At 42.9% G+C, this 576,716-nt stretch overlaps 16 protein-coding genes across 47 annotated transcripts in view; 7 read left to right on the top strand and 9 right to left on the bottom strand.

Moving 5' to 3' along the window:
• Positions 1–412, bottom strand: part of LOC139334979 (ral GTPase-activating protein subunit beta-like) — a 22,313-nt gene extending 21,901 nt beyond the window's left edge. For all 6 annotated transcript variants that reach the window (XM_070968292.1, XM_070968293.1, XM_070968298.1 and 3 more), the window contains exon 1: positions 287–412. The gene's annotated coding sequence lies outside the window, so the exon portion shown is untranslated. The remainder of the gene's footprint in view (positions 1–286) is intronic.
• A 2,446-nt stretch (positions 413–2,858) lies between these two features.
• vwa1 (von Willebrand factor A domain containing 1) lies at positions 2,859–11,205 on the bottom strand. Its single transcript, XM_070968625.1, has 6 exons — positions 10,828–11,205; positions 7,511–8,068; positions 5,500–5,832; positions 4,837–5,112; positions 4,260–4,535; positions 2,859–3,865 (listed from the first exon to the last, which is right to left on the bottom strand). The coding sequence occupies exons 1-6, from the start codon at positions 10,910–10,912 to the stop codon at positions 3,837–3,839; spliced, it is 1,557 nt and encodes a 518-aa protein (XP_070824726.1). The 5' UTR covers positions 10,913–11,205; the 3' UTR covers positions 2,859–3,836.
• Positions 11,206–21,676: 10,471 nt separating this feature from the next.
• On the top strand, positions 21,677–29,016 carry tmco4 (transmembrane and coiled-coil domains 4). Its single transcript, XM_070969529.1, has 14 exons — positions 21,677–21,766; positions 22,467–22,617; positions 23,096–23,270; positions 23,503–23,530; positions 23,968–24,097; positions 24,426–24,523; positions 24,742–24,885; positions 24,981–25,100; positions 25,634–25,798; positions 25,951–26,087; positions 26,357–26,441; positions 26,568–26,685; positions 26,863–26,980; positions 28,477–29,016. Exons 1-14 carry the CDS (start codon positions 21,724–21,726, stop codon positions 29,014–29,016), a joined length of 2,052 nt encoding a protein of 683 aa, XP_070825630.1. The 5' UTR covers positions 21,677–21,723.
• Positions 29,017–29,610: 594 nt separating this feature from the next.
• Positions 29,611–36,799, bottom strand: htr6 (5-hydroxytryptamine (serotonin) receptor 6). Its single transcript, XM_070969530.1, has 3 exons — positions 35,077–36,799; positions 32,543–32,677; positions 29,611–30,527 (listed from the first exon to the last, which is right to left on the bottom strand). The coding sequence occupies exons 1-3, from the start codon at positions 35,992–35,994 to the stop codon at positions 30,171–30,173; spliced, it is 1,410 nt and encodes a 469-aa protein (XP_070825631.1). The 5' UTR covers positions 35,995–36,799; the 3' UTR covers positions 29,611–30,170.
• Positions 36,800–38,281: 1,482 nt separating this feature from the next.
• On the bottom strand, positions 38,282–40,575 carry micos10 (mitochondrial contact site and cristae organizing system subunit 10). Its single transcript, XM_070968789.1, has 4 exons — positions 40,468–40,575; positions 39,210–39,257; positions 38,629–38,735; positions 38,282–38,494 (listed from the first exon to the last, which is right to left on the bottom strand). The coding sequence occupies exons 1-4, from the start codon at positions 40,529–40,531 to the stop codon at positions 38,489–38,491; spliced, it is 225 nt and encodes a 74-aa protein (XP_070824890.1). The 5' UTR covers positions 40,532–40,575; the 3' UTR covers positions 38,282–38,488.
• A 429-nt stretch (positions 40,576–41,004) lies between these two features.
• sike1 (suppressor of IKBKE 1) lies at positions 41,005–44,648 on the bottom strand. The gene is made up of 5 exons (XM_070969557.1): positions 44,195–44,648; positions 43,244–43,349; positions 43,007–43,149; positions 42,778–42,891; positions 41,005–42,187 (listed from the first exon to the last, which is right to left on the bottom strand). Exons 1-5 carry the CDS (start codon positions 44,351–44,353, stop codon positions 41,999–42,001), a joined length of 711 nt encoding a protein of 236 aa, XP_070825658.1. The 5' UTR covers positions 44,354–44,648; the 3' UTR covers positions 41,005–41,998.
• A 1,085-nt stretch (positions 44,649–45,733) lies between these two features.
• Positions 45,734–60,725, top strand: csde1 (cold shock domain containing E1, RNA-binding). 19 transcript variants are annotated; one of them, XM_070967532.1, is made up of 22 exons: positions 45,734–45,812; positions 48,301–48,986; positions 49,941–50,193; positions 52,179–52,377; positions 52,518–52,627; positions 53,634–53,720; positions 54,117–54,214; positions 54,298–54,379; positions 54,574–54,702; positions 54,865–54,990; positions 55,098–55,313; positions 55,495–55,635; positions 55,758–55,922; positions 56,356–56,373; positions 57,121–57,228; positions 57,333–57,511; positions 57,603–57,715; positions 57,843–57,962; positions 58,071–58,249; positions 58,371–58,534; positions 58,664–58,796; positions 59,194–60,725. In XM_070967532.1, exons 3-22 carry the CDS (start codon positions 50,068–50,070, stop codon positions 59,239–59,241), a joined length of 2,541 nt encoding a protein of 846 aa, XP_070823633.1. In that variant the 5' UTR covers positions 45,734–45,812; positions 48,301–48,986; positions 49,941–50,067; the 3' UTR covers positions 59,242–60,725. The 19 variants fall into 19 exon arrangements, with proteins under 19 accessions (XP_070823633.1, XP_070823630.1, XP_070823627.1 ...); XM_070967529.1 differs by having other exon boundaries at positions 55,495–55,665; XM_070967526.1 differs by having other exon boundaries at positions 52,518–52,684.
• Positions 60,726–61,151: 426 nt separating this feature from the next.
• Positions 61,152–63,022, bottom strand: LOC139335558 (ras association domain-containing protein 8-like). Its single transcript, XM_070969209.1, has 3 exons — positions 62,989–63,022; positions 62,586–62,698; positions 61,152–62,491 (listed from the first exon to the last, which is right to left on the bottom strand). Exons 2-3 carry the CDS (start codon positions 62,686–62,688, stop codon positions 61,152–61,154), a joined length of 1,443 nt encoding a protein of 480 aa, XP_070825310.1. The 5' UTR covers positions 62,689–62,698; positions 62,989–63,022.
• Positions 63,023–65,973: 2,951 nt separating this feature from the next.
• On the top strand, positions 65,974–77,121 carry ampd1 (adenosine monophosphate deaminase 1 (isoform M)). Its single transcript, XM_070968401.1, has 15 exons — positions 65,974–66,081; positions 69,394–69,559; positions 69,654–69,804; positions 71,222–71,387; positions 71,507–71,726; positions 72,088–72,217; positions 72,831–73,025; positions 73,431–73,562; positions 73,777–73,940; positions 74,086–74,212; positions 74,663–74,826; positions 75,088–75,208; positions 76,030–76,203; positions 76,451–76,561; positions 76,857–77,121. Exons 1-15 carry the CDS (start codon positions 66,060–66,062, stop codon positions 77,010–77,012), a joined length of 2,199 nt encoding a protein of 732 aa, XP_070824502.1. The 5' UTR covers positions 65,974–66,059; the 3' UTR covers positions 77,013–77,121.
• A 3,596-nt stretch (positions 77,122–80,717) lies between these two features.
• Positions 80,718–100,167, top strand: dennd2c (DENN/MADD domain containing 2C). Of its 3 annotated transcripts, none has more exons than XM_070968423.1 (19): positions 80,718–80,972; positions 84,001–85,112; positions 86,871–86,995; positions 87,907–88,001; positions 88,126–88,284; positions 89,210–89,288; positions 89,566–89,610; positions 90,677–90,861; positions 91,407–91,516; positions 92,235–92,304; positions 93,007–93,084; positions 93,503–93,643; positions 94,125–94,273; positions 96,531–96,708; positions 96,951–96,992; positions 97,658–97,766; positions 98,132–98,374; positions 99,146–99,232; positions 99,308–100,167. In XM_070968423.1, the coding sequence occupies exons 2-19, from the start codon at positions 84,226–84,228 to the stop codon at positions 99,337–99,339; spliced, it is 2,814 nt and encodes a 937-aa protein (XP_070824524.1). In that variant the 5' UTR covers positions 80,718–80,972; positions 84,001–84,225; the 3' UTR covers positions 99,340–100,167. The 3 variants fall into 3 exon arrangements, with proteins under 3 accessions (XP_070824524.1, XP_070824523.1, XP_070824525.1); XM_070968422.1 differs by having other exon boundaries at positions 90,674–90,861; XM_070968424.1 differs by lacking the exons at positions 97,658–97,766; positions 98,132–98,374; positions 99,146–99,232; positions 99,308–100,167 and having other exon boundaries at positions 90,674–90,861; positions 96,951–97,270.
• An 11,728-nt stretch (positions 100,168–111,895) lies between these two features.
• Positions 111,896–112,594, top strand: LOC139335092 (RING finger protein 223). Its single transcript, XM_070968525.1, has one exon. The coding sequence runs from the start codon at positions 111,896–111,898 to the stop codon at positions 112,592–112,594; it is 699 nt and encodes a 232-aa protein (XP_070824626.1).
• Positions 112,595–114,669: 2,075 nt separating this feature from the next.
• ptpn11b (protein tyrosine phosphatase non-receptor type 11b) lies at positions 114,670–153,929 on the bottom strand. Of its 2 annotated transcripts, none has more exons than XM_070968522.1 (16): positions 153,823–153,929; positions 138,615–138,737; positions 129,702–129,896; positions 126,726–126,918; positions 126,372–126,488; positions 126,136–126,249; positions 124,196–124,292; positions 123,910–123,989; positions 123,521–123,676; positions 122,516–122,647; positions 121,349–121,503; positions 119,810–119,877; positions 119,571–119,722; positions 119,128–119,228; positions 118,901–119,030; positions 114,670–117,490 (listed from the first exon to the last, which is right to left on the bottom strand). In XM_070968522.1, the coding sequence occupies exons 1-15, from the start codon at positions 153,834–153,836 to the stop codon at positions 118,943–118,945; spliced, it is 1,785 nt and encodes a 594-aa protein (XP_070824623.1). In that variant the 5' UTR covers positions 153,837–153,929; the 3' UTR covers positions 114,670–117,490; positions 118,901–118,942. The 2 variants fall into 2 exon arrangements, with proteins under 2 accessions (XP_070824623.1, XP_070824625.1); XM_070968524.1 differs by lacking the exon at positions 153,823–153,929 and adding an exon at positions 144,652–144,709 and having other exon boundaries at positions 126,372–126,491.
• Positions 153,930–158,273: 4,344 nt separating this feature from the next.
• Positions 158,274–398,620, bottom strand: agrn (agrin). Of its 6 annotated transcripts, XM_070968417.1 has the most exons (38): positions 398,162–398,620; positions 396,181–396,442; positions 338,160–338,180; positions 302,268–302,306; positions 260,265–260,480; positions 241,263–241,487; positions 238,977–239,201; positions 236,184–236,390; positions 225,920–226,141; positions 218,723–218,920; positions 218,050–218,250; positions 211,836–211,978; positions 211,118–211,223; positions 208,625–208,744; positions 207,826–207,990; positions 205,952–206,095; positions 204,166–204,290; positions 203,909–204,014; positions 199,146–199,577; positions 196,835–196,960; positions 192,697–192,824; positions 189,440–189,554; positions 188,182–188,301; positions 187,587–187,988; positions 185,909–186,101; positions 183,607–183,822; positions 182,376–182,605; positions 180,646–180,780; positions 177,931–178,021; positions 177,400–177,564; positions 176,654–176,765; positions 174,917–174,928; positions 172,866–172,982; positions 171,328–171,511; positions 170,357–170,444; positions 165,515–165,739; positions 163,784–163,887; positions 158,274–161,197 (listed from the first exon to the last, which is right to left on the bottom strand). In XM_070968417.1, exons 1-38 carry the CDS (start codon positions 398,360–398,362, stop codon positions 161,037–161,039), a joined length of 6,282 nt encoding a protein of 2,093 aa, XP_070824518.1. In that variant the 5' UTR covers positions 398,363–398,620; the 3' UTR covers positions 158,274–161,036. The 6 variants fall into 6 exon arrangements, with proteins under 6 accessions (XP_070824518.1, XP_070824517.1, XP_070824520.1 ...); XM_070968416.1 differs by lacking the exon at positions 174,917–174,928 and having other exon boundaries at positions 172,866–172,979; positions 176,639–176,765; XM_070968419.1 differs by lacking the exons at positions 174,917–174,928; positions 338,160–338,180.
• Positions 398,621–417,480: 18,860 nt separating this feature from the next.
• Positions 417,481–497,405, top strand: mtor (mechanistic target of rapamycin kinase). Its single transcript, XM_070967802.1, has 58 exons — positions 417,481–417,618; positions 418,066–418,208; positions 418,547–418,655; positions 418,825–419,057; positions 420,549–420,749; positions 420,838–420,972; positions 421,052–421,327; positions 422,055–422,163; positions 422,421–422,604; positions 422,942–423,070; positions 423,308–423,552; positions 424,469–424,678; positions 424,895–425,100; positions 425,946–426,068; positions 426,679–426,762; positions 427,573–427,665; positions 428,143–428,277; positions 429,205–429,334; positions 434,973–435,223; positions 435,352–435,438; positions 437,122–437,289; positions 440,924–441,036; positions 441,403–441,565; positions 442,038–442,130; positions 442,601–442,747; positions 443,245–443,387; positions 443,796–443,958; positions 445,121–445,266; positions 464,013–464,088; positions 466,461–466,600; positions 469,238–469,338; positions 469,894–470,009; positions 472,745–472,822; positions 473,365–473,472; positions 476,833–476,958; positions 477,703–477,834; positions 479,742–479,857; positions 483,000–483,117; positions 483,694–483,891; positions 484,230–484,330; positions 484,461–484,557; positions 484,725–484,823; positions 485,273–485,395; positions 485,678–485,860; positions 486,546–486,680; positions 488,510–488,684; positions 490,678–490,813; positions 491,518–491,665; positions 493,377–493,499; positions 493,937–494,019; positions 494,127–494,199; positions 494,282–494,356; positions 494,841–494,976; positions 495,688–495,753; positions 495,850–495,930; positions 496,115–496,195; positions 496,646–496,751; positions 496,853–497,405. Exons 2-58 carry the CDS (start codon positions 418,080–418,082, stop codon positions 496,866–496,868), a joined length of 7,551 nt encoding a protein of 2,516 aa, XP_070823903.1. The 5' UTR covers positions 417,481–417,618; positions 418,066–418,079; the 3' UTR covers positions 496,869–497,405.
• Positions 448,006–451,470, bottom strand: angptl7 (angiopoietin-like 7). Its single transcript, XM_070968850.1, has 5 exons — positions 450,959–451,470; positions 449,582–449,682; positions 449,283–449,477; positions 448,848–449,043; positions 448,006–448,708 (listed from the first exon to the last, which is right to left on the bottom strand). The coding sequence occupies exons 1-5, from the start codon at positions 451,317–451,319 to the stop codon at positions 448,539–448,541; spliced, it is 1,023 nt and encodes a 340-aa protein (XP_070824951.1). The 5' UTR covers positions 451,320–451,470; the 3' UTR covers positions 448,006–448,538.
• Positions 497,406–531,105: 33,700 nt separating the features above from the next.
• tafa5l (TAFA chemokine like family member 5, like) lies at positions 531,106–575,752 on the top strand. Its single transcript, XM_070969497.1, has 5 exons — positions 531,106–532,335; positions 545,248–545,397; positions 556,802–556,929; positions 571,358–571,405; positions 573,881–575,752. The coding sequence occupies exons 1-4, from the start codon at positions 532,239–532,241 to the stop codon at positions 571,379–571,381; spliced, it is 399 nt and encodes a 132-aa protein (XP_070825598.1). The 5' UTR covers positions 531,106–532,238; the 3' UTR covers positions 571,382–571,405; positions 573,881–575,752.
• The last annotated feature ends 964 nt before the right edge of the window (positions 575,753–576,716 follow it).

Genomic DNA, 576,716 nt, shown 5'->3' with positions numbered 1-576,716 from the left:
TGACATCAGCTGAGGTTAGCTTTTGGGTGGCTTCTGTGTTACAGGACTGTCTCTCTGGATAAGACAAGTAGCTGCCGTTAAGGAAAACAGGCGGTTCTCTATGCTAACTTATCAGTTATCTCAAACTACGTTGTAGTTGATCCGACGTTGCTAGCTAGCTTAGCTAACGTTCGCTGCGTTAGCTCGTTCGCTGACATTAGCTGCTGTCATTTGTGCTAGCTACTGAACTTTGCACAGACGCTAACGTTTGCTCGCTTGCTATATAAACAAGGAGTTTTCCATTTACCTGGACAAACTGGAAATGTTGTCATAACAGGGCTCTGAAACTCGTAGTTTCTGCTTTCTATGTTTCCTGGTCTAGACCATAACAGCCTCCATCTTCGCAATGTCAAGGCTTGGATTTTGCAGCTTGATGGGCTAACGGGAAACAGTATCCGTATATTGACGCCCCCTACCGTGTTGGTAAAGCCACTGCATCAGACGTGATGCTGCCTTCAGGCGCTCCTGGTAAACTCTCTTCAGGTCCAGATCGGGAACCCTTTTGGCGTAAAGTGTCCTCTGTCAGATGAAAAAAAAAAGAGAGAGAGAAAAGAATTGAAATGGAAAGCAAAGCAAAGCAGTGTTTGTCTTGATTCTAGCTACTGGTTTGCTTTACAATTCAACAAAAAACGCTTTTGATTAATGATCTGATTAATGATGTGTTCAACTCTGAGAGAATTGTGTGATGTTCAAGGGCTCTCATAAAGTCAGTTCAGTTCTCCAAAAGGATTGACCCTCTAGGTCCACTAAATGTATTGATGTTTTTAAATTAAACAACAAATGTAAAAAAAATATATAATAGCCCCATTAGTCTCAGTAATAGTATGGTACCCCAATCCAGTTTGGATGAATTTTTCTCAAGAAAAAGCTCCTAAACTGGTATTAAAAGATCACCTGGAGGCTAAAATAATAACAACTAGAAGGCTCCAATATCTTGTCTTTTCTTTCAGACATATTTCTGTGTTCACTCACTGATTATAAACAAAATGTCAACATTTATGCAACCTGTTGTTTCAAACTTTACTTCACTGGACAGCTTGTGTAAATTTTGTGATGATGACAAATCCAAGTTCAACGTGAATGCACAAACCTTTTAACCTAATCGTTGATGAGCAAATTGATTTAAAAATCGGAGCTACCCCAACTAGTAATTTAACTGTCAGCTCTTTAACTGGTTGCAACTGCTTTCATGCTAAGCTGCGAGAAATCATTGTCAACACAATATCACAATATTATGTGTAGAAATGATGGTCAGGTCTAAGAGAGTCTATGCATATTTTTTTAGGCTGTTTCTTAAGGGTTGCTGTCAGGTAGTATGACATTTGTCTACCTGTAACTACACTGTTTAAACATCAATCCTGGTTGACATTCCAGGCAATCCTGCAGATCAATGAGCAGGCCTGCTTTATGGTACTATTGGATGTGATGAACCTTAATTTGACAGGTCTTTTGTTCCCAGCCCAAAAATTTTTTTAACTATGGTTTCTCAAACTGAATCTTGAGAAAATGCTCTTGCTCAAGGACAGTTCCACATGTGAACAGTAGGAACTGGGAATTTACCCACTAACTAACTTTATCTACAGCTATGGACCGACACTACTTGAGCTACAGCCACCCACATATGGAAAATTTTATCCATGCTACCCACATCTTCATAGAGGATATGGTAAATATTAACGTTAATTTGTTTTCGATCCAGTATTTAAGCATATGGGTTAAAATTCTTGGAATTAAAATTCCACATTTAATATCTTAATCTTAATAATTAATACAAGCTGAAATCTCTTTCTTTAACCTGCAGGGGGAAGCCTTGATACATGAAAGTTGTCTTCTCAGTCACTCAGTAGTCTAATAAAGTGTTCTTCATTTCAATGAGTGTTTATGTGACCTACAAAATTTAGAAAAACCAAGGTTTGCTCTCAAGGCAGATTTACATTATATACAATTACCAAGAAACTAGCATACAAATAAAATCCACCAGTATCTCAAGTGTCACCATCATCTCTGCTCTGTAAAACTGTGATGACTGTGCTGTAATCATTCATCTGCACCTTCCAGACATAACTGAAGTGTATTTAGAAACCATCAATCACGCATCATAACATCACATAACCTCGATTTATCTACTCAGTACATTTCGTCACAGCTGGACCATTCTCACATGAGAGATGGACAAAATTGTTAATAACACACAAGCTGGTGCACGGTCATACTCTGATTGGCCGGGAGAGAAGGAAAGGAAGAATGTGCCACCACCTCATATAGACTGTATTCACTGAGTTATTCATACCTTTTACGAGACTAGACAAAACTTGGGGGTGAGACAGAGTGCTGTGTTTCCCAGGATTAGGAAGGAATTATAAAGGTGAACAGGTGAGTGTTTCATAGAAACTAGTAGTAGCTATTATTTTTCTGGATGAAAGTAGAATCTTTAAGGTACAGTTCTAGCATGCAGTGATTTAAGTGCCCCTGACGTTACTGATTCAGTTTTGCATTTGCAAAAAGTTGGGGGACTTGCAAGAGACAGATTTGCGAAAAGAATGGTCTAAATCAAAGCAGCAAAGGTCAAGATCTACTGAATTTTAATCCCTATGGTTCAAACTCTGCTGGATGCTACACTTTCCAGTGTCTTTCATTAGACCCCCAATAATAACTGTTTTCACTGGCTGAGTAGTACTCGTACTTGACTCGTAAAGTGACTTTGACAAGTGAAATAAGTGAAGTGCCCCTGTAAAAAGGCTAATCATCAGAATATTTGGCCATAATTTCAGTCCACTATACTAGATTGTGCTATAAAAAAAAAAAAAACAACAACAACTGGTATAAACAAAATTATGAAAGGACTTTATTGCAAGCTCATGTTAAATTTCATGGTCAACAAACATGAAAAAATACATTTGCTCTGAGAGGGTAACAGTGTAAGATCAGCTATAAGCCTGTAAGGATCCTTTCAGTAGGGGGCAGCAAAGACTGGCTTAAAAAGATATCAGTCTTAAAATGTAAACAGCATGTCTGTAAATACTGTATGCTATTAACTCTTATAATGACATGATTTGGATTAATAAATATGACTGACGAATCTATTTCCAACACAAGGCTACTCTCAGTTACACACATCTGTATCATATGCAGCATCTCCGTAGTTTCAGGGCATGTGGCTGGTCTGTTCATAATTTCATGAAAGCTCAAAGCTGAGGATCCTGTTATTTAGGGACCGCATTCTGACATTCCCTTTCTGCACTTCAGTGCACACGCACAAGTTTCAAGCATGTGCTGAAAGAGAGAGAGAGATTTAAGTACAAGTCATAAGTATTCATTATAAATGTTGATCAGATGTTCTCAGAGTGTTAGCAAGATTTGAAAAAAAATAATGCTTCGGGCTTGAGGCCCACATATGGTGCAAAGCCTTTCTCCAAAACAAGCCACATGAAACATTCCAGCATGGTCTGCTTTCTATCTGCAAAACAGACCCAACAAATATCGTTATCTTATGCTTGCATCTTTAAACTGAACCATCGTATTTACTACAGGTGTAAACCAGATGAGACAATAGAAATGAAAAAGCAAATAGTCCTCTGTGTTGCCGATTCCAACAGTCAACATGTGGTCATACTGTCCCAGACCACTCTTAAGTGTCTATGGCTTCCACATGAGTGCTCAGCAAGCCAAAGCACACACCTCTCCTGGATGATATCAACAGAGGGGAAAGGCTGGGAAAAGAATTGTGGATGGAAGTCAGCATTTTTCTTGCCATCGTCCCTCCTTGTTTGGTAAGGTGCGCTTGCAGTTCAGAGGTGCTATGACTGGTGGCCGTAGGATAATGCATCTAAAGAGCAGAGGGAGAAAACAGCAGTTGAGCTGCTGACATTTATATAGTTAAACATTTGGGCAAAAGTCACAGTGTTGTGTTTTGAATTCCCTTGTATCTATGATCACAACCATCAGTCAACAAATGGAATTAATCTGGAGCTTCTCATTCAGTCCAACAGACACGTTTCAGTTAAAGGGTCTGTTCTGTGCATTCTACTGGGATACAAGCAGAACAATAAAACCAAAACTATCTGCATGGCTAGATGCTGTACCACTTTGTGTAAGCTGTTTATCCCCATCCCAGTTTTTCACACTAAGCTCAGGACAACTATTTCTACAAACATCGAACCAACTAAGCCTTAAAATTCACTTCATGACGAGAAATGGCTGCGCATCCTGTCACCACTCACCTGAATGAAACTGTGCCGTGCAACACAGCCCCTCTCCCCGTGCCGTCCGGTAAATGGGTGACACACACACTCTAGCTGATGGGGGCAGGTTTGTGAGGCGCGTTGACAGAGAGTTGGGTGGCAGATAAAGGGAGGAGCGCTGGCCATGGACAGATCTTTGCTCTCCCTCCCAGGTGAGCCAGTAGCCCCTCAGACTGCCTACATTGACCTTCCAGTCAACCTGCACTGAGTCACTACCCACCGTGGTCAGCTGGAGGTCTGCCAGGGCTGGAGTCACTGCAAATGGAGGCCATAGTCATATATTTTAACATATATATTTCTAAAGGAAAGAGAGCTGAGAAGAGCAGTTTAGAAAAGTGGATATGAATGAAGAGGAGTAAAAAAGTGGAAGCTGAAGGAAACCAGACTCAAGCTCCCCTGACTGCTCAGAACTGTCTTTGAAGTTGTCAAACCTGAATGGAACTGCTAATAATTATCTGAAATTTAAGACCCACAAAGCATTAGGGGATTAGGATTAGTGTGCAGTAAATGGATCCTTGATCATCAAGTTCGACTGCATTTTCTTCATGTTGCTCACCTTCCTGAGTGCACACTTTGACAGACATGGCCTTCTCCTTGCCCGATGCGTGCTGGGCGGCAACGGTGACCAAGTAAGTGGTATCTGGTTGAAGGTCTCGGAGGACTGTGGAGTTTTGGGTTCGGTCCACTGTGGCAGTGTGGAGTTTGCCCCCGGGCAAGGCGGAGTACTCAACGTAGTAACTTGTGACTGTCTCTGGCTGAAGAGGACCCCAACTCACACGAATACTGGTTTCCCCTGACTCAGAGACCGTTACCACAGCTGGGCTCATCACCTCTGGTGTGTGGAGAGACAAATAACCCCCATCAGTATAAAATAAGATTAAATTAAGAAATATTTACTTTGGATTAAACTGAGCTTTAACATAATTAGTACCATATTATGGGGAATTTTGGGGGGGGAATTGTGACCTGTAAAATGAAATGTTACCTTATAAAATGTAAAATAATTGGGAATAACGCAACAGCCCAATCTTTAAATTGTTAGTAAAACAGTTCAATACCACAAGATGTTCAATTTACAATAAAATACAACAGACAAAAGCTGCAAATTGTGAAATCTGAGAGACTAGAATCATTGAATGTTTGCCTTTTTCCACCATAACCAAAGCAAAGCACACATTTATGGGTTATGACACGGTGTGTGAATAGGATGTAATCCAACCTGGTTTTGTTGTGAAGGTGACAGAGAGAGTGTTAAACGACTGTTCATTGGACTCTGGGGTCAGTGTGGCAGTATAGGTAGTGTCAGGCTTCAGGCCTGTTAGCCTGGCGGTGCTGGAATCTGCAGACTGGATTAGTCTCTGGTACTGACTGCCCCCCGTGCTGGGACTGGTCCCAGTTCCACCTCCTCCAGCACCTCCTGCTCCTCCTGTCGGCAGCGGACCGAAGCGGACCTCATAGAAGCCCGTCAAACCGGACAGAACGGGTCGCCACTGGAGCGTGGCAGAGTTAGTGGAGATGTCACGGACGTTGATTCGCTCAGCTCGGATAATCTCTGTTGGAGGCAGTATAAAGATGAATGAAGTTAGTGTGTGTGCACACAGGTCTGTCAGGATTTAGGAACAAGTTATATTTCGCCAAAGACACAGAGAAAGGATGGTGACAGGGAAGAGGGTAAGTCGGAGAGCTAAAAATGCCTCGGCTTCAGACAGCCACCCACATAGACAGCCAGACTTGGGTTTCTGGATGCATTCATAACCCTTGCAACAAGACAACTTGAAATAGCCAACCCAGTGAGGCCCTGCAACAAATTAACAAATACCACAGTGGCACTGATATCTGTGATAGGATGCTTAGGTCCTCAGCAAAGACTGGTGCGTTTCTCCTTGTTGTACACAAGCCTTATTTATACTATGCATCATGTCTTACAGCTACAATATATACTGTAGAATTGCTGAGGTGTCCCTTGTGAGTGTTATGGCAGTTACTTAATCTGGCTGGAGAAGAGACCGACCTCCCCCACTCTATATAAATATATGTATGTATCATATCTGGCATAGTGTTGAAGGATGCAGAAAGCAAAGTTGAATCATTAATCCATTAATAGATCGTCCTATCTCATTACAGTGACTCTTACACACACGCACAGACACTCTCAGTGTCCTAGCTTCCTATTTAGTCTCGCTGTCTTCAAGAGCATGTGTGGAATTAGGGAGAAGCACAGAGACATGTAATGCAGCTGTGTATGAGTGGCAGGCAACCAGTGTGATTGTAGCTGCTTGAATGAGGGTGTTTCTGCCACTGAAACACATGCTTTTATAGAGACTATGTCTGTGGTTAAAAAGTGGTTCCACTGATTGATTGCACAGAGTAAAGAGGACATGGTGTCTGGAAAGATAAGCTGCTGTTATATTGAAATTGTAATGTTTCAAAGCTTTGAGCTACATGAATGGAATTCTTCTTGGAGGAATCCTAGAAATGACTGTTGGACATTGGACGACGATGGGCTGACCTGGAATTATGTCAACCATAATGTCATGCAGACTATATCATTTGGAGAGGTGAGCCAAAGTAATATGGAGTCTGGAGTCTGCCACCTGCATAATTATACACTTTTCTGGCATTTAAGAATAATTTTGACAGTATTTTTGGCCAAAACATTAACATGTCAAAAGTCTAAAGTTGTTGTGCCTAGCATACAGTTGCCTATTTACACATCCAGCAGAAATTAATCAACATTATCATTCATTTGGAGTCATGACTCTAGTCACCCGAGTCACCTTAGCTATGTTATGGCCTCCACCAACACATGAAAGAAATATCTTATGGGCTACAGTTCATAATTTATTATTTAATAATTATTAACCACTGGGAACATCAACAGTTATTTTGCTGGCACATTTGAGGCTCCAAACCTTAAAGGTGCAGTAGACGACTCTGGAGAAAGATAGTTGAGTCTCATTCCCAGATTTGCTTTGGGTTGGCCACCAGACCCAAAGCAACCTGGGAAGGAGACTCAGCAGTCAACTGGTTCTGATTGGTTATGCTCATTCAGACATGGTGGATTCCTTCAAATGCCATTACGAGCGTGAGGAAGAGCCAGGGGAGTCTTATGTTTTCACAGCTTATCTGTCTCATGAATTACTGCCAAGATATAGAGTTATTTTCCTAAAAGATGCTGACTGAACCTTTACACGTCGACCATCACATCAGTTATCCCATGCTATACTCACCAATGATGGCATCCCGCAGGTCCTCAGTGATGATGCTCATGTCATCAATATCCACAAAGTACAGGTGGTTTTCCACAGGCGGGCTCACCACTTGCCTCAGCACCAGGTAGTTGCCATGCCCAGTGGAGACCACCAGCACAGCCACGCCTTCCTCCTGCAGCTCGGCCATTGGTCCAATCACATCACCAGGTTTCACCCCATCCGTCAACCACACCAGCACTCTTGGGAGCCCCGCCCGGGCCCCGTCTGCTGTTCCAGGTCTCAGCACCCGCTCCTTTGCCATTCTCAGTGCTTCCACTGTGTTGGTGTCCCCCCTGAGAGGTTTGGTGTTCCTCAAAGCCCCCTGGAGGCCACTTTGGGTGCTATGCGTGTCAAAGCCAAACTCGAGGCGCGGTTGGGTGCCCACCTGCAGAAGTCCCACCCTCACCTGGTCCTCTCCCAGCGAGAAGGGGAGGAGGAGCTCAGACAGGAAGTTGAGCATGCGGGTGTGCTCGTAGGACGACACGCTCCCTGAGGAATCCAGTAAGAAGAGGACGTCACCCTCGCAGCAGTTCAGCACTGCGGATGAAAAATAAATCAATTCATTTCATTAATATTCAAATCAGCACACGCTGCCTTTTGACACTGATGAGGGATCTAAGTGCAACTCCCTCTGTGATTCCTTTTAACTCCCATAACTTTTTCCTCTGGTCCCCTCTCATGGTCCACTGACACACACACACACACACACACACACACACACACACACACACACACACACACACACACACACACACACACACACACACACACACACACACACTTGGAATCTCCCTCCCTTTCTCCATCCACCCTCGTGGAACAACACAGTCACACAGCTTTTATGGGGATAGTGTCAACATGAAAGCAGCAGAGAGTCAGAAGCAAGTAAGAAACAAGTAATTACAGTGAAGATAAGATGGAATCAAAATAAACAGTGGAACTACAAAACTTCAGAAGTGGACGATGGATGAAAGGCATTCAAGCACTGAGCCAGAAAGCGGACCCCCCGACAGCCCCAATTTTGCATATTTCAAAACAGAAGCGAGGTTACAAGTGAACGCCAAGAGTGAAGGATAGGAGGAGGGAGAACAGTAGCTGCTGGGCATTAGTGGTAAAGGGAGAGGGAGTGGGGAGAAGAGGTGGGACAAGGGGAAATAAAAGGCGTTAAAAGGAGAGTGAAGCTGGGGGGGGGGCTATACTGGCAGTTCCAAGTGAGAGACGAAGAGGAATGCTGGATGTCCATATACAGAGCGGCGAGAGAGGAAGAAAAGAAGCAGCAGTAGTAGAGACAGAATCTAAAAGCAATATTTAGTTGCAGATCTTCAGCCTGTGCAGTCATCCAAGAAAAAAACGCCCACTGTTGCAATCTCAGAGCGAGAGTCAAAGAGAAGAGGAAAATAAATGAGTGACAGACAGATACAGTGAGCGATGAAGACCTTAGATCGCCTCTAGACTACTCTGACCTCACAATACTGCAAATACAGCCACCGAATGAGACACCATGACATCTGTGGACACTCTTGGTTTCTTCGAATGCCTCTTTTTTTTTAAAGATATTTGAATGTTTAACACACTAGATGAGGTGTTGATAAGACTCAGAGGTGTTGAAAGCTGGGAAGGCAGCGAGGCATGTATACACACACACAAACCAAACACACACACGCACGCACGCTCGCTGCCGTTCTCTCCATCAGCCTGAAGAATTCCTTACATCTGTCTTGTTGTTTGGACTTTGGGCTCCGCATCACAGCCCACCCCCCACCTCTACCTTTGTGCAGGTATGTCTTTATCTAAAAACCATATGTTGATGTCTGGATTTCACTGTTTGTCTAGAGAGACAACGTGATTAAATACAGCCTGCCATTATCGCATGCACAATAAATCGGATTTATAGGTGGACTATTACCACTTGAGTGATGCGATGGTGGAAAAAATGAAGCATGAAACCTTAAGTGGCCCCAGTAAAACACTGAAGGAGCAGAACAGGTCTGCAACCTGCTGAACACATGGGCATGAGTCTCACATTTTCACATGCACAATCAAGCCCGAATAATGTAGGTTTCATGGACATGACTATGAAGAGCACCCAAACTGATGGTGTGCTGCAGGCGATAAGAGGAATTTGAATTCTTTTCTCTTGAATATCATTCTTAATCCTTCATTAGATTTTAATGACTCATAATTACCCATAACTTGGGCTGCTTCTCTTTCTGTGGGTAAGCTGTTTGTCATTATACAAGGATGACAGTAACAGCGCTTTTAAAAAGCACAATTGCTGTAAGATGTGTGGGCTCAGTCTCATCAGGTCAAGTGACAGCATCTTGCTCGCTCCTATGTTAACACAGTCGCGAAGACTGGTGTCGCCACCACCAAGTTTGGCCTCTCAGACACTTCATGGTCATGAGCTCCACCACAGGGCCTAATGGCACTGCTGTGATAACGGCTGATAACATTTGTTTTGATGTGTTTGTGAGTCATTCTGTTTATCTGGAATCACTGATCACAGCTGATAACTATTAGAGAACTTAACAGTATCAAAAACAGCTTCTAAGCTCACTGGGGAGTGTCTCACTGGTATATCAGTGAAAGATTTTATTGTATACTGTAAACTGTAGATCAGATCTGTAGATCTCACTTCTCTTTTCTTAGTGGATTATTACTTAAGTTATTCAAATAGTAATTAAAACGTAACTCAGCTGATCTAGAGACTGCTTTGTCCTTCCCTTGGAAACCACTGGAATGCCAGAGATGTCATCCACAGATAATAATCTGGGAAATCAACCCCTTTTTGGGTGTTCTGCGGGGAGCACCTGAAGCCCTCCTCGGGATGCCTGGGTGGTCCCCGCGTGCTCCCCCCACCCCTCCAGATTTGGGAACCACTGCCCCAGGCTGTGGGATTTCATCAACTCACAATTCAATACTTGGAGCCATGCCATTTCACTGCGAACACTGGTGTAATACCAACTCCACCCTGAGCACGCACAGTGCCTCCACCTTCTGCAGCAGCATCAGTTTCTAAAGTCACTGCATCTCTTATTTTGTGCCACCAATTTAAACTCACTTTATGATAGCTGGGAGGAAGGTTATATAAAGACTGAGGAGATATTTGCTCATTGCAGGGAGTTCTTAGATCAGCAGCAATATGATTTAAAAGTGTAAATACAGATATTAAGTTATTTTTGTTTTACAACTAGCTTTTTGCTTTCAATCATTGCCGCCAAATCGATTTCTGGCACGTGTCCGTCTTGCAATGAATATGGATTCCACTGGATTAATGGTGTCCATATTCAGCTTACCTCCTTCAGGTGCGGGGTTCTGCGCAGCCGACGGCCGCAGGAGCACACACAACAGCAACCATGTCAAACACATGTGGCTCTCCATCACAATGGTTGTGAGTTATTTCCTCCGAAGCAATTGATAAAACAAATGTTATAGGTTCTGCAGTCAACCATATATCCACCACAGCCCGGAGGAGCGCACTCCCAGTCAGTAAATCATTTTCAGGAGTATAATTTATGTGAGTCACATCCAGCCCGGGTTTTTATATTGCTTCTTCTCTTTCTTCCTCGTTGAACATGATCGGCCAGTCAGTCTCTGGAGGAGCTGGGATTCAAACTTCAGATAAACTCAAAACTTCTGTCCGTGTGCTCAAAGCCTGGACGCTCCTCGTCAATGCGTCTTCCTTGCGCTCAAGACACGAATATCAAGCAAGCGAGAGGTAAATATAAGATTTCCGGGAAAGACTTTCAAAATAAAAAGTACATTAAAAGCGAAATCTCGATGCGAGCTGCCAAAATACACCCGTGGACGTTGTCTTAGAGGGACTAATTAAGATTATATAACTTATTTATTGTTTAGATTATCAAAAGATGACAGTTTGCTTAACTCATGGCTCAAGTCAGAGATGGAATAAAACATTTATTAAGGTGGAGGCAATTCGAACTGGTTTGTATGGTGTTTAATGGTTTAAAAAATGCATTTTCATTTATATTCCGTATATTATTTCAACTATATTCCTAAGTACACATTTTACAATACTAAAGGTGCTCAGTTTCTATTTACATTCAGTTATCCTCACCACTATGTACTGTGTGTATCCATGAGGCCTAATGAATGTGTTAACTGCATTTCCTTTCACATAAAACATTTCCCAAACTGATTTTTCTCCCAGACCTGCATTATTTACATCCCTGTTTAGGCTACTTGCTAATGATCTTCATCCTGGCTTTCACTGGTGCATTGCTACATTTTCTTGCCACTGCTGCCACTTTTAGATCGGTGGAGTGATTTGAAATTATTGACTAGAATGCATATCACCTAGTATGATTGTGCATGTGCATGCTTAAGTACATGCAAAGACAAACAAGAGAGGGGCCCACTGATAAGAAATATTGTTGCATAGTGCTCCTATGGTTACAAAACACCACAGGGTACCTGTAATCTGCAAAGGAACTGCAGCTGTCAGATAAATTTGGTGAAGTAAGAAGTACAATATTTATCCGTGAACTGTAATGGGGCAGCAGTATACAGTAACATAAAACAAAGATACTCAAGTAAAGTATATGTACCTCAAATTCAGTAATTGAGAGTAAACCACCACCACTGACATGGCTGACAAAAATGTGTTTTATTTTGAAGGTACAGGGGTTTTAAGTTCCCTCTAACCACTCCAGTCTTGATTGACACCTCTGGCTGTCTTGTGTACCTCACTCCTCCCTTCTCCCCTGGTCCCCCCAGTAACTCAGAATAGTAAATAGGGCTATGTTCACCATCCAACACCTTGGACCTGAGCCACAATTAGATTTAAAGCTTTACGTAACGTTATTACCTAAATATAATATATAATATAATTAGAAATGGGGAACCCACTAAACACTCTTTACCTTTCTGCTGGTCTTTGAAGTGAGTCACATAAAACATAAGGAAGGAATAGCTAAAGCAAGGTCGATTTATTTATGATTAGAAGAGGAATAAAAGCATAAATTAATACATTTGTAAAAAAAAAAAAAAAAAAATACAAGATGTCTTTGCTGAAATACCCACAAGCCCTCTTGATATATTTTGCACAGGTTTACAAAAGATGAGTTTGTCTTCACCTTTCGATTGAACTTATTTAGTAATATTGGTCATGGTGAAGACAACCAAGAATTTCAGCTATTCAAGATATTAAGGAACCTCTGGTTCACCAAGAGGGACCACAAATACTTGAAGCATTCAAACCGCTGGGAGTGCATCATTGTAATTATACAGTACATAGTCCTAAAGTGGAAAAAGGTCAACAGCTTTGCGTGTCGGCTATTTTCTGAGGTCAACCAAAATAACATAAGATTTACATGTAGAAAGTGACGTGAGTGGACAGTTTAGCACAGGCTACATGGAGTCACACAGAACCTGCTGCATGATGCAGCCTAGACGGTATTGATACTGTGTGCGTGCGTGTGCGTGCATGTGTGTCTATAAATGTGCTTGCGTGTGAGACGAACAAAAAAGAAGCAGAGGGGGTAGGAGGGAATGAATAGATGTGAGAGGATGTAGGAATTCAAAGGTCTGGATTCCTCTGTGGCGCATCGTGTCCAAGTACTTCCATTGTTCCAGTGAGACATTGCTAATAAACACACCCTTCCCAATACACACACCTAGTAACTAAACACTATCAATGCAGCGCAGTCAGTGATTGTGAAGCATTGTGATACCTCCACCTGATATTTCAGTGCAATCATACACATTGAATACTATGTAAGAAGAGCACCAAATATTAGACGAAGTACAAGCACTTGTTTATGCTTAGGGCTCATGAGTCACCCTTTGTTCATTTTTATGCGCAATTACAATAACTGCTTTGGCAGTCATGACAATTAAAGTCTTTGTTCCGAGTCTGAAAAAGATTTGTGTTCTTATGCTGTGTTGCTAAAATTGACCTCAAAAAATGTCTGAGAGGTCAATTTCACTGCTGCATCATGATCCATTTCCACCCTGCTGCTACTGCACAACAGACATGCAACATTAATTTCTCTGTGGTTTTTGTGCACCTCCCATCCAGGGCTGAACATGTTCTCACATGCATATTTACGGCCCCCGAAGCTCATGGTCAGCAACAGTGTGTTGTTTGGACATTACTACAGATGGGAGTTCTCTTCCTGTGCTTTTTTAAAGTCTAGTCAGTGAGCTGTAAATCAGTTAAATACACACAGTATCCCCCCCCCCCCAACCTGGAACAGCTTGGCACTGGCAGTAAAGCTGAACATGCATGTGCACAGAGCACGTATATTCTCTGCAAGAGCGTGTGCCTGCAAATGAACACACTTATGTTCGTATTTCATCATGTCATGTATTGCATGAGTTGTGCAATGACAGATTACATGCAGCTGACTGGCCTGTGTCAAGCATACGAACTGCGGCTCAAGTTTGACATTGCGCTGAAATCCACAGACATTGCCAGCTGTTTCCATCGAACACGGTTTCATGTCAGCACACTGTCTCCACTGCCTCAATCAGTATGTCAGATTATGCAACCTGAACGACAGTCTGTTTGTGCTCATTTTCACATACCATCGGATGACAACTAAAAGTCCTTTAAGGGGGAAAAAGTACAACAGCACAGTAAACTTGACCTTTTACCTTTTGGAAAGGCAGCATCAGATGGAGTAGGAGGGACGGGTGGAGAGGCGAAAACAGTCAGATGTCATCAAGGCAATGGAAGGGTTTACGACATTTTGTTCATCACAACATTGAGGGCGTGATAACATGGAAATAGAGAAAAACAGCCGAGCCTTTGGGAGAGAGTCGAGCCTGAAACACCCTTACAGCCTCTTACAGTCTCTTGTAACTTTGGCCCATAATAGCAGCCTAGTTGTAATTACCCATTAAAATTTTGGCTGCAGAGGATTTGGCAACTTACTGGAATGCCACTGTCGGTGGTTCCGTGAATTCCACGGATCTATATTTGCCTGCGTTTTCTTCCTTTCTGCCAGTCCATGGTATTCACGGTTTGGTTTATGGCAAACCATAAACCAAAGCAGGAGAGGAAAGCAGAAAAGCTTCTTCTGTCAGTAAAAGAAAGGGCATCATGAGGATATAAAAGAAGGAGAGGAACACTGAAGAGAGAGAGATTAGGGAGAGGAACAACAGTGATGCAGGTATGAGAGTGATGGAAAAGGGGGATAAATCCAAGGGATGCTGGGTAAGAGTGAAACTGACAAAATATCAAGCTGGATTTACTTTTGGGCCTCTCCGGCAAGCAGCTGAAACGCAGGGCCAAGCATAAATAAAATCCATTAAACTAAAAATACAGAGAGGGAAGTCGGAGGGACTTCCCATCACTGGGATGTGCAGAAGACCAGAACTGAGCCAAGTGCCCACCGCCTTCCTGAGCAACACTGACACCTCCGGTCCTGCGTCAGTGGTATTTTCCTGCCTCTTCTGAGCAGCATCCTGTGTATGTCCACAGTGGCTCTTGTCTTTTAAGCAGCGTCCATGAGGGCATTTCCTAAGCTTTTAACTTTAAGAACATTTCGTTTTGCATCCAAAAACCTGGCAGACTGTTGTTATCTCCCTGTGTTCCAAAACTCAAGACCTAATTGCATCCAGGGAAAGGCTCTATCTCTGCTTTTCCTAAACAAATATGACAAGTTACATTAAACACAAGCACCCGTCCAATTTGAGGGCAGGACCACATTTTCACTGAATAAATCAACGTGTATATCTAAGTTTGGACAGAAGCACCCGTGTCTGTTCACTGTCTAGGAGAAAAAGTGGGTATACAGCTAGATCTATCTCGCTAGTTAGAACATCTGTTTTGCAATAATCGACAGTCAGTGAGGCTCCACACTGGTGAGGCCAACACCCACTGCAAGTTTCCACAGTAAAATGTCACAGGCTGCCTCTGGTTCTGCCAAGCTGGGACGATGGAGGTTCTCTGTATAGTTGGCTTGGCTTCACATGAGGGGTCTGCTCAGACAATAGTCTCATTGTGTCAAGGATTGGCAGGGCGACTTCATTTATAGATGCTGGATAAATGTACTCATCTTTTTGGCTCAGTGTGAATACAAACTGATTGTGGCAAGTTGGATATTTGATGACATCTACCACCTGAGGTGAATAGTCCAGTGATATATGAAGAAGCTCGCTGAAAGAGCATTTTATGGGTGATTTTTAACAGCACAGTAGGGTCTAACTCCAGCAGCATGTGAGAAACTTTACCCCTAATGAGCTCCCTGGAAAGGCTGTGCTGGTTGCTTCCAGAATGTCTAAATGGAGTAACTGAGAAGCAAGAATTCTGCTTTGTTGACTAAAGTTCAGCAATATAAAAAGGAAATTCCATTCACAGTCTCAGTGTGCCCCCAAGTGCTCTCTTGCACTGTATGAAATGAAGGCCTTCCATCCAAAGGCACAGAGTGCTCAAAGAACCTCTAATGCTTGCTATAAATCGAGAAATACTAAAGTCCCACTTATTCACAAACCACATGAGAAAGGTCAGTGGCAGTGAGTCATCGATGTCAGAGTTCTCCAAATGCAGCCTGTGGGAAGGAGGATGGTAGGCTCCAATTGGCTGCATGTAACAGGCGTTTCTCACACACACAGACAACCAAAATCCAGAGTGAGAGAAGTGTGTTTGTCTATTCACAACACAAGGACTTTCCTCTCTTTCCTGTCTCATGCTCTCAAGCCACATTTCTCTCATCCTTTATTTTCTTTGCATTCTTTCTCTAATCATCCCTCTGGTGAAATTTTTTCAATACAGCAGGCCAATCGGTGTCCTTCCTTTTTTTTTTCACCATCTCCCTTTCAGCTGGTTCTCCAAAGTGTTTTGGCCACAGCGGATAGCAGCTGGATTCTCCATTCTCTCCTCCCTTTGTGATTCCTCTCCCTCTTGTTGCTCCTCACCACGCACACTCCCTCCTCGGCTGCCCCAGCTGCTTTCCACCCTTGGTAACACTCTTGTATACTGTACAAACACACAGACACAAGCACGCACACGTCGTCACATGTACGCTGACAGAGGTGCACACGCGCATGCATGCATATGCAGCATAAATGCACACATGGGCCGATGCGCGCTCACACAAAAGGTAGCTGAAGTCACTATTGTGGTATGTCTGAAGGTTTAAAAAAGCAAGGATGTGTTGTAATTACAAGTGCATCTGTTAGGGCAGGTTGAGTTGGGGGAGGACCTGGCAACCTATCAAAGCTATCAGTGAGGCAAGCCACTCTTGTCTTGTATCAGCTCGCAGTAAAGGAGAGTACAAATAACAAGAGAATATACACAAAGGCTCATACATTCACAAGCTACAATCTCCCCACCTGGTCAAATCTGAGTCCTGATGTATGTGCAGCAGTCATATCAGGCCAGGGATAATGTGAGTCTGCGGTGCAAACTTTTCCTCAAACACCTGACCAGGTGTGGTGAACGTCCCACCATCCATTAATGACAGACAGATGACAACCCTGCTGTCCGGCCCAGCCTGCCTGTTAACACAATCACCTGTCATCCACATCCGCTGCCTCCCCACTTAAGTCTGTGCCTTTCACTTCCAGGCACGTTCTGCACATGCTCAGAGTTTCAGCCTCTCTCTTTATCTGTTTCCCACTTCCTGCTCTTTCTTTTTACAGTATGCATACACAACACGCCCTCCTCAGTGCCCCACAGGTCATTCAGTCCAGTCTGTCTTGGTTTCACTCAGCTCCCCTCCTGTTGAGTGTCAAGGTGACAGAAAGGAGAAGAAACCTGACATTGTCTGTTAGTGATATGGTATGGGGGAGACTGGGGGGTGTTTTGTTTGAACTTGTCTGGCGTGAGCTCTGGCTGTCTGCCTGTCTGCTTTTCAATGAGTAATCCATTGCAAGACTGAGCACACACACAAACGCAGGTAGATTGTGTGACATAGCTCAAGTACAAGAGGGAAGAGGAGTTTTAGCCTGAGGGAGATCACTGGGTGATGTGTGAGACGTGCAGGCTGCTGGCCAGGTTAAAGAGTTTGCCTTATTCCTGTGGAAAAATATCTAAAGCTTCCGTGGTTTTAAACAGTATCAGTATTGGCTGTGAGGCAGTAATGTCTACCTAAAACTGTCAAAGCTCGCACGGCAGCATCTCAGCAACTACTTAGCAATTCTTTTCATTAAAGATTCATCTGCTGATTATTTTCTCAAAGTAATCGGCGAATCAACAAAATATTTTTAAAAATCTGAAAACAGCCCATCACAATTTCCCAGACCCAAAACTGACATCAAAATGCTTGTTTAAACAAACCAACAGTCCAAATCCAGAAGATATTCAGGTTACTATCATATAAGACAAAGAAAAGCGTTTCAGAAGCTGGAACAAGTGAATGTTTGATATTTTTTTCATGAAAAATCATTGGAATTATTAATTGATCTTTAAAATAGTTCCAAATAATTCAAGTTCAACTAATCAATTACTATATGAATTTCTGCCACTCCAAACACAAGTTTGCAATATTTTGCCATGTAAAACACAAAGTGTTTGATATTGACCCAGATATATGGACTGGATATACACTTCTTGTTCGTCCAACGCCATGTGTCAGCAGTGCACTGGTAGTGTTTTTCTAAATTACAGCTCAGATCAAGAAATGTAACAGGCACCTCCCTTACGGTTACAGCTTTAAACCAGCACAAAATGACAAAGGAAAAAGTAACATTTGCATTTTGGAACATAAAACAGAATCTGGCTCTGCATCCCTCGCTGGTAGCTGAGGATGCAAATGCTCTACTGGCATTTCCATTGCTGTTATTACATTGGCTAAGTTATCTGGAGCTCCGATGTTTATCTTGGAGGATTATATCAGTTGCAGACTAGACAATGTTCTGCCATCATTTCATGTGGATATTCGCACCAGAAGGGAAAACAGCCCGTGTCCGATCATCCCCACTGCACAAGCTATTCTGTTTCCCTTTTTAAAACGTTTTTAACAACACCCTGACAGTAAAACAGGTACTTAAGCATCATCACTCCTACAGAACCACACAATGGTCAGAGGATGCCATCACACAGCTCCAAGGCTCCCTGCCATGACTGCATTTTGCTCTCATTTGAGGCAGTTGTATTGTTTTATACTGCAAAATTTTAACTCCTGTTCAGTCCTGTTAAGTCAAGTCTTATGTTGCCACACAAAAGATGCAAAAGAATAATCTCAGTCTCTTCTACACAGTGAGACATGCAACTTATTAACTAAACACTGGTGTCAGGTCAGTGCTGATATCGGCAGACATCCAACTTCAACTGGAAAAGTAGTGGATCAGTACATCCCCGGTCATAAAACATTTCAAGACATTTTGAACGTTACAGTTATTTTGTGCTTTAGGCAATGCACCGGTAACAGCAGATTTAAAAGCACTTTTTACCAGGGACATTGGGCTCAGGTGTACAAATAGCCTGAAATTTATGCAAGGTACAGCAGGAGCTCACTTCATATTATCTTTTCTATCACTGCCTTTCAACACTCAAGGTTTTCAGAGTTTGGCTTTTATTTTCCTATGATTACAAGTCCAGGCAAGGCTGAAGAAGTCTAAAAAGGGGACTCATATGAGTCCTATTCAACAATTGTCCTCTCACAGTGCCTCTGTCTGTGCGTCATCAGCAGTTAGTTGTGTATGTTATACTTGTGGCATTTAATGTAGAAATCATTATTCATACTATGCACTCCAAATAAAGACACACTATTGTTTACCATTTGCAATCAAGCTGTGGCTTTACTACTTATAAAGGCTTGTTTATGAGACACTCGAGACTGTCCAGTAGGCTGTATAAACAGGATGCCTTTCAGAGACAAATACAGCACACGTAGGTTTGGAGATTCCTCTGTGACAAGGCCAGGATATTATTTTGACAGAGTGCCCACACTGTACTAACAGTTCCTCCACACGAAGATGTGGTGGAAGTTTTATCCGCCCTTGTGCACTTTTCCGGTGTTTGCCTGGCTCTCTTGTCATTGTGCAGAATTCAAACTGGAAAACATGAAGCAGGATGACAGTGGTGCCAAGTGTATACGGTAAATTGGAGCTGATGAAGCAGATGGAAAGGGAGTGGGTGAAGAGACAACAAGCCACACTGTCTGAAAATACCCAAGAGAATGTCAGAGATCAACAAGACAGGGATCAGAGAGCGTATATGAAAACAGCGGGATGAAATGATGCCACAGACACAGACACACAAACAGGCTGAAGCACAGTGACACCTGCTTAAAGGAATCATTGACATACATTGAATCAGATGTTAAAATGCACTTAACCCTGATTCCTGGATAACCACCTTCTCATACTACACAGACTATACTATATCATATTAGACATAGTCTACTATACAAAAGTATACTATAGTATACCGTACTAGACATAGCCTACTATACTATACTATAGTATACCACACATACTGTATACCTGACTATATAATAATAAAAGAAGTTAAGATGCCTTTTAAAACGTGAATAAAAACTGAATGCAATCATTTGCAAAGCAACTGTTTACCAGGAATGGTTTTATTGTGTTCCTGAGTCCATGTTGTAATATCCTTTAAACAATCATGTGTTCACAGTGGTGAAGTGGTGAACCACATCTTTCCAGGATGCCCCTTTTATTCCCAATCATGATACTATCACCTGTTACCAATGAACCTGTTTACCTGTGGAATGATCCAAACAGGTGTTTTTGGAGCATTCAACAACTTTCCCAGCCTTTAGTTGCTCCTGCTGCATCAATTTCAGAATGAACATATATTTAAAAAAAATCAATGAAGCTGATGAGGTGAAACATTAAATATGTTGTCTCTGTGCTGTTTTTGTTCAGTGTATGTTAAAAGGATTAGCAAATGATCACATTCTGTTTTATGTGTATTTTACATGCCGTCCCAGGTTTTTTGGAATCAGGTTTGTATACAGTTGGGTTTGGCCGTGTATGACTCAGAGTCCATATCTCCCTTGCACATAAACAAGATCACAGAATCCCATTAAATTCCAGCCATTCCAAAAGCGTTGGCCTTGTTCTATTGAAAGTGCCTCCTGCTGTTGTGTCTTTACGCTTGTGACCCGGTCACATTTCAAATCAATTTATTAACCACACAGCATTCAACAATGGCGCTGTCTGTTGCAGTCTTTGCCATTGGCAACATCTAATCAGTTTCCAGTGTGCCTCCACGACCATGTCCTTGAGAGAAGCTGCTTCCTTGAGTTACGGGCATGCAACCGTCCTCATTGTTATGAAGGCCTACTGTCATCCAGCATCTGAGAGAAAGCGGTTTTTCAAGTGGCAGACGTTCATAGATAGACCTTGGAACAACTCTGAACAGACTGATATATGCATGAACAGACGGCAAACAAATTAAAAATGAATATTATGGCTATACTGTTCAACTTCATAGGGAACTTTGCCACATGTCAGAATAACCTACATTTTGAAAAGTAAACCACTGAGTTTAATAATTGCTATAATCAGGGTTGTTCTTCCAGAGCTGCTGAAAAATGATGCGGGACGAGAAAATAAATGTTACACTCACACCTACTGGCCAGTCGTTGTATTAACCCTGGTTTTCGATTGCACTGGTTATTTCCTCTCTGTGTGTGTTAAGTAGTGTGAATCAGTGAAAGCAGCGGCTGGTGCCTTTGGTTTAGCCTCCCGTGGCACACAAGCGCTCATTCCTGGCCCAAAGATGTCTAATTAATCAACTTAATATTAATTATGTCACAAACACATTCCAAAACGTTTTAATCGTGAATACACCCCTGCCCTGCTCTAAGTGTACGTGGAAGTTACGTCACGCAAAAGTTGCAAACAGATGATGCTTTCAAGTACAGTCGAAAATATATCCATTAAAGTTATAACAACCCCTTACATTAGTTAAAAAAAAGTTTGACATAGGAAGCTGTATTTTAGCGATAACGGTGGTATACACAGCAGGTTTTTTTAAAGTAATAAATCATATTAACGGACGTGTTTCTGTACATTTGTCCCCTGCATTTAATTGGTACACATTAGCACTGTGCGGGTTGACAGTTAACAGTAAAACATCAACAAGAAATGATTTTTCTGCATTTGGTGCTTTTGGGGAATATTTATCATCGCTGGCGTTTGGACTTGTGAATGTCGCATAAATTTACGTGGTCGTTGGCTGATGTCAGAGCACAGAATGAACACGTGAAGGCAACAAAAGTTCAGTGAACAGAGTTGAGACATCTGTGGCCATGGAGGAAAAACAGAGCGGTACGGAGACCAGTTTTGCTCCAGGTATTATGTAGACTTTGTTTATTAATTCCCGTGAGTGGCGGCAGTAGAAGAGGTTATTAAACTGACGACGCTATGAGAAGTTAGCACTGAACCGTTAGCTAGTTCACCCCCCGAGGCTGCACGGCCACCATCAGCCAGCTGTATGTAGCTGTGTTGTTGTTGAAATTCACTGGTTTTGGTTTTGGTTTTGTATTGGCTTTATTTGAAATTACAGCCATAAGGACTGGGGGAAAACACGTGGGCCACACACATATTTTAGCAGCCTGTATGTTGAATTCAGGTCAGTTCATCAGAGACATGATGAGAAGCACAAAGTTAGACTACATTTAACCCAGTTTCGTCGGGCTATTTGCGGGAACAGAGCGACACGTCAAACTAAACAACGCTCAGAAATCTCCAATGTCTCATGCAACATTTTTCGTAGGTCATATTAACATATCCGTGGAATATGACATAAGACCTCATATCAATTAGTGGACTCGTCTGCTAAATTCGGCATTCAGCATTTGAAATAAAATCTTCCTTCGTTCTTACACGTTGCGTACTCCCAAGTTCAAATACCATGTCTTTGAAGGATTTTCGCACTTATGATTAACGTGTCTTCGTCTGTGACTCGTGTATGGTTTCGTCTATGATGTGACTGAATCAAACTGCTACCTTCAAGTTAATAATTAAGCTTTGTCCATTTATATCACCTCAGACCCAGGGGGAGCAGGGACAACGCAAGATGCCCCACGTGACCAGAGCCCAGAGGAAATGATCAGCAGGCAGCTGACGGAGCAGAGCCGCTTTGCTTATGCTGCTCTGTGTGCTGTTTCTCTGGGCCAGTTGTTCCCTGGACCTGAAAACAGGTAACAGAGTCTGTGTGTGTCCTTCCTCGTCATATCATTGTGTTGAAGAGCGCTTGCTTTAGTTTTTTTCCTCTAATTCCACATAATATATTATGTAAGTGACTGATGACTGATAAGATATGAATGTCTGTGTGCTTAACTATCAGACATGCAGTATTTCAACAGTCACACAGTGTAGAGGGAGTACTGGTCCTGACCTTTTGATTTGTTTATATTTTCATAACTTGGCTTCTGTACAAACTGACCTGTGCCCTCCTCAATGATAAAAACTACAAGATCATTTGGACGTACACATTCTGCACACAGCTGCACTCACAGTTTGAATTACAGCACAAATGAAACATTTGTGAAAGCTCCTTTTTCATCTTCCACTGAATAAGCACTTGGATTAATGACCTTTTAACTAAACTGTGAGTGAGTAATAAAGCTTTAACCAAACTGTTGTTTGACTTGAGATGAGCAGTTGTGTGTTTCTCAGTGGCTTCAGGGAACAGTATCTGCAGGGCCTGGTCCACTGGCTGGACCTGGATGAGTCAGTGATGCCGGTTATGGGGGCTTTCCTGTCAGGCCTTGGCTTCGAGGGCTCCGACACCTTCCTCTCCATCCTACAGGCCGAGCCACTGCTGGCTGCTGGGGCCACCCCCCTCATACAGGTGTGTCACTTAAATGGAGGATGAAATGACATGAAACTGTCATGCGTCACCTTGTGGTTTGATGGCACTGTCATTTAGCTTCTGGCTTTGTTTCTGATAACAGTCATTTGTGCTGCGCTCATGCTCTGTCTGGACTTCTACACACACACACACACACACACACACACACACACACACACACACACACACACACACACCAGCTTTTCTAACCAGCTTTCACTTTCTATTACAGGACCTGGTGTCTTTTTCTGTCAAAGACGGTAAGAATCCTTTGATGAGCTAATGACTGCTTGGCAGACTGAGTAGGATTTATCAGCTGTGCTTTGGACACATAACATTCAAAGTTGGCCCCTCCCCGTGGTTCAGCCACTCCAGAGGTGCCCCCCCCCCAGACTGTGGTTACCAGAGCACAGCCTACTGTACCACCTGCAGCCTTCACACCTTGCATGCTGTTATTGGCTCGGGGCTGCACACCTATTGCCTAAAGGTTGACACCCAGAAACATCACGAACACAACAAAATAAGAAAATACCGACCAGGGTCGATACAGACACTGCCACACACTTCTAGTGGGTCATAAGTGATGATTGAGAGGGATTATATACATTTAAAAAAATGTACTCATTCTGCTTTTAAGTTGGTATAAATTATTCTATGCATGTTACATTATGACTTTCATGGTCTGTCGTGCACTCAGGCCAATATGACGCCAGAGCGAGGGTTCTCATCCGTCATGTCAGCTGTCTGCTGCGGGTCTTTCCACATCAGCAGGAGGAGTTTGAGGAAACACTGGGAGAGAAGCTGAGGGATGGAGGAGAGGAGAGCGAGTAAGCTATGGTTGGATGGTGGAAAGCAGTCTTATAAACTTTAAACCTCAGTTAATTCAAAATGCCGAGTGGTAATATGCTCTGTCTTTTTTTTAATCTTGTGCATGTCAGACTGTTTAAACAACACACAACACAGCACTGTGTGTGGCAGTCACACCTGTATCCAGCATGACAGCATGAGAATAGATGTGTGGCATAAACAAGCAGCTTAATGTTTTCAAGATGCCATTTTAAATGCACCAAAACAGCCATTTGACATTTTTATTTTGAGTGCCAATGAATATTTCAGCTAATACGGATGGTCTGTCTGATTCTGCATCTCCATCAGAGAGGAGTCGTCTCGGCGGCAGAGGAGAGAAAGAGGGCGAAAGTTACGACGCTACCTCCTCATTGGACTGGCCACCGTGGGCGGAGGAACCGTGATTGGTGATTTTTCCGGCTTCAAAGTGCTTTGGAAAACTTTAGATGGGCATTTGAAACATCTTGTATCTGATGTGGACGCACACACATCAAGTTCGCGTCTTTCATCGGTTCATGACACTCTTTCAAAAGTTGCATTTTGCCTTCTGTAGAGTTAACTTTTCAGGGAATCGCGTCAACTTGCTTTCTTTCTGTACTGACTGCACTCCTTGTGCCTTTGCCAGGGGTGACAGGTGGGCTGGCAGCCCCCTTGGTGGCAGCAGGAGCCAGTGCCGTGCTGGGCGCTGGAGGGGCCGCTGCTCTGGGCTCAGCCACTGGCATTGCAATCATGGCCTCGCTGTTTGGAGCAGCAGGAGCTGGATTGACTGGTAAGATGTGATCGTGTGCTGATCGTGTGCTGAAAGGCTACTTGATTTTTGCTTCTCGGCTGCCTTTATTTCATTTTCATACATTGTCTCTCCAGGCTATAAGATGAATAAGTGCGTTGGGGCGATAGAGGAATTTGAATTCCTGCCACTGAGCTCCGGGAAGCATCTTCACCTGACGATCGCAGTGACAGGTTGGCTCTGCAGTGGTAAATACAGTAAGTGTGGCCTCTGCTGTCTCACTACAACCACTTCCAATATCCAGAGTAGGTGATGGCTATACGGATTAATCATCCATCATAGTATATGTAATTTATTTATCTGTTTGTGGCGTAATATTTTGCCTTCAGAGGTATTAATCTTCAGACATCCTGGCAAGATAACCACTGAATTTAACCCTGCAGCGACGCTGCAAAATCCTTTGCCTTCCAACAGCTGTCTGTACCATGTCAGTTGCATAGTTCAGTTTAGAACAAACTGGATAAATTGCAGCCCTTTTCTCTTTTTTTGAGCAAAAATCTGCATACAGTGTTCTCAAACTATACCAGTAGAGCGTCCGCCTGAGATTAGACAAACAAACCACTTAAGTTTTGGTTTTACATAAAACCATGCAGCTCTCTGCCCCCACTACAAAATACACTCAGTTTTACACAAGCTTAATACCCCTTCACATACAATGGCCCCAAAACACTTCACTTACAAGTGCTGCTTAGCGGTTTCCTTACTTAAAAATGCAACTGCTATCTTCCAGGTTCGTTCCAGGCCCCGTGGTGCAGCCTGGGTGAGTGTGGGGAACAGTACTGCCTAGTTTGGGAGTCACGTTTCCTCAGGGATCTGGGCTCAGCCATGACCTCTCTGTTGGATGGGCTGGTCAGCATGGTGGCCCAAGAAGCGCTCAAGTACACGGTGCTCTCAGGTGAGACAGTCACGCATGAAGCACTCAGTCAATGCTGCTGCATTGATGATGAGTGGATATCTGTTAAACAATCCTGTCTTATCTAGCCATTGTCCTTTTGTTGCACCGACCCTTGCACCCACTGATGTCTTTTACTCCATCACACTGTCCAGGCATCGTGGCAGCTCTGACATGGCCTGCGTCATTGCTGGCAGCAGCCAGCGTCATTGACAACCCTTGGTGTGTTTGTCTGAACCGCTCAGCTGAGGTGGGGAAACACCTGGCACAGGTTTTGAGGAGCAGACAGCAGGTATTGGTACTACCTCTTACCTCTGTTCAGACACACATGCCATAGTGTACCACAGCATTGTGTCAGCAGCCACTCCAGAATTGGTCATTTTATGTTGTGTGCTCACTTCAACCACAATGTTTCTGTTCTTTGATTGTACTCCTAAACCTAAAACCTAAATGACATGCTGTATTTATTGATCTGAACAATTGCCTGCATTCAGTGAACACAAAGAGGATGACAGCTTCCTCAGAATTCTGCATCTCTTCTCTTTCTCTCTGTATTTGAAGGGGAAGCGGCCCGTCAGTCTCATAGGCTTCAGTCTTGGGGCTAGAGTTATCTACTACTGTCTACAGGAGCTTGCCAATGACCAAGGTATTCTGTAGATTCACCATATTTCAGAGTAGAAATGCCATGATGATGGCCCTAAATAATAAACATTTAAATGTGGTTCGAACTAATCTAAAGGAGGTTCGCATTGTTATTGTCGTTATTCCTCAGGCAGTGAAGGAGTAGTGGAGGATGTAGTCCTCTTGGGGGCCCCTGTGGACGGCTCTGAAAAGGCGTGGGAGAGAATGACGAGGGTGGTGGCTGGAAAAATAGTGAACGGCTACTGCAGGTAGGAACAGAGCTCCATCCTGCAGTATGCAGTGAAATGTTTACCTGTTTGCAGTGTATGTTTACAGTATATTTGATGTCCATTGTTTTGGCTGCAGTGGATTTGGAAATGTCTCGACAGGATATGTAATTTAAGTCTTGCATGAATTAATAACTTTCTGAACTATCCACCTATCAGAGGGGACTGGCTCCTTGGCTTCTTGTACCGAAGTTCAGCTGCACAACTTTCTGTTGCTGGGCTACAGCCAATCAACCTCCAGGATCGGCGCATCATCAATGTGGATCTTTCCTCCGTGGTGAGTCACAGCTTGTATTTAAATTAGGCCCACTAAAGTTTCCTTATTGAATAGTCGCTCAAGTACGTATGAGCTGAAGATTGTTTAACATCTCAAGGTTGTCACCTCTCAAGAAGAGCCACGCGCAGCAGTTGCCTCAAACTGATGCTTTTCAGGCATAAAAATGCCATGTTTGTTTGTTAGATCAGAGCCTGTGGAATAATGTGAGGGGTCCTTGATCAACTGATGAGAGGGTACACACAACTGACACTATCCTACCCGACTGAATACATACTCTCCACAGTGGACAGTGTCTGCAGCTCGTCTGACGTCCTCGTGTCTCTGTTGCTTGTAAAGGTTATTGGTTTCAAAGGGGATCCATTAGCTATGCTTTTGCAGTTTTTAGCTTTTGTAAAGAGGCCGTGGTCCACAACTGAAATCATATTTTCCTTTCCTCACTGTGAATCTTACCTTGTCCGTAGATAAGTATGGATTGTTTTTTGACCACTTGAAGGCAGCAGAAGAGGCTGTGCACGCAACACTGCCTGACTGTCACCTTGTAAGGTTTTATGCTAAGCATGATGTTAGCAAGCAGTTGCCTATTTACACATCTATGAGATACAGAGTTTATTTAGAGTACCACCCTCTGTTTTGGTCTTCACCAGCTACTGAGGGACATATCTGGCTCTTCTCTTTCACTGCTTTATGCTCCACTGCTCACCAGCTAGTCTCTAACTGTGTCTGTCTGCTGGTTGCTGAGCGGGGACTGTCCAGTGGGTTTAGCAGAGCTATCTCGCTGCCAACAGCCATCTCCTACCGCTGGAAACGAGAGTAACGAGAGTAATGAGAGCGGTGAGAGTGAACCAAAGCAGCAAAGTCGTGGGCTGTAAAACCAAAGCAGCTGTAGAGCTGACAGAAAGTGCACAGTTTGGTGCTAATTCTTTGTGGGATCACTGCTATGACCAACTCGTTTCACATTACACATAGTCACATGACCCATTGTTAATAGAAAAATATTAGCCTTAAACAAACACCAAGCTGGAGATTTTTATAAAGAATACAAAAAAGCATGAGTAAAGTGTTATGAGATACATTTTTTTATGTAATATAAATAAATACAGAGTTTTTTAACAGACAGTCGCATTGGGAAAATGAAATTAAAAGCTGAGAAAAGAATAAGGCCCCTGCTCATCAGTTTCAGGTCCCTTTCTGCCACCGTAATGATTCACACGCAGCACCGGTCATGGTAGTTGTTTTGTTGAAGTATCAGAGGTTTCATTTACATTTCACTCAGCTGAGCATAAAGAAAAAGAGTATAAAGATACTTGACATGTGTGAAGCACCATACACTATATAACTGTTCATGTTATGTGAGGAATAGGAAAATCTGCTGTACAGAGAAAATATGAAAAGATTTGTACAAAGTAATAATCTTTTCCTTAAAAAATGTATCATTTACAAAGAAATCTGTATTCTTATTTAGTCAGAGACATTAAAACCATGTTTGTGCTTCCCAGGTCAACGGTCACTTGGACTACATGCGTCAAATGGACACTATCTTGGTGGCAGTAGGTGTTCCCACCAAAGAAGTCCCAGGAGCCTCTTTTGCTCTTCCTCAGCCTGCAACAACTACAAAGGGGACAGTGGACATCCCTGACCAAATCCCCAATGAGCAACAAGTGACTGGGACCCAAACTCAAGCTGAGGAGGCTTGCACAGAGGAAAGTAGAGACATGAAAGACATGGCAGAGACAGAGGAGACAGGTGACGGTTGGGATATCCCTGATATTTCAGACCTTCTGGACTCATTGAATGATACAGAATCAGAGGGTGTCACGAACAATTTGCCACTTATTTCAGAAGAGCACGCTGCTGATGACGCCACGGCCTCTGCTCTTAACGCCCTGTGTGACGGCGTGGAGGAGGCCGACCGTGACGATGAACAGATATCATGGAGCTGGGATGATAGGCACTGGACTATAGAGCACACGCACACTAACAAAGGCCAAAGCCAAACTTGTAAAGAGCATGTCACAGGACCAGCTGCTTCCCTGTAAAATCTCATCTTCTCAAGTTGTTTTCAGCCTCAAAGCTTTGTTGGAGAAAATATTCATTCCATTCTCAACACACTGACATGCCAGAGACAGCAGCCTCAAGTGAAAAGCCCCTCAGTTAACTGCGTTGTTGAACCACTAAATGGTGCTTTTAGACTATTGCATTAATTTAATAACAATTTAGAATTATGTAAATGAAGTAGATTTTTTACAAACTGTAAATAGCATAATAATTTATTGGTTGAGCTCCCTGTGAGATCAAATGCCTGTAAATATCACTTGTGTGCTGCAGGCTTTAGAAGATGGTGCCAAATAGGTGACATGTTCGTTGCTCTCGTCCTTGTAATTTCCATCCGTTGGTTTGGGCGCTGTGGATATTATCATGGTAAATTGAATTCCACCAGGCTGGGGGCAATTCAGTGAATGTGTCTTCTTCAAGGCCTTTCTTTTCTCCGTTCTATCAATGTGAAGTGCTGTCTTACAGAGAGTCAGATTACATTGTGTACTGGCACTGATAATTGGAAATAGTCTCAACCCTAACTTTTTGTGTTTGGTAATGCCATATTTCATTAAGCTGACTGAATTCATGTCCATAGACATTTTTCTGTAAACATAAAGATTTTAAATATGATTCTTCTGTGTTTCTCTGATGTGGAAACCTCTTTAAGGCTTCACAGGTAACATTTCTGCTTTCAAATGTTTAAAAACGACCAGACCTAGGTTATATATGTTGTTGAGTTGTGTACTTACATTATCCAAATATTTCCAGCAATATTCACACCCAGAGAAATGTAGTTTTATTCATTTGACCTCCTGTCAATGGCATTATTACCGCCTCTAGTTGCTATAACCTCCAGGGACACATCAGAGAGTGACAAAGGAAGTCAGGGGACTAGCTAGCTAGCCTTGATTACTATTGTTATTATTGGTCACTGATGAATCATGATTATTCATTTTCATCTGCAGTGGTGGTTGCTGAACAATGAAGTTCCCATGATCCCATGCTACTTCACAACATCATCAAACTCCATCCTTCACTATTGTTTTGATCGAGAGTGGCAGAAAGTACACATTGTATGCTCAATGCGTGGCGAAGCACTTTTCCGCCATCACCCCTGACAAAACATACTGGCTGATTTTATTTCCATAATTGCCATTCAGTCCAGGGTGTCGACCTGATTGGGCAGAAGCAGAGGCAACTCGATGCCAGCGTGCTCGGCGTCCAACAGGTTGACGGCATCAGTGGCAGTGGCAGGTGGGTGGGTGGGGTCAGAGGCCAGGGGAGAGGTGGGGTTGCTGGCGAGGTTAGGCTCCCCTGAGTTGCGGAGAGAGAGGGAGAGCGCCGGTGAGGGTCTTCTGGTTAACCGCGACGAACAGCAGGGCAAGAGCTTCCCCAGAGCTCGCTTGAAGTCTCTCATGAACAGCGGGTAGATGATGGGGTTTATTGTGCTGTTGCAGTAGCCCAGCCAGGTGATGGCGTCGAAGAGTGCAAGAGGGACGCACTCACACACTGCCTGAATGAAGACGGTGGAGAGAATTGCAGGCATCAAGGCATCAGAAGAGGAATATAATTTTTCATAGCAATGTTTTTATGAGAGGGTCCCTGTTTTGTTTGTATTGTGCACATTCACAAGAATACACAAACATGCACGCCAGCATCCTTGCGTATCCTGTAAGGCAATACCTGTTGCTCCAAAGAAGCAGATTTCAACAATGAATACAGTATCCAAACATGCAAAGGTTTTATGAGGAAGGAAATGAATTCAGTGCATTTATTAGACTTCAAGGATACACACAGTGTAAATGTAACTTTGTTTAAAGAAAAACAAAACAATGCACATTTAATTTAGGGCAGGCTGCGAATAAAAAACTAGAATGACCACCTCACGGTTTTATGCCTCCACCAGCCAATCACATTACAGTTTACATCTGTGTGTAATAATATATGTAGTGAGGACTTTGAAGGACTTTGATAAAAAGTAATGAAAGTGTATTTTTTTGTGAAGTCACAATGACCTTGACCATTGATCTTTGCCCACTAAAATCTAATCAGATCATCCTTGAAGGAAATTTGAAGAAATTACCCCAAAGTGTTCATGAGGTATCATGTTCATGATAGTGGAAGCAAACAGACGGCATGAAAACATAACGCCTCTCACCACGACGCATAAAAATAAAGAATTAAATAGATACAGAAAAACATGTTTATTTATTTATTTACACCAATTGATGTATTTATTGATCCTTTTGGGAAAATAGATATTTATTTAATATGTAAAGTTAACATTTATTTATTTCCATCCAAAAACAAAGGATGATTTATGGGAAAACTCAGAATTAAAACAAAAATACATTTTTAAATGTAGGAAATACAGAAAGCTAGAAATACAAAAAAAAAAAAAAAAAATTTAGTGCCTCTTAATGCTTTTTGGCCCCATTTACATTATTTTTGGCTAATTGTGCACATCTATTCAAATTTATTAACAAAAGAAGATTTTCTTCCTCACTAATCACATAAGTTGTCCATCTCTGTCATCCTTAGGGAACATCAAATTTTCCCTAAAAAAAAGACCCTGCAAATACATTTGTGCGTGATCGTTAAAAACACTGACGTGGAACATAACCACAAGGTTCAGAGAAGGACAGTGAAGGAGGAGACAGCTGTTAGAGGAGCGCTTCCAATATTATCAAGATGAGACGGGGAGGCGGTGGGAATAGGACGGAGAGGAGGGGTGCGTTTCACACACCACATTGGGTGTGAAAAGGAAGGAGAGTGCAGACACAGTCAAGTCTCTGTGCTCTATGTTATGCAGGGGAGAAGCGAGAGGGCACAGATGGGAAATCAAAATGACTGGATCATTGAAAGCTTGAAAAACAGGACAAGTGTCATTACCAATTTAGATTAAGCCGTTTTTGACATTCATTTACTCTTCGCCGAGGTTTTTCTCATGGCTACCGAGGTTTGCTCGCTGACTAATGAGCATGTGTGCTCTCAGTCTAATCAAAGCAAAATCAACAGCTTAAAGAGAATACCAATTATAAATGGTACTTTGGTGTGTTGTTTTCTGGGTTTTGGAATGAGTCAGCCACACGGAGCTGAAATGCCAATCTATTTCCTCGTTGGATAGCTTGGAGAGGCTGTGACGCCAAGGCTGGCCAATACAAAAATAGATCGGTATCCAAGTGTGTCTTTTTTTCTTCTTTTTTCTTCTTTTGCATTTATTTCACACTGTATTAGCGTGCATCCCACATATAAATTTATGAGAAAACTGACAACAAAAAAAAACTCTGAGTCACAAATACAAACAAAGTCAGACTTTTTAAATGGCGAGGGAAATTTTTTAATCTTACTATGAAGAAAGAACACTTGCTAGCTATTGGCCCCTTCCAGCTCATCTGATCACAAATCAAATGGATGCTAATAGTTGGAATTTCCCCTCGTGGGACGAATAAAGGAATATTGCATATTGAATTGTTGCATCAATTCATTAAATGTATGGTAGAATCAGTGTCTGGTGCCTCTACTGACCTGAGCCATGTTGGTGATGAAAAAAGGTAGCCAAGCGCTGAAGAAGAGCCCCAGGAGGACTCCCAGAGTCAGACTGGCCTTCAGTGCCCTCCGACCCTGCCTGTGAGCCAGACGACGCTCACTGTTCACTGATGGCTGTGCACAGTAGAGAGCATTAGACGTAGTCAGTCCTAGAATCATACATACAATGTAAATCTCTCTTGCTTACATTTATATTTTGAGAAAAAAAAAAAAAAAAAAACTCCGGGCACCTCATTATGGCCATAATGACTTCGTAATAATTTATATTGACGTCCTTTATGCATTTAATTAGTGGCTTGCATGAAGCTGTCCAGCTTTTTAACCAAGCAAATGAATTAAATTAGAGCAATTGTTCATAATTTTAGAAAAGTTAGATGAGAAGATCGATTGCACTCTCATGCCTGTAGGCTAGATGTGAATCTAGAGTAAGCAGCCAGTCAGCTCAGCTTAGTTTAGCTTAGCTTAGTGTGGCTAACAACTGATAGAAAATCCTCCTACCAGCATCTCACTTGCTTAATCTATAAAACAACTTAAGTCTATGAGGAGTTGTGCTGTGGCTATTCTTGGGTGTAAAACCAAACAATGTTTTTTTGTCACCATTTGCATACTGATTAAACAATCACGATATGATATATTAATAACAGATTTTAATGTTACTGGTATTTTTTTTTCCTTTTGACAACAGCCAGGCCAGCTGTTTGCCCCTGCCTCCAGTTTTTATGCTAATGTAAGCTAATCATCTGCTGGCTGAAGCTCCATAGCTAACACACACGAACACGAGCATCATCGATCTTTTCATCCAAGTAACTCTGCAAGAAAGTCCGTTTGCCAAAATCCTAAATGCTCCTGCTTTAAAAATGGGTCAAATACAAACATTGATTGTTTTTCTCTTGCTTAAGAATGTTTACAGTAAAAAAAACATTTTCTGAACACCTTACACAGGTGGCCAGTCATTACATCCTCATGCTTTGAAACATTCTTGAAATTCAGAGAATTCGATTTTAAATTTTATTGACTTATTTTTGGGAAAATGTATAAAATGATGCATAATGCACGTAAAATGTTTCCATCTGATGGAGCAGCTATAAAAGGTTTGAATATCACTTCTCAGTGTCACTTGGCTTCAGCGTTGGAGCAAACTGATGCAGAATATTCAGGATGAATGAAAGAGCGAGATGATTTTAAAGATACGTAATAGGAAAAATAGAAAACCAATCCCTAAGGGGTCTCAGTTCACCAGATTTTTGGGCTTTCTTGAGAATTCATTTAGAATTGGCAGTTGTGGAGTGTGCGGTTTTACTGCCGGCATATGTGACAGACGATGTGGCTGTGATCCCTGCAGACATCTGACACACTGTCTGCACCTTTCCCTCTAAGATTTCTAAGCAGGTTTACAGCTCTTCCCTTTCAATCGCTCTCTACATTTCTTTTATACACCCTGGGTTTTAAGTAACTGAAGAGGAAAACATTTTTCACCTCGATGTCATGTAGTCGGTGGACAGTTATTTCTACATTAAGACTGCATCTCTTACGATTGTTTTTACACCCTGACAAGGACAAATTAAGTCCATGACAAGTAAAATCTCCCTGTCCTTGCAGACAACAAGTAAACAATACATGCACAAATATTTGTGCAGTATTCCTTAATTATGTCCTTGTTCTCTATGGGTTCATGTTCAATCATGTACACTACACCAAAGCATCATCCTTTGACATCACCACAAGGCATTTGCCATGTCGACAGATTCCTTTATCACTGAACAGCTTCACTGGAAAGGCCGTAGGTGCATCCTGCTGCAGCACCACGACACGAGTATCCGACAGACCTTCACTGTTAAATAGTACACGCACTGGATGTCCAAAAATCCCTGTTATTTTATTGGTAGATGAAAATGTTTTCTGCAATGTTGAACACAAAGAAGTTTGATCAAAAAACAACCCAGACATGCTTTCAGATATACTTCCAAACTGGGTCAACTCCAAGGTACTTTACAGCATCAGGACAGTCAAGTGGGTCGAGACTCAGATCTTTGATTAGGCTGCGTGGCAGGTAAAAAGGCTTTACATTTGAAATATACAGTGGCCTATAATCTTAAAAATAAAATCTCCAGGGTTATAACTGCTGCACTTATGATATGAAACTTTGGAGCGGATTTCAACTGTGTAATTGGCATTTTAAGGGATGTAGGTATGAAGAGCATTATGTAAAACTTTAAAAATGTCAAGGAAAAGGCAACCTTGAGAACTCTCACAATAGATGGACAACTGTAATTTGGTTATTATATTTTTGCTACCTTCTCCACTCACAGAATTACCCTTTTCAACTCCTGCTCTCATTAAGGTCGTCTCTTCTTAAAGGCCTGTCTGCCATTTTAACATCACTGCTAATTTCTACCTTTATTCTTCATTATTTTACTCAATACTCATAGACTGAGCACCCAGAGTATATATCTCAAGTATCTACAGTATCTGCCCTTGCTGGTGTGTTTAAATGTTTGGTCTCTCTTCCTTACCGGTACATTTTGTGACACAGGAGGCTCCTGGTGACTGCAGTCATCACCGTCCTGCTGAGCTTGCCCTGCTGCTACTCCAGGTGAAGGTGGCCTGGAAGGTTCCCCAAGAGAGGGATGTGGGTGCGGTGGGTGGCTCAGTGCTGCGACCCTCTTCGCCTGCCTCCGCGCTGCCAGAAGGATCCGACAGTAGGTGAAGCAAATGGCGCTGGAGGGCAAAAAGAACGTGAGTACTGATGCCACCAGGGCAAAGGGCAAGGTGACCCGCAGGCGGCACTGGAAGGAAAGGCCTCCCGCCGGTGAGAGCTGAAAGTAGGACGCTGGATACTGTGTGTCAGAGTAAGAGCTGATGTTGCTAATGCTGACCCCAGGAACCAATGAGTGTCCACTCTTGTGGCCTAAGCTGTGCCATTTCATCTCAATTGGCAGGAAGGAAGCCAATGCTGCCAACCCCCAAGCTGCTCCTACCAGGAGCAACGCCCGAGGTGGGGTCATCCTCTGCTTGTAGCGCAGCGGTGAGATGATGAAGAGGTAACGATCCAGGCTGATCACACACAGGTTGAGGATGGATGCGCTGCAGCACATGACGTCAAAGCAAAGCCAAATGGGGCAAAAGGCAGGCCACAGCACCCATGCACCACACAGCACATTGAGCATGGCTGGGGGCATGACCACCAGAGCCACCATTAGGTCAGACAGGAACAAAGACACCAGGAAGCAGTTTGAGGTGCAACGCAAAGAGCGATGGGCAAACACCAAAGCAATTAGCAACATGTTGCCACAGACTGTCATGAGGATGATGACCGTCAGCATGAAGGCCAACAACCACGGGCCACTGCCAGTGATGTTCCACGCACTGGTGGTGGTGGGGGAGCTGCTGTTGTAGATTCCTACGGAGTTAGACAAGTGAGAGTCTGCCATGGTGCTTTTTAACAACAATCAATGAACCAGCTCCTGGAGGTTCCTCTTCAGGCACCACCACGAAATGTTGCAGACCTCAACCAGTCCTTCTTTGCAGCCACAGCTCTCACTTTAGGGCCATTGTTGGACAAAAAGAAGCCGCTGCAGTCTTGTGTCGAGAAGCCATCCAACGCTCTCCCTGTCAAGGTTAATCGGACTGTTCTCCATGGGCAAATATCTCCATCCCCCTTTGGCAGGAATATATCCAGTTGCCCTGAGATTACTTCCACTGCCACCAGTATAGTGTACAAAATCAACAACACAGTTTCACTCATCTCTCCATCCTGGCCAGCATGTCCCTGCCTCATCCACGGCTAAGAGCCAGAATGAGCCATTCGACGGCTGACAGAGGCTTTCGAGGCAGCATGTCACAACGATGACAGCCACTGGAGGAGGGCACAAAGAGATAAGCTCGACAAGGCATACGAGAGCTGTGTCGGTGAGAGGAACTACTGAAGATGAGGAGAACGAGGACCCATTCTCAGAATTATGCCTCACCTCACAGAAGTGGAATTGTACAGCTTCCGCAAGTCCTTTGCCGAGCTGGAGCTCTGCTGTCTTTCACAAGTCCTTTTATTCTGGGAGCGTAGGGGAGCCGAAACCAACACAGAAATTGTGCAGCAGTCATTTGTAAGCAAGGCTCTGTTCATAAGTGCTCTACAGGTATCATGGTCCTTGTAACGCTGCCTTTATATCCCCCGCTCCTGTTAATCCCTTTGTCGGCCACTCCAGCGCGCCTCCCAGCCAGAGCGCACAGCTTCTGAGAAGGAGCATGTCAAAGCATGGAGCTGTTAATGCATAACCATGCACAATCACAGCCAAGAAATGCTAATTCTACATCATAGGAGCTGGTGTGGGTGGTCTTTTTCCATGTTTGGTCATGGTGTTTTTAACTACTGAGGTACAAGTACTACAGCATTTTTCTAAGGCATTATAAAGATTTGATGGGCTTTTTCATTAAAGTTAGGTCTATTTGTGATTATTTTCATGCAACCTGCTTTTTGTTTTCTTGATAGAGGAATGGTGTTTTTAATCGTTTTTAGAGCAGTCGTGGTGAGGTCCATTGTATCTATAAAAAGAATTCCCCCACCCTGACTTTTTCATGCTTTAGTGATTTTCAAGACTGAATCATGCTGGACATAACTGAGCTTTTTCGCTCTTCCGTGCCTGCCTTGGAAGTGTTCCTGTATCCTTCCCAATTCAATAACCTTGTCTCAGATTTGTTTCAAATTTGTTTGATCCTTCTTTGGCTTAATGATGTACTTTTGACGCTCTGAATCTGGCTGCACTAGTCACAATGATCTTGGTGCATCAAAGGGTGTGAATACTTATGCTGTCAATCATTTTGCTTGTTAAAATTGTACTTATTTTACATACATTTGTGAAGCTTTATCTTCATTTTTCCATTGGTCTTCATTTCTGTTGTTTGTGTCAAAAATCCCAAATGCTTTCCCTCTAACTCAGTTTTCAAAACAATTACATTTGAATATTTTTGTACAGGCAACATCTGAATTTTTCATTAAAGACCACATATACATCATTTACCTTTAGGTGCCAGTTCATCAACAGTACATTTGGGTCAAAGTTCATGAAATATTTTTCAGTGACTCATACATTTACCACTGGTGAACAGATACACATTCCCCATCTTAACAAATATCACTTTTTCCTACATTACTCCAAACCCAGACGATGAGATGACATGACAATAATTATTCATTTCCCAAAAGCAGCACTTGAATACTAAATAAGAAAAACATTAATGGGGTATAAAGTCCTGTGCACTCCAGCATTTCAATAGCCTTGCCAAATACTAAACAATATGCAAAGCTCTCATTTTTCATGCGCCCTCAGAAATGACTAATCTCCATCACTACGCCCGTCATCTGCCACCTCAGATCAGCTGCTGCCAACCTTCTGACCCCCTCTCACCCACACCAAGCCCACCACCTTATGGGATAACATTTGCATTGCAGTCCCCACCTTCCTCCAGCACACATTTCAGAAAATCACTCCCACTCACATTCAGAAATAAACTGAAAACCCACCTTTTCAAAGCTGCATTAACATTGACTCCTATTACTCCCTCAAGCACCACCATTACTGCTTGGAGTGCATGAAATATAATCTAGCTGTAATTCATGACTTACTCTTTTTTTTTGTACTACTTAGTTCAATATGATTTTATATGGCTTTCATCCATTATGAAGCATTTGAGAAAAAAATGAATCACTGGGGTATTCTTTTTGTCATGATTATTTTATTAAATAAACACAGACTGTCCTGATCAGGCACATACAAATCAGACAGAGCCATACTAGGGATGGATAGTTCAACAGGGAGATATGGATCTAACTGCAGAACAGTGCAAGCGGTGACTCTCCCAGAGACAAAACAAAACAAACAGAACAAATTCAAAAATCATAAAAATGAGTCCCTCGATGACTCGCAGCTATTACTCCTGTTAAAGAAAACAGAAATCAGTCACATAAATCTTGATTAACATAAACGACACAGGATTGTTATTAGCCAGCGATGAGGAACTATTTTTGTAAGTTACTCTATGGCCAGGTGTGTTTAATTGTACAAACAAACCTTTTCACTTCTGTGCTGCAAATAATGGGACCTCAGGTCATTCTGACAGTTGGCGTATGCCATGCCAAGTCCCGCCCCCGAGCCGAATGAAATCGGCCACGTGTGCCCTGCAATGAAACAGGTACTTTATTACTTACACAGAGACGCACTTCACAGTGTTCTTAAAAACATACCAGAGATGGCGTGCGAAATCCTTTTCACACTATTGTTCTGACACCTTGTCGGTTTCTCTTTTTTTCCTGCGCTTCACTTTAATATTCACATATTCCTTTTTGTGCTTTTGAGGATGGGTGTTGTTGATGCTCTTCCCACAGCAAAACCACTAAATATTCTCAATTTGAAATACACTTTGAATAGAGTGTTCATTTAGATAAGACTGCTGTTTAAAAAGAAAAAAACACTCAAAAGACTGTGCATTGTGCAAAATGAAAAAAAAAAAAAAGAGTTTCACTGCCAGCAGTAGTCGACACTGCATGTAGCCACAGAGCGTCACTCCTACCTGTGATCCTCTTGCCAAGGACCTCTGAGCTAAACTAAAGGTTTGAGACACAGTACAGCAACAATCCACTGAAACCACTTACGTTTGAAGAACAGAACAGAAAACACGATTCCTAACCCCAGCCCAGTACCTGGAATAAAAAGGGAGAATAAAAACACTATGACAAAGCACCTTTAAAAGACTGTTTAACTCATGCATACTAATAGGAATACATACTAATAACTGTTTACACAGCTATTGCATCATTGTTGGTGTTACCTGCATATGCCATCTCATGCTGTCTCTGACCTATGTATGTTTATAATATGGATTATATATGCTTCATGTTTCAAAGTTGTTGTTTTTTTTGTTTTGTTTTTTTGCTTTGCAATGCACTATTTTCTGTAACTTGTCACTGGTGGGGAGTGAAGGATTGAGCCTATATTCTTCTCTGGAACTGAAAATAATGTGGTGTCAGTCCTCTCAATGTTTCAAATAACACCTACAGTCTTTAAACACAGCACAGGGGGCCAGGCATCTTACTCCAGCAGTGTTCGTGACAGTGCATCAAACTCCATACAAATAGATCCCTAAACAGATCACTTTACGGTGCTTCGCTTGTTAGCAATACGTGCATGACTTAAGTATTTTTAGCGATATTCCGGGATCCGTTGCTCTATAATATCAGTGATTCATGAAGGAACACCTCATTTCAATAAATGGACTCATCGTTAGCCTGTCCCCCGACACTATCTCTATCTAACGCGGGCAATGTTCGTTCTGGAAAACTGTGGAGTTGTAAGTCGAGACAACGGAAAGTTTACACGGTATTGTGGCATTGTATCGTAAATAAATGTTTATTAGTATATTATATGTACGCCGAAGTCATGATTGACTTATACTCTCTCGTTGGACATCTTAATTAATATCATAGCTCCTAGAATATTAATTAAGACAAATGTGTACGTATCGATAAGTGACAAAGCATCTAGTTGAAGTGAACATTTTCTGAATAGGGTTTCCACTTGGCTTTTTTTTTCCCCGACAACAAAATCTAAGGGAAACGCAAATATTTACGAGTAACGTCCGGTTAAATGTGCCGAGAATTGCATTTTATAATGAAACATCAGAATTAACCCAATTTTACCTATCAGAAAAAATATATCATTGATATTTGACTGTTCATTCAGGTGTCCTTTACAAGCCCTTTACGGCTAAGTTAGCTAGCGTTAGTTAGCCTCTCGCCCAGTCAATGACAGCTGTAGACTAACGTCAACGTTACAGTAAAACCTGCTTCTTATTTTGTCTTTATTTTGGAACATTACAATGTCGTTATACGCAGAAGCCTTTGGGATATTTACCGAGTTTAATGGCACCGTCTGCCAGGCATCTGTCCCACTTTTTCCCCAGCTCCTTCTCAGACATGCTGAATATTAGCTTGAGCTTCAGGCTAACCTTAGCAGTGTCAAACGCCGCTGCGGTGCTGCTTTCAAGTGCTGTCGGAAATGTTCAATGATTTCAAAATGTATGCAGATGAACGACCGAGTGACGGAGTGCAGAGGGTTTTATGCCGCCAGAGCTAAATGTTACTTTATCGATTCGATGTTGTTGATACTGTACATGTGAAAAAACACAGATATTGTACATGAAAGTTCATTTGTGTCCGTTGACCTGAACGCAGCATTACACCACTTTTTCAAACCTCGCGACGTGTTATATCCAAAACGGTTTAATGTCGCCATCCTGTGGTGAAAAGGAGAATAGTCCAGAGAGTAATTTACCCATACACTTAGGCTGAAGTTGAACCTGATTTTAACCATACCACAAATCTCATGTGACCAAACTTTAGGTTTGACAAAGCGGCCACGTTTGTGCATGACAAAGATAAATTCACATATGCACTTTTTTAAATTGCAAATTTATTTTAAAGTTTCTGGATGAAATTTCGTTTGACACAAATCGATACACTGTCGTGAAGTCATTACAGCACGTTTGCCTCGTTAACACTGATTTCCTGAGATGACAATATACAACTTCTGACAACATACAGTGTGCAAGCATTTGACATCCATTCCACAAAAAGTTGGTATATTTTGAAATTGTTACCATTAAATAAAGATGTGCCATCAGCTGGGACGATTGATAAATCTGCATCCAAATCTGGAAACTAGAAAACTGGTGATTAACACACATAATCAAAGTACGAAACATGGAAATCATGTTATATATGAATTCTACAAACAGACTAACAAACATATCAAATTCATAAAATGACAGACAATCAATACGAATGATCCACTAGCACTCCTCAGCAGGCAAACTGTGTGAAACAGCCAAAGTCATCTTGTTAACAGAGATTATCAAGCACAGACTCTTAAAATGGTGTAGAATACAAGTTGGCTTCTTAATGGATTTCAAGTGAACTCATAGCAGGGATGGTTATGAGCATTTTACACATCGTGAGTGTGTGTGAACAGCAAAGGGGCACCAAAGAGGTAGAAACTGTGTCCTTGAAGAGTGAAAATATATCTTTGGCCAAAGATATATTTACATGTACGGTGTGTGTCTTAGCTCCCACTGAATTCTTGTCAGTGACAATGAAAGTCATAGTTTATGCGGAACTCACTCCAACACCACTGCAGTGATAATACACACATTGTTTATATGAAAACAATAGCTATCATCCAGATATACCTACAGCTAGTGCTGCCTAGCATGTTGTGTGTGAGTGGCCATCACTACAGAAAATATGCTGTGGTTTGACTGCATTCCATCTTATGTAAAAAAAAAAAAAAATAAGGTGGTGAACACGGGTGAAGAGATCATCGACCCTGACTCCTGGTCCTGAAGGTCTTGCTGCTCTAACCCCAGTTCACTCTGACGTTGTTATCATCACTCATCAGGCTCTGGCTGATGGGACTGTTGTTGTGCTGCTGCTGCTGCTGCTGCTGCTGCTGCTGCTGCTGCTGCTGCTGCTGCTGCTGCTGCTGCTGCTGCTGCTGGCTGGCTGGTTTCTTCGCTCGCTGTCTTCACAGAGCTCTTGCTGATGACCAAGAGGTCTCGCAGCTCCTTGTTCTCTATCTGGACAAGAAAGTATAACCATATATCGTGAACACTGGAACTATTTTCTGCCTGAACAAAATAATCCCCTTAATTAGCCTTATCCTGTTTTACATGGTAATTGATATTCTTGTATGTATGATCATAACGGTATCCAGGTTTCTGATCCGCCTGCAAGTGCGTCTCAGATTTTCACCATTGTTTACATGTACAAAACATCACCAGGTGACTCCAAACTACTCTACATTGGATGGCGATTTAAATCTCAAGAGATGGATATAATTAAACCTGTGCAAATAAAAGCAAAACTGTCTGCATGACTACATATCACTAGAAGTAAGTAAGAAAATACTGTATATTGAAGAAATGAAGTACAGTATAAAGGTGTGTTATATCAAGATTAACAGATTTTCTACATATATATAGACAGATGCATGCATGTACACATATTATTCAGTTAGTGTATTTCTATACAGGTTTGTGTGTATGTAAGAGATAGAGAGATAGTATCACAACACAGTTTTCAGAAACAGCTTCCCAGAAATATGAAAGAAAAACACGAAGAAAAACATGTACAGTTGTTGTCGACTCTCCTGAAGCACTGCCCTCACCTCTAACTGAGCGAGCCTCTCTCGGACAGAGCAGTAGTGCTGATCGTCCACCTGCACTGCTCTTCTCATCACCTGGCCCATCTCGCATATCCGCTCCACCTGGCTCTGCACTTCCTGGAGAACGGTGAGAAAGCGAGGCCTTTCTCCAGATCACTGCGTTTTTAACCGTATAAAGCCATTCATTTGGCAAATGGCGGAGAATTTTAAAATGCTAAGACAGCAGGCGTACCTTTGCGTGGTCCTCGTGGAGGCTGAGCACAGGTTTGGTGTCCAGCTCCTTCTTCGCCATCATCAGCTGGAGCATCTGCTTGCGGTATCGACCCATGATCAACTCTAGTGCGTACTGGTGTTCTTCAAGAGACAACCATAGTTCTGCAGAGACAGTCGTGAAAGAATTAGCAAAGATATAAAACACCAGCCATACAATCAGCAGAATGGGGTGTAGAATAGAGGGTTTTTTTTTAACCTTTATTCTCCTGTTGTAGCTCTTTGATTTGAGTGTTTTCTTGAGTCAGAAGGACATGAGGCTTGTATTTGGTCAGCTCCTGAATCTCTGAAGTGTCTTCTATGTGCTGGAAGGAGAGAGGAGATGAAGGGCAGTTGCAAGAAATGAAAAATTGCTCTGTTTTAATAAAATAAACTATGACATTGGAGAATATCTAAACTTCAAAAACACATATCAATAAATACCTGGGTAATGACGCTACAAGGATTTGTGCAAATCCATTGTTTTGTTTGTTATGTATATTGCTATAAGCTATATTTTCCATTTAAAGGTCCGTCAGTATGAAAAGTATTTTCTGAGTAAAACCTCAGCATTGAAAAGTAAATTGTGAAAATGTTGCGTGGTTCCAAAGGAATGTTTTCATGGCATTCAGAACATCCAATCATTAGGAATTGAGGTTGAACTGGTCGGCCAACAATTCCTTCTTTGTGTTTGTTAAATTAAATAAACACAAGGGCAAGCAAAATAAAACAACAAAATAACACGTAGTCTCAGGAAGGAAGGGGGTGTCATGCAGGATGTAAAGTGCAAAGTCTATCAATGGCCATGCCAAACTCAATGCAGCAATAAGGGAATTTAACATGGTTGTGGTCAACGACAAAACATCTGAATGTAAGGATCTTTGAGTAAACTGGCCACAGAAGTGACCGCTTCATTTCTTCACGATCTCAGCAGTGGTTCACATGTGTTTTGAAGGCAAAAGATTGTGGGACCACCAGGAGAGACACTTGTGAAACAATGGTGCAGTAAAGTCTGCTTGGGTTACATTTAATCTTCGCTGTTGGAGAAGCTAGAGCTCAACCACGTCCTCTTTTGCCAGTGCTCTATATGTGCCACTGAGCAGTGTAGCTTTACATAGCCATGCACTTGAATGAGATCTCTCTGCAAACGTGTTGAGAGGCTTGTCCTTACCTTGTCTGGAAGGGCATTCCCCACCTCTCTCATGCTATGCACTCTCTGGCTGAGGGCCCCCGACTGCTCGATCAGTCCCTCGGCTGCTGTGTCGTGCTCTTTCAGCCTCTCGAGAAGGGTCCGGGCATCGCCCAACACTTTTTCTAAAGTGCAGGCCATTTACTGGAAAATGGAAACCCCTGTATGCTACGTAAACAAGCTACTCCACACACCACCGCCAGTTAGGTGAAAATACCTATAGTGTTAGCCTATGTTAGCTATCTAGCCCCAGCTAGCTGAGGAAGCTGCAGTGCCTTTACAGCAACGTGTGCAAACTATAGTGAAGATCTTTGCAAATATTTGTCGGTGGACAGAATAAATGAAAGACAAACGAATTGAAAACTTCTACTTCCACTCTATTTTGTTGTCAAGTCGGCCGTTTCCGTGTGGCATTAAGCGATAACGTAACTTCCGTGTCTTCTTCTTCTACTTCTTCTTTGTATAACGTCAGACGAAGCGGGTGTGGCTATACCGCCATCCCGGGAGACTGAACTGAAGGTGTGTACAAAGATGTGGGACAAAACCTCTGGCTGGTTTGTAAGTTCAGTACTTCAAAAAGTCTAATTAACCTGATTTTTTTTTTTTTTTTTTTTTTCCAAGAGGAAGGTGCCCGATAATGATTACACTCTATAGGCTACCATGGACAACAGCCCATGATAACAGTCACAGATTAGAGGGTATTTTTCTTTTTTCTTTTTTCTTTTCTTTTCTTTCTTTTTTTTCACCTTTTAAGTTTTTAATGTTGTTTGGAAATTAAATCAGATTAGTTAAGTTTATTTCAGACATAGAACTGAAGATACACAATGTTAAGTCAAAGTTGCAGTGTAACTTTCCTTGTGTCGTAATGAATTTGGATTTTGGTAACATTCAAAATAATTCCTTCCATGACCATGTTCTTTAACGCAGCAAACACAAGAATATGGAATGTGAATTAATTATGGCATGTTAAATATATTAAGAGAATCTAACACATTTAATAATGAATTCATGAACACGTTTGATCGGCCAACAAATATCAAATCAGCCTATTTAAGACCTTTAAGTTCTCTCAGTATTTCAAGCTTCCACGGGTACAATCAATAATATCAAAGGAGCGACTAATTTAACCGAGAAGCACTGGGACCTTACAGTCGATTTTATTCTTGAATACACCCTAAATGTGCAACGTGTGGCCTCAGAAACTGTACTGTAGGAGGAGAAAAGTCACTATCAGGAGATTAAATATGGGATACTTGTTGAGTTCAAGTGTCTGGAACTTAGTGAATAACATGCCGAGTACTATATTGACATGATAATACTATATTGTCATGACAACATGACTTTCAAGCCGAGATAGCAAGTTAGAGAAAATATCACCATTATTATCATAATATATGTAGAGTCTCCCATGGTTCACTGCGAGACACGATGGCGCATGGCGGCTACTCGTCAGCAGCTGCGCGATAGTGGCCACTCTTTCCTTTTAGGCTCTTTGGTCGTCCGAACCCTGTGAAATATCGCGGTAACCGCCTCCCTAATCACTACGTAATGTGCCGTGCTGCTTCTAGCGGCGCTGGTGACAGTGCTGAAAGCTGTTGGGGTGAGTTTTTATTAATTATCATGTTTCACAAAACTATTTAAACATGTGTTTGAAATGTGTCAGTAAGACAGTTTCTCTTTCTTATCAAGCGGGTCTTTAGAATTGAACGTGGTAGCCTGTGCTTAATCATACGCAGAGCTCGGGCCTGGGTGGGGGCAGCCGTGTTTTTCCTCACCATAAATCACCACACAAGGACCAAGCAGTTCAGCGGCGTGCTAGCTAACTGCAGTTAGCCGCTTAGCATAGCGAACGGCCTGTCTACATTGTCAGCGGCTCAAACAAACATACATGTTTTTCCATAAACATTTCCCATTGTAACAAAGCGACAGCATTTGTGTGACATTGATGTGTCAAACATTAGGAAAGCGGTTATTGGTTAGAATTAAGCACGAGTCTACGATCGCTTGTCCTAGCTTCTTTGTTGTCTCGTCCTCGTGCCGTTAGCTCAGATAACGTTATCTTTCTGTTTTATCTGTGTTACGAGACTAAATTCAGCAATATATTTTGACGCTGATTATATGCAAGTGTGCATATCCCGTATAATAACTAATGGTTGAGGTTTAGTCTTTCTGTCTGCAGTCACTTACATATCGGCCATTCCAAACAGTTTTGTCTGCGGTTACATCTATACCAAAATACTCGGGAGAGAAGAGCGCAGTGTTACCCAGGTCTAAAAAGTATTATTTAATCAAAGTAAAGTAACTGAACATTTATCACATGTGTGCCGAATATACGGGGACACTCTATCGTTTTGTGACAGATCTCAAATAATTTTCTACTAAGTGTATACATTTTAGAATACGCCACAAAACATTAAAAAAAGCAGTTTTGTGGATGAAGCTTGGTGCGCGTGTCTCGGTGTACAAGAATGACACAATTGAGTGTTTCCTGTCCGCTAATTTTCAGAGCAGACTCCGAGCCACCTAAAAATATACCTGAAGTGCTTCATATTTGAGCAAATTTCATACTGTCACAGTGAATTAATTTCCATGAAGGAGTAGGAAACGCCCGGAGCTATTGGCTTTACTTGAGCGTTAGCGAGATGCTAATCTGTCTGTTTCTGTTTGTCCACACAAGGTCATTTAGATGATGAGATTTACACTTCGCTGTTACTGCGCGGGTTATTTTTGACTAACAACGAGAAGCAACCCGTGTCCAATTGTTCTGACATATTATAGAGTTTGACATGTGGTAAGTCGCTGGCTAGCCGAGATGTGACGTTTTCGATAGCGTTGCATGCCGCAACGTGTTGGATCAGGCCATATTAGCAGTTCCAGCTGAGGACGGCGGATTGCTAGGAAGTCACATGGTTGGTCCTGTCAGGGCTGTTGTTGTTCGGGCCCAGGAAAAGGGTAGCAGCGTCGTGTCTAAGCTTGCGAAACTAAAGAGACTTTATCGTGGGTTTATTAGCCGTTCTGTCGAAACTGGGACAGTCTACATGGCTCCGAGTTTTTCCCCCTTTGATTGTCGAGCTAAACGTGGTTTAGTATACATGAGAAAGTGCTGAAACGGCCAATCGGTGCTGGTGGTTCAGTGGGTGGACTGTTTTCTCTTTCTGCGTCACCAAGAGGAAAGAGGGGGAGCAGAAAAGCCCATGTCCTCCAAGGTTGTTTTTATTGGAGTCGTCCCTGTTTATTGCTCCTAAACTTTAACCTACTTAACCAACCCATCTTATAAGAAGTGGGTTATTTGTTTGTATTATCACTTCACTGTACACCTCTAGATCCTGTGGGTCTAGTATTCATCCAAGTGCTGCAAATGACATCAAAATACAAACATGCTTGTAAGTTAATTCGAATTTGACATTTGGATCTGAATGCCAAGGAGGCACCTTCAGAAATACCCTCCTTACTCCGAGGAATCCAGTTGAGCATTTCAATGCCATTATACTTTAACTTTCCAGGAAGTATGTGGGATGGGAGTGATTGCAACACAGTCGCAGCAGAGCAGCTATCATGTGTCCCTGGTTGGCTCACCCAGTTTGTTTTCAAAGCTGTGTATTCAGGTCAACAACACTCTGCTCTAATCTACTGACTGGTCATAAGTTTCTGAGATTCTGACAAAATATTAGCAAAATTCACACAAAGTACACATTCAGACTATGACCTGAAATGAAAATATGCACAAGGACTTACTGATCAACAGCTCTGGCCTGCAAGTCAGCTGCCTGACATTGTGGGCTGTATCCAGAGGCATCCGAGGAAAACCTATTTTTATACTTGTGATTCTAGGGGCAAATAATCTCATGTTCTCAAAAACGTTCACTGGTCCTCAGGGTTGTTACTGTCGTCCATGTCACAGAAATTGGAAATTCTCCTCAGTTGACAGTGATTACATTTCTCTGGCTCTCTGCAGACTCTTAAAGTCAGTTGGCCTTTTGTCTTTCTTTTGTGTGAACTCTAAAAGTTGTTGTTGTTGTAAATCACCATAAGGTGAAGTTAAAGTCATCAGTTCTGCTCAGCTAACCAGGTCTGCTTTTTCCCAACAGTATGAAGTGAAACGGAACTGAATTTTTGTACCATCCGCAACTGCTTCACGTTCAGATCATAACAAAGAAACTGAAGATAAACCTCCCAAAACAAGCAAAGTTGCAACACTGAAGACACGGGAAAAAGGATCATTTCAAGGGTTTAAAACACAAGAAGCAACCAAATCCTGAAACGACCAAAGAAGACGCACATCAGCCCAATTGAAACGCAGAAGAGAAGCAATCCAATGCCTAAGCATATTCTGAGAAGACAATAACTGATCTGAAACCAGAAGTTTGTGCCTACTCAACAGCTTTGACAAAGCACACGTCCCAACGCTGCTCCTAGCCCTCCTCATCCTCACCACACCACCGACTCGCCACCGGGGTGTGGAGTGGGCTGCTATCTGCTAGTCCCCCCCCCCCACAGTTCCCCTGTCTTTCTCTCCCTCTACTCCTCACACTGTTTTCATTGTAATTTTTTCTAAGCAGTGTTGTTGCACCTGCGTTTGCCTCTTTTTTCTTTTTTAGCTAGATTTATCCCCCTTTTTCTCTTTTTGTTTAATTTTTTTGCTTAATGCAACCATCTAGAACTTGTGCCAGAAACCTGTAACAAGTGTGTGTGTTCAACTGTGTGCGTGAAGAGATCTGCAGGAACTGAACAGTCAGAAATCTGACAATTACAAGATTCAAGACACCAAATAAAGGTGGGTCTCACTTATAGTCCCCTCATAACACTCAACCTATCGTATTAATGACAACTGTTTTTTTGAATTGTTTATGCACTTATTATCTCATTTGATATGTTTTGAATGACTTCCTCCCACCAATGTGCTGAAAATTGTTCCCTGTAAGGGGCTTAAAATTTCAAAACAAAAATTTGATTCTGCTAGTTGGTTTGAATTCAGAAACTGTACTGAGTAAATTCCCTGTGTGTGTGTGCACATTAGTCTGATCCATACAGATGTACAAACACAGATTGAGAAACGCTCAATTCTGATTCAGTTTGGCCAGCTGCGCTGATTTTGAGGCAGCAATGCAGAGGTTGTTTTCTTTTTTATCACTGAACACAAATAACATTTGTCCTCCTTTTTTTGCTTGAACACATCCAATTTTGACAAATATACATGCAACTATTGCTAAAATGGCTTTTATTGAAACTATGTCTGGATTTTTGGCCTCATCATTTTGTTAGGGGATCTCAATTTTTAAATGTCTGCGTCTTCACAGATTTTTTGCGACCGCTGATTTCATACCTTCAACCACAGAGAGGGCAGTATCGGCTCTTTGCACGCGATTAAACATTCATATTGTGGAGTGAGTGTAACAAGTGACACTAGGTTGAAGGTCTAATTCATGTCAGTGACCTCTACATTGCCAATTGGTAACGAGAACGTCACATGAGCCAGCTGAACTGAATTGCTATCACCTCCAAACAGTTAAACTAATCATGCAGTTCAATTTGAGAATGAATTGATTGCCTTCCCACACCCAGCCCGCACCTTTCTCCTGTTCTGTCGTTTTCAAGTCATATCCTCCCTGATTTTGCCTTTTCTGGGGGATAAAAGCCCACAGCTATTTTCCTTTGTTTGTAACACTTTGCACACTGGCTGACCTATCTGCCTTACCCGTTATGTTTGTTCCTCTCTTCACCCTTGCAGACATCCAGCGGTGTATCATTTGGGTGGTTACATAAAAGTAGTACTAAACAGTCAAGCAAAAAAATTCAAACAAATAATCAAGTTCAGCAAGTGCTCAAGCAAGTTTGGTCCGAGTTTATGGGAAAATATGGGCAGCCCCTGGAAAGGCTTTGTTGAGTTTACCTTGCCTGCGTCGCCACCCACCGCGTTTGTTAGCGCTGACCTGAGCAGCACCTCCCCTGTCGGACTCAGCCTGTCGCCATATGGCCGATCCGTAAGTTCCACCTTCCCACCTCTTTTCTACGTGCCCCACCCCATCGAACACCCATCCACCCACCTTGCCCTGCATCTCTCTGCTGTGAATGGCCTAACCTTTTTCATCCCTTTTTCGGGCTCCCGAGGCTAGCCTCTACTCAGTTACTGTTGCAGGGTGAGGGGTGTTCCGCTCATTCAGGCTGTAGAAATTTGGCGCTTTTCAGAAATCCTCAAGAGCCTTTTTTTTTTTGTCTTCTCCTCCTTAATTTTTCTTTGCGTCACAATGCAGTAAAACCTTAGTCGGGCCATGACACAAGCAAATCAAGTTGGGGTACATTAATGCTGGCACATAGCTTCACTGAATCAAGGCAACACAAATACAAGCTCAACCAGTTGGTCCCTAGGAAAAACTTCTAAATGTGTTAAGAGTAGCTCATTGTGATAGTGCAGAACAGGGTCTAACAGGAGAGGCTGCTCTGGGACCCCCCCCATAACCCATAACCTGTCACAAACTCTCTGTAGATGCACCGCTATTTGACCTGTCATTTGCATTGTCTCCATCTTCAGTAGTTTTACTTTACTTGACCTTGAGTAACATTCGCGACACTGCACTTAAACCACTCCCCCTTAACTGGCTTCGCACAGAAGCTGGTCGATCCTTTTAGTTTTTCATCTGCCTGCTCTGTGAAGCCACAACCTGTTCGAACGCACTAGTGTTTTAAACCACTTATTAGTGCTATTGATCAATACTGTAATGTGAGATTGTCATGGTAGCAGATCCATCGTTACTGAGTGGCCTTATGGTTTTGGTGTTTTGGTCTCAGGATTTTCTCACAGGGTTGAGTAGTAGTAATAGCAACAGTGGTGGTGGTTGTGGTTGTGATGACCTAAACTGTAAAATAGCAGTGGAGAATTTTTCGCAGAGAAGCACATGTTGTATATTGCTGTGATGTCGTGAACTGTATTTATGTTGAGCCTCCGAAAATTGGTGCATGGGCGAACACTGGATGTCCCATTGAAACATCTGCAGACTGGAAAGATCAAGTTGAGGATGCTGTATATTTGTATCCAAATGCTGGACAGTGACTGTTTTTGTGCAATAACTAAACAAATTTTGATGCCTGCGGATCGCTATACTTCTTTTCAAAGCCGTTGCATCCTCCCAACAGCATATCCAAGTCCTGTCCACAGTGTCAGAAATGGAAAGAGGCTCTTCTGAACCTCCAGTGGCTCGCAGCACTGGCTCTGCCCCATCCACCTCTACTGGTCCCACGACTATTCCACGCTCCTCTTCCATCTCTTGTCATCCTCATCCAGGAAGTAAAAAACACAAGCGGACTCCCTTGTATCAGAGATCTGTAAGCGGGCATGTTCGGTGGTGCCCACACTGACTGCTGTGTCATGTGACTTTCGTTAACAGCATGGTTTGTTGTGTGAAAAACGCGTTCAACCAGGATGGAGTGGCAGATTTTCAGAAGTGAATTTTTATCAATCTTCCGGTATAATCAATGGTTGGTTGGTAGAGGGAGGTGAGCGGTTTGTGAACATTTGTTTGTCTAACCATGGAATTTGCATGGGATCTCTGAAAAGGTTTGTTGGTGATTTAGGACTAAAACCACTTGATAAATTGATTGAATTTTAGCTTCGAGTGCATGGCACCAGGAAGCGCCACACAGTGTGGTGATTGTGTTCATTTTCTCCAGTCAATGGTATGTGTTCCTGAAATTCTGTCCAGTCATTATCAACATGTGTCCTCCTCTGTTGATGACCACATAGCCCCAGAAGACTCTGATGTAGCTTTACTTTGCTTTCCCCCCTCCCCACTTCCTCTGGTTTGCTCTACCTTGCATGTTTGAAATATTTAGATTTTCTTTTTTCTTTTCTTTTTTTTTTTTTAAAGGTTGGCATCAAACACTACATTAACCGTGGCCTTTTTTGTCTTGGTCTGCTTTATGTTGATCCTCTACTGGATGCATTGTGACACTTACTTCTCCTCTTCCCCAGATGAGTTTTGACCCAGGCATGCTCCATAATAATGGGCACACTGCATATGCCAATGGAACAGGGCCTGGCATTAGAGAGACTGGTGTGGTGGAGAAGCTCCTGACTTCTTATGGATTCATCCAGTGCTCTGAACGTCAGGCTCGTCTCTTCTTCCACTGTTCCCAGTACAACGGCAACCTGCAGGAGCTTAAAATAGGAGGTGAGAGGCTTTGGACTAATCATAAATACTTAACCCACACACATGTTGTTGAGAAGAGCACTACATGACGGAGATTTAAACCATCCCTGTATCATTTGAAAGTGTGCTAAGTGTGTTTTCTTCTGCTTCTGTCTCCTCAGATGATGTAGAGTTTGAGGTATCCTCTGACAGGCGCACTGGCAAGCCCATAGCAGTGAAGCTGCTAAAGATAAAGCCAGAGGTGCTGCCAGAGGAGCGCATCTCGGGCCAGGTGGGGCCAGACCTGCACGCCTATCCCTTTACTGTGCTGCATGGTTATATTCATCCAGTTAAGGAACACCATTTTATTTTTGGTTCTGTCCTTGTCTGTCAATGTAACGTTTATATGGCCCATTGTGTTTTTTGTTTTGGGGGTCGGGAGGGTGGGTTCATTTAAGTACATTGTAAAATTTGAACATTAGAAAATGTTTGAATTTCAGATTGGCTTGCTGTGCTGATATGCATGTTTGCTGGAGCTGTTGAGTGTCTGTTGAACAAAGCAATCAATGTAATTGCCCAGCAGGGTATTACTTTCTCTGTGAATGGTTACAGCAACTAATATAGTTCAGTTGGTCAGTCTGTTAAACCAAAGCAAATTTTACATGTGCCATTGGGGTGCAGCAGTGGAAAGAGTTGGTCAGTCTGACTGCTGCATCATTAAGTTGAGCACAGTCGGGGGAAGGCGGAGTCATGCCACAGCAGCTTTTTGCAAATTGCCTCACTGGTAAAATTCCTTAAATGTAAGTGGCGGTGCTTGTCTTGTAATGTAGTCACAAAATTAATCTGTGTACATACAGAGCACAGTGAGACTCCACAATTCAATTGAGTATTCCTTTATTAGTCCCACAAGGGGAAATCCCAGTTTACAGCAGCACCAATAAAGCGGAGAGAGTAAAAAAACAAAAGCCGCACACTCACTGATTTCTTCTGTCCCTATCATGTTCAATCAGGTCATCAACATGCTAGAGGCCGTTAAGGAGGCCTGACAGCGTGTGCAGATCTCACACTGTAGCACAGTCATGCACATACAACTCTGCTAACTGTGGACAGTGCACGACATCTGACACTTGATATACTCGTTATTGTGACACTTGCAATTCAGCCATTTCATTCATCCCTTCATCCATCACGTCCTGATTTATTTTAATTTGGGCTATGTACAACAATGAACATTCGACCTGCAGTTGACATGGCAGTGTGTTAATTGCCTCCACTTGCAATTTCCTCCTTTTCTGCAGGTTGTCTCAGCAATCCCAGTGCACTTGGATGGAAAGTCTGCTCCCGGCCAGGTGCCCACTGGCAGTGTCTGTTATGAAAGAAACGGGGTAAGAAAAGTGGTGTGGATTACAGCACACTTGATCCATGAGAGGCAGAATGTTAATTCCACTCTTGACAATTTTGTACAGACGACACTCAATTAGTTGTTCCATGCTTAGCCTGGTTTTGCAAAATGCCGACTTACACCTGCCTCCATGTTATGATTTATGATAATCCATGTAAATGATATGCAACCATATGCAGTGCAGGGCTCAGTCTGCATGCACCAGGCACACCAGGTGACTGGGTAAATCTTCAGCCTCCACTGCACACGGCTGTCTGTCCTTCATATATATGCAGTCTCTCCCTTCAGAACAGGTCTTGAATTTGAAGTAGTCATTGGGTTAATATGTGTGCCCGAATCCCTTTTTAACAAAATTTGACAGGGTTGTGATTTTCCACAGGAGGTGTTCTACCTTACCTACACTCCTGATGATGTGGAGGGTAATATCCACCTGGACACAGGCGACAAAGTCAGCTTTTACATGGAGACCAACAAGCAGTAAGTCTTCACGTCATGTCAGTACTGTTACTGTAATTCCCACCTTGTACTCCATTTTTCTATTTTTCGCTCTTGTGTTTCAGCACTGGTGCAGTCAGTGCTCGTAATATTCAACTTGTGAAGAAAAAGCAAATGAGGTGCCAGGGTGTGGTGTGTGCTACAAAGGTAAATGCCGCTGTTGTCCTGATAATATATTGAGTAAATTACATTACAAATGGAATCTTAAATGTGAGCCAGGCTGTTGTTGTTGTTAGTCCTGTAAAGTTAACCATTGAACTCTTGACATTGAGGCCTTGGATCTCCCATTTTGCCCAGTATGTTAATGTGCCTGTTATGTTGAACCATTTGTTGTCTTTCAGGAGGCTTTTGGATTCATTGAGAGGGCCGATGTGGTGAAAGAGATCTTCTTTCACTACAGTGAGTTCAAGGGTGATCTGGAGGCTCTGCAGGCTGGAGATGACGTTGATTTCACCATCAAAGACAGAAATGTAGGCATCACACTCTTCAACTCTACCATCCAGAAATACTTGGAGTGACTTTTGAACTTAAGATAGATTCACCTTTGACCAAGTTTGACACATGTGACTCTTAACTGACCCGCCTGACTTGGTATGTAGGGTTGTTTACATTTTGTGTTCTTGTGGCCATAGGGTAAAGAAGTAGCCACAGACGTGAGGCTGCTCCCCCAAGGAACAGTCATCTTTGAGGATATCAGCATTGAGCAGTTTGAAGGCACTGTCGTCAAGGTCATTCCCAAGGTTCCCACCAAAAACCAGGTAAGTAGATTACAAGTCTGGCAAAGTGGAGTGCTGGAAAAACAAGCAGGGAACTTTGCTGCAGAAAATAAAAACTGTCACAAATCTTGACTTTTCTGCCTCCACAGAATGACCCGCTACCAGGCCGTATCAGTGCCCGCATTGGTTTCACTGACAAGGAGCTGCCATTTGGCGAGAAGGACACAAAGTCCAAGGTGACCCTGTTGGAGGGAGATCACATACAGTTCAACATCTCCACTGACCGCAGAGACAAGCTGGAGAGGGCTACCAACATCGACATCCTCCCAGATACCTTTAACTTCACCAAGGAGACCCGTGAAATGGTGAATCAAAAGATTAAATTCATGGTTTTTTTTTCTCTGAAGTGGTCAGTGTACTATATATCGTATATAATATCTAATGTATCATTATAGACATGAAAGAAAGGGATGGGGCTGCCATATTCACTGACCTGAAGTGAACGCCTTTTCAGACAGTAACTTTGTGTTACCGATCTTCTCCTAGGGGGTGATTGCAGCTATACGCGATGGTTTTGGCTTCATTAAGTGTGTGGATAGGGATGCCAGGATGTTCTTTCACTTCAGTGAAGTTCTAGAGGAGAGCCAACTGCACATCTCTGATGAAGTGGAATTCACTGTTGTGCCTGTAGGTCCTGTTTGTAAGCTTTTCACTAAAGTATGTATTCTGTATTCTTACTTACGAAGGCACATTATCACTGTGTTTGTTTGTTAATAACAAGCTAAAAGTAAATGCCCTATCATTGCCAGGATATGCTGTCAGCTCAGAGGAACCATGCAGTGCGCATCAAGAAGTTGCCTAAAGGCACAGTGTCCTTCCATACCCAGTCTGAGCAGCGCTTTGTGGGTGTGGTAGAGAAAGAAGTTGTGGCAACCACCAACAAGAATGCCAGTCCCACCAAGAGCAAGGAGAAGGTATCACTGTGCACAATTTTGATAAATATTGTTCATGGAAATATCCCCTGTGCATTTGAAACAGTGGCCTCATAGTTCACCCCCGACCCACATCATCACATCACCCTCTTTCCCTTTTTTTTGTTTTAGTTCTAATTTCTCTCTTTGCTTTCTCCTCCACTGACTTCGTCCTGTTCATGCTCCTTGTTGGTTAGAAAAAAGACAAGGTAGGACTTAGATGTTCTGCATGAGGACACCTCAATGAAGTCTCACAAATAAATGATAGAGACCACTAACATTTAGTCTCAGGAACAGTGACTTGATTCTTAGACCATAGATGAGCAATCTAAAGTCAGCAATCAAAAAATAATGCAGTGTAAGACTATTGTATTTACAAATGTGATGTGGACCCATCTTGCTGTCTAATGGATGTCTGTCTCTCTTATTTTTGAAGGGTAAAGTTGTAGAAAAGGTTAGTCTTTCAGCCCACTGATTGCCTCCCTTACTCCCTTATTTGACAGCATGGTATTTGATCACCAATTAACTCTCAGAAACATGGACTCTGACACCACTGATTCAGTGCGCTGTAGGGCTGCACAATTGTTAATGAAACCAGAATCACAACGACCAGTATGGCATCCATGTTTGGCCCTTGAATTTACAATGAGAAATGTCTTTGCATTCACAATTATGACAAGTAATTGAACAGATTAAGAATCATGAAACTCCATTTTCTGTGATCAACCAGCCTGGCCATCATTGGTACATTGTTTTTAATACTTAGTAACACAATAGTGCTGGTAAATTGGGTGCTGTGATTGGTTCAGACAGTGACTGAATAACTGGAGAATAAATGTTGTGAGTATTGCTCAAATGTTCCCTATAGTTGAAACCACGATGGTGAGTAATTCTGCAGCCCTATGTTGTAGGCTGTAACTGAGAGCTGTTGCTGTAGACTAGCTGAATGCTAACCAACTAGGCTGCTACAGAATGATGCATTGCACATGTCGGTGCCTCTCGTATGCTTGTGAACACCACCTGCACACCATCAACTAATATAATTTAAATCATCTGATTGAATCAATGCGGCATCGGTATCGGTTTTCTTGAGGAGCAGGTGCAGCACTCATGAGACAGTTGCTGGGGGCTGCTGGACCAACAATTGGTGATGCTCCATATTGGACAGAATAATGCAGATTTGATTTGATGCACTCTGTAGGAAGCTGAGGAAGGAGTTATTGCATATGAAGACTGTGGAGTGAAGCTCACTGTGGCATATCATACTAAGGACCTGGAGGGAGGAGGTCACCCACAAGTTGGAGATAAGGTATCTGAGTGACACTGCACTCACTGCTTTTGCTTGAATTAAATGAAGATGGAAGTCCCGTTGTCTTCCCCCCTGTGTCTGACATATAAATATTTGTCCTGTAGGTGGAGTTCTCCATCAATGAAGTGAAGCGAACTGGCCAGCAGAGTGCAGTCTCCATCAGGGTCCTCAACCGCAATGCCTCCAACGCCAAGAGACTGCATGGATTTGTTGCCACACTGAAGGACAACTTTGGCTTCATTGAGACAGCAAACCATGACCAGGAGATTTTCTTCCACTACAGGTAGAGGTTTAAGTCCTTGACTGACTTTGAAGTAGTTGGTTAATGGCATCCAGTGTCTGAATTCACATCCAAATCTCTGATGTCTCCTAAGTGAAATGTGTGGAGACTTGGAGAACTTGGAGCTGGGCGACACGGTGGAGTACACTCTCTCTAAGGGAAAAGGAAACAAAGTCAGCGCTGAAAAGGTTACCAAAGTGGCTGCAGGTACGAGGGTTTAAATCCAGCCATTTAATTTACATTATTCATGTTTGTAATGCTTGTTAACATGGTAGTGTAAATGGGAGTGTCTACAGATACGAGGTGTGTGAAAATCCACTGTTTCTGCTTTTAGTGAATGGCATCGGAGAGGATGTTGGTGCAACAGTGATGATGGGAAAAGTCATCCGTCCCTTACGCAGTGTGGACCCCTCCCAGACAGAATACCAAGGGCTTATTGAAGTCACAGAGGAAGGTTTGTGTCAAGTTATGATGGCTCTTGATAGACCTTATGTTTAACACGCACTGTTTCCTTGGAAGAATCGAGATGATGTTGACCCTCGTCCCTTTGTGGATGTTTCAGGTGGAACTAAAGGGCAGAATTATCCCTTTGGAATCATGGGTATGGCAAACAAGGCAGACTGTCTGCAGAAAGGTGAACTTGTGAAGTTCCAGGTTTGCACAGTTGGCCAAACTGGACAGAAGATGGCCTGTAATGTGGTCCCTCAGCGCAGAGCCATGGTGGAGTGTGTCAAAGACCAGGTAGTGATCAGTTATTTGTCTTTAATTTCATTAGCGCTCATTGCATCAGTGTTGGAGGCTACTACAGCACAGGTTAGGCTGGAGTGAATGAATCCTGAAGTTATTTTGTCGCCCCCCCCAGTTTGGCTTCATCACATATGAAGTTGGTGAGAGCAAGAAGCTGTTCTTTCATGTAAAAGAAGTACAAGATGGCCTTGAGCTCCAGACTGGGGATGAGGTGGAGTTCTCAGTTGTCCTCAATCAACGCACAGGAAAATGTAGTGCCTGCAACGTACGCAGAGTCAGGTAACGAATGGTGCAGACCCTGGTTTACATTTTGGAACCATGAAACTCCAACTTACAATAAGTGTGTTTGCTAACATTTTCAAGTAGCATTGAGACCAATTATTTTCATCATGTACCTAAATGTTACAGTGAGGGGCCTAAACCAGTGGTGACTCCGCGTCCTGATCGTCTGGTGAACCGACTGAAGAGCATCACTCTTGACGACGCCAGTGCTCCTCGCCTGGTCATAGTAAGACAGCCCCGTGGTCCCGACAATTCAAAGGTACAACCAAGCCTGTGTCATTGCCACATTTTGTCTGTACAAGGAAAATAACTGCTGTTCTTTGACCTGATATGTAATCCTAATGAAATCATAGCATCAAACACCAATTTAACTTAATTTAATATTGTAAATACAAAGTTGGTAATGAGAGTGTGTGTCAGTGTAAAATAGCCATCCTACAAAAAAAAACTGTTTGGTGTAAGAGAGATCAGCAGCTGTTATCTGGCAAACATTAGCATTAATGCTGCTACATATAGGTTTGTTTTGAGGTTTTCTCTGATAATGGGAACGGGCTAGGCTTTAGATTTTCCTTCCTGAAACTGTCAATTACCTTTGGAATACCTTTTGCGTTTTATGTAAGCTCCAGTGTTAATGACGTCTGTCCTCTCCTTCACAGGGCTTCAACGTGGAGCGCAAGACCCGCCAGCCTGGTGTCATCGACTGAGCAATACAGAGCCCACCCTGTTTGGTGTTGGTGGGATGCTGTCCCAAAGGGCAACAGCAGGGGATAAGGGAATTTGATTTAACACATGCTTGTACTCAAACTCATACACAAAACATACGCACACATACAGTAATCGGCATGTGTAATCTTTGTCCCCATCGATACCTGCGAGGGAACTTTTCTCATTCCACAGTTCCCTGCCTCCCATGTAAGATGTACTTGATACAGAGTTCCACACTGCAGTGCACATGGGATCTGAGTGTGTGCGTGTGTGATGTATCCTAGAAGTCATTAAAGTGTGTAATGGAGGTATTTGTTTCTGAGGGTCGTGTCCCTCTAAATCAGAGTGATGACTGTGTGGCTGTCTGTCTCTTATCTTTTGGATCTGCTTTGTCTGGAATTCTGCACCTGTAATCTGTCCAGTAGTCTTGCCTGGATGACTGAGTGTGACTGTAGGCATGTCTTTTGAGCATCTGCTCCGTTTTGTTTTGTTTTTTTTTCCTCATAATTTTTGCTCCTTTACCCACGGAAACTTAAAATGGTTTCATTGTAAAGTTTCCACTACTGTATGCTTTCCTACAAGACGCATAAAGCAAAGCAAAGTTCCCTCCATAAGGAGGATCATATTTCTCATATGTGCGAGCTTAAACTGAGGATTCTTCTCTGCTCGTTTTTTTTGAGCAGTTTTAAAATGCTTTATTGAAGAGCTGACGTGAAAGCATGGTGCGAGTGTGTGAGCGAGAGAGAGAGAGAGAGAGGTGTATGTGAATGTCAAAGTAGTTAATCTAATGGGATTTTCTTTTACCCATCTGGAGCCTTTAGATACCTTTTTGGTATTCACATGCTCCACTTGAGCATTTCTTTCCCAGGTGCAGAATTCCTCGTGGCATCTTATATCTGCAGTTCTTTTATACTATGTTTTTTTTGTTTTGTTTTTTCCTTGCACATATTTTTGCTTTTTTTTCCATTGAAATTCAATCTGCTAATATTGACTTAAATAAGATTAAGGTGCCTAAAACTACAAGCGAAATGAAATGAAAAAAAAAAAAGAAAATTAGATGTATCCTCTGTTCCCAGCCAACCGCCAAAATATTCAGAACAATCTTAGGGTGGCTTTCTTTTCTAGTAGAAATAAAACTGATATGCATCCCAAGCCTGTGGGTTGAACTATACTGTATGTAATGTGTGCTTTTTTTTCTTAGTGAAAGTTCAAACTTCAGATATAATGAAAGAAATTTAACTTCAAGAAGGAGAAAGGTAAAGTTAGAAGTTCAGTCTAAAAAAAAAAGCATTAAGAATCAGGCTCGGTTACTGTGTTCTGGAGACATGGTGGGTGAGCTGTCGTGCCTCTGCACATTAAGTTAGTCGAAATTAATTTCAACTTTGGAGATCACTGGGTTTCAGTTGAACCACATAAAAGAGGTTCTTATGTACTTTTTGGTCTTGAATGAAACAACAGTTGAATTAAAGTTTTATGAAAATCATTATTTTGTAATCGTCTTTATTTCAGAGAAAGGCTGCAAATCTGACTCAATACTAAATAAAACACCTTCAAAGCATTAAGTTGCTGTGATAACAATCGCACTCTATAGTCTGTTTACCTGAGGACAAGAAATAAGCTACAGGTGTTACAAAGGTGCATATGCATATTTGAGTGCTCCACTGGGGAAACATTAAAAGCTTTAAAAATAATTGAAAGCTTTCAGTCCTGTGCACTTCTGATATAGAGCCTATTTAACCACTAGGGTCTCACTTGAGTGAACAAACCAAAAGAGGTCTGCTCTTGTGGAGACTGGTGCGCCACAGTGCTGCTCTATCCCAAACACATGGAGGACACAAGCATCGGAAACAAGCACTCAATACAAGTTACATCAGGACCACTCAGGGTATTCATAGACTCTGACATCGGTCTAAACCTTGGTGCTGCCCAGATATATAGTGAGCTCAGAGCGGTGAATCACCTTCTGTTTAGTCTGTGATGGAGGGCTTTGGGCTTCAGACCAGCGTGTCCACCACTCCCTCAGCTCGGTGGGCCCTGTGGGCCGTCGCTCCTTTATCTGGCTGGGAGGAACTAGAGCATGAGGAGGGTTGAAGTCTTCTCTGGGCAGGAACTTCCTGTTAATATTTACATCCCCATCTGGATCAGATTGTTGCCACTTTGGGCCCTCGATTGAAACGGCTGCAGTCCCAGTGGCAGTGGCTGTATTCGCACCAGCTTTTGAGACCGTCTCTGAATCCTCTTGAACGACGCTTTGAACAGCACACAAATCAAGCCCCTGCATTCTGTGCTTGTACTCCTCCAGCCTGGTCCTGCACTCCATGGCCTTCGCCCTCATCTCAAGGAACTGACGTTGCAAATCCTTCTCGTAACCTTCCTCTGCCTTTAATTCGTTCTCCCAAAATTTGACCTGCTCCATCTCCTCCTCAGCCCTTCTCTGCTCGGCTTCCTGCCCAGCTTTTTTGAACCTCTGTTTTTCCTCCAGCTCAAAAATCTGTTTGTCTATCTGTGCTATCTGGATGTGTAAATTCTGCAAACAGCTCAGTTGACATATGATGGTCTCTCTCAGACTGTTTTTCTCATCCTCAGTTGTAGCACAGCTTGAGCTGGACAGGCCATCAGATTTCGCCTCTTGAGGTTTCCTGGCGTGTTTGCTCTCTTTCCCCCTCGTCTGACTTCCCATGCAGCAGGATGTTTGATGATCCAAATCTGACTTTGAACTCTTATGACCTCTGACTCTGCTTCTGCTGCTTCGACCTGAGCTGTCTTTGTCAACGGTGAGAGAAACATCTAAAGAGGTCCGATTCCTTTTGTCGGTCTTCTTACTGCTTTCCTTATCACAGGCAGTGCTGTAGACCTTGCTCTTACCCAGACTCTCCAGCCACTCCCATGCCTCCTCCATGAGCGTCAGAGACTTTCTTTTCGGCCTTTTCAAGTCCTCTTTTTGCTGCTCAGCTTCTTGTCCTAAAGAGGACAACGGCGGCAGGCTTTGACGATGCAGACTCACTGAACTGCTGCCCCGACGCATTCTGGTGCCTGCATTTCTTCTCAATGGCAGGCAGGGCTGGTATCTGCCGACTTTTGTCCTGCTCATTTCATCCCAGACTGAGGGCCCGTTGTGAAGCAGTGTGAGTTGCACCTCCCTGGCCTGCTCGCCGTACTTCTCAAGAGTCTGCAGAAGGTGTTCATTTGGCGCCATGCACCGTTCAAAATCTTTAAACGTCTCCCGTAGTGTGTAGCGGCCGGGTTGACCTAAAGAGAAAGATGAGAGTGTGGCTGTCAGCTTGGTCAGCATGTCAGAAAGAACATGAACCTTATTATGATGTTGAGCAACAGACACACATACCCAGGGCTTGGGCCAAAGCTATGACCACCTCTTGGCATGTTGTTTGCTCTGTAACGCCGCAGACCACTCGTGGGACACCGTCCACAGATACCTTTACTTCCATTGTATCCAATCTGGGATTTGAAAAGCACGTTAAAGTTAAGTCAATGGTTGACACACACACACTGTGCAGGGCTCACTCCCCTGTTAGAGGAAGTGGAGGAGACAGATATGACTCCCCCATTAACATTCACTCTAATCTGTCTGCCCATCATGTGTTGCTCAAACTTGAGGGCAGTGTAAAGCATTTTTTCAGGTGTCTACAGTGAGCATGTCCCCATAATAATGAAAATAAATGAGCAAATCAAGTTGTCCATGATGGCTTTAAAAGAGATATCCATGCCAGAGTATTAGAGCGACCTACCGTTTTGTCCTGTCTGTAGTTCAGATGCTCGGCCCTCTCTGCTTGGGGGGAATGTTCTGGATGGGAGGAACACTTGAGCAATTAAGACCAATTAAAATTCCTGCAGGCATCTACCACCAGAGGACAGTTTATGAACCCACCCATTTTGCATTGTTACAATTTTCCCTGGAAAAAAAACAGCAAAAATCGACAGCTCAGTTGGTAGGATGTGCGCCCCATGTATTGAGGCTGTCAGCCCTCTGCGGCGGCCGCAGGCTCGACTCCCCCCTGCGGATCATTTGCTGCGTGTTGTCCCCTCTCTCTCAGCCCCCTTTCCTATCACATCTTCAGCTGTCTCTATTGTAAAGGCTAGAAAAGCCCCAAAAAAAACCAATTAAAAAAATTGAATTGAATTTCTCTGTTTATATGAAATAGTACTGCGAAACACGACAACATACATTCACACTCCACCGCTGCCCCACCATTTGTACCAATCACAAAGTTCTTTTCTTATGTGGAGTGATTTTAAAATATGAAATTGTGGCTCTAACTGTTTAGTGCACGTTTTAGTTTAAGAAAACATCAGATGTTGTCCAAGGCTAACTACAGTTGAAGGTTTTGCCTTTTGTTAAGTAAAATCTTCTTAAGTCTTATGAAACTTGCTGTCTGAAAACACGTCCGGTACATACGTGTCTCCAACAGTGGTTATGTGTGTTTTTTTTGCTGTTTTTAGGTCTGGGTGTTCCTCTTTATCTTTCCAACAGGAAGGGTGATTACAATCCAAACAGAACATGTAAACATGCTGAACTTGTGCACCAGTTAGCCAATCCTATCAAGCACATCCCCACTCCTCACTGGGCAGTTGGAGGATATGTAGTCATCATTGAACTTGACACCGGTAATATTTGATACCCAAAAAAAAAACATTGTGACAACACACCAACGTGAACTATTTCTATTTTTGCATTGGGAATATAGAAATGGAGGCGCTTCTTTTGGGTTTGTTTCATCTGGTGTTCACAGCCGTGGTGTTCAGTCGACCCATGCTTTGCTGCTTCTCTCAGGTCATCATGTGATGTTTGAAATTAATTAGAAAAGTGAAAAGCAGCCAAACACGACCAAACAACTTCCAGACTGGAAGCCAGACAGGGGAGCACCTGTTGTAATTTGATAGTGTTTGCCTGTCCAGATGATGATGGGTGTAATATGAGACGGGGAAACTTGGACTCTCTGCTCCCTCTTGCCTGTGTAAACTACTCGTCCAGCTACTGGTAATCTTTCAGGTTCATGGTCAGACCTCGAGACCATGCTAAGGAAATTCTTCAGAGAACCGTTCATTCATGTCAACCTTTAGTAGTTTTCCCTTCAAGTTCACATTCACGTGGCAACCTAGTCAAAATAAGGGATGTTGCATTAAACAACACAGAAGATTAGATCCAAATCCAGAGTTTAGTAAATCTTTCACAGGACTGTTGATTCTTCTAAGTTTAATTCCAGACCAGAGTCTGAATCAGAATCTGGAGTTTTAAATCTATTACTCTATTAACTGAAGAGGATTATGATTGACCAAATGTTCCATTTCACCAGTAACTTAAAAAATTTTAATATCTCATGGTTGATCTGAATGTCTGCCCACTTCTAACCTGATCTCTTTAACTAGTTGTACCGTAAGAGGAACTTTGACATTTAAGATCACATTCCCTAAAAATAGATGGCTTGTTAAGTGCCTTCAAGCTGCACAGCGTGTGCAGATGAACAGAGAAGCACAAGTGAATGGCAAAGACTTTCTCCTCCCTAACAACAAAAAATAGTCATTACTTCTTAAATGTTCTCCAGCAATAGAGAACTTATTTGTCTTGCTTTAAATACCTGTCTCAGAGATGTCTGCCCTGACTCTGATACACTGGAGGTGCACTGAAATGTAAATGGTGCTCAAAGCAGTAAAAAAAAAAAAAAAAAAAAATTAAATAAATAAAATACATTAAAAAGCTCCAGCTTGATTTGAAATGGAAGGAATACTCCCTCAGAAACATGCTCTGTGGATTTTTCGGGGCAGCTTATTTGTGAGGTGCAGTGGATATTACATGTTCACTTTTCTCAAAATTTGAACAGACGATTATGGACCTGAAATGAAGAATCCTAATGACTTTGGTGATCCCCTTTGGTGACTTTTGTGCCATCATGAGGTCATCACTTTAAATTGGTGACCACACCTGCAAAACTAATGGTGTTCCCATTAACCCTCAGCTGTGCATTGTGTTTAGTGCTAATTAACAAATTTCAGCATGCCATCACACTAAACTAAGATGGTTATCAAGGCAAACATTATCCCTGCTTAACACCACCATGTTAGGATTGTCATTGTGAGCATGACAGCATGCTGATGTTAGCATGTGGTCCAAGCACCACTGTGCAGCCTCACAGAGCTGTTAGCATGACGGGAACCAGAGAACAAAATATTCTCTTAACTTCTGTCTGTCTGTGAGGCTCAACAGAATTAGACCTCTCTAATCTTTGCTGGTAATGCTGGTAAAAGCTACTAATGTCAGGTGCAAGGATCACATGTCTAATTTTGGTATTTTTTACATTTTTCAAATCAGCACCATGGGATAGGCGTCCACTGCACATGGACTGAGAATCCCTTTAAAAAATATACCAAATATGAAAACTTTACATTTCCCCAAACAGTAACAGGAGCACTTTTGTCACTTGTTGTATTTCTGCCCTGCTGTCCGCCCATCTACTCACCCACCTAACATGTGCACTACGACTTGTGCAGCTATCAAGGTGTTATATAATACCGTTTGACTCCCCTCACACACATACCCGTCTCTTTGTCTACATGCTGTGCCTGTCAGTGAGTCCTGTGTGCACACATGGACAACTTAAAATAGACTCGGGCACATATGACTTCTCCGTTACGTCTATGTGGGTCCACTGTGGGCACAGCCGGTTCTGGTTACACTTGAGGCAAGGAGAGCTTAATATTGCTCAGACCAAGTTCAGGGCTCCACACTTTCCTACTGCAGTGGTCCAGCGGCTGACCACCCTTTACCAGTCCTCAGGGAGCGTTTCACTGGAAGAGCGTCAACATGCCTAAAGTCATAGTGCCAGGTGAGTAAGGGCAGAATGACTCTTGGTTTGGACACGCACTCTCACCTGTAGAGGGTTAGGACAGCATTTTCAAAGGGTTATTTTACACTGACTTTAAATAGGAACTTAGGGAAGCCTTCACCAAACGTGTTTTCACTTTTACTTTTGTGGTGCTTTTCCGAGGAATGCCCGTGAAAAAAAGTCAAAACAAAGCAAAACAATTCATTTTCTGTCAAATTACCACCCCCATGTCTGTTAATTGAGATGTGTGGAAAGAATGAAAGTGAGACCCCCCCCAAACTTTTGAAAATAATGCTTTGAATGTACATTACAGGGGTTGCACCCCTTACTGCTTGGAATAACAACTGTTGAGGTAATAACTCCTCACCTGTTTGCCATTCTAATGGACGGTACTGAGAGCTTTAGTGACAGGTTTATTGGGGTTAAAATGTATATAATTCCAATAGAAGGCCATACTAAGCAATATAGAGTCATCACAAAGTGTCATCTTTTTTCTCAAAATTGAACACTTTTAAATAAAAATGCTGTTCACCTAAATCTTACCTTTGTGATCTGTGCTTGCACCAAATACCTGACTGATTTGAATTTTCCTGTATCGGTTAAATCAGCAGATTCCAACATCAAATGCCTTTCTTAAGCTTTTAAATTCACATCGTAAACAACGTGGCAGTGCAGAACCTAGTGAGCGACTGAGTATCAGCTGTGAAAATTTCAAGAGTGGTGTGAGAGCAGATCAAGTCATGCAGCAGCCTTTGCTCAATTTGTACTTGCTCTATCATTACTACTGTTCTAAATGCTGTTGTAATGGTTGCTAATTATAGGCCTACCTCCCCCCACGCACTGGCTAACTGGCAAGTATGAAGCTGTATTATGCCATCAAGAGTTTTTTCAAAGGGTGAAAAATAGAAATGCAAGGGTCTGAACAGCTGCTGTCTGAAGAACTTGATGTCACATCTAATATGGTGAAGTGGTTTTAATGGTTTAGCAGGTATTGGTAGAGAACTTGAATGACATTGTTTACACTAGTTGTGATACTCTGATGTGAAAGTGCAGAGAGTTCACACCCGTGCTGTCACGAGGCAGGCAGGTTTTTGATCTGTCGGAGCAGGTGTGGCAAGCTGACAACAAATGTGTTAATGATCCAACCGATCAAATTCAGACGAGTCAGCCCTCCCCAAATCACAAAAAAAGAGACAAAGATTTACATTTAGCCATGCAGATAGTTTTGGATTTATTTACAGAGGTTTTGAGATACAATGACGGTGAATGCAATTTAATTTGTGCCGCACTGTTCAACAGTTTCCTCTGAAAAACTCAACAATGACAATTAACATGTCGTGGATGCTCCACGAAAATCCACAGACCTGATCATTTTAATTAACCGGATTTCCTGCTGGGGCACTGCTCCAAAACTGAGCCTTTGGACAGTTTTTTGTGTAGCCCCCTTCTTTCCTTGGAATCGCTGCTTTGAGATGTAACCACGCCTGTTTTGTTTCCCTCTAACCTGGACTGTCACACCCTGACTGGGATTTTTTGCTTACTCAGGAGCGGAACAAAGTAAGTATGGAGCTGAGAAACTACCAACAGAATTAGGAGAAGATGTGAAGCACAGCAAATGCATGGTTTACTGGATGGATACGAGACAGTCACATCAACAAATGCTTTTTTTCCCATGCATCTGAATGCAGCTTAGTAAGGGAACATAGTTGAAATGGATGCTATTTATTAATGTATTGCTCACATTCAGTATTCTGGTTCATGATCATGTATTTGTGCTGAACTGAAAGTGAACATTTACATTAATAGACGACTTTTCCGGGGAGGCTCACAGACTCTTCCACCATGGGAATGCTTATCAATTAGAAGAGCTGTACACAAACAAGACTTCACTGACCTTCAGACTTGTTTGAACCAAAGGAATGCCAGGGCGACGCGAGGAAATGCATCTTCACGTGCATGGAGATGTTTAAAAATGGTTGTACAATTGTACAATCACATCACCTGAGTATCCTCCATGTTTGATTTTAAACTTCTAAATCATTTCTGCTCATGTCATGAAGATGCAATCGCCAATTCTTTGTCCAGCTGCTTTGCCCAAACTCTAGTTCAGGAGCAACTGTGATTTTAACAGTCATGTGTCCGCGCCATTGTTCATTCTCATACTGTATGTTCCCTTAATCCCACTTATCCATTTACAACATACCATAAAGTGTATGCACTGGTCCAGTGTCTCATTTCAATGCTGATATCCTCAGCATCTACTATTGTATGTATTCCTAATATACACATATTCCAAATTGTTTGGAATTGATAAATATTATTGTGCAGGAACAGTCTCTGTTCCAAAACTGTCACAACTATGGCAGTTATATGATACATTTCTTATGCTTATACTGCAAAACACAATAAAGATTTGTATGCCATCTTGATGTATAACACCTTTCTAACCAATGCTTTTCTAACATTCTCTTTTTGGATTTTGTTCCCGGTGGTGCAACCAATCAGGTCAAGAGAGTAAGTATAGAGGGTGAGAAGTAGAAGCCACAATCACCTTAGTCATATGTGAGATTGTTGTCTTAGAGATGAAAGCCTTGGCTCTTGGCTAGTAAGTGCATGTAGCAAGTATAGTTTGAGCTACAGAGTAGTTATCTCTGTAGTAGGCATCATGGAATCCCCTCATGATGTGTACTGTCGTTGTTTTTTATGAAACGCCTGTTGAAGTAGGCTACTGTTGTTCATAGCTTGGTTCATAACTCCAGTCAGTTTGGACCTTGACCCTATTTTCCTGTCATTTTTTCAACATATGGAAAAATTCTGATCAAAATCATTTCACTTATGTGAAAAGTGAAACAAAGAAAGATGACAAGAAAACTGGCTCTGGAGTTGAAAACATACCGTGTATTTAAAAAGGCTTTACCATCTTGTACCCATATGAGTCGAGCCGACTGTATGTGTCAGTGCTTTATCACTGTTGTTCCTCCATGCATGGGACTGGGAACTGGAGGTCAGAGTTGCAGACCTGTAGTGACTGAGTCAGTCTTTGGTCATGTGTACAATGCATGTGCTGGATTCTGTACACCTCAGGGTAGGTAACATGAGCCTTTTTATGTCATAGAAGTAGGATGTGCTCCATTCATTCATCCTAAAGTGACATCATTCAGCAGTCAGTCATGCAGCGTGGATTAGCATTGAAGAGGCTCTGTTTGTGACTGGCCTCATAGCCATAGCCTGGTTGGTTTAGTGCTGCATGATGTGATGGGAGCACAATGCATTTATGCTTTTAATGGAACATACCTTTGCTGTGCCCGACAGAGACCGATGACAAGATGAGGGCCTTTGCGGAGAAGGTCTTTGCGTCAGAGACCAAAGACGAGAACATCCGCGATGAGATCTCTATGTTTGATGTGGAAGAAGACTGTCCCATCCTCCACAACGAGATGGCCCACCATCTGCACACTGAGGATGATGTTGAGAAACGGTGAGGCTGGATTATGTATTGTCGTTTGTCGAAAATTAAGACATTTCAACAGACATTATGCCAACCACTAAAACTCACCTCTCCTTATCCACAGCAAGAGGCACCAGCGTTCCCGCAAGATAGCTGTGCCCGTGGCCGCTGCCCAGGCAACCGCCCCTGTAGTGTCACTGGAGGTGGACACGCCGACCTACCTGGAAGTACCTGACTTCCAGAGGGTGGCCATCATCGGAGACTATGCCTCTGGGGTACTGTTCAGCATTTGAATGTAAAATAATCAGTGATGGCGTCAAACCGGTTCTAGTGGACTGTAGATGTGGTGGACGACGACCATATCTCAGCTGTCAACGGGCGGGAGGCGGGGTACACCCTGGACGTCAGCCGATCGCAGGGCAACATATATACACAAACAACCATTCACACTCACGCTCACACCTAGGGGCAATTTAGAGTCACCAATCAACCTAATGAGCATGTTTTTGGTCTGTGGGAGGAAGCCGGAGTGCCCGGAGAGAACCCACACATGCACGGGAAGAACATGCAAACTTCACACAGAAAGGCTCGACCCGGGAATCGAACCGACGACCCTTTACAAGAAATTTATGTTGACTTGATTTAAAGGAATATAATATGAGGAAGTATAAGCTTAGCATAAAGTTTGGAAACCTGGGGAATCAACTAGCCTGGCTCTGTCCAAAGGTATCAAAATCTGCACCTCAAGCACCTCTGATAATTAACATGTTATATCTTGTTTGTTTAATTTGTACAAAAAACAAATTTTAAAAATGACTTTTGGTTTTGTGGGAGTATATTTGTCGGGGAACTTTTCCCGTGTTTCCAGTCTTTATGTTAAGCTAAGCTGATTGGCTGCAGTCTGAAACCTTGATTGAATGGACAGATTTGAGAGTGCTATCAATCATTTAATTCTGAAAAAAGTATTCCCCAATATGTCGATTTATTCCTTTGAAATGCAATAACACATGACTGTTTAAATCAGGTTGATTATAAAATATTAGTTATTTCACTGAATTCCAGTATGTTTTACAGTGCAGTAGCAGTAGTAGTTGAAGTTTCTACCCCTATACTGTATTAGTGCAGATCACCTAAACTAGACTGAGGTTAACGTGACATGGATGCACTTTGAATTTCACTGACTCCATGTGTCTGTGGGTCAGTGACCTCACAGCCTCCCTACCACTAACAGACGTCCATGAATGGAGCTCATCTGAGAGCATGCAGTGGTTTAGGTTTCATGACCGGGGGTCTGACATTTAGAGGGAGAGAAACACTTTGCTAGAGGTGATTGTTGTTGACTCAAAAACCTCACACTTGTTAAGATACATCTCAGGTGTACTACATAACATATTACAAGGTATCACAGGGAGCAAATGACTGCTTATGGAATGCAGTATATGAGAGGGACGATGTTTTGAACAGAAAACTGGTGATTTTAGCAGTAGAAAGCTCATTTTCAAAACATTTCACCAATCCAACCTTCACTCCTTCCGTCAGAAAATATGTTTTTACCATTAATTAAAGCTTTTGCAATAAAGCGTTTGGAGAGTTGGCGGTTTGTGTTGTTTTTCATTGAATTGTAAGGCAACTATTTTTGCATAGTTATTTTTCTACATACAGTCTGTAACATCTCTTTTATCTGCTCTTCAGGTGACCATGGATGACTTTGAGCTGTCCTGTAAGGGTCTGTACCGTGCCTTGACCATCAGGGAGAAGTACATGAAGCTGGCCTTTCAGCGCTACCCACGAACCACCTCCCAGTACCTGCGTGACATCGAGGGAGAGACCTTCAAACCTGAAGATCAGGTGCAGCCAGGTGAGGAGAAAACAACACAAGGCTCAACCTGTTGTTTAAATAGATGTACCTCTGCAACATCTCTTCTGTACCACTGGGTATCCCGGATGCTTAATTTGTGTATTACATCCATCCATCAGTCTTCACTTGTCCTCCAAAGAATGGGGAAGACCCGTTCGATACCAAGAACCTGCCAAAGAATCTGGGATACGTTGCTCGTATGAAGGATGGTCTCATCTACGTGTACAACGACGCTGCAGCTGCGGACAAACATCAGCCCAAGGACCTGCCCTGCCCGGACTACAACACCTTCATCGACGACATGAACTTCCTCATTGCTCTCATTGCACAGGGCCCAACGTGAGTCCTTTAAAAAGTGCTGATTATGTTGTTTTAAATGTTAGAATTGCAATATCTCTTATGTCACGAGTTTGTCACTTTCAGCTGACATGGTTTTTTTAAAGGACCCCCAGGATTGGCTGACTGTTAAGTCATTAATCACAAGCTCTCCTGGGGAGCCACACAGGGGCACTAAAAAGGTCCACATGAAAATAAGATAAAATAACAAGATGTAACAATCAACATGTTCCTGTTTTTTTTTTTTTAATATAACACAAGACACAAACTCTTATGAAAAACCAGTGCCGGTGCTATTTGACAGCTGCATGTGTATCACCTCACAGTGTAGCTCATGAATTAACATGCTTGTCTTCTTTTGCAGTAAGACTTACACTCACCGTCGTCTGAAGTTTCTCATGTCCAAGTTCAATGTGCATGAGATGCTGAATGAGATGGAGGAGATGAAGGAGCTAAAGATGAACCCCCACAGGGACTTCTATAACTGCAGGAAGGTAGCCGTGAACAACATTCAGCACAGACACTGCATCTAATATTGCTTTAAACCATTAAAGCTATACAAAAATAATGCTAAATCACCCTTCAACCCATGCCTTTTTCCATTGCAGTTTGGAGGGACATTACAAAATGCATGCATTATGGGCACAGTTCCCACAATGACTGAATTTTAGATGGAAAAACCACAGAAACTGTAAAATAAAGAGGAATCTTTGCTCTCTTCCTCCAATAACAAAATTTTCAATCTTTACATTGACTTTTAATGGAAGGGATGTACCGTAGATCTTAGAAATGTTCGTAAAATCAACTTGAATGATTGGATTTATATGTGAAAGAAAGGAAAGAAGGGAGGAAAAGTAATTCAAGAGTCTAGCATTTTGAAAAACATTTCCATTGTCCTCAACAATTTTTACATTTATTTCAAACATAATCTTATGTACGTCCAGTAAATAAAAAATAAAAGTGGTACATTCATACATTTGAACTTAAGACATTCCATTTCCTTTTCCGCACTCACGGCTGCTTTGAATCTTGTGTATGTCTTTACATCCCTCTTGTGACCAAGCAGAGTTATTACAACACACAAACCCAAAACCTCTGTCATTCCAGGTGGACACCCACATCCACGCTGCCGCCTGCATGAACCAGAAGCACCTGCTGCGCTTTATCAAGAAGTCTTACCGCGTGGACGCTGACCGCGTTGTGCACAACCTTAAAGGGAAAGAGGTCACTATGAAGGAGCTCTTCGAGTCCCTTCACCTGCACCCTTATGACCTCACTGTGGACTCTCTGGATGTGCACGCTGTACGTTACTCACTTGTTGGAACAGTGGTGGCCTTACATGTGAACACAGAATTTAAGAAATGCAGACCCACAAACAGAATTAGTAAAGGAAAAAGAAGAAATTACCATGTTGTTGCCGTTCTCTGATTGTGCTAGAAAACAAGTAAACATAGTATAGATTTTCTTATTGTAAGTTCACTCAGATATCAAGAAGCAGTTGAGACTTTTGGATAACGACTACTTAAAGTAAAGAGGCAACCTTTCTTTTTCAATAACTGTCATTATTGCAGCATTTGCATTTAGAATAAATCAGTCCTGTGGTCCCTCAGTCAAGTTTCCTTGATCTGAATCTGAAACAATTTCCCCTCTGGGATCAATAAAGGAATCCTGAATCTCTTCTCTTGCCTCTTTGCTGTTTCTCTGTAGGGCAGACAAACCTTCCAGCGTTTCGATAAGTTCAACGCCAAGTACAACCCTGTGGGAGCCAGTGAGCTGCGTGACCTGTACCTGAAGACAGAGAACCACATCAACGGAGAGTACTTTGCCACCATCATCAAGGTAAAGTTTTTATATGAAAAGAGTAGAAGAGAAACATCGCAGAAAAGCAGTTCTAGAAAAACAGGTTCAGTTGATACATGATGTATAGGTACATCCAATAGGAACCTCTCACACTGCTTTCTGTTGTCTATCTGCTAGATAGACTACTGATCTACCAGATAGATCATCTACTATGTGTCAAACCTTTGTCTGATTTGACCTTTGTGTAAACCAGGAAGTAGCCAGTGACCTGGAGGAGGCCAAGTACCAGTATGCTGAGCCTCGTCTGTCCATCTACGGTTGCAACGCCGTTGAGTGGAACAAACTTTCCAGCTGGTTCGTCAAGCACAGAGTCTTCTCCCCAAACCTCAAATGGATGATTCAAGTACCCAGGATCTAGTACGTTTTCACTCCATTCTTTCTTCCGTGCAGCTTGACCCAACTATGACACAGACAGAGATTTATTCATCTTATTGTGGTTCATTAGAAATAAAAATATATGATCTCTCTTTTGTTGATTTATTTTGTCCGCCTTCTATCTTAGCGACATCTTCAGAGGCAGGAACTTTGTGCCCCACTTTGGCAAGATGTTGGAGAACATATTCCTTCCTGTGTTCCAGGCCACCATTGACCCACAGTCCAACCCAGAGCTCAGCATCTTCCTCAATCATGTGAGTCAGCAGCAGACCGAAAAAGCATTCACAGGTAACAGAGACAGCTCAGACACAACAAAATGTCAAATCTGATGATGGTTACGGGACAGATGTTCTTGAATTAGGGACTGTATGAAAAGCAGTGGGGTGGGGAGGGGTGCAGAATCATATGTTATCGTATAAAAAAAAACATGGCTCTCGCATTACCAGTATTTTCTTTGGACCCTGCCATTCACTTAGAAAAAAAACTGCAATAGCTTCTAGCTTAATATCTGAAATAATATATTTCTGGCAAAGCTAATGGTGAAAATACAGCCACTGAAGAGCTTCTAAACGAATGGTCTTTACAGCCACCATTTGTGTTTATTACAGCTGTCTTTGTCTAGGAGAGGAGGACTCAGAATAACCTCCGGAGGAAAGTGGCCCTCTGTTCCCTCTGTAGTTAAACGTTTGCCTCCTGGTGTGTAGGTGACAGGTTTCGACAGTGTGGACGATGAGTCCAAACACAGCGGTCACATGTTCTCCACTAAAAGCCCCAAACCAGAGGAGTGGGACATCGTCAAGAACCCCTCCTACACCTACTACATCTACTACATGTACGCCAACATCGCTGTGCTCAACCAGCTGCGCAGGTCAGTGACTTTGTCTTTACTCTCAGTTCTGTCCTTTTTTTTTTTTTTTTTTTTTTTTTTTACATGTTTGCTGTTTTTTTCTAAGAGATTCCTGACATTTTGTGTTCATATCCATCTTACTTTCTCTTTATATTTCTTTATAGTTCATCTTCTTTTCTGTAAATACTCACTGGGAGTGCATGTTTGATGATGAGTGGACAATATGTTTCTCCAAGAGTATTTTTTTCCATAGCATATAAAGTCTGTTTATCTGTTTATCAGACAGAGGGGGATGAACACATTCATGTTCAGGCCTCACTGTGGTGAGGCTGGTGCCGTCACCCATCTGCTGGCTGCCTTCATGACTGCTGATAACATCTCTCATGGCCTTAATCTCAAGAAGGTTAGTCTCCTCTTTATGAGAAAAGATGGCAGCGCATCACTGACTGTAAATCAACAGTTTGATTCAGCATCACTCATGCATACATTCATTTAGACTTGATAGAGCACCGATTTCAAGGTGTCAGACTCGTAAAGGAACCGTAATGTTTCCAATGTCCTCAGTACCTACAACACCTACGGCCTGTTTCTCTGTGCTAAAGACGTTAGAGTCAATTAACAAAGATGTTTTTATTGACAGAATCACTTATCTGATGCACCAAAAGTGTTCGATCTTCATATTTAGTGTTTTGAAGCCATCTAATTGAAACTGGGCCATAAGAGCCCCATTCTCAAATACCTCTTTTCCACTAACATGGAACAGGTTTTGTTTTTGGTGGAAAAGGCCTGAAAGAGGTCCCTGAGGGAAGAAATACCTTCTTAGGCTGAATTTTTGACACCTGGTTAAGACACTGTAAAAATTCAGGGATGCTGTTGATCAGAGAAAGAATGGATGTTATCCTGGTCCTTAATATGTTGTACTGCTTTCTTGGCCTTAACCTCCAGGCCTTCACTGTATTGATTGTTATTGGGTTTTTACAATGATGTTTGACTTATTTCAGGTTTTCTAAAGAGTTTTTGTCAGGGATACTTGAACTACAATACAATTGAGAGTGTAATATCAAGGTCAATCTCAGATTTAAGATTCCTCCTGTGAGTAATCTTACAATTCATACATGGCTTTTTGCCCTTCAAGTAATTTGAAGAAATACCAGACTTTGATAAATAATCATAAGCTGACTGAACCTGAGTGTATTGACTGATCTATCTATTCTCCACCACCAGAGTCCTGTGCTGCAGTACCTGTACTTCCTGACCCAGATCCCCATCGCCATGTCCCCTCTCAGCAACAACAGCCTGTTCCTGGAATACGCCAAGAACCCCCTGCTGGAGTTCCACAAGAAAGGCCTTGTGGTTTCTCTGTCCACTGATGACCCCATGCAGTTCCACTACACCAAGGTCTGAGCACACGGAGACAGGGCTGTAGACCCCCTCTGTGCTGTGTATAAATAGTATTGTTTTGTGTATGCTGTATATACAGGTGACTGCATTATAGCTCTCTTTGCAGTTGTTTGTATTCATATTGAAGGCCTACAGACAAAGTCATTTACAGCACACTCAAACAAAAATGCATTAAATGTAAATAAACAGACAAACATATATGGAGCATGCAGATTCATGCAAATCTTGGCCTTTATGTCTACAGGAACCCCTGATGGAAGAGTACGCCATTGCAGCCCAGGTCTTCAAGCTCAGTACCTGTGACATGTGTGAGATCTCCAGGAGCAGTGTGCTGCAGAGCGCCATGTCTCATGAGGTAACACAGCTGAGGGAGAGCTTCAATTGTGGTGACGCTTTGTTGACTTTTTAACAAATTTAAGAAATTGATTTTTCTTTCTCTTTATGTTGGCAACAGCTTTGGAGCAAAACAATAATTGCTCTGGTGTTTCTGCAGTTAAAAGCTTCGCGTTAAATCCTCTGACAGACACACAGACTCTATCCTCACACCATACAGACTGCTCTTAAAGTGCAGAGATTACGCATCATGTTCCACACAGAGGGGATTTTATACTCGCACCATAACACGCTTGTGGTTTTCTCCTGTGTTCCAGGAGAAATGTCACTGCCTGGGTAACAACTATCTGAAGGAGGGTCCAGAGGGCAACGACATCCGTAAGACCAACGTGGCCCAGATCCGTATGGCATATCGCTTTGAGACCCTGTGCTATGAGCTCAACCTCATCAAGGAGGGCTTGAAGACTGAGTAAACTCCCTCAAATCTGACTTACACTTGGTCAAAACTCAGCTCTGTTGAGTGATGTAGAAAAGCATCTACATTTGTTTCTCACAATAACTCTTAAAAAAGAAGGAATGTTAAAGAAAAACAGACCTTTTAAACACACTCTCCTTTGGAAGAAGAAACTTTTCGATCATTGTCCTCACTGTATAACATCTGCACATCTGATCCATTCAACAGTGTGTGTATTCCATACGGAAAAACATGTGAAAGAAATAAAATGTGAAATAACAAGTGTCTTTGCATGGCTGTTGCCCCACTGATGCATTTCATTCATCGGTATTACAATGCAACATTATTTAAGGTAACTATTTCACCTTTTAACCTCTGACAGTGGTTAATATCTTTTTATCTCTTAAAAACACAGTTGTTTAACTTTTCATAAAACACTAATGAAAAACTAATCTACTTTTCCACAAGATGGCCAAAAACATTACCAGACAGAAAGCTGGCATTAAAGCCTATCTCTTTTATGTGTGGATTAATTTTAGTAGAAAGTAATATATCATGTACAATCTATGCTGTAAATAAATCCATCCTTAGGCTTTTACATGATCATGACTTTGGAAAAAGTCATTGAAGAGTAAGTTCTCTAAGTTCTGTTAGAGTTTAAACGTCTAATTCTTGTCATCTGAAGGAGAAAATTGGTCCAAACACTACAGTAACTACAGGATCATTTGAAAACATCAAGTGGGGAGATTCTAAAAAGGCCAGGAGGCAGCCGAGCATCGTGGTGTTCGGGTGGCAGGTAATTTACAAGCCACAGTGTGACTGGCAAAACATCTAATGCTTTCAGGGGCAAAGAGGCAAAGCCACAGCTGGACCCTGGCAAAGTTTCCGACATTATGTGTGAGTCAAAATTCAGAGAAAGTTTTTAGGTTTACTTTAGTTTTCTCTATTTGACAGGGTCAAGACACATGGGCTTCCCATACACACACTGAAACACATCTGTGCACATTCTGCCTGTTTATACTGATCAGCAGATCCCTTCATAGTCCACTCACAGTGTCAATGATGGAGGACAGAAACAGTCCATTTTTGTGCAAAAACATGTTCCAAAGTTTATCTGCAGTTAATACGGAGAATCAGAAGTCTGAATAAGTCAAATCGAGTGTGTATCCTCTACAGGTACACACATGATAGTGCAAGGTTCCCTCTTTGTGCTTCCTCAGACAGTGATTCTATGCTTAACTACAGTGCACAGTCACGTAATGTAAAAGTTTTGAATTTCATACTAAAAAAGACCAATTTTCATACTGGGTCTTGACTTAGCTGTGAAAAGTTTGGAAAAATGGACAACGCTAAAAGAAAAATACACATCTAATTTCTAAATATCTGGTTTTCTGTCATAGCAGATTGTAGAAAGTAAAGGTACTCCTTCTTTAACATAATGCTGTTTTAGAAATACTGTCAGCTTCACGTTTGTCAAGTACGTTGGGAGGATGATCCTGATAAACAAAACTAAAATTATGTGGTAATTTACACAGATGATGCTGTCTCAGCTCATTAGAGCCCTAACAATTTATGTTTTATTACATATAAATCCTACACAATAATATATATGTATTTAACCCCCCTCTTACCCTTCAGGCTCAGGTCCTCTCCTCTCCCATCCTGGGAGCTTGAGGGTTCTGCTGTTTTTAACTGTTCCTAGGACTGTGCTCTTCTGGACAGACCTCTGATGTTGTTCCTGGAATCTGCTGAAGCCAGTCTCTCAGTTTGTGGGTCAGTGGCCCCAGTGCTCCGATTACCACTGGTGCCCCTGTTGCCTATTCTCCCCACACCTTCTCTTTCAGCCCTTGGTGTTTTCCGAACTTCTCGTGTTCCGTCTTCTTGATGTTGATATTGCTCAGGATCGCCACGTCTATCACCACTGCCCGCTTCTGTTGTTTGTCTATCAGCAAGATGTCTGGTTGGTTAGCCACCACCATCTTGTCTTTCTGGATCTGGAGGTCCCACAGGATCTTGGCTCAGTCATTCTCCACCACCTTAGGAGGTGTCTTCCATTTTGGCCTGATATGTATGTGTTCAAAACCACTCATGGGAAAATAACTGGATAGACCAACTGTTGTGGTTTTGTTTTTATCTGCATAATACATGTGTATTGAAGATCAGGGATCCATTTGGAAGTCATGGGAGTTCAAGACAAATACTCCCTTTAGCCCATAGTTTTGTGGTCCATGGTGTGTCTGGAATAACTCAACAAACATGCAGAATATGCTGTGAGATTTCTGGGGATAAATGTCACTTGCTGCAAAATCGACATTTATTAGATTGTTTGGGAAAAACTGGATGGACACATTACTTAAATAATGTGTTTTCACAACGTTTTTCTGTCCATCTGCCCCAACAACGAAACACCCACACATCTCGTGATAAGTGAAAATAAAGTCCGAGTCACACTGACTGACTCGTGGAGTCGCGGAGGTGCAGCTCATAACAGTGTCCATATTTCCCAGGACACTTGAAGACAACAGTATTTGTTCATGGTTGACAGCTGCAGCAGTTGATGTGATGACGTCTTCCCTCTTGGATCGGGAGGATTCAACCAAACTTTCTCACAGCTATGGCTGCGTCAAGCTCCATAGAAACACTTAGAGTAAAACCGGAAGTTAATCGATTGCCTAGAAAATTGGAGGAGCTAAGTTATGAGTAAGACAGATACTGTATTAGTACCTACTAGGACTTGCATATCTGTCTCTAAAAATTAAGACAAACATTTTAAAGGAAATAAGTAGGCATATCCACCAGCTATCACTGACCACCTCCAACAATGTTGATGTAGACCTACCTTCAATTGGCACATATACAGTAATTAATCATTAAGCTACTACACAATTAATGCATCAAGCCCTTATCATCTGCTGATTCTGGTGCAGTAGATTGGAATTCCCACATTTTCTTCTTTTTTCCAAATGTGAAAATTCTGAGCGGTCCCAAATTACTAGCAGTTGTCCCAAATCCGGAATCCTGTCTTAGAGACTAGTTATAGGCAAATAAAGCATTAAATAGTGATTGCTGTCAAACTTTTTTAGGTTGTGCCCTCAGACTGGCTACAGCAGAGACTGCAGGGCAGCCTTTTAACATTTTAAAGTGTTTAGTCTGCGTGAATGATGTCTGCTGTAGTTTTCTTTAGCCGAGTACAGCACGCTGCAGGCAGGCAGCCATGGAGGAGTGATCTGACACACGCCACTGAAATGAAATAAATATTATTTAACAGATAATGATTTATACACTGTTGCGTGCACAGTCATTGTGTTTCTTTTTTCCTGATGAGACTTCATGAACAAAAATAATTAATTTTAGCACTGAGTTTTGACTTTCACCTGTTTTACTGTTCATTGAAACTGAATGTAATGTACTGGAGGTCACGCTGTCTGTGACCTCACCCACCTCAACTCCCCTACTCACCTGTTCAGACCTCCTCATCCTAAGCCAATTGCCTGTTTAGGAAAATCACAATTTAGGATACTAAACCAGAATGACATAGCGCCATCTGCACTTTTGAATGCCTATATTTACCTTTAAAATCTGTGACAGGATACCACGGGATAAAGACGTTATTTACGGTGGCGTTTAGGGATTTTATTTTTGAAGTTATAACCGGAAGTCATATTTTTTCTGGATGACTTGACTTTAACTGTCCTGAGAGGGAGGGCGAGGAGTGTTCTGCTTTACTTTTCTCTTGTCTTTAGCTACTTCTTTGTTGTTGTGTATGGTTAATAGTACAGGGGACACGTTTTCATCCCTTCTAAGAGTTTATTTTGTAATAAGTTACCATTAACCCTCTGCGAACCCCAGCGGTAGCCTGAATTTATCCAGCCTGCTAACTTCTCAAGATACAACGATGCGAACGAGCGGATTTTATTTGAGTTTTTCATTTTATCCAAAGGAAAATGAGGACAGAACATGAGTTTGGCCACTATAAGAGGTAAGTCACATTACTTGTATCTAGTTTATTAATCTACCGTGTGCTATCTTGTCCTAACATCACACAACTTCTCTAACTAGCTGTCTGTCTCCTAACGTTAAGTTAACGCTAGCTAGTTCACGTTAAATGAGTAAACTGTGCTACTTCGCTGCTTTCAGTATTTCAACATTACACAGTCGCTGTCCGCAAAAATGTACAAGTTGCAACCACTGTTTTTGTCCATAAAATGAGAAGTCAACGTTACACTTTTGAAAATATTGAGTTAAAACTGACTTCATTATCGATAAATATAGTTATGTATTAATATCAATATCAATATCAATATCAATATCAAGCATAGTTCTGAGTCAAGTCCTGTTTAAGTCCGGTTCGACTAAGTCAATTACGCTGCTTTTCATTACGCTGAACCCCTCAGAGGTACAGTTCAGGAAAATGTTATCTCTGTAACGTTATTGCTCCTCCAACACTCAGCTCGACGCGTTTAACCTGCAGGCTGCTTTAGGTTATTTCGGCCTTTTGTTCAGGCCGACTTACAGAATCACATCTTAATGACTTTTGACTTCCATTCAAGTGAGGGGAAACGATGAAGAAGATTATTAATTTGTGATGTTTTGAAGAGAGTTGGGCAACATGTTTTCTCAATACAACAGAGAATGGGATACTTACTTGAGCGAAACTGGGCGTAAGACAAGTTTTTTCTCTCCTCCTGCATCCATCCCAGTTTTACTGCAGTGAAGTCATTGACTATGAACATCGAGTCTTTCCGGTCAGAGTTAGCTGAGGTCAAAGCACCTTAATGCAGAGAGGATATCTACTCTATTCAAATCCTCTGCAGCTTTTGCCAAATTTAGGGAAAACAGCTCAATGAATGAATAACTGACTATAACCAAAGGGATCTGAGATGTAAATTCTTCTAATCCCCTCAGAGAAAAGGGTCAAATCAACACCAGGAACGCTATTAATGAATTCATTTGAAGCTCATCACCTGCATGAGAATTTCGCTTATTAACGTATTAATGTAAATTATTGATATTGTAGCTGTAGCTGAGTATATGAGAGAATTTGGAGACAGTTTCACAGCACACTGTTATCCACAGCCACTGACAGCAAATGCTACCAAATGATGGAACTTCCACCGTTAAAATGAATGTCTGTGTGCAAACAAGCTGTTCTGGTGGCTGGTGATGGATCAGTCGTTATAAGGCACTTCGTCTTGCTGTGTCCTTTAATGCTGGCATTTAGCAACCCCACATTTTTCCTTTATTATAGCTTTAACTGTCACTGTTGATGGTGAACCACAGTCGTACAATACCTCACCTACAACATGTTGTGTCATGCCACACTTCTTCGGGAGGGCGTTTTGTGGTGGTTTTGAAGGTGCAATTAGCTTTAATTTAGCTGCCAAGTGATGACGGGGTATTTTGGCTTCTTGGGTCCCTGTCTGGTTTCTACATAGGTGAGTCAGTGAGTTTCACTAGTAAATACAAGGATACCTCTGCAGAGCTGACAGCTTCATGCACATCCATGAAGTTCAGTTTGACTCACGCCTCTGGCTTTGTCATTTGATATTGCAGCAGCACCTCACAGTTTGCCTCACTGGCAGTAGCATTTGATTTTCATTGTATGCCATGGGAAGGGGGGAGCTGACAGTTTTGTTTGCTTACTGTAACCAGCTAGTAGCTGGTATATTTCTGGATTTACTGCATTTCAAAGGCAATGTTTGATTACCATCACAGGGTTTGAATATAGATGATCTAAACATAGCTCAAATCAGTGGTTGCAACTGGGTGCAAATCTCTCAGCACCATAATTATGGACATTCTGCTGATCCTTCTTCCTGCAGCTCAGGAAGCGCAACTCATGCCTTCCTGTACAACATACCGCACACAGACAAATAATACAAGTGGGTCAGTTTGGGAGTCGCATTGTCATCTCATGGTCTGGCAATGACCGAGCAGCATTCCACTGCGCGCATACATCTGAAACAAACAAAGGCGTCACTTGCAAGACTGACTGACCGACTGTCTCTAGTTAAATTTATTCCCCGACCCCCCTCTCGTACAGCTCTGCAGGAATGCAGCTCATAGAGTTATTATGATCATGAGCTGTGCAGTGGAATTTTACCATGTCTCCCCTTCTCCACATTCTCTCTGCCTCCGTCCTAATGTGCAACGTGGCCAAATGGTTTGGTTCCAGCGAGCCAGGAGCTGCTGTACAAGAGCGTACAGTGACTGCATTGATGTCGACCCAGTGAATGTGAGTCAGGGTGGATGCCGTTGCAGAACTTTACATCAAGACTCGGAGTTTGATAGTGGGGGAGGGAGCAAGACCGTAGATTATAGCGTTATGCCATACACATTCTTATTCACATCATCCCTTAATTAGACTCTGTAGTCCTGTCTCCTCATGTTTAATCATGCATCTGATAAATAGCTCAACCACTTTAGGAGGTTTTATTCCTCTGTGTAGATAGGTGTGGTTAAAGGGTTTTCCATCATACTCCTAATTGTCACTAGCTCTTTATGTATGCCTTGAGATTAACGTGTTTTCTTGCCTCTCAAGCTCTTTGAAAGCACTTAAAATGCACATTCTTCCCAGTCGTCTGAAAGACATCTTTGCAAGAAGGCTAAATTAGATTTAATGCTTTGGTGTATCATTGGCATTTCATAGTTTGGCCAGCTATGCAGTTAAGAACGACAGCTAGAGAGACGACAGAATTTCCCTCGGGCTAGAGGAGGGTTAGGAAGGCTCAAGACACAGACACACAGCAGCAGAAGTCTGCGGTAACCTTGTTCCTCTCTTTTCTTATTCTTTCTGGATTTATTTTTGGAAACCGACCTTGACAGGAGCCTGTCCTTCCTGACCTTCTCTCTGTTCCTGCCTACAAGTTGTGGACTGCTTCGTATGTGTGCCGTTTCAGAAGTAACTGTGTCCTCCTGTGCTGCCTCTTTGACCCCATGGTGTGCTGTCTGGACTTGTTTTTAAGTGCAGTGATTGATGAGTAATTTTTTGTGTCTTTTTTTTTTAGGGTGTTTACAAAAAGGAGACAAGGGGGAAATGACGCTCTGCTAGCTCAAGACGACGTGTAAAGTCATAAAGGAAACGGTTACCATAAACCTCCTGTTTTTACTTATCATTTTTGGATTAATTGAGAACAGACTACATGGTTTTTCCTGTCCGTCTTTGTGAGCAAATCCCTGATGCATTCACCAATGGAGAGCTGAGGGTGAGCTGAGACTTGCCCCCTCCCAACATGCTGGCTCTGAGGCTGGAGCAGGGCAGGCGAGGGGGTGGTGAGGTTGATCGCTTGCAGAAAGGGGCCACCGTGGCTTGGCAGGGCCGCCAGCCAGGGAGGCCCCCTTCTCATGAGCAGGGCATTAACATCAGGGAGAAGATCTCCCAGTGGGAGGGTCGCAGTCAGCAGGGCAGCAGCCAGGATGCTGTGGTGAAAGCGCACCCTCCGACAGTGTCCCGAAGTCTGTCTGGAGATGTCCTGGGCAACGGGGGATCCAGAGGGGGGCTTCACACAAAAGCTAGCCTCTCAAAAGCTAAGAGCTTAGATTTTCGAGAATGCCCAGCACAAGTTGGGCTTGGTGTGGTTGGTAGGAAGTCAGAACCTCTGCAGAAATGTTCCACAGAATTCTCAACCACAGCTCCAGGAAATAAACCACTTGCAGCACAAATAATTGCCTCTCCTAAAATGGAGAACACTGCTAATTCTACAGGTGAACAAATCTTTGCTGCCAACGGCGACCAAAAAACAGATCGCATCTTGGATGTGGAAGTAGTTTCTAAACCTCTACCTCTATCAACCGATGACCAAGAAGACAAAATGCCAGCTGGAAACTTCTACACTTCTCGGGGTTTCTGGCGTAAGCTTGAGGGGGACAGACTGCTCTGGGAGAAAGGCAGGGACTCCTCAGGTGACGCTCAGGCTCCTCCCAAACCTCAGCGGACATTCCAGTACCGGGGAACTAACAACAATAACGCGAGGAACGCAGTGCAATGGGACAGCAGATCCCCTCATAACACGTCCCACTCCAACGTGAGGAGTAGGAGGGTAGCACACCCACCTAGCTTCCCACCTCCTCCATGTCCAGTAGCAAAGACTAATGGGCTTTCAAGGCATAAAAAGAACAGGTGAGTACAAATAACTCTTAAAACCTTTTATAAAATTGAGAAGGGAGTTGGATTTCGTGGTGTGTTTCATTTGATCTGACATGTTTTTGAAGAAAACAGCTCCTGCTGGTAGAATAAGGACACTCGTGTTTTGTGAAAATGTTCTCTGTTTTGGACTGGCTAAAACATGCTGCGGTGTATATTGAATATCAGTGTGTTCACAGTGTTTTAGGGCAGTTTTGGGGAGGGTACTGAGCCTAATTGCTGGCTGGGGTCCAGGTGTGATGTCACATGATGTCTGGCAGCATTGTTCTCTTTTGTCTGGATGTGGCCTAGTTCCTCGGCAGCCACGGGGTCCAGGGTCATCATCTGCAGGCACGCACACACACTCTCACGCTCGCTCTCTCTGTCTGACTGACAGCCAAGTAAAACAAGACATGACAACAAGATAACTGTGTAGCCCATACGCACATTCAGCTCAGGACTTATTAGCTGACATGACTTCTAATAATGTAGTTCTCTGTAGCTGTCATGTTCATTATCATTGAAACACTGTCCAGGAGTTGTTGACTCATCAGGAGTGCTGAAAATGAGTGCGAGAAGAAAACTGTATTGGTATAATTAGGCAAACCCAAAACCATGGTTACAATAACAAAATACTAAGTCTTTTGGGTAACATTGCATTACTCTTACAAGTCTTCTCTGAAATGAACAGATGGAAACTTTTACAAGTCTTAATCACAGAACTATGACTGAATGATCATTTGAAAAGAAAAAAAATCAGCTCACTTGTAATAAACTCAAATTATCTGTGTTTTTTTTTGTTGCTCATCAGTTATGATGTCAATCTCAATCATAGTAGTTGGAGCTGGCATACAAGCTGGCCAAAGCAATTTTTACCAACCCCCCCCAAAAAAAGTTGTCCAGCGCAAAAGATGCCCAATCTGGCAAAGCTGCTCCTAATAATGACATCTTAAAAGCAACAATCCTGGGAAATGAAGGTGGAATGCTATATGCAATTATCATGTAATTACTGTGGCCACAGCTGTTTGGAAAAACCTTACATCTTTTGCTACTACTGCTACTTGCTATTATAAGTTATATTGTATTAACTGTGCCCTTAAATGTGTGGTGCAATTTTGCCATTACATTTATTCAGTTTTAATCCAGTTCTTTTATTTTTTTAGTTCATGCCAATAACTTCCTGCCGTGTCTGCACACAGGTAGTAGTAGTCCGCAGGGCTCCTTGTTTACCAGTGCCAGAGCAAGCTAATAGCTGTCATTCATTCTTGTATGTTATGAAATACCTTGATTAAGTATTACACCATACTAAACATGAATCATCAGTCGCTGTTTCAGCACTGAGCCAGATAGATCAGGTGTATTACAAAAGGAACTTAAATCAAGTCAATGATTAAAGCTGCGTCTCCATTTGAAGGCTTTCAGAGGAGCAAAGTTAGTCGCACAGTGACCTAATTTTCTCTGTCAGCTGACGTTCTCATTTTACCAACCTCTATCTCTGTCTAAATCCTGTCATACTCTTTTTTCCTCATTTTGCTTTTCTTTTTTTAACAATGTTTGTGCCATATGCTCAGTCATTTCCTTTCATGACAGTTTATCACACTCTCTCTGTACTGCTGTCTTTGATATCAACATAAGGACTGTTATGGTGGGAGGCTGACTAAGCATAAACCAGTTGAGTGGACAATAGGATGAAGGCTATCTTTAGGACAGCAGCCAGGACCCCTCTTTTTCACTGTCTTCCCCTCCATGCCACAGGAAATCCTTCGAGTACGAGGATGCGGCACGTCTGACGGCGAAGCAAGGCACCCTGGGAGGCGAGGCCAGGCAGTCAGGCCTTTACCATGCCTACTCTGACGACAATATTTACGAGGACATCGTTTGTAAGTAGAAGTCAAAAACAGGAAGCTATAAGTACTGTGGAGTCATTGGTGCAATGTACAAATCTGATACCTGGTACTGATGTTTGTAAGATTATACGTTGCAGGTTTTTGAAATGTAGATAATTAGTTAGCTACTTCTATTCCAATGTACCAATTAACACTCATGCAAAGAGGTAATATCTAACTTTCTGGGGCATTTTTATGCCTAGAGCCATAAGCTATTCTCTATTTTCTGATATTTTATAGAGTATCAATCAAATAATCAAGAAAGTAAGTGAGATTAATCGATAATGATAGTTGCAGCCATGCCTGTGTCCATATTCACTGAAGTGGCCATGGAAATTTTTAGGAATTATCATGCAATTGCTAGGTTTACAACTGGTCACTTGAAAGAAACACACATCAAAACACATCAAAATCAGGGAGGACTAATATGGAAAATGCTCCAGCATTGTGGTGGAAAGTCCCCTCAATCATTTGCTTTTATACTAATTCCTAGTCCACACGTTCTTTTCAAAGCACTGCTTTTTCTGTGTGTTTTGGCCTTTCGTCCACACACAAACGCAGTTTTGGTCACAGAAAATGGAGCTTTTGGAAACCTCCTTCCAGGAACTCTGCTGTGTTGACGCGCACAGGGGAAACTGAATTTTTGGCTTGTGACAACAGAGTGTGTGCTCTTATCTCAGCTGATTACACGAGAAAATCTTGTGCAATGGTGCACATGGCCAAAATATTGCTGGTGCCAACCTTGCTCACAGGACTTAATGCATGTTTACAGGCAAATGTACAGCTACCTTTCTACTTTCACTGAGGAGCGGAGGCGTCAGAATGCGCTACAGAGGCCACTGCTACATAATCCAACACTCCCACAACACAGATCTTATCTCTCTCATCACTCTGTCCTCCCCCAGGTGAACCAGAGACCACAGTGACCAGAGATAACCCCTATGAGGATGTCAAGCTATCTCCCATGTGCCTCCCTATTGCAAGGTCTCACAACCCAAAGGTAATGGAAGTTGAATGATGCCTGCCTTTAACCTGAGACTCTAAGGGAGGAAGAAGGAAGTATTGGATGATACCATGTGATCATCTAAAAACTAAGTGATAACTCCATAGTTCTTGTCTTCCAGCTGCCGAATAAACCCCAAACATTGCAAGGCTACGCTGGAAAGGTGGAGAGGAAGAAGCTCCAAACCTTAGCAGCATCCAAACCCCCAGCCCTGGCAGACACTCCCAAAGCAGCTGCACCACGACGGGCAAGCACTCAAAAAACACAGAGGACGCCTCAGGTAAATAGCATCTTGTCATTCATTTTTACACTGACTGAGGTATACGTACAGTAGACCAACAATGTGGTGTGTCCTCTGTTGACTGATGAATCATTTGTTATGTTGGAAAGAAAAGAAAGGGGCGGTGACTCGTTGAGCAGGAAGGAGAGGACGCTGAAAGGGACAGATAGTGGGAGCGCAACGTGTATGAATGCTTCATGAAAATTCAGACAGAACATATTCACTCTTACATACGACTCATGGCAGTGGAAGGAAAAGGGACAGTGGGAAGGAACTTTAACGATGAGGTACAGTAATATTGACATATCGTATCCGTAAAGGTGATGACTAGAAAAGGGTTACAGCTTCTAAACCCACACGACACCCTCATGACCAGCAGGTTCGACAAATCAAGTTAATTTTTGGATGGTGTTTTAACACGGCATTGTTGCTCATCTATGTATTTTGTGTAATGTAACTTTTAATAGCAATTATGGTAATAATAATAATAATAATAATAATAATAATAATAATAATAATAATAATAATATTGTGCTTAACAGAAATATCTTTATCTTAGTTGGGCATTGTAGTTTCTTTCCTTACACTGTCATACAAGTTCACCTCCTCAGCTGGCTGTGCGTCGTGTGTCCTCATAAAGATAATTTTCAGCTTCCTGTATGTGCCTGTTTCTCTGTTGAGCCCAACTGGTGTATTAACACGGGGCCTCAGTCCACTTGAGTCCACTATCAGATATTCAGCTGTGTTCTGTCAGGACATAAACAGAAGAATGCAGGAATGTAAGGGTAAAAAAAAGCCATGCTGAAAATCTATAATATAATCATGTGCTTAGCGGCTGTTATATCACGATTCCCTGTAATCATGATTCTATAATAGCTGTGAAATTACCTGTCTGACAAGTACCTGTGTGTGTTCTACCGCGCAGTACATCAACAAGATCGAGACCATCTTTGACGACAAGCGAGGGAGAAAGAGAGTAAAGAACCAGGGAGTCTCAGTGCGAGGTAACACACACACACACACACACACACACACACACACACACACACACACACACACACAGTGTCACAGACGCCCAAATGTCACCCACATCAACACTTCAATAAGATTAAGTCAAGACTCTTGTTGGAAATACCCAGCTTTTGATGGTACACACCAGGCCAGCTGCAGTAGGCGAAGCCGCTGATTATGAAACAAAGGCTGACTGTCTGCATCTGATTATGGCTCCTCAAGTCTTTTCCATTCCCCTGCTTCTCCCTAATCTCTTGCTCATATTAACAGAGGAGACCAGCGGGACAGAGAGCGACCCAGAGGACAACACCAAAGGTATCACCATAGAGTTAATGTGTCTGTAATGTCCCTTTCATGCTATTATATGAAGTAAGAAATCATAGTGTTATCAGTCAAAGTCTCAGGTTTAAACACAGGGCTGTATCAAAACATCTCTGGAGAATTTATTCCGTTCTTTGTGCCTGTTAATGCCGGCCATGTGACATGTTTCTGTTCAATCAAGCATAATGGGACCATGATGCAGCTGATTATCAATGATAGAGACATCAAGATTAGAGCTGAAACAATACTCCACAGAAAATTTGATTAACTGTTTAAATCATTTGTCAAAAATGCCAAACACTCGCTTGCTTCAGCCTCTCAAATGTGAGCATCTGCTGCTTTTCTCTGTTTAATAACATTGTAAATTTGGGTTGTAAAATGCTGACTTGTGCTCTGGGAAATTGAGAGGGGCTTTTTTCACAATTGTAAAATATTTCAAAGACTAAATGAGTGAGTGAAGAGTCTGTAGCCATGTCAGCAGCTTTGGGAGGCTGTACTTAGCCGCAGCAGTGCTCTTTGCGAAATGCTAAAGTTAGCAACGTGCACATAATGAAAATGATAACATGTGGATGTTTGCTAGGAAATATTTACCATGCTCACCTTCGTAGTTTAGTGTGTTTGCATGGTAACATTTGCGAATTAGCAGTTAACACGAAGCATCAGCTCAGGCCCTCTAATTATTTGTCAGGTATTTTTGAAGATATATCAGCGCGTACCAACGCTGTCATCCCTAAAGCCGAGCTTGGCAACTGTAGCTTCTGTTGAGCCTCCTCAAAAAAGTCAAATATAACAACATCCGAGCAACATCGTCTTTGCAAGCGTTAACATTGAGGCTTATGGGAAAAGTTTTAACACTGAGAAACTCAAAAAACAGCACTGCCATGAGACACAGCCTACCCGTTATCCATGACCATCGTCTTGGATCCTGTGTAGTGAGAGTTAACTTCACAGTTTAACTGTATATGGATATTTAAAATGTTTCATATTGCTCCAGTGTGCTGGATGGGATACGTCCCAGGACAAGCATGACCATGTAGTGTCCTTGTGTGGTGTCCAGCAGGCTCCAGGAGATCAGTTTACATTCAGTCTACACTGAAACGCCGGCCTGGCTACCGCACCCTGGAGAGAGATCTGATCCAGCTGCAGCAGCAGCAGCTTTTCCAGATCTTTGTGGTGGTGTCGCTGAGAAAAGGCTCCCCAGGAAACACCTACTCGCCTGAAATCACGCAGCAGTTCCCCAAAATGGTTAGAAGAAGCCTTTAACATCGCTGCACCCTTTTTCTAGACAAAGACGTAACTCTAGACATAACTGTACTTTGATCATTGTGCTTTAAGTGAATGGTATTCTGTGCAATTAGAACAATTTAATGTCCAAAATATAGCTGTGTTTGGCAAAATTAAAGAAAATGTATTCTAATCTTAAATGGTGAGGAATCCTAAGTGGAATTCCCAGGTTTACTTAAGAGCTTTCATGTAAGCAAGTTGTTTTTTTTGTTGTTGTTCCATATACTTTTTTATTTAGATTTTACTGATTTTAAAATGTTGTTAAAATTTGGCCGTTTGAAGGAAAGGTTTCGTCTCAGGCACCTATAGTGGAAGATACTAATTGTTATTTAATGGCAATTTAGAACAAGCGGTTGTGTAAAAATGCTCAAGACAAGTAAACCTTGCAATTAAGTTATTCTTAATTTTTTTAGAATTAAGACAATTTCTATTGATTTATATTAGAACGCAGTTAAACGATCACTGATTTCCCCTGGGTTGCTGTAACTGGAGTCCCTGTGCTTTAGTTTGAGAAGTCATCCCGGCTCTCCCGAGAGGCTGAGGATCAGCTCAAAGTCATTCCCAAGTTCTGCTTCCCCGACTCACAGGACTGGAAACCCTCCTCACACATGCCAAGGTCAGGACATGCAATAATGCTAGTTACTGACAGCGGAATAATGCTAACTGTATTCTGCTGTATTGGGGTTTTTTTTGTCTTCCATTCATTTCCTTTGTGTGCATTTCATTTTGTTGACACACACACCTTTCATGTGCTCTAACAAATATTGTCAAACTTTTCTTTCATTTACAGTATTTAGTGAATTTGGAGCACCCTAATTATCAGTTATATTGTGTTTAATACCCCTATTTCCTCCGTTCATATTTATATCAGCAGATGTCAGCTGTAACCCACAAATTGCTTCTGCAAAAATTCAAATTCCCCGCAGGGATAATTAAAGTTTCAACTGATCTAATTAAATCTCTGAGTGCTAAGGGGCATTGGGCATTCTTTTTTTTTTTCTACTGGGTATGGTTCATTGTTGTAATGTGGGTTATGATCTCTGCTTCCACTGCCTCACTGTCTGTGGTATTGCAAATAAACAGAAGGCATACCTGTCTATTTACTGAGTTTTTATATGCTCTGTCTTTATATCTCTGCAGACTCAACAGTCCTGGCATTAATCAACCGCATTGTTTATATTGTTTTTTTATTTATGAAGTAATTCCCTCAAGATGTTTTTCTGTCTCTTTTTCCAATTTTAATGCAAGAATATATGGATGTTTACAATTATGGTGACGTGTTTTTAGGCAGAGGAATCATTTAAAAATCATCTCCTGTGTATCAATGTCCACAGTGAGACCTTCTCCTTCGTGCTGACCGGAGAGGACGGCAGCCGCTGGTTTTGTTACTGCCGTAAGATCTTGGTGAGTGTGGATGTGTGCCTCTGAATCATTGACTCAAACACAAATGTGTGTGTGTGTGTGTGTGTGTGTGTGTGTGTGTGTGTGTGTGTGTGTGTGTGTGTGTGTGTGTGTGTGTGTGTGTGTGTGTGTGTGTGTGTGTGTGTGTGTGTGTGTGTGTGTGTGTGTGTGTGATGACATGGGAGCCCGCATGTGCTTACTCAACATCTCTGAGGGGATGTGAATCAGTACACAGACCATAAACCACTTCTGAATCGATGACAGAGAGCACGAAGAATTTCATAATTCCCCCCTTACTTCTGCCTCTCAAGGAGAGCTGCTTTTAGACCCTTTTAAGACACTTTTCAAAACACTCCTCTTTTTAGGTTGACATTGTGTGGTATATTTGCCTTTTCTATTGAGTTTCTGTTTATTTTTGTTATTATTTTAAACATGCTGTGGTTATCGTGTTGAGCGCTCTCTAACTGTGTTCTGTTGTGTTTATTCTATCTTTAGTGTGGACTGTGGAAAGATTTATGTCTCACTTTGTAGGTAGATAAGCTCACATAAACATGGGTGGAGTTTAGACTTTTGAAAAATTTGTCATGGCAAATATAATTAAACCTGCATTATTTCGTGAAATGTTTATCTTTGATGTGTTTTATAACTGTAGACATCTCTCTTGTTACATGCTTTATGACATACCAGACTAATTTTGTCTTTCAGCCCAGTGGAAAAGGGAAGAGGCTTCCGGAGGTGCACTGTATTGTCAGCAAACTGGGCTGTTTCAACCTGTTTGCAAAGGTAAGTTACCTATCCAACGCATCTGCTCCCTTGTTTCTGCAGAGAGAAGCCTTTATAGGGAGATGAAAGGAGTTGGATTTGCTAAAGTTCAGTGTTAATCCTCTTGAAGCGTGTCAAAGCTGCTCCCTTCAAACTCCTTTTATGCATTAGGATGGAATGAGGCTACACTAGAAGATGATCCTGACCAATCCCTGGGTGTGTTTTTCCAAAAAAAAAAGAAATTGTATGCATGTTGCTGTGTCCCACCCATTTTCCCATGTGGCCGAGTGAAATTTACAAACAGTAAGCGTGAATATGGCTGGGAGGAAAAATGCATTTACTCGCGGAGCTGCATCTTGCCTCTGTTCTATTGTTAAGAGTTTAATCAACTCTAGTCCCTTCAGGACACACAGTGATTTGTCTGGCTCTGTTGGTGCAGATTTTGGAAGAGGTGGAGAGGCGCAGGGAGATTTCCCCAGCGCTGGTTTACCCTTTTATGCGTAGCGTGATGGAGGCCCCGTTTCCAGCCCCTGGACGCACAGTCACCGTTAAGAGCTTCCTCCCAGGCACTGGGAATGAGGTAACCCTGAAACCAAAAGAGGAAATGTTAATTAGTAGTTTTGTTCCTCCTAACCACTCCTTTCTGTAGACTCAGAGTGACTCAGAATGGAAGGTTATCAGTGTAAACAATAAGGGGCTGCTATTTCAGCTTGGAAGGGTTCATGTTGGGACAGCTATTTATATTATAACAGTCAGCAGTAATCAATTTGGTCATTACCACTTATAGACTCAGAATAAATGACCCTTCCCATAAAAATCAAAATGCTGCAAAATCACTACTTTCTCCTGTTTCAGCAAGCAGATGTCTCTGAAGAAACTGCTTAAGAGCCTGATTGAATCCATGTTGAGCAACATTCATACGGATGTATCTGAAGGGCCTGTTTTGGCTTAACATACAGGCCTCAGGTGTTCATCCAACAGTCTGGAACAACAAGTGTAAACAAGTTGAAACACTGTATTTACACTTAGCCTGACTCTGTGTGCTCCTGTTACTTTGCCAGGTACTGACTTTGTGTCGACCGGTGGACTCCAGGCTGGAGCATGTGGACTTTGACAGTTTGCTGCAGTGTCTGAGTGTCAGTAAACTCCTGCAGGTGTTTGCCTCCATTCTGCTTGAGAGGAGGGTCATCTTCATTGCTGACAAACTCAGGTACGGCTGGGAGAACACAAAACACCACAGGACTTATTATATATTTATACCATGGTCTGGGTGAATACTCGATTCTGATTGGCTGCAGGTTGTCCGTTAAAAAGTGTTATAGGACACCTATAAAAAAGTTCCGGTCAAATAGCCTGATTGTTCTAAATTATTGCGCTGGCTGAAACGCTAGTTGGTAACCGTGGCAACAGAAACTCAAAACATACGTGCTTGATACAGAGTGAATGGTAAGAGGTGCACTTGCCCTCTGAAATGATACTTTGTATCACATAACATAACGTTAAGCAATCATGTCACTTCCCTCCACTGATTAGGCCTAATATAACAGCTGTGGCCGACCACGCTGCAGGTTCTGTGGCCAGAGCCGGTTACCTTGACAACGCGTCACAATGAGAGATATTAACTAGTCCACTCAGCCGCTTCTTGTGAAAAACTTACGATTTTAACAGTAAAAAACAACATTAACGTGTTAATAATTGATTTAATATTTAATTCTTTCGTTAGTGACCATGGTATAAGCGGGATAATGCCTGACGAGGTGTCCATTATCAGAAATTAATGGACTACGCGAAGTAGAGGATGGTTGCTTCCACGAAGTGCATATATATATGTGTATATATAAAATTCGGTTCCCTTTTGATGTCTTGGCTCATACAGGCCCAGGGCCTGCGTCATTTGTGTACTTTGGCCTCAGTGCTAAGCTATGGCAGAGTCCCAACCCTGGCAAGTCAAGTCAGGTTCATTTGTACTGCCCGATATCACTTAAAGTGTCTCAGTGGACTCCAGGGGGACACAGCAACTGGTCTGGACCCAGGCCAGACTCCTACACACAAGTACATTCAGTTATTATTTAGCAGGACATTTCTTAGTTGAGTAATAAACTTAAAATTTGACAGTAACTGTAAATACTAGATAACACACACAAGTTGAACAGTATAGTCAAACAAAAACAAATATATCAAACTTGAATCATATAAGATAACTGCCATATACAGAAACAGACAGGCTACAAGATATATGCCACTTTATGTTAATACCAATAACAGCCTGCCAGTATGTCAGCCAGGTTCGAGGCTAAAGTGCAGGATTGGGTCATAGCCTTGAGGGATGGGATTCCTTACAGTAGGGGGTGGGGAACCTTTGTCCCCTCAAGAGCCATTAATATTTTTACAACAACCTTCGAGGGCCATGCTAAATTATTGAGCACTATTATTGAACACATTATATCACACTGACCTCAGTGCAATAGCTGGGACTGCTTCTCTTTGGGGAGCTGTCTAAGGTCACATGGTAGCGGTGATGATGGTGCTACTCGCAGCTTGTTTTCCAGGTTTGGGTGAGTCAGTTTTGAGCAGGCCCGAGCTTTTGCAAGAGTCACTTTTGGAAAGAATTGCTCACAGTAGTATGTCGCCCCAAACAGAGATGAAAATTTCAGTACGGGTCTCAGAATGGGAAAATCCTCAAGAGGTGCATACGGTTTCTAGAGCTTGAGCAGAGGGTTTCTAACTTTAAGCTTGTTGTTGCTTTGCAGCTCAGTGATTTTGTGTTGTCAGTTGTCAGGAGCTTCAGCTGGTTCTTCATTAAACGCTGTAGGAAATATTCAGTTCCTTTTGTTGATTTTTCATGGCCTCAAGCCAATGCTAAATGCCTGAAGGAGCATTGCGCGTCAGTATATTTAGATGTCATCGCAGGCTTTGGTTCTTGCAGAGAAGGAAATCTCTCTCCAGTTGCACTCGCCACAGCTTTAATTTCACTTCAGATGATTTCATATTTGAAAGCAGAGAGCTGAGAAGCTGCTGGAGCTTGAGGTTCAGCTCTGAGAGGTACTTGGTAATGTCCACCATGAAGGCCTGCCACGTCTGCTTTCCTTCTTTTGACAATGGCCATGATGCATGTCATCAATATGATGTAACACACACGTCACAGCAGAAACATTAGTAGCATTTACAGCACTCAGAAAGAAAAGAAAGAAAGTACTTTTATTTATCAGACATTTGACAGCAGCACCCAGGGACCCAGTTCCTTTTTGTCACCATTGGTCAGGTGGTGATCTTCTTGCATGTTTTTAGTGAACACGGGGAAGAGTAATGACATAGATCAATCGCCTCTTGGGAGAATTATTTGATACACAACTACTGAAAGCTCTCACACCGCCGCTGTGATTGTTATATTTGTGTCATGTGATCTGCATGAGAACTGAATGGCGTTTTTGTGTTTGATCCTCTCTGTTCTCGCCCATTCACTGCAGCGTGTTGTCTCGGTGTGGCCATGCAGCGCTGGCGCTGCTGTATCCCTTCACCTGGCAGCACACCTTCATACCTGTGCTACCAGCCAGCATGCTGGACATCAGCTGCTCCCCCACCCCATTCCTCATAGGGGTGCTGGCACCCTGCCTTCCACAGCTGCTGGAGCTGCCCATCGAGGAGGTGGGTCAGAATTATTTGCAGTTGAAATAGGCTTGTCTTGCTCTCTGTCTGTGTATTTTATTGCATATTATAAATGAATCCAGAACCAGTCAGATCTCCACAGTGGCACATACAGTTGCATCCACTGTGTGTGAACAGTGGTGGAGAAACACCCTGAGCAGACTCACCCGACCGCTTTAGGACTCCTGTTACGAAATCTTGCTGTCACTAACTGTCGTTCTTTCTTCCTGCTGTCTCCCCAGGTGCTCATAGTGGATCTGTGCGCAGACAAGTTTGTTGTTCAGGTGTGTACACATGGCAGTATAGAGTGGGAATCATAGGTGCGGTCCCAGTGGGAAAGACGGCTTTGCCTGCACTTGTCTCTTGTTTGCATATGGAATGTTTCGAGGGTGACAGAGAGAATTATGTTCCACCCACAAGTGCTGCAGAGATACAGAGGATGTAATCCCAGAGCAGAGACGAGTCATGAAGGCTGTTTGCAGCTGATTGTTTGCAGCAGGTGTGTCAGCCAACAGTGCTAACTCAGTCTGTTCAGCTCATTATAAACGTGTTAGCGTTTTTTTTGGTTGTGTTTATGTTTGTCCTAATTTGACGTTTCATTTAGTAAGCTTAATCTTCAGGCACAATCTCTTTCCCTATTAACTACGAGCTAATGGGATAAGCAGTGGTTGACTTGCCACTTCAACATTAGCTGTGTGTTATGCGGAGCTTTAATTTCAATTTGCTGGTAGCTTCCCTCCTCAGCAGTATCATGATCATTGTTTGAATCAGGCGCTAAAGAATCTTTGACACAGTGTAGTCTGCAGGTGTGCTCTTTAGACAGTCTCTGGTTCATTGTCCAAATACTTACAGACTGCCTCTAGCGCTTTGACATTGTGCCAGGCAGTTGAGATGAATGTTCATAAATGGCGTCATGTGACTGCTGTTGACCTTCCCTGTGATGTGACAGCTGGGCGACGAAGACTGCATCCTGCCCAGTAAACTGCAGGCGGCTCTGCAGCAGATCCTGGAGGAGAGGGAGGGTATCCTGAGCCAGGAGGATGGAGACAGATGTGGAGGTATAACAGACATCACATACGCCCAATAACAGGATGCTGTTTGTCTTTGGTTGCTGGTTATAAAGCCCTCACAGTGGCTGTAGCACCACAGATGGAGTTCCATTTTCCTCTTGATTATAGTGATAAAGAAGATTACACTACTGCTGCAAAGTCTTCAGTTTATTCCACATTGATCATGAGCTGCAATACATCAATTTGTCCACCACAATAAATACGTTTCAATATTAAGTCAGTAAGTTAAGTAAGCAGAAGCCTTTTAACGTCTCAGACTTTTTAGCAAGTGTGTCAATCTTACTGTAAAACCATTATTGATTTGGAGTCTGCGATTAACCCCTTTGTCTTCTTCTAACACATGGCACATCCAGGTCATCAGGCTGACCTGAGCTCTCTGGTGTCGGAGGGTTTCGTGCGGTTCTTCGTGGAGCTGGTGGGCCACTATCCTCTCCACATGGTCGAGTCGTCCAGCGGAAGCAGGGAGCTCCAGCGCGACAACTTCCGTAAATCCCACCCCTCCCGTGGAGTCCGCCAGTTCCTGCAGCTCTTCATGGACACTCAGATGTTTGCTGGCTTCATTCAGGACAAAGAGCTGCGCAAGGGAGGAGGAAGAGGTAATTGTGTAGCAGCATTTCTTTTGTCTTCCGTGACTTCATGAGACAGCTAGTTATATTGTCTAACAGAGACTTTTTTCTCTATATCCATCACTATTCACCGATATGAGTTCTGAGAAGGCAAAACAAACACTTGGAGATGCACAGCAATCTCCCCACACTCTGACAGACAGTTCTGACAGAGCAGATCTTCTGTTCTTTATGATGAAAGAGCAAGAAAAAGAAAAATACACATCCAGTGATGCTGCTCTTCAGGCAACACTTGGATGAAGCTTTTTACTTGAATTTTTGATACCTTGAGATTAGATTTCACCGCCGCCTCAGATGACCCTAGTTTTTAATATTCCTTTAATGCTGTGCAAACAAAGTTTGTGCATATAACAAAAGAAAGAAAGAAATGGGAAATGCTCAATCATGAGCAAACAATAAAAACCAGCCAGTGTAAAATCAGAGCTGGAAGCTTGAAGAGTAGCGTGGATGCATCCTGTGATGCTCGTGAACAACATATTTCATATCATCAACAAGATAGAAGTCAGAAACAAGTCAGATGCTTCCCCATAACAGGCTGTTAAATGGATGAACGCTGGTCTGTAATTGAATCATATGAAATCAGACATATGACTTCAGTTAAATGAGCAGGCACTGAGTGTGAAACACAGTTAAGAAGATGAATCTTTGTGTATGAAAAGAGCAGAACGATGAACCGTGTTGCATGGAGAAGGTAAACGTTGTTGAAGTGAATATATAATGTGGTACAATTCTGTTTCCCAGGTCTCTTTGAGGTCCGAGTGGCCGAGTATCTGGATTCATACCCTGAGCCGGAGCCGAGCGGTGTGAACAAGTTTCTCAAAGGACTGGGTGCGTGTTGTTCTGTCGTCAAATGCTCACTGTCGAAGGTTCATTTTCAACCGCTAATGGATTTTCTCCTTTTAGGAAGCAAGATGAAGCTCCTGCAAATTAAGTGAAAAAAGACCAACACCTCGGCTTTTAAATCAAAGACTTTGGAATTAAAAACACTTGCTGCTGTTGGACCATCTGAGGAAATGAATGTGGACGAGAGTCTTTCTGTGAATGGGGCGATGAAGAATTTGGATATGAGGGGACCCGACTCGTCTTATAGCCGTGTGTGTGTCTGAGAGAAGTGCATTTCTTATTTGATGAAAACTGGAAACAGCTCTTACATTTCTGTCGTAGCATAGTCTAATGAAGCCTTGAGGACGAGGCACTGTGTCTGTGGAAGAGTACAAAAAACATTCCAGCTACGTGACCTCAGTTATCAACCTGAACGTGGACGGTTGTAACTATTTGATCTTTGATTTTGACTGGAAACGTGTTTACTTGCAAGACTCTCACATTTAGATCCAGCTCTATCACACATTGTGTGCATTTCACAGTAAGTGCAGCTCTAATGCTACATTTCAATCTCACAAGGACTTTCCAGCTGAAGATAATGTGTATGGTTCCAGCCCGATGCATGTTTTTGTGAATTTTAATGTAGAATAACATTATCCGTGTTCCCCTCTCTTCAGCACAAACTGTAAAAGCCTTTAGTATACTGTGTTTCTGTTTCTTTGAATTTCAGAATAAGTAGAAGTGGATGAACTCTGATCAGAACATTTCAAAGTGTTTAGACTCCAGGTTAAACCTCATCAAAATGACTATATACATTCTCTCCTTTACTTTCTCTTTGTTAACTGGAATTGTAAATATTTTTTTTTTACATTTTGCACAATATTGAGAATCAGTGTACAGTATTTGGAATATTTTTGTATTAAGGCATGGTGTGTCCTCCATACTTTTTAAATAAATGGGTTCCCAAGGACAGTAACTGATGTGTGACTGAGCTTTTTTACGACGCAGATGCCTTGAAAACAGGGTTGTACAGTGCCCTGCATAAGTGTAATAACATTAGATTAAGCATTTGTATTGGAAGCCATATAGCTGTGTATGGGTTACTATAATACTATTATATATTATTTCATAGTTTCTCAATGGCATGGTATCCAAAAGGGTCTGGACTGATGGTCATTTTAGTGATTATTTTGTCTACTAAAGGATGAGTTCACAAATTTTCATATTTGTCTCAATGCAATAGTCAGATGCTAATAACAAATATTGAATCTTGTTAATGCAGAAGTGCATTTCCCGGCTGAGTCTCAGTGCAAGTGGCGTAGCAAAAAAGAGGGAATTTTGGAAGATATTCACATAATTCAGCTCATTGTGCAGGCTGAAGCTTTGTATTAGCTTCAGGTGAACCTTTGTATGCATTTTTGCACAGCGGCAGGACTGTGGATCTCATCCCAAATCACTTAATTCAGGGATCTCATCACAGCCAGAACAACCAGGAAGACTAATTACAGCAAGCAAAACCTGTTTCAGTGCTCATATGGGTGCTTAACTATTGTGTTAAAACAGACTGAGCCTCTCCTTTAAAAGGTCACACTGCTGAGTGTATTTTTAGTCTTTAATAGAAATACAAACAGTCTGAAAAACATATTCTGTTGTTTAAATCAGCACGATTGTCTGGATTCCTTCAGCGTGGAGATTTAACCTTGTTGCTATAATTTGTATAATAAGTTACTTTTGCGTGGATGTGTTCTGAGGAATATCCTTTTTCTATTTCCAGGAGAGTTTTGCAATGAAGGAAATGTGCTATACATATTTCACTATTACAAGCAAGTAAAAATGTTTGTATTTATGTATCAACTGGCAAGAAAAAGTTGATTTTTGCTCTTTTAATCAGACTATGATGACATACAAGATTTCTCCTGAATTTCCCATCATCCTTTTCCACTTAAGGAAACATTATGTCAAAAAAAAAAAAAAAAAAAAAATCCAGAGCACAAGCACAATGTTCACTGCAGATGAACTCCTAACAGCACATAATGTAAACAAGCTCTTCAGCATGAACCTCTGACCTCTCACCTCACTCTTTATGTCTCATAACAAACAGAGTTCCCTGAATAATTCATCTTGAAAATAGCTTCTGCACAGTCAGTCCTCCAGAGAACGGCTGTATTGATTGCAGGACACACCCTGACAGAGCAGCAACCCAGGACTCTGGCAGAGCAGGTTCTTCTTTAAGAGGAACTTCTTTTTGCCCTTCTCTGAGCCTCTCAGGCACAACTTCCTCTCTGGCTGCACTTCCTCTACTGAGAGGCCAACTAGAGACGGGGCCAGCTCTCACCAAGATGCACTGCGTCTGCTGGAGCTCGTTGGAATGGCACAGGAGACCAAGCTCTGTGTTCTTCTGAGGCACTGACTGGAATTTAATTGCACAGGAGCTCTCCTGCAATGTCTTGCGTGTATGTCACCACCATGACCACATGGGGGCACTGTTTCCATTTGCTTCCAGTGCCAGAGAAGGACCAGCAGAGTTGAGTTTTAGTCAGGTGCACAAAAAGCACTTTTGCGTTCTTATGCATCAACGTTTCTCATACAATATGTTTATATATCATTATGCCTTGATACAACAGAAATATCAGTGGCATTAAGTGGTGGAAGTTAGTCAAAAGTGCAACTGTTTGAGGGAAGAAGTTTATCACTATTATTAACTCTTAATTAACCTTTCATTCCGCTGCAAAGAGGCCGTGACACGTGCACTTTTTACATCTGCTTGAGTAACGTTTCTTTAAGAACTACAGTTTGCAGCAGTTTTAAGAAAATATGTATCTGTGTCAGTTTTAAGAACAGATTAACATCTACAGTAAGAACCAGTGGGCTTTGGGCCATGCTACAGACAGACTGGGGAGGTTGCAAAATGGTGTTTTCTTCTCTGCAAATGTACACACACACATTGCCTCTCTTGCACGACCTACTCTGAAACAAACGGCTTCATTTCACTTGCCTTGATAAATGACTGCAGCCTACCATTAGGAGACGTTTGATAAATTGCGCTTGTCCTGCCGATAGACGTATAGCAACTCAAATCAAGGCCAATAAATCAAAATGCAGGTTTGCGGAAAATATTTTCAGAATTTCTACCAAGTAAGAAAAACTGGAGCTGGACTACAATTTCAACACCGATCATCTGCTTGACAGGAGCAGGAGCAGGAGCAGGCAACCCTCCCTGTGGACATGCTCCTGACATGGTTACATTCACAGGACTCAATTTATTATTGAACCTATTTTGCAGAATGTTTATATATTTTATATAATATTAGTGCTTTTGCTTGACTACACTGAACTGTGTATTTTTATCTGTTTCATTGCACTTGAACTGCTGCGGATCCATTTCTACTTTCCTCAGTCGAACATCACTGTATCACCTGCAGGTGGGCCTCAGTGTCGCTGCGAGGCCTTTCACCTGCTCTGAAAAGTCTCAAAGCCTGCTGGAAGAAATGCTGGTATAAAGGACGGTGGACGACTCACAATAAGGGTCCTTGAGGCGAAAATGGAATTCCATCCATCCATTTTCTGCTTCTATTGAACTGATTTCTGACAAAGTTGGACAGACAGAGCAGAATCACAATATGGATAAAAAGAATGCAATAAAGAACTTGTACTTTTTAAACTGAAGAGATTCAGGCAAAAGTGTTTGGAGTCAAGAATGTGGACAGTTGAGATGAATCAAACCTGTTTCCTCTTGCATTTCTTTATGATTTCTAGTTTTGTTTTCAGCCATTGGTTCATTTTTATGTAATGTTGCTTTATTGCTACCCATGCATTTATATGTATTTTAGTGATATCTGCTCTCGAAAAGCACTGTATAAATACTTCTAATACTGCCACTTACTACACTTCTCATTACTACTGCTACTACTTCTGCAGGAGCGTGGAACGCTGGATCACAGTTGACCCCCTAAACATTCCTCCCACGGTCTTTGCGCTGTGCACTCTGTGTACACTGTCGTCTTACTCATCAGGTACAGCACAGGGGTGAACTACAGCCAACCAGTACACTATGTCCTGAAGCTGGAGCCTCCAAATGACTGTTATTTTTCAGCGGTATGCACTATGTGAGTACAATATCAACTAAGGTATTAAAACTAGACTAGACTTGACAAGGGACCCCCTTTGAGACAGGGTCTTCAGATGATGTAAGGCCTCGTCATATCAGTTTATACTGAGTGTTAGTGGTTCGTGTCTCATACAAATTTGAAATAAATCAAATGACCACAAGCTAATTAACACCTGAAGTTGGGCGCTTCATGGCCCCCAAGACGATGGAGCCCCGGGGCAGTTTCCCACTTCGCCCAGCCGCTAGTCCGTCATGGGAAAGGGAATGTCTTTAAACATTGATCCCCATGTCTTCTTGTTCAGTTAAGACAGATTTCTTTTAATGTTTTAAAGGACAGGTTCATATTTTTCAAGTCTTAAAACAATGCTCACATGCCCATGTGCACACTTGAGCAGTTTCTGGTCACTGTAATCATTTCTTTTCCCCATGGTGGTCTTTCATGGCAGAAAGCTATTCTGAACTTTAATCAAAGCCAATATGAGGCTTTAGTAGTCTGACTTAGCAACATCAGGAGGGCATTTTCCAAAGACTTTTTAATACAAACTGTTTTCTTTCCTGTGGCTCCCTGGACAGCGTTTACATGTGGAGCTGCAGTGCAGGGAGGGGAACGTACAGAGGGAGCCTGCTGAAGCCTCATATTATCTTCAGCTGAACTTCATGTGTTTTCACACAGGACTGTGGGCTGTGCCCCCCGTCTCGAACACTGGAATCACGTAAAGAATCTTTATCTCTTTACTGCCAGTATGAACAGGAGAAAAGACCAAAGTGGCCAGTAACAGTTTCAGTGCACATCTGAGCATGAGAGCATTGTTTTAAGACCCACCTGAAAACTGGTCCTCGAGCGGTTTACATTTGTCTGTTACAGAACAATTTTCAACTTCTCCGTGGGCACAGGAGTGTGTGTGACAACAGGTGTTTTTTTTTACAACATGCCATTTTCTGAGAGTCGTTTTGCCAGTATGTAATTATGCATAGAAGAGATGCAGCATAAATATAACCATAAATGCCACATGTTGCCAGTGAAGGTCAGTGTGGTGGGAAATAAAAATCTCTCCCCAAACAGAAATATTTCCTGGACCTGAGATCACACGTGGCTTATTTGTTATAGAAAGCTATTGTAATAACCTTTTACAAACCTGACTGCTGTGGTGTTTGTAGCCTGCTTCAACTCTGGATGGACTTGGCCTCCTCAGAAACAGTTTAGATGTAAATGTTTACCAATTTCTTAATGATAATAGTAATGTGATCCCGGTAAGGACGATTACGAATATGATGAGGATAAACATCCCTCTTCCTCAAAACAGGGCGAGGCAAGGAAACACAGAGAGCGCTGCAGCCGAGGACTATCTGAAGAACGTGACTGCTGCAGTTAAGCCATAAAGATAAATTGATGGCCTAAACTGTCTTCCAATAAACTGTAAAATACACTCTTGTGATCTTATAAATCAGTATGTCCTTTGTTTGCCTGCTTTGTTTTAAAGTCCTCTTGAACCTCACCTGTCAGATGTCACACTCATCTCTGTCCTCTGTTGTCTAAGAAAAACGTGACTGCACCAAAACCTAATAGACAGTCTAGAGTGTTTGTAGCCCAGTTTATAAGCATCATAGTCTACATCTCACATGCAGAGGCTCAAATATAAGCTTCAAATCAGAGGTTACACAGCTTTTACATTTTAGTCAAAAATATCCCATTTATCCCCAAACTAAACTCTTCCCACTTGTATCCCAGCCTTAGCATTTATTGGATGTGGGCTTTTTATTGAAGTTCAGCAGTGACCTTTGCTCAACTCTAGTGCCTTGCTTGTTGACAGCCAAGAGAGGATGCGGACAGGAAGTGTAGACATGTTGGCCGCTTGATCCGCGAATCCATTCCACCATGCAGTTTCAAAACTCACACAAAGGCCTGCCAGAGGTTTTTACAGTGGAAAAACTGATGTAATGCCGCTGCTGGATGCTGGGTTGCAGAGAAGCAGATGGGTGGTGGAAGGTGGAAAAGCACCTTGAGGTGTCTGGTTTCCTCATCACCTTCACAGACACCCTGTACCAGCCAACATGTCCAACATCACAACTGGCTTTAGCGATTCCATGCTTTAAATGTGTACCCAGTATCTAAGTCTATTGTATTTTAGAGATTAAATTGTATTGTCCAAAATGCCCAACACAGGAGAAAAAGTGAGAGTAGCTTAAATCATAAGGATGCATCTTCAGAGCAAAGTTCATGAAAATCTAAAATCTCAACTAATCATTTTTGACTTATTGTGTAAAAAGTTGACACTTTTATCAGATGTTATATGGAAAGGGTTCACTCTCTGAGGAACATACAGTAGACCTGCTCAGTGAATTATATCATTTGAATGTCATATTTACTTCTGCTCAGGTGGAAGTTGTTTGACTAACCATTACTGTTGCTCCATCTAACATCAAAACTGGAACATCTGAAATTTTTCAATATTTCGTGTCGGACTGTTGTGTCCTGTAGGTTGAATAACCCATCAGTCAGGCATTAGGATCTAACCTGTGTACATGTGCAGAACAAATCTGGTTTCCAGTACAGATCAGAGGGTGACAATGTTGACAGTGTTCAGTGTCACCCTTCTGACTTTCCTACAAGCTGCCCCAGACACAACACAGTGTGTTTTACCCTGAAAAAATGCACAGGTTTCTGCCCGCGGTGGCATGGCGACAGATATCATATCATCTTTGCTCTCTCGTGTTGGAGTAAATGTGGGCTCAGTGCGCAGACAGTCAACACTGTGTCGTTTTATAGCATGCCTGCTTGCACACACGCACAGCTTCCCTGCTCACGTGTATCCCTGGCCAACCTCTGCAGCCACGTCACCCAACCCCCCATCCCAGGAGATAACTTATTATTGGAGATTACTGCTTTCACCGAGACACCCACTAAATCTTTGACATAGTTATCTTAAAGGCAAGTTCATAGATTCCAGGAAGGGGAATAAAATGGCTTTTGATTCTCCCTCTCCTTCCTCAAAGCACTCACAACTCAAGGCCCAATAAATTACTTTGCTGATATGATACGGCAGTATTTGTGTTTGGGTTACTAAATAACCGAGTCAGTTAGGCAGCTGTTATTGCAGAGACATGCTATTGCTAATGGCCCAGAGCCATTAGTGATTACCATAAAATGAAATGAGTAATCAAATAAAAACTCTACCACACATCCTTCAAGTCATCTTAATGAACAGGAGCCTTTTCCCAGTGGATGTGCACTTGTTATTTTTATGTTTATTTCCTGAATCAAATATTGAACCGTTATGTTGTAAAAGTCTTTGAAATGCACGTGACAAAAACACTATTTTCTGCTTGTCACATCATTGAAGACCAAAGAAGACACAATTACTGTCATTACACATGTGTTCAAATGGTAGCACTTTGTACCATGCTGACCAGCAACACTGTAGCCAGTAAGGAAGCAGGACAAGAGGCTGTTCACACAGAGTGGTGCCTCAGTGGGAAGATAGGCCTGCATGGCCACCTGTTAGCTTATCACTGACTAAATGGAAATGAATCCCTTTTATATCTATATTGCCCAGCTCGGCACACTGGCTGATGCAAAAGCTGTGTGGTTTGAGTGTGTTTTCTGTGCAAAATGTCCAGTGCAGTGGAATTACACCACATCAGCCGACTCATTCAGTTTGCATTTTGTCATTCTGGGAGATCTGCTGAGTTTTTTTTTAAGAGGGCTGACGTATTTGCTTTGTGTGTGTGTGTGTTTGTTTTTTTTTGGGGGGGGGGGGTAGAAACAGTTGAGCAGGAAATGAGAGAAATATCAACATAGAAAGAGACAGGGAGGAGTGCAGTGAGGGCATGGATGTGTATTACCCTCCTTGAAGTCTCAAGGTTTCTTCCTCCTCCCCCCTCCTCTCCACCTCCAGACACCACCTCAAGGCGAGACACTGTCATTTGCATAAAGTGCTAAAAGGGGAGCTGATGGAGCAGGGCAGGTGATACCGGCCAACGGACACAGAGGGAGGAGGACTCAGAGCTGACACCGACACAGCGAGATTACACAGCCTCTGAGCACACACCCCTTTTCAGACACACACATACACACACGCGCGCACACACACACACACACACACACACCTGGGACTCCAGCAGAGTATTGAGATCAGAACAGAGGAGGACCTAACCCCAGGAGGAGGCACGACTCAGTCCTTGAACTCCCTGCTGGCATCTCAGAAGTCAGTTGACTTTGACTCCAGAAACATGCATTTTGGAGTGCAAAGGGAGTGAGCTGAGCCGGGGACGACACATAAAGAGGATCACCTTCAGTCAACAGGTAAACTGAACCTTTGTGCTACATGCCGCCCCGAGCCTTTGTGCTTTTTGTAGCTGTTCGTGGCTGTTTAGTCCACTGCTGTGACAATACAAGACTTTAAAAACTTTCCCTTTCCACTACTGTTTTAGCAAGAGAAGACTGTGAGTATGACCAGGCTCCTTTTAAGAACCGCACAAAAGATTGACCTAAAACTAAAACACTCCACCCTCTTAGATTCATCTGTAATAGATTTCCTTACATTTTGTATAGTTATTGTACACACACACATATATATACTACTGTTTCCTGCATTGTCTGTTGCACATGTGCTCTGTGTGTGCTCAGCCTCAGATTCAGTTAAACTGTATCAGCCACCCCCTGTTCAAACAGCAGGCAGATCGAGTTTCATTTACTTTTCAAACGGAGAACAGGTAAGGCAGCATTGAGGATGATGGCTGAGCGAAGGTACACACAGCTGACCCCGACACAAAGGGCCTGAAAAAAGCCAACTACAGTACTTTTACATGAAGCTCGAATAGAAAGCTTCAATTTGACTAACAAACAGGACAGGCCGTGTGACCTGCAAGCTGTGATTTCTGTACAAATGGGTCAGTGGGACATGTGAGAAGAACATGTGTCACTGATAGTGATGAGAGGCCGTACAGTGAAGCTCAAAGCAGATAACTGTTTAAGGCAATAAAAGGACCCCTCCCATGTTTGAAGTTGGTATTTTGGGTTCACCAACAACTTAGTCTGAGTTAATATTTGACTCTGCTGTATAGTCTATGACCCCAGGCTTTAGCCTCAAAACCATATGGATTGCCTTCCTCCACTTGGACTCTGGACAAATTGTCTTTCTTTCAAGAACAAGAGCAGTGTTTCACGTGCTGTTTGCATCTTGCTTTAAAACTTGTTATTGTGTAAACAGGCAGTAAACAGGCCGACTATGAAACTGTGGCTGCATGTGATAATGGATCATGTTAAATGCCAAAGCATGTTGTCACAGTCACACCAGTAAAGATAACTGTCAAGTAAGTGAAGTGAATCAAGCCAAAGTCTGCTAACATGAGCTAACATTAGCCACTGCAGGCTACTGGTCCAAATGAGGCCGGAGCAGCAAGTGTATTGATTTGCAGCAGGGCTGCATCTACTTGTTCGTGAGTTCAATGTTCCATTTTATGAAAGAAAGAATGAGTTATTTCCTGGTAAAGCTTACATAGTCTCCCTTTAAGAGTCTGAAACTTTTGTAAGCAAATTCTGTGTACAAGTAGCTCTTCAGAGACTATCCAGACTAACTTCCAGAAAAATAAGGACATATTTTACCAATGAATAATTTAATACTTTCTTACTAGTGCAGTCTCACTTCTGTCTGCAATGTGTGAAAGACTGTCACAGGGTCAGATTATGAAGTAAACAGCATATTTTTGCTAAAAAAAAAAAAAAAAGAAAGAAAGAAAAAAAAAGAGGCAGTTGAGACAGAAAGCTGTGGAATTCACTCAGAAGTATTCCTTCTTAGCCTTCTCAAAACCTGTGAACTCTTAACAAAGACAGACAGGAGCTAAAGGTGTTGCCAAATCAGCAGAAATGCAGATCTACTCTGGGACAGAGACCTCACACATCAGAGGTTACATCAAGTGCACAGCCACGCAGGTGCGACACGCAGAGTTCAAATTTAATCTCGTTTTTATTGTCCGACTGTGACACAAAGGTCAAACAAAGAGGCTGTAAATGCTAGCTCTGAAGCTTTTATTCTAGACTATGTTATATCATATATAACCCGGTGTTTTGTTGAGGACTGTTCAAGGAATCATTAGGAGTTCAGCAAAGTACACCCTGAGGCTGTCGCCAAAGCGGCTTTCACCTCACTGCCTTTTGACAATGTGTCACTGTGTGTTGTTCGTTTTGGGGCTGGTTGCTATTTACTTAGCGCTCGTTCTGCAGGCCACATAGCCTGAGGCTTTGGAAAACTGTTTCTCCTTTTAAAGACCTCGAGTTTGATCTCTGCGACCTATGCAAGATATGAAACATACATTGATTAACATGAACCTTTATGGGTGTGAATGAACACTGTAAATACTAGTTATGCCAATACTACAGTATGAATATGCAGGAGTGCAGAGCAATGACAGCTGCACCAAACTGAGGTTCATTACTGTTCTGCTGGAACTCAAATGACTTGATCTGAACTAAATTACCATCCAGCTCTCAAGTAAAGTGAAAAAGGGAAGTAGTAAATTATAATTGCATTTGTTAGAGGAGACATTTGACACAAATTGTCATATCGTGCTCACTTTATGGTTATTATTCCAGATATTTATTGATTTTGCTTCCATTTGTCGAGACGTTTTTTAAAGCTGCACTGACGCACGGCAGCAGCCTCATTTGAAAATGAAAAATGTGCAAATATTTGAACATTTGAAGGACTTCCTTGAATTTTTCAGTTAGATGCGCTCCCACAGGATGGAGGTATTTTCTTCCTGAGGTGGGGTTAATAAAATCTGTCCATCACGGTGAGCTAAATTCAATCTCGGTACACTTTTGCGCAGGAGGCTCCAGCAAATGACCACACCCGAAAACAGAATTTCAATTTGAGCAACGGAGAATCGTGATCGGTGATTAGGGAGGGCTTTAACCTGATTAGACAGGTGTAATTATACAGAAAAATCTGTCTCCATCCCACCAAAGCATGTTTGAATTCAGCAGAGACGAAAAGAGAGAGAGTTGGCGGTGCAGGAATTTCAAGGGTAGATGGAGCGATTAGGCGGAGAACAAGCAGGGACTTTGTGTAGATGGGAGTACTGGGGCAGGACTAGCCCTGAGGACACAGACAGGTGAACACCTGTGCTCTGACCATCCTTCATCCCGAGCACACACACTCTCCTTCACATCAGGGACTTTTGACACTTAGCTCAAAAACACCAGCAGGCAGGTGATTACCATGTAATATTTTTATCATTCTAAAAAAAAAGAGAGAGACAAGGACACCACACACAGAGAGCAGCAGTTTCTATACACTATCCAAACCTGCTCCAGGTGACCGACAGTGACCCAAACCTGGTTTAGTAACAGCAAGCAGGCTGGTTTTATCACTAATGTTGTTCCAGGTAGACCCTCATACTGTAACTCAAAACAATCCTCCATCAGCTGCTCAATGCAAGAGGGGTCCAAAGATTCGATTTTCAGAGTGTGTTCATTTTCAAAAAGAATGTGCTCAACCAAAACCTTAAAAATAAGGTGTCTCCAGTGCGCTGTTAAAGGGTTAAAAGCCAACAGCAGCCGTGAACGTCAGTAGATTACAAAAGCTATCAAAACAGCACTACACTCAGTACACACCAGTGTGCATTTCCAATAGCTCGCTGCTGAATCATTGGCTGGATGACAGATTGATATTGAATATTTGAAGGTAACGCAGACAAAGAGAGCTGCAGCACAATGTACACAACGTGTTCATCCTGAGTTATACTGCACACCCTGAGACTGCGGGGATCATAAAGTTTGCGCTTGATCAACTCTGTGCTCAGGTCAGGAGCAAGTACAAAACACCCGCTGTCACCGTGTTTCACATTTACAATGACTCCATCTTGTATTTGTCATATGATGCTCAGCGAACGCTGGGACACTGAGTCAGTGATCAAACATTGCAACACCAAACTGCACCAACAGGGGCTCTTACTCTTGGTCAGAAGAGGTTTTAATCATTTTTGGTGGACTGGAGGGTCTTGAATATGGCTCATCTTGGCCTTTCCTGTTCAGTGCCTGGGTCCTTATTAAAATGTCATGTGAAGTCTGTAACACTCACTGCAGCTGCAGAACATCTGGCCCACACTACACACAGCGGAGGACGGTGCTCTTTCGATCCCTGCCCTGGCCTGTCGCTTCACTGACTCATTTCTTTGTGCTCGTCGCTATTGTATTTGAAAAATCCACAGTATTACTCAACAGATTTGCCCCATTTTGCACCTGTGACTGAATTATTAATTGACAGGCCAAAATCCTGTCAGCTTTGTAGTATTATGTGTACTCTGCCTCTCTGAGGGCAAAAATCATTCAAGGAATGTTCAAAGTTCAACATTGAACCAGGCTGTATGAAATGGGGCAGAAATCCTGTTGGGATTATGGCTGTGCATGGCTGAAACAAATGTTCATGACACCAACAGCAAAAAACCATCTGAAATATGAAAACTAATCTCTACTTTTCATTCTCTTTAAAGATAATCCAGAAGTGAAGGACAGACCAAGGCGAGGACAGCTGAGAGTCCAGAGGAGACTCGGAGACAAGATGGACCAAACTCCGCAGATTTGGCACATGCAGGTTGAGCCCCAGGTCACTGTTGGCGAGGTGCAAAAGAAGTTCTCAGTCGCAAGCCAGCCGGAGTGCTCCATCTGCTTCAACACCTACGACAATGTCTTCAAAACACCCAAGCAGCTGGAGTGCACCCACACCTTCTGCCTGGAGTGCCTCTCCCGCCTAATGGCCGTCACGGTGGACGACCAGGATGGTAACGGCGCCAGCACTCGCCTGTCTTGCCCCTTCTGCCGTCACCCCACAATGCTGCCCGAGGAGGGACCCCCGGCCCTGACCACCAGCCACGAGGTCCTCTGCAAGCTGCCCACCCACCAGCAGCAGGAGGAGCCGGTGTGGCTGGACGGGGAGAAGCTGTGCTACAAAAGCTCCAGGCAAGACGCTGGCTCAGGCGCCCCCGACAGTCCCACGGCCTTCTGCATCTGCATTGACATCGGGGCCAGCAAGAGAACGAACGCTCCGGTCCAGACGCAGCGCCGGACTTTCAGCAGGCTGGATCGGATGGCAGACTGGAAGAGGCTGGTGCTCTTCATCGTGCTCATGCTGCTGCTTATTGTCGTCGTGTTGTGGCCGCTGCAGTGTGTGTTCAGCACTGGGAACATACGCTGCATGAGAGAACCAACCCCCCCAAACCCCACGACCGTCACCACTACTATTGCTTTCAGCCCAAACTAGACTGACTGGACTTCACAGGAACTGTACATAAGATTGCATATGACATACTCACAATACTTTTAATATCTGACATTAGAAATCTTTTGTGCATAATTGCACTTTTTAATAGGTGTACATGACAGCTACACACAACTGTGAACACCTCAGATTTTTAACCTGCAGCACAACCGCACATCAAAGCCACTGAGTGGTTTTTCTTTTTGTTTTTTTTTTAGATTTATGGCTTTTAGCGCCCCCCCGTGGTGGTTTCAAAAAAGACACTGTGGCAGACCCCACCATGGGATAGAGATGAAAGGGCTGAAAGCAACACAGACTGTGCCAATCTTCACCAGAACTTTGTGTTATTGTATCACACGCCATCAGATTGAATTCTGTCCACTCAGATAAAAATTGCACACATTGAGGCTTTAACTCTATAAAGCTTGAATTGATGCTTCTCAACAGTCATACGCCAGCAGGTGAACATTATTAAACTGTTCATATAAGCATGGAAAGACTGAGAGAAATGACCAACAGTGGAGGGAGATGAACTCTGACAGGCACTCTCCCTCAAATCACGTTCAACAACGCTAAAGCGTTTTGCACTTAAATTAACACCTGTAGTTTGACTGTTTTGTCCTACTGGCTTGATGGATTTTACTGACTGTTCACGGCAGGTAACAGAAGATGAGCGGGCTGATCAGCTGTTGGCGTCTGCTCAACATTCAGCGATGACGTCGAAACTCGAAACACTGTCATTTATTGATGAAATGTGAACTTTGCTTTGCAAGTATCTGGTTGGCTAAGGAACAACAAACAGTCAAGTTTAGAGTAGTTTTAAAAAAAGTCAGAAATGAATGAATGTAATCCCAATGTGCCAATTAAGTCAACCTTGGACAGAGTGTAGAGTTGATTTGTGCGTTTTGATATGTCATTGTTTACACAACTATAATAAAACGTTGAGGTGTCAGCTCAGATCATGCTTCTGGGAAATAATGAAACATTTGCACGTGGCAGCCTCATTATTAAGATTCATTATCATTTGATTGTGGTTGTTCATGCTCACGGCTTTTCTCTCCATCTTAAAAACTGAATTTACTGCAGCATCAGTTGGGGGTTTAATCTGCGTGAACAGCAGATGTAGTAAATTCCCCTCAAATAACACACAGCTCCTGACGTGCTTGAATGCAAATTAAAAAGACGTATCAGTTTCGGGGCCGGGTTGCAAAACAGTCGAGCCATTCACTGATCGCTGTTTGTCATTTCCTCCCTCGCAGAAGCTTAAACATATGACTATAAAAGCAAAGTACTCTTTCGCCTTGACAGGAAGTTGCCTTTATTGATTCCTGGATGAGATGCGTCAGATCAAGGAACAGTGTGTGGGGTTTTCCAAGGAGCTCACTCGTGACACGCTTGATAAGATGGTTACATTAAACTGTAACACTCATGCAGGAGTGGCCATAATAAAAGTGCAACTTCCTGGAGCAACATGACAGTAAACAAGGTTAAACAACAGATGTGGAGAGGGAAAAAAAAAAGGCTCAGTCATGGCTTCAAAGCGGATTTTTTTATGAATAAAGGTAAACATATAAAAGCTTCTCCTTAGTTGGAACCATTTTCCTCGAGGGCATTTAAACTTTAAAAAATAAAGCTATTTATGAATTTGCCTGCATGGTTTTCCTTCTCTCCAGGATAAACAGCCTCCTTCCTTGTGGATAGCAGCTACATTTAAATACTTTATTCAACCCTTCATACAGCTCGTATGTTAAAATGCTGAAAATAACAGCTTCTCTGTCATCACAGCTAGAACTGGTGTTTTTCCTGCCTTGCTTTTCAATATGGATATTAGTTAACGTGCAATATTCTTGGCCATCATGCGCTGAAGCACTTTTCACAAACGCTGCCTCATCAGCACGCTGTCCTGTGTTCTCTGCTGCTCCTCCACTACAAGGACTGCACCTGGAGGCAAAACAGTCCAAGTCCTTGTTACACTGACTGTATTTCACTTTGAGGCACAGGAAGCTTTGCCAAAAATGGAGCGGAAGAGACGCAGATTCACGACAGAAACAAGCAAAATTCACGTGAACTTTCCACAGTGCATTCATAGATCTTTATTAAACTATATGATAATGAACCATTCTGATGCCATTTCTGGCAGCACATTGCATCAGCAGTTGTAGCCTATACAGCAAAAAAGGCATCTGGGCAGAGCCAGTGCAGGAAGAGGAAAGCCTCCACTGAACATGGGAGCACTCAATACACCACGACTCACTTCAGGCATACTGTGAGCAACAGAGGAACAAGGAATCAAAACAAAAACACATCGACATCATGTTCAAGTAAATGTAAGAGGACAAGCAGAAAGAAAATACCGTGTTACTACTGCATACCTCCACGTACACCGGCCGCACTCAGAGCCAGAATTTACTTTTCGATGGTGAAATTACACCAATAAAAATAATAATAGTCATAGTAATAATAAGAAGAATTCAGACACAATACAAAATGCAAGAGTGGATAAAACAATCAGTTAGAAATACAATTTGAGACATGTCAGCAAAATGCAATGACGACAAGAAAAGAACCCCAACACTGACGGCAGAAACCTAGTGCACGACCAAAAACACTTCCACTGCCCACGGACATCCACACACAGCCTGAGGCCAAAGATTCAGCAGTTTCACACTTTCAAGTATTGATGTTTCACCAAATCAGAAAAAAAAGTCTGACCCACAGAGGCGAAGTAAAATACAATAAAAATCCAAATTATCCACAGCGCAAGAGAGTTCAGAAACACAGAGACAAAAAAAAAGTCATTTCTCATTCACCAGACACGGATCACAGTTCAGATGGGAAAAGAACAAAAGGAAAAACCAGACGGACTCAAACATTCAAATTCAACTGAAGTACGTCGAGCGGTGCAGCATATTTCCAGCAGACACAGGCCTTCACTGACACAGGGCATCGATGCCGCTCACGCCATGAAGCACAGCTTTTTATTCACAGAAAGGATCAACCATTAAAATACCTCGGCAACAATTTGTACTCTCTGGGAAAACTCAGACAAGGGACAGACATCATGAAACAGACAAAGCTTCAAAGCTTCGACTGAGAGAAAATGACAGCGTGCTCTCGTAAAGCCTGTCAGACAGGATGATATGGTTTCTGCAGGTTATATTGCAGGTTATACTGTTACTTTATTCAAATATTCCCTGCAAGGTCACCGGGATCCGGTGACTGAGCGCTATTACTCCAGTACATTTTGATTAGACTTAGCTTACTTTAAAACCAGGTTTCTTAAAAATCACGAGCTACAGCTGTGGAAACTGGCCAGTTTACAACTGAAGGGAACAAGGTGAGAGACCTCGAGCTGGCTTGTTGAACAATTCTGTTGGTGGAGAAAGAGGAATGTTCTGAGCACAGACACCAACAAATGCTGCTCGTCTGTGCTTTGTTTGATGCCTTATAATTAAAAAAAAAGGTAGCCTGAACACACGTTATGATTTTCTTTTTCTGAGAGACATCGTTTTGTTTGTTTTTTTTTTAAGGGGTTTTCAGGACCATTAAGTCATTAAACAAGCAAGGTCAGATTTCACCAACTTATCTGCTGATCCTGGAGGCTAAAAATAGCAGACAATCTGCCAGACAGCGCTGAGGGCTCGGTGCTCTGCAGCACCACCATCTTCCTTATCACATCAATGACACCGGCTTACTCGCCCCGCTATCATCAAGCCTGGATTATGGCCATCTTCTAAATTACTTTTTGGAGACAAATCTATTCTTCAATCTCGGGCAGATGGCCATCTGGCCCACTGTAATCGCCCCCTTTCCCTCGTCTCCTTGTGACGATCTCCTCCGACAGATGTTGAACCGCATCAGACCTGCTGATTAACGAGGACAGCCAGTCAAACGAAGCCGAGACACGGCGGTCAGCCAAGCTCAACTCCAACCACCCATTCAGGAATCCTCTCCACCCATTTCGAACTGCTTTTACTATCTACCGCTAAATCAAAATCAGGATGCCGCTTAGACTATTGTGCTTGAACATGATCTCTTCAACCATAATGCTCCTTTATAAATATATATATTTAAAAAATCAACATCTCATATGTTACACATCCATGACCAACAGTATCAACAAAAACACCAAGAAGTAGTAACAACAAGCTGATGAAAGGGACGGAAAAAAAGCTACTATTTGATTGAGTTTGCACTTCTACAGCTGAAATTAATGTCAAAATGTGCAGAAGAGGGCCTGCTTGTCCTCCCTGTGCCTCAGGGTCCTGTGAGTTACGTAACTGCCCTTGCTATCACTCAGCGGCCACATTAATAACCACCACAGCTGGAGAGACAGAATGCCACAAAAACAGTCAAAAGTCTGAGTTCAAATGACAGCCAGCAAAGACAGAGAAAGAGGGACAGTGCAGAGACAAACAGCTTAGCTTTGACCTCTTCTTGGGTCCCATACAGTTCAGTTCAGGCCGGGGCAGACTCCATGTTTAATATCCGTTGCCCCGACGAAAAACTGGTGGCTTCTCACGTCAGCTCAGGTTTCCAAGGTCTGGAAAAGCGGTAACAGTAGAGATGCAACAGCAAGTTTGGGAAGGCTAGATTACAGACATCCTGTGACAAGGCACTTGCGCTGGTTAAAAGAGGGCCAGGCTGGAGCGGTGGGGGGGAGAAAGGGAGGAGGACAAGGGTCCTGAGTGAGAGCGCTATGCTGTAGAGTCCTCCCCTCCACAGAGGGTAAGGTTTGACTCCAGACAGAGAAGTCCAGCAGGACGGCAGCAGGAGAGGGGTCAGCTCGCCACCTTTAGCCCAAGCAGGGTCCACCGACGTGGCGAGAAGTCAGAGCAACACACTCCCTCCTCCCCCGAGGGATTTTCAGGCGCTGACAAAGCGACACCTCCGCTGAAACTGAAGCAAACAGGAACAGACAAGTAGACAAGTGGAGTTAATGGCTGGTGTCACTTTGAATCATGGCCACTGGGATCTGATGCAATTCATGATATGGAGCTAAGAGCAGCGTTAACTTAGAATATGCTACACCTGCCAGGTTACCTAGACAGGGAGAGATGGAGGACACACAGTAGCGTGTCCATGAGTGTCTGAAATGATTTTTGTTCAGTGATTAGAAGCCTGAAAACCATCAACCTTGACTGCCTTTATAATACCTTTGCAACTTTATTATATGTTCATTTTTCGGGCACACAGCTATAATTTCTTGTTGTTTAAATGATACTGACAAGTCTGTGATAAGCTATTAGCACGGACAAAATCTGCCTTTAAACAGCAGTAAATTTAGTCTTTTTCCCACTTCTGTATTGAAAATATCTGCGCTTAAAAACAAGGAACAGTTTTTTTCCACATGCTCAACTGGAACAGCTACATTTCATACAAACCAACTGGTTTTGGTGTTTATTTCAGGCCCAGAGATAGTCATAAAATGGGTGAAAGGCTGAATATCCAAAAACCAACTGAAATGACAACTTCCACATTTAAAAGGCCTCAAGGACGACATCTAAAGTCAACATCATCATGATAGTTCAAATAAATAAGAGATTTTACATCAAAGTTTGAACCATGATAGACACGAGAATCTATACTGTTAAGAGCTATAACTTGGATATTTCAAAACACAAAGGACTGCTTAAAGAAACGTGTATTTTACATACATTCACTGGTGATTAATACCCTGTTTGATGACCCCAAACTAATGCCATCACTCCCTTTAATGCTGCTGGGTTCCCTCACTGCGTATTAATCACTATGAGAGCGAAAAGAACGGCCCCGTGAGACGTGGGGTTGATTATAATTTGAACATAAATTAAATCTTTTGTTGCTTTAAGGGGATCTCGGGTTTTCTTGCTCAGCCGCTCCTGGCCACCCTGTAATTTGAATCATAACAAAAGAGAGCATCACACTTGGAAAATGAATTCTGACACGCTGGAAGAAACTGAACTCTTTCTTGTGTCTGTAAAAGTTTTAAAAGCACCTTGAGTTCTGATTTTAGCGGGGAAAAAAAATCAGTCCGGTGGAGTTTAGTGCATGGTGTGTTTGCGCCATGTGTTCATGGATAGGACTTTGTATTGCATTTGCGTCCATGAGCCCTTGCAGGAGATACACAAAACAGGGACCCACTCATCAAGAAGCAGCTTCGCAGTAAAACTCCACAAGGAACCTTTAAATTAGAGCTAAATTTGTTCACTTTTGCAGGAGAAAAACACCAAAACAAGTGCTCGCTTTAAACATAAGTGGCTGAATGTATTTCGCCACGGCACCAAGTGAAATGCAAAGTATGCAGAATGAAATTCATGAAGTACTCACAGAGAGGCAAACAGAGAGATGTGGAGGTCCACAGCGATGGTTTTACCTCCTGGTGTTGCTGCTAAAAGACGTCTGAGGGCTTTTAAAGTTTATGTTCTCGTACACACTTGACGTATCGTCATTTGTCATCCTACAACAACACACAGAGACAGTCATCACCATCTTTTTTCCTGCTATGGCTCTGTGATCACACGTTAAATAATCATCACGGTTTGTGCTCTACTTACACAGAAGAGGAACGCGAGGATACCATGTTGGGTTTGGACCTGGAGTTGGTCATCTGGGGATATTTGATATTGGAATATTCCCTCTCCTTCATCTTATTCCTCTGCAAAGTGACAACATGACAAGAGGCAGATTCAATTTAGAAGACAAGATCCTCTACAAAGCTCTCACAGACTGTCCCGTCTCGAAGACATGAATTCAACTTTAAACGCTCCCAGATGGCACTCAGCACTTTGGAAGCTTACTGAGATAGTTACCATGCTGATGTTTGCCTCACTGCTCTGGCTGTCATAACACAGCGCACGGTACTGGCCGTCAGACTGTGAGCTCCCACACATCTTACATAAATATTTTAAAGCCGTCATTACTGTGTCAAACAGCGTTATGTGATGTATTTAAATTTCTTTTGGAAGCCACTGCGATGTTGACACGTGTGGTGGAGTACCTGCTCCTCCTCCAGTCTTTTCTGAGCCGTGTCGATGTACTGCTGGACAGCCATGTAGATGAACTTGTACTGGGCCTCGGTCTGCACCATGCCTGACCTCTGCTGCCGTACCCTCTGGATGGTCTTGGGGATGTCAATGTCACAATCTAGACCTACAAGACAAACACATCCAGAAGTTAGTAAGTATGTTTGTAACATAAAACAGTCCAGTGTGTCAGTGTCATGTCTGAGGCTCCCACCTTGGCGGTTAATGATGTCAATAAGGATGTCAATGATGATAATGGTGCCTGTCCTGCCGATGCCTGCACTGCAGGGACAACAGAGTGAAAAGTCAAACAGTTGAAGAAATTAAACTCAATGATGTGAAAGGTGAAAACTAGACAAAGACAATGGAAGCAACACATGAAAGTCTGAGAGCATGAATTCTAGGTTTACACCTGCCAACAGCAATAAAACTGAACTTGAATTTGTTGTTGTGTCACATATAAAATGCTGTTAGATCTTCAAGAGAGCTCAGCTCAACTCAATATTTTCCCCACAATAACATCATGAATTTACCAGCAGCCGACTCATCCTTGAAGTTAATGAGTCAGATGTGTTCTTTCTGGTTATGGTGAAACACATGGAAGCACACCAAACGGACAAATCTATTACATCAATCACAAAGTAAACACAGCTGCAGGTGGTAACATGGAGTTTTAAATGCAATCAAGAATGTGTGTGTTTCAATTATTGATAATCCAGTCTTTAAAGCGGGAAGACAGCCACAGAGCTTGGGGCATTAATGTGATGATTTATTGCTAATAAGGAGGTAACATTTTGAACCTTAACTATAGCACACCCAAGTGGCAACTGAAATGATATTTCATGAAATCCTAATTTCATCATTTTTCCGTTTCAGGTGTCCACGATATGATCTCATGGGAAATTGAGTCAACGCAGAAAAAAACAAAAAGGAAAAAAGCAGGCAGTGACACATAGATGAGTTCAGCCACACACAGGGTTCATACAGTTTTAAAGGGTAAAGTTCAAGCACTTCTCAAGCACTTAAGCACTCACCCATAACAATCAATCTATATTGCCACTTTGTTTGTTTTATCAGCTGTTCATATTAACTTTGATTATACATTTTGATCAAGGGTATTTAACTCTTATACGTATACATTTCCAGTTTTTTGGTTTACGTGAGTGAACGTGTAGTTGAAACACCTGATTAGGTTGAATATCAAGCATTTTTCAAGGAGAAATTCAAGCATATTCCTCACCTTGACAACATAAGTCCAAACTTTTAAGACTTTAAAGAACCCTGCATACTGGACAACACCTGGAAGACTCAAGCGAGTGAATGTGTAATATCTGACAGTGCGTATATGTGTGTGTGTGTGTGTGTGTGTGTGTGTGTGTGCGTGTGTGTGCGTGTGTGCGTGCGTGTGTGTGAGCATGTCTCTGAACGTACGTTCATCAATGAACTTTCACCAAAGAGTACAATATGTGCGTGTTCAAACTCAGTAAATGAAACTGGATTATTCTATCTTCTCTCATATTTACACTCTATAACCACACTGTCTCCAGCAGTAACACTGCCCTCAGGTTAGTGGTACACACAATATGGGACTTTAGTAACTGTCGTTGTTGATATCTGCTGATGAACTATGCCGGCAGATAACCTCTACCTCTAACTGACCCATCAATAATTAGCTTATGGCCCAGTGACAGTCTGTTTCTGCCAAACTCCAAGCTCCATATTGTAAAACAGCGTCCCTCCCTGCTGGCTGTACCTGCAGTGGACGACAATAGGCCCAGTGTCTGGAATGGTGCTCTGGGTGCGGTTGACTTCCTCGAGAAACCAGAGGACACCGCCGGGCTCATTGGGTACCCCGTGGTCCGGCCAGCTCAGGTACTGGTAATGCCAGATGTACCTCAGAGGCTCCTTCTGTAGGAAAGTAACAGCAAAAAAGGTGATGAGCTGCTGTTGTAAAAATGTGTCAACACTTCCAGTGTTATTTGTTATTTTGCTTATGGGCTTGTAACATATATTCTGATGTGTCTTCCTCCTCTGTCCTCTCCACACTGCTCATTCAAAGGCATGAGACCACTGTAAGAAATGGTAAACAAAATCTACAGTGCTCATTCCACACGTCTTCTAAACTTCAGAGCTGATACGATGCCTCAGCAGTTTGAGTTAGCCAACACTACAGTTAGTACAAATGAAAAATAAAAATTGTGGATTCTTTCTCTAATTTCTTACAGTGGACTCATAATGAGGGCCAGTATTACAGCAACCAGCTTCCTTCATCCTTCCTGTGTGTTGTATAAAACTGTAGACAGACTAAAAAAAATGCTTTAGCCTCCTGCTTTTACAGTAATCTTGATGAACTTGAGTGTGATCTATTAATAAACGAGTGGTGGTAGATGTTCCTAATTTTAGCTGCAATTCAGCTCAAAACAAGCACTGAGGGCCGACAGAAGCGTCACTTTGAAAAGTGCTGCTAAGGTGAGCTCAGACAGGCTTCCACCTTTGTGTTGTTTTGAGTAGGATAAAGGACTTTAAATAGCCATATATAAGATATTCCATCTGCAAGCTTCTACAGGCACCAAGATTGGATATCTTGTATCTAAACGTTACATACCATTTCAAAATCCTCCATTTCAAACCTTTTTTTATCCTTCATTTACTACTTCTTGTATTCATGTATAAAAGGAGAATTCCAGCTCAACTTTTTGTTTTTATTTTTGGTAAGAAAACTAGAAATCTTATAAGACTATGTGCACTTATGCAATCTACTTTTTCCCTATCTGCCTCCTGTATTCTTGAGATCCCATGAATGATTGTCCTGTAAGCACAAGCACATGCTGCAGGATTGTGTGTGTATGTGCGTGAGGGGTTAGATGATCTGACCCCAGGTCACTGTCTCAGCTCTGATTGAGTACACTCTTTCGCCTACCCGGTCCAGACGGGTCACCTCCAGCTTCCTCAAGATGTAGTCTTGTGCTGGCCGCTCGTCCACATTCCTTACCAGCACCTTCCCAAACTCCTTGGCGCCATGGAGGTCGGGCCAGTAACGCACACATTTGTTCTACATTGGAGGAAAAAGAAAGAGAAAGATGAGAGAGGACAGGGAGGGCGGTGGGTATTAGACAATCGAAAGAACCGGCTCATCTCAAGCAGCTTTCCAATCAGCTTAACTGTCATACTATCCTTGTCAGCCGTCTCCCTCCCCACCCCCAAACCTTCCACACACACACACACACACACACACACACACACACACACACACACACACACACACACACACACACACACACACACACACACACACACACACACACACACACTACACATATCCATGCCTCTCTCGTAGAATCAGCTAACACCAAATCAAGACAAATTAAATGGTTGCATGCAGTTCAAGCAATGCAGATTTGTATAGGTCATCACCAGGACTCAATAACGTACCATTAAATGAAAAGTTTTTTTGTCACATAAACTTTGAAGGGACTTTTTGTGTCCCGTGGCTTTTTCTTTTCCTTTATCTCTTTTCGTGTAGTGGATCTTTGGGGTATTTGGCTCATGCTCTTATCATTGAATCTTGGATCTCTCATCAGAGAACACTCCATTCTTAGATCTCCATCATTATAAGCAATCAACAGCAATCAGCTCAAAGGGGTGCAACCTTGAGACAACAGACTGTTTAGGACTAAATGTCGGCTCCTGGTCTGCCGCGGAGGATCGACAGACCGAGGATGGGATAAATGCGGAGAAAAATTATTTCACGAGAAGCATGGCGTGTAGTGTGCAACTAACTCACTGTAAAACTGTGTGATGTGATTAATAAAGTACATTTCTTCTTCTTCTTCTTTCAGGTTCAACATTAAGGGATACAGAAGCACCTGTGATGCTTCAACCACACTGCTGTACATCTGCTGTATGTTTAGGGCCAATCGCTCACCCGTCCTCGCTCCACCTCCTTTGTAGTCATCACGATGACGTGCGTATTCTCCTGATACACCATCTTCCAGAAGTCAACGACCGTGTTCTGCAGGCACCCTTGGGTGGCGATGAAGACTTTGCCCTCGTCCACGTGGCGCCCCTCTTCATGCATACTCTGAACAGTGTGGACAATTATACGACAAATACTGTATTTTGACTCTGAGACGTCTGAAACGTAATGTGAACTACCTGATGATAAAATTTAATATAGTGACATATACACATATTTATCACTTTTCAAATCTTTTGCATTAAGGGGGACTTCTCTCAGTGAAAGTCGTGTGTTCCTGCTGTCTTTGGATGTTCTACAGCTGATCAGTGTCATTGTATAATGCTGAACAGACTCACTCTGATGTAGTTGGCATTGATGTAGTCTGAACCGGGAACATCTGGATCTGCTTCCCTGATTTCAACCCGAGTTGTGTCGACTGAAAGCACAAAGTCAAACCGTCATTAATGCTCAACTGAATATCTACAGTTTCCTGAGACCAAACATGTCAATTGATAAAAGCTAAATGACAAAAAAAAATCTTCAAGCTCTGCTGAGGCCTCTATGTTGTCTGGTGTCTATTTGTGTCATTCTTCCCACAGGAAGCTGGAGAGACAGGAAATGGCAGGTTGCTGTGAGACTTACAGGGCAGGATATTCTTGTATCTGTTTTTACTCTTGTTTTCTGGCTTCTGGCCTTCTTTCCGGGGATACAGCAGTTTGCACTCCTGCTGCTGAAGTACCTGCAGATTAAAACATTTCGATATGACTTTAAGGTTCCCTGCAGAGCTTTAGACCTCTAGTAGCACTGACACGGTACACATTCCTGCCAGTGGTTTCACACTATTCCACTGATCAACAGGTGTCAGGAATTGGCCAAAATATATAGCAATACGCCAGTAAAGGCAGGGAAGGTGAGGACTGCGAGCTAGCAGACATGGATGAAAACAATGCTGAATTTAAAATACTTTGCTGACTTTGCAAATGTTTCATGAGGAAGGAAATGTATTCAACGTGTTTGTTAGATGCGTTCTGGTGAGTAACACTGTATGCAAACATAACTTTTGTTTGCTCACTCCACAGGGACCCAGAGACAGTGTAATGGGCCTCTAATGCAGTAGGGGTCACCCTGGAGCACAAGAACAAGGAAACTGCACATGTCAGTATTCAAGTTGTAGACATGAATGGAAGTTTACCTAAAATTCAAGCAGGGCTCTAAAGCACTTCTTTTATACTTGCTACATGAATTCATTTTGAATGTATAGCTACTCTAAAAGGATAGAACCTGTTAATCAATTGCAATATTAATCTACATCAGTTAACAGCTAAATAGCGCTGCTTTCTTGAATTGACTTCCATATAACCCATCGTTCAACTCATCTATGAGACAGCGCACAAGTGTTTCAGTGTCACCCACACACACAGAGGATGTAATAAGTAATTTTATCATTCTTGAAAACTGATTGTCATCTCTGATCTCTGAGCTTGAGACTCATATCTGACACTATATTAATGGAAGGACTCATCTTCTTCTGCAAAAATGGAAGAAACTGTTGGAATCTGTGGCGTTAAATATAATCTGGATTTAAATGGAAACAATGGTGGACAAATGACAGAAGTAGGGACATTAGGCATGAATCCAATCCACATATACAATAATGATCATATAAGTGCCATTTAATTTCACCATATCTTGCCTCTTACTATGTAAATGCTGTGAATTGCTTCTTTTTTATTTTAGTTTTGTATGGACCTGCCCTGTAATACTTTGTTTTGTATGTTTGCTCCTTTAGAAGAATTGAGTAAAATAAAAACTTTAAATAAAAAGAAAAAAAAGAAGCTTATCTAGGAGCAGGCACTCCAACAAACAAACACCGATCAGTAACTATTATCTTGCAGACAAACATAAACTGTAAAATCCTGTTATTGAGCCAATGAATGCCAAAGAATACTTGATGGCTGAACATGCACTGACACAACAGAGATGATTCATGTGACTGACATGTCAGTTGCGTGAAAATAACAAAAACAGGAACATAAGAGCGTGACACAAGAAATGCTTCTCCCAACATCATTACTCAAAGGTTAGGGTCCCATAAATACACTTGAATTTTCTTTGACAGAAAAGAGAACAAATAACTCACCAGGAAAAAACATACAAATAGACATGAAATGGGTGAATGTAAAAGGTCATGGAACAAATGGCCTATAAGATGACATTTATGACATCTATGTGACTAATTATTGTTCTGGTAGATACTGCATACTCTGTTAGTAGCTAAAGCCAGAAATCCATCAAAATGAGAAGTAAAAACTCTGAATTAAAACTCAAATATATTTTGCAAGAGATGTGTGTTGTACAGGAGGTACTGAAAACAAGAATTTGGCATCTGGGTGGAGATGACACTCAAAGGGATAATTTACACCAATCAGTTTTCTCACACACGACTTGAGCCAATAAAGCTCATAACTGTCAACTCATTCAATAAAGCTGTTAAATATGTATGCATATATGACAGAAATTTCCCCACATTACAGAAAAAAAAAAAACAGGATCAAAGGAATAATGGTTTTGAGGCTACATACCTCAAATTCTTCCCAGAATCCTTGCTTGGGTTTCTCAGAGTTGTCTGCTACTTTATTGAGCTCTCGTACCCGGTTCTCAATGTTGGCTGCATTTATCCTTGTGGCATTAAAGGGCTGTCATGGTCACATTGGGACAGGGAAATCAAATTAGTTGACAGAGCAAGGCAAGTTCTGCCAGTATGAAAATAACATGCAATGCTTTGGATGCTTGCGTTTGTTAAATTTCTCTTCCATACCTGTTTGAGGTGCACTACGATGCCACTTTTCTCCACCATGGGGTTTTTCTTGTAGTGATCCACCAGGTCTGCCAGGGTGTCGAACCTCTCGCCGCCGCCTACGTCGTATTTACCGTCCTGCTGGAAACAAACATCAACAGTTCAACTACAGCAATGGCTGATGTGAGGAGTTCCTAGAGCACAAATTGATTCATGACTTGCTTAAAAATACATTACTCGAACAGTATGTGGAAGTAGTTTAAGCAGTGAACTCAGGGAGGCATTACAAGACTCCAGGCTGTATTAATCCACAAAATCCTCCTCATCAGTTTAAGTTTCTACATATCTCAAGTGGCCCGCACTGAGTTACCTCACCTGGTAGCGTATCATAACGTGGGTGACCTTGGTCTTGCGGTCCACATTCTCATGTTTCTCCTCATTGGTAAGAACTGAGAGGACGAAGTCGCCCGGTTTACTCTGGCTCTCCCGTACCAAGAAGCTACCGGCTTTGCCTTTGTCTGTGAGCAGTTTCTCTGCGTCACGCCCGGAGAGGTGCCCGTGGTACCACCTGGAGAGGAGCGAGAGAACAGACTGTGATATACCAACACATGAATCTAGACACAGTACTCAATGACAAACTGAACATGCAAAACAGCAACAAGAAAATCAACAAATAGCACATAATAAAAACTCAAAATCCTTCATCATTACTGCATTATTACTGATATTACCTTGTAATTATTGTTATATTATGATAGTATGTTCTGATGTTGTATTTAATTTCATGTTTCAGTTTTTGGTCTCTACCAGATCCTGAAGGAAATATCTGGTTTTTTAGCCGCTAAAGTTTAACTATGTTCACCAGCGAATCACTTCCTGTGTCCGTCTGCTGTGTGGTGCTGAGCAGGTAGCGTACAGTGTGCAGTCAAAAACAACAGTATGAGAGTAATGAGAGTGAACCAAAGCAATAAAGTTGCAGCAGGGCAGCTAAATAATGATCTGAAACTCACTATAAAGCACCATAAAGCCCAGAGGAGCTGCACATTCAGGTGATTATTCTCTGTAGGGTTCTTCACTAAGAGCGACCCCTTTCACATTGTTTTCACCCCGTCATCTGATGGATTGTTATTATAAATATTGATTACAGCCACTTCAAGTGATGTTTAGGACATTCGGGGTCACCATTTAATGTGGGCATCATGTCATATTAGCCGGCCTGATGAAGGCAAAGCTGGCAGCTACAGATCAGTCACAACAACAAAAATAACAAAACACTAAATAAAAAGATGTAGCAGGCAAGACCAGTTCAAAACACAGTGAACATCAGCGTTCATTATTTCAGACTAGCTGCATTCACAGTTTGATTCTACAACTCCTGTGGAGGACGAGAAGCTCAGCCTCAGGCTAGATGCTGTTTCAAGGTACAGCACAACGATTATCAAGACAAGTTACAAGAGCTGAGACTGAAAGTCGGCGAACTTCCTCTCTCAAGGGAAAAAGTCCCATAGTGTAGCCTTAGGGTTCAACATATAGTAATTTCTACCTATATGCTCTCGGAGTGTCGACTCCTACTCGAGAATGAAGAATGAAAGTGTCTCTTACACTGCTGCAGCCTCACACAGTTGCTGTTGTTTAGATGAAAAACCTGCATGTGTGCATTTTTTTTTTCCTATGTGGTGAGCACGAATGTGTGGGAGGCTCTGACAAGAGACGTATGTCGAATGGAAAAACCACATAAACCAAAACAATAGATCTCAAGTTGTTCCGACACCTAAACAGAAACTAAGATCTACACATCGCATGCGTACAAAATTAAAATATACATAACATGCTCAGCATGAGATGACACCAAGCACGATGGAGAAGCGATTATCTGCAAATGACAATGTATATAAATACGAGCAATGCTTCCTGTATTTGTGTGAGTGCATGCATTGATTCCTGGCATTAACACACCAGCTGCCCGTCTTCCATTCTAACGAAACTGTGCAAGTGTGATGAAGTGTATAGCTGCATCTAACCTGTGTACTGTATCCTCTCCGGACAGATGTTAGCGAGTGGACACTTGGTGCACATAAACAAAACAGCAGCACCACCCACTTAGTTTGTCTGAAGATGCATTTGGCAGTATGCCACTGTTTACACGTGTGGATCTGAAGTGCATCTGGATTTAATGTGTGGGAGTGCATGTTTACAGAATGATGCATCCGCCCTGCAAACAGTAGGTACAAACTCATATGTGCATTGGTAAATAGTTAATGAAATAAGGCTTGATTCTTTCCTGTTGCCATTTTAGTTAACATGCTGGTAATTCAATATTATTGATAATTCTAAACACACTGCATCAGATTTTTTTTTTTTAAGTAGTTTAAAGCTGAACTAATGTACTTAATACGTGAATATCAAATTAACAATGGATCAAGTGACTGCGTTTAAGAATTGTTGGAGAAACACATTTTTCCACTATAATCCATTACAGCAGACTGTCAGTCAAAATGAGAGAAATATTTGTGTTAATACTGTGATGTTAGTGTTAAACACCCCAAAAAGTTCCACTGAAGACATGAAGGAGATCTGATCTCACTTGCTCTTGTATTAATGGACAGTTAGCTAGTCACTCAACTAACCCACTGACACCAAAACATCCACTGAATGGCCATTTATCACCCTATAATGCACAGATTTGATACATTCATCACTCACTGTCACTGTCCACACTGTAATTTTTTTTTTTGAGTGATCATTTACTTTCTGAATATTCATCTTACAATAAGTTTGTTTCCGACTGTGCAGTTATTGCTATGGAATTAGTAGCTTTCCCTCCAGACTTTTATTGCAGTTCTGCAAACCTGAAAATTGCCCCTTTACGTTCAATATAGAGGAAATGTATTGTGATGACACGCAACTTTAAAGTGTAATACTAGATGTAACATTTTTTATGCCCCAAAACGAATTCAAAAAATGACAAAAACTCAATATTTTGCTCAGTTTTGTTCTCTGCAGGGTGAAAATACCTCACAAACAGCATTTAGGCTTTAGCAGGATACTGTAGCTGCAGTGAAAGCTCGACTAATAACATTTCTCAGGTGGTTTAGCTGCTTCTCGCGGCAGGATGAGCCATTACAGTCTGACACCCCTGAAGCTGTTAGAATAAAAATAACTGCGGTCAGGGAGAAACTTTCCTGCAGTTGTAATGAGTTTAGATAAAAGAGCAACATATCAAGCTAACCTTAGGTAAGTTTATATGTACATTTGCGTGAATCTGCCTGGATTTATCCACATAGTGCTTAGCTGTATGCAAATGTGGGCTTATTTGCATGTGTGGGTGTTAGTTTGCGAGATTGTCGGCACCTCTCAGAGGTGGGGTCTTTGCAGTTGAGTGGGTATTTGAGCTCGATGACATGGCCGTTCCTCTCTCGAAGGAGATCCTGCTGCTCGGTGTAATACTGAACCAGCTCGGCCAGCGTGGCAAACTTCTCGCCACCGTACAGGTCGTAGTAGTCACCCGAGTTCTGTATCTTAATGTGGGTCACCTCATCGTTCCGCCTGAGCAGGAAACAACAAAATGGGAATCACTGTTAGCCGTCATGCATGTAGACAGAGGTGGACTCACTCCAAAGAAGCACTCAGCATTTTTCACTGTCAATTTTTCTTGTGTTGTTGTTGCACCCTAGAGATATTTAAGCGGTGAACACGCACACAGAGAGATGCAGACAAGCACACACACACACAAACAGCCACCCACACATATGTTCATACAGTATATGCTCGCACAAACCAAACCAACACCATACACACTTTGTCGCCTACTCACACAGCCTAAATGCATATACACTATAAAATGTCCATCATGTCAAGCCATCTGCTCCCATTTTAAGACTTTGAAACTCATTTTCTTAAAACTATGTTCAAGAATTTGCAGTTGTTCCCTGTGTTATTTTTTTTATAATAATCTACCTTATTCTGTCTGTGCATTTCTATCTCTGTAATACTGGAGCTTTTCTCACAAAGCTGAACACACTGTTATATATAATAAGTATATAACTGTTACATATTAATATAACTTTGACCTTTTCTATTTGTGCCAACAGTGGAATGATAAAATAAGCCACAAGCTACTGTGGGAAGGAATATGCAAGAAAAGGCTATAAAGGCATGGTGATTTTCACATTGACTCCTATAAACAGAACAACACAAATCTTCTCACAAGGGATCATCCCTTGTTTTAATACTCTGTAGTTTTCATATCGAATGTATTTGGAGGAAGGCTGTATCGTGATTGCAGAACAATACAGCAGAAATGCAGCTGCTGAGCTCAAAGACTGATAAGCCAGAAAACATTTGGTACCACTTTGCATATTCAAAGTCCTCTGACTGGTTTGAATAGGTGCACACAAATCTGAAAACATGTGCACAAGCGTGAACACACACACACACACACACACACACACACACACACACACACACACACACACACACACACACACACACACACACACACACACACACACACAGAGTTCTACTCTATAAAAGATATCTGCCTGGAAGCAAGTGAAGAACGAGATGCGGCTCAGCAGCTCGATTGCTGAATGTACTTGTTTTTCCACTTTCTATCTCCAGTGACTTGTCTGACATGTTTCTTTGGCAGGAATAAACAAAACATCCTGTAAACATATTAAGTCATGCATACAACAGAGCTTTATGGACCACAGGGGGGTTAGCCAGTCAGTACTATCTGATCTGCAGGGTGATATACAGCAGTCTGTCTCTCTACAAACTGATTATCAGCTAATGGTCGTATCAAATGGCACAAATCCTATTTCCTCCATCACTTTTCTTGCTGTCCTCATGAATTTCCTTTTTTTCTTTCTCTATCCACTCAACATACTGTAAATCCTTTGCTTTGTCCTTGCATTCATCGGTCCCATCTCTCTCTCCCTCCCTCTACCCATCTCTCCCAGTATTTTCTGGTAATTGCTTTACAGCTCTATTAGTGGCTGTTGGCAGGTTGCCACAGGTCTATGGGCCCCGTTAAAGTCCCCCTTTAAACTATCGGGCTAAATCCCCCTTTTCTCTCAGAGTTTAACACCATTAACTCTGGAATGAGCCAAACACATCCCATTAGATTTCCATTCACTTGCCCGCCCCACCCTGTCTGAGACATTGATAACATTTAGGCATCTATTAAAATATGATAGTCAGTCTTCTTTAGAGAGAAAATACAGAGAGCCAAGGTCCACATCATGTCTCCTCAGCTCTGGTCCACTATTGTCCATTTCAATACAAGACAGATTCCTTAAAATGTCTGTCTTCTTCTCCCTGTTTTTATGAGTAAGAAACATCACTATGATTACATGGTGGTCTCCATCATAACACAATCTGCTGCCCTTTTAGTGATAACTGAGTCAATCATCTTTTGGTACACAGCATAAATTAAGCATCACAGATCTATCCTACTAACCAATTTACAAACTTTGCGCCTTATTAAGATACATTTTAATAAACCAGTTCATTTACATTATGTCATGAACTATCATTCACAGTTACTATCCACAAATCGTCCTGTGGTTGGCCCCTTTACCTCATTAGATGTTCCATGCTGTCCAAAATGAAGAACATCTTTTCTATAACAAACAACATCAGTGCATGTTTGCAGAGAAGTCTATGGGTAACACAGCGCAATACAGTTAACTGTTAGAGCAGACAATGTCACTTAAAAATCACATCTTCATCCGTTTTTTGCCTTTGAAAAAAAGGGGCTTTACACAATGTAGGCAGGTGCCTGTCAATGCAGGGTCCTTAACCTGATCACAAGAATGGTGAGCTGGATTCTGAATTTGATGGGAAGCCAGTGAAAAGACATCAAGATCAGATTAGTATGACATGGGGCCTTTTGGAGGGTTTAGTCAGAAGCTTGGCAGCAGCATTTTGGACCACCTGTGAGCAGTTTATAGATGTCTTGCAAACACAGGTGAAAAGGGAACTGCAGTAACCAAGATGGGATCAATCATCTCCATCTCAGCTATGGACACAGTAGGCCTGAATTTAGCGATGTTTCTCAGCTGGTGAGAACAGGAGCGAAACAGAACATGTGCATGGTTCCACCTGGAACAGAAATAAGAACTTCTGTTTTGTCAGTATTAAGCTATAGAAAATGAGGCCATCCGATCTTTCGTAGGGTTGAGGCCGTTCAGCAGAAGAGTTTTGAAATATTTTGGGGCTTTTACAAAATGTATAAATATCATCTGCATAACAATGGCAGGAGACACCTTTAAAATTACTTATTAACCAATTGATGAATCAATGCATTCAGAAAATGTTTACGACAGCACAAAGTGTACTTTGGTCAGATTTAAAAAACTTTTGACCGTGAAGAAACAAAGCCCTCTTTCACTTGCTCTTTATTACTTTATTACATTTGGGCGCTCAGACCTTTCACCGTTGAGGATGTGGCATAAAATTATAATAGACTGTCTATGAGAAGTAGAAGTTCCTCCTTACTGACCAAAGTTCTGCACTTCCAAATCAGCGTGCATGCTCTCACCAACATCCTGGATGATTATTTCAGCTGCCAAAGAATGTTTATCTGGCTGAAAATAGGATGCATGGAATAACACTGTTTTATCTATTTGAAATTCTGCTCATAATTAGCTGGCTTTATTGATAACAAGCTGGATTAATCTCAGCTATACTGCTCGGTTCCACATGGTAATTGTATAAAATGTGTTAACTAGTTTTTTATCTAAATGCAAAATATACAAACTTCAATTTCATTTAAGTGCACAAATCTGTAAACTGTAAATACGACTTTCAGCAAAACAAGAAGAAAAACACAGCACAGTCATAAGAACATGCGGTCTTTATGATTGTATGTGTTTAATTTGATGACACAAGCAAGGTATGTTGGTTATTGATTATCCGATGAGCTGGTTTGAAACAATAGGACCACCTGAGGAGTATCAAAAATGTTCATAATGCCACATAGTCCATCAAAGTGTTTTTCGACGTCCATCCTTGTTCTTCTGCAGCTTAACAGCAGCAAACAGATCACGCCTCAGTGCAGGACTCAGTGTTAAGATTTTCTCAATGTTCTAGCCGAAACATTGAAGCCTGCAATAAAGTGAGTTTAAGTAATAAACAGTATTTAGATCAATGTGACTGAGAGAACTAATACACTAATCAGATGAAGTACACAAACATGGACAACTGGGAAATACACTGCTCAAAAATGCACATAAATATGCATGTACAGTGCCCAGAATATAGAAAATAATTCTTGCTTTGCCCCGAAGCTAGTCCAAGTTACATTTTTCACTCAATACAGCCAGGCAACCATGAGAAATCTCTTTTACTGTATCCAGTCCACTTATCAAATTGAGGGTGATAAAGTTTTGGCCTCTATTTCAATTCCCCTTTTCCATTTCTACAGACTGCTACGCTGGTTTCTAACGGAGGCATGTTCAAATCTGACACAACGTGTCAGATGTTATGTCAGGTCAGTGAGCTCTGTGTCTCCAGAGCTTGCCCTGATGGGTAGCGTGAAAAAAAAAAACAAAAAAAAACAGGCATACATCCAATGCATCATCCAGTAAAAAGCAGACATCTTTTTGAACTACATACGTCCATTTTCTCCGCTGCAGGAGGTTCACTTCTGAATGTTGGCATTTTAAGACAAGAGATGTCTCCAAATTCAGACAACTAGGAAATCTTGTCATCTTGTTTGTTCATAAGCAGAGCAAGGTGTGCCAGCTTCAAGACAATAGCTAAGAATGGATTAAAACAATCCTTCTACAATGAACAAAAGCTATCACACAACCAGTGTTGCCTATACATAAACACTTGTGTGACATTTTATTTTGAAGCGATCCCCAAACGGTTTCGTGAAAACAGATATGCAACAGTTTGATCTAGGAGTGAGACACTGATGAATGAGCTTAAAACACAGTCTGCACCCATTTTCACTGGGGTGGCTACATTTTTCTGCAAACAAACTTAAAGACAGCAGTTCATTAACAACCTGTCAATATTTTTGTATATCATAATACAAAGATATTTGTTGTAGCTTGCCTCATAAAAGCTCTTAGGACACTGTCCTTAACAGTAGCTAGCAGTCAGCATTGCAAGTAAGTAGAGCTAATACGGACATGTTTAGTTTGTTTCAGCATTTCAACTGACTACTTCCCCAGTAGAAGAAGTAGCCATTGTTCAGGTGTTGTGTATTGCTTATGGGACATGCGATGGGCCTGCTGCATTTGTAAGTGTCAGGAAAGGAGAAACAAACATTTGCACGCTATATAGCAATGACTGTTGCGCCTTTGTCCTTGCTGACATGCTGATATAGGCACACCTAATGCCACTATAAGCTGAGGGCGCTAAATTAAGAAACTGTTAACTGAAATACGTTGGAAAATAAAACTTGGAGGGAAATGCAGCTGAAACACAGTTAATATTCATAGATTGACTTGACATCCACAATAATGATGTTTTTCAACTATAAATAGCCTGGCTGCAGTGGAAATACATCTAAGTAAACCCAGGCTAGCGTTAATACAGAGAAAATCCATTTGCTCTCTTTACTAATTTGCCCTGCAAAATTCTCTGTTAAGACTGCCCTTAAAATTCCTCCTCAGGGTCTTCGGAGTGTTTAAAGAGCATGAAAAATGAGAAAACTTGACCAGAATGCTCTCCTTATGGAGTTGGACTTGAATATAAGTGCGAGCTAAACTTTTTCTGCTTCAAACTTTCTCTTTCTCCCTCTTTGAGCTGCATGAAACTCTGAACTGATTACATTTTCAAAACCCTCAAAAAGTTCTCATTAGCGTCACAGACTTCAGCCCTTAGATGCTTTTCAGCAGCAGCTCTGTCCAACCACTCCCTCTGTTCACCTCACAGACCAGAGAAGAAGAGAGGTGGTGGAGATAAGAAGAGGAGAGGCATAGAGAGGAAGATAAGACAGAAAGAGAGAAGGACAACACACTCCCTCAGCATCCATTACAATCTGAACACTGACTATCGCACTTTTACTGGCCTTGGAAAGATGAAACCTGGCTAATGACTAGCTAATTAGCCTCTCCTTTGCTCTGATAAGATGCTCTGTGTGTGTGTGTGTGTGTGTGTGTGTGTGTGTGTGTGTGTGTGTGTGTGTGTTTGTGTGCTGCGTGAAGAGAAACTGAGACTGAGTTGGAATAGCTTTTGTAGAAATAGAATAATTAAGTAACTGTCTTCATTATACACCAATATTTCCCAATATTTTACAGACTTATTTGCTAAACAACAAACTTAGACTCAAAGTAGATAGAATCTATATATTTAGACTTTTAACACTTTTTACAATTTCTATTTTGCACTGATGGAGGTTTAATGGAGCAGTAAAATGTGTCGGTTTCTACAACAGAAGTCACAAATAGGTACAGGTGTTGATTGAGTTTTTCCACTAAAGTTGACTCAATTTCCTGAGAAACAGGATATTGTGGCAGGACATAGAAGTATAACACAGTATTACACCAAGTTGCCCCCCTGTCACTTTGAAAGTCTTCAGGCAGCAAGTTTTTTCTTTCTTTTAGAGGGTTAGAGGGTTGAGCCTGTTTGTTTAAAAATGAGACAAAACTTTTGTGCTGAAATACTGATTTATGCTCAATCAGAAGAGCATAAAGTCACTAAAATAGAGCAGGATCTCGGACAAACTGGGTTACCATACAGATACAATGATGTTTTTGTTTTGTTATGGACAAAAACATTTTCAAAAATCTATTTGAAACAGTTTTTCACCATGGTTACAGCTATAAAAAGCTCCTGTGAATGTATGTAATCTTTAAATTTAAGCTAACAAGTGACAATAACAGGATATTGGCAAATGTTAGAACAAAATAACAAGAGCCCTAAAGTTGGTAAACTGATTCAGTAATATTATTTAAACAACAATATCTAGTTTGCTAAAGTATGCTAACTTTAGCTAACATTAGCAACCACCAGCTATTGGTCATACCAGACCAAGTAAGCTTGTATCAGCCAAACCTCAAAGGGAAATGAATTGGGCAATAATACATCTAATTACTAATTAAATCAACTTCATTTGAAAGAAGTAGATTGTGTTATTTCTTCTTTCAAAAGCTACAGTCTCTCTCTAATATGAACTCCTTCCACTGCAATGTCACCTACCCTGTCTAGCAGGTGTGAGGTCCTGCACACCGGCCACTTGACCTCACTGTGTGTGTACGTGTATTTAAGTCTGTCAAGACCACAAACTGTGGCTACGACTCACCCCACCAACCTTCCTGTGGTGTGTGTGATTTACGACACTCTGCACCACACACATACACACACACACACACACACACACACACACACACACACACACACACACACACACACACACACACACACACACACACACACACACACACGCGCGCGCAAACAAACCACAGGCAGTGAAGGTCAAAGCCTTAACAGGTCCCTCATGCTTTAACATTATTTCAAAGCTACTGCCTGTCCAACTGCACTGTTTCCTTTTCCTCTTTCTGTCTGTTTCTTTCTCTACAGCATCTCTCTCTCTCGCTCTCACACACACACACACACACACACACACACACACACACACACACACACACACACACACACACACACACACACACACACACACACACACACACAGGCTCTCTCTACCCATGCTGCCAGCTAAAGCTAGAGTCACAGAGTAACAAATGCGTTTGGGCTTTCTTCCAGGCGCTTAGTCGACTGATGTATCTCTTAAAAGCTTCCGTTGCCAAGGAAGAGCCACACTCTCTCCTCTTCTATCTCAGCTTGTTTCCCAATCTCTGTAATCACCACAGCATGTAGTGCTGAGTCCTACTTAGCAGAAGTTTCACATTCTCTGCAACACACCAGGGTTCTCAATTTAACAGATCAAGAGAAATATGTGTCAGGGCACTGCATCCCAACCTTTCTCCTTGAGGGGCTCATTTTCTATCTTGAGTAAAATGACCCCTGACCTCTGAGTAAGTGACACATTTTATGGATATTTCATATTACATCCAATGCAGAACAGGAACAGCATGGAACAAAAAATAAACTGTACATTTAACTCAAATCATGAACACAATACTCATGTCCTGTGAACATTACAGATGAGTTTTCCTGATGTTTTCAGTAACTTTTTATACAATTCTCTGTATGCAATCATACATACAGTATTTAATTGTCTTCTTTTTTTTCCAGCCTGCTGCCCAATTACCCTCCTCCACCCTGCTGGCAAATTTGTGTCAGAATGCTGTCAAATCCAAATCTGTCGATCTAACATGTTCCTAGAAATACTCACACAAAACCACTTGTGTTGTCATCAGTTCACCTGCAGACAAAATGTTACATCACTTGCTGACCCGCAGGTAAGAATTTCAGAGACTCCTGATTGGCGATCTTCCCACTTAAGTCAAAAAGCACAATCACTCTCTATTCTCAGACTGAATACTGTCCAAATCCACGGTCAGAGAATTATTTTAAGGCTACTAAGTGCTTGAATTATGTTCAGGGTATTGAGTGTCTTGACCTTTGGTCTGCTCTGGTGGTGCACATATCTGTCAACCCTCCCATTTTTCCCAGGATGCTGCTGTATTTTACCCTTCTTTCCCGCCATGCTCCCATTTATATATTTCCCCATAAATCTCCCATATTTTGAACCTTTCTTAAAAAAACCACCCATTTGCTACATTTGCCTCCAGTACAGCAGGGGGCAGTATGCAGACCATTAGCTGTAACATCTGTTGACATGGAGTTATTCACTAAACAGCACTCGCTGTTAAATCAAGGAGAAGAAGAAAAACAAAACCAACCACCTACTTAATGAACACCAACGTCAGTCAAAGTCATGCTTTTTGGAAAATGTGCCAAATGGATTTTAGTGTATCACACAAAGGAGGACATCAACAAATCTGCATCCCCAAGAGGGGCAGAAACATGCTCCACCAATGACTGCATTTATACTATCTGCCATCCATTTTCATCATCTAACCAATTGTCTCCCTTGCCAGTAGCCTCTCTCAAAATCACAACTGAAGCATAATGTGTATGTGATGTGTTCATATCCCTAAAGTAATACATGCAGGGATGTTCGCAGCATTTCACTTTCAACCATCTGATTCTGACCATCTAACTGTAGTCACTAAACGTAGGAACTAGTTAACTCAGTCCTTGTAGCGCTGACATTTTAAAGAAAGTGGTTTCCTAGTGGTGATGGTGAAAAACAGTAACAAGTTGCAGGTGAGGACTTACCTAACAGAGAGGGTAAAATCCCCCGGATTGCTCTTGCTGGGCCGGGCCAGGAAACTGCCGTGGACGCCCCGGGTCAACAAGAGCTGTTCTGCCTCGATTCCAGTGATGTTGGGGTGGAACCACCTAAAAAGTGGTGAAAAAACAGGGGACAAAAGAGCGGCCTGTTAAACACCAAAATGATCCATGTTAGAAGAATGTCTGCAATCTGTGTCCCATCATCTGCCAGTGTCCTTTGCAATGGAGACAAAACAGACCTCGCACAATAGATCTTCTGAGTTCAAAACTGTAATTTAATTTATTTCATGTTTGTTTTACAAATCCTGTCGCAAATTCCTGCAGTCAAAGTACTTTTGCTGAGTGCCTTTCAGCCAGAAATGGCAATTTTGAAATGATGGCCTGCAGTGTTTAGCCACTCCGCTTTATTGTACATTTCAGAGCACTATTTATGTACAGACCTGTAGGAGTGTTTTCACATACTTCATATGCGGCAGTCAGGACAGATGAGATTTAATGATACATTTTAGGGCTGGGCGATATGTTAATGTTATCCAACAGGCCATCAAAACCTAACAACCAGCGATTGTCAATATATTTGTGTCGTATATTCGGTGAGTGTGCAGAAATTGTACAGCTGCGGGAGTTCTAAACAAATAAACTCAAAGAAGGACTTTGTGTGCACCCCACTTAGACTTTTGAAGGGCACTACTTTTTCAGATGGAGCGTATACAGAACAAACTATGATGACTAAGAGATGCCTCAGCTCCTTGCCTTATGGCAGGTGAATCAGTTGATGCTTTTGCTAAGAAACTGAGGAGGATAAAAAGGTGGTTTGAGGTTATTCAGGAAATTTAATCTTTTTACGACTGTGTGTTTGTGGCTGGTTTGAAAGTTTAGCAGTATTTCAAACTCTGTGATCTGTGCTTCATTGAAAAGTGTTTGTCTTCTGAGTACAATTTCATTTTGTGACTCCGGCAGAGCAGCACTCAGGTTTGACAGGGGAGGCAGACTTTTAATGGTCATCCACATTAGGTGAGTGGTGATCATAAAAGGGCATGGCCTGAGACCGGCAGCCTCAGGCAGTGGTTGCACATTAGTCTTCTGTTACACACTGTCAGGAGTTAGGTCTATGCAATCATATTCATGCTTTTATTCTTGCAGAGTGAGGGTTTATTCACTCGGTTCATGACAATCTCTGTAATCATGATTCTGTTGGTGTATTAGTAAATAGTGCATTTCTTTCTTTGAATTAAAATAGAAAGGCACCACCTATTTGTTTTGTTTTTTTGATGAATCAGTCAATATATACAAACTGAATGTCCTGTCCTGGTTTGAAAGGGAAGGACACTCAGGTTTACAGTACTGCGAAGCCAAAGATAATCATTACATGTTACTTCCTCTCTTGCAAAACACTGCAGGCAAATATTTATCCCATCCACTTCTCAGGTATGTTCACCGATTATCTGGGTTGCACACTCTTACTGGAGTGTTTGACACTGCCACTTGTCCAAACCAAACCATGTTCATTATTCACAAACAATCGTAAGACATGGACCCAGTGAATTCACACTCTGGCACTCGCACTAGCATACTGGAGTGTTGATCAAAACTGTGTTAAATGAGCGAAGGACTAAATTAATCTCGAAGAGGCAGCGAGTACATATACCAGCAGTGAATGGCTGCATGTCAGCTGTGTGGATTTAGAGCTCATGTTTAAGCAGGGGTCACTGGGTTAAACCTCCCTAACTACTGTGTGCCATTGTTGGCTAATCCACCACACCATTAGCCACCCTGGGCCCCATTTGTGTGTCAAGACAGGGGGGTTTGACAAAACTGCAAACGGAAATTGCATCGGTATACACCAAAGTTTCACAACTGTAATGTATAGACACATTTATGTCTTTAAGTTATTTTATACAGTATCTGCAAAGAGCAATCAGGTCATCATTTAGGTCTCAAGTGGAGAAAACTGATATAATCTGTTGTGCATATTTGAGCTTTTTCAACACTCTGGATGGCAATGCAACAAGAGCGATTAAAGCACAGCACAATTTACCTAAATAGATTCTTAAGTGCTGATCTAACATTTCCACCAGGATGGTGTATGGAGTTATTTTTGGTTCTGAGAAATGGAAAGAAGAAAATAAGTGTTAGATTCATGAATGACAAAATATCCCCCAGATTATTCAAATAAAAAAGAAGCGTCAGTAGCAGCCCTTGACTTTGTTTTTGGAAAGAACTATGTGTGTAATAAATGTTGATGATTCAACAAGAATGGGAAAACATTTTTTTTAACATAGACCAAATGAGTCATGGAAATCATGCATTTCACATGCTAAATTATAGCCTTTCACCACCACCCCCAACACTTCACAAAGGCTTATTATTGATTGATATAACCCAGTTGAGAACAGGCAGTGGGTGACACAAGAGTGCCTTCATGAAGCTAATGCTGAGAAGATAATATCTGAAAGCTTCGACAGTGGGCGAGCATTTAGGCGATTCTGTTTTTGTACACTGTATGACACAAACCCATGATGAGAAGATAAAAATAAGACTCATGTGTCAGCTCAGCAGATCTTGTGTCACCTCAGAGCGGCAAATACAAACCAGAATACTGTTGTGGTCACTGCTGGTGCAAAGGTCTGTATTCCAGTTCACGTGATGTGACACAACACTTTCTATAAATTTCTTCAATAACCCATAAAACCACAAAAACATAAATATAATCACTCTGTAACAGGGTTATCTAGGCCCAACATTCTTATTGTTGACTGCCCGAGTATCTGTTTGTCAGAACGTCTTAACAATTCAGATCAAATGAACTGTGAGTGACATTTAGTAAAACTAAATTGAAAAGGCTTGAAATCGCTTTTTGAGCGCTAAATGTAAATGTCAGACGTGTACGATTTTGAAGATGACAAAGCTGTCACCATTTTGCATCCAAAAGATGAATCAATGTGACAGCGACTGCTCGTCAATCACAAATCTGCCTGACTTGTTTTGACTATGACAGAGAGGAAACACCAGGGGAGTGAAAGAAGTACCTGGTGAAGCACGACACGGACGCTGCAGGAGAATCAGTATCGATGCTAAATGTGTGACAAGCTTCGCAAGGGGGGTAATGGCATTGATAGAACATGGACCAATGCAGTGCACTACATTGTGGAGGATGATCCTCCATTGTTGGAGGTTAACCACAGGATTAGTCCAGTATTAAATTGAATGCCAAAAATCTGCTTAATCTAAATAGAAATATCAGTCCGGCCTGCATGAACAGACTCTTCACTGATAAAAGTGAGACTGAGGTGAAGCCCTGCAACAGACAGACCAGACACATGACCCAGACTGCACCTAACCCCCCTTTATCCTCACCGGGGGGCAAAACTGATCTGCTGCGCGCTCGCTCATTCCTCGAGCTATGGCAGCAGATTATAGGAGGAACTTTACAAGTAATAAATTGTAACCGATTACAAGGGGATTAGTCATGAAAACATGTAAAAGCGGAGGGTAAACTGGACAATGCCTTATTGACGTTAGAAATATGTGACATTAGAAATATCTGTGGAAGTCTGGCAGGGCGGCTGGGTGGTTGAGCTTGGGACAGTTTGCAGACAGACAGGAAATGACTTGAAGAAATGGAAAGAAAGCAGTAAATGTGCTATCCACTACAGTCAAAGTGAATCAACAGGAGATACTCTGCACGTGTCCTCATGGCAGTGTATCTTGTGCCTAAACAGTAAAAAGACGCATCACAGACACTGGTAGGTAGAGCTGGAAAATTAATTGACTTTTTTATTTTGAATTCCAATTTTTGGTTTCCAACGATTATGAAAACAAGATAATCTAGATAAAACAACTATTGTGCTGTATTGAGTTTTGCAAAGATGCTCTTGTTTTGTCTTGTGTTATATATCCAGCATACCCCTTTCCTTTACAGCGGTGCACTTTCACCCCTCTCTAAAAGCCCAAACTCAGTCCTCTTGCACATTCTATATGCCAAATAAAAATGACATAATACACATGACATATTAAACTTTATCATATATTATTGTAAGACATTTATTTTTTTCATTTGTTTTTCAGTTGAATTATATTTTAAAGTTCAAGAAAATATATTTAAAAATTCAACTTCAATAAAGTTATCTTAAAGTTCAATATTCAATATTGAGTTTTAAATCAATGAGTAATCACTTGAGTATCTGTCAAAAAGCACTACCAACTGATCACATTCTGTTTTATTTGTGTTGTACACAGTGTCCGACTATACATCCATATTTTACCAACTATAATTATGGATGAATATGTTTCAAAATCTTTCTATACTAGAGCCAACATGACACATCAAGATTTGGTACATTTCAGGAATATAATCATCTTTTATATTCTTTTGTATCTTTTTTTAGCATGAGCTCTAAATACATTTTCATTTTCAAAGGGTCAGTGTGTAGGATTGCAATCAACTGAATACCCTGCCCCAGACCCCTCCCTTTCCAAGCAAGTCAAAGAACCTGCTTGGCCTTCAGGTAACATTAAAATGCGAAAGGCATCCTCTAGAGTCAGTGTTGGTTTGTCCATTCTGGGTTACTGTAGAAACGTAGAAGGCAACATGGCGGCCTCCTTCTTTTTCTGCAGATATGAGGGGCTCATTCTAAAATAACAAAAACACCATGATTCTTATTTTCAGGTGACTAGAAACTCATGAAAACATAATTAAATATTATATTCAATTTCTGCCACTAGCCCTGCGATCGACTGGCGAACGGTCCAGGGTGTACCCCACCTCTCACCCACTGTCAGCTGGGATAGGCTCCAGCCCCCCCGCAACCCCGAAAGGGACAGGCGGCATAGAAAATATGGATGGATTTCTGCCACTAGTGTCTTTAGCAAAAGAAGTGAAAGTGTTAGAAAATGCTAAACGTTGCTTCATCCAGGTAGCTTTGCCTAAATTAAGTCTGAATTTGACAAAATTACAATTTAATTTAAACAGGAAACAGTTATAACCAAATGTATTCAATAAATTAAACAAAATTTGAGGCCAATACCAATGTCAATACTTGGCAGTTTAAAAAATGCGGAAACAATACATTTGCCACTTTTACATTAACAGGTAACTTAAACATTTTTGATAATGATCTTTTAAATTAGTTTTTATGTTTTTCCATGTCACAGCCCTTTGTTATGGTATAAGTCAAACTGGCCACTACATTTAGGTTGCTGCACTGAGAAGCCATTGACAGGTCATGGCTGTCAGCTGGTGGACAGATTACTAATGGTATTGTTTTTAATCCTACACAGATTCATACGGAAAAATAATAACAGTGGGGGAAAAATGCCTTATGTCACTAATCCATATCTAATCCGTCATCACAGCACTGCTGTCACTCGTCAAATTATTAAAACAATGGCAAGGGGTTGGAATCAGGCACAGATACTGGACCAATGTTTCAAACACAAAAAAGCACAAGTGTTCACCTCCTTAGGTTTACAGACAGCCAAAGGCAGAGGGGCACCTTCCCCTGCGTGTTTTGGCATGCACACACAAACACACATATGCATGCATGCACACACACACACACACACACACACACACACACACACACACACACACACACACACACACACACACACACACACACACAACTCTTTCAGCCTTCTTAACAACTAGAGCAAACTGCTAGCCTTTTTGTAACCAAACATCCTGAAACGCCCACCTTTACAGCAATACACACACACACACACACACACACACACACACACACACACACACACACACACACACACACACACACACACACACAGACCAATGCATGTGAAAGAAATACTGCACATATGCACGTACACACACAAACACGTCTGCACAGCAAGGTCTCCAAAGTTCACTTGTTATCTTCCAGCGCTGAATTCTGTGCATTAAATTAATCAAACTACAGCAGAATTAAAGGCATTATTTATGAGGAGAGGTGAAGTTAAAAGAAATGTGAGGGATGCCCAAAAGCAGAAAATATGCTGAAGTTGAAGGGGATTGTTTCTACCCTACCTCACCATTCTGGTCCAAGCCTGCCGCAGCCCCTTGCTTCAGCAGCCTTAGATCTTAGTAATCCAGCACTGGGCACTGTTACACAAGAGAGGGCGGGAGGGAGCAAGGGAGATATAGAGACGAAAGTTGGAGCGTGGGGTGGGGGGTGGTGGGTCAGCACGGGGGGGGGTGCTTGTAAAAGTGTTACTGGGTGAGACAGAGACAACGAGTGAATAGCAGAGAGAGAGAGAGAGAGAGAGAGAGAGAGAGAGAGAGAGAGAGAGAGAGAGAGGGAGGGAGAGAGCGAGGGGGGCAGGGGCCTTTTAATCTGGGATTTGAACGAGCGTGAGCAGGCCTGATACGTGCGCCCGTCAGTGCTATCAGTCATCCCCCGCCTTCCCTTCTTTTCCCACCTCAGATGAATGTGACAGGCTCTGGCAGACCGGCCCAACCACCCTCTGCTCTCCTCCCTCAGCCTCACCTCTCCATACCCTAAGAGGACAGCGGTTGTCTGGTGGCTCCGCTCCAAAGCCCACTCTGTGATCCTAAAGCTAACAGAGCTTTCTCTGGCTGTAACACAGACCAGGCCAGGCCAGGCCAGGCCAGATCAGGGTGCCAGGTTTCCAAGAGCTACAAGGTCCCTGCTATCTTGTCGAAGGCTAAATGCAACAGCTGTGTTGCCCGTGCCTGGAGATTACACCTAATCGCGCGTGGCGTAGTTACACCGGATCATAGTTAGCCCTCGCCAAGCTAAATCCCCACAATCCAGCCAATTCAGCAGTATGCCATTAGACTATTAATTGTGCTGGGGTGGGTTAGTAAGCTTTGCAGATGAGTTAGCAAACAAATGCACGGAAAAAAAGCGAGGCAGTATGACACTGCAGTGTAACAGACAGTTTGATTTTATCCTCTCTCTACTTTTGACTGTAGTTAAATATGGTCTGTATTATAGTTTCATATCTTTTTTGTTTATCTGGCAAATCCTGCAATTAAAGATTTGTCATTCATTTTTATCACAGCTAGTAGGCAGTTCATAACTTCACACCCAAAGACTGACTAACAACACATTTTGGAGCCAACAGCCAAGCTAGTGGCTCTGTGTGACTGCAATGCTCATTGGAAAGACTGAAAACTGAAATTCACCAAAGTTACTGTAATTCATCCTGTGGGGGCCATGAAGGTCTGGACCCCATTTCATGGAAATCCATCTGATAGTGTCAATCAATGGACTGACAAGCAGCCCAGCATGGAAATCCCTAAAGCCGGGCCATTAGCTTGGCTAAAAAATTCTAACAGATATGAACATTAACTACATTGTGTTGTAAAACACAAATCAGGGTACCTTATGTCGTGTCTGCACCCAATACAAACTGCTACTAAGGCTACAACAACAGGTCAAACTAGAAGACTTTCATCTTACTGAGCTGTGGTCAGATTTGAAAGCATAAGGCAGCTTCTTCAATACATATTGGAATTGTACAGTAAAGCCCGTTTTAATTGTCACAATAATGGCATGAGTTGACAAACATTCAGCACTGGACATGAATGTTGCTAGCTTTCTGTTAAACTTGCAGGAGCAACAAAGCAATGAAAGTCATCTATCATCTAACTATTTCCCAATTTCTGCCTTCTACTTCAGTGGTGAAAACAGGAAGCCTGAAGATGACCAGACTGATGTTCTGACTATGACAGAAAATTGTCACCAATTTTTCAGAGAGTCCATTTTGGAGATGGGAAGTAAAGACTGGTCGGCCAGTAGCAATGCTGAGGCTTCTTAGTTTTTCACAGAATGATCCATACAACAGATTATTTTGAAATCAGACAAGCAGTTCTCTTACACACTGCTATTTGGTATAAAGCACTGTCAAACTGCAGGATTTCTGGATATGCCAGATCTACAAAATGACCTTTTTCTGCTGCGTGAAGCCTGCAAGTAGCAAAGCTGTATGTTTATCAAAAATACCAGAGGAGTATCTCACAAGATCCTCGTACTGCTTCACTCCCGAGAGGCACAGAATACCTTTAATTCAAACTGAACGTCTCTGTAATCTGCACAGACCCAAGCACTGACAGCTAAATCACTAAAGTAACTCTAAGAATTTTTCATTCTGGTGAAATAAATAAATATAAATAAAAAAATAAATATGAGTTTGAGTTTGATTTTGGCTCTGATTCCAGCACTGTCCTTTTTGTACAAGGCAGATCAAAACAGGACATTTTATTTTTAATTATGAAACTCATTTTACCAAATGTCACTTATGTAATCCTGGCTGCAAGGCTCTTGATAGTTTTTCAGAGAAGCCTTGTTGAGATTTGCAGTGAAACCATTACTTTGTCATCTGGCTGTCTGAGCTGTCTCAGCGCAGGACAAAATGTATTTGTCCTTCCTCTTTCAGTGTGTGTTGCTCAGTTTAATGATTAACTTTTTAGCCATAACTCACCAAGAAATGCTTGTAGAAACAGACCTGGTTGATGGGAATCAGTGATACAAAGAGTACTGCACTATTCATTTGCTTGCAAATGTTCAAGCGTCATATCAAGCAACTGCAGTAAATATGATGCCTGCAACCACAGCTGATGATGCATTTCAATGACCCTATATTTAGGCACAATGTGAAAATACACATAAATTTTATACAGAGAAAGTAAATGTAGATTTAATAAAATCATTGTAAGCTACGCTGTGTTGATTGTCCTATTATGACCCTCATATGGCTGCAGGGTGCATATTAAAAAGAAATGTTAAAATGTACAATTAACCCTGAGGGTTGCAGTATTGCACTGGCATGGTATTAATCTCCACAGTTAAAATATAATTGCTGCTCTCACTTGTTGGCCCTTATTCTTGTGATTCTGCTAACCAAACACCATACAGCATGCTAAGGAATCTTCCATAAAAACTCCCAAAAGCTGGACTGGTTGCATAGTTAATGAAAAGGTTAGTTCAATGTGAAGAACATATCTGAAGCTGACAGGCTAGTTGAAAAGGCCACTTAAACAAATTTCTAATAAAAAAACAATGCATCAACATCAAAGATCTCTCTTTGAGTGTAATGATTTGTTTAGCGCCTCTACGTTGCGCTAGACCACATTAATAATGAACACTGTGAAATTTTTATGTGTCTACAGGCCAAACAATTCGATTTTTGCATTGATCTCAATGCCAATCATCTGCAACAGCATAACAGCGCTGCACAGATCCACAGGACCAAACTGGGGTGATATAATGAACCAAAAGTTATGCGTAGTCTTCTAATTCAGCAGAAAAGATTTCTCCATTAAGTACTGTGGATTTGAGTCACTGTCAATTGTCTTTCAAACAGACTGAAAAGCATGTCCATCCTATACAACCATGTCCATGCACTCTCCCTCCCTCCCCTCCCCAGATCATGACTGCAGGAGTGACTCAGGGCTTTCCAAGAATAGGATTCCCTTTGACAACCACCAGGCGCCCCATTTCCCTGCATCTGGCCTTGGGCAGTGAAAGAGACAGAGACAAGACAAAGGGAACGAGATTTCAAATAGCCTGGTTTTATGACGAGACGTCAACAGGGAAGAAGGGAATAAACTGGATGTACTGTGGGAGAGACAGAGGCAGCTGGGAGCTACAGGTTAGGCCTCAGGCTGGTGGAGGGGAAACAGGCCCAGTGTGCATCCAGCCACCACTCTATCCTCTTACATAATGTCTCAAGTTCAATATAGCCCTGGTCAGCTATTTAAAGTGCACCCGTCTAGGCCTGCTGACAAAAAGGTGATATACTTAGTAGCTGCAGTGCAGCATAAAAGCCTGTGCTAGGGCTATATTGGTCTCAGACAAGCCCTGGGGTGTGGATTTTGGTAATGTCGCAGGTATTTTTAGTCTATCTGATGATCCGGGGTATTTACATGAGGTGCAAAAATCGCACACACCCCCCATCGCTGGATGCTTTGCTTCTCTGCGTAGCACCAGGCGGTCCGCTTGGTAGAATTAGCTAAATAACTAACCTCAATGCACATGTGCATGCAGTTTGTTTTCAACACTTGCACATAAGTGGTGGGTGGGTTACATATGTAACCCACCAGAAACTGGCTGGCTGATTAACTAAAATGCAAGTGGTGATGTGACATATGCCCAAAAGCTTTCAGGGTAGTTAGCCTGTTCATTATTCATGTAAAAATAAATGAATAGCACAAAGTATCTATAGTTTGTGGCTTTTTGTGCTTACATGCAGTAAACAGTACTCCTCAAACACAGAGTAAAAGTGGCTCCAGGCATTATTGGCTGATAAATAACTCCTACAGTATGTTTTTTTCTCAGAGACATCCATTCTGTTTTTTTAGAGACCACATGGAAGATGAACTTTCAGGAAAACAGAAACTAGTTAATACACACCAGGCTTCTCGCCCAAAATGGCAAAACACACAGATTAAGAAACAAACCACAGATAAGAAGTCTTCATCATTTTGACACAGCACATTTTCTGTACTTAACACAAATATGTGAAAATGTGTTTTCACTGCAATTTTGCCTGATCTCTATGCAAAAACTTGGCAACATTATCAGAGAGCTGAAGATTAGAATAATGGAATAATCCCTTTTTCAATTTGGATTAAAAATGTGTAATACAGTATGTTTAACATTAAACTAATTTTTTTCCACTCAGATGTCATATTTGCATTTTTTTGAACAAAGTCAAGAATATTTGACAGATTATAATGGACAGCACATTATGGATTCATGAAGTCCAGTTCCCATTGATCAGACAAAAATGTTGCTGATCAAAATCTTATCATTAAAAGCAAATACACAGGTTTTCCACGTTTCATTTCACTGTGCAAAGTAAGGCCGTACTAGTTTGAATGCAGTTCATTTTTAAGACCTACATGCTGGAAATAACAAATGCTGAGACTGAACTTGCTTGTCTGCATTGCAAGTCATCAGAAAATGAAGATATTGTGTTTTGATTGCCAGTTAAGATAGTAAAAACTAATCTAAGATGACTTTTGCATCTCATTTGGACCATTGAAAGTGACGACACACCCGCAATGGAGAGAAATATCACGCAACAGACACCTTTTAAGGCAAAGTACCCCTTTCTGTGAAAAACATGCCTACAGTATTTACATATGGTAAGTATTAGTTAGTGGACTGCTCCTCTTTTCCAGCCTGCTCTCTTTCACCAGGCAAACATAGTGAGACAATAATACTTGTTGCTGAAGTGAGACGAACATGAGTTTAATACTTAAGACCCAGAAACAATAGTTGGTGTGGCAGCCTTAACCCGTTCAAACCTGAGCTTGGATTTACTCGACTCAATCAATGTGGAGTGCAGTTCTGATGTGTGAAACATCAAACATTTGCCATACACCTGGAAAAACATGTCTGTCCACCTTTTCAAGCGCTTTACCCTTAAATTATTAATATTTGAAGCATGTGAAGCTGACAAAATGTTAATGTGTGGTCTCCTATGTTCCATCTGCATTGTTTTGTGTCTGATTAAGATGCAAAACGTGTAAATGGAAAAAACTAACAGTTGGTTCGGAGCACTCCTGGAAATGTTGGCAGCGCTATCTTATTCCTCCACATGGGCTGTTGTTTTCCTGTCAGCTTATCGAGAAAACTGACTCACTGTTCTCAGCTGGTCAAATGAGTTTCAGTGACAGATGAGGTCTCCTCTTTAAACAAAGGGGGGCAGAGGTGGTTTCCAATAGTGGAAAGTTTGTAATACTGAACAGAATAAACTGGCAAAATGAAAACGTAACAGCAACATTCAGTGATTCTGCGTCATCACCACTTGTTCTAGGCCCACAGCGCTATACTGAACTATATGTCAGTTGTACTGTAAATTCAATTAAGAAATGGTTTAAAATAAGCATACTGTGCCACACTTGATTATTTTCTTCTGTTATTTGAAACTTCTATACAATTATGAGACAACGCTTGAGTTTAAAACCTCAGAAAAGTAAAACCAACATTAAGGTTCCAAATGAGAACAACAGAGGTGCTTCACTGCCACCAACTGTCATTCTGATACGAAGTCCTGCTGCCCAAATGCTGGATCGCTGCATCACCTGCCTGCCCCGAATAGGCAGCAGAGACACTAACGCCATTTTCTCATATGAACGTCATATTGTGCAGATTTGCCCTTCCATACTTGTAGCACAATTGTCTGTGTCAGACAAGTTCACACTTACTGGAAATACTTTAGGCGAGGGGTGGCGCCAGGGTAAAGTGTTCAAAAGGAGGAGGAGGAGGAGCATCTGTAATGATGACTGTTTTATACTGATATCAACACTTCATGTATTTAAACGTATCAGAAATATACCGACAAGCAGAAAAGAGTACGAAACAGCTACACTCCATCATCAACACACCCACTCGCTCACTGTGCAGCAGGGTAGCATGGTTTATACTTTCATGCCGCCCCACTCTCGCTGATGGTACAATCACAATAGTACAAATGGTTCCTTTCTGATTAAACTGCCACAAATATTTACAGCAAATACAATAATGACAAAATATTTGGAAAGTGCAGCCTAACTATCCTTCCTGAAAAGAGAGTGATACAACCAAAAGGAGAGCAGGTCTGTCATATCAAGATGGCACACACTGTAGTATTGTTCCCCTGTGGTATTTCAGCTCAGGAAGAACAGAACGAGCCACAGAACGACAGTCATGCGTGTCTCGGCTGGCGACAAACCATGGAAACAGGCGGAGATGAAAACAACTTTTGACTTTGTCTCACTGTCTTCCTCTATCTCTGATCTTAGCCTACTGGTAGCTTTGGCCCCTGGGGCAACTGAACACTTGGCCCTCTGTCAACTCAGAAGTGTTTATTGTAAATGTCTGAGAAAAATGTCACAGATATCTGTGAAATGGAATAATGTCCTTGAAACAAAATTCTAGTGAAATGGCACCGTCATTGTCAGTAGTGAAAACATTTCACTCACTGGCCTCTCCAGTGAGAGGGCACCACCGGACACATTACAATGGTGTCTACAGCCTTTACTCAAAGTCAGTCAAATCCAGTAATCTGAGCCACACAGCAGCACGTGGAAGTGAAATTAAAAGTGAATTTAGAGTTTAAGGTAATTCCCCAAAATGTTATTAGTCATTCAAATTGGATGCTGGTTCAATGTGCAGGAATGAGCACCCTACTTCAGGCATACATGCTCAGGATACAAATAACCAGCCACTGCTGCAAATTTATGAGGATTTGGATTTTAGTTGATTGTATGCAAAGCTGAACCACACAGAGTACCACTATAAACACAACTGTGTATAGTATGTCGGTATCCACATTGCAAGGTGTACCGGGAAGCAGTTAAACACCACAGTATTTTTTATTTTACTTTAATTTTATGGAAATTAAAGTCTTAAAGGTTATAAAAGTAGAATTTTCATTGAATGCACCAGCCAGCCTGGCAGCTTTACTGTTTCTGAACTTCCTTTGATGCCTCAAGGTCTAAGCCACATCCAGCTAGTTTCTATTGTGAAAAAATAAAAAATAGCACTCTGTTGCCAAATAACATGGTGAGAATTAAACAGTCTTTGTTCTGTCAGAAGAGAAATAAATGCCTCTGTGTTTTGTGAAGTTGGATTAAGTTAAAATCAGTACACTGGCCTCATTATTTCACCATTGCGACTTTACCTACCAAAGGCATTCAGGACACGAAAGTCACATGACAAACACCATGCATATGACACATCTGCTATCTTTTCCACCCATATAGTGGAAGACTAGCTGTATCAACTGTAAACTCTCTGATTGCCAGCACTGCATTTTCTTGAGTCCACAACAGCCATAATGGTCAAGAGACAAGCCAATTGCTGGAGTCAACATTTCAGAGGTCACCTTGCGCCGACATCTGTGCCAGCAGGGACAGTTGCTACACTTGTGCCGATTGTAAGTTATGATGAGGATACAAAACACAACAAATAACCCCAGCCCTAACAAAACAAACATTTTGATTAATTATTAGTTTTATTTACACAGCAGGTAGTATTAGCTTACCAACTGTGGACTGGAAAGTACCTGGAAAGGGCGATCTATGAGGAAAACTAACATTTTCTGAACATATGACACTAAAAACTAAATAAGTACTACATAGAGTATGTTTTCATGTTAACGGTGGTCAGCACAGCCTCCTGTAGCTCTTTATTCCCCACAGACTAAGCTGGTCAATGTTTCATGGAGATCTACAAATCATTACTTATCCACAGACGTATATGGTTAACTATATGTAGTAACAGGACTGAGTTGGTATGACACTTACAAAAGATGCACATCCTGATTTTAGATTTTAGTACTAGTCCTAGAGGGACTAGAGCTATGCCTTTGGTATGAGCATTATTGTGCAATTTTATATTAGCATTAAACTGTTTATAGTTATTGTTTTTTCAGCTCCAGTTACTAATTACATACACATTTGCAATGTTTTTGTGGCTCTTGACAACACACTAGTGGAGAGACCGCACACTGATGTCTATATATAATGAAATGCTTTTCTGGGGTTTTACTAATTTGTCCTTTTACATTGTCAGTTACTCATAATACTTTGTGTGGGGGGCTTGGATTCACAGGAAGCTACAAGCCAATTTCCTGCACTGTGCACGCAGAGAAACAAAGAGAGAGGACAGAGACAGAAACAGGCCTCAGCACAGGATCAGAAAAGTGAAGTTACAAACTTGTGTATGAAAGTACGCACAAGCAGCAAGCTCATTTTAAAAGAAAGGGCTGACTTATCTACAGCGCACAGATAAATCACACTATTCATTCACACATCCTCAAGAAATGCAAATTGATGTAAAGCACGAAAACAGAGTAACCTGCCGTAGACTTTAATTCCACTGTTATTACATTTGGTAGCAGTTAGCCAAAATTAAGCAAAATTTTACGTTAGCTACATTGTTATCAAAGCTTTCAACGCCGCTACTTTTTTTTTGTTACCGCCGTACTTTAGGCACAGTGAAACAACGGACTGAACAACAAGACTAACAGATAATGGAGTTTACTTAATTTAAAATGTGAGGCGTCAAGTGCGTCTGTTAGAGGGTCTGTAGTACGAAAAAAGTTGAGGCGCCCCTGTTTTCTAGCTGACAGCCTCAGTCCAATCTCGCTCGTGCAATTTCTGACCGCTCGCGCATTGTAAAGAGGCTGCTCAACATAACGGCGCCATTAATGACATCTTAAAAAACAAACTCGACTTCACCTGCGAGATGTCATAGCAGTCTCTGAAGGCTGTCAATATCCTCAAGCGTTCCCCTTTCGCCTCTCCTGTGTCTCTGTGAAGACTGAGAGATCTGTTGGACCTGCGTGTTGAGCTGCACATAACTACTGACACGTTTTCCGGTTATTGCCTTCAAAACAAAGGCCTTATTTGCAGGCTAACTTTAAAGGGAATATAATTTAGCATATATTAATAGCATAACCAACCATTTGAAATATAATTTTTTGGCAAGAAAAAAAGATGTCTGTCATAGGGAAAATACTACACAGTAATACAGTAGCCTACTGTAAACCTAGGCTTGAGTTAATTTTTTTAATTCCAAACACAATAACAATAACTGTTCTGTGGCATTTTGACTGTGCAACATCTTGATGTCGTAGACGACCATAAAAAGGCAAAGTAAGCTTGCCTGCTCACTGTATTCTTTTGTCAAATATGACACTAACACTATTATTTTTCAAGACATTCTTCTCTTCCTGTCCTGTTCTGACTAACCCTCGATAACTTGATATATCTGGAGAACGCTTAAAGTTCCCTCACACATTCAGATGAATAACAGAGGCTTCATAACCTTTTACTATTAGGGCCCATGAAAAACATATACATAAATAGTTGGCTGACACACACTGGAAGCCCAAAATAGGGTCATGACCAAAACACACATGACTGCAAAACTGTTAATTAATTAACAAAATAAAACATACATGTTTAGCTAAAAGTTAAGTAATGATTTACATTTTTACTATTTAATTGATAATTAGGATGACAAAGCAGCAGGACAGTAAAGCTGTAGGCCAGCAATCTCTAAAATCAAATCAAATAAAGAAAGTGCCTTTTAAACTCATAGCAACATGTGTCTAATTATTGTATAGGGTAGGGGAAAATAGAGGCTGGATTTCGCACCACTGATGCAACAGTAGCCTAATGAACTTGTGCAGCGTTTTGCTATTGTAAAGCTCTGCTATTGTCAAGTGAGAGATAAGGCAGGTCTATAAATATACCTCCACTCATGATGGGACAGCCTCCCAGCTCTGGAGAATGGTGTTGGTGGTGGGGGGAGCGAGGTAAGAGAAGCAGAGCAGCATTGACGTCACCAGCCTGTGGTTATCAGTGGAGGTTAATCTACTGGGGGATGGATGGGCTTATGCAATTGTCTGTGAGCTCACAGGCTTCACATCTATGGATTTGCTTTTCCACTGTTTGACCCAGTGTGCTGCTGCAGCTTACAGACAAACACGGAGAAGATGGAGAAGAAATTTCTTCTCTCGGCAGAATTTCTGTTGTCACATTAGATGTTTTTTTTCTCTGCCAAATGCAATGGCCCCCAGGCTGGATAGATGGGTTTGAACATAGGGTTTATTGTTTGGGTTTGATGAGCGGTTAAAACGATCCTGTCGCACAATGGGAGGACATTACTCTGTGATCGATAGATAATGGAAATTGATGAAGAGGGTGAGAGGGAGCTGAATATTGGAATAACACTGAATGCACATTTAGTGTTGAATACTAATACTAACACTACTTTAATACCAAGGGGCTTGCACACTTTATATCTTTGCTGACTGTTGGTGGTTGCCTGGAGGCAAAGGAAAACACGCTCAAACTTCTAAAGTTAGGGATAGAAAGGTATAACGAGGTTCCTGGACTGAGACATTCACTTTTTATCACCATGCACACTCATGTCCTGTTGAGTCTAGGAGGGACAAAAAAGACTCAACAGCACAAAGCCTAGTCCCCCACCCACCCAGGGGATTGGAAACCAGGATGTCCCATCTACCCCGAGGTGGCTGCTTCTATAGCCTTGTGGCCTTTGACCCCTTTTGCCTTGAGACTTGCAAATCTGCCTGTCCAGAGATTGAAAAAATCTGGAAAGGGAAACAAAGAGGACTTATACTGAGAGATTTGCAGCTGGACAGCTGGAGCCCTGTCAGAGAAAAAGAACTTTTATTACCATGTGAACATAACAAGCTGTGAGAGAGACACTTTATTTCACTAAAGGGGTTGAAATGTAGTGTGGAAAGGGTGAGGCCTTTTATTTTAGCACAGTAACTGTCCAACATCTTTCGAAAAGATTATTAGAAAATCATTCAGTGACCTTCTAAGAACAATTTCTTCTATTACTGATGATGCCGTGGACTCTATTGGACTCCAGAGCCTGTGTTGGCTCATGCTGGAAGATCTGATGAAATTTCATCCAGAGAGGGCCTGAGTTTGTTGCATAATTCATAAATCCACTTTGACCTTTGAACAAACTGTGTTCCCCAACATGTGTTGAAACTAGAATTACCGCCTGGTGGTTGTATGCCGCTGCCAACCAAACAAGCTGCAGTTTACATCCATGTCTGTCCAGACTCATATAATATATACTGAAAGAGATCTTCATCACGTGGTGCAGACGATCACTTGAAGCTCAATATCAGCAAAATGAGCCACAATGCTTCAAATCTGGATGTTGCTGCAAATAAGCTACGAATTCAATAAAGTATATAAAGTCTCCTAATTTTATTGTTTTATCCTATGAGACCTTTGGGTTCAATTTTGTCTTAATGAGCGTATGAATTCTTGAGTTACAGCCAAAAAGTGTTTTTTGAGGTCACAGTGACCTTTGACCACCAAATTCTGAACATTTCATCTTTGAGTCCAAGTGAACATTTGTGCCAAATTTGAAGAAGTTTCCTGAGATATTACATTCATAAGAGTGGGATGTAAGGACATCCGGAGGGACGGATGGACGGATAACCCGAAAAATAATGCCTCTGGCCATCACTTCGCATGCTGGGGAAGAGGCGTGAAAAACACGTCTTAAAATGTTCTGGCTCTCTTTGAGCTGCTGCTTCTGCAGCGTCTATCACAGTCAGTCTGTTGCTCATCACATGAATCAAAATTAGCTTTCTGTGTCTCCTCAGTTCTGCGAATTCTGTGTCTTCTGAAAAACATATTTCACCCCGTTTCAACCCTTTAGCTCCCCCCGGGGTGTCACCAAAAGCAGCGATCTTCTATTTCATTATTGCGCCTATGTATGTATGTCGCGTTTTGTTTTGATTTTCATTCCTGGAAAACCCTTTAATCAAACTACTTACGCTTATTAACTTGAAAACGATCTTTTCCCACAAGGATCCCTCATTGGGTGAAGCTATTTCATCTACACCATTTCATAGTTTTAATTAAGGAAACACAAGATGCAGTGTCCTTCTCTGTCATTAGCAAGGAATAAATTCGACTCATTAAATCTCAGGCTTAATGAAAACACTCAAGACAGATCTGGGATATACTGAATGATGTATGAAGCTGTGGAGTATTTGCCGTTTTCGCTTGAATTCCAGGCTTTCAATTAGAAGAGGGGCACCAGAGATTGCTGTAGGTGATTTGAATTATAAGTAAATATCACTGTAGCCAGACATGCTATTCATTGATGTGTGCAGGAGCACGCTGACTTAGATTGCTTCTGATTTGGAAAAACACTGTTTGTCTTGGACGTTTCAATCAAAATGTGAGCAGAAGCCTCTCATTAAGACAGACCACAGATTGAAGTCGTAACTTGTGATTGCTTCAATATATGCAGGTAGCTGGAATCTAAAAATGAACAGAAGACTGACACTGTGAATTCATAAGATGCTTGAGCTTTCCCATCAAATTGCATATTGCAATTTCACCAGGTCTGAACCTGGAAATGTATAGAAAATACCCCAAAGAGGGCTCTCTTCCCTTCCATTAGCTCTTGCATTACCAACAGCAGTAGTGCGCGAGTGTACCATCAGTGATTTGGACATGAATCAAATGTCTTTTTCCTTATTAGTATTGATTTCTTCCATGACAAAGGAAAATGATATAAGCACAATGTTTCAGTGATTCATTTGGCAAAATAAACTTAACATACAAGCTCCACTTATAGCTTTTTCAGGAGCCTCTGGAAAGCTCTGGAAAATGCAAGTAAGTGGACCGGGAGTTCAGAATTGTTTTATCAACTACAGTTTTCAACATCAAGCATGAACCTTCATGTTCAGCTGTAGTTTATAATGAGTCAACACCACATACATCATCCTGGTGCTGTAAATAGACAGTTGAGCACCAAATGTGTATTCATTTACAGCTGAAAACAGTACCAAACAAATGCACTCTTTACTCCTGCTTGAGTAATATTTGTAACAAACTACTCCACTATTTAAAAAAAAAAAAAAAGAAGAAGAAGAAGTATATATTTGTGACCTGTTTTTAAAGAATTTTGTCTTCAGGCTTGGGCCCAAGAGTCACAAACACAACAGGAACTTACGAAGCATTGAGAGACAGACGAACACACCGTCGGTTCTGATCTGTTCACTGGATTCGTCGACAATTTGGAAAACATACAACACCAACCTTAACCTTTAAAGAGTCGTCAAAATGTCAATCAACTCCCGATGATGACAAAATCAAGACGGCTGACAAGAATGGGCTCCATTTGGTTGACGTTTTATTTCATGGTGGTAGGAACACAAGACAAAGGTCATAAAGTTAGTAATGTTCAGGTCATGCCACTCTTACTCGGTGCACTGCCCTTTGAGGAGGTTTGCGCAGTCAGACAGTAGTTTACAGAGGCCAGACATGGAGGGTAATCCACATGTAGACATAAATAAGGAACAGAAAATAGATTCAAAAAACAGTAAATTGAAGATTTTTTGTAAAAAGCCAGAGGGGACATTTGCAGAGGCCCCCCGGAAATTTTTTGTGTATGAGCATTATTACTAATATAATTATCATTATTATTATGTATTACTCATTTACATTATGGGGATGAGGCTAATACACTGGCTAAAGTAAGGAAACGGTTATATGGATGACGTCTTTGTCACCAGCTCAGAGTGGAGGTGACCAGTTTTTAAGGCAATTCATAGTTTCCACCCAAACCATAGACTGCAGCTGTCTTTACTGTTCTCAAGTCCATCCAAACACACAGGTGTATCTCCTTTATTATATGTTACCACCTGAATGGATCAAATTCAAAGAACAGTGTGGTGAAATAAGATCAGTCTACAGGTAACAGTGAGTGCTGGAATTTAAACGTGTATTGGAACACCAGAAAGGGGTTTCCTGGTCTGGTGTGGACGCTCAGAGCTTGATCACACACAATGCAGTTATAGCTTTATAGCTCCCCCATTTACATAAGTATACCATCGTGTAGGCGAACAGACAAGTCAGACATGGTTCCAGTGTATATTACTAAAAACATAAACCTCCACAGATCACACATTTGCTAAATATACACTTGAAAATTGCAGGGCTGTACAAAAACAGGCTGTTGATGATTTAAGAAGGAAAACATAATTAAGAACTGAAATGGAAAAAAAAAGAGTACAAGACCATTTGATACTCAACCACAAACAAGCATGATTTTGTCTGAGAATATTGCCAAGGTTCTCATATCAAAACGAGTGTCTTTAAGTCAGTCATCGCAGCTTATTGTAGTTCAGCATAGACGACTCCGCGTTGCATCAGTTCACTGAATGTTACAGAATTTGCACTAGTAATACAAACCCATGCCTTACTATGTTAATTTGCAAGTACTGTAGGATTATGCATCTTTTCCCATTTTTGCGGCTGTTATGGCTTCAAAAGGTCACAACAACATCACAGTCGCTCTCTCTCAACAGCCGAATAAAGACTCCTCCAGGAATGCTCCTAGGTAAAATACGAAAGGAAAATAAGTCTCAGGTAGAGTTTTCTGAAGCTTTTTTGTTTGTGTTGACGACTGACAGTTGTCTGACAGGACATTCCCAAGAGTAATAGCTCTCCCCATGATAAGATCTCTCCTTCCCGCCTCCTTTATGTCTGTCCTTTTCTTCAGTCTTTGCTTTCAGCACCTCCTTAAGGTCAGATATGGTAACAAGTCTTCCCCCTTAAGCACCATTCAAGGTCCTGCAAAACTAACTGTTTTGTTCCAAAAAAACAACAAAGAGCAAAAAAAAAAAAAAAAAGATACAGGGAATGAGCAAATATAAAACATTATTCCGAGCTCTGTAGTTTCTGAAAGAAAGAGGAAAAACAAGGAACCATTTTATAGTCATTGCAAAAAACAAACAAACCCCAAAACAGTGACATTTTCCAAATTAGAAAGGGTTTTTTTTTTTTTTTTTTTTTGGGAACAAAATGTGAATTAAAAAAAAACAAACACAAACCAGATTCAAACCAACACTGCAGAAGTGCATGCATTTATAGTGGTCATCATTAGTTCATCTGCTGATTGTAAAACAGAACGCACAATAGTACATGAGAAGCACAATTCTCCAAAGAGAACCCATCTTACATATTCACAGTCTCAGGTATTATTTATATACTCTATATTTATAACATTTATTCATGTCTATGATTCATGTCTTGACTTATGACTAATGATATGCGAGTCATTGTGGAACGCAGCGCTCTCTCCGTCTCCATCATGTCAGGTTGCTGTGTTAGTGAGTCATATTTCAAAACTAAAGGCTCTGATGGGATTCAGATTGAGTGGAGAGGTTTTTTTTTTTTGCGCCACAAGATGGGGGTTGATCGAGTGGTTTCGGTTTCGTGTACTTTCTCACTGTAGCAGCTTGACTGATATCTGAAAAGTCCCATTAGGAAAATACAGTGGGCTACCGGGGCTGAATACAGAGTTTCTTGACTTGAGACGCCAGCTGGCTGCAGCATCAAAGAACTGCACACGCCAGCTACAGCGCACACTGCGTCCAGCTCTCTCGAGGGAATGTACGTCTATATATTCATGGATGTATAGGCCATGCTTGGGGAATGTGGACGAGAAATATGGCACCAAGACAAGGCAGTAACCAGAGATCATCAGCGAGGTCCACCAGTGTTCAAGTAATGAGCGAGGAAAAGGAGCGGGCGTTCTTTTTTTTAAGTTGGCGTTTGTTTTAAAACAACAAAACTGACAAGAATAAAATATCTCTTTTTCACAGAGATGCCCGCTTGTGGAAAAAGATGAAGGGCTGAAGCAGAAACCAAAAAGAGGGTGTGTTCTGTGAACGGAGGTGCAGATTAAAAAAAAAAAAGAACAAAATATATAAAACAAAAATTAAAATGACATATTAATTATCTTTCCATATAAAAAGCGATGAAAAGTATACAAAAATAGAAAATAATTACAGCAGGAGACATGGGCGCTATGGAGGGAGTGGGAGGGAGGGGGGTCTTTTTTTCGCTTTTCTCAATATTTTGTCTCTGCCGAGTTATTTGGCGGCGGAACAGTGTAGTATTTTGGGACTGTTTAAGGCGTCCTCCACCAGGTGGAGCTCCACGCCGTCCACCACTACGTCCTTGATGCAGCCAACAAAGCCGGTGCTGTAGGCCTTGGGCAGTCGACGGGCCACCGCCAGCTCCTCCAGACCACCTGAGGGGACACAGAGACAGAGGTTGATACAATGATGAATCAGCTACTGTACAGCAACTGAGACACCCATCAGAGAATAACTACACCAAACCATTCTGCCCACTGAAGTAGCAGCTGTGTATTTTAAAGGGCTCCTCCAGGTATTTAGCATGGGTTTAGCATTTCCTATGATGCACTCACTAGTGTTGTATTAGGCTCTGGCACATCCTTTAAACTCCACACCTCCAGTTTGTAACACAGGCTCTCTTACAAATGTTCAGTTTCAAGGCTTAGCCAAGATCTCCCCAGATGACATCATCAGGGTTATTTTCTCAACTCCTCCTGAGCTTCATAAGACATTAAACAACCGTTCTCACCATGTTTAGAGTGCCCCTTTAAAGATCAAACTCCCGGATAAAGCTTCGGATTTCCGAGCAAATCAGACCTCCCAAACACCATCAAAAGGCTCTACTGGAAATATTTTGGTAGAGAAATGTATTTCTGCTACTAAAGCGGTTACTTGTCTTTGTCAGGCAGTGTCTTTGATTTTTCGCGATGACACCAGCTGATGAACATGACAGGTTGAGACTTTATTTGTTAAACCAGCGTGATCAAAGGGAGGAAGGCAGGAAGCCTTCACAGCAGCCTGACAAAGTTAAGACAGACGAGAGAGAGAGGGTTCTTTTAATTTGACACGGTGCATAAAGCGCTCAAAACTGCGCTACGAATGAAAGATAGTGACAGAGTGTAAAATTATGAATACCTAATGTCCTCATTATTTTTGGTGCTAAGCAGTCATTGATGTACTGTGAACTCCTCACATATCAGCTGTCCATCAAGTCATGCATTCAGAGCTGTGGGTTGCTGCACTTTTCTGTTCATCCGTGTTGGATAGCGCTGCTAACTACGCACTTCTTCCAGACTGGCTGCAAATCAAACAAGCCCAGCGAATAGTAAAAAGGACAGTTCTCCCAGCTTGAAACTACTTTCTAGCAAAGAAATAGTCCCTGTAAGAACTGTTGACGGCATGTTCTGGGACACTTTTTGAAAGGAGACGCTGCGAGCACCACAAACCAAATAGTGGAGGCCAGTACATGGCTAGATAACACAGAAGGTTTATGATGTGGCAAAATGACCCTTCAAAGCACTTGTGAACTGGATGCAAATTGCCCACTAAACAGTTTTATCCATCAGTCATAGAACATTTAAAAATAGACATCTCTTAATATCATGGATTTGTACTTCAAAGCAAATGTTTCATCCCCTTGTACTTTCCATTCTGCTTTAACTTGACTGCACTTTTTCTTCTATTTGAAATCATCCAACCCTTTTTTTTTTTCCAAAAAAAAAAAAAAAGAAAACTAAGTCTCATAACATCCTTTTGTGGAGACTTGATGACCTAATTGCTGGGTGAGTGGCTGGCTCCTTTTTCCTTTTGATGGTGTTTGGAGCTACTCTTTTGAGCCAGCACACCCAAAGTAGTCGTTAGTGTCTTTCTCAATAAATCAGTGTGAAACATCTTTATGCAGAATTTCATGAGATCTGTTCTTACTGGGAGAAAGGCTGACCCTCGTTTTTGATGTTTTACCTGGCTGCCATCTCTCTCTCTCCCTCTCCCTCGCTGTTATCTACACTGTCAGAACCCTCCTGCATCCTCTGTCTTTCTTCGTTTCATGTTAAATGCCTTTTCCCCCTACACTCCCCGTCTCTCCTCCTCTTCCCTGCTTTCTCTTTTTTAATCTGTCGGGCTGAGAGTTCATATCCCCGTCGAGCTCTTTACATCCCCTGTCCCTGCCCCCTTTAATCGGATTGCGCGCCTCCGAATCGGGGATCGACAGGGCTAATTTCATGCGAGTTACAGATGAATTAATGATGAACAGTGAAAAGGGGATTTAAAAGGGAGAAGGGCTCTCAATGGGAGGGCTATGTGAGGATTATGTATTCTTGCTGCAGGGCTCGCTCAGCACCTGTTCCGGAGCGCTGCCTCCCTGTGTGTACCTGTGTGTGTTTGTATCCTCGCACCCGAGTAGCCGAGCGCACCTCGACATGCGGCGTGTCTCTTAAATGTCACTCGTGTTGCTTCTCCTCTCAAACCTGCCTCTTCGCCCTGCTTGCACTGTGCATTTTAAAGAAGGGCCCGACTTTATTTCATCTTCAGTGTTATTTCCTCAGAATGTTCAATCCCACCGTGCTGCGTGTGTGTTCTTTCAAAAGCGATTTCTCTGAGCCAAGTTCAGACCAAATTGAACTCGAGGTAGATAACAGGCCGACTTTGGTCATTTTCAATTCAGGAGAGCAGACAACTTTTGAATTTGTCAGATAGCCTTTCATTTCTCCACTCAATACCTGAATAGGCTTGGACATTTTTTTCCCCCAAACCACAATCTTTTTTGCCTGCCAGAGACTTTGCTTATCCTCTGCAATGCCAATGAGTTCATTGCTCATTTCTGGCAGCCTTCTACCAGTGGCGAGGATGAAAAAGTGCTACAGAATTACAAGCATTCCCCTGACTCGATGTATGGCATTTGTAGACACGTTTTCAAATCCGAATGACACTTTTTTTTGCCTTTTTTTTTTTTTTTTTTTTTTACATTTGTGGGCACCTACCCAACCAGAGCGCTCCGTCTGTGTCCAGCTGTGTTGCTGCCAAAGGTGATGACCCTGTTACCGCGGCCTCGTTGCCAACCTGTAGAGAGCCATCTCTAAGTGCTCTGAGGAGGAGAAAGAAAAAGAGAGAGATGGAGTTGGAAGTCGGTCTGATTCATGCATGTCATACTGAATAGCTGTAAATAGCAGCTTCATTTAATCTGAAGCATCAAGACTCCATTGCTGCACTGCCAGCACACTAAGCACTCACATAACTGCCTTTGCCAAGCAGCGTTCTAAATGTGCCTGTCTACCAGCTAACAGATGCCGTTAGAGCACCATTCATTATAGGTGGCTCCACGCTATGCATTAGTACACACTTAAGAATTGTGACTATGGGGCTAATTTGAACCCACTGAAGTGAGTTTCCAACAGAGAGAGTGTCATTAAAGGCAAGCAACAAACACAGATAGCTATGTAACTATGTGAGCTCTATTCCACATGCTGTGATTTACACCATCATCAACATCCAAATTATGTCATCTTCTAGAAACTCCCTGTAAGCCTGGGATGAGGAGCTGTGGCCAAATCCCTGTTTGAAATGGATGCAGCAGCTTTCCAAGGATCGATTATTCTTGGCCTACATGATGAAACCAATCTAATTATCCCCCATACTTCCATTCACTGCCATGTTGAAAGCGAATGCTGAGCAGCGATAAAGCAGAGATCACGTGGAAGGTGTTAAGTGGGTCATTTTCAAAGTCCGGGCAGTTAATTTGTTTCTAATGGAGGAATCCATTAATGTGACATCACTGTGTGGCAGTGGTTTTTTTCTACATCTGGAATGATTATGAATGCAGTAAAGTAAAACTTGTGCTATTGTGTCTCATTTACGGGTTATTTATTTATGTATACAGTAGAGACATGCTACTGGTGTGCGAGGATGTACAAGAGGACTGAATAACCAATAGGAGAAAGTAGTCGCTGACATGATAAGAGCAAGAGCACCTGTGTTGACATGTAGTGCTTATTTCAGCTGATTCTGTGTTTGCATATATCTAACTTAATTTATGTTTAATCAAATGATGACACAACAAAGCTGAAGTCAGCCTGGGAATACTGTGCTATAATTGAATTTCTTGTCTGTAATGTTATCTATTTTTTAATCTTATTCTATTCTCTTTTTTTTGCGCGTGTGTTTTTCTGTCATTCTAAAGCATTTCTTGGCCTTCTATAAAGCACTTAGATTTGTCTCAGTTTCTAAAAGGCACTATATAAATAACATGGGAGCATCTTAGAGGGTCCCTTTACAGCTTTATCTGTCCATGTATGTCAACATAGGATCAATGTGCGGAAGTAATATACTGTATGTACACAATGTGTGAGTTCATATATTTACTGTTAAGAGCATTTATTTGTTTTATTTATTTATTTCCTGGATAAGCTCCCTTTAAAGTACCAATATGTGTTGAGATGTTGCAGCATGGTCTTCCTTTTTGAACATTCAGTAATGTGTCTCAGCAATTCGATGCGCAATGCTCCATACTCATGCATGACCTGGCATGAAAGTAACCTAAATGTGAAACTAATCAGAGCCATCTCAGTGCAAAGGATCACCGTGTAGCAGAGGATTCATGCAAGGGATCCCACAGTTTGCATCAAAACAAATACAACATGGATTAAGTCTAATCCTGGTCTACCTGTAAAAGCTCTCCCTCCTCATCCCCAGCAACCTGCCATCTCCCATCTTACCTGCTGGCCTTGATGCGTGTCCAGCGGTTGGTGTCGACACGTACAGAAGAGCGAAGCACAATGGGCTTGGAGCCCAAGTCGTACGTCATCTGGACGTGTCCATCCACAATTGCCAGGGCAATGTAGTCAGAGCGCTCCACGCCCTTCCCGCTCCACAGCACCAGGCCCTGGGTCGCCTCCGTCCGGATGCTCAGCTCGAATTTGTTCACCAGCAGAGCCTTCTCACTAAGATAACAGAAAATACATTCATTAGGTCTAATTCATTAAAATGAATTCTCATCTTGGGTGTAGCTGACGCAGTGCAGTTCGTGCTTGTGTCATTCAGGACCTCTGCTGTTGTCTCGAGAGCACATTTCCCATAATTCAAGCCATTACATCTGGTTCTGTGTGCTAGCACATGTGGCCGGAAAACTTTGAAGCTCGGGCTGTACAGCCTCATACTCACAGAGTTGCAGTGATTTTCAAGGATGCAGACTGAGTTTAGGAGTAGCAGGGGGCTGTTTTGCTATTAGCTTTTCTACATCCTACTGAGTCTGAACTGCATCGCTGCTCAGTGCTTCCTGTGTTGCTCTGTGTGTGTGTAAAGTGTGTGTGTTTTTTAGGCAGCTGTTTGATCTCCAGTCTCTTGACTGCTGCAGCTGCGGGGGTGATTTGGATGCAGAGACTAGGCGACTTCAAGCTATCCTTAAGAGGCACTGTACGTCACTGTCACCGATGTGTGAGAGAAATACACACTATGATGTGCCTGTACTGTATGTGTACGCACACAAACACCATCGCGCATTCATTCCTGCATACACACACCCTTACAAAGCCCCTCTGTTCTTTGTGAGTCCAGAAGAGATACAGCAGACAAGCAGAGAATCATACCTTTAATTTGTGTGTGTGAGTATGATTGTGTGTGCACGTCATCTATAAGCATCTGTGCAAATGTCTGCACATCTGCCAAATGGATCTACTTCTACCTTCTTCAAAGGGTATTTCAACACAAAGACAAGGTGAGGACATGTACGACAAAGAAACAATGACACATAAAAAAAACAGCAACACAGAGCTGGAGACAAAGATTAGACAAGACAGACAACAAGACAAAGGAGTCAGCATAGCAGGCAGAGAGGCTCATGGGAGTACAAACTGGACAGGAAATGGGAGGGGATAAAGAGAGCGTATGGCAACTTCTTACACTGGAAGAAGTGTTTTCTCTCATTTTCTCTGAGTATTTTCTTTTCACTAATGAGCAAGAGCAAAAAGAGCATCATGTATAGAAGCAATGAGGTGACATTTAACTTTAAAGTTTACTAACTGCTGGCTTTAAGGTATGACACCTCAGGCCGACGATAAAGCTGTTCACCTCAGCAGAAGTGGGCAAAGAATCCAGAATCAGATTTGATTTACTTCATAAACAAGCGCATGTTGGAAACCTTGACCCCCTTGATTAACTAAATCCGCTGAGGTAAACAGGAACAAGAAGAAATATGATTTAAGAGCATCATTTCTTTTTTTTTTTCTTAAGAGAGAGAAAAAAAGCACAAATAGAGCTCAGTGAACCCTCTCCTGGCAAACCCTCAAAGAGCTTACAGGGCCCAATAAATCTCCATCGGAGCGGCTTGTCAGTGATAAGGTCAAGGTTATTAAAAGTGCTGAATATATCATGAATAAAACAACACCGGCGCACGGCGTTCTAAATCTCATATACACCAGTGACTACACAGATTTCAGGAGTGTTGCTGTTTCTTTTTGTAAATGGAGGGATTTTATCTACTCCTTATATGTATTCAAATTCTCAGAAGACTTCCCAGAGTGCTGTCCTCCATTTAAACTGTAGGTGGCAGTAGTGGTTAGAATAATAAAAAGCCATCAGGCAGGACAGCTACTGCAAAGAGGCTGACAGCTCTGGCTGGCTTTGTGGCGTTATCAGAGCTCTGAACTTCAGAATTAATTGAAGGCTCTTTGTGATGCGGATTGGTAACTGTATCTCAATAATGGAAACAACGCTGTCTCTGCAGGGGGAGGTTTAGCCCTGTGAGAGGTCGTGGAGGGGTTGTCTGGAGAGAGGGAGGAGGATGAGGAATCGAGAGGCGAGTGGACAGCACCAAAGTCTAAAAGCTTTTGAGAGACTCACCTCTGGTCAGATGGGTTCTCCAGAGACTCAGGACTTAAGGGAGCAGGGGAGAAAGTCAACGGCATGCAGTGTAAGCGCAAGAGGCCAGAAGGACAGAAGGAAGGAGGGGAGGAAGGGAGGATGTTGTGAGCCAATGAGTGACTCACAGAGGTCTGCTTCAGACCAGGAGCTGCAAAAAGCATCACTTATCTGCTCTACTACGGTATCGACCACGTCAAGAGTCGATAGCAACAGTTGTGTGATCATAGGAAGTGTGCAGCTTAGCCCTGATCACACCACAACCACAAAAGGAGGTTCTCAGGGGAACTAGGATCAAGATGGATGACTAATGCACCAAAATGCCCTGGGATGAAGCATTTTCTAAACGTGAGCGTCAGGATTAAGTACATTCATGGTCTGTGTCCACACCAGTACAAAGGCTACTTTAAGTCAGCGTCCAATTATTGAACAGCTCCTTTATATTTATGGCGCTGCACGCCACAGTGCAGCAGCAATTATCCTCCATCGAGAGAAGGGAGTGGTGAATGAGAAAAATTGGGCAATTCTCAAAAAATGAGGTCAAGCGCCATATCAATTGAGAGCCACGGCGAGATATGATTTGTCATTGAAATAATGGGGTTTGAGCAAATCGACCTGAGCCTTCAGATGTGAGCAGAGAGGTGGAGCAGGTGCTGTAAATAGTAACAGAAACGTTAACCCAAGGTGAGCGTTTGACATTTTGGCCTCGCCCAGCTTTTGACCTCTGGAGAAATGCGTTCATATCTTTTACAAAATCAAATCATGCTGAATTGATCGGCATGCCTTCGGAATGCTGCGCCAGGGCAGTTTGCTTAGATTCCCGCTCACTGTGGCTCTTAGTTAATGTGACATCCGTTAAACTTTTGACAGTCTGGCTCCAAGGACCACTGTCCTTTCCTGCTAAGTGAGATTGATGCCCATGGCTACACACTGCGGAGAGATCTCAATTGGAGGTCTAATCTACAAAGGGAGACAAATCTGTGATTAACATGTCACTGTCTCTCTGTACGGCCGATTCTGTAATTATTCACAATTACAGTTGGAGATCTGGCAAAAATGAAATGATAGAAGCCCCGGCATGGATTGGAACTCTGGGCTGAATCCAGTCGGCTTAATTCGAGCTGAATTGTGCTTCACCGCTTTGTGGGATTTTTAAAAAGAGGTTACTTACCAAGCTAATGAGCAGGAAGAAAAACCTTTAATAACTAAGTCATGACCAAGGGCTTTCCCAAGCAGACACTCTACAGGCACCAGAAACTAGGTTAGGGGGTATTTAGTACATCATCTCCTTGCAGTGTTCAAGGGGTCTCATTCATTTCGCATACTGTATAACAGATAATGTCATTCAGCGTTAAGTGCATGGCAATTCATTTTGTTTAGGAAGGACTTACAACCATGCATAAAATATTGCACATTTTTAGTACAGCAATTCATTTCCTCCGAGGGTTGAGCACAATGCTTATCATGCACACATTCATGCTTCCCTTTGTACTGAAAAAAAAATAATAATAATAAAAGATCCAATGACGTAGCAAAATGTATTGAAAAGAATGAAATCTGTCAAATTAAATCACAGATATGGAGCTTGAATGTAAAATCTGGGCTTGACGGTAAAGATGATTCGTGTGTGGAAATTATGACAGAAAACTGAATGTGCTTTAATCTCTTCAACTGGGTTAACTATCAAAAATGGGGGATTTTTTTGGTGCTGTTAGTTGGGCTTGATTTGAAGCTGGGCATATACCCAGTCATAAAGTCTACTTACTCCGGGATCTCATTGGTCAGTTGGCTTGAGTGAAAAAGAAAGACAGTGAAGGACATTTATATGAGACAAGACATGTGTGAACAAGGACAAGGGTGGTCAGACTGAAGGACGGGACGAAGGCACATGGAACGCCTCCATCACGGACAAACGAAGATACACATAAACACACACACACACACACGTATCCGACAGAGTCCTCCAGTTGTTTCTGAGTGAGTGTGAGTTGTGTGATGATCTGCAGACTGCGGCCCGGTTTTTTACACCTCTGAGTGTTTGTGTGAAGAGCTGTCAGACGAAGATATGGCGCCATATGCTTGATGTCTGTTCAGGTTCATCACATAAATATTTTTGTTTGTGCCAACCTGGAGGCGCACTCGGGCCAACCTTCTAGATGAATGGAAGAGTAAAAATGTCTCATCAGCTGCCTAAAGGGACAGGATTTCTTGGTTTTTACACCCGCTCCAGAAACCATTTTACACTTGCGTCATCAGCTTTTTTCCCTTTTACGGAGTGCATTAAAATTGCAGACGTCTTGTCTTTGGATGCCAGTTTAACAGTCACACACGCGTTCAAAATAAGGAAAAAAAAGTTAAATCATGCATGTGCATGTGTGCTTATTGTGTGTGCTAAGCAGCAGACCACAGAGCGAGCTGAGCGTGCTCTGGGCAACTCTGTGATTGTTAACCGTCTCGCTAATTAGTGAAATCCTGTCAAAAGCGGAGCACGACTGCCATGGATGGGGGGGTGAGCTATTAGCCAAGTGCCTAGTTCACCCTGAAGCCCTGGCACTGATGATATCATCAACAATGTCATCACGGCTTACCAAGGGTGGAGATGGATAGACAGAGGGACTATTTGGCTAATAGCTATTACAATGGAGATGTTGGATGAAGCTGAATACTGCAAATGAGGTTGTTCCCCTTGTCCTCTTCCTTACCTCTTTGTGACACCGTTGTGGTACTCAATGAACGTCCGCCCGTCAAAGGCAATCGCCTCGGTCTCTCCGGCAGACTTCTCGTAGATGGCTGTGAAGGAGGGGGAGGGGTGGGGGAAAGAGGATTGTTCAGAGGATGAGATCACACCAATCAATAAGACAGAGGGTTCAGTTATCAGAGCTGAAGGCAATGGAGTGAGAGCAAATGGGGGGGGGGAGTGTTGGTGCATTTGTAGTTTTAATTAACGTGAAAGGGACGGCCGGCCACACACACAAGGTTAATGGCGAAGGCAGTGACTGAGTATGTAAGACAGATCGGGCCAGAGTGAGTATATGTCTGGCAGAGTGGCAGGAAAATGATGAAAGGGATGTGCAACTCTTACAAGGCGCATTTCATGAATATTCAGTTGACACGTTTCATCATTTTCATAACTGCCACTTTAGTTTGAAATCAATACATACTAACCCTTACATAAAAGAGACATCAAATGTCTGATATCGACGTTGCAACCATGCCTTCACAGACCACAACTGAAACAAAGGTCTTACAAGCAGAAAAAAAATTAGACTAGTCGTTCAACTTCCATTGTCGCAAGCCAAGAACAAATGCGTTACATAAAGTACCGCTGATTTCAGTCCCACTCATACTACGCTTTGAAAGCAGCCAAAATGCTGCCACGTATCCTTGCAGAGGAAAACCAGATAATGTTGGATCAGGAAACAAGACAATTTGTACAGTTGCAATGACTCACTGCAATTTTACACTGCCATGATAAAGGTGAGCTCAAGCCAGCAAAGTATTGCTACCCACTGGCTTAAAAGTAGACCAATCATACCGGCATTTAGAAATGTATTCAGGGCAACAAATGTGTTAAAGCATCGAGCTTGGCTGTGGCTCTTTAACTTGAAGTAAGATCAAGACAGATGTAATATGGATGTGAGGTTGGACATCGGTGTTGGACGGAGATACTCACTGTTCTGACAGTGTCCCCCTGAGTAGCCGCTGAGACAAACGCACTCGTAGGTGTCCAGCTGGGGGTTGCAGCGGCCGCCGTTGCGGCAGGGCTCCTGGAAACACGGGTGGTCCTGGAACATGGCTATGTTGCTGGAGCGCATGACGTTCTCCTCTTTGAGGATGGGGGTACCCATGAGAATGATCTGGGGGCAGGAAACACAGGGTTGAAGGGACACAGCGATGACTTTTTACTCGTCATGTAAGTTTTTGAATGAAAATACCTCAGCTTGGGCCTGGAGACTACACATTCACATAATGAAGGCCTGCGTTACAAACTTCAGGCACAGAGTTTGATTCTGATATTTAAATATTATACCCAAACTTTCTGACACGTGAAAGGGACCAAAAGTGTCTAATATCTTGGCCTCTCCATATATATCTTCATATTTGTCTCTTGTGACCCGACTTTATGCAAGTACAGTACTTAAAATCACTGGAGGACTTTAAATACCCAAATTTGACTTTTCAACATTTTGGACAGACGTGTCTGCAAGCTTAGATTATCACATAAATCACTTCTTGAAACCTATTTTCATAGACCTGTGTTTATGTAATACTCTTAATTGTTTTTGATCTGTCTTTGGAGGTTTGCCTTGATGAATCTCATCTTGCTTTTAAATCTCTTAACCTCCGTTTCACTGCTTTTGTTGTCACATTTATCTGATTAAATTTTTCTCTCCTTAGCACAGCACTTAAGATAATCATTTGTTACCACTCTTGGTTGTATTCCAAAGGAAGGCTTCGAGTTACGGGGCTGTGTTTTTTCTGCTGAGTGATCATTAAACCTATTTATCACAACACATCCAGAGAGTAAACATACAGTACAATTATACTGTGGATTCTTTTCACATTCTTTCTTTCTTCCTCTAGATATGAATAGCACACGGTTACCACACAGGAAAATGTCTCAGAAATTAGCTGTGGATACAACACACGTTAAACAGGGAGATCAAACTGAGAGTACATCCCGTCTTCCTCATAATTAACTATTCTCTACAGGCCAAGTACGACAAACGCCACATTTAGCTTTTGATTTGCTCGAAACTGTCAAGGGAAAGTTTGCAGTGGAGAACTAATGACAAGTTTGCACAAACAGTAACATCCTGTCTTTGTTCTACTGGGTTATTTTTGGCACTCAGAGATGAGCTTTTTGCTGGAAAGTGGAGAAAAAAAAAGTCTGGAAGGCTGTCAGGGAAAGATCTGAGAGTAGTGAAAGGGAGGAACTTCAAAATGTGAATTCTATTATTAGTGCATGCTAATCCAAATGGGCAGAGTCACTGCCCATCACAGTGTGAGCTTATAATGGAAAATTACTAATATGGGGGTCCGTAGTTTGACAGCTGGACAGCTAATAACTTATGGTTTGAATTTGCTGCTGCACATCCGATGGCACGAGGGCCCCGACTCATTAAAATAACGCGTGCGCATTAGTGGAATCCACAAGTCGAGCTGATGACACAGTACTCTTTCAAGAAACGGAGGCTTGTTAGCGCTTACCTTTTGGATTGTTCCCTTGAAGCCTTCTGTAAGCGCAGCAACTCTTGCTAGTCGGCTGTAATCAGGAGCTCCGCCGACAAAAAGAGACTCTTTCAGGTTAAGATCTACGTGCAGGTTCTGATGAGACAGGACACAAAGAGGTCTCAACTGGTGAGCCGAAGCTGTGCAAACTTAAAAAACATATATCTTTAAAAATGCCTGAGTTTATCTTTACCGTACCCCGCCTGCACTTCCTCTCAGCAGTTTTCTGTTCAGGACATAATGCTTTATGGTTTTACTTTCTTGAGTTATGTGTTTGTGTCCAGGGAGCATGAAATAAGTTGTATCCTTTTAGTCCAGATATAAAGAGTGCCATTAATAAACCACATTTGCAGACATGTCACATTCTTATAGATTGTCCCATAAAAAAAACAGAAAAAGGATTTATCCATATTGTAGCCAGCAGACGCTTTAACTGCACTTTCTTGCCTTCTTTCCAAGTCAATACACTTGATACATTACAACATAATTGATTTCTATGTCTCTCAGAGAGAGTGGTCAATTATCCTCTATCTGGGAGACATAAAAAGAGACTACAAAGGGAAATCAGGAGCAGACTGGACTTGAGATATGGATGGTTCTTTACAGACATCTCTAATGAATGGCTGATCATAAGCACCGACCTTTCAAACAGCTGAGTGTGGAGACACATTAATTGCAATTCATTTGCGTGGCAGACGGCTATGAAATTCGATTCTTTCCACCAAACCTTTGGGACAATTGCTTTGCATTAGCAAGGTGCCGCTTCCTTCTTTTGCATGGAAGAGCCGGCCCACTTCAGAAGGAAGGAATTAATGATCTTTATTTTATGTAGAGCAGTAATTGCCAGAGGGGCAAAGTGGAGTTAATTGCTGGAAAAATGATGGAAGGGGCCAAATAAACAAGCTTTGTTCAGGCAAGCTGGCACCGGCTCGGCTTTTATTTAGGATGGGATTTGGAGTGCAAGAGGCAGCGGTGCTTGGCTGAAGCCCGGGGCTGTGTCACTGCACCTTGAGCCGCTTCCAACAGCGACAGGGCGGGGACCTTGGCCAAAGCCGGTGGACCCAGCTGTGGCCGGTGCCTCTAGGCTTGGACAAAAGTTGTCACCAATTGGAGGGTAGAGCCACCTCAGGCTCTTGTGTGTGTGGCCCTTACAGCTCTGCAACTAACTTAGTCTGCAGCTGAAAGTTACAGATGTGTGTTAAACCCGCTCCCCCACACTTGTGGTTTCTGATCTTCGTTTGATCGTTTGAGATGTTACACCTTTGCAATGTGGTACTCAGCACACACAGCACCTGTGTAAAGTTACTTTTCTATGACTCTAAAGTGAGACTGCATGCAATGACACGGTGCATCATCTTCTGCTCTGTCTTAAACAGGTAATAGTCTGCACCCGGTGAGAGACAGCTGGTTTCATGGAGTGAATCTTGCTCGGTGATGCTCAGTGAGAGTTGTTTGTGTTGTTATGGGCGAGTGAGTGGGTGAAAGAGTGAGCGACTTTGTAATATTATGGAGGATTGTTCCTGTTCCCAAAAGAAGTGAGAGCAGATGACAAAAGAACAGCATGGCTTGGCTTGGCACCTCATCGTCTCCTACGGTGTATTTCCTCCCCTTCGCTTGCCTCTCGTGTCTTCGCTCTCACTTTTCGACAGCCACGCGGCACTGGCGTGATATCCCCGCCTACGCCGGACTAATGAAGACGTTTCTTTGTTGCTAAAAACAATGGCCGTCAGAAAGATGACTGTCTCCTTTCCTTCTTCCCACCCACCTTCCCACCCTCTTCCACCCCCACGGCAGATGGACCGAGGTGAAAGCCAAACCGCGTTCTTTAAAAGCATCTCTGCTTCAGTGCTGCTTGTGTGCGTGTATGGGCTTATGAAATGGCAAAGTTTTTCTACAGAACGGGTGCCTTTAAGGCTACCCACAGCTCTGCAGAAGTACCTTTTTTTTGTGCTGTTGTTGCATGAAGAGATGGGGGTGAGAGGACTCAAATGAAATATGGGCTAAGGTGTGACTGGGACTTGTCTCATTACCTTGCGTGATTTCTTATTTCCAGACAGCACATCATAGAGAAGAAAAGAAAATAGGGAGGAAGAGAGTTATTAGGGGAAGACTAGTGTCTGTGCACAGAGAGGCATGCGGCGCTGTGCAAGTGCAAAAGCCCCACGAAACACACACACACTCTCATGCACACCCACATATACACTGGGCACATCTGTAAGAGCATTAAACATAGCAGCAGTGTTGCACACACAAGTGAGATAAGTACATTCAGCAAGAATATGAGAAATGTGAAGATCACTTTTTGTCACATGCGCCTTCGCATTACATACTGTACATACACACACTCTACAACCCCAAAGCTGTGCATGTGTGTGTTTACACTTAAGAGAGTGAATGCAAATGAGACAGCAAGTCTTAGAAGGGTATGCATGAAGCAGCTGGTGCCGCTAAGAAAAGATGAAAAGAAAAAACTTCATGGACGAGAGACGGTGAATAGTGCCACTTAACCCAACCTCATTTACAGACCGCTGCCATTCAGCAAGAGGGGAGCTAGATTTCTATTTCTCCTATCTGTACCTATGTGCGTCTGAAAGTATGTGCTTCATCATGCTGGCAGCCTGAGCCATTTTTGATATGATGAACACTCCCAGCATGCAATATGTATCTATATATGTGCCTGTGTGTGACCACCTTTGATATGATGTGGGTTTCTCTGAGCAAAGCGTACTATAACACCGCCTTCGTTCTTAAAGCAGGAGTAGGGGAGAATTAGCTGAGAGCCATACTGGATGGGCTGTCTGCGTTGAGCTCCATAACTAGTCTCAGCTCATCCATTGCACGCGCACCCCACCCCCACCTCCGACCTCCCCCACCCATCTTTGCTTTTCCCTTGCTCTCCTCTTTTAATAAGATTTTCTGCCTCTGTTGCTGGAGTGAAACACAATTACCATACGGACGATAGGAGGCAGTGGGGGAAGGATGGAGCAGCAAGAGAAAAAAAGAGGATAGTATTGCATCTGAGAGGAAGATGATGGACTTGAGAGAGTGCATGTTCACGATCACAAAATGCACTGTTTAATATAATTGGATGACTTACAGGCTTATCAAACTATTAGATCGCTTTCATTTGGAAGCATGTACCTGCTTTATTAGTCTTGACGGGGGGCTGAGGGGTTTCATTACGTTCTTCTCGCTGTTGCTACCCTCTTTATCTGCCTCCACCTCCCCAGACACCACCTCAAAGGTTGAATTTATAAAACTGACTGTATACCAGCAGTAAAAGCTGCTTTTGCTTTCTGTGTGCAACACCAGGTTTTATCTCCAGTATGTCAGCAAGCTGAAAAGTGGAGTTTTGAAAAAAAAAAAAAAAAAAAAGTAGAATTACAAGGACTTCCAAAATTAAGAAAACTTGTCAAACTGGCCCTCTGCATCTCGAGCTCTCCCTCTTACCTTGACAGATGTCGGGAGATAGCGGCACATTTTCAGCAAATCAAGCTGGCAGAACCACATGGTGTGAACCAGAGTGGAAAGCCTCAAAGGGCGGAAGTTTGCTGAGTCAACTGTGCCTGAAGTGGCAAGCTGAACCACTTCTGCAAGGGTAAAAGGGAGCACTAAAGCCCAAGGTTGTGGCGATGACATGATAAGAGCACGCAGATGATCAAACAAATGCAGTATGAGCAAGGCTAAGCGTAGAATAGGCCCATCAGTCCTGCATGCTAAAAGCAAGATAACCATTAGCAGCAGCGCGTTAGCGTGCTCTTTCTTACCGGTGCCTCCCCTCGGACAGGGTCCTTCTTGTTCACCATGATCTCTCCTTTGCGATTGGAGCGCTCCAGGTTGATGGTGTTCCACACGTTCAGCTGGATTGCTTCCTTGCTCCTGAATTACAGACACTCAGGTGAGTCATAAACACGGAAACATGGGCCCATTAAAAACACATTGCTGTGTTCAGTACATCCTTTAACCTGCACCATGTTCGAATGTAATTTTCTAGGATTATGGCGCCTCGATCTATCTTTTTCATGTCCGTCCTTTTATAGTTGTTTATTTTCCCCAGTTGTGTACAACCCCGATTCCAAAAAAGTTGGGATGCTGTAAAAAACAAATTAAACAGGAGGTGATCTTTTGATAATCCTTTTTGACATATAATCAATTGAAAACAGTACAAAGACAACATATTTAATGTTCTGCCTCATGGTCTTCAATGATTTTTGTAAATTTATGCTTACTCTGAATCTGATGTAGCAACATGTCTCAAACAAGTTGGGACAGGAGCAACAAAAGCCTGGGAAAGATGTGCGATGCAAACAGCTAAACAGGTTCATTGTCAATGGCTATGAAAGTGGCATTGTCGGTCACAAGCAATGATGGAGCGAGGTTCACCACTTTGTCAACACCTGATTGTTTAAAGGATGTTACAACATGTTTTTATTGTTTTACGCAGCGTCCCAGCGGTTTTTGGAATCAGCGTAACAAGTTAAACCATTGTCGACTTTTAGATGGTGATACTGACCTGATAGTAGCGGGTCCTTTGCCCAGGTCGTAACGGAACTCCAGGATCCCGTCATTGAGGGACAGAGAGATGAAGTCTCCTTTCCCGTCCGATTTCTGGCCGTTGTAGAAGATCAAACCGTTGGAGTCAGTGGCCATGAGAGTCACCGTCATGCTGACCTTTTGACTGCAGACACAGGACAAGCAAGCCAGTAAGCACACGCAAGAGTCAGAGATACTGTAGTATTACTATATGTACTACACACACTATAGATATACTATGTACTATATACATAGTATAATATACTACTTGTTTTTGATGCACTAATGCTCCTTCTATATAGACATTAGGTAGAGACACTACATATTCTACATGCTTATGCCTAAAAAATGTGTTCTGCTGCCTCACTGTCACTTCAGTTCAGGCTTCAAGAAGGAAGCTCTGCCTTAGGCACAGAACAAGCTCAGCTTATGAAAACTACATGATATCCCGTCTTTAGGAATACACACAAGTCTTAACTGTGTGGGTTTCATGCAGAGACATGGGACTTACCGCAGGTCATGCCCGTAGAGATGGAGCCCCTTCAGCTCCACGTAAGAGTCTCCGTTGAATTGTGGCATGTAAGCCCCTCTCCTCTCAGCCACTGGAAAAACAAAGAGACGATATTCATCCTCAGGTCCCGTTTTTGTTGCTGACAGACTTGAAATTCAGGGATCGTCAGTATATCTTTGAGGGACCTGTCAGCATTATGGAAAGAGATGGATTTGTGTTTTCATAGCCTTTGGGATTAAGACTTTCTCTTGACAGAAATTCAAACAAAAAAATTCAAAAACCCTTATGTCAGACTGATTACACAGCCCGCCACAGTATAACAAAGAACCTTTGGAGACATGTAGAGTTTAACACCACAGATGGGACCCATGAAATAATGCAGCCATTGTATTTTGGCAGGCCTTTTTACAAATTCATGTCTTTGCGATGGGTCTATGTCTAGCTGCCCCATTTCTGGCTGTCTAGAGTGATTAGGACAGGCACCGTGCCATCCTTCTAACAAGTGGCTTGACATTAAAAATCATTCAAGTGTCACCCGGGGGTATGTGTTTATGGTGTTGTTTGCAAAGACTACCATCAGTCAGAGGGATATGCAATACTAGTCGCTCATGCACACATATACACACACAAACTAACACACGTACCTACGTAGCCGGCAAGAAAGCTTTTATTCGTAATTGGCTGGGATTAGCTGAGTCGAGTCAGGATGGGGAAGGCAGACGAAGATGAGAAAGCTAATTAGCTATTGTGCAGAAGACTGCTAATGATGATGGCACGCACCATGAAGGAGAGGGAAAAATAGTCTAGCACACACAACAAGGATTCAGGCAAAGTGAACTCTATTAGAGTAACAGAGCTGCTTAGAAAGTAGTTTCTTAGAGAGGAGTGTGGAGGGTGTGAAGGGGGGGCTTTCTATTTCTCGCCTTGTGTTGAAAATGAAAGCACCGTGATCAATAAGTCAACAGAGGTCCGGGAATTGGAAAGAGCTTAGTGACCAGGAAAACCCACTTGACGACTCGAGCTTGACGACCAAGACAAACTGGTCAAGTTGAATTTCAGTAAAGTGCCTCTGAAGTAAATGCTTCGAAGCAATACTTAGAGAGCTGTTGCATCGAGTGCTGAGGTAAGCTCTGAGGTAATTTTGTTTATACTTGAGTAATGCTACCTAATTAGTACTTAGAATAAAACCCATCAAAATAATATAAATTAGCAAAGGCAATAACAAAGCCGCTAAAATGCACAAAAAAAACTTAGTAGCTGCAATCAAAGCCCACGGTCCAACCCCCAATCAATCAGCTCCTTGACAGTAACTTCAACCTGTAGTGCGAATCAGATAAACACACACACACGCACACACACACACACTAACTGGTCCCTGGCTTAATGTAGCTAAGGTGCTGAATGTAAAACACTGCTGAAATTCAAACTCCCCCCGGCAGTTAGCTTTTCAAGGACCGTCTGAGTTCAAGTGATCCTGCTTTCATCACTAAATTGTAATGATTTACATTATCACAGGGTAAAAGCACACCGAAAAGTAGGCCGTTCAATACTATTGGAACACCCTTGAGAAAAGCCCTTGATGGTGGATATTACAGCAGCAAGCTGAACCGAGGAACCCTGACGGAACTGAAATGGAAACCATAGCTCAACTGAACGTGCTCACACACTGGGTTACACGCAATTAATATTATGACTAATTCGCCTTCAGGCCTCTGATGAGCGAGCTCTGAGCTACCTGTCTTTTTTTACTGCTCTCAGCGCAGCCCTCAGAGGGTACGTCCGCCTGACTGCCGTCTTATCTGTGAGCCCCTGTCTGAGGCTGACACTCTGGCTGACTGACGCTCCCATAAATCACCGTGGGCAGGGAGGACTGATGCGATTAGTCATCTCATTGATTCCTGTGAAAAAAATAGCCTTTTGGAATGGGAGACGCTCTCGCTCTCACAGCATTGATTTTGGTTCACCTCAATTTATTTTAATCACCTGCTAACTGGGACTCTGGGCTTGGAAGGAGGCTCCCCCCATCTGGTTTTTCTAAATTCCCGGGGTTGCGAGGGTGCATGTTTCTCTTTTGCAGGGAGCAGGCATGATAGTATATTCTCTTTCATTCACAGTGACAGAAGTTGACTTCACTTCTTCTTCTTCTTCTTCTGCAAACATTCATGACAACATCTACAAAGCCAGGGAGGGAAAAACCACGGGTAGACTTCAGAATGTGACACCGCCAAAAGTGCTAATGATGAACTTCAAAAGTGGCTGAGTCGTGCTCCGGTCTTTTCCCCAGCCACGGCCTGGTTCTGCCATGTGGAGCTAAGTAGCAACAACAAAGTCTGAACACAACACCTGTGGGCGGACAGGCAGGGGAGGAGGGAGTGGAAGAAGACTGCGGCTTCGCTGCCGCTTAGCCACTAACAAGCGCAGCCGAGTCGAAGTTCTGAATGGCCCGACGGGGCCAATCATCTACCTCAGCTCTGCAACCCACCAACCCTCCCAACCCCTCCCACCCTGAAGCCTCAACTCCCCCCTGCTCTATTTCTGCATTTGATCTCCCTTTTCGATTCAGGACGGATGGAAATGTCACAGAGCGGAAAGATAAAAACATGAAAAGAGGCAAACCAGACCATAACACTGCTGCTCCGTGAGTGTAGAGAACAAGTGGGCCGTGACGTTCTGCAGGTACACTGTGATATACTGTACGCTGTTTAGTCAGATTACCTTTCTCACAGTGCCTCCCTTCGCGTCCCATGGGACACTCGCATTTGTAGCCTCCCTCGGGCAGAGCCTGGCACTGGGAGGATGGATGGCACCTGTTGGGCTCGCATGGATCATGGACGTCAGCGCAAGTTGGACCTAGACACACACAGACGAATCCACAATGAGACAAGCACCGTTTTCAACCGCTTTCTCTTTCGCTCCATCTGAGAGGAGGGGGAGACAAAAAAGGGGATGGGGGAGGAGCGGGGTACGAGGATTTCCTCTGTAATAGAGGTCATTTTCTAATAGGATTTGGAAATATTACACATCCAGATTAAACAGTGGAGAGCCACCCTGCCACGCGGCCGTGTTTCTGGGCCAACGCCGGCTGTGGGAAAGGCTTGGGAGCTGGTGGATGATGGTTTTGCCCTCTGCCACAGCCCATCTGAATTCACCCGTCATTACTTTAGCAGTCAGAGCCTGTGGTGAGGAGAGCGCTTTAATGAACCTCATCCCCGCTGAGCTCACAGGACTCCCCCATTTTTCCTCACTCATGCTTTTTGTGGCTAGCTTTCATCCCCAACTCTCACTCCTTCCCTACCACAGCTCTTTCTCATATCTTTTCCTCCTCTCCCATCTCCTTAACTCTAATACTTTCTCACCTCCCTCATTCATCCGGCTGTCCTGACATGTCCTCTCCCCCAAACTACAACTCTCCCCGCTCGTTTATTCTCTCTCCCTAGCTTCCTGTGATCTGTCCCTCCCTTCGAGGCCGACAATCTTGGCCACTAAATCGACACGATGACAAAATTAACTTGAATGTGAGTCTGCAGGCGATGGTCCAACTCTCATTATCACCATTCATTTTACACCATGTTGCCAACACAACTTTGATCACAGCAATGCTTCTTCAGAGCGGAGGGTTATCTTTGCTTCTTCTCCGGCTTCTCAATAACAACAAAACATAAAAGAGCCTCTTATGTGAAAGGCAATAATATTGTAATGTGATACTTTATTGATCCACATTTTAAATTCCAGGAAAATAGCTCTTAAAATTTGTCTGGAAGGTGGTCTCACTAACCACTGAGCTGCCCCCATGTGAGTATAAAATCCTTTACTGTTCGAGCATAAAAGTTAACTCTAACAATTAATTTGGTTCTGGTGTGAAACTTTGTGCAGCAGGCTGCGGTACAACCAGTAAGGGGCACGCTTGGCTAAGCTCTGGTGGTGTCTGCTGTTAACTATATTCTGTCTGAGCTGCTTGTTAGTTGGCATCTGCTGGAGGGAAAGAAAAGCGGAGGAACGGATGTGGAAGAAGAGACAGGCCAAAGGCCATTCACTGAGCATTTGGTGGAAGTTTTCATGTTTTCTGTGCCGTGTCAACATTTAATCTCTCATTTCTGTGTTCGACGCACAGATTTGATGGTGTTGGTGTTTACAAAATGACTTGCAGCGCTCCCGCTGGGGGCATAAGTTACACTGTCAAATTAGGCTGTCAAGCTTACTTAGGATTTGTGAGTAAGTCATGACCACAGTGAATCCCAGAAGAGAAGGCAAAGTGAAGATATGGACGTAATTTTAACAAGGTGTTAGAAAAGTCAGGAAATTTCACACATGAATTTACATATTTTATACTTATTCCCCTGGAATAAACCCCTCAAACTGTCCATGCCTGTCCACAAATCCTAGTAGGACCATCGGGAGCACTGCTGAACTGCAGTATTGACGCTCCCTTTTTGTCGGCATCTTACCCCAGAATCCTTTGCTGCACTTGCAGTGGAACATTTCTGCCTCCTTGACCTGGCATGCAGCGCCGTTTTTGCATGGATTTGGCTGGCAGGGGTTGTTGCCACATTCACCCACGCCGCTGCCGTACAGACTGTCGCCACCGTTCTCCTGCAGGTTGAGCACCCGGTTGTTGACATCTAGCATGCGGATGCAGCCCACCAGACCCGTGGCCACCGCTGTCCTCTCCCTTACACTGAGGAGAGAAAGGGAAAGGAAAGAATGTCTTTTAATGGCATTTTTCAACACAAAGCTGACAGACCCTGTGGTGACAATTATCACACTACTGACCCCCACTTAGTAACACAGAGCTTAGAGTTAAGAAGACGCTCTGTCCTGTACATTGTGCAATATTGCTCATATAGTTAATGCAGCAATGTATGTCAATATATCACAATAAAGAATCGTTTTTCTGTCTGAGTCTTTTTTTCAGTTGTTGACTTCAAATCCTTGCTGTTTTATAAGATTGTTCACTTCCCATCAATATCTCGGCAACTGCTTAATTATAGAGCTACCTATGACTTATTTCTAATATATTGACATGTCTCATGTACAATCCAACAGTATAAAATCAACGGCCTGTCAAAAATTCATCCCAAGAGCAATCACTGATGCAATGAATGATGATGAGCAATGAAATGCTAAAATATTTGCCAAAGTCTCTTGAATACTGAAGAGGTGATGATATGATCATTTCCACTTGTTAAGTGGCTGTATCTCATTAGAGCAGGACCGATCAGTGTGCCGAAAAACAAGATGTGGTTGCTTTTTGCTTTACTGTATGTTTGCAAAATCTGAGCGAGCTAAGATTGGAGATCCACCCCAGGGAAGAAAGCAAGGCTGGATTACCATGCGGGCAACCCAGACCCCCAGTGCCCCCTGGAGGTCCCGCATTCACACGGTCAGTTGGTTGGTTGTGGTAATTTGATTTCAAATTCAAATGCAAATTCGTTTGGAACATTCACCTTTAAAGGACCATCAACATTTACACTGTGCACATCTGTAAATAAATTTGTGTTCAGCTAAATTAGAACAAATCAGAGCCCACAGCTGATTGACTTTCCCAGGGGGCCCCTAAAGGGTTAATCAGGCCATCCAAGTAAGATAAAAACTGTCTGTTAAAAAAAATCATTATTAATTTACTTCCTGTCCTGAATGTCATCATCACATTGTGTTACTGTAGAAAAAAGGTCTTACTCTGCCTTCATTTCTTCTGGCACTCCCCCAATGAACAGGTCGGTGTCAAGGTTGAGACCATCAGTGCCGCGTGGACTCTCGCCCTCGATGTGCGGCTCATTATCCACGCTGAGCATGGCGTTGCGCCGGTTGCGAGTCACCACCAGCTGATGCCAGCGGCCCTGATTGATTTGTACTTTGCTGACCACTGTGCCTGTGCCCGAACCTGTGTTGAACCTTAGACGAGGAAACGCAAAGCATGTTAGACTCATTCAGTCCACTTTATCCAACAATCAGGAGAAATGTGCTCAACGAGACAGAGAAGGATGACAGAAAGAAGGAGCAAGGATTCCCATTTGGGATTCCAAACTATGTCACTGGAATGAGGCAGTTACTCACCTTTGTCTTTCACAGACCTTTTTTTTTAATTAAACATTTTATCTAATGAGTTTTTGTTGAGAAAAGAGTCATATCATCACAGAAAAGAGCTGCGGAGTATGCGCACCCACAGATACGGTAGCATTAGCGCAACCTGAGAGCAATTATCTGCCACAAATAATTAGTTCTTCTCCCCACGTCTTGGATTTGCAGAGCTGTGGGTGGTAATCTCACTGCTGTATTTCTGGAATTGAGGCAGAGCTCCATTTGAAAGCACAAGTGACTAATGATCTCCTTTAGTTTGCCATTGATTTTGCTCTGAATAGAGAAATCTAACCTGGCCAGGCTGGGCAGAACTGAAAGGGCCTCGAAGGGTCAGGGTGAAACACAAGACCCAAAAGATAAGGAAAGCGGATGGTGTTTGAAATCAAAGGTCCAAAACAGACGCGGTGCAGAATCTCTAATTAGTCGATCTCCTCTGAAGACGCTGCCTTACCCCGAATGATTTTTTTATGCACAGTACTCCACTGTGGGGGAAGAGATGAATACTCAGTGTTTCTGCAGGTTTCTGGCAAGAAAACAGTCCAATTTTAAACAGGTTGGATGAAGCTGTTCAAATTCAAACGTGAAAACATATTCTTCAATTGCTGCTGTGCATAGATCCTAAAGGGACACGACACCATTTTTACTAGTCACACTGCGTGATACTCAGCCTGGCTTTGAGCCTACAAATCGTAAACAGAAAGCCAGTGTTGTGCTGTGGGTGTTTACCAGCAGGGTCAAACAAAAGGCACAACAGAGGTGCATTATGGGAGGTGTGGAGTTGGACCTTCATTAGGGAGTAAAAGTTGGAATATCTTGGCCTTGGCTTCATTAATTTGGACCAGTCTGATTTTAAAAATGTGTTATTTTATGGCTGCTCAAATATCCACATACAGCATCGGATGCAAAATCAACCCAATGAACAATAACATCTTACATTAAAGTCTGTCATTTGATATTGCAATATGAATAAATATTGCAATGTAATAAAATTTCTTGAAACTTAAAAGAGAAATAGTTTGTAGATAAATAATCAGATGGGAATGCTTGAATTGTATACCTGAAAAACTGAAGATAGTTCCTCATAGTACTGCTAAAACATTATATGTCCAGAAAGATTTCTTCTGCATTGATTTATAACATTGCCTCTAAAAGCCTCATGCAACTAAAGATGTTGCAGTTATAGGGAGTCCACTTTAAATAAACGAAAAATAAACAAATAACAACTCTGTACAAATGGTATAGTAAAACCTCTCTTTTGTCTGACAGGACTTGCCGTAAGGTCACCCAACTGCTACATGAATCGCCAATTTCAGTTCAAATTTGTATATATCTAATAAATATGGCGATCCTCATCAGCCCAGACTTGCACACTGTTTTATATATATATTTCTATAAACACTATATGTTACAGTCTACACTACATGTTGAGTCCTATGGCATCTATGAGCCATTTCTGGGCATATTCTTATGTCACTGCATCCATCTGAAAATACCAACATCATATTTTTACATGGACATTAACTAAGTATATATGCTACACACACATTTATGTCCATATGTTCCCACCATCTGCAAATGTGATCATGTGAACAGCTTATTTGCAAGTTTGAACACATTTCTGAAAGCATGCCTTCATAGCCGTAACCTGCAAATCTGTCAAGAAGCTTCTGGGTCTTTATTTATTTTCTGGCAGTGGTGTCTGCAACATGTTTACTTGCTGTAATTATTTGCCTCATTATCTTCCGTACTCTCTATTTGTTTAATTCTTATCTACATTTTCTCCCAGCTGCTGCTGCAATGACCCTGTTTCCCCACAGGGATCATTTAAGTTTCAGCAAATTTAATGAAACAAAGGCAGCAGAATCAATGGCTGGCAAAGCTGCTGCGCCTGAACTCTCACCTGAGCTCCACCCTGCCGTTGACCAGAGCCAGGGAGATGAAGTCCTTCTTGCCATCCTGGCCATTGTAGAGCAGGATGCCGGTCATCTCAGACGCTCTGAACTCCATGGCGATGCGGACTGTGTGATAGGCACTCATGGTTTGGAAAGCCAAGTACGATTGGCCTCCAAATGATGGGATGAAGTACTTGATCACTGTGGAGGAATGAAGACAACAAGCCAATCCTGTCATTACTACATGGCTTGTTTTATCGTGGCCTAAGAGGCATTTAATATGCATAATTAAGTGTTAGCGGAGCGGAGGTGGCGTGTCAGAGGCTGCTGATGACAGGGAAATAAGCCTTTCTGTCAGTTTATTTCAGGAATCATGTTTTCCCAACTTTATCAAGAGGAGAAGGTCGAGAAAAAGGAGGAGCTGAGCTTTTCACTCACCCTGAAGTCAAATACATTCACACGCTCACTGCACACACACACGCAAGCACGCACACACGCACAGGAAACCTTTGTTTTTCTGCCGCTCGACAATTACGATTATTATCATCCATTTTCTTCCCCAGGCTCCTTCTCTCTCCATCCATCTGTCTTTCTGTCCATTTCTCTGAGGAGAATGGCAGCTGATGAGCTGCCTCTTTTCTAATGACTTGATTGATCTAGGGGAGGCTGGTGTGCAGTTTGTGTGCAGTTAGCCACTCTAACTCAAAGACACACAGTGATTCTCACCAGCTAATCCCCATCAAAGCAATTAGTGTCAATTATCTTAAGATGCAGCTGTGTGAGGTTGCCCCTCATCCCCAAAAATCCCAAAGTAAGGTAAGAGTGAAGAAACAAAAGAGTTGTGCTTCTCAAGAAGTTCTCCTTGATTTCTGATTTTCTCCGGGGTGCTGATTGGATCCTGCATTGCCGCTGGTGTACAGCTCAGCGGTCGCTCACTTCTGAGGTGCTGAACCTGTCTGAATCACTTCAGATGAGTCTGAGGCGCAGCCACAGAGGAGAGATGTTTGTGTCTGACTCAATCACACCTCAACTTCTCCACTTTCAAAAAATATATCTGCTATAAAAACTGACACTCTGTTCCGAGCTCTGATTGCTGTTGTGTTGTTGAGCTTTTAATGACCCAATAAATCCACATCTGTGACCATGTAACATTGCATTTACATATCCCAGCACTAACTGAAAGTCATTACTCACACTGCTACTTAAGGTGTCATTTTGCAGCCACTTTGTAAAGCGCCAATTAGACAAAACATTAAAAAAAGCCTTAACAGAGGGAATTTTTTTTTTCTTTAAAATAAAAGTTTCATTAAATAGAATGTTCCTTTGATATTTGATATTTTTTATTATAATGGCATGTTTCTGCTGCTTTCTAAATATATTAAAGCACTTGAGGATGTGGTTAGCAGTGATTATAGAACAGCTAAAAGGCATGAATGGCACAGTGGAAAAAGGAGTGCTAAAACCCTTTTAGCTGCTGTAAAATCATTGGAAACGTCAGCCTTTGGTGGTTTCTTTGAAAATGCTAATTGCAATAGCACCAAATTACAGGGAAAGTCTGTTCCGGCTCAGTGTTGTAGATGAGTTTGAAATAAGCTCAGACTTTGAAACTTTCGATTAAAGAGTAATAACAAATACGGGAGAAGAAATAGTTCCTAATATATGAAGAAAAAGAAAGAAACAGCTCACCCTTCTCACACACAGAGCCTCCTCGCCCGGCGGGGCACTTGCAGCTGAAGTCATTGCCGTCGTCTTCGCAGGTGCCCCCGTGGAGGCAGGGGTGGGAGTTGCAGGGCTTCTGGGAGTTGTGGTGAAACCTAGTCCTAGCATGGGCGATGGTGGTGGCTGGAGGCAGCGTGGTCGGGGTGACAGCTGCCATGCTGGTGGAGGTCAGCACAGGCGTGGTGACCGGCACTGACGTTGTGGTGGTGCGTCTGCCATTGTAAGGCCTGCGAGTGGTGCCTGGTGGGCGGCGGGTGATGTAGGGGGTGGTTGGCGGAGGCCTGGTGGTAGTGGTGGTGCTGGGAGCAGCTGTGGTGACTGACGCCGTGGTGGTAGTAGTGGTGGTGAAGAGGGGCATGAAGGTGAGGCCTGTTAACAGAGCCAGAGAGGAGAACGGAAAATAGAAAAAGAAAAAGAGACGTTAAAGTATGTTGAGCTCGCGGCCCTGAGATTTCCTTTTCAGGACCTGTAAAGCCTTTGATAAATCACCTCATGAATAACTTAAAACCCCTTTTCATTTTATTAATCCCCGCACACTCCTGTTAAGTCCACACTGTATTACCATAATTGGTGAAGCTAATATTCTCGTCCTCCGGCTTCTTCACAACGATGCTGGTGTCTTTGGAGGCCTTCAGCTGCTTCAGCAGGGCTCCTTTGATGTCCTCCACCGTGTATCTCGTATCTACAATAAACAAGAGGTACAGGCTCTCAGGGCAGGGCCTCTCAGGAGCACTCAAAAGCAAATACAAGACTCAGGCTTCTTCGGTGGTACAATAGATATATCAGAAAGCCCACTGTATGACAGGTGGAGGTTCTCCAGGGACCACTTGTCCTCCACCCGCCACTTGTCCGCCTTCTTTCCAGATGAATCACCCTCATTACGTTTGCCGCAGATGTTCGCTTTACTGGCCATAGAGGGGCGCCGCTTTATGGCATTCGTATAGGTATGAAGGGTGCTAAACGATGCTCATCAAAACAGGAAAGAAGCACCTGGGGTGTGTGTGTTTGATTGTTGTCGAGTGTTTGTCACTGTATTAAGACACCTGTCAATCAACTTGAGAGTAACAAGCAGGTTCCATTCCCACTTTTGCTGGGCCACTTGAATTTTTCTCAATGTCACAAATTGTGCCTTTAACTGTAAAGGAGACTGTAAGAGGTGCTGGAACGGAGCACAAGTCGACAATCTCACTGATGCAGTCATTTAGGGAACCTTTCCTGGCTCTGATGAGTGACAAATACCACTCTGAACATCCAAGCAGAGGCAAAAGCCTTCATATGATGTGTGTTTTTTTAACACGGGCAAATGGCTGCATGCAAGAGATTAAGTTGGCATTGAGAGGAAATTTAAAAAAAGACACACATTAGGAAAAAACGTTCAGTACCTCACAATATTATGAGCCAAATAAAAAATAAGTAGAAATCACTCAAAGAGTGCATACCGCCGCCAAGGATGCACAATCCTGCTAAATTTGCTATTTTAATAATAGAAATGTTTAGAAGTTTTTAACCTTCATCCAGATCTAGATCGAGTACACACAGCAATGGAAAACTTAAATCCTGCCAATGCTTTGTGTAAGGATGAATTGTGTAAATCATGGCCAAATGTTGCCTCTCCACATCCCAGCCCGAGGGTTATGAGTGAGAAGGTAAAGTGCTTTTAAAATGTTGATTGTGGCTTGTTCTGCATAAAAACATAATTAGGCTTTCCTTGGTCAATGGCCTAACTTTCACCCCAATTTTATATCCCAATTAGCGAGCAGTTTTTGAGCTACCTTGCATGCCAAAAGACAAATCTTATGCTCTCCTCAAAGATCTCTCACCTGGTCTGAAGTGGGCCTCCACATCGGCCAGGATGGAGTTGCTGGGCCGCAGGTTACGGACACGAACGCTCATGAAGTCTTTGTGCACCTCTGACTTCCTGAACAACTCATTGAGCTGAGGAAGGAAGAGAGAGAGAGGGAAGAGAGTAGAGACAGAGAGATGATGAATGAGGCTGGTAATGAGCGCCACGCTATCATAGCCAGCGAATCCAATTCCCGAAGACTGTACTGTATCTCTGAAGAAGAAAGACTGCCTTTCAAATTGGGGCGCAGAGAAGAAACCTATCGGGTGTGGGTGCACAAATTGACATTTAGCTGCAGCCGTGGCATTAATTATTGGGACAAGTTTTCGGGAGGAGCTAAGATAAATGCCGTGCTACCCTGACATGTACTCCTGATTGGTTTTGCTTCTGATGCCCCCCTCCCCCTGCCGTGTGCAAGTTGTAACAGCCAGAAGAGCTCCTTAAGGAGGTTTGAAGAAAATGCTTTTTGAGCCAACAGTGGTGTGACAGCAGTTAAGACTGAAGTTGCCTTCAGCCAAAAAAATGTGGTCCAATATTTCATCTTAAAATTGGACCATTTTCATGCTGGAACTTTCAAAGTTACACATAGAGTACTCAGCGTTTGCCCATAATTATGTTCTTGTCAGCGTGGTTGTAGATTAATCACGCTCCCACATTTGACAGCAACAAGAAACGAGGAAAATCCTGCACATTTCAGCTGCTAGTTAAACTCACAGGAGCCACACTAACCCACGCCAGTGGAGCATCCTGTGAGTGGCTGCCTCCATTGTTTCCACTCCTCCACACGTCCCATCTTATCTCACGGATTTCACTAAAGCCAATCAATATCCACAAAATGATGTTTTCAAACCAAATTTCCCTATTATGTGTTATTTCCATTAAGGATCTGGGATTTGTGGACAAGGTGCAAATGGTTTAATGCTCAGCAACCACTTTTCTGCAGTTACACGAACAGCCTGCAACTTTTCCTTTTCTTTCAATATGCATTCAACCAAAAAGCAACATACTGTATATATCAGGCCGTTTTCAGACACGAGCAAGATGAGCTCCAGTGCAAAAAGCTGCTGATTCGGTCAGAGGCAGTTCAGCTTGAGGATTCGGATTACCTCCCCTCTAATTTGTGGGCTGAGGTGTGACAGCAAAGTGGACAGGTCGAAAACAAAATCCCCCAAAGCTGGCTTTGGGATGGGAATGGTTCTGGACAAACTCTCCGGTGGACACACTGACCTAGAAATTTCTTTCCTGTTTTTGTCTCACACATCCTAATTTACACACCAACTGTTACTGTTACAGCTCTTTTATGTGTTTACCCTATATGTATGTTCATACTGTGCGTGTGTGTGTGTGTGCGCGTGTGTGTGTGTGTGTGTGTGTGTGTGTGTGTGTGTGTGTGTGTGTGTGTGTGTGTGCGTGTGTGTCCATGTGTGCACTAAGAGTGTGTGTTGGAAGATGAAGGGGGGGTGGCTGCTGTCAAGTGGCACACCAGGCTTCAGAGACACACATGCTAAGAGTGTTAACGAGCTCTCTCACACACACATGCGCAAATTGCTGTGAGGTAGTAGATTAGATCCCAGTGGGGGCTAGTGACACCGATTCAACAGCTGGTAGATGTGTAATGTGTATACAGACACACACACACTACGTCCCCATTTCATCAGAGGAGCGAGGCTCTGGCTTGACAACACAGACATTTGTTCAAAAGTCTGAGCTCGGCAGAGAAAACGGACAGTGGAGAAATGCGACCAGGGTGAACGGCCCGGGCCAAACTGTGATTACCGCACAGGCTCTGCGACTGCCTGGGCCTTGGCTGACTAACGGCAGCTGGCGTCACCGCCATCCAAACTTAAGAGACTCATATCCAGAATAAGGACTTGTTTTTTCAAAATATCAGAAAAAATCTTAATTAATCTCACATGAGATGCCGCTTTCTGGTGCTGTGAAGTGTTTGGCAAGCAATTGACAAATTAGTCTTTGCACAAGCCTGCAGAGAGCTGTTAGTGTTTTTATACTTCTCTTAATAAACTTGAAGAGTTTCTGGAAGCCCCCATGTAATGTCTACACTAACTCAGCCCTTAAGCTCACATGCGGTGCGTGGAATGAAACACCAGCCAAATTCTGTGAAAATTCTTAATTAATCAACAGGAAATGTGAGTCTCAGTCTGGAAATGATTAGAATTTTTATTCTGATATTAAAATAATAGTCAATAATAATTGAACCACCACGAGGAATCTTATTTTGTTCTGATCTATCTAAAAAAAAAAAAAAACTGGTATTCAATCACTAGATTCTTTCTGAGGGGCCACCTGATGTAACAGTTTGCCAATACTCTCCTTTTATTAAAAATCAAATATCTGCCAGGCGACGTTGTCTCCCTCTGCTATGATGTATGTTCCTCCCTGACCAAAGCTAGCGAATACGTTTTTATCATTGCTCTTTTTCTATCAGATGTCTGACCAGAGAAATCACTCCAGCCCAGCGTGGCAGAATATTACACAGCACCTTCAGGGATGTCAAGTCTGTAAAACCTGCAATGAAGCCTCGCTGAGTCTGCCTGAAGGAGCTCGTACAATTTGATTAGTCTGGCTCTGTGTGAAGAGTTTCAGTGTCTCGAGATGCTTTGAATGTTGATTCAGAAGCTTTTCCACCCTTCACATGAAGATTCTTGGGAAAACACTAAACTCAAAGCAAGACTGTGTCACTTAGGCTGAACAGTTTCAACTGGGTCCTGACTGGAGCCAGTTGCTTTAATGCAGAATCAGTTGAGCTTTTTGGCCACTTGAGGGCAGCAGAACAAGCTGACAACACCATATATGACATACTATTAGTACATTATGAAGTTGTTCTGCCATTTGCTTGCAGCGTTAACATACGTGAAAACTGATTAGTGCAGCTTTATAGACATGACCGTTTCCTGGTGAGGTCGTTGTGTTTTACTCCCATGAAATGTGTGTCTGTACATGGGAAAATGCAGTGCAACATTAGCACAAGCAGAGAAGAGTCATAAAGTAAAGCAGTAGTAGTGAGTCGAGCTGAGGGTGTTAAATCAAAAGAAGGTGTATTTTATTGCTTATGAGTCAACTTTTCATTCGCTAGAGGATTGTGTTATTTGATTCTTTAGACAGTGTCAGTCTCACTTTAATGGTAAAATTGGCAAAATATTGTATTTCTGCAGACCTAGTCAAAAAATACTGTGTCATTATTGCTGCTTGAACTGTAGTCCAAACACCACTTACAGCACTCTCTATGCCGCGGGACGTCTCTCCAAACAGCTCCGACTTGGGATCATCCATCTCAGGGGTGTGGACCATCTCCTGGCCCTCCACCTCGTCCAAATGCAGGAAGCCGCTGAACCTCATGGTGGCTGAAGGGAGAGGAAGAACACGTGGTACTGAAACGCCAGAGCTCAAACCTTCTTCTATCACTCAGTTCCCGCTGCCTTCACACGGTGCTTGTTTTGAGGTCGTGCCAGTTTTGGGTTAGTGATGGATTGTGTGTTTGTGTGTGTTTGACAAGGGGAGGTTAGTGAGTTTGTTGGTGATTGCGTGTGGGTTTAAAGAGGGCTGGAGCTTGGCTCTTAAAGGAGAACGCAGTGGTGGTGGACGTTGTGGTGGTGGAAGAGGTGGACTGTGAGATATGAGAGAAGGAAGGAACGAGGAATAAGGGAAGGTGGAAAAATGGGCCAGTTTTACCAGACCGAGACTCGTCCCAAAAGCTGGCCGAGGCACGGAGCGCTGGGCAAAAAGACAACAAGTTAGACAGAAACACAAATACAAGACAAGAGGAAAAACAACACACACACTCAAGAGGAAACAGCTCAAAAGTGCCTTCTTCAGCAAAGAGAAAGCCACCCTTTCCGACCTTGAGGGTTATGTTGTCCAACATTTATCACCTCTCTATATGCTTTCTTTGTACAGCCGACAGAGAGGAGAGGGCTGGAAATAAAGCTCAAAGCGGAGGTGATTTGTGTGTGTGTGTGTGTGTGTGTGTGTGTGTGTGTGTGTGTGTGTGTGTGTGTGTGTGTGTGTGTGTGTGTGTGAGTGAGGTGAAGAACAGAGGAGCATGCGAGGCGCTGATGCCGGGCTTCCACGCCGTTCGTAATCAGCAGAACAAATTGCCCAAATCAATCATGACTGCCCCTGCCTGAGCAACGGCAGAGAGAACGCGAACAGCACTTGTATGATTATCGTGAAAGATAGCCGTAATTGTCTCTTTAATGCCACCAGACCGGTGACTGACACAGCCTGGTTAAAACTGCATGAAAAGGACAGCAGACGCTGCCGACACACACCCGCCCCGCTCACGTTCCCTCTGTCTCCCCTCGTTTTTACAGTACTTTCACGGGCAGCACACATCGATTCAGATGTGACGGCGGCCATAAAATAGAGGCAAATGGGCAAGGTTTGGCCGATAAGACGGAGGGGAAGAAAGACAGAGAGAGGGGGGACGGCGAGGGTGATCTGACTTTTAATCTGCAAAGAAGACAAACATCAGAGAGGGTGATTTTCCGGCCCACTGCTGTGACGGACGGCAAGAGAGAAAGAAAGAGCGATAAAAGGATGGACAAAGCTGTTTGACGATCAGATTCTAGTGAACTGTAAAATGTAATGGATTTGTCAGACTTCCACTGGCATATGGAAGAGTTTACAGTAGCTGGAGGTTAGCGTGCCACAAATGTTCACAGGAGCAAATGCTGGTCATTATCTCTGATGTCGCATGAATGGCGCTGCCTTCTTTAAATGTGACATATGGACGGCCTGCAGTGATTGTTTCAGGCGAACACATTGGGAACCAATGTTGCACTGAAGCCTTTGTGGTTCTCAGAGGAGATCATCCCAATACAAATAAACCTGAAACTATGTCCATGTTGAACACTCCTTCAGCTATGATAAAATGCACTCTTAAAAATACTTTCTTAACCAAGGTCTGACATCCACTGTGAGGCTTTACAGCTGAATACAAAAAGGGTTTGATAGATCTCAAGTGTGCGGACTAAACTCAGCCTTGAGCCACTTCACTATTTGATGTCACAATAACTTGAAAATTGGAACAGGGAACAATTAGTCCTTCTCATTTTGAGATGGCCAGCCACACGTCAATAAATTGGACGGTACAACGAGATGGTGGCCGATGTTCTAGCATGAGGGACGTGTCATTTCACTTATAATGAGCCGAGGACTGGCTAAGCCCTCCTTAAGGAGAAAAAAGATCCGGCCAATCGATCAGCCTATCGCGCTGCCTGCTTTTATTGGTCACACTTGAGCTGAATGAAGTATTGATCACTGGTGTGCTGTCATTGCTGGCTGAGATAAATATTTACAGGCTTTAGCAGATTTGTTACAACTGTTACCTTACAGCTAAAACCTGTTGCAACATATGCTTCTATGGTCGTCTAGATTCGGGGCCAAATGTCATCAAATCCAACCTCGACAGATGTGGCGCTCCATGATCCACCTCTGTTTGGCTACAAATTCTGTGAGAGAAATAAATGGCAGAAGATGATGAAAGGCCAAAGGTGGCTTCATATCTCAGATCATGTTGTGGATCGTGTGGCGGCGAACTCTGCTGGTTTATTGGAAGGCTTTGGGACCTTCAATGCGCCAGAAAAGCAACTCTGCGCACTAATTTGTGGCCCCAGCTCTTTCAAGTCATGACCTGCAGCTCCCATGGGAGCCGCAGAGAATTCCTCTTTTCACAATCAGTCAGACTAACACCGCTGGGACAAATAGGGAGCAGATTTCAACTGAGGGATGGAGGGAGAGAGAGATAGAGAAGCAAAGGGGAGAAAGAAGCCCTTTATCTTTATGAACCGAGTCTGGCAGAAGGCACTGATTGGTACAACAGCGCTCGTCGGCCTCTGGTAGTCTCTCGACTCTCTCCCCGCACAACTCCAGAGAGAAATGAACTGATGCAAGACTGGATTGAGATTGACTGAGCTGAGGCAGAGAAAGGAGTGAGATATAGCTCAAGAGGGAGATATCCAACAGTAGCACTGACTGATAAAGAGAAGAATGTGTGTGAGGGGGAGTGAATAGAAGGTGAGGTGGGAGATTAAAAGGAATAGAGAGAGGTTGAAGGACGACGCAAAATCCAAGAATAGAGACACTGATGGTTATTTACAAAGCAAGACACAGGGGCCCTAAAATATGATGTTGACTCATGTATCAAACCAGGCTTCATTCAAAAGTCTGGAGAAAGTGAAACTCACTGGGGATCAGCCAGGGTACGGCTAATATCAGAGTCAGACTGGCAAGTTTTGTAAAACTCATAAACATGGATTACTGAGGTCAGACTTAACGTTTCGCTGTTTGTGTATTTCTACTTTTTTCATTTCCTGCCACCTGCCAATATGATCATTTACATAGGAGGGTGATGATTCATGCAGCACCGCTGCAGAAAATAAAAAAAAAAAGCCACCTGTTCGTCTGGTTATTTAAGACAGATGGCACAATATCACTATTCCCAAAGTAAACATTAAATATGAAAAAAGATTGTGCTGATTCTCACTGTATCAACAAATTAAGGTTAGAAAGTGAGGAAAGGAATTACTGGCGGATAGGTGAGATGAGAGAGACAGGCATCCTGTGCAGTGCCACAGTGCAGTGACAGCGATGTGCAGATAAAAATACTGATTATTAGCATGTGACATCAGCTCGTAACAATGAGACTTGAAGTGCAGCAGAGAGTCAAAATTCAACTGGAAGTTCTGGGATTCTGTTAGCTGACATAGCTGAAAGGATGAACAGAAAGATGTCTGTATGTCCAATATGGAGCTGGAGCTGGGAGACAATTACTTAAGCTCAAACTAGAGAGCAGAAACAGGCAGAAACAGAATTCCCCCTTAAACTACAAATTGCTGTCATCACATTTCTGTGTGTGTACGGGTTTAACAAAACCATGCACAGTGTTCCTGTTTACAGCCTCCATGCTAAGCTAGGCTAATCTAAGAAATGCAGCTCCATACTTACCACTTAGCTATCGACAGTGGTATTGAGCTTCTCATCTAGCTCTCAGAAAGAAGGCGAATAGGCATATTTCCCAAAATGCTGAGAGTATTTGTTGTTTCAGTTTGTTAAAATCACTAAAGGTTTAAATTGTAAATGCCGTGGCAGATACTGTAATAGATGCTCCTCTTTCTCATCAAGGCAGATGAAAGAAAAACCTTCCATAGATATTGATCTCATGTGAATCGATGCAAGAGAATGCAACGAGTCAAAGAAGCTAGTGGAACAGCAGCTAGCGTGGAACTGATCGTGGGACTTCTGCTCTATTACCAGCCGCCAGCAGATGAATACACAGAGGAAGAAAAACAGGGTAATATTCAGGTGATTATACGGTAGAGGAAGCGAGTTTTGAAGGGGCAGTTTGACTTACAGGGGCAGTTGGTGCCCTCTGGAGTGTTGGCTGGCGTCCTGCCGTCAGGGCAGCAGCCGAACTCCTTGTTGTCACAGGATGGGCTGTCCTCAACTGTGGGTGTAGTGATGCTTGCCACCATGGAACCTGGAAATGATAGACAGAGGTTCATAATGATTCATGAAGTTTTGGAAAATTCCTAACTTCAAGCCATCTTATCTCAGAAACCCAGAGTAGGGCTATTTTTAAGACGGGCAGTGTTTCTGAGATCAAAACGTTTCGCTCTTTTTCTCAACTTGCTCTTGCTCCTGCAGATGGTTGCGTGTTTTCAGCCTGCTGACCTGTGATTGGACGCTAATAGAGGCATCTGTCAGGAGTGATTATATGGCGTTTTCATGGGCATTGATTTTACACCTGGAACTCATTTTAGCAGAGAACACATAATGGGCACTGTTGCCAGTCATGTCACACACAGAGCACTTTAAATGATGACTGGATGTGATAATTGCTCACTGCTGATTGGCTGATGTTAACCTTCAAGGCTTCCCAGGGGAGGGAAAAATCATACAGCCGTGTTCACGTTACGGTCACTGTATATCTGGCTATCTTGGGACATAAAAGTGGCTGGCTTTCGCTCTCTGAAGGATGAGAGTCTGTAACAGCAGCAGAGCTCTGTTCTCTAATGATGGTGTTGGTGGAGGGGGAGTCTTGGTGGAAGCGGTGCACTTTATGGCCGCACAGAGATTAGAAATAATCGTGGAGGCAAACAGCTAGCGGCTAAACAAGTCGTAAAGACGTCAGAGGCGAGGGACGTCCTGCTCAAGGACTCGCGGTCAAAGGAGGCAAAGGGAGGAGGGAGGAGGGGGAAAAGGCTGGAGTTTATAGGGCATCTGTTGGCGTGTGGTCTGCAGATTTACAGATGCTGAGGAGGAGAGCGCTGGTGGGGGAAAGAGGGCAGCAAGGGGACACTGCATGACTCCGGTGGGAGCCATGAGAGCTGTCAAATAAATAAACACACATACACACACACACACAGGCCACAGATTTCAACAGAGCACAGATAGAAAAACACGCACAAATGCACACTTCTGACCTGTTCACATTTATACACTCAGACAGTGATATGTGCACTCAGAATTGGACAAACTCTGTGACATGAGGGGAGGGAGATAAGACGCACACATACACACAAACACACAAAACACAGATAAGCCTTCGGCAGCACGTAAAACGCACCAGCGCACCTCACAAACACACAAAGTACAATTACGAAGAAACGCAGATTAGTGCAGATTCAAATATCCATGTTGAAATCTGCAATGCACACTCTCCTAATCTGCTCACACTTTCACACTTGCAGATGGATGTGCGTGCGAGTACTTCAGAAAGCACCCGCAATGTAAAAAAAACATCTCGGCATGCTTGGGTAAACATTCATTCACACAAATATACACACATAGACACACAGCCACAAGACACCGGGCCTCCTTGGCAGACAGGCTACATGCTCCTCGCGCCACCGAGCACTCTGGTCAGCCTCTGACAAGAGAATAAATCTGAGGAGCGGGAGGAGAGGAGGAGGAAGAGCTGAGGAAGAGCACACTGGGGCCACGCTGTTCCATCAATCCTATCCTGTTACTGCAGGCTGTCAGGCAAGGTGGATAGATGGATGGATGGATGGAAAACAACAGAAAAAAAAAGGTCTGATTGAAAAGTCTCATTCACCCCTTGTTGTCCAAGCAGAGGCCCAGAAACAGCAGCCTGCTATTACAGTCAGGAGGAGCATGTCGAGAAAGATTTGAGACTAGTCATGTGACAAGGTAAGCAGCCTCCACGCACACACTCACACCTCAACCTCCCAGTCACACCAGCCTGTCAAGTCAGGCTCCAGAGATCCCCAGATGCGGGCCAACAGTTTGATCCGGCCTGCCGAGAGAGAGTTTTACAGAGCCTGGTTCTGTTTTGCTAGCTGTTGAGAGCGAGAGCGCCGGTGGAACGAGAGAAAGGACCACGGGTGATGTAGCAACAGTGAACCGTGCAAATGCATTCCTTTCTGTCTGAAATTGAGATACACATCTTATATGAAATGACACGAACAGCATCTGTTTACAAAGCTCCTCGTCCCTGCCTGCCTTTGACATTTGACTCCTGAAAACAATTTGCATATAAATACATAAGCTGATGTTCATGTACCTTTCAATTAACAGATGATGGCATGAATGTGATATGATGTCAGCTAAGAAGGCACTATGATTTTGTGTCACCTTTTCCCATCCCTCCCACACCCCGCTCAAAGCATTGTGGGTAATGAAGTGAAAGAGCAGGGATTTACCGACAGGCTCCTCTGCCCCACTGGCTTCTGCTGGATTGCCGCTACCCACTTCGTCTTCCGGTGCCTCCTCTTCTTCTTCTTCATCCCCGCTCGTATCCCCGCTGCCTGAGCCATCGAAAGAGGCGACGGCGGCGGCGGAGGGGGCAGGGCTGCTGCGAGAGGAGGAGGAGGTGGTGGCAGCGGCGGTGGACTGCGGCTGGGAGTGGATGTGGTGGTGGTTTGCTCGCGCACGGTTGTGGGTGAGGGTAGGAAAGGGGGTGGTGGCCGGGGGCAGCTCAGCGTCTTCTGTCTCGGCTGTCCTTGGAGGCGGGATGGCCCACACCATGTTTGGATGGAAGGGGGCGGTGGTGGTGATGGTGGCGGCAGCGGTTGAGCTGGGGGTGGTGGCGGGGGGGTTGGGGGAGGGTCGGTCTGCCGGCTCAGAGATGGTTTCTGGTGGAGGGAAGGGGAGGAAGCAATGGATGAATGACTGAGCAAAGATGAAAATGTTTGATTTTGCTTCACCTGCCTCCATTACAACCTCAAAAATCGCACCACAGCAAATGAAAACATCATTAGCCAATAAAGCACAACAAAAGCACTTAATGATTATTACAACCTACTGTTGATAATAACTTTTTTACCTCTGCATTCACTCAATGATTATGTCCTTTTTAATCTCCTAACCCTTCTCCCTGATGCTCAACAATGTCATTATGAAATCACATTAGACAAGAAAGAGCACACACACACACACACACACACACACACACACACACACACACACACACACACACACACACACACACACACACACACACACACACATGCAGGCAGGCTCCTATTTGTAAAGGCAACCTCTGATTAAAAACCCTGCAATGGATGAGATGTCAGGAATCTTTATTTGACAAACCTTAAGTAATGGAAATGCATCCATATGCAGGGTGAATATGGAATATGCCAACAGATGACATACTGCATTCACAGTTATATGCACTGCAGTGTGTTTCGCCTGCAGATGAGTTATGCTGCCCAAACACGGTTAAACTCCCCCAGTCGATGTCAGTGCATAGTACAAAGTGTGTTTGTGCTTGTGTGTATACACATATGGGATGCAATTGTGTGCACAATATGCATGTGTCGCTTGTATGCTGTGCCAGTGCCTATGAATTATATATCCATATTCAAATGCTGCCCTCCAGTAGCAAAGCTTTAATCACCAACAGCCAGTGCCTCCAGTGATGAATGATTGATAGAAATGGGGCAAAAAAAGCCGGCTTTAACTCTGGCTTCAAAGACGGCAGACTGCTGCTTGAAGAGAGCGTGAGCATCCGTCAACGCCACCACAAACACACTGCTGTCGACAGACGCACGCAAACACGCACAGGCACACATACACAGGGCAAGGAATCACTCCAAATGAGGGAGAGAGAAGAGGCTCTCCGCAGAGAGACCATCATTACCAATGCAAAAAGCTCTGGTGCAAAAGGACAAACTGTCTGCGATAAAAGAACGATAAATAGGACAAAAACTCCTGAGGGGGAGAAGTGAGTTGGCAGGGAGATGCTACGTAAGTGAGCACTTCAGATTTAGCCAAGGCAAGCAGGCGTGACAATACTGTCATTCTTCCTTTACTTCTTTACGCCCCATGAGTATAGATGTGTGTTAGTGTGTGGGTGAACTGAACAGAAGATTAAAAAAAACCCTATACCGTAGAGTTGCGCCTCATTAGGATTCGCCTAACATTATGTGTAGGACTTAATTACACTGCTATAATCGCCTATTTGATCGGCAATTATTCACCGAGGTGTGAAATGTGATACCTACTGAGACGGCAGAAAGCCTGGGAGACACACGGTGTCAGCTTAAAGCTCAGCAGATTTTTGTATAGAGAGAGATTTGGAGTGGGGTGCACAGTGCAGTGATACTATCACCAAGCATGGTGGCATGCATTGCCTTTCCTCTTGGCTACACCTGTCAGTCAGGTGCCAAGCTTAGCGTCAGAAGGCGTTCTCCCTGGAAAGTACCTAACGTGTGTTTGGGTGTGTGTGCATATCTCCAGCAGCGAGCTCCATGACAAGGGATAAGGAATGAAAAGAACACAGGCCTGATAGAGGAGAGAGGGACTGGCAGCACAGTCTGTTCAGCTGATGTTTCTCTTAATCGAGTTTAACAGTCCATTTGCCTTTGTTTTGCTTTTTTTCCCCCCTCAGTGGAACAATGGACAGTTATGTCACAGGATGGAGAGGGAAAAAAATCACTGTCATCTCAGCTTGTCTCAGCCGTGTGGTTATTGCTGAAAGGTGGTTATTAAGATTGTTTGTGGTGTCAGCGGCGCTCAGCGAGGAGGACGAGGAGGAGGAATCTGGATACAGGAGATCGGGGGGGGGGGACAAGGGAACCAGAGAGGCAAGAAGAAAAAAAAAGATAGGGACAAACGCCTAAAGACAAAGGTTTAAATCAGAAAGAAAAAAATGGTTAACAAAGCTGGCAGTGGGAGAACATGGCAAGGCAAACAGTGGGAACAGAATGAGGGATTGAGTAATGAGGGAAAATCGCAGGACATGGTGAAGGCAACAGAACCCTCACACGCAGGCGGAGGGCTGCCGATGCCATATGCTGACATTTGTTGCCAATTTGCCGCAAACCTACAGGTGATAACACCATATGGGAGAGGCAGGTCATTGCCAACTCGGTGGCCATTTTCCCCCGGCGCAAGAATTTGCTCATTGGTCCAAATGCCCTCCCACTGCTGCTTGGTACAGTAGCTCTTGCATTTTTTTCCTGGGTTGATATCGCTTCATCTTTTGCTGAGACACAGCAAAGAAGGCAGAAAAACTCCTCCCCGTACTCTGTGGCTGCGCTTCCTTTCAGCTCGGAGACTTCACAGATAGCCGGGTCTCATCACAGTTAGCTTCAAGTTCTCTGTCACAAGCAGAGAGATTTTAAGGCGCTTCTTCTGCAGGATTGTGACTTGTTCACAGCCTGCCCATTAGTGGCACAATGTGCAGCAGCAGCCAGGCTCTGTGGTATAATAAAAAACAGATCAATGGCGTTAAAAAAGATCAATATTCACTCATTTATATAAGCCCTTGGCATTGCTCTCTTGTCGAACCACACTGCAGCTCGGTGAGCATTAGCATGCCACAGCGCTGAGGCCCGGGCGTCTGGAGGCACTGCATGTAAACAGCGAGAGGGAGGGCAGGCAGGGCTGCGGCGTAGCGAGGGGTGGAGGCAGAGCAAATGCTAATTCGCACCCAGCCACACGTGAAATGAGCTCGAGATCTAACCCCCGAGCCGACAGTGGCGGCGGAGCAGCTACCCGCGGTGCGACCGCATCCGGGGGAAGAAATTAAAAGATCCTCTGTGGCTGTCGGTGGGCCCGAGCGCTCGCCTGTCTGTTCCTCCCCTGAGGGTTCCATCGAGAAAGAGTCCGCTGTGAGGCGTCTTCTTGCCTTCTGTGTGCAGCAATGCTAGGTGAAGGATTACGCACAACCCACATCTCTATTGCCAGGCAACAGAGGAACGAGAAACCAGACTGGATTTTGGCTCCTTTTGCTGGTAACCCACGGCACTGAATTTGTAATTACCAGATGTTCAGGGACTTATCAAAGCCTTGTTGATCTCTTGCTGAGCATATTTGGATTCTTTATCTGTGTACCTGCAACTACAGTTCAACACAGACCATGTCAACAGCCTTGCCTCCTATGGACATGACCTAGATTGGAGTGTTCGACGAAGATGTACGAAGAGGACTCTGTTTTTTTTTGTGACACAGTATTAGGTCACCTGATCTGTGCCCGCTGAGTGATGAGGTGAAAGAACATTTTTCCACCTTAAAATGCGAGACACCTGGCAGTGGCTCATGGCCAGAACCACACAGCTGGCACTCCTCTTCCCTACAGAGCTCACCGGCGGCGTCTGTAGAACCCCGTTGTGACGCAAGCTGGCAGTCGGTGCGACAACTTCACTGTACATGAAAGCCACGGCCTTGGCACATGTCCCAGCACCTATTACACCGATCCAAACAATGTCCATCAGCATCTGGACCAAGGGCCAAGAGCTGTGCTTTTTACTCAGTACACATGTACTCCACGTGCGCCATCACACCGGAACAGTGTTGTGTTCCTGGCAGCGTAAAGCTGCAAAGGGATTGACGCATTTCCCAACAGGAGGGTTTGAAGATGAAGCCAAATCCCAACAGAGGAGCGAGAAAGCAAAAGGAAGTGTCAGTGCTATCTTTTGGGATTGGAAAGCTCAGACTCCAGTCAAACTTCAGAGCCCTTGGTTTGAAAATCCTACAGTATCTCGGTCTTTCTTATCCTAACTTTTCTCCGGTGTCACACATGGTTTTGCTCTCACCTGGCAGATGCAGGGAGAGGGCAGAGCTTATTTCACTGCACTCAGGGAAATGAACTAAATATCTGCTATTATGCAATCATTATCATGGAGCTTGAAAAAATGCAGTATTATATTGATTGACCTTATGCATGAATCAGAGGTCTGTGTGTTGAAATAAAATATTTGGATTTGATTAATCACAAATAAGTGTGACTGCTAGCATGTGCAGGTATTTTGCTGTAGATGCAAAGTTCAAACTACAGTTCACACACGTTGCTGTGACTTTACTCTCCGAGAGTAGGACGGAGAGATGATAGCAGGAGAAACAGTAGGAGGGGGATAATTTGAGGCCCACGGCACTGCTCATTATCTTTTGATCGGAGCCTGACAACAGTTGGCCATCCGTGCGACGCGTGATGCATGCAGGCTTCGACAGGGCTCACCTGTGCACTGTCCAAAGTGCTGCACTGTGATGTCCTTGTCCTGCCTACAGGCTATGGTCCTCAGCTGGCACTGGTCGGCATAGGTCACCCCATCTGAGCCACACACCTGCTCCACGGTGACAAAGATGGAGAGAGGGGAGAGGGGAACACATGTTAACTCCCTGTAGGCCACTAAAACAATGTCTCTCTTTTTATAGCCTGTTGCAAACTTGCACATCAAACTGCTAATTTAAGTGCAGACAGCTTGAAAGGCCCACCTTGGTCTTGTTCTTCTCATCGCAGTCAGGCGAAGGGCACTCACAGTGGGCTTGGCCATTCACCTCAATGCATGATGCTCCAAAACTGCACACTAACTCCACACATGAGGTTGGGGCCTCAGGACCTGTGAGAGACATGGGATTGTGTTGTTACACATTCTGTGCACTCCCACAATCATATGGTTCATAGCAGTAGCTGCTTTGTGAATTCTGATTGTGGCAGTTGTTTCAAAAATGTGGAGTTCAATGAAAAGTTAGATTTGCATGCATCTTTAATGTTAGACCTTCGCAATTCTAAAACTTTTGCTTCCATTTATTAAGCGAGCAAAAGATGTGCCTGTTAAATTGGTTTCTCAAAATCGGGAAAGCATGATGAACAAAGCGTTATCGAATGAAAGTTATCTTTTGAGTCCTCAACACATTTATATACTCTGTATGTCAGCAGTACAGTCAGTGTTTCAAAGCTTTTGTATGACATCATACCAAAGATTTTGATTTGGACAAAAAGGGTATGGACCCCTGAGTAGTAGAAGTCTGGGTCCTCTCTCCAGTCTGCAGTGTCAGCATCTATACAAGCAGCTACATGTCAAAACCAGGAGGAGTTGTGCAACTCTAGCTTTAATCTCCAAAAATGGCACGCTAACACTATACACTGGCTTGCTATGGGATAGTGTTAGCATGAGTGTTGGTAACTAGGGTGCTGCAAAGCTAGCTTTGCACACAGCCACCACCCCTGATGCCTCTAACCCGACTCTGTGGGGGGTGGATGCAGGCTGAAGGACGATGTTTCATTTCTCCTCCTCCGTGTTTTAGTCTCTTTACAACCACAGTGCCGCAGCGGTAATGTAATCATAAAATTGTCTAGTTACCTGTATGTAACCCGGTGTGAATTATTCATAACTTCATAAACCACAGCAATATCCCTAAACTGCCTGACTGCGGTAAAAAAAGAGTTGTGTAAAGGTGTACACTCAGGATATTCTAGCTCTGCATTTCTTTCCACAGATCTCTCCTCAAGCTCTCCAAAGGAACGTTTGAAGCCTTGAAGTTGTCGCAGCAGGAGTTGCAGTCGGGGAGCCCACCATCCACCTGCCAGGCTGTAAGGGTGGGGTCTTTGCATTGTTGCAACATCACAGAGGCTTAAAGTACCCCCCACCCTTGGCTCCTGCTTTCATGTGCTACCACTTCTCAGTACCTTGTGTTTTCATCTGGCAGGTTGTGTGGCGGAGTGCCCCACCACTGTGCCGGGACTGCTGGCTTCATTAGGCATTTGACTTCCAGTCGATATCTGATGGTGCATCTTAATCAAGGAGCTGCAGGCCCCCACAGCAGGAACTAACCTTTCCTTTAACTGGCTTTTTAGCTTGTGCAATGACTGGGGCTGTTGTCTTTATTAATCGAAGTAATCAATAGTCCTTGTGCAGAAGTAGAAACGCACAAATGCAAGTGTTGTGAGTCATCCAAAATTGAGTATGATGTAGAGAAAATGAAATATCAATGGATGCTGTGTCATGCCCATGTCATTTGTACACTTCAGTATTTCCTAATCACTATCGATTAACTGCCCTGCAGCCACTTCCTTCCTGTGCCAATAAAGCAGATGGATGTGAAAAGTGGACAGAGAAAGAAGTGGCTGCTACGAGGATGATCCACGGATCTGACGAGTGACAGAAAAACACTTCAGAATGAGAGAGAGAGAGCCCGGCTGGAAGAGGAGAATGTGTGTGTGTGTGTTTATATGGTTTATTAGCGGTCTGCCGGTTGCCTTGGTACTCTCTCTTATTACCTTTGTCGCAGCCATTCATGCCCATCTTGCTTCCATCTGGACACACGTTGCACTTCATGCCCTTCACTCCCGTCTTGCAGGAACACAGACCTGACATCTGCTCGCAGTCGTCCCGGACTGAGCCTGTGGCGTCGCAGTTACACGCTGCGATGGAGAGGAAAAAAAGGAGACTGATGAGAAAAAAAAGTATCAATTAGGGACAGTGACAGGAAAAGGGATAGCTTGGTTTGTGATGTGTACGATGTGTGTTCGAGGCAGCCTTAGCCTCTGAACTTCAGATTTTTTATATATCTCACAGTCCGTGGTTGGGAATAGTCCACACCGCCTTCGGGGGGCCGCAGAGGGTGGAGAAGGAGGAGGACGAGTACGTAACAGAAAATAAAGAAAAACAACCCTAGGGAAGGACATGAACCCCATCATGTTCCTGGAATCAATGATGTGCTTTTTCCCCCCGCTCTCCTGCTGAATCTGGTATTGGTGTGCAGTTTGCTGTCTGCATGCTGTGGGTAAACCTTGTTAAGGTCAGGCCACGGGTGAGGCACCTGCAGGCTTCCTGCTGTTGACTGAAAATACTCTGTGGCGTCGGGAGCGTATGTCCTATGATACCTCAGCAGCAGGACACGAGCTGGTCACCATACTGAATTACATCAAGACAAACAAGGGGTCCCGACCCCGTTGTTCACTCGAATACAAATGAAAAATGCTCATTCAATACAGTTTTGACAGGACTGAAATGACACAGTTGGTTTTCATTCTACAGAAGCTGCTATCAAATAGCTGAGCTGTATATTAAATGTAGGGACAGTAGCTGGTAGGCAACTTACTTTATACGGTCTACACTGACTACAGGGATATTAATATTAATACAAGTTAGTACTTTTTTTATTTGGATAGTGGCGGGGGAGAGAGGGGATGACATGCAGCGAAGGGCTCCGGGTTGGAATCGAACCCATTAATACTTTTTAAAGAGTTGGCTCAGAGGTTCTGTAATCAATTCAGTGAGAAATTCATTTTCCCTCTATGGTTGTTTTCTCGTGAAATATATTTTCTCTCTTACCCTCTGTGGAATCTTGCCATGTATAATTGGTTGAATTTGTTCAGGATTTGAGATATATGTCTCAGAAGGTTTTTGGCTCTATTCCAATGAATGCGGTTAATGGAATGTTGTTTCATTGAAAAAAATAAAAAATAAAAAATTGGTTTAATAATTTAATGATAACATCCAGCTTTAAAAGGGACTATTTCTTTCTTCAGAAAGCAGTTCCAATGAAAAGAGTCCACAGAGAGGCCCACGGGTTATCCAGAGTAAACATTTTTAAATATAAAGTGTAAAATGATATTATGTTTAAAGTTAATGACCAATTAAATCCATTCATTTACCTCCAATGCAACCACATTTTCTCATCATCTAAACACTTTAATTTGAAACTCTTTACCTTTTTACATTCACACAACTTATTCCACGTGTTTGTACTTAATATTCTCATTCTGTGTCTCCATAGTGTAATTCTACTACTGCTACTGCATCTTTGTACTAGTAAAGCCCTCTGAAGCAAATGTGCGATTTGTGATTTTGGGCTTTATGAGTAAAATCGACATGACGATTGAAGTCACAGCAGAAATCTCCCAGAAAAATATTTCCAAACCAAACACCCTCTTCATAACTAGAAACCACCTGAGGGAAGCGAGTAAACATTTTTGTGTAATTTGGATGAACTGACCCTTTGTGAAAAGAAAACGTGTAAGGATGCCATAAGCAATCTACGGGAAGGAACCTAAAGCAGCATACATACAAACGACTGTTCCTACTGTTGAAGTCACATGTAACGGCACGTTTGCTCAGTCAGCACAGATACAAAGACTTGATTCCTTACGCGTGCAGCCGCTCATGTTCTCTGTCACGATGCCACGGAAGTTCCAGAAGCCCGGCTCGCAGCGGTCACACTTCTGTCCCCCAACGCCCGGCTTACAGGAGCACTGGCCAGTGGCTGGATCACATGTCCCCTTGTAGGAGCCGTAGACATTGCACTGACAGGTACCTGAGGAGAACGGAGCAACACGGATGTCGCTTTTAACTCCCACCGCGTCAGATGAAATCATACTCCTCTGCAGTACATCATTGGTTTACTGTATGCTTTCCTAACTTTGAAAAACCCTATCATCACACAACTTACACGAACAACAGGTGAAGACTGCTTACGACGAAGGATGGTCTGCCTTACGGATTTATGCTCGGCTCAAATGTTTGTAAGCCCTATTCCCACAAATAAAAAGGTGGATAAAGTGTGCTTAGGTGAGTTTCCCCTTTGCTAAACCTCTGCATTTCCCTATTTTCTAAGTCTGCATTTTCTCCATGCATACAGCATCCCTTAGCTTACAGCTTGATGCAGCATTTTCTCCCCCGTCTCTGCGCTATCATTCGTCAAGATCATCAGATGAAGAGATTTTTCTGTTGATACGGTGCAGCATTATCATAATTATTCCTTGGATTGAGATGAAATGTTTTCAGCTGTGCAACTTTGGTATTGTAATTGCAGTCAAGGACAATAAGCCCCATATGCTGAAATAGCCTGATAGCATCTACAACTTTTTTTTTATTTTCCCGCACACAACAACAAACTCAGGACACATCAAAGGTGAAGGGTGACAGTGGGGCGTAAAAGGGGGACTCACTGGGACATCCAGCCAGTCCGACTCCTAAGGCGGCTGTCACGTTGTCGCGGCAGCAGCCGTACACAGACAGACTGCAGTGCTGGGGTGCTGTCAGCTCAGGCGGAGATGTGGCTGAAATCGCTGATGAGGTAGGAAGAAAAGGGGAGGGGAGATGGGAGATGGCACACAGAGAGAGAGAGAGAAGAACACCAACATTTGAGTGATTACGTTGGCGGGGATGGGGAATTAGACAACACAATCTCCAAGACACATGTAACTTTTTGCCAACAATGAGAACGGCTTGAGGGCCAGAGGTGGAGAGGCTGGCAGCCGGCTTCAAGATAACAATTCTATTTGCTACTTTCTCCACAATGGCTCAAAATCAGGGGGAAAATGATGCTATTACCTCCAGTGAAAACAAACAATGGCGTCGCTGGTGAATGTGCAGCAGCTGACATTTACCACCTACTAGGAGGGATGTTCTCTTCATTTGTTCTTGTCTAATATTACGGAATTGCGCTGCTGCCCTCCAACCTTCCCGGATAAAAAAAAAAAAAAGTGAAAAGAAAGCCCGCTGCGTAACGTGAAGGAATGTACCAAGCAGTTTCTGCCTGTGCACAGTGTGTGGAAAGCTCCTTTGTCTAAAGATGCACCAGCCTTCAAACCGGTTTGACAGCTCTGAAGAAAGAACTATATTCAACAAAATAAAAAAAAACAAATGTGTTCATAAAAAATGCCACTTCTCCAGAAACTGGAAGAGAACAATAAAACACGGTGTGGGAGGGGAAGGGGGTTTGCTTAATGGTCGAGGCAAAAATATCATTGTTTAAATTCTCCAAGCTTTAGGGTGAAAAGTTGTAGAGATACAAAGCTGAAATCTTTCCCTCCGTTTTTTTCTCCATCTCTCTCTGTTCCACTCCCGATCTCTTTTTCTTGTGTTGCTCATTTGGAGTTTGGAGGCTGGAGATACCGGGGCCATAAATCACACTGTTACTGGTGTGGATATGAGCCTCAGCCTAATGGTGATGACTCGGCTCGCTCTTTTTCCAGTGCTTTCCCACTCCAGAGATGGGCTTTGGACACAGTTCATTTAGCTTGCCACTTTCCGGCACTCCATTCAGCTATCTGCACTGAGCCTATTAGGACAAGGAGAACTTTTAATTTCATATGTTCCTCCACCCTTCAAGGGTTTTTCCTCTTCAGTGGCCATTGTCCGGCACAATGCAGCTCACTGTGACGTGCACTATTACCCTTACATTTTCAAGGTCTGCTGCTGTGCTTTCTCCGCTGCGTTTACTGTAGCTAGCCTTTTATATTCCTGCAAGGGCACATCTGCACGTGTTTGCATGTCTAGTAAACCAACATGTATTTCTTTGGATTTTTCTGGAAATCCTTGACCCAGATTTGAGTTTGCAGGCAGCTATAAAGGATGGTTTGAATTGCTATGAGAGGCAAACTTTACAAATGTGCATGCAGCAGATGATACTCGACAAGGTATGCAAAAAAGGTAAACTTTTTTTTTTTTTTTTTCAAAAACCTGTAAAACACAAAGCTGCTGTCATGCCCCGCCAGTGTGAGGTGGCATGTTTTGATAAGTTTCTGGAGTTGAGGTCAGATGAAGTTTCTCCTCACATAGCTAATGTGGAGGGCAGTGAAATTCCCCAAGATCTGAGTTTTTCCACTTGCCAATAGGAGAGGAGAGCCCAGAGCTCTCGTACCCATAGAGGGCTCTTCAAAAAAGGATTGATTATCCATGGATGGTAGAGAAGCGTGACAGTCAGTGCCCAAGGAGGCCAGCTTAGGAAGGAGAAGAATCTGCAGGGATGTGTGTGAAAACACTGGCAGCTCCCTCTTTCTCGCTCTCTCTTCAGCTCTCCATCCTCCTCTATTTTAGACCCATGGGGAATCAAACAGGCTGAAATGATCACACGAAATCCCTTAAGTGCCTTTTGCTCTGTTCCCCGGCCTTTGCTAGCATCAGAGCAAAAGCTCTCCATTTAACATCGCCATGGAGAGGAGGGCGGCTAACCTTTGCCACTTAGCCACTGATCTGACTACTTTTTTGGCTGATAAATGCCATTCATTTGCATACAACGAGAGGGTTTTTGTATGAAACCAAGCAGGGTAAAGTGGTATCCTGAGGGATAAGAGGCAAACTTTGAGCACAAGTTTAATGGTTTGAATTGTCGGGGCAGGGAAAGTGAATCATTACTGCTATCAGCTCAGTCCATACGCAGTTTCCACGTACGAACAAGAGCGTTGCTGAAAAGCCGCAGGTGTGTTGAGTCGACCTTCCCCCAAACAAATAGCACAAGCACACATCACATTTAACCTTGACCCTTTGCTTATGGCTGCAGTGGTCACACAGCAGAGAGACAGTACTGTCAGAATCATATTCCGACTACGGACTATTACTACGCCATCAATGGATGGAATGAGTGGAGAAATGGGATGTCAATGACAATGAGTCTTGGTGAGGGTGCTCATTAACTTTGAGTGGTGTAATGTACCGACCTGTACAGGGCCCCTGATTCTGAAGCAACAAGTGCTCTTGTTTCTCACATCTGGCCTTCTTCAGCTCGCACTCATTGCTGTAGTTTTTTCCATCTGAGCCACAAACCTACAACAGAATCACAGAACGTTGAGTATTACGCAGTAGCCAAAAGTATAGTTTAAGTATAATATTTTTTCCCCTGGGTTGCCATGGGACTGAAGTTTGATCCTAAGGTCATGTGATAAGTGAGCCACATCGATAACAACTAAACAAACTGATGAAGACTGAGAGACGTGACTGAGACTGAGAGCTCCAGGAAAAAGAATAAGTTTTCTTTTTTATTATTGTTGTTGTTGTTGTTGTCACATGCCAAAAAACTATTTTTTGTCACTCACATTGTTTTGCATTGTCTTACTTGTCAGTCTGCGCTGACTTTTCACCACCAGGGTCCCAACAATACTTTGGGTGATGTAAACAGGAAGTATAACCTTGTCCTGTTTGCATTATAACCATAGATATACAGACAACTATCACCTGGATTGCCTTTGATGCTTGATAAGTTGAATTATTTCTAAACTGATGTGCCTTCATCCCTGATGACCTGTGGAAATACAGCCATCACAGGGAAGAATAGGTGAAGAGCAGAACGTGTCTGCTGTTTGCGTACTCCAATTTGAGTTGGAGACTCAGAGTCTGAGACACAAATTGCATCAGTTGTGTTTTTGAAGACAGCCATACCGGGTTGTGAGGCACACTTTGGCAAGTGAAGTCACAGACACAACGGTCATCCTCTGCATCCTCGTCCCACGAGCCTCCAAACAGGCGACAGCGGTCCTGTTCACAGCTCTCGACGCCTGAGCCAGACCCTCCTGAACCGCAGTCTGCATTATAAACACACAAGAAATATACAACAGGATCAATAAAACACACACACTTAACAGCATATCAGGTGGTAACAGTGTCCTGCTTTAAGGCTACATTTCCACATTAGGCATGTCACAAACTGAATGTACATGATAATGTACATTTCCCTCGTGCTGGTGTTGGCGATAGGAAACCAAAGGCACAGCTGGTAGCACAAGATAATGACCAACTGCAGTGAGGACAAGAGATTGACTAAATAAATTAGACACAACACCTCTGCACCACCAGCAAGGCGTCTTTTTCATTTCAATTAAATCAGAGACAAAAAGGGGAGGGGATTATTAACTCTGGCCTCCCAGAGTGTGCAGAGAATTGGTGGCAAGGCTTGCTTTATGGGTGCCTGCTTCCTGATATGAGAACACAACTAATTGCAAAGTGTTCTGTAAAATCTAATTATCGTCTGAGACTTTAAAGAAAGTTGTCTCAGCAGCTCTTTAAATGTGACCCTGGAAGGCCTCCTATTTGTTTTAAAAGTGCACACCTCTGGACTAAAGCTCAAGCTGACCTTATGCTGCTGGTAAAAGAGGTAGCAAGACCAGACGAAGTCCAATAATCACTGTCCAGGAGAAGCGGGTTCACAAAAGTGTTGACACTGTTGAACTGTTTCGCAAACATTAGCAAAAGGCGTGGAATCCGAGGTTTTAAAGGGATACATGAAAGAGGCAAGAAAACATATCCAGCAGGACAGTTTGCAGATGCATTTATGAAAAACAAATCGGGGGCTGTTGCAGTGAAGGCAGAGAGAGCGGGAGGATCCTGCTTTTGAAGTTGCAAATTTCACCTACAGCGAAAGTCCTGAGGGAGATTAGGTGAATGCGTGTGAAGGCAGGGAATGAAAGCAGTCAGCACGAAAGATGGAGAGAATGTCAGACAGAAAGAGAGGCACCCTGTGGGCTGGCAGAAAGTTCATTTGAAACACATTTGTTATTCAGAAAAGGAATCCAGTCTAACTAAAAGCTCCGAGCACAGCTGAAAGGCAAAAAAGCATCAGGTAATAAAGGCGGTTCTTCCTCTTCCTGTCTACTTTTAGGGCTCATTCAACTCTCTGTATTGATGCGCCACCTCTAATGGTGAAATCAATGTCTTAGTGATAGAAGTGCCACTTAGCATAACCCATCTTCTAAAGTAGATTATGAAGCAGGTCATGGTGCAGGGGAGGGGCAGGGGCAGATGAAGCCCTGGATGTTGTTTAATATGGGTCACTGGCAATGGACTGTGACAGCTTTGAGCGGTCAATTGAGTGGAGGGGCCTTTACTTCATTAGCAGTGGATGCAGCAGTGGAGTTTGGGCTTTGTGTGTAGGTTTCAGAAGCCACATCCCCCACAAACATCAGGACTTGTTAAGGGCTCGCTCTGTCTCCATTTTAAACCAGCAGAACCTTAGAACCTAATCCTTTATGCCTGAATTTGCAGTTGTAGCTGCTTATCGATTGTGAACCACAGACCGAGTTAAACATAACATCCTGTGACAGGGCTAATGCGCTGGCTAATGGCTTTCAACCGTCAGTGACATTATCGCAGGTATTGGGCTTCAGATGTCATCTGAAAACAAGAAGTCAGCTGACTGAGAACAGATCAGAGAGAGAAATAATAAGAGCTGCGGCGCTGGCGGCTGGCCACCTGTATCTGTGTACTGTAGGCCAGCTCAGCAAGACACAGTTAAAGGGGAATACAGGAGGAACCAATTCATATTCTGCTCAAGCCCCCTTACAGAGACAAGATAAATAAATAAAAGAGGTAAGACATTAGAATGGAATAAATAAAAGTGAAGGGCGAAGGGGGGTCCTAATTAGCTGTTGCTCTTTGATGTGCCCGCCATGCACGCTGCCTGTGAACCTTTCAATTAATACATCCCCAGCTAAGACGGCCGCATCAGCTATTCTCTCTGCATTGCCCATCCGTTCCTTTTTACTCAATCATGTTAGAAGCCAGAGTCTATTTAGCCAAGGGAGCTCCATTAAGAAGGCAGAATTCAGCAGCGGAGAGAAGAAAGGAAATGAATAGTGTAAGAATAATGTCCAAGGAAGACAGAGAGGAAAAAAAAAGGATTTGACATGACAGGATTTTGACAATAGAAAAAGTGATGGAGAGGAAGCTATTGTCAAAGCTGTCTGGAAGGGTGTGTTTAAAAAAGCAGGGAGAGAAGAAGACAAGAGGGGATGAGGGTAAAGAGTAGTGAGGACAAAATGTGTGATGAACTGAGCTGCAGCCTGAAGATGTTTGGTCAACCAGATTATTCGTGTCAACATCGGTGGCTCCAGGAGCAGGCCGACATTATTATGATACCCCCGATATCACGACCTGTGCGAACGTCAGCGTGGACATCTATCACTCGAAAACAAATCCTCCCTCCTTGTGGCGTGTGTCACGGCACAGATCGAAAATGACAATGGCCTCTGCCGAAGGATGCTCCGTGGTGCGATTTGCATTTGTTTTCGCTCCATCTATCAGTCCCCGGCATGGCCTGCTCTTGACGGATGTGACAGCGTGTTTGTCCAAATAAAGTTCCGCAAGATAGAGAGGGATGGAGCATCACGCCCGGTGGGGAGAAGGGATGGGGTATTTGGAGATGGCAAAAGAGCAAAAGTTTTGTTTCCTCAACAAAAGGCCGCAAACCCTGTGATGGATGGACCATGAAGGAAAAATCCGCTGATCTCACTCCGATGAGCTCTTCTCCCATCCAGCCGCCCACTTTGCTGGTTTTTTTCATGCCCTTTCATGTCTTTTGCCGCTTTCTTGATCTAATCTGTGCGACATGAGGAGCAGGGTGTGTCACTGTGTGATCCTGCACTCATAATCTTGTTTATTAAGTGTCTATTCAATTAAAAAGGGCCTGGACCCCCGTAGGTGATGCACTGCTCTCAGTTGCCACTTTGTCAGTGTCGAGAAAAGGAGCTGAGGCCAGGCCTACCAGAGTGTGAAATTAAACAGGTGATAAATTTCCCTGTATGGCCAACAGTGGGAACACTGTCATTTTTCATTACTGTTAAACAAAAGGCGGAAGAAAACAACTTCCATTTTTATGCTCTGTGCCCCCTCCCCCCTACAAGACTAATGAGGATGATTTTTAAGTCAGGTCTACGTTAGCGAATGAATCACACGTTCACCTCTTCTCCAGGTTTATCTTAGATATGAAATATGGAGCCGGGGGTTGTGCACACCGGTGATGTAGAGCTTTGCTGCTGTCTACAATAGAGCCAGAAAATACAGTCTTTGGTCTTATATTTTGTGACAGGGAGCTGTATTACACAATATATACCCCTAATTTCGGCAAAACCTAATACCCATACATCTAGGTGGGGGTGTGTATATCAAGATAAATCCTTTCTACAGTATGTAGCCAAAGATCCAACAGCCAGACAGATATTTCAATGGAAAAAACAGCAACTTGGTTTTGATTGTTTTACAGTGACCCTACACTTCCTGTGGAAGGTCTGGGTCAGACTTGAGGGGGGACAGAGGCTTCAGAAAAAGACTCGCTGTCACCCCTGCGGTGAAATTTATCGATTGCACATGATCCAATCTCCACGCCTATCTGTGAAAGCATCGGTGCCCCTTTTGTCGAGAGGTGCAATTTTGATGGTGAAGAGTGCAAAATGGAGAGAGACATGAGTGGGTGGGATGGCAGACAGCGATGGGGAGTGAAAAAAACAGAAGATCCTATTGTGTATGCCTGATGGTTCTCTCTGAATCAAAATGAGCAACTGATGTTCAGCGAAAGTATGAGAGAGAAAATCAAATAGAAAACAAAGCAACTAGGCAAAGCGATGCCCTTTGGGAGGTAAAGGAGAGCCTGGTACCAGACAACCAACAGACAGGGGACAGAGTGCCTCGATGCATGTGTGTGTGGTGACAGTGAGTGCGCGTTGCGGGCGTAGAGTTTCACATTTCTTCATGCTCCACATACAAAAAAGGTCACTCGTCTCAGTCAATGAAATGATGTTAAATCGACCACAAGACTCTTCGGCAGCACGATTCGCCTCACAGGCCCAGGGCCAATACGGTAGACAATGGTAGGAAGAAATAAAAAAAGAAGGAAAAAAAAGAAAAGGAAGAATCACCCCTGGCTAGCAATCAAAATGGAAGAGGATTCCTCTCATCTCTATTTGCCCTGTCCTCCATCTACCCCCTCTTTTCTTCTCTCCAGCCATCCCTCCTGCTGGCAGGTGTAATCTGCTCCCCTTCACACCTTGTCAGAGGATGACTATGTTCCCTGTGACGACCCAACGGCCCAGGGGGAACAGCATCGTCTGCATGACAACCAGAGGTTGGCATGCTGCTCCCTCCAGAGCTGTCCCCAAGACAGGCCGAGCGAGGGACTGTGATATCCTGCCTCGGTCTGTCAGCGCTGATCAAGATATGATTTGCACGGTGAATTAGATCTAATTTATTCAGAATGTGGAGGAACCACAGAGCTACAAGCGTAGAAATCAGGGATACTCACATTAAGTGCCTTCGGTCACACACTTAAAAGCATAATTGGATAGAAGGGCTTGATAAAACGTATACCATGAATTCTCTGATAAAAACAAATAACACCCCGTCCCTGATAAAAGCCAAGTGATTATGGTAAATTCATGAATATGTTCACATGATATCTACAAGTCTGCTGAGTTTCTCTTTTTTACAGAGACACTGTTCTCATTCACTAATATACTTCAATTGTTTATACTTTGCTATTCTTTCATCCGGTGATAAGCTAATATCAATGAAATGTAACACTTCCTCCACATATTTTACATTAAAAGGCTGCTTGAAGGACAGGAAGTTGTACACCTTTTAAGCTGCTGGGTGACTTTGCTTTGAGTTTTGTTTCCAGTGGCTTAACACCAACTGAGAGAACAGCAAAGTAGCTAAAATAAGTAATTTGTTTTAATTCAATAAGAGCGATGTCACTCTTTTGTTGTGGTGTGAACTGCAGATGGAGGGCAGGAAGGGATTTTCTGCATAGAAGGCACTATAACACACACTCAAACATGTCTTGCGTTGTTTACGGTTGCTGAAATCGATCAAACCCAGAAACCACGAGGAGCTTTTATCGACTACCAAAAGCAGCTTGTTAACCGTCTGCGGTTGGGAGGACCTGAGTCGGATAATGGTGGAAATGGTGTAACATTAGCTATTGTTTTAAATCTATGGTCATAGATTTAAAACAATAGCTACAAGCAACATGGCTAACCCTTGTTAAATTAGCCTTAATGGTTTTACATCAGACAGGTGAATGTAAACAACGGACACTGTCTTGTTTCACAACGATGCACATCTTTAGTGGTGACCTTTGCGACTGGCTAACGCTGAAAGCAACCATTACGTAAATGTCAACGTCAACGTTTGCTGCTAGGTTAATCCACAGGTCAATAAAAGCTATGCACCAGAGCAAAAATGAAATGATAGTCATCCTGGAGCATCTTAGTACCGAGGCTGTGGACCCAACCGCTAACAATAATTTTATACGCTTTCATTTGGTTTCTAGAGTAGAATGGCGTCTGAATGAGCAGGCAGTTTGTTAAATGTACTGCTTCAGTAGCACCAAAACTTTCAGTTCAGTCATAATGTAAGGGTTACATCCACAATATGTTCTGATTTTCTATTTATACTTCGTTTAAACTAGCCCAGTAACAACTTTCTTCCATCTCGTCCATTGCAGTTTTCACTTTCTGCCCCCCATCTGAATTTAACGTCACATGACCGCAAACAACCTATTTACAGCTGAAGAAATCTGAGTTTATGAGATGAACAGAGAAGACAGCCAAAGCCTGAGGATGCTGTTTGTGAAACGTACAGCTGACCTGAGCTCAGTCACCCAGAAGTTGTTTGTGTTCCTGTAACAGGTTTGTTGATGGACACGCAGTATGACTTTCACTTCATCTTTTGCTATGTTAGCCTGTTGGCATGCTGCTGGTGCAACCATTATGAAAACCCACACATGACTGAATACTGTACCACAGGTCAGCTGATAAAGGTAATTACACCATTTCACTGGCCGATTGGTTAGCATAATTACACCATTTCAGAGTCCATTTCCTACCTTCATCACAGCTGCCGGGCTTGGCCACATCAATTCTCCTCTTCTGCATGCAGGAGGACATGCGGAGTTCACACTCGTTGTTGTAGGTGGTGCCATCGCTTCCACACACCGCGGAGAGGGCCTCGCCTGAGCACTGCGGGCACTCACACTTATTCCGGACACACCGTGCACCCCAGGCACAAACAGTGCTGCCACATGTTTCTGGATTACACACACAGCAGAGGGAGCAGTCAGAGCAGGACAGGTCAGTGCAAAGAAAAGGAAATATTCATGGAGCTGTTTTGATGGATTTCATTCACACCAGACCTTACAACGAGCAGCAGATATTTAAATCAGATTTCTAATTTCCATGCATGCCACTTCCTCCTGTAATACATCCCACTCCTAAAACTGACATATGCATGTTCCCTTTGTGATTCCCCATTTGAGTATCCTGTAATTCCACTCGAGGTCTGTTAGAATATGAATTGCCTGCCTGCTGCTATATGAGGTTCCTGTTGGGCTCACTTGTATTTTTATATCCACGTTTAATTTAGAGCTGGAGAAAAAGACCTTCTTTCTCTGATCACCCAGGATTCATGCATATACCATGTCATTTATGATGTGGGGATTCAGAGAAGGAAGTACGGTGCACCGTACATATTAGAACAGCAGAAATGTATGCATTACTTACTGCACTCTCCCTGGCTGACCACTCGGAGGTCCATCTGTTCTGTGCAGGCCCGCACGTGCAGCTCACACTCACTGTTGTAGGTGGTGCCATCGCTGCCACACACAGGCTGGTGGGACTCCACACACTCCAATGCACAGACACACTGTCCGCTCTGGGCATCGCAGATTGCCCCGAAAGAGCAGCTGGCACAAGATTCATCTAGATGGAGATAACGAAAAAAAGGCTTAGCGTGTGTGTGTGTGTGTGTGTGTGTGTGTGTGTGTGTGTGTGTGTGTGTGTGTGTGTGTGTGTGTGTTTCAGGTATTCTTACTTCAGTGGCAAGTCAGCTCTAATAAATACCCTGATTTGGATACTAAGAAGTCTCTTTGACACTTTTTTTTTACACTTTTTGGTGTGTGGTAGACTAAAAGGAGATCAAATTTGCTGTATGTCATTAATCTGTAATCTGTGCAGTGCCTTTCCAACTGATCGCACTTACTATTTGATGATCCTTGAAACCGCTCAAACGGACATAAAGTTGCAATAGAATCAGTTCTTGCCTGACTACACATCCTTAGCTGTGCATACTTAATCTTTTTGCTGTACAGGTTCAGAAATAAGCACATCACTATATGCAAAACATTCATTTTTATACGCTTCTGTTATCAAAACCAACGCAAGATAACGTTATCGTGACATAAAGACAGTGCTAACGTGCTAGTTTCAAATGCAGTAAACATATATCAACAGTGTTATAGCAATAGCATTGAACAGCCATAACATGATTAAATAGTAAAATTTCCATATCTTTTCTTTCTCTTGACAAGCTATGTTGCTGAGAGCTGCTGCAGTGCTTAATGATGCAGTGAAACAGACAGAAGGAATGCAGAGATGCAAAGTTTCCATACCGACTGTAGAATGGGTGTAAAACTTTATTGGAGTCCACCTCAGGCAGATTCAATTGATTTGAAATACTTTCGAAAGGCTCACACTTGTCTATTAGAAGGTGTCACGGTTCACATGCATGTGAGAGCTAAAAACCAAGCCATGAAATTCAAAAAACTCTCCACAGATAGAATTCTACTGAGGCACAGATCTGAGAGGAAAAAAGAAAAAGAAGCTGAAGTGCTGGAAGTTCCCAGGAGCAGAGTGGGCTCTATCACTGAAGAAATTTGGAACCACCCTAAACCACCCTTTCTAGACTTGAAACTAAATAACTGAACACAAAGAGCTTCAGAAATTCTCTGCAGAAATAGAGAAGGCTGCCAGACGGACAACCATCTACAGCGCTCCATCACCAGGACTTCATGAGAAAGTGGTCACAACTGAAGCTGCTCTTGAGAAAAGGCCACACGGCAGCCTGGCTGCAGTGTGCCAGACAACATTTAAATAACTCCGAGAGCATGAAGGGAAGATTCTCTGGTCTGATGAGACAATCACTGAACTCTTTGGCCTGAGTTCCATTTGCTATATCTAGTGAAAGCCAGACACTCGCCACCACCATCCCTACGGGGAAGCATGGTGCCAGCACTTCTTTTCACATCTTTTGGGGATGCTTCTGAGCAGCCGGTACTGGAAAACTGAAAGAAATGAGTGAGAAAAGTCTCACTTTTCTCTATTTATCACTTTGTAAGGTTGTTCATGTCTGCTTATTAATATGCTACTTTCCACCGCACATCAAGACTGAAACAGGCAGATGATATCTGTATTTTCCCTCGAACAGACGGCATTGAGATATCCAAAAGGCTTAGAGAGCCTTTGAGTCTCCTTATTAGTTGGAGGATTGACTTGGATCATCTCTTGCAGAATCACCTGCTTCTGGAGGCAAAGTTTTTCCTTGAAGAGACAGCGAGGCAGGATGAGACATGTTCACGGTACAGACTGATGTCACATCAGGGTAGGAAACGAATGAGGAGGCAAACTCGAGGCCTCGTAGACAGACAGGGCTAGCAGTAGATGTAGCTCTCCCTCTGACACCAATTACACCTGGAGGATTGCATTAGCACAGCTCACTATCACATTCAATTAGGGGCAGGCTAATAACCGCCGCTGATTTAGCACTAATTGAGAGAGGCGAGGCTGGCTGCTGGAACCTTACACATTATTAATCTGTTTATTACTCTTTTAGAGTCTTTCATTTCCTTCATCTCTCTATCTTGTGCTGACATCCACTCCCTTCTTGGTTAAACAGCCTTGACTGTGTACTGGATGTGGCAATGCACAGCACGTAGCATGCACTATATTGCCAGTAATATTATGATTAACAGTCAAATTACAAAATATACTTGAAGCCATTTGTAAAAGATTACATATGTGAGCATGCAGGAGCAACGCTGTTCCAGTTAAGGGAACTCTTAATGCTGCAGCATCTGATGATATTTCAGATAATAATGTGCTTCCAACGTTGTGGCAACAGTTTCTCTTTCAACATGACAATGCCAAAGTGTGAGTTTGGTGTGGAGGTACTGTGCTGGCCCACACAGATCCACTCAACACTTTTGGGATTAATTAAAACGCCAAATATGAGCCAGGCGTCAGCATCAGTGGTGGATCTCACTAATGCTCTTGTTTGCTGGATAGGAGCAAATCCCTGGAGCCAGGTTCCAAAATCTTGTGGAGAGACTCCCAGAATAGTGAAGGCTGTTACAGCTGCATATTAACGCATTTGAAACTAGGTGTTACAGACTGACATATACAGTAAGTGTGATGTTTCGGTTCCCATAAACCTCTGGCCATGAGATTTAAATCAATGTCTCAGATTAAATAATAATCTGTCGTCTTCTTTTTTGAAGTTTTGGCTGAAAAAGAGATCTAAAGAAGAGGCTTTGTAACAGCTTGGGTTTTCTGTGACAAACATAAAATATACAGTAAGTGCTGGTGAAATGGGGGTTGCTGTGATTGTGGCTCCTCTCTGGTTGCAGCAGCTATAAATCAGAAAGCGGTGGTGACGAGTGTTGTCCTTTATCAGGCCCTGTGTTCTGATAGCAGCCTCGCTTCTTTATCAGCTCCTGCCCCTCGCACCTGGCTCTCCACACTGCCTGATCCTCCAGACAACGTGCATTGCAAGCACACGGGGGGGGGGGTTCAAAGCCAGAGGAAGAGAGAACTGTTGCCATTACAGGTAATGTCAGTCATCTCCACGTCTGCCACTGCTAATTTTGAGTTCCAGCGGTCTGTTTCCCTCTCTGAAGGCAGACAACTTCATCACCATAAAAAGTTCTGAATTTCAGGGCAGAAGTCTGGCCGCTGGCATTACGACACATACTCATGACGTTAAAAAGGCAAAGCTAGTGCGCTAATATTAGACCCTGAGATCTTTCATCTCGTCTAATACCTTTCATGTCCACCAATGCAAGAACCTATCCAGCCAGGGAAAATATACAGTATAACACAGTGTGTCCAAGATCAAAGAGAGATATTTGAAGGCCTTCTCATGCCAGGTCTTAGAAAATCTAACACCAACTGTATCCTAAAAAAACAGCCTGAAGACTAAACTAAAAATTGTACATTGCAGCAAGCAACCCAGGTCCCGAGTCAGGCCGACTGCAACTCAAAGTCGGCACCATGTGACCTGTCGCTGGTCTGTAAATGGCTGCCAGCGGAGACGGCCTCAGAGTCCGATAGGCATAGCGGTACTTCGGCAAGCTTTGTGCCAGCATTGGCATTCAGATCAGTGGAGTTGGGATGATATTTCATCTCAATCCTGGCATGAGTCTGGCAACAAGGTGTGTTGAAGTTATGCTGTTGTCGGCCAAACATTTTGGTGCATGGGAAACTATTTCTAAACTATCAAAAATGAAATACAAGACTAAGGTTATTTAAGACATATTGTGGATTTGAATATACATTGATCTAATTTAAAAATGTTTCAAAAACGCAAGCAGGCTTGTGTCACATAGCAGCTTTCATTCGCGATAAGCCACAGAGCTGCAGGTGACTGCTTGATGTATTTGGGTAATGTATATGAAAGGATAACACAAAGATGCTGTATGTTAATGTGGAGTCTCCTTCTATTTCTGTATTAGTATCAAACCAAACTTTTCCTCTTCCGAGGACCTGCTCATATTTAGTCAAGGTCCCCTTGAAATCCCCTGGGCCTAAAGTTGAGAACTACTCAACTACAGCCTCTCTTTTTGTGCTTGGTGGCAGTGTTTTGTGGTTTTGGGAGCGAGAGTGAAAAATAGGGGCAGGTTGGTATAAAAAGTGGCCTTGAAAGCATGAAGGATTGAATCATTGAGGAGAAAAAAAACCCAAAGACCCTCCAGCTTTACAGCGCTTTGTTGATATCCTCACTGGGAAAAAAAACCCAAACTGCGGCTGGGGGGGGGTCTAGGCAGAGAATTACCTCAGGATTAAGCAGAAGGAAGTAGGCTGGTTTGTGTTTTGAAGGCTTGTGAACATGCCTGGGTGATAACAACTCCCCTGTCGATGCCTGCTCGGCCAGTACGCTATTAACTCTGCCCCCTCTTTCTCTGCTCCTCCTCATCTTTTTTCCACCTCCATCTCCTTCTCTTCCTGCATTTATTACTTTCCCCTCCCTCTTTCTCTGCCCTCTTTTCACTGTCTCTCTCTGACCACTGTCATGCTGCTGGTGTGACCTATATTTTTTACTCAACTGTGTATATCATTTCAAACACCTGTGGGAGAAAAAAGGGGAATTTGCTATTTCCTTTTCTCAAATGATTCGGGCGCCTCTGCTCTCATCTGTTTGGATTAAGCCGTATGAATGACCCTTTTTCCGAGGCTACTGATATCCAGCTGCGGGGTCTATTAACTGAGCACACTTCTGCCAGCCCACCTGACAAGGTCGCCCGCCACTCAAACGCAGGAGGAGGAAAAATCTCAGAATAATAACAAATGTCACTCATATTGCTATCGGGTTGCACCTGAGCCATATAGATAACCACCATTTTTCCAGCCCAGAGGGAAGGAAATGAAATTATGGCAGGGCCTATGAGAGGCTGTAGTAAGCCACACACAGTAATGCACACGTGCACAGTTATTTTTCTTACAGTGGCAGCTCTCTCACCTCTTCAACTATTGCTGCCCTCACCTGCCTCTCTTAAGCTCCTACTTTTGAGGCTGGAAGCCATAAATCTGACAGGTACACATTATAGTGCATTTGGATGGAAATAACAAAACAGAGCCAGTAAACAAAAATAACACTTTTTTTTATGGCTACTGGCTATGCAAATCGCACATATGAAAACATCAAACTCAACTGACTGTTACAGAATGAATAGATGGAAATGCAAGATATAACTAATGTTTTGATATAAAAACCCCCAAAGCAATAAAACTAGACATATAATGCCAATTATCAGCGCAGGATATAAACAAACATATAGTAAAATTCATTACATTTGGGCTCTTCTGTATGTAAGGGTAAGGGTTATTTAGCAACCTGAGTATAATGGAAGACTCTCATTTCATTCACCACTTTCTTCCATTGCTCATGTCTTCAGCTGTTAAGGCCAATACTTCCAGCAGTACCTGAAGGCAGCATATGTTCTCCTCCTCTCTCTCCCTTTCTGCTCCATAAACATGTATAGTATATTAGTGGTGGGAATAGCCTGTGATAATTAGTTGAGATAATAGCTTAAGTCAGTCAGTTGTTATGGAGCTGAATAAAGCCCAGTAAAGCTGTGCAAACAGCCCAGAAATAACCCACATTATCATCGCCATCATTCCTCGGCTGGCTCGCGCCTGGCAAGCCAATGCCTCAGCATTTTTATGGCACCATTGCGCTGACGCAGGCCTGTTCCTCTGGGAGCCAAGAACCATCCATAGTGCTGGATTACAGACAGGGCCCTCCACTCCGCCAGCTCGCTCTGCCTCTCGCTTTTTAAAATAAAGACTATTCATTACTGCCGAGGGACGGCGAGCCGACAGACCTGCCGCCTACCTGCGGTGCGCCGCACAAAATTGAGTCAACCCGCCTGCCCACCGACCAAACACAGCTCTCGCTCCATTTCCTGTTGGCATACATCCTTATGTGCTGGATTTCAATTTAGAGAGGGCTGGTAGGGGAAGATGACAGATGCAATGCATAGGCAGGCAGAGAGGGAGCGTAGGACCTCTCCAACAACTAACCCTGTCATCCACTCAGCACAGAAAGAAACTCAAACCTCTACTCTTTTTACAAAACGATTTGGCTAGCTCGCACAAACAAACTGGACCCATAAACTGTTTGCACATTTCAGGACAAAACGGTAGAGTACAATTTCATACAAGCAAAGTGAGACTAATTCAGTTCTATTGATCATCCAGCTAACTGCTCAGTTCATCCACAAATACAGCACCGCAGAGGCCAACTCATTTTCATTGTTATGGTCTTTGAATATGCAGAAAAAAAAATCTATTGTCGTAAAAATGAGGTTACTAAGAGAGTCAGGCCAAGGGGCTAATAAATGCTGTACTTTTGCCCAGCGTGTGTGAAAAGCGAACGGTTTGATCGTAGACAATGAAGAATACTCAATCGCCAATTAAGAGTCCATGGGAAAATTGGCCTTCCAAGATGGCATTAAGCCATCAAGAGTATTCACTAAGTGGGCTTACCAAGCTGTAAAAATCTGCCCGTATGGCTGTGTGCCTGCAAGATATTTTTACCACTTGAAACTCTGCTCGCGCTGGTGTGCTAATGACCGGCCGATGCTCCGACACTGCAAGACAAAGCCAAGTGACTCGTGCAGCCAATTACAGACAAGTATGCTCCGCATCCTCTTTCATCCAAGTAAAGTGCATCTTCAGTTAAAGGTCAAAACGGGCAAATTGGCGTTGGTGCAGAGGGGCTGAAGAAGAGCAGGAGGGACGTGATAAGGAAGAATGGATCAGGAATTTCCTCAAGAGACGTGAAGATGCACTAAGTATTGTTTTGAGTTAAAATGGGAAGCCCTGGGGGGTTACTATAAATGCAGCTCCATATGTGTGAATTGTTAAGGTCTGTGCATTCTAATTTTGCCTCTGGGTAATGTAGCACTGTTAATTAATTTGATCTTAATGAGAGTCCACAGGGACAGCTCTTTCCCTACCTGTGAGCTATGATTCACATCATTTCACAGTGACTTCAGGACTGTATGGCGCAGTGTGACTGTGATAATGCATAATGCATAAATTTGTAATATGATGCTCACTGGTAACTCATGAATGAGGGGCCTGCATATTTTTTTTTTGTTTGTTTGTTTTGTAGCTGTCGTGTTTGGTTGTGCAGTTACTCACCACAGGGTCCTTTGTGTTGGATGTGAATGGCCTTCTGCAGGGCACAACCCATCGCCCGCATCTCGCAGGGACTGCCGTAGCTGTGGCCGTCAGATCCACACACTGGGTCGGACATTTGCGGGCAGGCTTCGGGGCACTCGCACACTGGCTCGTTGTTCTTGACCACGCACACCGCCCCATGGTTGCACACCTTATCCAAGCAGGGGCTCGGTATGCTGAGATCTGAAGGACGACCACCCAAGAGATAGAGAGCATAGTTAGAGGGATGCTGAGCACGGTAGATGAGAAGTGGGAAGAAGAGAAAGTAGAGGTTGGAGAAAGGTCTGGGGCTGGAACAGGCAGAGGTGACAGGGAGGTAGGTTAGAGCGCAGCTACATGGGGAACTGCAGGGTTTCTGTTAGAAAAGGTTTGGGGACGAAATAAGATATGATGGAATATGCAATACAGCGCTATTCCTGTGACATCTCCGCTTCCTCAGCTTCCTATGTCATTTCCTCGCCTTTGTTCCTAGCCTGACGTATCTTTGAAGAGTCCGCCGAATCCGGTGGCATGAGGACAGCGGATAAAAAACATGGCCCTGTAGCACAGCGGAGATGAAACAGCCCACGAACAATGGTTCCATAGCCTTTTTTTCTTTCAGGCGAGTAAACGCCTGGATTAATTGACGTTCCCAATGTGCCCCTTCAAAGGCTGCCATTTGCATCTCAGTGAGAGCCACCGCTTCAGCCAAAGCTGGTTGAACTGACATGGAGGAGCGAGGAAAGGAAGAGCAAGAGGGAGAGATGGAAAGAGAGAGAGAATGTAGAGAGTGCAAAAAAAGGAAAAAGAAAGAGAAGAAAGAGCCCTCTGCTTAATAATTCAAAAAAGGCAAGCTCCTGGGCAGAGGCAGATATGAAATGTGAACATCACAGAGAGGTGTCTGCTTCAGTCTCTCCCTCTCACACACTAGCTCCAGCATGACTTCATTAAATCCAGGACTGGATTTTGCACCTATGATTCTCGCTGGGTGTAGGCTGGGCTCATACAACCTGGCTTTATCAGGAGGAGGGAGACCTGATCAAGGTCCGGATTCAACCAGCTCTTTACAGCTTTATCTGGCAATGAGTATTACACTGTGTGTACTGACAAAGGCTGCCAGTGTCAGTCAGCGGCGTGCGTGTCAGAGCTGAGGGCTTGGCTTGACGGTTAAACCTGAGAGCGTTAAGGTACGATGGACTGGTATCAAGACTAAGCAAGAGACGGTAGCCTGGCTGCAAAGTGATTTTCATTTGGAAAGCTTCACGCATGAGGGATGGATCGCTCCGCTAAATGTGGTGTGTCTGCAGATTAGAGGAAAAAAGCCGACGGAGGGATCAAATCATTTCTGATGAGAGGCGCCGGAGACAATTGAAAGAGGTGCATTTTACAGCCAAAGTCAAGCAAAAGTTTTTGTTCTCGCTCTTATTAGAGGGGTGGGGGCACTGTCATGGAAACTGCCCCCTGTAATGACACCACCCATGGCTCCATCATTATTGTGACCATTATGGGATTAGATGGCATCACAGGGGGGAAACTTGGCTTGCTTGAAGCCCCATGATTCATTTATCAGCTCAGAAGTGTTCAGTAGTGTTTCTACTCGGAGCGCTAATGGGGTAAATTATCAACTGATAAGACATACAGAGGCAAATTAGCTCTTCCACTCTGGTTAAGGCAATAGGGAGGGATGCAGCATGTGGGAAAAGGATCACTTGAACGTCTTTAGACCAATCCTGCGGACCGTCTTTCCAAACAATGAGAGAAACTGATGTATAAATGTTGAAATAGCAAAAAGCAGAGGGAGAGAAAAGGCTCTGTTTTTCCTACTAAGAGCGAATCGTTCCGGATCTCGAGCAAGGACGCAAGCTCTGCCATTACGGAAAGTGAACGTTTCAATTTGGAAGGTGGGACACAGCTATTGATTTATGTGTTTTGATGCCAAGCTGCTGTTTCAAAGGAGCTTGGAGGTGCCACATAAATATGTAAGCTGTTCAATGCTGCTTAATTTGGTATGGCTTCAAAAACAATTGATTCCCAGTGATCTCTTTTCAGCGCCTTGCGTGTGTCTGCGACTGAGCGCGTGTGTGCATGCGTGTGTGTCACAGTCGAAAGCCTGTGATCCGAGCTTAACTGTACAACCTTGGCCTCCATAAAAGTTCACCAGCCCACTTCCCAAGGACAGGCTCCTAAAACACAACTGCAGCCTCCGATAACGCCTTAGTCTGCCATTCTCTTTGTTTCACACGCATAAAAAAGATGAAAGAATTCCCCTCCAAAACTAATTTTTTATCATCCTCTACCTCTGGGGGGCAAAATTTCCGCCTGATTTATTAACTAGAGAGGGTTTAAGAAAAAAAAAAAACCTCCCCAAGTGTAAAAATCTTATGACACAGTTAAAAAGTGAAGCTGTCTTCTTCTCTCTCTCGGATGCAGGCAGAAGCTTTGAAATGGCAGCCTGTCACTACTAAGGCTTGTGGGATGTGTTTACAAGCCCGCTCCAGCTCTCGTTCTCTCCCCGGTCTTCTCCTCAGACACATTAATACATCTTCTCCACGCATGTATCAGTGTTTCTGTCAGGCAGGTCCAGGATAAACCAAAGTTGCCAGGTTTAAACCGAGCTATTTATACGCAAGAATCAGCTCGACAGCGTGATGGGAACATCTGTAGCACCAAACACATAAGCGTGGTAGCCGAGGCATTGTTTTAGTGGCTGAGCAGGTGCAGCGAGTGGTTTGCTGTGGCAGTGGGTGAAAAGTCAGGAGAAACAGAGAGGAAAAAAAAAACATGAATAATTCTCTCTAATCAAGGATTCTGCTCGGCTCGAGTGCACTCAGCTCTGCTTCTGTACCATGATGCCGGTTGGGAAGACTTTACATTCTGGGTGTCACCTCGGTCTGTATCCTCTCCCGCCATCCGCTGTGTAACTTTTCCAGTTTAATTAGTGTGGTATTTTAATGGCACGGCCCAGCTTCAGGGCTTGGAGGGGATTACTTCAGGTTAGGCCACGCCGTGTCAACTCGCCCCAGCTGACGCACTGGCTGGCCACGTCGAGAATGGAGATGACACGTTCCTCTGATGTCCTTGGCTCACCTGTCTGCCTGAAGTATCATTACTGCCCACTTAGTGCTGTTATCTGACGGGTAAAGTGGCGCTGATGCCACAGTGTAACTTCTTAAGCTTAACAACCCCTCGTTAGGGTCGGGATGGCACAGAAAGCTCTGGCAGGACTCTGGCTGCTGGTTGCTGTAGTGAGCAAGGCGTATGCTGTTAACCCCCCGTAACATGTCGGCAAAATGCTGGGAGATTATTTTGGCGAGCGCTTCCTCCCATCTCCGCTCAGCTCATACATATGTTAATTGGACTTTTCCCCTCGGGTCCGTGTGCAATTCCAAATCATTCCTGTATTATGCAGGGCAGTGAATCAGTGTAATCCAGGTGATGCTTGCAGTAGCCAACTGGCAGGGAGAATCACCTACAACTGCAAACCATTACAACACAGGAGTCCAATGGGGCACAGCCAATCTACAACAAGCCCCGCCTTCTGTGTTTCTTCACCTGCAGGGCTTTGATCCGACTCCCTTTGCCTCCCTCGCATTAAAAACATTTATGTATCATATTAGTCGAGGGAAAGGGAGGTGGAGAGAAAAGGCTATATTAGCATACAGCAAAAGGCATACCCGCGGGCTGTGTCTGTCTACCACTGAATACTTATCACAGACAGGAGGGGAATCGAAGCCTCTTTGTGCATTTACAACTACGAACGTGCTGCTCTTCAAAATGGAGACAAGCAAAACAGTGTGGGGGAAGAAGAAAGACAAGCTGGGATCCCTGATCCTGCGACACATACGTATCAGAGGTGAGACGACAGCGTAACACTGTTTGTCCAAGTGAATCTATTGCCGGGGTGCACGCTCCACGAGAACACATGCAAAAGAACATGGAACGGCGAGGCTCAATATTGAATTATTGAATCTCCAATCAAGTCGGGAGCTACTAGCGTAAGGAAGGACTAGTGTATAAACAAGAAATCAAATGCAAAATGAAGAAATTGGAAGAATTGCGTGGTTGAGCACAGCCCAGCGGCACAAAACACCCACAATGCCTTGAGTCACTTCTGACACCCCATTGACCCACATTTCTCTGCAATTTCTGCACGATGACAGCCTGCAGGCTGCAGTAAGTGGACCGGCGGTCCCTAGCTGCTGTCAATCTGGCTCCCACGGCACTTCCTCTAATTAACTTGATTAGGAAAAACAGCACTGGTGAGCCCAGGCTGACTTAGATACTCAAGCTCCACAACTGTTTGTGAGTCCAATCACTGCAGCCAGCGGAGATGCTAATCAAATAAACATACAAATGATAAAATATTCGGCACAGAGTCTTGACACCTAAGGTGACTGATTTTACTTCACGGCTTTGCAGAGCTCTTTGTCAATGACAATGTGTCTGCCGCTGACTGATTTTGTGTTAACCTCCGGAGGCGACAGGCAACACATTTCAAGCAACTTGTTCACACTTGCATGAGTTTTTCTGTGCTTGCAATCATCCACTCACACACACACACACACACACACACACACACACACACACACACACACACACACACACACACACACACACACACACACACGCGCGCTCAGCTGTGTACACATGAAATGACAAAAGAGCTGTGAATAAAGAATTTCTGCCCACAAAAACTAGTGCTTTCATTTGTACACTTCTAGTTTGCCTGCCAATGCATTCCTCTCAGACTGTGTCTGTTTTAGTGATTTTACAGAATTATCCTCCTCTACGCTCTCAAAAGCCACACTGCTGCTTGTATTTCTATTTTATGAACAGCCCAACTACCAATTTAGAAACTCCCCACTTCCTATTCTACTAATACCAGACAGGAGGCCAGTACATCAGCATGCTCCAGGGAGCCTGTACTGGCTTCACACTTCTGCTTCCACTGATTCAGAGTACTCCTGAATACTCACTAAATAGCTTGACATAAATGGGCTGCGGAAAAAGGAAGGAAGCAATATAACTTGAGCCAAGACAAAAAAGTTTTAATTAAACATTTTTATTATAAAAGTAATTAATTTTATGCACAGTCTGGCTCTCTGGTATTAAATAAATACATTCTTTTTTCAAAAGGCTTATTTTGAAATTGTGTTGAAAAATGCTTTTGCTCCTCAGTGGATGCGAAGCCTCCAGAATAACTCTTGTTTTTGGGATGATGCACTGCATTTCGCTGGTTTTCACAATTAGATTGGTTCACGATCTTTCACCTTTTGTCTCTTACTCCATCGTACAGCTTTCTGTAGGCTCGGTTTACTGGGAACGCTGCTGTCCATTAAACACACGAACACATACCCTCACACCACAGCTCCCATTATCTTTTCATAAAGCTGCAGGCAGTGTATCTGGGGGCCAGGCAAAAGCACATTAAGCAGAGTATGTTACACAAAGGCTGATGAGGAGTCGAGGACCCACAAGGCAGTTTTGATCATTATTGGTGAAAGTACTCTTTGTTGCCAAATTCATCAGTGTGTCACAGCTCAACACTTTCAAGTATGGAACTTGTGTTGAAGACCGAAGATGTTTCCTTTTATATACGGTGAAGATGTATTGACCCTGAAATGTGTTCTTCTATTTTTTTGGAGGTGACTGACCAATCAGCTGTATGGGGTACAATGGACTCGAAACAACAAAGAAAAAAAGATTAAGCCTTTGAAAACCTTAGGGTGCCAGTGTACCTCCACTGCTCATTCCTCTAAATGTAACCACACAATTATCACAACATTTCTGCTACAATGGTCGACGCCGCATGCACACTTGTACACCGCTGTGCTGACATCATATGGGAAGCAGAGGAAAAACAGGAGCTCACCGCTTCAACCGAAAAATATTCTTTATGTATTCCATGCTGTGAAACGTCTAATCGACACCATCTGTATGGATTTACAATCAATTATAAATTACCCACAGCAGATATTTCTTGCTATTTAATCAGACTCTGTAGGTGATTAGAATTCCAACACAATCATCACGACAGCAAATATGATGAAACTAAAGTAAAAAATGCAACGAGAAAAAGAAGTGGTGCTGGGTGCAGGAGCAGCTGTGTCATCTGATCTGCTTGTCTGGTGATGACAAACATCTTTTCTTCCCTCCAGTGTCACACGGCTCTTATACTGCGTCTCAACATCCAAGGCTCCAGGCCTATTCACCCTCCTATCAGCATCCTGCTCTGATTCACTTCCAGCTTATCCTTCACAGGCTCACGTATTCTCGGACATCTTGAGGATTTATTATCAATGATATAAGAGAAATTGGGGGGCTGGGGGGGCGGCAGTCTGGACATTATAGACACGTGGGTTCTTTGCATGACCATTCTCTGCTGAGGCGAGCACTGACAGGGTGACATTAGGTGGCGTCACCCACATGCAAAGACTGACGAATATCATCCGTCTGACAGCTGGCAGGGCGATCGATCACCCTGCCCCACGCAATACTCAGCCAATGATACAAGGAAAGAGATCATTATTTATGAAATAATGCTAATTTGATATATCAAACTCTTCCTTTTCAGAGGTCTGAAACTGCCTGAAGCCTCAAGCCGGTGTGTTTTTGCCACGACGACACAGCAGCCATTGTGCAAGCATCTTTTGACACTGCCAGTCACTAAGAGAGCACCAGCACAATGGAAGTGTGTGTCTCACACTGTATACAGTGTGGGTCTATGTGTGTTCCTGCCGCCCGATTAACGTGGGCTATTGATCGATCTCGGACAAGTAAGTCTTTTTGGAAGACAGAAAGACACACACATATACACACACACACTCTATGCATCCCTTGGGTGTGTGTCAGGGTTGTGAATATCTTAAGTCTTTTGAGCAGTGCTATTACAGAGAGGAATCTCTATTTAATCTGGACTCAGTCCTACTAACACGCTGGTGGTAAAAAAAAAAAAAAAAAAAACTGAAAAGACATGACGAACAGAAAGAAATAAAGAAAGCTCTAACATGTGTATGGACACACACACACACACACACACACACACACACACACACACACACACACACACACACACACACACACACACACACACACACACACACACACACTCCTTGCATGCATATCATCTGTCTGACTGCACCAACTGTCTCTGTGGGCACCTACGCTAGCCTCTTTTGATGTTTAATTAAAACCGAATCGAGGGTGGGGAGGGGGCAATCGTAGTGCTGTTTTGAAAAATATGCAAATGTCAATAAAAATGCATTAAAGAAACATACTACCAGTCGCTGACGGCTGCGATGTGCAGGGAATGGGAGGGAGGACGAAGAGAGAGAAAGAAAGTAAAATAACTAAGCAAATGATTGAGGGGGAGGTAGGACTGAGACACCATTTGCCAGAAATAATGAAACAGAGCAAAACACATAAGAGCTCTCGCTGCCATTTCCTCTGCTTAATTTATGCACAGCTCAGGCGGCTAATGAGTACTGGTGCCTCCTGATGCTGACAACTGGAGATAACTTTGGTTTTCAGCTCCACCCCATCGCCTGGAGGATGGACAGACCTCCCTCGTTTCACTGGCCTCGGTCACAACAGCGATGACAAAACTACATGTCTGCTGTGTGGATCTTCTTCTCGAGGAAGCGTGACAGCAAGCAGCGTGGGCAGTTTACTCCAGCTTCACGAATGCCGGGTTATCAGGTTACGATGGGAAGCAACACAAATGCTTCAAATTCAGGAGGAGATTCACTCCAGATGAGCAATGTTCATTTTTCAAAAATATAGTTGTTTAAAGGGACATCAGTTTAAAATTGTACTTTCGACAGAAAAATTAATTGTGTGTGTGTGGAGATGTATTAAAAAAAGTTGTGAGATACTATAATTTGTTTGAATTTGGACAAATCTTGCATTTGAATGTACACCACAACTTAAATACAGGAGTAAACTGTAAGCTCACTGATGGATATCTACCAATATTTGCCTCCAATTTGGATTCAATTGCATAAAATACCCAGATTAGAGATTAAAAGCTTATCTTTCATCTCTCTTTATTCTTCTTTTAATAACAATGAGCAACCTTCAATACATTCAGGGAGCGGCTTCTTAGGGTGTATTCAGACCGGGAAAGTCTTTGGTTCAGACCAAAATACAATGTTTCTTTTCTGGTTTGGTGCGGTTCTTTTTCACATTGCAATTTGCAACCCACATGTGCGCAAAGATCGTTCAATCATTGGAAAAAACGGTCGGGGGAGGGGTAACGCGGGGTAACACCATAAAAAAAAAGGGGGGGGGGGACTATAGAAATTACGGAGATTCAGTGTGTTGCACTCGTGCTTATTGTTTTGTTTCATACAGTTACAAGAACTTTTGGAGCATCAGAGGCATTTGGCACAACATAATACCCGCAGCAATGGGAGCCTGTTGCGTACAAAAAGGCATAGAATTTTTAGAACTGGGTCGGACCGAGCATGGTCGCTTTCACATATCAAGCGAACCACACCAGGGTTCGTTTGGAAGCAAACCGAGACCACCTCTCCGGCTGGGTCTCGGTCCGCTGTTTTGTTCGCACCAGAGTTCGATGGTTTTCTATTCACACCAGCCCAAAAGGTCCGCACCAGTGATTTTTTGGTTTGGTTTGAACCAAATAAGGCAGGTGTGAATGCGCCCTTAGTGGGCGTTCTGCAAAACCCCTGGATACACTCACTGACAGAGTTTATTGGCGTTCAATGCAGTTAAGCTTAGTGAAATACTAGTGATGACATATAAGCTATGGTTCAGGTTAAGCAACCAAGAAAACCTAGTTAAGGTGAAGGAAAGATTGTGATTACGGCTAAAAAGAGTGAACAATAACTGCTGCTCATCCAGCAACCCTGAATCTCTTGACTGTTGTAATGAAGACAATCTGTGTTGGCCAGTGTCTACACTCAGAGATCATCATCAGAACATTTCATATCTACTACTTATGTCTTCATTTTCAGGTTGCAGCTACATGTAGTGAACACTGATTTGGCTACCCTCAGAACTGCAGTTTTTCTACCTTCTCAGCCAACAAAGGTGGCTGAAGATCTCACTTGAATCTTAAGCTATTTTTAGCTTTACCTGCTTTCAATTGTTGAAAGGTAAAACTAAAAGGACTGGATATAAGGGATTCCAAAGGATTCAGCAAAATGCAGTTGAACTCTGACCTCAAAGTGTAGCTTTTATGCTCAGAAATAGTCTGAAGCTGAGCTTTGTGCATTCATCGGGCAGTTGCAAGCTTTTGTGAGATAGTCCTGATGATAGAGGGAGGGACTGTTCGGGAAGCAGTGAGGTCAGGAGCTGGCATGCACTGTGACATGCAGAGAGAGAGGAGTCAGAGATGAGCAGCGGTTAGGAACAGGACAGGCTTTTCAGGTTGACAGGGAAGGCAACAGAGAGCAGGGAGAGAGGAAGACTTCTCCAACCTCATGGGTCACATCTTTGCGGGAGGGTAAACAGAATAAAGGACCTTATTGACACAAAGGGAGACACATAGAGACAAAAAGAGTGAGAGGAAAAAGACAGCAGTACAAGACCCCTCCTGTTAGGTCCTTCTGGAGCGAGGAGAAGGGCTTCACCCCTCAGAATCCGCCTGATGAGGTCGCCCACTGGGTGACCCCACTTTCCACCTGCAGCCAGACAGCCAGGAAGACGGCCACATGGACAAAGACAGACAGACAGACTGACTGACGCACTGAAACAAGAAAGAATAGCTTTTTATACAAGAAAAAGCAACACACAAGACAAACAGACAAAGACAGAGGAGGAGAAAAGAAAAGCCACCCAAGTGGAAGACTGGCACGAGTGAAGGGGGAGAAGACAGAGAGCGGATGAATGAAACATGAAGGTGGCGTTTCATTTTGAGTGTGTGTTCGAGATGGAGGGGTGAAGCGTGACAGGGGTGAGGAGATGGATGGGAGGTGAACGAGTGGAGAAGTGAAGGCACAGTTCCTATAAGGAAGGCGTGCACGTCGCGTTGGTTCGAGTTGCCCCAACCCCCCTTCAGAGAGCATCACTGAACCATTTCAGACACTTTTCAGTAAAGTTTCAAGTACAAGACAAGTTCATACAGTTAGCCAAGGAGATACAGAAGAAAAAACACACTGAATATGCATTAGAATCAGCAGTGGATTACAAAGAAGAAGAGAGGGATTGACAGGAAACAGAATTCGTCCCTGCAAAGGCCCAAAGCAGCCATTAGCCCTCTTTCCCAGCCTCCTGCTCCACTCACCACAGGGCCCCTGGTGCTTGATGGGGATGAGGGACTTGCTCAGACACTCCGCCTTGCGCCTAAGACAGTCGTTGGTGTAGGTGCGGCCGTCCTTGCCGCACACGGGCTTGTAGGTGCCGTCACACTCGATGGGATCGCAGGAGCAGCGGGCGTTCAGCTGTTCCACGAGACACACAGCGTTGAAGAGACACTCCTCCTGACAGTCATCTGGAAGGGGAAGATGAGGGTAGAAAAGACATTAATCGAAGATCTATGGATCGTCTGTCCCTGCTCAGTCCTATTCAGAGTTAACCTTAACCCAGCTACCGTACCTCTAGTAAGGAAGCATCAAATTCATTCTATTTCTCCTCTCAGTTCTTCAGGTTTTCCTTTAATTTGTCACCCATCTGCATAGACACTGATAAGGCTTTCTAGAGCTGCTTCCAACTGCCAATTTTCTACTAGTGTGGCAGACTGATCACCACAGACGAAAGGACAACAGAAGTACTCAGCAAGCGTAAAAAAACGCATTTCAAGCTAGCAAAGATTGTTCTTCCTGCTGTGTGACACTGCTGGTCCAACCACGCGGAAATAAATCAGTTTTCATCCAAACAGTAATCACTTGTTAGGGTGGACTGAAGTCACTGGTAGTGCGTGTAAAAGCTTTTCTTTTAGCAGCAGAGGTAAAACCTTTTCTCAGAAATACATGAAATTGACTTACCCACACATCAGAAATGAAAACATATTAGTTAATTGAGCAATAACACAGCACAGTAAGTAGAAGAATCTAAGGGCATGTTCACAATAACAGTAATTAAAATTACAACTGAATTATGGAGAAGCAGTACAGTAGGAGTATGAGTAACAAATGACCGATCAGATAAATCAGATTTAAAGTGATGTTTAAGGGTGTTTTGGGTGTTCATTATTCCATTGCCGCTTTCTTTCAAAGGACAATAGGTGAGAAAAAAAAGGTAATTGGTTCATTTTTAGAAAAGCAACAGTCGTGTTTTTTGCTGAAGTTCAGAGGAATTCTCTGAAAGCTGGAAAAGTAATGTACCATTGTGACAGAAATGATTGCTCTTGGCACACAAGGGACTGCATCATGAAAAAGTGACAGTATTACATGTTATTGAAATGTAGCAGCTTCAGTTATTGTATTAATTTTATTACAATGGTACCCATGGTAACATATTCTATGAAGTGACACTTAATAACATCGTGATGGACTGTTAATACATGTTCTTTGGGCACGCAACCCAGGATAGCCCAGAATGGAGATCAGGTTTGCTGTACGCCCATCTAACTTTATAATAAAGTTCCACAATAACTCAAACTCAAAATTTTAATATTAAGGTCAAGTTAAAGTCTAAACTATTATATTCATCACATTTTGACTCGCTAAGCAGAAATCTACTGCAGAAATTATGAAAAAAGAAAGAAATACTGGTAATGTGAAATGGCAAATTTGCCATTGAAGTGAGAAAATCCAATTTGAAGCAGGCCTCTGTTCTGGAGGCGCTCACTAGGCTTCGAATTTATTTCATTCCTGATCAGTGGATCAAATTTGTACAGCAATTCAATTGCTTCTTCTCTTTTCTTTAAAAGCCTGTCATGCCACACTTAATTACATTGCTGCTGTATCTGAGTGAGAGGGCTACAAGGATGTGCAATGTCATGGCTACAAGTCGAAATGGCCATTTTCATTAGATACCAATTTGTAATTTGCTTAGGGATATGATTTCATGGATCTCTGTTTTAAATTGAATTATTCTTTCATTTGAAAAGGCGCAGCAGAAAAGGGGAAAAAAGAAGCAAAAAACGTTCACCCTCTTGCTCACACACATGCACATGACGACACACGCACATACTGACATGCAAACACAAACTCACAACGCTACTTAGAGCGGGATTTGTGCAGTTTTAAGCCCTCACATTCCTCCATCAGCCTGTCAGCCTCAGCAAATGGGAGAAGCAGTGTGTGTCTAAGAAGTGTGTATCAGCCTTCATTGTTGACTACACCAAAGGGAGTCCTGCAGTGATCTATTCTTGTCTTTGGCCTTGTCAGGGGTCTCAGTAAATGGGTGGGGGTCTCCGCACATCACTGCCGTAAACCAACACAGCTGCGGCTTTGCAAGGCCCCGTCGACAACACAGCAGGAAAATTGGATTTCCTCCGATGGCTATCAGACGTACAGTAAAAGCTGACAGCTCTTTGTTGACTAAGGCTTAAACCCCCTGTTCTAATAGCACAGATAACAGCCTTGGAGGCTCTTATCAGGCTGGAGGAGGCTACTGCTAGCATGGATCCAGTACAGACCCCGAGACCTCGAAGTCATTTAGTATTTCTGTGCCATGCAGTGGAACACAGTTACAGAGTGAGATTCTGATGCCGCTTCACCCACAACTGCTCAAAATGTAGGAAGAAATCATGTGAAATATGTTTGCATATATGTCAGCTTCATGACTGTTCTGCTGACTGTCTGTTGAGTTTTTATCAACTTTTGATGCTGGTTTGCCTTAATTAAATCATGGACTATTTTTGTTCAGTAGGCCCTTGATTGCAATGAATTTGGACACAAAGTTTTCAATAATTCACTGCATCATTGCTGCTGTTTGAAGGAAACAGGACACGAGACTTTGAAGGCTGCAGTTGTGTTCTTTCTGGAGCATTGTGGCCGGACTATTTTTGCACACTTTTCGAAAGTGACCACAGTCGACCGAAAAGTCTGTCGTTATGTACGTCACATGTTCATATTCAGGATGCTTTCATAGTACTAGAATTAGAGAGCACTAGAGTGCTATCTGCCCTTACCCAGCCGTCTGCAACGTCCTGAATGGATCTTCCTGAGCTTGATGCCTTTCTGCATGCCCGTTGACGTCATGGCACACTCGCTGGGGTAGGTTTGGCCGTCGCTGGCGCACAGAGGCTCATTACCCGGAGGGCACGACTCCGGCAGGCCAAAGAGGAGGGGCTGGCGGGTGAGAGCCTCCACCCGGCACATCTTGTTCAGACTGTTCTTAGTGTCTTTACACGGGTCTGTGAAGATACGGACATTCATGAATACAAGCTTCAGTGCAGCACAGTATGTAGTGCAATTTGTTTTCTGGAATAACTAAAGAATTTGTTTATGTCAATCAGACCCTGGAGCAGTGGACACAAAGACTTTAATCAAAAATATCTCCATCCAGTTTCTCTGCCACAAACCGAACAGCAATACCTGAGCAAAAAAATAAAAATAAAATAAGAGGATATTATGTGTGCTGGCTTTCCTTCCAAAGGAACGTTCCTTTTAGAGCTTTGGTAAGCCTGTTTTGAATTGCACTGGACAAAATATACCTGTAATATGTTTCAGGCCAACTCATCATCTCAGTATAGGTTGACTGCATTATCTTGTGTTTGTTTGACAATACTTAGTTGTAATCTACTAAATTCAGAGAGAGAGATGAGACAGGAGAAAACTAAGAAAGGGGAGAGGAGACATGATCCTCCATCATTGCTGCTCCACAGATATTATCAGTGACCCAGCAGCTGAGAGCAGCTCAGAGTGGGACCTTGGATGCGAAAGGAAGACAAGGAAATGGATGAAGAGACAATCGGTTTGATTTGCTCCCCGGCGCCTCCCTCCTTCCAGAGGAGCATCGGTCTGGCACACTCGGCCGTATCAGTCCGTGATCATAATGGAATTGGTTTATGGATGTGTGGGGCGGGGGTGTTACTCCTTGAAACAGGAGCCCAGGCTTTATCCTGCTCGCCACGCTTTCAGCATGTGGGAAGACAAAAGATTTATGTAGCACCGTGACATATCAAATCACTGCCAAGCTGATGGCGAGTCATTCAAAACACACCAAGGATGAAACACCCTCTCATCAGGAGGGGAGCAGAAAGGAGAAGATAGAGAAAGAGAGAATAAGGGGAAATGGTTTCCAAAGACCTCTGGCAGGGATACAAAGAGGGACAATGTGGGGACATAAAAAGGGACACAGTGTTTTGGCTGAGGAGGGCGGCTAGGAGTGACCGCGGCCAGGGATTGTTTTTTTGTCAGCACAATGCAAAGGTTTGCAGACCAAAGCAACCAAGCAAACTGGGGTTTTATCGTAATGCATGCAGTGTCTCTGCATTACGCACTGCCTCACCCGCCAGCCAGACCATTATCTGAGAGAAAGACCATTACCTCCCATTAACTGAGAAGAACAGCTTCCAGGATCCATGCTTTCCTCTAGCTGGGCAAGTAGGGTAATTACAAAAAGAATGGCTTGTTTGCTGCAAAAACTAGCAGAGCAGATAAATCAGCTGCATTTGTCTGGCTAAGGCTACGACTTGAAAGAGTGGAGGCTTTATATGAATGGCTGTAGGAAGATTTAGAGGACCATCGGGCTGACTTGTCTCCTGAGCATCGGCCCTCCCCGGGGAGGACGGGGCAGCTCAGGTCACTTTGGCCGACTCAGGCTGGATTTATACAACCAACCTTCCGCCAGCGGTCCTGCACATCCATCTCTCGTTGCCCACCACCCTTCTCTGTCTCCTGGAGGCTGCCACTGCTAAGAGACAGAGCTCGTGTCTGCTGTTCTTTCCCTGCATCTGGCTTGCCACCACAAAAAAACAAAACAGAAACAAGCGAACAAAACCCTCCCCCCGAAAACTCAAAGTTGAGACCCTTGGGAGCAAACAAGCATCGCCCTATGATAACAGGGATGTGCATAAGGCTGGGCCTGACGAAAACGACAGCTCTGAAGACCTACTTAGAGAAATCAACTCTTCGCACCACAGGAGTACCTGTGTGAAGCAAAGCAACCCACATGAAAAATGAGAATTAGCAGAGGTGTGCTATCAGTGAAAGGGATATGTGAGGGGGAAACACCACAAGCTGGAGGTGGTAAATAGAGTGAAGAGAGGAAAGGAGATGAGCAGAGAACAGAGGGAAACAGTAGTAGTCCCAGCATCTCAAAGGTGAGGGTTTCCCAACTTTATCATTGCACATTTAATATCTCATCAACCAAATTTTGATGATAGTACCTTGATGCTGTGAGAAATGATGATGGGCTCTAGACTAAATCAATCAATCAATGATTAAAATAATCCTGAGCGGAGAGAGCTTACCGCAGTGCCCTTGGTACTGCACTCGTATGTTCTTCTGGTTCTTGCAGGCGTGCTGATGCAGTTCACACTCGTTGGGGTAGTCCTTTCCATCGCTGCCGCACACTGTCTGCTCGGGTTTGCCCTCGCAACCGAGGGGGCACATGCATTTAGCTGACAAGCCATCTGACGACTGGACGCAGGTGCTGCCGTAGCTGCAGGTCACCTCAGTGCAGGGGTCCTTCAGAGCTGTGGGACACACATGAAGACAACTTTTAGTCCAAAGCAGGGGGCTTCTTACATTGAAGAACACACCTGTCAACCTGCTGCACTCCAGGACACTCACCGCTACTGTACACTGGAGAGCATCGTGGATGACAGACCACCTTATTTTATTGGCTGCTGGAGCACTTTTGGAAGCTCGGCACAGTTATTCTGGGTTTGAAGAACTACTTGACACCCCTGGGTAAGGACGCACCGCCATAGCTGTCTACTCGTACAAACAAGTTGCTTTTCATTTCGCAGCACAGCATGAATTGATTCAGGAGCTTTGCATTCGCAACACATTCACTATTGCTATGCCTGAGCATGCTTTAATCGCCACGGCTGAAAAGCGACCCTCTGAATATTTACCTTTCTGCAAATGAGGCTGAGAGGGAGGAGGGGAGGAGGAAGAGAGGAGAAGTGCCCCCCCTCCCCTGAGGACAGTTTCCCCCCTAATTAAACAGCGTGCCACTTGTCGCTGAGTGACTCATTCCAATGATAGGAGAGGGTGCAACTTTTAATTTCATTTGTGTTCACCACTGACGGGGCTTTCGTGGGTTTCATATGCACGACAAAAGACGGCCATCAGATTACCACCACTGTCATCCTCACTGCATGATACATATTTATTACTGCCATGGACAAACATGCTTTCCCTTGAGAGAGAAGCCGAACATCGGCAGCCCTCTCATTTCCTAAGGCCGCCACTTTTAGAATAAATATTTACCCATGTGCGATATTATCCCCTCTTTTGTTACAACCAGCATGAATGAATTTAATTTAAAGGAGGGGGGCATATATTAAATCTCAAATTCTAAGCTGTGTATTTTGTTTTTCTCTCTTACCTCTCATCATTTTGAAGAAAAAAACAATAATGTGTTTCAGGTTTGTCTTTTCTGAAAATGTGATGCGCTCTTTCGGGATGGAACGGCACTGCCTTGTTAATAAGAGACTGGAATGTGTGCAGACATATATTATGGATGTGTAAGGAGACAAGAGTGCTACCAGGAGCGCTCTTGATCAAAGGATATCCCCCCACCTCGCTTTCCTCATCTTCATGACACATCCCCCCCACGCCCATTTCTTTTCCGGTCTCTCCTACCGCGGTCTTTTGAGGCTTGGTGCGTTAGACTCGTTAACGAACCGGCTCCCGTCCCCCCATTCTAGATTTTTCCTGTATCGCAGCACATATGACAAAGACACAGTGACAAAGAGACTTCAAAAGTACCTTCAAAATAAAGTACTAAATTACAGCTCTAACTAAGGCAGACAGAAAATGACTTACTGAAATCATAAGTCATTGTGAGCCATTGATGGTGGCTTAATGGCAGTCAATGTGGACTAGATAGCAATTGTGACACTTGGCCTCTAATTTCAGTCTAATCATATGAACAATGAGACAATGATGACCTGTGGGAAACAGTGCTGCAGTAATGTCCTTGTTGTATCTGCCAGAGCAGGTAAAAGGTCATGTTAAATCACAGCAGCAGCAGTACACAGTTTGCATTTACAATAGTTTGGGCTCTTGTTATGAGGCGTGCAGTACCAGTGGAAATGACCTTGAAAGGCATACTGTTTTGATGCAACTGCTGCTGGGAAATAGGAGGAGGAGGTATGTGTCCTGACAAGAAGAAGCACCTTGTCAGAGCGTTTACGATTTCTGGAAAAAGCTCGTTGTTACGGCGGAGGCGGCAGTCGCAGCTAGCGAGGAAGAGGAGGGAGATGAAGGAGAAGCCCAGTGATTCACCTCACCTGCAGAGAGGGGCCCCTGTTTGCTTTGAGACAGTAAACAGCGCCCTTGTGCTTCTTGATCTCATTAAATAATGGCCCAGGCTTTCTCTCTCACTACCCCAGCCTTCTTTTCCCCGGAGCAAAGCTGGCGTGTTGACAGGCAAAGGGAGGGTGGGGGCGATAGTAAGGGGCACGAGTGCTAGGTAGAATAGGATGGGGAGGTGGGGGCTCTTGATTTGAATGCTAACGGGGGCCGATTTGGATACGAAGCGCAGCCTCGATGAGGCGTTAGTGCAGATAAGCCTCCCTTCTCAGACTCAGACAAGCAGGCAAATTGCCTGGGTGAATGTGATCGGTGTAACAAGCCCAAAAAAAAAAAAAAGAAAGAAAGAAAGGAGAAAAAAACCCTCAGCACGCTCACCACAGCAAACTTCAGGGAGTTCTCGTTTATATTTTCTCATTATTATCATGAGAAACGTGGCAAAAAAAGAAGAGGAGAAAGCAGGGAGCTGGAAGAGTCAGCAGAGCTGGCTTCGCTAAATTACAATGATCCTCGCTGCCAATTAGATCAGTCTCCCTCGCTGGAGTAAAACTCAGTGAGGTTTCCACTGCAAGGATAATGAGAAAAAAGGCAGATAAGGATACAGATAGACAGAGATAAAGACACAAAGTGACACAGACGCATTCCAGCACAAACACAGAGAGATGACATCTCTAGCTTATGGTGAGGGAAGGAGAAGTCATCCCAAAGGCCAGCTGGCATTCTGGGGCCCAATTAAAAGAATTTTCCTTATGTGCACGTACTCTCTTTTATACGCCAGCAGGCTTTTCAGCGAGACTAAATCTTTATTTGCACATTTATTTACAGTGTATTTTCTAAAATCCAGCTATTATTGAAAGCACTCTGGACTCATTCCTGTCAGTCCATCACACTTGGACCCGCATTCGATTGGATCTTTTTACTGAACAATGGCTCCAATTCTTCTAATCACAGGCATGCAGCATTTGAATGGACACACCTCCTGGAATATCTACACTCAGCAGGTTTGCTTCATTTGATTCAGAGGGCCGGCATTGTCTGCCAGTTGGGGATGTATTGTGACTAGACTACCAGCGTGCCTAATTGTCTATTCATGTGCTGTGGTGGTTCCTGGATACACACCTTCACACACACAGTGCAGACTGAAGGCAAAACTATGCAGCGTGAGTGCATATAAAGTGAAAGCAAAGACACAAACAGACACAAATACAGGAAAAGCTTGTGCTTATTTGGAAGCTTTATGACTTTAGTTCATGTGTACAGACAGCAGAAGGAAAGGAGAGGTGTCTGGAGGAAAAATATTCAAGAGATTGATGCATCAGTGGAAGGTCCAGTCATTTCTAGACAGACACGCTCAACACGCGCACGCTAGCAGGGTACAGCTAGCCTCTTACAGTTAAGAAGTACCTAATATGTTGGGAAAAATAAACGCGCAAAAGCACTTCAGCAGTCACTCTTCCTCATTCACAAACAAGTGGACATGCAAGACGCAAAGAATTACGTGACTTTCCCGAATCCATTTGAGCTGCAGATATGAGGAACTTTTGAAGAAAATTTTAAATCGTATTTTTCTGCCAGCTCTGAATGTCTCCGTTTTACCCGGGTCTGTTTTTCCCCTCATGCATAAAAACTTAGCATTTATCTTTAAATGTTTTACTGCAATAAAACAGAATTTATTTACATATTAAAACATATTTCAAACTGTAAACAAAATAATATTTCTATTTGTAGCTGCACAGTTTGGTGAAGAGCTGCCGGAGTGTTAGTGGTGGTACTTGTATGGTAGTTTAATTATTATGCAAGTATGAGAGCTGAACCTTCGGCACGATACTGAAGAGCAGGTGACGAGGGGTGATGTCTCCCTGAAAAGTGGGACAGAGGGGTTTTGAAAGATGGGGGATTACAGTGATCCTCTCCCCTCTCATCTCTCCCCCTGGCAGCCAGCAGACAGCCAGGCAGGTGGGGAGCTCTGCTGCTCTCTGATCCACTCTTTTGTGCTGTAGTTTATTAATGCTTCATTAGGGACAGGGAGCTGTCAGTGCCATGCTGGTTTTCCTGCTGCCCTGCTGCCAAGGCACCAGTCGCAGCCCAGGTACGTGTGTGTGTGTGTGTGTGTGTGGAGATTGTGTGTATTCATATATGCCAGTGCACGTTTACAGGCAGCCATGGAGTTCAGATAAGTCTACAAGTGAGTTTGAGATATGTACGCATGTGTATCTGTGCATGCATGCGTGTGTGTGTGTGTGTGTGTGTGTGTGTGTGTGTGTGTGTGTGTGTGTGTGTGTGTGTGTGTGTGTGTGTGTGTGTGTGTGTGTGGTGTACCCTGTTGTGCTGGTAGTGATAAGGGATGGTGCAGGGGGTTGGAGAGCTAATCAAATGCAATGATGCGATGTGGGGGGACTTGGCAGTGTGTGTTCTAATCAAGACCCCCTCCTCTCCTCCCTATCACCAGCAGGAGAAGAAGAAGACGAAGAAGAGAAAAAGATAGTGGAAAAGAGAGAGACTGTGACAGAGAGAGGAAGACAGCAATGATGGCAGGGAGTTAAAAAGTCGGTGAGAAAATACTGCGAGAGCAGAGCAGAAAAAGAGGAGACACTTGCAAGAAGACATGCGGACATCAGACTTTTAGAGTCAACAGTTAAACATTTTGGGAAATACCAGCAGGCTTATTTGCTTTCTGTCCATGAATGAGGCAATTGGACAGGAAATGATGCATTTCACAATAAAAAAAACACAATTTGATTGACAAGTGATGCCAGCCATGTGAAAGACTGAGCAAAAAAATCAAAGAATAAATATGTGGGTGGTTTAAACAAAGAAGTGGACAAACAAGCGAGGAAAGGCTTAAAGTTCAGAAGTAAGAAGTAGACGGAGAGGAGAAGCGTGCAGAAGCGAGATAAGGGAAAGGGTCCGAACGGGAGCAAGAAAAAGGCTGTATGGAACGGTCAGAAAATAAACCAGATTAACAGACAAGATCATTATAGAGACAAAGATCCAAGAACTAAATATGGATGAGAATATGCAGCCAGACATCCAAACCCAGTGATGGGGAGCAGGAGGCAGGGACTGAGGGAAGGCCAAAGGATTAACAGTCCTACACACCTCTCCAACATGCTGTCAGCACACACACACACACACACACACACACACACACACACACACACACACGCACACACACGTACATGCATCCCTTCACTTTCTCTACTGTGAGGCCAATAGCTGGAAGATGATTCTCTGTGTTTGATGTAGTTCTTCAAAGAACTCCATTGAACTGCAGCTGTTGCTCTCTTTTACACGCTCTGCTGTTTTACCCTTGAGAATGGAAAATGAACCACAAAAAGCCCTCATCACACTCCAGTTTGCTGGCCACACACTCGCAGCGGTGTGTGAGTGAGAGTACAGTATGTTGGACAGTGCTGGTCTGGACAGTTTTGAAACCGAGATTTGGCCGATGCAAAACTGAGGCTGAAAAACCTTTGAGGGGACAAAAGATGGAGACAATATTGGAGACAATAACATTTTTCAAGTGAAAAAAGATAAATGTTTAAGAAAAACAGAAGCGACAGATTGTGAAATACTAAAATGTTGCAATGCTGCAAGGTCTTAAGATTTCAAAATAGTCAATTTTGTAGCGTGGCTGTCATTTTCCAGTGGAAGATATCTCATGCTTGAAAGATGCAGTAAAGCACAGGTGGGGTGCTGGAATGACTACACAGGGCCCATTTATTCTGCTGAGTGACAGAAAGAAGGCAAGATGGGATTAAATCGTCTGGATGTGGCATTTCTGACAAACACAGACAGAGATGTATGGGTCTTTGAAAGGACAGAGCACAACTTAAGTAAAAACACTTCAATTCTTCAGTTAAACATCAGCGAATATCAAAGCCCAAATTTGGAGACGCACATGGAACCCTGAGCCGTTGCACTGCCAGACTGAAAAGAGCATCGCCACAACCATTTTATCTTATGTGTGATCATCTGAACGATGAAAAAAAAATCTTTAAAGACACTCCTCCAAGGGGAAATTTGTGGTTTTCTCACCCCTCTATAGGTCGGATGTTAACTACAGAGTAGAAACCCTGCAGCTGGTGAGACTGACGCAAGATGTGAAGAGTTTATTGAATCTGGAAGGAACAATATCACATATTCTAGTAAACAGCTGATTGATTGAATTTGCCACATTGACGCTGTGCATCTTTACACACAGTATGAACACAGGATGGTGGCGGGGAATGAGATTTTGTGGTTTCCAGGTGACAGTGTCTGTCCATGATCATATGCTTAAGAAGTATTGACAGGAAATATTAACATCTGAAATGTTACAGGCACAGTATGTCTTTTCTGCATCTAGGTGATGATGTATTTTGTTGTTGTTTATGATCTATCTCCACTGTGTTTGGAGGGATTTCTGTGTGTAAAAACAAAGCTGTGATGATGACCATCCTGTCAAAAACAAAGATGTAATCTTGCATTGGGATTTATGTTTTTAGGCCAGTTTTGAAAGTGCCCTCAGCATCTTCCTAAAGGAGGATGGCTATACATCATGTGACAAACCATCCTGACAGTTAAAGTATTCCAACTCAGTTTATTCCAGACCTGTAATCCATATAACAAGCTAAAAGAGATAAAAGATAAGAAGAAAAGGCAGGCAACACTCGCTGATGGACAGCCTCTTTAACCTCGGGGCCTCCCTGTCACCTTAATGGCCTACGGAAAAAAGTCAGTATTGCCTATTGGAAAAACATCAGTGCTTGTACCAAGAGCTGTGCTTTGTGGAATAATGCTGAGATCTCAGTGCCAAAATAAGTCAGAGATGCTATTAACTGCTCATTTGTTTACCTCTTTAAGGCCAGGATCACACATAATCAATAATGCATTTATGTTGTTTTAACTCGTAGAGCTCTATGCCAGGCACCCCTGGATCAAATGGAGTGAGATGAAAGTCATTAGACCCAGTTAGCAGATTTAGCATTACGGCAAACATTTACACCGCAGCTACGGCTCACTGATGAAATGTTTTCATTCCTGAAATAACAGACAGGAGAATCACTAATGAATAAATAAACCCCATGTCCAAAACACAGTTATGGCCACAAACTGACGACCAAATGAAAACAGAAGATGCTGACGTCATTGAACTTCCATCAGCGAGCAGCGAATTCAGAATGTCAGCCTGGCTGCAGGAAGAGGGACGAGTACTCATGTGGGCTAAGCGGCGCATATGCAGCAAGTTTCCTTTCATTAGCCCCTGATTAGCAGGAGCTGGTGGTGGTGGGCAGCTAAAATCAGCACTGATGTGCAGTGAAGCGTTGGCTAATCATACTTGGCCTTTGCCACCAACACTTGTTAATGAGTGACGGCCGCTGGGTGCAATATGCTGTGTAGAGCGGCTAAAAAGTCAGTTACAGCATGTGCTTGTCCTCCACATGAACACAGGCGCATCTGTGTGAAGACAAACAGGATCTATGTGAATGCATGGTGATCAGTACAGCAAATGTAATGCTCCTACATGGCGTGGAGCTGAGAGGGAGGGGCCCAGGAACAGACAGATCCTGCATAGTGTATATTTAAAGTCTGATAATTCACTGAAGACCAGTTACATCTATTGCCATTTGATGAAAGCTGTTCTACAGTCAGTGGTTCCCAACCTGGAGGTCAGGGCTTCAAAATGAATGAAAAACACCAAATTTCTTTCCATGCTTTTCTCAAACCTTCAGCAGAGTTTTACCTCTACAGGATTCTGAAAACATATTCTAAAACCAGCCATGACTTTCCCAGCGACAGTGATTATTTTGGAATAAATGGAAACACCATCAGCAACAGCTATGGAAACCTCATCAACAACAAAAAAACGAGAAATTATCTCTTGTAAGCAAATGTAGAAATGCCACAGTAATGAGAGCTTGGCACCAAAGATCGAGACTTTAATTTAAAAAATGTAAAACTCATGTAAAAAAGACCAACGTGCTGTTTATCAACTTCTAATTTTCTTTTTTACACACATGCACACGCACGCACGCACGCACGCACGCACACACACACGCTTGCAATCAGATCAAATCCCCTCAAATCAGCCTTGCAATATAGGACCCTGTTTAACATGACAACAATTTAATTTAAGCTATTTTGATAAGCCTCTCTGGGAGAGACAGAATGAAGCTGCAGGAGGAGCAGAGAGTACTGACATTTATTCAGAGCAAATAGTGGATGAAAATAACTGGGATTGATTCTCTTCCTTTTCTGGCAAGCATTATTAATGCAGGCAGGCACTGTGCATGTGGTGTGAGACTCCGCGTGTATTACTCTAATTGTGAAGAAAATTGCTGGATCTGAGAGTAAGTAAACAAAACACATTTCAAAAAGAAATTGAGGTATATTGGCCTGTCCTCACAATCCTCACAAATTTAGACTGGGGTTAATGTGATTAGGGTAAACAGCAAACAAAGCCGCATTCACATTGTTGCCACAGCATTAAGTCATATGATCAGCATCGCCGGTCAAGTGATTCTGATAAACAAAAAGAAGCTGACCTATTCGAACCTGTGAGAAACACAATTTTAATAGTGTCTTGCTTCTGTAATAAGCAGGATATTGTGTCAGGACACAGCACACAGAGGATGTGTTGAAGGAACGGGCATGCTCCACTGCAGCAAACAAAGGAAAGGGGAGTCTGTTAGCTCCTGGGTGCAAAAGCAATTCACTGTGAAATGCAAGTACAAAAACATGGCTTCTTCAAAATGAATGAATTCCAGCCACCAGGATGCAGTCATTAAGCCTTAGTAATGCAGTGCCATTCCACCACTCCTGCCACTCAGAAAACAGATAGGAAGTTACAGGTTTGAGAGGGTGACGGGGAGAGTCAGGGGGCAACAAATCACCTTTTTAAAAGAAGAAAATATTAAACTCATCATTACTATCTTTCTGTTTTCCATTGGATCATTTTAAAGTTACAATCCTTCAGATTTTCATTGAATCAAACTGCACTTTTATTACTATTTATGCTGAGTATTTCTTCATTAAAACCCATTTCACGTATTTCGTTCTGTAATTATCTCTCTATATTAGCAGTTCTCATTGTTACTGGCGGAGTCTAATATTGCTGCGTGGCAGTAGCAACTGCCCACGCATGCACGAGATTCACAAGAAATATCTATCTATCTATATATATAGATAGATAGATAAATATCCATGAACTTTATTGTTACTGTTCATAATTCCGTATAATTTATGTTACCCTCATGATTAACTGATAGCAGACAAATTAGAGCTCCAGTAAGTCACTGCTGATGGAAGCCAAACATCTCTTACTACCAGCGCTGTACATTACAAATGCATCTACATAACAAGACATGGTCATTTCCTGAGCTTTTTGTCAGCAGAACAGAATAAAATACTGAATGGGAGTAATGGAACAAGAAAGAAGAGTCACAGTGAGCTGTTAGATGAAGAATTGGAGGCAATGGGCTCCACACCTCAGACTGCTGTCACCCTGCTGCCAGCCAAAGAAACTGACTCATAAGAATCATAGGAAATGAAGGGAAAGTACAGCACCATTATTCTGTAATTGCCATAGGTTTCTACTCACAGAAATAATTTTATGTGCTTCCGGTAAAAAGGGGTTAAAACACGAAATGGTCAGAGCAAGCGCGGGTGGACAAACACCTTCTTCTGCTATGCTGTCACTCCCTCATGCACTGCTGTTCTCCCTGTATTGTACTGGACACAGCCAGTAGTTTACTCCACCTTAAGCAGTAAACTGAGACACATGAATCATCAGCATTTTTGGATCTATAAAATAGGAGAAGAGGGTCTACATGCCACGTACTTTTTTACATTTGATTGTGGCATTTCGGCGGCCACTACACATACACATTCAGAAACACTCCAGTAAAATGTCACTAAATAAATGTAGTGTACTACATAGTAATTATCCACACATTTCCTGCTTAAGCATTTCTCAGCCCTGGCCCTCTCCTCTCCTTCCCACTCAGTTAAGCACATTCACATTCCAAGCCAGGTGTAAACAGCATCTCATTAGATCGCTAACATGAACACCAGCAGCACTGTGGCTCCTGACGCCCCGGATCAATAACCGCCACACTACTTCATCTTGGCTTTAACACAAGACAATGCAAGTTGATTCACAAGGAGGCATTACACATGGCTGCTCAACAGCTGGTTTTCGTTGGCTGCTGCGGGAGAAGGTGTGAAAAAAGGTGTGAAAGCTGAACATCTGTTTGCTCATTTTAAATCAGCGCTGGTGAAATTTACAATCAATCTCCCACTGAAAGCAAGGGCCGTCTAATTTGCCCTCTACTGCCACAATGCGAACACAGCATTACTCTGGGGAGTGAATGCAGTCGATGGATGGTCCTTAAGTGAGTAGTGAGGCAGGAGTGGTCCTGTGTGTGCACCTGAAGGAGTTCAATATAAATGTGGAGTGCAAAATATAGATATATATATGTAAGATTTTCAAATATTTTTGTTAAACATTGTTTAACAACAACTGTAATAGATCATTAACAATCTCAACATGGATTCCATAATCGCGTCTCTTCTGGTGGAAAGCGTTGCAACTGGTTTCCACACGTGGTCCTTAGGGGCGTTATCTTCACAACGTCATCGAGGGGGAAAACACATACCAATCAAGTGCAGAGCGGGAGCCCAGCGGGGGAACAGGCACGGATCAGCCGCGGCCCTGTCACGGACCAGCCGGCATTTCCAGACAACAGCTAGTAAACGAATGAACTGTTGCAAATTAAGTTTTGTTTGGTGTATAGACAAGCCTGTCTCTTTCCATCTCTTCATGCCAATAAAGTCACTGGAACAGAATTTAGAGAAAGAACATTTGAGTTTATATGAGGACATGTGTCTGCATTGTGAGACATCTCCACACACACACACACACACACACACACACACACACACACACACACACACACACACACACACACACACACACACACAGAAACACATACGTATATACAGACATACAATAGAAACCAAGCCAATACAGAGACAAACAGATATTCTTTAGAAATCTGACTCCTGACAGTTGTCGCCATTCTTGTTCCACAGAAATAAAATAAAATATCCACTATTGTCTGCTGAGCTGGTAGTTATCCTCATATTTTCAACAGCGCTCTGCTTTTATTTTCACTCCTTTCCATCTCTCCCAAAGTATACGCAGGGAAAATAACAAATAACAATGTATTATTCAGGAGAAACCAAATGCATAAATACATTAAAAAAGTCTCAGAACACAACCCCTTGTCTGGTATTAAGCAGGTGTGTGTGTGTGTGCGCGCGTGTGGATGTGCTCGCATGTGTGCAGATAATCGGTGTTTTGCCTGCAGGTTTCAGAGAGGTGAGCGCTGGTGAGAGAGAGAGATGAAGAAGACAGGATTCGTCTTACAAGTATCAGTGGTCACAGACGAGTGGAACAGAGCAAAGATGGATAGAGGATTCCAGCAAAGCCCATTATCATCTCTGTGTGTGTGTGCACGTGTGCGTGTGTGTGTGTGTGTGTGTGTGTGTGCGTGTGTGTGTGTGTGTGTGTGTGTGTGTGTGTGTGTGGTGAAGGAGGATAACAAGAATGCATATTTTTCAATCTATCTGTTTGCAAAATGCCCAAAGTGTGTGTATATTTCACTAAGTATGCCTCTTTCTGTGTGCGTGCGTGTGTGCGCGTGTACATCCATAGGAGTATAAATACAGTGTAAGTGTGCACACACACTTAGACACACACACAGTCAGGCTGTCAGGTTCTGCATGTTATGGTTATGAATACCAAGCAAGAGTCAATGCCCCAGGGAAATGAAATCACGAAAACCGAGTTATTTACGATGACCTCCCGCCCTGCGTGTGTGTGTGTGTGAGCGTATGTGTGCACAAATGTGTTCAGCAATTGCCTCGGAGAAATTTGATTACTCTCTGTTTATGTGTGTGTGCATGCACGTTACTACTGATGAGAGCAGCAGAAAAGCATGGAAGGAGATTTTGTCTTAAAATCTTATAGAGAAGTCAGGGAGTGCGAAAGAACGAGAGGAAGCGAAGGACGGAGAGAAGGAGGGAAGAGCGGTGAGAGCGAGTTATTTTTGGCTGGTCTAACTGCGAGCAAATGAGGGAGAGGTGAAATGAGAAAGACATGAAGAAGAATAGACTGAAAAGAAACAGGGGGGAAGAGGGGAAACAGAGGCTGGAAATGAGGGATGGAGAAGAAGAAGAAGAAGAAAAAGAAGAAGCAAGGGAGGAAAGGGGATGAGAGAAACTTGAGGGATAAAACCAGGGAGGGAGATAATGGGAAAGAGAAAACTGGAGAAGGATTGGAGAGGAATGGAAGGAGGAAAGAATGGAGAAAAAACAGCAAAGAGGAGAAAAGGATGTGCAGAGGCAGAGATGAATAATGGTCAGTTAGGCTGAGCAGAACACTGTTATCTGCTCTGGCAAAGCCAAAAGTCATCTCCACCATCTACAGCTATTACCACCGCTCCATTGTCACCGGGGGCAACCGGGCGTGCCACCAGGGTAACAAAAGAGATCGGCAGAGCATGAGCAACAAGAGAAGAAGAGGAAAGGGAAGAAGAGGAAGTGGAAGGGTAAGGGGGTCTGTAAGGGAGGAATAAAGCAGGCCAGCTTTCATCCCCCGACTCTCCAGCTCTGCTCCACAAAGAGGCTTTTGCTTGCAGGAGATTTCCTGAAACCTTCCTCCCAGCCAGCTTTGGGTCCTACGAGGGGATAAATCAGGGCTTTACCCGGCCCAGCCCAGACACCTTAACAACCAGCCAGACCAGCAACAGACAAAAGACAAAAAGTACAGCTGGGGTAACAAGCTGAGGCCAGAGACGGTTTTACCTCCTCCGGGGAAAAGCCTTCTCAACAATAGTTGAGAAAGGAAAAAGCTTTGATAAACAACAGGATAAAGTGTAACATTTCAGTGGGCTACCAAATTATTCTCAAATTGATTTTTCTGCTGACTTACATAACCCCAAAACAGCATTGGTAAACGAGAGCAGAGAGGGAGCACACGTGTGACACCTCACACAGATTGGTGGAAAGTTAAAGCCAACACAAACTGCCCTCGTAAGGTGTCAGTGATTCATCATTGATTATTTTCACACACATCATGTCAAATAACAACATGCAGATCACAGTATCACTGACTTCTGTATATCTGCAAGTATATCCAAACAGAGTCAAGATCAGGACTCACAAATAAGGACTAATGCGCCTCAGCGAATAGGAGCGAATGTAACTGTTGCTATGATGACGTTCACTTTACCACCAGAGTCTGCATCTCGTCTATCACATGTGAGGTTTAGACTGCTAAACCTGGGCAAACGTCTGGCAAAGGTCACAGTTTTAGGGAAACACTGAAAATCTTGTGCATCAAGGCAGGGCTGGCTTTTCAACACCACAGTGTTTCCCAACATTAACCAAGTGCTTTCAAACCAAGCATAAAAATATTAGTCATGCTTCCGTTGCCAAGAGTGGATATTGCAAGGAAGGTAGTCAACATTTTGCAGATATTTTCTTTGTAAATATTTCCTCATTAAGTTGATAGAAAATGTAATCTTTCCGGGATTATGGTTGCTACGATACGTATTTGCAAATGCAAATGATTTGTTTGTGAGACAGGTTCGCTCCTTTCAAGTAATAAATACAGACAATGAATGCAACTGCATCAAATCGCTGAAAAGCTGTGACATGTCCAACGCAGATTCTAACCGCACCGCATACTTTCCGTTTAAGATGGAGGGGTTCTCATCCTCCTCGCGTTGGTCTGACTGAATGCAGTATGTTAGAGCAGACAGAGCAGCAGGTGTGGGGTACTGATGCCTTTCTCCTTTTACTGTGAGGACACAAGAGTGTGTCGGTGCTGGAGAGATAAAGCCCTCTCTAAAGCACAGAGAGAGAGAGTGGAGTGGACTGATAGAGTAGGAGGCAGCGGGCCGTGCTTATGGCCAACTCTCAAGAACACACACACACACACACACACACACACACACACACACACACACACACACACACACACACACACACACACACACACACAAAATCAATCTCCATTGATCACTCTCTCGAACCCCAGTCACCTCGCTCACACACACTCACACCACTTCTTTGCATTACTTGTTGAAGTCCTTGAAGAAGAAAAAGAAAAAAGTTTAAAAAAAGAAAAAAAAAAAAGAATGAAAACTCCATGTTCCAGTAGAGTGGCCACACAAGATGAGTTCTGCAGCACTTCTGTGGCTCTCTCTGGGAAAGGGAGTGTATTTACCACTCTGCTCCAAGTTCAATATTAGGAGAGCCAACATGGTGCACGGTCCCCAGCTGATTGTAGCATGTGCATGCTCATAGACACGCGAAGAGGCACACACGTACACACAGTTGCTCAAATATCTCTTGTCTCTCTGAAGCAGAAAATGCTTCTGCTACTCTTTTTCTATCTCTTCCTCTCTCTCTCTCTCTCTCTCTCTCTCTCTCTCTCTATGCCTCTGGCCGTTTTTTCTTCTTCTTGCCGTGTGTTGTTATCAGGCACTCCTGCTGGGCCAATTCAAACGCGGCTTCTCCTTTTAATTTCCACAATATCAGAGGCCATTATCTGCTCACCGCCTGCCTGTTTGACCGCCAGAAATGTGACCCCGCCCATCCTAAATCATCCATCTAGAACAAAGGAAAGATAATGAAGAAGCCAGCGTGGAGCTGGTCTGAGCCATTAAGGGCCGGGTTATGTGAATATTAGAGGGGAGCGCTGGGGGCAACTAAGTGCCCACGCCTCAACAACCTGTGGGTCGTTTCTTTCTGCCTCACGCAGGGACTTACACTGTTACCTTGGCACTTAATTGTAATAGCCAGTTCAGTGTTATGAGTCAGGTGCTAAATGAATGTGGTCAAATAAGATTTTTCCATTGTTACATCAAACTGAGCTAAACCGAAATGTGCCGTCAGAAGAGGGGGGATATATATTGGCATGTTTCAGCAGGGGAGGACTGGGAACACAGCGAACAAGCCACTTCATTTGGAGTTTCAACTTGAAGTGGGAGTAACCAATATGGTGTTGAAAATCCCTCATTGCACAGGAAAATCGTGTGATACAAAGTTGCACCAGGAAGTTGGTCTTTAACCTGTGCTGATGGTTTGTGGCCTCATTATGCTGTTTATCTTCCATTTGTCTTCCAAATAAATCAGGCTGACTCAGGACCTGTTTAAAGCCCGTCTGATAACCTCAAACTTCATACGATTTACTTGGTGAATACAACAGTATTGGAACAATGGCCAAAACTATACAAATAAGAGCCACGGTGTATGAAACTGGAATTGCCATTAACACGAGCTGCTGAATGACCACAGAATAATGGGACATTACATAACTATGCAAGCAAGTGCCCACTGTGGCCACAAGTGATGATTACAGGATAATGGTGAATGCAAAGATGCAGCGTACACGTACCAGTAGCACAAGCAGAAAAAGGTGTTAAAGTCAACAAACAGACTCTGATTTCAGTTACAGAGCAAAAATGCACTAAAGTTTGGCTAAACATTACACACCATAAGCTACTGGTCATATTAGACAGCTGCTGGTTGATAGTCCCCTTCTGTTCACAAAACATACCCCGAGCCTCAGACTTGTGTGAAATGCTAACAGCATGCTCCATATAACTCCAGTCCCTTTAAAACGGGGATAAACTGTGAGAAAAAAAACTTCTTTTGTGGCTGCACTCCTGAGTACCAGATAAGACTCCCGAGTTGATTTGAATTGGACATGACGGCTTCTCAGAACGGTAGCCAATTCACTTACCCCAATGAAAACCCGCCATTCAAATCGAATGAGTCAAACGAGGCTTCGCACAAAAGCACCAATCCAGCCGCCCACACTATTCTTAAAGTTAAAAGCTCTCTCATTCGCTCAGCTCTCTCTCCTCTCACGCTGTCTCCCACTCTTCCTCCTTCCCATCTTTGCCTCTCTCTTCCCCTATCAGCCCTGACAACTCCATAATCTAAGGCAGAGTGACCTGTCCAGACCCTCTGTACTGGCAGAATTTATTGGAGGACCTGTCAGTCGGCTTCCCCTGACTTCCTAAGGCCTTCTCTCTCTTTCGCATGCACACATCTGGCTGACATGCATGTATACCATCCTGCACTCTGGTACCTCTACCTACAGAACCTGTGTGAACAGATGAGGCACAAATGCAAATATCCTTTAAATCACACAAACACATAAAAGTCTTGAGTATACAACTTGGCTGAACCATTCATCTAACTATAAACTACTTCCTTTGGTCATGTGACCTTCCAATTACTGTCTATTGACAACTGACTATTGTCTGCGGGGAAAAAAAAAACAAAAAACGATAGCAGAATTAACAGGAAAAGTTTTCTGCTCTGCAAAAATATTCATCTGTTGCTTAAAAAGTCCAGACATAATAGCTAGATTTCCATATCAGGGCAGATCCACCAGTCAGAAGAATGTCTGTAACCTTTGCAAATACAGTTCTAAAACCAGCCAAGCGTGCTCTCTCAAAGTGTGAATTACACTTTGCACCTTTTCCACTGATGGTGCCATTTATGGTAAAAAGGTAATCAAAAGGTAATCAAAGGAAAGACACCTTTAAACTTCTTACAGTGCAGGTACATAAAGTAGTGCACAGCCATGGACAGCATGTGCTGTTTGCTGATGTATTTTAAATATACTATACACAATAAAGCATCCAGAGCAGAGCACAGCTGGCTGCAAGTTACAATCCAAAGAGCTCTTATTGTGTGAGAAGGAGTTGGATTCAAAAAGCTGGCATAAAAATTGCCTCACCATGAGCATCAATTATATTGGCCCCAATTGAAAATGCAGGCAACAGTGTTACAGATGTGACGCGATAAGAGCAAAAGTTGTGCTGGTGAGCATGCAGTTGTTATCAGCAATACTATCATTAGCATTGCCGTTATTATTATTTTTTTGACTTTATTTTTTTCCAGTCACAGTCTGCTGCTGTCGCCAGTCGTAATTATGGTGCCTTTGATGGGCTTAACCCTCCACAAACCATCATTAACGCACTCACACTGCGCTCTCTTCCTAGATTTAATCTGCTCCTGTAGTCTGTTCACCCATTCACTCACGCAATCACTCTCTCACTTGCTCTCGCACCCCCCTCATTCTTTAAATGTTTCATAGCTCCTCCCTCTCCAGATGCTTCTCCTCCACTGTACTCTCTGTTCCTCCTGTCTTCTCTCTGCCCTTTACATCTCTTTATTTCCTCACTGCTGGTGGTGAGCAGTCACCAAGCTTGTTATTAGTGCCAGGTCCAAGCTGGCACTGTAATCAGACCCCTGGAATTAGCGGTGGGATCACACTGGCAGGCAGACACGACACTGACAAAACACTAGAGTTATTATTGAGGCTGCTGCAACGTTGCAGCTTTGGCAGGAATCTGCTGCTCCCCTCAGAGCTCTAGATCTTTATGGGCTTTGCTAAAGAGAAGCAATGAGAGGTGCAGCAGGAGTCGAGGCATCCACCAGTAGCTAACGGATACACACTGGATGGCTACCAATGGGAACACTGCGTGGCACACTTTTTCTTTGTGAGGGTGCAGGTGGCGCTTAAGCACTGGGAGTGTAGCCATATTGGAAAGACAATGGATTGGACACAATGGGGATGTGTTTTAGTATTGGGGGATAAAGATAGGAAGGCAAAGCTTGTTCTATTAGGACAGAGTGTAATAGAAATACATTTACTTGACAATAACAAGCAATTTAGCGTCACTCAGAGACTTTCAGCTTTGTGTTTTGCTGATTTTGTCCCAAAGATCAAAACATCCCAAGTCCTGTGTCTGTTATTTCATCGGCAACCTCCGCATTCACCATGCTTTAAGCACTTTATTCACCTATACTTCACGGCTTCTGAGTTCAACTCTCACTGAGGTTTAATGGTGTCAGTCTCTGTTCAGATTGCTTTCTGAAACACTGTAGATTCAGTGGACTTCTGGGATCGATCTTTTCTGGATCAAAGGCACCAATTTGATCTCTGAAAATGTTCAGACCCTGTACATACTAATGGTAACGCTTCAAAAAACATGCGCAAACATAAAAAATTCTGGAAATGCTAGAAATCTTTGAAGAATGATATCAATCTGTCTGTTTGTAGTACGGTGAACTCAAAAATAGATTAGAGGCAGTGCCAACTATATTGTCTTCAAATTCACAACTTTTATTCTTTTAAACTATGTCCAGACAAAGTATCTAAAAGTCAAAATTGACTTCATTTTCTTTCATTCTCAACAACTAATCAAATCTCATGTTCATACATAAAATATTGGTGCACTGCTGTGGTCCTGCTTGATTGATTGAGTTTAACTGACACCTGTGTTTGTACTTTCAGACATCAGCCTTATTTTACCGTTTACTGATAATTTTCTGCATATTGGGGCTATGTTAAATTACTGCTGATGAACACCAAAATTTCACATTCAAAGCTTCTCACAGTCGAAACAGCAGACACTTTTATTTTGAAGAAGTATAGGAAATGCTTTTGTCACAGAATTAGTAGAGCTTCATTAGCGGCGCAATTCTTCAATAAACACAGGTCTAATCAATCTAATCATATGGAGATATTTTGCATTACTTTGTCAGCGGATTAGTTTGAAACATTGCAGGGAAGAATAATACAAACACAAACAGCTGCAGTGAGCTGAACAGGGCTGCAGGCGACAGGCTCTCACTGTGGTTTGTGACTAGCACACCTCCTTGAAGGGAAACAACTTCACCATCCTGTTCTGGGAAAACCACTCAAACAGTGCCAGCACCGCTCAACTGCTTGCAGCTGTTCACAGCATGGCCCTGCACAACTACGGAAAAGCCCTATTAGCTACTTTGCACTGAAATTATTTTCCTTTTTCAGACTCAAAATGAGATTGGGTGAGTCGTTGAAATGGATATCTCCTGCCAGTATCTGTAAGAGGGGCCGCTCGGTCGGTTGGTAGGCAGGTGATGGTACTTACAGCAGGGTCCCTTGCGCAGCACCTTGATGCGTCGCTGTGTGTTGCACTGGGCTTTCTCCAGCTCGCACTCGTTAGAGTATGTGGACGAATCCGAGCCGCAAACAGGCGCCACCAAGGACGGACAGTCCACTCTCTTGCAAACACACTCGGCCTTGGCCGGGTCAGTCGGGTCACGCTCACAGACGGCGCCGAAGCCACACAGCATCCCCCTGCAGCCTGCCAGACAGGAAGAAACAAAGGAGGAGGATTAGGATTCATTGAACATCTGATTAGAATACTGCTTTCTGTCACAATATCAAGGTCAGATAGAAAAGCTCAAAGTTCACTGACCACAATGCAAAGTTCTATTTAACACTGTTGCATTTATCATACACGAGCTGATATTGCTTCCCTTCCTCTGAGAGAAGTTTTCATGAGTGAATGCAAAGAAAGTTTATGGTTTAACACCAGACAGGCACGTCTGAGCAGACTCATCTCGATATGCGTCAGCCATTGGGTTTTTGTGCGGAACTCTACATAGTTCAGCAACACAAATGCATCAGGGATTAAATGTGATCCTGGCGTAAAGCAAACAGATGCTCTCAATTCATTCAGGGAGAATCTGTCCACCCATGCAGAGCAAGCACAGTTTGTTGCTGGGCCTGCTGAGCCTATTGTGGAATTTGGAAAAGCTTCAATGTTGCAAAAGTCAATGAAAAAGTCAGCAGCAACATTAAAATCAATCTACAGGCAGCAGGCTTGTGGACAGTTCGTTTTCATCCTCTGAAGAGGCTTTGAAACATCAATGATTCGCCATCCAGGAAAACACGGAAGGACGGCAACATGAAGACAAACCAAGGTTAGCCAAACACTTCAAGGCTACACAAGTCAAGCAACAACAAGCCTTGAGACTTTGATCCTAAACTTCCCACTGATTCCTCAGCTTTGATCAAGCGCGAACCAGCAAACTGTAAACTTTGTCGGAGGCTGCTGAAAGTGCAAAGCAGACAGTGCCTACCCATGTGCGTGTGCTTTTGTTGTGTATACACAACATCAACTTAGAAAGTAATTGACCCGTGTTGTGACAGCTACAGCTGCTGTGGCTCTGCACCCACTTTGAGGGCTGTTTGGCAGCCAGCTGGCGTGACGTCCTTGCCTCAGCACTGGGGGGCATTAAAAGAGATGCCAAGCTCTCACAGGTAGCCAACCTGATAGTAAGTCAATGGACGAAAGCACAAAAAAGTCAACTCTAAAAAAGTCCTCTTGGTTAGAGGGGTGAACAACCAGTGTCACTGCTGAGGATATACATGTCACACACTCACACACGTGTACACACACACACAGCTTTTTCTTATCACTGGCTCCCAGGCCAGGACTAAACACAAGGCGGCACGACCACTTGGACTCGCTGGCAGATGGCTTTCGCGGTACTTGATAGACAGACAGTCTGACAGACATGCACACACACACACACACACACACACACCCACACACCCACGCAGACACACACAAACTCTTTGAGTGCAGCATAGACAACTGGTCCAGCATCTGCCCAAGGCATCTCATTCTGTCTCTCTCCTCAATCCGAAGCACAGTGTGTGTGTGTGTGTGTGTGTGTGTGTGTGTGTGTGTGTGTGTGTGTGTGTGTGTGTGTGTGTGTGTGTGTGTGGAGCGACAGGCGAGGAGGCTGTTTTTGACTTGCCCACTGTTCCCTGTGGGAGAGCACCTGACAGCTACCTGAGCTCACTCTCTTTTGTACCGGGGGAAAAAGAAGTGTGTGTATGGGCAAAGCTCTCCACGAATGCATCTGTATTCCTGACAGCGTGTGTGTGTCTGAGAGGTGTAGGCATTAGGTGTCATACACACACACACACACACACACACACACACACACACACACACACACACACACACACACACACACACACAGCCAGGTGCTAGCACGCCTTGTCATGACTGGCCCACCGCTCTGCCATCGCTTCTCACCGCACGCTGTGTGTGTGTTTCTGTGTGTTTGTGCATGTGAGTGTCAGCGAGTGGCTCAGAAGCGAAGCCAAGCGAGCAGAGTGACAAGAGGTGAAATTCAATCGAACTGTGTCAGATGTATACAAGAGAGCGGGAGGGTGTCTGATAGTATGACGGTGAAAAAAACCCCAAGAGACCGAGGCTGCGGGTGATCTCTCTATGTTTTAAATGTAGCATCTGTGGTTCTAACAATATAGCAACACCAGCATGTTCCAGTATAAAGCAAATACTATTAATGCTGTCATTAAAATGCCAAAAAATACAGACTGTAAACACTGACAGTGAACACGCCACCTGGAGAGGAAAAATCATGAATGCCAGCAGTGGTTTGTAACCGGATCTCCTCTGCAATGTTTTCCTATAAGAAAATCTCACTCTAGCCTCGAGCTTAGCTGACTGACAAAAGACTGACACCAGAGCTGAGGGTTCTGTCAAAGTGACGGTATCAAGTGTGAGCTCTGGACTGAGTGTACAAACCGCATACTTATGTACTGGGAGTTCTTCCGCGCGAGAAGTCCTGCTGGCACTTGCGAAAAGGTACATTTGACACTTTTGGTTTGTTTAAAACAGAAAGAAAACCTTGATGGTTAATAGGCACAGCGTTATCTACCATGGCTGAAAACAATAGTACAAAAAAAAAACTGTCAACAATAAATTCAAAAACAGCGCTGGCCCTGACTTGGGTTTGACGGACAGGTGGTCTCTGGGAGTGCAGAAACAATAATAAAAACAGGGAGGATCCTGCGGACATGTCCTGGAGACAGATCGGTATTACTTTACAAAGACAACAACGGTGATAAAATGCAATCTTCAGGAAGCCGGTGCGAAGCTTTTCCCACAGGTGTGGCTTTGTGTGTCCTACAACTGCATAAAATAAACAAGCGCACGTATTCATTCGTTCTTACATCATGTCTGGAAGAGTCACAGCAGGACATTCTGGCCTTTTGTCTTGTTGACATGGTTTGAGTAAAATTAGTTGTTCTTTAATTTGGTGGGATTCAGTGTTAAGAGAGATGGCCTGTTGATTTTAGAAAGGAAGCGGTTTGGCAGCATAGTCGCTGCGGTCGATGAAAGATCCTAAAAACCTCTGACTCAGGACCTTTTCCTGTTAATCACTTTGCCTCTTTGATGTATTAAACCATGACTGAGATGTCCAAACACAGTAGCTGATTAATTTGAATGAAAAGTACTAAAAAATTTTCCATTCGCATCAGTGCGTTTCTCTGGCTGGCACCTGGCAAACAGAGATGAATAACAGAAAAATCATGGAGGCTATTCAGTGTGCAGCACTTCATAAGATGGTAACTGAGTGCATGTCAGCCCTAATGGTTCCACTTTAAATGTACGTAACTCTCAGATTATGTGCTTCTTAGTTTTACAGCCGTTCCTTTTCCAATAAACAGTCCAGCCAAATGTTTTTCTCTGTCCCAGGGCGTCGCATGTCCTGTAAGTGCTGCCATAACACCAAGATCCAGCAATGTCCCTCAGGACTTGCTTTACCCCCATTGGTTGATGGGTAGCAAGTAAGTGTTCCACATTCTTAACAATTCCAATGAACCAGTAAAGATCAGGGATTTTCCAATTTAAAGGTCCAGCATTGAGACAATGACTTCAAGTTTGTTTGTCTTTCTCACAGTTGTTGCTATGACAGCTGTCTGAATATTGTATAGTAAATATGTTAAGAGAGTTCAAGTCACTTTGCTCTGTGGTCGTCACATCACCGTCAGATGACTTTATCCATGATGCTAAGCAATAAAAAACATTTCAGCATGGCTACACATAACCTCAACACGAAAGCTTTACCCTCATCTATTATAATTAAAATACCAGAATTCCATGGTCTGTTAACAGATGACGGATGTGCTTATAATGAAAACAACTGGGACTAATAGGCATGACCTTTTAATGCTTTTTCTCTCCATTGATTATTGAAAGTAGTGCAAATTTTAAATGTATAACATGTGAACAACAGAATCGACTCTGCTGGAGTCTCCAAGCAAGAAAGAAGCATCTCTCTGAGCTGAGACGTCAGCAGGTAGAGTGGTTGACTGCACTGCTCTGGTATTGTGCTCATTATTGACAGCTGCTGTGCAACATAAGGAAAGTTAACACTACATCTTATGGTTTGGTTTTCTTGATATTGTAAAACTGTAGAAATACAGTCCGACTTGTCAAACACACTTAAGAACTGTTTAGAAAAACAGTTCTTAAGTGAACTCAACTGCTTTTGTACACAGAACTGGGCAAGCACAATTAAAATTAAGTAATTTCCCGCATGAATGTAAGCTTTGCAATTCTTTGTGCAAATGTCTTTTTGAGAGCAATGAGGGTGTGTATGTGTGTGTGCATGCCTGCCGGTCCATGTAAGTGTGTAAGGTAATCTCCTGCCCTGCAGCGTTAAAAGCTTCATTTCCATGCTGGGTTTTTTTTTCTATTGGAGGCTGAGGAAGAAAATCCCATTGGAGAGAAAAGACAGCATGTCCAGTTTGCGCTTGTCAAGGCAAACGTCTTGTCCAGGTAACATTTCATCCCATGTTTGGACGGCTCATCCATTAAATATGACACAGCGCTGAGGCCTTAAGCATGCTCTCACTGCGCCAGTGTTGTGAAAGAGAAGGGGTCGCGCTGTTGTGATTAAAGCCGCGGTGACAAAAATGTCATGGTGTACTTATGAGTTGAAAAAAGTCTGGCATAGTTCTCTGTTGACAATTTTCCACTGATTCTATTGCCAGTTCTGATGCTTCAGGATTGAGTTCAGGACAACGATGATGCACATTTCAGTTTATTTCTTTGACGGATCAAAGTACGTCACTGTGCAGAAGAATACATTATTTTTTTTAACCATTCCACAACAACAACAACAGGGCATGGTGGAGCCTTATGCTTTCAAATTCAATCCCAGTTTTAAATTAGTCTTCGATTCCAGGCGTGGTGGATGGAGGATACACATTTCACCATATCATCTGCAACAATTTATGCAAGTTGCATGCTTGGATTCAGACAGATTCAGACAGACATGGGTTCAATAAATATGCCCCAAAACCAGTAATTCCTATTGCTTTGAGATGGTTTCTACTCTATGAAGAAAATGTCCCCACAGTCTGTATTTTTGGCGAAATGCTCTATCAGTTTCACTGTTTTCCTGCCTTGTTGCATTTACCTCAAACAAAGTGAAAAGGAGAGAAATGGACTGTCGAGGCAAGCATGAACGCGTTCAGACCCAATAAGGCTTGACAGAATCGCCTTGACAAACTCAAAATGGCTACTTTGGGGAAGGAACACTATTCTCTGCAGGGTGGGGGTGGGGGGCGTAATACCTGTCACGTTTTTGAATTATTTAGGGTTTGCTTTAGCTGGAGAGGAAAGGAGATGAGAAGTGGGAAGGGAAGGAAGGAAGGGAAGGAAACGTATGCATGAATAATTAACAGTGTGAACTTTACAAGGGCGACAAGAATAGTGTCTGAATTTTCCGGGACAGTCGAGGCAGTGACGCACGAACAGCAAACGTGTCGAATAACCCGTTCAGGTCAAGCGATCAGATTAAATCAGCAAACGGTGGCTTCTGCATTGACTAATGACCTACAGACTGTCAGGAAATCAGGAAACGGAAGTTGATGGAGGGAGATACAGCTCAGTGCCATCGAAGCGACATGGCATTAATGTTGAATGAGTCTAAATTCATTACGCTCTAGCACTCCTGGGGGACATCTTCCACTTACTTCCCAATAAAAGGAGCCTTTCTTTTCAGCTGACGCTAAGTAATACAGATGCGCTCCTCGGTCGCCTGGCTTTTAACACACCTCTCCTCTCTCTGTCTCTCTCCTTCTCTCTGTAAGAGGCCTTTAGCCTCTCTGTCAGTGTGGCTGCACCAGAAGACCTTCTTGGTGAGGGGACAGGTTGCTATGGAAACAGCCAGTGATGCAATAGGCACAGAGCGGCTTGCCTCATCAGGTTGGGAATGGAAACTTTCCGTCATGCACACAGGTGGTTTGTTTACATATATGTATAGGCCTACACACACACACACACACACACACACACACACACACACACACACACACACACACACACACACACACACACACGAGCAGCATCTGTGTGAATCCACTCGCCCCGTTTCAAACTCCTCGCAGTACTTTTTTAAACGAATGTTCAGTTTTCATTTGCTGTGATTGTGCAGTTCTCTTCATCGCTGCTAAATGCTTTGGGGTGAGAATCTAATTTTATAAATCTAATTCTCTCACAGAGGCTGTGTGCAGCACTGAGGCTATAGGTGTGCTGTGTAGGTGTGGAGAGCGGCGATGGATCGGTGCAGCATTGATTAGCAGTTGCAGAGAAGTTCCCTTCTTCGCCTGACGATATGATTATTTACAGCAGAGTCCAGAAGTGATGGACTAAGCCATTCCAAAAAAAATAAAAGAAGAAAGAAACGCAACGGTGGGCAGCAGTTATACCTGGTAAAATATCTGAAGGGAAAAAGGAAACCTACACGGCTTCTATCGATCTCTGGTTAGTGGTCCTCAGGGGACCAATGCAGTCAATTATTGATCGCGCTGCAATCATACAACGCCCAGCATGAAATAAAGAAAACATCTGCTCACAAAGCAACACCCCACCTCACACGCTCGATATGAGAAGATCGCTTCTTTAAACCGGTTAAATGAAAAGCAGAAGGGTGAAGGAGGGAAAGAATGGAGACTCTTTCAAAGGATTTTCACAAGAAAACAACTTTTCTCTTGTCCTGCTTTTTCTACCTCGCTGTTCTTATCAGGGCAACAGCAGAATGAACAAATTGACGAAAACAAACTGCAGAGTGCTATTAGTTTATTTTCTCTGTGCCTTTAGCTGCGGCTCCCTGCTTGAAGATGGAGGGTTTTGAGTGTGTGAGTATGTCTTTGTGAGTGTGTGTACGCTGGTACAGTATTTTCTCATTCCCTCACATAAAGGGGGCAATCAATTTCTCTCTCCTCTTGCTTGCTGAATGTAACACACACACTCGTACAGCTCAGCGCCTGGGCTCTGACCTGGCTAACACGCAGGATGAACTTATTTAACAAACGGCAGCTTCTCTTCGCCGCTCACAGCCCAGACTCCATGGCTTTCCAGAGAATGAGAGATAAAGTTGGAAACAGAGAGAGTCAAGATGAGGAGATGGGTGGTGGGAGGGAGGAGAGGGGAAAAATGCAAGGAGAGCTTTTATCAGAGAATGAAAAAGAGGTGAGGGGAGGTTAAAACGAAATATGAGAGTGCAGAAGGAAAATACCTCCAACTCAAATCCCTCCCAGTTTCCACACATGTGCCACGTTCAATCCAGCAAGTCAAAGAAATCCTCACCAGCTGCAAATACTCTGGAGGCTGTGGTATAATTGGTGCAGAAACAATTTCCTCTAGGTTCTTATGAACAAAAGAAAAAAGAAAGCTCCAAATGTGCACCCACTGTGTGTCTGTCTCCAACTGGTTTGAAAAACAGCATAATTAGTTGTGTTCATTGTCCTTATTTACATCTCTGTATCAAAATCAATAAGCCATACTTTAAATATATGGTAGCTCAGCTTGTTAGAGGAGATCTGCTTCCTTGAAACTAATCCATCAGCCTTCAGATCCTCATATTCTCCCTGCAGACTCAGTCACCTCAGCTACTACTGTTGCTACTGCTCTGAGATTTTGCCATTGCTATTCCTAGTCTCCCTTGGCTATGGTTACTTTTTTTAATTTTAATGAAGTCCCACTGGCATTACGTGTAAATAAAAGACAAAACATACAAAAGCTACAGTGAGCACACACACAAACGTCTACTCGGCAGGTTGATGTTTTGGAGCTATGCTGTGAGCATGCCAGCAGTTTTACACCCACAAACAGTTGAGGTGAAGAGTTAAAGCTGTTACATTTAGAGTCCGTCCTCCGGAGGAGGACAACAGTATCGAGTGCCCCAAAACAACATGTCTGCATAGTGAGGATGTCGGGGCAGTTGGATGGCTCAACAAAACATCAGACTTTAACGTGGAAGACTGCTGCTCTGGCCAAAATGGTTATTTTTTTTAAAGAATGACCGCAACCATTCCTTAATCACATGTTTCATCACTATAACCATTGAACCCAAACCACAATCTTTCCCTAAACCTAACAAAGTCATTTTTGTGCTTACACCAAACCAAAGCTCAACTATCACATCATTATGTCGTCCTGCCAATCAGGGAATCGGATCAGAAAACACTTCTGTGTGTCCTTCATGGTTAGCAGCGTCACCTCACAGCCAGAAGGCCCTGGGCTCTGGCTTTTCTGTGTGGACTTTTTGTGAGTTTCCTGGGGCTGCTCTGGTTTCCCCCACATTAAAAACATGTCAGTGTTTGCCCTTGCCTAAAGCACTGGCTTGGAACTGGAGTTGGTCCCTTGGCGGTGCACAGTGGCTGCCCAATGCATCCTAATACTTAGCACAGGTTAATTGCAGAGAATGAATTTCCCTATGGAAAACTTGGGTTTGATTTGGAGAACTTGTTGGTGTTGACCTTAGATCCCTTACTTATTTTTTAGGCTAAATGCTTAATATTCTGTAATTCATGAACATCAATTCTTTACCATGTCACCTTTGGGTAGTGTGGCACTTATTTTAGTGTGAAGTTGATTGATCCTAATTAATCAGGATAAATGTTGTAATTAATTAAGTATCTTTCCTCAAAGCCAACCAGTATCCATTCCTCACCGCTCGCCTACTTCCATCAACTTTGTAGACATCAGCACCAACTTTACATTTTAGCTCTTATTTCATTTTTTGGCTTTCAAAGCACAGAGCAAATGCATTATTTGCACTGAGGTGGGTGTGAGAAGTAATTCCAAACCCTGCAGCAGTTTTCCCTTTTGTTCACTTTGTTTGACCATATGAGAGCACAATGATTGCCAAAGCAATTAGACTGAGACCTTGTTGAAAGAGGTTTCAAAATATGTTTCAAACCAGCCCCAGAGCAGTATATGTTGTGGAGGCATGATCGGCCTGCCATCCAACCTTAATCTGGAGGGTGTTTATGATGAGATATGCACTCTGTGATTTATTGGTAATCTGTTGACCCTTGTTAATTTAGCCAGGAAGACGGCATTCTCCGACACCAAAATCAATAAAGGCCTCAATAGGTTTATGATTAGTTATGGATGCTTCACTTTAAATTCCGCAGAGCAATAAACAGCACCTAGCTGCTTATCATGCAGACCAGGCAAATACAATGTGGGTATTGGAGTATCTTGACATTCATCACCATCTCCGTACACAAACTGCCAGTCGCCACATCGTCCAAAATGATCAGTCTCCTCCACCCTTTTCACTTTCACTCACGCTATCTTTTAGGTCTCAGAGTACAGCAGGTGCTGAATCTTCATAAATCAGGCCTGAAATATGACAGCTCCTTGACAGCTTAGAACATCTGCCTAATCACGCTTGTTATGGGAGAAAAATACATGAAGGGTATATGAGGGAAAACACTTGGTTATTCGTCTTGATCAGGCAGGGACAAGAGCTGGGAAAGCAAACAGGGAGGAAAGTAGACACTAAGACGGCGTGGGAATGAAAGTCTGAAGCCGATCGACACACACAACTGAAGTGCTCATCGATCGAGTCATACTCGCTAAAAGACCTAAATCAGGACCGATGACGTGTTAGTGCTTTGCTGTAACACATAGAGTTTATGCCATCTGCTGATTACACTGAGATATCTCACAGATGACACCATAACAGGTTGACACCAGAAAACGTGTCCAAAATTAGAAAGATTTTATCATCTTGGGAGCGTGAATGCACTTTCTAAAATTTCTAACAATGTGTGCATTAGATATGCCTTGATGTAATAGTAGTATGACTCATCTTCTGAGAATAGCGATGAATATTCACAATAAATTCAATAAAAAAGGCAATTAGTTACCCGACGGGCAGACGAAAAGTCACTAGAAACAGTTAAACGAATTTAGCTGGAACTATGACAACCAAATTCCATGGTTAAGTGGTGCAAAAAGGAGCAAAAAGTTGATCATTTATTCATCAAGACGATAGGTGTTCACAAGGAACGGCGCCTCATCATGAACTGAAATAGTCCTGCCTTCTTCCATTAGTTAACATACACAGGGCATAGAACCACCAACCCCACCCCTACTAGCTTTGCTCAACCCAAGTACTTAACAGGAAATGCAACCCGGCACCCCATCAGTAGTAGCGCTTTGCTTTTCTTGATGACTCGCAGGGGAAACGGAACCAAGCTGTGTGTTGACATGAACAAACTTTGGAGCTTCACAGCGTTCCTGTCCTTCCAGTTCTCTCTCTGAGCTTCCCTCCACCCAATCGTATCAATAATGGAGGCACTGGTGACAGAGCCCTATTCTGTCACCTCACATCTCCTCCGCAAACTCAGCGGCAGACAGCCAGAGATGCTCCTCGAGAACACATTACTGCTGGTGTGCAATATACATGAAGAAAACCAGCATGGCTGCCAGCGCGCTCCTCAATTCAATTATTCAGTTAAGCCAGTATTATGAGGAGAGGAGCCCTCTTTTGTTCACGTCTCAGAGCTCGTTGTCGGAGCTTACCGTCACCTCCCCGAGACCTGTGATGGACTCTTTACACAAAGACTTGGTTTTCATATTAAACACACACACATGCATTTTTATGCTTGTTAATTGCAAGTAGGCACTGTGTGGGAGTGTGAGGGACGATTCACTGCCTCACAAAGAAGGACGTCCACACAGACATGCAGAAAATGAATGCAAAGACACGCACATGCTGAGGCATACATACAATTGTGCACGCAGACACACGAAGGCTAACGTCATCTCAGCTTGCACACGCACTCTCTTTCACTCTATCTCTCATCACCATCATCAAATGTTTCATCAACGCTGCATTTTCTCGAACTTCATGCATTAAAAACGAGTGTGCCGCGTGTGAGGAGGAGGAGTAGCAGAGGGTAAAACTCGACTCTCTGTTACTGTTACCACAGCATGGGGTTTCAGACACATTTTCTCTGCTTCATTTCCACAACACACCACTCCAGTTTCCTCGAGAAAACAGAGAAAACTGGGCAAAAATGCCGACTTTGCACAGAGCCAGTCTGTGTCACCTCTTATCCAAAACCCAAATACTATGAGAGAGATAGCAGCCTGTCCCAGAGGTCATCGGACAAAAATAGGCTAGGGTTAGCAAGTTTTTAACGATTTGAATGATCAGATTGTCTGGAAGTTGTTTTCACTCAGGATGGCCTGCTACAATAGCAAAATCGTAGATTTGGCATTTTACATACAATTAAAAACCGAAATAAAGCCTCACGCTGCAGAGGAGTTCTGATTCGTGGCTTCACATTGTGTCATTATGTGAGGCTGCCTCAGACCTACTTCCTCACAGCAGACACTTCGTAACAGGTCTGACTGAGTTGTAGATTAAAGCAGAACTGTCCAGATTCTTCCTCATGCAGACAGCCAGCTCTATCTGGGCCATCCTAACCATCATGACTGAATCTACAGCTCTTCACTCCCAACAATCCAGACATTGTAAGTGGCTGTAAGCAAAGCCGATTGGATAAACCCGATTTAAGCGCAGTGGCTTAGTTTGCTCTCCATGTGTCAATCAAAATTTTAGAATATCTTTAGGGAACTACGCTTGAACTACAAATCAATATTTGACACAAAGGTCCTGTATCTCAAGGATTTTCCGTTTATTTTTGGACCTGGAGCATAAGATTTAAGTCCAGTGCCAATGAGGTAGTTTGCTCTTTATGCAGTGAAGCAGAGAGTAAAAGTTTTTACTTTCCAGTCACAGACCAAGTTTTCTTCTAGTCAATGGCTGTTTGTAACTGGCAATAATGTTGAACCTTATTTGGGGTTTTTCTAAATCATCCTCTGCCTATTAAGCTGCATTTGTTGCACCATGCCTCCTCTTTAGCGACAGTAACTTATTGGGTTGTTTGCTGAAACTCAGCACATGTTTCATCTGGCAGACTCAAGGAAGTAAAGACAGACTGGTAAATATTCTGCGGTATATATGTCCCTCAACAACCCAAAGGGCTTTCAACAACATATTTCATGCAAATGTGGTGGGTTCAAAGGTGAGTAATGTGCTAGAAAAGCAACACAATTTGCTCTGCTCTCTATAAGCTTTGGGCTTATGACCACATTTGATGTGAGACACAACTTCTTCTGCAGTCTCGTGTTCGGGGGAATGATGGAATTTGAAAATGATATTCATGTCAGCTTTCAGATGGTAAATTCTACCTGCAGGCCTGATTACTTCATTTCACTGAATTTCCCCAACACCTGCACTGGTAATAAGTAGGAAATTATGTTTTTAATTTCAAATGAACAAAAATCAACCGTTTTAAGCATCAAGTCATTTTGTGCTCACAGTTCCATAAAATGCAGCAAATGCACACAACACAATGGCAGGATTTTTCTCTCATATTAGACATTGCAGAGTTATTTTTCCTGCAAAATATGAGCTCAAATTGCTTGCGGAGTGCCACTTGAAGGGTTTGGTATTTGATGGTTTGAAAATGTGACCATTTCAAGTCACCTCTTTGAATCGTCAAATCATTCTGCCAGTTCCTCCCATATGATCAGAATTCAATCTCACTGGTCGCTCCTGCCAGAGTGGGCTCAAGCCACCGGCAGTTTCCTTAAAGTAAAGAACAGGAGAGGAGACTGGACCTCCATGCTGGCTCCCTCTGTGGAGAGGAGAGGGTGCTCTGTTTTTTCCTGGATTTCTGGAGGGATCCCAAGTCAGTGGCAGATGGCAGCAGGATGAGACTCAGAGACAACCTGGGGAGAGCTTGGAAGGCGAGCCAGGAAGCGGCAGCGCCCAAGTGCTGAGCTGGTCTGCACTGGATAAAAGGGAGACGGCCTCCTCCATATGCTCCTCATCACTATGCCTAATCACAACGAGGTGCCAAACTGCCCATAGACTCACTGCCATTGTCACCGAAGGGAATTGAGGATAGTTGAAGAAGAAATGACCAATTTTGCATACAAAAGCGTGTTGAATTGTGTTTAAAGTAGGAAAAGGAGCCAAGTAGCGTGCTGCCAGTCGGTATTAGTGTCACCATATGGGGAGAGTGAAAATACACGGGGGATCCTGCTTTAGGTCTCTATTTAAAAGGGAATTTGAGATCCAAGAGGTAAAGGGCATTATCTCCCCCTAAATCCTATAGATTGATATTGATGTGGCCGGCTGAAAAGCTCCTGCAGGAAATATTGAGTGCAGAGCTTCTCCCCACCATGAGGAATTGATGAAAGTGGCTCCTCCAGTAAGAAGCCAGGACCGGCTGAGCTGGGTGCCCCAGTTTTACACACTTCCATACTGAGCCCCATGGGCTTCCTAGCTGTTGATGGGGGTACCTCCCCCCTCTAGTTGCTCTCCCGCCCAGACAAAGCACTGCATCATTCCCCCGCTCCTCCTCCCTTTCCATCTCCTCCCCTTCCCATCTCTCTGATCAATAAATCTGACCTGTCGATCGATACGGCCACATATCACTTCATTTTCTTTTTCTCCTTCCTCCCTCTTTCACTGGCGTCCCCCCCAGCCAACCGGAGAGAAAATAAAAAAGGCGGGGGGGGGGTGGATGTCATTGTAAAAAGTGACCTCCTCTCTCTCTCTGCCTCCTCCATGGTTTACTTGCTACTTGTGCAACAGTCCAAAGAGAGAGTAAGGAGGCAAATGGAGCCTATTAGGAGGCGCCTGTATTTCAGAACAACATGGCGCATTTTAAACCCTGTCACCATCACTGTCCCACTTGCACACACACGCTCACAAACACACCCTCTCACACACTTCTCTGCACTTTTATCAGAGCCTCTCTCTCTTAATGGTCCTGAAAGGTGAATGCAGCATATGATTGTGTTGGTGTGTTGTTGTTGTGGTGCCTCGAAGGCCACAAGCTCACAAAATATACACACGCACTCCACTCGGTGTGGATGGGTAAATGATAGAGAGGGAAAAAGTGCCTGACGAAGATTCAAATTTATAGGGAGGTCCACGCACCGCAGGTTTTAGGGTTAGTATTATAGCACCACGGGCCCCCACCAGCCGCCACTGTGGAATTAATTGCCGGTGACGCGAAAGTAGCACAAAAAGTGCCACGCTTTTGCGCTTTTCATTACCGTGTCGGCAGTCTTTCTGTGTGGCTTTGTAATATTTTCTCAGGCAGAGGGAGGCAGGGAGCTGAGGGAAAGGAAAAAACAGGAGGAGGAGGGTGGAGGATAAGTAATATGGAGCTGACTGGAAGAGTGTTTAGCTCCTCTCTGTTCATTTGTCTTCATTTCCTCTCTTTGGAACGCTTAGCCCATCGTGACCCACACTGCTGTGGCTCCTCTATATAACAGCTGTGCGCGCGAACACACAAGTGGCTGAACCGACACGCACGCACACACACACTTGCAAGCTTTACACGTACAGTATGCAGATTCCTGCATATGCATTAACACTCACAATCAGAGCCAGGCAGCATCAACATACTGTGTGATCCAGTATGCCTGTTTATGTATACCAGTAAAATGGAGTGTGAGGCAACACGCGCACATACATACACACACAGGCACGCATCTCATCTCATCTCATCTCTTATGGCTTTCAACCACGCTTTTGGTTCCAAAGTCTGACAGAATGGTCACAACCATACCTAACTTGCCCCTAAAAGGAAGTGGCAGTTTTAAAATAAAATGATCAGTGATGAAATAATGCGAGCTCACTATATTTAGATTGCACATTTGCAAGGTATTATATTTAGGAACAGGATCTGCTCTGTCATTTCTCACTCGTGTCAGATAAGAGCTAAGAGCTCTCTGATGTGGAGATGCAGCAGATCAGTTTGAGATTTTAGTTATTCAGAATTCCATTATGGGGATTTATAGGTTTCTGTCAAAGCCTGATCTCAAATGTTTACAGTATACTGTGACTTCTGAGTTCTGCTGCAGAGCTGAAAAACCTTGTTCAACACTATGTTGAGTGGCATGCTCTATTTGAAGAGGGGGAGGATTATTGTTTAAATCTATTATTGTTTAAATCTATTATGTTCACTCTGCTGTTCATTAACGATACATCTCATTCACCAAGAAGATTCTACACAAAGGATACATTTTTCCGTAACATCGAAAGTTGGTTGTCAACAGTGCCAACTAGGCCAAACAAGATGTTTGACGCCAGTGCAATTTGGTTGCCCGGGGCAACTGTTACTGCCGAGCCATGTGCACATTCACATTGTTCCTTCCCCACGTTCCCCCATGTCTTTGAATGTGACTTGGCATGCCTGTGGTTGCACTTATCAAATTACGCCACATTCCCCTCCCAATATGCTGCATATTTCCTCCATAATAAGACATGTGTTTCAGCATCCCGCCCCTACCTGCACGCACATAAACATCCATTCAGTAAGAGCAGACGACTGGGAGGGTTGCACACTGCTATATATTGAGGCTGATCCAACAAGACGGATTTGTTTCTCTAGAGGTGGAGGGGTGTTTCGGGTATCAAGGCATATGTGGCAATTATAAATTAGCTCTTAGAGTTAAAGTCAAGGTAGGGGTGTGTGCGTGTGCGGGAGTGGAAAAGAAGGAAAATGATGAGGAAGGACACAGGGGAAAAAAAGGTGAGGAGGAATCTCCAATCTGTGCCCGTCACCTGGTCTCCATGACACCAAACTCCTGTTTTGTCTATTTAGACCCTTGCTGCATAGTCCAATGCAGGCCTCTTTACTAAGCTCTAAATATGCACACCCAGACATACACACATCAGAAAAACAGAAACGCATTGGAAAAGGCTTCATCGCGTTCACACCTCCAGTCGTGTACTGTAAGGGCAGATGGAGCACTGGATGCACTGCTCTTTAATGAAGCTCTCTCTGAGGTGTCGAAACACTGGACAGTGGGAGAGACTTCGCCTAATGATATCATTAAAGACACAGTGGCATTGGATGTGCGTGTGTGTGTGTGTGTGTGTGTGTGTGTGTGTGTGTGTGTGTGTGTGTGTGTGTGTGTGTGTGTGTGTGTATGTGGTGGCTGTCTGGTTCACTTCTGCCAATAGTAATGCAATAAGATCACTGTCTGGTCTTTAAAAGCCCGGTGAGGCATGTATACCTTTATATTGATTGATGCTTTTTGTGTTAGTTGGTCCCTCCTCTGGGACCTCGGGGGCCCAGCTGAGCGATTGGACAGCAGCCCTGCAGCTGGTAGGGATCCAATGCGGTTCAAGGACATTTCAGTCGAGCAGATGTTTGCTGAGGTGCTGGGGCTGCTGGTGGCGGCGTAAGAAAGCCTCTGTGAACCTCATAAAGCATTAGCCCATGTATTTGTATGAACACATTTATCTAATATAAGTGGACCTAATACAATCAAGGAGATAAATCTAAAAGGTCTGAGAGGTGCTCTGCAGCCATACTGCTAAATCTGCACTGTACAAGGTTAACTCTCAATCAGCGTGTCAGTGATGTGATAAGTACATGAGAGTTTATTTCTCCCTGTTAGGAAAGTACAGCCTGCAGCACTTCAGCGGGGCAGACGCTGAAGGGCTCTCAGCTGTGATGTGAACATGTGTCACCTGTCTTAAAAAAGGAGGGTTTCTATTTCCAGTATATCACACATGACTGGACATGTGAAACAAACAAAAACAAAGATTAACTGCACTGCAAAAAGGCTTGTTGTGGCTGGCACTATCAGCGGTGACATACACTGCACGAGCTTCAACTCTGAGATACATAATGCGCCTCACGGCTAAAAGCAACACCAATCATGATTAACAACACGGTGTTATATGAAGTGAAAAACCAATAAAGATAAGTCAGCGCGACTGAATTTAATGTTCTTTGCATAGCTGAAACAATTGATGAATCCATTTGTTGACTGACAGAAAATGAATCAGCAATAATTTCGATGAGGAATTAATTGTTGAAGTTAGTTTTCAGGCCAAAAAAATTCACAGGTTCTTACTTTTAAAACATGAATATTATCTGTTTTTCTTAGTCTCCTGTGATAGTACACTGAATAATTGATGTTTTGGACACTTGGTTTTTTGACATTCTACACGCTGAGTGATAATAAAAAGACACCTTAGTTGCAGCTCTAATTTCAGCTGCTGCAGAGTATTCAGCTGTCAAAAGAAATGCACCTGCAGCACTTTGGGCTCAGCGTTATGTCTGCTTACTTATACACCGTCGGCAAGTATACATTTTGATTTTTGTGAATCTTATATTTATTCTTACTAAATCTCTGGAGTCGTGACACAGAAGTTCAACTACACTGTTAGATTGGAGACTACTTTTCACCCGGCAGTTTTCTGCATGCAAAATGTGCGTTTCTGCATAAAATACGAAAATATAAAGCCAAGCATTTTCTGTCTGACAGCATTTGTTCAGTGGAGCCTGAGGGAAGCCTTACAGATCACTAACACCAATAATTGGTGGTGTTCAGGCAGAATTCAACACCCGTGAGAATATTTACCCATTGTTGGATGATTAACTGGTACCAGCACTCACATCAAGCTACATGAGTGGCATTTTAGCAAATACATAAAGAAGCATTCATGCACAGGTATCTGTGCCTCTGTATGATTATGTGTCTGCATCGTCACCACAGATCTGGTAGTACGATTCTCCTTTTCTATGACGTCCATGAACACAAATACCTCCAATTTGTCTCCAACACGCACCCTCTTGTTTTGTTCTCTCCCTCCAACTTTTCAGACATGCCCTCTTTCTTTCTCTGCACTGCTGTGAGGTAGCTGGTCTGAGCTTTGCGTGTGTGTGTGTGTGTGTGTGTGTGTGTGAGTGTGTGTGTGGGGAGCCTCCTCATCATTTAGCACACAGATGGCGACTGGCTTTACCAATAGCTGGTTGATTTGAGTGTCTGAGTGCACGAGACACATCTACACTCACAGCAGGTAAATTACAAGGGTGCACAAGCGCGTACACAGACATGCAAACGCAATCTGACTTGGCAGTTAGCACCCGACATAATTAATAGCTGCCACCGTGTTCCCCATTCCGCGCCAATACTTTCCTGTGACAGCAAGAGAGAGAGAGAGAGAGAGAGAGAGAGAGAGAGAGAGAGAGAGAGAGGAGAGAGAGAGAGAGAGAGAGAGAGAGAGAGGAGAGAGAGAGAGAGAGAGAGAGAGAGAGAGAGATGGCTGATGTGTGCTAAAGCATGGCAGTGCTGTGTCAATGGTGTGGAACCTGGAAATGAACACAGACACAGGGCAGGTCCATATGTGGGTCTGTAATTGCGTGCATGTGTTGTTTTGATTCAGTTTGCGGTGCTGGTCCCTGCTCATGGTCAGAACTGAACAGTGAAACACAGGGTGGTGAAGTGAAGCGTTAAATCAATTTAAGTGACCACGGACATCAACGTGCATAAATTCATTTGCATGTCCACATATCCTCAGAGCAGTTAAAGGGTGAGCGCAATGCTGAGTCAATCACTCAGTTAATCACATGGCAGGGGCCACGTGGCTGGTTACGGTTAAAATAATTGTCATGACTGATAAATATGCACTTTAAATATCATGATATGTTAAATGTATGCAAAATCAGACTTTTACGGTTTAATTCTGGTTTATTATTATTTCTTTATTTGAGCATATTTGCCTGCTTCTTTTCCCCATTCTTTATGTTTTTACATTTTTCAGACATTTGAAACAATTCATTTTTCACTTGACAAAAGAAATCAAGAATTTAATCAGGGATGAAAATAATCATTAGTTGCCAACGAATGTGTCCTTGACAACACTGTAGCCACATGCTTCCTCTCCGATTGCTGTCAGCGAAAAGACTAAAATGTAATTAAGATAAGATGAATGGTGAATGTAAATGTTGAAAATTGACCATTTTGGCAGGAGAGACTTGTGGTGCACAGTAAAGACAAATCATGTAAAAAAAAAGGAGGACTTACTGAACAGTGCAGATAAGAAAACCATTTTAAGATCATCTTATTTGGAACTGGATGAAAGAAAGCTATGAAGCATGAATCCTTTGCAGCATTGTGAGTGGTTAATTAAAGAGGAAGACTTCAGGAAAGTTTATATTAAATAACAAATAGGATCATCTTAGAAAAAAAGCACGCTGAAACACATGGCGTTAAGCTGCTGTGTTGAACAGTTGATCAACAGAGCGTCCTCCTTTCACATCAACGACAATCTGTACATTCATCTGTCGTGGCAGAAGGGTCATTTGTCCTCTATCTGCAAACAACACAGTGGTCTGGTTCACAAATTCTGCAGACTGCTTCAAAACCACAACGGAAAATGGGAGTTATTTAGGGGAGAAATCCAAACTTTTGGAACGCTAACTTTACTGCCTTTGCCATAAAGTTTAAATTAGACTAAAAGCAGAGCTGGACAGCATTAAGTCAGCCACCGTGGGCAACTTTTATGGCTGCTGTATTCATCCAACTAAATGTACAATCTAAGGAACAGCCTGAACAGAACAGAACAGAACAGAAAAGCGCCAGAGTGGATCCACATCGGGACTGAACAGAAGGAGCGGAGGCTAAACAAAGCGATGGATTGAGCTGGCAGTGGAGCTGAGATGTCAGGTAAATTGAGGTCGCTCCAACTGGCGAGCTTACAGTTTGTTGCAAAAGTGCACGTCATTCAGGTACCTTCCAAAATTAGCTGTCAGCACCACCTATAAGCTTCCAGCGTTAGTTGTAAAGAGGCAAAGTTATCTGTACAAAATTGTCGGCACAGATGGAAATTATATTACCTGGTCACTTTACTGTCTTCATACATCTGGGATTTCTCTACCCACTGAGATTTCAAAATAAAAGCACTCTTTTATAAGCACTGCAGTTCTTCAAGCCAGGAATGAGAGACTCATAAAACACACGTACACACTTATTAAATGCCAAACAAAGTTGTGTAACACCCCACTGCTATGCCCTGTGGCGAGATGGAAAGCAGGAAGGCAATGTTTGCTCCCATGTCCAGTGGAGCCTTGACTGCTGTGTGTGTTTTTCTGAGTGAATGAATGTGCGTCTGTGTGTGAGGGCGCATGAGATCCCATCCGGCAGTGAGACAATGCATTCCAAGGATGGTCTGTGGGTGTGTGTGTGTGTGTGTGTGTGTGTGTGTGTGTTAACGGTCTGCGCAGCCAACGGAACAGAGCGAAAACCTACCGCTGATCCATCCTCTCTAGGACGCACAAACAAGTGTGTGTGTTCAACAACAAGTGAGCACCTGCAGGTGTGTATATTTCATCCAAGACCACTGAGTACATGTGTGTATATGTGGTCGGATCTCACCAAACAGGTGTAAGGGAAAAGGTCAGATCAGCTCTGAAGGAGCAAAGCAACCAAAATAACCTCTCTGGCAAAACAGCTTTCAATTTTACTCCCTGACCGTGCGCCGCCTCTCGCTCTTTGCCAACGAGCGTGTCAAAATAAAAATGGAATGCAACAGTATGACAACAAAACATGGCTCATTCACACTGTTTTCTCTCCCTCCCCATTCTGTCCCTTTTCACTTTGGGGCTTATCTATCACGCCGTACACCGACCAATTTATATGGAAAACACATTTAATGTGCAGCGACAAACACATTGCCTGCAAATGAGGCAGTCTTTTAAAACATATGGCACGCGTGTTTTCTATATTAAAGGCTTTTTGGCTGAGCGATTCAGCATCTCCCAATGTAAAACACATATGGAAATGCAGATAAATGCTTCTCTTTGTCTCTGCAGTCTCGCACTAGCTCTCCACGCTTGTTCCGCAGCCGTTTTTGCTTTCTACCTTTGGGAACAGAGTGGGAAGAGAGAACGCGGGGAAGGTATTCATTTCTGAATCATCATCGACTCAAGTGTATGATATGTTTCCCCCCGGAGGGCACGCTAATGATCCCTAGCCCAAATGACATATGTCTGAGGCCGATTAGGACGCCGCATCCTGACAACATATCAACAGGGATCATGTCAGGCTGAATTAGTTCAGCTCCAGTTAGGTGGGCTGCAGACAAGTTTGGAAAGTGAGACAGGTGGAATTACATCACAAGCATGACTTCGTGTGTGATCAAATGCAAAATGAAGCCTGTAACAAATGTGGTTTTCTTGGTGCTTGTTGTTTCATTTCAGAGCTGGCAGGCATCCGGGGCTGCAGGTGAACCTTACTGAGCAATATCCTGTCTCGAAATCTTCATTTTGGTTTTGAGAGCAATCCTTGGCTCAGGAAAACATTAAAGCATGTGTTCCTCGTGGCCTGCCTTTTGTTTTCTTTTCATATGGAGTGCTCCTCTGAAATAATTTGACTGCTAGTGTCTCGCACTGCCTTCAAACTCTCCTCATAAGCTCCTTCTTCCAAGTTCACAAACTGCAAATATGACTTGTCACACAGTCAAGTTCTTTTGGATATAACAGCCAAACGGATGCTGTGGCTGTGACTTTGTGGCTGCTGTTTTATTTTGGAAAGCATGCAGGACAAAGCTTACACAGAGCTGCAGCAGAGAAGGAGAAATGTGTGCATGGAGCATATGATGTTTTCTTCAATTCATTTTCTATGACTGCCTGCATGAGACTTGCAAACATGCACATAAACAATAAGAGAATCATTACACTGCACTGTATCTACAGAAAAACAACCATCCACACATCATAAAATACATAAATCCTCAGGACGCATTTTTGAAACGCTCTCATCACCTATGAGATCATATCTCAGCTGCTCGGAAATCACAGGAAATTCCAACTTCATGAGTCATATCAATCACTTTGTCTGCCCTGTCGTTTGCGCTTAATGTATAATTATGATATCTCCAAGAGCACTTGAAAGACAGAATAAGGTGACAGCAGTACGTGGGTTTGCTGCTGCTAAACTAGGCAAACGTGTGGAGAGTTTGTCATTGCAGAGGAAGCCAGAACATTTGAGGCGAGCAGCCTTGAAATTTAGATTGCATCAGATTCTCTTTCCATTTAATGGAGTGCCAGACTGCATTAACTTGAATCACTTATGCTAAATGTAGGGCTATTCATATGGTAAGTGGTGCTGGGTATGTATTTTTCCAGCATGAATTTATGGATATCTGTGTAGTAAAGATATGAAAAGTAACAACTGTTTTCATTTGCAAGGAAACAGAGAGAGAGAAACCCAAGGGCCCGGCTGCCCATTATGCATGCAACATTTTCATTTTCAAACACGACAACAACAGGAGATACAAAGAAGTCGGCTGGAGTGTTAATGTGTGTGCCACCTCTGGTTGGAGCATCCAATACCGTGCAGGCTATGACAGATACTTAGTTTCACTGAACAATTAACACAGAAATTGTTAAGTGCATTACAGCGTGACCAAATTGAGAGTATTTCATTCTGTTCACGTCCGCTGACAATTTCTATTGTAATAATATCACAGTCATTTCAGAAGACGAATTTCCCAAAAGAACAGTGCTTAAGCTGCAACATATAAATCGTTATTTCTAATAAACAGCACCCAAACAGATTCATAATAATGCTTCTTATTCTTAAATATTATCAAGGGTCTGAATTTGTTAATACACACGAGACAGTCTGCTAAAAACAATAACAGCATAGTACAGTTTACTAGTACAAATATGCCTCAGAAAAGCCTATCATGGTCTTTAATGATTGATTCAGGACAGAAAGACTCTAAAACTAACTCACAGAAACTACCCTCATAAATCATTAGCTTATCAAGAGGTTATAGATGGTGTGCTGGCAAACAGCTGCCTAATTATACACCCTGCACAAACGGAGAAACATCAGCATCCCACCGAAGTTATATTTCACCTGACAAAATACCATTCAACTATTCCTGGCGTTTCAGAGAAAACCGTCTTTAGCTGATGCAGATGTTGCTAGCTTTGCACTCTTTGCTGGTTGTAGCTCACTTGTCGCTGCCTGTGGTTTTGTGTCCAGCTGCAGAACAGAAACAATGAGCTAAAAGAGGCTAAAAGCTGAATGAAGCTACCATGCTGGGCGTTCGTGCTAAATGACTTTTGTAGTACCAGTAATGCTTTCAAGTTTCATTTTTCTCCAATATGCAAAATATGCCTTACTTCAGGTGTAATCACATTGATGCCGATGAAAACAATTCTTCACTGCAAGGCTTTTAAAGGAATTTTCACTTATACTGGTGCTATTTAAAGCTATGTAACACAGTCATTTCTTTGTTTACTCCACTGTGATCAATATAAACCTGCTGTGCCATGCAAAGCTGAGAGTAATATGTTGGTTGACAATACAGACTATTTTAATCTATCTGTCCAACCATACATTTCCACACTTTCATGCCGAACTGCTCCACTGCAGCAACTGGCTGCACGTGGCCTTGTTCAAAGACACCTTAACATGACTTACTGAAGGAAGGCGAAAGTGTTGCACACCTACGCTTCTCCATCACGTGTGGTGGATTTATACAAGAGCACTTCCACAACCACACGTTTGCTTGCCTCTACATCCATGAATCCATTCCTCCATGCATTCATGTTTCTTTCTCTTTTCCCATCAAACTTTTGTTGAATGCAGACAGGATTATTTTCCCTACTTGGCTTGTTTGCATCATTATTGTGTCCCACGATAATGTGCACACACTCACCGATGTCTGGACTAAAACGCTAAGAGCTGTGACATTAAATGCACCTACAGCTACCCAGGGGCCACAGGTTGGACCATTCCATGATGGTTAAGGGGTGTGTGTGTGTGTGTGTGTGTGTGTGTGTGTGTGTGTGTGTGTGTGTGTGTGTGTGTGTGTGTGTGTGTGTGTTGGGGATGGAGAAAGGGGCGGTGGAAAGGTCATCATGAATTCTACATGAGGGTGGGTGGTGTTGGGTTGTGCAATGTCCGTCACCTCCCTGCAGATGATCTCCAGCTGGTTTGGGTGGGGGTTTGTGACCAACCACACATTGGTGTGTGTGTGTGCGTGCGTGCGTGTATGTGTCTGTGTGTGTGTGTGCAGTGATAGCAGGGGCTCCTCCATATTCATGCTCCAGCCTTACCCATATGTATTCAGCTCTACATGAGACCATTTACATCTTGGAAATTGGGTTGGAAATAATGGGTGGTGACATGGGGGTGGGAGTCTGACCTTTGACCCATGCTTATGTGTGTATGCACGGAGGAGGTGTTCAGATAAAGAGCCTTGACTGGTGTAAATAGTGTGAATTGATGTCTTGCTTGCAAAAACATTCACACTGATATAACAGAGGTGCCTTCAATAAAAAAGTAATTCTCAATGCTGCCCTGTCGATTACATTTCAATCCTGCTTCATCAGCCAACATACACAGACAGCATCTCGCTGAATAGAAGGACAGACACATTTCACACAGTTTAGTGGCTCTGATATATCCTTTAATATCCATCTGCCCTGCACTGAATAACATTTAATAACTGTCAAGGCGCTCAGGTGCAAATCTCCAACCCTCCGCTCCTTCACTAAAATGAGACCAATCAGTGGTGGGGCAGGGCTGAGACCTGTGTCTGCAATGGCAAAGACATACAGAAAATTACACCAAGGAATGAAATATATCTGAACCACTGAGACTCTAACCTTTGCTTTTGCAAATTTTTTCATCCATATGCAGGGCATGGGCAGTTTCCAATGAGCCAAATTTATTTTCTTTTATTGTTTTGGGCTCTCTGTAATCAGAAGTGAGAACGGAATAACAGCTGGCAAAATCAGACTATTTTCAACTGAATATAGCTCACAGGGTAAAAGACAAATACAATTTTCATGTTTAGCAGTTTTTGGCATATATTTGGCAAATTGCTCTGCATGAATATAAAAGTGAGTACAATTTGGGTCTAATTTTAATAGACTCCCTGAGAGTGAACATAACAATAAGAAAGTGACAAATAAGAACATTCAAGTACTATGGCTGTCACATTCACATGACTGATAGCCACAAATGATGGTATTTCATCAAAACCTAATTTGTGGCCTTAAAGGGGCCGTTCACACGTGGCAAGTCAATATATTAGTAATGGGGAGTACAATGGTACTCTGTGTGAAAACAGCTGTAGAAAGTGTTCTGTGGCCCTGCAGGAGCACTGTAAACTCTGTAGCAAGGAACCTTGATGATGTTGGGCTTAGAAAATCTTTAAGCCTGCATTTCAAACGGGAGCGCTCTCACAGCGATGCCCTTCTCACACATATGGTTACAAACACTGGATATGCAATGCCATTTATAGAGACTTGAAGTGAGGAAGTTGAGAAAGGTTTAATTTTAATGGACACAGCTGCAGGAATGACCACTGAGTGAAACAAAAGCACATGGTTATTTTCTACTATACTCATTTAAACAAATATGAGGAAAGTCTGATCGTCATGGTTAATTGCTTACCAATTTCCTCAGGTAAAGCATTAACCCACAGTGAGGAGGAGGAAAAACATCACTCTGGAAACCAATGCGGTTGCTCTGTGAGGCTGCCCGATATGTAAATCACGTACACACTCAACACAAACACACTTGCAAGCTTAACGTTCACGAGAAGCACGAGAGAGCCTGCCGCTTTGAATCCCTGTGTATAAACACGACTGCATCCACTTATCAGCGAATACAAAGAATCTGTTGACCCCTCTGCAAATTCACATTTGCAGCATCTAAAAACTTTCTGACTGCACATGTCTGAGTGTAAAAAATCTGTATACAGTAGCGGTGGCAGCAAGAGCCGCATCAAAAGCATGCCTGAAAATTCAAGACCTCTCATGAGTGTGGAAGGTATTTTAGCACATTGTTTCAGGGATGAATAGAAGAGAAAGCAAATTAACTCACTTTAACACTCCAACTTGAAATATGGAGATAATGGCTTGGAGAGTATCACTGATCTGAAACCAAACAGACTGAAAGTGTGCACCCTCAAGAGGGATTTTCTAATATTCCGGGCCAGTGAAGTGTCAGTGCTGAGAAACGTGTCAGAAAATGTGTTGGACTGACTTATTATCACCCCAGGTACAAGAACAGGCAGCACCTACCCCCGCTCTCTCCACACACACGTACACTCCACCTGTATACTCATCTACCCTGTCTCCCCTTTCTCCCTTCACTCTCTTTCTGTGACACTTCAGTTCTTCATTATTAATATTTACACCAGTTCTCTCTTCTCTCAGAACTTCTCCAGCCTGCACACCCACACGTGTGCACACACTCACTCAGGTCTCAATAATTGATACATTTCCCAGCGCTCTGTCTAAAAATAGTCTGATCAACATTGCCTCGTTCATGCTGCATTTTTTACTGGATCCAGATTCATGCATGGGCTGAAGACTTCGGACACAAAGACTGGAAAAGGAACCCATACCTGACACACACAAGCACACACATTAATCCTTGACTCCATGGAGGTGAGAGAGATAAAAATGAGGGTACGGGGAAGATGTACAATGTTGCACCTGAGGTATTAATAACACAACGCTTCCTGCTCAGCACTGATCCCCTGTTGGGAGCCTCAGGCAGCAGCATATGGCCCCACCAACACCCAAACACACATAAAGCCAATGAGACTCCATAATATCTTATGCAATGCAGGAGCAATCCTGCATAATCCTTGACTATCCTTGAGTCCTTATCCCACTGTGGACGATCCGGAGGTTTAAAAGCTACAAAAAGCTCGAGGTGTGCACAACACCGGCCCTCAGATGCCACGAGCCCCTTTTTCAAGTATATTTAGTGTGTCGGATGCTTAAACATAACATGGCAGAGACAAGGCATTTCAATCAATTTCCCAGAAACAAAATTAAATAAAGCAGGCGAATGATGAAAAGTGTGTGAGGAAGTTTGAGAGAAAAACACTTCCCTTTCCAAAACCCTGACTATTTTTGCCTCTTTCGCAGCAGACTTTGATTTCTTATAATATGAACACCGTGCTCTCCCACTCTCTAGCTCTATGCAGCTGCTGCTGGGAGAGAACCAGGAAAACAAGAACATGGAAAAGAGGAATATATGCAATATGTTCATTAATGTTTCCTGTGTTAAATGAGGTTTAACGTCCACAATGGTGTTAAGTTTCTTCCATCTTCACCCAATTACAATGAATTTTAACAGTACAGGATATCCAGTGGTGTAAATGAGATGGTAAATAGCACCAAGAGAATTAACTTTTTATCACAAACAGTGAAGGTGTAATTACATTAAAGAGAGCTCCAATTAGTGCTTTATCTTTCCTCTATGGTTCAAAGTTGCTTATCTGTGTGGAATACACTATGAAGAGTTTCTTTTTTTCCCTTCATGTTCTTATGAATCAGGACAAGGAGCAGAGAAATCGTGATCCTTACTTTTAATTCAGATCACTGACACAGCCTCAAGCCATACCATCACAGCACAGTATATGCTGCATGGGCTCATGGTAGTGCAATATATCTCTATAATGTAGGCTTCAAAGTGTGAGATGTGCTCCTGCAGCTCGGACACAACCAGAGTTATAGCTTCACTTCCTGCGTGGACCTACATATGTTTATTCCCAGTGAATAAAGGTTGATAAAAGCCTCACTAAGTGGCAGCAGAGCACCACGCTGCTGTGCTTACAGAGCTCCAAAATACAGAGGCAGCGACTGACATGAACTCTGGTGTCTTTCTTAGCTTAATTAGGATGCAACTGCCATTTGTCAAGGAGAAATTTCCTCCAGGAAAAACATATAATCACTGCAAGCATAATGATTCATCTCCATGTAGGGATACATGCTGCATATGTCACCTCCATCTGCGGGTATTTAACAATCTGGACACGTTAACAGAGCCCTCCACTCACATGTTTGTATTTATCTTCTTCCATCAGTATAGTTATCAATATTGATGCAAGATGCAATCTTGCGCATCAGCCTTTGAACGGACGCACAGCAAAGAAGGTCTGTCTGACAAAATGTCACAATAGAAATATTTGACAATATGCATTGTGGAGCTAAATTTCCGTTGTGGTGTGAAATGACATTTATGGAATAGACGCTCCAACAAGCAACCGTTTTGGATTGTCAAGGAAGGGGAAGCATAACAAGGCAGGAGAGAAGGCAAAGACTGGAGCATGATAGGGCATTCTTGAGCTAAAATAGATAACAGATGAAGGCCTAACGAAGGAGATGCTGTCGAGAGCTCCAGAAAACAACAACTCTAGGTGGGCCTTGAGTTTGATTTTGCAATATAAAATGCAAATCACTGCTATGTGTTGCCAAGGCATTGCTGTCGATTGAGAAATCCTGCAGGTGCAAAAGCTTCAGGCAAAATCAGGCATTGAACTTTGGTCCTAGTTTTTATTTGACTTGAATTAAAAAGATTTTCAGCTTTTAGCAAACATAAACAGGACTTCATTCATCATCTATCCTCACATAGTTCCCAAAGCATTAGTAAGCTACGAACCACAAACTGTGCATCAAACAAAGCTGTGAGCTGTGTGTGTTATGACATTCTCATCCGTTAATCGGTTTTATCTTCAACAGTCTGTATTTGCTTTGGTCTTATCTACATTGTCTTCTCTGCTGCCGCAATGACACAAATTCATCCTATCTGATCTCAAATGTTTCTGATGCATTGTGATCTCCGCGTCCTAACAAATCCCTGTCCATCATATTCAGCTCATTCAAGCAGAAAACAGCCTCATCCCCAAAGAAAGGAAAAGAAAAAAGCAAAATAAGACTCCCACACCTTTACCACGGCCTCTAAGTGCAAACAACACTTAAAATATTTAAGCAAGGATGTGTGAATACATTTCCAAGCATATATCTTTCTTAAATAATGCAGCCACTTCTTCTCAGAGTCTCATGAGAAGCAACAGCTAAAAAACCCAATTCAAAACAAGAGGAAGAGGAAGAGACTACAGAGATGGAAGCACAAGCTTCGGCTGAGCTTTTACATCCCATCTGCAAAGCCGAGTCTCCCTGTTTCAGGAAGGCAAAAATCATTACAGTGATAATCCTGTTTTTCATTTTGTGCGATATTAGCTGTGTTTAACCTTGATTGAAAGCCTTTTCCTACATATGAAGAGAGCTGTTACAAATTCAAACAACCGACAGCTGTGGTGTACCTGCCTGCTGCATGAAGCTGAAAGGAGTGTGCTGGGATAAAGTGAAGTGTGCGATGTCTCTGCTGATTCCTCTCCTGGCTCATTAAAACTTGATGAACCTGAACACTCCCTCTAAAAGCAGCAGCGGCTCTTTGACAGAGCAGGCCTTGACTCTGCCCATTAGCATAATGTGTTCAGTGATAGAAATGGCCAAGATCATGAAGGAGACAGGATTTTAAGGAAGTTGGGCTTTCTGAAAATCTTTATACCAAGTAACTTTAAATAATGCCCAAACTGTTTTGGCCAAACTTTTCCATTTATTTTATTTCCTACCGTGTCTACAGCCATAAAAGCTGCACAAATCAAATTACCATGTGTACTTTGAAAGGCTTGTAGAGCCAAACCCACAAAGAATCACCCGACTCTGCACTCCCCCTCAGGGAGTTTTAGCATCCCTCAGCTCGCTGTTTTGGTTTAGTGGTTCACAACTGCACTGGTCAGAAACTGATAATCCCACTGTACATTAGCTGCTCAGCATCAAACGACATGCAGAGCAGATTCCAGTCCACAGTCGGCGTCACGTCCAGTGCGTGCATGCAGCGTGTTCTGTGAATGCTGTGCATGTGGGTGCAGTTTCATTCCATTGAGAAGCCCAGCAAAGAACATTACAATACAGAGGCAATCACAAAATGCAAATAGACTGAACGGCTATTTCTGAAAAAAGCCTGCTATAAAATTAATAGCATCAAAAATGGGCTTTACATTAAGAATGAGACATGGCTTTCTTTTATTTTCTGTCAATGAAGTCTCTCCAGGGGATGCTCTTTCTATTCTGGGTTCCTACCAGAACCTTCTGTTGCAGTCAACCACCCACCTCTGTGTGCTGCATGTAATAACCATCATTTCCTGTGTGACGAAGGACATGTCCCCGGTGTTTAGAGGAGCAAATTTAAAACCTTTCATGATTGGATACTGAATAATTCACTGCCTTAAATCAATGGACTACGGAGAGGAGCAGCAAAACAGAGATGAATTTATATGTAATGTTGCAGATTGTGACTTTTAAAAATTTAAGGAGTTTTTCAAAGCTGCATCAAAGAGAGTTAAATATGTATGGCCGTTTGCAAGATTTAACTTCATGGGGACTTGGTGAGATCCCTTCGAAGACAACCGCAGATCACTAAACCTTTCACTGAAAAGGCCGGGAGTGGAACATAATTCACCGTGTACCGCTGTTTACTTCGTATGTGCTAGTGTATACAGCAAAAAGCCAAATCTGAGCTGGTTTGAGTTTGCATAGAAAATGTATTTGGTCAGTGAGCAGCAGGGATGGACTAGATATCATCTCCTGCTTAAGTTGGCTTTATGGCACATCCTTTGACAAACACCAATCCCTGTTTGTTTACCTGCATTGGCTTGAGGGTGTGCTGATGCATAATAATGTATGCATGTGTGTGTGTGTTCATATGTGAGCATGCGTGCATGTATGTGTGGATCCGGAGCCTGAAGCTAGCCTTATATCTCCAACGCCATATCTCATCTTTTGCAGGACTAGTGTGACCAATCTAACACTGCTCCAGGAACACAAAGTGTGTGTGTGTGTGTGTGTGTGTGTGTGTGTGTGTGTGCGCGTGTGTGCGTGCATGTATGTGCATGTATGTGCATGTATTGGCTGCCATCTGTCCCTACCAACGCCCTGCCTCTCCGCAGCAGCTCCTGACCTGAGCGGCCGTCTAACAGGAGCGCTGAACTTGGCTTCCATCATCAACACCCCCTGTTCAGAGCCACTCCAGACCCGACAGCGGAGGAGAGGAAAAAAAGAGAAGAAATCAGTTATCAGATTGAAAGACAAAAGTAGGAAGCTTCACATCATCACCCAAACCAATCCCCGTTCCCCTCAGCTATAATGGAACTGGTCGGGGAGGGTGGGGGAAGTGATTGAATCATAGCGTGGCATCAGATGAACTCAGCATGGCGCTGAGGTAATTGCACATTCTTTTTTTTCCCCCTTTGGTGCTTCTGCTTCTGCTTGCACACAAAAATCTCATTTGGAAAAAGAGGAAATGCATTGGCTCTCAGGGCATTGATGAGTGTTACATGGCTTTGAAAGCCCTCATGGGTGTGAATGCACTGACCGCACGCTGCGCAAGTCCAACTGAGAAAACACACCTGTGAACGCTCACTGGGCAATGCACGCTCAAGCCCTACGGTGATTTATTTGTTTGATTGGGCCGATTTTTGATCTTTTATTAAAAGTCATTCAGTGATGGTGCCCTTTGATGTGACAGCTGAGCTGCTGATGGAGCAATCCATTCTGGGACCACTCAGCGGTGGGCTGTGGATGAGTGTGCGCTGAGCAGCAGAAGAGGCTCCAATTGGACCAACCTGTTTTAATTAAATTTCTCTGTCTGCTTCTGACAAACACACACATGCTCTCTCTAAAACACACACACAGACACACATAAAGGTGCTAAGTCCTCTCCCCAGGGTGACAAGCCCTGAATGCCGGGGCAAAGTGGAAGGGATTTCTGGGAGAGGCAGGAGGAGGAGGAAGATAAATCGAAGGCGATTTCGGTTCAGGTCAATGTTTGAATGATGATAACTTAATATTCTCAGGATGGAGGATGCTGGAAGTGCTTATGTTTGAGTTCTTGCTCAACCTGCCCTCCCTTATTCTCCCAGTCTCTCCCCTTTACTCCTTTTCCCCTCTCCCCCCTCCCTCCTTCCTTTTTATTTTCTTCCCTCAGTTCCTTCCCTGTCTTCTTACTCTTCCTTCCTTCCCTCCCCATTCACTTCCACCTTACTGTTCCTGCTCCATGACACTTTCCAGGTTACAAAGTGAGTACTCACATTATTTACTTGTGAAAACGTAACATGAAGCTATGCATAACTGCAACCCCTTGTCACAAGAGGTCAAACTATTTTTTTTTTTTTCTATTTTTTTCCCCATCTCCTGACAATTTGTGGGGGTCCTAGCCCCGCAGATTGGGAACCACTGTTTAACAGTTCAATGTCATCTAACCACTGAGATACTCCCAGAGTTAACTGGGACCCAAAGTGACAGTAACGTCTTCCACAGCTGCACCAGTGCCTCTTTGCACCCCATTTCCTTCCTCCTACTACTGTGCATACACACACACACACACACACACACACACACACACACACACACACACACACACACACACACACACACACACACACACACACACTATTCAGTAGAACATTTCCTGCAGACATAAAAACACCTGGTATTGTGGCCACAGTTGTGAGTCTTTGTGCTGCGTAGCTTGGAACTGTAGTTTAGTCTGTGGTGGTGCCTGTCTTTATGTGGAATCTGTTTGTACGTTAATTTTAGAGGGACTAGAGCAAAGAGAGGAGATAGAGAGCAAAAGGATTAAGAAGAGGAAAAAAAAAGATCCCATCCAGTTTGAGTATGGAGAGAGTAAAAGCATTTTTTTCCTCAAACATTATCCTTTCTGCTATCACAGCTGATTAAACACTGATTCAACCTATCAGGCTAAAAAGCAAGAATCTCAAGTACCACCAGTTACAACCGTGCTCTTGAATCTAGTTACAGTATCTTGATGAAGCAGAGATGGAGCAATCCATCACTTAACATGTGAAAATAAGTCAAAGATACTAAAATGAAAATGTGTCAACCTGCTGATGAACCAACTTAATAAAGAACTTGTTCCTGTAAAATGGAGTTTTTGCAGTGTAGTGACAGGAGACAGCTGTGCGAGATGAGAGCCGTCTGACACCAGGGGGAAATGTCACAGCTAATATGCATCACATGTGGAGGAACTCTCACTGGATGCCTTGTTTCCTACAAGATGTGTGAGTGTGTGCGTGTGCGTGTGTGTGAGCTCGCGAATTCCACATGTGTGAGGCATGTGTTGAGTGCATGTGTGGAGGTATACAACTGACTGAATTTGAGTGCTTTGCGGTTATTTGATATGCAACCCATTCAACCATCTATCAAGCCAGACACATACATAAAACACCTCACTCTGCGCTGCGCTGGTGCCTTTAGATATATGCGAGTGTGTGAGCTTGCAGGTGTTGTCGTGTAAGTTAAACACACACACAAAAAGCCCTGTCTTAAACTATTTCTCTCCTTTAAAGGGCTGCTCCGGCTCTTTCTTACCTCATAAATCAGATATATTATTCCACTTCCATAAAGGTGGGGCGGTCACAAAAGATGCGTGAACAAAGATTAGTCAAAATTCAAACAGAGGGCTGGTTTTTAGTCACTAGTATGGATCAAGCAACAGAAATCCTGAATTTCCCAGAATGCAACCAATGGCATCTTTTCATTACATCACCCCTGCGCGGTAAATTCCACAGGCTGTGTGCTACACCTCATGACAAGTAAACTGACTTTTCTGTGTAAAATTGGTATACTGTCCCTTTTAAAATGACCAAAGTCTGACAGTGGATGACAAGTAATTTCATATTTTCAACAACACTTATTTTATTTTTAGTTGTTGTTATATTTGTAAAATAATCTGCCTCATTATCCTTGTTAGAACATTTCTTAGATATGAAAATGTACTAGAAGCATTCAATTACCTCCCCTTAATGTCTCACCTACGGTACTGGGGGAGTTAAGCCTTAAATGACTTGTTCATGATGTGCATATTTTGCAGTGTAACCCTTAACCCTGACCCTCACAAAGAGTTGAAGCAAATATCCATTTACAGTTAAATGCAGCAGTTTCCTCAAGTTACGGGAGCACACATGCACACGTAGCACCAGGCACGCACTGCTTGCCTTCAGTGACACCAACCGATAATTATGGAGCTACAGAGTGTACGAGGGTGCATGAGACTCCAGCGGAAAAAGAACTGCTCGACTGAACGAGCGCTGAGCAGATATTCAGACGCGCACACCGGCCTGTCTGTCGGCTTATTATGGGAAACCTTTGCCATTTTTCACAGGGTTTTCTGTTTTTATCCTCATCACATTGTGCGAATGTGGAAACTTAAAACTCACACAACAAAAGACCTGTTAAAAGAAGCAAATTACAGAGCTACACATGTACACACTGAGGCACACACGTTCATACGTATGCTGCGCGCAAGAGAGACACACACATTAACTTCCATCTTTCTATCCCTCAGAAAATAAACACAACAGCTAAACTGCTCAAATTGTTGTCAATTCGTCGTTCTGTTTCTATACCTCTGCTCTTCTTTCTCTCTCTTTCATTATGGAAATGAGCAAGCAGGCAGATGTGCGAGGCTGTTGGCATACTAAGCACACTCTCTGTTCTCTCTTGTACACACGCGCTGAGGTGTATGGCTAAAAAACTGAGCCCAAAGTAATGTAATGATGAGTTAAATGCATAGAACAAAACCATGCACGCACAAGGCCAGCTGTCGGGGGGGAAATGGCCTCCTCTCATTTTACCCACAGCGCACGAAACATCATTTCTTCTCATGTGGACTACTTCTTCAGACAGGCAGATACAGTCCACAGACAGATCATGTTCCGTCTGAATATAGAAGCTGTTTTCCTCCTCGCCACAGTCGCAGCACAGCTGGAGGACAGCGATTGGTTGGAAAATAAAATGACAACAGGGAGGAAGAGCATTCTCACGCTGACTTGCTCAGTGATGGTTTTTATTTTTTAAATTGAATGGCTGGTTATCTTCGCGGCTTGAACGCTGACCACTTAAGCCCAAATGACATTTTCCATTTCCCTGTAGTCACCATCTCCCACCGTCTGCAATCCGAATGCATGACTCTGCAGACTGTGTACGTCTATGTACATACGTGTGACTGCACAGCAGAAACCCAGTGCAGTATGTAAAGATCACACGCACGTCTCTACATCTGCAGCGCTGGGTTGGGGGAGACAGACTGAGAGCTGTACAAGCACCTCATAGCACTCCCAGTAAAATCTGTCATTAGTTTCATCCTTGATGACTGAATTCTGCTGTGCCGAGCAAAGAGGCCTCAACAGCTGAAGCTGAAATTTGAAGGCAACTTGGCCAATGGTCTGATGAATCAATTTTTTTCTTGTTTGTGCATGTAAATGCATTGCTGGATGGATTTTTTTTTATATTTTTTGGAGCGCAAGGGAAGAAAACTAATCTTTGAAAATATAATCAGCTGATATGGGATCTAGAGGGATCATCTACAGCTTATCATTGGCTCATTCAAAGTGTTGGGCTCTGGGGCTTTATGAAACATGCTTCCTTAAGATGCTAGCACAAGAGGCCGATTTAAATACAATATGAGCATGTGATATGTGTACATTTACACCAACGCAGCCATCTATATCGTTTATGTTGGACTTTGTATTCAGCCCTAAGGAATGCGAGAGAACTATTATAACAATTATAGAAAGATTACTCTGATTAAGAAATAAAGCTGATTTGTACCTGCATTTGTACCTGTCTTGTGCGTCTACTTTTTGTTATTTCTGCCTCACACAAGAGTGTCATGGCATCGTGGCTGCTATGTGCTCACCAGAGTAAACAATAGTCGAGTGGAGGCAAAACTTCCACACATACATAGAATCCACATAGCTGCATAAACAGGGCCACGCATAAACACTGACTTCAGGTTTTAGACTTTGACAGGTGGGTAAACATTTTAATGAGTCTATCCCCCCGGCTGGCTCTGTGTTTCACTGTGGCATATAATATGTTTTCACTCCCCCAGCTACAATATACACAGTATATTATCTGTATTCCTGTGTTTTTCTTTACACTGTGGGAACGAGATGAACAGAAACACTCAAATAATAGTGATTTACAGTCTCTTCCTCTTTGTTTCTCTCTTTGTCTCAATATGTTCAGCCGTCTGGCTCGCGCTCAGCTATCATAAATCTTATTAAAGCTCAGAGAGGGCAACGATCAGCATGCTGCATATGTTTGTGTGTGTGTGTGCGTATATCCTTATTGTGAAAAAAACTAACCAGGTGTAAATGCTGCCCGACCATGTGTCAGTGTGTTGTAATGGTCTTCACTGAAGCAGAATACATACAGTGCATTCAACGCACACACACGCAGATTCTGGATGACGTCAGGGGTTCAGGGTCCAGAGGTCAGACGAAATGGGATGACAACAACACATGCAGGCAAAGAGTTATCCACTGTGTGTGTGTGTGTGTGTGTGTGTGTGTGTGTGTGAGCCTGTTAACAGGGTGGGTGAGATTTCCTACTCACTGCAGATGGAGCAACCATATGAGCAGTGAATTATGAATAGACTGTTTACCAGGATGGAAGTCTGGGGCTCTACTGGGACTTCACAGACTGGACCACAACTAGCTGCACATCTGGTTGCCATGACAACCATCCAAACTGGTACAGAAGACAAACAAGCAAACTAATATCTCCACTTTAAGTCTGAGAATTTGAGGGAGGGAATCGGTTCATTGCAGCCTCTGTGTGTGTGTGTGTGTGTGTGTGTGTGTGTGTGTGTGTGTGTGTGTGTGTGTGTGTGTGTGTGTGTGTGTGTGTGTGTGTCTGTGTGTGATAGGTCAGGTTGATGGTGGGAGGTTCAGAATGAATAGTTTCCTGCCCTCCCTTTGTAAAAGGAACACACACACACACACACACACACACACACACACACACACACACACACACACACACACACAAACACACAAACTCATCATGCATACTCAACAGGGACACACACACACACAGTCACACAAAGCACGTTCACACCAACATTCCCACAGCACACACACACACACACACACACACACGGATAAAAGTTGATTCAAAGTGTAAAATCTGATGTTTGGGGTTCTGTAATGTGTGTGTGCCTAGTGTAAGTGTGTTCGTGCACACATCCTGAGGTTCAACTGCAATCTGTAAACAATGTTTCTGGCTGAGTGAAGAAAAACAAGAAGCAAGGGGTGAAATGTTCAAGAGAGAGTTAGAGTGTGTGTATGTGTGTGTGTCTGACAGAACAAGAGCGAGCAAGAGAGCACTGAACTGCAGATGCCTGACTTTCACCGCTGCCTCTGCAGAAAACTAAGACATATACAGTATCTGTGCGAACAGTCAGGATATTGTCAGCACGGAGCGAAACGCTCCAATAACTTGCACTTCTTAATAAGGAAAACAGTGACTGTGATGCAGGACTTGGCTAATAGCAGGATATCACAGCCTAATATTGTTCAGCAACACGTTGACACAGCGAGCCACTTATTTTCCTCTAATTAACAACCTGACAATGAAATTCGTTGCACTGGTTACACTTCCCAGTGTGGTTATTTTCTGACATCGCCACCCAACAATTAAATTAGCGCCTGCCCATCACAGCCCAAAGTGGAACGACAACTGAGTCCCTATTTAAAATAACTTGGTGCTGTGTTAATGAGAAGGAATGAACGGCACGGGCTTTTAATGGTGCTGAATGGCCGCCGTTGCCGCAAACACGTGAAGAACATAGAGAGCTCATTTAAAGTGACATTAGGCCATTCTACACGCTAATTACTTCCAATATATGACAAAGACCTGAGAGGGAGTGGGCTTTCAACCGTTTCTCTGCATCTCCAATGCAAGCAATAAGGGCTTCAATAAGAAGCTAGAAACTATTAATTAGCTCGCATGAATTCATATTGTCAATGGGGTTTTGATGTTTTGTAATGTCATTCTTTCTATTTCATTTCAAAGAGGCTGCATACTGGAGGTTTGTTTAATTTCTATTCTATTATTACTTCTAGCTCCGCCACGAGGAAGAAGGAAATCACTCCTACAAAGTTTGGATGTATTTACTGTGCGATTAATGAGGAAAAATAAAAAGCCATCACAGGACGCTTTCATCAGTGTGGAGGTATATCTTTGAGTGATATAAGGACTGAAGGCTGACTATAAAAACACATACTGAAAATTGATTTGCGTGCAATTTGTGGCTGGCTTTTTAACATTTATCTGGCAACAGGAGGGCATTTAAAAGGCCAAATTGAAGCTGATATGTGGATTGCAATACTCCAGATCAGAGATCACACCTCCACACAGCTTCTATGAAACAGAGATGCCCAATGCAAACCAATCAGGCGTGGCGATCAGCGTACAGATAGCTCATCCCCATGCTGTCCATCCACATCAAAGAACTGCTGATCCTTACAAGGTGCGAGGTCCTGGAGTGACCTGCATCAACAATCAGTGGGGGTCGCTTCACAGACGGGGGACATATCAAAGCAAACCCGCATTGCAAACTGTGTCAATAATTACTGCGTGTCATAGGGAATAAAAAGCAAATAGTGGTGCACTTTAAAGCTCCTGCCCACTCAGTTCTCTCTTTTCTGGCTAATATTTTTGTTTTTCTCTCTTTGGAATACTGCCTCTAACCTATCTTGGTAGATCAATACTGGGTAAGCTGAGGTGAGGGGAGGCGAGCCTGCGTGGGAACGCTGTCAAAGATGGATTGTTAGACATGGGGGTTGACGGGACTTGGCTAATTCCTTTGCCTTTGACCTTTGTTTAGGAAAAAACACTACTTACTAAGCTCTGCAGACGCTCACATAAGCATCTGCTGAGTCCACAGACACGAAACGAGACATGCTACCCTGACCCAGGTGAGGATTTGAAAGCTCTGTGTACTTTCAAAGGGCAACAAACTTTTCCGTTGATAAAGTCAAGGCTGCCCACTGCCCCCTCTTGACTAACAAGCCACTCTGTTTTAAAGCCGGACATGACAACTCCTCTCTGAAATCCTAATCCTAGACAGGCAACTTTACAGTGTATCTTTACTATCTTGATGTCAGACATTCTCAGCCAGTACCCCCAGCCCGGCTAAAAGATGAGGTAGATATTTTGCCTCTGTTGTGTGAAATCTATGATGCGAAATGATTTAATTAAGATAGGCCTAGGAGTCATAATTAATTCTGCCTCTCTCCGAGTCAGGCTTACTGTCAAGAACACAGGGATAGGCCCAGGCAGAATAAATTACATGAGAGTGTGTGTGTGTGTGTGTGTGTGTGTGTGTGTGTGTGTGTGTGTGTGTGTGTGTGTGTGTGTGTGTGTGTGTGTGTGTTTTCCCCCTATCTGAGGGGGTAATGGGTGTGGAGTGCTTAGTTACTGTATTCTCCTAGAGCTGACAGAGAGTTATGTCAATTCTTTAGGTAGAGGTAGTGTTCTCAAAGGGTAACTGAGCCCACTGGCACTTTTTTTTTTCCAGGCACCCCACCATCTTAGATCAAATCACATTTCAGTCCAGGAGTTTATTCTGTCTGTCAGTGAGGAGCATCCTCTGGGGAGCACTGTCAGTGACAAATTCAAAATTGAAATTCCCGGCAAATAGGCTCCTGCCAGGCGGGCTGTGCTGGAGACAGCTACAGTCACAGAAGACCCCCGAACTGTCTGAGGCGTGTGTCTCCATTACACTTCCTTTCCTTTGAGTCTCCGGCCTATTTTGGATCCTGTTTGGACATGGTTTAGTCACCTAAGGCTGTAATAGGACGAAATGAAGGACACCTCCAGAGAGCCACATACGCCTGATTCTCCTGTCAGCCTGAGGTCCTTGAGACAGAATTCAAGAGATGAATCTATTCTTTGTCATTTTCTATCACAAGTAGACTTGCCATAAATCCCACGACATAAACACCCAGTTAAGTAATTAAATCTTCAATAAAAAAAATCTGACTTGAGAGCTTGTATATACCACTGCCTCCTTCCTATGTCCTTCACCAGTGGGGCAAACATCTGGATGTTGACAGTGACAACTGGGGGACGAGAGCTTCATTCATCAAGCATTTCCTAGAGCTGACCCGCTTTCCAAAGTCCAATATTAATCCCTCAAGCTGCAAATTCTAGCTTTGGCCAAACACGCAACAACTGTCGTATTATCAGGAGACGACAGGCAATAATGAGCGTGGCCTGAGCCAAGCAACTGCTGCTTTGAGCTTTCAAAGAGAGAGTCTAATTAAAGGCTGCTTTGTGACTTTTGTCACTTTTTTTGACTGGTGATTATAGGCCATTCATTGGGGAGGATTCGTCAGCTATTTGTGGGTGGCGCACACCATAAATATCATCTAAGAGCTTTACTTGTGTTGTGCCGAACCTGCATTTTCCCCACGCGAGTCCCAAGATTCTCTCGCTCTAATTTGCAGAACAAATTCCTTTACTTTCTGCAGAATCTCCTCGCTCTAATAAGGACGTCTCATCAACAGCAGTTCAGAGACAAATTAGGCTGTTTAAAAATGCAGACTCCTTGGTATCTTGTCTTGATTTCCTGGAATGAAGTAGCGTGGAGCAGAGCGTCCTTGGCACTGAGGACAAGTTCAGTAGAAGAAGCCCTGTGCTGTTTGGTGCAGATTTGACTAATGGCAGAGCTAGATTAGCCCTGTGCTGGTCTACAGCATCTTCTAAATCGCCCCTCCACCACTACTAAAACCATGCACCTCCAAAAAGTGGCCTACTGTCTTATTTGGGCCAGCTCTAATTGTCTCACTAATCTCTCCCGCATTAAATGACCCGGAGAAACTGCATCCCACCGGGCAGGCTTACCCCGCTGATTGGAGACTCTGCCTTTTGTTTTGCTTGGCATATTAAAACAGCATAGGCTGCTGATGGAAAGCCTACAGAACTATTGGAAATGTAATTAAGGGCTAGCAGCAGCTTTTAAACGGTTGACTAGTGCAGAAACAAACTGTGCCCCTCAGACAGCAAAAACTTTAATACATGGGAAATGAGTGGCTCAATCGATAAGCAGGGCGTCTTTTGTAGGGGAAAATTCAATGGAAGACAGAAATGGGCTGCTTCACGGCCTGCATACTGTTTCTCATTTTCCCAGTGGAGAGCCAAATTTTATGGCAATATTTGCTTCAAAAACAGACAAATAGAGACCTCTCCTTGAGATATAATCATTTGTCAAGTCAATTTCATCTTTCGTTAACATAAAAACAAATAGTTGCTGCAAACTGTGCCGACTGCGATTGAATCTCCAGCGTTTTGAGATATGAGACACAAAGGGGGAAAAAATAGACATACACACTCCTCAGGTGTTGAGGTGAGGCTGAGTCGAGAAATGCTCCAATCAAGCACAATTATTTGTTGAAGCCAAACGCCACAGCCATTTCACATTGACAGGGAACAGCCTATTGTTCAGAATCCACCAGACAATCAAATTCATCATAAACCACCTCTAATTTGATACACTTTTTTAAGCTGACATCTTTCGCAAAAAGCGCTTTTCCAAACAAGCTGGCCTATGGGGCGAGAGATTGAGCAATTATCAGAAACAGATTCAGCAAGCCCCCACTGTGGCCTTTTGTCCCTGGCATCAGCTGGCCAGCTGGGATCATTAGAAACATTTTCTCCTCGCCTTTTCTCCCTCTAAACCTCTGGCTTTGTAGCCTGCACACGAGCAGGAAGATACAACACCTTCAGAACTAGTAGGAGTCCATCCCTGAATGTCTGTCAATGCAGACAAAAAAATAAAAAATACAACACCAAAGTCTATCAAACACTGTCTCACTGTGCTGCCTCTGATAAATATTCATGATAGCAGCTTGAAAACCAGCTGTTTTCCTCCAATTAAAGCTCGCAGAGATCCACCATTTTCAAAATAAATTGTTGCTTTTTTAATTAACAGCTCATGTTACTGGGCCAGAAAACAACTGAAACAATGCAGCAAAGATTCATATGTGTGGGGGAGATGATAACATGTAGATAACAAGGCGAGGTGATGGTGCTGCTCGGCGCCTCTGGCCTACAAACCCCAGCAGCCGCTAGTAATGTAGAATACCCAGGGAAAGGCTGGTTATTATCCTATTAGACCCTATCAGAAGGATGTGAATGCTGCTGTGCTAACAGGTATTGAACATCAGCCCAACTAGCCGTGCGGAGCAGATCAAATCAAGTCATCAAAAGATCCTTCTCACATCAAAGCCCTGTGCAGACCTGGCCACGTGCCTGCCATACCAACAGTGTCGAAACAAAAAGCGGTGCAGCCAAATCTGGCACGGCACACAGACGGCTGCCCACTTCAAAGGCAGGGATCCGCTGTCCAAGGTCATTATTTGCAGGTCCACCCCCAAAACACCGGTGGTCCACGAAGGCAAGCAGAGAGAAACCACAGAGGACTTACCATCAGGAGGCTGAGCTGGTGTGAAGTGAGGAGGTTTGTCTGAAAGAGATAAAAGAGAAAGAGAGAAAAATAGGTTTTTAGTTTTGGCGAGATTCAGAGACTTCCCAGGAGTAAAGGCCAAGTAATTGAGTTGCTACAAAAAAGAGACACATTCTGTCTACAGGCTTGGCTTTTCTATCAAACACATTGTAATGCAGCGGCCGGGCCCGGCAGGAACCCAGCTGGGCTAATCGACAGGGGTACATTTCAGCCATTGTTGTTTTGTCATTCATTGTTTCTATGGTCTTCTCATCCCAAACCACACTGCATGACTTTTAATATTAGAAAAGCACATGAGAGTTGAGAACACAGATGAAAGTTGAAAGTCGTTTTTGTTTCTGGTTGAAAAGTGTGAGATAAGATTTGAAATTTCACATCAGCAGTTATGACATACAGTCCATCAGCATAAACTACACTCAGTCACGACCCCCCGGCAAGCACATGCAGAATCAATCAGATTTTCCCCCTTAATAAATCAAATGACATCATGGTCTCTCCCAGTCAACACCCGGCAGACGATGACATAAGGCTGGTCGGTTTGGGAAACATAAAGAAAGACCTGTCGTGTCAAATGTCAGAGTATGAGCAACACTCAGGAGAACAGTCTCATGAAACCAGAGTCCATTGCCTTTTTGATACCTTGATGCTAGAAAATGAGGACATTGTTAAACAGTCAACGTAAATGGATCAATAACAGTTTATCTAAGCAGTTTTCTTACATTGTTCAGAAGGGAAATTGGGGATATTGTTGGTGGCAAAACAAAAAATAAGCAAAAACAGAACTAGGACTGCAGCTAACACTTATTTTTATTGTTGATTAATCTGATGATTATTTTTCGATTATACGACTGATTGCCTGGGCCACAAAATGCCAAAAAATAGCACAAAAGCAATTTCCCCAACCCCCCAGGGAAATGTTTTCAAATTTCCTATACTGTCCAACGAACAGCTTAAATCCAAAAAATATTCAGTTTACAATATGAAGCAGAGAAAAGCAAATTCACACTTTCAGCTTTGATAAACGATTGATCGCCCATTCAAATTGTGGCAGATTCATTTTCTGCTGATTGGCTGATTGATTAAACAATCGTTTCAGCACTGAACAGAAAACATCTTCGCTAACCTCTTGCTTAGCTTGGCAATTATGCACAGACTGTCCAAAGCCGTCCATAGATATGTGGCACTGAATGATGGAATGCTATAAGCAAAGTAAGGGGGCTGACAGCAGGTAGGAAAAAACAGTAAATCCAGCATTTCGTGTTAATTGCACCTATTTCTTAAAATCACAATCTCCTTATATAACCATCAGTAAACAGCACAAGAACTGATCGACAGGGATGATTTTGGTGTTTTCAGTAATTACCAGTGACCCAAACAGACAGCCTCTTAGAAACATGGTCTGTTCCTCGAGCCCATCATGATACACTGTTCTGAGCACAACCCAACCAAACCACCATCTCCAGTCTTGTCAAGTCAAGTCGGCTGTCGGACTCACTAAGCAGAGCTCCAGAGAGTTGTCAGAGCTGCGTGCGCTGAACAAACACAGCAACACACACATTCAGAAAGGATGTGCAGCCACCCAGCCGTCTCTCCGGTGTCTCTGCACTGTGAGGGATAATGAGGGAGATAAAACACATCACATCAATTACCCGGCTAACACATTTTTCCAGGGCCCCGTCAACCACTGCGCCGAAGCCTTTCTCAGGACTTATGCGATACCCGTCGGCATCCCAAGACACAGCTGAGTTTTAAATTTAGGCTCACTTAAAATTGCTTGTCAACAGCAGGGGCTTCGGGGGGGAGAGAGAGAGAGAGAGAGAGTGAGTGAGGAGAGGGGAGAGATGAGGCTGGCGCTAGAGGTGAATAATGAAGTGTCTGCTGAAGCTGTTTCCCGGTCAGTCATGACGGTAACTGATTTCCATCTGGGGGGGATTTCAAGAAAACGTGAAACGAGGGGAACAGAAATTGGCATGAGGAAAATGCAGAAGTTCTGCTGGGAGTGTAAAGGAGCACACGCGAAAACATCCAGGCTGTACCTCCCGCCTCGCATTCGTAAGCATGTGAGAACACAAACAAACATTCACACACAGATACAGACGTGCTACCGCACAAAGCGAATCAGAAAGAGCCTGACAGAGAAGGTGGCGCACAATGTGAGCCGAGACGCCGGGAGAAGCTAAACGACTTCTTCACATTTCCATAATGAAAGGACAAGATAAGGTCTTTCCATAAACATATCAGGCTTTCCCATCTCGCTTTGCACCTGGCAAAGTCTGCATGAATTCACCTGCCTCTGTGAATGTCACAACATGGCCATCATTCACCTTATATCTCCAGAGAATCAATATGTGTCTCCCTGTGACATTTACCCATGTGCACGAAGAGATGTGTGTATGTATCTTTGTATGTGTGTCACCTTCTCTCTTGGTGTAGCTGATGTACAGTCATACATAATGATAAAGCAAGTGTGTGTCTGTGTGTGGGCTCTGCTGGCAGGCATCAGGGTTTTATGTGTGTGTGGGTCAGTCCCCATGACATGAGTCATTAAATTTCAGGGTGAAGACTTAGGTTGAGATTAGGGTTAGGCAAGAAATGTGTCTTTGTGTGTGTGTGTGTGTGTGTGTGTGTGTGTGTGTGTGTGTGTGTGTGTGTGTGTGTGTGTCTTTACTCCACTCCATTGGAGACAATAGAAATTGAGGTTGCATGACGCCCCTCCTCCCACCACAAACACACAGCACTACTACCAGCACTATCACTATCCTATGCAGCTGTCCTGGTGGCCACATGATGAGGACTCTTGGCAATGTAATAGAGCCCTTACACTTCATCAATTTCCCCAGCGCAAACTTCTTTTCGCTTGGTCATCTGAGAGGTGAAGACTGCCTGCTTGAACTGAGTTTGTCTTCAGTCTCGTAGAATCTGCCTGGCTGAAACTGATTCGGTAACACGACAAGGTTACAAATGAAACGCCCTCCTCCTGGTTACCCACATCCACCAATCAGAACGAGGAGAGACTGACAAAGATGTCGCAAAGACACAGACCCTGAGAAAGTGGTGCACTTTTTGCAGTAACATCCTCTGGGCTATGGGGACTTTGCCTCGTGCATGACTGAAAAGTCAACAGCCTGATAACGGACTAAAAGAACGTCAGAGATAAAGCGTTGACATGAAACAACAACCATAGTTGAAGAGTTTTTCCAGAGCCTCTCCTCTCAAAGTGTTTCTCAAATACAACTTTGAACCAAATTTGGCAGCATGAAAATGACTAATACTGCACTTTCTCAACTTACTTATCATAAGGCCCTAAGTGATTATGTGACACAAGTCTTGCAAAGCTCATTTTGGACAGAGGAATTTCACCTTTAACACAGACTAAACTGGCAAGGCACTCTGAAATAGACTTGTGCAAGTCTGTGAGAGAGAGTGTGGAGAATGAACAAGTCCGTTAACACAGGAAGGCAAATGGTAGCGGAACACCTGGAGGTGAGCTGTCATGCATACTGCGCTCAAGTGACCGGTGAACGTCTGTTTCCGTCACGTTGCGGAGGCACTGGCACCAGTATTGAAGATTTTCAATAGACACCCAGCATTGAGGTTAGCAAAGACAAAATAAAGCAATTGCCTGTCTTGTCAGAACTGCTCTCACAAAATTCTTTGACCCAAGAATCTACTGTGATGCCCACCATTAAACCTGCCACCAGTAACTAAGACACACAAACATTATGCCTCTGCCTGTTAATGAGCCGCTCTACTTTGAATATACAACGAGACAAGAATGATGCAGAGGCAGCACATGATGGGAGGGGTTTCCGGGCCAAAAGACAAATTTTCATCCTCCAAAGGCATTTAATCGCCATTTAATACTTCATCCTGCAGTTCAAAGTAAATGCCAAGTCTTTGGGGAGGAGATATGAAGCAATTTCGCAAGCCCGCAGACACAGAATCAAGGAAAGGGGGGCTGTGACTTTAGCTGTCCTGATGTCCCTACTTCAAGAGCAGATAAGGCCGTCATGGGAGGTAAAGGAGCTAGTGTGTGGGGGGTATTTGTTTCAGCAAGGAGATTTAATGTAAAAATTATGTAGAATGAGTGACGCAAAATCATTTCTTTGCAGCTAAATTCAGTCTCAAAGTATGCACCAATCTTTGGGTTAATGGCAAGCATTCTATTGGCAAAGAGCGATCCATACAATTCAGCGCTATGAAAGTTCAGTGGAGGAGGATACAACGGAATGCACCGCAGACTGTAAAGTTGTGTTTCTGTTATACCAACGTACAGTTGTTGAGGAACAGGAGCACGGCGAAGCCCAGCGTAGATGTGGCCAGCAGGATCAGACAGATGTTGCATGGGATCATGAAGTAGCGCACAACCAGGGACACCTTGTGCTGGTACCTGCGGTCCTGCTCCTGTGGCGGTGGCGAGGGATAGTGGCACCCACTCATGCTCCACTCCAATGACCCCCTCCCCTCCAGGGTGGAGGAGATGATGGGACGAGGAGGGCGACGAGGGGTGCCCAAAGACCCGTTGGAAAAAATGATGGCGGCGGGGTGAGGGCAGAGGGTGAAGATGAAGATAAAATAAAAAGCAAAAAAAGATGCGTGATGGTTGGTGTTTCAGCTGCGGTTCCAGCTGTGCACCGTGGCAGGGACCCGGTGACTGTTCCTGTCAGAGAATCGCAGCAGAAAGCTTTCAGCGGTTTCCAAGCAACACATTTTTAGAGGTAACAACATCCATTTGGAGAAAGAGGACGTACAGGGGGACAGAGATGTTGAACTCCTATAGCCCCCCACCTGTCCACACGACCTCCATTCTGCTGCACCCGATAGGAAAAGACAAACTAATGGGCTTTCAGTGTGTGTGAGTATGTGTGTGTTGTGAAGTGGTTTATACTTACAATGCAAACATGTATGTGGATTAAAGTGGGTGCTGAAAATGTGCTAGCAAACGTGTGTCAGTGCGCTTTTGGCATTAATGTGCTTGAGATGCACCTAAGCCAGAAATCTGTGCGTTAGGATGTGGGTGTTCTGGATTGTCAAATATCCACACGGAAAACTTCCAAGCAGAGCGAAAGTAAATCCACAAAAGGAATCTTCTCCTTTGTTCCCAGTGACCCTCACTGGTAATTAGATGGACGTTACAGGGGTCTTCCTTGTCAAAAGCCTCTACAAACCAAGCCAAGGTCTGCTGCTCGCCAACAACACGTGTCACAATTATTTTCCTAAGAGGTGACAGCCGAGCATGTTTTAAAGCTCCCTGTGGCTGCTGCCTGTTGGGGCAACGAGGGTTCGCCGCTCTCCTGAGCAATGATCTGCCCGACGTGCCTCTAACTCAACACAGCTGCTTCTTTGTATCCACTGGAAGGACTCCTTTGGCTTATGGTCTGGGAGCTTGTGTCACGGTGAAAAGATAAATGACCATGGCGTGTTAGATCCGTCCAAACCTGACATCGTCACCCGAGCAACTTGTATCTGCTGTAGTGTGATTAGCAGGATGGCTCGAAAGCAGCTGGCTGCCTCTCGCTAAACCATATGCTCCCGGGTTCGCAGAAGAGGTTTGTTTTTCCTCCCCTTCTCTCCTGCGTGCCTGCCACTCCTCCCTGGTTCAATAACCTTTATTCCCGGCAGTCTCGTGGAGTGGGTAAGCAACTGCCCCCCACCCTGCTGGTGCGCTGGGTCACAAGAAGTGGTGGAGAGGGGGGAAAAAGTTCCAGAGAACGACCACAATCTCCACTCGACCTGTCGGCGCCGAGTCGTATCCTTCCCCAAACAGCTACGGATGAGCAGCAAAATACAGAAACACTCTAAATGAATCCACTCGTGAAAGAAAGGGAGAAAAACCTGCGTGTGATCAAAAATCAACCAAGAAGCTCGAGGCGGAGATTTGTTGAGCTTTCTTCCCTTGTGTCAGCGCCCTCACGGAGAATCCCAAGCAAATAATGAGTGGAAAAGGTTCTCATTGCGTCCTGATCCTTGTAAGACTTAGGTTGATTTAGCTTCTTCTATTTTTTCCTTTCAGGCAAGAACTTCCTTTCTTTCTCTGGTTTGCCGTCTTTTATACGCTTCCCCGAGCATCCAGTCCCTGTGTCACTGGGGTGTCTTAGTCCAGAGGCGCTCCCAGTGTCCTGGCCGCAAGGATTTATGCAGCAGCGTCTCCTCTGTGGGGATCCAACATTCACTGGCAGCCAAAACAACAAATTAGGCTCCGGGTATTCATAGCGTACTTAATCCCCGGGCAGCAGGTAGTGGTCCCAGTGTCAGCGCACTCAGCCAGCTGAAGCAGGGTTGGAGGGAGTCAATGAGAGAAGTCATCGGACAGACACGGTAATACAGAGAGAGAGGGCAAGTAAACGGGAATGAGAAGAAGTGTTGGCAAAAGGAAAAGCAGCTCCTGACATTCTGTGGTTTTTTCTCTTTTGGAGGAAACAGCAGCGGCGTGTTGCTGGTTTCCCAAACACTCTCCTCCTGAGCGCTCCTCTCTCAGCCCACAGCCAGCGGAACGGATGAGCGCATAATGAGAGAGCGAGCGAGCGAGACAGTGCAAGAGAGAGCGAGAGAGAGAGGTGGGGGGAGTGGTTGAGGGGCTGTCTTCACAAAGGCAGAGGGGAGGAGGGGTTGGAGTTGGGTGAGGGAAAGGGAAGAAAAAAAAAGAAAACGAGCGAGAATAAAGGCTTTGGGGAATAGTACTCGAGTCCTGTCAGTGTGGGGAGGGGGCAGCAACAGTGCAGCAGCAAAACAAAAGAGGGCCACGGTCTTGGGAGATGTCAACCAACTCCTCCATTTGTTTATAGCCTAATCAAAAGAAAGTCTCTTCCACAAGAGCTGGAGAATTTCCACAAAGATTTAATGAGGCAAACTGAGAAAAAATAGGCCTGCGGAGGGAGGGAGGAAGGGAGGGAGCAAAACTAAAACACATTAAAGTCCATCACATACAGAGTCTCTCCAAACAGCCTAACCCACTCGTTTTTGACCGATATGTGTAACCAGCGCAGACATAATCCTGAGAAACTCCACATGCGTTCCACACTAACAAGCCAATATTCAATTAATTAACAATCCCATTTGGATCTGTTTTTCCTGACTCACTTTCCTGACAACCAGGAATAGGTTTCTTTTCCCCCTGTGTTAAATAATATGGCAAAAAATGAATATTCAGCAGATCTGGCAGATGATCTGAGGCAGAAACAGTTCCATCTATAGCACGTAATTTCTTTGCCCTTTTAAAAAGCGATGCATTATTGCTTTCCTAATGTGATAATGAGGTCAGAGCAGAGGGGTGGTCATGCTTTGTTTTAGCAAGACCCTGCATCAATATCTACTTTGAACAAACCCAGTGGCAGCAGGCAGCAGATGCAAGGCGGTATCTATCATCAATTATTTATGTTTTTTTTCACTCTCTGTATCTGTGTCTCCATCTCCATCTCTGCCGCTCAATCCCCCCACTCTGCGCTTTACACAAGGGTGTGCACAAGCATACGCACTGGCGGTGATGCACACACTGGCTGCACCCACAGAGGAATTGCATGAATGCACACACAATTGCCTTGTCTGTCTGATACAAACTAGCACATACACACAGCAAAATGGAGCCTATCTTTTTGTCTCTATCCGTTTTCAGTCTACAAGGAAGCACTTGGACACACACTCATACTACAGTGGACTCGCACACATGCACACACACAGGTGGGTGATCCTGCTCCCCACCCCAAAGTCATTTATCTTTTTGGACAGTGTGTTCACTCTCAAGCCTAAGCTGAGCTCTGTGGGGGAGACTCTAATACGAGGGGAGCCAAGTTTTTCAGACTGCCCGCTGAGGGTCAAAAGTTCATCCCCCCATCATCAGCAACAACACCCACCCAGAGGTGCCTCTCCCCTCTGTGCTCTCTCTGGACACGATACCCCAGACAGTCCACATCGGCTCTCACGTTGCATAACAAAACCTGATTGATGGACTGACTGAAAAGAAAAAGGAAACAGCTGCGGTCTTATTCGCTGCCTCTCTTTTGTCTCCCTTTTCACTTTTATTCAAAACTGTGTCTTTAGCATAATGCTTATTGCCTCAAGTTGGAATTTTGGGTGCAGCAAGGGGTTAAAACAATTAGAATACACAGAAGTGGATAACACAACTTGTGGCCAATAATGAAAAGCCAAACGCTCCCAGCAGAGGGTGCTGGGGAGTCAGCCTGGCTCTGCTACCACGACCCAAATAAGATCTTCCATCTACATCAAAGCTCAGCTGCTTTGATCCATTTTTAATGGCACAAGTATCGCACAAGGTTAACATCTCTCTCCGAAGGCTTTGAAATGGCAATTTCCATTAAGAAGCCAAAGGGGCTCCTCTCTTGTTTAATGGTCTGGCAGGAGTAAAAGTTGATATGTGTGTGCATTGTGCACATGTGTGTGTGCTATTCTTAATGCAGAGGGTGAGAAAATGTGTCAGGTTCAATGACTGATTGAAAATAATGCTTCAATCAAGGTGTGTGCCTGTGTGTGTGTGAGAGAGAGACTGTGTGCGTGTGTGTGTGTGTGTGTGTGTGTGTGTGTGTGTGTGTGTGTGTGTGTGTGTGTGTGTGTGTGTGTGTGTGTGTGTGTGTGTGTGTGCAGCCCAGTGCACATCCCGGTCTTCTGGCTGAGCTGATCAAATTGATCTAATTGATCCAAGAGACAGCAGTTGTTGCCTTTGTTGAATGACAATCTCTCCTCCAAAAGGCCAAAAAGATTAGCATGTGAAAAAGAGACTGTTACCACTGAGATTTGCCTCAAAAAAACAACCAATAACAGTGGAAGACATTACTCTCTCTTTGCATCATCTTTACATTTGCGTCATATTTATGTTTCCCCTGTAAGCTCCATTCCAGCTAGACTGTCACAGGGTCAAGGGCCACATATAAGGTAATGTTTTCACAGCTTTGCAATGATAGATGGTATCCAGTAAGCACTAAGCAATAAGCGCTTTATCAGTGTGAGGTCAGCACTCTGACATAAAGAGCAGGAGATGTGAATGAGCTGAATGTGAAGATTTTCTTAAGATCTCAATTTGAAACATCTGAAAGGTATAAACTCGCACTGATTTATTCGGTGAGTTTAAACAGATTATAAAGCATCATCATGCCTTCCCTCTGGCCGAGTAAAAACTAGTCAACATCAGCACAACCTTTTTCCAACAGGCAGCAATCAAATGCCTAAATATCAAATTTGCATTAACAACATTTTAACTGTGGTGAGAATAATCTGTCAGACATGGTAAAGGTGACGAAGCACCCAAGGGATGGATCTCTCAGAAAACTGCCTTTTCCGCTTCCGAACTGATAAAATGAATACAAAACGAAGCCATTCAACTTGTTTTGATGACCTCACACTCTTAGTTTGACTTTATAGTGCTTGTTCAAGCTCGCTACTAAACAACGATCCTGGATCACGAAGTAAGCATGAGTTGAATCTTTTCATCAAATAATGTGTTTGGGAAAAACTGTGCGTAAAGATCGATTGCTAAATGCGACAACAACAGCTTTGTACATTAGAGTGTGTGGAAATATCTCGGTTGATGAATACACCAACACCCCATTAGAGTGGGACTCTGTCCATTTTTCAAAGCAGGAGCTATCAAAAGCGAAGCTGTTGCCTTCACTAATGGCATTAGAGATCATCCTTTCCTGCTGTCCATTCTAAATGAGGGTTTTAATGATGTTGATGAAAAGAATAAAGTCTGTTAAAATTTTGAACAGATTTGGTAATTGCCTGCACTAAAGCCTGCCTATTGGCCCACTCAACTATTCATGTGTTTCCAAGATAATTCACTATAATATCTATCATGTTTTTGTTTTGGTATATGTGCGTGTATAGATAATGAGAAATTTGCTGCAATGACGGTTATTTCAGCCAATGGCGTCTCAAAGCTCAATCAGCAGCGATTGACAGAGATGTATGTGTATCGTCCTAACAGTCTTATACATGGATCTAATTCCACAGCGAACTATGTATTCAAGGCCACAAATTCCACTTTCAGGGACATTAGGCTGACATCAGAAGGCCATGTTGAATTCTTCATGTGCATCGAGCCGTGCAGCAGGGCTGGTGGAGGGAAGCCCAGACTCCTCACCCAGTGGGCTACAGCAGTGAGATGCTAGCAGGTGGGCCGATCGTCTCGCTACGGTATTAACTCCAATCATCATAAGTCAGACTTTGCCGCAGCATCCAACAGATTCCCAGACTTCCCAGTCTTCAGGCCTCTGAACTGAGCAGCAGTCATGTAGCAACAATGACACCAGGGCCTCTCGCAGCTGTGCATGGCAAACGGCATTAACCTCTGCTGAACTGAGACTCAAGGAAAAACAGTGGGAGGTACAAGGACAGACGATGACGACGGACGAAAACAAGATACTTCCCTGAGTAGCGTTATCATGACAACTGAGCATCAATACAACAACAAATGCATGAAAAAATATTTAGTTTTGGAAATGTTCAGTGTTTGCTTCACAATCTGACTGCTGGAATCCTTTTTCAACGCCAGAAAGAAGCTATAGGCGAGAGACAAATAAAGAAAAAGAAGGTGTTGGGCCACCGCAAAAATACTGATTCTTAACACCATTCTTCAAAAAGACGTGCTCATTTGGTGTTTTGATGATGGAGGTGAAGAGCGCTGGCTAAGGTCGGTTTGATTAAGACTCCATGACTTTAAAGGACGTTTAAAACACTGTGCAGTACTTTTTAAGACTACGCAGGAAGGATTTTCCACCTCTGGAAAGTTCTCACACCACGATTGTTTGCTAAGCAATCTTGGTGTCTTATCAAATGACGTTGCACTGAGTTGCAGCAAAAGTTGAGACTGGTTGAACTTTGTTGCCAAATGGCCTCGGATTTGAGCACAACTCATTGAAGTGAATGAGGGTCTGTCTGAACTGTCTCTCTGAACGCAGTCTAATACATCTCTCCAAAATCTCCCATAAGTGCTCAGTTCTTGTGTCTGTGGAGGACATAGCACATGAGTCACATCATTTTCACACCCATCCAACCATTCAGAGAGCCCTTGTGTCCCGTACTCAAGCATCTGCACTCGTTATGTTTCTCCACTCATGGATTCAGGTTTTTCCTTTAATTTATCATCAGATTGTATATGCAGATATGCAGAATAGTTAACAGGCAGGGACACATTCTGGCACCAAACTCCAGGAGTTAAAAAGCTCAAAACAGTCTGCCATGTCTTCATACATCACAGTCCACCAAAACTGGTTGTGAAAACTGATGCAAGCCATCGAATATTGCACTTTCTGATGTTCAAAGCTGCAAACAGCTTGCAAACATATGTGCTAAATCTTTTACAAATGTGGTCACTCAGTAATTTCTTTCTTTGATGTTTCAGACTATTTAGATAGTAAAGTTGGTGCTGTGTTAAAGTAAAAATTCTGCTTTCACGACAGCACTTCTTCTGACTCAGTGGATGATGTATTATTGTGCAGTGTTGATTTAAGTGTGAATGAGAGAGTTCCCACACTGGGTGGGCTCCACACAATGTGATTCACCATGTGACACATCGCCCAGTATCTGGTGTCAACTCGGGTACACTATGACGCTGAAGGCAGCGAAATGCAGCCCACAGCTCAACATGACTGTGCGCACGGCCACAGCTCCAGACTGCGGCCAAAATGTGGTCATTTGTATATGGTTGCATTCATGTGATTGACCCCACGTGGAAGAAACATCGCAGTACCTGCAGTGCTACACGGACCACTTCCAGAACCACAGTTTTTAACCAGGGGTCGACTAATTTGTGCTATAATGTGAATTCTCCGATCACTCCACGCAGTAGCTAACTTAATGTTATGAAGTTAACGTTAGCTGGGAGAGCTTCACTCGTAACGTCACATCAATCACATGTATACACCTCGCAAGAACGCTAACAGCTGTTGCTGTTATTATTATTATTATTATTATTATTTTTATTTTTTTTTATTTTTTTTTTCAGTTTAAAATTAGTAAACCAAATTAGTAAAGCTGAGTTGTCTTATGGATCCATTTGTTCTCAAAGAAGTGCTGGGTGTGTTGGATAACAACCTTTTGACAACAACCGTCGGATTGCGTGCCTTTGAAAACAGCTTGAATATATTTTTAATAATAGGGTCGATTTGGAAACTGCTGACTTAGTAGCCCCTCGGCTGCTATTTCATGCTGTGGTCTTTGCAGCCTGAGTAGCACATTTGATCTGCTGATGATGTGTTTTGACTCTTAAACTGCTTTGGTTTGTGTAAAGTTAAACTAACGAGACATTTCAGTACAACTCAGGAAAAGCTGCAGTGGTTTCTTTTGGCTGTTTGCCTCTTCATCAGGTTTGCCCTGGACCACCCTGGATGTAAAGTTATATTAGTCTCATCACCTACTGCATCTCTGCATTTTCTCACATATCCGCTGTGACGCGTGATGTACAATGAGTAGAGGTAGTGATAGTTTGTTACCGTCGATGAATATGTCATTGCATTATAATATCATTTAAGTAAACCAAAATTACATCTAATCGCTCAGTTCATCTTGAAATCATTTAGGTAAAGAACATCAGCCGTAAGCCTGATCTGTGTATGTTGAGGTTGTTTAGACTGCTAACCAGTCCTCCTGATGCTGTTTGGCCATCCACAGAGGAACCTCCACTCAATATGATCCACCTGTCCACACTCAACACTTCTGGCTACATTAGCCTCTTCTTCCCACTCCATCCCACGCTGCCATGACCTGCTTTTTCAGCCTACTCTGAGCCAGCTTTTAGCCCGGGGCCTCATCCAGGACCCGTCCACGGCTGGACATTCAGTTCCCTCTCATATGGTGAGTATGATATTTCTCGCCTTGGGGCTCATCTCAGAAGACGCCGAGCCTTGCCTGAGGGCTGATATTCTCAGGCCTGTTGCCCACTGACCCTCCCCTCCTTCCTTTTGCACTTTAAAATGAAGAGGAACTCATTCAGGAAGGAGTAACTCATTATTAGCCAGCTCTGATTTTCTAGCCAGCCGCTCCTGCACATCAACACCCACAACAATAATGATTACAGGATGTAATATCCTCCCCGCTCCACTGCCTTGCCCTGTTTATTCAGGTCTCCAGCACCAACATTTCCCCTTTATAGCCATTGTAGGAAATAATTCCAATGGATGGAAGCAGGCAGGGCAGTAATGACAGAAAAAAGAGAGTGGCAGGGAAAGAAAAGGTGGGAATGAGAGCAACTTGTGAGCTTGGCCGCAGTATGCAGAGCTAGTGGAGAGTGACACTTCGCCATGCGGCTGCCATATGGAGCCAATTGTGACAGCAACAGAGGAAGGCTAGGAACAGGGAATCAGACGGGGAGTGGCTCGCTCTGACAGCTTTTACACAGGAAAGGCAAGGCTGATGGAGCTGAAGGATGATACAGATGTCAGTCCCTGGCCAAGTCAGCCATCTGTCACGGGGAACTGGCCAAATCACACTGGCCCCCGTCATGCGGTGAAAGTGGTGGGAGACTTGTGATGACCAGTCATTATGAGCTGGGAGCTGTCCTTTCAACATGGCCGATTCCCAACTGCAGCTAACCTTGCATTGGTGTAGACAGAGGACAGACAGACGCAGGGCAAGGTAGGGTAGGTATAAACATAACATCAGTACTTCTAGAGCACAGTCCAAAAAGTCACAGGAATGGAAATTTGGCTTTGCTTGTTCGAATTCTTGGGCTTGTTTACTCATTCTTCTTGATCTGAATCGGGAAACTTTAGACTATATTTTAATCAGGCAAAATGACTCAAATAACATTGATACATTGAGTGGTTTGGTATATATATTGTTGAATTAAAACATATTTCTATTTCCCAACATAAAGTTGCGTTCAGACGAAATGCAAACCTTGCATAACTGACACAAATAGGCGCACTGGTAGGTTTATGCAGAAAGAGTTAATTTGTGGGTAAAAGGACTTTTTAAAAGGAATAAAGCAACACCGGTTTGATTCCCTGAAGTGCACACAAAAAAGCATTGAACAGCAATTAAAACTAAGGTATCTGCTTTGCAAACGAGTCCTTCCTGTATTCACCTCAAAAAGCCAACGTACACATTTGTACATCTATATTTGACGAGTCTGACTGACCTCAAAACCAGGGATTCCAGTCCCTTCTCTCATTTCCATGTTGACTGTCTTCTTTTTCTCTTGTCTCTGTACGTTTATAATTTATAGGCATAAAGCCTCAGGATATGAGCAAATGCTCTGCTCACATTTTCAGCTTGCACGGACATGCCTTCACCTCAGTTTGCACTGTGCCAATTTGTGTCCACTTATGTCAATTTTATGACCTCATATCCTCTAACGCTTTTGTCTTCAGACTGAACACACATTAAGGCATTAAGGAATCTTAAGGAATTCCAGATATTGTATTAGCGCCAATAAAAAATGCTCAAATGATACCAAACCTACGCAGGAGAACTGAGTGGGAGCACTGATTATCACCGTTCAGTAAGTTAACATTAATGTTAAAAAGTCAGAGATACAGGGAGGTGTCATTTCAAAAGCTAACAATGCTAAGACGATGTGGATGTGCTGCTGCCCACAGATAAGGAACCGTGCCAAGACAGCAAGTGAAAAATTCTTTAACGTGTCTTCTTCTTGCACATAAAAGGTTTCAGTTATTTAATGAGCAGCAGGTCTGAAGCGGAACATAGTCATTATGCACGTTGTCTATTTTAGATTCCTGCTTCATCAAAGGCCTTATCTTCTAATGTACAGCAAATACCTTGTGTTGTACATCAATAAGCCAGCACGATTATTGTTGCCTTTTCCTTTGTCCAACTGTAGCACGTCGAGTCAACATACATCGCTTTGACATATACATACTGTGCACAAGCAGATTTACCTGATCGGCTTTCAGGCATCAAAGATGACAGTGACAGCTATTATACACTGGGACCCTTTCATTTGCATTTACAGTAATGAACTCGCTCTCCTCCCTTCCACTCTCTTCCTTCTCCTTTCCTCTCAGCCCGTCACTGGCTGCTGGCTGCACATCAAGCTGGATCTTCTCGGATAGAGGGCAGAGAGGGAATATTAATTGGCGAGCAATACCCCCTTGTTGAGACGCAGCCCATAAATGAAACGGCTATAAATTATTTATATGCCTAATCAGACCGCATGTGCTGAAGTTATTCTCTCAAACATGACAGCCTCTGTGCTATTCCTTTTTTCTCCCTCCTCGTAAATAATTCTTGTTCCTTTTGGTAAGAGTGCAGTCAGATAAGCCCGTGTGCTGGAAGTAGAAAGCCTAATGAAAATATGGTGCCACAATGACGAAATAGCTGTTTTCTGGCTGCAATCACGGTCAGGAAAAATGAATGACCCGCTTAGCGACAGGTATTAAAATGCATCCTGTGTTTGGAGGGTTTTATTCTGATAGACTGAAAGCAGGTAAAGTTCAGGTGTAAAAAGGTACAATGACTATTTGCGATCAGGTGTGAATGAAATGAGAATGATCCATGAAGAATGGATGCAGGGATTATATAAGAAGAAATAAAAAAACATGTGTGCATGGATTCAACCAACAGCTGCAGACACATGAGACTATATTTCAGTGTATAATACAAGCAAACAGAGCTCTGGAGCGGCACATAGAAGCTGGGCAGGACAACATCAACAACAACACACACACTTCCTGCTACTAATCAAAGTTTCAAAATAAATCTGTTTGGTGATGTGGAGACGCCATGGTTAAGGTTTGCTTAGGTTTACAAACACAGCTTGGTTAGGTTTATGGAAAAATCGTGATTTGGACTAAAATGACTCACTTCATTAATGTTAGGGGAGTTACGCTGTCATGGGTACGATCATATGGTTAAGGTGACGCAGCAATCATGTCGACTGTCGGTTGGAAATAGGACACAAACAGCAGTCTCTCATGTCAAAGTCTGAAGTGCTGTTGACTCATCGATCCAGCCCCTCCTCCTCGCTGTGCAGACTGTGTCGCCCTGTCAACATCGCCTTACTTCGCCTTTTGCCGCCGTTGTATTTCCTGCAGCCACTAGAGGGCTTTGTCACTTGAATGTAAACATGCTGTTTAGGAGCACTTGCTGACACAAGCCATGCTACGCTTTTAACTGATGTAATTTTCATTATTTTCTGCCATTTTCTTGACTAAATAATGGTCAACTTATAAAAAGGATAGCAGATAAATAAGGCAAGCTAGCACATCTTACCAAAGTTCTTCTTTTTTGGCAAACCTGTCACGCGTAACTATTCTTCTTTTGCTGCTCAAAGTAAGATACTGAAAATCAATATCAGTACCAAAACCAAAGAATACCCAGCGCCACATACTACAAACTGAACATGCATGTTGCAGTCCAGCCATTATGGCCACCACCACCTCCACTGTCAGCATTCTTCTGGGCCAGGAAAAGTAAACTGCACTCTCCTGCTCTTCCTGACCTCAAGGTTTAGCAGGGTCACTGCTGTCATAGTTGGTTAGCTGTTAGACGGAAACAAAGTCAGGAAAGAGGGCCATTACAGGCCATAGAGAGCAGACAGCACCCAGTAAAGAACCACCGTCAGACTCTTCAGCCGGCTGACAGACATCAATAAACCCTCCGACAACCCTGAGAGCAGCTGTCTGTCAACCACAAGGCTTTCGCTGCTTCTTCCTTTCCAGCCGCACAATGCTCTGAGACTCTCAAACACACAGACATCCATACAAGATAAGCACAATGACTTGGCAATCGCACACAAGACAGAGAAAAATACAGACAAAGGCAGACACATTTCTTCCTTCAAATGCCACGAGGTGCCGCAGGGTTGAAAAAAAAAACATCTGCCAAAAATTTGTAGGAAAAAAGGGACGAGAGGGTGGAGACTGGATGGTTCAGCGGATGTTTTAGAATTCTCTTTTTAAAAAAAGTTTATGACCGAGAAAAAGCCCCAGCAAGTAGGTGCGCAGAGATTACTGCAGGAGCCAGTAAAATGGACTTACTGATGTTTCATGACCTCCTGTTCACAGCTGACAAGTCATTTACCTCACTCGCCATGACTGTGATTAGCTGAGAAACCCAGCGCCAAACTCCTGTTTTGACAAACATCCTGCCTGTGAAAGTGTCCTTGATCAAGACTCTAAATCTCATCCAGTCCCTGAGCGCTGTCCTGTGGCTAAGCCTGACCTCTGACCTCCATCTTTAAGGAGGCATGAGAAAAGAGAATTTCTCCACAGGGATCAATAAAGAATCTTTCTATCTGATGCTGGGTCACAGCAGAAAACCCTCAATCTTCCCTGATGACTGGCCTCAATTTTAGCTTCTAACTTGTGTCCACGAAGGTGGAGACGCAACATTTGTCTTGAGTTGGTCCCAGCTCAGGGGTCAAAGTTTGGTCAGGAGGACCAAAAATCGTCCCCTTTATCGTTAGTGCAGCAATCAAAGATATCTATTAATCCTTATCGATCTTTACTATGTAAAGTCTGAGTTTTGGATCCTCACATCAAGACGGTGAATGGGTTCAGTCTCTGAATCTGTGAATCTGTGCTAATTTCAGACTGAACATTCTCCAGTTCTCATGTAGATTTCCTACATGATGATCCAGCATCCTGGCACAGTGCAAAGCTCCAGTTTGCCAGAAACCCATAGATGTCCACTATAAAATGTGTTTGTCGGTGAACGTGTGAGCTCATTAATAGGCCAGTTGCCAGTCTACGGTGTTTTCTTCCCTTTCGCCCAAAGCATGCTGGGACTGTCTGTCGCTCAAGTGTGCCCTTGAGCATGAATAAGCAGGCATAGATAAGGGATGGATGGATGGATGGATGGATGGATGGATGGATGGATGGATGGATGGATGGATGGATGGATGGATGGATGGATGGATGGATGCTGCAGTAGAAAGTCATTCCAGACTTACTAAGTGGTATACATCCATTCATATTGGACAGGGGCTACAAAGGACCAAAAACAATCTAGTGTAAATCAATAGTAGGGGGCAAATATGCAGTTCTGTGGAGCCCTGACGAGACCTACGAGTATGTACATGTATATGGATTTCTACATGTCCCTCTCTCGTGGCCCTCCCTCTTCATCTTCATCAGCATGTGCACATCAGCCAAGACACAATCACAGTGAGAGCAGTGTGTGCCGATGCATCAACTCGTCTGTCATCCAGAAGTGGCGGGGGTGGAGTCAGGGGGAGGCGGGAGGAGGGCAGTGGACCTGGTTTTTCCGAGCAAACGCATGACAATGATGAGCTTGGCATGTCGCCGAGGCAACAAGCGGCCTCATCCATTATTCATCTGGGTAACAAACTGATAAACGAGGTAAATGAAGAGGAACAACGGCAGCAAAAATCATGCCGAAAGAGACATTTAGAAGCCGGCGGCACCAGCGGCATCCTGAGGCGCATATTAATCTGCGAGGTATACAACAAGGTCTGGACACAGGGTCAGAGCAAAGCGGCTCGGTGGCTCTCATCCTCAGGAAGAGTGATGCGGAGCAGAAGTCCCCGCATTTGGAAAATGGGATTTTTTTCCCCAAAAATAATGTGAATGAAGACATACAGGTATCAGAGAGGATTTGCATCTCTGCAGAATGAACACAAGTATAGTATACATCATCATTCACCCATCTAGCAATCACTCCTATGTGCACCCTCCACATCAGACCCCTCAGCACTCATCCACTGTCAGAAAACTAACTGCTAATCCCTTTGCAACACAAGTTAGTCCCTGACAGTCACATTAGTCTATCAGCACAGGTACAGAGAGCAAGAACGATATCCCAGGTCTCACATGTCATGCCAAATTCATGCAACGAGATCCATACGAGACAGCAGGGGGATGAATTATTGCCCTGTTGCTACGGTAACACCTCGTATGCAGAAAACACCATGCTGTGGTTTGAAAAATGGTGATTTGTGAGATTTGATTTCGAAAACCGTTCCAGTGACGAGGGGGAGGAAGGAATGAAAGAGAGAGAAAAAGGACTGACGGTGAAAGAGGGAGAGAAAGGAAAGAGACTCAGATACAGTGAGGAAAAGAGGGAGAGGAAGGAGGAGAGGAAGGAGGAGAGGAAGCAGACGAGGCTTCACTCGCAGCAATTTGCGGCAGTGCTTTAGACATTTGGGTCACTTCTGTCACTGTATTTCTATAAGGAGAGCAGAAACACCTCATCTGCCATTCATTTCATTTCCATTCCAACACCTGCAAGCCATTTGCATTCTGTCAGTTTTACCTCTCCCCTTCATTTCTCCGTATGCCACTGCATTTCCTGAATGATAACATACTGGCAATTTCTACACTGGCATAGAACAGGCCACGACGCTACCGCGCCTGCATCCAAAACGGGAGGGTGGGGGGTGGGGGGGGGGTGGTGAGCCTTTTTCCAATCTTGTCTTTCTCTTTCTTCATCCCTCCACCCTACGTCCCACTCCTCCTCTCAGGTTTCCACCTCCCCGACCCCCTCACCCCCACCCCCCGCCAGCCTCTTGATCAAATCCAGATCTTTGCTATATGACCCTTATGAGCCCTTGCAGGCCCCAGTGACTCCCCTGGGACCTGAGGCCGGATCGCATGTCTCGCCTCTCCACAGCAACAAATGAACCAGGCGCTCCGCAGCTCGCCTGATTGGCTGTCATGACATCCATGCCATCATTCCTAATAGCGGAGCACCACAGAGCCACATCGCTTTCTTATGCAGGCATTACAGGCACATTACACCAGGGCGAGCACGCAGCTGTGCACATCCAGGCAAGTTTCATCAAGTCAAATCTAACATTTTTTCAAATCCACTTACAATGAAATATAGGCCCAAATTTGCCACGAGGTATGAATGTGAAAATGAAAACAACTGTAGTCTAAGGGAGAGTAGCTCTGCTTGTCTGGGCTGATCCCTCATGAGAAATACAGCACGCTAAGAAAAACAGTGTAGAGACCTCAAAAGGAGAATTTGAGGCTTACAGGCTGAAGAACTTTAAATGCTGTGAATTGAGATATTCACAATACATCCATATTCATGAGATTTTTAAGCAGCACGATGCAATTATTACATACTGGTAGCCCCAAAATGTCAGAGCGATGAAACTGTTTTTGAATTTTGAGGATTAGACCCTGTATGCAGCGCTTCATGTTTACCGATCAGGCCGGTCTGTGAAGTACCAAAGGGATAAGAGAGAAAATAAGGATCTAACACTGGCAAGTCCTGCTCACTTAAGATGGAGCACTTGCCCACTGCTTGCGAGACAGGATTTCACTCCAGTGGTAATCCTTGAATTTCTTTTTCTTTCTTTTATCTTTCCACTTTGAAGACTGCAGGCATTTCTGTAGCGCCAACAATGATGTCCTTTTCCTTGGATTGTCTGTTTCGATGACGTTCTCTGTTTTGTCTCTTCGGCTTTGGTGTTTATTAGTGAGTTAACCGCACACTACTCCTACTCTTACGACACCAACCAAAACCATCAATCAAGTCCAGATTTTCCTAGATTTTTCAACAACAATCCAAAATAGGAAATGAAAAAGCCTTTCAGTAGAAATATTATGTCAAAAAGAGCAGCGAACAGCTGTAAAGCCACAACTTCTTTTGTTTACACTTTAACAAACAAGATATAACATGTTAATTAGTTTGCTACCTAGAGGTGCTGGTAGGTGGATTTAATTACCCACTAATAGATGTAGGTAAGCTGTTTACCAGTGTTTATGCTAAGCCATTCAGCTGCTGGCTGTAGCTTCATATTACAGTACACACTAGAGTATTACTGACTTGATGTCACAATACCAGAATTTTAAACTCGTTACAATATTAGCATAAAAGCAAATGGAAAAAAAGTCTTAATATACATAAAATACGAATATTTAACAACCTTGCAGGCCGCAACGGTCTGTTATTGTTGGTGTTAACTGATTGTAGATCTGTTTTTGTTATGACTTTGGCAGTTTCGATACTATTGAATGATTAAAGGAGATTGTATAATTTTAAACACGTGATATCAAATGCATCAAAGTATTGATACTTTTGACAACCTTACTGATCATATTCTTCAACTGCAACGAGCATTTCCAAGCGCTATCGTTGCTGGCGATGCTGTCACAAAGACAACCGAATCTTTCCATCTTCCTCAGAGCCCAGCAGCTTCTGCCAACACAGGACAGACTGCACTTGTTTCCAAATTTCCTTGAAGAAACGATCGACGCCACTTTGGAAATAAGAGGGAAGAAAGAAGCATGTTCACTGAAGCGGTAAAGTAGTCGCCTTCATTTTCTCGGGAGATGGTACCAGGTGGCAGACAGAATCGCACAGCGAAAGTGAGGCTTATGGTGAACCAGTCGAATGGTCTCATTATTCTATAGCCATTATACTGTGCAATCAACATTCACTTCATAATGATATGTTAAAGCAATAAACTGTCTACTGCCAGTTTAATGATTTCAACGATTTAATTCAAGGTCCACTTTCTGTTTGGGCTTTGAACAGCATCTGAGTTTTCCTCAGCTGATGACCTCTCCTCCCAGCTCCAGAATGTGAGATGAGAGCTTTTGGACAAATCGGCCAGTGCACCCTGAGAAAAGAATCCAGGGTTCAAGAATGAACGTTCAACTTTGACTTCAATCATTAACTGATTATCAAAATTGTTGTCCCTCCTCAAGTCAGTTATAATGGCAAGACACTAGAAGTAAATAGGGGTTTTAAATAATAGACAGCCGCAAAGTTGCTCTTCCACCAAGGCAAAGTGTTTTGTAAAGGGCCGGTTACCTTTCTTTCCCAACAACAACCAGACAGACAAGAAGATCTGCACTCATTTAAAAAAAAAAAAAACTGAAGAAATGAGTGTCATTTGTTTGGGACTGGGAAAATTCAAAATTGTTCACTATGTATTTCTGACATCTTCTTTCCACTAGTCTGAAATAAGACACACTGTGGAAGCAAAACAGCCCCAAATCTCAAAAAATTGACTAGCACATGAAAAAAACGATGTTTTTGCCTGCCGTGTCTGTCCATCAGCAGAACAACTTTCCACTCGCACAGCTTTCCAAACATGCAGGCAAACTTTCATTTCATTTCTTTATTCCATCTGATTAGACAGGTGTGTTTGGTAGGAATCACACCTTGAGCAGGTTAAAGACATTTTTTACATGTGCACACACCCTGGGAACCCCGCGTGTGTGTGTGCTGTGGGGCTGAAGCTGTCCGGTGATTGAGAATCTAGGGCAAACCCCTTAAGTGAAGAGATGGGGAGAGGGAGAGAGATCATCAGAGCCATTACTGCATGATAAATGATTTGCTAGCTGGTGAGTTGCCCTGAGGGAGACGGTGGGGTGGGGCGAATGTGTGTGTGTGTGTGTGTGTGTGTGTGTGTGCAGAGGGGGGGTATTAAACCTGTGCCTTACTTCTATCAAGATCCCATGGCACCCAAGTCCTGCTAATAAAATCTGCTTCATTACAAGGAGAAAGAGGTACAGCCACACACATACACACACACGCACACACACACACACACACACACACACACACACACACACACACACACAAAATTGAACTCCAACTGTTGAACTCAACTATGTGCACTTTCTTTCACAGGCAGGCACACACAATCAAACTTCTCCACACACACACACACACACACACACACACACACACACACACACACACGCACACACACACACACACACACACACACACACACACACACACACACACACACTATCTTACGCTCACTCTCAGATACACTGCAGGCAATCACTTCTCAGGGGAAAAGGAGCTGGAGCCAGGGCCGAGCGCAGAGGAGGAGGAGGCAAATTAGTGCAGAGTTGAAAGAGCAGAGTGGTAGACGGAGAGAGGGGGAGAGATTGAGGAGGGGATAGAGTAGACCAGGCTGGTGGAACAGACCGACTGCTTCAACAGGGGGAGAAGAAGTGTGAGTTTTGAAGGGGGGAGAGGTGTGAGAAGGGAGAAAGAAAGTGAGATACTAAAACGATTCAAGTGAATAAGAAAATAAAAGAGGGATTAGATGGTCAGCGCTTGACAAGGCTGAATGAACAGAGAGAGGGTAGAAAACACGGGGGAGCTGGAATGACAGCGAGGAGTTAAAAGGGTGAGAGTAAGGGAGAGACGGCAAGAGGGTAATGGCTGGCGGGAGAGGTGCAAGCAGCTCCTGCCAAGATAGAGGAAGAACCAGAGAGGGAGAAGAGGGAGAGAAATTGAGCAGCGTAACCCTCAAGACCCTGCTGTCTGCAGAGCAGAGTGGTGTGTGTAGGTTGATGTGTGCATGTGAGTGTCCACATCGGCGTATGGTGCACGCTGCGCTGGCAGGTCTGAGAGTTGATGTCTGGCTCCTCGGCTTCTCTGCGGTTCAGGTTGGGAGGGGGGGATTTCTGGTGCGATAGCCCCTGGGGGAGCTCTTCCTGCTTGGGTAAGACAGCCTGCCTGACTGGTCTGCCTGTTCCAACCTCTGGATGAGGCCCAGGAAGTGAGATGCAGCTGGATGAGCGATGGCTCAGAGTACCACATCATCAGCCAGTTTACATCCTGAGGTGATGGGCTAACATACAAGCGGAGGTATGGCTGACTGAATGCATGCCTTTCATGCGTAGCAGTCCCTTTCTTCAACATCTTCATTTGTCATGTATGGCACTTGTGTCTCTGGATCACTTTGATGGGCATTTCTCACTATTTTCTGACGTTTTGCAGGCAAATGATTAATGGATTAATCAAAATTAAAAACTGATTAACTAACTGTTAATGAAAATATTCATTAGCTGCAGCCCTTCCTATTTGTTAGCACTAATGGAACTCATGCCTAAGAACTAACATGGTAATGATTGCTGATATTCCAATATTAAAAACCTTCATTTGTTTTTCTTATAATGAACAATTATCATGCAGCATATTAAAATTGAAACCAAACCATCATAAGACACAAAGCCAGGTTCAGTTATTCAGCCGGAAACTTAATTGGCTGGCACAGTACTGACCTTGTTCCAGCATTACTTCCCCTTCTCTCCTACAACTGTGTGTCAAGGCTGAAGTATTAACAATGATCCGTGACACCATGACCACAAATTGCTCATCTACAGTAGTGTTAGCTAGGGTACATGTGTCTGCAGACACACTGCCTGCAAAAATACCATGTTGCAGGAAGAACAAGCAATTCAGTATAGGACTGTCTAGCTGTATGACGATACAAACCTTTGTGTTAATCAATAGTTCAATGAGTTTGAAAGCTTCAAATAATACCAAACACTGTATGGCATGTCTTACAGTATCATATATATGTATTATACGATGGAATATAGTGAGCTATGTAACTCCAATATAACAGAGCTTGTAAAGCCCAGATGTCTGACCTTGGCTCAAGGCAGGATTTGGCTTCAAAGCCCAAACAGCTGATGATGCAAGACATAACTTATAGTAAGCTTGATCATCCCTTCAGCAGAGTTTATCTTTGCTCGGTCCCATATCCCCAGGTCAATAATGTTGACTCATCGACCACCCTTTCCTCTGTTGTCGATAAAGCACACTGTAGCCTTTTAGCTTCTGCTCTGGCTCCGTGAGGAAGAAACAAAGCAAATGACCCCCAAGGACTGATCAAGACCCAGCAAAACAGAGGCTGATGCTCATGATAAAGCCCCATTCACAGGGCTGAACACTGTGTATTTTCTTGTGGCCATTTTCCTTCTAAAACTCACACAACTTGTGGTGGCATTTACCCAGACGGATAAGATTTGAAGGGGGATTAACAAGGCGATGATTTGTAGGTGGAAGAACCGAGACTGCTGTCGGGGGAAAGAAAGAGAAATGATTTGGGCGCTCTTGCCCTTTAAAATGGTTCTTTTTCTCTAGTGATTCTAGCTTTGCTCTTTCCTAACATCGCTCTCCATCTTATCGATCAACAAATCAGCTGCCTAATAGACAGGTAGCGCTCAACGCTGAGCGGGAAGGCCTGAGGTGACCGAGTCACAGAAGCAGTCCAGAATATTGAAATGAGCAATTAAAGCAGTCCTTCTTGGGAGACACATGGCAAAGGACAGCCTGAGAGTCACACAGGCCTCTCTGCGAGGGGGGACAGGGGGGAGGTTATTGTCTCCCCGAGACTGAGAGTCACACAAAATAATTCACCTGGAAATCAATTTCCATCACGCCTATTACAGACCACCGATGGACCGAGAAAGAAAAAGAGCAAGAGAGACAGACCAAGAGAGACTCTCATTTCCCCTTTTTATCCCTGTTGTATTTTTCTTCCCTCTTTCACTGCCCAAACCATTTCCACAGCAGAGTGCACTGGCCACAAAAAGACATCTGCAGTCGATCATGATAAACAGTCCGCATCTCTCCCATTTGTTTCCCCAAAAACCACGGAGCTGCATGAGTAAAAGCTACAGCTGCTGCATCTTCATGGAATGCCTTCTGCATTAAACCATGACGGCGAGACTTAAAACTTTGCAGAGGCAGACAGTGGTGCTGACATTTTCCGGGGTGCAGCTGCTGATATATTCATGCCAACAGACACAGTAAGATTTCGATTTAAAAATGCATCAATTTCATTAGAGTAATTGCAAAATGAGGCTGTAGCAGAATAGAGAATCCTATCTTCATACCGACGCTGGATTTCTCCCTGACATTATTCTTGTTAGGAGGCAAAATCCTTGGATAGAGCATTTAAACCTTCATTTCACAATAAAATTATCCTCTGAAACCCAAACTAATGAGATTCAAAAAACTATTGGAAAGCTCTTGCTGTTGGCAAAGACAAAGCAGCAAATAGCAGAAGTGGACAACACTGTTTTTTTTTCTCTTTTTCTCCAAAATAAAAGCAGGTCACCAAAGCTATCCCCCCTTGTTTAACAGAAGTGAAGAGGTTGACTGAAGGGAGGGCGAACAAAGAGCATCGCATTTGTCGGTTGTCTAAAATGTAAAGAGCTCCTCTTATTTTAACAAGATCACAGCCCACCTCCCTCATTCTCCATCAAAACCAACTATTTCTCTAGTTTTCCTTGCTGAGTCCTCATTACCAGCCTAAGAAAACAGAGCTGATGTGCCTGCGTGTGTGCATGTGTGGAGAGGGGAACGGCTACATGGGAGCAGAGGATATGAAGCAGAGGGAGGAGAAGTGATGGGTGTGACTGAAGGTGGAGGCGGGGGTGGGGGGGCTGTCAGCCTTTGTAGGTCAGCGTAAATGTTTAATGCTTTATGCTGATGAGCTGACGCTGTATCTGTTTCTGGGAAAGATGCACTCTGAGCTCCATCAATCCCTGCCGCCGCTCACACAAACACAATTCCCACACATTTGCAGGCGTAAGCCACCAGCTCCTGAGCCCCTGCTTATATTCTCCCGACCTCTCGGCATGCCAATTAAGCAGGTATGTGACAAGACGGCCAAAAGTGCCAATTAGGCCAATCTACCTCTGCTCCGTGTCCCCTTATACCCGCCTCCCCATCGTTTTCGCAGCAGCTACCGCCTTCCTCTCGCCACGGCCCACTGTCTCTCCTCCAGCGCTCCCATTTACCCCAGTTACATCATGCAATTGAGTCCAAATAATGTAACTTTAATAGGCCCACTTTAACATTCAGTCCAAATGCAGGGATAGACATTTCTGCTTTGAGCACACATAATTATTTAGCCTGGAGTACACATTATAATTGAAAGGCTTTGATAACAATGTTGCCTTGTTACATGCACTACATTAAGACGCAGGGAGATGGATTAGTGTTACATGACAGGAAGGGAGAAAAAAAACTCAATTCAGTTTGCAAGGTTTACCAAAGAAGTCCCATAATAGCTTGTTTATCTTATCAATTAGGGAACCATAATCTTTTTTGAAATGAGAAATGTGGCTTGCCACAGGGCACAATCACCTCATAAATAAGGTACGTCCTAAATCCCCAAACCAATTTATTCAATTTACCATACAATGGATTATAGCTTAATTTCAGTGATAATGGGAGGAGACACTTGAGGAAATTAAAATGGAGAACTCGAAATTTCATGAGTCGTTTCCAAATTACCCCCAAGGATGGTAGAGAATCAGGTGGAGGAACTGCTCAAATAACCACACAGTTGTCTCTCAGACAAATGGTGTTTCGTTTTGGAAACTGAGTGAGAGCCAAAGGGCACTGTTTGCCATTTTTTCCATTTGATCAACAATCATTTCAAACCCTGGTGCAGTTCTGGATGCATTATTTCCAACACGTAGTCATTAAGGATTCAGTGGAAGCCTGGCCGTTAATGGCTTTTAGATGCTGCCTCCCACACCCTACTTGATGGGGCATGCTTTCCATTAAAGTGAAACAATTTTGGATGCTCACAATTTGATCATAAAGCCCCATATGTTTCGCTGTTACTTCCCCGGCTCTGTCACAAACAAGCCTCCTCGCTGTTGCAGCGTGGGGCGACAACGCTGCGTGAAAGCCAACGTGTCAAAATCAAAATTCATCACTGTCAGTGATGGTAATTGGTACTGAAAAAGGGAAGAGAAACACGCTCTGTGCTACTGGGGTGATTAAAGACATCTCACACACGAGCATACACAGTCTGTTACTTGGGGCAGATTCTTTTGTTGCTTAGGTTTTAAATGTCGCCATATCTTATTGTTCTGATGTGAAAGAAGATCCATTTCATCCCCTGTTAACACGCGGTGTGCACCGAGGGTCGCAGCGTATTTTGGTGTTGAATGGTGTTTGTGCGGGTTTAGCTGTATGTCAGGGCCCCCAGCACTGCCTGTTGTGACAAACAAGACAAAACTGGGTCCTCTACCCCGGGTGTGGCCTGGATTCACACAAAGCCCCCAGTGGGTCAGCGCCTAAGGAGAGAGTCTGTGCATGGATGGATGGATGGGTGGATGGGTGTATTGGGGACAGCAGAGTGGATCCATGGTGAGTCAGGGGAGCTGGAGGACTGACAGAGGTAAAGCAGATGGATATACGGGGAAAGGGGACACTCAGATATGGATGATCTGGGTTATTGCATCATATTTCAGAATATACTGGCAGACATGAATGTGTTCAAAATGAGGCCAAAAAAATGTGCATGTGCAACCTATATCACCGTGCCATGAGCCGACTGGTATGGACATATATTGCGCATCATAATCACATTTTCCCTTACTAAACCACCTATGGCAATCTGTGCCTCCGACCTACAGAATATCAGTGATTTAGACTGAATGTCATTTCCATGTGAATACATTTTTACCCCATGTGGGCAGGAGTAGCCCTGTGCCCTTTAGCACATTTAGCCCCCCTATCCACATCCACAGCTGACACAATCGCTTTTAACTCCCATTTTTCTTCTGTGCAGGTCTATGAATGCAACACAACTGCCACACATTGGGGGCAGACCTGCTAATGGAGACCTCACCCCATGCCTTTCCCATGAGGCCGTCTGTCCTGAGGAGGAAATGGGGGTGATGGGGGGCGGGGGCATTTAGCGAGAAAGAAGGGCGTGTGTGTGTGTGTGTGTGTTGCGATGGGATGGGACGGGGTAAGAATTCTGGGTCAGGGACTCTGCATTGGCCTCTTAATCTGGAGATGGACAGGGTGGGGTGTGAGGAGACTACACAAACACACACACACACACACACACACACACACACACCAGATGGGATGGCCCCCCATCTGCATTTATCTACTTAGCAGGCCCCTGGGCACGTGCGTACACACACACCCTTATCCCATCACTGCAGCCGTCTGCATATACAGTAGGTGCGATCATGGGTGAAACAGATTATATTATGATAACCTAGATATTCTAACCCCCCATGACCTACTGGGTTATGACGGAGACGCTGCCCTTGGCAATACAATAACCCCAGCAGCGCACCAAAGCATCGAAGCAGACTTTGCACTGGCTACTCAGTCACTAGAAGGACAAGAGCTGATGCAACAGCAGCTCAAATGACAAATTAAATATGAATGTGCATGAACCACCGCCCTCCTTTCATTGTTTCCTTCCCAGTTTTCTTCCTTTTAATGATGGGGGTGTATATGATGTGTTTATAATATTTCTGGTTCAAATCCATCTCACAGCCTCCCCTTCTCGTTCCTCATTCTGTCACTCTTGGCTCTACTGTTCTTTTGAAAGAAACAGATGCACCATAAAAAAAAAAATCATCAAAATAAAATACCTCTGTGACAGCACATTTCGCCTGAGTTGCGGTTGTTTTTTGTGCAAAAAGCAGGTATTTGAATGACAATGTCCTCAGTCTGCTGTGATTCTATTATGTGATGAGTGTGACCACAGAGAGGAGGAGGAGGAGGAGGTGGAGGACGAGGAGGAGGGCAGCTCCAGGGCTGAGCTGAAGTTTGGACTCTCCAGACCCTTGGATTGAGGAGGAGGTGATCAGCTGGTGGAGCCACCTCCCTATCCTCAGTGTTGGAGCATGTGCGCCCCCTAGTGTACCTTCTCGTCCTAGCAGCTCAACACAGACCTCTTGAAATCAGTGCTCCATATGTCCATTTTTGACAAAATGATGGAGGAATGAATGATTTCTCCATGCCTGATGGTGGTAAAGTAACTATGTCATCCTCTATTGAGCCACGTAAAGAAACACGGAGATGAGTGTCAGATACAGAACAGCAAATTAGATTAGGTGATTCATGGATTTGCATAGGCACATTATCATATTGAAGCACTCTTTAGCAAACCAAATTCTCATTGCGTCTCTGCGGAAAGGGAAACGGTGCACACATGGATAGTCGCGGGAGTGACAAACAGAGGTACTCCTTCAGAATACTAAAGTGGAAAAGTCAGAAAAAAGATGCACGCACGCACACACACACACACACAGAGTGATGCCATGATAGCTATTTCCAAGTGTTATTCGTTTCTGTTTTGCTTTTCTTCTTCATGCTGTAACCATCAGACTGATGCATTTGTATTTCAGACGCCGAAGACAACAAACAACAGATGGGTTGTGTGGCTCTCGAGTGCAGAGAGAACACGGCACGAGCAATTTAGGACCGACTTTGGGCTGAGAAATAAATAAGGAAAAGCTGACTCAGACCACCTGTATGACATACAGCTAAAAACAGCAGAAACAGCCAGAACACTGCAGATTCCCTTTAGAATATCTTAAGAGCAAAGGCACACAGTGAGCAACAAGCAGGGAGAGCGACATGAAACATCCAACTCTCATCTCTTTGGGTATTGCAGTAACACAGATGTTGCAGGTAAGGTGGCAGTGCAACGAAGGGACAGACTGTGCAGGAAGCAGCCATGAGATGGCAGCAGAAGCAAAGAGTAGCCCCATTCTGTTCCTTCATACTATCAGTGCCAGGAATAAGACGTGCCAGTAAAGCCCTCCACAGGTAGAGGAGCAGACTATTCATCACTCTCTAGACCTCTTTGCCGATATCAGCATGACTGATGTGGTAATAAATAAAAATGTGCCAAAGTATGAAGTTCATTAACTGAGTGCAACTGTCAATACACTATATGTGCTGTGAACTAAATCCATGACATTTTACGTCAATTATCAATATTACAATATATTTTTCCCTTCAACAGATCGCATATTTTAGGGTGTATTTACTGCAGATTTACTCTATTCATCAAGATACATTCAGCATCTCAGTACAGTTTAAGTAGCAAGTTGTTTCCAAAAAATATTTTTTGATTGTTGACTCTAAATTGGACTATTGCACCAATGCGACAGTGGAATAAGTTACTAAGCTAACAATATAATATGTAATATTCACTACAAAATAGAGCCTTTCTCAAATATTTAGGTCCAGTGAGGCAAATTTGATGCTCTTGGTGCAATGATGAGAAAAAAATAAGGTATTTGCACTCAATTCTTTTTGCAAAATAGGGTAAAAGAGAGACTGCACTGCACCAAAAGATTTTTACACATATGAATGAACCCATAAAGTATTCCACACACTTTCCCGAAGTGCCTTTGAGCCACTTGGAGCAGCTACCTCTGCCGTGCACGTGGTGCTCTCAGAGCTCTTAACAGCATTTACAGCAGAGCATGAGAGAAGCAATAACACACAACGCAGAATATCCCACACTAATGAGCTTGGCCACAACACAAAGTTCAATGGAGCCTTGAAGATAAGATAATGAGTTTGCATATGGGTCAGAAATCATAGTAGTGGAGAGGACAGTAAACACAGCTGAGGTGCTGCCTGTATCTTACTTCAGCAGGAGAGGGTGAGGTGCAGCACAGAGGATAGTGTTCAAGCCTGCAGGGGAAAGAGTAGCTTGGATCACCGCGAGAACCCTTGGTCATGTTCCAACCAAGCCAATTAAGTAACAGCACTGTGTGTGTGTGTGTGTGTGTGTGTGTGTGTGTGTGTGTGTGTGTGTGTGTGTGTGTGTGTGTGTGTGTGTGTGTGTGTGCATGAGAGAGAGAGCAAGAGAGCGATTCCTTCCCAATAAGGAAGAGAAGAACATAACCCTGACAAAGAGTTAACAGCCCAGCAGGCACGTTTCAGGCGGTTTGGAGCTGCCAAAAAGAATATGTGCAACTCAGTAAACATGCCTCTGGGCAACAATAATCTTCAGACAAGTCAAAGCAAATCACAGCTGTTAATCAGGGCATGTACACTTCAAGTACTTTACTTCCAGAGGCACTTAAAGTCCAACTAAAATAAACTCGAATCAGTATAAAACTACCAAAACCTAAGGACAAGTGAAAAACCTGAATGGTTTGAATGCTTGGGGGTGGGGGGGGGATTCTTATATGTAATATATAAGAATCCTAAAGAAAGTTTAAATTGTGCCAGTCGTCACATAACAAGTTTCAAGATGTTAAAGGTATTAAACATACTGTGGAAATGGAATAATCTTATTGTGTAGACCGTTTCATATCATGTCATAAGTCTTAAGTCATAAGTCTCGCCTGTTTTATGATTATTTGACCTCGGATGCATTTCTTTTATGGTTCTGGCCGTGTCTACCTTTCTTTGTCAACAGACAAACATCAGTAGTCGACTTGTGAGAATCCCTTGCAGATTGTTCCAGCACTGTTTCCAGTTGACGTGCTGGGAGAATAAGAGCTGTCAGCCCAGCCTTGCTTCACGGCACTGAACATATGCTGCTGAAAGCATTTGCTCTGTATACACAGCTCACGTTCTTATACACATACTCGCACATTTGGAAATAAACACTCTTGCGTGCACTACCTCCATGGAATTAAACAGTCATTCGCTCTTTTGGGAATAAATACTTGCGCATACCAGCATGCAAGAGCTGACACGTAAACCTCCAGGGCCCGGACACCTCGAAATGGATACAACACGTGTATCAGATAAACTCCATATTTACTGACAAGATCAACACAAACGGACTGGGATAAACACCAAAGCAAAGGCAAAGGAACTGACAGCTATTCAACACTTACAGACTTCATGTCTTCTTTAACTTACAGCCAGCAGCATCACCTCACCTTATGACTGCGCATAAGCTTTAGGAGTGTTCTATTAAGTTTCATTTGCAGGGACTTAAAATTTGCTAAATTACAGTAAAGATGTGTCAGCTTATGTTGCCAACAACACCACCCCTCTCACAGCATCCATATCTGTTTGTTGTCTGGGTTTGATTTCCAGACAACATACCTCAAGAATGCAACGCTTTTGGCAGCCAAATCGTAAATCTTGGACGTCTTGGGTGTCTTGAAACGCACCACCAAGGAAGAGTCCTCAAAAGTTTCTGTATTTCCAATGATAACGTGACTTTGGAGCCAAATACACAACACTGAAAGTTCAATGATTGATTGCCGATCATAAGCAAGTCCCTGCAAGTTAACTTTCATAACATACTGACATAAACTGAAACAACGGCTGCCAGGAAGTGCTTCTAAAACTCAAAGCACACAGGGGAAAATAGTCTGCAGTAATGCTAAGTATAAGCAATTTACATTAAGGGTCTGAACTACGAAAAACCATGAATATGGTCCTTGAGACTTTGCTCTATTTTCTGAGCATGTCAGCTCATTAGCCTCTTATCTGACGACAGGCTGATACAGAGGGTCAGGATGGCCCTGAGTGCAGGGAGGTTTTTTTGCTGGACTGATAGATGAGGATGTCCCCGATCCAAGGCTGGGCCTCCTCGAGGGGAGTCGGGGGTCTCGCACAAGAGGCAGAGAGGAAGCCAAACAGGACAAGGAATGAAAGGGACATGACAAGGGGGGTGCCGGTGATAAATAGTCAGTGATAACATATGGGGTAGCTGCTTGTGGACAGTCTCCACTTTAGTCAAAGAAGCATTTGTGTAAGAAAGCACTGAAGAACATGAGCCAGTTGGGGAATAGCCTTGATTAACTGTGTAACTTTGAATTTGTAAGGTGCAGAAAATCAACGAGTCCCTTATGTCCTTGGATGATCGTTAAATGAGCAGCCTTGGTTGACATGTATTTCAGCAGGCACAAAAAAAAAAAACGTATTTATATCAAGCATTTTCTCGATATCAAGGTCACAGCTGGGAGTCGAACTATTCTCACTATTCAGAGAGTCACTTTATTCCTGAAGTGAATCTCTCCAACTCTTTCTGTCAAAGGCTCATTTACTTTCAACCATCGTAAGTCGATCTCTTTGAATTAAACAAGAGCCTTAAAGCAGGCAAAGAGCCAGAATACCTCCAGTGCTCACTTGAAAGAGGGCAACATGTCAGTTCCTTTGACGGTCAGCCGTCAGTCAGAAAGTGGGCCTCTGCAAACCATCCACTGGGCAATACTAGGACAAGGTGTGCAGCATATTTATGTCTCGTGGCCACTTATCCAGCAGCAAGCCGGATAATATTGAGCGAATAGCTTCTCATTTAATATGAATGACACCTACCCGCTTGGGAACAGAAGGCTAAAGCGCCAGAAGCTACAGGCCGTAACCCTCAATCCTGATTACTGCACAGATTGACCTCCCAAACCAGACAGCAGATAATTGCATCCTCTCGCATTTGAAAGTCACATTAAAGGGCTGATAATGAAGTTCTGGCTCAGAAAAAAGGGGATCACTGGAGCGGACAAGAGGAACAACGGATCCGTCTTTGGCTAGGGGAGGAAATTGGTATCTGCTTGATTCATAGCTGAGCCCACAAAAGATGTCCTCTCCACTGGCGTGCATTGTTAATGGTGCGCTGCTTTTGAAAAGGACCGAGCTACCTGTTCCTTGTTGAATAGGGCTGTTTCAGGAAAATTACGGTGTGTAGATAATAGGGTCTGTCGGAGATGAGGCGCACACTATTCATCTCGCACTGCAACGCAGCACTGAGAAAAATGTCCATTCTGACAATGCAGATGTGACAAAGGTCCAGCAGTTAAAAAAAAAAGAAAGAAAACATCTATGTCCTTCTTTTATTGTCAAATGAAAATGTACAACTTGAGACACAAAGGGTAAAGTACTGCATGAGAATTAAAGCAGAGATCATAAAAAGATTCAACAGAAGCAAAACACAAGAGAAATGCTGCTGTCTCAACTAGAGGCTAATTTGAGAGCGTCTCAGTTCACTTCAAGCATCTCAAGCAAACTCAAGGTGGTTCATTTGAGCTTTGACTGCAAAGGGCACCGACCACAGGATGTGAGACAGTAGGTTACAAAACGAACCTGTGCCCTAATCGTACATAATCACACTAAAATGTGCAGAATAGGATAGGAACGGCAACAAGAAAGTCAAAGAAGGGAAATGCTGCCATCTCAGCTTGCTCTGCAGTCTTTTCCAGGCTCCACTGCTCTCTCCTCTTGCAGGTGCTTGTTTGTGTGGACTTGCTCGGAGAGGCCAGTTAAACCATACAGAAGTTAATGAGATCCCCACGGAAACCGAGGCTGAGCAGGTCACAGACTGAGCTCCAGAGCCTTCATAACCCCACCATGCATGACCTTTGTCCTTACCCTTACTCTTGTGTTGCCCCATATTCTTGTGGAAGTCTAAAACCTCATTGGAGAATTAATACCACGCACAGTCTTGGACGGGCAGAACACACATACACACGCGTTCTAAGGACAGCTAAAGAGATGTATAGGCTGCAGTGATACAGTGGGTTAATCAGCACTATTAAACAAACAAAGCTATTTTTCATTTCATTTATGTTTTTGTTAACAGTTTACAAAGTTGCACGATAATGAGAATGTAAGAATAATTTAGAAGTCATTTTGTAAAAAGTAATAACCCACTGGTCTGCTGCATTGAAATTACAGTGTCTCAGTTAGTCGTGACAGTGACCCTGAAACTGAAGCAGCTACGTGGAACTCAGCCATCATTCATTTCAATATTTACACCGGTGCTTTCCCTACTGTGGCATGTCAAAATGTCTGAAAAAGGCCCGTTGAGGCATGTGTTTTTCCTGATAATAAACATTTAAAAACTGCAAAACATGATATCAATGTGTGCTGACACAGTTTGTCCTCTCTCTGCACGCCGCTTGACACAAATGTGGCGCCACTGTGATGAATTAGTGTGGCAGCCTTAATTACTTAATTACATCACCTCAGCAAATTACATGTACACAGTATGTATGACATGAGACAACGGCCCTTAATTCTGTCAGCAAGTGAGTACAAGAAACAAGTCTGTAAAGGAGGGAGCAAATCTCTAAATTGTTTTTCAGGGAAGTGTTTTTCATGCATCCAACAGGTGAACATTGTCACAGCCCCCTGCTGCCTGCAAGGATGTCTCCTCACTCAACTCACACACCAGACAAATCCTTCCCATACCTGATTAAATCAGACACACAGACAGTTTTTGCTCAGACACAGACCTCCTGGGGGTGTACTTCAATGGCGTGTGTGTGTGTGTCTTTATATGTGTGTCTGTGTGTGGCATTTTAACCAGGCCATGTTATTCAGTCTCATGTGATAAACCGATAATCCCAATAATGTTTATTCATTTGGTCAGCAAAGTTGATCAGGACACATGAAGATTAACCACCTGTTAGAAAGCTGACAAAGCACAGGAAAACAGTTTGGAGTACTTACCTGCAATTATATATTTGTGAGCTTCAGGAGGCAAAGAGGGAAAGAAAGAAGAAAAAAGACAGTTGGCAAAAGGTAGATGATCAAATGCCCACAGCACATCAGAATGTGTAAAACTTTGGAAAAAAGAGGACGGAAGCAGAAAGAGAAGGATAATGGGATGGATGGATGAGTGACAGGGAGAAGATGAAGGAGGATGATGAGGAGGAGAGGTCATCACTGACCTGAATGAAACCTCTTCCACAAGTAATAATCAGTATCACTGGCAAAATATGCATGTCAAAAAGCAAAAACGCCCCCTATGTTTCAACACATATAATCACTTCCATCTTCCAGAAATGCAATACGGGATGAAAAACTGACGGAAGTTGCACAAAACTAGGTTGAATTCAATGTCCTACGCCAACAAAGCGCTACAATTATGAGGTCTGTGTACCTGGCCAAACGCACCCAGCTCAACAACACAGCAAAGATTCACCACAGACGTTCTCATCATCTCTCTCACGCTCACACAGGCTCACACAGGCCACTCAATCTGCTGTTTGCGCAGCTGATGCAGATTGATGGTGAGCGCTGTTGACAAGGCGTATGAGAGGTTCATCCATAAAAGATGGGCTGGGCCGGCCAGAAACTGGGAGCTATTTACCGGGGACTAACACAGAAACCACAGAGTTCCCTCCATCGATTATTAACCAGGAACACATGGAGACATTCTGTCCGTGTCCTGCATGGCCCGTTACCCTGATCACTCTGTGCAGAGATACATATTGGCATCAAATCAGATGATGTTATCTTACATGAAAGGCTGCCAAATTGCAAGTGTTTGGACATTTGTTCCAACACAAACCAACAGCATTGGAATCTGGGAGAGGAGTGGATACATGAGGCGGTGAAGCTGCATTCAAAATGCTAAAGATGATCATTCCGGCAAATCTGCCACGACATTAAGAACAGCAACAGAAGCTCTGTATGGAAATACTGAAGGGAAATGAGCACGGCAGACAGGCAAGACGAAGCAAATCAACAGTAACAAAGCTATGGAGCTGCTAACAAAAGGACGTTACAGCACCTACAGGACCGACCTGATGACCTCTGTCCCACTTCAACAACATCACAACATGAGATAAGATCGAAAGTGATTCATCCATCAGTGGCCTCTGCATTTCAACCCCAGCATTAGCCCACTTAGCTTAGGTATGGCTGGATGAAACTGTTATGTTGTTTAGCATTTGTGTGCTATGATGAAAGAAACCTTAAAGCTTCAGGCCGATGTTAGCTGTTACACTATTGAGAGCCATTGCATTTTGTGTAAGCAGTGGAGGAGCGTTTCTTCGCTCAGACTCAGAAATTTGCCATTGGTTTGATGTTCTGTGACAAAGAAGCTATGCGACCTGAATCAATCAGCAGACTTTCAGCTGAGGAGCTAATATAAAACATAAAAAATGGCCCATGATTCTGTGTGAAGTCTTGTATCGCAGCTGGAAGTTTATTATCGTGACAACACTAATCTACTGTGAAACACTCCTTCTCTTTTTCCAGCCAGTCGGAGCTGCCACCATCCGGGCATAAGCTGGTTTCATTGAAAGTTATTCAACCACCACCTCAATCGCAATCAACGACAAAAAAATCCAGTCGGCTGGTCACTCCACACAAAAACCTCGGCCACTGACAAAACAGGTGTTTTGATGGGTTTTGTCCCGGCCGGGTATTAACCCAGTGTCAGCTCTCCTCCTCTGTTCCACCCTCTTGCATTTCCCTCGTCCTGCTTTCTCTGCCCTCGTCTTGATCCTCATTATTCCACACTGGGGTCTTTGAGGGAGCAAACGGTCTATTATCCAAAGATGGAGCTTTAGACAACTTAAAGCTCTGGAGGAGTGGCTATTTATTTGGGCTGAAAGACAGAGAGAGGGAGGGAGTGTGTGTCTGGCCTGGCGTTCCCATATCACTTAGGCTAATGTGATTAAGAGTGAGTGAGAGGGGGAGCTAATTTAGCTCAGAGTGTGTTGGTTCTAAGTGATTCATGTCAGGGAGAGTCGAGGGGGAAAGGGAGGGATGTGGCTGGTCAGAGGACTTCCTTAAACACACACACGTATGCACAATCAAATAAGAATGGGGGTGTGTGTGCAGGCTTGTTTTTAGTGCCTGGTACCAAAATGAGTACACGTGAATGCACACACACACACACACACACACACACTCACACACACACACACACACACACACACACACACACACACACACACACACACACACGCACACACACACACACGCACACACACTGCTCATTGATACCACCCAAGGTCAGAAAATAGTCCCATTATTAAATTTCACTTCACTCACATTTTGTATTCATTTAGTGGTCAAAGTTGTGTGTGAGCGATTCTTTCCACTTTTTGTGTGAGAAAGATTCAGTGGTATTTTAACAGAAATTCTCATTTTTATTGAGATTATTTTAAACATCTTTTATCAGGATAGTTATTCCTCTGTTTTATTGACTTTTCTGTGCTTCTTATAAATTAGTAACAGTATTCTTATAAGCTTGTACACAATGTACATATAGTTGAAGTGTAAATATATATATATATATATATATATATATATATACAGTTGATTTTTAATTTTTTATTCTGTATCCTTTTTTTATCTTGATTTTTCTATGCCTCTCTTTTTGCCTGTAACAATGTCTTTATTGGCGTGGGATAAAGAAAGTTTTATCTCATCTCTTATAAATTATGAAGCTCATTTGTTTTTTTTCAATTTCTGTTTTGGGACAAAACAACAAAAATTTGTGTTATTGTGTGATTTCATTGGTTGCCAAGTGACACACTCTTTCAACAAGTGTTTTTTTCTGACAGTTAACACTGGAAAGAAAAAAATCTGTGTATGCTCAGAGAATAATAAATGATCTTTATTTCTGAAGTATCTAGTCTTGGGCAGCTGGGACGTCGCTACAGAGGCAAGAGGTGGACAGCAGTGGGCGTGTGTGTGTGTGTGTGTGTGTGTGTGTGTGTGTGTGTGTGTGTGTGTGTGTGTGTGTGTGTGTGTGTGTGTGTGTGTAGAGGGCCTCAAACATGGCAGATGGATTCTGAATGGCTTTTTGCATGCTGCCACCCACACACAAATTATATGGGCAGACACAGCATGTCGATGGCACTTGAAACTAAGCTCTCAAACAGCAAAAGCTTATTCTCTGCATCCAAAGTTTCTCTGGAGTGACTTTTCAAAAAGCGGGTGAATACACAGAGAGGAAAAAGATCTGGTCTCAACATTCAGCACTTCAGCAATAAAAAGGAAACAAAGCAGGCCGTAAACTGTGTCGCACATCATACGTGCGGCTTTGCCTCTTCATGCTGTTCACTGTAAAGATGATGACACTCGTGGAGACTCGAAAACTTGGGTGTGCTTGTAACAGGGAGAGGGGGGTCTTTGTTTGGAGCTCAGCTGTGTGCTGATTGCAAAAAGAGACCCCCTCCCTCTAAGAATACTGTCCGACCCCTTCTAAAGGAAGGATTTTACAGACAGGAAGAAAGATGTGTCATCCCTCCCTCCCCCTCTCTACCTCTATTGTACACTTTCAAATACCTCCCTCTGTTTTCACATTGGTCGAGCCTTTAAGGGGGGAGACTCTTATTTGCAGAACACTGGGCGCTGGAAAAATCAACCTGCTTCAAACGCTTATTAACTGAGTCATTATTGTGAAAATTCTAATTCAAAACCCACCAAACTTCTACAAGTCCAAGTTCACCACTTTTCCACACGCTGCCTCCAGCTGTATGCTGGTAGTGGACATCAGCAGGAGGAATAAAAGCAGCCTTTTCACATCCCTGATTCAAAAAGGATGTATGGGGGGTTCAGACAACATATGTGAGTCTGGACTGAAGAGCCTTTAGGTCATCCACAAACAGGGCCAAGAACTGGGAAAGGGGGGAGATTTCTAAGAGACTTGGAGCAACTAGTGCATTTTCTCACACGCAGGACACTAAGGGTTGTAAAAAGTCCTATCAGTTTCCAGCTGTGAGGTGTATACAACCCTTTCACTGTCCCCTCCTTTTCTCCACCGCTTGAATAAATAGAGGCTGAGAAATGGGCCGGAGGCTGAGGCGAGAAAAAGGAGGGAAGAATCCCTTTGGTACTTGTTTACCTCATGCAGCACATCCTTCACATCACCCCCATTTACGTGGCCTTGGCGGACTTTGACAAACAACTGCTCGCCAAGAGAAAAGGCAAAGCTTGCATTGCTTATCTTCATTGTGGTGGATTTGCCTCAGCTAACAGGAAATGAGGCTTGAGCTGCTGGGGCCACGCAGCATGAGATCCACCATCTCGGGTGTTTTTATTTATTCATTTTGGAGATATAGCGGTGAAAATGAGTGGGATCAAGGTGTCAAGCATGTAAGCGTGTTCCCCCACGAGAGACTCAGATGTCAGTGTGTGACTGTGTCCATAAAGAATTGGTTGAGGCCGGCTCAATCTCCCTCTCTAATCACTTAAATTTCTTAATGAATCATTTGCATATGCAGCACAGTGGCACCGTGATGATATACATATAAGAGAAGATAGAAATGCAAAGAGGGTTTCCTTTCACTCAAGCAGAATCTTTTCACAATAGCGTAATTTCACGCCGCGCAAATCTGCAGCTCCTCTGTGGGCCCGGGCCTGCCTTGATTAATTTAGTGTGAGGGAAGAGATTAAACACCCTGAAGCAGACACTGAGACAGACACCCCGGACAGACTGAAAAAGCAACAGCTAGAATGAAAATAAATTGTCACCGCTATATGAGGCGGATTTTGTCCTCTGTTTTTTTCAGTCACATGATGAAGAAAAACAGCTTTCCAGACGCCTCAAAGGATCATTTCTTTGTGAGAATGATCCTTATTTTGACGAGGCGGCCGTGGAGCCTTCCTCCCACACCCCAGTTGGGCTGTTTGCAGCTATGCCTGTGCTGAAAAGTCAAAGGTGGGAGCCGCTGTGACATAAGGGGCTACATGTTAGCACTCCCCCGCTGTGGTACATTTACACCAAACCCTGCAACTGATGACATTCGGGGAGCCATGAGGCCGACGGCTCCCACGTTTTTTGGCATTCCAGATGAGGCAAGAGATGACTGTTTCTCCTCAAACCTCCACACTGTACAACCTCAAGGTGCGTGCGGAGCCTCGGGCCACGTCCACACAAAGCTTAAGTAAGAAAGCAAAACATCTGAAAACCAGTGCTTCGCTGCTGTTGGCCTTGGTCAGCATATAGGCTGACATTATTATTTCATATCCATTCAGGTGTCTGACAGAAGGAAAAGAACAGCATGTATGTGAGAACAGCTAAATTGTGAGTTTGGCTTGAAACACATTTTTTCTGTGATGGTTTTCACATTTCTAAGTCTTTAAGCTGCAACAAGTCCAAACATAAATTGTGATGAGACGCACTTCTTTTTGTGCAACAGGTGGGATCTCCAATCTGTAGTGATGACGCGTTGGCGTTTTTTGCTTCCTAACAAGAGACAAAAAGTGTTGGGTTTACCCAATCTTGGCAAAGCAACAAGAGGTTGATGAGTTTCTGTTGCTAAATCTACAGAATCAAAACGATTTAACTACCTGCTTGGTTTTGCATAAACTTGCACATAAATCTGCACTTTGAATGGAAATACCTTTACTGTAAGAATGGCCTCAGACATCTTTCATGATCTGACTGGAAGAAACAATCCACTGAGCACTCAGCTCAAAAGAGAAAGTGACTTTTAAAAAGGACACTACAGCATAGATCACTCCAAAAAGTGCCATCTCATATTCAGCTTGTCAAGTGTTCCCTGTGTCAGCTGAGCAACACAGGTTTTCTCCCAGACACATTCATCACAAGGATCAGGATCATGAGTCCACTGCTAAATGCAGGCTTGGCATGGCCGAGCTTTCCAATGGGCCCCGCTGCGTAATTCAACGAAGCAATTACTGTGCACTTGGTCAAAGTCAAAAAGGCACGGGGAAATGAAAGTACTAGAGCCATCCATAAAGCAATGAGTGCAGTCATGCTTCCTGATGCTGCAGATGACATCAGTGAATCCTCTGCCCAACTCTCCCATATGGCGTCTCGTCCTTCATCGCCTCTTACCTTTAGATAATTTCCACCCCTCTCGCAAACACCGCCGTTCCCTGTTTTAGCGAAATAGGCTGATCCATTAATGGCTCCTAAAGCTCTCACTATTAGAGGAAATGGCTTTTAATTTAGCCAATTAACAAGCTCGTAAATTCATCAGCCGAGCGAGAGACTCACAGAGAGCGAGCATGAGAGTGAGGGAAAATGAGGGGAATACGGGGACCATCAGCTAACCCGTGGTCCACTCCGGAGCCCCTACAGGGTTGTAATTATCAAAAACAGAGAAGAGAGGACCACAGCGTTTGGTTCAAATCAGGCAAAAGCTGATCCAGCCATGAGAGATGCGAGCTCTCTGATGATGATGAATGCAGGCGGAAGTTATTAGCCGGCAGGCAGAAGACGTGCAGAGGACAGTAATTGAGAAGTGTAACGTCCTTGGCTGCTGACGGCCACAGGCACTCAGCAGATGCGGGATATTATAATTTGCTTCATGTCCGCCCACTAGCAGAGCGCACCGTGAGAGCAGCCTGGTGTATCTAAAAGGCAAATGTCTATTGACGGTCCACTCAGGATTCTTACTGAAGCAAACTGGGCAGGAAAGGCAATCGCACCTAAAACTGAAGACACTACAAGGAAACTGGAGTCTTTCACCAGATAAGATAATGGTGGATTGGAAAGAGATAAGTATTCAGCATTCTTCCCCAGCTTGCAGTCAGTATCATATTCAGTGGAAGCAACTATCTTAAACAGATATTTAATCAACTTAGCATGCTGTCCTGCAGGGCTAGAGGGCTGCATGTCTCCTGTCCTGGCTGAAGAGGCCTCGATAAACATGCATACTTCACATAAACTTAATCAGCAACATTTTTAGAACGAATCATCATTAAAGTCATTTGTCATGCGTACATGCATGCATGAACCTACAGAATTAACTGAAATGGGAATTTTCTGGATTGTGCTGAAGTTTAACTGCAGGTATTGTTTCTACTTTCAATGAATGCACCACACCACTATCTGAAACCCAAGCAGCATGTCATTAATATCCATAAATGTCAGGGTGTTTAGTCATTAGACATTGTCTCTCTATTCTCCAGTGGAAAAACAGAATGGGACTTGGACAAAGCTGCTGTTTTTGTCTTGTGTGGGCCAAGATAGAGCACCCAGTGAAAAGGTTGCCATCCATCTTCATCCGTCTGGCATGTGCTTTAGTTACTTCCGCCCTCAATGTAGCCTGTGTCTTTTTCTGCTCTCCTGTGTGTGTGTGTGTGTGTGTGTGTGTGTGTGTGTGTGTGTGTGTGTGTGTGTCTGTGTGTCTGTGTGTGTGGCATGGAGGTTAATGGAGTGCATCCACTTCTCTTCCTCTCCAAAATGAAAGAGACTTCATTAAGGAGTCGCTGCCTTTGTGTCCTGGCTACATATGCATGCATGCACACACATACAAACACACGCGCAGAGACACCTGAGCACGGCATTCATAGCTGTACACTCAGGACAATGATAGAGGTGCCTGCACATGTCCAACAGCTCACTCAGTCAGTCCTACGACTATACGGCCCTGATGCAAAGATCCATATATTTCCACTGCCGCTGCTAAAGCCATCACCTCTCTAAATGCCAGGCTCTCCATGACCAGAGGGGATTATGTTCAACGCTTACTCTCCATTTGATATCTCCACAGTGTCATTGGTCAGTTGTACCATGAAGTGCTGAATTCAATGAAAATCAGAGATAAGCAGAGGGAGAAATCACGTCTCACTGATGATTTCAGCATCATGTAGTGAACGTCCTGTAGCTCCATTCTTCTTACTCATCGCTGTCTTTCTTTCACCCCTGTCCTTTTCACTCTCTCTACCCCTTCCTCTCTCTCTCTCTCTCTCTCTCTCTCTCTCTCTCTCTCTCTCCATATCCTTTCATCTCAACCTCCCACGCACTTCAGGTCACCAGGGAAGCAATCGTCTTAAGTGTTCTGGCTGACAATGAGAGCTGATGAGAAACCTTCCTGTGAGTGTTGGCTGGCTAAGGTAAGCTCCTGATCCACGCTGCGCTGCATACAAATGCGGGAAGCTCATCTTTGCCTTCTCTTTGCCTCCTTCTTGTTTTGGAAGTTTCTACCTCATTAAAAATCCCTGTACCAGGCAAACAAAACTCACTCCCTCACCTTAAAACAGAGGCGCATCAACAACTAAAAGTACAAAGGAAGAGCCGATTTGCCTATTAAAGAGGCGATGCATATCCTCAAGAAATGTTTTTACTGGCACTAAGCCACCTTGACGAACGATGGGTCTCAGTTCTATTTCAATTTGCTGAACTTGATCCATTGCATTTCCAGTTTAATCCTGTTTTTGGATTAAACTGGAAATGCAATGGTCAGTTAATGTTAATGTCAGTGTCTATGTCAATGTCAACATACGTCCCTCACTCCAATCTCTCCCCAGCTCCTTTTGAAGAGCAGGTCATTACATGTGATAGAAAAAATCAGCCACAAAGGCACGACATTGCTGACTCGCCACATCTTTCCCATAATCCTCAGGGCTCAGGAAAATGGTTCAGCCATTTCATCTAAAATAAAGGGCAGCAGAGGTTGTCGTATGCAGGAGAATCAACTAAACCCAATCTGGGAAGGTGGGGAGGAGCATTCCTCCTGCAGCTCATGAGCAGTCCGGCTTTCAGACGACTGATTTGTATGATGTGACATCACTGGGCTTCATTCGTCTGTCCAAACCAGCTGTCGGAATTCCGGACTATCACAATCAGGAATCTGCAGCCTCCAAACTGCTCGAAGCATGACTTCATCCAAAGACAAGTCCCTGCACAGCCCAGATCCTCAGCCCTGAAGAAACCTGCAAGCATTAGCCATGAAAAATAACTCCTCTGACAACTGTGATCCAGAGAGGATGTGACACGCTGAAAACGAACGACACGTATGACAGATTGACCATTTCTGCCAACTGCAACTTGACGAACTTACAGTCACTGGATGGTGGCGTCAGTAAATCCATCTTGGCAGTGCTTCCTCTCGCTCTGACATGTGTCATCAAACAAACGCTAAGTGCCATCAGGCAAACTGAAGACAGCAGTCACTTCTGAATGCGTTTCACACATCCATTTGTGTGCCATCAGGACGGGACGGAGTCATCTTAACCTCAAAATCCATTTGTTTTCTAAAGCTGCTGCTACACCAAAGCTGAGTTTCAGTACTTCTTTTGCTCAGCAACATTACAAATAGAACACCATTATATCGCATAATGCAAACGTGAGCTCTGCTGTCTAATTTATGTCTCTCTCTGGAGAAGACGACATTGCTGCAGAGGCACAGCTGAATTACACTTTTACAGTGGTACTTTCATATCGAGCAGCATTAGCGCAACTGAAAGGACTGTGGACAAGAGACTGAATGAAGACGGGAAACAGAAATCATCAGCTGTCTGTGAACACCAGACCAAAGCTGGTCCCAGCATCAACTGAGAAGGGGTCAGTGTCAGAGCAGGAGTCAGGGGCTATGCCCTCCACAAAAGACCACCTTTTATCATGTGACGTCTGTTTGAATGGGTTACATTTAAAGACATCAACATACAGCATTTATTTCAGAGGTATCCTGGACCTTGTGTATCCTGGTCTTAGCAAAACTTCCTTTAAAGTGGTGAAAAAGGGAATTCCTCTCACACACTCCAGTGTTTCTGTGCAGATTTATGCCAGTACTGCTGGTTTGCTAACTCACTACCTAGGATTAGTCTCTGTTTGAGTGGTTATATACTAGCTTGGCCAGTAGGGATGTATTTTGTACTATTGTATAACCTCAATGAGTTTTTTCAACGGTGCTGTGAATCAGCTCTGTTTAACACAGAATAACTACAATCAAATGTAAATGGAATTTGACTAAATTGAAAAGGGAACAAGTGTTTAAGTTTAAAGGCTTCAGGGCTGCATAATGATGTATTGTTATTCCTTTCCTGTAAAGCACTTTGAGCTGCAATCCCTGTAAGAAAGGTGCTACACAAATTAAGTTTTCTATTATTATTAATACTATTAGTATTATTATTATTTGAAACAACCCCAGAGTGGTTGAGTTCTTTTCTAAAGGTTTATTTTCTCTCACCACACAAAATATTGCGGCTGTTTGAAGCATGTCTTCACAGACCCCATTTCAAGCATTTTAACCAAAACTCCATTCAAATCATAATTATTTTTCAGTCCAGGGAACCCATAGCTCGAAAAATAAGGCTATCTGCCTTCTGGGTTTTAGGACTCCAAACTAGACCACTCTATTAGGAAACATGGGCAGCCTCTTGTATAATGGACCAGGAGAGGGGTGTATAATCAGTCTAATTGGCTCGGGGTGGATTTAATAACATCACAGAACCGTCGTGTCACGAACCACTAATTAAATGCTGTAATCAACATGCTGCCTCATATACTGAGCCTCTGATGCGGTGTTCAACAGCCATGCCTGGGGGTTTGAGAGAGGAGGGCGTGTGTGCAAGTACTTATGTAGCTCTGCATGTCTGTGTGTGTGTGTGCATGTGTGTGTGGGTTCATCCCTTGATGCTATCGTCAAGGACTGAAGCAGGTGTGCAGGCAGGCGCCATCTGATCGAGCTGTGCCGATCTGTGCAGAGGCTGAAAGCCTGGAGACGTTTGGTAGATGAGAGGATGAGCTCTGTCAGGTGTGTGTTGACTTTCTGGTCATCTTACTGTTCGAGTAGAGGCACTACTCATTCCAGGGCAGGATTTTTTTTTTTTTTTTTTTTTACAGGTCAATTTGTTACAAAAAGTGATTCCTTAATATTGCTTTCTTTTTGTCTAATCAGCAGATAAATTCCAAGAGATTCAAACAGTAATCCTGTAGAACAGGCATAACCAAACAAGTGAATGTTTGCATTGCTGCTTGATGAAATACTCTATTGCTCAATTCTTAAAATGATTGACTGACTTCCTGACAGCTGACTCATAAATGAATCGACTAATACTTTCATCACAGTTCATTCATTCATTGCAATGATAAATCAAATAAGTCATTCAGCAGTAAATTCTTTTATCCTCACTACGTCCTGCAAGCTGCTGCCATGCTCTATTTTCATTATCAATCAATGATTATTTTAACCAATTAAATGTTTCTTCTGTGAAATGTCAGTCAGTTGTGAAAGAAATTCTCACAATCTTCAAAATGTCTTGTTTTGTTCCACCAACCATCCAAAACCCAAAGGTGTTTAATTTGACATGAAAAAGAGCAGCAAATCATTTCACTGGAGAACCAGAAAGCATTCAGCAGAATTGCTTGAAAAAGGATTGAGTCTAAATTACATTGACAGAAAACTAATGTTTTTTTCCTTACAATGTCCTATTTTCATCTGTTAGCCACTTGAATTGTTTGGCTTACACTTACGACAGCTTGTCTTACAACAGGGAGCTGAAAAGAAGGTGGCTTTACCTTCCAGCTGTACACTACATGCTTGGAAATGATCTCAGGGAAAAATGTAGGTTCCTCTGACCTACATAAAACCTGCAAGTTGGAGATTACATGTGTGCTGTGGTGGTCGGCCCCTCTGACAATAGAAAAGTGCATGTTCTGGGCTCAAACTCAGTCAGTTTCTGGAGCGGATTTCGTACGTTTCTTATGAAAAAGAGCCAAACGAGTCGATATGATGAATCTTCAACAGCTCCTCTGGATTAAAGGGATTAAAAAACAAAATTGCTAGAGCACCAAAAGAATCCTTAAAAGCTAGTGTTGGCGATACAGTAAACATCCGGGGCTGACCTCGGGCCCTCGTGACCACTGATACAACAGTCCTGACTGATGTGAATGATATCTGTAGCCTCTAAAACTAATGCCTGCACATGTAACTGTCATGCCAAAGCTTCACTGCAGTACAGCACGAAAGCTTCTGGGTCTGTTTTGACTACATTTCCCATAATCCTCATCTTAAATTCAGTCAGTAGCTCAACTCAGCTTACTGTGGCATGGGAATGAGGGCTTGGCTGCAAAGTCTGCTCCGCACAGATAATTCAATTAATAACGACAGGAGTTAGAGGAGGGATGAGGGAGGACGGTCTGGGTGTGTGTGCTCGCATGTCGGCTGAGGGTATTAACCCCGAAGAGCTCCTATCACACACAGGCCAGTAAGCCCTGTTGCCCCAGTATTTTTGGGCTTCCTTCCAGTTTTACCGCCAGCAACTCGACCCCATCTGTGGGGCGCTCTGAGCACCCAACAATGGCCACCTATGTTCCCACAGCGAGAGCAAGAGAGATGCCACTCGGGCCTTGCTCTCTCTCTCTCGCTCTCTCTCTCTCTCCACACACACACACACACACACACACACACACACACACACACACACACACACACACACACACACACACACACAACAGACTGGCTGGCATGACAAGGTCCACATGGAAAGCTGTGTGTGTATCTGCTGCCATGTGTTTTATACACCAAGCTTCCAGCCGGCAGTAAACTCTCCCAATATGATGTAACTTGGCAGAAAAAAACGTGAATGAGGAAAACAGAGAGAGGGCAGCAAACACAAACACACACACAGACAAACACCTCCCTCCACACCCCATCTTTCATGAGCAATCTTTTTTTATAGACGAGCCACAATGAAGAACACAGACAACAACACCATTGTAGCCACTGCTGGTGTGTTGTGCTGAGCAGGATGCTCGGGTTCTCCATTACGCTCACGTCTTTGACTGAAGAGAAGACATAAAACAAGGTGAAAGGGGAGCCGTCAGACGTTGAGAAAGAGGAGAAGTGGAATTCATGACAGGACAGCCCTGCTGCAGCCATCTGGTTAAGCCATTTTGTGAGTTGAGGGGTTAGGTTACGTACTAAGTGTCCACAGGGGGGACAATGGAGGAATTACAATCCATCTATGTACTAAAACAGAAAGAGACAGGATGCAGAGAAGAGCAGACAGCACATGGCAAGGACCCTACGATGGACAATATATAATTATGTGATTCTTGGGTAGTTCTTTCAGGACCTGCCACAGATCATCAAGGGGACGACGTCTCATTCAAGGACAATTCAGCAGGGTGTATGCTTGATGACAGGAAGATTTAAACCTTGGGCTTGTCTCTGTCCAAGATGTCACGGCATCACCACTAAGTATTTCAGCACAACCAAAGACTTTGTATTGACTATATGCCGATGGTGATGACAGCCAATGATAGGAAAAGCGGTTGTGTTACAGCCTCGACTGACAGTTTATTGTATGAAACTTTTATTAAAACTCAGTAATAGTGTGACATTAATAGTGTGACAGGCAGCATTTTACGAGGATGCTTTCATACATTGACCTACTTTAGTTAAATATGAGTGTAAGGATGTCAGGCCAAAATAAGCAATAAATGTTTCACATTCATGCTTGTGTTCAGTAATAATAAGAAGAAGAATTCCTTTATTCGTCATATTATACACTACATGCAAAGTTGACGGGGGAAACTGCACACGCCATGCAATTGTGAAATTCTTTCCCGCTTTTTGACCCATCCACGGTCAGTCCTTCCTCCACGTCAGACCAGGAGCGGTGGGCTGCCAGTCGACCGGCGTCTGGGGACCCAACTGTCATTTGTCCCCATTGGGATACCCCAGGTGAACACGGGGAAAACATGCAAACTCCACACAGAAAGGCCCTTATTCTTCCTCAAGCAGCAGGCACCAAAGGCATGGTGGAGGACACGCCCCCTGTGCCCACAGCGGGATTCGAACCGGGACCTTCTAGCTGTGAGGCGACAGTGTTACCACCGAGTCACCGTGCCACCCGCAATCAATCAAAATGCAAATAAAGGACTGCTTTATAAACTTCTACGTCTGCACCTGACCTTCACCTTTGTCGAATACAAAGTTGGTATGGTCATAAACAACTAGTCTACAGCTATGCTAACAGTTACGTGAGGCTGCCCCAAACCTCAGACGATTTTCAACAATTACTTCCTGTAAAAGACAATCAAGCTTTTTGAATCTTGAATCTTAGCATATACTAATTAGCACTGAAAGCGAAGTACACTTAAAGCTGATGGGAATGTCTTCAGTTCTGCAGGGATGTAGCCATGACACAAAGAACTAGACAAAATCAAGTCACCTGGTGATGATGCCAGATTAGTAAAGTCCAAGGATCATGAAAGTGATGGTACAAGTCAACCTGTGAACCTCTTAGTGCAGCCGGAGGAAAGGTGTCTGTACTGACTTTTTTTGTCAATCCTTCCAATAGTTAGATATTTCTGTGTCAATAAAAGTGGTGGACAGAACAACTGACAGACAGACCTCACTGTTACATAATAAACGTGTGGGGGTGATGAGAGTACGTGGGCCCATGGCTTGTTGCTAGCTGATACAGTACAACCTCACAGGGTACATGTGGATCACTGGAGAAAAGTTCATTAGTTGAAAATAACATCAATGCCATCTTAGGTGGGAAGCAGCAGTGACATTATGTGAAGTGTCCTTAATTAATTGTGTAATCTAGTCACCTGGAATGAATGCACATAAATGTAGTTGATGGAAACATTTCTCATCATCAGTGATCAAAGTTCTCAACTGTGGCTTTACTGCAGTGTCACATTGTGTGGGTGAGGAGAGGACAAGAAGGAAAGATGGTGGAGTGACTGAAAGACTGAATCCATGTCCAAGTGATTAGCTGTGAAGCTATGCCCATTAGGCAAATGATGATTATTGGCTGCTCATTATTAGACTATTACAGCGTCATTAAAATGACATTATGAGCCCATTTTGTGCCAAGTGCAGTTAGACACACACAAACACATCAGCGCCACACATGAGTAAATTCTGCCCATCACATTCACTCGATCCAAAGAAACAGCATTTACACACATGTACACACACAATCAGAGTGAGAGAAAGAGAGAGGAATGTCTGTGCAGGCTGACACAGGATCAGCTTCAGACATGTATGAACTTGTCTCATCTCTTAAGGTCTCTGCCTCTCAGAGCTGCACCATTCCTACCTGACATCTCTACTCTTTGCTTAGGTGTGCCTTTCATTCCCTATTCACCCCTGAGACACACACACGCACGCATGCACACACACACACACACACACACACACACACACACACACACACACACACACACACACACACACACACACACTTTGAGGGCTTTGAAGTCTGTGCAGTACATCGTTTTCTTGTTTAGCTGTGAACCGAGGAAGAGGCTCTGGGAAAATGCCAGAGAGGTCCCATGTCGGAAGTCACCCACTCTGGGAGTGTGTGTGCGAGGTTGTATGTGTGTGTGTGTGTGTGTGTGTGTGTGTGTGTGTGTGTGTGTGTATGTGTGTATGTGTGTGTGTGTGTGTGTGTCTCAGGTGGGCCAGTCTTTATGGGTGAATGGGCAGGATGGAACTAGAGCTGTCACGTGGAGGGGCTCAAGTTGCACACACAATCTCACACAGTCCCACACACACCATAAAGTAGGTGGGCGACCCAGTGCCTGTCACTGTGTGGGATCCCAGTACTGAACTGGTACAGAGGCATGCAGGATTTTACACACATGCATGCACACAAACACACAGGCAGTCATGTAACCGGTGCGGTTGCATGCAGTGATTAATAAAAGAACACACACACAGTTTTCAAGAGCTCCCTGCCTCTGAATTCAGTGACACCTGACAGCCACTTTCTGAGAGTAACAACAAGGACTGGTTACAAAGGAAAGGGGATGTGTTCGGCTATAATTTTGCATGCCATAATAAGTGTACCGTCTTTTTGCCAGAGCAGACTACATCCTAAACTGCTCTTAGCATTCTACAGAACAGACAGACACGTGGTGGTGAGAGAGGTCAGGGAACTGAATAGAACGCACTAATTTCAACAAAATTTCCTCAATAAAAAAAAGTCTCTGCTAACTTGTCGCAGAGCTTTATAGATAGAAAAGATCTGCATATAATAGTAGCTGAAATACGTTACGTGTTAAATGATGAACCTCATAGCAAAATTTGTGAAACACCTCCAATGTACATGTTGCTGCAGTCCTAGCACGACTGTTAGCTGGTGTATCGCAACTTTGCTATCATAGCTTGGACATTTAATACAAAGATGAAAAATCCTACGAGGCCTATACACGTGGGTTCTCATATATTCTTCGTGACACTTTATAGCTCCCCTAATTTACTAAGAATTCCCTGGACGTTTCCTAGAAAGAGTAAAGATTATGTACTCTTAGAGAACATAGAGACAATGTTCTGCGAGGAAGTACCAACTCATCTATATGAGTTTTTCAGAAAGAAACTGGAAATGACATAGTAATTACATAGTGTAGTTGCGTAGAGATTTGGTGATTTCCAGAGGAATGTCTATGAAAACCCTGCTAAGATCTTAATTACTAGAAAAATTTACAGAGATCCATTTAAATCCGAGTAAATAGTCATTTGTCTGACAAACTTCCAGTTAAGAAACTGCTGTTCCAAATCTTTTTAGGAGATTACAGGAAACCTATGTGAATCGTTTCGCCGATTCTGGATCGATTGAAAAGCGGCTAAATTAAGAGAATGGGAGAAAAGAGCAGCGTAGATGCAGACCTGCCCTGCACCAGCTCTCTATGTCTGAGCAGCACAAGTCTGCAGCTGGAAGAGGAATAGTTGGAATTCCTCCCTCAGATGGCACGTCCTTAATCTCATTATCTGGGAGGATATGAAATCTGCATTCCAGCATCCTCACACACATGCACGCACACATACATCAAACCGCTCAGTGTGCCCTCATGTCAGGGGCACCCTGCTGTTTGTGACATGGTGGCCAAGACCATCCACCTTTGTGGTGGTGTTATGGCTGTACACGAACATTCCCACAAGCACACTCAAATATGCGCACGCAGGCAAACCAAGAGCACAGCAACTCAAGCAGGCTACCTCATCTCTGGGAAGAAAAAAGGTGCATTTGATGGTGGAAAACTTGTGCGGACAGTTGAAGAGGCCCTTTTAAGAGCTTCCTCCTCCAAAAACATGGTATTAAGGAAAGGATGGGGGTACTGCACTGAGTGACAGGGGGACCTCCCACTTTGATGAGGCGTGACCACCGTTGACAGGTGTTTTGTCTCACTCAGAGCGGCATGATGTGGCCATTGTAGCGGCCACTTCCACTGAAAGGCCTGAAGAAATCCCACACCAAAAAGGGAGAAGAGCTTGGCATGCTGCAGCAAACACGGCCGTTTCTGCCTTTACAAACCGGAGCTTACGTAAAACTGGACATCAATCAATAAGCCAGTGTGACAATGAAGGGGTATAAACAACACAGATAGCAGCCACTAGACATCAAAGCCACACGCTCTGCTGCTCAGTTTCTGTGCTTCTTAGGGTTTCAGGTGTTTTTATTCTTAAAAGCTGGTTCAATTCACAAGGCCGGTCTGGAATTTAATCAGCAGAAATCTTCTCTGAGCCACAAAGAGAAGGCATTAAAATCCTATTACGATGCACAAAGCCTCCACTGTTTCTCAGTAATGCTACAGCACACTGTAAGGTACTTAAATGCCGACGCTAGCTAGCATCAACGCTGCCACCTCAATCAAAGACACACGAGGAGTAGCTGTGCATGTCCTCAGTAATGTTTTGGCTTCAATTCACATGAGACCCGTATTTTCAGTCACTGACAGCGGAGCCTTTCACAAATGCTCTCCAAAGTAGATGCAATGTCAAAAAGAACAGCTGAGCCACTGGGCGACCCAACTTGTCCTGTACACCTGGTCATAGGTGTACATTTATGCATTTTGCAGCAGCTTTGAATGTGTCTCAGCCCATCAGCACAGGCACCTCAGTTTTGGAAGTCCAGGGAGAGGGACTTGGCTGGGACTGCTTTAACAGGAAGGGAAGGGCCCTGAGTGGAGAACACATGAAAGGACAACTCCGTCATCTGGGAGAGTTAATGACAGACTGAGCAGCCTTGTTTTGACTGAACAGCTCTTTTAATATGCATGACAAAAGTAGTCCTTCTGGGACCTTCCCTGGCAACAGCACCGAATCCCCTGACAAACCTCTGTTGTTTCTGCTGCCGCTCTTCAACGTGTCATGATCAGCGATGGTTGAGGTGCCATCAAAGTGCAAAAGGCATCTGCCTGAGCGAAACCTTCTGCTTGTGAAGGCCCGTCCAGTGTGCTTTAGATCAGCACTATTAGCACAAAGAATTCAAAACAAATAGCCAGACAGTCCAGCTGCTGGGCTCTGCTAAAATGGAGCACTAGGCTTTTACTCACTATAATCTCCCCTACTTAAATTGTACAGAGCTTTTCACTCCTCTTTCAATGTCCTTGTCGGTTCTCTTAAATGACACAGAGACCCGACTGGACACATTACTCTCACTGTCTCGCTGAGTGCTGCTGCGAAGAGTACCAAGCACAGACAAAATACTCACAACAGGACAGTGCACTCTCATTTGGCAACCTCTCCAGAAAAGCTAAAACACATGCTAAAACACATTTTTGACAATGCATTTTCCATGCAGAACCATGTCAAACTCATAGGAGCTGATGGCTACATGGAATATGGCTAAGTAGGGCAGAGAAATACCATAGGTCTGGGTGGTGTCTACCTGAGACAACATGGGAGGGAAATGGATGCCAAAAAAGCACCAGGTATACAACAAAACATGTTGTAATTATAAAATGCTTTAGCTTAATATATCATGAAGATGAAAACTGGGTATATAGTCAAGCTATTCCAACAAAGCCAGTACATAAACTCTGTAGCAAATATTCAAACATGGCTATTTCTACAGATCCGGTGGTCCTTTGAGGTATGATGGAGCTGGGGGGGGTTAGCAGATGTGGTTTGAAGAAGACCATGGCCATTATGATAGAGAGATTAAAGCAAAGGGAGTGGTCTTACCTGGTAGGGCGTTGGCAGGACAAAAGAGGAGACAGCACATGAAAGAGAGAGAAAAGAAAAGATTAGACACTGTTTGCTAAGCTTAAAGCCAGATATCAGCACATTTGTAGAGTATACAATCACTGCACTGATAATGTGCTGTCTAGACAGAGGTGGGCTTTATGGGGGCTACAAACCAAACTACTGTTATAATGGACACTTTGTGTGGAAGAATAAATGGTCTTCCATCTCACTAGCACTGTGAAGCACTGTGTGTCAAGACACATAAGGGTAGAAATCATCAATCATCTGCACATTTCAGGTAAAGATCTATACTTGCATTCAGACTGGAGCTGCAAGCATCTGCCTATCTGAACCACAACTAAGTTACATCAAGCCCCCTGACTTAACAAACAACAAAATAAGTATTGATTTTTTCTTCTACTAGATTTTAGCTGACATTGTTGGTTTAGGTTTTTGGGTTATTTATGGCAATGTAGTAATGGGAGAGAAAAGAAGCAGCGGACAGAGAGGCCTGTATATTCCATCAGAACTGCCTGTCTGACGATCAAACACCTTCAGACACCCCCTCCACTCACGCCTCTCCATCATCGGATTAGGAGACGATGCGTCTGACCATTTCTTTTATATTTGGCCGAGAAGAAAACATCGACTAAGCAAACTTCAACCACTGACACAATTGAAAGTTAGAGAAAAAGCTAATAAGTGGACCTTGAGTTTGGGTTTTTCTGTCAAAAACTACTATTTATTATATTAGGTTAAGAATGAATTGTCATGCTTCAGTCATTGAGATAAACATGGGTTGTCAGGATGGTTCTGAAGCATTTTCTGATAATCAAACAAGGTAAGTCACTAAAGCTTCAGCAACCCCATACTTTAACACCTCCATCTACTCCATCTTAGTTCTTCATTGTATAAAATTATTAGTATTAAATTATAACTGCTACAATTAAATTAGTCTTGGGCTTTGCTCAATTATCCGCCATCAAGTCACGTTCATGAGATAGTTCTTGTTTACTGGGTTTAATCAGCAACCAGAGGCGCAAGCCCACAAGAAATATTTCAGAGATAAGTGCTTATAGTTCACAGTCAGTGAGTTTGTGTCTACATGACGGAAAATATGTATTCCTCCATAGCTCCCACTGGACAGGAAAAGTATTAACTGCAGTACAGAAAAACTCCATCTCCATCCCTTCCCACTGTTTGGAGACCATCCTTCAGCTCTATGACAAGCACTGAAATATTTACAGCCTGAGGATCAGTTCACCAACAGGTTCCACTTGGCATGATTATGCAGGAGCCACAGTGGGCACCTTCCTCTGTCATCCATATTTCAAAAAGGCTTTGGGGGCACTGTAGAGGCAAGCTTGCTGACCCAGAATATGAATGAGCACCGAAAATCATATAGAGGAGAGTGATCTGATAAGACTTCAGAGCAGGAGGTGGAAAAAGAATGCAGCTTTAAGACAAATCATTGTCTTATTATGTTTGATCCAAGGCTGTGCATCACCTCTTTCTTTGCCTTATTTGGTGATAACAGTATCAAAGTACAGAATGTCACGTCTGTAATCTGTGGAGCTTAACCTGGGACCTAGAGGTGACAATGCGTGATTTATCAGTGCTGACTAATGAGAGGCGTGAACGCTGTGACAAATCGCTTCATTTGCAGAATAGCTCTGATCCGTGATCCTGAATGTAATTCTGGTGAAAACGGTTGCCTGGGCACCACAAGGAAGAGCTTCACATCTCTCTGAAAATACTGAAAAGACGATGAGGGAGGGAAGAGACGGAGAGGAGAATGAGGGAGAATGGTGGCTCTCAGAGAAGCTCTTAGTTTATCATCCAGCTTTGTGCCTTGATGAAGAGATACCCTGCAGTGGGAAAAGAGCTCTAGACAAAACAAGACCTCTCTCCTTTCTGTGCTGCTGCTCTCTCTTCCAGTCAGGAGTGATATCCATCCCTATCCATCTAGGCTCGGTCACAAGAGCAGCGGTTAAACCCAGCAGGTCCCTAAAGCCTCTTCTCACCCCGAAGAGAAGGGCCAAAGTGGGCTGTGAGGAAACTGGGACAAGTCTACTTAAGTCTTGCTCAGCACTGGCGAAAGAAAAAAGGGACAAAGGCAATAATCCCACTATTAGGCTGAGTCAATCCTGTCTTGGAGCTTTCAGCTATAAACAGCTCTAATGAGAGAACTTAGAAGTGGAAATCCTGTCTAAGAAATAGGCCAGAAATTCACAGTAAAGGAATTTTCTGACTGAATTTTAACTCACTGGGTTAGGCTCTTCTAAATGTGCAGATGTGCACACCTATGCCAAAGGTTGAACAGTTCTACAACTGAAGTCTAGTCTACTGTCTACTGAAAAACACACATCCCAGACAGGAAGGACACTTCATATGGAAACAGCTCCCTAGAACCTTGAGGAGTCAGCAACACAGCCTGGCTCTGACCTGCAAAGGTTCAAGCAGCAGCACAGTGATTTCCAACTCAAATAGCGACACACTGAATGGCTTATCAGAATCACAGTGACACCTTCAGTGAGTTGACTTTGCATGAAAAAGAGAAGAGTATCTGTTAGGATGCTGTCTCATTACGGTGACGCAGTTTGACTCAGCACACAGGCTGAAATAATATAGCATCGCTGTTTTAACGGCATACGCATGTATTAAAAAAATGTCGAGTAATGGCCCGTACAGTGCAGGGGAAATTGCCAAGAACGACCCCATAAGTTTGACAGCATGAAGAGTAATCAAGTTCCCGAGCAATCTTCATTACGCAGAGAGCACTCAGCTTTATTGAGATTCAGGGAGACGGAGGTTGCACGCGTACAAAAAGGATTTATTGATTGCACTTAATGCAATAAGCATGCAGGATCCAAGGCAACAATTTCATTAGATTTTTTTGTGGGTGCTTGGCAAGGGATAGGACCAGGGAAACAGGCCACTTTTTACAGGACAAGCCCTCAGTAAGGACGAGAGGACAAGCTTACACACAGAACACACACCCTAAAACAGCTTTAAAACGGTACTACACCAGTTTTACACATGAAGGTCTTTACTACTCAACCTGTAAAATCACTTGTATGTAGTTATATACCGGGAGTGCCAAGCAAAAGGCCTTTTCTGGGCTGCATCATGGGAAATGTAATCTAGTGTTTTTGGAAGCTTGGTCCATACTAGGGACCAAAAGTCCCGATATTTTGGCCTCTACTGCAGTGATTGTGATGCGTCCCCCAAATTCCGGAAATTTAGAAAGGGCTTACCGTTTTCAAGACTTACAGCTGAGGCTTTGAGACATTCCTCGATTATACATGACCTTTGCAGATCCAACAAATCACTAACTCCAATAAAAATTCTATAAATCGATTCTACGTGTAAGAGAACTGCTTGGCTTTGGATAAATGAAAGCGGAGCAATGCCAACTATAAACTCTACATTTTAAAATCTGACAAAATTCAACAGTTCAAGAGTTCTTGCAGGCTAACAGCAACTCTTCCACTTCCCGCACTGTAAATGTACCTACATCTAATTGTTGGCTGCTGAAATAACTCTTAAAAAAACAATAAGAAATCAATAAAACTCTTAGTTTCAACAGTAGATCTAAAGCAGCCTGAAAGAGGATGGAAAGACAATGTCATCATCTTTCATCTGCTGAAAAGACACATCGATTTGTCCTTGGTGACACGATCAACAAGATGAAAGAGGAGACCGGTTCAAGTGCCTTGCTGAAAAATCCAGTGTCAGCTGAAAAAATGCAAAAAAAATAGATCCCCATTCACACAGCAGTTGGCATGGCGACTTGCATTTGCCTTTTATTTCTCATTTGAATCATCTCTACTCTCATTCAAGGCCGGCCTGCTCTGTGCCCTCTGCAAAGCAGGAGAACGGCAGATAAATAAACAGATCTGGAGGAGAGGGTGTGAGGAGGAACAGGCCCAGGTCTCTGTACTGCTGACATGTGTTCCAGCTGTTTGGTCTCCCCTGCCCCCCATCCTAACATCAACCACCAGCCAGATGACCCCCACTGACACTTCTGTCAACTCTTCTTCCAAGCTCCATCCACCACCCCCATCCACCCACCCTGCTAGTCCTCTCGCTGACCCTTTACTTATTGGGCCAGGGCAATAAATACTGTGTGCTCCTCTCCAGAGTCGTGTTGACTTCAATTCACCCCCTAACACCTGTGCAAAGAGGGGCGTGATGCTGCTGTTGAAACAGTGGAGATTGAGCAAATGAAGAAAACTGTCACGACACAGTAAATCACGTTTTGACTCTTTTTGAAAGGATTTGAGAAGGCCTCCTTCTGAGTGATTTGATAATTCTGTGATTGAGTCATGTGGGGATTGTAGAGCGTTTCCAAAAAGCCTGTGGCTTGAGGGCGTTAAGTTTTTATAGTGTCATTATTCAGGAGGGGTTTAAGATCCTGACTACAAGAATGGAAGAGGAAAATGGTGGATGCCAAGTGTTTCAACTTTCAAATTCAGGAAGGCAAAAATCCAAACAATTGTTGGGGCTCTTTTCCACCTGCCCTGTAATTAAAATAGGCTGACAACAGAAGCTCCCAGAGGGCTTTGCCAGGAGTTCTCAATGCAGACTGAGCGTCAAAGACATTAATCAGGTGGTCCTGCAAGTTCTTTCCTCCAGTCCATAAAAATCTGCACCTTCATCCACATGAGAAGCAAACTTGATTGTATGCTGTTCTGGCTAGATGTCAATTTAAAGAGGCCACTTTCACGCTGGCAATTAAGCAGCGGCTCGCCACAGAAACATGAACATTTTTTGCAATTCTAGGTACAGATGAAAGAAACAGCAGGCGAGTCCACCTAAATGATGAGGTCTGAAAATGGTTCTAGCTAAATTGCAGGGAGAGCGCAATGTCCACAGGAATTAAAATCACGTGAGCATGCCAAAACAAAATCATCAGATAATTATTCATTAAATAAAGAACCTCACTCATGTAAGAGCAGAGAATAACTTGCAGCCCGTACCAGTGGTTGTGCTAAGCCTCCCATTACATTTGTCTACATTTTTGCTGCATTTGCAGCAGACCACCAAATAAAACAGCAGACACAGGTCTGAGAGTCAGAAAGCAGGGTTACTGGGGGCGGCAATCAGACTTTGGTCCATGCTCAGAAAAATGAACCCAGCAAGAAATAATAATACAGGGCATCTGTGCACAAAGCAACACACTGATGAGGTGCAGGTTAAACCTGCTCATTTCTCCAGGATTCAGCCTCATTCACTGCAGCTGATTTGTGAATTCCTTGGACAAGGGACACAATGAGGATGCAAAGAGCATGAAATCATGTACGTATGACATTCCTATACTGAACCTAAATGCGACAGTTTTGAAATAAAGTCTTTTAACATGCTTAAATTTCATAGCGCTTAATGCAATGGAAGGTCATGTAATATTCATCCTAGCCCTCGTCTCGAGTCATCCCTCATTTACTCCAGTGGTTTTACTGCAGCGGCTCTGCACTTAGCTGTCCTCGTATTCATCAGCCTTGATTGGGCTGCCAGGAGCATACTGACCTGTACTTGACACTCTCCCAAGACGTATGTGCTGAGTAAAAGGAAAGGACGGATGGTGGGCTGGTATTACTAAGACGGATGAACTCACTTCATTTGAACACTAAGCACAGCACACACACTGACGGGCTGTTCTCTTCACTCTATGGTTACTGCAGTAGCTGTTTTCTTGGGTTACAGTGGAATTATGAATGAATACTATCAGCTGCAGATCATGTCACAGTAGGCCCAGCTTAGCACGCAGCAGGTGTGGAGCCTTTTGATGTTTTGGGGTCAGCGCTCTGATACCTTATCATTCACAAATCGCAGCCTTATTTGTGATGCAGAAGGGAGAGATTGCTGCCACAATTTCTGTCAGAAAAAAAAGTAAAAGCTTTTCAGAGGCACTGGAGCAAAACATGCCAATCTTTCAGAATATCTTACAGCGTTAATGACATGCAGAAAATGACTTTGCAAAATCAGGGGTTAATGTTTGAACTTGAAAGAAAAAAAAACAAGATTGTGCTTTCTGTTCTGAGAGGTTGTTTGTGCTCTTGATCGGGCTGATAAACAGATTATGAGTAAATCATGAAATGCTTCTTACTTCCAAGTACGAGGATAGAGAGCGCTCAGCTGAAAGTTTGCCTGCAGGCGGTGAGCTGCCTTGCTTTAAGGATCCCAACCCTGAACTGGAGCTAACTTTGACAATAGAGGAATTAAACATAATGCAGGGCTGGTGCATGTTAAAAAAACACACAGACAGATGCCAAGACGCATGAAAGAAATAGGATATGTAGCCCTTCCTCTCCTTAAACGCTGCGTGCTATTCAACCACAAACAATAAACTAAAGCACAGCTTAGCCTACATTGCAGACATGACAAGCTCACAGTAACAGTGTGGCTAGGACAATGTACTTCATCTCATTTAGCCTCTAAGTGGAGGGGCAGAAAACACTGCAGCACACTGTATAACAATTCAATCCAATTTGGCTATTTACTTTCAGAAGGCAGCTCAGCTCCCTTGATATATGAATTACTTGAAACATCAGTGTTCGACACAAACGCTGGGCTAAAAACATGATCAGCACATTAAGGAGTGCATTAATTAATGAAGAGTTCTCTTTTCATTAAGCTATTCGACCGCTGTTGGCCAAGTCCAATCCAATTAAATATTTGCATCAGTCTATAGCAGCAGCTTCCTGTCTGTAGTGTAACATGTCGCATGTTTCGTCCGTCTGTGGGTGCGCAGCAGTGGACAGCTTCCACTACAACTGCAGACGCGATGGACAGAATGGAGGAAAAAGATAACCGTGAAACATGCAGCTAAAAGGCTTCATTTACTGTTACTACTGACTGTAACATAGACTTGAAATGCAAAACAAAGAACAGTGCATCTTGAAAAGCAATCTTACGTTTTCTCTGCATTACACAGACGTGCACTGACAAGTGGCTGTTCCTCCTCTCCCTCGCTCTCTCTGACGCTAGATGATGGGGTATGAAACAAATGGGAAGGGAAACTCCTGCAGCATGTTGTCCGCCTGTGATGCATTTCATGTGCGGTATGTAATTCATCAATTCTGGGGTGTGTACAGCAGGGGGTCCATAGAACAGGGCTGACAGAGAGGCCTGACAAACACGGCCCAACACTGAGCCTTTTCCAAACTGCAATCTGTCAGATTTATGAGCGTCAGCAGGTTGACAGCGTTAATTCAGAAAGTGGGGAAATGTCAAGATTTCACAGGTGACATTACAGCATACTTCACCTTTCCATTTCACAGTGGTTTCACCGGCTAAGTGTGACAGCTATGACTCAGCGTATTTCTGCTTTACACAGGTAGACCTGAAAGGTTCCTTCAAGCTCAAACTGCTTCTGGAGGAAGAAAAAAAAAGCCTCATGCTCTGGCTGCACGTGGTGATGCATGACAGTAAAAAATAAGGGCTTTCGTTTCATTGTCACATTTAACACATGACAGACGAGGACCACATGGGTCTATCTTGACATTTAGCTATTTATCAACACACCCCAGTCTCTGAATGTGCTACTTGTGTGTTATTAAATCTACGGAGTATACCAAAAACAGAATTAGCTAAAAAACAGAAAAATGATAGCATCAAGCTTTGTTCTGTCAAACCCCCCTGCCTCTCCCCATTTTGTTCCCCGTCTTTCTACACTGTCAACTGACAAAGGAAGGCAAAAATGAAGAACAAAAAGGCCATCAAATGGCACACTGCATGTAACAATGTAAGACAAGACAAGGCAAGTTTATTTGCATAGCACTAAACTTGCAATTCAAAGTGCCTTACATAAGAGGCATTAACAAAAGATATAAAAGACACACAAGGCAATAGAGAAAGACAACAGAAAAAGACACACATGAACAGGATTTGACAGGACTTGATCTAAACCTAGTTTATGGTAAATGTGCTAAACTGTGCCAAAGTGTTGTATGGACAGTCAGTAGCGTCTGTAAGGTGAATTCCTGGATATTTATATTTTTCTGCAGCAGCCCCAGTCCTCTTTGTTCTTAAAGTGAACGAGCACACTGAGCTGAAGGAGCATATCACATGATATGGTTGAGCTAAGTTTGATTCTAAAAAAGTGCCGTAGCAGGAACAAAACTTGTTTAAGTTGTTTGAATTTATAACAAACTTATAACGAAGCAGAAGTCTTTAGTCTTCAGATAGCAGGAACCAAGATCTCTGATCACCTTTACTCTGTTCTTAGCATGTGATAGATTTGAAATGAGCAGCAGTGGAGTGGAAATGCTGAAAAGCCCCCTGAGGACACAATTAAGGACTACCTGCACTTTGCTGTAAAAAACCTCCTGAGGACAAATTTGAGGACAGGGCGCAACTTTTCAATTTGAAAGAGCAACGGGCCAATGAGAAAACTCCAACACTTGACTGACGAGCGGTGTAACTTCATCACTCGGGGACAGGAACAGACTCTCGCATTCTGCTTTGTGGATTAAACAAAATACAAAACAAAACAAAATAACATCCATCCAAAAATAAGCTTAAATAGAATAAGACAGATTTAAAGAGTAAAACAGATGCGACATCATTACCTGAGAAAAATGGCTGAAAGTCATTATCTCTGTGTGTGTAGTTAATCAAAAATGCCAATCTGAAAGAGTTTTAAATGGAAATTCACAGTGTAATGACCAGAAAAGCTTCTTTTAGTCCTGATAACAAGAAATTTGTGAGCGAACCGACGGGAACCGACAGTGTTCTGTCCAACCTGTGGTGCCTGTGTCTGTAGCTGGACAATAACTACTTATTAGTGTGTGTGTGTCTGACCTGTGGTTCCCACAGACTGCCAGTCTCAGGGACTACCTGACCTGGGGCCCCAAGCCTCCCCACCCTCCCCACCACTTCAAGCTGTCACCTTTGACCTCCAGCAGTGAGAACTTGCACGGCTCTGTGATCTTGCTTCTTTCTCTCTCATTTTTCCTCCTTTCCTCTCTTCCTCCACTTACTTTCTCTGCCATGTATGCGTGTGCGTGCATATATGTGTGCGTGCATGTGTGTTCGCAGACCCAAACTTTCTCAAATCCTCAGACAAAGGCTCTAATTGCTGGGACAGATTTATATCTCACCCGCTGGCTGGGTAATAGTTTGATAAGAACGGACATGGCCTGGGAAAACATCTTAAAACACAAGCCCGACTGGTTTTTCTGTTTTATTTATCTTCTTTATGAAACATTAATTTCGCTAACACCCACCAGTCACTGTAGTACATGCAGCGTTACGGTGGCTTTGGAGTCACATGAGCAGCCAAAATTGGGTCAAGTTGGGATGGCAGACTAGTATACCTCCTTCATGGATTTTCACACACACACACACACACACACACACACACACACACACACACACAATATGCATTATTCAGAATACATCGCTCCCCTATACACACAGCACTGAGTGTCTCATCAGAGCAGCATGGAGCCTCTTGGAAACTCAACGAGACACGACGTTTCATCAAACAAAGACTTTCCCAGTCAGACAGAGGCATAATTGAAATTGGGGTCAGACTGGGAGGCTTGTGTGGCATTAGCTTGAGGTTCTCTCCAAAACTTCTGCTCTCACCTTCATTTAGCTCACAGTCTTTGTTATCTACTGACATCAGCAGTACTTTGTATACTTTGTATCATCCAAATGCTGCATGCTTTTATGTGTGTGCTTTATTGTACCCTTCACCACAGCAACAGCAGTCACGAGCAATCCCACGAGCTGTATACAGTGCTCAAAAAAATGTAATTTGTTGGTGTTGGCTGATGTCTATGTGCTTTCTGATGGAAAAATTAACTAGTACATGCTGATATTTCTCAACTATTTCAGGAGACACTACTTTAATTTCCCCATGGGGACAGTGCATTCTCATTTTAAAGTTATGAAAAATTAATCAACTCCGTTCCACAACTCTCGCACTCACCAGACATGTTTGTCATTACAGTGCAGCCCCATGGAGAACAAGTCTGCATGAGCATCTATTGAGATTTTGTAGTCTGCAGGAAAGAACTTCAGACTGTGGAAACACAATGAGTTTATACAGGAACAACAAAAGAGCAAACGGAGGAAACATGAGTGAACTTGCAGTGGCAGCATAAGCCTCACCGTCGACCTGCTGAAATATCTCACTGATGAATCAGGCTGATTTCAAGTGTCCTGTATGTGTCAGTGTTATTATTATGTGTATACTTGTGTGCGTATGTGTGTGTGTGTGTGTGTGTGTGTGTGTGTGTGTGTGTGTAGCGATGCCAGTAAGCTCGCCTAAATGAGTTCCCGGTAAGATGATGCCATGAATCAATCAGAGCCAAAAACACAGCCTTAATTCACGATGGATGCATTTCAATTACATGGTCGCATTTCTCAATATGACATCTGTTGTGCTAATGCTGGCATTGTTCTGCATTTGCACTGCAGCACAGGACATTGACCTTCGCCTACAGTAATGAATCACAGCAAAGCTGAGAGGTCTTATTGAATGTGTTGACAAAAAAGCCTGCCTGCAGGCTCTCAGCGGGAAGCGGAGTGAAGGAGGGCGGAGTAGAATGAGAAAGGATCCCATTGTTGCAAAGGAACTCAGAGAGCAGCGGCACCCTGACACAGGTATTCTGCTAAAAAAGGCCAGCATTGTACAGAGGAAGCATGCATAATGGCCCAAAAAATGATGGGGGGGTAATAACATGGGGCTCCAAACACCTGCGTGGATTCTGACCTTGGTATAGTCCTGAAATGACTGGCATTTTTGCTGTTGCATGTTTGTACAGATTAGTGCAAAAACGGTCACTTCATAGTCGGATTTTAAAGGCAATGGTTCAAGGAGGTATTGAAGTAAGCCATTTCTACAATTCATTGTGTTGAGATTAGAGAGATTTTCACAGTGACATGCAGCCAGGGCGAGGCAATGGTGGCAGGATTCTGGGCTAGAGTATACTCTATCAGAACGGGCTCTTACAACGTGCTGTGCCACCACATCGAGATCAAAATTCTTTGTGGTCATTCCAAGCAGCCCCACTTGAACTGCCTCTCCTGGACGACATTCATAACGTTGCACTGGCTGTACGTACAAAAAGTGACAGAAATAGTTGTGTCAAGCATGACAAAAGAGAACAAGAGAGATTTCAAAGCCTGGCTCCTCTATCCTCCTCTCCACAGCTGGCCATCTTGACTTGTTGCTGTTTTTCTCTTTTGTATGCACGATCCAACACCCTCCATTCTGACCCCTGATCACTTTTTCCAATTTGATTGCTAAAAGCACTTTGTGGCTTTGGCACTGAGACACATATTGCTTGAAACACTACAATATAATAAGACTGAGTGGAGGGAGGACTGCTTTTCCGTGTCCCAAAGACATTAAACAAAGTTAACATTTTCATTGCATATTTTACAACGGCCACAAGTAGCTTCTGAAAAGGAACGCTGGCAGCAAAGGACTCCCAGAGGAACGGTTTGAAGCTGCTCCCTGCCTCCTCTGCCCAGGTCACCACAGCATTTCCATTAAAGCATTCCATTCTCCCTGTTGTCCCCCAGTACCAGGCAAATGGAGATACAGTGGCATTGATTCATTTATTGTGGGCCCAATGTGCTTTTCTCTGGCTCCTCAGCAAGCGGTGGCTGTGATCTAATTACCAGTGGAGAGATGAAGTCGTCTCCCCAAGCATAGCTGACGGGACCATTCTTCTTGTGAATAGAAAAGAAGGCCGATGCTCACATCAAGTCAGCTCAACGAATGCAAGAGCACATTAGTTACAGAGAAGCCCAGGGACCATCGACTGAGCAGCCTAAACGATGAGGCCGCATTGATCTCCATCAGTCCTGGAGAAAAGCATCCACTGGATTGCTGCAGTCTCTTCTCCTCTAGAGATGAAAGTCACCCTCGCATAGTTAAAGGAAAACAAAGAACCCTTGTTGAGAGACCTCCCATCAAATCTCGCCCATCAATTGAACTTTTCCCGGGAAAACCAACATTATCGAATTTCCACAAGATTGCCTATTGATGTGTTTCAGAAGCAACCTGGAGAGGGACAGCCTCGGGGTATAAGCAAGTGCCAAAGGTCAAATATGCCTCACATGTCGATGACTCAGTAACACAGCTTACTATATACAAAGCCTGGCCAAGTCAATGTCACACAAAACACTTCACAGGCACTGTGGCTGCATTCCTCTGGCTTGTCCCTCAACAAACAAGTGCGTTCACCTTAGGAAACAGCTTGACCTGCTCATGGCAAAGTCCGCGGTCGCAAAGTGCTTTGTCTTGCGGCTTTTATAGCTGGGACAGGACCACACACGCGCTGTGGCCATGACCAGCACTGGTATTGTTCCCATGGTTGCTAAGGTGCCTTTGAAACAGTGGTAGGAAAGACAGAAGATGGCCACAGTTGTTTAAAGCTAATGAATAGCTTCTGTTTGGCCTGCCATCACTGCTGATAATAGCTTTGCACTGGCTACATGTTTATAGGGAACACAGGGTTGTTTGTAGGTAGAGGCAAACTCTCGCACTCATATGCACTCAGACGGCTCAACATGAGCTGTGCTGGTTCCTGATCACTGTTTTGAGGTAATGAAATTTCAAGGTACAATTGCATTTTACAGCAATAATTAACAGACATCATGCGTGAGAATCCAGACAAAATCCTTCTCATTAGGTATTCAAATGAAGGGGATTATATTCAGAAGCATTTCAATCAAGTCAAGCATGTAAAATGCTTCTAATCCTTTTGTCAGACACAACGCAACACTTTTGTCTTAACAATCAAACTCATGATGAATCTGTATGCTTATGACTGCCTCATGAGGAGACACTTCTATGAAGATCATATTGGCAAACTAAATGGCTGGATGAATCTGTCAGGAATTAGATTTGAGGCCTGCATAATTTGAAATGAAACATTGATGAAAATGCCGTGCTTGAGTGATGATTCAAGTGGTTACACATCACTAGCAGTGCCTTTCTGAATATATCTTGAGGGAGATTGTAGAGGACAAGTCCTGTCTGTTGGCTTCATCTGGCAATGCCGTCTCAGACACTGCGGTCACACAGAAAGACAAACTGGCTCGTTTTCATTATAACTTGAGCAGTTTTAGACCTTGTTGAGTTTGTAGCAGCTCTTGTTCAGTCAGAGAAGTCAAGAACATTCCCTGCTGACCCCCCAGCCATATTTTACCTTCAACATGACGACACAAAGTGTGTTTTGACCAATAAATACATTTCCTGTCTGCACATCCATTGCTGATTGAACTGAAACATGAAAAAAACTTTACCGCAGAGGCGGGGAAACGGAAACAATAAGCCAAAACAGCTGAGAGCTACAACATGAACATGTGTAAAGCAGGCTTCAGGTTGAGCTCACTGATTTACAGTGTAAAACAACTCCTCCCAGATGCCCGAATTACTGCTAATTTCCAATATCATTAGCATCATGTCTGCCAGTGTCATGTTAATGAGAGTTTAACATGACAATGAGGTTTTCTAAATGAGCAGCCGAGGGAAATGCAGCGCTCAAATAATTACACAGCAACGCGCTCTGAATCACGACTTTGCCGTGATCTCCAGCATTACGCCTGTCATGGATTTGTTTTCAGTGAGGGAAGGTGTTTTCAGGCTCGAAGAGGTTTCCACTGAGCAGAACAGGCTCTACAGTTTGTTATTTGCTGTATGTTTGATTAACAAACTGTTCTAGATGAGTCTAATTAGATTAGCATATGAAAGCTGCAATAAGGGGAATTAATAACGCAGATGGGGAGCTGGCAATCAACCAATGCTGACATGTTTCAGAAGACTACTCAGAAAATCTTGCCCTCCGATAAAGATTAGAGAATATTGGTTCAATAATAGCAAGCTGGCCTGACGAATAAGACTGAACGTACACAAATCAAAGCATTTTAGAGATCATAACAGGCAGAGGAAATCTGTGACCTATGACCACATAGATATCTGCTTCAGCGCCACTGAGGACACTGTCATCTCTTATCTGCCTTTTTGACCCAGAGCTGTCTGAGGGTTTGATGATTCCAGCCACAGCAAAGAGAAGACGCCAGCGGGAGATAACAGATACCAAGACTGAGTCACATCTTAACAACAACAGCCATTTCCAGCAAAGTTACACAGAATTTCAACATCACAGACAGGTTTACAATCTGACAACGCATTTCTACAGTGCACGACAAAAAAAACACTCCCTCAAACAAGCTTAATATTGTCAACTCTAGAGAAGTGTGCTCGCAAGAAATGCATTGATTCCACTGAAATTAACAAATTTCAGTCCAAAATGAATGTAAATGCTGGTAAATGCTCAATTGTGGGCATTAAAAAATAAGATCCAAAAATAAGTGGCTCTAACTTTCTTGAACTGGCCTTTGTGTGGTGTATTTCAATGAGTATTTCAAGAGTGGCTGACACTGACTGGCAGCACTGTGGTTGAGTGTGTGTGGGTGTTAAATGATTTTGTACATGATGAGAAACATATGGCTGTATAAAAAGCTATAGGGAAAGCAAAGAGACCTAAACAATCTAAACAGCTGCCTGTCTCCACAGCAGTTCAACGTAATGTAATAAAAGCAGTTCAAATTAAAAACTAACACACTGACAGGTGCTTCTAGACTGCTTTCATAAGCTGGAAATACAACATTTCCTCCCTGAGCTCTGGGGGTTTATCAAGTGGGACCATATGTTTTAAGAATCTGCTTCTTATTAGGTATAATGAGTGCCAGTCTACACTTGGCTCTGGTTCTCGTGCTTCCAGCCGCTGGATCACTGGAGTACAGAGGGGTAGCAGGGGCCTAAGGCGATTTAGGTTGACACCAGCTGAGGTACAGAATTACTCTCATCCACCTCCACCAGGTTGCTCTTGGCTATACTCCTCCCAAAACGCTTCTTTTTGGTTTCCTTTCATGTTTGACCAATCGAATAACCAAGCAGACTGTGCAGACATGCGTTGAGTAGTTGGGGGGGGGGGGGGGGGGGGGGGTTAGCTGAGACATCCACTGGAGGCCTGCCAAGGTTTTCCAAATCTTTGGCCACCTCCAGAGGGAAAAGGGAGCACTTCCTGGTTGAATGGGGAGGACGTGGTGGGAAGTAGCCACTATGCGCCAGCTGTCAAGAACGGGATCCCGAGAGGCCGAGGGTTAATAAGGCTTGGCAGGGGTGTTCCCATAGTAATCGCCATGGTTACCCAAGACTTTAGCCAAGAGATGGCTGCAGAGGAGGTGGTGGAGTGGATCTGGGTGAGAGAGCTCAACCATGGGAGATCACTGAGGGAGGGGGAATTTGATGGACTCAGCGATGTCATAAACCTTACAGCCAATTAATACTCCTGCCAATGTGAAGAGCTTCAGTAGTCTTTATGATCTGAGACCTGTTGCTACTGAGCCATACGGGATGTATTTCATTTGCAAAAAGCAAAATGAAGTTTCATTTTATGAGGAGCTACAGTGATGGATAACTGTAGTTTAAGAAGGAAGAGCTGCATAAAGACCTACTCACTGTATAGAGGAGGGCTGTTAATAAAGTGGCTGTGATGTTTTACAGCTAGTATTGAAGGGAACTAATTCACTCCATCTGAACAGAGAACCACTGTAACTTCAGAAGAGGATACTTTGTTCATGAAAAGTTTAAAGAAAAACATGAATTCAACAATCACTTGAAAAACATTTCGGATAATTTGCACGAAGGCGTCTCTTTTTGCTGGATAGCTGAACAACATGATATTATGAATGACACATCCGTCTGCTGTCCCGCATCATGTTCATCCACGTTGAATCTTGATAAACACAATTGTTCTCTCCACAACTGAATGCAGCAAATTCAAGTACGTTATCTGATGTTTAACGTTTAACGATGGTAAATGAGGTAAATCACTAACTGAGCTAAACACACAGTAAATGACGTAGCTTGAGGGAAAAAATGGTACATGAGTAAATTAGAACATTTCATTACAAACTCACCTCTGGAATGCACTGAGCGCTGTAAACTGAGCTTTAACACTGTGTCTCAGAGTGGCTACTTCATGAAACTTTGCAGGGTTTGGCCTTGAGAGAAAAAATAAAAGCTTTAAAAACTTTCTGTCTCACTATCTTTTTGCATCATCTGTCTCAATGCTCAAGCTCCTCCAAGCACAAAGAATATCTGCAAACTGATGAAAACCATTTGTATTCTAAAATTTCCCTACTCCAATTGGGCTGAATTGAGCTTTGAGCCAGACAGAGATCATGTTTGAGCGAAAGGATCACAATGAAATTATGGTCCACATGAATACAGTTACAGCTGTCCCTCTGGTCCCATAAAGAACTGGTGTGGAATGATCTATAACTGGGATGGCTGATCTGACAGGAGATGAGATGCCTTGCTTTCACAAAAACCAAAGCTAAACCCAAGGGAAATTGAAGAGGTTTTTGGGGTTTAGTTTTGCTTGTTTTGTCTTTTGTTCTACTGAACGCTCTGTGTTTGTAGCCCAGGGGCTTACTGGACAGCCGTCCGCTCTACTGTCTGGGCTACAGTCCAGGCTGGTGGTGATGGTAGATGCTTTGGCTTTGGGCTTTAACCCCCGTGGTTGAACCTGAGCCCTGCAGCTGCTCATTGCCGTGCAGTGGAAGTGCTGGGATTGCTTTATGAGCTCGGGGAAAGTCAGGAGGGATTCTCTGCCCACTACAAGCTAAGCAGTCCAGTTACATCAACAGCGAGTCCAGGGACACACGGTTAGCCAGGCTAATCCCAATATCCAATTTAAAATGTTGAGAAATGATAACCAGATGTCTGAGACTTATGTTTCTGCCTCAAAGTCCAGTGGGCTGCAAAGCAAAGGAGGTTATGGAGGACGTCAGACATGAGAGCTATCCTTCCCAGTGGGATCTGACTCAGTTAACCTGCAGGGGTTAGGAGTTGTCTTCTGTTCCGAGGCAGTCATTCCAACCATGATTTTTCATTATGCAGAGATAGTTATCTATATGAGCTTGAGCAATGGCTCTCAGAGAGAGGAGTTATTAGAATTTCAGGAACTGTCTGAATAAAACTGTTCTCTCACATTTCTCAAGATGTCTAGATATTATCTGTTGGTTGATATGTTGCAGCTTTCCAAAGCTATTCTGTAATGAACTGTCAAACTATTTGGTGCACCCGCCGCTGCTCCTGGCTGTGGCTTTTTATAATTCCCACAATGCCCTTTTGCACAAACCCGCTTGAACTTGTCTCTTATGAAAATGTGGAATATGAGAATATGTTCACCGAGCTGTTCACGAACGACGGGGTGTGTCTGATCAAGCTGCTCCCCCTCCTTAACATGTGTTGTGGATGCACCGCATTCTGGTCTATTTATGTTATTAAGTAAGATATCTCTATGGCGTATCTGGTATCTCTGGCTGCTTTACAATAGACTTCCCCCTTTGTGGTTTGTGTAACTGATCTCAAAACTGACCAGGAACTCCAATTCTTTGTCATTTTCTTAAAAAAAAAAAAAAAAAAAGGTCACAAATTGGTCATAAAACCTCAATTTGAAACATTTCCCAGTATTCTCACTTTGCCTCAATGCACGAAACCTACCGTACAAATGCTTTCTTTTCATAACTTCCTGTAAAACGTCCTGCAATCAAACTCACACATGGCTACCTCGATAATATTTCACCATGTCATGGTGCCTGTGTTTAGAAAGTTAGACAAAAAAAATAAAAATACATAAAGAAAAACAACCAAACCTTCTGAGAGACCTATGGTGCTTTACAGCACAGACAACTGTTTGAACTTCTCTAATTATGCTGTTTGGGACACGGACATCCAGAACTGTCAGACAAACAGGGCTGCTGTGATTCATCCTCTGTTCCTCGTTTCGGCTCACTAACTCCACTGAGTGCATTTCTCAAACTCCTGTAAATCATTAGCAAGCTGCTTTAATGAACAGGTTGTTCACCTCTATCGCTCTCCCCCTCTCCCTCCTGCTCACTCCAGCCCTCTTTGCTTCTTATCACCACCAATTGACAAATCCAAATGAGCAAACACTGACTCACTGCACCTGCGTTTCCGACCTTCAATCACGGCAACTTATCACAATGGCCTCAGTTCAAACATGGCCTCCCACTGCAGAGTGAGCAAGAGCAACACGCTGAGAGGAAAGCAGTGCACCCTGACGGCGAGGAGGCCTGCTTGACCCATCGAGAACAGCTATCTGGGTCCAGCTCAGGTAGTAAATCTGAATGATAGAGCGTTTACACAGCAATGCTCTGTTTGGCATTTAAGTGCACAACTGACCTTTTGAATAGATGTTCCCCAAAACAAAAAAGTAGGATTTTATCCACTGTAAATAATCACCAAATGTCATGTGTCAAGAAAAGCCTGCAAGAGAACATATTCTTAAAACACCAAGTGTCACATGAAGTGTGATTTGTTCACACCCACACATCAGTTGCAGCAGACCCAGTTACCCCCACACTTTCCTCCAGCTGTTATTCTTCTCACTCAAGAGAGAAGAGCTACAACAGTATTTGAACTCCTTTGTTCACATACTTTTGGTCTGGGGCTGCTTCTCAAGGTTTGGACGGTGGCCCTTAGTTTCAATTAAGGGGACTCTTAATACTACAGCATATTTTAGACAATAATGTGCTTTGTGGCGACACTTTTACCTGGTGTAATGTTTGGGTGTCCACAGAGCATTGGCCACTAACTGTGCAACAACATTCCTCTGACTTTACAGAAATACAAAAAAAGAGAAAAGGCCTGTAGTGAGTGGCACCATGTAGCTGTTCAGAGATCTCAACCCTGAGAATCACGATCCGGTTTGCACTTCCACACAACATCCTTATCATGCAGCTTCGTCGGCTATTGTTGGCACAAGACTGACTCTGCCAATTCACCCTTGCTTGTATGCCTGCACAATTCACTCCCTCTGCCTATTCAGACTGGAGGAGCACTTTTGTATGTGACTTGCCACACGGAACAGGCGAGGAAAAAGACTGAATTTGTTTCTTTCTCCTGGATATTCTATCCTGAAAACGGCATCTCCATCTCAGAATCTCCAACAATAATGTTCCTTTTCCCTCACTCCCTCCTTCATCTCCACCCCCACCTCCACCTTTGTTGCTAAGAAAACACCTGTGCCCACAACATAAGTTTTTGTTAAGCCCTGCATGTTACAGGTAGCAATTTAGTGAGCATGCAACATCAATCAGTTTCTCTCCTGGCGTTTGAAGTTTGGGAGAATAAAAGTGTGCACTTGCCACATGGGCTAAGCAGGCAGTTCCAGAAAATGAAAGAGGAGAGTCATCAATCAAACTCAAGGGTACAGTAGCTGGAGTTTGAAAACAGGTCGAGCATTTAAAAGGAGGAAAACAATTAGGGAGGTTGAATGAAAACAAGTAAATGTGAGGCTGGGGAGCAAAAGGAAGTGTATCAAGTCCACATTTACTTGTGAGGTGTAACCAGTGGCTAATGTTTATAGCACGGCTGTAAAGATTAATAGATTACTCACGTCAGCAATGCTGAAACAGTTAGCTGATTAATCACAGGAAATTAATCAACAGCAATTTTCTGCAAGCAAACATGCCAAACACTGTCAGGCTCCAGCTTCCCAAAGTAAGAAGCTGCAGCTCTTCCCTTTTTGATGTCATTATACATTGAATATCTTTGGGTTTGGGCTTGTCGGCATGCCAACTGGTACTTTAATAGTGCATTAATGGCAAATCTGTGTGTCAGCATTCAAAGAGAATTTCCCAGTGACACACAGGAAACAGTGGCTGACAGCAGGACCGTACACTCACTATATGTGAGTTCAGGATACACTGTATTATTGGAAGTTACACTAGAACAAGGCCAGTGCGCACTGACATGTGACGACGTACACACAAGACATGAATGGATGAAGGAATTTGAGAAATGTCCAAAAGTCAACAGAGGTGCAAATACTGAACTAAAAGGCCTCCTGCTCTTAACTTGAGCTGTTACTTATTGCAGGAACATAATCAAAGCCTGCATCCTGCCTGTCAGGCCTCAGCGTTCACAGAAACAGAAAATACTAAATGAGCGGGCAGGTGGCATACAGAGTAGTCTTGTTGTGTCTGACTTGTTTTTAAAGCATGAATATCATCAGTGCATCAGAACTTGAGGACAGGGGTCATAAAGGAGGAGCAAAGGTCATAGACTGCGGGGGGTCTGAAGGTAATGGAGCCAGAGTGGTGCGGAAGCTCCGAAGATAATGAGCATGTGCTGCTTTTCATACTCAGGTGACTGTGTGTAGTATGGAGGTTTAGCAAAAGGGTGGGGCCGTACATGGGGGAGGAGAAAGAAACAAGTAATGGGTAGAGAGGCAACAAAAACAAATGGAAGACGGTAGATGAAGAGAGGAAGAATGAAAGAGGGAAATAGCAGCAAAAGCAAACAAAAAGTTAATCTTTCAACACGATGGCAAAAATCCACTGACTGAAGGACAGGCTGATTTCAGGACATATTCTAATCTGGTTTTCTTATTTTCATTTGCGTTTAGCCATCAGTGTCACAATGACACTCACCAAAGCAGTTCCTGCAAATGCTGCCATCGTCTGACTGCTTGCATTTCTGCCTCTTCCGACTTTTTTTTAGCTGTATCAATGCATTCTCATGTTTTAGTCAGAATCATCATTCAGCCCCTTCGATCCGCCTCTCTTTATATTCTTGAGAGGTAAAACTTGTGGAGAGAATAGTTTGTAAGCAGACGAGTCAGAGCCTTCCTCGGGTGATGGATGTGTGCCAGCAGCGGCAGCCTCACCACTTACTCTCCTCCAACTCTCTGCTATGTGCTTAATGTTCACTCGGGCCCATCCCCAGCTCTCTCCCTCGCTCCAGTTCCCATTCCCCTCTCACTTGGCCCCACACTCTCAGCCTCAGCACAATCAAGTGCCCCCGTCAGCGATGGGCATTTCATTACCTAAGTGCCAATTCCTTAGCAACCGAGCAGGTACTAGAGCACTTAACCACAAGCTGGCAACTGAATGCTAATGAGAAGGCTCATGCCAGTGGGCCTTATAGCACATCCGTAAGGATAAGCAGGGCAGGTTGATGGTTTGATTAAAGCATTTACGTACTACTATATTGTACTACATCAGCTTCGCCGTTAACTTGAGTTTACAAGATGTGTTCGAGGCCTGATCCGAGAATCCCAAAATGTCACGTCTCTCAGTCTAGTTGCCAATGTGACCTTTTTCGTGTATGCACAGAATCAAAGTAAGTAATCTCACTCTGCTAATCAGGTTAGGTTGACTCCAATTTTGACTTAACAAAGTGTTTACAGGAAGGTTCAAACTTGGGTTATAGTCGAATTCGAAATGTTAATGTGACCTCATACTGTCTGCATCCTGGCATCTGCTTGCAAGTTCAACATGCACTGAGAAAACTGAGTAAATTTCAAAAATAATCTGAGGTATTTTATAGAGGGTGAATCAATATGTCTAAGTAGTCTGCTTAAATTGATTCAATGTCTCTCTGGGCTGCAGCCAAGACTTTGAAAGCTCAGTGTTTCTCTGCCTGTCCATTTGTCCCATAAATGTCCCAGTAAGTTGATTAAACATGATTGATAAGGACACTTTTGGGATTCCGAGCACAACAGATGCTTTAAATGCATCTGTGCGACCGGTAAGAACAAGAATTACGTTTAACCTTTTAGGGTTTGAAACATGCTTCAAAAATGTCTACTGAGTCTGCCCTCAACTGGAGGATCAAGTATCTGTGTCAGCACACATCTACCCTGCTGAAGTGTCTTTAAGCAAGACAGTGAATCCCTACGAACTTCAGGATTGCTGTGCCGCAACTAAACCCTAACCTCTGACCTCCATGTGGAGGGGGGCAGGCAAGTGAAAGTCCTCAAAAGAAACAAAGTGCCACATTCTCACATTAAGAGACCCGATAACAGAGCATGTAGATGTGGTTCTTTCACCATGCATTCTTGAAAACCTGCAGTGAAGTAAAAGATGACTGGGAATAGGTTTAATACTGCCGTCCAAAAGGCTCTGCGGCTTCCCAGTGGAGAGGAACCTTTCAAACATCTCCCTTCCCCCAGGCTAGTGTTGGGGGAAACAGCCGTCGTCAGGTAAAATGACCCTTAATGCCTCCTGAATAGAGCGGCTAACTTTACGCGGCCAGGTCATTAGGGAGACAAAAGGGCAGGCCAAACAGCAGCAGAAGACCCCCAACTACAGCTGCCACACCCCCTTCCCCCCAGTCAGAGAGGGACTCCAAACGTAGTTCTAACTCTGCCCCACGAGCACTCCCCACAATCCCCCTCGTGTCAGTCCTCGGCGTGTGACGGAGCAGAACAGGACGCTCCGAAGTTGGAAAGGAATGAAGAGAGTGGATAAATCTGGAATGGAAAAATTAACTGGGATGTTTGCGTTTGGCCGCTGTTCAGTTGAAGTCATCTGAATGACCGAACGTGTATTGAAAACTGATAACGGTGCTGCGCAAACATCCTCTGCTGCCTTCTGGGAGAGGATGACAGTCATCACATCGAGTATGTTAACAATGTTTGCAGATGACTTGGAGGCCAGGAGGGGACCTGAAGGACAACTGAGGGGGAGGAGGAGAGCTTGAAAGGAGAGGAGCAGGAGCTGAGTGTGTGTGTGTGTGTGTGTGTGTGTGTGTGTGTGTGTGTGTGTGTGTGTGTGTGTGTGTGTGTGTGTGTGTGTGTGTGTGTGTGTGCATTTCCCAGTGACGTGCTGTTCAAGCACATAGAGCCATGCACACACACGCGCACACACACACACACTGTCCTGTCTCACTTGACTGTGTTCAAATGTTGAATAAACTTGCAGGCCAGACATCAAAGCGGCATGGTGTTTGTGCATGCAGGCATTTACAGCACTACTGAGTGACCACACAAGCACTTCCACACACTCACAAGCCCACAGCGAGGCAGACAGCCAGGCCCGGAGAAAGCAAACACCCAGAGCCGTGCAATGGCAACATGCAATTCCTTCCTCTGAGGACTTGGTGGAGAATGTGGGAAGTAAGTGCTAAGCTGTGCTAACTGGGAAATGTCTTACCTCTTGGTTTCCGAGTTGCAAGTTGGCCATGTGTCTTTATTCCACCCCCAACAAAACAAACTGATGCGAATTTCAAGTTTGTTTGTTTTTTAATTCTCAAAAAATGTGTCAAATTTGTGAAATATCAAAAAACTGAGGAAAATGCTGATCATGGTTCAACTTCAAATAGCCTGGTCCACCAACAGTCCCCAAAAGACAAGCAGCAAACCCTCACATCTGAAAACCAGGGGGACTTGAGAGTCACAGCTGAACTCGATTACAGTTCAATCAACTCATCGGCTCACTCACCTAAAACTCCAAGCTATTAGTGTAAGCTGAAAGTCAAGCACAAAAGCTGTTTTTCAATGTTTATGTGAATGTGGAGCATTCACCTGGGAGCCAAATATTAGTATTAGAATAGTAGAAGAGCTGCAGAGAGACAGGAGAGTGTTGCACAGCCAAACACACACCTTCACCGTAATGAATGTTCCTTGAAACTTAAAGTCACTGCTAAAAATGGCTTTTCTTTGAGTTGAGCGCCTGTCACGTCCGGGGTCAGGTTACTCTGCCATGCAGGCCGACAAAGGGAAGCAGAACAAAAAGGAGCAGCTCGATCCCTTGGCAGTGACTTCTGAAAGGCCCGCTTCACAGAGAGCAATAATTTCACCTCATTTAGAACGAAATCCCCGTGAATAATCTGCCGACATGAGAACCTGTCTCCCCAATCCGGAGCGGGCAGGATGGAGTGTGCTTGGGGAAGTGCGTGTGTGGGTCTGTCTGACTCTCCCAGGACAAACCCAAGAGGGCTGACCTGTTTTGGGGATCTGGATAGTTGCTTTAGCACAACCACAATGGCTGAACAGATGAAAAAAATGTTAGAAATAAAACTGCAATGTTAAATCTTCAAATCAACGGTACAAAACAGAGATGATGGACAAGTGAAGTCTGGAGCGTGCAGTCGAAATGCACTACAGCAAAGACCCCAAAAAGAAGAAGATGGTTGTGATGTCAAGAGGGTTACGGTCATGGTTTGGAGTTGCAGAATTAAGCTAGTGTGTGTGCAGTAACAGCTTAAACCCCTTTCATCCTCCTCCAGATGAAGACAAGATCGAAGGAGAACGTAGACCAAGAGAACACATTTTAGCTCAAACTTAAAGACTGTGTGTGTGCGTCTGTGTGTGTGACAGAGAGCGAGGATAGCAGTATACCTCCATAATACCCCCCTTCCCCTTTCAAAACTCTCTTTACGCTTTGATGAGCAGGCCGCAACAATACCCTGATTCTTCCGAGCCGCCGTGGTCCCTCTCCTTAATCCTTTCTCCTCCCAACAGTTCTTCGCTCCTCGTGAACTTGAGGCTGCTGCTCAAAGGTGGCATATGACTGGGGGGGGGGTCATTCTTTTTATCAAACCTTCCGTCATCCTCCAAAAACAGTTTTTGTTAGCGCTAATCTCACCAGAAGAGAAAGGGGAGAAGAGCGTGTATCATATTCAAAGTCTGAGGCAGGTATGTGTGCACGCCGAGCTCAACCTCAGAGCTTTGATAATCGGCTGTGATGGAAGACAGGTGTTTGGGAGGGGTGGGTTCAAAAAGACAAGAAGTCAGCAACAAAGGCTGCCTCCACACCCCACTAGAAGCTGTTCACCAAGCCTTTGTCAACTCTAAAAAGAGAAGCTCTGGCGGCGGCCTGAGGGTGATCATTTACAATCTGCTCCAACGCTGAGCGCGTATTCCACAATGCTCGCCAAACACTGGCAGACACAATAAAAAAAAATCCCTCCCCTGACAAGCTGAACTCAATCTCCCTTTCAGTGGCTTAATAAATGAGTGAGCCTGATAACAGTTTGGTCTCCAAGTTTGCTGTGGATGAAAAAAACTTCGGAGACGAGCGAAATTAAAAAGCCGACTGCTCGCTCTCCGGAGGCTTCACACTCTGCCCTGGCCTTTCCATTCATGTGTATTAGCAGACGCACAACAATACAGATGTGCGCAAGATATAGATGAGCATCTCAGCTTCACCTTGCCTCTCTGTATTATTAAAGTTAAAATGGAGAAAGGGCACACTTGGGAGAGGGGCTTTTTGACATTGGTTATCCAGAGAGGGGAGGCGATGAAGCAGCAGGACAGTCAGCGCATCATCTCAAACCAAGCAGGTGATCTGCATGGCGGATCTCATTTTGGCTTCTTCAAAGGTATAACAGAGGGGCTAAAGAGAGCAAATCCAAAACAGATCGGCCATGGCTGATGGCAGGTTATCCACCAACTGTAAACCTTGAGGTAGGATGCCTCTGCGCCCACAGAGCTGTGATTTGATGCCCACCCTTCCTGCTTACTTTGATTTTCAGTTGAGGGATAATGTTAGCTACACACCAGGTGTCACAGTTCACAGACATCCCCAAAACTACACTGAATCAAGTGGAATGATCTCCCTTTTCGCATTTCTTCATTTCTCAGTTTAGGTGCATCGGCATGATGCTCACTCTCCCAAAGCAAAACCAAACCACAATATGTGCTAGAATTGTTGATGGAGTTGGTGATGAATAGGAACAACTCCACAATTTCCTGAGCAGCTGCTGACGTTTTTTTCTGAAATTTAATAACTCATGCTACAGCCTGCAGACAGGACATTTCAAACACAATCGCTGAAAAGTCTCATTCTCATGCCAAATAAAGCAAATAACACACCAAATCTGTTATGCTAGTGGTTTGCATGGTGATATACCGGTTTGCCCTCCAGCTGTTTGTTTTGGACTTCAGCTCTAATAAGCTTAGTTACTCCTGAGCATTGTATCACTTACAACAGGCCACCATAATCTCTGCTACAGACTAGGGGTGGCCCAAAATAATAACACAATATTTCAGGGTATTTCTTCAATAATGACATTCTTGATGATATGACAAAATACGGCGTACAACTTGCCAGAGTTTCAGTGATGCTATGCTGAGCCAATGTAGTTTGTCTGCTTGGTTTAGAGCTCACAGCAGCTGTTGAGCTCTCCTCACAGGAGTCTTGGCTCTCCTCAGACTCGACCGGATGCTTCTGCTTGAGGTGGTGAAATAAGTTTGTTCTGTTGCCCCCTCTTGTTGTTACACTGTTCTTGTACTTACAGCACATACAGTACTATAGGATTATCGTGAACAATAATGATATGACACACCCCTACTACAGACCTGTACGCAGAGCATTCAGCAAGTTACTTGAAAAATGTAATCAATGACTGTTTATTACTCACTCAAAAAAGTAATTGCATTACTTTGTGGATTACCTGACAGCTTAAATAATTTGTTACATTACTTTCCATTACTCAGCCCAACAAAAGCAGTCAGCCCGCAGTTTGGACGTATATTTACTGACCATCAATAGCTAGCTTTGCCCAACGCTGGATGTCCACATTCACACAATTCCCCCTTTTAGTCCAACCATATTTTACGACATAATCTAGTCATAATTGGAGAAGCGCACCCTGACAGATGTCTCCACCTAGCTGTCGTCTTATACAATTAGCCTATACAGCAATTATTATGCCGAGTCAGTTTCAGTTTGCAGCACAAATCTGAGTTGCTTTATACTCACGAACACAGCAGCCAATTATTTGTGAGGGTGCCTTCTGTCAAAGAGGATCAGCATTTTTGTGACATCTTACTTGCGATGTCTGAGTATGACACCAGAACTGGTGCCAAATAAAGCTTGTGCTACTTGACGGCACTGCGCGGTGTTGTGTCATATATGCACAATGCCATTATGAAATTGCAGGCAGACGGTACGACAGAAGGCTGGCTGTGCCATAAAAAGCTTGCTTAAGGCTTCAACATGAGAATGTGTGTGCACGTGTGTGCGCGTGTGTGCGTGTGTTTGCATTGACAAGTGTGTGGAGTTCATTATCAGGAGGGCTGTTTCCTCAGAAGCACAGATGAAGTCCAGAAACATTCAGTTTAGTCTACTGTCAAGCAGGCTCCCGCTCTATCCTTTATTTCCCGTCTCTCAAGACACCCATCTTCCCAAAAACACAATAAAGGATGAGGGGTGGGGGCTGTTGGCAAAGGCACAGGAGCAGAAGGGAGGACAAGAAAGAGGAATGGGGGTTCAAGGAGGGGAAATGAGGGGAAAAAGAAGAGAGAAATCGCCTCTCAACTCCTACCATTGTCTAGATGTAAATCGGAGCTGATCAAGATTCTGCTAGCATCGTAACCAGCAAGTTCAATCTGCACAGACTGAACAGAAAAAGAGAGAGTCACACTGAGAGACAGAGAGAAAGACGTAGATGGAGAACAACAGTGTGTTTAAGAATGACTCACAAACAGACAGACATGCAGAAACACACACAGGGACAAAGACAGAGATTTGGCTTGAGTGGGAGCAACAAATGCACCACTTTAGAACCAATAAACGGAGGGGGTGACTGTATTTATGGGCAAGAGCGCACACACATATACACACACACACACACACACACACACACACACACACACACACACACACATCCTAATTTTAATTCAGCAAACTTGTTAAGCTCAGACAGTCATGGGCCCGCCAAGTGATGAGCTCTCATTTTCCTTTGGGAGAGTTTAAAATGCAAACAGCGGTAAAAGTCAACAGGACTCGTGGAAAAGATGTTTGTTTGATGAACGACACGCTTCAGTAAGCACAGAAATGGAGAGGAGCTTCATCGCTACTCTGTGCAGTTGTTACTGCGCTGGAAAAGAATGTGGATTTCTGACTGATCCTCGTTCTGGGAATGTGTCATGGGTTTCTTCGGGTGGTGTGAACACGTCTGACCCCCATTTCACCCTCACCCATTCACACTCCCTTTGGCCTCAGGTAAAGGCTAACTGGGGGCTGACCTGCTGCCTTTCACTCTTCCCTCGTTTACGTGGAATGTGATGTCTGGGGATCGGATAGTCCTGCCCCGCCGGGGTCAGAATGAGGCCCTGGAAGTCAACAGGTGAAAAGGGACCCAGGGGAATCCCAGGGGGAATTTTGTCTCTGAAGCCTGATCAAGATCAAGTGTGTGGATGAGGAAAAACGATATCAGTGTTATCAGTGCTGGCGGGGTTCCATAAACCCCTGCTTTTCCCAAAGATATAAAGCTATTGCTTTTATGGACAAAAAATTATATAATAATTAAATCCAGACGACTTAACTGTACCTCCACTTTATACCAGAAATGCATCAAATCCATAACCAATACAAGTTCAAACCCACCAAGAGGTGGATTTACTCAACCTTCAGAGCTCCTTTAGACATTCACTCCATTCACCTGAGACAGAGAAAAAGCAAATATTTGCAGCGAGCCAGTGACACACATGACATTTTGCATTATCTCATTTACTCAATACATTGGAGCTTGCATGCTGGAACTTGTGCTTAATGAGTCACACTCCACTGATGACCTCAAGGTAGTCAAATGCGGGGAGTCGTACATTACTACGGATATTTTTGTCTTGGGACTGAAGACAGATCCATCAATAGATGCTTTCTGGAGCTACTCAGAAAGTCTGTGAAAACTGTCAAACAAGCCAAACTAACGACTTGCCAGCTTAATCCTAGATACTCAGATATGCTTCAAAGCAGTAATGAACTGCTAATTCTGTGGCCAGAGTTTGTTTTCTAGCCATCTTAAAGAGGTCTGGAGAAAATCTAATCAATTAAAGTGAAATAAGAAGACATTAGAATTCCTCAGGCAGCTATTCCATTGGCTGTCCTTTGGGTTTGCTAGAAATAACACCTCTGCTTAAGTTTGGCTTGGACCTGTAGTGTGATTTTATTGGCTTGAAGTAAAGCACACATACAACTGCAGAAACTCTGCAGAGCACTTGCAAACAGGTAGACGTTTGTCCCGTTGAGCACAACCTAAAAAGCAGGGTCTGATTTATCTGGTACTGTTTTTCTGACAACTTGCCCAAGCAGGCCACATAGCCTGTTGAAAAACTAGAACACATTGAAAAACTCTCCACATTCAGCACCTCCATCCATCTCAGTGCTCATATATTTCTCTAAGAGCTCTCTCAAACATGTCTGCTTCGAGTGCTCTTCCAGGGCATGCCTCTACCCACTCACAGTGCTGGGGGGGGAGCATTGCTCTGAAAGATGGATAGAGAAACTTTTTTTTTTCAGTTGTTGCTGTTGCACTCATGGTCACAAGAGGATTGGGGGGCATTTCAAAATGGCTGACTGCGCTATATGGTAATAAGGCCACGGTGTGAAAAAAGGTAATACAGTACAAGCAGCCTCACAATGACAAAAAGGAAGAACTTGGAGAGAGGCAGATCTGGGCATACCTCTGGCAACAGCTCGCGGCCTGTGATAGAACTTGTTCCCTCAGGCTAAGCCTCTCTGAGGCGCCATGCTTCTGCTGGAAAATGCTGAAAGCTGCCTCATGGCACTCGCTGCAAGTCTGCTCGTCTTATTTGTGTGTGTGGGGCTCCAGCAAGAGCCGAAGAGACAATGATAATCGAGGAGCTTCTAATTATTCTTTGATGGTCCAGGCTTCATGCAGCTGCGAGTGAGAGCCAATTAAAGGGACAGTTTGCCCAAATTACAGGTGAACATATTTTTCTCACTCACCCCTAACAGTGTTTTATATGCTGAGATTGTCAGGTACCTCTGAAATGTCGCACAGTACAGCCCCCCACCTGATTCCAACATTCTCGTCTTTTAACATTTTTCCCATCTTAATTCACAAACTCTAACTCGTTCTTCTTCTACTCTCCTCTTAGTCTTTATCCTTTTCCTCCTTACTTTTCATTTATCTACTCTTCTTCTCCGGCTGTCTCTGAACCTCGATCGCTCATGCTCTGTAATCAGGAGCTTTACTTCTATATTTCCTTTCTTGCTATATAACTGATTGCGCTTTCTCTGTTGCACAGCTGTTTTCCCTCCTTGAAGTTGCACTCCCAGTAAACAAAATGAGTTCTACAGTATATACAGTACAAAAAAAATCCCTCAGAGGACCTTTATGGACATACATACATTTAATGCTACGAGTATGCGGTTAAGCATGTACTGTACTACAGGCTGGACACGTCTCAGAGCCTATTGCGTTTCCATTAGAGGTCCTTCAATTGCCCACAACCCACTGTATATTGACATTTTGCTTCTAAGTGTTCTAAGTGTGATTACTACTGGTAGAAGATTCATCTTGCGTTTCTTTTGCTCCCGATTAGGTCGGTCACATGGTTTTACATTGTTAGACTCATAGATTCTGGCTGTTGACAGCAATCTGCTTATAGTGACATCTTCTCAGTTTACAGTGAGCTGCTGACTGGGGGAAAATATCCAGTGTTTAGTTCCAAATAAATTTTGTAGTCCACTTGGTGTCTGAAATGAACATGCTACTATATGGGTGTATTAAGACAGACAGCAGGTTTTAGCTTTATTACTGTCAATGGTTGCTAATGTTAACTTTCTTAGTTTTAGCGACATTGTCTTTGCTGCACATAACGCAGCTGCTGTTTGCCTGTTTCAAACAAACAAATAGTTCTTGAGCTAATGTAGAACTGCTATCCCAACCCTAAAACCCCCTGCAGAGCCATCAATTTTCTGTGTGTGCTTATTACTACAACCCTGGGAAGTAGGAGTTTGAGCCTTACATTACTCTGGAGACTGTTCATTGTTGAAAGCAATAACAGTGTAATGGCTGGGTCAGATACAGCGTCACATACTGCATGAGTCTCCTTCTGATGGGGAGATAGTAAAGTATGTGTGTGTGTGTGTGTCTGTGTCTGTGTGTGTGTGCGCGTGTGTGCGTGCGTGTGTGCATGTGTATACAGATACATGCTCAAGTTAGTGAGACATCCTCTGCCAGATATCTCTGTTTGTCTCTGAAAGCCATCACGTCCTTGCCATTGTTGGCTAAAACAACAGGGGAAGGCCGGGTGCCTCCCTCGAGCCTGACAAATCTGTCAGCCTGGAGGGCAGGCAGAGAGGGACAGAGAGAAAGGGGAACATTCCTCATAGGTTTCATCTCTCAGGAGACTTGTCATCTTCAAGGTTTGTAAGAAGACACACATCACAAATTCCATAACTCAAGTAAACAATGGAAACTTGAACATCTTAGATGGCATTACATTGCCAAAGTACTAATCTCTCTTCTTGGTTTAATCCCCACAGCACCTCCTTGTTTTGTATCAACAGCCAAAAGTCCTGTCAAAATATCCTTCATTCATCCACTCAACACATATCTGCTCAAAATCAATGCAGCAGAACCAGAGATATCATCGTTGTTCCGCACATTCTTCTTCCAAGTTAAAAAAAGGGGCATACATTAGCCACAGTGCAGCGCGTCAACCAGTCCAAGAGTGTGTAATGCTAATAACAGCTAATGTATGGCAGCTCAAGCCAGAAATGAGGAGAGGGCTACGGAGGTCTGGAAAGCTCACTTCTTTCTAACTCCACACCTCCAGATTTCTCAAAGTCAGCCCCAGCAAGCACTGACTCGAGTGACATCACTTGAGGCAATTACCACTATAAGACCATTAGAAGTGTCCACATACAGTGAATCCTGAGTTAACTAGTTCCTATGTTCAGTGATGAGAGTCAGGTGGTCAGAATCAGATACCTGGATTAAAGTGAAATGCTGTGAACACCCCTGCATTATATCAATGGAAACACTACAGGGCACATGAATTCAGCACTTTTTATTCATGTGTTATGTGAAGGCTATGCGCACATCACTTACACACTATGCTTACCAGCACAGCAATCAGATAAATAGGTGGTTATGCCTTCCGTCAACTTCTTTTTAAAAAACGTTTTTAGTGACTGGTGATTGTAATAATTGCTTCTGCTGGTTCTTGAGGGAGCTAAGAGAGACACAGATGGAGGTATCTGGAATTAGGTCAGAGGCCGGAGTCAGATCTGCACAAACTGCACCTGGTTGTTAGGACTATGACAGCTTTACAGGGCATGAGATTCCAGTCTAATTACAGGTGGAACTGCTGTGAGATGGGAATGCTGGGAGGGGGAAGTACTGTGAGAATAGAGAGGAGGGTGGCCAGGAGCAGGGAGAGAGGCGGGACAACACAAGTTGGGAAGAATTTAATCTATATTAAAGGATGGAGACCTAAAACCCAAAATGTGATGGGTCAGCAAGCTGTCATACATCAGCGCTGCCTGCCACAAAGGTGCTTTAAAGAAACATCAGAGAAAGCCAAGCAAAGCACACTGTCGGCGCAGGACACGTCCACACACACATGATGACAGACAGACACATGTTCAGGTCATCTTCAGGATTTGAAAACGTGATTTAAGATGACACCTGAAAGCAGCAAGAAAAATATACAGGGAAAGGAAAACATGGAGGACAGGTCCCAAGGGAGGGAGAGGCGTTCATCCTGGTCTCACCATGACAACCCGTCGACAGAGAAACACATGAGGGGGACAAAAGGAAGTAAAGGAGACTGGACTGTTGTCTGAGGGGCAAAATAGCACGGGAAAGGCCTGCACATCCCGTGATTTGTTTGTGAACGTGGGACCCCCAACTGTCAAGTCTCCCCAGCTTCCTGTATGTGCTGCACTGTAATGTAGATAGTGTTAAATCAGGCGGTGCAAGGAATTAGTCTCAAAGTAGGGTTCAGCAACAGCAAGTTCCATTGCTGCAGTAATTAGATACCATCAACCCTAAACCTAAAACCGACCCTAACCGTAGCCATGATCCTGCACAGAGCCCTGAATTAAACCCTATCAAACACCTTTGGGATGAATTGGAACACCAACTGTGAGTCAGGCCTTATGGCCAACAGCACAGTGCTGACCTCACTAAATGCTCTTGTGGCTAAGTAGCAGCAAATTCGTGCAGGTGGAGGTTGTTTGAGCAGCGTATTAACATCAAGACACAAGATCACGCATGGGTGTAATATGGGTTGTTAAGGAAGTTGTTAGGGCCTGATCCGTTTTGAAAATATTGTTAAACAAGAGACTTTAAAACAAGTCCATATATATTTAAAATAGGCTGGAAACAAGGACACCAGGTTATATAATTACCTTTATTGCCATGCATATTGATGGCAGTATGTAACAAGTGCATAAAATGAGACAACAGGGAACATGATAGGTTTAATTTACCAGCGCTGGGTGAGTGCATCTCCAGCCCACATCCATGACATAATGCGAGCCAAGTTCTTCCTGTTTTTGTCCAACAGTGAGTGTGAGACTCTCAGGCTAATGTCGATTTATTGAAGGTCAAAATCACTGATAAAACTGAAAGACGCTGATACTGAAGAGAAAATCATAGTGTCTTAAATACTGCTGGCAAATGCTGACACATCCAGCTACAGACAGCTGACTGAAGGCAGTTGTGCATGTGTTGTGTATGTCCAATTATCTGCCTTCTATTAAGAGCAGATGTAAGGTGTAAATGGTGTTCACTACGTGGAAGCTGTGGATGTCACACCAGTTTCAATGGAAAAGTTTGCCAAATGAAAAGTCCCCTATGTATCCTACAACAAAAAGAAGTAAGTGGGCATAAAAAAAAAAAAAAAAAAATTCTTCCTTGTTTTCTGTTGATCTGAGCCGCTCTGCAGTGACAGCTGAGCTGACCTAAATCTAAATCACATTAGGGCTTCCACCATCCCCCTGGTGTCCCACCAAAACCCTTTTCTCTAAACCTGATGTTTTTGGCGTGTTGACAGTAAGTAGCCACACTTGCCACAGCAGCTGCCCTGCTTCAGAAATGCAGTCTCGGAGCAAGAATTTTGTCACAGATCCAGTTCCCCAGAGGGAGTCCAGATCTCATGCAGACTGCAGCTCTGAGCTCTTTATGTCTGGGATAGAAGACGGAGGTTTCCGGGTCACTGTACATCCAAGTCCCTGCCCAAAGCCTCCCAGGTCAGTTCCACTTTCCTGTTCCCAAACTAATGAAGAGCTTAACATGGACTTTAACACCTGCTAACTTCTTTTTCCAATTTCAGGAGCTTTTAAACAACGCTGCTTGGCAGAGACTATCACATTCCTTACTAAATGACTAGATCATGATGCATGATGAATTCTGATTCAGAGATTCTTCTCCAACCCCAGCAGGAAAAGGAGACCATGTCGGAGACCTTGTGCAAGTCACTTTAAGAAATACTAAGTTATTTTGTGAACTTTTACAAAAGAACAGTTTTTTCCCCTTTGGGTAGTAACTACGGAGAACAGCAGGTTTCTGTGAGACATTATAGAGGTTTTTACAAATAAAGGGAATACATGGAATCATTTCTTATTGCACTGAGCAAATAAAAACAAATAAATTACAACAATAAATTTTTCCCGAGATATACAGTATATTTGGACAGGCTGGATGTTACACAGTATGTCTGTGTGTACACTGCGGGCATGTTAACATCTCACTGAAGTGACAGGCACGTCACTACATGTAGGTGTCTTTACGTACAATCAATACCATCTATGATTCTTATCAGCATGACAGTGATACACTGCTTCGAGCTGGGATAAAAGCCAAGGTGAACAGACTGCGGTTAAGTGGTCCGTTCCTCCTTTGCGCTCTTCCATCTTTCATGGCTTTTTCATTTTCGGAGTCCTTTATCGCTATGCCAAGCAGACTCTCCGCTCCCACATTTTTAATTAAAATCTAAAATGTGCAATAACTCTGGAGACTCTGGGCTAGCTGGCAAACAGGTCTATTGGTCTTGTTTCTCCCTTCAAGCCTTTGTTGCTTATTTCATCAAAGCCTTCCATCAAGCCTTTATGTTTGTCCAATTCTGTTCACTTCACTGCATAAACGCTTTGACATAAGCCACACAGGGAACATGGACTTACTAAGGGCACACCTTTGTATGTAAGCTCTACAGCAAGCGAATGAACTCTCACTCTTAGACTATAGCCTAATCCATTCAAGGACCCTGAGAAAAATCCAATCCTTAAAGTCAGTCTTCTTGACTTCCCATGACTCCTTGAAGACAAAAGGCTGCTTGTGTAGACATGGACAGGATAAGGACCCTGGCGCTTTCTGTGCAGTCACCTGGGTGCGGCTGCGTAGTGTTCTCACACACTTTCCAGAGCCATAATAAAATAAACTCCTTCTCCCTTTTGGAATTACCCACAAGCCATGTTTTTATACCTGGGACAGGCAAATATATAATAGGTTGATCTGTTTCCCTCTGCAGTAGTGATTTTCTAATCTGTCTCTCGAATTTCTTGGTGAGATTAAAACATGAGCAGGTGGTAGCTGAGCCTAATATTTAAATTATAGGGCAGAAAACTTGCTGCAAGATTTCCCGGAGTGCTTTATAGCAGAGGTGGACCACCTTGTCTGAAATAAAGACTGCCTCCGCTAAATTTAGAGGGCGTTATTACACTTGTATGAAATAAAATTAATCTTCAGGGAAAACAAGCAGAGGCCACCTCTGTTAAAAATAAATCCAGGGAGAAACCCTGGGCGGGCATATCAGCTCAACATCACATGACTATCTTCCAGGTTCTGAGTCACTGATTAACTGTAGCTGAAGTGACCGCTGCTTTTTGCAGTGTGTCTGATTGTTCTTGAAACAAAGGAGTCAACTGCTCTGTGGATGACTGGCGCTTATGTTATGAAAAACTGCAAATAGTTACCATAGCTAAAAACTGAAGCGTTCACTCTTCTCCGTTTCTGCCCTTATCGTTCAATCATTACCTCCGCACATATCAAGAAGGTGAGGAGGGAGGAGGCGGCCAGGTGGGAGCTTGTGCAGGTTAGGAATTCCAGCCAATTCCGGGCCTCCTCCTTGCACAAACAGTGGGAAAATAGCTCAAAGTTTTCTGTGAGGCCTGGGCTCATTCACTAAAGGAGCACTGGAAGAGAAGGCGGGGTGGGCTCAAACAGTCATCCCACATCCCACCCACCCCGAGGAGCATTCCACAGGACTGTCTGCTTGCCCATCATTAAGCAAGACCACCTGCTGGCAAATCAGGACCCCCATCATGTTCTCAGCAAGCCTGGCTAACCCCATTACCAGTGAGCCTCTGGACTGCTGTATACACAGATCATAAAGAGCCAGGGGTATGTTGAGCAGTAAAATGCTGCTCATTAACATCCCACAAGGACTTTTGATTGTCCATCCAGTGAAGCACACTAGCTGCACTCAGCATCGCGTATTTAAATAGATGCAGCACAAAGGGACAAAGAAATGATCTTCGATGCAGCTGTTGCATGACTATGCACTGACTTCTGACTGGCTCATCTCTCCTCTTCTAAGAAGAGGCAGATAAAAAAAGAGAAGGAGAGGAAGAGATGAAGACAGAAGGAAGAAACAGCTCTTTGTTGCTGTCCTTCGTCAGGGCCTTGAGGGAAAGACTCTGGCATCAAGTCATCAAGAGCTGAAACAAAAGCAGCTGATAAACAGAGCGAGACAGATAAGATCTCCCTGTACGCTCAACACTTCTCCATCAAGAGGGCTTCCTCTCTTCCAAAGCCCCAACACCTCCGCCTTCTCTCTTTGTTGTCACTAATGCAGCACTGGAGTAAGAACAAAATGGAAATGACAATAAACACAGCACATACTTTGTATCTTACTACCTCAAAATCTGGAGGACAAGGCGTTCTGCTGAGCCTTGAATCGTCCCCTTCATCCACCTTCACAAAACTGACTGTATTTTTGTTTCCAAAGACACAGGATATGTGTTAGATTCTGACATGTTATCTGTCAACTCTGCACGACACAATGGACTGTGGTAACATTTCATTTCACTGGTAGCTGGAAGACGGAGGAGGGAAGAGAAGGAAGAGCTTCTGTGCCAAAGGCCCTCGGCTTATCGGCCCAGACAAGGTGCAAATTCAACAGTGTGGAAGCGGTGCCTGTTGAGTGGAAAATTTCAAATTCTGACTTCAACTCCAGAAATGCCGGTATACTTTCATACATCCTGTATGTAAGTAAAGATAAGGCATGAGGAAACAAAAAAGGGGGCTTTGTTTTGCACAGTAAACATGGTGCACGGCATTTTAAGATCTGGTCGGCACTCTACTGAGATCTTGTAAACACTCTTCTGTGGAGGGCCGCTCAGAGGCAGATGAAAGCCAGCATCCAAGTCATCGCACACATGGACTGAGTGGCCCTGAAGTGTCACCGCCCAGTGTGAATGGCGCAGGAGTAGACAGAGTGTGGAAAAACAATGCCTGGAGGCTTCTATCTTCATGCAGCACTGATCCAAACTTAAACAAGTATGCCACAGCAAACACAACATCCCTCACGTTCCGCGTCCTCACATGTACAAAAAATGCCTCTGTTTTCCCTTCGTTCGACATCACTCATCTTCCCTTCGTGTCCGCGTCCTTCTCAAAACTCCTGGTGGGAAGGAGCTCACACAAAGCCTTTTTTCTTCCACCTCAGACGCCTCCCCACCTAGCTCTCTGCCAGGCATTCCTGAGTCTATCCTAGCTATCGAAAATGTCAAGAATGAGGAGAAAGCAGAGGAGGGTACAATGAGTGCTGCAGCAGGTAGAGTCTTGTCCCGCTGCACTGACATCCCACAGTCTCCGGGGGTAGTGGTTGCACAGAGCGGATGGGATCTGACTTGACTCTCTTAATTAAAACTCTGCACTGGAACCAGCCTCAAAACTCGCTCTCTACCGGATGGAGGCATGCCAGCTAATTATCAGGGCCAATTTCACTACAGAAAAAACAAACACAGATTTCATTTTGGGGCTCAACCTGACAATAATCCCAGAACATTACTTATTGGACGGTCAGTGCATAAGAAGCTCCGGAGCCTTTCGAGGAAAACCTTCAGTTCTTTTAGATGTCTCTAACTTTTGCCTGATGACTTCTTGAAGTACTTCCTTACCACTATTCCTTCGACTGTAAAGCGATATGAGAAAATCAGGTTATGGTGAAGTAAACCCTCTTCAAATACAAAGCCCTGAAACAAAAGGGCACATTCTAGACAGTTTGTCAGAGCCAAGAAACTCCCCTCTCCACAACAGGAGTCCAAAAAGAAGAAAAGAGGGCTGAATAAAAAGGTTAGCAGTGCAGTGTTTCGTGCCTGGACAGACAAACAGAAGAAGTTTTATGTGTGTGCCAAATGCAACTTAACACTGCAAACAAGCTCCATCCATTGGAACATCCTGCCACCCTGAACTGTTCAGAGGAAAGTACCCAGAATATAGACCCTACTACTCTGCAACGATGATTGCCCCAGAAAGCCTTCAGCAAGGTGATTTGCGCGCTGATTCATTTCCCCCTGGTGCTCGCGCTCGGTCTGAGAGTTAGATTCTAACTTTGAACGGCTGCCAACATTGTCAAGCACCAGTAAAAGTTAAACAGCAGCAAGCTCACTGTTCACTGGCATGGGGGCGCAGGCTGCTACACTATCACAGTCACGGTAGATGCTGAGATTTATTAGTCATGGCTGTATGGTTCCTGTCATAAGAGCCTGACAAATGACTTCTCAACCAAAAAAGGAGTCAGAGGGATAAAAGCATGTAATTAACTCTTTTCGTGCTGAATCAATAGAACATAAACAATAGGCAACACACGTGACTCATCGCTTCTTTTTCCTTCCCAGATTTCAAAAGCTTCTTGACAACTTTTCTTTCTTTTACAGTGAAGTTAAAATGGTGGGAACCTGTGCTGCCCTGTAAAGCTCCCACGTCAAGTGTTATGTGCATGTAAGTGTTAAGCAGGTTCACCTCTGACTTCATTAAATGGCCCAGCTACAAGGTGCAAAGGTCAGGATCATCCCTTAACCACTCAACCCGAGTCCTTAAGGTGTGAATCAGACGCACCCACCTCAAGGTCACGCATGGAAAGGCTGGAGCTTCCCCATGGCAACAAAGCTCCTAATGACTCAGGTGTCCTTGTTTCATGGAGTTCTGGGAAACTTTGACGCTCTGAGCCTGAGGCTATGTAATTCCAGCAGTCACCGATGTATGAAATCCTTGCTGCTCTAAGTGATTTACAATTACTTTGAGTAACCACAGCACAGACCCGACACTGAATTTCTCACAGCTAACAAACAATATCCAAAGTTTAAGCTAATTTAATTATTTCATAACAATAATAAGCTCTGATAAGGTAACAAACTAACTCCCATGCATGTTTATCATTCTTAGAATTACTTTTTTAGATTCCCGACGACATGTGCTGTTTAATCCACCCCGTGTTAGACATGGGGCTCATTCCATTCACAACAAAGTGGCTGCTTACCTTCCACGCAGTGCTCCACGTCCTCCAGGTTGCGCAGGGTAATCCTCATCAGACTTGAGTTGAGCATAAGTTCGTTCTTGTGTTCTGGACCCAGGGACTGCGGGGCAGTGTTGAGAAAGAATATGCGAGTGTCGCCCGTGGCTACCTGGTTGTCACAGATCCCGGGGTTGCCAAAGCCACCAATCATCACCTTGTTGCCGCCATCCAGGAGAATTTCACGGTTGACGTTGGACTTTCCTTTCAAGTAGCGCCACACCCTGACCTTTAGCCGAAGGACAACACAGACACAGCACACCTTTTAGCATTCTGTCAAAACCGAAAATGCACATAATGTTGCAATCTATAAAAATTTAGGGATTTAGGGACCCTGTCCAGCTCTGGGCTGTCTGAATCAGGGTTTTCCTCAGTGTCCCTCCCGTAAGTGTGCTTGTTTTTGTGATTAGTGATTAGCAATTAGTGTTTCTCTGACTTAACTCTTCAAATCTTTTAAACATCCAATGACATTGTATGTAATAACAGTGATTCTTAAGTGATTGCTCCTGCTGGAATAAATCTCAGCGCCTGTCCAGCCACTTGAAACTTATCTAAAACTGTGCATGCATCCATAGGCAGTGCATCACAGGAAGTGCAGCACAGGGTGCTTTCTGCACTGTCATGGAAAAGCTCGCCCCTGCCACTACACGTTAGCTGTCTCGTCTCGTTTCAGCACTTGGTGGTGGTTTCTGCTTCCAGAAGGCGAGCCGTGTGCCTCTAATCTGCTCCACTCATTCACCGGGAGACGGGAAGCAAGTGGGCGCTGAAGAAAAGAGCAGCGAAAGAGCAACCCAAACACAACTTGTTTATTTTGACAGATTATAGAGTGGTCTACCGCAAGTCCACAATGGTGCATAAGTTTCACAATGAATGGCCATAGAATAAGAATGGGGGATGTCTGCTTCCTGACTGAAAATGAGCCTTGGATGTTTGTTTTTCACCCTGTGCTATAATGTGGCTTATTAATCAGATCCACAATATTCCTGTGGCATTAAGAGCGCTGGAAAATGTACAGTTTTAGGTCTATCACAGACAGGTTTCACATGAGTGACTGTAACGCATGACTAGATCTATTTATTGCTTTGGGCACACCTTGCAGCACTTGTCAGTGTCTTGACTGAGAAAAAAAATGTTGTTATTGTTTCTTAGAATCTCATAACAGCAGACTACAAATCACTCCAGCACTTTGGATGCTTTAAGTGCCATATATGTCCCTAGGTGCACCTCCACCCACTGCGGTGAAGCCGCAGACCTCCTTTCATTTACATATGTGCCTACACATTGTATTAATGACAATAAAGTGCAATTGAATTCAATTGAATTAAGCGTTAACTACATTTTATGGAATTTTTTTGACCAGAAAGACACCATGGTTACAGCCACAAGTCCCAAAGTTCTATTTTGGGATAAAAGTGGTGGCATTTGTCAGCAAGATCACACATTACATCATGATTCAGATTATCACCTTTGCAGCCACTGGCCAATGAAGCTGCATGAACATGTATGCCTGCAGACCAATTGAGAGCTCCAGCCAGGGGCCGGTGAGGGGCCACTCTCCTACTGCAGCATGTTTGGGATGATTACATGGTCGGTTAGGCCTCCCTTGTAGCTATGTAACTGGTAAGTGGAAATTTAAAATAAAAAAAAACACCATCTATCTGTTTCTGAAGGCAAAGTGCATTCCTTGTCAGTGTCCACGCAAAGTCTGCCAAATGCTTCTGGATGAATGAGTTTGTAAGACGTTTTTCAGGCAAGCTGTTGATGCCTTTGAGATGACACAAACTCGCTGCTAATGGCTTCCATCACGAGGGTTAAGTGATAATGTGACTTCTAACAGCCCACAAATAGTGTAGTGGTAGTTTTGGTGCAAGAAGCAGGTGTCTTCTCCTTGAAGTAACGCACTCCTGTGGATACTTGATCGTTTCAGAAACCACATGAAATCACTTACCTTGCAGGAATAGGTGTTATGCACCGGGTCCACGTTAATTATTTCGTCCACGGTGCCGGTCAAAACTATATTGGCCTCCTCTTCCCTGTCCTCCAAGTCTTTCTCCGGGCAAGTTGCGGCGCATCGCTGCCACAGAGCCACGAGCAAGCCCGCAAGAAGCAGCGCTGTCCGGCCGGGCCGGAGTGTGCGCTGGGAGCCCATGACCACCACACGGATGTAACCCAGAAAGTAAACTTTCCTAAAATTAAATTTGACCGCCCGAAGGGTCCGAGAGCAAACTCCAAACTCTTTCGAGTGCGTTTAAATTTTGCACCGAGCTTCCTTTCCACAACTTCCCTACGGACTACCAGTGTTTCTTTCACTCTGTAGCCCTGCTCCCTGCATCTGCAGCCCGGGTTAAAAATCCCTCTCTGCCGCCGCCGGCTGGGAGACCAGGAGGGAAGAGAGGAAGGAGGAGGAAGGAGGAGGAAGGGGCAGGGATCTCTCTCTCTCTCTCTCCAGGAATGCAACTGCACTTCTCTCTCCCCCTCTCTTTTCCCCTATCTCCCCCTCTCTATTACTCTCTCTCTCTCTCTCTCTCTCTCTCTCTCTCTCTCTCTCTCTCTCTCTCTCACACACACACACACACACACACACACACACACACACACACACACACACAGACACATAGACACACACACAGACACACACGCAGTGACGCTCCTAGATTTGCATGCGGTCTGAATTGCTGATCCCACAAGTGAGGGTGAGATGGTGGGGGGGTGGGGGTGGGGGGGGGCCGGGACGCCTGTAGAAGGTGGCTGTCCAACGCCGCCCCCACTAGGACAGACGGTGTCTCTACCTTTGCTCCAAATCAGCGGGAGCAGGCAGGGATCACAGATGATAGCCTGCGTGAGGATTAACCGCAGTGAGGGCTGTGTATTTGACATCCATTGGTCCTCAGTGTGCAGGATATGCAGTCAAATGCAGTACTGCAGCCTTAAGGGATTTTATAGATGTCATGGCAGACAAAGCATAAAGCACTGAAAGACAGCTTCCACCAGTTCAAGGTACTATTGCTTTTACTGTCGATGTTTGGCTTTAATAGTTTGATGCCTCTGACCTGCAGTCCTTCAAGGCAGGAGGAGGCAGAGCTCAGATTCTTAAAGGCCTGAGGAGCAACTTTACTAGGTATGGCCTCCACATTCTGTCAAGCTCAGTGTTTCCAAATTTGTTGAGGTCCTGTGTGATGATTATATTGTTAAAGAATATAATGTCATGTCAAATTGCCCACTCTGCACCGTATGTAGGAAATGAAACCCTGTTTTAAAGAACTATCTGGATCCTCCTCTGTGGTTTCTGGGCATCTGTCTCAACCTATTAACCAATCTTTGATCTTTGATTTGACTGAAAGTTTTAACTTCGACAGGTATGCCTTCTGTGTGCACCCAATGCAAAACTACCTCAGTGCACGTAAAACTGAACTTAACAGCTGAAGGGGCGCATGCTAAACTCACACTTTGTTATATATCATTAAAGACTGCCCTTATACCATAAAACTTCCCATGTTTGAATCTGTAAATGTTACCATATGGCTATTTTGTCAGAGCTCCTATTTAAGAACAGACAGTGCGTAAATTTCCACTCCTCAAAAGCTGTAATTTTAACTACCCTTCTATTCCTGGGAAAATGACAGGCTTGGTTATGCACAGTTGCTAGAGAGGATATTTGCAGAAATTTGTTCAAGTAGGCCTCAGCTCTGACAGCTGAGTTAGCCCAAATAAACAATCGTCTTTTAAATGAAAAATCACGCAGTTCGTCGACACTTTTCATGTTCTTTATGCACATGAGGCAAGGATTGCATCTGTCCGAAGGCTTTTTTTTACAGGAGAACACACTCTTCACATGCTGTTCCTCTGGACAGGGACAGTTCACTCAATACTATTCAAACACACATTATCTGTCAAGTCAACAAATGACATAATCTGTAATGTCATCAGGCCTGGAGCCGCTCCACCAAAAGTACATGGCAGACTGACTTTGTGGTTTTAAAAAACATTATCATTGGCTTCCACATTGAAATGAGCTTCATTTTATCACAGTAATGACTAGTTTGAAGAAGAGTACACCCAAATTCAAAAACGTTTCCACTGCATGTTATTATGTCTTATAAATGATTCTTAATGTAGTTGTACGTTGGTGTCAGACATAAATCACTGCTGTCGTTTTGGACAAAAGCAGCTCTGCCTTTGTTTGTGATTTCAATGTAACTAATGAGTGTAAATGAAAATGGCGTGTGTGTGTGTGTGTGTGTGTGTGTGTGTGTGTGTGTGTGTGTGTGTGTGTGTGTGTTTTGGAGTGCAAAAGTCAGTGGCATTTCCTTCTCAACACATTAATTACAGTATAACAGGCCTACACAGAGATACAAATGAATGTCCCTGTTGAGTGAAAGTATTAGACCGAAGACATAATATTTTCTTCATATACTTGAAGCTGCACTAATCTGTATTACTTTTAATATTTTGTACAATACATCAATGACTGTGTGGTGTGAAATGTTTCCCTTGTAGTGACAAATGTGCAGAATTTTGTGTTCACCTTTTCAAAGGCAATTCCACCTCAAGTTGATTTGCTGCTAAGTAGGTTTTTTTGTTTGTTTGTTTATTTGTTTGTTTGTTATGTACATGCAGAAAAAGTCACCAGAATGCAGGAAGTGAAGTGTCTAAAACTAAAATTTTCCTCGGGGAGGAACCCCAGACCCCTGGATACTACTGCACTGTGCAAAGTATGACCCCTCTGTGTCCCCTGAGTTAGAAAAATCCTAAAACTGTCCCAGGCTCACCATAAGAACTTGATAAAGTGATGAGTCAGTGTTGAATTTACAGCTTGTTCCTCTGTCCCCAAGTGCCAGTGCCAAAGTCAGTCAATGCAGCAGTCAAATGATGAAGAAGCTGAATGTGAAGTGTGTTGTTGGTTTAATTAAATTATTTGATCTCGTCTCGAAATAAGAACATTTTTTAGAGACTTGGCATGTGGTGACAGGTGTGTTTTGTACTGCTCTCTGCTAGAATCCAACAGAAAATTGATTAATTAAAAAAACTCAATGATGGGCAATTAAATAAGTTAGTTGTTTTTACAAAAAGAGATGTCAAATGCAGTGTGCAAAAACCTGTCGGGCCAGGTGGCATTTTTAGTGTTAAAAACCATCAGTCAGGAAAAATCCTTGAGACAAACATGAAGCGCAGCAGTGTATTCAGTCGTCTTAGTCTGTTGATACAGAACATGATTATTAAGGCATCTTTCATAATGTGAAACTTGAACGGTCATGTCCCCCTGCTTCCAGTTATCTCCTGACAGCCCTCCTCCTCCCACAAATATTTCAACACAAAAGCCCCAGAAAGTAAACAAGCTTTAACAAGTATTTGACATTTCATAGCCTCTTTTGTGAATCAAAATGTGGGCAGATGCAATTACAGCAGCGAAGCTGGGGAGCAAAGACATCAACCTACATTCTCTCAGAGGGGATTTACTGTCTGACAGGAGAAGGTGTACTGGAAAACCTGGTGTATTACTTTACTTAGACCCTTTTCTCTTGCCACACATGTCAGTTTTATACTCTGCCTTGTTAAAAACACAAATGAAGAAAGAACATATTAGTTGGTTAAGACAGACAGCACATTTTTAGAGTCTGAGCAAAAGTAGTTGGTCTATTTTAAATGATATTTGGCAAGGGAAAGGTCAAATTTGAAAATGTCAGATATCAGCATGAAATACTGGCTCTCTGCGGTGTCATACTGGTCTTGGCCTTAAAAAAAAAAAACCTGCAGCAGTCAATCTGTGCTTCTCACAGTTATGACAGTGATAGATGCAGATGCAGTCTTTTATTATAATCTATTTTGATAAGTTATACTTATGTTGATGGCTTACACAGAAGAACCCATTGCAGCTGGAAAAAGTTGACTCTGCATTCAGACGTGTGTCACTGGAAAGAAAGAGGTGTAATTCGAGATGCAACATTAGCAGCCAAACTGTATGCAAAGCCCACGGGCTGCGTTTCACAGAGAAGCAGCTGCATTGCTGCACCCCTGTGGATCACTACATCATGGTCAGTCAGAGAATCACTGTGCTCTATCGAAAACCAATCCAACCTTTGGGCTTGTGCTCCACTCATGTAAGTGATATCTTACAGTGCGTTCCACATAAATAATGCACCACTCCTGCTAAAGTTATTCATTATCTTGACATTCAAGTTTGTGCTCTGTTTCAACATCCTTTATCCGGATAGTGTCTTCTCTTTTCCTGTACTTTGTATGTTTTACATTGCTCTTGCATGTAATGTGCTGGCACACTCCCACTTAGCATTGCCCAACAAGCAGCACACAGATACACAAAGTACACATGCGTAGTACACTGAGACATTCCAGCATTATCAACCAAGGCTGCTGAGGCTCTTTTGTTTATCCTGAGGACAAGCCCAGTCCCCTTTATCAGGTATCAGCATGAGAACAGAGGAGCGAACCTCGCCTGCCTGGCATCTACTGTATCTGTCTCCGACCACAATCATAGTGTCCGATTTCCTCCAGCACAGCCCTCTCTCTCTCGCTCTCTCTCTCTCACTGCTGTCTCGCTGGGTGGCAGGCCGGGCTGTAGATGAACCCATCTGGTGATGTGCTTACCTTCTGAAATACGAGTCATCATGGCAGTGTTTGTTGTTTGTGTATTTGTCCCCAAAATGTTAAGGTGCCCTAGCAACACGGACATGTTTTTCTTGCTGCCTTCAAAAAATGGATCCTTGCAAAAAAAAATTTGCCTACAGGCTAAGTTTTTTCATTTTGAGGGTGCGGCATCTAATTCCCTGTTTGGATTTGGATTTGCTTCAAATGTTGCACTGAACATACCCCAAAGTCTCCCTGACAGATACCGTTGCATGCGTTTTATTTTTAAGTCCATCAAACTACAACCAGCTGTTATCATACACACATACAACCCATAGACATTAACATGGTCATAAACGTAAATGACAAAAAACAGTACACTCACAATTTTACCTTTAATTCACTGAAAGGAAATACTATAACTTTATTTCAGTGTGTAAAACAAATAAAGGAAATGCATTGTGATCACATTAGCCCCCTGAAAGACCCCTTGAGGCTCCAGGGCCCTTCCAGTGATATGATAAAATAACCTGAATCCAGCTCTGGACCTGGTTTCCTTCAATCTATCACCTCTTTCATTCTGATGTAAACCAGTGCTTCAAAGCCAGTGCGCAACACCATAGCCTGAGCTACAATGACTATATTATTATACCATACCTTGGTTTAGCCCATCATAAACCCTGTTCTTCTCATCAGCAAAGATACTTAATCCTGAACCTAATGCAAAGTTAAAGCTCGATCAGGACAGACACTGCAAATGAATAAGTCATGCAGAAGCTTGATTGAATAAAACAACTTATTGACTCTGTCATTTAGATCAATTTATGGGTGTATTATCCTATATATAGCATCCATACAGAGATCCCCCTCTAGGGAGCCATAGGCAGGCACTCTTGTGGCAGTGGGGTGGTGGAGTGGTGGAGCAGCACAGCAGCATACCACAGTAGAGAGATGAAGTAGCTACGCTACAAAGATAGCTTTGGCAGCAAAGCCTGTAAACAAATTAGATCTCTATGTTATAACTGAGAGGTGGAGCCCCAGAGTGCTGCTGATAATTGTCTTCCTGCTTGAACATGCAATAAATTATTTATTTGTTGAGGAATTAACAAGGAGACAAAACGCTTTACTGTCTATCATTTTGAATGTATGTGTAAAACATCACACATTTGACTTGAATTGAAATAATGTGAGGCAGCACGGTGACGCAGCAGGTAGTGCGCGTGCCTCACAGCAAGAAGGTCGCCTGTTCGATCCCCGGGTCGGGTCGGGTTGCATGTTCTTCCCGTGCATGCGTGGGTTCTCTCTGGGCACTCCGGCTTCCTCCCACAGACCAAAAACATGCTCATTAGGTTAATTGGTGACTCTAAATTGTCCTTAGGTGTGAGTGTGAGTGTGAGTGTGAATGATTGTTTGTTTGTATATGTTGCCCTGCAATCGAGGGTGTACCCCGCCTCTCGCCCGTTGACAGCTGGGATAGGCTCCAGCCCCCCCACAACCCCGAAAAGGCATAGTCGGGTATAGAAAATGGATGGATGGATGAAATAATGTGCAAAATATTCAATAATTATGGCTTCTGCATTCAAAAAATGCACACGCTCACTGTCAGGTATCATACACAGAGTTTGTGTGTGAAAGTTCTTTACAAAGAGGAGCAGAGAGGTCGATGCACGCCAACAAAAGTGTAATATACTGGGTATGTTTGAAGCTCAGTTTTATGAAGCAGAGCAGTGAGATTACAGCCTGATTGGCTTTGGAGTCTGCATTGAATATTTTCCATTCTAATGATGTTGCGACAAGTGATGATTGTCATATGATTTTACCTCTGTCTTTATTATTCTTGCCATAAGGGCAGTTATTTACATTTGCTTATGTGTATGACAAACCGCAGGAATTTCATCTGGCCACATACGAAATGCCTATAGCAGCTCACTGCATTTGCATAAGGAAATTGCTTTTTCAATTTTGAGTTTCTGCACAATTCAAATGTATTTTGGAGCTATTAGACCATCTCGTTGAAGGTTCATTCAAAGTTGATTGGTTTCCCAAAAAGGTACAGTCTGTCATTCACAACATTGGATTGTTTTGTTTCAGGCATTGCATGTTGTTTGCTAGACTTCTTCATTGCAGATATGTTTAATTCTGCGCTTCAGGATATATACTGGGCATTGATACAACCACGGCTAAGCTAGTTTTGCTGATGTCTAAAGTAGTGAAAATACAGAACATTTTATTTCCAAATGACATCTATAGTCTCTCTCCATACTGTATGCTCACAGACTAGCTGGATGGAAAGTTTAGAGGAAAATGAGGTGTTTTCTAATGCCACATTATATTCCTCCAATTGCAGCCCCACTTTCTCAAGACAAACACCAGAGGTAGAGGAGCCGCCGCAAACAGACTGTGTTTAGCTGTCTGACAGTTTGCCAGATGGCCCTCTGACTTCGTGGCGTCAAGTCTAAACAGGAGAGGTGGTGTCACACCTGGTTTTATCCCTGTGCATTTAACTGGAATGTCAGATAGTTCAATGCCCCGTGGAGCCTCTCCCATTTCTCTTTTCTCCCTTAAGCTTTCTGTTGTAGTCAGAGAGTCTGCAGTTTGTGGCTTTGAGCAGAGCTGATATGATTCTTGTTGATGCCAACAATATGATTAAGCAGGTAAATACTCACTGTTTGGGTATGTTGTGGTGGAATTATGCAGGCCCCCTGTTTCTCTCTCCCTCTCATTCCAAAATGTTTTTCCAAGTGTTCAGTTCCAATATAAATGCTGGCCTTATGGTCTTGAGGTTTTCCACCATCATTAGTATCTGTCTTATCTGAATGGATTGCCATAGATAAGCTGGAGTGGAGACAAGATAAAGGAGTGTCGGTGAGGAACACCATGTAGACTGTGTCTGCCTCATTAGAGATAGGGACCCTGATGAAGTCCTCTCACTTCCTCATGTCACGCATGGTGACTGTATTGCCTTCTAGAGTGGTTTCAGTGTGTAAGGTTTCCACACAAGCGCGTGATAATTTGAAAAAGGTAAGAGAGAAAAGTAAAAGTCTGAAGGTCACACAGAATTTTCTAAACTCATGAAATTAAATAAAATCCCCCAAATTGAGTTTTTCAGATGTTAATCTCAACCACAATATGTCAGTATGAGTTTCCCGCAAGTCATTACATTGAAAACCTGCTGTGAGCTGTTTACTGGCCATACTGAAGGCAGGGCAGCAGTGAATAATAGCGGGCCAGCCTCCATTACTATTAGTTGGTTACGAGACCTCTCCATCCATCTGCTCCCGCTCCCGCCCAGCTCATGCTCATTTATGCAGAGTGTCTACAATTCACGGACGGCCATTTTGTCTAATGGATGCTATTCATTCATTCCCAGCTTGCTCTTTGGCAGGCGCTCGCCAGAGTCCATTAGGAAATGAGTCCACTGCGAATGCCCACAACCACGCCACTGCAGATGAATGGAAAGATCAAAGCCTGTCTCGACTCCAAGTGATTTAGTCGCCACTGTTGAGATTTTGTGCAATATTCTGTACCTGTTGGCTACTTCTGTTGCTAGAAGTGTAATGAGACCCATTTGGAGGTGAAATTGAATACTCAAATTCACCATTAAAACATTATGTCTTCTCCTCTCTATTTGACAGATCGAATCTCACTGTAATAACCTGGTGACCAATGAGAAGAGAGCACCCTATAGTAGAAACGATGAGTCATGCATCCGTGGAAACATTGTGCTAAACCAGAGGCACCAGTGTACACTGTTATGCTCCCTGATTAAGGACTTTTTGATGCAAAGGAATTCAGTGTGAACATGATCAATTGACTTGATCATGTTCATTTGACTCGGTGGGTGTATGTGTCTGCATCTGTGGCTGCCCTTCCTCAGTCAGGGAGCTGAGTGCTGTGCCAGAAGACAAACTAAGCACTATGTGACAAGAAAGTACAGCATCATCATGGCTTCCTTTTCTGCAGACTTGGACCCAAAATGGCTGTCCAGTTGCATTAGCTAATTGCACACTGCGATGTCTCTCTGCCATTTGACACTTATTCATTTGACCGGCTGTGCTGATTCAAGTCAGGCAGATGAATCTAATCACTTAATTCTACTTCGAATATCAAGTTTGGACGCACCTGTGCCAATGGAAAGGACATCCAAGATTATTGATTTAGTCATTATGAAACTTAGACATTCACAGATCAGTGACCCCCTCCTCTTCTACCAAACCAACACTGAGCATAGACTGCTGTTAGGACCCTTGAAGCATGACATCCATAGTACTACCATAGTTATCTCTAAAACTGATGCATCATGTTCCATTTGGGTTTTAAGATGCATTCATGCAATGTCTGCAGAATGGGAGGAATGGTTACTCCACTGTAATCTCCCCAGTAGTGTGCCACCTTCAAATGGGGTCCTGTGTACGACGTTCACGAGAGGAGTCCATATTAATGCCCTGCTCTCGTGGTATTCACAACCTCAAAAGTGGAAATTTTCTGAAATGTCTGATTTCATGAGTTCTGATGTGTTTGCTGACATTTTCAGAAATAGTGAAGGCCATGGAAGTTCATCTTTTAGCAGATGGAAAGTTAATATGTATAATATGTATGTATTATATGTATTAAAGCTTTTAGTTTTAGTCTTTGCAATTTGATATGTTTGAGGAATAAGTCAACGTGTCTTGGAAAGATGTGATAAACTGCAAAAGAACATTGAGGAGTCATTTGGCGTTCATGTTACTGTCGCTTACTAATGGTGTTCTCAGGACTTAGGTGGCACAGTGGCACAGGTGGTAACACTGTCACCTCACAGCTAGAAGGTCCTGGTCTGAATCCCGCTGTGGGCACTGGTGGCGTGTCCTCCACCATGCCTTCAGTGCCTGCTGCTCAAGGAAAGGGGCCTTTCTGTGTGGAGTTTGCATGTTCTCCCCGTGGTCACCTGGGGTACCCTCCATAAAATGTACCCCCATTAAAAACATGCAAGAAGATCACCACCTGACCAATGGTGACAACGGGAACTGGTCCCCGGGCACCGGTCGGCTGGCAGTCCACCGCTCCTGATCCGCCGCGGAGCAAGGACGGTCCAAGGATGGGTTTAAGGCGGAGAATAAATTTCACATATGCATGGCGTGTGCAGTTTCCCCTCCTAACTTTGCATGTTGTGTGTAAAAATGTGACTATAAAGGGATTTCTTCTTCTTCTTCTTCCTCTTCTTCTAACCATTTTCAATGCCGAAGATATTGCGTACACGGCATTCCATGCCATAAGAACAAGTCACAAGTTTCATTTGAAGGTGGAAATAGCCCGCCTTGACAGATGTAGGCTGTCAGCAGTGAAAATGGCTGCTGGGTGTTTTATCCCATGAAGGGTATCATAGTGGATTACCAATGCCATGTATGGAACTTTCGAGAGATTTTTTTCTCTTTCTCTTGCCTAGTATGACATTTTCCTCAATGTAGACGATGATGATGTTAACCAATCGGAACATAGAGAGCTATTCTGCGCACAACTGTAAACATGGCAAAGCAAATCAGGAATGATGTTGTATCTAAGGAACACTTGCTGAACACAAGAGAGCATCATGCATTCTTGTTCTCAGAAGTGTGTCTCGAGCACCATCTTCCTTCCTTGCTGCAAGACATATGCTAACAACTGAAAGATAACCTGTATACATACTTTCATTTTTTCATTTTAAAGGTCATTGACACAAAAATGTAAAAATAAATAAATAAATAAATAAAAAAGAAAGAAAGAACAAAATGCTTTGTGACTGCATTGCAGCTTTTGTTGTGGACCTATTTTATAATGGGATTAAGCCTACTACACTATCAACACTAAGCTAATGAAAGATATATGACCATTCATCTTTTTAACTAAACAGCCTTTAATATTCACCCACTAACCCACCTATTTACTGAATTGAATATGCTGGCTAATATCCTTCATACTAAATTCAGTGTTCCCTTCAAATTAAAATAATCTGTTATGTGACTTTCAGGTACCGCTATGTGAGGACACCTACCTGGTAGCAAAGGTAAAATGGTAGGCCTGCCATCACCAGCTGAATGCATCCACAGGCGTCTTTGCTGTGCAGGTGGGTAGATACATTCAGGCCTGAATACAGAGCTGGGCTATGGCCAGGTAGGGGATGAGAGCCGCCCCCAGCATCTAGAAGCAGATGTTACCTCGTGAATCCTTGCCCAGGAATCTGTGACTCATACCAAATCCCTCCTGCTTAACAAAAAATCCCTGAGAACCTGTGGGGGAATGAAATTGGGAAAGGAAAAGAACATGGGGTGATGGAGGGTAAATCATGAACTACGTGACAGAGGGAGGGAAGGATGAAGGTGGGAAGGATTAACAGATGGATTGATGGCTGATGAATAAGGGGGATGGAGGAGTTAGTGCTGGAGCAAGCTCACCTTTTCAACCTCCCCACTCTCTCCTACTTCAGTCTGGATAGAATGACAGGCTCAATCATAACGGGAAATATTTCAAAAGCACAGCTGAGTGAAGAGCCAAAGCAGAAAATAAACAGGAGCAACAGCAGAGGAATCAAAGCCTCGGACTGATGAAAGTGCTCCCAACATCCTGTCTGTCACTGAGCAGAGGAGGCCGGCTGCCCGTTAGGACAAGAGCCCTTTGTGGCTGTGAGTGTGCGTGCATTTGTGGCGCTCTAGTGGTTTTATGTGTGTGGTGAAGTCAAGTGAGTGCATGTGTGTTTCATCTACCTAAAGCACCCTCTCCCTGTCTCTCTCTCTCACACACACACATGCACAAAGACACACACACATGCACATGACTTAAAGAAAGGTGAGTGCTGCCTATTGAGTGAGTTGATGTCTCATCAGTGAAATATGTCTGGCTCGGCCGGGTTGAGAGAGAAGGAGGGGGCATGGGGTGCAAAAGTAGGCATCTGCTCCCCTTCCCAATGTTGTTACATTTCATTTCCCACCCCCTCTCTCCTTCACCCTCTCATTTTCTCCATGTCAAAAGCTGTAGGCTGCCGGGTCTCTTTTCGCTTCCCCTCCTTCAGCAAAACCACATCACACAGATTCACACATTCACACACACACACACACACACACACACACACACACACACACACACACACACACACACACACACACACACACATTCTAACACATTCTAGCAGCATCAACCTGACTGTGGTTTCATTAACTAAGTGTACCTCTGCAATCTGTGACAAGAAAGTGCATTCATGGCATTTGCCATGATGTTCCCACTTTCTTGCGACCACAGTGAACTTATGCTCGTAGAAAAATAAAAGTGTCATACTATATACAGTACAAATTGTTCTACTAAAGCAAAGGGACATCCATTAATCTGAAATGCTTTGATTGCAATATGTTATTTTTACGAGATTACAGGGGTCATTAGAATAAAAGCTCACTCAAAGCACACTCATTGCCAGGAGTCAGTTGTACTATTTGATAAGGTAATTAAAGCCCAGCAATGTAACAGACACTCATTTATATGTAAAAGTTTCACTCCAGCTTTAAACCAGATGCCTGCATGGCCTTAAACCTTCATAATAAGTGGTGGTCTTTCCTTTAGAAGCTTGTAAAGAACATGTTTAGTTCAGTTACAGTTTCTCTTTAATTAACATAAACTAACAGTTAACATTTTTGACAGATTCACAGTCGCCTAACAATGTCACACTCAAAGGGTGGCAGCTAATACATTCAGTGATATGTTCAGGATAGAATGCAAAAATGATGAACGAATGTACGTTTTTTAATGTGATGACCACATGGATTACACCCCACCTCCCTCTGCCAGGTGTTGGATTTAGCGGCATCTAGTGGTGAGGCTGTAATTTGCATCCAACTGAAAAACGCTCCCATCAACCTTCCCTTACCAACTTCCAGCCGTCTCACTCTAGATTCTCGTACAGAGGTTGGTTTTGTCTGTTTTGGGCTCCTGTAGAAACATGGCAATGCAACATGAAGGACTTCATGGAAAAGAATCCCTCAGATTAAGATCTCATTCTAAGGTTCTTATTTTAAGGTGATTATACACTGATGAAAACATACTTGTGAATATTATGTTCAATTTTTGCCAATAGATCCCCCTAAATCTGACACACTGGTCCTTTAAAGTAGTATACATACAACCACATTTCCAAAAACAGTTGGCACACTGTGTAAAACATAAATAGAAACAGAATGTGATGATTTGCAAAATACTAAAACCCATTTCTAACTGAAAATAGCACAAAGACAACATGTCAAATGCTGAAATCGAGAAATTGTTTTTGAAAGTGTTACCCTCATTTAGAATTTGATGCCAGCAACATGTTTAAAAACAGTTGGAACAGGAGGAAAAAAAGACTGGAAAAGTTGTGAAATGCTGAAAGAAAACAGCTGGTGGAACACCTCACTTTTAATTTGGTTAACTGGCTGCAGGTTGGTAACATGATTGGGTATAAAAAGAGCCTTCAGAGAGGATGAGTCTGTCTGAAGGAAAGATGGGGAGAGGTTCACCACTCTGAGACAGACTGAGCTGAAAAATAGTGCAACAATTTAAGAATAATAAATAATCTCTCAGCATCTCTCAACATGAAATTAATTGTAAGTGCACAATAAATTGTTAAGAATTTGGAGGTTTCATTGTCTACAGTATATAATGTCATTAAAAGACTGCAAGGGACAAGGCTGAAAACCAGTGTTGGCAGGCTGTCATCTTCAGGCCCTCAGATGAGACTGCATTGAAAACAGACACGTTTCTGTAGTGGACGTCACTGAATGGGCTCAGGAACACTTCCAAAAACCATCGTCTGTGAACACAGTTCATCACTGCAGCCACACATACAAGCTGAAACTCTACTCATGCAAAGAGGAAACCAGATTCAGAAACGCTGCCTTCTCTGGTCCTGAGCTCATTTAAGATGGACTGAGGCGGAGTGGAAAACTGTCCTGTGGTCTGACGAGGCAAAATTTGAAATTCTTTTTGGAAATCACGGACACCGTGTCCTCTGGGCTAAAAAGGAGAGGGACCATCCAGCTTGTTATCAGCACACAGTTCAAAAGCCAGCCTGTGATGGTGTGAGGGGGCATTGATGCACATGGCATGGCTAACCTGCACATTTGTGAAGGCTCCATTAATGCTGAACCATATTTACAGGTTTTCAAGCAATTAAGTGCCAAGTAGACAATGTCTTCTTCAGGGAAGGCCTTGCTTGTTTTAATGAGACAATGTCAAACCACACTCTGCACGTATTCCAACAGCATGGCTCTGTAGTAAAAGAGTCTGGGTGTTAAACTGGCCTGCCAGCAGTGCTGACTTGTCACCCACTGAAAATGTTTGGTGCACTGTGAAATGTAAAACACAACAAAGGAGACCCCGAACTGTTGAGAAGCTGAAATAGGACATCAGGCAAGAGTGGGAAAACATTACACATTCAAAGTGACAGCAATTGGTCCCCTCATTTCCAAAACGCTAAGTGTTGTTAAAAGAAGAGGTGATGCAACGGAGTGGTAAACATGATCATGATCATTTTTGAAACGTGTTGCTGGCATCAAATTCTAGATGAGGATATCATTTTCAAAAACAATGAAATTTCTCAGTTTCAACATTTGACATGTTGTCTGCTCTATTTTCAATTAATATGGGGTTTCAATGTTTTGCAAATCATCATATTCAGCTTCTATTTACATTTCACAACATGCCCCAACTTTTTTGGAAACGGGGTTGTAAGTGAGGGGATTTCAAATAGATAATTTCAAATCTTCACATTGTTTTGACGGTTATGAGAAGGGTCTGTGATACCAGGGCTGCTTGCAGGATCTGTAGCTGTGTTGGACAGTGGTTGAGGTTGTTGGCGAGGCAGCTTGGTAGATGTCTCGCCAACTACCTAACCAACTTCCTAAACAACTGATGAAATCAATGACAACAGTAAAACCTTTTATCAAACCAGTCTTCATTATTGTCTACATTCTATCTAGAAATGAAACTACTCCCCCTTTTGCGTGGGACCTCGTGGAGCTTTGTAAAGGCCCTCTCATGTTCCCCAGACCCCAGGCTGGGAACCACTGATATACCTGGATGTCTAAAAGAGTGAAGCAAATGTATGTTCGCCAGAGGAAACATCTATCATACCCTGTGCTAAACCGAATGAAGGCAGAAGTGTGAAAGAAGATGGTAATTATGGTTCATTTTGATTACAAAAATGCTTTTGACATTTAGGGTCCAATTTCCTACAACTTACAAATAAGAGGGTATGGGTCTAATTGGTGTGTTAGTCTGTGGTAAATGTCACCGTGCAGACACCGAGCTACATGCCGTCAGATATGTTCACCTCAACACTAAGAAGTGGCTGTTTACTTGGACAATGTCTCCCCCCTGAGGCTGAAAATAAACTACATGGTGAAAAAAAAAAAAACCCAACACAGCAACACATGTATACAGTAACTGTATGTAAGTCTGTATTTCACAGTATATATATATATACATAACTCCTGTGACCCTGCAAAGGATAAGCAGTTATAGATACTGGATGAATACTAGATTACTGCACAACCTGTGTACATTAGAGTTTACTCATTTTATTATTACTGTATGTCTACCACAGGATATATTTTATTCTATGTATATTTTGTTCCTATATTTTAGTTTCTCTATTATTTTATGTCTTTATGCCTGAGATAATCATTTTTACCTGCATATTATTATTTGTATACATATTGTATCATCAGTGGAGGAAGCCTAAGAACAAAGAATTTCATTGTCAACGACTGCTTCGCTGTAAATGTTATGTGACAATAAAGAACTTGAAGTTCAATTAGGTTTCTTTTGACGAGGTCACATTCTCATTACCTACTTGTTTCAGTTCAAACAGATCTTTGACATCTCAGTCCTTTACACTGTATAGATTTCATTTGAGAGACTGAAAGACTGTCTGGCAAATCATCAGCGATCTGTCAAAGCTGCAAGAGCAAAATATTTTGCCATCATCATCTCCAGAAATTCCCACAGTTCCAAAGCTCTGTTTCACACAACAGATACAGTTCTCAAACCTGTTGCTGCTACCTGTCCCATCCCACTCACAGCCATTTGTGAGGACTTTCTCCATGAAAATTGATCACATATGATCGGATGTTTCACTGCCTGCCTCTCTGCCTGCTCTGCCATCGTTACTGAGCCTGCATCTCTGTCCCACATACATGACACAATCCCTCACACAAAGTCCAACACCTCCCCCCTGGATATTATTCTGACATACTTCTTAAAGGAAGTGCTGGACTCTGTAGGTCCCACAATTTCTCTTATTATCAATAGCAGTGTTGCAAATGGAATTGTCCCATCGTATTTTAAACATGCAATACTCCATCCTCTTAAAAAAAAGCCCAACCGCGACAAATCAGAATGAAACAATTTCTGCCCTATCTCCAAGTTCCCATTGCTGTGCAAAGGAGTGGAGAAAATGGTCTTCACACAGTTTTTCTTCTCTCTAGACAATAACAACATCATGGAGAAATTCCAATCAGGCTTCAGGGGCCGCAATAACACAGAATCTGCTGGTCTTAAAGTCTCAAATGACCGACTGTTGTCTTTAAATTCTTTTAGACCTCAGGGTGGCTTTTGCTTCAGGGCATTGCCTCAAGCGGTTTGCCTCCTACTTAACTGACAGGACTTCCTCTTTCTGTATTTGCTCCCTTTAGGCTTTATCACAATGTCTCCTCACACTGGGACACTGATGACATGCAAATATATCATGCATTGAATCCAAGGGGGTCTCCAACTCCATCACATTCATCTTTAAGTGTCTCAAGTATGTGAAATGCTGGATGGTAAAAATTGTCTCCAGCTGAGCAATAACTCAACAGAAGTGATTGTTTTTGCTCCCCTAAACACCACAGGGAGTATAGCTCGCCACTTGGGGCCATTTACACCAAAACTAGGTATCCCAAGTCCCATGCCAGGAATCTTGATGTCATCTTTGAAACTGAAATATGATAAACAGATCAACTCTGTGTGAAAAGTTACTATTTTCAGCTCAGGAACATTGCTAGGCTTTAGTCTATCCTCTTTCTCAATGATATGAATACTGTTGTATTAGACATGTTATACATATTACTCTTCTCAAGGCTAGATTACAGCAACTATATGTGCCTCAACAACAAACTGGATGGACAAACAACACATAGCTCTGTACAGCAGGGGCCAAAGTCATATGCACCTGCTAAGAAGACTGAGTTCCTTTGGAGTATGTAGGACACTGTTAAAGAATTTTCATGACTCTGTGGTGGCATCTGCAGTTTGGTTCTGCAGTGGTCTGCTGGGGTTGTGGGAGCTCTGAGAGGGACAGGAAAAGACAAACAAATTGGTCAGGAGAGCCGCTCTGTCCTGGACTGCCCTCTGGACACCACTGAGGAGATGGGTGAGCGGAGGAGGAAGTTAGCCAGGCTGACATCGATCATGGACAACACATCCCACCCCCTGCATGAGACAGTGGGGGCTTAAGCAGTTCCTTCAGTGAGAGACTGCTGCATCCAGTGTGTAAGAAAGAACACTACCACGGGTCCTTCATCCCAACAGCTGTCAGACTGTTAAACGCCAGCATCTCATGATGTAGCACTGTGTTGATGTTGTCTTTCCCAATTCCACATCATAAACCCACTTTTGTTTTGCACTACTGTTATCAATGCTAATATATGTTCATAATATCCATTTCATCTGATGCAATACCTTTAGAATATCTCTCATATATATATAATATTTTTTTCTCAACTGTGCAATAACACTATTTCTAATCCATACTGGCAACAGTAATTTTATAAACTGTACATATTGTGCATATGTATAGACTTTGTTTTTCTGAAGTGCAATTTGACAGTAGTGGTTTTTCTCATAAGAATGTTGCCAATAGTACTTTTTATGGGCAGTAGGATTTTCATGGCATTTAGTATTTATATTATCTGTACATAATGTACATATACACAGTTGTTTTTCTATTCTGTATCCTGTACACTTTCTTATCTTGACCCTTTTGTACCACTGCTTTTGCTTTTTGTAATACTTGCTTGCTTTAACGACTTCATTTCCCTGGTGTGGGATCAATTAAGTCTTATCTTATCTTATCTTATCTTATCTTATCTTATCTTATCTTATCTTATCTTATCTTATCTTATCTTACCTAGATGTTGGCTAGTCCTCTTTGTATCACCTGCAGTGAGACTTCTACCCCCTACCAGAAAAACAGACAGCATTACACTGACATGACCATCCCTGTACTGGCTACCTGTCAAATGCAGGACAGATTTTAAGGCTTATTTATCTGTTTTTAAAGCCATAAATGGGCCAGCACCCCTGTACATCTCAGAGCTTCTCTGCCCCTACTCCAACTCCAGGTCTCTTACATCATCACAACAACAGTTTTTAGCTGTTCCACGATCGAGGCTTGTGGGTAAGGGGAGACCGTGCCTTCGCTGTGGCGGCTCCAGAGCTTTGGTATAGCCTTCAACTTAAGCTCAATAGCTCCTTCCTCATGGACACTTCTAAAACAGAACTCAGTACATGTCTTCAACAGCCTTTGGTTTGGTTGGTCTCATTGTGGTTTTAGTGTTTGAATTTGTTTGAATTTTACATTTTCTTATAAATTGATCTTACAAATTGTATTGCAATTCTGTCTTAAATTTGGGCATATATTCTGATACTCCCTTCTATTTTATAATTGCCATTTATTGTTATTGTGCAAATTTTACTGCTATTTGTGCCTTCTTTTGCTACTGACGTCATTTCACTCTGTTTGTTGTGCCGTTAACTCTGATTGTTTTTAAATGCGCTATATAAATAAACTTGACTTGATAGATTCCAGTAAATTAACTAAATATCTGGAAGATATGCTGCCTTTCTGTTACTACAACACAGTGGACATCAAAGTTTAGTTATTTTCATACGTGTTTTCATTTTGTTTAATAAAAGTTCTAGTTATATAGTTCTAATTTGTTACTATTTTGTTATTATTTTATTGGTTTGTTTTTTATAGATGATCACAGAGGACAGCAAACTAATGTCATAGTACAAAGTGAGCTTGTCCTACATATGACAATAAAATCAGAATACTACAGTGAGGAACTGTTGAGTCAGAGGAAACTTCCTGACTTCCAAATGAAACATTTAGGTAAAGAAGCATTAGCAGGTCTGAATAAACCTGCCAGGAGCCCCTAGGATAAATCAAGCTGCTGGGCCCCATTTAACCCCCTCTTCCTCCTACTGTATGTGCAATGTTTACAGTAGTCCTATGATGGACTAGATGCCCTGCAAATATCTGTATAGTTGCTTATTTTGAAATATGCAACACATAAATAGAAAACCATTGTGAAAGTCTTAAAAATACATTTTAACACATTTAAAAACAGGGGCCCACCTTAATGTTATGAACAACAACTGTATTTTTCAAGTCTGAGCGCGTTGAGGGGGATTAGCAACGTGACTTTCCAGTGGTGTTACGAGTTACTAATATATACAAATTATGCGAGTAAAACATACATTATTTCTCTGCTCTGGAAATGTTATACGTGTATCCCTCTCTGGAATATAGGGGAATAAAACACAAAATATGACAAATACAAGTGTTCAAGTAACGTGTCTCGAGCCTGTACACACAGAGCTGCATGCGTCCAGCTCTGCGCAGGCGACTCAACGCAACTCAACGCTTGTGAAGTTTGACGTGCGGACTCTGCTGGAGACGGTCCAACTACACACAGCGATAGCTTACTACTGCCCCACGCTAGCCTGGCAGTCGTACCATGAGAGATACTTTGCAAAAGCCGAATAGCAATTCATTGGCCGATATATTGTTGTAAACACGTAAGTGTTACAAAGCGACTTTACTATCTTGCTAACGACTTGCTACATTAGATAGAACAACGTTAGCACTAGCTAATGTTAGCTAAACAAAACCAGCATGATACACTAAAGAGACACTGAATTAGCCTTTACCTGACCTATGCCAGTGGGACGTTTCAGTTTTGTATGAGAGGTGTAAAGGATGCTATCTGTCTCTAGCTAAGTGTAATGCCTCTGTTTGGTAGGCTGCTAGCTAGCAACGTTGACAATTTGGTTCACCAGCGCTAGCTCAGCAGACACGTTAGCTAGCTATAGCGTCAGCTAACAACATTGACCTGTGTAAGCAACTGAGGACAACTGTTTTTTCCAAGTATGGTATTTATACGGGTACTCTTTGTTCCTCTTCTTTGCTGCATTTGTTTTGGTAACCCAGAATGTTGTAGTGACATGTCATTTGTCTTCTTACAGATCAGGCCATCCAAATGGTGATCATGTCAGGCACAGCCACTGTGCTTCAACAGTTTGTCAGTGGGCTGAAGAGTCGAAATGAAGATACCAGAGCAAAATCTGCCAAAGACCTGCAGCACTATGTGACTACAGAGCTCAGAGAGGTAACAGCAGTAGAAACATGGACGAAATAGATCCTCTGCTATGAGGATATCCTTCCAATACATTGTGTACTGATTGAGTGTTGTTGCCCTCAAGAGCTATAGAGTGATCAGCTGTTAGCACTGTTTCAGGAGTGGATGTGAATCCACATTTCACTTCGATTTTAAATAGTGTATAAAATGTATATTTAGGGATCAGAAATGTATCACCTTTCCCACTGTACACCTTTTACAGATCTGCTTTTATTTTTACTTTGTTATTGTTGCTACAAGATACAGTTACCAATCTTGTTTAGTCCTACTTACTGGTTTTTGTGATAATGGGTTTGTGCCTTTCACAGTTAAGCCAAGATGAAGCCACCACATTCTACGATGAGTTAAACCATCACATATTTGAGCTGGTATCCAGCTCTGACGTGAATGAGAAGAAAGGAGGGATTCTTGCCATTGGTAAGCTGTAATTATTGACATACCAAATTTCAAAATTTACAGTCAGTTTTTGATTTGGTGGAATTAGCTAGAGATAAGTTACTGCCTCGGATGGATGTCATGTGAAAATATGTATAATAATTCCCAGACTATGTGTGTGAAACAGTATGTTCTCAATGATTTGTTCCAGTGAGTTTGATCGGAGTTGAGGGAGGCAATGCCACCAGGATCAGCCGCTTTGCCAACTACCTGCGCAACCTGCTCCCCTCCAGTGACCCTGTGGTGATGGAGATGGCCTCTAAAGCCATGGGCCACTTGTCTATGGCAGGGGACACCTTTACTGCTGAGTATGTGGAGTTTGAGGTGAAGAGGGCCCTGGAGTGGCTGGGAGCAGACAGAAATGAAGGCAGACGTCATGCTGCAGTAAGTGACTAGCAGACAGCTGCAACTGTGTGTTTGTTGTTGAAATAACACCACTTCTTGGTGGTGTATATGTGTCATGGAGATGAGGGCAAAGGACAGCTTGACTCAGGATTATCCCATTGTGCTGCTGCCTTTTTCATTTTTACTTTATAAAACAGCACCAGACACGTTGGTGTCTGGTATAGCTTTCCCTGGATACTCATTGCTCTTCAGGAGTCAGTGTTGTATTTTGTCAGTAAAGCAGAATACCAGTGTCTTTTTGGGGTATGGCACAAAACCACTCAACTTGTTGACTTGTTAAAATACAAAGGTAACAGTTTCAAACCTATTTTAAAATGACTGCTGTCCTGTCCAACAGACTCTCACCAAAAAAGAATATATGGCTGTGCTTGAGTTTGTCAGTTGAACATGGATGTGAGTGATTTGTGAGGGTTTCTATGACACAATTGAACTGTGACCATCTTTATCTTCTCTGCAATTCTTCTCTGATGCAACGAAAAGTCTGTTATGACAACATGAAGCACAGAGGGAATAATGTGAAAATAGAAACTGATCAAATCAAATTTAGGGTTTTTTTTTTCAGAAGATATAAGAATGAGTTTCAGGATCTGGCCCCCTCTAAAGGAAAATTATTGCTGATATTTTTGTGGACAGCTATCCATGCTGGCTCTGTGACGACACCCTCAGGAAAAATTAAAACATTTGAGGCCACCAAATAATTGCAGTGAATGCTATTATTAACCTTTAATTGATCTTTAAAGTTTTGATTTGTCTGTTTGTGTTTGATTGTTCAGTTTCCTGCCAGCAAAGAGATCAAACTGATAGTTTCTCAGTTAGTTGAGTGGAGGTGTTCTGTTTGTATAATGATTTTATGGCTTAATTTGATAAAAACAAGTCTGTTTTCTATACAGGTAACTAGTGTAGCTCTAATTAGAAGACACTGTTACTACTCTGTGTATGCTAATTATCCAGTCATGACATGATTACGTCTTTTCACTGCGTATTCCTTGACTTGATTGTTTGATGGCAAATGTCAAAGATGTCCCTCTGGTGCAACACTGCGTGTTCTCTTTCACTGTTTTGTCATTTCCAAACATTCAGCAGATATTGCTTCAGTTTGCATTACTTAGTGATGCATCCTCACATTTCTACATAGTGCACTATGTTGAAGCTAAATGTAGTAAGAACATCTTAAGATTCACAGTTTTCAGTTTTACTCTGGAATTCCCACAAAGACAGTTGAAACACCAGAGGAACAACTTCAGGACAGAGACAGGATTTTAGCAACTTCATACAACTTGCTTAAAGAAAAGCATTAATTCTAAGGGTTGAATTTTAGAGCCCTGGAATTATATAAAGATTATAATATAATAATAATAATGCTGAGTGACATCTGAAAGCACAGTATTGACATATAGTTACACTTAAAACAAGTAAATCCATGGGTGGCTATGAATGACCAGCCGTAAAATGATAATCTGTCTTTTCCAGGTGTTGGTGTTGAGGGAGCTGGCTGTGAGCGCACCCACCTTCTTCTTTCAGCAAGTGCAGCCCTTCTTTGACAACATATTTTACGCAGTGTGGGACCCCAAGCAGGCCATCCGAGAAGGGGCTGTATCTGCTCTGCGAGCATGTCTCATCCTCACCACACAGAGAGAGACCAAGGAAATGCAGAAACCACAGTGGTACAAAGTAAGAGTAGCTCAAGAAATATCCTTCCTCAGGGGCAAACCTATGTCCTTGTAATAGGCAACATGACTGTTTGTCTTTTCTGTGGCAGCAAACCTTTGAGGAGGCAGAGAAAGGATTTGATGAGACTCTGGCCAAAGAGAAAGGAATGAATCGTGATGACAGGGTCCATGGAGCTCTTCTGATCCTGAATGAGCTGGTTCGCATCAGCAGCATGGAGGGAGAGGTAAGGGCTGAATTCACTGTGGAAACATTCCCACATCTGGAAGGGCAGCATTCCTCTCACTGTCCTGTCTCTGTGACAGCGCATGCGTGAGGAGATGGAGGAGATCACACAGCAGCAGCTGGTCCATGATAAGTACTGCAAGGAGCTGATGGGATTTGGAACAAAGCCTCGCCACATCACACCCTTCACCAGCTTCCAGTCGGTGCAGCCACAGCAGTCCAACGCCCTCCTGGGCCTGCTGGGCTACAGCACGCCTCAGGGCTTCCTCACCTTCGGAGCCACGCCAGTACCTGCCAAAAGCTCACTGGTGGAGAGCCGATACTGCCGTGAGCTGATGGAGGAGCGATTCGACCAGGTAGATTTTACAGCAGAGGTCTGGCTTTTCCAAAAATGCAACAGTTGTGTTAGTAATTACTTTTGTTTCACAATTACTGTAATAATAAGTTGATTTGTTTTTTGGCTTAAGAAGAAATGTTTACCATTCCTCTGCATTTTACATTTCTATCACATTACTATTACTCATCAAAAAGCATGATTGTGACATTTCTTTAACGGACAACAAACTGCAGCTCTACACTTTTATCTGTGACTTATCTTAATGTTTTTGTTTTATGCCTTGCACACAGATTGTATGTAAAAATGCATTTTTGTAAAAAGTGTGTCAAAGGGTAGTGGAGTCTGTTTCACACTCTACCCCAGCCATTCTCCATCTTGTGCCGTCAGCATGTGCCTGCAGTCAAGTTTCACTCCACAGTGAGGGCTAGGGCCTTGGCTGAATGCCAGCCCTGCAGTGAGTGATGCTTTTGAAGCTTTAAGTTTAGTATACAGTTTTTTAGTAGTCTAAAGTATACTTGACAAGTTAAACACAGAAGCTTTCCAAGAGTTTTATCAACCCAAGGGCCCATGACGATGGCCAATTACAATTTGGTTTATAGGACTAGAATGTTGTTAACTAACATGTCCATAAAAGTTGAATTTTGTGTTGAAAACGTAGATTGCATGTTAGAAGTACTAACACGGAGCTGTCCTGATCACCAGATAAATCACAGTAGACAGAAGCTTTCATTATGTGCTTTGTCCAGGTGTGTCGCTGGGTGCTGAAATACAGGACCAGTAAAAACCCTCTGATCCAGATGACCATCCTCAACCTGCTTCCACGCCTGGCTGCCTTCCAGCCACATATCTTTACAGGTGGGACTTGATAATGATCGACTGTAATTCAAGATCAGTTTGAATGCGTCTTTCATACAGTAAAATGCAGCTGTACTTTATTTCCCATCGCTGTGTCAGCTGATCATTGCCGATACTTATTGGTCTCCTCTGTCCTCGTATGTATACGCTTGCTGTGATAAATTGCCTCAACTTTTTCCCCAGTTAGCTGATGTGTGTTTTACAGTCTATATGTGTTTGTTTAATCTGTTGCACTGGTTGTTCCATCCACTGTGCAGACCAGTACCTGTCAGACACTATGGGCTACCTGCTGGGCTGTCTGAAGAAGGAGAAGGAGAGGACGGCAGCTTTCCAGGCCCTGGGGCTGCTGGTGGTTGCTGTCAGGGCAGAAATCCAGCCGTACCTCTCGAAGGTCCTGGAGATCATCAAGGCTGCCCTGCCACCAAAGGACTTTGCTCACAAGTCAGTGATTAAAAGCATTAAACAGTTTGTGCTCTGTGTGTGGCATAAATTCTATTTCTTCATATTCAGATATTGATGTTTGATTTGTCCTTTAATATCCCGTCTCATCATGTTCTTCATCATTGTTACGTCACATGTTTTAAGAACCATTCTAGTGTTGTAGTTTTTGGTAATGTTATATTGTATGAGGCCCTCCTCAATCTCTAAGGGCTAGTTTGATCTTAACTAAAGTCTAAGTCTAAAGTGTATGTTTTGGATAGTATCTCCTCTGTGGTTGACCTGTTTTAAAAATGAGACTTTCCATTAATGCATGTTTTTTTCACTTCCACATGTGCAGGAGGCAGAAGACCATGCAGGTGGATGCCACAGTTTTCACCTGTATCAGCATGCTTTCCAGAGCCATGGGTCCCAGCATCCAGCCTGACATCAAGGAGCTGCTGGAGCCCATGCTGGCTGTAGGCCTCAGGTAGGACAGAATGGGTTCACCACGAAGCTAAATAATTCAGCTAACGAGGTTTTACCATTGACTGTGATGGATTTTAATTTTCATTTTTGAATCCAGACTTCCCACTTAAGTGGCTTATGCAGTTGATTAAAATTGTATTTGTTGATAAACACACCAGAACAATCTTCTTTATTCTCATTTAAAGGTGACAACAATATTGATATTGGGTTGTTTGTCCATTATGTTGTGTTCATCCAGTCCTGCACTGACGGCGGTGCTGTACGACCTGAGCCGTCAAATCCCCCAGTTGAAGAAGGACATCCAGGACGGTCTGCTGAAGATGCTTTCTCTGGTGTTGATGCATAAGCCGCTGCGTCACCCCGGCATGCCCAAAGGCCTTGCTCACCAGCTGGCCTCGCCAAGCCTCACAAACATCCCCGAGGCCAGTGATGTAGGAAGCATCACACTGGCCCTGCGCACGCTGGGGAGCTTTGAGTTTGAAGGCAAGAACTGACAGACAGCTTTATAGTCAGGCTATCAAGTTTATTTCTTAAGAAACACAGCAAAAGAAAACCCACACAATGAAGAACAAGCACAGACCCCCAGCTCTGCTCTAATGCACCAAACTCCATACATCTTAAATTTGGTTCTGTCAGTGAAGAAAAATAATTTTCAAGAGTGGGCTGTGGAATGATGAAGCATTAAAAGAAATAACGGATGTTAATGCCTCGCTGCCTGCACGCTGCACATTCAGTGAAGTTGGAAAAGGTGTTGTGGTTTTGAATTGAAGGCGTAAACCATTAGGTGCAAGATTGGGGCCACAAGATGGGGAGGACACGGTCTGTCAGAAAAGATTAAGCGAACTGCAGAAATGTCTGGAGCGGTGGTGTAGTTTTCCAGCTCTTCTCTGCACTGGACCCAAACAGCTGTAGAAAGCCTCTCCCTGAGGAGGCACTTTCTAACAATTATTTTTGAATTTGAATTACGATAAGCTGCCTCAATGCTCAGATATTTTGAAGGGAAATTCATTTCTGCTGGGGGGTGAAAAGACCTCTTATGCAGTCTAGGCTCATTCTGTGTACAGTAACCTGTGGGGAAACAATTACATCTCAAAGTCTTATTTTTGTCATCTTGTAGTGGACGGTGGGGAATGAAATATCTCTGGCTCTTCTTTTAAACACAGGTTGTTGATGGACTCACACTGCAGCACACCAGCAGACTTTTTTCAGTGGTTTAGTTTTGAAATCCCAAACTGTTTAAAATAAGTGCTCCTGTCTGGATGAAGACAAAGAGGTCCTCAAGCTAATCGTGTGTTCACAAAAGCAGAGACAAATGCAGGATGAAGCAAGTCATTGTTGATGGGTTCAAAAATGCATCTCCCAGTTCATGGATCATTGTAACGCTTTGCTCTATCACCAGGACACTCCCTCACCCAGTTTGTGCGCCACTGTGCTGATCACTTCCTGAATAGTGAACACAAGGAAATCCGGATGGAGGCAGCTCGGACCTGCTCGCGCCTCCTTACCCCCTCCATCCACCTGATCAGTGGCCATGTTGTCAGCCAGACTGCTGTGCAGGTTGTTGCAGATGTGCTCAGCAAGCTGCTTGTTGTTGGCATCACCGACCCAGGTGAAAGGGGGAGGAAAGGGGTGGTAGTATCATGTGGATTTATTGAGTATTGTTTTTGTTTTATTTTTATTGATTATGATATATCAAGATCTCTGTAAACGATGAGAACTAAAGTGTGCTTTTATGACACATTTGAATACACACCTGTTAACAGTTTTAATGACCTATGATGATAGGAGTCGCCATGTCTGACTTTTTGTCCCTGTTCTCTTGCAGATCCAGACATTCGGTACTGTGTGCTGGCTTCTCTTGATGAGCGTTTTGACGCTCACCTCGCCCAGGCTGAGAACTTGCAGGCGCTGTTTGTTGCCCTGAACGATGAGGTGTTTGAGATCCGAGAGCTGGCCATCTGCACAATCGGACGCCTCAGCAGCATGAACCCTGCCTTTGTCATGCCCTTCCTACGCAAGATGCTCATCCAGGTAGGAGAGGCACAGCAGAGAGCACACTATTTATTATGTTGAAGGTTCTATATGTATTTTTTGAGTTTGCTGCTGAAATGTTAAACTGAAACCATCGAATGGCCTCCTTATTGGCACTTTGTGGCATTTTGGTTCATCACCTGATTTGGTACACTGACATGCCCACAACACCATGTTTAACAGCTGAAGTGCAAGCGACAGATTTTAATTATTAAAGTTCAGGTCAAGGCTTCAGTATATTCAGTCCAGCTTTTATGAGGGCGTGGCATTATACCAACATGGACATGGAGAGAAAAAGCCATCTTGGCTAAGAGCTTATGCCATCTTAATAAATTGAAATATGCTAAATCACTTTTAGTCCACACAGGCTTTTAGTCAAATTAGAAATAGAGCTTTTTTTTTATTATTATAGATATTACTGCTTTTTAGTCTGCTGTGAAATGAATGAAAACATTCTGTCCAAGACATTGGTGAAATGAAGTTTTTTCATACTTGAACATGGTTTCCAGTTTGGTTATTTCTATAAATGGAGAAGATGTTAACTAAAAATGTGATATTTAGGTTTTTACCATCGCATACATTTATCAACGCATCCTTGTTCTTCCTGCAAAGGTCACTTGCTCTCTGTTGTTTCAGTTGGATACCATTAGAGGGCAGCAAAGGCCATGGTTTATACACAGCCTGGCGACCCAAAGTATTACAGTCTAAGACCTAGTAAAGGTTTTCATAATGGTGTTGCTTCTATAACACTATTATGAATATTGTTAAGTAAGCTCATTAAGATTTACTTTAGATATAGAGGAGTGGGTGTGTTATACTAAATTCTTTCTTTAAATTTGTTGCAGATCTTAACAGAGCTGGAGCACAGTGGTGTCGGCAGGAACAAAGAGCAGAGTGCTCGTATGCTTGGTCACCTCGTCTCCAACGCCCCCCGCCTCATACGGCCATATATGGAGCCCATCCTCAAGGTACAACTCTGCTAGTTCTCCACTGTGAAGGCGTATGAGTGTAAGCCAGGCTGTCACTTGTGAGGAGCATGTGTACTCAACTGACTGTCTCTGAATAAATGAAAGCATTAAGGTGAACTCGACAGATTTTACCCATTGAAGTCCATTTACAGGTCTGAGAGAACACTACTGCTAGGGAGATCTGTGTAATCTGATAACTTGCCTCAAGTGATGTCACTTGAGTCAGCGTTGTTTAGGTCTGACAACTACCTTATCTGTGCTTGAGGCTAGTGGCTACATTAGCCACTGCTAGCATAAAACACCCAAATATCCACCTGAAGTTTTGGTGGTTGAGTTGCACTGTGGGTAAATTACAGTCGGTGGCAGGTTTTGACCTGGGAGAAGAATCCATGAAAAAAAAGATGTTAGCTCTGGTTCTGCTGCAGTGATTTTGATTTTTTTCAACAGTCCATCATAGTTGTGACACTGTTATATGTAGGAATGCAACGCTAGCTCTGTGGAGGACGCCTTTCGGTCTATTACAGTCTTTTCCAAAGTTTTTTGATGATAAAATTTAAGTGGAGTAGTAGGGTTTAATGGTTTAAGTGACTGCTACCTTTTGCTTTTACAGGCTCTCATCCTCAAGCTGAAAGACCCAGACCCCAACCCTGGAGTGGTCATTAGTGTCCTTGCAACCATTGGCGAGTTGGCTCAGGTAAGTGCATATATTAAATCAGGTGCATTTAATATTTTGATCCTTGAAGTTCTACAGGGACAGTATTAGCCGGTGTATCATATTGATTCTCTACCCAATAAATCTGAGCAGAATCATTTGCTGTGCACAGTCCTTTTTTTTTTTTTTTTTTTAACTTTAATGCAAGGAATCTGAGCTTGTCCTTTTCTGAGGTGGAAAGTACAGGTCTGAACCCCACCCATGGATTTGTGCATTGCTCCATCCTATCCAGATGGTTCGGCAGCCCCTGCAGAGGAGTCAGGGAAGCCCAATTAAAGACAGGCAGAGTGCAGGAGATGCTCAGGTAGACCAAGTGTTCAGGGTTGACTCAGTGCAGGAAGAGGCAGACACTTAGCTACCCTGGAACCAGCACAAGCAGACACAAGAAAATGTAGGGAATACAAGAAAAATGTCAAAAAAAGAAAAAAAAAAAAGGTTGTATTCAAGCTTTAAGTCCCTATCTGTAGATTTCTTAGTTTGGTGGCTTGTGTTAATAATCTCAAAAAATACATTGTAGTAAATGCTACATTCCTCCTACCTTAACAGATCTGACCCAGACACAAAGATGAATGGCCTGAGAGCACAAAATGCTTTCATGGGAATAATTTCACAAATACTTTAATAACTTCTAAATTCAGCACATAAGGGCGACTGATTCGGATCACTAATCATTTTCATGTAAAAAGCAATTATTCAATCCCTTTTAGATTCCAGAAACTCTTAGTGACAGAAAACTGGACAAAGTAGGAAATATGCTCAGTTCTGATTGGTGTCCTGTCTCTGTCCTCTCAGGTGAGTGGCCTGGAGATGAGGAAGTGGATGGACGAGCTTTTTCCAATCATAATGGACATGCTGCAGGACTCCTCCTCATTGGCCAAACGACAGGTATGTCCTGAAAATGAATGTGCTTCATCTGTTTCTAATTTATTTCCTCATTTCTCCTCAGCAAGACTCCAAGTTCTGAAAAATATTTATTTCTTCAGTACAGTAAATACATGTCTAATTCAGTAAACATAACCGGTTAGAATTTCTGGAAAAATTTGAAGTCACTCAGAAAGCATTTTGAGAGCATTGTGCTTCTGGTATTTCCAGTTTAAATGGGAGCTAACAACAGGGATCATTGAAAATATTAACCAATGGCTTATCAATAATGCACTGAAAGTTAGTTTGAATTGATGGCATGGGCAGGCACACAAGATTAATGGTTGGAATTTTATTTACAAATATTAATATATTAATGAATAAGTTTTGTAGCATTTTATTTAGGATGTTTGGGTAGTGTTGCAAAGGAAAGTACACCTGAAACATTATGCCTCATCAGTGACATTGTTCAAAGAGAATCTGCCTCTGACTTTCCACCAGGTGGCGCTGTGGACATTGGGCCAGCAGGTGGCTAGTACAGGTTACGTGGTGGAGCCCTACCGCAAGTACCCCTCCCTTCTGGAGGTGCTGCTGAACTTCCTGAAGACAGAACAAAACCAGGGCATCAGGAGAGAGGTATGGACCGGTGCCTCCATCTTGGCTCCTAACCCTTCGTTGTCCCCACGGTTTTCTTAGCGGCCACATGAACCCAACTCTGTCAATAAGTGACTCATTATGAGTCAAGACACCCTACCTGTCAACATTTACTACACAATTGAAGGTCTGTTTAGATGTATTGGCTTTGACTAGTAATAATTATATGAATACATACAGTCTGAGGCTATGCACATTTTCCATACTGTAGTTAGGCGTATGGAACTTTTTCCAAGGTCTTGAGCTGTGATGTAAGTGATAATTGTCAAAGTTTCTTCTCTTGCCTGTTACGTTACATGGGTCTGAGAGAGAGCATTGTCACTGTGTATGGTGGGTGGCATAGGACATTGGCTCCGGCAGCTCTGGCCCTCAGATCCACTCTAATAAATTTGAAATACTCTTCAGCTTAGTCCAGCCTGACTATTCATTCTGCTCTATGCTTTTGTATGTTGTAATGAATATAGCCCACCAAAGAAATATCTTTTGAGAACCAAGTACCCTCCACCTGCAGGCCTGAAAGATGGCTCAGCTTACTGCTTTGTGGAGGTCAGCAGCTGTGTCAGCTTGGATTTACTGCACTTACTACAGATTCAAGTGGGGGAAGCAGTTGCAGAAAAAAATGATCGTAACATCCACAGACACCTCTCAAACTGCTCATGCAAAATGTTCCACATCTCTGCTGTTCATGTGCATTTTCTTTATGGTCCAAATAGTCCTCACTTTGCCAGTAAGTGGCTAAATATGCTACTTTAACAGAGCCTCAGAGCTATAAGGAGGCGACAGCACTTTGTAATCTTTTGAAGTCAAGTCTTTGTGAAGATTTCTGTACCACTGGACTTTTGTTCCAGTGGAGGGCAAACATAATTCAGTGGAAGGTTGCTAACTGTGTGTGCTGTGCGTATCCAACAGGCCATCCGTGTGCTGGGTCTTCTCGGAGCTCTGGACCCCTACAAGCACAAAGTCAACATTGGCATGATTGACCAGTCACGAGACGCCTCCGCTGTCAGTCTCTCTGAGTCCAAGTCCAGTCAGGACTCAGGTAGGCCTGTGATCACTATTACCAATCATAGTTTTGGGAAAAATTTTTGCAGAGAAAAATGGATTAGTTTAAAGTTTTATTTGTGTTCCAAGTGGTTACAGCGGTATTAAATTCTCGGTGCAGCAGCTGGAAAGTCTCTAAATCAACATGAACTTTTTTAAAATCTCACTGTGTGGGTTGGTCCATTTGGTCTAGTGTGTGTGTGTGTGTGTGTGTGTGTGTGTGTGTGTGTGTGTGTGTGTGTGTGTGTGTGTGTGTGTGTGTGTGTGTGTGTGTGTGTGTGTGTGTGTGTGTGTGTGTGTACAGAGGCGGAGAGAGAGCCTGATGGATAGTATTGTAAAGCCTCTGTATATAAAGGACTTGGTGTTATTGTGGCTTTGGACTTCTAACATTCATCATAATGAGTGTGATGGCTTTTTTTCCTGGTTTATAGCTGTTATAGGTCTCTTGTTTAGATAGTAATTTAAGCGAAAAGTTTCCACTAAGGCATGGTACTGTGTTAGCCTTTCTGACACCCTTCCACTCTAAACCGCCCCCGAAACCACATGTAGAGGTCGTCAGATGTGTTTGTACGCTATAAAAACAGATATAGTGTGTCTCTACATAAATATAAACAGTCAGATCCAACCAGGATGTGCACAAATCTGGCAACAGGCCTACACAGTAAGTCACTCTCTTGAAGACAGACCGCAAGCTAACTTGATGGAACAAACGAGTCTGATTTTAAAGGTCACAAAACTTATGAAGCAGCAGTTTGCATTTTAGGAGATGCATGTAAATGTCATTCAGAAAAGGCATCTGAGATATGAAACAAGGCATATTTGCTTCATCAGTTCTCGTGCAACATTCGGATTGATAAAATGCTAACTCAAAGATTGCATCCATTTTTGTCATACTCATGAATGATTTAGTGATGCGAAACAGCTGATGTGAATAGAAAAGAGGGTCACATTTTACATTTGATAAAGCAGCTGTTCATAGCGATGTGTGATGTTTCATGCCTCCCTGGATTGAACAATATTGTAACCTAGTGTGATCTATTTAAACAGTTGCATGTTTAAACATTATGCAGAAGCAGAATCCTCAGTTAGTTCTGTGCAAAGAGCTGTGTGTAAAGCACACCTTTGCAGCCTTGCAGCACAATTTTTCTTTGGTTAGAATATGATCACTAGAGAGGAACTGATTTCATCTTCAATTATTTGAATTGCTGAGTCTGACTCACATAAACCTGTGATATTCTGTCTCGCCTGAAGCACTTATGATTATCCTTTACATCCTGGCTGTTTTACATTTCATAAATCTACAGTTAATTAGAAATCGAGCACAGTGAAGTGATATGTCCTCTCACTCAAGACAAAACACAATTTTCAGAGGTCTTGCCGCTGCATTTGAAAGGTCAACAGCAAGTATGGCTTTTGGTTTTTGATTCTCTGGAGCCTTTGGTCTTGAGGATCTAATTTCTGGCTCCTGTCTGACCTACACCTAACTAAACCACCTCCAGAATGAGGGTTCAGTTCAGAGTGAAATATAACTCCTACAACTGGAGTGGGATCTTTAGAGGAGAGAGATTTCATTTCAGGTGACCCACTTTAGACAGACGCCTCTTTAAGCATCTGTTTAATAGACAATAATGAATGATTTGCATCACTTTTTTGTGTGGATTGATTACTCAAGCACTCCATACAGTATATGCTTAAATGTGTGTGTGTGTGTGTGTGTGTGTGTGTGTGTGTGTGTGTGTGTGTGTGTGTGTGTGTGCACGCGTGCATGCACGTGCGTGTGTGTGTGTGTGTGTGTGTGTGTGTGTGTGTGTGTGAGCTCATAATTTCATGTCTATTTTGTCAAATAGACATGAAATTATAAGCTGCATGTACCAGAAAGGAGCCCCTGAGCCATTTTCTTACCTTGGTATTATCTCTACGGAAAGATAAATGCATGTGAAAACACTGTACTTACTTGGTTATACCAGCTTCCACATCTGGGTCATATTCTTTTCCACCACTCTTCCTCCTTCCCTGCCTTTGACCTAGATTAATTGCTAGAAACCGAACTGAACTGAAAACAGTGAACTCAGGTTGTTTTGGCTCTTAATGTACTGTAAGCAAGGCTATCCATATCCATTAGGATTTATTGTCTGTTGACTGTGATTCAATCACAGAAACTCTCATAGTAATTCAGAAGGTTTTGACAGTCCTTATGATGGATACTGTCACTGAAAGGCTGTCATCCTCTGGAGATCTTGAAAATTCATAACCGTGGCAATAAAAGATGCTCATCTGTCTTTCGTCATGTGCATTGTATATAGAGAATGCAGGTCTCCACTTGTCTGCTCCAGTCATGTGTCTCAGAATGTGACCTTGGACAGTACGCTAATAGTTTTACCAGTTTGTTCTTCAGCGAAATGGACTGTGACCAGAATTGGAGGCTGTACATCTGTTGGCAGATTTGTCAGGGTCAGTGTCTGGAGCACTAGCAACATTTGACAGCATGTTTTTGTTATGTGGGGGGTCACTGGCTCGAACCATCTCCTCACCTGACTTTAGACAAGACCAATCCCGTCACTACAAGACGTCATGGTCATAAAATTGATGAAGTGTTGTGTATTCCTTCTTAGTGCATTGCTGTATGTACATCTGTTGTATTGGCTTTTCCTATGGAGCTGAAGCCTGAATCACTGCGGTCCCGCTTAGCTACACTGGTGCCCGTTTGTGGGCTTCACGGGTACACGTGAACCTTCTGGTTCTCATGATAAATGCCCGTCATTTATCTAGACTTGGTGAAGGCTAGAATAATAAAAGATCCAAAAGCAAAGCTACCCCCTGTAGCCTGCAGGCTGTGTGCCAGTCTGTTATGTCTGCAGTCCAGAGTCTAAAGGAAGACAACTGGAGCAGCTGAAACTGTACTCCTGCAGAGGGCCAGTGAAACGCTGAATACCAGACGTCTGTGTTCTCAGATGCCTTGTAAAACTCAATAACTCTGCATAGATAAATGGACAGACTGACCTCATTTACATAGCCTGTCACAAAAAACAAGAGCAAACTACTTATTTTAAAAAGAAATATGCACCGTAGTTGCTAACAAAGACCACCGCTGATGATTGGTTTACAAAACTCTCTAGTTCTGGGCACAACTGCTGAAATCCTGATGTGGCGCCTTAGATTCTCCTGCACTTGAAGGCCAATCAAATGGATATCCTAAATTTTAGGGTAAAGGTGAGAATTACTGGGTGTTCAGGTCAAAAATGGCACTCTTTAAAGGAGGCTGGTGTGTTGATTGTGGTTCTCATGAGAAGATGAAATACAATGCAGGACAGCCATTGTGAGTGGTATATTAATTCATGAGTCTGACGGCTTATCAGGCACAAAAACGCTCCACAGCTTTTTAAAATACTGTGGCGCAGGATTGTCACAACTCTGTCATCTTCCATTTTGAGGATTGCAAGGTGAACAGAAGTATCACTCTTCATGAGTGAGCTAGCACGTAGGTGATTGGCAAGGCAGTATATTGATGGGAGACACTGGCCGTTTCTCAATATGCGTTCTTCTCTGTACTTGTGTTCTTGTGTACTTGAGAAACGTCATCACTCTGAGTCCAAGTACTGTTCCAATTCTCAAGTCCGCATCTCGACAAGTACGCTCAAATACCCGGATGTGTTCTTGCCCCTCCCACTTTATCGAGGATGCATCGGATGGTGACTTGTGCGGACTTGGGGCAACCACGTATCCCAGAATGCATTTCGTCGCAACGATGCCGGAGGAGAGGGCTCACAACTATAAGTTACAAGTTTGGAAATACTGCTGTTTTAGTAGTACGGAATGTGGTTTTAAGATTATTTTATGTGAGAAAGTGGATGTTAAAACTTAAAATCTGTGGTCGATTCATCACGATAGCGCGTAGTTTAAAATTTGCTCCAAAGTTTTCGGAGATGTGTCGTCCTGCTAACGTCATCAAGTACGCTGCTGTCCCAATTGCAGAATGACGGTCCTGCGTCCTCCCGTCCTGGAGAGACTGTACTCGCAAGTCGAACTTGCTAAGTCCGAACGGCCAAGTTCGTAAGTCCGAACTTGGCGTACTTGGTATTGAGAAACGGCCACTGACTGATCTGAACTCAGCCTAAGTGCTGTGATTAATGTAACTTTGTGTAGGATCGAACATAGAACTAGTTTTACTTCTCTGTCACCTCACCTGCAATGATCCTGTATGTCTTGTAGGGTTAGGGGTAGGGTTAACATTTGTGTCATTTATTTTAAAAAAGGTAAACATTTAACAGTGGCTCATTATCCATTATTCTTACTGTGACAGTTAAGGCACTCAAAACGAAACACTCTTATACCATTAGTTATTGCTTTGGTCTGACCTTTGACGTTAGTGTCTGGGTTTCAGTTTCTGTTTCTGAACCTTTACACCTCTAATGTCTCAGGCATGACTTTTAACTCACTTTACCAAAACTTATGTAACCGCTTTAACCATTATCGTTGTGCATTACCTCATGATGCCCAAACAAGAAGGAAAGTAGCCCAAAAGAGAAATAGCACTGTTGGCGAACAGAGTTATTTTTCCATAGGTATGCTCTGAGTTTAAACAAGGCTAAACACGATGAACATAGTTATCGACCACTCCAGTCAAGCTTCATCTTATTAAAAAAAAAGAAATCCAGATTTGATTTGTTGTCCAATGCTACAATGTAGATCGGTGCCAGAACCGACAAGCCGCCAGCAGCAACACGCCAACAATATCAGCTCTCCTTTCCCATCAGCACATTATTGCTGTCAAACTTTATTGCCAGTACCAGAAGCATTTTCAGCTGCTTGCAGTGTGAAGTAGGTGTCGATTTGGATTGAATGGAGAGGGACGGTGTCTGGGATTAAATAAATCACCATTGATGGACTCAGACTTACACACTGGAGAGTTATTGCCTGAATAATGTTCTTTGAGTGTCATAACAGCAGAGCCGTTTGTCCTAGATTGTCACATGGGTTGGGCTGATGAAGTTATGGTTGGATTTGGATTTATAGTTGTAAAATAAGCTCCAATACTTGCGATGGTATGATCGCATTTGGAAAAGGCAGAAGTAGTTTAAATGGACAGCTTTTATTCTTAAGAATCAAGTTTGAAGTGAAACCTCCTCAGAGTCTGAGGTTTTGGGCTTGTGATGACAGCATGTTTCCTGTGTTTGACAGCAGTGTGTGCTCCTTTGTTTATTATGCCTAACATTATGCTATCCTTTAGTGTTACAGTTAAATTGCCTCCTGTTGATTTTCAATGCTCTTGACAGCGTTTCATTTGTGTTTTTGCTTTTTCACACAGATCAAGATTTCTTTTTAAAACAGTGCTTGTGTTGACAGTTTTTTTTTTTTTTTTTTTTTTTGAGAATGAAGGAGGAAAAACTGTGTTTTAAAAAAACACCTGAGTACATGTGTACTGGTTAGGAATAGGAAGTGGTGCAGTGTCCAGATTTGATATACTAAAGATATGTTTAATTGTAAAAATACTACTTGGCTCATGATTTTAAGTGTTAAGGTGTTTAAGCTTATGACCTTTAACAATGATTTTCTCAGGGTAATTCCAGAAACGTGGCATGTTGAAAGTCCTGTATGATTCATTTGTAGTAAAAACCTCTGTTTCCTCCTTATAACAGCGGACTATAGCACCAGTGAGATGCTAGTGAACATGGGCAACCTCCCCCTGGATGAGTTCTACCCTGCTGTGGCAATCGTGACCCTGATGCGCATCCTTAGAGACCCTTCACTCTCCAACCACCATACAATGGTGGTCCAGGCCGTCACCTTCATCTTTAAGTCTCTGGGCCTCAAGTGTGTCCAGTTCCTACCACAGGTCATGCCCACTTTCCTCAATGTCATCCGGGTCTGCGATGCCAGTATCCGAGAGGTAGGCTGCACTACAGAAACAGAAGAAACAGGCCATCTGGTTGAGTGGGTGTCTGTTCACCTCTGGTTGATGATGTCAGATGTTCTCAAAGCAAGTCTCTGTTGTGTCTGTGCTTTTTTGTTCTCCAGTTCCTTTTCCAGCAGATGGGAATGGTGGTGTGCTTTGTGAAGATCCACATCCGCCCCTACATGGATGACATCTTCACCCTCATCAGAGTGAGTAACTGTGTCAACACAACACCCACCCCCCACACCGATCATCCAGCCCCTCTTATTTTCCTGTGAGCCAAGCAAACAGCTGCAAACTCTTAATTGCACTCAGTTGCGCTCACCACCTTCCTCATTAGGAGTAATGTGTTCAGGGCCCCTCGATGGAGTCTTTCCCCATGTCACCCAGCAGTACACATCATGTGTGGTGTGGTACTTAACTAACAAGATGAAAGAGGCTGCGGTACTAGGAAAATGAGAAAATGATGTTATTTGTATGTGGATAATATTCTCTTTAATCTCCCCTTGAGTTTGGCTCATGGCTTAAAATGACACTTCCTAACAGCAGAACGGCTCCGATGTCCGTTTCCACTTAGGTTGTCTGATTCATTCTTAAGAGAAAACTGCTGAGAACTCCTGACATTCCCCCTTATCACATGATGTGGAACCACTGCTAAAGCTATCGCCCTTGCACTTGCACAAACACAGTTGTCTAGCACATAATCATATAACGGGGCACAAAATATCATATGACTGTCCTTGTATCGGAATCTTCGTAACAGTGTTACCGACACTTTTGCAATGGCGGTAACTACTCCTTGAGAAAAGTAATTGAGAGAGCTGGACTGCTGCACCTCAAGTCCCTCTGAGTTAATAAATGGCGGGCAAAACAAAGAATCTATTCATTTTTTTCTACAGCTCAGCTCCTGCATCCAGATGAGGGGGCTGGAATAGCCATTCAGGATGTACACTCACTTGCTCTCTAGTCAGCTGCCACAGGCAGGGAAAGCAGGAAGTTGGGGGCTGCTTGAGACCTCTGGTCCCTGACAAAACACCTCTGCCAGATCTCACAGCTGAAGCCCATTGACTGATTGACATATTGCGTGACTTCAGGCCTTTCACCTTAACTCCAATTGCTATTATCTCTAATGTACACAGTCACAGTGCCTAGTTTTTTCAGTACAATGTCATAAGCCACACAAAGACATGATGTCAGTCCCAGTTGACAGGAAATTGTCTCCATTCCTCACCACTGAGTATCGTGATGCACCCTCTATGCCTGTGGCACGTCGAAGCTTTGTATTTTTTGGAGGGAAATCTGTCCAGAAGCCTCTCTCACACTCAGCTCATCGATGGAAACACATTTTGACCCAATTCCTCAGACCCATACAAACCCTCAGCACTATATGAGAGCAAAGTGGATGAGGTCGTGCTTTGGATGTACCCTCTGAATATTGTAAAAATTTATATTCAGAAGTTGGACTCATGTTGATTTAGGTCACTCTTATTTAGGACAAATGCTTAACTTCTGCAACAGTCACATCTGTTTGTTAGCTTAGGCAGTTTTGTACATTTTGTAGATCACGCTGTACACTTCAGGACAGTTTTGGCCTCTTCGTAGCCCAGCCTGCTAATATTATTTAAGTGTTGCTCAGTAAGATGGTAAACTCATTCTTATTAACACGTGATATTCGAGCTCAGAGAGTGAATGATCATAATTTGAAATTCTGTCGTGTACATCTGTCTGATTGTATCCTCTTTTAGATCCCTTTAGGCATGTATGATAGCAGACTGTTTTAGCTTGTGTGCTATGTAAAGCAAGGACATTGTTCCTTTGTTTATCAGTTTTTGCAGAAATGCTTCACATGATGTTACTCCAATTCATGCCATATGTTATTTTGTGACCTGTAGGAGTACTGGACACCAAACAACCCCATGCAAAACACCATCATCCTTCTGATCGAGCAGATCGTGGTGGCGCTTGGTGGAGAGTTCAAGCTCTACCTGCCTCAACTTATCCCACACATGTTGCGTGTCTTCATGCATGACAACAGCACCGGGCGCAGTGTTACCATGAAGGTGAGTGCAATGTGGTGCAGCTCAGATGACAAAGTCAGCAGTCCTGCTGTGTGATTAAAGGCCCACGCTGGGCTGAAGGACTGTGTCTCATTATATCCATGAACACAAAAATACAATTTGTGATGGAAGTTTAGGCCAAAGGGTATCTCAGCCACCAATTCAAAGACAAGCTGCTGTCACTCCTGAAATGATTCACAGGACTTTGTTTTTCTTGACATATACAAGTCAAAATGTTCAGTTATGTGTGTGAATGTGAATGCAAATGTAATTTATACCTTCAGAAAAATTACAAGTTGAGGCATCAACCATGATACATTTAACATGTCAGAATTACAGACCAGATTAAATTCCAAGTTTCAAGTTTCAATTTCAGTTATTGCAGCAGGAAAACTTACAGAATTCCTCAGGGATGGAAAAGGAATAGAAACATAAAAAGTTTACTTTAAAAAATCCCAAACTTTTTTGACAAGAGAGGTTGCAGAAGTGAATCCAGTAAGGCTGGAATTGAAACTGTGGTCACAGAGCTGGAACGAGCTTTAAACAGAAAAAGCGGTTTGAGAGCCGTCAGCAGAGGCTTAGCAAATATGAAATACTGCTTGGAAACAGGTTGATGCTGCCACAAACTCTTACTCCGCAGATTGCAGAGAAATAGCTGAAATAAAAAGAAATTGAGTCATTTGAAAATACTTACAATAAAAACGGAGCAGACTGCCTGCTGTGGCTCAGCACATAAGCAGTATCATCATCATCAGAGACCTCAGTGTGTGTACGTTTTAATGATGCACTCCAGCATGTTACATCATGTTCCAAGTCCTCCAGCAATGCAACATTTTCCATTTTGTACACTTACTGTCATTTCCCTTTACATAATTTAAGTGGTGCCCTTAGTTTAAACCTTATTTTTAACTCCCGCTTTCCAGTTGACATGGAATGCAGTTGTTCAGTCCTACCTAAATCCACTTGATAATGCTCTGAGGAAACCTATAGTAGCCTTTATATCTATGTTATGAATATGGACAGAGACTGTCGGCATGTTTTCATGTGTATTTCTTACTGTTTGCAAATCTGATGCATTATACCTCCAGTTCTTCCTCTATCTTGTGGATCATACTTTTAGTATACAGCTTTCCTTGTTGACCACCACGCCTACACCTGCATGCTGTAGAAAAGTGATAAATCACACACTTTGCCTGGAAAATGAGAGGGTGTTTCACCAGTGTGTCCTATGTGTGCATCAGAAGACAGCACGCTTTTCAGTCCTGAGGATGAGTTTTGAGAACTATTGTTGTCCAGATAGTTGAACACATAAGTAACCTCATGAATCACACTCAGGTGGTTGATCTTAATCCTCGCTAGTAGTAGTAGCAGTATTTACATTAAATATTCTGATCGAATAGATCAATCATCCAATCATTCTATTAACAAAAAGCAAAAGTTTGAATCCTGACCTGAGTGTTTTCCTGTTCCCCCTGCTCTTGGCCACACCATGCAAGTACATTTTGCATGCCTAAATTTTGGACAGACTGTGCCATAAGAATTCTCCAAGCAGGACAAACCGTGTTGGAGAGGAAGATATATAGGAAAGAGTAAAAATTCCTGGGCTTGCAGTTGTATTATGTTGGGCCCTTACTAAAATAGCTGTAACTGAAGATGAAATATGTGCTATATATTTTCACACAGAAGTTTAAGGGAGCTGTAACATAGAAGAGTTATATAATAGCAGTAAAGCAAGAGAATGTATGTACCAGTATAGCATGACCCTGAATAATGTGTTATATAACTTTTTTTATTCTTATGTTAGGTCTGAGTTGACCACTGAATTCCTGTAGACGTTGGACAGCTGTAGTGATTGATGGAGAAAAGTGACATCTTGTGTGTGATATATCTCGTGGAGAAAGCCCTCTAATTAGATTGAAAAGATCATATGTCAGATTTGAGTTGTTATTTGAGTCGATAACTTAATTTTGCTGGCATTGCCAAGAGGAGTGTGTCTTTTAAAATACCCTCCCATCACTCCGCACTCTGTCAGAAAGCACAGGAGCTCAGTGCACAGTTGACTTATTGGGGTGCTGTTTTCTGTTTGCGGTTTCCATCGATATCCATCAAGACCATTCAGGTCTAAGCCATTCGCTTGTAATACAGCAGTTCAAAGACAGCATAGACGTGTAGCTGACACACTCTCCTGTTTCAGTAGTCGCTGCCAGTAGTTGTTGGGTTTTCCCTCAAACCTTAAATCATGGTTTGGGCGCAGAGCACAAAGACAGAATCTTAAGAAGCACGGTCCTCTCGTGCTCTCTCCTCTGGTGCTGTTTTGTCTCACTGTCTGCAGTATTAGATAACCCAGCAGCCCACAGTCTGCATAGTCTGTAAATCAGACTAGGGTCTGGAGCCTAATCTTTAGCACAGGATGGGGGTCACAAAATGGGGGAACTGGGAATCGGGTTTCCCTCTAGTCCAGAGGAGAAGAAAAGAAAAACATACTTCCATCATTTCAAGGAGCTGTTCTGTCCAGCCAGCAACCCCCCCCCACCCCCAAATCACACGCACACGCACTCTTGTACACCTCCACCTCAGCTTCCTGCTGTCTCGCCGTATGCAATTTAGCCGTGGGGGTGTGGGGAAAGCAGAAGTGGTCCTGGTGTTGGGGTGGGTTTGTTAGCTGAAACATACGTCATCCTTTAAGACCACCATCTATCCATGCACGCCGCTCACATGCACATGCTCCACACGACATGGCGTGACCAGCTGAGCTGAATCTTAAGTTGTTTACCATCTCACTTACATCTTTGATGTCATGAGTACATTACTGCTTCTTATTAGAACTTAATCATGTTGTGAATTATGTTCAACAAAAAGGGGAAATAAACAGTGGTCTTACTGTTCATACAATATAATAAAACCTGTGTCAAACTATACAGCATTTATAGAGACCTGTTGATTCACAGAGCTGGAATGTTTTTTAGAAAGTTACTCACAAACTGTGGTTAACGTAGATACATTCATGCCATTGTGGTACGTAGATAGATACATGTACAGTATTGGCACATAAAGTACAATGTTCTGTAGTTTTTTGAAGACGTAGCTGCAGCGTCAGTCACGCTGCAAGAATTTGGGTTTTCAGGAGATGGCATGTCTCTGTCACCATTGGCAACTGTTTCGAGTGGTTTGGGACATTCCCAAGTGAAGGAGCACCGCTATTTTACAGTTAGTTTACTTTTTTCTCAACCTAACGTGCGTTGAAGACATCCAATGGGAATCAAACCAGGGACATCAAGGTTACATTGTATACATCTTACAGTGTATTATATTGTGACAGCAGGCCCACAGTGTGTGTTTGTGAGTGCAGTTTTGTTCTTGAAATATGCCATATTTATTGCTCCATTGCACTTTATGTTGTATTTTATGATCTTTGTGGTCTGAAGTGACGTACAAATAAAATACTCACTCATTCATTCTCTCATACCAATGCAGAGTCTAGCGTGTGGCCAGCACTTTGCTGAAATACAACACCATCCGGCTTTTCTTTAAGGATTCCTGAAAAAAACAACGTAGCCATAACAAGCTCATTAAAATGAACTTCTCATGGTAAGTGTTGTGCTATGTGCGACTGAGCAGTGTGTGCTCTCCTTTGCAGCTGCTCAACGCCATCCAGCTGTTTGGTGCCAACCTAGATGACTACCTGCATTTGCTGCTGCCTCCCATTGTCAAGCTGTTTGATGCCCCTGATGTGCCCCTGCAGGCCCGCAAGTCAGTGCTACAAATCCCATGTAGTGGTAGTTTGGAATCTAGTGAGAAGTTAAAAACGAGGCTAACTCAGAGTGGATTGATTTAACTTTGTTATATTGCGTCCTAAATCAGATTTTAATTGCACCACAGAAATGGAAAAATGTAACTGGCCCTGTGATACCAGAGAGACACCAGGGCTCCACTGGTCTGATTTGCAATGCAGTGCAATTTAATGTGATACTGAAGAATCTAGCTGGCATGTACTTCAACTTTTTCATTTGTCATCAAGGCTATTTTAAAGTCCTCTGGACCAGGCCACGTCCTTCTCTCCTCCTCATGCTTAAGTGAGCGTTTTGTGTTGGTCTGTTTTTCCGCTGTGTGGCTCAGGGTCGCCTTGGAGACCCTGGACCGGCTGACAGAATCCCTGGACTTCACCGACTACGCTTCACGTATTATCCACCCTATTGTTCGGACACTTGACAGCACGCCTGAGCTGCGCTCCACCTCTATGGACACCCTGTCCTCGCTGGTGTTCCAGTTGGGCAAGAAGGTAGCTATTGCTGTCCCCAGGGCTCCCTTTAGATGCAGCTATTATCCAGAAGACTACTTCCAGCCTCCCTACTGCTGGCTACACATGAACAGCATTTCATCCCCCCAAGTCTTTATTACTTCCTGCCAGACTGCTGATGTCATTGAACATTTGGCGGCAGGGGGTGGTGTTTATGAGAGTGGATGAGGTCACATTTACCCCTCCCTCTCCTCCCGAGCCTTCCCTTCCCTTATCCCTCAACCCTCCTATCGTTTTCAGGCCTAACCTCAGAGCCACAAGCCCACCTGCAGCCATGTCTGGCAGCAAATGTGCAGGGAGAGCTTTTGATCTGAGACTCATGGTGGTTAGATACAAGTGCAGGACGCAGAGTTATTTGGCTCATGGCAAGGGGGAAAGCAGTAGCAAGACGAAACCGCATAAAGCGCTCATGCACCCTTTTATTAACTCTCCTTCCCTTCCCTCTTATTTTCAGTATCAGATCTTCATCCCTATGGTGAACAAAGTGATGCTGAAGCACAGGATCAACCACCAGCGTTATGACATACTCATATGTCGCATTGTTAAGGTAAGCCAGGACATCCAGGTTTTGTCAAAAATATATTAAACCAATAGATACTATGCACATTTCCAACAAGTCATCTTCTGAGTTCCTGAGCATGTGTTCATTGTTCTTTGCCTCTTGCCCAGTCGGGCCCAGAACATTATAGCTCTAGACACAGAGTAAATGCACATGTTCAAGCAAGAGATGACATAATCATAGATAAACAAAACTTTTTTATGCACAGTGCACCATAAGCAAGCCATTACCATGCTTTATCAACACATACCCCTCAGGAAGGAAATGCACGTCTTTGAGGCCTGAATGAACAGTTTGTCTGTGTGTGGGCTGTGGCTGGGTGTGTGTGTGTGTGTGTGTGTGTGTGTGTGTGTGTGTGTGTGTGTGTGTGTGTGTGTGTGTGTGTGTGTGTGTGTGTGTGTGTGTGTGTGTGTGTGTGTGTGTGTGTGTGTATATACATGTGTTTGTGGTCACAATAGGGTTATACTCTGGCAGAGGAGGAAGAGGACCCTCTAATCTTCCAACATCGGCAGCTTCGTGGTAACCAAGGTGATGCTCTGGTTAGCGGGCCAGTGGAGGCGGGGCCAATGAAGAAGCTTCATGTCAGCACCACTGCACTTCAAAAGGTAACATACACAAGTCCAATGTTTATTTCACCCTATAGTCGTAGTCTGTAGGTATTGTGATTGTGTATGGTAAACAGTCCTGTGTACAAGCCCATTGTTTACTTGTGGTGATGACATACAGACCAGTGACGAGTTGAAGGAAAAACGTGAAGAAACAAGCAGAGAAACACAGTGAATTCAGATGCTTCCATGCAGGGCCCAAGGGGTCACTGAGAGGTTTGATGAGTATGAAAATAATAAAATCATGGCTTTCACATAGAAGACTGACTCATTACACAGCACTCTACACCCCCATCAGTGAAATCCCAAATGAGGCAGTCTTTTGGGAGAATCCTGCTTTGTTCTTTGGAACATTTAAGGACTACTAGCAAAAAATGTAATGCGTGTATCTCAGCCAGATCATCCCACACACGTTACATGTGACACTCAAGGTCTGGTGAAACTGTGTTCCTCCCACAGAGTTCCCAGTGAGATGCATGATTTGTGTCTCTTTACAGGCTTGGGGTGCTGCTAGGAAGGTTTCCAAAGATGACTGGCTGGAGTGGCTGAGGCGCTTGAGTGTTGTCCTGCTCAAGGAGTCGTCCTCTCCAGCTCTGCGATCGTGCTGGTCACTGGCCCAAACCTACATCCCTCTTGCCAGGTACACCACGTCTGTCACCTCTACCTGCCGATAGAACAGCTAAAAACAGTCACATAAATCCCCTCATTAACACAGAGACAGAGCTTGAAACTTTGCACCTTCGGCCATCAGTTACCAGTAGTACCAGTGATACAAGACTAGTTGCACTGGCTACTGGTTTCCAGATGTGACTGTGTGTAGCTGTGAATATTAACCAGATTGTTACAGAAAAATACTGTATACGCTCTGTGTTGTAGCTATAAAACAACACTGTACTTGGTTATACACTGTCTTTTTTTTATTTTTAACGATATAGAATAATCTGGCTACACAGTGATTTGATTGTCTCACAATTTCATTTTGCCACTACAAAACATTTTAACGCTGTGTCACATTTTAGTGTGTAAATGATGTTTCTGTGGTCCACAGGGACCTGTTCAACGCGGCCTTCCTGTCTTGTTGGTCTGAGCTGAGCGAGGACCAGCAGGATGAGCTCATCCGCAGCATTGAGTTAGCGCTCACCTCCCAGGACATTGCTGAGGTCACACAGACTCTGCTCAACCTGGCCGAGTTCATGGAACACAGTGACAAGGTTAGCACTGAACATCGGGAGCTACTTTCACCACAGAATCACTGTGTTTGGAGTCAAGGATTGCACATGCTGTGTATTTTTATGGTGCTTCCAGGTCTGTATTTAAAGTAGCGTTTTCTAAATTCAAGGTTATGATTGTAGACGGTGTATTTTTAAAGGGGCGATGAATAAGACTGTTCCCTCTTCATACAATATAATCTGAAACAGCCCATCATAAATCTACAATGGTTAGATGTCATTCATTGCTACCAATGACCCAACTATAACTTGTCAGTTTTTGAGCTTTTCAAACAAACTGTTATAAAAAGTTCATGCCTGTTGGATGTGCGTGACATTACATGCATTACATGCTGTTGAAATGCCATTTGAAAATAGGATGTACTTTGGTCTCCAGCTGGCAAAGCAGCACCACTCAAAACTCATCTGGACTTGGCTCAGTTAATTTGATGTCTTCCTTTGTTATTGATGTATCTGCAGACTAGGAGCCAGACACAAAGCAAAATTTAGGACTCCAAATAGCAGAAGTCATTAAACACTGACAACAAATGTGATACATCAAATCACTATTGTACATCTCATTGCTCTGTTGGTCTTACAGTGAGACAACTGAGCAGGAACCAAAGAGAAGACACTTAAAACCACAACAATATTTTGTTCAAGATAACTAAATTATTAACAGAGTAAGCCTTCCTGGACAGCACTTTCTAGTCTACTGTTTGACCACACATGTTGAGCTAATTAGGATAGTTATGATACTGATAGGATAGGTTGAGGGCAGGGACCGTCATGGTTGGGTCATATTATAGCAGGGCTCCCTCCTGCTGTGAGGCCACACTAGAAACACATGTAAAATGTACTGTTCTGATCCAGTGGAGTGAAGAGCATAAGCATAGTCCTGCTGGCTACCAGACTTTTTCACATTAACTCAATTACAAAGGCACGTTAATACAAATCATGTAAATGCTACATCAAACAACCTTATTCCAATGATTCTCAGTAATTGAGTTTGAAGATTTTGGCAGAATAATAGCTTGTATTGACGGTGCAAACCCTACTTATTGCCGATAGAGGACAGTAAAGGTCACAGACAACTGTTCATTACAGCTTAATTTTGTTTAGCAAAGAACTTTGGTTATGTCATACAAGTTGTTTCCTTTTCCAGGGCCCGCTGCCCCTCAGAGATGATAATGGAATTGTGCTGCTGGGCGAGAGAGCTGCCAAGTGTCGTGCCTATGCCAAGGCCCTGCATTACAAAGAGCTGGAGTTCCAGAAAGGTCCTTCTCCTCTCATCCTGGAGTCTCTTATCAGGTAGGAAATCTGAAAACCTCAGAAACAACCCTCATTCTAAATGGTGACATGTTGAACTCAGTCTTTCTTTGTCACAGTATTTTACTGAAAATAGCAAGCACACTTTTTTCCGTACATGAACAGGACAAATAAGAAATTACTGTATTTAAAAGTCTGCCTGATATATATATATTTTGGGGGGTTTTTTTTAGCCTTTATTGGATAGATAGATAGAACAGCTGTAGTGAGATAGGAAAGGAAGGGAGAGAGAGGAGGAGAGGAAAACATGAAGCAAAGGGCCCCAGGCTGGAATCGAAGCCGGGCTGCTGCTTAGGCCTCTGTACATGGGGCGTACATTCTTGAGAGTTGGGACTTGCTTATGGCAAATCATTTCTCGGTAGCTTCGGGATCATAACATAATCCAGTGTCAGTGGGAAGTCATTTCTTTGTTCTCTTCCTGCTGGTGTAGAGTCATCCTCGTCACAAAAACTACGTTCGACAGGTGCCTCCGTATCATGTTAAGACAAACATTAAGCCATTCCCTCAATGTACATTTTTAATCGAATAAATATGTAAAGAAATCATATTGCACATATCCTCCTGTCCCATAACCCTTTGATATCCTCTGTCATCTTTTCCATCCCCTTTTCTCATCTTTCTTTATTTCTGTGCCTTTGGCATGGCATGGAGAAATCTGTTTTCCAGGCATCTAATTGGACGCTTGCCTCCTTTTCATCTATGAGTGTCTGGACTTGTGTTTCTTAGGGGCCTGTTTTCAATTTCTCAGGAGCCTTGATGATGATGAATGATGGGAGTCGGCACTCTGGTGTTTTCAATATCCCCATCTGGTTCTCACCTCTCCAGGATTTCCCATAAAAGATCTAGAGGCTGGTGTGCAAAAAGCACTGCGTAAACCTGGCTCCACTGAGTCATTGCTGTATTTAAAAGAAAAGCCATCATATCTGATGCACAGGTCTTGATGACGAGGAGGCATCGTCACTGCTCTTTTAGTTCCTGATGAGTCATGGTGTTTGTAGATGAGCTTACAATTATTTCAGGAATTGTTTTTTGCATTCTGTCATATGGATATTCAGTTAAAATTCCAGGTATTAAATCTGAGTGTCATACTCGTAATAGTACTACTTTTATGAGTTGTCCCTGGTATGAAAAATGTGTGAGGGATTTTAAGCAACTCACAAGAATTAGTTTGTGGTCTGTCTGTATTTTATGCCTTATAGCTTTGGATAGAGCCAGGAAATTGGTCACATTTTCCCTATTATTCCCAACAACAGAGGAACACTGTTAATTGAGCATTTGGCCCATGGTGTTATTGGTACATCATGCAGTGGCTTAAAATGGACTTGGATTAGTACAATTTTTCTGTTTTATTAAATTTTGTTGAGTTTGATCATATCTGGTAGAATGTAATGATGGGATGAAAGCTGTGTGATACGTATTCTAAAGGTCTGTAAGAGTAAAGTGCTCCTTCATTTCCAATTTAACTGTGGATTTGGTGATTCATCACTGTAATGACTGGAGTAAGGCATTATTGCATCTGGACCATATGGTAATATAAATGTGTAGCCATGATGTTACTGGGCACCATGGAAATGCCTAGAAATGGAATTATAAATATAGTTTAGCATGATCAGATGTATAGAAGGCTGAAAATTAGTCAGCAATATCTCATCTTATGCCCGCCAGCCAGCGTGGCTTTTGGGCATTATTTGATTTTACCTGTCAACCCGCTCAAATGGACTTAATGTATGAGTGGAAGAGAATGGACACAATAGCAGTTACACTTGTGCAGTACCTATTTCCACACCATAGTTTCTATGATTCTTTGCATTTAATAGCTGCTGAAGGAGCCGAGTGGTCAAGTCACTCTCACGCAATATTGTTATCAAATAACTACAACTTTTGGAAGTCCCTATTCATGAAAGTTTCACTTCCCTTAAAAATTTGCATTTGTTAGGTTTCCGAAATGAAGCATGCTAGTCATTAGAACTGTATTGTGCCCTGTATGGGAACTTGAAGGTTTACGTCAGGAGTAGCTGACCTCTTACAATTGCACTGAGACCATCCACCACTGTTTAAGGTCCGTTTTTGTTGTTGGGGACACAAGTTTGAATCCTTTAAACCGTAAAATAGAAAGACCAGGTCATATGTCACCATTCAAATGCCTTTCTTAAGTGCTCTGTATTCCACTGTGGTCATTTCTTGTAAAGGAAAAGGATAAATGCCCAGCTTTAATTAGATATTTACCCTGACTGAATGTGTCACCTTGTAAACGGAAGAGAATCTGACTAAGCCTACCACTGAGCCTGTATAGGCCGTGATCCCTCTCTGTACGTATCTGAATGCTCTAAGGAATTCATTGTTGCGTTCAAAGCATTGCAAAATGGTGTCATTGTTTTCAGGGAAGTAAACCTAGGGGCATTTAACTTGATGGCAGAATGTGTGTGGTCTTCATTCCAGAATTTGCCTTAGGTGCCCAAGGACCTTTGGCCAGAATGTCAGGAGGTGACCCAAGAGTCAGAGGTCATGGCTCAAGGAAAATACGTTGCCATTTTGGGACATGAATGAACACAAGGCCTTGATTTGCACTGAGACTGTCATTGAGTTTGTCACATTTCAGCTATGCTATTATAGTCAGTCAAGTGAATCAGAATTATCTGTTAGAGATGGGCTATACATCTTGTTTCTTTTAAAAAATATGTTTATTTTCTATCACATAAAACAACATAATTACAGAGCTGTACACATTTTACAAATTACACATTTCCATAGTCAATGGTTAGGGTTTAAAAATAAAATGCAGCGTAATTCATAGGAAATACCTTTGGTGGTTGGTCCCATTCCGGCAACTCACAAAGATCCTTTTTAATTAGTTACTACCAGTCCTTGATGATTTGTATCTGAACCAGACCGGTCTGGACTGATTCTTGCTATTACCCAGAAATGACTTGTATTAACTAAAAATACATCCTAGTGCTTTAAAGACAAATGAGAGAAGGAGTCAAAATGCAGTAACCCATACAGGACAGTGGTAAAAGACCATCTATCAAAGCTTTTAAAAAATAAAATATCTTACTGATAAATACACAAAATGAACTACAATTTACAATCAAACATGGCAAAAACATTACACATTCATCTTACTGAAATTTAACCAGACAACATTTCATTCTTTTCCCACTCGCGGGATAGCCACACTTTGGTTGAACAGGTATTAGTGAGATCTCCCAGCATTCATGCGTATGGTCTTGATCCAGGACATGCGGCTGAAGTACTCAGGGTTGAAAACCGACTGGCCGGACCTTCATCTCCACTTTCTTGAGAGAGTAGTTGGCTCCGTGCCAGCCGTACCAAGTGATCCCATCTGAGCTCTTTGTGTGCTCACCATAGCGGTAAAAAATGCCATTCAAGTTTGAGTCAGTGCAGCAGTTGTACCAGTAACCACCTGGAAAGACATGAAGGAAAAGAATTAGACTTACTGTTAATTGGAGGGAAAAAGTGTACAGCTACACCTTACATATATATCTGTAACATGTAGTGTAAACGACTACATGGCTCGTTCTAGGTTTGCTCTCATAATTTACCCTTGCGCCGAGAAGCACAGTCATCCACACATTTGTCATTGTCCTTGTCAATGGTGCTGAAGTTGGTGTTGTTGTGGTAGCGCAGGGAGTCTCCAGCATTTCCACTGTAGTTGGCAAGGAAGAGCTTGTAGCTGTTGAGCTCATTACCCACAGTGAAAAAGCCATACTCAGCATAGCGCGTCTGTCCTTCCCAGTCCTGAAATGACATATAACATGCTTAAGAAAGGGCCAGTTATAGAACCAGAGAATATTGACCCTCCTGGTCTATGGAACATTTCTAACAGTTAGTTTGATTTATTAGTAATTTTTTTATGCTCGTTACCCGTTGGAATAAATTGTTTCTGTGTTTATGCTGGCGTACTTTTGGCTATGAAATAGATTGTGCGTGGTTTACAAATTGTTGCTCGTTAGTGTGCCATGTTTTCCAACATGTACCTCCATTTCGATCCTGAGCACACTGGGCTGCCTTGTTAGACGGAATATGTGGTCATTGCCCAGCCAGAAGTCTCCGCGAATGGATCCAAATCCATTTTTGTACTGCTTCCAGTCTCGGTTGAATGATGTCAGGCCGACCTTGCGCCTTTGGATCAGAGTCCAACCACCTCCGTTTGTCTCCATATCGCAGAAGACCTAGAAGTATTTACCAGAACTTAACAGAATGCAGAGACAAGAGCACTACAGAAACATAGACAGCAAAGAGGACATGCTGTACACAAGACTCATGTGCAACTCACATTCAGCTCAGGTGTACCCAGAAAGTCGTCTTTAGGAAGTTTGTACTCGCCAGAGATCTTGTAGTTCTTGCTGTATAGGGATGCACAGTCATATATGGCATCTGGAAAGAGAAAAGATTTTTTTCAGTTATGCCAAAACCATATGCAGGTTCATGTGCAGTTTTGAAAAATGTGAGTGTCATAAATTCAAGCGGCTTAATGGATATCTGAGTGATTGGACAGATGAAGAAATGACCTTTACCCCCACCGAGAGCAAAACAGAAAGGAATATGTGCAGCATAGCTCGCCTCTTTTACTCCTGTCACAGTATGGTGATGCCATTAATACGGCTATGAGATCACTACGGAGCAATGAGCCCAATACTTTAAAAAGTCTGTGTGAAAGAAAAAGAGATGGAGACCTTCCACTTCTTCTAATCTTTGCATCCCTTCCTGTTCTGCTCTCCTGTCTCTAATTTACTCAAGTTTGAAAAAGGCCTCTGTGTTCCCTTTGCCAGTGACATAAATGTGGCCCTGTTAGACCACACAGTTAAGGTATTGAAATAATAAACTACGTCATGCCTGGTTAACCTCTCTGCAGCAGCCACTGCTGATTAGTGGTGTGTTAAAGTTGAGATGAATGTGGGAGATGATTTGGCTTTCATGGTGCTCTTTATTGACAGCCCTGCAGATGGGACTCTACAGCTCCAAATTAATGCTTTTGGCTGCTGTCGGGCAACTCCAATAAATGTGTGCACTATAATCTACCTCATGGCCAATTCACAGCAGTTGTCTGAGACCTTTGAAGCAGTGGACAAGGCTGATTATAGTTTTTCACAGCTAAAATAAATATATACTGTTGTGTGTGCTTAGTTGGCCTATTTGGGAACTGTTTTGGAAAATGTAGGTGCTTACATTCCAGTGAAATTACGGCTTTTGATTTTCTCTGCTTGTTATTTACTAGACTTGATCAATTCAAAAATGGGTACTCCTCTCAATGAAAAGAAGCCCCTGTAATGTATTCAAACTGAACCAAACAAAATATCAAAAACAGCTGTTTTTCATTCAAAACAGACTACAGGCTACAAAGGTTGGTTGACCAATGCTACATTTCAGTTCAGTCATATCTAAAATCTGTGTCCATGTATGGAAATAATTTCAATAAAAGGAGCATGAATGGGACAGCAACTGCTCAACAGGTTGCAGAGAGAAAGACACACACTAGAGTCACTGAATGATCAGTTTTACCATGTGTGAACATTTTACTAACTCTCTCTAAGACTGTTTTCTTCATGTAAATTGCTTTCATGTGGATTACATTCAGCAAAAATCATTGTTAGACTAAAAATTACTGAGATGTATGCCAGTTAGTTTTCTACTCATTTGTGTTGATGCTCACCTGATGAAGTCTGAGTGGCAGACTGGAGGGTCTGCAGCTGCATGATCTCCACACGGTTGTTGATCTCTGAGTACTTGCTCTCTGCCTCTGTGACCCGGGCTTCTTGCTGCCGGTTCTGCTTGTCCAGCTCCATTATTTGCCTCACAACGTTCATCAAGTCTGTCTCCTGCTTGCGACTCAGCTCCTCGAGGAGGCTGGTTAGATTGGCTACCTGCACCTTGAGAGAACGCACCTCATCGCAGCACTGAGCCTTGAGAGGCTTTGGAGGTGCCAGTTTCTTCCTGGGATTCTGGGCCCATGTCTCTGCCAAAAGAAGCAGAGTGACCCCCAAAGCTACTATGGTCAAATTTACCTTTGCCATTTCTATACAAAAGATCTAGATTTTGACACTGTCTCAGGTGTTTCTGATTGCTTTCGGAGTTGAATGCAGTCAGTCTCTGTAGAAGGTCTCTGCTGGAAATATCGAATGGACCAGATGAGTTGGAGCTCCTCTTTGACCAACTGCTCACACAGGCTCTTATTTCCTCTGTGAAGCCCTCCTCTGTCTGAACATCTTAAATATATTGCGTGTGGGTCCTCCCCCTCTCTCCCGGTGCACACCACTCACCGTGCTGACCCTCTCCAACCTTCAGGGTGGAGGACCTTTCCCATCCCTCCTCCCCCTACCCCCCTTTGCCTCCCCCCTCATGTTACTTTCACTCATTCCACAGAAGTTCTGCCCACGTTTCTCCTCTTTTTGTCAGGTGTTGAAGCTTTCTGGACAATAATTTTTTTTTTTTTTCACCTCTGCCTTGAAGACATACAACATACGGAACTGAGAAAGCAAAACAAATGTGACTGCCTGAACTCATTGCACAACCAGTTATGTACCACTTGTTATAGTATGAAAATTAAGCTCCTCAATATCGTTTCATTTTAAATGGTTTTGGTACACATAAGCATTGTTAGAACAGTTGTATGTAATTCCCTTCCCCATCTTAACACTTAAATTAGGCTGTTAATGACAGGTTTTACTGTTTCCTTGGGGCTGACCATATCTCCAGTTAATTTGGTCTTCACATGCCAAGAGATGTGTGAAGTCGCTAAGTACTCTTAATTGTAGGTTAAATGTTCTATTGATGCTTCCCTTTTTGGCAGATGTTAAAGCAGGCATGTTTTCTACAGAGCCTTTCAACCTCCAATTTCAAAAGGCTGAGGTTGATAGAAGGAGAAAGGCTTAGTGAAACCTTCAGAATAAAATTAAAGCTAAATACAGTTTGCATTAAACAGGCAGAATTTGCTCAGGAACAGGAAGACAAAATCTGAATATGGCATGTACACGTGTGAAGGCTTAACAATTTGCCATCACACACGCACTGTATTTTTTAAAGCAACAAAAATGGTGTACTGTTACCCAGTAGAGAACCACAGGGCAACAAAATGAAGTGATATCCTTGTGACTTTTATGAGTAACAGAAGAAGTCGGCTGCTTGTATTTTGTCTTTTGTTTTAGCACAGACATCAGTGTCATTGGTTTTCATGTTTGGTACTGCTGCAGAATCATTTCACAGAAACACTAGAAGCACTGGAACACACATGAAAGACTGGAATCATCCAAACATCGTCATTTATATTCCAGTTTCCCTTTTTTTGTCACTCCACTACAGTTGAAAAGATTAGTTCGTTAAGAGACAATTAATCATTGTTTTCAACCTTTAAACCTTGCCGTATTGCCCCCTTTTGTTGTTACATTCTTCTTGTCATTCTTCCATATTACCATGGTTTGTTGTACATTTAATCTTTTGTCACCAAACCACTTCCACACTCGTGCAGTGGCTCACCTTTGTGGAACTAACTCCTTCACAATGGAGCCGGTAGCAGTATTACCTTTGCTTTCAGCCAGGCTTGTTGTTGCTATGCGTAAACCATATGACATCATTACATGAATAAGTTGGAATATTATCACTATATGATGTTTTTGTTGATCACATAAAAGATTATACTGCTATTATTGTGAACAATATGATTTTCACACCCTTACCCACAACTATAGAAGATAAGACACAGCCTTGTACAAGTGAAAGTCCTTTCGGCGTTCTCTGGTGGTTTAAACCCCCATTTACAATCTGCTGCTGAATGTGGTCCGTTTGCGTGGCTTAATAACAATGTTTGCGAAATTCCTGCTATTGGGTCATCTGTCCTTTTAAAATTTCTGACATACCAATCACTGGTTGGTGATGAAAATAATACCTTTGTAAAATCAGACATCAGAGAGGCTTTCGTGAATCTCCATTTTGTGGAATTTCTATCTCATCCCAGCTTCCCTGAGGAGCTGCCATCCCTGCCAGTTTAGAGGAGATGCCTTTGGAGATCAGGCCAAAGGGATGGTTATGGGGTTTTGAGGCCTGTCAGAGTATGCATTGGGCATTGGGACAACTGATCATGCATGACTTGTGTGATACCCTGCTGTGTGAAAAAGTGCCAGAGTATGCTGTAAATACAGGGAGTTGTGTTAACTGAGACATGGCTGAGCCGAGACATTCCTGTCAGTTTTTACTTAAACTTTATGGGTTTTCCCTTCTCCACATGGACAGGAATGAACTATCTGGAAAAAGCAGGAATGGAGGCGTTTGCACATACATAGATGATAATGTCAACAACCAAAACATTGAACTACTTTGCATATGTCTTGAAAGACGTACGTATATAGTTGTATTAAAGATACCCTGTGGAGATCAGTTTTTGACCGCTTGTAGTGCTATAGATCAATGTTTTTATGGCATGAATATAGACAGATGTTTGGAATTTATCATGTGTCTCTACGGCTTGCGTTTGAATTTGTGATCCAAATTACTACCATGTACTGCACTTTACCCATGGGTAAACTCAGTTAGTAATGTTGTTCAGTTATATGAGTTAATGTAACCCAGGAAATCCAAAGCAGTGAGCTGGGGGGACGATCAGATTGATAGAATACAGTATTACAACTGCAGAGCAAAAACACCTGAAAAACTCGACACTTTCGTTTACCATCTTACTACAAGCCTATTCCCAAAGACTTTGGGACGCTGTGTAAAACAAAACTTAAAACAAAATGCAATCATTTGCAAATGAACTGTGTTTATCTAAAATGTGTTCAAAGTGCTCCTGAGTCCATGTACTAATATCCTTTATACAATACTATCACCTGTTGTCAATGAACCTGTTTACCTGTGGAATGTTCCAAACAGGTGTTTTTGGAGCATTCCACAACTTTCCCAGTCTTCAGAGCTCCTGGCCCGACTTGTTTGAAACGTGTTGCCGCATCAAATGCAAAACATTAAATATATTGTCTTCGTGCTGTTTTCATTTGAGTATATGTCAAAACAGATTAGCAAATTGTCACGTTCTGTTTTATTTATGTTTTTCACAGTGTCCCAACTTTTTGGAATTGACCATAATCTTGCATCGCCTTGTTTTTTCTTTTTTCTTTTTTTTTTGAAGAAACCTCCGGCTCTTTGTGTCCCTCCCGCCAAATGTTTGGCAGACATTCCTCACTTTTCCTCGCTTGGGCAGGCGAACAAATAAGGAAACAGTTTAGATTGTTCTGCTCAGCATCATCTTTGTGTCATGGGAACTGTGGTTTGGAGCACAAATAAGAAAGTATGACTTTCCCAAAATTCCAAAATATTACATAATTATGTAATGGTCTGTTAAAGCTTTGATGTGTCGTAGTGTCGAAGTGAAATATTTGGATATGTATAGCTCTTCCTTTCCCCAGGCATTTTGTTCCCTGGCCACTTTTTACAACTGGTCATCGCTCAGCAATTTCCCCTGGACCTGTTGCATGTTTTTTTTATTTAATCTAATTTAATTGTTTTCATGTAGACACGTGCTTTCAGTTTCCTGTAATTGTTTGATATTTAAGATGCATATGGGAGCAATAAGCCATTTGTGGCATTTATACAAACATAATAGGCTGCCTTCATGTTCAGTTTGCTGTAGTGTTTTAATAGCCAGACTGATTTTGAACTCTGATTAGATTATAAAACATGATCCTCTTTCCACATTTGTCAAGAAATAATAACAATAATTTTCCATAATGTTATGGTTAGCCTCAAGTTAGTCACTTGTTCCTACTAGTGCTTTTAGCATAATAACAGCAAACAAATGTGATGATTGTAACTTGCAGGCTAACTTAGTCACCACATAATCTTCTCCTGGATGTTCAGTCTTACCTTTCCATTGTTTTAAAGTCTTCAGATGATATCTACCACAGAGTGTTAGGTTAAATACAACTCAGACAAATTCCCACTCTGCTGCCAGCATAGAGAAGCAGAAAGTTTACTGCTCTTACATTTCAAATTATCTGAGTTTTTGCTCTATTTTTATCATTTTCACATGAGTTCCAGTTTACATAATATTCTACACACATAATACAGTTGGCCGATGTTCCTAACTGTTGGATAATGTAATGTTTGGTGGTGTGTGGTGCCTGTTGACCGCTCTGTAAATCTTAACCTTTAGTCATTGATGTGCGTCAGTCTCTTTTGGAAAAATGTGGATAATTTGCCTTCCTGGATTTTCTCATTGCATTAACTGCTCACTGAATCACATCTCACTCTCCAGCAATGCATCCCAGCGGCATCACTTTCCTCTGGCCCTGGACTCTGTCACTCAGTACTAGTACACCGAAGTCCAGCTGGATGCTGTTTTATACGTTTACCATCACACTGTTTTCCCTTCAGCTGCTTGTTTAACCGCCATTTACGATCTAACTATGTCTCACCAGGCTCTGTGTGAAGAATGCACGGCTCTTCTTTACAGTAGAGGTATTCACTAAACTTTAACCCAAGCCTCCTTCTTTATATGACTTCCTCGGAAAGCCCACACATTTCACTGAACAGATTTTTTTGCTTAGCCTTTAAGACAAGTTGGACACCCCGCTGTGATAATTGCAGCAGTCATCGATCTCTGATAAGTGCAAGCTGACATAACAAATGTTTTTAGTCAGACTATGCTCATAGACAGCTCTTGTGCCCCTAAATACTCTGGAATAAGGTTTTGTAATCAAGCAGTGACCACCATGGCCCGCCTGTCAGCAGAGCACTCATGGCTTCAATTACAGGAAAGGCAGGAGGCGAAAGCAGGAGCCAGTGGATTCCAGGGCTTCTATCTCAACACTTTGAATTACATAATCATTATTAACAGCAACCTCTTCCACCTGTCAGCTGGCCGTAGAAGATTCTCACTTTGGATTTGGTCTCAGTTTGGGCTTATTTGAAGGCATCATGCTTTCTTGAGGTGTTTACACGATTTCACGAATCGTTAATGTATTCTGTGTTTACATTAACAACATATATCCCAGTTAAGGTAACATTTCCCTTTTTTTAATCGCGGATAATCATAGTAGCAATATGGATTTGATTAGCCTTTGAAGTCTGAAATAATGTAATGCAGATCCTTGGCATCTACATGAGCCAATAGATATGAAAAACAGTGTTGATATTCACTGTAGGACGGCAGCTTTGACTGTAAAGACAGGGCCCTACAATGCTACTCATTATTTACTGCAGAGCCCCTTTACCACATCAGTCTTCAGTGCTAGTCAGCATTACAAAGACTTCATAGAAGCAACAGATTCATTGTGGTTCACTTTTTGACTGTTGTTTAGTTTGAACTAAAGTTGAAGGCAACTTAAGTACTGTTTTGTTTATTGATGTAAGACAGCACCCGGCTTTGATGGATTACATTATAAAAGTAAATATTTTTGGTTTGCAGTACTTCACTGTTATTTCCTCTTAGTCTATCTTAATTCTCAGCATCTGACAATGCCTCTAAGCTATTATATAATCACCATGGGATGGGTATTACCTTAATTTTAGATGCCAAGGGCTTGCAGCTGAGCTACCATGGGTTTGAATTTCATTACAGTGGCTAGTGATCTGCAACTCAGTTAAACCTGGTCACGTATAGAGCCAAAATAAACTCTTCCATATTTTCCATAATGAAGGCGAGATTATGCGCCGGGGCATCCTCCAGTTCTGAGAATGGCAGCCTTCATGCCCTGGCAGACCGTCAAGAGGTCTGGTGGCTGAAGCTGGTGATGGCTACCATGTGGCGTCTCTTGTCGTACGGTGGATGCCGGCCAGGCAGCGGCCGTCTGCTCGCCACCCTACGAACTGGTAGTGGGGACAAACAGCACTCGAGGGGAAGAAGGTGGATTAGCCACTATCCCTCTAGAACAGTCCGCTCTGCTTTGTGTAAGCACAGTTGGCCATGTGGCACTGCTTCAGAGAGACGTTTCGTGACAGTGAGATGTAAAAGCTGTTGCGTCACAGAACTGAAAACAAAAGCCACTTGTGCTGCTAAGGGACTCCATTGTTTTTTGCTAACCATTAAGTGTTTTAGCTTAGTGGTTATGAGAGTGATCTCGGGCATATGAGTTGGTTTTGCCATTAATTAAAGTGCTTTATAAGCTTTAACTACACCCATATTCGTCTCGATGCATTTAGAAGGGATTCTTCAATGAGTCTGAACACAGTGTATGTATAAATACTATGAGTATAAATACTTTTGCCTCTTTGACCAGCAGCTGCATTTTAGCTACTTCATGACACTGGTGAAAACCTTTTATTTAAATGATGCATCTGCGCCCACTTCTTTTTTTTTTTCCCGTCGTTTACAAGAAAAATCAATTACAACATAAATTTCATCAATTTCAATTGAACAAAGCAAAGTAAAAGTATCAAAGGACTGGAATCTGTCATTGGAAATATTTAATGGATAATTTTGCTGAAAATGCAGTCAGTATGTAGCCCGCGGAGACTCAGGTCTTTTTAAAAAACATTGTATACGGAGCTCTTAGTCCACATAGCAACAGCAGCATTCCAGTGAGGTAACTGCCAGGATTTTTGTTGTTTTGGGCCACCGGAGGCGCTTTGTTCTGTTGGCCTCTTGACCTGAAGGTGAGGAACCCAGGAGACACATTCTGCAGCCGTGTCCCAGTGTGGTGATAGTGTGGTGTAAACATGGGTAGAATGGATTCTCCGGCTGATGTCTCAATGGCCCCCTAACATGCCTAACCTACTTAAGGAAGAAGAAAAACAGAAGAATATGCAATAGAGGGATAAGACTGTTCTCTATGGATGCCATTTCAACAGGGACCATTTTGTTCATTTGCCATTATTTGCCAAATTTGTAATTAGGAAATTAGACAGGAAATAACTTTCCTGTTTACAATGCCACTTTCTAGAGCACTAAGTTGTATTATAAGATTCACTGAGAGAGCTGATTTTGGTCATCTCAAAGTCTTTCCCTTTTAGGATCTAAGAGTAAGTGTTGTCTCATGCTGCGGCATCTGCTCGCTGACAACACAACCACCTTTTTGTCTTGACGTTTTTAGAGAAGTAAGAGACAAAGGGCTAGTCAGAGATGAGTTCAGCCCTCCTTTAGCCGCACTCTTCCCAGGACAGTCTGGAAGGAAGCTGTGCCTGAGGTAACCACTTCCTATGCGTTCATGCTTATCTCATGCAGTGATGCATGTGATGCTGCTGTCTTACAACACGCAGAGAGATCTGTGTTTCATAATGACAACATGTTATTTATTACCTCCGTAGATGATGTGTGCCTGCCAGGCTTGAAGATTTATGTTGTGTTCAGACATTGCAAGGTTACGATTTGGGTCCTCATTTTAGATGGTGCTGACTGACACTGCTCAGATATGGTGTTGTTTGTTGAGATGTTATCTGAATGAAAGATGAAGCCCTGGTTATGTCACAGCATTTATTAAAGTACCGTATGTCTGGGCTTCAAACTATTTGAGAGAATTCTTTTGTTTTAGGCTTTTAAAGTCATGTTTATTCAGTTGCAGACTCTTAAAAGCAAGAGGTGAGATGTCAGTGTTAAGCAGCAGTAATTTTGTACTTTGGTTGGATATTTTAATGATCCAACATTTGTTACTTTGTCTATTACTCTTTTTTTTTGTCTTGATTATGTTCTATTTCATTTGGTTCAGTTTCTTTTCAGATGTTTTCATTCATTTTTCTGCCTTACGTTAAGCGTGTTGATTTGTCTCTGTGTTTGAAAGGGGTTAAGGAAATGAACCAGCCTTCATTCGTAATCTGATTCACGTGTCAACAGTCAGTAGTACAGTATCATTTTCTGTCAAAATATGCAGCTGAAAAAATAAGAGTTTTTTGGGACCCATTAATGTCAATCATTGTCTAATTGCCCGTGACTGATGCCTGAATGGGATTGTCGGTGCAACTTTTCTGGACAGAGAAGGAAAATAAAGTGAGTTCATGCTACACTGGTCTCTGTGATACAATAAACAAATGAGGAAAATTGGAAACTAACCATTTCTCCAAGAGAAGTGTCCCAGGCAACCTTTCAGTCCTTTCAAGACCTGCTGTCATTCAGCCAGTTCAAAATTACATTTTTACAGAGGTTTGCATTCTTGAATTCTTAGAAAATGTTCAGTGCTACCTTTTAGTCAAAATAAAACATGTACAGAAACCAGCAGGGCAGGTGTAATTCCACCTGTTTTGAGTGATGAATCAATATACTCCCATTGTGGGCTGCCAATATTATATTTTTAAGATCTATCCAAACTTACAACTATATCATCATGAACAAAGGGAATCAATCTGTTGGATCTTGATTAAGTCTACTCTTGAACAGTGGTTAGATGGCCATTCTCATTTTGAAGTTATTATGTTCACCATTAAGGAGTGGAGTCAGCATTTGGCAAGCCAAGGATCTAAAAATCAGTAGGGATATCTTCCTAATTAGATTAGATTAGGTCCAGCAGTGAGGCCCGATTTTTCCACTTTGTGAGCTTCGCATACATCTTCCCCTCTGTGGGGGAAATGTCTGTAATTTCCTCTGGGAACATGCTCTCTGTGCTTTGAAAAAGCTACTTTAAACTAGTTGAGAGGGAGATTGTATATTGGAGTAGAGGGAATCTCCCCCTTGGAGTTTAACATTTTAAAGTTTCTTCTTCCTCTTGGTGTTCTCTGACCCAAGGTAAGTATGGCTAAATGTATTATAGTATCAAAATCTAGTGTATACATGCTGCTTTATAGTGTCCTTTTGTTTTACACTCTTGAGATACACGAGTGGAAAGTGATTTGTACTGAAAATCGAACAGCATGCCTCTACATACAGCACACCCTGTCTGAATTATTCAGGCATCATTTCTGATTAAGGTATGCCAAAAACATGCCATCGCTATCAATGCTTTAATAGTTAAGAGCCAAATATCAGGTATGAGTCTGTTTAAGGTGATTGTTTTTCTTTCTCCTCTGGTCACAGATAGTTGAATAGCAGTGGGTACGGCACTCTGTTTTTGTAATAAAAGGTGCAATAAAAATTCCCAGTCATAAAGTAAGCTGAAAGACAAAACTTTTCATTGTTTGGCCAAGGATATGGCCAAATGGTAGACAGAGGGCCTGCATTTGTCTTGTAAGATATGTTGTTATGTTATGTAATTCACTCTCAGGCTGTTTTGTTTACATGAGAGAGTCTACAGACTGCCCCTGTGCCTTTACAAAGTAGCATCAAGGAACGTCCCATCTGAACTTCTGTGGAAAAGAGCCACATGCTAACCTCAGTCAGGGTTTAGAATAAAACCTCAAAGAAATCTGATTCAGGATGCGCAGCACATAGTCTGAATTTCATGGCAAGATATAATATCATGATGGTTTTGCAGTTTATAGAAGTTAAGCTCGAGCTCTTCTCTGTGATTTGTCCACGTCTTACAGGAGCAAATCAGAGACTGGGTCCAGTTAGGAAGTGATACTTGTGGGCCTGCACATGAGAGTGGCTTGACGGTGGTTTCCAGAAGTTTTCTGCTTGCTCATAGTTTGATGGGGTTTTTGACTTGAGGAGAATGCTATGTGAGCCCTGTCATCTGGATGTGTTTAGACTGTGTGTGCTTGGAGCTGGCAGCCAGATGGCTTCAGCTGAGGGACAATGAAATCTCCAGGGTCCGCAGGAGAGAAGGCCCTTATTCTGATTTGTCTCCTCAGATGAAACCACATCTGGGCAGCTTTAGCATACCTCGGCAGCTTGTGTGGGGTGGGATGTGGAGGGCCTTGTGTTGTTCATTTGGTGTTTGAATGTTGATAATTTGACAACAACTAGTAATTTGTAAGTCCAATTTAGATGACCAAGGATACACAACATACCCATGTGATATCGTCAGTGTTCCTCAGAATACTGGATGGTCCCTGGATCCTGGATGTTTACTGAAGACTGTGGAATAGTTGTTTAATTGGTTGCTGTAATGATGCATGGTGCTTTATCAAACCCCATGAGAGTCACAGACAAATGCTTATTTACTAAAATGAGCTCATTTTCTCAGGTTATGCAATCACATTCTGTCAAGTTTGATTTCCTTCAGGCCCTTAAGTCTGGCACCCTCCGTCATCTGTTTACACCAGCTTCTTTTGAAAAATCACTTCAAATGTAGAGTGTGTGTGAAAGGACAGTATTCATTGTCACGCAAGAGCAGAGGATATAAAGGCTATCTGGAGTCACTGTTTGGGTTAGTTTACAATTGATCTTAGATCCTGTCGTAACTCAGCATTTCAACTGAAACATTATTTTTTTTTGCATCCATACTTTAATTTAGTAACATAATATTCTATGTGGGGTGGCCCGTTGGCGCAGTATTACCATCACCTCAAAGGTCCTTGGTTCAAACCACTGTGTTCACCCAGGTCTCTCTGTGTGCTCTGGTTTCTTTCCACAGTCCAGAGCCAGTTAGGCTAATTTGAGACTCTAAATGTGAGTGTGAATGGTTGCCTGTCTCTATGTGTCAGTGCTGTGATTAATGGGTGACCTGTCCAGAGTGTGCCCTACCTCTTGCCCAGTGTCAGCCGGGACTGTCCTCAGCCCAACATGACCATCTTCCTCATGGATTGATGGATATAGCTAATAGATGGATGGCTTCCCTACTGCGAAGCGTACACACGATTATCCTTATGGAATGTTTGTGTATTGACTCATAATTAAAAATGATGTGAAGTTAGACAGAAGATTGATCCCAATCGGTTCCACACAGATTTTAAATAACAAAAGTAAAAACAGCACTGGTGTCAGTGGTATCAGCACTCTGTGTCAGTCAGGACTGTGCTCTAAGGATCAGAGTCAGTATCAGGTGAGAGCAAGTAGGATTGATGCATCTTTAGTTGCCTTTAGTCTTTCTTGGGATACATATTTGCACATGATTAACAACTCAGAGCATTCCCTGAAGTCGGTGAGCAATTTTTCAATGTTATTTATCGCGGTCCTCCTCTGTTTCCAGCAAGGTACAAGATAGCTCCTGCTGTGATTATTTGTTATTTTACTTGGCATCATGCAGGTGTGTCCCAGCAGCCCCCTAAGCTTGGCATGACCACTTGCTGTGCTATTTCATCACATTTTTTGGCCTTTACCCTGCGTCAGACCAGGTTTCTGACATGTATACTTAAGTGTCCTTCATCAACTTTCGCCTGCTGTCCTCAGGAACTCCACTGCATACCAGCACTCTTCAAACGCTACATTTTACAGATGTATTGGCTATGGTTGCACACAGGTTTTGCAGTTGAGGAAATATAATAGACTTGTGGCTTAATACGAGTGTTTCCAGATGTGGTGGAGGTGCGGGTGAGTGGAGGGTGTACAAACAGGAATTGTGGTGTCCTGACAGGTGACGCATCATTTGTCAAACAAGCATGACAAATGTCAGTAGGTGCTTTTGCGTTTCACAATGAGCACCTTGCTGAAAGAGGAAACATTTATTTTCCATTGCCAAAATGCATTGAGGCATGTTTCTTAGTTGACTTAGTTGGGTTGTTCGGTAAATGAAGGCACATGGATGGAACAGGGACACAATCCTCAGTCGCTGCTGCAGAAACCTGGGGTTCAGTGCCGGCTAGTCGTTCCGCTAGCTTAATTCTGTATTCTACTAATCTCAGTTTGCACTGTTTGTGGATGTGAATCCAGTGAGGGATCACATCCTTTTGTCTCTGCACCACTGACTCCTTCTGGTTGGTTGGCGCCTGTATGGAGCGGGGAAGGATCTCGGAAGGAAAGCCTGCACCTTCCTGGTGCTGGCTGGTGAAACGCCTGGGGCTGAATTCATAAAGCTTCCGAGTAAGCAAAGAGTTGTTCCTAGTCACGAAATTCTCAGGAAATACTTCCCCATTACAACCTTGCAGTTAAGACTGGATCTTGGTAAAGATAAATATTATTCACAAAGCATCTTGGTCCTTAAGAGAGTTCAGAGTGAAAAAACTGTTAGGAGTAGGCAGGAGGACTTCAAACAGGCTGAAGAGTTTCTGAAGCAGATGAGAAAATGGTAGAAAGACAAAGAGGTCAGAGAAATATTCCTTAAACACTGAATGGCAGTCAGTTAATGAAGTGATACAGATTAGATCATGCAGGGATGATGTTTACGGTCGACTCTCATCTCATTAAAGATCTTCCCACTTCTGTGTTTTCAAACATTTTTCGACTACTTTGAAAGAATGACTCATAATTTATTCAGCGGAGATGTTCATTACATAAGCTAGTGTTTTATAATCACACCATCATCTTAAGAGACTAAATTCTATGATTAGGCCATTGTCTGTTCTGTGCCCATTTTCACTAAGAGTGCATTTTTATTTTTTCTATTTGTTTTCTTTAAATCAACCAATCAGACTTTTTTTTAAAAAAGTGCATCATACCTAGCAACAGGGTCTACCACACCTCCTCTCTAAGGTAAAAGTATCTGTCCCTGTCTTGTTCAAATTTGAGATATTTGCCTTAAATCGCTTGTCAGCCAGGACTCCCTGGTGTCTGCACCCTCCCCAGGTCAACCAACACAAACTTCCCTGCAAAGGAATTACACTTGTCGGCAGTTGTAGGCATGTACTATGCATACATGTATGGTGAAACAGCTGGAACTGTTTTAGCCATCTGCCAGCCACTTTTAATAACAACAACAGTGCCTGCATCTATATATTATCCACATACATTGAACCAAAGATTTCACCAAGTGTACTTATCTAAGTTTTGTGCTTGAAAGGATCTATAAGTTTCTCTTTGTTTTTGTCACTTCTTGCAGCATCAACAATAAGCTGCAGCAGCCAGAAGCAGCATCTGGGGTGCTGGAGTACGCCATGAAGCATTTTGGAGAGCTGGTGAGTGCTTTTTTTTCATGGCTCCTTTTTTTTTTTTCCTTCACCTCTAACCAAATAAGGAAACCTTATTTTAGGTTGCGTTCAGACCAACTTTAGGACAAAAAACATACTGCCTCTTTCCTTTCAGTCGTACCATTATGTTGGCTGAGCCGGGGTGCTGCTGCAAAAATCACTCAACCTTTGCTGCGGCTCAGTCACGCATCATCTGGCAACATGTTACATCAAATAAATCAAATAAATGCAAGCACACATTCCAGGTAGAATACTGTATAGTATCTGTGTGTAACATGCTAGTTTTACAGGGCGCTGGAGAAAATGACTGCTGCAATGGTAACTTGCTGGGGTTGTAAAATCATGCCTCATACAAGTATAAACCACATTTAATGGAGTTTGTATTTCATTTTGTCAGTGGAACCTGTCGCAACAGCCCATACCAGCTCAGACCTTTGCATCTCTTGATGCAAATTCAGATGAAATATGTTCTTCGTGGGTTGTACTATAAGTGGTCTTTTGTCTCCATGCACTTCTTCCTGGGGTGTCCGTTCCTCATATATGCAGTTTAATATGGGGATGAGGGTCATTTGAGACACGTACCCCCAGAACACCCTGTTCTCAATGTACAGCATGTGGAAAAACCATCTGCTAAGCTGATCAGTAGTCAAGGGCAAGGAGCAGAATTGTGGACTTTTTTTTTTCCAGTTGACAGGATGTTTGGATTTTCATACATATTTGCACCTTTTGTGTATCTCTGCTGTATCTTTCTGTCCTGTCCTTATCCTGCTGGTCAAGTGCTAAAAGGATATGATTATATCCAAAATTACAGACAGTAATCATTTCTTAATGGCCAGTGGTTTGTAACGTTCCTGTAATGTTTCACTCAACTCCCGATGTGACCTCTGATAAGTGACACAGCTCCAAGATGAAGAATCCTCACTCCTGAATGATGGCATGTTTCTATTTGTTTAAAGCTAATGTCTGAATTTGCCTGTATTAGTTACATAAAATCTAAATTGTTTGTATTTACTGTCTGTTATTATGGAGCTGTATTTTTTCCTCTCTATTATTTTCAGTTCAAGGACAGGACTGCTACTCCCTACTGTTATATTATATAAAACTCCTCAGTGTTTCATGTTCTCTGTAGATGAGCCTGGTCCAAAAACGAAGTAACTGTCAAACAGTAGACATGTGTTGGACACCATCAGGCAGATTTTCCACATCAATTACATAAGAGGAAAAGAGCTTTTTTGTTCTCACCCGTCTCCCTCCCTGTCACCAAAATTGCATCACTGTGGTTTTTGTTTGCTTCTGGTGTGGGTGTACCAGACAGGCTTCTTAGCCCTTTAATAGACTAAAGTAGCAATGGCCACTGATTTGTTATAGTTAGTTAAGTAGGCGTTTGGTATTACTTCATGACAAAAAAATATTAAAAAAGCAAAACTTTTTTTTTTTTTTTTTACAATAAATGAACACTTGAATACATACAACACTGACATCTAACACAGAGAAAGTAAAGAAGATTAGGAAAAGAAGAGTAACTAATACACAATTTTTCCTACAGTCCTCAGTTTCCACAAATCTGATTTCAAGAGCTGAGCTGGTGGTGATGACGTTCGTAATGTACGCGATTACAATTGAACTGTGTTTATTGAGGCTTTAACAAGCCCATGTAGTAATATCAGGGTTGTAGATTGCGTTTGTGATTTTATGAAGTGGTTATTTTTAGCCCAAAGTCAAGTCAAATGCTTTTTCGCAACCATTTGGACCCCTGTGGATATGATCTTTCCTTCTGCCTTCGTGAACTGTGTTTGTGTTTCTCTGTGAAAGCGTGGTAAAAGTGAAAAGACTCTGTTTAAAACAGTCTTACTGTGCACTTCCAGGAACCTTGTTTATGAGGTGACCATTTGGAAAGCTTTACTGTGGGAGAATGCAAGCTTTGCCTGTTTAGAATACCAATCGGGAATCGTCAGTCTAGAAAAGGCTGGGAGAGATCTATGTATAGTACTTAATCATTGGTTGGTGTCTCCCAAAAGAAATCAATGCCAGAAGTCACTTTTGTGGGAGGTCAAAGTTTAGATGTTGTGGATCTGAGATTGATTAAGTTGGGAATCAGCCATGCAATATTAGCATCTGAGTTAGATATGGATGTCTTCGCCTGACTGTAATTGGACACGGAGTGTACTTTAAAAACTATTTGCTTACACTAAAAAAAGTTTGTGAAACTGTCAAATGGTCAGGATACCAACTCGTTTCGGCTACGTGATGAAAGGCAGAGAAGCAGTTCAGGTTGATTGTGTAGATTCTCATGTTGTTACGTGGTTTCAGCTTCATATTTCTTATCTTGCTCCTTTCTGCTGTTTTCTTTTTCCTACTAGGAAATCCAAGCCACCTGGTACGAGAAGCTACATGAGTGGGAAGATGCGCTGGTAGCATATGACAAGAAGATCGACATGAACAAAGAGGATCCAGAGCTCATCCTGGGCAGGATGCGCTGCTTAGAGGCCCTGGGAGAATGGTATGTCAGTAGTCAAATCTGTTGTAAGTCAGTAAGGCTGAAACAATTTGTTCAAATCAGTGTTTCAGCCTCCAGGTCTCAGTCTCATTGATACGTAATTTCATGTATAAACAGTTTGTGGAGTTAGTCTTCGTAATATTTGCTGCCTGTGTTCAATTTACTATAAGTATGTTTTTTCTAACACACTCTACCCGGGGCTTTTTGTAAATCGCTGACGTGATAACACAGAGCATATTGGTTTCTTCAGTTTTTATCCTTGGCTCCAATGACAGTCTCTGAGGTAGTATACTTACTGTGAGCTCTTCTCTCTTCCACTTCTGATTTGCTCATTGTGCGTGGGCAGCCTACCCCTAATGAGTCCTGACAATAGACCTTTGATGACTTGGCGAAAAGAGAGAGAAAATGGTTCCTCTGACTTGACCAAAGTAATTTTTCTGGGAAATGCATGAACAGGCATCCAATGCTAGTGAGAGGCGCCGCCACTCCAGTGAAAGCTCACCACAGCTGAGAGTCAACTCCATCATGACCGCCCACCTTCAAAGAGCATTTTTAAGGAAAAAGAAAGTCACAAGATGTCAGAAGGATCCAAATATGTGGATAGTCATAGCTCATGACGCTAAGCAGATGTTAATTTGCTTATGTAACCTGCCGTCCTTGTGCCATTGTTGCATACACTGTGATTCATTTCACGAGAAAATGATTCATAATTTTACAAGAGAATGATTCAGATGAAGAGTGGCTGTGTGTTTATGTTGGTGTTTTGTTGGGTCAGGCTTAGAGATGATATAACTATTGACCGGTCACGAGTCAAAGGAGATCAGACTTGAGAGGACACGTTGTTCCCTGTTAAGGTAAAGGGATATGATACCAGTCTTCTCTGAGTGAATCCTAAACTACTGACAGAGGGCTCAATGCTTTTGACAGTCAAACTCAAACCTTAGCTGACTATTGGACAGCTTTAGTCAATAATGTCCATCTGAAGTAATGAAGTTATTTAATCAAGGGGCTTGACAGAAAAATGTAAATCATTGCTAAAGTGGTGGGGCATATTCAGTTGTTTGTGAAATGTTGTCAAACACAGTAAAAGAGTTGTTTTGTACCAGACAAATGCTGCTATTTGGCACTCAGACTCAATCATGCAGCTAGTCTGGCGTGTTGTGCTTAGGTGGTAGAAGCATCTGTTTTGATAAAGACCGTTATTGACCTCCCTGTATAGCTTTCATTTACGGATTTTGCCTCACTTATAATTCTAAAAAAAAAATGTTTACCACATGCCTGATGTGTAAACAGCCAGTAAGTATGAAAAGTAATATTACCAAAATAACAGCATGTTCGGGTTGAATTTTAGAAGGCTTTGTTGTTTGGGTACACATAATAGTCTTCAGGATGTAAACACATGCATGTGAAAAAAATGAGTACTCCTGCAGGTATTTTTCCCTCCAAGTGCCCTGCACACTCACAGAGGTGTTTCCATTTACTCTGGCTCCTGTTCTGCTTGATTTTTCAATAGAAATTCCAAAGATGTGAATGATGGTCTGCTGAGTCAAATTATAACTCAAGCTTGTCCTTCTGCTGGACACTCTGTGCTGGTCTGCTGTACACACACGTAGGCCCGGTGCGTTGGAGCCTTTTGTACTTGCTGCTTTCATGTTATACGATAGCCAGGCAGCTGGAGAATGGCTTCACTTCACTGACCCCCATCCAAACCCGCCTCTCTCTTTCTGTCTGTCCCTCCCGTTTTCTCTCCCTCGTCTAAGCTTGCTCCAGCATCCTGCTTGTAAAACACATGCCGAGGGTTTGATCTTCTCCTGGATAATGCCGCACTGATTGTTGTTAATGAGGAATTAGTCTTGGTTAGATGCACCTGACCCCAACAGGAACATCCATCTGTTTGCTGGGATTCTTGATTTTATCAGATTGTGGTAGGATGTCACACTTGATTTAAGATGTTCATCTTTCAGAACAAATGTAGAAATAATTAATGGCAGATGTGATGGAAACCAAGTCTTATCTCCTTCTCATCCGTGGCCAACAGTGCTTTAGTACTCTGGTGAATGATTTCTTCAATTGTTGTTTGGCACAGGAAAAGTAAAGTTAGTGTCTTGACATGTATATGTATGAGTGTTTTCACCAGAGAGGCCATTACAGTATAGCATCGCTTCAGACAAGCTGTAAAAGCTGCAGTTAAAGCAATTTTTTAATCAACACACTGTCACTGCCATGATTAGCAATTTCATGTCTGTGAGTCAGGAATGAGCGCTTCACTCCTCTCGAATCCAAGAAATATACTGTACCATTTACTGTATGTGTGTTCTGTGTTTGGCTATACCAGCAGTTTTTCAAACAGCTGTTACACACCAAGTGATGTGCAAATCTTTCTAGATGGCGCAGAGCATTATTCCAGGGTGTTGAAAATCCTTTTTGCACTCCTCTGTCGAGTGTATTGTAAAGTCTGTGTAGCCTCACTGGAGTGTACAATAATACTGTACTGCGCCCCTAATTACATGATCAACTAGGAAACTTGATGATAGCTGAGAGCAGTTTCTGATTAACTGATGTCATCACTGTGAGCATGGGACTGAACACATCGGGATTTTCCTTTGCTACCATCTGAAGCCTGTGGTTAATGTTTTCCAGGGGCCAGTTGCACCAGCAATGCTGTGAGGAGTGGACACTGGTGAGCGAGGAAACCCAGGCCAAGATGGCTCGTATGGCCGCTGCTGCCGCCTGGGGTCTAGGTAACCACTCAAATACTCATCAGATATGAATGAACAGTATAGTAGCAGTCAGCATTTTTAAGACTTGTATGAGGAGCTTTTAGGCCAGCCTTCATCTGACTCAATGCAACAAGGCAATCAAACCGAGCACCAGTGAAAACAGTAACAGCTCTTGCCAAATCCCCATCGCATAACCAGATGGTATCCAGTCATAACACTGACATATCATAACGTGCAATGGTGGAGAAAAGCAGGGACCACACTGCTGAGGCACCCTCTGAATTTTGCGGTGTGTGGCTTTGACTTTCCAAATTCAATCATAAACCCTGAGACGATACCCAAACAGCAGACATCTGAAGACTCAGACTGCCTTTTATTGTTGTTGGTGATGTTGCAGTCATTGGTATTATAGCAAGCTGACGTGGAGTGTGGTTCAAAACTGCATTGACAGGCTGCTAAATTCTTCTTCTTCTTCAGCTTTGCTAAGTTAGGTCTCCAGACATTTCAGTCAGCATTAAGAGCTTCCTGCTTAAATCTGTCTTAGTGCTTTTCTTAACGTTACTGTTGTGTCTCCAGGGCACTGGGACAGCATGGAGGAGTACACGTGTATGATACCAAGAGACACGCATGATGGCGCTTTTTATAGAGCAGTACTAGCCCTGCATCAGGACCTCTTCTCATTGGCCCAGCAGGTGGGTTACATCACCGCTCAGAAATACACCTAATGCCAAAGATTTCCCCCAATTCAGTGTACATTGAAAGTCTATATTTTCAGAAAACATCTCATAAAGACATGCCACATGGGAATTCGCCTAGCTTCGTGGTTTCTGGTATTTTCATTAGTCTTTATAGCAAAGTATGAAAAGTTAAAATCACTGGAAACCAACACTGCAAAGAAATGTAAAATTGGCTTTACGGCTATTCCAGACAGGATCGAATTCCCCCATCAGCACAGGCCTTTCATTAAAAGGAATAAAATGCACAAGGTTTGTTTGTTTTTTTTTCTTTTACAATGTGCTGCCTCCTCAGTGTGGAAATGTTATGTAACTGTTGAAATTGTAAATCATCACAGCATTCAGCCTCAAACAAATAAAGAGCCCATTACCCTTGCTCTCTGCCTGTCAACAAGGTCTGGTGGAGGTCGGGGTGGTGTTTTCCTCATTTGATGGAGGCTGGGATATTAGATGAGCTCATGGTCCCTGGAGATGGATTTGTTCGAGCTGGATGCCAGCACGTCTAACGAACACAAGCTCCAGCACTGACACCAGTAAACACCTGCTCCTCCAATTTCCCTGGACTCATCCTCACAGTCCCTTTTTCACCACAAAGCCCGGGAGACCTGCTCTCTGTGCCCCCTGATCCCTCCACAGGCCCCCCCTCCCTCCTCTAATTTGGAGATTAGATCCAGGTGTGGCCTATAGAATTCTACATCAGCTGAAAAGGGAAAGCAGATTTTTGACTTTCAGCGACAGTGAGGCCGCTCACAATGAATGAAGACCAATGAAAAGCAGATGGAGCAAGGGTGAAAGCTTAAATGTCAACATGAGCTCAGTCTAGTCTTCCGGATGTGGTTGGTAATCCTCACACTTAAGTTCTTTTGATTCCATAGGGCTTTTCCTTGCCTCCCTCTGTACCCCCAACAACCAGACATGTGCTCTAGGAGTCTCGGCGAGCGTCTTAGTGAACGGTTTCATATTACTTCGCTTTATAAATCTTACTGTTTGTTCTGTTCCAGCAATGTGTAGACATGGTAGTCATGCTCCTGCCAGTAAAGCAGTCTGCTCTGCCAAGATTCATGATATATCCGGTCCTCCAGCGTGCGTTTGATTTGTAAATGAGTTTTTACAAACCGTAGGCCTCCTTTTGACTTCACACAGTCATGTTTTGGCTTTGTTTCGAGTTTCCTCTAGTGGATGATTCGGCTCTAACCATTCACATACAGGCCTTCATGTCACACTGCCATGATAAAGTAGTATGACTGGACTTAAACCTATGTAAGCATAAAACTGCGACCTTTATGTAAGAAAATGGAAGATTGTGTTATGGTTTGTTTGTGCTGCTAGAAGCCAGACACTGCATTTATCAGGAGTCGTCTGGACTGCACATTTCCAATGAGGCCCCAGTGCAGTAATTCAGGAGTAAACAGGACCCTAAGCGTGTGGAGGCTGTAAAGAAGCAGCCTCATTGTCACCTCATTGCAGCCACCCTTCCATAACCCCTCCTCTTGTTGTGCATGCCTGAAGAGGTGTTGGTGCACGCCGTTCCACCTTTCCCTCCTGCAAAAAGAAAAAAAGAAAAATAATAATTGGCAGGAGTCAGTCTGAAACAGCTGTGTCCTAGCCTCAGAGAACATCCTCAGCCATCCTCTCTCATTTTACCTTCCCACTAATAACAGTTCCCAAAAAACATTGGGACCGTGTTTCAGAAGGCATCAGCACGCCTTCAGCCACAATACGTGTGTCCTTGTTTGTCCCTTTCGCTGTTCGGGATCAGTTGTTTCTCTCAGATTTTCCATCCCTCAGGGTTTTAACTGGTGATTGAATGTCTGCAGTGTCCTTGAATTTATTGAAGTGTAATCCTGTTAGGAAAAGTCAGGGAACTGGAATTTTACAAGTGACTCAGTAATATACAGTAATACACACCAAAAAACAGGAAGGTAGGAAAAACATTTTCAGAGCATGACTGTGCTCTGACAGTTGGTTGAACATCATGAAAAGATTTCGGAATTTGCATCATCATCATTGTGGGAATTATGACTAAAAGCCCCTGTTTTGAACTTTCCTTCGTCCTTCAACTCCTCTCCCGATCACTGGATGTGCGTATAAATGTATGCTGTTTGTTAAAGATACATTTGACATCCACAGCCATGGTTACATAACTTTCACGCTGTTGCTCTCGACTGTTCATTTACCTCTCCTCATAAAACACTTGGCACTCAGCAGTGCATCAAACCATTTTACACAAGCAGGCCTAGTTGCGCTAATGTGTCACTGTTGGCCACACTGAAGTGAAAAGGGTGTGAGCAGCAAGCCATAACGTGCTTTCGTTCATTTGCACAAAGTGTTTTTATTCCCTCGGTTTACCCGGTCCCAGCTGCTCCCGATGAAAGGACCTTTTAGACGGATGTGACATTGTGTCATTCTGGTGTCAGACTTTATGTTGTTCTATCTTTAAATTGTTGCTATTTGTGAGCTCTACTAAAGAGTTATTATGTCTTTGGCAGGCATCAAGTCATGGATTAAACCAGGGTTTCTCATGACTTTAGAAGCTAACGATTGCACCATTCAGGCAAATACAGAAAGTGAAAAATGATTGGAGGCAGTATTTGAATGAACTATCATTTTTAAGTTGTCAGTTTAAGTGTGATCATGAAGCTGCAGATTTAATTGAAATGTAAGATCACACTTTAAATACGCTTTGTTTGTAGTGTATCGACAAGGCGAGAGACCTCCTGGATGCTGAGCTGACGGCCATGGCTGGGGAGAGCTACAGTCGAGCCTATGGGGTAAGTGTTTCTCTGACAAAGCCAAAATATTCAGCACCTGGCTTCATTCGATCATCCCCTTTTTCATAGCATTCATGTACAGAAGGACACATTTCCATTGAAGTGATGATATACAGGATATACAGGATCTAGGTTCTTTATATCTCCGTGCTCTTATTTTATTATCTGTATATATGGAATTAGCCGAGGATTTGAAGTCAAAAGCAGGTTTTCTTCTCATACAAATGTTGTCAACCTTGTTTATCTTCATGTGCATATTGTAGCTGTAGCAGCAAACACACGGCAGCAGGCATCTAGCAGGCATGACATAAGTAAATAAATCCATCGTATGGAGATGGCCGACCTTTTCACACAGATGCCACACAGGAAGGTCCAAGAGGTTGCTGAATGCATTCAGTTGCACATTCTGATTCATTCACATGTTTAAATGAATACTTTTATATTGCACAGAAGGGGCTTTAGCCCCATCTGGTTCAGTATACATTCTGTAACTATAACAATGAATGTGTGGGTAAGAGTGAATGTGTTTGTTTGTTTCCCAGGCTATGGTGTCCTGCCAGATGCTGTCTGAGCTAGAGGAGGTTATCCAGTACAAGCTGGTTCCAGAGAGGAGGGACATCATTAGGGAAACATGGTGGGAGAGGCTTCAGGTAACTACAGTGCATGATAAATGGACACACACACACACACACACACACACACACACTCACGTGTGCAACTACAAATGTGAAGCAGATGTTGGAAAGGCTACTGTTACTAATGGGAAACATTACAAGCCAGAAGCTGTATATACATGCAAAGACACACACTAATACCTCTGTGAGTAAAGGTTCACCAACTTGTAGGTTTGTATCTTTACTTCTACATTTGAATGTAAGCTGAAAGTAGATGTGTCAAAGTAAAATCATGTTGGGCTCTGGTGAGTGTTACTTACGGTGCTTGAACAAGTCAGATGAAGGTCAGTGGTAATTATGTCACAGATACGTTCCACATGCCGCACAGGTTCTCCAATCTGATGTAGTAATGAGTCACTTGAGCTGCAGCATATGTTGTTGAAGCAGGTTTTGCTTTATAAATCTAGTGTCTTTAGAATGGAGGTGATCCCATGCTGAACTGAGTCAAATTGTACTTCTAGATGTTTGCTGTATGTTTCCATTCATGTAGCAGGTTGATCGTATTAGACAACACCAGCAGCAGAGGAGGTCAATACTGGCTATGCTGTTTTTTTCCCATCTGAGGTGAAGCTCATGGTGTCACACAAGGGGATGACACATTTTACAGCTGTGACTATTTTCACAGCTGTAAAATTTGAGCTGCACGTTGATTCAAATTTGAAGCCCGCTGCTAATGAAACTCACTTTGGCCACTTGTTCCTGTGATTGTAAGCTTGTCTTACTCTGTAAATAAAACTGACCATCTCAAAAACACCTGTCCACTTAAAACTTGATCAAACGGTGCCCTTGCTTGCTCGCTGGCATGAAATGGCCCTTGTAGGAATATTTTGGAAAAAAAAGTGGCTTGTTCAACCCAAACTGTAACCTCATCCAAATGCTTCCTACTTCCCGAGACTGATTATGATTACTATTATTATCATTACTAATTGTGAATTGCAGTCTTGTACATGTGAAATGAGACAGGACGACGTGTGGAAGAACCACAAATCCACATGCAGTTTGGAAAAAATGCTGCCGCCCGCCAAGCCTTTGGAATTTGAGACAAATGCCATCTGATCTTAGATAATACTGTTCAAGTTCAGCTTTTCCATGTCGGCCTTTTTAGAGCTGAATCAAAATGAGATTCTTTGAGAGGCCTCAGCCATGTACAGTCTGTGCATGTTGATGGAAGAATTTAAGTCAGACAGACAAACCAATATGCCTTTGATCTGTAATGCACCATTCAATGTCTCTTGATAGCATGGCATCCAAGATGCACAGTTTAATACAGCATGTATAATACAGCTCACTCTCAGTGCCTGTCAGCATTGCTGTCCTTCATCTCCAGTGCTGCTGTTACTGACATTTTGGAAAATCCTCTTTACCAAAAACAAAAAACTGCATCATCCGTTACCCTCACTGAAGCCCAGGAAGATTATATTTGTCTGAAGACTGTATGTGACTGCCTACAGGACTCAACATACTTTTTCAAAATTAAATTTTGTTTAATAACATCCTGAGTGCAAATACCGGAAGGTCACTGAATTCTTCTTCTTTATCCTTTTCTTTTAAGAACAGCCCAGGCTCATTTTTACAGCAACAAAAACAGAACATGAAATGTTTTGCAGCAGCACATGTGGAGTATGAATGTGGATGTGAATTAATGCCAGCAATGTCATGATCCTCAAAAATGAGCGACTGGCCATCATTTAGTACTTTATTACATTGAACAAGCCTTAGTCAGAAAATATTCAATTTGGGTCGATAAACAGACAAACATTTTGCAAAAGTTTAACCATTTGTGTGCTGCATTATAGTATTGTGAAGTGCACTAATTTGTTTTTGCCTTTGTATAGAGGCTTCATACAGTATTAGTCAATATCAAGAACTTGTCAAAGACAAAAAAGTCATTTGTTTTCATCCAGTTCAACTGTGTTTTTTTTTTCTTTTTTTTTTAACAGTTCAAAATGCACCTGATGCTAACTGATGTGACATTTCAAATGTTTCTATAAGATCAGCTTGATTGTTGAATGGAAACCATTGCATTCACGCTCAAGCCCCTGTGCAGTAAGGGAAGATAGTCTGGATCATCGTGACTTTTTCCATTCAGAACAGATGGAGGTGGGTTAGAGGAGGTATTTAGGATCAAGAGGGGTCTTCCTGAGCAAACAGCCACGGCCCATTATAGCAGCACCAGTGCCGGGGCTGCAGTGCCTGACAGGTTTCTCCTCTCTATAGTGATTTATTGGAGGCTGACCTCACACATCTGTCAGGGAGTCCTTTACTCTTTCTCTCTACAACAGTCTCTCCCTCATCAAAGGATTAGAGGTGCAGCGCAGAGCGTATGGAAACACTGCACCCCACTGCTTTTGGGTAAATGTATCAGAGTGAGTTCTTAGCGTGAGATTTTTGGACTCTGAGCTGTGGGTTGCGATTCGAGGTGTCCAAGTTCTGGTGTCTCAGCTTCCGCTAATGCAGGTCAAGAGACATTTTTAGCTTTCCTCGTAGAAAAAATTGAGGACATTGGCTTAAACTTCCCCTGTCCCCTCCTGTATGAGTCAGCAGTGTTCTTTACTCATGGATGCTGTGCCAAAAGATTAATGGTAATGTTCTCACTCATAGACTGCAGCAGTCGGTTTAATATTTGTTACACCAGTGATACACAGACTGTATTTTTTGTAAACTCTTTGCCTTTATTCCATATTATACATTCAAGAGGAAGACAAAAAACGTGGAGAAATAAATGTTGTTTTTACATGGCACACATCTTTGGGTCCACCATGATACCCAGTGTCTCCTTTCTGCCAAATTGGGTGAATTGGATAATTTGGCATTTCCCTGTAGCTTTTCAGCAGCATGATGTCAGTGATTTCTGCGTTTGTGGCTGCTAGTTGCCATGCAATCTAACACGACCCCTCCTTGTAACAGTGTTTGTAATTATAGCCAAGCTTCATCCTTTTTCATGAGAGGTTTATATTATTTTGTCTACCCCCTGTAGGTCTGTCTTCAGATCACACAGAGAGCAGGGCTACTGCAGTGTCTTATCTGTGTTGCTGCCCTCAGAGGTTGGGGCTCAGAGGATATGTAACAGAGGAGAGAGCGAATGGTACAGATACATTAATACAGGCCTGTGTTTGTGTGTTTTAGCTGCACGTGAACCTGTACTCACGTGGACATGTTTAAGACAGGGACCACTGGTAGTAATAGTAGCCCCCTAGAGTTGAGACTGTAGCCCTCTCTCACGTGTGTTCATTCTCTTGAGTTTAACGACAAGGTTCCTCTCTTTCAAGGGAGTCACAACAAAGTAATGTGTTTAACTCCTCTGTCCCTTGTTATTTTTGTGTGTTTTTCCTGTAGGGCTGTCAGCGTATCGTAGAGGACTGGCAAAGGATCCTGATGGTCAGGTCGCTTGTTATCAGCCCCCACGAGGACATGAGGACTTGGTTGAAGTATGCCAGCCTCTGCGGCAAGAGCGGACGCCTGGTCAGTACATTGATGCACTTGCACAAAGCCCCTCAGTATTCTCTGATCTGACCCCTGATCGTGCTGAGTTAATTATAATCCCATAACATTCAGGAGGAATAAATCAGAGTTGATTAAATCAGTCTTGTCCAAAAGAAAAGGGGAAATCAAGCTCTGACGGAGTTAAGTGCAACCATGAACCCCAGCCATGGAATTCAACTTCATTTCAACCTGTTTTAAGTTGGCGCTGATCAAAGTTACACAGCACCCTCAATCACACTGTTTAGAAACCTGAACCTGCATATCTACACTGTTAAAGTGGTGCACTTCTCCATCCTTTACCTCACTGTTGTTCTAATTGATTACCAGGGATAGCAGACAATTGGCCAATTTTTCTCTCTGCACACTCTTCTTTCATTCAAGCACACACACATACACACACTGAATGTCACAATCCTCAGCAAGATGAAGGAACTGGAAAACAAGATGTGGTTGTCCAATGTCAAACATGGCAGGAAACATGAATCCAAGGGGTTGGAGAAAAGGACCGTTCAAAGACTTTGTCCTTTTGAATTGTGTTTATTCCAACAATCTTTAGTCCTTACTCATTCTGTGAACTGCTTGGCTTTTGTCACTCAGTCGTAAACTTCTGTCAAGGTAGAAGTTCAATCGAGCTCTGTAATGTTTTGAGGTCCATAAAAACTGTGTGGCTTCTTGAGCCTCCTGATGATTCGTTTGCTCCTGTTGCCCTCTTCGTCCCTCCAGGCCCTGGCCCATAAGACCCTGGTGCTCCTTCTGGGTGTTGACCCCTCCAAACAGCTCGATCACCCGCTGCCCACAGCCCATCCACACGTCACCTACGCTTATATGAAGTACATGTGGAAGAGTGCCCGTAAGGTAGGAGCAAACAAACTTGTTCAAGTCCGTTGACAATTTACATTTGGTAAATATGTGTTGCTTTTATATTAGATGACATATTTGACAAAAGAACAAGGAGACTTTGAATTACTGACACATTATTGAAAATAACTGAGCAGCAAAAAATTGTGTGTTAAAGAACACATGACCATGGAAAGGCTTTGACAAACTGCAAATAGCACATTTAAAAGAAATCAATTTTTAATTTGACTGAATGAAATGTTCAGTGAAACTGAAGCATACCATTAAAACATCCCTCGTTTAACAACACAAAGAGCACTGCTGTGATAGTAATAGCTAAATTCTTGTAATGTTAAGTAAATTGATGTATATGCGGGTAGCTCGCCAGAAGGTTATGATGCGTGATGTTGCTTTCAAACCGGCCCATCAGGAATTTTTCTCCAACAAGCTCCATGAATAAAGTGTGAGGTTTCTATGATATTACTTATTATTAGCTGGGACTTGAATTGGCAGAGCTCGTTTGGAGTGATTTATATTGACTTGAAAGCAACAGCTGGCCAACAAGGTTGTTAACATATTTGTAATAAAATAATTTGATTGCAGTTGAAGTCAGATTTTATTTAATTTGGTCTCGTAACAGCGGTTGTGAATTGAAAAAATGTGATATTGGACAGTGTTGTGATTAGTGAGATTTGCAAGTGTTCCTTTGACAAATTTGACAGACTCACAGTATTTGAGAAATTCCAGCTGCTCATAAATATTGCAGGCTTTGGTTGAATTTGCATTAATTATTTTGAGTCCTGTAGGGACTTACAACCACAGTTCAGTCTTGTGTAATTTCTGAGGGGTTCAGTAAAAACAACTCAGCTGTTGTTGTTATTAATCTTTCTTATCCATGGTAACAGTGGATGAAGTAAACCGCTTAATAGGTTACTAATAAATCTGAGTATTTGATCCCGAAGACTTTTACTTTCTGTGGTCAAGCATCCAGCACAAGAACACCCGCCAGAACTCCTAGCTACTGTCAGTGGTGACCTAACACTGTATTATATGTTTCATATTGAACTGTTCTGCCCTGTGCCATTTGTCATTTGTCACACCCATTCACATACAGTATATACACCCCCAAACACATATAAACACACCCACATTTATTGCCAGGTGTTGAATGTGGCTCCAGAGTGCACGTCTCATTAGGGGACTTAGGTAAGTGTGAGGGTAATCGCTGCTGTTGCTACAGTAGGGCCAGCTGCACTGCGTACTAAGCCAGACAGAACATGAAAATAACACACACACAGTTGGAAAGGACACATCCGCTGTTGCGTTGTTTTGAAACTGTAGGGAACGTTAGCTCAGCGTGTCACTCATCATGCTTGCTATGACTGGGAGAGTGGGTCCTTTAGCAGGGATCATGGAGTAGAAACAAAGGCGAGACTGATGATTTAGAGTCTGACCGGTTTCATTTTTCAAATTCATTTTCACATGTGGAATTTTAAAGTTAGTCAGACATGTGACTTTTCCCAAAGTTTTTGTAAAAACAATACAGGATCAGACAAGGTGATGTCACAGTATAAGTTGGGGAGTCCAGCAGCAATGTATTAAAGAAAAGAATGCAAGTTGTTGTCCTGCATTAGACTAGACAGGCAGCTCTGTGGGAGCAGTAAGGTGAACACAACAAATAGCGTGTAGTTATACAGGCAGATAAATATATGGCGACACAACACCACAGCACTGTGTCAGAGGGAGGCTGCAGAATACACGCCGAATCTGTCACGACAAAATGAGTGCTAGTCAGTGTTGCACCATCTGTTCGCTTTTGATCACAAATGCTTGTATTAAACTCCAAGTGATTGCAGAAAGCCCACAAATTTCTCTTAATGACAGAATCTTAACCTGCTGTTGGTGTTTGTTTCATGCCTCTCCAGATTGATGCCTTCCAGCACATGCAGCACTTTGTGCAAGGGATGCAGCAGCAAGCCCAGCACGCCATCGCAGCCGAGGACCAGCAGCACAAGCTGGAGCTCCACAAACTGATGGCCAGGTCTGCCCCTTTCCTGAAGCACAGTAGCAGCAGCCCACCACCTTTGTGATGGGAAACATTTTCACACGTCACAGTCAGAAAAGCACAGGTGTAAATAATAGAATGAATGGTGGCTGAATTCCATTTAGCTGCTTCAGTTTCAGGCTCCTGTTGTTTTTGCACACTGGCTCACGGACAGACTGTCATGACTCACTGGGACACTTGAGCAGAACACAGGCACTGTTCATGTTAGTACACCTGTGCTTTTCCTGCTATGACAAGTCGAACTGTCTGCTGTGAAACCAGTCTATTGTGGATATCAGGTTTCTACATATGTCAGACCTTTTCAGTTTTAACATGTGATGCAGACATAATCCCAATCATTTGGTTAAAATAAATTGCTTTTGAAGAAAAAACATTAAACAAAATGTAAACTTTTAAGCAGATGTTGTAATTAGCTTGGATCTGAAAAATTGGATCTCACCTTTGAAAGGTTGTATCAAGTTCAGGTTCACTATTGCCAAAACTGATTCAAGTACTGTATTCAGTAGACTGCTGTGGAGACAGATAACTGACTTAATCTTCAATCTTTTGGTTTTATATGACACAAAATAGTTTTGACATTACAATTTCTTAATTCTTGCAAGTAATACACCCTTATCAAATCACTGTAACAGACCCAAATGACTTCACTTGAATGTTAAAGCTAAGAGTTTATCAGCTTTCGCCAGTGCAAGTACTAAGAAAGCATTGGTGCAATTGATTCAGTACTCCTGAAAAAAGCTTCCATTTTACCTCTGCCAAAGGATGCATAGATAAGATCGTCTCCACAGCTTTTGTTTCTTGGTACGCATCACCAGTGAAGCTCCTGCCAATGTGTCATTTTGCATTCAGATGTGGTTCAGAAAATTAAATCTCAGAACTGACCTTTTGTCAGTGTCCATAGACACAATGGAGAAAACACAAAGCAACATGCTGAAGTAAGGAAAAAGTAACCTCATGTATTTTCTGCCCTCATGTTGTAAACACACAGGGTCATGTACAGTGCGTTCTGCTGCTTTTCCATGAGCATGACCCAATCTGGCATAGCCCCTTTTACTAGTCTGTTGGCGTCCTGCGGTCTTTTTCAAAGCTGGCCAGGTTCTCTGAATGTCTCACCTCAAACTTCTCAATAAAACCATCGCCTTTTGGCAGCTTGTCCCACACAGCTACTTATCACAAAGCGAGCATGGCACAGCGCCTACAGGTGTCACAGTCCAGGTGTGTCCTCCACAGTGCTGGTGTTTGCACCTACAGCTCTCCCACTGGGTGCTGTGCTCTTCAGCTAGCAGCCCTGGCACAGACTTGGCACCTTTCCACTCATCACTTCACCTCCCTATGGGAGAGGATGGAGTATGGAGTCTGTTTCACACTGTTCTCAACACAACACCAGATATATTTTTTTTAAAAGCTTGACATTCAAATAACTATCATTTATTTTCAGACGCTGATTTAGTGGATTAGAAAATGGAAAGTCTCGTATTCCCCTAAAATTACTGGGAATGACTTCAAAGTCTCAAAGAAGTTGTTTGCATGCTCTTGTGGGCTCATGGAAATATTTGAGTGGGATATCTAAAGCTCACTCCTTTTGGTTTGAATGTTAGCTGCGTGCCAGTGCATGAGAGAGAATGATTACTTTTCAGAGAATGTGACTGCGCTGCTCCGTCTGTCGTGTTAGTCAAACTCAAAACAAGCAAGAGGTGCGACCTGGGAGCAGACAGGTATAATCCTACATGCAGTTGTCTCATCACAGCAGTCATGTGCACCCTCCCATTTCATAAATCATACATGACAATGCACAAGCATGGCAATGGGCAGAAGGGGTTGTTTTCTTCTCTCTCCCCATGTTTGAGTCTTCCAGACAGTGACTCTGGCTTACTGAGGAATGCATGTTCGGGAAAACACCTGTATAATGTCAGTCAGGGCAGGTCCTCTCCAGACGTTCTGACACACTTCCATGTATACAGGTCGGCTGTGTGGTATGGAGCACACCTGGAGTGCTCAGTCAGACACTCACGTCCACACAATCACGTGGACGCCTCCACTCTCTCCCCAAAGAGTCTAGTGTAATTTCACCACTGTTTTACGTAAGATCAATAAGTCTGGCGTCTCCGGTCTAAATACACATGTTTTTCCCACGTTTTCAAACACCCCATCCTCCTCCTGCCTCTTCCCCAAAAGTTCAGCCTCAACAGTTTACGGAAACAATTCGGCATAGACGGCTGAACCCAAACTGTACACTGGCATGGAAAAGCACTCAGAAGGTATTATGTAATCCCAACAGACTATTTATTGGAGATACTCTTGCAAACAGTGTTTAGACTGCTGTCAGATGGGTAGACAGTACAGTGCTAGCCAGGTGCTCAGTTTGGTATAGTTGTATGTGAATTATACGTCTTGGCCCCGCCAAACAACTAGTTTGACTATTTGTGTTTAACCCTCTGTGTTTGTGGGGGTGATGGATAGAGCTCAGTGCACCTCAGGGATGCCAAAGATCTCACTGTTGGCTTGAATTAAAGGAAAAAGTGGTTTGGATATGATTGGATTGAAAATCTGCAGATGTAGTCCCAGAACCTTTCAGCAGATGCGCACTGCTGCCTTACGTAGTGACTTTTGATAAATGCCTGCATGATTTCCAAGTCTTGTATCATTATCTCGCTTTTTAATAGACTGCACTTGGGTGTACTGAACGTCACTGCCAACTCTTTATAAACAATGACAACATAAGCATGGTTATCGACTTGTGATCATGTTCCTTTGTGACTTGTCCCCAGTAGTGCTTTTGTTTCCTAACTGCTAATGTTCTCAACATTGACCTCAGTAACTTTTATGGCCCCCAAAAAGTTTAGATATTTCAGATGAATGCTCGAAAATGTCAGTGTATTTATTATTTAGAGTATAAAGATCAAGGGCTTTTAGCAGGAGCTTGGTTGAGTACTGCTTCATTGTGAGCTTGCAGTTTTGTAAATGTCAGTGGAGACTCCAGAATATAGTGGAAAAAAAAACTGAAAATAACTGGCCTTAATACACCAGATCAGGCATGTTTTCCCTAAAACAAAGCAGTTCTTTAAGTGATAATATTTTTTATGAAATGTCTTTCTGTCTCTCCCTTTCTTCTATGTAGATGTTTCTTGAAGCTGGGGGAGTGGCAGCTCAGTCTGCAGGGCATCAATGAGAGCACCATCCCGAAGGTCCTGCAGTATTACAGCCATTCCACCGAGCACGACCGCAACTGGTACAAGGTCAGTCCTCCCCTTTCAACTCTGACCCTTCACTTCTGACTTCTCTCTCTGGCTGTAGTAAAATCCCAGCTGCGTCGGCAGGAGGTCGCCCTGTCACTGATGAGTCTCCAGGAAAAATTTAGACCCCGTTTTATGGCCCTTTAACCAAACAGGCCATAACAGCTGTCTGTTTAGTTTTTGTGTCTGCACAGCGGATTTACTTTGTTTATGAGATTGTTGTACTTGTTGTGCCTCTTCTGATGTATCAAAGATATGAGGTGATGGAAGACTTGAGAGCATCTCTTCTGTTTATTGTCCATGCCTGTGCTACAGGCAACACAGATATCCCTATTCCCACATACCCTTCTCTCCCCATCCGTCCTCACCAACTGCCTTCAGCTTTCAACATTTGCTAAGCTGGTTGCTGAACATTGCAAAACATCAAACTCATATGTTTGGAGCAGATAAATGACTGTCTCCCCCCACTGGGAGACATCTGTCCCTCAGTAAACTGGAAAATTACATCATGATCAAATGTGGAATTCATTTCCAGTCTTAGAAATCCAGTTTCACCCAGTTTGGACCATCTCTCAACAGGCCTGGCATGCCTGGGCAGTAATGAACTTTGAGGCAGTGCTGCACTACAAGCACCAAAACCAAGGACGTGACGAGAAGAAGAAGCTGCGACACGCCAGTGGTGCCAGTGCTAATAGCGAAGCCAGCAACAGTGACAGCGAAGTGGACAGCACAGACCACAGTCCCGTGCCCTCACCGGGCCAGAAAAAGGTCAATGAGGTGAGAGTCACAGAGAGTGAAGCCCTCTTCACACCCGTCATCATCAGCCGCTCAGGGTTCTCCTCTTCTCCCAGCAACCCCAGTGCAACCAAGGTAGAAATCTTTTGTTAAGATACCCACATGCTACAACTACACTGACTTCTGGGAGCAAATGGAGCATCTTTGCTGTCTCCAGTAATGATAGAATTATGAATATTGAACTTGAAATTATAGTGACTGTCAGGACTGCCCCACATACATCAACACTACAGAACAGTATGTCCTCCAGTATAGCTGTTTTCCCCTTCCCCCTGTTATCATACACATGAAAGCGTCTGCTGTGTGCTGTCGCTCCACAGGACCTCTCGAAGACACTGCTGCTGTACACAGTTCCTGCTGTTCAAGGTTTCTTTCGCTCTATTTCCCTGTCCAGAGGCAATAACCTTCAGGACACACTCAGGTGAGTTCAGTGACTGTAACGCACACACGGTGTGTGTGAGGACAGGAGGACCTCTAGTGGTGAACTATAATAATTAGCTGGAAAAAAGATTCAGATTTAATTGTTGTCTTTTACTTGTTGGACTGTTCAGGGTTCTGACTCTGTGGTTTGACTATGGTCACTGGCCTGAAGTGAACGAGGCCCTGGTGGAGGGAATCAAGACCATTCAGATCGACACATGGCTACAGGTAAGACATGATGAAGTAATCAGTGAGATGGTTTGGACAGAGTAAAAGGTAATACTGGCATCTCCTTAATGTTATACATACATTTCCAGAAAATAATAAAAACACTTTTTACACTTCACAGGTAAAGCCAGGTTTGATTCTTTATTCCATTATCTCTGCCTGTGCAGGTGATCCCTCAGCTCATAGCTCGAATTGACACTCCTCGAGCTCTGGTGGGTCGTCTCATCCACCAGCTGCTAACAGACATCGGACGGTATCATCCGCAAGTAAGTCTGCTCACGTTAGTGGTGTGAACGTTAGGTAGAATGTTTAGTCAGCCTCATCCTGTTTTTCAGTCAAGTTTTAGTTAACTCTGGCCATTTTAGTCTTATCTTACCAAAAACACTTTAACCATGTTACGATTTTGCTAGTGACACACACTCACGCACACTCTCTCTCTGCCTCTCTCTATCTCACGCACACACACTTTTTAAATACATTTTAGTCTTTGTTCTTTAACAATGGTGCATATCAATATAGTCACAGTTAGTGTTTAATGGTGTTGGCGATGTCTCAGACATGGGAAAAAAAAAGATTTTCGTTATGAAATCAACACTAGCCCCCATTACTGCTCATGTTGTTCCACATTACAAAAACAGAACCAGGAGGTCATTTCTTGTGGTAACTTAAAGCTGTGCTGTCAGTGATCAGTGACTGTTGGATTGTTCGCCTCCAGGCTTTGATCTACCCGTTGACTGTGGCCTCCAAGTCCACCACCACAGCCCGCCACAATGCTGCTAACAAGATCCTGAAGAACATGTGTGAACACTGCAACACTCTGGTTCAGCAGGCCATCATGGTACAGAAATTGAATCATTTGTCATTGCTCTGTGAAATCAGTCATGTTTCACTTAAAAGAGTAGTAAATGTTTGCTCTTTTGAGGGCAAAATGGGAGCTTCTGTTGGCCTGTTATGTCTCCATGTAGAGTGACTGTGGATCAGTTAACCTCTGGCATCCTGACATGAATTATCAACTCTAAAACAAGAGTTCCTCCTCTTTGATCTGTCTCATATTCACATTTAGTCAGGGGTCCAATATCAGAGAGCAGCCTGACCTTCTCATCGTTGTTTCTCCATCCAGGTGAGTGAGGAGCTTATCCGAGTGGCCATCTTGTGGCACGAGATGTGGCACGAGGGCCTTGAGGAGGCGTCGCGTCTTTACTTTGGTGAACGCAACGTTAAGGGCATGTTTGCTGTGCTCGAGCCTCTGCATGCCATGATGGAGAGGGGACCACAGACCCTGAAAGAGACCTCTTTTAACCAGGTGTGTGTTTTCTCAGATTGGGGTTGAGTTGAGAGTTTAGTCTTGTTAAGTGTAATACCGCAAACTATAGCCTCTGCATGTCTCCCTTGATATGTGAAAAATTGACAACACAAATGAAGCTGCAGCTTTTTAATCTTTTGTTTAGACATTCAGTGCGAACTCAAATAGAAATGCACAAAAGGAACATTTAGTGTCTGATGCATTTCCTAAATTTAGTTCCCGAGAGGTGAAAAAAAAGAAAATCTAATGTGCTTTATATTTGTACTTAGATCATTTGTAGTAGTTTGTAGTGTTTTCTGTGGATTAGTGGTAAGCTTCATTAATATACTATAATTCAAAGTTGTAAACTACAATATTAAAAAGTTGAAGAAAAGGTGAAAATTGTACATTGAACAACATATATTTTATCCTCTGTGGTTTGTACACTGACCTATTTTCTTTACAGCCACAAGTCATACCAGTGACCCTCACTGTCTGCACAAGCAGTCGCAGATGTTTCCATTCAGACTGCCTTTGCAGATGTGCACTGTTAAAAACAAAGTACTTACTGAAATCCCAGATTAGTCAAGTTGGAACATTGATGTTTAACATTCACTTTCAAGTCCTGCTTTGGCAAATTGCTGTCATTTAATTGAATGAGTCATTGTACAGGGACAGAGTGTGTTTGTTTTCCTTCTTGCTACAGGCTTATGGCAGGGACTTGATGGAGGCTCAGGACTGGTGCAGGAAGTACATGCGCTCTGGAAACGTAAAAGACCTGACGCAGGCCTGGGACCTCTACTACCATGTTTTTAGACGCATCTCCAAACAGCTGCCACAGGTGAGTGAAAGTGTGGATTCAGTGCATTGAATTTGTTGTCCTACCGCACTCTAATAGCTATTGCAGTCTGCCTTAGTTATGTGCACAGATGTCAGTGTACAATATATATTGTATATAAACATTTAAGTAAAGAAATGATGTATGCTTTGGTATGTTCACCAAAAGAACAAAGAGACACTAACACATGCCAGTGAACCTCAGCGGTACAATTTAATGTAAATCAGACAAATGTGGTTGATAAGAGTCTGCTGAAACAGCAACTCCAAGGCTCCTGAAAAATTAGAGCTGACATCCACCAGTTCTGCATTCCTGTGTTCATTCCAATCTACTGTCAGATGTGATGAGATATAGTCTGTCTTTCATGTCCTGCCTCGTTCTTTGATCTCATGACAGATAAATCTATACACACTGTCTCTTAGTCCAGTTAAATCTAAAAGGAGGAGTGTGATTCAGCAGTGATTGGGAGATACTGATAGAGAAGCAAGAGACCTCTTTCATTCTTCCCTCTCTGGGTGAAGGTACTGCACAAGATGCCAAATAAATGGTGTTGAAAGATGTTGAAAGATGGCAGGATGTGATGAGACAGAGGGGTGATGGAAGTCAAAGAGGAATGGCAGAACATCATGGGATAGCATTGCTCCTTTTGATATTATACAGTCAGCAGCCAGTTTATCTGCGAAGTTATGAGGAGCATTTAAATAATGTCAGGTCAAATCTGCTTTCTACAAGATGCAGCAAATGTTCCTCAGGGTGTTTGCATGTGGTAATGACCTGAACTTGGCACAGCTATTTGCTTGCACTAGTAATTGTACTGTTATCCTTCACGCAACTCACTTTCGTGATGATGAATTACACAGTTAAAGAGCCAAAACACAGATGGACAGCTGTTTACTTGATCATTAAACGTCTTTGTCCAAACATTCCAATATACTTAGTGGCTAAATGCTTTCTATGGTCTCTTATATGCCAAACATGTGGGTATGATACTTGCACATTAACATTCTCATAATGTTGCGTATACACAAATGTTCTCTTTGTGAGCTTGCACATGCAAACACCGTGTGCCAGAGCCTGTGTTAGCCATTTCTGTTGTGGTGAACCTGTTCATTTGCTTAGGTGTGCTGTTCAAAGGCAGTCTGGTAAGTCCTGAGTAAATGGCTTTGACTTAACCTACAGCAGGTCTTGTTGCCTCTGGAATGAATATAAGCTGATCTCAGAGTGACATTAAAAATAGTTCTGTCAGGAGCTCTTGCTTCACATGGCAAATGGAGACGACAATGCTGTTTGACACACTGGCATGGTCCTACTCTCACGGATATGCTCCCTGCTGTGACATTACAGTAAGCAGCATGCAATGCACAGCAGCAAAGTAACATGCTGGCAGCATTGCAAATATTCCCCCTCTGGGAATTAACATAGAAGTGAACCTCCTCCAGGATGCATGCAAACGGCAGATCCAAAGCAGGTTGCAGCTGTGATGAAGTAAATATACATTAGCATTCAGAATTGAACTTAAAAAGCCTGTAAATAGTCCGATTTGATGCAGTTTAAATCATGGATGGCTGAATGCAGACAAGCAGAAAATGCATTTATTGATGGGCATAGAAAGTGAGAGTAATATATTAAAGCTTGTGTATAAACACCTTTTTTCCAGATGAGATCTTAGCTTGGATATGAGCCAATATCTGTAACACTCTGCATATTGGTTCAGGCTCTTTTGGCAGCAGCTTTTTTTGCCAGCACAGGGTTTGTTTGTTTTTTTTTGTTTTTTGCTTTAAAGCTGATTGTTTCTTCCTGTGCTACATCCCACCTCATCAATTTCCACGTAGCTGACCTCCCTGGAGCTGCAATATGTGTCTCCGAAGCTGCTGATGTGCCGGGACCTGGAGCTGGCTGTACCAGGCACTTATGACCCCAACCAGCCAATCATCCGCATCCAGTCCATCGCCCCCTCCCTGCAGGTCATCACCTCCAAGCAGCGCCCACGCAAACTCACCATCATGGGTAAGATTAGAAGAAAATTGCACAGGCCTTGTGGCTCTGAACCCATTATATTAGGAAAATAGATTAAAGAATATCTGTAGTCAAAGTCATGCGCTTTCAGCAGGCGTGGGCTATCGCGTTAAGGAAAATTCAATATTAATGGAGACTTTACTCAAACAACAAACAGCTCCAAGGCCATTATTTATTTTGAATTCATCAGTCATGGCAAAGTTCTGCATGTGGATAAAACACCAGAGTAATAAATCCGCTTTACAAAGAGAAGCAAGATCAAACCTGTGAGATGAAGTTAACACCAAAATGAATCCAAATCACCACAGAAAAATGACGTCTTTTAAACTCCAGGAAACTAATGTCATGAGTCACTGATGGTTTTTATGGTTCTGCACCCACAATAGCCATGTCCAGAGGCATTGTGTTTTTGGCTTGTCCATCTGTCCCCCTGTCTGTCTATCTGTCTGTACATACAGATATCTGTATGAATGCGATATCTCAGGAACGCCTGGAGGGAATTTCATTACATTCACTATGACATCGTATGGTCAGATACTGAATTGGTGACACTAATCTTGGGTGTCCACCTTGAAACTGGTGATTGTATAGCTCTTCTGTGCTGCCGGGTTCAAGATGTGTGTTTACGATTTGTAGCGTCTTTGCAACATCAATATTTGATGCATTGTAGTCCAGCACATGCTCATTGGTTCTGCTGATATGAGGTCCGGCTGAGTGTTGTTGCACCATATGATGAAGCTCTCAGGCAGTATGTTTCTCACTCGAGATTATTCACTGAAATCAAACATGTCAGTATAGTGATAAACTTCCGTTTCACCAAAAAAAATACACTTAATACCTTTCATTAAATTCCTCCAGAGTCTTCGCTGTGTATATTACATGACTCTGGACAGACACAGATGTAAACTGCAACTTGACTGGTTGGTGGAGGCAAGAGAAACGGTGCATGCAGGTGCAGGTCGTCTTTGTCAGGATTCCTGGCAACACTGTCCTATGCATTGATTTGAATATATAAATAAATAAGACTGAAACCTTATTCCCTACTATGCTTTGTGATTTGAAGTACAACACTGAAGTGCTCCTAAAATGGCACAGTGCTACAAAGTTACCTTGTCTTGAAGCCAAACCTTCAGATGATCAATAACAAATGGTTCACTCTACTTCACTCTTTTCCACAATGTGATACCTTGTTCTGATGTGCCCTGTCAGTGTTACACAACATATTCTGTAAAAGATGATGAGCCAATAAATCATCTGACCTCTAGAGCAAGACTTCAGATTAAGACCTGCCACCCACTACCAGTTTAGATTTACTGTCAGCACTCTGTCCCCCTAGTGACACACAATACATTGCTTGCTGGGAATGTCATTAGGAGCAGACTGGGGATAGAACAGGCACTCTGTCTTACTCGTTCCACTGGAGGTATCAGGTAACCCCATTAAAGGTACTATGGCAATTGCAGTGTCAGTGAAATCACTGTAATATGATCTGTTGAGAACACCGAGGACAGAATAAGATAGTGGAACAATTAGATGTGTGACATCATCAAATACATTTTCCTCTCCAAAAAGTTGACACTGCTCCAGAGGACTGAGTTGATGTCACAGTTCATCCAGTGCATAGATACATATTTTCCACTCCACGTGAGATGATCGAGATAATGCTGTGTTCGCTCTGCTGCACAAATCACAAGTGAGGTTCTTTTTCGTAGCTCTTATTTTACCACAACTCATCTTATCTGTCAGTTTGGAGTGCCATTCCAAACCAAGGGTGACCATAAAGTGAGGGATTGTTGGGACAAAGCCCACTGTAGCAGCGATGTGGTTCAAATGAAATTATTTATTGCTTGCTCAAACTCACCTGACAGTACTTCACAAGAAGGTAATAGAGGTGCAGCTGCAGAGCAGGAGGGGAGCAACCGTATAATGTCTTAACCCTTTTCAAGCAGCCAATCAGCGTTGTGTTTTGTGACGCCCTCTGCAGGCAGTAACGGCCACGAGTTCATGTTCCTGTTGAAGGGCCACGAGGACCTGAGGCAGGATGAGAGAGTCATGCAGTTGTTTGGTCTGGTCAACACACTGCTGGCCAACGACCCTGCGTCCTTGCGCAAGAACCTCAGGTAGGTACACACAAACACACGCACACACGCTTGCATACGCTCACTTTTGTAGCCCTTCCCAGAAAGACAATAAGTAGGCTGCAGCGCATCCAAAGTAAGCAGCCAGAGTGCCAACTGGGACAAGGAAAATACAACATGTTACATCTGGACTGAAAACACTTCACTGGCTGCCGGTGCTGTAAAGAACTGATTTCAAGCATCAGAATCATGAGTTTGATATGGTAATACAGTGCAGCAAAACTAGAAAGTTAAAAATTAAAAGGTTAAAAGTCAAAAGTTAAATACAAGAATGATGTATCTTTGAGAATAACAAAATAATATTCTACGTTACACTACATATACCGTGTGGCGTTCTGTATGCAAGCTAGGAATAACAGAAATACATCATAAATATGCTGCTTTATGCTTCATTTGCACATGTTGCACGGTCCATAGTAGGTGGTTGTATTGTCACAAACTGTGTGTGTGTGTGTGTGTGTTTATATGTCTGTGCTTTCGGAGGCATAGGACAGGGGTTATAAAATCCACTTTGTGTGTGTGTGTGTGTGTGTGTGTGTGTGTGTGTGTGATATGTGGCTTTGTCGCATTATATCAATATATTAATAACACTGACCTGACTCACAGTTGAGGACATGAAGTTGAAAAAGCAAAATGATAGAAACCTTGACAATGAATCATGCGCTTGTTTGTGTTGCATTCATCAGCATTCAGCGCTATGCCGTGATCCCCCTGTCCACCAACTCAGGCCTGATTGGCTGGGTGCCCCACTGTGACACCCTGCATGCCCTCATCAGAGACTACAGAGAGAAGAAAAAGATTCTGCTCAACATTGAACATCGCATCATGCTCAGGGTGAGGAGCCAGTAACATCCATCAGGTTTCTACTTCCTGCATTTTAATAAGCAGACTGTGTTCATGTCCTGCCTCCATTTGTGTTAGTTTGCATCATTCGAGTTTTCTCTGTTTCAGCCAATTAACTCACCTAGCAACATTATACCATAGTATGTTATTAAACAGGTGCATTTATGTGTAAATGAGCTTATGTTCTCACATGTTACTCATCGTCTTGTTCCAGCAGTTGGTCTCATTCAACACATCCATGCTAAATGCTGAATAGATTCATCAGGGATGAGGAAGCATCTGTTTTTAGTGATTATGCTGATGAATACCAATCAGTTTTTAATGAAAACACATTTACAGGTCCTCAATTGTCACAAATTAAGTACATATTTCTGCCTCAAAAAGCCCAATTAGTCAAAGGCGAACACGCACATGCATAATTGTTCTCAGTAAAATGTCACTACAGTAAGTGAAAGTGCCTCCGATGACACATGGGAGCAGAGACAGAGCAGGTTAAGACCTTGAGAGTGGTTTGATTGAAAGCGCTACCCTGAAAAGGCGTGATGCCAACCAAAGAAACATCAAGGCCACAGGAGAAGGGCAGGGCTGAAGTTCAAGTCTCATTGGTCCACAGCAGGATGATGAAATCATGCCCAACCATGATTCACTGGTCAACAGGATAAATTAAAAAAAAAAACAGACCTTGTCAGACTGTGCTTAGACGAGCAGGAAATGTCACTCCCAACCCGCCTGTCTGCTGTCCTTTAATCTCAGAATAAAATAACAGGGCTCATTGTTGTTAACTGCAGATGAAAAACAGGCCTTTTGCTTCAGAAAAACTGGGCATACTTTCAAAGATGCCTGCTGAATAGCTAGATTCATCAGTAATAATGAAAAGTGAACTCAAAACATGACCTGTGGAATTTGCAGTGTAATTTCACTCAGATGTGAGAACAAATTGAAGCAATTAAACCATCAGTGGAAATTGCCCTGTGCACATATTTTCCTTGTGCTGCCGTGTTTTAAATAAGACTTCTTTGTGGTTATTTTCAATTTGCTAATAGTGTCTGAGTTTTTAATGATGTCTTACATTCAGTTTAAGCCCTCTAAGTGGCAAGATATTCAGCTGACCAGTCAATCAGTCAGGCCAGGTTTGATAAAGGATGAGGAAGGCAGGACAGTGAAACCATGATAGATTGTAATCTTTTAGAGTGGCTGTCACAGTGTTTCTTTCTCAAACCACAACTTTACCTTTGGCCTGAAACAGGCTCATGTTCTTCAGTATTAACACAGTTTTCTAGTTGTAATTACATTAACAAGTCGAATGTTCGGGGTCAATATTAAAACCGCTTGAATTCACTTTGTTTCACGGTAGTATGTGTGAACATTCAGTGTAAAGAGTCCATCAGAATAACTGACCTGCTATACATTCAATTATATCCTTCAAAAAGCACAGTAGCTGTGATGTATCAGTAATTAAAGCCAGAGTTCAGCAGAAATCTGAATGCAGGCGTGTGTGAACCATGTGAAATACTTCACTCACATTTTTATGTTTTAACATAACCAGTGGTCATGGTGGTGGAGACCCCGGTTAAAGACAAGGATCATTATCCTTTTGACACATTCCAGTCTATCATTGACTTGCACCTGGGAGGCAGCGTGGTGCTTTGGTTCACATCCAAAGTGTGAAGTGTGCTTTCATAATGGGCTTTGTGTGTTTCAGATGGCCCCAGACTACGACCACCTGACACTGATGGAGAAGGTGGAGGTGTTCGAGCACGCCGTCAACAACACGGCCGGAGATGACCTGGCCAAGCTCCTGTGGCTCAAGAGCCCCAGCTCTGAGGTGAGATGCTCTGCTTCTTTCCTCCGTCAGCTGGGGTCAGTTAAGAAAAGACAACAAACTCCTTTTTTCCTAAGAACCTGGATTGGCAGTGATTTCGCAAAGCTTTTCTTTTGATTTCATCTGCGGAGGAAACAGTGTGTCTCACTTATCTAATTATCAAAGTAAATATAGTTGTAGCGTAACTGTAAATAAAACTGTTGTGTTCCCTGGAGAATCAGTGCTCTGGATTGTGTGTCCTACTTTCAAACTTAGCAGGACATAACAAACAGACCTTCAAATTGGATCCATTTGTTGGAACATTAGTACCTTGTGTTCCTGATGTTCTTCATGTTCAAGTGTCTGCAAAGATGTCTGAAGCAGAGATCTCTGTGCCACTTTCCACACTGTTCTGCTCTCATGTTGTCAGCCTGAAGGTGCAAATGTTGTTTGTCCTCCAGGTGTGGTTTGACAGGAGGACCAACTACACACGCTCCCTGGCCGTGATGTCCATGGTGGGCTACATCCTGGGACTGGGTGACAGGTGGGTGTCTCAAACAGACATTTGAAGTCTTATTATTTTGAGCAGGTTGTTAGAATGATAATTTTGACAGTTATCATCAATAAGGAGACAATGCTTCTGTTCTCCAGGCATCCTTCAAACTTGATGTTAGACCGGTTAAGCGGCAAAATCCTCCACATTGACTTTGGAGACTGTTTTGAGGTGAGAGGAGATTTTCTTTCAATACATTATCCACAGATTGTTATTATTTTATTTATCTGAGACTGACTGTACCTTCAACCAGGTCGCCATGACCAGAGAGAAGTTCCCTGAAAAGATCCCTTTCAGACTGACGAGGATGCTGACCAACGCCATGGAGGTACGCAGCCGCCCTGTGTGTGTAGGCCATCCTAAAGCAGCTGGAGAGATGTTTGCTTCAGCGTGGAAAGTCAAAAACACCATTTAAATTATCTGAGTGTTAAAACCCCCCACATAAAAGCTGCAAGTACTCTGCTGGACTTAAACTGAATCCTGTCTGAGCTTCTTCTTCTGCCTGTTTTTTAGTCAAAATAATAATTAATCTCGCCATGTGTGCGGTGCTTTATCAGACACGATGACTCACTGCGTCTTGTATTTAATGAGCCGAGAAGAAAAGGAGTTACAAATGAAAGCATAACACTGAACATCGTGGGAGGTTTAAGTTGCATCATCTCTTAAGTAACTGGAAAAGTTTAGAAGTAAGAAATGTATTTTAATGCACGATGCAACGATCTAAATTCACTTCAAAACACCAAACTGGATCATGCTCGTCACTATCAAATACATCGACCCATCAGTAAAGTCTGTGTGTGAATTGTTGCCAGGTGACGGGTTTGGACGGGAACTACCGGATCACCTGCCACACGGTGATGGAGGTGCTGAGGGAGCACCGGGACAGCGTCATGGCCGTGCTGGAGGCCTTCGTCTATGACCCACTGCTCAACTGGAGGCTCATGGACAGTAAGAGATCATCAGCTGGTCACATTCAGTACTTTCAGCACTGTCTCACAGAGTCTCAGTGAAAGAGCACAGACGACAGACAAATGACATGTTGCACAGTAACAGTGAAGTGGCTGTGAAGCCCGGAAAATACATTGTGATGGTCAGCGCAAAGTATTCCACTTACAGTACAGTAGAAACTCTTTTTTCGCAGTGAATGAGAGAGTGGAGCGTTAAATTTAATCTGACCAGGCTGAAAAACTAAAGTGTTGTCCCAGTGGTAAAATGGAAATCGATTTGGCTCGTATTTGGGAGAGAAATAGACTGGAAGCTTCGAGAAGGGGCGTCGACATCAAAAGGTCTTTGGTTCAATTCAAGTCAACAAAGTGAATGAATATCTCTGGCACACTCTCAGACTATCAAGGTAGCCTGAAGCAAGACACTTGATCTGCAGCAGTAGAATATGTCAGTGTTTTTGAAAATGAGGGGCATTATTTTCAGCTTATATTTGAAGAAATAATAATAATTCAGTTTGTTCTGATCCTTAAAACAGTTAGAAAAGCCGTTTCAAAATGTTGCAAAAACTGGATTCTGAAAATACAATCTACAGCACATATGGTCTGTTTTTTAACATAAAAACAATATATAGACTGCTTTAAAAAGCATAAGAGTAGTAATCCTGTTAAGGACAGAAATCCTTGCTCTCACACATCTCGCCTGTTTCATTCACAGCAAACACCAAAGGCAACAAGCGTTCCCGCACCAGGACGGACTCGTACACCGCTGGACAATCTGTGGGTGAGTCTGCAGCACAAAGCGTGGCCAGAGCTGCCTCCTGTTTTCTGCCTGATGCAAGAACGCGTTTAAACCCGTGACTGTGTGCCGTCCTTGCAGAGGCCCTTGAGGGAATAGACCTTGGAGAGTCCACACACAAGAAACCAGGGACCACAGTGCCTGAATCCATTCACTCCTTCAGTGAGTTCCCCTTCGGAGTTTCTCTGCTCGTTTCACCACAACAATGCCAACCTCTGGTGCTGTTTCTGTAAATGATTGTTGCAACTGCTGTTCAACTGCAAAGAGAGAGACAGAGAGCACTTAAATTTGCTTTTTCTTAAGGTGTTAATAGTTGATTCCAGGCTGTTTGTGTTTTTGTTTTTAGTTGGAGACGGTTTGGTGCAACCCGAGGCACTCAACAAGAAGGCTATTCAGATTATCAACAGAGTGAGAGACAAACTGACAGGTGCGTATTACAGCGCTCAAAAAGCACAAAGGGTCAGAGCTCCGGAAAAATATTAGCTTTTCTACTTTGATTTTTTTATCACACAAGTTTATGCAAGAAATACCGATATCTAGTTAGCATTGTTAAACTTTCTCAGGTCAAATCAGAGGTTCTCATTGTACACATCATTTTTCCCACTCGAAAAAACAAAGCTGAACTTCTTTATTGTGAAACAAGTGCACAGTGAAAGATTGAGTTTCTCAATGCTTATTCAGAAAAATACCAATGTGACTAACGTACACTGTCTTTTATAACATATGCTAACCCCCACATTTTTCTGTAGACACAAGCTTTTAAGCAAGCCCAAAATACTTTGGTGTCACTGATGGAAGTCCTTGAAGTTTGAAGGCTTTACCAGAGTGGATTTTCTGGCACAGATCCAGTGTTTTGATGCGAGTTTGTTCCCTGCAGGCCGAGACTTCTCTCATGACGAGACGCTGGATGTGCCCATTCAGGTGGAGCTCCTCATCAAGCAGGCCACATCACATGAGAACCTGTGCCAGTGCTACATTGGATGGTCAGTACAGGAAATAAAAACAAATACATGATAACCTCATCTGCAGACAGTCAGGGAGGCTTTGCTCGACTTCAGTGAATCATGACTTTTTCTGTCTTCAGGTGTCCATTTTGGTGAAGAGTCGTCTTCGACAGCCCGAGGTTACACTTGACGTTCTTTCTCACTGGTAAACCAAGAAGAAGCACTCGACTCAAATATGTGTCCACTGAACAGTGTACTGGCGCAGTGCAGAACCTTTGAGAAGGAGTTTTTCTTGTTATTGTTGTAGAATGATCTGATTTTCCAGTGGCATGTTTTAAGTCTATGAGGGAGCGTCTTAAGAGCTCTGTTTTTACCTGACGATTATCATTTAAGTCAAAATGCCGTTGTGGCTTCAAATGACTCTCCTCACCTTTAATACCGTAATCACTAGCGGAAAGCTTTCTACAGTGGCCATATTGTAATAAGTTATTTCTTACTTCACACACTGTACGCTTCTTAGGCACCGGTCCGTCGTATCATTGTGTATTAATGTGACAATTTTCATGAACGTGGTCTGCCTTTAACTAACTTAAACATTCTTTTCAGTTTACTCATGACGAGATAGAAGTTTGATTCATGATGATCATTATGTACTGTATGGGCATTTGTGTGCCATTAAACCCTGTACAGATACCACTGTGGCTGAGCTGTGTTCATTCAACAGTGCAGTTTGTTCATTTGGCTGAGTTTGAAAACAGAAGAGCCTCAGTCTGATGTCAAATTTAATATCTTTTATTTTTTTTTGTGGGTTTTCTACTAAAAGGCAAGGGTCCTCCTCCCACCTCTCCCCTTGTTTTTCCGTTTAGAACCCACAGAGGGCACTCTGACTCCTAATAAGATCCTTCTCCTCCAGCTTCTCAGGAAACTCTTTGGGAGAGGATGCACTCATCAGGCCAAAGGTGATAAGACCAGGCGAGATTCTCCCCCAGAACCACAACAGGAAATAGAAATACTTTGGATTTTTCCTCCAAATTGATAGAAAATAGCCTGTTCTACATCTATCTTCATCTTCCACAGGGCGATGCAGTCATTTCCAGGGAATGCAGTCCCTGACAAATAAAACCGAATCAGATGCAGCAAATTGCAGAGGCAGCAGTGGAGACAACTATTAATTTGGTTTCCTGTGCTGTTATCTGCTCAATGCAAGCAGCGTCTGTTTTACTTGTGCTCATTGCTATTCCCCCTCTTATTTCTCCATTTATTTCTTCCCCACATTCTCCTCTGAAGGTTAATTACTTATAGATAGTTAAGGATTACGGATCAACAAAAAGCAGCCCATTGATCTCTTCCCGGCCGTGCACACCTCTGCAATGTCACAGTCTTTACACATTGGGACAGAAGCCTGGTGATTATCTGTTCATATCGATCGATTCCTCCTCTGTTTTCCCTGGCTTTTTTCCCCTCGCTTCCTTCACCTCCACTCTGTCACTTTCTTCCCTCCCGCCGCCAAAAGCTCATTATTGAAAATGTGACTTTTCATAGTCTGTGCCGCAATTTCTGTTGTTCTTTTTCACCCGTCTAATTTGTTTGTATTTTTTCAGCCTCTCAGTCTGTTGAGGGGCAGGCGAGTCAATAGCTCAAGTTAAATAGGCTGCATTGATTGGGAGAGGGATTTAGCTGTTTACCAACTGTGGAAATGGGCGAGGGCCACAGAAAAACAGCTCGGGTGTCTGCATGGAGCAAGTCAATGGTGACAAATGATACTCATTGGGAGACAATGCCCCTAAATGAGGGAAGGTGAAGGGCTTGGCGGCAGAGGCTGGGGATGCAGCAGGCCACGCTCCATCAGCCTTTAAGGTTGTCATGTGAAGCCGTCCAGGCCTGGCACCTTGAACCAAGATATGAGGAATGATGGGATACAGCAACACATTCACAAGTAAAACAACCCCCACCAGGACCCAAGCCTGTGCCCTGCTAGTGTTTCCTCCATCCTTGAGCTTATATTCATCCATGAGAGCTCCCCTCTGGATGTTATTCCATCTCCTTGAACCCTCTTTAGATTCTCATGACCTCTGCAGAAATTTCAGAAGTGGTCTCTCCAACTCTCGTCATGTCCAGAGTGAGACCAAAGCACCACTCAGGGTGTAGAAGATGTACATTTTTAAGTAAAAGTCTCTAAATGGTTTCAGTTTCTCAATTTGAATAGTCACATGTAACTAATAAAGAAAGAACATTTTGAGCATGTGTTTACTTACAAATTTCTATTGTCCTTCAGTCTCTACTAGAGCAAAGTTAGTCTACAGTAGGTCTGCATTTATGTTTACTTGGAAGAATACATTCATTTTCGTGAAGCTGAAGCATGGCGGTCAAAATTGAAATGAGGTAGGTGGTGGTCGATGTTTGGTAATGTAGTGGCTCTTTGCACTCTCAGTCCACTCCAGTCTCATGGCTGACTGCAAACCACACATTTCCCTTCAGCTGAGCAGTTTCTGCTCAGCCAGAGCAGGCTTACAGTATATAAAACTGAATGGTGTGACTGCTATTATGACTTTGGACTCTCTGGAAGTTTGCAATAGAGCTGAAGTGAGACCAGAACATCAACATTTATAGTAACATGAATTACTAAAAACCCAGGCTGCAACATAACCTTACTCCACAGTATGTAGTGTAATTCATTCGTCATGCCTAGACAACCCTTTAACGAACACCATTTCCCGCGAGCCCTGAACCAAGGAGGGTAAAACCAGCTCAACAGAATGGGGAGGGGAGTGGCAGGACTGAGGCAGAGATTACAGCTGAAAGGTTGGGAAAATTATATTAGAGGAGTGCTTTGATGGATATCAGGGATATGGAAGAAACCAGGTTGAAATGGAAAGTATGACTATTACCAGGCTGGTTACCCCCAGTAAACCCCAGGAAGGAGTTTCAGTTTTCTAAAAGATCACAGAATCAACTCTCAATCAGACTGTGCACTGAGTCACAGAAGCTAGCAGAACAGCGGTGAGCCTGCAGGCGACGCCATGACTTTGGCTCTCTGTTGGTCAGAGTTCACTGATCACTGAAGAATCGATGTCAGTCAGAAACGTCTCTGTTATAAATGCTGTGGTGACTGTGTCCCTAGTGTCTCGTGTCGGTCAAGTTAAAAAAAAATTAAAAAATGCTGGCATCTTCATTTCCTCTAATGCAGTTTGATAGCATCTTTTCATTCGCCTCTGCCTGCCTGCCAGACACCCACATCTTAGATTACAGTACATTTATTTGGCTGTCACTTTTGTCCAAAGCAGCTTACAGTAAATGCATTCAACCATGTGGATACAACTCAAATTTGCAAGAACATCAACTTGATCAAATAACCGCTTCGGGTGTTACATTTAGAAAATAAGAAGACTTAGAGAAAGTTTTTTTTTTTTTTTTTTCTTTTAATGGGCCGAGGTGCAGTCTGAACAGACAGCCTACTATCGCGCACAAGTGTGTTATAGCCTGGCCAAGCCAAAGAAGATGGCGTGACAGTGTCACGTTTTCCCTCGCCTACATGTGAAAAATACACGCATGTATGAAGGTGTTTAACCAGCAGGGGGCGATAGTGACTAGTGCGGTCAAAACTGAACAAAAATGAGTTATTCCTGAAAAAAACATGTCGGTACAAACCATTTGAATATTTCTTTTTGCGCATTATGTTCATAAGTTGGAAAACCAGTAAACTGAGAGCATACTGTTTGGACATTATTTCAATACGAACATGTTTTTTGTTTTTTTTGTGTTTTTTTTAAGACATCTGCATACCTGCACCGTTTCGTTTCTGCTTCACCTGCATCACATTTCCAATCAGTGAGAGTGATGATGTGTGCGGAGTCCTCAGCTGGTGCATGTCCACATGTCTTCCACGTGTCTTCCAGATTTTGGTCACATATTAACTGATTATGGACCCATATTGTCGCATGTTTTTTTGTGTCCAGTGACCAATGGAGACGACAATTTTTGAAGTTTTCAGTGTTGAACTTGGACGCTGCAGCCTGCAGCCACGACACGCGCTGCAGTTTAAGGCCTGCGGGTGTGTTTGTTTTTGCCATTGACAAGCTCAGATTGTTAGAAAGAAAAAATGGTGTGTAGAGCCGGGATATTTTCGTATCTAAGTTGGCACTTATTTTCACTGGACTTTATCGCCGCAGAGATTGTAGGATTTAAACAGATTTTCCCAGTAAAACAAACAAACAAACAAACAAACAAAACAAAATAACAGATCTAACTGGTTTTGTGAGTCCTGTCCGTAATGCAGAGCCTTCACTGCTGTTTTTTTTTTCACAGTCAGATGTTAATTTTCACAGTCTAATGTAAGGATTTCAATATAAATTCTAATTTAGACTATTAGTTGCCAGCTCTATTAGTGTCCGGAGCAAAGGACAAACATAGTATGGACAAGATGAGCCTGGATGGATTGATGGGCCAAACTCTGGACTTTCACCAGGAGACCAGGGTTCATGTCCTGTGTGACACCAAAACTCGACATTGACATTTTTTAAAGGTACATGTCAAAGTTATATGCTTAACTTTCATCATGTAGGTAACATCAAGTATGTATGTAACATGCTTGACTTAGTGTATGGAAGATCCTCATTTTAGCCCAAACCCTGATCTTGTCCTAAATCTAACCGACTAGTTCTTAAACCTAACCAAACAGCACCCATCACCTGGAGGAAAAACTGCAAATTCAACCCCAGATAACTCCAGTCATGTCACTTACCTTGACAGAGCTCCTCAAAAGCCACATGAAACACTGGGCAGCAGGTTTCACAGGATGAGGAGTTCTCAAAACAAGTAAACTGATCTCGATTTGTAAATTCACTGGAGGTCCCTTTTAAAGCAGAGACATTCAAAGTAACACAAGGATTAAAGTGCAAATAGCGAAGGCGGCCACTGCAGCAGGGACGCAGTTCATTCTCTCTTCAGGGATCACAGGCAATGTGGGATGGAGCGCAGGTCTTTTCTTCAGCTCGACAGCTGCACACTGGATCTAATTAAGGTGTCTTGAAAGTGTGCAGTTCTTGTAAATGTGCATATGTCAGGAGTGAAGGAGTGAAGGAGTGGAGCTGGACGAGAAACTTGCAGGACTTAAGTTAGGAAAAAGTCCAGCACAAGTGAAGTACACGTGCAGCGTGCTAGCTGGATACTGTCTACTTCCTGACTTATTCACCAAGAAATTCTCAGACATGAAACCCTCCTCTGCCTCCCTATGGTTTTGACAACACTTTGTCTCTCTTACTATACAACCTCCCTCCAGCTCTTTCTCTCTGCCATGGCTAACAGCTGTGAAGAGAAAGAGACAGAGGCGATATTGACGGGAAACCAGAGCCGTTCGATAGCAGGCTCTGGAGTTGTTTAAAGCAGGGTTCTGCAGCCAGGACTCGGGCTGTCTTTGTGCACTGTGGTGTAAAGCCGGTATCGATGAACTTGACAGCAGTTTAGCCCGCCTGAGATCTGCTGCTCTCTAAGGACGCTTCAGACACGTTCTCCTGCCAGCTTTAGCCTTGTTTATCCTGCCTGTTAGTGTTCCCCAGAGCTGGCATGTCAGAAATGTAAGTGGAAAGATTTTTGGTTTATGTAATCATCTGTTTGTCAAATGCCAGCAGCAAATAGTGGAACAATTAAATCATATGGTGACTTAAAACTCCAGCACAAATGCAGAATCAGGAGCTTTAATATGCATGTGTTGTAAAGTAATTACTGTAACTGTGCTGTAAACACAAATAGAAGCAGGCCAAGGAGAAACAAGATGGAAAAACTGGGCCAGTTTGAACTTCTGTTGAGCATTTTGCTCATTTGTGGCTCCAAATGGCTCCATGAAGTAGTTAAGTGCTTGAAAAATGACAAGTGTAATACCCAGTGACATCAGCAAACAGCACACCGTATGTTCTTTTTTCTGTTGCCCATCTTGGTCTGTGATGTTTTCAGAAGGACGAGACAAGCAGCAGCTCCAACTGCTGAGAACAGCTTTTTCTGTATTAGTTCACTGTTCACATCTGAACATAGCAGACAGCATCACTTCATTAGACTTAGATAATTGAATGTGACATCTTTAATACAGGACTGCTCTCTGCTGCCTTACTGTGTGTATTTATGCAAAAGTATTTTTGCACAAAATATCATTCATCATATTGTCCTAGCTGTGAAATACATGCATATTTATTCTAACTACAATGTTAACTTATCATGATGGAATATGATTTTAAAAGAGCTATATTTTGTCATTTGCTTCTATAATAAAGATTTGGCGTAGGCATTTTTTTGGCAGTGAAGTGAAAATACTGTGTGGGTTTTGATCCTTTTTCATTGGATTTGTTAAAAAAAATCTAAAAACATGAAATATATCTGTGCCCTCAAAGTAGCTATTTATCTGCATTTTCCATAAGTGGAGCACAAAATACTTGTTACGGTGCATTACTGCTGCCCATGAGGATCAGCAGACTGCCGTGAAATTAGCTGCAGGTGTGCTAATCTTGTCTGCATGGGTATGCGTACCTATGCACAAGCAAAACACAAAGAAAGCAGGGACCCACCCTTAAAAGCATGGCTCCATAGCACTGCCAGTGGTGAAAAACTCCACATGGTACCTTTAATATATGCATCTTTGTAAAATTGCAACAAAGACCGGCATTAGTATAAAACAGGCTTGAGACCATAATGTCTTGTGGACAACATGTATTGACACTATTTTTTGGAAAGGTTTCATGGACCCACAGATATTTTTGGATGGGACTGGGGTAACAGGAGAAAATGGAGGTGAAGCTAATGTTTTGGTAGACTTGATCTAAACTAAAACATTCAGTACCCAAGATCAAAATCAACAAATGAACCTTTTTCACTGCAGACATCAGGTGTAATTAATAAGCTTGATAAAGACTTCAGTCTACTCGTGTTACGTTTCCTTTGTGCATGTTGTGTCTGACGAGTCTGAATGAATGCTGTAACAAAAGATTATTGTGGCATTCAGAGCAGTGACCTTCAAGAGATGTTACATTTGTGCTGTGTGTGTTGATTGAAAGAAAATTAAGCACAGCAGCATCCAGTAATTACTAGAGGCAGTGCCTCTGAAAAGAAAACTGTTGTTGTGATTCTGTAGTTTCAGCCATTATTCCCTTTGAGTCTGATGATAGTTTACTCATCTGCTCCATTGCTGAGATCAGGGGATCAGACAGGTCAGCATGCTGATCAGGAGGTCAAAAGCAAGTACAAAAATCCTGGACAACCTAAAAAAAAACAAACATTTTCCTTATGTTACTCTGCATTGATTCCAGTGTTTGGTGGCACCTCTGTGACCATTTCCTCCCACCAGCATGTGTTACCATTGTCTGTACCCCCCAGTGATGTGAGGCAGGTCATGCGGAGGTAAAGGTCTCCGTTAGCCGTGAGCCTAGGCACTTGAGTCATCCATGCAGTCACCACTGTAGTAACACAGTGAGAGGCAGAGGCACACAGGAGGCAGTGCTGTTGTTTGGCAGTCAAAGGACAGCGCTGTGAGGCTGATAATATTATTCCAAACTTGATGCAGTTATTGGACTGTCTGACCAAAAGTGACCTTAACATTGTACTTGCTTCAGCTGAGCTGTTGAGCAGAATGCCGTACACTGCGGGCGGCTGTCTGCAGTTGTGTGTGACAGCTCCCAGGTGTGAGTGTATGGAGCTTTATGAATGTGCTCAGAGAAGCTGCACGCTCAGCGAAATCCTTCCCCGGGTAAATAAAGATTGTTAAAACGTTGTTTGTCTCAGTACTTACTGTAGGTGCAGTTACAATGCCGGCTGCAAAGACTGGCGCGATTCAAGTTGACATGTCTATTTCATTTGGGCTTTATTGGATTGCAGAGAGAGGAGACAGGTGTCTCACCTGACACTTGTCGAACACACTTTCACACATCTTGTAAAAAGTAAAAAGTCAGCAGCTCAGACTCGGATCAGATCAGAGAGCTCCGTGATGACATCTCAACCATACAGTAAGTGCAGCTTAACTGATCATTGGCTTTTCACTAGAATGTGTGTGCATGCATGCATGCGTGTGTGTGTGTGTGTGTGTGTGTGTGTGTGTGTGTGTGTGTGTGTGTGTGTGTGTGTGTGTGTGTGTGTGTGTGTGTGTGTGTGTGTGTGTGTGTGTGTGTGTGTGTGCGCGCGTGCGCGTTCCAATCTTCTTATTTTTCTTAATTTTCAGGTACAATGACCAGAATTATCAAGCAATGGCAGAAGTATTGTACATGAGCAGCAATTCAAACTGAGTTAGTCTCTTGCAAAAAAGTAAGACCTTGAAAATGTCTCACAGATTTATAAACCATCAACTCAAGTGTAAATACCGCATAGCTTAGATACGATGACATTTTCATTTCCAGTGTGACAGTCTTAGAAGTTTCAATTTGTCATTGCTGCAGATTTTTCTCATTCCACCTCATTACAGGAGAGTGTGCAGGTCAGTGGACTGAAGTCCATGAAGGCATCTGATCAGCAGCGAGGCTGAGGTACACTATGGCTGCACCATTACAATCTATGTACCAGACTGAACCTCTGACACCTCTGCAACCACCTCATCAGTCACAAGCCATGACAATAAGAAGCGTGTTTCCAGCCATGTTGATCAAAATGATGAAGATGTTTTTTTATTTTTTTTCTATTTGCATGTGGTTGCAGTGCTTTGAGCTCTCAGGCCCTCTTTGGTGCTACCAAGCCCTCACCTTCAGATCAGCTCGTCATGAAACCACTGGAGCCTCATCGTCTTCTGCTTCTTTTAGGCGTCTCCTGCCTTGGCCTCTCCCCTTTTCCAACAGATGTGACAGGTTTATTATTTACAGTAACTCCTCAGTGTGAAAGCATTGCACTGAGCTGTTATTTGAGTAATGCATGGCCTTCCTCTTGGCTTGTCTCTGGTCACCCTCTGACCTGTTTCACAGACGAGCTCTTCTCTCCCACAGAGCTGCCGGTGTGTGCATGTTTTTTTTTTTTTGTTTTTTTTTTGTTCACACCATTTTGAAGAAGATGTGTGAAAATGTCACAAGGACTGCTGTCTCTGCGAGGCCCCAGCAGTACCAGCCCACTTGCACACACACACCACGATCACGTGTCCATGTGTAGTCAACTGGTCAACTACATGTAGTTGCAGTCACATGACTGGCTGTGAAGAGGTGCACCTGAACGTAGATTAGTAGTAAGGAAGAGGCAGACATTGTTGTCACCTTCAGAACTGAGCACAGATTGGATGGCGCTGAGCTCAGAAACAGCCTTCACGTCTGATTGTTGAATTGCCCTGAGCCCTTCAGAGCCATGTACCCAATCATTCAGCCTAAGTAACTTGTTGACGTGGGACTGTCCTCCAGCTGTCTAGGTGGGCCATCCTCTTGTCTCCCCGCTCAGATTTACTCACCAGAGGGAATAGCTATTACATCTCCTGTTATTATTTGCCATAAAAATGCACTGAATGGCGACCAACTCAGAGGTGCTATAAAAAGCAGCGGGGTGTGAGATGGCGTCTGCACGTCATCAATCAGGCACAGTGGTGAAACATTGGGCCTCTACACTGGGTAGTGGAAATTGATTTTTCTGTAAGTCTCAACGATTAGGGTGTGAAGGAGGGAGTGAGGGAGGATGGGGATGGGAGGAGAGAAGCTGGGAGGAATGGGATGAGATGGGATTGGGGTGAGAAAATGGAGGTAAAGCTAATGTTTTCTAGTGGGTTCATAACTGTTCAGCTGCTCTTCACTTGTGTTCCTTAAATGTTAAATCACGGTGGACCTGCTCCAGGGGGCGTCTGCAGCCTGTCCCAATCAGCGTCTCTCAAAAGCAGCTTGGCTTGAAATGTGGACTAAAACATTCAGTGCCCAAGATCGAAGTCGATGAATAAACCTTTTTCACTGCAGACATCTTTATGTCCTAGCTGGAAAAGCACAGGTGTAATTAATAACCTTAATAAAGGCTGCAGTCCACTCAGGTGTTCCGTCTTTTCCTGCTGTTGTGCATGCTGGATCGCTTGCAGTTTACACCTGAGCTTTTCTTGCCGTGACGAGTCAGAATGATTGTTCTAACAAAAGTCTATTGTGGCCTTCAGAGCAGCGACCTACAAGGAAGGTTGCTTTTATGCAGTGCTTGCTTTAGTGAGAGAAAATTAAGTACAACTCAAGGTGATATTCTATATGTTTCTTACTATGATTGATCTTACTTTTGTATAATACCAGCCTTTCCTTTAAAATCCTTTATGAACTTCAAATTGCCAAATTTGCTGCTTTTAGCTTCTCAGATGTAATGATTTTCTGCTTTTCTCTGTTTTTCATCATTCTAATGTGAATATCTTCATATTCAGGACTCTTGGTCAGCCAAAATGAGCAATTTGGAAATTTCACCTTGGGATCTATTAATGGGCGTTTTCAGACATTTTATTGACCAAACTGTGTTGTAGTATCAGCATCTTTTTGCCGCCCTCATCTAGTCACATTTAAACAGAGAGCTTTGGTAAACTGTGTTCTTTCAGAGGACATAAAGTCTCCAACAGGAGAAATGAGGAGAAGGAGGAAATAAAGGCAACTAAAACCCCTCTTAAGTGTAATTCAGCCTTCCAAGGATCCTTGAGCCTTGGAAATGATGGTTCACAAGCCTAATGGATCTGGGCACACACACACAGACACACACCTGTATGTGTGGTGTGTTGTGGCTGTGTCCAGCACATCCAGTTCCTTGGCCTTATCTTCAATTCATTCACCACGCATCATCCATACACATAACTGCACTATAAGCTATGATTCAGAGCACTATTCTTATCATAGCCCAGGCGCGGTGATGTTCTGAGGCATGCTGGTGCAGTGACCCCCCTCGCCTGTGTCTCCAGTAAGCATAACCATATCTGACAAGGCCAGAGCTATTGAAGGAGGGGAGATTCTCGCCTCCTTTAGATAGCTTTCCACCCTTCTGTTCTCTTGGCGTATTTCCAACAGCGCCCTGTGGCCTAAACCTCCTCCTTCCTCTCCTCTTTCTTGAAATGTAGCTGATTTATTTTTCCATATTGTTTGCTCAACCGTTTCCTTTTACCCCTCTCATTTAAATCCCGGGGCATTTAGGATCAACAGGCAGATGAGTAAACAATAACTCCTGCAGCAGTTCCAGACAAGAAGGCACTGGATCCAGCAGAGATGAGTCGAGACATGGAGTCACACTGTGAAGCAACTGGATGCATGTTACAGGATATAAGCCCACCAATCATTCTCTACGTTCCTGTGAGAATACTTAGGAATGCTTGGAGGGTTGGATACTGTAGCCACACACACACCCACCCACACACACACACGAATGGATTTCATTTACTACCCACACACTGCTTTTTTTCAAGTCGATCTTGTGTCTACAGAAATAATGTGCATGCGCCCATTATCTCAAGAAGGGGCCGCCGGAGCGTGAGGGGCATCTTTCGCCTGACTGACTTTCATTTACAAAGTGGCGATGTTACTTTTGTGTGGGGAAATGAGATAGCACTGCAGCAGACAGTAGGCTACATTATCCCAAGCCGGGCACACATCCTGTTCTCTTTCTTTTTTTCCCTTTATCAGCGGCTTTTTCTCACATTGTTCATCAGCCCCCGGGACACAAAAAAAGCCCGTCTCCCAGGATCAATTAGTCACTTCCAGGGAGTTGTGGAGCGAAGAGGGAGCTAAGGAGACAAAAGCCACGGCCATGTTGGCGTCTCAGCGAGGTGATAAAGTGACATGGTCTTCCTTCCAGGCCATTAACGTGACAAGCAGTCCTTGTCCGGGGAAGGTGGACCTGACAGCAGAGTGGTGCCCCGCTAGGACATGAAGAGAGCTCTCAAAAGAGCAGTTGCTTTCTTTGACACACTTTCTTTCCTCTGCATCTTTGCTCCCTTCTCTCTCTCCAACTGTTTTCATTCAGTCAGCCTGCTCTCTCTCTCTCTCTCTTTCTCTCTCTCTCTCTCTCTTTCTTTTTTAAAACTCCATCTCTGTCCTCTCCCCGGAGCTTTTTTCCCTCTCAATCTCTCCCTCCATCCCCCTCACTTTCTTAAAAGCTGTCTCTTTCCAAAGCTCCAAAGTCCTCCCCTCACCCCTCCAAATTTCTCTTCTTTCATCTTTGACTCTGCTGCAGCCTTGTCTTCCTCCCTCTAGTCTTCCCTTCCCTTTTTCTTTTTTTTACATCTTTCAATGGCTGAATATCACCCATCTCATGTCTTTGTTTTGTGTCCACCTTTTCCTCTCCAGCAACAACTCATCTGCTCACTCTCTTCTTAAGGAAATCGAAGGTGACACCAATAATGCAAAAACAGTGAGCTGGAACGGAGAGTCACAGCAGAACACAGGCCCAACAAAACACAGGAGGGTAAACAGGAACTATTTTTAGGATGTTGTCGCCCGTCCTTAAGAAGCCAAAAGCAGTGTGGTCTCTGTGTATGACAGTAAAATCAAGACAGATCAGAGGACCAGATTCATTATGCTGCCGTTAATGAGACAAGGGATGGATTGGATGCAAGCATGTGCTGCTGGAAGCCAACTTTCATCATGTACGACCAGCAGAGCAGCTCCACATAAAGGTGGAACCATGCTTCATAGGCAAACGTGCGAGGGTGTGATTGAAATGTATGTCCACAAAGAAACAATGTAAAGAAAATGTCAATTAAATCAGGAAACAGAATAAATTTCAATCCAGGGATGGACTATAAACAAATCACTACATCCCATTCAATCTATTAATGTATACAGACACGACAAGATGGGCAACAGCATCATTGCATGAAGAGGACTTTAGTTTCCACGTGTGGCAGTACTGTGCTGAGGTGCACCCAAAGGAAACAGAGAAAACTTCCAAACAAGATGTTTGATCACCCTTAAAGCACAGGTCCATACTACTTGTTGAGATCTGGGAGTTGTGAGAGTCGTCTTCCCTGCAAGCCTCTGTGACTTACAGTTACCCAGAACACCCTTCTCTGTGTATGTTTATCTATGCAAAAGCATTACTCCATCTTAAGCAGGTAGGTCAAACTGTGGCCTCCAGTCACTGACTGAACTCGTTCTGAATGTAGGAGCATGCCAGACTTAGGTTTGTTATTAACTGTCTAATCAATGTACTCATGGTCTATGTAGTAACATTGCTTGTTATCTTGCCACATCCACCGTCACATCTTAATTTAACACGTGTAGAAAAAGAACAGTTAAGACAGCTGGGCTACCCCCAGTGAGTGCACTCAGCTGCACTCCAGTCTCACAGCGAAGAAGCAGGGTTCACTGACCCTCCAACTCTGAGCAAAGCCAGGTGAGTGTTGACTGTAGGCTGAGTAGTTGCTAGCTGGCCAGACATAGCATGCAAATATGTCAACTGCCCTGTAAATAATGTCATAAGGTCAGAAATAACAAATGAAATGGGGATAAACTACATGTAAATGGTTTCATATCTTTGTTATACTGAAAGGAGAAACCCACACAAACCTACCAAGAACACCATTCACACTGTGTTTTTTGGACCCACCATCATTAGTTTTGCCCACTGAATTGTGTTGAGTTGAGCTGCTAAAACTGTTTGGATACAAGGCTGTTTATCCATCACTCACAATGACTTTGGCCACTGACTCATTTTTAAATCTTTTCTGCTTGGCTGTCATTCGCTCCCCAGAGTTGAAGAAACAAAGGGAAGTATCTGCCCGGTTAAATGTGCTTTATGTGTGTTGCATCAATCAGTGTGACACGTCTATGGATGTGAAGTATGCGTGTATGCATGGACAGGCTTTATTTGCGGTGGCCCATCACACACTTATTCTCAATTGGGGAAATTGGTTGAACAGGGAACAAATCTTACAACTTGTTAATTCTGCTTGGCGCGTTCAACTCGGTGAATCAAAACTCTCTCTTTCTGCTTTTATGGGATTATTCAGTGCGTAACTATTCCATGCCCACGGCGTTGGTTTTCACAACATGTGAAGTGAAGGGAAGGAAGACGGAGTGACACGCAAACACTGCCCCCACCCCCTGTGTCTCCTCCTATCAGCCTCACTTCCTGGATGAGTCCACCACTGAGTTTCACCCTGCTGCACTTCCTCCTCCATGCAAGCCTGTGGCATGACCTGCTGAAGGTACAGTACATCACGACTACTCTGACCTCTTTCTGAGAATATGGAAGTTTGCAGCACTTTTTTGGTTTATTTTGTAATCATGTGTGCATGACAGCGTTTGATATGAAAACTGACTAACTTTAAGAGACTCGCCAAAGTTATTCCAGGCCATTTTCTAACCCACGCCATGGCCAGGGATGAATATTTTGTATGTCCGGACCATTTTTGAACATTTCTGAGCGTATCATCTAAAAGGTTTATACAACAAAATTACAAAAGAATCATTTTCACACACCATTGCAATTAGCAAACTCCGGAAAGTTACACGGCTGCTACTATTTTATCTTTTCTCACAAAGATCATAAAGTAAAAGTAGAAACATGACCAACACATTACAAAGTCATCCACCAGGGATGTGTGCTTGCATTCATGCATTTGATTGGCCTTGCTGACTGATGTTGTGCTGTGGTGCAGCAAAGTTGAGCCTGGTTCAACAGTCCTGTGATGTTTTGCTGGAGCCCCCTGCGTTGGCTGTGCGCACAGACTGCTTCCATTCAAATCAGCTGAGGGCTGTGTTTTCCATGCAGAGCTGAAATTGGTCTGAAGGTCTTGTTTAACAAACGCAAGTCTGGGCCAGTAAAACTGAAACTTTCTATATGGCTACATACACATCATTTCAGAGGAGTTTTTTGCCATTTGGATGAATTGACCCTTTAATGAGCAATTCAACTCAGCCTTAGCCAGATTAAGCTTTGGGTCTTGAGGCACTGATGTCAAGCTGTTCAGCTGCAGTAGAAATGAACACATACTGTAGATGCCGACACTTTCTCACACTTCGCCTCCAAACTGCTCCACAGGGCAACCCAAGCTTGTGTAAGCTGCTAAAAAATGCTGCTGAAAATGTAAAAAAAAAAAAAAAAAAATCCTTTTATTGTTGGTATTATGAAACTCCTTACAACATCACGCTTTTTACTGACTGCAAATTCACACCTAAAGGTGGTCACCACATTGGCACAATACAGCATATAACAGCTCTGCCGGCAAATTCATCCACTAACTTCTTTTCACCATTACCCACTACAGTACATACACACACACGTATACACTCCGTCTCCTCCACCCCCTTTACGCTGCCGTGACAGCTTTGTCACAAAGATGAATTCATCGTCAGCACTGCAGCCAAAACAAGTAATTTGATTGCCCCAACCACAAATTAAGTTAGTGTGATTCAATTTTCGATTTGGGCTTCTCCTGCAGCCATACATCAAGGGAGACATATTTCATTACACAGCGAAGCCACAGGCGAGCAGGCAGCGGTGGCCCACTCCCTCCATAGGAAGACATCATGGGAGCATTATGGCATTTACTCGATACTGCTGCAGGTCCAGTAAGGCTGGTGGTGGCGTTGGTGCCATCGGTGGGCTTGTTATCCACAGGGCAGCACAGCCGCGTACTGTACAGCCAACATATTTAGCTTGTCTAGATTGCTGTAAGCCAAGCTGTGACATCGTGTTGGCAGGCCTGGCTGCACAAGAAATCACATGAGACTGAGGCAGAGTTCAAGGCCTTCATTTCAACTGATGGCGATGCCGACTGATGCCACTGACAAGCTCCTCCCTCTGCTTTAGCAGATATATTATGTAGTGGAGTCACCTGGTTCAGGGAAAGACCTGCACGCTCATCCCTTACAGGAAGTGCTCTCGTCCTCGTCCTTATTAGGATTCTGATACAACCCCACCATCTTCTACTTCTCACCCTCCTCAGCCTTTCTCCTGTCTCCTCCTTGAGGTTTCTTCCCATGGTCCTGTCTACTAAATGGGTTTGAAGACAGAGTGTTCCATCAGTGACTGCTTCCACCTCCTCCTCCTCCTTCCCTTTCCCCTTACCCCCTCACAATGGAGCCAAGAGCTTTCTAATTAAACTGCAGGCAGTTCTTGTGGGTAACCAGAGTTTGAAAGCTGTGAAGTGAATATGCACCACTTGGCCATTAATACAAATGAATATCACTGAGTGCTGCTGAAACGTGCCCTTAGTTTCACTCTTTTTTTTAAATGTTATCGACAGCGGGCTTGTCCCAGTGCAGATTGTTGTTGTACTTTACAAATTACCTTGCTGTTATATTCATGAAGCGCAAAGAGAAAAATGTCTTTGAAGTAATGGGCCATGATCAAACACTCAGACAGATTAGTCCTGAAAGCATTTGACGATCCTGGTATTGTCCAATGCAGAAATTTGCTCAGTGAGAAATGGGTGTTGTTGTTGGTTGCAAGAGAAATTTTCTTGGTTTATGACTTCTCCTGACTCCTCTTTTAATTTCCTTTGTGACTTGCAGCGTTAAAAAAGATGTGTGATTAATTTTAGTTTTTCTGTTGCAGCCATGCGACCTGAAACAAAGCAGCATGTTGGATTTCAAATTCAAATGACTGACAGATATATTTTGTGGCTTCCTCCTCTACTGCATTTCTTTATGTCTATACATGATTTTTGTGCATCCCAGTCCATCAAAACAGCAGAATTGGATAGTTGGTTTTTTTTGCTGATGATGAAGTTCTTCTGACCTTCAACCTCTGAACTAGTCCACTCCTCAAACTTTGCCACCATTGCTCAAAATATGAATCGCCCCTCAAGACTTTGTGGAAATCATTACAGGTGCAAGGTTTAGTATCTCAAAGTCTTGCAGAAGAGAATGTGGTAGGTAACAACTTCAGTCAGGGTTATTCTTCTGGATTACCAAGGTGAAGAGGGAGCTGAACCTGAATCTTTACCAGTCAATGGATAATAAGATAAGATAAGACTTTATTGATCCCACACTGGGGAAATTAAGTAATCCAAAATTCATCCAATGTTCATGAGCTTGTGGTAGCAACCACAAATTTAAATTTATAGCTTAAACTTCCGTCACCGGGTGGGTGCATGCAGATGTGAAAATTCTTTTTCTTTTCCTGAAGTCTTTTCTTCTGACATGGGAATGTAACTACAATTATTGTGTGTTGGGCTCTCCACACTGCAGAAATGTGGCTGAGCTCATTGAGTGTAGAACCCTATGGAGGATTGAAGTAAACAAGGTGAGTGTTAGTAGGTATTCACAATGAAAACAGCTGTGCATTAAAACAATGCAAGGGCCCATGTTTGCGGGGGCGTGTTGCACCAGGTACCAGTGAGACATAAAATATGAGGCAGGAAGTTCAGTTTCAAAGACATATCCGTGAGTCTGAAGGCTTATCAGATGCCAAAATACGGCACAGTGGTTTAAATTAGTCTCACACAGGTTTGTGCTGCTCTGGAGAGCTATCATGGCAACAATTATTTCATATTTTTTCAAGCCAAAAAAGATTAATAAATATAGTATTCACATTGCAAAGTGTCCTACCAGGAATGTACGCTTGCATGTACAGTATTTGATCAGCCCTTGCAGCACTTTGCCAGATGCTGTTGCATTGCAGTCTGGCAAAGTTGAGCGTAGTTCAGCTTTTTTGACGACCCTTTTGCTTTAGACCTCTGCTGTATTACAAGACTAGCCTCTTTCAAAAGAATGAGGAGGCTGCGTTTAATCACACAGGGCTAAAGTTGGACTGAACAAGGCCTAAGGGACGTGGTGTGAGAGACAAGCTGAAGAGCTCAGGTAGCAAGTGGAATCTCAGAATTCATTCTCCTTCATGTTGAAAGGAGGTGGTTCAGGCATCTGAAGGTGGCTCCTTGGGACGCCTCTCTTTGTAGGTATTCTGGGAATGTCCACCTGGGAGGAGAGCCCAGGTGCAAGCATGACTCACTGGAGGAATCCAACCATACGTCCTGTCTGACCTGGAAACCCTTCAGGATGTCTCGGGAGGACCTACTTAGACCTGTGCAAGCAGCTGAATATGTATGAAAGGATCATTTTGATGAAGTGCAGGTAAATGTCATTGGCTAAGAGTTCATTAGCCAATTAAATTTGTAAATACATGTACAGAAGATTGACTTCATCTCTTTCAGTTTCTTCAGTGCCATTGTGGGAAATTAAATAGGACAATAAATTATCACTGTGGTCTCTGCCTTTCTCTGCCTTGTGGTCCCTCCTCACAGGGTTGTCTGAGCCCTGTGGAAACTGCTCTCCTGGGGCCCTGAAATAGTGCATATCTATAATCCCTGGCATCCACCTCCACATGTAGGTCCCCTCGAAATGGGTAAAAATATTCCCCAGGGAACATTGGATGTTGGGTGGGTATAAAGATGCCATATATTGTTAAAGACAGTCCAAAAAGACACTGCAGTTGGGAAGGGGCTGAACATGCCCTAAAAGAAAAGCGTCCTTCTTTTTGTCTGCTGAGTCTATCAATTCACATTTTCCTTTTTTCCCTCCACAATTGAAATGATCCCTCACGGCATTGTGGCTTCAAGGCTGGCTGCTCAGGTATGGTGGAGTATAGTGGCGTAGTGGCTGCTCAGCTGCCTGTCTTGTGACGCAGGCTTCATTTGTACACCGTGCAGGATGGAGAAGCACTCCAGAGACACAGGGAGAGGAGGGGGAGGAGAGGGGAGCAGTGACAGAATTGCCCACCAAGCATGGACTGTTTCTGGCAAATGAGAATCTGTTGTGCCTCCCTCTCCATCCAGATGCCAGGACTGTGGGATTCCAAATTACGGCTGTAAATTTTGCACAACTGCCTCACGCTTGATTATCCCCGATCTGAGTTTTCGCTCTCTGTTTCTCATTGCTGCCCTTTGTGCCTCCTTTCATTTTGTCTGTTTTACTTTCTTTCTCCCTTTCTCTTCTAGCTGCTTTGGCTCATTCTCTCTATATGCATTTGTGTCCTTTTCTTTTCTCATTTTCGATCTGCTTTTATTTGTGTGGTCTGAAAAACTGTCATTATTCAAATGTTAACAGTCAGTATAATCACATTCAACACTCTAACTTAGGATGTAATTATCCTTGAAATGTACATGCACCCTTAATTTTTAAAATAAGTACTATACTGCATCTTTTGCACACCCCTGCCTACATTTCTGCTGTAGCTTCTTGCTTCTGTCAGTCTTTTAAACTGAGTGATTGTCCAGTCTGTGGAGTTTATTCATCGCCTCCGACGGAGGATGAAAGTCAGACATTTCTCGCAGTGCCACCAATTTGAAATTCTCATCCTCTCATCTGTGTCTAGACACTGGCGAGATCTTGTGGCTTGCTTCCTCATGTGGTCTTAATGCATTCATATTTCATGTAGTTCAAGGCCTTCTTTGTAATCTGCAGGCACAGCAGTTTTCTGGACAGTATTTGAATTATGTGCCTGCTGGCCATTCTCTGATTCAAACAGGAAGCAGTCATTTCCATGAAAAGAAATAGGGGTCACTTGTCATAATGGTGGAACACTTCTTTGCTAAATGGATGCTAAGATTAGCTCTTCTGTAAGACGATGAGTCATTATAATCACTATGCAAAGTAAGGGAAGCCGACATTTAAGTGGACAGCGCTGTGATTCCAGCGACAATAGGGCAGAAGCTCCTGAGAAATGAACGTGAATGGCCACTGTCAGGATGGTGAAATTTTCCACCGCAAATTCCAAATAATTTTTTTTTTTTTTTTTTTTTTTAGACGCATTGACTGCTCCTCCATAAAATGTTAATGTGCGCTGCCGAGAGCAAGACGACAACATGAGGGGAAGCTGCAGAGACAGGCCTGCTGTTCCAGGACCGTGGAGTCACTTTGCCTCTGACTGCTTGACGAGCAAACACAAACTTCCTGCTGTGGCTGTGTGCCTGGCTGGCTGCCACACAACAGTTCAACTCTATGGCTGAAAATAAACAAAATCATTTCAGTGGACTAGAAGTGCTCTTTTAGCCAAAGAGCTATTAGAAACATAACCCTCACATATCTACTCTCAAATGATTTTTATACACTAATCATAAAAAACTAAATATTTCTAGCTAACCAATTGTGATTTCTATCCATACACATACTTTTAGTGTTATTTGCTCAGGCTTTCACATAGCTGATTATGAAATTTCCACCTAAACCCCAATACAGTGGATGTAAACCTGACATTTGAACAAGACTAGGCTGTACTTAGTCATGGTGGTGCTTTGAGCTAAATGCTACTGCCACCATGCTTACCAGACATTATGTTTACCATGTTCACCTTCTTGGTTTACTGTGTTAGGTGTGGCTCATTTCCAGAAAGTGGAGAAAGAAGATCTGTCCACTAGTTGCATCACGCAACACAGTGGTCTCCACATCTACTAACTCGTCTGCAGTGAGTGCTCACTTTTATGGATGTTCATTTTGAATTGTCCACAACATGCATCTATGAGGCAAAAGAGGAAACTGTGAGGAGTTGGGTTCAAACGGTGGAGGGGTCTTAAACATTTCAAAATGTGTAGCTTCTCTGCAGTAACATCCATATTTGAAGCATTGTAGTCCAGCATATGTTCATTGGTTCTGCTGATATTGAGCTTCGGTTGAGTGTTGTTGCTCCATGTGATGAAGCTCTATCAGTCCTCTATACTCTCCTGGGAAAAAGTCCATTTCCACCAATAAATACACTTAATACCTCTCATTAAATTCCTTCAAAGTCTTCTCTTTTGACCAGACATGAAAGTAAACTATATCTTGGCTGTTTGGCAGAAGGATACAATGTCAAGTCTACTTTATCTCTTTATCTATTTATTCATGTATTTCTCAAATTTAACCTAATCTTATTTTATTCTTGAATTCCCTTCTCATCCTGTTTCTGTGTGCTTTTCAGATTTTTTTGTTCCCTGTTTGCACTTTATGATCTGCTTCTTTTACTAATCTTTGCAGACATGTTTCAGTATTATAGTACTCACTCAGTTTATAAGGACTGAAGCAAGCTGCATATGTCAGTACCATTTACATTATTGCTCATCACTCATTATGCATGTATGTTTGTATGTACTTATCTAAGTATGTATGAGTATGTCAGCCTTTTTCTAGGATACATTACGTGTAAGTAGTGTGTGTGTATGTGTAGGGACATAAATCTGTTTACACAGTCACATTTTGGGGGCTCGCCTTACTTGTGGAGGGTGAAGACTTGGGTTAAGGTTAGAAAAGTAGATGTTATGGCTTTAGTTCGGGTAAGTCTCCAGCAAATTAATTTAAGTAATCAGGGTCAGATGACAGTAGTAGCCGAGTCAGCACTACCGCTAGAGAGATAATCTGTTAGCATGTTCATTGTATGATAATATTATAATTTTTACATGTCACAGTGTGACTCTCACAGAGTATGGGCTTGGCAATATTTCAATAGGAAGTGATTGCTGAAAATGATGTTTTGTTACTTGTCTTTTTCCTACAATGGGACTGAGCTGTACCCCTTCGTTTCCTACTAAACCAGTCATACATTCTTCTGGTGTTGGTAGAAAGGTCAGAGACAGAGACATAAAGACCTGAAAGTTTAAAATCCAAACTCTGCATGGCTAGATTCCTCCATGGATAAGGGAGAAAATCTGAATTAATTTCATTGCTTTGGATGGACCCATCCTTTAAGGTCGCAATGGCACATTCAACTGCAAGTGAACTTTAACTTTTTTCTCTCTCTCACTGTTTTGAGCACAAGGTTAAGCTTTGCATATCAGAGACAGTCAGCGCAGTGCTACAGGGTGCTGAACAGCACAGCGCACATTCCTTGTTTTATGATATTAATATTTGACTCTGACAAACTAGACTAGTGCGTTTGGCAGCTTTGATTCAACTCATGTCAACCCAAAAAGATGACCCAAGAGACATATCGCTCTATACTTCTCCCTCCCAGTCTCTCTCTAAGTGCAATTTCAGGAGCACAGATTAAATTACTGCCTATCACTTCAACAGCTCTTACATAGACAGATAGATTTTAAATTGCAGTAGAAAATCAGACAGATCATCAAAAGTGTTCCTTGTAATTCATTCGTTTACCAGATACATGATACAGTGTAGCCAGTAAATTTGACTTGTTACAAGAAGTCTGAAGGAGTGGGAGCTCACCTGCTGTCTGCTCCCACTGTGGGGGAAATATGGTCTTGTCTTTAACAGAAGGATATTAAAAGTGAATTTCTGTGTGACACGGGCGGCTTTAGCATACTGAGTGACTTGATGACACAGGCATTGTGACAGTGACATTTCGTCTCAGTACAGCCATCTTTAAGGATTATTCTGCTTTGTTACACCTTGACTCAAAGTTCAATCATGACCTGGGTAATTGTAGATAAAATAAAGACAAAATAATCTTAACTCAAGGCCCACTTACTGGCTTTTTTCTAATATTTGGGTGCACTCACTTTCAGTTTTACCTCCAAATAATGTGATTTAAATACTGTGCCTGTTTGCAACCTGTCCGATAGTCTTACAGCTCCTCTTTCATGCCCCATTGAACTTTGTTGTGCAGTTTGTCTCTATGTTCCCACATCTCAGCAATTGCTTTGGTGAGCACAATGCATGTACAATAACTGACAGGAATGATGGCCAAAGCTACAAAAATAAGACTCAAGTTGTAATAAACCGGATTTAGCCTTTAACATTCAGACACTTAACAATAAGTTCACAGTCATGCAAATTCCTCCCGTTTTAAGACGTCACAACTTCTAAATCCTCTGCAGGGAAAGTTCGTTGATAGCTTTTGCAGCCGCAACTTAACCGTGCAAGCCTCTTTTCTCGCCTGCCCTACATTCTGCAGCCATATTGTTTGCATTCAAAGGCAGTGCCCACACAGCTGGAGGATAAGCCAAGTCTCTCGGCAGATAAAGTACGGTGCCATTGGCTGCTGCACCCTCTTTTCATTTCCCTCTGTCTACTGGGGTGTCAGAGGCTCCTGGCCACAGCTGGAAGATGAATAGTGCCGCACCACTCCACTTTGTCATGGTGTCCAAGAAGGCTCTAAATGGCATTGAGAGACTCTCAGGCTCTTACAAATGGGATCTCTGCAGCCCTGTGTAACCTTGCATGCATGGAACAGCCAGAATATTTAAGTTGCCTCATACAGCGTTCCCATGAGATTTCAAATCTCCTGCGGGTTGATGGTTACTTAGAATACAGGAATGTTGAAGCCACATTTGTATGTAATATACCAGGTTCAGGTCACTATCACTTCATTAGACTTTTAAAGTTGTTTAGAGAAGGATATGATTATTGAGGGCAAATAATCCACATCATATTTATCAACAACCCAGCCTTGATATGCATTATGTTTGTCAGAGTGTGTACTGTATGATGATAATGGCATATGCTGTATTTATCTGTTTGCACATGTGCAAGCATACTTTGTGCACGAATAAAGCCTCGCCTTGAATTGCCTTGCGGTGCTTGGGCTGGAGAGACATAGATAACAAAAATCTTCCAGCACTGCTTCCTCTCTGTTCAGTTCGGTAGTTCCTACACCAGGGGCAACAACACCTACCTGCTCTGTCTCGCTGTTCTCATGGAAACGCATCAAAGCAGCTGAAAGATAGACAGAAACCGAGGGGGGGGGGACAAGCCTGAGATACTTTGTTACTATACTGTTGCACTCTTGATTGTCCCTGTTGCTTTTCTTGGCGGTGACAGTAAGCCCTGTCACACATCTCTTTCACCTTCTGTTGGAGGTGAAGACCAAAGTGGAACACAGTGTGTAGGTGCTGTTGTGCTGTGGTGAAATTCAAGGCGCCCAAGTCAGCCACTCAACCAGCACAAACTGCGCACTTTTGTCGGTTTCAGGGTACACCCATACATATTTCAGTGGTTTGAAGGTATTCCTCCATGTTGAGCATGTGATGAAAGCAGGGCTGACACATGAGAGAGCCCGGGGCCTGGGGAGTTTGGAACCAAGATTAAACCAGAGATGCCTGAAGGCCTACAGGCCGTGATTACAACAGCTCCCATTAAAAGCAGTCTTGATGGAAATCTGAAGGGGCATGTCTCTATGGAGAAGAGTTGGGCAGAGGATGCATTCACGGCCACCTTGTAGACAAAAGGTAGCAACTGGTCTGGGGTTAAGCGTTACTGATAGTGTGACATATGCAGTGGCATCTAATGCTGACTGTCACAATAGCTCCTTCACGGCAAACACGGTACCAGAACAAGCCTACAGTTGGTAGGATGGAGCGCAAGAGTTATGTCTAGATATTTTGCCTGTGGTGATATGATGCCAAACCAAGTGTCCTTTGTCTTCTCTAATTATTGTCAAATTTTCTCTTTATGCGAAGCTCTTTGTAACTTGGTTTTTGAAAAGCGCCTTACAAGTAAGTAAAGCCTATGACGAATACTTAAGACTGTACTGTAAAAACAGATTATGGACACAGAATACTTTATGTTCAATTAATCCAACAAAACATGCAAAACAGCTTTAGTTACCACACCTCTCCACATGGTTCAGTGGTCGGAGGAGCTTTGACTCTGGGAAATGAAGGAGACAAAATGAACGAGCACAGAAAAATAAGAAGGCGTTACAAGGGGGAGAGAAAATGACCCAGGGAAAATGACTTTTATGGCTTGCCATAGTTGCTGCTGGTACATCATGCCAGCAAGGCCAAATGAGATTGGGAAGCACAAGGTGCAAAAGAAAAATCCCCGTTCATCGCTGACATTTCGGGTAGAACTAATTCGGACACAAAAACTTTGCACACATCCGCGGGTGAATCCTCTCCTCCCAGTGCTGGTGGCAGAGCTCAAACCAAGAGGCCCAGTACAGGAACAATAGATCGTTGGCAGCTTGCCTGGCTCAGCATTTGAAAGGGTTTAACTGAACAGTTCCTCCCAACACTGACGATATGCTGTATGAGGTTGTGAATCATTTCATATCATTTGATCCAAACTATAGAGGAAAGTGTTCTATCAAGAGGAAGTCCTTCAGTTTGGCAGTGAGTTCATTAATTCCACTTAGTATGAAGAAAAAGAATAAGGACCTCCACACCCTTGGCTGCAAAAAAGCCCAAACTTTTCTGGCTTTCAGAACTCCCTGTTCAACAAAAAGAAACAAAAGCAGACAAAAGTTTTAACAATGCATCGATATCCATCAGACACTGCTCTCCCCTTTTGGTCCACAGGCCTACAATTGAGCCATGTTACTTACTTACTAAAGTTTTAGATATCTGGGGGAGATCAGACGTGTACAGCTGAGGGATACACAGAAAAGCGAAGCCAGAACATCGCATTTTCAGCTCTATCATCAGCAGCAGCACAAGGAATTGTTTAGACAGCGAGGCTACAGCGAATTCCACGAGCATGTTGTATCACGATCGCTGTTATTTTTAGACATACTAGCTCTATACATGGTACTTTGTAAAATGCGGGCAAAGTTTCTAGGGGGATTGAAAGTCCCACCTAGGAGGATTTAATTAGCGCTTTGAAGGAATAACACTTCACCCATTTCTCTCTCTGTCCTTGGTAATCAGTTCTGGGCCATTAATGTGAGGATGACTATCGACTGGCGGAGCAGGCTGCTGATAATTGAATGCGTAGAGGCCATTAAACATTCCTAATCAAAAACAAACACTCCAAAGCCACAGTTCCTGCAGAGCAATAAGATACAACCACAATGGAATCATGTTTGTTGGAAACAAACAAACAAAAAAAAAAAATTCTGTGTCTGTCCTCGTCTACAGGGTTGGGTGTTTGCTTTTTTATTGGGCTATCAGTGCCAACAGTTCAGAATTTGACAGGGCAGAAAATAGGCTGAATTTCTCTGGGCATGGCACCATATTGAATTTCCCAAGTTAGTGTTTAGATCCAAACAGCTGAGAGGGGACAGACAAGAAAAACACTTTGTAATTGACACGTTCTCAGAGGCTCCATTCCACATGCAAACAGGTCAGTAAATCACTAATGGTGAATGTGGTGTGGTTATAGGAAATCACTGCCTTTCTACTGCCTGGGCTCTATTGATCTGACTTCAGCATCACCACAGCTCATATGAAATTGGTAGGTCACACCCTGTGTCGCCTCTGCTTGAGCCCTGTAGACTGATGTGTGTAATAACAAAGTTTATGTCGCGTTGAAATGGAATCTGTGGGATTAATTGTGCATGTTCAAGTCCTAATTCCTGTGATTTTAATATCCTGAAGTGTTTATGCCGCTCCCATGGATCACCTGTCAATCAAATAGCTTGACCGTGTTTTATTGATGAGTGTCTACAGTTGTCAGACAGCAGTGACATGAGTTTATGTTGTTGTTAACCATCATATCAGATTGATTCATCACATTTATAATTCATCAGCCATCATGCATTATTCTAATTCCCACATTACTTAAAGAAATATTTGAATGCATACAAATGTTATGTAAATCTATGGAGACCTATTAGGCTGTTATGGTGTGCTGAAGAGATTATCAGCCTTGGGTGTTTGGAACAGGAAATGTAAAGGCCCTCACAGAGTAGCTAGGCATCGTGTTATATCTCTCAGCTCATGAGACTAGCAAAACAGACATTTATGCTTATGTGAAGATGCCACTGTTGATTAAAGCTTGAGATTGTCTTATTAGGTACGCACAAACATATGAATGCTGCAGGGTTTTCTTGAAGTCAGCCAGTGATGATCAATAAGAAGAGGCTACAATATAAAGAAGGAAAACTCTTCGATCAGAATCATTATGAGCGACACGTTGCATCTTCAGTAATTACGTGAGGGACCTTGTTGTTGCACTCAAATTTGTTTGTGTTGTTTTTTCAAGGTCTGCTGCATCTCAGAAGGACAGATGCTGCTTCGCCTTTCTGCAGCGGCGTGTCAACACGACTGCCTGTCCAGCAGAGCAAAAAAAGGCGTCCAGTCCATGTCCAGACTGACTGGCATGTCGTTCATATTGTCCGCATGGAGGGAGCGAGAGGGGAGTTATGCTTGTAGGAACCAAGGAGAAATCCATGTGGAACACAGAGAGTTATCTCAGAAGGCAGAGCTAATGGCTGCTGTGACCATCCGCAGGTCAAGCCTGTATAACACTGCTGACACTCTGAGGGCTTACCTGCCTTGCAAATTTTTGATCATATTGAGATACTGAAACCACAGTTGGAAGCTCTTTATCTGTATGCTGGTGCTACGCAAAAGATGACAGCCATGACATTGATTTTAGTCAGCATCCTGATTTTTTTTTAGTCTTATTCAACATAAAATGCCCTGAGCTTAGGTTTAGAAATCTGGGTAGAAAATACAGCCTACTGCAGTTTTGTTCACTATCATCCTGTTATTGAATTGTGTGTTCATGGATAATGCAAGGTAAATTTTAGAGGCCGTGTGATTACGTACATAGTCAGCTGAGAGTTGTGATCAGACATGAATTTGACTTGAACTGAAAAAGAATGCGCTTATCCCAGAGAAAAGGAGAGAGGCTGGAGCTAAACACAAAGACACAGCAACACCCCCATAAACACGCTTTGAATATTAGTGAACATGGTGAGCGTACAGAGGAAGAGTGGAGAACAGGATATGTTTCTGCTGACGTCCTCCACAAATGACTGCTACAGAGCATCTCTTCAAGCCTTGTGGTGGTGAACACTTGTTACATGGTATTTTTTTCTATGTGGACTTCAACTTATTGGTGTAAAAACAAGATCATCACTTTAAAGTGGTTGGATTTCTGCTGATGACTACACCGTATGTACAGTAGTGACAGTATCCGCCCACTGTTTGAATGTTTTGCAGAAGAAAAGGCCATTTGAACAGATGCTTTGAGACACCATATGCTCCTCTCCGGCATGTAAGCAAAGCCTGTGAACAGCCTGTGGTTGGAAAACAAGGATTGGAGTTGTGGGTGTGCATGGCTGTGGCCTATCTTGGTTTCATATAAGCTAACAAATCACATTCCTGAGATGCCTGCATATCCTAATGCTCATGCACGTAAATTTCGGGTGTCCTAATTTACTCTCCTCCCCACCCCCCAATGTTTTGACAAATGTTGCAGATTAACTGTAATAAATCCTCCACCTGTTCCAATAAAACCATGTTTGTATGAAAACTTGTGAGCAATTAGCAAAACACAAAATTAGCCGCAATATGCAAAGGTAGCTTGTGAAAATGCGATTTGTACTTTGAGTTTCACTTCTAAGTTCTCAGTTGTGGCTTGAAACCACTGCGTCCCTGCTGAAGTGTTGTTGAGCAAGACACTGAGTCCCAGCAGATATGGCAGCTGTTTCTGTGGTTAACCCGCACCTTTGACTTCCCTGACCTCCCAAATAGAGGCCCCGTGTAAAAACTTGAGCTCCACACACATACACACACACATATCAGCTCTGCCTACAACAGCAAGTGTTCCTGCTTACCTGTCAAATATGGAAGCACAATAGGTAGTTCTTGTTCTGTAATACACAGCAGCTGAGCAAAGGCTACGTTTTATGTGGTTGAGAAGAACTGTTACAGCAAACATCATCGTTTTACTTTGCTTTCTGCAGTGTTGAGAAGGCTGACTACAAGTTAGGCTACTCTGTTAATGTAACTATTTTAATTACTTTATCAAAGTCAAGTAACATATTACATTTGATGACTCTATGATTAGGGCTGCACAGTGACGCAGCAGGTAGTGCGTGCAAGAAGGTCACAGGTTCAAGTCGGGCCTTTCTGAGTTTGCATGTTCTTCCCGTGCATGCGTGGGTTCTCTCCGGGCACTCCGGCTTCCTCCCACAGACCAAAAACATGCTCATTAGGTTGATTGGTGACTCTAAATTGCCCCTAGGTGTGAGTGTGAGTGTGAATGGTTGTGTGTATGTGCTCTGCGATCGGCTGGCGACCGGTCCAGGGTGTACCCCGCCTCTCGCCCGTTGACAGCCAAGATAGGCTCCGGCCCCCCCGCGACCCCGAAAGGGATAAGCGGCATAGAAAATGGATGGATGGATGGACTCTATGATTACTTTTTAACAAATGTTTTAAACTGGGCAACAAAACCTGAAAGCCAGGCATTGTAAACCTCACAACCACATTCACTGAGCAACATATAGAGCTGAATTACTGTAGGTCTTGAGCACTCTAACATGGTGGGGTAGGAGATCCTTTATCTTGTGATTGGTCACATCAACTTGCCTGTAGACAACCATTACACTGTACAGTAATGTTAGAGCCCTTTTCTGAGTTCAAAAGGAAAATATTGTCAAATGTGCAGCACTGAAAGGCATTCTTGTTCAATGACATGGCCAACCACCTTGACAGGGCCTGCTGGTTGCAGGCATGGCCGACTCAGACTGCCTAGAGCAATGTGCATTGATGTCAATAGCAGATGAGAGGAAAACAAACAAGAGAACCAATCAAAAACAATGCTCAAAATTTGAGCGTATGCTGCTCAATGAATGGAGCCTGTCTATCCATATGAAAACGTCTTGTCATTCTACCCTTGATGGTGTTGCACTCAAATTTGTCCTAATGGCTTTGTTGACCCGCGCTATGGCAAAAGAAGGCATTCCTGCACGCTGAAAAGATGCAAAAAACAGAATGACTGCTATATTCAACATATAACATTTCACCAAAAATAACATATTCAGATGTAACCCCTTTGTAATCACCAACATTTTGATTAGTAACTATAATTCAGTTCTATATTTTATCTTGGTAACTATAACAGATTACAAATTTGATTTATTGTAATAATAATGATTGTAATAACACATGCATGTAAGCACTTGCACCCTAATACTGGCTCACTTCCACTGTATCTAGCTCCCTCTTTCAAAAATTGCATTTGTGTGTTACTCCATGCACTTGAAGCCTCGTGGCACTTGTGTGAGGTGGCACTGACACCTATTCTTCTAGGCATTTCCTTGCTCTGGCTTGGAATGCACCTCATTTGTTCTTGGCTTTGGACCAATGAATAAATGTAAATGTAATCAGGTTGCAGAAACACTTGGTCACCTACTCTGCTGTTCCTGCTGGTATTATTTTCTTATTTACCTTTGACAGTGTTCAGTCCCTCGCTGTCACACAAGAACTCCCTCTGTACCAATGCCAACAAACTGAATGAAATCTCTATTATGAAATCTGCATATATACAATGAACATCCATTATACACAGCAAATTCTGGCCTTTGGAATAAACTCAGTGAGTTCAAATCAACTCAATTTAAGTGTACATGTGAGACCATCAAATTCACTCTAGGACAGAGTTAATGTCACTCCTTTCTAGGAGTTGATCTTTTAACCCTTTTCAGGAGTTAAAATTGGACTCTTGTGGAGTTAAAACTATATCTCATATAGAGTTTGAGTCACCTCACCTTGAGTTACTTCTAATGTGAACTCTTTTAAGTGTTAAGATTCAACACTTAAAAGTATGTTTTACTTAACACTTATGGAGTTAATATTACAAAACACTAAAAAGGTTTTAGGAAAAAATGGCTGCAAAAACACACCATAATGTTTAGTACAAATTTTTATTTAACAAATTTGCATAAAGTGTGTTCAACAATCCATGCTGCATACTTACTGGTGCAACAAGTCACATTTTCAGCGTAAACATACATTACAGCAGTGTTTCTCAGTTCTGGTCCTCGGGCCCCCCTGCCCTGCATGTTTTAGACCCCGTTTACACTTAGGGTAAATGCATATGTTTTCATGTGGGGGTTTTTTTCACGGAAAACGATTATTTTTAAAAACTCTGGCCAAAGTGGAGATTTTTGAAAACGCTGGTTATTTGGGTTAAACAACGTTTCAGGGTTAAACGCCATTTTAGGTTCTGAAACGTTACAACATGCGACTGAATACTTAACGTCATGTGAGCGACCTATGTTTACACTCGCGCCCATAGATTTGGTATAGTTATGAAGTGCTTGACGGCGTGTTTATCCGGGTTCATGTAAACGACAACATTTTTGAAAACGATGTTGTGTGCACAATGTTATTTTTGAAAACGGAGGGGCCAAAACATCCGTTTTCCAAAGTACCCTGCTATGTGTAAATGTAGGGTTAGATGTTTCCTTCTCCAGCACACCTGATTCAAATGATCAGCTCATGATCAAGCTCTGCAGTGGCTTGATAACGAGCCACTCACGAGTCCAGGGGTGCTTTTCATTCCATAAATTGGTCTCCTCGTCTCCTCCACTCGCTTCCTCTCCTTGCGTCTTAGCTCCGCCCAGCGAGGACATGAAAGAGGGATGTGAGGGAGGGACGTGAGGACGGAGGAGATGAAACACCGAAATGAAAAATCCTCGCTCCACAGCGTCAGTCCGAAGCGACGTCAATTACTGATGACGTTTGCACAGCTGTAAAAGCTGTAAAACGTGATATTATGGTCAGATCTGCAGTCAGACTGTTCTACTCCTGATTGCTATTGATGAGGTTTCAATTATATGCCGTTAGAGGCATAACAGAGGACGGGTGTGTGGTAGATTAAACCAACAGCCTTGTAGCCTTGCTTTAAAAAAACGTAAATATATACCAAGAATTATCATTAATTTCTTGGTGACAGATACAATTGTTAAAAGGACACAGTTGAAACAAGAATCAGGACTACATTTGTGAAGACCTGCTCCCGCCATGATTCAAACGTGTGCCACATACGACACGCCTCTTAAACAATAAAAGACTTCCGCGTAGGCTACACCGGTGTATCCTCACTCTGATCTCCTTCAGAAGCCTCCTCTCTCCTCTCTCCTCGTCTCCTTCAGGTGCATTTAAGCAATTGGAAGATCCTTCATCATGGCGGAGGGGAAACGACTTCCGGGTCGATGAAGGAGAGAGGAGACGAGGAGGCACAATTAAATGTAATGAAAAGCACCCCAAGACTAAACTGGTGGGCGCGGCAACAAAACTGTAGATCACTCAACACCTGAGAAGTGTTGAATCCAGCCCCTCAACACCCAGAGAATGAACACCGAAATGTTACACCAGCAAAGAGTATCCCCAACACAAACTGTAGTTTAACTTAGAAAATAAACTCCAGAAATCTTACTCTTTCACACTTTGTTGTCTACAGTAACTCCAGATTATTCCACTCCAGAAATTTGCTGTGTACTGGATATATGAGTCAGATGTCAGAATTGCAGGCCCAGCAGGATCACTCACTTAATTTCAAAAAATAGGCTGTTTTCTTGTCAGACATTTTGACTTGTCCTTGCCAGAAAAGCACAGGTGTTCAATGGAATTCAGCCATCATTAATTTTATTATTCATGCCTGTGTTTTCCCTGCTGTGACGTGTCAAGATGCCTTACAGTAAGCGTAACTAAATTTCATTATCGCCAGAAATGCTCCTACAAACAAGCAAACTGACAAAATAGCATATCAAGCATTAATTAGCAGCTTCACAGCTACTAAACTGCACAAGCAAGTCAATATGCATTTGTGTAATTTAGTATGTCCATTTTCATGTTGGCTGTGCACACAGCTAATCACATGCTGTACAAACGAACAGCATAGAGAACAAAGCTGATATAAAAGAGCATAGCACAAAAACAATATCTTTGAATTAATACAGCAGTACCTCAGTGTAGATATACTCCATTATGAGTAAAAGTCTTACGTTTATAATCTGCTGCAGTTACTGATTTTGGCCACTTGGGGGCAACAGAAACAAGCCGTGAACACAACATTGACATATTACCACCCTTTGCTGATATGGCGAAATTTTGTTAGCAAATGGTTGACCAGCAAATGATGATGATGATGATTTTTAAAATTTGGATTTTAGACACTTTAATTAGAAGCACAGAAGTAGAAGAGTTTAATACATCATACTTTTGGGGAGCTTTATCTATAGCCATATTTTTAGGTAAAAGCTTGATATATTGACCATAACTGTGAGGTAACTGTAGTCGAGTAGATGTATGAATTAGAATATTATGGAAATTCTTGGGTTCATACCTCAAAATTGCAAATAACTACAGACTTAAGCAAATAAGTCTGTAAGCCATTACTTTCCACCACTGACATAATCATCTTTGACATCTTCATTCAGCCAAATAACACTGTAGCATTAATGACCATCTTAAAACATAATAATCACCCAACCACATATATTAAACACTTACTTACCTTTTGAGTTTTTTGTTGAGCACAGCCCTTTAAAAGTGCACATAGTGTTCTGTCAGTGACATCACTCTTATGGCAATCTATACATGCCTGAATGCAATTAAAAATAAGTCTGTACATTACCGGTAAACATGAAAATAAATATGATGGGTAAAAATAAACTGGCAGAATTTTTACAACCCTGTCAGTCACAGTGATTTATTATGATTAATTACAATCCAGCCCCCGCTGGGACGTCACTCTGACAGACTGCAACGTGATTTTTAACTGGTTGAGTCGAGCTGGAGACGAGGGAAGAAAACAAACCTCAGCTCCGCAGACAAACTCTGTAAGTAGGTAAAGGAAGCCGCTGCTGGGTACAGGGACACAGGGAACATCAGCAGCTTTAAACACATGACACCCTGATGTGGCAGTAAGGTGGGAAATCGGGCAAAGTATCCATTTAATACTCAGCATTTGCATAGTCTTTGCAGTGTGAGTCCCAGTAATTTCTTCATATATTACAGTGATGATGTGACAGGCCTCGGCCCGGGCCAATACGTCATCATAAAAGCCATTCAGAGAGAGCTGATAGCACAGCAGCACACAGGGGGGACTTCTCCACCTGCTAATAAAGCGCACATTCACTGGTCATGGATTTTGGTGTGTGTTTGTATGTGAGTGTGAGTGAGTGTGTGTGTGTGTGTGTGTGTGTGTGTGTGTGTGTGTGTGTGTGTGTGTGTGTGTGTGTGTGTGTGTGGGTGTGGGTGTGAGGGAAGGGGTGAGTTATAGTAATGGTCCTTGAGTGGCAAGGGAGTCTTAAATGGTGCTCTTACAGAAGATAGACTGACATCTGCAGGGCTTTAGCTCTCTCTCACGCACACACACACACACAGGGAAACGTGTGCCCCTACGTGTGCACACTAGAGACTTATAGGCAATATATAAGAATGTAACTTCTGCTTTAAAGAGCTCAGAGGCGCTCCACATGCTATAGCCAGTCCTCTGATGGGACAGACCTCTCACATTCTCCCAGAATGCCACTGTGCTAAATGTTAACTGTAGTCCTCAGACCATGCAGCCCTCAAGGGCGTCCTCCACCTATGAAGTAACATGTCAGAATGTGGAGGAGGCTGGTGCTGCTCTGTGTCTGCCTATGGGCTGAGATGGGACATCTTACTGTGTATAAATAATCATCATCATCATCATCATCATCATCATCATCATCACCATCTACGGTTTGCGATTTATAGCCTGGGAGCTCAAAGTTGTTTTTTCTCTCACTTTGCGGAAGAAATTAGGGCGCTGTGTGTGTGTGTGTGTGTGTGTGTGTGTGTGTGTGTGTGTGTGTGTGTGTGTGTGTGTGTGTGTGTGTGAGAGAGAGAGAGAGAGAGAGAGAGAGAGAGAGAGAGAGAGAGAGAGAGAGAGAGAGAGAGAGAGAGAGAAAGAGAGCAGATGGAAACATTGTAACTCAAGGCAACTCGGGGCGCAGCAGCAGCAGCAGCAGCAGCAGCGTTTCTTCCCATGGACTGAAGAGGGGAAATCCTCTTCTTCGGCGTCGCCTGCATGCAAATTTAGAGCCGGTCGGGACTGAATAATGGTGGGTTAACACACTCATCTGTAACCAACACATGACTTTGAGGGAGGGGAGCTTTTCCTCGAGCCCGAGGTGCAAGGCATCAGCCCTGACAATTTTCCAGAGCCTACACAAAGGCTCGCACAGGTGACAAGTGTGTCCAACTTCACCGCACCGCCCGTACTGACGCACTCCGAGTGCGTCTTGTCCAGCGGCGGTGCGCTGCGTGACACTCGCCGCTCTTGTTTTGACGTGACATTTCGCTTGCGCTGCTGTGTGCATATGTGGCCACAATATGACGCATTTGCGCCTTTAGCTGTTTTTCCAGCGCCGGAGTTTTGGACGCTGGAGTGATGCGTTTTCGGACAAGTTTCCCCGCTGATTGGTATGTTCGTCATGTCCGCCTGGGTCAACTTGCGCGTCCCTCTGTAGAGTCGCACAGAGCCGGGCTCGGTGCTGAAGTTGGTTGGGAATAATAATAACAACAGTGCGGAGCGCAGAGGAGAGAAAAAAAGCAGATGACAGCGGCGTTCAGGGGATGTGGAGCGGCTGAATATACTCCCAGCATCATCAGCATCTCCGTATGAGGATCAAACTGCGGGGGGCTGCCGCTGCTTACTCCTCTTTCTCTGCATACTTCCAGTTTTTGCAGAAGCCAGCCAGAGAATTTCAGCTCCCGAAGCCACAGCTGCGTAAACTTGGCCAGATCTGGTGACATTGTACCCTCTGTGTGTCTGTGTGTGTCTGTGTGTGTGTGTGTGTGTGTGTGTGTGTGTGTGTGTGTGTGTGTGTGTGTGCGCGCGCGCGCGCCCTGAGCAGCCTGGATGGATATGCGGCTCACCGAGGGAATTTGAAAAGCAAGGGGGATTACTATCAGTCCCTCTCCTATTATAACCTCAAAATGGATGCCGACGACAGGCTGTGGAGACACCACTGGATTAGCCACTCTTCCGCTGATCTGCTTGACATCTGAGCGGCACAAGCGTTCAAAGTTTGGATAATCTAAAAGGCTGAAGGTGTAGGATGCAGTCTGGAGTGAAGACGCTCTCCGCAGGTGGAGGTGCGTCACTCTGCTGCCTGCTGCTTCTCTGGCTCATCTACTCCCATCTACTCAGAGAAGGTAAGACACTTAGAGCTATTTATTACTTTGTCAGCAGCACCGCTGTCTCTGAGGGCTTCTTATTGGGATGCAGCAGCAGATGGTGTGGTCTGATCCTCTGATCCAGAGGAAAAATCCCCATAATGTCCAGTAAAACCTCCCTGCAGGGACAATGTGTGTCTGTGCTCAGTTTATGGTGACCTTGTTGTATCTTATGGTATTTTTGTTATCTGATGTGGAATCTCTATAATAGCGTTCCTGTAGTGGGTGTATGATACCGAACACAATAAAGTGACATTATTGGATCTAGCACATTTTTTTTATTTATTTATTTTTTTGGTAGCACTATAATATTACTAGGAGCTTATATTATATTATGGTGACCACGTTTTGACAATAATATCCTTATAGGACATTTTAAGTTTAAGGAGTATTTTAAATAGCTGGTACCTTGTTGTCAAACTAGCCAACCTTCCTTATTCTAGTGCAGGCTCTCTGCTACATTGTGGAATTTTTAGAATTTAGCAAAGCCAGAATTGAGCTTCAGCTGACAGAGCAGGACAGTTGGCTTGTTTTAGGACATGAGGCAGGATGGAAAAAAGGCCTGCTGCCTTCAAAGCTTCATAATTTCACAGAGGTTAAGGCTATATCCATCCCTGCCATGCTTTCTTCTTGAATAATACATCCACTGGTGCAATTACACCTTCACCCTGACACAGAATAGAAAGCAAAAGGATGTTTCCCTGCACTTCATTGGCCGCTGTCCATGACAAAACATTTTGGATTCCGGTGCCATCAAAGACAAAGAGAACAGGCTTAAAAGCGTTGGAACTTGTTGGGAGATGTTGAACACTAAGTTTACAGATTAGATCTTTTAATCAAGCTCTGGCCAGCAGTATAATTACCCATGTGGAGGAGGGATAGAGCCTACATCAATGTCTTTGGCAGCTGGCCGGGAACAAAAGTAGACACTGATGTGAAAAATGAACTGCCTGTGCACTGAAATGTGCTCCCTTTGCCTCTAATTTGCAGTGTTTTCTCCCAAAATACTGCTGTCACCATCCTCTTATTGCTGGCCCTGAACTATGTCTCAAGCGTCTGCATGTTATCTGTGGAGACACAGCAACCCTCCCCATCCGCTCAGCCATTTATTATTGACTCATTTTCATCTGAAAATGATCTCATTAGTGTGTTATTGTACAGAATCATTCAGTCTCTTGTGAACTTTGCCCCTGATATTTCTAAAGAAAACAGATTCTCCTGGGTTTGGCCTGATAGTGAAAACCTCTGAATGTGATTTGAGCTTTGACATTCTCTGTGTGTCGCTCACTCCCCTTTCCAGCTCTGAGCTGAATTTTAAGAATGAAGCACATAGTATTTTTTAATCCGTACTTGTAATCTTCAAATCCTACCAAAATCCCCATTTGAAAGTGGCTGCTTTGACCAGGCAGCACTGTTGTAAAAGTAGTTCTGACTGCCGCTGCTCTTTTGTCATTTCATCAGCTAGTAGAAGTTTTATGACTGCTCAACGTTGAAGGAGTTTAAACACCCATGACGTTCAATGATCAGCTCTCCACCACTTCCACCTCCATGGCCCCCAAGGGCTCTGGAAGCACCAATGAGTGTGGGTAAACTTGTGACCAGAGAGGTGAAGCCCTGTGGTGGTGAGAGGCTGCGTCGCCTCCACCCTCTCTATAACTCATCTGTCATGGCGGCTGGGACAGGAAATCAAAGCGCAGCAGACCTGTCCGCACATGCCATTGGGCCAGCGCCCTCCACGATGAATGGCCTGTCAGGCGCTCTCAGCGTTGCCAGTTTATTCAACGATAAATTTGGAAATGTCTGGATTTCCTCACAGGACCGCATTCCAGTTCAGTGGTGCAGTCAGAGAGCAGTGGCAACTCCTCCCCGCATTGTCAACCACAAACCTTTGGGTTGTTGAGTGTGTGTGTGTGTGTGTGTGTGTGTGTGTGTGTGTGTGTGTGTGTGTGTGTGTGTGTGTGTGTGTGTGTGTGTGTGTGTGTGTGTGTGTGTGTGAAGAGGAGGGAAGACTGGAGCATTTTTGCCCACATTTGTAAGTTGGACGTGGAGCGCATCTTAGAAGTCAAAATCCTCAAAATCTTTGATTTCAAGGCAAGCACTCTTCTCTGTTGTGCACTTTTACCTGTTAATCAAACAGTTTGTTTAGTGCAAAATATTTTTTCTGATTTCCTGTTGAAGAAGTTTTAAGCTCCACTAATAGATTTTTATTTAATATTAGATCAAATGACTTAGTGTCTCTGAGCTCTTTGTTTTGGTTTTCAAGCCCATAAGCCTTTCTCTCACCAGTCTCTTTTCAAGCTGTTTCCAGCAGAAAAGCTCTGATACAACCACTGCACTACCTGCCCAACACCAAATGTCAAGAAGACAAAGTTTGCAGCTGTTGAAGAAAGTTGAATCCCCAGCAGCAAAAGAGTCAGATATTTTTCTCAGGAAGTGGTGGAGATTTAAAAAAAAGCTTAGAGGAGAGTGAATATTGGACTTACATTCATCAGGTGGCCAGAAAAACAACTCTTAATGAATGTTCAATGCCGACTTTTAAATATAAATGAAGGCCTGTTACATTCAAGGCCTTGTTAGATGAGTTCACACAATGCTGATTAAGTCTTTCACTGCAAGGTAAATCTCTCCTTATGTCACAGTATACTGGACTGTGCTGTTGCGCTGGTAGTGATGCGTTTTACTCCAACCAGCAATGATTGGTTGTCAGAGCTGAGTTGGTTACAGCTATTAGGAGATTGGCCTATGGTGTCATAAGCGTGTTGACAATGTTTATGTAATTACTCTCACTGTCAAAGGGGGGAGACAAAAGCTCCTTGCTGCAGGTTTAATGTTGCTCCATGTCCGCTGAATGTGTAACTAGGCAATTGTTAGCTATCCCGTGGACGACAACAGTTTTAAAAATGGATAATGTGTCAGTCTCAGCATGTTCTGCTGCCCCTAAAAGTGACTAAAAAAAATAATACATGCAACTTTAAGTTGATGGTTGTTGGCACTTTTTTGTTTGGGTTCAGCAAAACAGATTTTTATTTACAATGTGAAACAGCAAATAAGTTGGATGAACCTAACGATTAAAATCAATCAGTTACATGCTGAACATAGTGTCATGTTAGTGCGAAGGACAGCACATGCCACATGTCATATCTATTGTGCCACTTTGATTTGTTTGAATAATTCAATCAGTGCTTCTGAACACAAATAACAGTGTCCTGAAGCTGAGGAGCAGAAGCAACAATCTATCCTGACATCCTGCTCTGACAGCACACATTTAATGAGATATGGCTACAGGCAGCATCACTAAATTTTGAAGTGACTCACTGTGGCTTTACAAACAGTACAGAGCTCCATTGATGATGGACTCACACAGTTAGTCCACTCTTTGTGCCGTGAACCCTGCAATGTATCTGATGTTTCTTGTCCCAGTGTCATTCACAAACCTGAACGATTTAAATACTTCCGAATGCTATCACGCTTACTTTTTCCATCTTTAACAAATCAGCTCCTGTGGGACACAGCAAGTCTTCATGGGGCACTAGAATGATGAATTTAAAAATCTTTGGCTGGTATTCTCTTTTAACTCGGGGAGCAGGGCCTATCCATCCAAGCATTAAACTAATCAGAGTAGCAGAGAATTACCGACTTTTTGAAGTGAAAAGGACGATTTCCATTCCAGTCTTCTTCAAGGCGGTATTAAGCATGCAAAGGGAGACCCGCTTTGATTATGACCTTGGTTGTAAATTCTAAGCAAATCATCGAGGCCTGCTTCTATAGGCGACGGAGCTGTAAAAATATGAGCATCTTTATGGAACAAAATGAAAAGAATTTTTACAGCTAAATCAATTTGGCAGCACACAAAGCTCATATTTCATAGCTCCCTGAATATGAATTTTTTCCTAGCCGTCAGCTTTGACCTCCCTTGTGGTTGAGTGTAGTGCACCGCTCAGTGTATTTCTGCATTGTTATTTTCTCTGCAGAAAGCTCTGGGCTTGAAACTGCTCCATCATTGGCAGAGTGGTGTAAATGATTTGAGTTATGTTCCTTCAGTCTTGTGTTCTGTTCTATTTTCCGTCTGATGCCATGATCATGATTTTCTGAGAGGGCTGTGCTTGAATACAAAAGCGCACAATTACACAGCACTGTATGGTACTTATGAGGTCATAATAATCTTGTGACGCTCACCATTTTCTCTGTGTTTGCGTTAAAGAAAGAGGGCATCCTGTAGGGCTATCTGAGTGAAATTTGAAGTGAGTCACTGTGGCTTTACAGTCCTCTCTGCATTCCATTCAGCAGAGCTACTGTTTGCTTTTGTGAGGCATATTGCACGTTCGCTCCTTATGCCTCAAGCCTGTATTCATCCACAACCAATTGTCTGAGTGTACTCTACATTGTAATATCTCTGCAGCCCAGACTGTGCTGCATCACTGCAACAGAAATCTATCATAAACCACCTCTATCGTGTGCTATACAAGACATTTCACAGACCAGGCCTATATTACAGTGTTGGTCCTCGCAGGGGATGTATGTAAGGGGAATATTTTCTATTTTAAAGCAGCCCTTGGCAATGTCAAACAATGGCAGCACTGAATGTTACAGAGTGGTAACTTAAAAAAAAAAACCTGCAAAGACCTAGAAGTCGTGTAAAGTGATGTTAGCAAACTATACAGCCTCCCATGCTTTCCATTGAGAAAGGAAACAATCTAACGCTGTTAAGCCCGGCTTCCTCCCGAGGGAGCGCCATCCTACTGCTGCTACGAGAAGTTTCAATTTGTCATTCCCTGTGGGTGGAGTAGTGTACACACCTGACATGAGAATTAAATTTGGGCAAATAGAGCACATCTCCGGCGTCTCAGCTGCTGGGGTGCAGTTCTTTTCTCTCTTTCCCTGCAGCCCCACTGGGTGCTCGTGATTGCAAAAAAATCACGCTTTGTGCAGACTTAAAAATCCTCTCGTTTGAATACAATGCAGGTACACATTTGTGAATATGACAAGCTTTTGAGAGCAGAAACTCCAGCCTGTATTGTCATCAGGATATGAGAGCTGGAACTGCTCCTCAGAACAATAAAAGGTGGACTGACTGTGGGCCAACACAGTGCTTATTTTACTGCTTGCAGATAAATGAGCTTCATCCTGTAATAGCATAACATACCCCTCATCTGTGGAGGTCACCGGCTGCTCCAGCACTTCCCTTTACTGTCGTTCCTGATTCATTTTTGTCAGCTTCAGATTAAATTGCATACTTAGATACCATTACAGGTCCTCTGACTTCAGCAGAGAGTTGTTCACTTGCATAAATATTGATCGGGCTGCTGAAGAGTATTCAAATACCAGGTGAAATCAAACGGTGGTATTCCCTTTAAACCAAGCACATTAATATAAAGCACATGTTTCGCTCCACTGCTCTGCTGCCCTACTTGTTTAGCAGCAGAAGATCACGGGGATGTCAGGAAGCGTATAGCATGGGGTCAGTCAAACATCTGCCTCTCTCACCTGGTGTCCTATTACATGCCACCTACTGCGCTGCACGCGTCAAATGGTGTTAAGGTAATGAGATGCACTTGGCTGTAGCTGCCTTGACTAGCATATGCTCAGTTGAATAAGATTGCTGTTTGATGTCATCCTGAGTTGTTAATAACAGACAGAGCTGCGAGATCAGAACAGGCATGAAAGGAAAATGGACTCACTGCAATTAAAATCAGAGCAGCAGTGGACAGTAAATCCAGATAAAAACTTAGATTACCTTTTCATTTGCATGATTGTGTTGATTAGCGTCTCTTTTTATCTAATGTAACACTGCGAGTAACAGTGTTATGTCAGTGGCAACTAAGCCAGGTGAACTATTGTATATTATCAGCTGATTGTGGTGAATCATTTCAGTAATTGACTATTTTTATAAAATCAAGGCAAAAATCCAAACAATGGGCCAGCATAAGAGTATGCTAATATTCTTAATCGGGCTGAAATAGTTAATTGTTGGTCGAAAAGGAAATTATTTGGATAATTCATTAATCATTAACGTCATTTTTTAAGCAAAAATACCAAACATTCCCAACTTCCTTACCTAGAAAATAGTTCGATATCGTCATCTTAACCTTTAGAAAATGTTCATGTGCACTTTTCTAAACTTTTCTTCACCAAGAAAATAGGCATCAGATTAATCAATAATAAAAACAATCATTCCCATGTGAGTGAGAGTGTTTCAGCCAGATTCAGCAGTTCTTTAAACTGCACAAACCTGTCTCAGATCTCTCATTTTAACTTGATGAAGACCAGCTGTTCGTGAGTAGGTGCACATTTGGAGCATTAACTTGTTTGACACTGCCAAATTGCTTTGTAAGGCTTCCCGTTCTGCTCTGTTTGTGGCCAAGTGTCATTCAGAAAAATGTCACCCAAGTTCAAATAAGAATTTCACGTCTCAGAGCTTGAAGTCCTGCCGTTGGACATCAGCAGATGAAAACATAACAAGGGCAGGAGTGTCAGTAGTTGTATCACTGTCAACATGGTGTCCTTGCAAATGTATTGTGCCAAAAATAAAGAGGGAACAGTCTGACATGAAGTCAGATGCAAAAAAAATATCTAATGTCATCTAAAGCAAAGCGGCCCATGACTTAGATAGAAGGCAGTCGAGCGGATGTGACAGGCATGTCAGCAGACAAGAGTAAACATTTCATGACAGGTGATGTTACACAGTCACATGTTAGACGAAGGCTCTTCACTTGAAGTTGCATAAAGTTGTTGGTCGTCTCAGCAAATTGGCAAGCACATCACATCACACGATGGACAGAATATTGATTTTACTTACACTTTCATTTATCGTTTTAGTTAAGATTCTTTTTCAGTAACATGTTAAAATTCCAAATTCATTCAGATTAAGGCATTCTAATGTTTAAGTCAAACAAGCCCCACCTCCTCCATCCACGTACAGCAAGGAAGACTTTTTGGTGCATGATTTGTACCATAGAGAAAATTTATGGATGCAGAAAGTCTGTCAAGAACAAATCTTTTTGTATGAGTACTTCTTGCATGAGGCCCATTCTCCAGTTTCAGCTCATCAGTTGTGAGGATTTAGCACAGTGAATTGAATATTTCGGGGTTTTGGGCTGTTGGCTGGACAAAACAAACAGTTTTCCACCATCTGACATTCGGTTCAGGTGGGAGGTCATTGATTAATCATTGAGTTCTCCACAGTCATGTGCATGTGAGTGTGTTTAAATGAGAGGCTTTACAAAACACTCTGTCCTGCTCGGCTGGACGGCGCTATATAAAAACAGTCCATTTGAATAATTCAATTACACACTCCATAATCGATAATAATAGAAATCATTAGCTGCCGCTGTAAACACAAGGATTTCAAAGAGAAAGGCATACTGTAACTCTAAGCAGCATGGAGTAACTGTATGGATGTATGATTTGTGGTGATATGAGGATACAGTGAGTGCTCATTACATGCAAAACTGAGCAGCCACTACAAATCAATTTTGACTGATTACCTGCACCATTAATATTTATAACATCTCATACAATGTTTTAAATCTTCCATAAAAGATCAGTTGAATTCATGTCTGAATTGATGCATGTTAATATGATTGTCATGCTCTCTAAACTGGCGCTTTGTTGGCAGCCCCATTTTCATCCTTGAGAACGACACTTCTATCAAGACAGGAAGATACAATGGAATGAAGATAATCACTCAGACTTATTATTGTATGCCAGTGTAGTGATTAGAGTCTGATTGGCTCTCTCAGGGAAAAACTGGTTAGATTCAGTGCCAGGAAGTTTAAGCCAAGCCGGCACCAAACGGCTCTGCGCAGTCGCTGGGTCTGTATGGGGAATAATACCAAATACAATACATATTGTCATGAATAATTAACTGCACTAGCTTTACAGGAAGTGGAATTTTTAATAAATATGCTTCAAAACTGTACTTTGCAGAGGCGCTCTTTGCAATAAAACACTGTAAAAGCTCACTTCCATCTTTAGCAGCCCGCAAGTAATTACGATCTATAAAGGAAGATTGTTTTAATATGGAAATGGAATCTTTGTCATAGTTCATTCAGTGCAGCCTGTCATATAATTTTATGGCAAATTCCCTGAGGAGAAACAGAGCAGCTCCCAATCTGGTTTCACTTGTACGGGAGCAGTGCAGAGCTGTGTCTGATGTGTTTGTCTGTTAAATCTGATAATGGTATTTTATCAGTTAGGACTAACTACTGAGGTATCTGCACAGTCTTAATGAAAAAGACAAACAAGAAGAAAGATAAGTGAGAATGAATTGTTAAGTGCAAATGTCTAAATAACGAACAGTAAATAGTTGGAATAGAATGCTAGATGTTAACGTTATGTTACCAAGGTCTGCTGTTGCAGTGTTTCAAGGGCTGAATAACCTCATCATACCCATCGCTTCTCCATCCTGCAGTGACTCACGGAGAAGATTGTGAAAGCAAGCTCCTGGCAGCCTCTTTTAGGCAGAGATATTAAGATATTTGTCCTCCTGTTCTTTGGCGACCTGCAGTGTGCCTGATCAAAGCGCTGATATCTAGAGCACAGACTAAGACCTGTGTCTGAACCCATGTGCATGCATGCACTGCCACTTTGTGCTTGTATAGTGTTGTGATTCAGTGATAAGGTCATCGGGCTGCCAGTCAGTGCTGAGAGCCAATCTCTGTGTGCTTTACATCAGCTTCCTGTAGCCTTCTAGTTCCTGATGGGATCCAGAGCCTGCATGGCCACGTGGCGCCGTCCTTCACTCGGCATGCTCCTCGCTGCCGCAGCCATATGTGTGTTCCATTATGTGAAATAGAGACGAGGCCAAGTGTCGTCATGCTGCTGAGTGACAGGAACACCCTGTCATATGAATTAAGTCCTGTATGTATGATGGAGCTCTGGTTGTGGAGCTTACAGCACTTTACAAAGTAGCCGCACCCCCCCCACGCACACAACCACCCACACACAACACAACTCCCCACTTCAACTCCCCCCTCCGCCTTACTATCCTCCTCCTTCAGGCTTATTGCATGAAGCCCATTCATCTGTTCAGTGTTGAAACATGGCAGAGAGCACTGATATGTGATGGCACCTCTGTCCTCCAAGCACCCACCAAGTGTACAGGGACTTGCCTCAGCAAAAAGAGAGTGGGGTAGGCTGAGTGGTGGGTAGTGGGTGGGGGAGGATGGGCAGCAAGGGCTGATGCTATGAAATGAAATGTGCAAAGCAGTTCTTCGTAGAGGTGATTGTGTTTTATGAGTCCCAAGACTGGTCTAGGTAATAATTTCATGGAAAAATACACCAATCTTATCAGTCTAAATCACAAAGTGTGGCTGCTGCTGAGACCAGCAGCAGCCATCCACAGCTCCATTCACTGAGATGCAGATTTGTCCTATTTGTCCTGGCAAAAGTTTGGTGTGGCGTATGGCTACTTACAGGGAAAAATAGTTAAGTAAAAGTCTTAAGTCTGGCTCGCAGGCCCCAGAAGCTGCTGCTTTGAGGCGATGGAGCTGGAGGAAAGCTCTGAAAATGAAAAGGGTTTAATCTTCCGGAGAACAGACAAAGCAGCAACAAGGCCCGAAAGACTGTCACTTGATTTATGATCATTTGATTTTTTGGTAAGTTACATCTTGGAATATCCACATCTGAAGTGTGATGAAGGGATAGTTGAAACATACTCACTTTCTGGCTTGTTAGATGAGAAAACTGATACCATTCTAGCTATCCATTACGTGTCTTGGCCTGACTCTGCTCAGAGCTAAGAAATAGGCCAACACATGACTCGCTGTAAAATGGTCTTTTTTATTTGTTGGCAAAATTCTCAAAAGAATTATAACTTAATAATTAGTGAGCTTTAGAGGTGCAGGTCAATTGGCACTTAAAGGTTATGTTAAACTGTGCATGGCGAATTACTAGTTGGGGGCCCCAAAGTTAATATTTGCTCCCCCTTGTGGGTTGATCTGGCCATGGCCAGGAGACATTTTGACCTATGATTTTGCTAAAAGAAAGCTCACAGGGTCACCATAATGAGTAGGAATCATCATCTGGAGTCTTTCCAGGATGTCTTCCTCTGAAAATTGGTAGCATTTGAAAGTTGGAAGTCTCAGCACCTGCTGAGATAATTTTATGAGTCATTTGTGTTGATCAACAACCCTTTCAACCTTTGCCATTATTACAGCCATTTCATGCTACAGAGCAGTTAGCGTCTCATTTAATGAGCCTTTAAGGGTGTTGGGAAGAACTGGAAACAGCAGTATAAAGGAGTGATGGTTGGTGAATGCCATGGATTGACCTTACAGGAACTGCAGCACAGACTCTAATCAAACCTACCTTCACTGAGCTCATTTTATTTCAGTGTCAGGCTGAATGGCTTTCACTGGCAGCTTTCCATTCAGTAAAGAAAAGGAGCAAGAAACTGTTACTTTTTCCAGATCATTACAAAGGTGAAACAAGTTTCCTGAACTTTTACTCCTGCTTTGCTGTTCAACCTAGTGCAGATAAGTTAGTGTTGGTGTTAGTGTTGTTCAGCTGCAGTTCAGCCGGCTGTTGATTTGTTTCTTAGTTCTCCTTTGAGGATGCAAGAAATCTCACTTTGATTTTAAATGACAAAGGTGAGACAGAAAATGTGTCATCGACATACACTGAAACATTTGTTCTTCCAAACATGTTTTTGCAGCAGCAAACACCCTCAAGCAATTTACTGTGATTAAAGCTTGTTTATCTACCAAACACAAGACTATTAACAGTTAATAATTCCTCTCAAACACGCCAGGAAGGCCTAAATAAAAGTCAATTAAATATATTCCCGTGGGTTTCTAAATAATTTACCCAAACAAAACTGCTTCTTCAACAGTAAGTGTTCAATCAGACTGTCAGCTACAAAAGGCCACGCAGAGGGTTCATTTAATAAACCTAAACATTGCAAACATCATTGTTACAGCTCTTCTTTTGTTTGCCCGCTTTTCAATGTGACTCATTACAAACGATCAGCATGCATCATCATGCGAGAGCTAGCAGCTGCAATTCTGGGCACAAAGCTCATCTGCTAACCTTAACAACAGTGTGACACCGGTGCACCGAATGTTTGAATGCTGAGCAGCTCTGGCTGATAGAAATTCATCTCTTGCTGTTGCAAAAAATCTTAAATGAATTCATCCAAACTCACTCAATATTTCAAATAACACTATTTAAATTGGAATAATTTCATCATGCAATTTGCCAAGTAAAAGTTTTAAAAGTGTTTAATCAACTCTTTTAACTCCCCTGACACAAAAAGTCAAGATAATGACTTCTTATTTAAGAAATATTTTCCCCTCTTCCAAGGCGTCCCATTGGATGCTGAAACACCCCTGTGAACTGCAGGTTTCTCCGGCTTATGTATTTAATTTAGAAATCACATTCTGACAAACTTGATACTCAAAAAAAACTGCTCTGCCACAGGTCCCTGGCCAGGGAGTCATCCATCAATTTGTAATGCCTGGAGAACTATTGAAGTAATTCTCTGTGCTTGGATAGAGGTGTAAGAATAGCACTCAGAGATTTCTGAGCAAGGTAATCATCACCTTAAGACATTCCGTCTATTTGCCATTTCAGTAGAGCTTGGCCTGAAAATGGCTCTGTTGTAGTAGCACAGTGACCAGCAGCCACTGCCACTTCACGACTCGTACATTATTTCAGCCAGCGGTCCAGGTTTCAATAGTTCAATTGTCAAAAATAAAACTTTACAAATTTTAAATAAGATTCTGTTGCCCCTGAGGCAAACGAGATTTTAACATGATCTAAAACATTATGTTAGGGTATTAACTAGGACATGTGTTTTGGCTTTGACTTAATATAAATTAAATATAATGAATAGATTATGATATAGAAATACTATATGATAAGATAAAATTGTCCAGATAGCATCATTTAATGTATAACAAGACTACAGCTTTGCTCGCAGCTCTGTGATGCTGTATTTTGGCACAGCAGTGCTTTGAACAAAATGCTAACGGCAAGTATATCGTTTCACATGTTCACCATTTTAGTTTAGCGTGTTAGCATGCTAACATTTGCTAATCAGCACTAATGACATCTTTTCCACACCCCATAAGCTTTCCCTCTCACCCGACAAAGTCAATAAATCCTCCAAACTACACATTACGTCCGCTTTGTTGTGTCTCAGTTTGCCCTGCCACACCACCCATATGAGTGTCTGATTTGTCGATTGATAGGATGATGTTGCTCTCACTATGTTTAAGATTTGATCAGACTCAAATACTCTCTGGGGCTTTGCTGTGCTGTAACATTGTCAGGCCACCTTTGCTTCCGACGACCCTGTCAGACACATGTGAACAGAGGTTGTTTTAGGCATTTGAATAAATGACCCCTGCTGTTGTTCTTCTGTTGAGGACAGTCTGTGTCATAATGTAAGGGGCTGCTTACTATGAAATTCACTGAGCACATTCATGCTCCCAATCAGAAAAACACTTTGGATTTTACTCCTAACATGCTAACAAGAACAAACCAGGCAGTATGTTATTTCTTCATTTCATTTCGTTTCATATCTTCAGGCTTTGCTGTTACGACCAGTCAAATAGAAAATGTCCTTTTAACAGCTTCTCGGAGGGTTTTCCGCATGATCACTGTAAGACACTTTTATCAACAGAGCAGCCAGCCATGCTGTACTACATCTGAAGAAGCATTCTAGCCTGCTGCTTTTAAAGCACTGAAATCAGTTTTTCATTTTTCTATTTGAGACTTTAAATGAGAGTATGAAACTTTACAGAGCCACGCTGACCAAAAACAAGCGGCCTGCATGCAGGCGGCCTGTTGTTTGTACCTTTGAACACCAGTTGCTCCTCTGTAATATGTTTGTTACAGTCTCATTATGCTAATGTGATGTACTTTGTTCCTCGCTGTTGTGTTTGGCAGGCCAGTTGGCGGTGGGAACCTGTGAGATAGTGATGCTCAACAGAGACAGCAGCGTTCCCAGACGGACCATCGCTAGGCAGACGGCCCGCTGTGCCTGCCGAAGAGGCCAGATCGCCGGGACCACCAGGGCCAGGCCGGCATGCGTAGATGGTGGGTTGAATGACCTTTCTAGCCCAGAGGAGGGCATATTTTACAGATTTCGTCGGAGTGAGTTAAAACCACAGGCGAAATGGTCAGGGAAGCGGGTGACCACTGCTGACCCAACCAACCCAAATGTATGAATGTGTAGCACAGTAGTGCTTCAGTCTGTGGATAAATTAATGCTGATTTAATGAAAATGTTCCCCAGATGATCCGTTAGAAACAGTTTAATGTTTCTGTAATTTAATTCTCTGGAAGTTAACCCATTTATTGACAGTACAACTATTACTATTCCCGTCGCGGGCACCTTTATCACCTGTAGTGACCATATCATTTATTACTACAACATTCTGGCAGTGAGTCAGAAGCCTCTAATATGTGTCTGTACGGGGACCATTGCATGAATTTCTGCCTTAGACCAATTCATTAGTTGCACAGCAGTGTTGTTTTTCTACAAGAATTACTCTCATTCTCATTTATTTGGTTGAAACATGATTGGCCTTTGATTTGCACCAAATGAACACCAGATGAATGCTTGATTCATGCCTTTATTTTGATGATTATAAAGTTGGTGATGTAGTGTGAAGTTGTATTCTTCTTACTTGTGTTAGTTAAATGAGGATTGGCATTTGGGGAAATATACTTATTTGCTTTGTTGGCAAGTTAGATAAGAAGATCAATTCCACTCTCAAATCTTTTTAGTGGATACGAAGCTACAGCGGGCAGCCGGTTAGCCTATCATAGCTTAGCATAAACATTGGTAACTGGCTGGGACCAGTTTTTTACATTTCAGTTTTTAGATGAACTAAACAAATGAGACATAACATGTAAATACTGAGCTTTAGAGGTGCTTGTATGCAGATTTCATTACCACTGGACAGAGCCAGGCTCGCTGTACCCCTCTGTTTCTAGTCATTATGCTAAGCTAAGCTAAGATAACTGTTTGCATTAGCTTCATATTTAACAGTCAGATTTGAGAGCGGTGTCAGCTTTCTCATCTAAAAATAAGATTAGCAAAAACAGAACAGGAACACCATGAAAAATCCTAATGAAAAAGCACAGATGTAACTAAACATCAATGATAGAATTGTTCTATTATGTGTCCCTTCCCAGTGAACCGGCATGCACAATGTCAGAGCCCTACATCTGGAACATCTGGAATGCAATGTGGTCATTATTAATGTTTTTTCAGTCATCAAAGAATTTATAATTTATAGTCCCCTAGTCCCTGTTAATAAACACATCCATGAAAAATAAATCTTATTTAAATCAACAACATGACAAATACCATATGAGGAGGAGGTTGGGGTGGTGGAGGGAGCCGCAGCAGCAAATGTCATTGGCATAAGCGCGATTGGGTGCAACAGTGATAAGTGTCAGGTTATTATGTCTGCACTGTACACCTACATGATATATGTATAATATGATTGGATGTTACTGGGTACACAGCTGTGAATGAGCTCATCATTGTAAAGCATACTGCAAAATGGTGCCAATCAGCCAACAGAATTGCGGCTTCAGTGTTCTCCCTGAACTAACGCTTTGCTTCATTAATCACACCTTTTCATATTTGAATGTCACAGCATTGTGAAAAAGGTCTATGCTAGCTGGACCTCTTTCTTTTTTAATCTCTTGTTCTTATCTCTCTGGTGTTACAGTGCGGTTGGGTAAAAAAAATTGTCAAATGTTATTTGTGATGCGTGTGATGTGTTGATGCATTTTGTTTCAGGACTGCACACAGTGGCAACAAGCATGGCTGAAAGTGAAAGTGAAGTTGCTAAAGACTCTGCTATGGAGGAATTAGTTTCAAAGAATGGAGCCAGTTGAATACTGTGGCAGTGATTTGGTCATTAAAGGTTAGATCTACAAAAGGTGTCAACACAGCAAACTTATTGCACATCTCACACAGAAGACAAGAGCTAGAAATCATCAGCTACAATCAAGCTGAATCATTGGCTAGTTGCCTTAATGATGTAATAAATAAGTAGTAAAAGTAGTAATGAAGTATTTGTCAGAATTTATCATATTATCTTGAATATTGTCCCTAAAAAAGTACCCTAATTTAAGGCCATATCACCCAATTCCATCCTAAAAAAGCTCCTATAGAACAAAATGTACAGCAGGTTGGTTGTTTAACCAGCCAATCAATAATCACTTTGTGTACCTTTTTGATGCCACTTAGACTGTTTGACTCCTAACTATGCGATTGGTTGTCTGCATCAGACCTCCTCCAATGAGCCAGTATGACATGAGCAAGTTAATAATCACTTTGTGCCTCTTTCGATGTCTTCACTCTGTATTATGTTGAATTTTCCTCCCCTCTGGTGTTCTTCATGTGCTCCAGCTGGAAAAAAATCACTTGTAATGGAAAATGTGTGGCGTTCATCCGCTTTGTAGATAAGATTTTTATACTTTAAAGCCCTGTGTTATTAGACAGTATCTAGAGGAAGGTGATAAGACAGATGAGAGGACTGGGTCGGGGGTGTGACACAGTCCATCTGCTGTGCTGATTGGATCGCACAATATCACAATCGCGTGCATCAGAGGTACCATTAAATCTATCGCGCAGTGACTCATGTTAGCCTTAATCTAATAGCCCTGACATGAGACCGCAGTCCCACAGCCTGTGTCACGCTACCCACACACACACAGACTTCAACCACCTCTCCCTCTCTGCAGACACCTCTCCGTAACAGTCAACAGATGCTAATTAACTCACAGAGAACTATGATTACAGCAGCAGGAAATTGATTATTGCTGGCTTCCTGCCGCACCACACCCTGCACTCCATTAATAGCCAGTGCATTAAAGGTGAAACCTGTTGCTCATAGGCTCGTTTAAAGGCTTTCTGCTGGCAGCTGAAGTAGTGTCTGTCGTCACAAGGCTTTAAAGTGGAGTTTCTGCATATTGCCTGAGAATGCAATGCATCTAATGCTGAAACTGTTCAGATATCCTCTCTGACCTTTAACTCAGAGTTTAAGTTACATTCGCTTTTGGTGTGAATTCCTATAAATGCCCCTTTACCCTTCTAAATACATAAATTAATTTACTGGCTTATAAACATGTTTATTCGTTTGTATCTCTCACTGAGGCTTCAGTGTACTTTTCACTGAGCAGTTATTAACGCAGCAAGGGCTCACTGTCCTCTGGGTCAATTTAATATAACTCACAGCAGCAGGAGGGGTGGATCACTGCCTTTTTGAAATGTGTAGTGATGGAATAGTTACCCTCAATGAAAGTGGAACCATCACCGGCTGACTCTGGGCTGTTCAGTGTTTATATTAACTATTGTAGTCTGATCATTCGCCGACTCAAAACCAGGTTTGCTTTTCAGGTTTTCAAGAGTAAGTTCATCATATATAGCAGTATATAGTTTGTTGCCTTGTACTCCACACCCTAAACTTTACATTCACTCTGATGTTTGGCCCCCTATCAACACACATAAAAACAGATATACTCTGAGATATACTCTCAGCAGACTCTGACTGCCAGAAACAGAGGAAATCCAAGTATTGCACACCATTTCTGTAATCAAGAATTCAGAGAATTCTAGTGCCAGACACACACAACATCCCTGGTTGATTTTCAGCATGCTGTGTCTCTCTCTTTCTCCCTGTGTTTCCTGGTTGTATCTACACTACCACTATCTAAAATGGCCAAAAAAAAAAAAAAAAAAAAAGAATCCAAAAAGTGGTCAGTGTCAGCATGATTTCTATAAGTTTTTAGGAGGCTGCATCCAGAGACAGTGAGCTAATTTTGGAAAGTGATGTTGTATTTTTTGGGAATAATCAAGTTGTGATTCACAGGTGAAGCAATGCCAGAGAGAATAAAATGTTTACAATCTGTTCAATATCAGGTTGATATTGATGTCAGGTCTTTTTTTGGATGTGAAATCACTGAGAGATACTGTAATTGTAACATTGCTAAATAGGACCTAAGTGCAGAGAATTAGAAGCAAACACATAAATAACTGAACTTAATGCATATTAGGCAACCAAACTTATACGCATTAATTCACCTTCCTAAATTTGACAGGACCGTCTTGGCATGGCGTCTCCAAGGTTCAGCAAACAGCACATCAGTAAGACATACAGTATGTAGTAGGCTTAAAAGCCGAGACAGGATGATGATGCTGATCAGCTAAGGCACCCTTTACTGCCATGGTAGTGGCCTGACAGCATGTTAAAGAATACCCAAGACAGATCCAGAATCAGCACCATGGACAGCGTTCAAGACTTGTGTCCTAGTTTTTTTTTTTACCACATACAGTACATACATACTGCATAATTTGGTGTCTTCACACTGGAAACTGACACAATTAAGTATGCTTCAAACAGCCTGTATGAATACTAAATTGCTTGTGGTGTTGGCAGACCTTGTCCCACAATATATATCCAAAAGGAAAAAAAAAAACATTTTGGATGATGTCCACACAGCTCCAGAAGCATTTCAAAAAATGAAAAAAATCAAGTATAAAGCAAGTAAAGTAAACTACAACTGTTAAACTGTACTGTAGTGCTGGAAGGCCACAAGCAGAGAAGAGTCACAAGGTCAGCAAACTGAGTCATGTCAGCTACACAGTGATATTGAAATCTTTGCTAACGATAGCTAACATTAGCCACTATAAGCTACAGGTTATACCAGAACAAGTAAGACTGTAGCAGCAATGCACTGGACTGAGGGGCAATGTTTCAGTGCTCCTGAATTTATCTTTTCACCTGTAAGAGAATGAAAGTTCTATCTCTCTCACCTTCGTGTTTGCGTGAACATTTTACTTTGTCTTTGGCAATAGTGTTCCAAAGTCACAGATCGACTGACATCATTCATTGTCTTATATCATTTCCTGCTCAAAGCAGTAAAGTACATAAATGGCTTGTATACTTCCTGCAAAAACAGTGTACTGTGAAGGTTGGTATGTATACTTTATATTATTAATGATGTGATTTGGAACACAGCATTTATTTTGCCCTCAGCTGCTGCCCCTGCCTGACCTTTCTGAATTCTAAATTAAATGAGTGGGTGGTAGTGGATCTGCCTGTTCATGTGCCTGTTTGTTCATCTGTCACGTGCAATATATCTCAGGTGCAGCTGGCTGGATTTTTAATGAAACTCATAGAAATGACACATCGCAACACTGTGTTCAAGCTTTCTTACTGCCAGTTATAGTGATTGGCATGTTGGTGGTAGGGGGATTACGAATCAGAAGTGAAACTTTAATAAACATCCTCTCGCACCCTGCAGGTTTGACTAATGCTGAATTAGTGCACACAGGGGTTCTTGCATTGCAAACTTACTTCAAAGACCATCAGTTTATGTCATATTGGATTTTCCACCATTTTGAATCCCGCCCTGGTAGCAAGGAACAGAGGCTAATGCACGTGATCATCAGCATTGTTTTCTGTGAACAGAGTGGCGCTAATGCTGCTTTTTATACTGATCATGTACTATACACTGTTCGATGTTTGACCATGCCAACTTTGCAGTGAGGTGAGACTGTAGAGGAGGCAAAGTTATAGTTCTCATTGCTGTTTCCTGTAAAGAATAGAAGCTATAGTCCAAGGTTACGGATGGTGTAGCCTTTGAGATATTTTCAAATTTAAAATAGTCTGCACCTGGCAGCTTAAAGGGGACAAATGGACAAATATTTTTATCTCCCTTGCCATCCTGCTAGTATTCCCTCTTCCATAATGATATACCAACAAGCTTACCTAAGCCTCGCAGTGAGTGAAGTTTATTATATTTGAGCTATCTAAGAACTTATCAGCTGATTGGCCCAGATGGCGGCTGCATCGTTCGTGCAGTTTGACGTGTTTACTCTGTTATTCCTTATACATTGTAATTCACTGAACAACTTCTCGCTATGCGACATGTGCAGTGTGTTTTTTTTTACTACAAAATAACTTCTTTGTTAGCCTTTTTTCGGGACATCTTTCAAGCTTTTTTGCCCTCTTTCTGTGCTGCTGTGTGTCACTGTTGTGATGGTTTAGTCTGCACACTGTACACAGGAGGATTATGTGCTTTTCCTTGCTTGTCTCCCTGCTCTCACTCTAATCTGCTCCCCGACTCCCTCCCGCTCCCTCTCCCTTACTCTGCTTGGCCCGTTGTTGCCATGCCACCACATCACACTGTAATCGTATGAAGCCCGATGGCCACCATGATAAGAGTCTGCAGGCTGTTTTTATGCTGGCTGCCAGCTGCTGCTTTCACACTCTGCAATGATTATTGACACTAAATGAAAGATTTAGAAAGGAAAGATTTCTTCAAAATTAAAATGCGGACACAATTGAGAAGATTTGTTACAATTGTTACTTACCTCAGCTGCAGAGAGAACCAGGCCTTTATTTGAAACAAGCTTATATTGGAGACCTTTTTTTAAAAGAATCATATCTGTCATATTTTCCATTTTTGTGATCTCCTCCTATTTTAAAGTGCTGTTTAATATACATTTCAAAGCATGAATTCTGTACAGCACAGACACGTCATGCTAATTTTTGAGTTCCCCTCCTGTAACAGAAATACTGTCTTCTTTCACTAATTACCTGCAGTGTTTTTTCTCTATGTATTTTTATTGAAGCATTTTCAAAAGACTGAATCCAGCCCAGATGTTCCACAACAAAATAATTTCCACAGCTCAAATGGCATAATCTCTGTCTTTTAATTTGTAAAACACACAGGGTGGAGTTGCATCGATAGTAATTACGAACAAGTGAAAAGGAAAAACTACTGGAGATAATTCGTGATCAGTCATTATTTAAATACCGGCTTTTATATAAACATTTACAGCATGCTCCTTTTACATCTCAAATGCCTCGCCAGTCTTACACTTCTAAATAGCCTCTCAATTTTCAAATCAGTGGAGCCTAAAATTTCAGTGAAAGTGCTTTCTAGCCTCAAAATGCTGGAAAGATACAAATTAATTTGAAATATAAGAAAAATCAATATATCTGGTAGTGAATGTGTTCGTGGCAACAGTTTGGTATTTTCTCAGAAGAAACATTTGCAGATATCTTGCCAGTATGATTGCCAGTAAACCTTATTACTGTATGACTGAATGACACCCACAGATGTAACGCTGGAGAATCAGTTTATATTTAGAATGTTCCTGATTCCCGTCCGTCATTTGTGATCTTACTTCCTGCCACAAACGTTACCAACCAGAAATATAAAAAAGCAAAGCCATTATGAAAAAAACGAAAAGCAACAAAAAAATCCCAGTAATTCACAGCAACAGCTTGGTCAACAAAACACAGTTTATTATGGAGTATGGAGTCATTTGCAGCTTGGCCATGTTTAAAATGTGTTTTTGTGTTGGCATAATTAGAACTGAAAGCCCATCAGGCCTGTGGTAGCAGGTTGCGCTGCGTAGAGGACAGAGGGCTGAAAATCTGGCCACTACAAATTGATCCATGATTAAAGCTTCATTAACATCAGCCTGAAAGCCTGTGAAAACCTGTTACACTGTTTTGGTGCCCAGCTAAGCTAGTTAGCCTTTTTTTTTTTTTTTTTAATTAAATTAGCCAAAGAGATGCACAATTTATTGTTTTGGTGATTGACACTTTCTTTTATGCCGTCTTGTCAATGCAGTGAACACACTCTTGGTGTTTTTCCTTTTAGCATTTGAGAAACTATCAGTAAAACTGTGTCTTTTAGTTTCTTGTACCCATCTAAATACATTTTAAATGAGCTGCCTGTGGCTTTAGTAAAAATTTGATGTTATTTTTTACTTCTGCAGAGAAAGGATTTCATCAGAATAACAGTGCGTCTGGTTCAGGACTCACTGTTGTGCCTCCTGCCCTGCTCTGAGTCTCGTCTGGCAGTGCCGTGTTGTGCTGGGCAGGGCAGGGCTTGGCACTGTGCACGGGGGGGACAGATGGTCTTACATGTGATCTAGTTGGAGGTCCAGAGCCATACCCCAACAGGGACCCTGGCAGCTGACAAGCCTGGCCCGACGTCCTCGGTCCCCGGGTGGGACTCAGACAGTGACGGCAACAGGACGGGCCACCCAGGTGTCAGCCAGACAGACAGACTCTCTCTCTCTCTCTCTCTCTCTCTCTCTCTCTCTCTCTCTCTCTCTTTCCACCACCACAGCCAGCTGTTTCACCTCTGCTGCTGCTGCTGCACACTGCCACCACCACAAACAGGAAAACATGAACACAACAGATACCTATCATAATAAAACCATAATGTCCAGGTAGACACAGTTATTCTCAGCCATTTGCACCAGATGAGTGATCCAACAAGCCAGGTTTATTATAATAGCAGCATGTAAAAGATACTTTAAAATGAAATATAACAGCATCATAAAGCGGATATTTTCGGACAGCTTCAGCTCAGACACTTAAAGTCTGCTCAGGATACTGTTGACGCGTGTGTGGGCGGTTGTGCCATATAAGCTTTTTAATGCGTCTACAATTGCGTTTGCCAGCATATTGGACAGATAGGTTTGATGGATAGAGACAGGCTGAAGCCAAACTGCAGTGGTGCCATTTTGTTGCTGCTTGTTTTATTCATGATGTCGTTGCTGATGAAGTTATCACAGAGATGCTCTAATCCCAACCAACGCTGTGCAACGACTCCAGGGCTCACGGCACCAGGAAACTCATCAAGTCATCATAGATCAAGTCACACTGTCATGGATGGCATTGAAAAAGTAACAAGGGCAAGCTATCGAGTGCCTGGATACTGTGGCAGCAGCTGAAAAATGCATTTATTTTAGCCAACCTCCGCGACTCTGGGCTGGCTGGGCTGATGCACTCCACGGTTAGTCAGCACTCCTGCCGCTTTGCCAGCTCAGCTTTTATTCCGTGCCCTGGAAATTGAGTTTTTGCTGGCCCTGTAATGTACTCAAAACTACATCTGCAACTGACTGATAAATCTACGCTTTGTTGCGCCTGACGGATGGCTGTGAAAATGAAAATTCACCACGGCATGTTGCTGTGTCAGGAGGAAGGTCACTTTAGATTTTCCCCTGCTCACTGAGGAATCTCTGCTCAGGGTGAAGCTGAAATGACCACTCTGTCTCAGATTGGAGTTGCGAAGCTTTAATATTTTCTTAAGCTTGTTCGGTTCAATGAGATGACAGGTTTCTGGATTGTTTTGTTCCACTGCTGTGTCGCCTAGCTGCCTGACTACAATGTGAGGGCAGACTAAAAAAACACAGCTCTTCTTGCATTGAGTCAACAATATCTATTATTTGCAGAGGGAGAATTGCTTTATATCTACACAGCGGTAATTTTGTATGTGCGTATGTGTGTGGTTACATATATAAGGGTGTTCACCCGGTTTGATAAACACCACAAGATGACAGATCTTTATTACAGAGGGTCTGACACTCCAAAGACCAATTTCAGACTGTTAACAAGGCCTGGACCAGGAATACCTCACAGCAAAATGTCACAAGGCCTCCCTTTCCACACCTCCTTACTCTCCCTCTCTCACACTCCCTCTCTGTTCTGCCTTCAGCTCTCCTGTGGACATTCAACGAATTGTAGTTCCTCTCTTTCAATTTGCCGACCATGTTACCTCGTTCCACAATGTGCTGCCCCAGGGGGATCGTGGGTAGGCAAGAGCAGCGGCCCCGGCCAGGTCCGCAGAGAGCTGATAACCTTTCAGTGTTGCTTTAGCACACTGTGTAAAGAACAATCAGTGCTTATCAGCGTCGACTACAGGCGAATGCTAATTCAATGTCATGCAGACAGACTGCAGAGGGAGAATGAGAGCATCACTGGCTTTCACTCTATCAGCCTGACGTCTGCTGCTGACAAATAACTTTAAGAAGATTGAAGCGCGTTGGCTTTTTATTGTCTTTCTAATCTGTATTCCACTCCCTCTAATCTAGGGATTGAAATATTGCTAATTTGTGCTATTGTATTGATGATTTGTGCACATGAATTAACAGTGCACGAGATTAAACAATATTGTTAACATGTTTATATCATATCCATCTACAGTGTCTCCATCCAAATACAAAACAAGGAAAATGGCACTTAGGTTAGTTGTCTTTGGCCTGACAGCAGTTTATTTTGCCCAGTGTAGCTTTGCAACTGTATAAAGTCCAAAATTCATCCAACCATTAGCTATACCTGCTTATCCTTGAGGGTCACAGGAGGCTGGAGGCTGTCCCAGCTGACATGTACACCCAAATTAATATATTTGCCCCTTGACACCTGTGTTCACGTCCAAACCTGAAATAGAAATATTTTTAAAATCCAGCATCAATGGGCCGTGAACAGCAATGTCCCCGTTTTGCATTCGATCAGGGACCTTTGTTGCATTTTGTTCCCCATCTCTCTCTGTCTTGCCTGTCATTTCCTGTCATCTCTCTAGTGTCGCTGTTTAATTTAAAAAAGGTACAAAAGTGCCCCAAAAAATAAGTATAAAAACAAACATTCAGCACAGACTCCCTGCAGACATTAAAGTCTCCAAAAGACACCCTCTAATTAATCACACTGCATTAGTTTGTGTAACAGCACACAGTTTCTTCTTGAGTTGAGAATGCATACAGGAGTGAAAATATTAAAGCGTTATCATCCTAGATTTTAGCCAAAAATGGAACATTTCATATCATCATTATAGCTCCACAAATTCAGTGCAGTCCCAATTACAGCACTACAGTTGTTTTGCAAGTGTCTATGATTTTCCTCCTTTACATGCAGAGCTTTTGTAGAAAAGTTCTTCTGAACTTGGAAAAGGTGGCTATGGCTTTTTCAGCCATCGCTGCAAACCAACTACGAACGTGTGCTCCTGTTATTCCTGCTATTCCTGCTATGTATGTAGCTCTGTTCACTTCGAGTGGCCAAAGAAATGCTCAAGATTCCTGCAATATAATGTACATAGTACTGTATGTGGCCTTGATGGTGAAAAGATCAAACAGCAGAATCAAAGCACATAAGTATCTCCCAGAGAAACTGTGGGAAAAGTGGTATATTGTCCACCGAGTGCAAGTTTGAGAAGAAATTGTTCAGGGTAGTTTCAAGAAGAAAATACATCTAACAATATTGTGATGTATAATGGTACAACATCTTTTTACCTAAAACTTTTTAGCTAGATTAATCTAAAGAACCCTTTCAAGAGCAAAGCTAAATGTGACAAAATGTCAGAAGGAATGAGCAATCTTTCTATGCAGCTGCAGTGAAAGCTAGCTTTAGCAGAAGAGTAATTTATGGACTGCCAGCTGGTCTGTAAAGGTTACTACCACAGGCAATTCAGACATAGTGGTTCAACAAGAACCTAATTAAAATACTACAAGCTTGTAGACACATCAACATATGAAGATGCTTTCCTGTTTGGTAAGCATAAAAAAGATAGTTTAGTTGCTTGTTCCAGGAAAAGTTGACATTTTGAAGCCTCTCACTGGGTCTCTGGATCTGTCAGTCTAATTTGCCTCTTTGCCCTCTTGTCTTTCGCCCTCACAGCACGAATCGTGCGGAGCCGTCAGTGGTGTGAGATGACTCCCTGCCTGGAGGGGGAGGTCTGCAGCCTCCTGTTCAACCGATCCGGCTGGACCTGCACCAGGGGCAGCGGTCGCATCAAGACGGTCACGGTAATTTTCAAGACATGACATTAATATACGCCATATGCACTTAACAGCATCACGCCTGCTTTTTCAGCATGGATAACCTCCCCAGCAGCTGATAGTGTTATGTGAAGTCACAGCCCAGGGCAGGAAGCAGCACACTTCTGTTGAAGAGCAGGTCAGCTCCCAGGTTTCAAAGGGTACAAAGGCTGGAAAACTGAAGCTGAGCTGTTCTCTGTAGGTTGAAACTTTCAAAAATGCTCTGTTTCTGGCCTCACGCTGAAACCAAACCAAACTTCTGGAAATCACTTCTTCATTGCATTTCATCCCTCTTGCACTCTGACATTCCTGCGTCGAAAATCATGAGAAAATCAAGCATCATTCGATTCATATTATTGTCATATTTCTCGGTTGTTTGGTCTGCAGCCAATAAGAAAGATATATAAAAGCTTCTAATTGCAAACCAAACTATCCAAACCCAAACTTGTATCTTAGTATTCTGCTTTTTAACAGGATGTTTTACCAGGAAAACCTGAATTCTTCTCTGACCATCTTAAATACATCAGCCAGAATCACCATCCGAATACTAAGCAGGCTCAAAGACAGTATCTCCCAAACCTAAGATAAATAATTTGACACTACTCTGTACAGAATCTCTTCATATTTGAGCCTGTTATCAACTCACATCAAACACATTGCTGACACAAAAAGCCTGAAATGTAAAGGAAATATCATGTATTTGAGGCAATGTTAGACGTAATGTAACTTAGTTATCATCTGGACCAATTCAGTGTATTTGTATCGTTCTTCTTCTCTGTTATTTTTGCTGTATTTCATATTCCCTGTGTATCTATGGACCCCGGGAGGACTAGAACCTATTGCTAATGGGGATCATATAAGCAATAAACAGTAAACAATAATAAGATTGTGAAAGAAAACATCTGCTGTGACACCACTTGGGGTGCGACCACAAGTGCGGCACGCTTGATCATTTTAACCAACAGCAAACAGTTCAGCAGCAGTTTTCTGTCCCATCTGATTCAATGTTGATTCGCCTGACGATCAAACAAATCTGCGTGGGCAATTATCAGAGGTTTTACCCTAAACATCTGCTGTACTTCATCAGACTAATGCTGACAAAAATGTGGATTCAAATATGAATACGAGCAGTTGATTAAAGCTCAAACAGGAGATCAGACGTTTTAGGCTTCAGTGCAGAGAAAAATAATAGTAGCTGACAACAGTCTATGACCTCTCCCTGACTTTGTGAGAGATGTAAACGAATACAAAACGTGGTACATTTTTAAAACCTTCAATATGGTGTCATCTGGTCTTCTGTCGGCTCCTCTCGCTGTGCAACACGCATCCAATGCCTCAGAGCTGCCAGTGCTGCAGTGCTGACGGAGGCAGCGCTCTGTGATTAACGCTTATTTGATTCAGCGGTGAGACAAAACACAAGAAGACAAAGCCATCACATCTTATCAGTTGATGCAAGGGTCAACTGGGTCTTGCGGATTTTAACATGGTATTATAATACGGATTAGAAAGGAAGTACCTCTGTGTGTCAAAAACTGCTGGCGTGGTCAGCAGCTGAGTCACCATGGATACAGGTCTCACTGTCGCTGTATGGTTCAGACTATACCACATGGTAATTTAACACTATTGTTATGCCCAGTCCAGGGGTGTCTGAGACACAACATGAAAAAGGCCCCATCTTCCCCAAGACCCAAGGATCCACATGGACAAATGGTTGAACGAATAAAGAAATGATAGATTTTATTTACAAGAACTAAAGGATGGTAAATAATATGCTGAGTCAAACTTCAGGAGGGACTAATGCCAAAATAACAAACAAAACGATCATATCTAAAAAATAAATAACTAAACTAATAAATTATAGAAAAACAAATAACAAAACCTTACCTTCCTAACTAACTAAACAGGAGAAAACACTATCAACCAAACTGGCAGTCCCACCCTACTTCTCAACAAAAGCTACTCCAAACATTAACAAAATAATATGTGGTCTGTTGGGAGATTTGGGAGATTTGGGAGATTTGGGAGATTTGGGAGATTTGGGAGATGAGGGAGATGAGGGAGATGAGGTCCTCTGCCTGCTGCCCACCAATGGCCGCCATCTTGGCTCTTTATATATCCGGTGAGACCCTGGCGCGACCAATCAGGAACGAGGACAGGTACGCTCCTCCAATCACCGCCGGGCAATGGCACAGGCTAATTAGCATTAAAAACAAAAAGGACACACGGAGAGCAGGGAGCAAAGAGACAAATCCCAAAACACGACGCTAGTCGTAACACTATGCAATTTAATGCCTAATGGAAACAGGGTCCTCTGTTCTGTTTTTTTCCCCAGGTTTGTCTCTCAACCCTGTCTCCACTAGTATTTGTATGAATGTTTGTGCTCAGGCATTGGCACCACACAAGTTCAGCTTTTTTACATTTTAGCTCGAGTGTTCTGTTTCCTTCTGGAACCAGTGTTTGCTTGACTTAACGTGTTATGTCACCGCATGAAACCACATGACATCACGGTACTTCGAGTAGTATCCAGGCATGCAGACAATCTTTTTTGTCCGTGTTTTGAGAAATCTGAAATTTTCCACAATAAAATGAGGTGAATGGAGTTTCATTTGTGATACTGTGCCACCTGTCCTCACCTGGAGTCATGATTGTGAACAGTTTATATTGGAACTGTCTTGTGTAAGATGCAGAAATCTGACTTTCTTTTATAATCTACCTCTGCCTGGTGTGACCAAAGCTGCCGTCCAGAAAACCAAAACAATGAGCTGAAAGTCAATATGAGAGGACCTGCAGAGTCAGGTGATAAGATCCATGACCGGCCTGTTTCACATTGGTCACATGATCCATTGTAAATATACAAATATTGATAATAGACTCTTTAAACTGTGGCAGTTCCTCCATTTAAAACCACAATCACACATATAATATTGCCAAGGGCTTAGTAGAGCAGACCTTTGAGGTTGACTCGGCCCTGAGGCTGCCTATGAATCCCCAGTTCCTGTTTTATGTTGAAGGTTCCGCCTTTGTGATTGTTGATTAGTTTCACCTGTCCCTCATTAGCCTTCCCTCCCTGGTGCTTTCCTGGTGTCTGCGGTGGTGCAGTGTGAGGAGCATGCCAGCTCTTTTCTTACTGTTCAGTGCTTGTGAGCTTGTGGTGTTTTTGGATTTTTTGATTCTTGGCTTGGCTCCCTGTTGGATTTGCTTGCCTGTTTGGACTGCCTTATCCGCTTTTGACCCTTGTCTGCCTTATTCCTGTAAGCCTGTGTACTTCTGTGTTTTATGCATTGAAATCATTGAACTGCTCCAGCCCTGCCTCAAGCATCTGCATTAGGGTCTTTCCTCTTGCTCATCTGTTAGCCTGTTTGTACAACCATCACACAAGTAGGTTTTCACATACAAGGACCTTTTCTTGGTGTTTTGGTGCATAACAAACAGTAAGAGATAAAAATAATAACAGCAAGTACTGCAAGTCAAGAAGCAAGCATAAAAAATTAACGATAGAATAAGAAAAATATTCCAAACTATTAGAAAAATATGTATAATCCGGTTTTAAAAATGAAAGCTTATTCAAGAATGTGCAAAATATTGACCAGGGAAAAGGTTCACAGTGGAGTGAGAGTCAGCCTCAACAATAGTCAGAAATATTAAAGCAGGACTTTGGAAATAATAACATTAGAAATTTAAATTCCTGAACGATAAAATCCACCATTGCTCAGTCGGTTGCAACCCTATGTGGTCTGGTAGCTGGCTAATGTTAGGCTAGTGTATGTCAGACTGAGTCAACTGGCTGACCTCATGACTTTGTGCTCGTGCTGCAGCCTGTCTTTGAATTTACCATTATTACCATTCCCATCCAGCAAAATGGACGTAGGCTTCCTTTAATGTATATATAACCCGGACAGTTATATATAGCACGGACACTGGATTTAAAGACCAACACATCTTACCTGAAATTAGATGAAATGTAAAGAAATGTGACCAAGATATGACAGGATTGTAATGTGTCTACCCTCAAACAAATCTATTCAAACAGCAGCAAATACACACCTATCCGCCTAAGGTGTGAAGATCAAAATAAAGAGACTGAAGAAAGAAGCAGAGGGGATGTAACTCACAGAGACAGAGCGAGTGAAACAGCACAATACAGCATGTCGATGTCAGCAAGGGATGACAGGACGGACTGAGCAGGAGAGACTGCTGATCATCGTCAGGTACACAAGGCCAAAGGTCAACCTGTGACTGGGTCTGTTGATTTTCACTCTAACTCTCTTTTATCTCCCTCACTTGCTTCCTTGTTATCCCACCCCCCCTCCTACGCCTCCTCCTCCCATCCAGCAGCCCTGGGCAGCTGCGTCAGATTTCACGCACGCATTCCCACCGTGCTGTAATCCACCCTGACAGCACACTTAGGTTAGTGTTTTGCTGTTAGTACATATACATTTACAAAAATGCAGATCGCGTGTTCCACTGTGTATTCTCAATTAGCTGTTGCTGAGCAGAGTTTTATTGCAGAAGTTAATCACAAGTGATGGTGGTGTTTTTTGAGGGGGCAGGGACAGGGAGGGTTTGGCAGCAGAAGAGAGGAGGTATCCAGAGGTATTTGTTGTAAGACCTGAAATGGGAGGAAAGCACATTCGAGAGGATAAATGAGAATGAGAAATCTATAAAGAGGATTGATCAGGCTGAAGTGCGGAGAGGAGGGTGGAGGGAGGAGGGCTGGAGGGCCAGGCTGCCAGTCGGCCACTGGCCAAGCTCTGTCTGTCCACATCTGTGTGCAAGTTCAGCGAGGAACAGAGTGCAGAGAGGGAGTTTTAATTGTGAGTGCCTCTGTCTTCATGTGTACATAATCACATTACATAGGAGCGTTCAGTGTGACAACGTGGGTTTCTGAAAGCTGGTAATGGCTGTGCTCATTATTCATGTTGTGCGTAGGCTTGACATTGGTGGAGCTAGCCACTGAAATAAAGTGACAAATGTACCTGATGGTGGCAGATCATGCATCTAAACAGACATTATACTACTAACATGTAAACACAGGGTTGGGGTTTGACAGCATTTTGTCGACTGCTGTATCGAGTTTGCTTATGGCATCTATTTAAGTTAAGCTTTCTGCAATTGTAAAGTAACTTAAAGATTCAATTGAGATTTGTGTTTTGTCAGCTGAGAAGGCAGAAACACTTCAGTTCTGAGTGGCAGGTTAATTAATGCTCACAACCTGCACTGTAGCACCAGCCTGACAATGAGATGAGCAGCAGAAAGATGTGAAATATTGATTAAATGAATCTGACACGTCGGAAAAATGCCTGCTGACATTCACACCTGATTTTTCACAAGTTAATTTCAATTCTGTAATAACTATGAAGTTCATATGTTTACAGCTTTGAAATGAAAATTAAATGGCGGAGTAGAAAGCAAGCCAACGGCATTAACGCTTCAGATTAAATCTGAAAATATTTATTGAATATTACCTTTGAACAACCTGTTATTTAACATGGGAGTTGAAAGTGTTCACTTGCACATTTTACAACATCATTCCTTAATTGAGCAGCTGTGATGTGTAACTATAAAACATACGTATATACTGTGTGTGTCTTCCTCTTGGGAGCCATCTCCGTTGTCATCTGTTATTACTCAGATGTGGCATGTTGTTGTTAATCGTTAGTTAGATTAAACAAAGCGGATCCACTGATCATTTTGCCCTGATCGTGGTAGAGCGGCTGAATGGAGATCTATCTTTGGTCCAGGGAAGGACATCTCAACAGCTATTGGACAGATTACCATGTAACTTGGTTTGGACACCTATGGCCCTCAGAGGATGACTCCTAATTTGATTCCCTGAATTTAGTGACCCAGTAATATTTCCTCTTGCTCTGTCTATTCTCAACCTTTGCATACCAGAAATCTCACAATCAAATAGGTAGACTTCCACAGTTTAAATTAAGCACAGTTATGCTCCCAAGGGCATAAAACCTTCTTGTTTCAGCAACCTTTCTTAACACTACATGTGTCATTAGATTAGACTTTCACCTTTTTGGTTATTGTCAACTGAAACCTTTAAAAAATGGTGTCTCCCTGCCTTCAAAACACTCTGGCAGTCAAACAATGAATTCAATTCTTGAAACCTTTAAACTCTTGAAACTTTCTAATGATTTAAGAAAAAAGTCTGTTTTTATAATTTCAGTGTACTGTGTGTTAAATGGATAATGATCGTTTTTATGCGAAAAATAATGATCTTTTTTCTTCTCCATAGGGAAAAACCTCCAAAGCAGCATGAAACAAAGAAATCAAAGCTTCAAATTCAATAAACTAGTGTGGAAAAATGTTATCAACCAGTTCAGGTCAAGGGCTTTGCACGTATGAGACCAACCAATTCTACAATAAATATAATGTTAGACTGAATGCACCAACATCAATGAAACATCAGCATCAATGTGGTATATTGATGTATTGATATACCAGTCTAACTACACAACACACACACACACACACACACACACACACACACACACACGCTATAGACACATTGCCATGCACCTGTGACTCTTTCTAAACACAGCCTCCTCAGCCTCCTCTCTGCAGCCCACCCTTCAGTGTGTGCAGCTCACGGTGGCAATGCCAGGTCACACACTCCAGCCTAACCTGCTAATGGAGTTTGCATATGCAGCCTGCTCTCCACTGCCAGCTACCCATTAATATGAATCACTCTCCGGAGCCCCCCCAAACAAGCTAGCAATTTGTCTTCACTAGTGAGCGGCTGAAAGGTCTACATATGATATTCTCCGAGGTGGAAAGCGCAATTCTTGAGGGTTGGGGCGGGGTGTTATGAGGTTGGTTTCATACACTTGACAGGGTTGGGGGGGAAGGTTACACAAGAGCACAGTTGCTGGTTGGATGTGTGTGAATGTATGGAGGGTGGAAATGGCCGTCAGGTGGAAAATTGACAAACTGAATTCAGGATAGTGAAATGATTTTTCTCCTTTCAGGCGAGCAAGAGGGTTGTGAGATTGCATCACTTGCTCCCTGCTTGGTGAGAGCTCTGTGGAGAGCACTGCTGGGCTCTATTATCAGCCTGTGCTAATCAAGTGATGGGCTCAAATTGAACCCTGAAATGCTTCTTTAGTGCAGGATAAGGCCAGAGTATTTTCCCAGATATTATGCTCTGGTCTTCATATGTCACTTCACAGACTAGAGGGAGCTAAATTGTGAAATGCCACTGCTTAAAACCCTGATTTGATCATATTCAGACTGCGGTTTCATGTGTACTCCCTCCCTCAGACAATACTTGACAGTAGCTGGGGAAAAAAATCCTCCTCCACCCACACAACAAATGCCACTGCTCAGCTTGTGTGTGGCCCGGAGAGAAACGAAACAGTTGCAGTTGGGCATTTTTGCCAAACGAAGGAGAGTTTCGAAATGAACAGTATACACACAGACATACACACAGCGCGACCCAGTAGGTCAGAGAGGCTTGCATCATGTTTTTTAGCATTTTCTCTTTCTTTTTCTGCTATGGTGGCCCTCCTCCAGCTATGTGCGCTTTGTTCTAGCGTCAGCCTGGGCGAAAGCTAGTGGAGTGTGTGTGTTCCTGCCAGTGCTGCTGTAAACATGAAGACATCATAGCCACTTAGCTCTGCGGGCTTTTTGAAAGGATGCCATATGACACAAAATCTTGATTCGTGCAGGAAAAAAGAAGGTGCACCTTTTTGAGAAACAGAGAAAAGGGAACAGGTGTTTGAAAAGGAAATGTTACGAAATGTGAGGCAGACAAGCAAAACAAACAGAAAAACTGGATTCGTTGCACCACATCAATACAAATGTTCCCGTCTAGTTATGAAGGGGTTACGAAATTCTCACCTCTTATGAAAGAGGTGAGAAAATTACATGGACAGATGATTATTCCACAGTGTCGTTATGTAACACTTGCCATCACCTCAGTTATAAAGGCTTCAATGTCTACAACAAACGACCAGGCAGCCAAGTCATGTGTCGCCATGGTCACTGCTGTGCTGGCAACCCATCTGACCAGAGACAGACTTCTAATGAGCTCGCTTCTCAAAGGCGACACAGCACACTCCCAGGCTCTGTCTGTTCGTGTGCGGCCTCATGAAATGAATTGTTGAGTAGTTGGTGAGGTGGGAGAGTCGTGTTGAGATGACAGATTCCTGGTTGGTTTGGTACCTTCAGTGTAAAGGATGGAAAAGGCTGTGGTGTCCAAGTGAGAATAAAGAGGAGGCAATCAGGTTTAAAATTGAGTCTGAGGTGCACAGCCAAAACAACTGGTGAAATCATTTTGCTTCTCCTTCGACTGCAATTCAAAGTTTTCCTGCAATCTCCTTCAGTTGATCAAATTTGGTTGAAGTGAATTATTTCAGAATAACAAGAAGCAGGCGGAATTAACTCAGCCCTGCAGGCAATATCTTTGGCTACACAGTCAACGAATCCCCTGAAAAACAACAATGAATTCATCCTACTAATAAGCATTGCCTATGAAGCTATTGATATTTTGACCTCCACTATTAAAAACATCGCACTGTTGCAGCGACCTGCTCCTTCATTACAGTGATGGCACACACTTCAGTTCTCAGTCAATTCTACACACACTCTCCTGCAGTCAGGGCAAATGTGTATTAATCCACTGCTGAAAGTAGTCCCCAACATATGCCTTATTTACCTTAGTATGTTGCTCAGCTATTTTAGGATATTACTTTATTAAAAATTAAGCCTTATTATTATTATTATTATTAAATCAGTGGTGTGGCCAAAATAAAAGCAAAATAATATTTTGGGGGGCTTTTTTTTAGTGCAGAATACTTCTACTGGGGATACATGCTACTTGAATTTCTGCTTTTTCAATATGCTACACAGTTGCTGATGGTGCGACACAACCAGTTTAGACTAAATACAACGTCAGTCAATAAACAGAGTTGTATTTCTGATTAATTATCTTCAGAGATGTCTCTGAAAAAAATGTTATATTCAAACCACAAATCTGCATGTAGTGATTCATATATGCGCCGTGTGTGGCACAATACAACATTGTGCACAGGCATCACACAGGCAACAACCTGTGCCCACCGTTGGCTCTGTGCCAATGAAAATGATAATCCTGCAGTAGGTATGTTTTAAAAACAAACAAACAAACAAACAAACAATTTCAGCTGAAAGGCCTGCATTCTGCGGGCAGTGAGAGGTCACATCAGCATCCAGTGTTTCATCTGTGAATGTGATTTCATTTTTATAAACACATTTTCCATTTTGATTCCACCAAATCTTTATCTAAACAGCTCATCCCACCGAGAATAAAATCTTTTTTCAAGATGTCCTTCAGTGCTCTTTGTGTGCAAGATGTGTGACTTTGCACTTATCTTTTCTATGATTTTAGTGTATTTTTGTAAGTCATGTGAATTGTTGTTTTTTGTTCTTTCATGACTCTTGTATTTGTCACAGAGATGCCTTCAGATAAAGATGGTCTATGACCATTAGGTGCTGTAACAATATGACCAGCAGCATTCATTTAGCCTAAATAAAATGCATAATGAGAGAAGTAAAGTAGGTTGTTTCTTGAATAGTAAGTCATTGTACTCATGTCTCTGAAGGATACATACAGCAAAAATGGACCCTGAGTTTTTTGTTTTTTGTTTTTTTTAAAAGTGTTATAAATGGTCTTGTTTCTAATACAGTGGGAAAATATTAGTGAGTAAATCATTAGAGAAATGTTTGCATCTTCAAAATACGTTGAAAAACCAGGCCAGAGCATTTTCAAATATTTGATATGCATGCTGTGCACCATATTCCTCAATGCTCTGCTGGCTTTGAGTCTCATTTGCAGTTGAAATTATTAAATTCTCTGCACCAGCAAGTAAATTCAAACAATCTTGCACAACTAATAGAAACTATTTTTGCAGTGTTGGATTGAAAGACGCAGAGGTTTGCTTTTACTGGAGGTTTTTTTGTTGTTTGTTTTTAGTTTGTTTGTTTCGGAGCTGTGTCTGCCAGGAGAGATGCAAATCTTCCATTAACTCAGACTAATATTTATGCATTGTTAATCTAATGACTTGAATGCACCACCATCCTTTCTTTGACACACATCAGACAAAAGAGCTAGTTTTTCTGTTTTATGTTTAACTGGCTCACGTCTAACTGACAGTACTCCTGTCATATTGTATCACATATTGGATAACATACTGTAGCCATGCCGCTTTGCCTTTGCATGTACATTTCTAAAATGACTAATGTTCAAACAATATTCGTGCCCCTGCCATACATACACAGAGCACACGGTTACGTTCGATAAGCAAATATACTCTTTATTTCGGTTTCGTTTACACATCCTCTATTTGTCAAGCGGAAAAGAAAAATGCACTCCTGTGGATTCAACTCATCTGTTTGTCGGATGTTGTGGCATGATCATCAGTCTTGTGGAGATAGCGTGTGGATTGAAGCAGGAAATATATTGAAATAGGTTAGATTGATATATTCAGAAAAGAGAGACGCAGCTAAACCAGGCCCACCTTGCTGTTCCCCTTATCATAGGTGTTGTGTTATGGAAGATGCTGCGGGAAGCTTCGTGATTACATTTACAGTATCTGATGTTTCCTTTGGTGTTCATTCACAGGGTGTAAAAAAGCAACACATTGTTTCTTTGTTTTGTTTCCCCTGGTACTGCCATCATCTATTAAAAAAGCTCTTTTTTCAGCTTGCCTTTGCGTATGTTGTCCTCCTCTCCTCTCCTCTCTGTCTGAGACCCCGAGTGAATGCGGTGTCACTTTCAGCAAACTTTACCCCACTCCCTTATTTGAAGTTCCGTCATCGCCAGGCTTTGAACTGCCATTTGTGTTTTACCCTGCACAATGCTTGTCTCCAGAGCCTCGTCTGGTGTGAAATCGTCAGAGCCGTGGGCCACGTTTTAGCACAGGGTTTTCCTGAGAAGTAATGCAGAAAGCCTGTCTGTGGACTGGACACATTCAAGCATGCTCAGCAACATCCTGTTTCAAAGCTCCGATGCTTGTTGTGCCCTTTGGATCTTTTGTTCATGAGTTTTTTTTAATAAATTATTTAGTGCTGTTACCAGTGATGCAGCCAGTCAAATCTCTTATTTGTGTCCCATTTATGATACTATTGTCACCCTAAAAACACAACCCCAGGCCTGTTTCCAGTGGTTTGATATTTCTTAAACAGCTGTAGTTACCTTTTACTTTTCAGGTTAACATTTTGCTGATAATACTTTTACTTAATACCAGTGCTTTTATATGCTTTACCTAATTTGCTACAAGTGTGTTTACATCACAGCTAACCATTTTGCAAGCCATGCTGCTGAATTTTATAATGTTGAATGTGCTTTTCCTTCTGTTCCAGACCTCCTTTACTTTCCATTAGTTTCTTTCAGTATGAGAATCAATACACAGCCTCTTGAAATGTGTTTGATTTGTGTTATCCGTCACAATTAGCATCAAGTCTGCATTCGTTTTTGTCAAAGCTACATTATTGTTTTTGCTGTGCTGACTTCTCAAATTAGGCAGGCATTTAAACTGCATTATTATGCAGTGGTAATGTAACATTTACAATAATGAATGCAGGCTTGATGTTCAGTGTAATGATCACACACACGTCTGTTTATTGATTTTCAAACCATGTAGAGATGAATGTAAGCCAATGTCAGTGTGGAACAGAAAGATTCAAAAATGGTCAACAAAAATGGAAATTTACATGATTTATAGTTAAAGCTGCATTACATCACAATCTGTCTACTTTCAAAATCTTAGTGGAGACCAAAACAGAGCTAAAACGAGAGTGAATATTGATCTTACATATGCCAGGTGGCCACCAGCACAAATAAATGCTGAAGTTGTTCAATGTTTACAGGATGTGTAAGATAAGATATGAGATAATAAATATGTCTGGCTTGTTTTTTTTACAGCCTGGTGTAAAAGGTGTACAAATAAAATGAATGGATGCAGCTTTAAGGAGCTAAACCTTTCAAAAACATTGCAAGTTACATTTTTTTCCATTCTAATGGACTATTCTTACATTCTGATCCTGCTACTTTTGCTAGAGTAAAGGCCGCAGGTTTGGGGTGGTAGATTGGTTTTCCTGTAGCTGCCTCCCTAGAATTAAAGCAGCAAATGCAACCAGATGCTTCATACATAATGGTGGTTTTGTTCCTGTGAGACAGCTCTGTGTCTGACGCTCTGATGCTTTTGTACATCAGACTCATACTCTGGGCATGAAGCATCCACTCAGGGTCCTCAGTAGGCTATAGTTGCGCTTGTTAGCCTAATAACAACAGCAGTTCTAGTGGCTGGTAATGACTGGGACCTCTGTGAGTCTCCAGTTGATGAAACCAGCTAAGTCCTGTAGAGGAGTCCACTTGTTAGGAGAAACCCCGGGGAAAGATTTTTACCTACTGCAGTGATGGCACAATGCCTGTCTCCATTATGGCTGGGTGGGCTGTTGGTGAGAGTTTTGCGGCTTGAAGTGCTACCAAAGCAGTCTCTGCTTTGTTTCCCCCAGAGCAGTGAGCAAACAAGCTGTCTGCTGTACCTGCAGTGGCTTTCCCTCTCGGCTTCAAAGATTTCTGCAAGCTGTAATGCTACCTTGGCTGAGGATTTTATTTGTGTAATGCAAGGCATACTGTATCTTAAAAATACTTTGATCCTAAAACATGTTGTGTTGACGATAAGGAAGGAAGTTAATTGAATCCCTTAATATTTTTGCCAATCTCCACTGGCACTCTCTCAAAAATCCAGGCTGTGCACCTCATTTGAACTGTGAAACTTTATCATTTATGCACAGTGCTCAATGTTTACAAGTGATGATGAAACGAGGGCTCCCCGAGCTCAGAGACAAGGTCCAAATGTATCAATTTCACCGCAACATAAGCAATTAGCAAAGCGTTTATTAATGTGCTCCCTGCTTTCCCTCTCTCTCTTTCTCTCTCCTTATCTGAGGATCTCCCTCTTTTCTTGTGCCAGCGGGAGATGAATATGCCTTCGATGTCCTTGGTTTCCCATCTTGTAGACACCACAGGCACTGTTTACCGGCGTGCATGGCAGGCAAACAGCCAGCTCTTGCACGAGTTGGTCCCGTGGGGCCAAACTCACCCTGTTACCCTTTTAATTAGTAAGAGCAGTTAATAGTGCTGGCCGCTTCTGCCACCTCAGCACTCTGCACTGACTTCAAGAATCCCTCCGATCGATCGCAAAGAGTCCGACTCAGACAGGAAGTCGAGGGTGAGGAGGGGGTCTTATTGTGGGAGCAGCTTAGGCACATTCATGATGGTTTTTGGAGAGAAATCAAACAACATGCTATTTTCTTTGAAGGAACCTTTGGGGCCAATGTATCAATAACTATTCTTTCTCTTTTTTTCCTTGTACATTTGAAGGGATAACAAGGTCTCTGGGTTCCTCATGCACATTCCTCTCACCCATTTTCTCCTCTCGCACATTTCCTCTCCCTCAAAAATGAATGTAATCAAAAAGCTAAGGGTTTGCTTGGCAGATTCTATTGTGCCCTTATAAGCTTTTATCCCTTCCAACCACTCGCCCCATGCTCATTTCTTTTCTTGTTTTGATTTAAAGATGCAGTGGAAGTACTTAGCATTTAGATGACATGCTGCTGGAGAGGTGTGATGGATCAGCGCCTCTTCAGAGGACTGAATTTCTTCGACAGCGCGGGGGCCAGTCGGCCGGTCGGACAGAGCGACAGAGCGTAGGACGACAGGCCGGGCGGGCAGCGGAATACCAAGTCCGCCTCACTGCTGCAGATAGCCTGGCACAGCCGAGAGGAGAGCAGAGGCTGCTGGGAATGCCAATGTGCTGCCCAGACAGCCGTCTCGCCTTGGCTGCTCTGATTGGCTAAACAGACCATTAGCTTCCTGATTATGATTAGCCGAGTCATTATCTACACAAAAGTAGCTCATTCACCAATATTAAGAAGGCAAGGGAGCTGTTTTCTTCCTCCGGTCAAGGGGAAAACAGCGTGTTTTCACGTGTTCTCCTAAAGATGAATGTAGGAAGCAAGAAGTTGTTGTTCACAGAGAAACAAAGTGGAACACTGTTTATCACCCTGCCCCACAGCTAATGTGATAAAATGTTCTATCTGTGTGATGCCATTGATGGAAGAAAGGAAAGGTCTCTCACTCGTTAACGCGGATGATGAGGTGCCCATTACTCGCTCGTATTTTCTGGTCGAGGAGACAAGCGGCGTCCTCAGAGGTCATAAAAACTGGGAGAGAACAAAATAACCTTCAGCTTCCATCATCTCGCCTTAGATATAATTGGAAGACAGGCCATCTGTGCTTTTAAATGGACATATGCTGCTCTGCGTCCAAGGCCAATATTCAGAGGGAAAGTTGAATAAAACGTTAGTGAAATCTGGCCCTCTGTTCCCCTGATGTTGACCCTCTGTTTTTCTTTTCCAGCCTTTGCCAAAGGAGCCATCGTAGGATGCAGAGGAAAACAGCAACTACGTGAGTTTTACATGATGCATTTTATTGTCATTTGCATACTGGGTGTATAACCCTGCTTCAGTTCACTTCAGCATACAAGCAACCAACGGCATTTGATTGTTGCATCTTGTAGAAATAATAACTTTTCAGGGGAATTTGATGAACAGCAGAAGCCATACCCCAATTCTACGTTGCATAAAGGTTCGATGCATCTCAGACCTGAATGAATCAGCCATTAGTATCTATTCAGCATGTATTTTATCCAGTAGTTCTCTCACCACTGAGCTTAAATAAAGATCATCCAGGACTTGGAGAAAACACAATGGAATCCCCCATTTCTCTGGATGCAGCCACTTTGATGTATCTATGCAAAAGAAAAAAAGAAAAAAAGAAGAAGAAAAGGAAATCAAAGGGGGTTATTGAAAGTTTTGAAATGGAAACTTAAAAGCCCCACTGTTGTTACATCAAAGGAAGAGGCTACTTGAAGTGCCCAGTCTTCCTTTTAGGACAGAGGCAGTAAAAAGATATGAATGGGAGGATGTTTTTTGACAAAAGCAATAACTGGAAGAAAAAGCTACATTTTTAAACTCACTTTCTAAATGCCATGGCAAGAGATTCCCAGGGTGCCTGCCTTGCTTTCCTCCAAGTCGATATCCGTTTATTAAAAGTCGGCAGGTAAACTGGAGCCAGGAGCAGGTTAGCCTGACTCTGCTCGCAGGTTAACTTCACTTCCACAAACATTTTTCTTTTCTCTAAAAAACAAGGAAGTCTGCTAAAGATTAAACTGAATTCATCTCCCAAGAACACTGGCTGAGTGTCTATGAAGCTTTTATATTCTGCAAAACCACGGGCATTTAGAATCTGCATGCTTTATGTCTTCTAGCCAATATTCTAAGATTGATTTTCCCTCATCCACCGAGAAAACAAAATGAATCACGCACAATTACCAAGGACAGGGAGAAAAGGGGAATTGGGGGCGTCATAAATATTTATTTGCCAGCCCTGGGAATTTGTGCAATTCTGTGTGGATTTGCCAACTCATATTTAAGTGTCTGAATGATTTATGCGGGCAGTCCTGGGTGTCACATTTGTCCACTGTCACCCTGGATCATTTATGTATTAACATTTATGGATTTATCCATATAACATATTCATGACAAAGTTGCATTATCATTCAAATGGTTTTCTTGATCAAATGATGCTAATTTAAGTCATTAACTGCAAAATTTCACTGAGGGGAAAATTCCATGTGAAAAGGAATATAGGACATACACTGCCGGATCCATCCCTCCACAGAATCATTCATAGAATTTTATTAATTAAAGACATGAAATTGTGGCCTCAAATAAAGTCCCTTTCAGATATGGAAAACATAAAATTGCTGGTTTTATATATCTGCTTAAGTAATTGCTTTTTGTCAATCAGACACGATTCCATTATGTAAATGTTCAGTCTTATTCAGACCCTTACAGAAAGAGCCACAGTGCTGGTGCCCTATTTGGCACCTCCTGCACGAAAGGTAGTAACTGGCATTCCTACAAACAGAGATTTTAAACCCTGTTTCATTGTTGAAGCCTCAATTAATGACCATCGTCAGTGTTAGAGATGCTCACCACTTCTTCACAGTGAAGTCCCTCGTAACATTTCTCATTAATTCTATCGTCTATTAGATGAAGTTAACAATACGAGTGTGAAATGTGCCGAAAGCAGAACTCTGTTGCCTGTCTTATGATATTCAACGGTGCGCGAGCGTAGAATAACAAGACGTTAATTTGGGGCTCTCATTTAATTCTTAATTAGCTCACACGCTGTATGTTAAGCGTCTTGCTGGAGTAGGCACGGATGAAAATTGAAAATACAGGGAGGGAGTGCTGGTTTGATCATTACTGTTTTTTTTTACCTGCCCTGCACTGCGAGGGGGAAAATATCCTCAACAGATTAAAAATTACTCATTCAGTAATTTGTTGTTTATTAGACTGATTTCATTTGTGATTCAAACAAATGAGCAAGTGCTCCTTTGTCTGACAGTGATGTGAAACCAAACAGGTGCTCCTGATGCACAGGTAGGCAGCCGATGTCTACCAAAACAGAGAATGAATTCCCCAAAAGTCAAGGCCATCTGCTTTGTTAAGGTGCATGAATTCAAAAGCCTTTAGCTACATGATTAATAATGATGATTAAGTGATTTAATGAATGCATTACATTGTTCTCAAGAAAATAAAACATGTGCATTTAATCTCATCTGCTTTTTTAACCTTAAATCTTAACTTACACCCCTCAGTGTGATGAGTTGTGTTACAGAAAATGTTACAGCTACATTTGACCTCGTAAGATTGCCATCAAGATTTTTACATGAAAGTGACCTGAACACGTCTTCCAATCTTGATCCAACATGTAAAATTGTTGACACATTTACGTAACAGGGTGTATGTCTGCAAGAGGCTTGTGAAACTTGTGATTTTTATCTTTTCCCCCTCTTTTTCTTCCATTCCTCAGGTTCATTGACATCAGTGCTACAAAAGGAACTGAGGGGAATCACTACACCAGAATATTGTGTCCATTCACGAATGAGGTTTCCAAACTTAACACCAGGCTTGACCTTCAGTAAAAAAAAAAAAAAAAAACAACCATCCGCTTCTCCAGTCACCACAGTGAAAGACTATCGACAGACACTTCTGTGAACTCTGAGCAGTCTGAAGTGAGCAGCATGGTACACCATCTGCATTAAATTTTCACTGCAGCCAAAATCATGGACACGTCATAGAACAGAATACCTGTGAGGAACAGTTATCAAGAGGGCAGTGGAATATTCATTGAAGTACATTACCTTTTTTTCATCTTTCTTATCCAACATCAAGTCTGCAGGGGATGGCTCCTTGAAGATTTTTCAGACTTTTGTGGCTTGATTTAGACTTGTCAGAAGGTCCTTCAAAAGTCAGCCTCTTCATCTTCTTTACTATCCTCACTATGAAACCGTCCAGGCTTATATTCCAGCCAAGTTTCTTTAATGACAGCTCGCTGTTAAAGAGTCACGACATTACAGAGGTTGAGCCAGGCCATTGGATTCTAGCCTATAACACCTTTCTCTCATTTGGCTGGGTGAAACTTTACAAGGCAGTAGCCTCCAATATCTCTGCATACATACACAGGATGGACGTGAAAAAAAAAAAAAAAAAAAAAAAAAAAGCCTATTGGAATGTCAGCGACAAGGCGACAGAGGAATTGACTCTTTCCTCAACGAATGAAGGTCATGATGGTGAATATTGGACGTTTTGGACAACTTAGCTTCTAACTTATGTTTTTTTTAATGTGGTGCCAACATAGACTAGATGAGTAGTTTTTGTCAATGAACCTCACACATCTTGTACACACCACCGGGAGCATTTAGCAGACGTGGACCCCTGGCTCATTTTAATGGCTATACTTTGTGTGTATGTGTGTGTGCGTGTGTGTATGTGTATGCTTGTGTACCTGTGTGTGAGTGTGTGGACACATGCAGAGATACACTGTGAAATAAGTCATATCCAATGCATTATTCATACTCTTGTATATTTTTGGGACACACCCAGAGCAGAGCTCACCATCTGACAAAAGAAGCATTTGTGATATACAGATATTGGATCTCATTTGAATATTCTGAGATAAATCCTGGGTTTGCCTTTTCTTTTCTTTCTTGCCCTTTCTTTAGTACATAGAGATATTTATATTGGGGTGGGGTGGGGGGTGGGGGGTGGGGGGTATTATTGAAACTGGGGGCAGATCTACAGTATGTCACATAAGTTAAATTCTGTAATTAAAAATCCATTCATGTGTGATTAAATGTATTCAGAATACTTGTCTAAATTGACTATATTTTGATATGAAATGTTTTGGCCAGCTGGAAGTACTATTTGCTGATTTCAGATGCTTGATATATTTGAAATTCTGTATATATATATTCAATTAATGTATTTTATGTTCCGTGGGTCTCACTCCAAGAGGAGATAAAGAAGAGGAGGAGCACAAGAGGCATTCTTCGAGTACAAGAGGTGGACACAATAACATGAACACCAGTAGGATATTTTAAAAACCCAGAATACAATAAAACACAATCCAAATACCACAATACAACAAGCTATTGCAAGATGAATTAACGTCTCTCTGATGCAGCCTCATACATACCATCTTCACAGAGGTAGTGTTTGTTGCAGGGCGATTGCAATAGTTTGCATTATATTGTACAGGTGTTCCTGTTAGTGTGTCTATACACTGTTTTGTTTTTTGTTTTTTTTTTCATTTCTTTGTACTGAATCCTGTACATCTCCATCTTAATGTATGCATTTGAGGATATAAAGAGAGCGTCCGCTCCCGGGAGCTGTGGAGTGTGTATTTGGTGTGTGTGTGTGAGTGTTTTCCAGGTCAATGGTGGTCTGCATAGTGAGAAAATCCCTATTTCCACCTGATTCCATACCTTTGATTTCTTGCTGCCTTTATTTGTTCCGTCTTTGGTGTGCACTCACCATAAACAAATTGTCCCTTTGATTTGAGTCACTGTCAAAGCAGAAACTGCAGCTGCAGTTACACTTAGCATGGCAGTGCCAGAGTAGAGCTGGAATTTACAGCTGCAGTCAAATCCAAACAAGAACAGAAATAACAAATATCTGGACCTTTTCCGCTACTTGTAAAGTGGTCTAAAAAAAATGTCAAAGTCTGACAGTAGGCATTTATTCCAGCACATGTTGTCAAGCTAAGTTCAGCAAGTTGTAGCCCTGAGCTCTCAAGCTCTGGTGCACTGTGGTGGAGTGACTATCTAGGGCCCCAAGCTGAGGGAGTGTCCTTAAATTGTCAGGACTATAAATACCTTTTGTGGTCCTCAAATGTCTTTCTCTAAATATTTTATACTTATATTTCACACTGTCCTTGTTTTGAAAGAGACTCTGGTTAAAAATTACAAAACTACAGGCCAATTATTTCCCAAACATGACACAGCAACAGTATTTGAGACAAACTGGAGCATTAAAAAAAGAAAAGAAAAGTTTTCTTGTGAAGGCTAAAATGAAACTGGGTAACACTTTCTATTAAGCTCATATATGATTTATAATAATGCAGACCACTGCATAATGCATTATTACAGCAGCATATTACATTACAAAAGTTACCACAGGCCTTCATGTGGGGGATAATCCACAAAGAGGTGAGCAGATATTGAAGAATAACACACAAAGTGTGAATATTGAAAAACAACACACCATGTGGAGTGCATTATTTGTACTGCACACCTCATCATAATTGTTCCCACTCCCACTTTGCCATTTCCAGTGTGAAGCCATTGTGTAGTCATGACAGTGTTGAG

Source organism: Chaetodon trifascialis, chromosome 8, assembly GCF_039877785.1.
Source record: "Chaetodon trifascialis isolate fChaTrf1 chromosome 8, fChaTrf1.hap1, whole genome shotgun sequence".
Taxonomy (NCBI): Eukaryota; Metazoa; Chordata; class Actinopteri; order Chaetodontiformes; family Chaetodontidae; genus Chaetodon; species Chaetodon trifascialis.
This window is presented reverse-complemented; position numbering and strand designations above follow the sequence as displayed.

Excerpts from the sequence above, each read along its gene's own strand:
- vwa1 (XM_070968625.1), bottom strand. The coding sequence starts at position 10,912 with ATGGAGAGCCACATGTGTTTGACATGGTTGCTGTTGTGTGTGCTCCTG. Across the intron at positions 5,833-7,510 it reads CCTGCGGGATGCCATCATTG|AGATTATCCGAGCTGAGCGA; the intron begins GTGAGTATAGCA and ends TGCCTCCAACAG. Across the intron at positions 4,536-4,836 it reads CAAAGTGTGCACTCAGGAAG|TGACTCCAGCCCTGGCAGAC; the intron begins GTGAGCAACATG and ends CTCCATTTGCAG.
- tmco4 (XM_070969529.1), top strand. The coding sequence starts at position 21,724 with ATGGAGGAAAAACAGAGCGGTACGGAGACCAGTTTTGCTCCAG. Across the intron at positions 24,524-24,741 it reads GGGCGGAGGAACCGTGATTG|GGGTGACAGGTGGGCTGGCA; the intron begins GTGATTTTTCCG and ends TGCCTTTGCCAG. Across the intron at positions 26,088-26,356 it reads TTTTGAGGAGCAGACAGCAG|GGGAAGCGGCCCGTCAGTCT; the intron begins GTATTGGTACTA and ends CTGTATTTGAAG.
- htr6 (XM_070969530.1), bottom strand. The coding sequence starts at position 35,994 with ATGGCAGACTCTCACTTGTCTAACTCCGTAGGAATCTACAACAGCAGC. Across the intron at positions 32,678-35,076 it reads CTGTGTCACAAAATGTACCG|CCATCAGTGAACAGTGAGCG; the intron begins GTAAGGAAGAGA and ends TACTGTGCACAG. Across the intron at positions 30,528-32,542 it reads TCATCACCAACATGGCTCAG|GCAGTGTGTGAGTGCGTCCC; the intron begins GTCAGTAGAGGC and ends GTCTTCATTCAG.
- micos10 (XM_070968789.1), bottom strand. The coding sequence starts at position 40,531 with ATGTCTGAGAAGGAGCTGGGGAAAAAGTGGGACAGATGCCTGGCAGAC. Across the intron at positions 39,258-40,467 it reads AGACGGTGCCATTAAACTCG|GTACTGGGCTGGGGTTAGGA; the intron begins GTAAATATCCCA and ends TTTTTATTCCAG. Across the intron at positions 38,736-39,209 it reads TTCTGTTCTGTTCTTCAAAC|GGCACACGTGGCCGATTTCA; the intron begins GTAAGTGGTTTC and ends GTTTCATTGCAG.
- sike1 (XM_070969557.1), bottom strand. The coding sequence starts at position 44,353 with ATGGCCTGCACTTTAGAAAAAGTGTTGGGCGATGCCCGGACCCTTCTC. Across the intron at positions 43,350-44,194 it reads GGAATGCCCTTCCAGACAAG|CACATAGAAGACACTTCAGA; the intron begins GTAAGGACAAGC and ends CTCTCCTTCCAG. Across the intron at positions 42,188-42,777 it reads AGAGGCTCGCTCAGTTAGAG|ATAGAGAACAAGGAGCTGCG; the intron begins GTGAGGGCAGTG and ends TTTCTTGTCCAG.
- csde1 (XM_070967519.1), top strand. The coding sequence starts at position 51,374 with ATGGAAAGAGGCTCTTCTGAACCTCCAGTGGCTCGCAGCACTGGCTCT. Across the intron at positions 51,533-52,178 it reads CTCCCTTGTATCAGAGATCT|ATGAGTTTTGACCCAGGCAT; the intron begins GTAAGCGGGCAT and ends CCTCTTCCCCAG. Across the intron at positions 57,716-57,842 it reads GGTTACCAAAGTGGCTGCAG|TGAATGGCATCGGAGAGGAT; the intron begins GTACGAGGGTTT and ends TTCTGCTTTTAG.
- LOC139335558 (XM_070969209.1), bottom strand. The coding sequence starts at position 62,688 with ATGGAAGTAAAGGTATCTGTGGACGGTGTCCCACGAGTGGTCTGCGGC. Across the intron at positions 62,492-62,585 it reads AGCTTTGGCCCAAGCCCTGG|GTCAACCCGGCCGCTACACA; the intron begins GTATGTGTGTCT and ends CTTTCTCTTTAG.
- ampd1 (XM_070968401.1), top strand. The coding sequence starts at position 66,060 with ATGCCTAAAGTCATAGTGCCAG. Across the intron at positions 69,560-69,653 it reads GAGGATGATGTTGAGAAACG|CAAGAGGCACCAGCGTTCCC; the intron begins GTGAGGCTGGAT and ends CCTTATCCACAG. Across the intron at positions 73,941-74,085 it reads ATTCAAGTACCCAGGATCTA|CGACATCTTCAGAGGCAGGA; the intron begins GTACGTTTTCAC and ends CTTCTATCTTAG.
- dennd2c (XM_070968422.1), top strand. The coding sequence starts at position 84,226 with ATGCTGGCTCTGAGGCTGGAGCAGGGCAGGCGAGGGGGTGGTGAGGTT. Across the intron at positions 93,085-93,502 it reads GTTTCAACCTGTTTGCAAAG|ATTTTGGAAGAGGTGGAGAG; the intron begins GTAAGTTACCTA and ends CTGTTGGTGCAG. Across the intron at positions 96,993-97,657 it reads CAGACAAGTTTGTTGTTCAG|CTGGGCGACGAAGACTGCAT; the intron begins GTGTGTACACAT and ends GTGATGTGACAG.
- LOC139335092 (XM_070968525.1), top strand. The coding sequence starts at position 111,896 with ATGGACCAAACTCCGCAGATTTGGCACATGCAGGTTGAGCCCCAGGTC.
- ptpn11b (XM_070968522.1), bottom strand. Across the intron at positions 126,489-126,725 it reads ACGTTATGATACGCTACCAG|GACGGTAAATACGACGTAGG; the intron begins GTGAGGTAACTC and ends TGTTTCCAGCAG. Across the intron at positions 126,250-126,371 it reads TCGTAGTGCACCTCAAACAG|CCCTTTAATGCCACAAGGAT; the intron begins GTATGGAAGAGA and ends TGACCATGACAG.
- agrn (XM_070968416.1), bottom strand. The coding sequence starts at position 398,362 with ATGGGCTCCCAGCGCACACTCCGGCCCGGCCGGACAGCGCTGCTTCTT. Across the intron at positions 396,443-398,161 it reads ATAACACCTATTCCTGCAAG|GTCAGGGTGTGGCGCTACTT; the intron begins GTAAGTGATTTC and ends CTTCGGCTAAAG. Across the intron at positions 199,578-203,908 it reads GCACTTTGGACAGTGCACAG|AAACCATCTCTGAGCCGGCA; the intron begins GTGAGCCCTGTC and ends TCCCTCCACCAG.
- mtor (XM_070967802.1), top strand. The coding sequence starts at position 418,080 with ATGGTGATCATGTCAGGCACAGCCACTGTGCTTCAACAGTTTGTCAGT. Across the intron at positions 418,656-418,824 it reads AGGAGGGATTCTTGCCATTG|TGAGTTTGATCGGAGTTGAG; the intron begins GTAAGCTGTAAT and ends GATTTGTTCCAG. Across the intron at positions 426,763-427,572 it reads CCATTGGCGAGTTGGCTCAG|GTGAGTGGCCTGGAGATGAG; the intron begins GTAAGTGCATAT and ends CTGTCCTCTCAG.
- angptl7 (XM_070968850.1), bottom strand. The coding sequence starts at position 451,319 with ATGGCAAAGGTAAATTTGACCATAGTAGCTTTGGGGGTCACTCTGCTT. Across the intron at positions 449,478-449,581 it reads TGGGTACACCTGAGCTGAAT|GTCTTCTGCGATATGGAGAC; the intron begins GTGAGTTGCACA and ends AAATACTTCTAG. Across the intron at positions 449,044-449,282 it reads TGCTCAGGATCGAAATGGAG|GACTGGGAAGGACAGACGCG; the intron begins GTACATGTTGGA and ends ATGTCATTTCAG.
- tafa5l (XM_070969497.1), top strand. The coding sequence starts at position 532,239 with ATGCAGTCTGGAGTGAAGACGCTCTCCGCAGGTGGAGGTGCGTCACTC. Across the intron at positions 545,398-556,801 it reads CAGGCCGGCATGCGTAGATG|CACGAATCGTGCGGAGCCGT; the intron begins GTGGGTTGAATG and ends TCGCCCTCACAG. Across the intron at positions 556,930-571,357 it reads GTCGCATCAAGACGGTCACG|CCTTTGCCAAAGGAGCCATC; the intron begins GTAATTTTCAAG and ends TTTCTTTTCCAG.